The sequence below is a fragment of the Lissotriton helveticus genome, chromosome 1_1, assembly GCF_964261635.1.
Source record: "Lissotriton helveticus chromosome 1_1, aLisHel1.1, whole genome shotgun sequence".
NCBI lineage: Eukaryota > Metazoa > Chordata > Amphibia > Caudata > Salamandridae > Lissotriton > Lissotriton helveticus.
The window spans coordinates 1,953,684,433-1,954,261,148 of NC_136057.1; the positions used below are offsets into that span (position 1 = coordinate 1,953,684,433).

General features: G+C 44.7%; 1 protein-coding gene across 2 annotated transcripts; it reads right to left on the minus strand.

Moving 5' to 3' along the window:
• Nucleotides 1–80,143: 80,143 nt before the first annotated feature.
• Nucleotides 80,144–444,847, minus strand: NEK7 (NIMA related kinase 7). Of its 2 annotated transcripts, XM_078643944.1 has the most exons (11): nucleotides 444,717–444,847; nucleotides 424,086–424,234; nucleotides 363,319–363,405; nucleotides 349,117–349,257; nucleotides 345,662–345,724; nucleotides 323,844–323,954; nucleotides 315,872–315,980; nucleotides 272,678–272,785; nucleotides 235,908–236,002; nucleotides 127,350–127,463; nucleotides 80,144–82,240 (listed from the first exon to the last, which is right to left on the minus strand). In XM_078643944.1, exons 3-11 carry the CDS (start codon nucleotides 363,373–363,375, stop codon nucleotides 82,130–82,132), a joined length of 909 nt encoding a protein of 302 aa, XP_078500070.1. In that variant the 5' UTR covers nucleotides 363,376–363,405; nucleotides 424,086–424,234; nucleotides 444,717–444,847; the 3' UTR covers nucleotides 80,144–82,129. The 2 variants fall into 2 exon arrangements, with proteins under 2 accessions (XP_078500070.1, XP_078500079.1); XM_078643953.1 differs by lacking the exon at nucleotides 363,319–363,405 and having other exon boundaries at nucleotides 444,717–444,843.
• Nucleotides 444,848–576,716: the final 131,869 nt, after the last annotated feature.

A 576,716-nucleotide genomic window follows, 5' to 3' on the forward strand; every position in this document is an offset into this window, starting at 1 on the left:
TCCGCGGGTCACGAATTCGCTGACTTCGCAAAGGGTTTTCTGCCATTTTGGGGGCGTTTGGTGAACAGCAGGAATATTCGCCAGTTATCGAGGATAGTTGAATCCGCCGTGATTACAACGGCCGGAGCCCTTGGCAATTTGAAGACCGAACTTCAGTCGGATCGACTTATGACCCTTCAGAACCGAGTTGCCCTAGATATCATACTCGCCGATCGTGGTGGTGTGTGTAGAGTGATCCAATACAGTTGTTGCATTTTCATCCCTGATAACGCACCGACAGTGCACCAGGCCATCTCTAAGCTACACGAGATATCTGGTTACCTTCACGTAGAAAAAGGGGACTGGTCCTTACTAGGGTGGTTCTGGGAACTGATCGCTACCTGGGGATGGAAAACACTGATCTTCATTGGGATGATCTTAGCACTTCTGTTTATGTTCTGCCTGTGTGTACAGTGCGCTCCTGCACTATGTGGCCTTTGTGCTACGTCATGTGTACGGAAGCCTGTGTCAAGGGACGAACTGAGCAACAGAATGATGCTACAGCAGCATCTCCACGAATTCCTTCATACAGATTTAGACTCGGATTAACATGAATTATTGCCTTATATGAGGGCAAAAGGAGGGTCTGTGGTTCTGAAATTCTGGAACCTACTGTTGTCCCGGTATCGAGGTCCGATACCCGTGTCCCGAAACATCAACGTACCATGACGAATTTGGTGTCGACGAACCGATAATGATTAGGACATCATTCCTATGCATTTGCGTCATGATCGAGGCATGCTAACACCCCTGAATTGTAGTTTCCGTCCCGACCCCTCAGACTCCATTTTGTAAACGGTATCCATCTTGTGTCTTGCCCTCATGATAAGTCAATTAAAGGTCGAGCTTGATCTAAAAGGACACGTCCACCTTCCCTGACTCCCCCCTGACCTGTCCCAATTGACTCCCTTGCCTCCAGCCAAACCTGTTTGGGCAGCTCCTCGCCCAGTGGCCTAAATACGATAGCATCAATGCATAACATTCCCCAAACCATTCACTACATCCAGATCATGTTTTCTACACACACGCCTGTCCGCGTTCCCTGTTTATGGCCAGTTTTATGACTAGGAGGTGCCTTCTTTTATTGGGGCTTCACCGATATCTGATGGGAGTTCCGGGCTTGGCTGGGTAATCTATCACGAATTGGACATCTAAAATACGGGCTTGCCTACATGACTTCGCTCTTTTGTATTATTGTAGAAATATGTGTATAGCCATATCATAAACTCAAGAATTCTTGCTTGCAGCTATTATTTTTGTATATAAGGAGAAGGCTGGTTCTGTAAAAACGAACAGTCTCCTGAGAACACATGACCCGTGTTTGTCGTGCTTCTAGGACACCTGTTACTTGGTAGCTGCCAATAAAACTTGATCTCTGACTCGACTAGAAGACTCAGTGTTTCTGTGGTCCGGAACAAGTGAGAACTCAGAGGTCTTCGGGTGTTATCCCCTGGCACCAAACGGGTTCCTAAAAACCCGTTACCTCAACACTTACTAAATATAATAATGAGGACATCTGCTGCTTCTGCTGCTAGAGTGAATGTTACTTTGCATCCAGAACATGTTACCCCCCACTTAAAACTCCTCCCTCTATACCATTCCTCAAAGAGGAATATAGTACATTTGTTTCTACTAAATTCTATACAATTACCATTCTCAGTTGCTCCTTTTGTATAATTATGGCCATTTCATACTTTATGTTATATTGGTCTCTCTTTCCCATGTACTTTTTATTACAATTAACCACTGGACTGCTAGAGTTTTCTCCCTCTTGTAGGAACATTTTCTGGGTTTTTAATTTTGTGCATCATTTCCAATAAATAATATGCATTTTTACACATGAATGTACATATATGGAATACATTAATTGAATGGATAGAAACGCATTTGAAACAAACTTACTGGGATGTATACAATTGTTTAAATTATTATTTTTTAGTTCAGCCACCTTACTTTGTAAACGCCATCTCTCACAAAATTGAAGTGATCACTGTCAGTTATTTGAGCTTCATACCTGCACACATTCGCCCCACAGTCTTACTAAGATGAAGTTCTATCAGTTTATTTTCACAGTTTTTAATATTTTACTCACTGTGAATCTTCTATGGTGTGGCTGTCATATTTTTACATGTAGCTATGTTTTCCTTTTCTTCACTGCACCTATTCATCCGAAGAAAGTCTTATTGTTAAATGTTTCATATTTTTATGAACATCTGGGGATGATATTATCATAGAGGGAGGTAAATAATTATAAAAGAAAATGAGCTAGTGCTTGGTTTCTAAAGTAATACATGTTTTTCCTTGTGTTGTGATTTGCTGAAGAAATTATACATGTGCTTACATCCACGATGAATGTGCAAACACTCTAATTTTGTATGCGAGAATTGTGAATAAAAAGTCCTGATTTTGGGTGTGAGCAGGAAGACTTTCCTGTTCCACTAGGTGTGCTGCCCGATTATTTACTAATTGTGCTGCCCATCGAGTTTTAGAATATTTTTTTAATGTTAACATACCCTGTGTAAACTCTTCATCTGAGAGCATTCATGGCATTTACTCTACATCGTTCATTTTGAATTCTTGTAACAAAATCGATTAACTTTTCATTGATCTAGAACTCAGTTATTGAAAGGGGTCCTTTATCTAATGAATTGTATTATTCTAGTTATTTGATGTTTGGGCAGGTATCTTAACACAGGGACACATTTCCTTACAAAATTGTGGTTTAAAACCGTCTCCAATCTAGTATACTGTGGGAGAATCAAGTGAAGAAAATTTGGAGTGCCTACGTTTTTGGGTACCATGTTTATCCCACAATCTGGTGTTAAAATCGTTTTTAGATGTTTGGGGTAGCTTGTGCTTGAACCTTTAAAACTTTTCTTCCACAAAAGGTCTCCATGACAAATGTGTATCGCTTTTTCCAGCATCTGGAAATTTTAAAGCAACGCAGGCTATATAGATTGTCCAGGAGGAATACAAAAAAATAGCTAAAATATATTTTTTTCCGGGGAGAGGAACAGGAATAAAAGGGCTCTGCAAGAAAGTTTCCTTTTTTTTCCTAAAAATATCACCTAAGAAAAGTTTGCTGTGCTAGGATCACCATCTTGCCAGCTTTAGGGAAAATCACATTTGTAGCAAAACAACTATTTCTTCCCACAGTTTTTACATGTTTCTTAGACATAGGGCCCGATTACAATGTTGGCGGGCACACCACCAGCCCACAGCAGTGGCGGTCGGAAGAAGGCCACCAAGCTGGTGCATCCTGACCGCCGAACCACGAATTAAACGCAGGGCTGCTGGTGTGCCAGCGGCAGTCTTGTGGTGGCGGAATGCTTCAGCTCAATGAGTCAGCCTAAAGGCAATACCACCGCGCTGTAGTGCCTGCATCAAGTTGGTTGCACTACTGCCATGCACCATGTTGTGCATGGCACACTGTGCCCTTACTACAGTGCAGGCACAGAGGGGCACAACATATGCCCCCATCCACTATTCCCACTGTGCTGAATCGCTCTGGGCCCCTGTTTGGGCCCTTTACCTTCCTTTCCACTGAACTTTTAATGGCGGGGTCCCCGTCATGAAAAGATCGGCAGGAAGGAAGGTCATAATCCCCATGGCCGCGTCGATCCTGGCACCGCCTCTATACACTGCCGCTTTCCCCACTGCCGCCTCCACGGGTTCAGAGATTCTGGTGGTCTTGTGCGATCTGACAGCAGTCTCACCGCCCACTTTCTAATTTGACAGTCGGACCGCTAATTATGCAGGCGGTCAGACTGCCAGTTTGCGATGGCAGTCGCAGGACTGCCAAAGTCGTAATCGGAACTATGGTCCATTTTTCCTAATTTTTGTGGTTCAAACTTCCTATCAGCTTGTGGTACAGATGTGGAACCCATGGGTGGTCCCAGAAAACTATACATTTCTAAACAAAGTCGACACAATTCTGAATTCAGCAAGAGATTATCTGTTTAGATCCCTCAAGGTTTTCCCAATAAACTAATTGCTCAAATAACATTATAATGAAAGTGAGTAGGAATAGTTAACCATTGGTAACATGTTCACCTGTATTATTTTTTCAATGTGGCCAATTTACAAATACAATATACTGTTACGTTCATCAGAACCTTCTGTTTACAAGGATATATTGGGTTTGGAGGTTTTCCAAAAACATGCGAAACCTTGAACCAACAACTGAGATGCAGCATATAAAGGTTTTCATTGTGTACCAACACATGCAGCAATTGCAAAAGGTAAACTCTATTAATAAAACATGGATATGAAGGGAACCTAAGTATTTCTGAAATGTCCACAGAATGCTGACTTTAGGAACATGGAGACCCAAATAACACCATTCCAGGGGCGGAGACTTTCTGCAGGATCTGATATCCAATTAAGAGACACGCTCGAAAATAGTGTATTGTTTTTTATCTCAACAAACTATTTCACAGAGTTCTAGAGGCCTCCATTATCCCTAATAGTGGCTTGAACCATGACATGGTCGACTTAAACAATGATGCAAATATACTCACCCCCATCTGGTTCCTGGAGAATAAACACCCTTTGATACAAAATGCCATAGGCAAAACATGTTTACTTTCCTTCCTGGCTACATATCTGAGTGAAAACAGAGGTCCAGTGTCTCAATAAGGATGCTATGGGAGGCAGTAAAATCTAATTTAAAGAAATAAAAGATAATGGAGGCATCAGTGGCAAAAATGGCAGCGGCCAATTTGAAAAGGCTGGAAAAAGAGGCTCTGAGAATCTCAAACCATATAATCCTCCCACCAATAGTCCATACTAGAACAGCTAGTGAAAGCAACATATAATCTTAATGCCTTATACTTTGCAAGCAGAAACCGCTTTAATGAAGATTAAATAGAAACAGTAGAAGCAAGGGGAAAGGGCAGCTAGGCTAATAGCACTATAGCTGTGAGAAGTGGAATTCAAATATGTGACACTAGCAATCACTGGTGACCAAGGCCAGATGTTAATAAACTCAGAGGCAAGTACATCTACTTTTCCCTCCTTCTACAGTAATCTGTATCATTCTAACTAACCCAACTTCCCCAAGGACCAAGAGACATTCCTACCTGCACTCCAGATCCAAAAGCTCTCAATGGAACCAACAGTTGTTAGACGTGATATCAGAGAAGACGAAATAACAAGGCCATTGATGTCAATGAGACAGAGAAAGCTCCTGGGGATGATGGATTTCCTAGTGAATTTTATAAATGGAGCAAAACACAAATTGTCCCATTCATATGCAGGGTATTCGAAGAGGCAGAAAAGTGAAAGGGCCCCCCTCAGAATCGAATCGAGCTAACATTTCATTTACTGGTACAGACCTCATGTGAAGTGCCATCTACAAGCCAATATCTCTATTAAATGTAGCTATGTAAATCTTGGAAATAAAATATTACCAAACTTACTGAATATAATTATACATTATCTGATCCACCCCTTTACAAGTGGGGTTTGTCTTGAACCAGTCCTTCACCACACACCTGAGGATAGTGTGCCATGTCCTAAAGCAAGTCAAAGAAGATGAAAAGCTGGCCATATCTGTTGATGCGGAGAAGGCATTTAACATGGTAGAAAGTGCTATCTATTTTATGTCGTGGAGAGGATAGAACAAGTAAGTGATGTTATCCAAACAACGAAATGGCTTTAGAGAGATCCTACCGCGGTGGTTAACTGTGGAGAATTATTGTGTTCTCCTTTCAAGATATTTCGAGGCACAACAGAGGGCTGGTCTCTTTCCTCTGAGCTATTTCTCCTAGTACAAGAGCCATTGGCCTTCCCGCTAACGACACATAAATCATAATCACACCAGCAGGGGAGCAGAAGTTTCTTAAATATGCTGACGATATAGAAGTAATAGAGTAATAACCACAAATGTCCCACCTGCAACCATATCACAAATCTCGGAATTCTTCAGAATCTTTGCTACAAAATAAATTTGGAGATTTGGAAGGCCCTGACACTAACAAAAAGCAGCACAGTAACATCACTTGGCCTTTCCGGTGGAAGGTATCATGTATGTCATTTAGGCATAATTCTCAATAGAGGCCTCTATAAAAGGATGGGACACAATGTATTCCACTTGGTGGAGAAACATTAGATTTCGAAGTCTGGTCTAAATTACAATTTTCCATGTGTGGGAGGTTCCAAATGTTCCACATGAATGTAACCCCCAGATGGAGCTATAGCTTTGAAATTATACATTTGGAAGATGCATTTGGCTATGCCAACTGATATAATATGCTACTTGGAGAGGAAAATAAGAAATTTACTTGGGGCACGTCCAAGTTTAGACAAAAATTGGTGAAACTCCATGCATCAACTGAATCAGGTGTTCTACAACTGCCACATATGGAATCTTAATGGGCATTCCACCAACTAGACCAGGTGAAATACGTGCTCCCGCTGGGCCTAAGTCACTGCATGGGTTCCCATAGAAAATAGAATACTGGAAACAGACGATGAACTAGCAGTGCTATATGAAGGAGGACATAACTAAGTGCAAGGAAAAACCACACCCTTCACCAACACACGCGTTGTTGAGGGTCGATAAGAAATTACGACTATATAGGAAAAACCTTGTAAGCGCACCAATCTTGGACAATGACACGATCATCATGGTGGTTCTATGACATCTCAGGTAAACTGAACTATAAAAGCATTCGGGAGGTTAGTGACTTAATATCAGAAGTTTCCTATAAATCTTTTGCAGAATTACAGGCTGAATATTGTCGCTCTAGTTCGCAATTTTCTAAATACTGCCTTTGGATGGGGTTAGGCCCCATTGAGCGCTCACCATACTCCAATACATACCTAAGTAGGAACTTTCAAGGAATTTGTATCGGGCCTTTAAAAACATCTCACTGATTAATGCTTCTCCCAACCCTAAGCCTTGACACTGAGGATCTGGCGGGAACGCAGACTTCAAAAACAATATTCAGATGAGGATTGGTAAGAAATGCGTCTAAATCACGATAAATGGCTAAGGGAGACCAGATTGAGGTTGGGTTACATAAAGATACTATATAGATGGCACTGGTCCCTCGCATGCCTGCAGTCAGCAGGATTGAACCAACCCTCGTTGTCTTGGTGGGGTGAGATAATATGCGTATTGTATGGGGAATGCAAGAAGCTGGAATGAAGTTTGATGGAAATATGGGACAGAATATAGTCTGAATCAGGTCCAGTGGGAGAACTAAACCCACAAACAGCACTGCTTTATGATACATTTATTTCCTGGCGATCACATGTGAGCTCTTGAGATGGTTTTCAACATCATTGATGGCAGCTAAAAAAAAGGGATCTTGAGACATTGGAAGACCCAGAAACCCCCCACGTATGAATAGTGGTTGCAGGACATGCTTCAAATGGCGACTTATGAAAACAACATACAAATTGTGTAATCAAGGGGACCAATTTGAAAGTATTAGGGGAGTCTTTCTTCAGATTCGTAAAGTGCAGGACATAGGTTTGGAGTTAATATGACCCCTAAAACGCAGGGCAGACAATAGAGGGGCACACAGAGGACGTTAAGGGGCCAGGGGAATGAGCTAATACTGCATGAGCTGATACTTCTCTGAAATGTTTTCAGTTTACAGCTACATCTTTGTTCATGTGGATGTTTATGCTATTTCCTTTATTTCGAATATGTTCGAAATTAAAATGATTTATGAATAATGTCGGGTCTATGTGGCCACCTCAAACTGAAATAAAGAATTGATATACAGAAATATGGAGGCAGATACCGGAGGGTTCAAGGACTCAAAATCTTGATTATCTTGGATGCCAGACAGAGCAGTACTTAGCCACCACCCCTTCAGAAATCTCCCCAAATATTAACGCCTAAGAAAAGCTTACATTGTTTTTTTGTGTCATGAGGAGCAGCTGTAAAGTAATACCGACTAGAACTGTCTAAATTCACAGTTAGTTAGGTTCTTCAATCCTTTTTTGCTTTGCTGCACTAGAGACTTTCTCCTCCTCTCTTCGCTCTATTGTAGCTGTAAGGCTCTGGGACCAGCGCTTTACAAAACACCTCAATAAATAAATACTAAAATTCTTGCAGCATTTTGAGCCTTAACATATGGTCCCCTCTACCTGCAATAATCTGTAGCTTGTCATATTCTCCAATCTGTATGCCGCGATCAGTACAGTGCCATATTCAGGATTCCATAAGTAGTGTTCCATGCCCTGAAGTCAGCTCCATACTAGGTAGTAGAGCCAAAAACTTGTACACATATAATGATGACCCATCTTCACATCGGGGTCGTATAAGGCAGTGATAGAAGGTGTACAGTGGGCTCCTCACGCCACTGGATCCCATTGCAGATTACTTACTTACTTATGCCTACTACCCCTCCTGGGGTGTATCAACCAAACTCTCCAGCCATCTCTGTTCAAGGCTATTCTTTAAATCTGACTCCAGGTGTAACCCATCTCCTTGCAGTCAGCCTCGAGGCCAGGTGTTTCTTGGCCTTCCTCTTTTCCTTTTCCCTTGGGTGATCCAGGTGAGGATTTGCCTGGTGGTGTCTGATGTGGGTTTGTGGTGGGTGTGACCTATCCAGCCCCAGCGTCTTTTCAGGATTTCTTAATGAGCAGGGAGTTGGAAAGTCTGCTGCGTTGTTGTTGCCATTGGTGTCTGGTTCCCCTCCAAAGCGCTGTGCAGAATACGCAGTAATCTTTAATAAAAAATTTACCTTGTTCGTTGCGGTCCAAAAGAATCGGCTGCTCCAAGACGCAGGACCAGGAAATACCTGCAGTGACCTTTTTCTGCTCTTTTGCAGTGCCTGAAGGGGTGAGATGTGTTGCTAGGGGAATGACAATGTGAAGATCTGCTGGGCGTGGAATGGAGAGGGGTGTTGCCGAGGGGATGGAAGATGCCTTCTGCAGAACCTGGAAAGTTGCCGAAAGACGCAATGCAGGACCGGAGAACAAGTGAGCAGCGGAAGACAGTCAATGTATTGTGCTTGTCGGTGCAGTTTAAATAGCTGCTTTCCCCTAGAAGCATGTGGAGGGCGTGGCAAGGCCTACTGCAGGTTCACTCATGTTGCTGTATGTGCTGTACGTTATATCAGAGTTTGGTTGCTCCATGTGCAGCTGTCTTTTGACATATGCGGTCCAAGGGGCAGATTCATAAGAAGGTGCCTCAGCATGGCACCGCAAGCCCTTTGGCAGCGCCACTCTGCGGCACTTTCATAGTACAGTAATGAGACATATTTACAATGATATGCCGCATTACTGTGCTTTCCCCTGTGCTGGCGCACAAGCAGCTGCAATGTGCCGGCGCAGTCAGCCTTACACCATGGTGCAACAATGCCTGGGTAATGGTGAGATTGTTTTTGTGCAGGAAAGGGCACAAAAACAATCACTACAGGCATTTTCCTCTTTCAATGCTTAAAAGAGGAAAAAACGAGAAGAAAAGGAGACATTTCTGCTAGTTGCACCTAGCTATGCCACCCCTAGGGTGGCGTAGCCTACTAACTCATTTCCAGGTTTACGAATCCTCGTAAATCTGGACATTCTTCTGGTTCCATGGGTGTTGCGTGGGAATACCCACAGCAACACCCATGGAATGTCCCTTTCACACAGAGTGCTGCATGTAAAGAGGCCGTATTTACAAGGACAGGAAAAGCCACGCAGGGTGACTTTTCCTGTCCTTGTAAATATGGGTCATAGGAATGCACTGCCAGTGCGTCACAAAAAGTGACGTACTGGGAGCGCAAGGGACTTCTAAATCTGCCCCAAGTGTTTATCAATGGTTGAACTGTTTGCTAAAGTTCTTGTCAGTTCCTACCACTGCCATAAGGGGAAGGCAATGTCAGATGTGTTTAGACAGAAACGGCTCCTACCACTACCACCAGGGAAATATACCTATTGTGCTTGTTGTATGACAGAAGTGAAAAGCATACAAGTACATAAACACACATGTGTGGAAGTAGTGCATATTATCATCATCGAGGAAGGGGCCGCCATCTTGAATTCTTGAACATAAGCGTGCTGTTGCACGTGGGAGCAGGGCTATGATAGACTAGTTGACTGGACAAAAATAAACAAATCCACGGAACAGAAAGCAAGAAAATCAGAGGGACAAATCAAAAAGCCAAAGGAAAGCAATGGGCAGAGTTGTTTTCCAGGTCAGCTATCAATATGATCCCAATAAGTCTTTTGCAACGGGACAACTATGGTGTTTATCAGGATTCGATCTCAACATGTTGCACCTGTTTTTTATGACGTTAGAGCCTAAATATTTGTATCCCACAGGAAGCTACTTAGGCCCTGATTATGAGTCAGGCACAGCAGAAATACTGTAATTACAGACTGGCCCGGTGTTCCTACGCCTGGCTTACCAGGTGCAGGAACACTGAATAGGATTCTACTGGCCGGTAAATTTGCAAGATACTTGGTTTGCAACGCTAGCCAAGTATAGTTCCCCAGTCTTTGACAAACCTTTGCTTTGGCAAGCGGCAACATGAAAGGCTCTTCTCTGCCAAAATTATTCTTCCTTTTTCCTCCCCAACCCCTCTTCCCCCACCCCAACACGCAGGAAACCCTTGGCTCCCATTTACCACCTACTCAGAGCCTGGCAACGGACCATATGGGAATCAATATAAGTCGTAATCAGGGTCTTAAACCACATTATTTCAGCCTAAAGGCATCCAGTAAGATAAATTGGTTCACCATCATTGTAGGCATCTTTCTGCTGGAAGAAATAGTATTTTTTTTATACCAACTAAATGACAGACTGCTAGTATTTGCCAAGTTTCCAAATATAATGAAAGAAATAGCATACATTTTTGCTGGTGCTTACATTCCATGCCACATGGAACACTATGTAATTGGAACAAAAACACTGTTTCCTGATCCGCAACTTTATATTTCAATTGCACCATTGTTAGTCACTTTCTGTCCAAACTGCAATGCAACGTTTACTTAGTTAAGTACAGATACAACACCATGCCTTCTTTTTCTTTGCTTTGGGAAATATACTCAATTTTTAAACAGTATTTGTTTATATTTGCATTGTTTTGCATATTCTCTTGTTTTAAAATCCAAATAGTTAAAATAATGTATAATGTAAAGTGTTATAAAAATAAATGTGAAATGTATTTTGCAGTGTTTCCCAATTATTGCTTGGCCAGCCCTAGAGTTTACTTCCCTTACAAACATTTCGGAGCCTAAGGACAAATCGACAGCAAAAACTGTAAGAAACTATTGAGAACTAAAAATCTCCGGATACCAAGCTATTGGATATATAACTTTGGACTGAGAAGATCCTATTGCTGTCTACAGTGATTACAAAAGTATATATAACCAGGTATAACACTGGTGGTGCCCGGTGCAACAATAATTTTTGGTGTCCCCATGCCCCATGACCGCCTCCTCAGATTCTCTCCCTACCACCGGGCTAATGTGCCCCTTATCTCTCAAATCATAAGCTATTGCTAAACACAGTGAACCCCCTTGAGGCCAGCACCCCCTCCACAGGTCAACGCCCAGTGGAGCCACACCAGCTGCACTGCCCTAAAGCCAGCCCTGTATACAACAAATTCTGGTGAAGCCAATCGGCCTCACTTTGCCAAAGCTTATTAGCTGCCGATATTGGCTTTGTCAGTGCTGGTAGAATTAAGGGCAAAGCCAAAAGCAATGGGAGCAATCTGGGATTGTTATTTTTTATGCTTACTAGATGCCCGCCACACTGCAAGTAGATGCAAAGAGATGCCATCTTGGAATGGTATACAAAAGAATATTGCTGTAACATTCCAAGTTTGTAGCCAGTCTCCATCTAGATGCAACATGATGACCTTCTTACAAGTATACAAAATAACATTTCAAGATGTACGCCTATCATGTACAGCTTTGTTAATTCTTGTAGAATTGTGCCACAAGCACTGGCGAAGTCAGTAGCTATGGGCACCCATCTTGGAATATTATTTTGTATAGTTTCAAAATGGCTGTCACATTGCACCTAGACAGAATATGGCAAAAATCTTGGCAGCATACAACATAACTTTTGTTTTGCCAATGCTTGCAACGCAATTTTACAGGAATTGGCAACAGATCCGGACTGGCAATCCCCTGGTGCGCCGCACGGGTGGGGGGACGGTTTGGGGCCTTTGGGGGCTGTTTTTGTTACAGGGCCGTTTTTGCAGCATAGCTGCAAAATCGGCCCTGTAACAAAATCGGCCGAAAATCGGCCCTGGCAATGAGCTCGGCAGGCCCCCACATTCCCCCGGGGGGAAGGGGGCCGAGCACTTTGCCAGGGCCGGTTTTCGGATGATTTTGTTACAGGGATACATATGTGTATATCTCTCACAAACCTTACAGCCGCTCCTGCAGTGCTCATTAAAACAGTGGTAGCGAATAACGAGCAGGCCTCCCTCATACGTTTACTTTTCCTGTAACAACCCTTCCATCCACATTACCCCGGCTAATTCAGGCCTCTGTAAAGTCATTTCCTTCGTTAATTAGAAGAAATAAAGTGGTTGAAAAACAAAGGGTTGACTTCAAGTAGAATTTATTCTTCATAAGTTGGCGGCATAAATACTGGAGCACGTCTGTTACATCCGATGTCCAACTGCTGAATCCGTTATTCAGCAGTTGGAGCACACAGAGAAACATTAACCACGAGCGATGCACCTTTGAAGGTAAACACTCTTCAAAGGTGTGCGCTGTGGAACACAGATGATGCTTCAACAATGAACATAGAAGAATTACATGTGAATAAGCATAACATGCACATTACATCATCTCCCTTTTTATACAAACAAATGAAATGAAAACAAAACAAAAGAAATACAGAAAATAAGTTACGATAAATAGTAATCATTAAATCGTGAAGGAAAATAACAATTTCTGTGTACTCTGGTCGAAGTAGTAGGAGGGGAAGTAGATGGGCTGGAAACAACATGGGAATCAACATCATGGTCAAAACAAAGAGAAGGTGTGTCATTTGAAGTGTGCATGGCCTGTGAAACAGGTTGAGAAATATCATCAGAAGAGGATCCCAAGGGAAAATAAGAATAAGAAGAACTGTCATCAAAATGTTTAGTTTTAAACTCCTTGTTGGCCTGTTCAGGAGCAGGTTTGACAATTACACGCTTAATCCACCACCCCTTTTTATCAAGAAAGAGTGAACCCTTGGAAACTTTGAGAATTTGAGTAGGAAGGGAAAATTTAGACATGCCCTTTTTGACCCGGTCATGAGTTTTAAGCATGACCCAATCACCAACCCTAAAGGTTTTTAAAGAAGGGATGACTTTTGAATCATAGTTTCTCTTTTGAACCTTTTGTTGATTTGACACATTTTTCTTAATGATATCTTTATCATGACAAGCTAAGCATGGCTTATTGTTTGCACTTAAACCCTTGATCACATCATTTATCTGGACAGGAGAATCCGAACCTGGAACTAATTTGAGTCCCATCTTCGCAAGATCCTGCCATCCAACTATACTTTTCCCATCAATGGCTACATAAACTTTTCTGTTTATGCATCTAACCAAGCATGACATTTTTGTTAAAAAATAACCTAACATGTCTATGTTCTTACCACCATATGCTTTCGGTATGATGTCTAAGGGTAGTAGATGTACATTTGACGACCAGTGAGTATTGAACAAAACATCAGATATAATAGTTACAGGTGCCCCAGAATTCGCCATCTTGTCTAAGATACAATGATCAACTAAAACTTCACAAGTTGGATCTTTTACACGACTAATATTAGGCGATGTTTTGACTAAGTCAATAGAAAGTATCTCTTTCTTTTGTAAAACATTTGAATGTGCATCAAAAGTATTAATTTCAACAGTGTTAATATTAATATTTTCCTATGAGGATTCAAGAGAAGAAACATCAACATCAACATTCTCCAAAGAGGATATAGTGCTAACTTGAACTGCTCTTTTGTTTCTACAAACAGTGCGGAAGTGTCCAATTTTATTGCAAAATGTGCCCCTTTTGCCAAGTGCAAGACAAACTGGGCTCTTACCAAGATGCGTCTTTGACCCACATCTGTAGCAGAATGAAATAGTCTTTTTTTAAAAGGTTTTATGACTTTGCTCTGGGAATAAATAGCGTGGACGTGTATATCATTTTGTATAGATGGAACGTTTCCTCGATGAGATAATAGACCTTTCTACACTTTTTGCCATGTCTATGACTTCTGACAGGGACGGGTAACTGCAACTTAAGATTCTCTCTTGAATTTTCTAATGATAGCATTTATAGACAATCTGACCTCTGATGACAGTATCTAAATATAATCTAAAGTTGCAGTCTGCAGCTAGATTTCTGAGTGCAGATATACATTTCTCCACAGATTCATGTTGTTCTTGTTTTCTTTTCATAAAATTGAAACGTTCTAACATGACCCTGGGCTACTCTAGGAACTTTCTATTAAGTCTCAAAACCGCATCAGTAAATTCATTCCATCCATCCCAATTTCCAGGAGGGGGTAAAGAAGGCGGAAGATTATCAAAAATTTGTCGTCCTGCACTCCCCAAGTGAGTATACAAGATAGCTAATTTCCTTTTAGCTGAGTATTCATCTGCACCTATTGCAATTAAGTAACTTTCAAAACTTTTAAACCACAATTTCCATGTTTCTTTAGGTTTACCAGGTGTGGGAAGAAAGTGATTTAAATTGACTATTTGCTGATTTGTTGCCATATTATCCAAATTAATTTTGTAAAATGTAAGTCTGTGACTTTTAAGAAATATAAATATAAATAATAAATGTACCTCAGGTCTTTGTTTCTTCTCGTGAATGTTTCCTTCTATGTTTCTTCTTTTGTGTGGCTCTAATTATTGATTTAAAGCACTAAGTAATTCACATGTTTTCTTAAAATAAATAATTTGCTTGAAGTTTATGTTTAATTATATAAATTTAAGCTTAGCTAAGCTTAGCGCTCCGTTAATTTAAAAATAATTACACCCGGGCGTGTGTATCGTCGAAGAACACAGCTGTTTTCTGTGGTGATCCCGATCGTAGAGCTGTTGTTATGGAAACAGCTTGTTTAAGGAAATTAAAATGGCCGCCAGGACGTGATCATGCTACGATGCATGATGACGCGGCACTTCCGCTTTTCCTTCTTGCGAGCGAGCTTATCACTGTGACGTTGCTCTGCAATTCATGAGTGACAGTGACTGAAGCCAATATTTGCGCCCGAACGCTTGAAAACGCATTAAATTCACCTCTGACTTGTCCAGCAGTTCATTTCTCTCGGAATTTCGTGAATAATACCACAAAGGGATCTTCTGAAAGGTGAGATTCCTTTTTCTTAAGACTCAGATCAAGCAAAAATTGATAAAAAGCTGCTTTTCCCCTCGTCGCCAAAATGTAAAGTAATTTCCTTCGTTAATGAGAAGAAATAAAGTGGTTGAAAATCGAAGGGTTGACTTCAAGTAGAATTTATTCTTCATAAGTTGGCAGCATAAATACTGGAGCATGTCTGTTACATCCGATGTCCAACTGCTGAATCCGTTATTCAGCAGTTGGAGCACACAGAGAAACATTAACCACGAGCGATGCACCTTTGAAGGTAAACACTCTTCAAAGGTGCGCGCTGTGGAACACAGATGATGCTTAAACAATGAACATTGAAGAATTACATGTGTATAAGCATAACATGCACATTACATCATCTCCCTTTTATACAAACAATTGAAATGAAAACAAAACAAAAGAAATACAGAAAATAAGTTACGATAAATAGTAATCCTTAAATCGTGAAGGAAAATAAAAATTTCTGTGTACTCTGGTTGAAGTAGTAGGAGAGGAAGTAGATGGGCTGGAAACAACATGGGAATCAACATCATGGTCAAAACAAAGAGAAGGTTTGTCATTGGAAGTGTGCATGGCCTGTGAAACAGGTTGAGAAATATCATCAGAAGAGGATCCCAAGGGAAAATAAGAACAAGAAGAACTGTCATCAAAATGTTTAGTTTTAAACACCTTGTTGGCCGGCTCAGGAGTAAGTTTGACAATTACACGCTTGTTCCACCACCCCTTTTTATAAGGAAAAAGTGAACCCTTGGAAACTTTGAGAACTTGAGTAGGAAGGGAAAATTTAGACATGCCCTTTTTGACCCTGTCATGAGTTTTAAGCATGACCCAATCACCAACCCTAAAGGTTTGTAAAGAAGGGATGACTTTTGAATCATAGTTTCTCTTTTGAGCGTTTTGTTGATTTGACACATTTTTCTTAATGATATCTTTATCATGACAAGCTAAGCATGGCTTATTGTTTGCACTTAAACCCTTGATCACATAATTTATCTCGACAGGAGAATCCGAACCTGGAACTAATTTGAGTCCCATCTTCGCAAGATCCTGCCATCCAACTATACTTTTCCCATCAATGGCTACATAAACTTTTGTGTTTATGCATCTACCCAAGCATGACATTTTTGTTAAAAAATAACCTAACATGTCTATGTTCTTACCACCATATGCTTTCGGTATGATGTCTAAGGGTAGTAGATGTACATTTGAGGACCAGTGAGTATTGAACAAAACATCAGATATAACAGTTACAGGTGCCCCAGAATCTGCCATCATGACTAAGATACAATGATCAACTAAAACTTCACAAGTTGGATCTTTTACACGACTAATATTAGGCGATGTTTCGACTAAGTTAATAGAAAGTATCTCTTTCTTTTGTAAAACATTTGAATGTGCATCAAAAGTATTATTTTCAACTGTGTTAATATTAATATTTTCCAATGAGGATTCAAGAGAAGAAACATCAACATCAACATTCTCCAAAGAGGATATAGCGCTAACTTGAACTGCTCTTTTGTTTCTACAAACAGTGCAGAAGTGTCTAATTTTATTGCAAAATGTGCCCCTTTTGCCCAGTGCAAGACAAACTGGGCTGTTACCAAGATGCGTCTTTGACCCACAACTGTAGCAGAATGAAATAGTCTTTTTTTAAAAGGTTTTAAGACTTTGCTCTTGGAATGAATAGCGTTGACATGTATATCATTTTGTATAGATGGAACGTTTCCTTCAGAAATGCATCTCGATGAGATAATAGACCTTTCTACATTTTTTGCCATGTCTATGACTTCTGACAGGGACGGGTCACTGCAACTTAAGATTCGCTCTTGAATTTTCTTATGATAGCATTTATAGACAAACTGATCTCTGATGACAGTATCTAAATATAATCCAAAGTTGCAGTCTGCAGCTAGATTTCTGAGTGCAGATATGAATTTCTCCACAGATTCATGTTGTTCTTGTTTTCTTTTCATAACATTTAAACGTTCTAACATGACACTGGGCTACTCCAGGAACTTTCTATTAAGTCTCAAAACCGCATCTGTAAATTCATTCCATCCATCCCAATTTCCAGGAGGGGCTAAAGAAGGGGGAAGATTATCAAATATTTGTTGTCCTGCACTCCCCAAGTGACTATACAAGATAGCTAATTTCCTTTTAGCTGAGTATTCATCTGCACCTATTGCAATTAAGTAACTTTCAAAACTTTTAAACCACAATTTCCATGTTTCTTTAGGTTTACCAGGTGTGGGAAGAAAGTGATTTAAATTGACTATTTGCTGATTTGTTGCCATATTATACAAATTAATTTTGTAAAATGTAAGTCTGTGGCTTTTAAGAAATATAAATATAAATAATAAATGTACCTCAGGTCTTTGTTTCTTCTTGTGGATTTTTCCTTCTTTGTTTCTTCTTATATGTGGCTCTAATTATTGATTTAAAGCACTAAGTAATTCACAAGTTTTCTTAAAAGAAATAATTTGCTTGAATTTTATGTTTAATTATATAAATATAAGCTTAGCTAAGCTTAGCGCTCCGTTAATTTAAAAATAATTACACACGGGCGTGTGTATTGTCGAAGAACACAGCTGTTTTCTGTGGTGATCCCGATCGTAGAGCTGTTGTTATGGAAACAGCTTGTTTAAGGAAATTAAAATGGCCGCCGGGACGTGATCATGTTACGATGCGTGATGACGCGGCACTTCCGCTTTTCCTTCTTGCGAGCGAGCTTATCACTGTGACGTTGCTCTGCACGTCATGAGTGACAGTGACTGAAGCCAATATTTTCGCCCGAACACTTGAAAACGCATTAAATTCACCTCTGACTTGTCCAGCAGTTCATTTCTCTCGGAATTTCGTGAATAATACCACGAAGGGATCTTCTGAAAGGTGAAATTCCTTTTTCTTAAGACTCAGACCGAGCAAAAATTGGTAAAAAGCTGCTTTTCCCCTCGTCGCCAAAATGTCAAGTAATTTCCTTCGTTAATTAGAAGAAATAAAGTGGTTGAAAAACGAAGGGTTGACTTCAAGTAGAATTTATTATTCATAAGTTGGCAGCATAAATACTGGAGCATGTCTGTTACATCCGATGTCCAACTGCTGAATCCGTTATTCAGCAGTTGGAGCACACAGAGAAACATTAACCACGAGCGATGCACCTTTAAAGGTAAACACTCTTCAAAGGTGCGCGCTTTGGAACACAGATGATGCTTCAACAATGAACATAGAAGAGTTACATGTGAATAAGCATAACATGCACATTACAGCCTCCTAGCATGAGCTGGGGTATCGGTGGAAGGGCCTCGGGCGGGGCGCGGGCACAGAGCGCCCTTGTGTGCGTATAACCAGAGCACGAGTAAATGTGCTGGCTTTAGCCTCCTCCGTGACTATGACCTCGGCGGGACAAAGGTGCGGAATGTTGGCACCGGTGCCCGGCCACGGGCAGAGCCGGTGCTCCAAGGCCTCGAGGGCGCACTGCGCGTGCGTGGGAAGCTCTGCACTGGAGCCGGGGTCGGGCGGCGGGCAGACAGTGGGCTGACGTTTTGAGTGGGGGCGGGGTTCATCGTTTTAGGATGAAAAAATGTCGACTCCCCCTTGTCCTGCAAGAGATTTTTTTTAACAAAAACGATTGAATCCATACTTCAAAACGAACAGGGGGCTCTTCAGCTGCATGTCTGCTCTTACGGCAGTTTCGTGTTACATTTTCCTTTACTTAAAACAAAAATATACACCTTTCCTTCAAGGGCAATGTCTTTTAGGCTACATTTACCATACATGGAAGTACAATAGTGAAAGAATAAAACTCTCAAGGGTCCCCAGTGCATGCATTAGTAGCTCACCCAGTCCAGGTTTTTACTTTCCATTCTGTGTAAATAATTTTATCGCGTTATAAAAAAATGCAGCGAGAAGCATTTGATCCGAAACCCGGACTGAGACGAGGAGAAACTCTTCAGGAAATGTTAAACAAGCTGGCTCCGTGGAGCCGACTGGGTGGGGGAAACTGGAAGCGTGCGATGCGCGCGCTGCCAGCCTCCGGGGACAGGAGATGTGTACGCGTACAGAGTGCACATCTCCTGTCCGCGCGTGCCACCTCCTGTCTCCCTTCGGGGCAGAAATCGGCAGCAATAGGCTCGCTAGCGAAGCAGCGCATGCGCTGCGTTCGCTACGAGACCTAACCAACATGTGATTCTGTGTCGTGTCATCAATAAATTTTTTTTTTAGAAAAAAAGTATTTTATGTTATTTGTTTAATTAGCATAGTATCAAAGAGATCAACCAATACACTCTATCCATATTAAATTAAATATTAATAAAAGTGTTTCTTAGGTCTTTCTTCTGTTAACCTGAAGTATCTGGGTGCTGAGGTCATGTAAATGTGGCATGTGGTACCTATTACTAATCTATTTCTCTCGCACGCCTGCACCTAACTGAGAGATGCAAGCGGAATGGCTGTTTATTTTATTGAATTTTCAGAATAAATGACATAAACAGAGAATGCAAAAAAAGTTATACATCAACAAAAATACCTAATCAAAATATGAAGAAATATATAAACAGTAGAATGTAATAGGTATCTAAATATCAATACTCAATAAAAGGGAAAGCAGAATAATAAAAAGGAAAAATGGGGAAGGGGAATTTGAGTGCATACTATTTCATCTTTTATAAAGTAGAGTTACTATTAACAGATAAATAATGTAATATAATGATTTTAGACAATATAACAGGTGCAAAAATACATTTATGATGACAAATATGTATCTGTAGGTAACCAAAAGGATTCATAAAAATGAGAATTATGATTAATCCCAGTCAGAGATAATTGCACTCCTCTTCTTGTAAAAATGACCCATGACCACCAAGCATGAACAGATAGATCTGAAATATTTTTCCAACAAAAAGTAATGGATTTTAAAGCAGCTGACATTAAGAAATTACAGTTTTTCTTCTAAATTAGTTAGATTATGCACAAAACCAACCGATTTACAAATTAACAATTTATAAGAAAGAACATCTTAAATCGGTAACATCTTTAGTATAATATCCCAAACATCAGACCAAAATGTAGAAATTAAAGGGCAATCAAATAGCATATGTTGTAAGGATCCTGGGTGCATTTTACAATGCCAACATGTTTCAGATTGTAGCAGTTTAGCATGGAATAAGTGTATTGGGGTCCATAAACAATTGAATAAGATATAAGTGTTGGTCTGGTAAAGCGACACAGGTAGCCATCCCGAAATACTATTAAGCCAAATAATGTTCCAAATGTCATTAGATAAAGAAAGGGAAAGTTCTTTATTCCAAAATAACGAAATCATATTTAAATTATTACCTTTCGAGGTAGCTAATTTTTTATACAAAATAGAAACTGTATGAGAAGACGTAGAGGCAGCTTGGATATAAATGACTAAATCTGTTGTAACATTAGATGGGATACCATGAGGGAAGGAATCTAAAATTGAATTACATAGAAACTCAAATTTAAGAAAATCAGATTTAGGTAACTTAAACTTCAATTGTACAGTTTCAAAAGGGAATGAAGGCATTATTACAATATATATCTTTAAGATAGAAGATACCAGCCTTAGTCCAAGAATTCCAGAAATTCACATTTCTATTCAATTTAATAACATTACTATGCCATAATGATAAATGTGCAGTATGACCTATCGGAGATAAAAAAATTAATCTAAGTCATTAAAAATTAGTTTCGAGGATTTGATAATAACTGAATGGTGTAGGACTGTAGACTAGTTAGACATTGTTAGCAAGGTGGGTAATGGAAAAGGGTTAACAAGAGACTTCTCTATATTTAGCCAAATAGAAGGGTTTTTTACAGAGGACGAAATAAGCCATATAGAACTTTGTTTCAATATAAATGCTTTATGATATAGAAAAAAGTTAGGTAAGCCAAAACCAGCACTACATTTAGGCATTTTTAGTTTTTTATAACCAATTTGAGGAGATGTATTATTCCAGAGAAATTTGGTTAATATTTTATCAACATCTTTATAAAGTTTTAACGGAAACTGAGTAGGAATCATAGCAAGGGTATAGAAGATGTTTGGAGCAATATTCATTTTAATGGATTCTATTCTACCCCACCAAGAGAGATGAAGTGAGGACCATTTAGAAGTTTTATCTTTAATATAATTTAGGATAAAGTTACTATTCAATGTTAATGTTGCTTTGATGGAGGACGGAAACAAAATACCAAGATCGTTTAATTTATTTTTTTTCCAAATAATGTCAGTCATAGGTAACATATCAGTAGTGCAGAAAACGTTTAAGGGGAAAAATTCTGTTGTAATAATATTAAGTTTGTAACCAGAAACCATGCAATATTTTGTAATAATTTCTAATAAGGAAGGGACTGAGGAGATAGGATCAGTAATAAATAATAACACATCATCAGCATAAGCTAAGGTAATGCCTTTAATATTATCACATTTTCTTATATGATTAAGGAAAGGTTCATTTCCAATTATAAATAAAAGTGGAGAAAGGGGACAGCCTTGTCTTGTGCCTCTAAAAAGGGAACATTGACTAGATATTTGGCCATTGATAAATAACCGAGCAGTGGGAGCAAAATACAAGGCAGAAATCATAAGAATAAATAAGGGACCAAAATGAAATGATAGTAAGATCCGAAATAAAAATGGCCAATGGATTTTATCAAAGGCTTTTTCTGCATCTAAAGCCATAATTCCTGAAGGTACAATTAAAGTAGAACTCTGTTCAATTACATGCAATAAGGTTCTTATATTGTTCGAAGAATATCTATTCTTCATAAAGCCTGATTGATCTGGGTGAATAATAGAGTCAAGTATAGGGGCTAATCTAGAGGCAAGAATTTTAGCATATAATTTACAGTCTTGATTAATTAAATATATACGACGATAATTTGAAACAAGGGTAGGGTCTTTGTCAGGTTTGGGAAGTACAATAATTAAAGCATCAGTAAAATAACCTAAGATAGTTCCAGAAGAACAAAAAAAGTAAAAAGTTGAAATAGATAAGGTAAAAGTTGGGATTCGAATTCTTTATAAAATTCAGCTGTAATACCATCAGGGCTGGGGGACTTATTTTTTTAAAAAGATTTTATGGCTGATAAAATGTCATCAGTAGTAATGGGTAAATCTAGTCCAAGCCTATCTGATTGTAAAATTTTGGGCAAAACACACGTATTTAAGAAAGAGTCAATTATGAGACATCATGAAAATCTGGCATATTATATAGAGTAGAGTAAAAATCTAAAAATTCTTTAACAATATCATTGTGGGATAGTGCAATTTTGCCATTAGGACCCTGAATTGAGGTAATCTGCGTCTTATCTTTTTTAATACGCAAATAATTCGCTAGGAGCTTCCCAGATCGATTGGCATTAAAACGAAATTTAGCATTACATTTGGAGATTTGGATGAAAGCTCTTTGACTGAGGATCGAGTTAAATTCATATTGAAGCTTTTGCAGCTTGACTCGGAATTGAGAATCATTGGACGCAATAAAAAGTCTTTCAAATTTCACTATTTGTTTTTCCAGGTGTTTGATATGAGCATTGAAAGTTTTATTCTTGTAGGCCATAATAGAAATAGTAACATCCCTAATATAGGATTTAAAGGCGTCCCATCTATTGACCATAGCAGTGAAGTCTTCAGGTTTAAGCAAAAAAGAAGATTTTTGGTTTATTATGTTCATTAAGGACAATGCTAGCATTCATATGCCATCTAGTTTGTTTTGCAAAAGTGGAAGTTAGATTTATAACAAAAGAAATCAAGGCATGATCAGATACATTGATATTCCCAATCAGAGGGTTAGTTGCAGATTGGATAAATTGTGTAGAAATTAAAAAATAATCAATCCTGGAATGTGAATTATGAGGATTGGAAAAAAATGTAAAGCATTTGTCAGTAGGGAAATGTAAATGCCAAATGTCAGCTAACTTGATGGTATGAATAAAGGATTTAAAAGCATAAAAAACCTTAGGAGGACGAAATTTAGTACTAGATAATCTATCTAATAATGGGTCAGCAATAACATTAAAATCACCTCCAACAGTCAATGGAACTTTGCCAAACTTTAAGACTTCTGTGGTAATATTAGACCAAAAAGCAGGGTCATCTGCAGTAGGACCATAAATATTAAGTAAAAATAAGACTGAATCATGAATTTTAATTTTAACAATTATGTATCTACCATCTGCATCCGAGATTTTACATAAAATTTGACAATGTAATTTTTTTGCAAAGAAGAAAGCTACACCTTTTTTCTTACCATTAGCAGGAGACTAAACAAATTGTATCTACCCATATTTTTTTCATATAATTTAATATTTATCATCAATATGAGGCTTTGAATGAAACAAATATCTGCCTTACAACTACCTAAATAATCTAAAATGTTGGTACGTTTAACTGGGTGATGGAAACCTTTAACATTAAGAGAAACGACTTTAATATTATGAACATAAGCCATAAGTAAGAGATGAACAAAGAAATAAAAGTAAGGAAGCAAGAAGAGGCGAAGAAAAAATAGAAAAGAAATAGAAGAAAACAGTAACTCTAGACTTAGTAAAAGGACAGGAAGAAAAGAAAACAGGGAAAAAGGACAAACAAAGTACAATAATATCAAGAAAGAAACACACATACGTTCTACAACTATGACCGGAAGCGTTGGAGCCCAAAGTAGACAAAAGCAATTATCTTGTCAGGACATAAGAATGTAGTTGAAATCAAGTAGTAGTCATGAGTATCCATGGAATGGTGCGAATGATGGTCCAAAAAGTGACGAAAATCATCAGGACGTTGAAAAGATTTTGAAAAATTGTCCTTTCAGATATACATAGTAGAAGGGTCAAAAAGACCATATTGGAACCCAAGACTTCGCAATTGGGAACGCAAAGCTTGCGAGTTGAAACAGTTTCTTTTGCAAAATCCTGATGAATGAAAATGTTATACCCATTGACCATCAAGGAAGGAATCTCCCACGTAGCTTTTCGAATCAAAACCAGATGGTGATGTCGAAGAACCTTGAAAATCATTTGACGAGGTTTAGTATGCCTAGGATTGCGATATGAAGGAATCCTGTGGGCCTTATCAATCTGAAATTTTTCTGGAAATTTAATTTGTAGAAGGTCTGGAATCAAATTTTGTAAATACAGTCTGTAGTTGTTACCCTCAACCTCTTCTGGCAAATTAAAAATCCGTAGGTTGTATGCCTGTTGCGATTTTCCATGTCTAAAAGTTGTGTAGACATTGGTGTTATTCTTGCAACAAGTGGGTTAAAGGAGTCAAGCTTAGTCTTATTATTCTGAATTTTAATGGCATTATCAGAGATTTTCATTGATATACTTGCCATTTTTTTCGAACATTTTTAATTTCTCAAGCAATAGAGTCTTTGTTAATGCGACGAGCTGTAATTTCCTCTAAAATTAGTGATAATGAAGGTTCTGATGATTCCACCGCCTTTGATTTAATTGGTGGAGGTGAAACTTGCTGCCTTCTTTTGGTATGAATAGAATTCTTATTTTCCATTTTATTTATGTGGCAAAAGTCAAACATTTTAGTGAGAAAATAGATAATAGGAGCAAAGTTATAAGGCAGCAAGAAGAAATCCTTGGTAAAGGTGGTGCAGCAGCTATTATGGGATATGGGAGTGGCTAGGCCCAAGCCAGACTCTTTCCTAAAGAGTTGCTCCGCCGTCCTGACTAACCTGGCTATTCCTGGGAGCAGAGCTGGAGGTAGAAGCAGAATAGAGGAAGAACGCTGCTCACCGCTACAAAAATCGTCAAAAAGCACCACACATCACAGTTACTGCCTTAAAAACATAAGCAACCACATTTTCGCCGCATTCGACAAACTTTCAGCGTTTTGATTAGGAAAAAAGGGTTCGACGCGCCGGAGCTCTCTAGGCGGCCATCTTGTATCGCACGCTCGCGCGTCTCCCGGAATGGCTGTTTGTGGTCAACATATTTTAGGAGTTTGCAATGGTGTCTTATATAGTATACAGAACAGAGAAGAGACATCCACCAGCATAAACAATTCTGATCCTACAGATAATTAAAATGCCTCAGTGTTAAGCATCTGTACACTCTGTGTCCACCCGCCATCCTAATGAACCCCTTAGAATATTGTCTATGTATAGCAATGGGAAAAAATTTATCTTTGGAAGTGTTCTATTTAGATTGTCAATAAAAACGTTACTGTTAAGTAAATAACTTCTCTCTGAGCCATATAATTTGTGTGTATAAATATATGAATGTTTGAGGTTGCTGGGATTCTTTTTACAATACAGCCAAAATAAAACCTTTTTTAGCTTTAAAAATCATTTTTCAATGTCCCTGGACACTTTTTAATGTAATCTGAAGTAAACGTCAAGTTTTCTTTTGAAGAATATTAAAAAAGGCGTTCACTGCTCCTAATATTTGGCTATCCAAATAAACAACCAGTTTAGTTCCAGTACATCGTCCCAATATTACTTTTTTCTGACAAGCAGATGTCCTATACGATTGGTCTGCAACTGTATATCGTAGAATCAGTTATTACCACGAACATTGAGATTTTGTGACTGTTTGATATTTGAGAGGAAATAGATTCAGACATTTCTACACATACACTGCAGCTAATTACTGCTACACCTTTTATTTATTTCTCCACAGCTCAGATAAATAAGGAGCCCAAACGCTTCCTGGCACCATAATTTGGCTGGCTTATGAATAAGTGAATCTTGCTCGTCATGACATGATTTCAAAAAAGCTCAACTTGCTAAGTGCGAGTAGTATTCATATTATACAGTCTAACTACATGTGATGGGGGAGGGGGTTGTAAATCAAGCCATTTCTCCAGTGTTAAATAGTAACAACCTTTTAATTGAGGAGATCATTCGCTTCCGGAAACCCCAACATGAAGCAGCAAAATTAATTGAGCTTTATTATCTTGCACTCCATTTAAAAAAAAAAGAAAAGAAAGAAACAGGCACGCTTAAATAAATTATGGCACTGTTACAAAGTCCTGGTGTGCGCAGTATAAGAGGTTATCCAATTGGAGTGCACTTCCATGCCACAGAGAAACATCTCATACCTTTTCCAGGCAGATTAGGCACAACGATCAAGAAAAACAACAAATTTCTCGGAGAGCCTTCAGTATTCCGGTGCTTGGGAAGGACCATATGTGCACAGAGAGTAAAATACCATTGACAAAAAAAGGCTTAGGTACTCTCCACCCTTGGATACAATATAGTCCGCAGTAGCGGGCTCTACCAGTCATTAAAGGCCCACTCCATCGTTAAGGGAGCGGGTCTTTAATGGACAGTAAAGCCCGCTAAGGATGGCTCTAAGGCTATGAGAACATTCCGCCCCTTGAGGGCAGAATGGTCTAATTTGCAAACGAAATGTCTCATTGAGCCCGAGGGCATTGAAATCCCCACGGGCTCCATGAGGCCTTTTGTTCACAGCAACAGCTGTGAACAAACATTGGAATGTTAGAGCTCCTTGCTTCTACCAGCCACTAGAAGCCCAGAGCACGTCCAATGTTCTAATATCCTTTAGTATCCCTATTGCCTCTCATTCATCTTTGTGTTTTCAACAGTGCATGACTACAGATATTACCCCTTCCCTCCATCCATCCATCCATCCATCCATCAAGCGCTAATTTCTTTATTCAAGGGTGGAAGAAGCCACATATAGAAAATCTTATTGCAAAGATAAAAGGTATTCATACGTGTTGTGCACATTTAGTGCTATGGAGTGAATAACAGATGTGTTCGGGACTATTTCTGGGTAGTATCAATGACATTTGTTTTCACTTTATTATTAATTTTTGCCCTTATGTTTAGAGCCTGATGCAATGGCAGGACGCTTTCTACCATATGAGAGCACAAGGCATATTACAGCTTTATCAGTTCCTATATCCTGCTAATTCAGTAGTAAATTCCTTTTGAAGTGGATTTTGTTTATCTAATTGCTGCTATTTTACAACATACAGGATCGGGTCCATTTAAAACTGTTCTTTATAAAAGTGTCCTTTTTTATATGCATACAATGAAGTACAGCTTTCTAGTTGATTTTCACCACTCTTGTTTGTTGTGCTTACATAGACATTTACCTATTAAATGTCTAATTAAAACTGTGTTCTTTCTGGTTTCCTACTCTACTAATCTATCCATCTATATGCCTGTCTCTCGCTCAGTATGTCATCTATTATTCTGCGTAGATATCTCATACAACCCGATCTATCTAGCTAAATATATCTATCAGCCAATCTATTTTCCTGTCTATCTATCTACCAGTCTGTGTGTCTGTTGGTCTATCTGCCTGGCTGTCAGTCTAGTATATGATCTACCGCTCTGTCAACCTACCTGTCTATATCTGTCAATATAACTGTTTATCTATCTTTGCAACAATATCTTTGCAATCCTATCAATATCTCTGCAACTCTATCTGTATTTATCTGTGCAACCCGATTGAGCTACCTATAGTTGCACATCTGTCTATCTGTGGTTGCAACACTGTCTATCTATAATTGCAAGTCCAGCTATCTAGGCACCCTCTCTATCAACCTATCTAGGCAACCCTATCCAGGCAATCATGTCTATCGGTTTATCTGTCTACCTACCTGTCAATCAGTCTATCAACCTACATGTCTATTTACATATCTGTTCATTTATCTACATGTCTGTCTATCTATGTGTCTGTCTATCTACCAGTCTGCCTGCCTGTCTGTCTGCCTGTGTATCTATCTACCAGTCTGTCCATCTATCCAACAATCTGTCTGCCTATCTAGCTATCTGCCTGTCTTTATGACTATCTTTGCACTCTACATTTATCATTGGAAATATACAATCTATAGTTGTAACTCTGTTTATCTATAGTTGAATATCTATTGTAGCTACTCTATATAGTAATCTAGGCAGCCCTCTCAATCTAGCTATCTAGGCAGCCCTCTCAATCTAGCTATCTAGGCAGCCCCCTCAATCAAGCTATCTGGGCAACTCTCCCTACATAGCTATCTATCTAAGAAAGCCTTTTTATCGGTCTTTTGCAAGCCTCTCTGTCTTTGCAAGCCTGTCTGTTCCCCATAAAGATTTACAAAAACGTTACTCAAAATGCATTAGTAAAGGCAGGAGGCTGGCAGCCAAAACCAGACTGATTGGCTTTTTTTGGGTCTGTTATTAGCAAAGACCTTTTGAGTATAACATTGTTAATTATAGGGGTTTTTCAGTTAAACTTCATCCATTAGTCTATGTTATTCACATTTTTCTTTCATATACTTCAGCATGCAATATAGGGCAATGAATGGGTCAAAAGTTATCAACTGTTGCAGCTGAATCTTCATGCAAGCAGGACAGGTTTGGGTGGAGGAGCCTCCCCTGCTGCTGGGACAGGAGAGCCTCCCGAAGGGGCAACCTGACCGGCGGATTGATTCTCATGTATAGAAGCTCGGAATACCAAACTCTCCCTGCCCAGTCCGTAGCCACAAGAATAACTTCTGCCCGGTTGCTCTTGATCTTCTTGAGCACTCTGGGCAGGAAGGTATGGGAGGAAAGGTGTATAGGAGGCCTGAGCTCCACTCGCAGGGAAACTCAACGCCAAGCGAGCGCCGCCTTGGAAACTCCAAAGCGCAAAACTGCTGACATTGCAGGTTCTCTTCAGAGGTGGTAAATACAACAGAAAGGGCAGAGGAGAGATACAATGGGGTGGATTCGGTCTCCCCGAGCATAATTTTGTAAACAGAAAGAATCCACACCTAGTGTGTCTAGAGTAGTCCCCACAATGGCGGAGAGCACTCAGTGTTCTTTTGATACCCCTCACACACCAAAAGGACCCTTGGTGTCATGCTTCATCATCGGGGTCTTCGCACCCCTCTCCGGGGTGCGGTGTGCTACTAACCAACGAAATACGCGGGAGCACTTAGATGATGACTTTGTGTGGTGTGCGAAGGGTTTATGTCAATCAGTGAGTGGTGGGTTTGGAGTGAAAATAGTGAGAGAAATTTAAAAGGGCCTGGCGTGTGAAGTTTCATTAATTTTAATATGCTTTCGTGCTGGCACTGTTAAAAGGTTTGTGTCGAGGTGTATGTGTGTATTAAGGTACAACACCTCATTAGTGCGTCAACACGTTTCGATGCCTAGCATCTTCTTCAGGACGGGGGTGCACAATCCCCACCTTACTCACAACTTTATGTCAAAGGACATCAGTAGCCATAAACTAAATCAGTTTAATTCAGCTTTCCGAGGCTATAATGTGCCTACTTTTTAATGTTTTCAAGATACCATCAATGTGTACCTGTTGGAAAAGAGGAACAAAAAAAGAACACAAAAAGAAAAAGACAAATGGCATTATATTAAATGGATATCCAGATGCTGTTACAGTGACCTGAAAAATAGTGAGGACATCAATAGCTAGACAAAATTGTCATACTAGTTCCGTTCCTTACAATGATAGGTAAAATGGCTGGTTTCATAAGAATCTTTCCCAATATGTACCATTACATTTACCTACAGAACGGGAATGGGTGAAACCCTTTGGTACATTAGCCCCCTTTTCTAGTGAGTCAGAAGTTATCATGAGTCTTGTGTTGGAACATTGCAGAACATTGCAGAACGTATATCAAATTGGTAAGCAACTTTACCCAAATATTAATATCATCTTAGAAAGAACGTGTTCGCTCTACCCCTTTTTAACTAGGGAGTGATGCAAAAGATAACCAGTTAATTCTGATGCCAGACTGTGATCTAAATGTACACCATACTTAACTAGCGACAGTCTAGCCAGTCTAGTCTATTTCATGGTAGACACTGTGGGGTGACATCATAGGCCCCAAATTTTTTTTCAGTAGTCGGGCGACTTCTTGTTATGCCTCCATTTATGACTGCAGTATGAGCTAGTATAGGTTCAATAGGGTTGGCGTCTAACTTTGCTCTTCAGCTATTATGTCATTGTGTCTATAGCCAATGTCTCATCATTCTGCCATGCCCCCTGTATTTCCTCTCTGATATATCATCTAAAAGGACAATGTAGAGGTACAACCGTGGAATGCAGACGCTCCACATATTGTGATAGAAAACGCCTACCATCTCGACGAATGTTCGTTATTGAGTAGCATCATACCCAAGTCGGAGATCTTGATCAGGACTGTTCATGGCACCTCCGCTTGGTAATTTGTCGCTGTGGCAGTGTCCATTTTTGACTCTTCTGGACCGTCAAGAAATTTCTTCAGCTGCATTGGATCAGAAAATATTTGTGGCACTCCCCGGATTATTACTCGAAAACGTGCAGGGCCTACAAACCCATGTTGATATTCAAGAGAACGAAGACGTGGCCGAAGAGCATGGAAGCCTTTTCTAAGGTTAACCGTCTCTTTACAGTAATCTTGGGATATAAATATTTTGTAGGTTTTCCAGAGTATATGGTTGTGTTTGAGTATGAATGCCAGGATTTGATCAACATGTTGGTACCTCAACGGTATGCAGAATATTGGTCTAGGGCCTCTTTGCTGGTGTGTTATACGACCTGGAACCCTATGTGCACGATCGAATTCCAGAGGGTTGCTGAAAGTAAGGTTCGTTGCTCGTGGGAACCAAGATTCTTGGAATGCTACACAGGAGCCATCTTTATCCTCTGCCCCTTCCGGGATCCTCAAAAATGCGGAGGTTCCCTCTTCGGTTTCTGTCTTCCAACTCCGCTAGGCGCCGTGACATAGACGATGTAGAAATGGAGAGGGCCTCAAGGGTTTTAGTCACCTTTCCATCCGAGTCTTCAAGTTGACTAATCCTGCATTCTGCTTCAGACATCCTTACATTGGTGTCTTTGATATCTTGCCTCACTACCGCAATGTCCTCACGCGTGGATTTCGTGGTCTCGTGGACTTCAGCTAATTTCAGAAGTATTGTGTCCAGCGTCGTGTTGATATCCCGTGTTCCTTTGGTTGGCGAGATTGGAGTCGGTGGTTCGGCCTTCAGTCTTTTAAGAGTCTTTGCCTCCTTCTCGCCCATGGTTTTGCTCGAGTTAATTCAAACATACGGTCGTTGTTATTCAGGAGATCTTGACGTCTAGAAATGAATGACCAGTCGCTAAAAACTCCAGCAAGTATTTTAAATCACCAATGCTGATTTGGTTAACGTGTTGATGGGTGTCTTGGCTATGTTAATCTTATTTCAGCTTTGTGCTTCATGAACCACATCCAGGGCCATTGTAGGTTGTCACAGCCTTTGCGATATGGTGGCCTTCAGACAGTAGTATCCTCATGGACAGTAGTATCCTCATGGACAGGTGGTGGGCAAGCGGGCGGCGGTCCTGGGCGCATGTATATTTCTACACTCCTCAGGCTGGTATTCCATTGAGCAGGATGTTCAATTTGTCGGCCATTATGGGTCAGGCATTATGTTGGTCACCCATTCCGCTCCAGATTCCGTTAGGCATAGCCAATTTCCCCAGCACAGCTTTGCTTAGTCAGGTGGGCACCCAGGGATACACCATGCGCTTGATCAGGGTCTCAGAGACAGCACTCAACCACTGGATTGCATCCCTGATAGGAAGCGTCACGATTGTCAGCCATTTTGAGGTCAGGCAAGTTAGTTGATCAATAGCCCGCCAACTCCGTGTACTCTGCAGTAAGCCTTAAGCAGTATTTTCTGTTTCACAGCTCTGCTGCTGATCGTGTTTGCCCAAATGCCCAAATGGAAGCAGCCCCTCTCAAACGGTGGGATCGTATTTAAAGCGTCAGAGCCCCGTCGTTATTCCATTTACTAGGAATCTCTCATCCACAGCATATACATACAAGCGCTAATTCAGGACTACAGAGCATGCCACATATCGCATAAGCGCTTGATTTCTTTTCTTGAGCTGCGCTTGGATTATCGAGTGTCAGCAGCCGTCTGTGGGGATTCACTGTGTCGGGCTGAGATAGCGTGCGGCGGCCGCCATTTTAAGTGAGAGGAGCGTGGTACCTTAAGAACATTTATCCGGTGCCAATCAGCAGTTTGCACACCGTGGTAAAGATCAGGCTCCTGGTCCGTCACAACCTTCCAAATCACGGTTGGTGTACCTCTGTATAGCTATTTTTGAGTGGGTGTAGTTTTCTTCAGCATGGACTGGACGGAGTCCCGCAATGGAGACCGGCCGGTCTCAGGAGTAGGTCAGATTTCAGCCGCTCTCTCTTTTTTCATGCGGTCTCGGGCATATCTTTTTGTTCCCTATGTATACCGACACCACATCAGCTGACTTGGTGTCGCCAAAACCTGCGGTAAGGCTGTAATAATGTTAATGATGAAATCGCCACGGAGGAGAGAAGGGTTCAAGCGGCCATCTTCCCCGGCGTCCAAGCCACGCAATATTCTGCAATGTTCCAACACAAGAGTCAATTGCTGTTGATTTAGTGGGATCTGTACATAAAACCGACAGTAAAAGTACCACTGCGTAGCCAAGCTCGAATCGCCTTAATGACCTGGGTAAGCAAGGTATTATGCAATAGCCACGGAGAGGTGGAACTGGTTTGGTTACTTCTCCTTGGTCGCCATGACCCTAAGGTACTTTGGGGGTGGGGTGGGTGGGTTTGGGTTGGAGATCGGGCGGGGAGGGATTTTCTTAGTATTGGATTGTTTGATTTTTCTTGTGTATTTTGATTTATGTTTGCTTCCAACCCCCCTTTTGTTTATGTGTCCTGGCAACAACACACATCAATGTCAAAGAGCAGATGATGCTCATGGTGTTTTAAAGGGGTATAAATGCAATCTCATGTCCACAATGTGGGATCCAGTCAGTGCCTTTGTTACGAATGTCATGAATAACTGTCTTCACCCACCTTCTATAATGAGATCTCCTTTAATAAGACCTGACACATCATCCACATACATTTAATATGGCGACATGTAAGTAAGCGATTAAGATAGTTTCACTTAACGTAAAGGGGATCAATCAGCCTATCAAGAAGAGAAAAATTCTTGATAACCTCTACAAACAGAAGGGCGACATAATATTATTACAAGAGACTAAAATTGACTCACCCCAATTTAATTCAATGAAAAATAAGTATTATAGCGAAGCGATTGGGTCGGACGCCTTGGGAAAGAAGAACGGGGTTCTTACACTTATTGCCAAGAGAGCAAACATCGATGTCCTACAGAGTAGCTCCGACCACAAAGGTAGATGGGTATCAACTAAATTAGCAAAAGATGGGAAAGAGTTCTATGTCGCTAACGTATATGCTCCCAACAGGGATGACCAGGATTTCTGGAGGGAACTCGGTAATCACATTGATAAGATACCGGATTCTGTAAAACACATACTAGGAGGAGACTTGAATCTTCCCATGGACCCTCTTCTTGACAGAGATTCACGATGTCCCTTCCGACCATCCAACTCACACAAAGCTCTTCTTAACCTATGTAAGCGTTTCAACCTGGTGGACTCATGGAGACTAATGAATCCAGCAGGCAGAGACTATACATTCTACTCCCCACCACATGGCTCATACTCACGAATAGACTACTTACTCACTTCGGCCCACTCCACTGCTGACATTGAAGTCACCTCCATTGAACCACGCGTAGTTTCCGATCGCTCATGTATAACGATGTCTCTAACCATCCATAACGGGGTGAAGAGAAGTACGCTGTGGAGATTTAACAATGCGGTACTAAAAAAGTAGGAACACAGGGAGACAATAGAAACAGCCATAAAGGACTATCTTATACATAAAATAAAGACGAGACCGCAGACCTAACGAGGTGGGAAGCCCTAAAGTCCTCTATTAGGGGGGTATTAATTAAGATACGTGCTGCCATGAAAAGAGATGCTATCTCGGCCATCTCGAAACTAGAAAGAGATATTGCTGCATTAGAACAATGGCATATACTCCTAAAAGACGCAGAGACCCTTAATGAAATGATGATTAAAAAGTACGAATACAACAAACTTATTAGCGAAAGGGCAGGAATTTGGCTCCAACACCAAAAAAACTTCAGATTATGCCATACTAACAAAGCAGGTAAAAGTCTTGCATCCTACTTGAAATTTAAACTTCAGCAAACCACCATAAAAAGTATCATTGACAAGCTAGGAGTACCGCACTCGTACCCTAGCAAAATCGCGGAGATCTTTAAATATTTCTATAGTGAATTGTACAGTAAGAACAAGGACATAGACGGGTCAAAATTAGGACAATACTTAGATAAATGTAAAGTTCCCTCCCTCCCTCCCATTGACCGTACTGAACTAAACCGACCTATATCACAAGAAGACATTATCCAAGCCATTAAGTCCCTCAAAACTGGGAAGGCGCCGGGACCAGACGGTTTTAGTGCCATGTTTTATAAAAAATTCTCAAATGTCCTAACAGAACCATTTAAGGATCTGTATGACCAATTCGCCACAAGTGGCCAAATCCACGGCACACCTGCAGAAGCAATTATTGCGGTGCTCCCTTAAGAAGGGAAGGACCCCACGTATCCAAAAAACTGTAGACCGATAAGCTTAATCAATCTTGACTGCAAGATATATGCCATGATTTTGGCAAAAAGAATACAAAAAGTGCTACCCCAACTGATACACCCTTCGCAAGTAGGGTTCCTTAAGAATAGATTATCGAGTGATAACACAAGGACTCTGACGCATATCATAGAAAAGGCTAAATTAACTAAATCTTCCACAGTAGCAGTAACCTTAGATGCTGAAAAAGCCTTCGATAAGGTTGACTGGGCTTATCTGGAAGCTACTCTGAATAAATTCGAACTGGGATCGGACTTCATACGCATGGTGATGGCCCTGTACGCTAACCCCTCAGCTAGAGTGAGGGCGGGCGGCTGCTTATCATCCTTATTTGAACTTCAACAAGCCACAAGGCAAGGATATCCACTCTCTCCCTTGTTGTTCCTCTTGGCAATTGAGCCTTTCTTATACTCCTTGAGACATAATGACCTCATCAGCGGAGTAGGATTTGGCGATGTCACAGTTAAAATTTCGGCCTACGCAGATGACGTGCTAGTAGTATCTGAAAACGCGGACGCAGCAATTCCGGCTCTAATGTCTTCAATTATGGAATTTGCTGAAGTATCCGGATATAAACTAAATAAAGACAAAACGGAGGTTAAGCTACTCAATAACATAGGTGATAAGAGTATCCTGGGTGACTCTGGACTATGCTGGCAACCAAAAAGCTTTAAATACCTTGGCATAGAATTCGAGAAAGATTTAATTAGCACTCTTAAAATTAACGAACTTGTCCTATATAAAAAGATCTCATCCTTATTGGAAGGCTGGTCCCCAAAATTCTTGTCCTGGTGGGGCAGAGTGGAAACTCTGAAGATGATGATTACGCCACTTGTCAATAATTTAATAGGCATGCTACCTATGTTATTATCCGATGACTTTCTCACCAAAATACAAAAAAAATGTAATGCCTTTCTATGGCAAAACAAGAAACCGAGAATTTCACTACGGAAACTGCAATTACCAAAAGATAAAGGTGGGGTAGGTCTACCAAACTTTAGATGTTATCAAACGGCATATCTATGCAAACAAGGAGCTAACTGGTTCCACAAATACCAAGACTATACCCCTGTATGGACCCAAGTAGAAAAATCTATCATCAACAATCTCCCACTCCCGGCCATAATGACTTTGGACACGTCCGCCTTCCCACATTCTAAATACCTATTCCTCAACACTAAAAGAGCTCTCCTAAACTTAGAAAGACACTGTAAAGTGAAAGTAAAGTTCTCCAAATCTAACTTAACTTCGCTATGGCTTAATCCATCATTAAAGGACGTAGGTCATCTCATTTTCTGGGAAGAATGGTCCAAGAGAGGATTAAACCTACTGCAGGATATGTACGAGGGATCTGCACCTTTGCCCTATGCCACCCTACAATCACGTTTTGTTCTCCAACCGCCTGACTTCTACAGATTCCTACACCTTAAAGCACTAATAACGGCTAAAGACATCACACTACAGAACCCTACTCTGTGCACTAAATTAGTCAAGCTCACGTCTCTGGGCCATGTAGTCTCAAGGGTTTACAAGATCTTAGCCCCTAGGCCTCAGAAAGCGCACAAGAAATGCGAACGGGATTGGGAAAAAGAACGTAACACCTCCAATATGACCTTTGACTGGGACAGAATCCACCTAACCCCATTCTACTCTATAATTTCACCAATACTGTCACAAACTAAATTCATGCTGATAAACAGGACTTATTGGACGCCAGAGAAACTCTTGAAATTAAAACTTACGGATAGCCCCCTCTGCTGGAATTGCAAATCAGACGTGGGTAACCTAGCACACATGCTTTTCCACTGTCCACTTTTGCAACAATATTGGGACAAGATATATAATTATATTCAACACATTTTTCACTACAGACCCCCTAAAGAGTTTAGTTATGTTCTCCTAAGAGCAATTGATTTGAACATACCTAAAGAACAAGACAGACACCTCTTAGACCTTATGATCACTCTTGCATGCAAAGTAGTACTCAGCCAATGGAAGAATGCTTCTGACGTATCTTTCAAAATCTGGCAGGAGTGGCTGGCATCACTGAGGGGTGCTGACAATGACGTCCTTTACTCATCTCCATGGCAAAAACCCCACACTAAACTATGGAGCCTGCTTGATTCCCTTGAACTTTGCTATGATCCACCTTGAACCCGATAACTCGCAGAATGTCTTTATGTCGGTGTGATATGTATTCCCCCCACGCCATGATCCTACTGCTCTACCCTATGCTAAACAATTACTGACACACAGTTGTTGCCTCTTATTCTTTATTCTTTATTACTCTTTATTTTTATCACTATTAAAATCATCAGTCACAACCCGTTATGTTTGGAAGACAGGAAGCGTGAGGAACACCATCTGTGACTCAAGGTACCATGTCATGTATATTCTGTGCGTTATGTACATTGGCAAATTAATGATTCAATTTTAGCAAGGTATGTAATTGCCCATATTATATTCATTATTCCTCATCCCTCATTTGCCGATGTATCCCGTATATTCACTTCGTACTTTATTGTGACTGTTACAGCTGGATGATTATCTTGTTTTGTCGCTATTATTCGTCTTCGTATTTTGTATTTTGGGATTTATTTTATATTATGTGTTGCATTAATTTTCAATAAAAAAGATTTGAAATCAAAAAAAGTAGTCATGAGTCATAGTAGGTGAATTGCCAAACATTCCAGGCGTTAAACATTCATTGCAAGGTGAAGTAAAAGCATTTGGGATAGTGATGAAAGCATGACACAAGACTTTGGAAAGCATGGAACGCAGTGCCACTTGTAATGCTGCTGCAAAAAGTTCTTACCAAGTTCGACAAAAATTGGAGTGATATTGTTTGTATTTGCAGTAATTCAACTATGTATATGAAAAAAAAATTGATGACCTGTCAAAATCAATACCTGAACTGAAGTGAACTGTTTCCTTGTAAGAGATCCATGCCACTTGCTAGATAGTATGCTAAAAGCATCTTTACAATCTTCAGAGTTAATGAAGAATGCTATTGACTTTGTAGTTCATTCTGGTGCACGGTTTTGTTATGCTCAGGAACTAAAACGTAAATATTTCTCATTTTGCACTTTGTGTGGTATCAAACAAAAAGTTATCCCATCTGTGTCATTTAGCCAGTAGTTCTCAGTCCTAGAGGCCTTGAATGCTAGATTTTCCATGTGGCAACCGTTTACAAACTGATGATGCCAAAGGCAAGAAATGTGAGGATCTTTGGTCAAGTATTGATAGTGATGTGAATAAAAGTATACTCTACTGCATGCTTACATTTTTACAGCAAACCATGTCTAACGTAGCAGACATAATAACAAAACTAGTCTTAAAACACCCTTGACTACCAAGTGTTCTGTATAATTGGTGTAGATGTGAAACATCTCCTTGAAAGTAGGCTGGCCACACTTTTAGTTACGTTGGCACTGCCACTTGGTAAGCAAAGAAATGTTGAGGACCAATTCAGGAAATTTTATTTTACAGTGCATGAGAAATGGCTTGCAATGATGCATAGAAATGTCCCTTCACCAACCATGGCATTCAAAATCAGTAAAGCCTCACTGAGGTACTCTGCAAAAGGTCTAGATTCTTTCCATAAAGGGGAATTTTCTCTGGACTTTGAAAAGTACTGCTTCATTTTTGACCGCTTCAATAACTGAGGGTGTATTTGCCCAGTTCAATGCATATGTTGCAGAACCTGTCCCAGAGAATCGCAATCTTCAGGTGCACCAGTATTGGCATGGAAAGCTATGTCTGATGCCAGAGTTAGCAAATTGTATGCTGGTTGTTTTTGCCATTGCCAGCCTCAAGTGCCAATATTGAGAGGGCCATTTCACAGATAAACTTTTACATGGGAAGGAAAGAGGAAGCACACATGACGAAAGACTCACTAAAGAAGTAATGTGTGGTGTACAATGAGTTTGATTTGTAAAAATGTATTTGGACCTCATATACCCTGCACACAGACTGTCTATAAACATGCACATATATCAGTGCAGAAAGCAAGCAATAATAAAAACAAAACATTCCATAAACACCGGAAAAACACTGTGTCTGTTGTTTTTAATGACCTGAAAATTTGTAACCACTGATAACCACTGTTTTTTTAAGATATTAAAAACACTGAACCCCCCCAGAATTTAGCAAAAATAGGAACTGAAAACAGGAAATTGCTTTAAGTCCCGGTTTTTCCTCCCCACAATAGAATTTCCCTCTGAATTATATGGGGAGGACTACCGCAATGCTACACCGAATATTTGCATGGCTTCTTTGTAAGCCCGTGAGCTAAACGCAGGACCACTGTCAGAATGTAATGTGCTAATTGCGCATGTCCCTATGAAGACTCGAAAATCCTTTATAACAGTTCGGGCATCAGCCAAGCGCTGAGGCCAAACCCACAGGAATCTAGAGCATGAATGCGCTGCCACTAAGATGTACTTGTAAGCCCCGTCATATTGTAAGTGGTCACAGTGGTCCAACTACAGACATGCGAGTGGCCTATTTGATATCAGTAGTGTTGTTTGAGGTGGACATGCTACGCTGGAACCTTTTCTCTGCTGACAGATGTCGCACTTGAGGACAAAACCCTTGGTATGTTTAGCAAGACCTGGCCAACGATAACGCTGCTTCAGTAGTGGAACATTTGCAGCGATACCTGCGTCTGCTGAACGCAGACCCTTGTGTGCAGCTAGAATTAATCCTAATCTGCGATCCATGTTTGGTATTACTTTATCCCCCACTCCTGGAATTTGAGTATAAGGATGTTTTGAGCATCTAACTTGTAGGAGTCCTTGAGTGGAAAACCTTTTAGAAAGGCTGAGCAGTTGAGCGTGGCATTTACATCTATCATTATTTGTCCGTCTATCCTAGAGATGGAATGAGTGATTGCAGCAACGGCAGCAGTTCGCACTGTGGTCTTGGTGGTTTCATCAGCCAATGAATACCCTTTAATGTGTAGGGCCAATGCGCTGATAACTCAATGTGTGAATTACATGAGCCCCTGGCAAGCATTCTTTCAGCTTTGCTGTCTATTCCCAAAGAAGCTTGTGCTTTATTTTGCAACCTTTGGAATTTATAAACCCATTCTGGCCTCAATAGTGAAGACATTAATTGTATGACTGGATACAATAAAACAAATCCCAGACAATGAGTGTGGGCAATTTCCAATTCGTATTTTGTAGTGCCAGTATCAGGGATTTTAATTGTGCCAGCTACATGGTGCGTGTGCCTTTTATTAGGTCGTAACTTTCCGTCATGCATGCGCCCTTTAACGATTCCGCAAGCAGCACAGTATTGCTTTTTAGTTCCTATGGTGGGCTGAGCAGATCGATCAGTATAAATTATCCATTCATACTGATCGAGAGTCAGGATTTCATTTGGGACAGAATATTCTTGTACATACTGCATAAATGCTTGTGTTTTCAGTGTGAGATCATATCTGTAATCTACACGTGTTGCCATGAGAGAATTAGCCCATTGTATCCATTGTGGAAGCCATGCTTTTGCATTTGGAACACTTGCTTTAGGGACAGCCTCTAAGGTTGGTACTGCAGTCCCAACAATTAAGCGTTTCCACTGAGCCAGTGCTCTTTCGTTCACTACAGTAGTTTGTAGTGCTGTCAGTAGCTTTTCCGCTGATGCAAAATGCATTTTAGCATTTGTTTAAAAATTTGATTTGTGTGCTTTGGGTGCAGTTTTGACTTCACTGAAGATGATGCAAGTGTACCCTGATTGACCCGCGACTACACGGATCACCAAATTAGTGGTATTTACATGTGTGTTCCTGTGTCCGGAAGATATTATGTCAGCTTGTACGGAAGAGAGAATTTCTGTGTGTTCCTGTGTCCAATCTTGGACTGAAAGATCAGGTCTGATTAGGTTGTAGAAAGTTTTAACCCTTTCAGCGTAATCCAAAATTTATGTTCTGCCAAAATTTAGGAATCCTAAAATGGATATTACATCTTTCAGAGTCTTTGGTGGTTGGAGCAGCTCACATTTTTCTAAAAAAATAGTTGCCAGGCTTTTCCCTTCACTTGATAACTCATATCCCCAAAATAGGACATTGAGGTGGGCAATTTTTTATTTTTTAAAGTTAGATTTGTATCCCAAATTAGCAAAACCCAGAATTATGTTTTTCACCCTGTTCAAGAGTTCCAATAACTCATAGTCCATCAGATAAATATTATCTACGTAGGACAATGCCTCCTTATCACAATTTTGAAGTAACTCTGTTATTCTTGCTGAGAACAACCCAGAGCTTTTCTTCTACCCTTGGGGCAGTCTACAGTTTTGGTGCCGAGTGTAGCCGTGGGCATAGTGCTCCACTTTGCCCACGGAGTGTGCGTAGTGTTGCCTATTTCGCGGTCCGCGAAGTAGGCAGGCTACGCACACGCCAAGGCGGAGCAGAGTTGCCCGCCACCCGCCTCCCTCTTTTAAATGCCCTTATAATCTTTACAAGCATTTTAAAAGTAATTAAAATGACTTACCTGAGCTGCAGCCTCCCAGGGCTCCCTCTTCCTGCTTTATCGCCTACTTCTTCCACACAAATGCGCATGAGCGGGCGCCCGCGCATGCGCATTTCTCACAAGAAATGCGCGTGTGCGGACGCCTGCACATTTGTGAGGAAGAAGTAGGCGATAAAGCCAGAAGAGGGAGACCTGGGACGCCGCAGCTCAGGTAAGTAATTTTAATTACTTTTAAAATGCGTTTAAAGATTGTAAGGGCATTTAAAAGAGGGCGGGCGGGAGGCAGGCGGTGCATAGTAGGACTATGCGGAGTGTGTGTAGATTTGCCCCCACTCCGTGATGCTCCGCGTAGCCCCACTACACCTAGGGTTAGTTGAGTGCCTAGAGCCGATAATGCTGTTAAATATCTGCTTTCAAGCGCTATATTTTGGCAGAAGAATTCCTTCAAGATATCTAGTGATGTTTTGTATTTTTTCCGGTTATTCATTAATGAGGCTCTGTGTGCATTTTGTACTGCAAATGTTCGTGTGCATGTGTTCAAATGCCTGTAGTATAAAACTAGACAGTATGAATTACCAGATTTCATTATGGGAAACAAAGGATTATTCATGGAAGAGGTGCAGTTTCAATCAACCCTGGTACTCAAGTTGATCTAAGATCTCCCTGACCTGTTTCTTTGTGTCATGTTTTATTGGGAACTGCCTCTGTCGAGTAGGAGTAGGTTTTAATGGGATTTCATGGAGAGGTGACTCAGCGCCCCACCCTTCATGACTGCAGTAAAGTGCGGAAGCTAGTGCTAATGCCCACTCTTGTGCGTAAGAACTTTTAAGCGACTCTGGAACGAGGTCAGAGAAAGCTGGCAAAATTACACCTTCCCCTTAGGGCACTCCATAAAGACCTCACGCAGCCAATCTCTTTCAACCAAAAGTATGTTGTATTCATGTGTCAGGTTCTCCCAAAAAAGATATTTCACTTTCCTGGGTATGTTCCCCTCCATTTGGAGCATAATTTTGTATAAACTATGTGGGACACTTATCTTGGTACCACTATCTGGTGTCTCCACGGTGATAGGTTCAGTCAACTCTGCTGTCACCAGAAATGCCATCAGGTTCTGACAAGCAATTGTTACTTCTGCTGCACTGTCTAGCACCATCAGAACCCATTCCCTGTTCAGGAGCAGAGTCGTCAGCCGCCTAAGCATTTCATATTTTAAGTCAGATACCTTCTTTTTAAAATGAGGTTTAGTTTTGGGTTTATCTTCTTGTTTGATAATGTTTTGATGAACTCTGAGAGGAACGTGTTTCAGTATCCTGATATCTGTCAGTTCTTTTTTTAATTTACATTATCACGGTTTATAAGATTGTATCTTTTCAGCGGGCTCCTGTTGAGGAGAACCACCCGTGATTGTGATGCATTCTGCTTAATATTTTTTGATTGTTTGTTATCCCATTTCTTTATAGAAGAATTGGGCGCTTGCTTCAAGATATCCTTTTCAGAATTACCCACCACTTCTGGATTTCCAGGTCTTGCACCCAAGTTATCTCTACTCAGTGAAGCATAGGTTTCTTTGATAATCTTTGGTAGTTCTTGCTCCTGTTGTGCAGGAGTGAATTCCCTAAGGCGCTGGCGTACAGCCATCGCTGCTGCCTCCCCTTTTTTTGTTACTTAATATAATTGCTGATACCTGGGCAAAATTTCTGTAGAATCCTCTGTGAATAAAATCCAAAATCCAGGGTAGAATATATAGAAGGAGTTTAATGAAAAGAGCACAGTACTGCTTGCCAAGTCAGAATGACCCAAAAGCAGCATTCCACCTGAAACAATCACAAACAGAGAGACAAGCTCTCATTTAAAAATATACAAGGAGAATTAAAGGGACATGAGAAATAAAAGGCATATACATATAAACAATGAGAAAATGTAACAGATCTCTCCCCTTAGAAAATTATACAAATGCATTAACACACTTAGAAACATGTTTTACATTCCATACCTTTCCATCTTGAGTAACCACACTTGTGCGAAAAACTATAACAACTTTAATAGGCTTACCAAATTTCACTTCACCTTTTAGGATAAGACCAAGTTTTCTGATCCTCACCAACTTCAAAGTGAGGAACACCTTTACTTTCATTCGCAAATCATAAAAAGGTTTACTTCTGTCTTTTTTTTGTCTCACAGTTTGAGCAACATCTTCTTGTTCAATTTCATCAGAATAATTTTCCATGATTTTCTTGAACCACCAAGGACAACATTTTGACACAGGTTCTCTACCTTTGAGTAAACGGACAGGTTAAAACTCTGTCATGGAATGGGGCGTTATACGGTATAACCATAATTTCCCTCAATTTATTTTTCCAAGATGAACCAAAATTATGTGCCCATAAAATATCTTGTTTGAGCACCATGTTGTACCTCTCTACCTGTCCATTACCCTGTGGTTCATATAATGCTGTAGTAACATGGTTAATATTGCAAAATTTAAGAAAATCTATAATTTCATGAGATTTCAATTGTATCCCAATATCAGAAATAAGCATTTCAGGTAAGCCCTCTTTGGCAAAGACTTCTTTTAAAAATGTTATTACATTTCCAATGGTGGCATGTGGAACTAACCTCACCGCAGGCAATTTAGAATGGTAATCCACCATTACAATAGCAAATCTGCAATCTGGAGGTAAAAAATTAAAGGGTCCAGCAATATAAAGACCTAGTTTTTGCCATGGAAAATCTGGCCATTTGACAGGAATAAGAGGAGCAGGATCACATCTGAGCATTTTTTTCACTATTCACACACTCCAGGCATTCCCTGACCAGTCTGTCAACAAACTTGTCAAAACCTGGCCACCAAAAATGTGATCTTATGAGTCTTCTTTTAATGGAGGACATTCCCAAATGATTCTCGTGGCTCATAGATAAAATACGATTACGAAGTGATAATGGTGGAATTCATTTTCCTTTCCTGAGTAAAAAATCTCCTTCAATAATAAGTTCATCAGCGATTTTCCAAAAAGGATAAAGTTCCTCACACATCTAATTTTTTGGAGGCCAACCAACTCTCATACAATTAACAATTTGTTCTAAAAGTACATCCTCATCCATTCCTCCAGAGAAATGGATTTAAAACTATCTGACACAACCTCAGAGATGTCAGCAACAATGTATTCCTCCTCATCACATACCGCTTCTCCACCTTCACAGGGAAGTCTGGACAAACAGTCTGCTGTGACATTGCATATTCCTGGAACATATTCAACCGTGAAAGTGTATTCTTGCAGACGAGACATCAACCTCGCAATACGGGCTGTAGCATTAGGACCACCACCACAAGATAATATTGAAACTAAAGGCTTATGATCCGTCCTCAAAACAAACCGTGCTCCCCAAATATAGTTTCTGAAATGTTGAACTGACCATACACACGCTAGTAACTCTCTCTCTATTACAGCATACCGTCTCTCGGTCAGATTCAGAGTACGAGAGGCAAATGCCACATTCCATTCGTCCTTCCCTGCACACTGAGACAACACACCCCCAAACCATAAAAACTGGCATCCACTGTGAGTACACACATTTTCCCTGTACAAAAAGGATTTAAAGTGGGAGCATCTAACATTTCAGATTTGATCTGATCAAATGCTTCTTGTTGTTTGACACCCCAGATAAATTCAACATTTTTCTCAACAATTCTCTCAACGGTTCTATCTTTGAAGCAAAATTCATAATTAATTTGCTGTAGTTCTCACAGAGACCTGAGAAAGACAACAGCAACTTATCCTTGGAATCTGGAGCTAGAGCTTTGAGAACTAGGAACTACACCTTCTTTGGTAAGAGTGTGTCCGAGATATTCGACTGAATCTTGAAAAAGATTTGTTTTTCTTAAGAGTGGGCCCATACTCATTTAGGATGGAACATACTTTCCTTAAATGACCAGCATGACTATCTCTATCAGGAGAAAAAATAAGAATATCGTCCTGAAAACATTTTACACACAACTGCAGATTCTTGAATATATGGCACATGGATCTCTGAAAAACTGAAGTTGCCGACGTCAAACCAAAAGGCATACTTTTGAATTGAAACAAACCTTGTGGTGTGATGAATGCAGTCATGTGACGTGACTTCAGCTAATTCAATTTGATGATAAGTCGACCTTAGGTCTAAGGTGGAAAAGACCGTGGCACCATTTAAAATACTAACAACTTCATTTATATTTGGCAAAGGATGACAATCAATTAATATATTAGCATTTAAAGCTCTGAGATCAATACATGACCTCAAAGACTTGTCCGGTTTACAAGCCAAAACTATTGGAGATACCCATTTAGAAGATTCAACTTCCTCAATAACATTCTCCTCCACCATTCTTTTTAAAACATCACTTAGTTCACCTCTTATATTAATTGGCACATTCCTTAGCTTCTGTCGGACAGGAACTGCACCTTGTTTAAGTTTGATGGAATGCGAATTAACAGAAAAAACTTCAGGAAACTCTTTTTGAATACTGCAATTTTTAACTTCTTCAACAACCATCACAGGTTCCTTACAACGTGGATTAAGTATGATTCCCAACCTCCACTGGTCCCTCCAACCTAATACAATAACACCCTTTTTTGCTACATACACCTTGATAAACGCAGACCTTCCTTTGAAATAAACATCTGATGCCATGTGATAGACGTGTCAGCCCTAGGGTTGTAAAAAGGTCAGGCTACCAATCAGTATAAAAGATCCTTAAGTATTGCCCGGCGGTGTCACCTCTTAAACCCACAAGATATTAAACAATGAAGAGGCAAGCGCTGGAGACTGGAAGGCAGGAAACAAGGGTTTATTCTCTCCGGAGGAGAACACATCAGTTCGGACAGCAAGTATCGTCACGAGGTGCTCTAACCGCATCTCTGAGGCCTGGCCTCTTATACACAGTTTTATGATCTTTATTGCAGGTAACACATTCTTGCAATGCTTTGAAGTATGAAAGGACATCCTCGGAATCTCCCCTTCAGGCCCGTTCCCACACACATTTACAGTTGAAGTCCCCACCCTGGTCACAATAGGTGATGATTATCGCGCAGCTGGGCATTCCGCCGATTCACGGAATGTGTGGGGTTGATCGGATATCATAGGGTGGGGGCTTTGATCAATTCGAGGGTCCTTTAATGGGGGAAGCTTCCTACTGTACGGGGGGGCAATAAACACAGTATCCGCAGAGCCAGGTGGCGGCCTGGGAACGAGGAAGACAAACGGGCACACAGGAAAAGGGGGTTTGTATCAAAGGGTCTGGGACCATGAAAGGAACGAAGGGAGGTGTCGCGCTGGGAACGGGATGGGATTCCGGGACAGAGCTGTGCTGAAGAGGGGTTTACGACTCAAGGCATGTGAGAGCGGGGGGGGGGGGGTTGTCAGCGCGCGGGGGGGATGCCTGCGAGGTTGAGGGAGAGAGAGAGAGAGACGCGCTGGCTATCAGCGAGGGGCAGGGAGGCCATGGTGCTCAAAATGGCTGCCGCTTACGTGCACGAATGGGTTCAAGGAGAGCAAGATGGCGCCGATAATGTTGACGTTTGCAGCCTAACTTTTAACAGTCCTCCCTTTTCAACATATCTAGCCAACTTGCCTACTCAATGTCAATCTTCATCAAATTCCTAACCTCGGCATCATATAATGCTCCCATGCGTTCGTTTCCAAAGTCCACAGTCTTAGGGCAAATACAATTTGCACATAATGAACACAGAGGTGGCAGACATTGAATTCCTAAGCATAGACCGCATATTACAACTACAGGAATCAGGATAATGGTGAACAGTCTCCAGCCCCAGTTCTTAACGGTGTTCCAGAACCAACCACCAAGCGACCATTCTTCCTGATCCTGGTGGACTTCTGAAGAGAGTCTGTGAAGATGTTCGATGGCTTTGTACACTGAGGGTGAGTTGTCCGGTATGTATGTACAGCAGCTGGACCCAATAATGCGGCATGCTCCACCACAGTCCGCAAGAACCACATCTAGGACAAGGCGGTTCTGGAGGGCCACCAAGCGGACCGCTTGGAGCTCGGCGGTGTTGTTAGCAAAGATACCAGCTGTGATGTTCATTGTTGTCTCAACTGCCTGAGTCAGATGTCGGATGGCACGGCTGTTTGCCATCGGGCCCCAGAGGGGAACAAGTCCCTTCATAGCATCAAGGAACTGCGCTCCTGTTGAGTCGGCTTGCTCAATGTCCTTGGCTCGTTTTTGTCTATGATGATTCGCTGGGGCCACATAAGTCGGAGGAAGGATGAAGGAGATGAAACAAGTGCCCCCCCAGCCTTTGGGGAGCCAGGTGTAGGCCTTTGTGCCGCAGACGAAATACATGTTTGGGGACGACACAAAGGAAGGTGGATCCGTGGAGTCCAAAGTTCTGGTAAAACGGCAAGCACTGCGGCCCACCAGCTGTGTCCCATGTCCTTCTATGCACATGTGGCCTGTGACGTTGATGACTGACAGGGCCACAGTCAGAGTGGCAGCCGTTCCTTTCCGCAGGTAGGAGAAGGTGGGTCTGGTTGGATTGTTGAACACCTGCATTTCAATTCGTTCTTTAGCAGGGATGTCCATGTGGATTGAGTCGTTGGAGGTCTGCGGGCAGAAGTGTGCCTTTGTTTTGTTTCGCCAGACCCCGTGGAAGAAATGCGTTACGGTTTTGCTGGAGGTGGCATTGTCCTTATAGCTTTCTTGCAGGAGGATCAGCCAAGCAAGGCAGGAGCCATGAACTGAGAAGGGTGAAGGGATGAATGGTATCGAGTGTCCAGTGGCGTGGGGTAGCAACCCACAGATCCAACAGTTGGTGGCGAGATTGTGCTGGTGAAGGAGCTGTACGAAAGAGTTATTCCAAAACTCCTTTCGTCTCTCTCTGAGTTGAGGAGAAAGCGAAATCAGATAATGTTCCTTCATGGTGGTAGGCTGAGCAGTGGTCAGGAATGTTTCGTGTGCAGGTGCATTTTCTTCCACAATCCAGAGTGTGGTCATGAGGAGAAAGCAGAAAAGGATTGTGATGAAGAGTGTAATTGTCTTTGAGCTGTGGAGTCTGTCTGTTCTTGGGTTTCTGTAGTGGGTATTTCCTGTTGCCTCCATCATCTTCTTATTTGGCGCTTCCATCATCTTCTTATCTGGCGCTTCCATCATCTTCATCTTCAAGGTGCTCGGTAGTGGGCAGAACCACAGACTTAGTTTAGCTTCTCTCCAGGTAACCCTTGGTTGCTTTGGGTCACCGTTCTGAGATTCAACTTAGTTCGTGGTCTACTTAGCCGAAGCTCCCTCCTTTCGACGCAGGAAATACCCTTCTCTGGATGGCACAGTGGGATCAGAGAATTTTGAAAGTTCAAGTGCTTCGGTATCTGGATAGCAGGTTAGCGACGGTCGGTCTTTGTTCAGGAGCTCTTCTTGGTTGTCGATGTTCTCTGTCGTGGCCAGGGTCGAGGAGACCTTCTTACAGTGGTGTGCGTGCAGCCAGTGCCGTTTCCCCTCCACACGAAGAGCCGTCCGGGTGGTGATTAACACTTGCCAGGGGCCCGTCCACCCGGGGTTCCAAACTCTTCGACCGCTGAAAGTTTCGGATCAGCACGAAATCTCCAGGTTGGATGGCGTGACCCGGACCCCTGGAAGCATCGGGGATGGCCTGCTGCACCTGCTGATGAATGACAGACAGAGTTTCAGTCAATTTATACAGATAATCAGACATTAGGACGTCCGGGACGTCATGAATGGAAGTTGGTTTCGGTGCAGACCAGACACTCATGGGTCGACCGAAAACAACTTCATAAGGTGTTAAGTGATGTCTGGTGGGGGTGGAACGCATCGATAGCAATGCCAGTGGGAGGGCGTCTGGCCATTTCAGACCCGTGGTAGCCACTATCTTGGCCAGTTTAAGCTTTAGTGTGGCATTGTGTCGCTCAACAAGTCCAGCAGACTGGGGATGGAAGACTGCGTGGAATTTCTGCTTGATGCCCAACCCCTTTAAGATGAACTGGATGACTTCGGCTATGAAGTGGGGGCCATTATCGCTCCATAAAATACGACAAAGGCCGTAACGGGGGAAAAACTCCTTTAACAGTACTTTTGCAGTGGCCATAGCAGTGTTGTCACGGGTTGGGTATGCTTCCACCCATTTGCTAAATGCGCACACCACGACAAGTACATATTTCAGGCCTTGGCACCTGTCTAGCTGGATGTAGTCCATCTGCAGGACTTCAAATGGGTGATTTGGGACCCCAAATCCTCCCCGGGGTACTACAGTTCCTTTCCCGGGGTTGTGTTGCAGGCATATCAAGCATTGTTGGACCAGGCGTTTGGCGGAGTCTGTGATTTTATCATTGTGCCAAACTCTGGAGACAAGTTCAATCATGGGGGCTGATCCTATGTGGGCAGGGGAGTGTGCCATAGCCAGTATGGGAATCAGGTACGAGTCAGGTAGCAACCATTTGTTTGTGTCTCTTGTCCGCCAGCAGCCTTCGTCATCTTTTAATCCCACCCGTGTCCATTCAGTCAGCTCGTGTTGTGTGCTAGCCGTTTGAATGTCTCTAATAGTGTCTCTAGCGTCAGTCCATTTTTCTGCTTGTGACCTGGTCACATACATACGTGTTGTCGTCCTATTTTCAGCTGTCGTTCGGGCAGTGATGTCGGCTAGCGCATTTCCCTGCCCAATGATGTCTGTCACCTTTTTGTGTACCTGGCATTTGACGACTGCAAGCTTTTTGGGGAGAAGGACAGCTTCGATCAAGGCGGAGACTAGATCCCCGTGCAAAATGGGGGTGCCGTGTGAGGTCAAGAATCCCCTTTCCCTCCAAAGGAGCCCAAAATGGTGAACCACCCCGAAGGCATACTGGCTGTCGGTGTAAATGTTCGCTGTGGTTCCTGCTGCCAGAATGCAGGCTCGTGTCAGGGCAATCAGTTCCGCTGCCTGGGCAGATCGTTGCATGATGCGGGCTGTCTCGACTACAGTTCGAGCCGTGGTGACTGCATAGGCAGCGGAAGTGGTGCCATCGGGGAGTTTGATGCAAGAACCGTCCACCCACAGCTCCCCGTCAGGGTCAGGGAAAGCCGTGTCTCTGAGGTCAACCCTACTTCTAGTCTGTTCGTCCGTAAGAGTCACGCAGTCATGTACAGGGTGCACATTGGGATCGTTCTCTGGTAAGGGTAACAGAGTTGCCGGGTTCAGTGTGGTGCATCTTTTCAGGGCGATGTGGGGTGCAAGCAAAGTCAGTTCGTATCCAGTCAGTCGTGCACTCGTCAGGTGTTGCGTCTTGGTTTGGTTCAGGAGGGTGTCAACTGCATGGGGTACCAGTACCGTGAGGGAATTCGAGAGTACGATCCCCTCACTCTGTCGGATAGAGATTGCGGCAGCAGCTACAGCTCGAAGGCAGGCAGGCAAGGCTCTGGCTACAGGGTCAAGAGTGGCAGAGAAGTAAGCGCACGGTCGTTGCTTTGGGCCAATGGCCTGGGTCAGGACAGATAAAGCGCACCCCTCCCTTTCGTGAGTGTAAAGGGAGAAGGGCTTTTTGTAATCAGGGGTATCTAGGACAGGGGCCGAACAAAGGGCATCTCGTAGTTCCGTGAAGGAGGTTTGACACTCAGGGGTCCAAGGGAGTGGGAAGGGGACGTCTTTACCTAGCAGAGAAAGCAGCGCTTTCACAATGAGGCTAAAGTTTGGTAACCACTGTCGGCAGAAGGAGGTGAGGCCTAGTAGGGAGCGAACCTGTTTCTGGGTCTTAGGGACAGGAGTTTCGAGAATGGTTTGGATCCGGTCAGGAGTGAGTTTCCTTCCTTCTTTGGACAAAAGGTGGCCTAGGTAAGTGACCGGGGGTTGGCAGAATTGCAACTTCTTCTTGGAGACCTTGTGGCCATTTTCCGCAAGGAAGTGCAGGAGTTGAATGGTGGCTGTAACTGCTAATGGAGTGGTGTCGGCTGCCAAAAGGATGTCATCGACATATTGCACTAACACCACTCCATCGGGTAACTGGACTTGATCCAGTTGTCTCTTGAGGGCCTGGCTGTAGATGCTAGGGCTTTCTGTGTAGCCCTGGGGTGCTCGGCAGAACCTATATGAGCGGGCTTTTAGGGTGAAGCCGAAGAGATATCGGCTGTCTGGGTGGATGGGGATGGAAAAGAATGCGTTTTTGAGGTCAATGACAGTGAAGGTGGTGGCAGTAGAAGGAATCAAAGTCAGGATGGTGGTGATGTCTGAGACCACAGGGTACTGGGGTACCACCACTTTGTTGATCTCTCGAAGGTCAATGATAAAACGGTATGCTTTCTCATCTCCCTCTCCCTGTTGATGGGCAAGATAGGGCTGTTGCAAACGTTGCTAACCACTTCCTCTACCACTCCTGCGTCTATCAGTGACTGAATAATCTTTACCAATGCCTTCTCGCCCTCGGGCGATATCCGATATTGTGGAAGTTTTGGGAGTGTTGCGTCTGGTCGGACAGTAATGTGCACTGGGTCAATCAACATGCGCCCTACGTCCGAATCCGCCTTGGCCCACAGATACGGAGGCAGAGTGTCAAGCAGGGATGTGTCAGAGTCGGTGATGGAAAACATGCGTCGGGGAGGGCAATGTCTAAGCAGAACGGGGTTGTCGTAAAGGAAAACTCGAACTCCGTCTTGAGAACATCTGATCGTCGCTCGGAAGTGTTTCAATAAGTCAAGTCCCATAATGGCGTCAGGGCTATTGGAGGAAAGCAAAAACGTGGTGTCAGTGGTGTTGTTTTCTACGTCAAAGAGGATCGGGCGGACAAGGGGTTAGTGGAGGGCGTTCCATCGAAACCTGTCGATGTTATAAGTGAGCCAGACAAGGGTGCCCTTGGAATCAGTCGTTTAGATAACGCACTACGTGTTGCGCCAGTGTCCACCAGAAATGGAGACTTGGTACCCAGGACCTTAGCAGTGACGTAAGGGCCTTGCTGGTCAACATAGAGCTCGACTGGATCCCTCCCTTGCCCTTGGCAGTCCTATGCAAAGTTGTGGGCGTCATCGTAGTCAGATAGCTGGTATTGGTTCTGTCTGGGTCGATCAAATGTATTTGGTCTGCCCGATCTGTCGTTAGTCGTGTCATTTGGGGGCCCTCGCTGTTGTCCCTTATTTCTCGGTCCACTTGCTATGTCCTTGGGGTCTTTGTTTCTGATTATTTCCAGAAGAACTGGGCACTGGGATTTCCAATGGCCAGTTCCTTTGCAGAAAGCACACTGGTCCTCTCTAAGGTCTGTACGTCCACTGTGGGGAGTCAAAGTGCGGTCCTGGGGAAATGCAGCCTTAGGGACGTTCGTCTGATAGTTTCCCCGGTATTGGTCTCGTCCTATAGTCACCCCTTGCAGTTGGGCAATCATCACCCTCTCTTTCAAGTCCTTCTTCTTTTTCTCTGTTGCCCTATCGTTTTCATTTTTCTGATGTTCATAATATTGGGCCATCTGGAGGATAGCCGTAGGTTTGGAGGCTGCCCAACTACTCTCGCTAGCCTGCAGTTTCTGGGAGACCTCCGATGACAGACCCTTAACATAATTCTGGACAAACAGATGGTGTCCGGTTGCAGTGGTCATGTCCTGGCCGCTGTAATCGGAGAACACCGTTTCAAACCGGGAGAAGTATTCCGATACATCCTCCTGGGGTTTCTGGCGACAGGCCGTTACTATCGACCAGTCCACTTTCTTTTCTGGAATCAGGGTTTTTAATTTCTGTACGATTTTATCTGGAAGGTCTAGAATGGATTTCAAAGGCTTTTGTCCAGGTCCTCGTTGTTTATCAATGTTATCGAGTTGTGACCAGGTATGTCCAAACAGCTCAAGGTGGTCGACTTTCCGGATTTGCTTCCACACATCAGCTGGTAGACATAACCCGAAAAACAAGTCGATGTCAGCCAGGGTCATAATCGTTGAACCTAGGGCTGTACCCAATTCAGTATAGAAGGCAGTGGGGTTTTTACGTAGGTCAGGCAGAGATTTCCGGAATGTCAGAATCTCTTGCCGGTCCCATGGCTGGTAGACCCAGTTGTACACTACCCTTCCTTTTGCATCTTGGTGGTTTGCATCATCGTTAGTCCCTGCACCTCGTGGAGGAACCCAGTAAGGGGCAGCCTCTCGTATCGGCATCATGGTGTTAGATTGCTCAGTTTGTGGTTCGGTCGCTACGGATGTCGTGGGTTTAGTTCCCGATTCTCGTTCAGTGAGGTGGCGGAAAACCTCAAGCGTACGCGTAAGGAGGTCCGTCACATCACACTCGCCCTCATCCCCGATATCGACCTTCCGGTACAGAGTCGTTAGGCTCTCGGGACCTTTGTCTCGATATCGGTCCTCGTATGCGTTCAAGACATGGTAACACAGTCGTACGGTAAAATGTCGTCTGTGACTCCCTGTATACGAGTTAAACATATCCGTGATGTACTCTTCATCTTCCTTCCTTTCTACCAGTGTCCTTGCTATCTTGTCGATCCCTGTTCGCTCATCTTTGCTTAGTCTGTTTGTTCTTGCAGAACCAGCCCTTCGGGTCTCAGGGTCGCCTAACGTTGTCGTTTGCGTAGTATTTAATACAAGGGGTTCGGCCGGCACAGAGGCCATGGGGGCCGAAGCTGTGGCGCTACCTTCGTTTGTACCTGGGGGTGGTGAGTGCTGTGCTAAGGGTTGGGAAGGGGCATATGGAGGGGGCATGTAGATGGTCGGAGGACCTAACAGCAGATCATCGTTGGCTCGTTGTTTCGAGGGTAAATCAGGGTAGAGCATGGAGGACGTTCTAACCGGACACTGGCTTGATGTTTCCATTTCTAGTTTCTGTTTGGCTTTCTCTCTTTCCTTTATCTCTCCTTCTAGTTTCTGAGCAGCTAGGTGGGCTGCTTTTCGCAGCTCTTTTCCCAACCTACTCTCAGTTTTCTTTTTACGTTGTTCAGTTTCTTTGCGCCACATGCCGAAACTATCAAGCATAGTGGGCGTTGTCTTGTTTTTACCGAGGGCTGCTTCTAGCGCGTTTATTTTGTCATCATCAAAGGATCCTATCAGTGGCCACTGACTTTCTCGATCCTTTTTCGTATATTTATGCCACAGCTTGTTATAGGCTATAGCGATCAATCCATGCTTCATGAACATGTCCTTATTAGGGGTGCCCTCCAGTGGAGCCGGATGGTTCATCTCTAATAAGCGGTCCGGGCTAAACAGGCTACCAATCAGTGGGGAGAAGACAGACATGACGGATCACAACGGGGACAAAAGTCAGCACTGCCTATCTTATCACTGCGTGCAAAGACTAGACAGAATATTCCTATTCTACGTTGTTTGCAGGCAGTGAATACCTCATGAACCAATATCAAATAGTCAACGTTCGGTCAATCAAAACAATTCAGTGGGGAGAATAAGTAGGCCCGCAAAGGTCTGCGTTACCTACCCTTTCACTATCTGTAAAAAAGGGGGGGGTGCCTTCCAGTTTGCAGACAGAGAATCTCCAGAAAACAGTCTGGGAACAATAGTTCAGGTTCAAATAATTAATCAGTGGGGGAGAAAGATGGGCACGACGGCTGCGTTACCTATCCTTCACTGCTTGCAAAGAGAGAGCCTGTTGTTTCTCCGTTTGCAGACAGCGAATCTCCAAATAAATCAACAAAGAGTAATACTAGTATTTTCTAAACAATTGAACAATCATTTCGCAATTCGTCGTGTTTACACGACCTTACCCGGACCACATGGACAGTTTCTTGTCTTCCGAATCCAGCGCCCGATCGTCCTCTTTTCTTCGTAATCCTCGCGGCACTCCTGATGGTTCCCAGTCAGGACCGTAGATCACTCGAGAGAGGTCTGTTCGGAACCAGTGAAGTTCGGATGATCGGCTGTCAGACGAGGGTCTATCGGACAGGTGCACTCCCGATCGTTGCAGTCATTCACTCTGTCGTCAGGACCTCTCCCACTGGATCCACGTGTCGCTGATGGGCCCCACGCTTGGGACGCCAATTGTAAAAAGGTCAGGCTACCAATCAGTATAAAAGATCCTTAAGTATTGCCCGGCGGTGTCGCCTCTTAAACCCACAAGATATTAACCAATGAAGAGGCAGGCGCTGGAGACTGGAAGGCAGGAAACAAGGGTTTATTCTCTCCGGAGGAGAACACATCAGTTCGGACAGCAAGTATCGTCACGAGGTGCTCTAACCGCATCTCTGAGGCCTGGCCTCTTATACACAGTTTTATGATCTTTATTGCAGGTAACACATTCTTGCAATGCTTTGAAGTATGAAAGGACATCCTCGGAATCTCCCCTTCAGGCCCGTTCCCACACACATTTACGGTTGAAGTCCCCACCCTGGTCACAATAGGTGATGATTATCGCGCAGCTGGGCATTCCGCCGATTCACGGAATGTGTGGGGTTGATCGGATATCATAGGGTGGGGGCTTTGATCAATTCGAGGGTCCTTTAATGGGGGAAGCTTCCTACTGTACGGGGGGGCAATAAACAGTATCCGCAGAGCCAGGTGGCGGCCTGGGAACGAGGAAGACAAACGGGCACACAGGAAAAGGGGGTTTGTATCAAAGGGTCTGGGACCATGAAAGGAACGAAGGGAGGTGTCGCGCTGGGAACGGGATGGGATTCCGGGACAGAGCTGTGCTGAAGAGGGGTTTACGACTCAAGGCATGTGAGAGCGGGGGGGGGGGGTTGTCAGCGCGCGGTGGGGATGCCTGCGAGGTTGAGGGAGAGAGAGAGAGAGACGCGCTGGCTATCAGCGAGGGGCAGGGAGGCCATGGTGCTCAAAATGGCTGCCGCTTACGTGCACGAATGGGTTCAAGGAGAGCAAGATGGCGCCGATAATGTTGACGTTTGCAGCCTAACTTTTAACAGGGTGGTCTTACCCCGTTTGTTTTGGCCTTTTCACCTTATTTTTGCCCCCATCTTTTGTTGGACCTAGGTCTCTGGGCGCCTTACCACTGACAAACAGTGGTGAGGTGCAGGTGCTCTCTCCCAACAGCATGGCTGCCACAGGCCCCTGCTACTGTGGAGTGGCCATTGAAGACACGCACTAGTAGTTAGGAGCAGGCTGGGACATCCTGATATAGTATCTCTGCCATCCCGCCTTTGTGTTCCATAGCCCAACATGTGGAAGCTCCTGGAACCTTCCAGCCCTATGAGGGGTTATGCTTAGCCACCTTTACAGGAGGGTCACCTGACCTAGGGGTATAAGAGGAAAGGAGGGAAACCTGACTGTCAGTTGAGGCACCACTGGACCTGGGGAAACTTCTACCGGAGTATAGGCGGTTGAGTCTTAGGGAGGAACCTACACTACTGGGACTGACTGAGCTTAGGCCCTGCTGTACCCAAGTTAGATGAGGGAATCTGCCAGCCTGCTGATCTTGCCCAGTGAGAAGGAACCCAGGGAACCATCTCCAGTGTGCAGCAGGGAACCATCCTGCCAACTCCACCCCCCTTCTTCCCCCAAGAACCTGCACTGAGGCCTGCCATCCATCCCCCCCAAGAAAGGCGCTGTGCCCATCAAGCGCTGTAAGGAAGAGGTCGACTGCCAGCTGTGAGCACTGCTGGGGGATCAACCAGGTAAACAGCGCTGTGCCAACTAAGCGCTTTACTGAGAGAACTGTGCCCGCTGTGCTCCTAAAGTGTTGAGCCCCTGAAGCGCTATAACATCCTAAAGCGCTTTTTTGTCCAGAACTGTGAAGAACTGTTGCTGCCAGAACTGTGCCCCCCCTGCGCTGTGCTCCGGAAGCGCTGTGTTATTCAAGCGCTATATCACCTAGTCACCGCTGCAGCCCGGGGCTTGGTTGCACTGCTGCTGGGCCCTGCCTGCTGGGTCTCGCTAAGCGCTGAGGTAGCGCCTGTTACTAGCGCTGGTATTTGCCATATAGCCCTGTGCCAGGAAACACGCTATCTGCCCCCAATCACAGCCGCAGACCAGTACCTGCCATCTAGCGCCATGCTTTGACGAGTGCTATCTGTGGACATCACCACCACGACCCCGGGAGCGCTGTGGGCCAGGAGCGCTGTATGTGTCCCAGGAGCGTGAGAGGAGAGGCGCCGCTCGAGATCCCCGCTCCGGCCCCCGAAGACTGGGAGGGCCGCCGCAATAGCGGGGAAGGCCGCGCTGGGCCTGAAAAGTTGATGCAGCCACCGTCACGTGACGGGGGTCCCTGAACACAGGTAAGGGGGCTCCCAGGGGAGTGAGAGCCCCCCGACCTGCCCCAGACCAAGACCAAGCAGCGAGGGCCTCAAGGAGGCCCACAATGAAGGTAACACCCCCACCTCCCGGGGAGGGCGAGAGTCTGCGGGGGATAGCGGGGCTGCAGAGGAACCTCGGGACATCAGAGAGGCAGCCCCGTGTCCGCCCTTTGCCACAGGAGACTGCAGCTTGGCCCTGTAGGCCCTAGTTAACCCTGTGGGCCCTGGAGGCCTAAAGTAAGAGGGAGATGGTGTAGAGAGCCTTCTGAACTAGGCACAAGAACTGCTCTGATCATTGCTGTACTGTGCTCGAATTAACCCCTTGCCAGGGCACTGTTCCTTTCAGCGTGCCCCTGTTCAGGAAACACTGTAGATGTTTCTGCTGTGCCATTTATGCATATGTTGAGTTATTCCAATGATCCCCACGCACAATAGATGTTTTGATGTTCAAACTCAATGATCCTGCTTATGAGAAATGTGGATTGCGTAGAAGGAGTATTTGAAAGATGTTGACCCCTTTTGCCTGATAAGAAGAGTTACTTACCTGTACTAATAAGTCCTGATATAGAGTCCTGAATTGAACAGGAACCTGGTGTGGTGTCATTTTATTGCGTGTGCCTTCCTGTCTCAGTGCGAGTGTGTGCTACCTACTGCTTTACACATTGCCTTCGGGTGCCTTTCTGGCTCGTGCCAAGCTTCCGTGGTGGAATTGGTGACCCCAGTTCTAACACCATCTAACCCAACATGTCAATGGCGGTACCATCAAAACTTTGAGCTCTAATCTTAGGAGCAATTAAATCATCCACAGACACAGACTTGGAAAACTTCCCCAAAAAATAATCTTCTGTTATTATAGACCAAGGAGAACCAGAATCAGCCATCAGCTCCAAATCCACTTTAAGAAAATTAACAACACATCTAGGTGACCTTAAAGTTTCTTCTAGAGATCAAACAACAATAACTGATACAACAATACCTCTTTCATTTGTAGAAACATTCTCTATTGACTGAATATCCTTAATAGAAGACACACCACTGGTACTACTAGGATTTCTTTCTTTACTAATAGTCCTTTTCCGATCATCCTTGCACGCCCTGGCAAAATGTCCTACTCTACCACATTTTATACATTCCTTACCTATGGCAGGACAAAACTTAAACGAAGCCACATGGTTAGAGCTACCACACCTAAAACATATAATAGACTTGAAATTTTTGGTACCCTGATCAGTATTTCTAGGAATATTCTTCACAGCATTCATCCGCATCCTTGTTGCTTCTATTCCCTTTCGTATTAACTTCCTCAATAGCTTTCATCCATTTGTCAGATTGCTCAAATGCTCTTGCAGTGGCTATAGTATCATTTAAGTTTGGATTCCCTAGAATCCAACACTGTTCTTTTTTTTTTTTTACTCTGAATATTGACAATAATTTGATCTCTTATAATTTCGTCACTCATGACACCAAAATTGCAAGAAACTACAAGAGTTCTTACCGTTAAAGAGTCATCAGACAATTCTGAATCACGTTGAGCTCTAGTATAAAACTTGTATCTATTTAATGCTATGCTTGTGGTGGGTTTGAAACGTGTCTCCATACGTAACAAGGTTTCGTCAAAACTACTAATTTCTCCTGGTACACTAGGTAAAGTCCTGAAAACCGCTTGCCCCTCAGACCCTAACCAATGAAGTAGAATATTCTTCTTCCATTCTATCCCCTTCAATAGCCTTCATATAAGTTAAGAATTCCTCCTTCCATCTTGACCATGGAATAGGAGGATCTCCCTTGGTTTGTAAAAATTTAGTCGGAGGTTCAAATTGCATGGTGAAGTAATGAGAATGTAATGGCAAGAAAAAAAATAGAATAAAAATGATCAATTATGTTTTAAGGAAATTAAAGTAACAATTGTTTAAAAAAAATAATGTAACAATAATTGTTCACAATAAACATAAGGCAGCTGTGCACATCAGCGTGAAGTCTAATATGAAAGCAGCTGTGCACATTAGCATATTATGGGTGAAAATAGCTGTGCACATCAGTGTGAAATTTATGATGATAATAGCTGTGCTGTGCACATCAGCGTGAAATTTATGATAATAGCTGTGCACATCAGCGTCCAATCTATGAAAGATTTATGCTCTACACTGAGAAAGCTGTGCACATCAGCGTGATGTGCAACAATAACATACAATGATAAACAGAATACCTTATGTATGACAGCAAACGTTTTCAGTACATAAAGTTCCGTTGTGTGTATCTGCTACAGTAAAAACAGAAATAAAATGCCAAAAGAAAACAAATTAAGAAGTCTAATCACAATGGCTCAAAATGGCCGATGATGTGGTGACGAAAGCACGTGAAGTGATGTAGGGCGTCCAGGAACGTATACATGGAGCCAAAGGTGAAGAAACTCCACACGTAGTCAGTTCCAGGAAATAAGTCATTAGCCCTTTGTTTGGTGAAGGCGTATCCAGGACAACGTTCCACAGCAATGGTAGTCTGTCAGAGACTCAGCTTCTTCTACGTTGACGCTGTATACAGGACAACATGAAGAATGCTGCAAGTCCGAATTCGCACAGATGCACGCACCGATATTCCTTGTGGTTGGAGTATGACGGTGAGAATCAAAAGATGCAGATACCCAAAATGTCTAAATTAGTTGACATTTTTTTTTCCGATGACCGCTAGAGGTATAAAAATGGTGAAAAATTGAAGCTGAATATAAAATAATACTCTCCACGAGAAACACAGCAAGAGATCCTTGTAGATGATGGAAAGTTTGTTGAAATCGTTTGTAGAAATGGTATAAAGTCCCAAATTAATTGAACTGTTCCTGTGCTCATAAGTAGCAAGTACGGGTCCCTCGTCGCCAAAATGTAGAATCCTCTGTGAATAAAATCCAAAATCCAGGGTAGGATATATAGAAGGAGTTTAATGAAAAGAGCACAGTACTGCTTGCCAAGAATTCAAATCAGAATGACCCAAAAGCAGCATTCCAACTGAAACAATCACTAACAGAGAGACAAGCTCTCATTTAAAAATATACAAGGAGAATTAAAGGAACATGAGAAATAAAAAGCATATACATATAAACAATGAGAAAATGTAACAATTACCCATCAGTTTCATCCCCAAGTCCAGAGCAGGTACTGCAACATACTCATTCTGTATTTGTTTTAATACATCTGGTAAAACTGTTATTGAGGGGGTACCATGAGTTCTAGTATAAACAGCAGTGAACTGTACCCCAAGTGGGAAAATTCTGTATCGGGGGAGGCAGCCCCAATGGCAAGCAAATTGCTAGTATTCTGTATTTTTTCTGCAGCCTGTATAGGGAAATAATGCTTCAAGATGTGCTATTTTCTGTACTATCCAAAACGGAATTTGCTCCTGCTTGGTGGGCATTCATCACATAACTGCGTTCAGCGTTTGTGGGCTGATAGTTGGTGTAGTAAATGGAGGTTAACCAGCTTGAGCAATCTACGCAGTTTGAATTGTAACTGTTTGCATTATGAACTGTGTAAGGTTTCTGTATAGTTTTACTATGTCTCTGTAAAGTGTACGTAAATTTGCTGCTGACAATGTATCAATGTCTGGATGCAATGTGTAAGGAGCTAGGACCGGCCAGGTCGCTCCTTCTCTGCTGAACGAAGTCTCATATTTGTTGTGGTGTGGGGGAGGGCACCTTTTAACTGGTTAAATGTGAGTAGGGGCTCTCTGAGAAAGCACGACTGAACTACTCAGATTTGAATGTTACAAAAGAAACAAACCAACGTTGGCAGTGCCATGTCATAGTTTCTAAAAATACATAGATCCGCACATATGTTGGACAACATAAACTGAGAGATTCTAGAGACCATCACAGGACATGTCAGCCAGTGGACCAGCTAGCTCACAGAGCCACTATAAGCCCCCGAACCCTACCAGGAGTAAATCATTTTTGGAAAACCATTGAACATGACAACCATGGATCCTTTAGGGATCGTGGAAACAGTACAGTACTTTTAGCTAAGTCAACTGTGCTTACTTAGACTCAATTAATTAATCAGGGGTTTGTAAAGAGCACTACTCACCCGTTAGGGTCTCAAGGTGCTATGGGGGTGAATGTGCAGCTCTGTTGGGATCATCTGAAGAGCCACGTTTTGAGGTCTTTCCTGAACTGGAACAGTGTGGGGCTTTTCCGGAGGTGGATGGGGAGATTGTTCCAAGTCTTTGCTGTGAGGTAGGAGAAGGACTTTCCACCCACTCTGTTCCTGTAGATGTGAGGGATGGTGGCAAGGGAGAGGTCGGCTGAATGGAGGTTTCTCTTGGGGTGCGTGGAAGGAGACAGTTGTTGAGGTAATGTGGTCCGATGTGGAGGGCCTTGTATGCTTGCGTGAGCAGTTTGAAAGTAATTCTTCGATAGGTCCAGAAGGATGAGGACTACTGTTTGGCCCTGGTTGAGGAAGGCGCGGATGTCATCAGTGGCAGCGAGGAGGGTGGTCTCGGTGCTGGAGTTGCTGCAGAATCCGGATTGGGAGATGTCTAGGACATTGCAGAGGTCTTGGTCAACGAAGTTGTCTTAAAGCGTCTTCATCTTGAGGTGAAAGAAGCTGAGTCTGTTGCAGAGGTCTTAGGAGGGTGGGATGTCTGTCCTTTTGATGTCACGTTTGGCAAATTCCTATAAGATGGAGAAGAGTCCTTTGCAGTTGTGGGCGTTGGGGAGGATTCCGTCTTGGAAGAAGTTCTTTTTTGTGAATTTGATGAGTTGGTGGTGTGGTGTGGTGGCTGTTTTGTAGGTGGTGTGTGCTTCAGGGGAATTGCTGTTTCTTCATGTCTTTTCAAGTCATCAGCAGGAGCTCTTGGGTTCTTGGAGTGCCGTGGTGAACCAACTTGATTTCTTGTTGTGTCGTCCTGTAGCCTTCTGGAGGGGTTAGAGTTTGTCGGCATTGTTGGTGATCCATCAGTGGAGGTTGCTTGCCACTGTGTTGGTGTCTGGCGTAGTTGGGGGTAGAGTGCTGGTGAGAGCGGAGGTGAGGTGTTCTTAGGTGACTTTGTTCCAGTTTTAACATGGGAGTTGGTGCGTGTGCTTGTGTGCAGTGGGTTTTCTAAAGTAGAAATGAATGCAGCAGTGGTCCGTCCAGACCAGTTCCATGTTGTAGCTGAATAAAACATTGTTTCCTCCTGAGAAGACGGGGTCGAGCATGTGTCCTGCTGTATGAGTGGGGACAGAGGCAATTTGTTTCAGTCCTACGTTGGTGAGGTTCTCTAGGAGGGCGGTGGTGTTGGGTCATTGCGGTTGTCCAGGTGGAAGTTTAGGTCTCCGAGTAGTATGTTGTCTGTGGAGGCGAGGGCGTGCGGTGCGTGAGGTCGGAGATGATGTTGGTGAAAGGGAAACAGGCAGGCGGTCTGTAGATGAGGGTTCCGCAGAGTGTTGTTTTGGGGTTGGCCTGGATCTGGAAGTGAAGATGTTCAATGGGGGGGCGAGGCATCGTCCGGGTCAGTGGCTGTCAGGCGGAGGGAGCTTTTGTGGATGATGGCAATGTCTCCTCCGCGGCAAGTGGAGTGGTCTTTTCTCAGGATCTTGCACCCATCTGGGATGACGGTTGCCACTTAGGGTGTCGAGTTGGCGTTGGTCTAGGTCTCTGTGAGGAAGGTGACATCAGGCATATGATTGTTGAGGAGGTTCTAAATTTCTATGGAGTATCTGTGCAGCGAGAGCACATTGAGGAGGATGCAGTTCAGTGGCTTGTGTGCGCTGGGGTCTGGTGGGCTGGGGGCTGCTGCTGGAATCCGGAGGTGGGTGAAGGTGCGGCAGCTGTGTCGGCTGGAGATCAGCCGATGGGTGTCGCTTGGCATCATGAGCTGGCAGCTGTTGCTGTGTCCGGGGCTGAGAGCATGGAGGCTGCTGGAGTCCCAAAGGCAGGGGTCAGGGTTTCTGGCGCTGGTCGTGGTCGGGTCACGGAAGGGCGTAGACAGGCTTGCACCAATGGCATGTCCACCATGCAGCAGCTGTTATTAAGTAGGGGTCGGGGGAGTGCAGTCAGCTGGGAGGCGAGAGCGACATACTAGGGGGGAGGCGGCCATGGGGGCAGCAGAGACAGGGAGCGTGGGAAGAAGGATCAGAAGAGAGGGGGCAAAAGAGAAAACAGGAGAGCAGAAAGGGAAAAAGCAAAGACAGAAACAGCAAAACAGACAGAGCAAAAAACTGAAAGAGCAAAAAACAGAAGATGCAAAAAACAGAAAGAACACAATAGAAAGAGCAAAAAGAAAAAAAACGCGCACAGGGGACACAGAACAGAGCAGACCAGCAGAAGAGCAGAGAGCTCTTCCACTAGACTACCAGGGATGAGGTGCAAGCAGGAGCCTGCAGGTGGAGGATGGCCTTGTCACAAAGCATGGACTCAGCATAGTATCCTACGTTGACGACACACAACTCACCCTCTCCCTCAATAAGGAACCCGACACTACAAGACACGGCTTCCAGGAAGGAATGAAAGACGTTGCTTCCTGGATGAGCAGCAGCTGCCTGAAACTCAACTCGGAGAAAATAGTCCTCATCCTAGAATCCACCCCCTCCGCATGGGACAACACTGTGTGTCCCACGGAATACGCCCGCAGCCTCGGCATCATACTTGACTCCTCCCTCACCATGACCCGACAGAACACCCTAAGCAAGACCTTGAAATGGTTCCCCCCTGAATCCAGAAAGACCATCAGACGCACACTCATAACTAGCAGACACCGTACTGGGCTGCACATTGTCCCTGATGCCTTGGGCGTGTTCTTTGTGAGCCGTGACTGTGGCCACGAAAAGGCAGGAATGCCTAATGAGTTGGTTAAGGGGTCTGTCGTTGGTGAAATTGGAAACTCCTGTCATAGCCTTGGAGGGGTGAAATTGCTGGAGGAACTGTCTGATGAAAACCCATCCACAAATGTGCTGCAATCCTTCTGCTCTCTTTAAGCTCGTCTAGGGGTTAATTAGCTTTGATGTCTAAAAAAGGAGAACCTTCAAATTACAAGTCCATTAGTGATGCTTGGACATCCCTGGAGAAGCCCGTAGACCTCAGTCAGGTGCGGCATCGACAGTCGGTCATGTCCAAGCCAGAAGTATATAATCTACTGGCATCCTGTAAATTTATGTACCAAATTGCCTTTATCTTAAGGGGGCTTTTGGGGAGGCCAAACTCTTTCCCATATGCTCCTTTGTTTTCTCCATTAGGCTTGCTTTGTTCGGATGTCTGAGCCAAAACATTGGTCTACTGCCTGTGTGCAACTCCACACAGAAGGATTGTGTCTCAAGCTGAGGGATTCAGTATTGGCAGAGCCACATCGGGATTCAGTATCAGCAGCACCACAACGCAGTTCAGTATTGGCAGCGCCACACCGGGAGCTGTGCGAGGCATCAGTCGAGATGACTTTTGCTTGGTGTTGTAGACTACAATGGATTGCAGCTCCACTTTTGGAGCCGGCAGTACTGGTGTCTGAAGGACCAGTGCAGAATTTGGCAATAAACCCCAAATCAACACTGATGCCAGTGTGGAACCTGAAGTGGGCTCAAGCCGCACAAATAGAACAGAGGACTGACTAGTTGGTAGTAACCAGACTGGAGGTCACTGTGGACCCTTGGGGCCTGACAGCACACCAGATAAAAGCCAGAAATTAGCTTGCAGGCACACTAGAGAGAGCTGGAAGCATGTCAAAGATTTGCAGCATGGCCTCCCAAAGGCTTCGACCTGTTGCAATTTTACTGATGGACCCGGGAAGTTGGGATACATTAAGACCTAAGACTGGACCAAGCATCCCTCACCTTTAGATGCAGAGCATCGGTAACTGACTGAGAACCTTAACAGTTTGCATAATCCAACTTGGGACATTATTAACGCCTAGGAGGTGACTTCACAGACTGGGTGGACTGTGAGGAATCAGTGGCCAAAAGGAGTATCCACCAAAAAGACTTTTTTTGATGTATATATGTAACTGTAGATTACTTACCATAACTTATAAATACCAAAGCAGTGCTTCCCAAATAGTGGAGGGTCTGTGGAGTGGTCATTTCAATAGAAGGTCTTGCATGATCAAGAGAGAAAATGGCCTTCACTGCAGACCTGACAATCAAGGCATTAATAACTCAAAGTGTGGATTGACAGTCATAATGTTGCCTGGCTGATGCCCAGCACGGAACGTTCCTGCCCAAGGCCTTAGTGGCAGCCTTAGCTTTGGCAGAATGCACCAGAGGCACCTTATTGGCCAAGGCATAACAGCATTTTATACAAAGAAGGATCCATACACTCTTAGCACCACAGAAACCAAGTAAAAGTTGGTAGTCCAATTGATCCTTGATTGATATAATAAACATTTTTAAAAGGGGTTTGGTTGGGGTCCAACCAGTGTAGCCTTTCCTCTTTCTTTAATGGTGCCCAAGTCAAGACCATGCTGTGACAAAGACAGGATAAACAGAGGAACATCAGAAACTTTAGCTTGTGCTAAACAAGCAGACGGTGTTGACCCCAATCCACATACTTAGCCCATAGTCCAGGATAGATCAGCTTTGTGTACGGAAGGCACGCAGTCAAGATGATATGCACTACTTCACTGGGCAGACCGAATCTGCTCAGTTTGTTCGCCTTGCATGAACGTGTAGGTTTTGGAGGTTCAAGTACAAAACCATAACCTGTTCAGGTTTTTTATTGAATTGGAGGATAACAATCTCTCTCTTTATTTCTCTATAACAATATATGATTAAAACACTCAGGGGTATGGTTCCTTTCGTATATTGCCTTTTCATATATCAAAGTTACATGAAACAAATACAAAAGGGCTGCTTCAAAAGGTGACGCAAGTGAAGCGCTCGTACAGTGCAATCAAGTGACAAAGAATAAACACGTTTGTTCAAAGATAGTTATGAACAAAAATCAACTACAGCAGTGCTTAATTTGTGCTGGTAGTTTCCGGTGCACCACCCCGCCAGTTAATTGGTTTATGGTGCTCTGAACTTAATTGTCAACACTGCACTTATCACAGTCTGCCACATGGTGGCGCTGCTCATCTAATTTACAGATGAGCATAACAAAGGGTGTTTAGGAGTACAATAAACATTCAAAATGACTAATACCTGCCTCCCTAGCCATTCCTTTAACTTTGGAGACCTGGAATAATCTGAACAACTAACCATTCTTGCATTTGTAGGCAAGAATGGTTAGTTGTTTTGGCAGTGATGACAGGGGCAATGGGTGGTGCAAGCTGCAGCGGCCACCTGATCAGATCCCTCGCACTTATTTTATAATAATAATAATTCCTATTTTGTAAAGCACAAACATATCACCCCTCTTAATGGTTTGAAGGCACTTTGGGCCATTGGGAAGATTAAGTGAGCTATTGCCCAGTCACATGGTATAGTGCTGAGCTGCCCCCGGGGATCGGACCGTTAACCCGCACTCTGGAGTCAGCTGCTCCAGCCGCTTCGGTACACCTCTCCCTACACATTACGCACTGCAGTACAGTACCAATTTCTGGCTATTTAAGCTTGTGTTTAATGCTTTTCACCGGCCTCAGATCTAGTACAGGGCACGACAAATAGATCATCGGCGCTTCGACCCTTGTTAGGTGTGTTTCCTAAAGGCATCTGTATGGGTCTTCATTCGGACTAAAAATGTGCAGCCTGGAGTCAAAAAATGTATTGAATAGGTTCTGGTAATATCCTAGAACTGGATGCACAGTAAAGGTGCGGAAGTTCTTTAAAATGGGTGGCTCCTCCCGGCCAGGATGGGGTCGCACGATGGTGGTGAAATGTGTGGGCCCATTAGGTCCCCACGTGGACAGTAAAGAAAATTAAGAGAAATTTGATAGAAAAAATGATCATAGCATTTTTCCCAACAGAACTCATTGTTCATTTATACTGTTGCATATCCAGGTTCTGAAGGACACATGTTCACCCCACTGTTATTAAGGGTCATAACCTTTTCATGAAAGAGCAGTTCCTTAAGAAGAGGTAGACAAAGGGGGAAGGGGGAAGGGGGCGGCAGATGCTCAGATTCAGCAGACAGGAGTAAAAGCCCTTCCGGGCCCAGTTAGAGCTATTAGCCTGGTCCCTCCTGATTTTCACGGCACAGGAACACAGTCACCACAGTGCCATAGCAGGTGAAAAGTGTATCTAAGGGAACCCCGGGGTGGAAACTTTGGAATGCAAAAGGTTTAATAATGAGCCCTCTTGGAGGCTGTATGAAGATATACCTACGGCAAGTACACTTTTAAACACCGCTGGATGCAAATTTCAATGTGGTCAGCAAGATGGCGCCTGCTGATCTCATCAGCACTGGTGTTTCAGGGGAACCAACCAGAAGGCTGACCGTCTCAGCATGCTTGGCACAGCACATGACCCCTGCCCCCTGCCAACATGGCAGTCGTATTGTCATTAAGGACGTGCCCAACACTGACCTTTAAGAAAGGAAGACCTTGAGAGCCTACAAGATGGCACACATCTCCAGAACATTGAAGTTGTCCCTCTGCTCCAGCAGAGAGCAGAGGCTTCATGTCATCCAGGGCCTCCTCTCCCACCCAGTTTAGAGTCAACCTATCTGTCACCACTGTGAGCTCTGAATGGGGTAAAAGAATGGTGTTCCACAAGTCAAATTGTAATACTTCATCCACCACTAGACATCCCAAATCACCTAGAAGAAATGGTTCTACTGCATCGCCTCGAAGCAGAGGTTCTACTGTATTTGCCAAAGGCAATGAGGCAGAATACATGAGGCCAGAAGGCTAAGAAGCCTCAGAACAGTCCGGGCTAGAACACAGGACCCAGCCCACCATATCAGGATGAAGTCCGTAATGTCCTAGACTCTGTATATGGGGCGCAAAGGCTTTGGAAGCTGCTGGGTCTGTATCAGCCTCTTTAAGAAATTTCTCTACAGAGTTGAAGGTGGCATTTCAGCTTGCTGATGGAGAACCCTGGGGGAAGACGCTAGAGAGATGGTCATCTGCCAGAGGCTTGTTACTTGACAGCTGTAAGCTTGCCTTCAACAACCAGTCATAAAGGTAAGGGAGTACATGCACTCCTGACCTACAAAGATGGGACAATATGAAAGCAACTATGCAGAGATGCACTCAGGAGTATTTAATTCACACACAGACAATGACAAGCCCATGAAAACCAACTTAAGGATAAACTGGCTAATTTAGGGCAGAATCATGTACAACTTGCTACAAACATAGAAAATCAACAATCAGCAGTATGGCAAGAGATACTGCAAGCACAATCAGTCATTAAAAGTTTAATTAATCAAATCCATATCAGCAAACTAAGAAATCAACCGGACTCCAAACGGAACATCGAGATAAGTTGGGCTGCTCTAGTACAGACTACAGCTCAGAGAATCATAACATTTGAAATTGCCCAAGACGATGTGATTACAAACCTTGTTGGTATAATTGAAGAATTGCAGTGATTTTAAGAACACATCTGAGCATCTCAGCATATTAGTTCCATGATTCAACAGACTAGCATCAAGATGTTCTAAAAGTCGAAGTCTTTCAATTCAATTCTTTCAATTCCAATTCAATTCAAGTCTTTATTACATTGCAAGAGCTAGCTGCAGCCATTAAGACAGCACCATTAGGCAAAGCAATACCATCTGAAATATACCAGATATTCACCCCGATTGCGCCATTATTTCTACCATAAATGGATTATTAGTAGGGGCAAATGTAAATCTGCCACTGGCAATAAAGCCACTAACAGAGTATAGGGTTCAGACTAGGTCTTAAAAAATGATTCCTATGCTCAACCCTTGGTAGCTTGACTGCGAGCAGGCAGGCTTAACTTCAAAGACAGGTATGTGAATCACCACTTCACCAATTCAGTAAATAATTAGGACACAATGCATAATAAAAATCCAACACTTCTTTATAAAAATAGGAAATATTTGTATCTTTAAAATGACAAAAATCTATTGTAGGGAACCGGAGATATGAATTTTCAAAGATTTCGCAATTTCTAGCATATAGAAACCTATAGCTCCTTATCAGGATATCTGGTCGCGATAGACGGGGTCAAAGTCAAAGTTTCAGGCCAACAGCGATGGAGCCCTGCTCTGCTACCAGTCGCGGTAGGTCTCGGTCACAGTTTTTACCTTCAGACTTTTTTTTTTTAAACAAACTTTATTAAGCACTGCATATCGATTGCGAGTTGTCATATCTAGTACATAGTGGCAGTTTTCTATTTTCTTATCGTTCACAAATGTTATCAATATGCATTCAGAGATCCGCTTACATAAGCATGAGAAAAAATTAAAGCATTTTGTGTATCAATGATAACATAATTACATACAATGTGATAAAATAATGATTAGCATAATATGGGATATATTACCAAACAACCCCATTAACAAACAGTACATCCTTAAATAGGACCTGTGTAGTACCTTGCATTGTATGAATTTAAATTTGGCGTTGCAGGATACTCGCTTGGGGTGCTCTAGGATACTTGCCCATGCTTTATCAGTTAACCCAGCATAAGACCACTTAGTACTGAGATCAGTGAGAGGGATGGCGGCCTGTGCCGAATAGCCACATAGAGCCATTTAATTAAATGGCTGCCTTCACCCATATAGTATAAGGATCAGACCAATTAGTGTTGTGGAGGCTCATGTCGCTGAGGTGCCCATGTCTGCCGAACATAATGAGATACTCCTGCATGAATTAGGTAAAGTCGATCCGGCACGCCAGTAGTCTGTACAAAGGTATCATGATCGAGAAGGGCTCCATCGCCAATCAATGACCTGACCTCGTCCACACCAGCTTTTGACCAAGCATGTAGCCGAGCTTTTGTGAGTCTGCCACTAGTAGTCGGCAGTCCCAAAAGTGGGATATAACTAGCATACAGGATCGTACCCGCGGTGTAAAGCAGAGCCTTCTTCTAGTGAAATGCTGTCTTCAGGAGCGGTGTGGAGCAATTAAGGGGATTTTTACTTTTGGCAACAGTAGAGTGTGTAGAGATCCTCGCTCTAGGTCTTGGGTCGTGTAACCTATTTCCTGCAAGGTCACACCTGCCATCCAATAAGACAACCATTGAAGCTGGCATGCATAGTAGTAAGCTCTGAAGTTGGGTACCCCTAGTCCACCCTTGTGAGATTCCAGCTGAAGTTTCTTGAGGCTCACCCTGCGGCGACCAAATCGCTAAATACGCTCTAGTAGTAGTGTATCAAGTGTGTGAAAGGTGGACAGAGGAATGACTAAAGGTAAGTTTGCAAAAAAATATAGGAGACGGGGAGTACCACCATTTTAGAGATGGCAACCCGCCCCATCAGTGACAATGGCAGGGAAGTCCAAAAGGATACACTCGAGCGTATTGCATGTATTGCTCTTGACAGATTGCCATTGCGTTGATCTGCTTGCGCTCTATATATTTGGATTCCTAGATACTTAAACGTATGGTGAGCTACTGGTAGGTTATATTTACCAAATTTGAGTACGTTTGGATGGGGTCCGTCATGGAGATAGAAGGCGTTCAATTTCCCTTCAATAATAGTGAGGCCAGAGATGCATTCAAATTGAGAAAAGATGGTCAGAAGGGACTCCGATCGGGCAGAGAGGTCTCGCAGGTAAATGATTATGTCAGTTGTGTATACGGATATTAGGTGTATAGTACCTCCTATAGGTATCCCCAAGTGATCGGCAGCCTGCCTCAATGCTATTGCTAGTGGCTCTATGGCAAGAACAAATAAATAGGGGAAAGGGGACATCTCTGTCGTGTTCCTCTGTGTACAGTATATTCCAGTGAAATAGGACTGCCCATGCGGGCTCTAGCAGTGGAGCCAGTATAAAATAAATGCACCCAGTTAAGATATTCAGGAGGAAGACCTAAACGGCGTTACACAGCCGGCGTTGACATAAACCTCTGGGGTAGCCAGCATAATGTGGTATAGGCGTCTGATATTTAGGGACGTGCTGTGAAGAACCCACATTGGTCTTTATGTATTAGGGTATTTAAGTGTGGCAAGAGTTGGTTAGCTAGGATCTTGCTTAGTATCTTGTATTGTTGCCTGTAGAGATAAGGGTTGGTAACTAGATCAATCATTGCCGTCTCGTCCCGGTTTGGGGAGTGAAATTACTAGCGCCTGCATGGTGGAATGTGGTAGATGGCCCGAGTCTAAGGCGGTCTTGTATAAGTCCTCTAATTTAGGAATGAGGGCATCTGAGTAAGAATCAAAGAATTCTACTGGCAGGCCATCAAGGACCGGAGCCGTATTACGCAACAGACATTTAATGGCAGCCCGTATTTCGTGTCTAGTGATGAGGTCTGAAAGCGCCTCCTGATCATCTGCCTTGAGATGGGAGTATGTTAAGCAGTCGAGAAAATTATCCATTACCTTTGGACTTAGAAACTTTTCTAGAGCTTTTTCTCGCGGGGTCCCTCGATGCTCTTCACCAGGTCGGATTCGGTGAAGGTTCGCCAGCCTCGGATTTCGCCTACTCCGGTCAAACTCTGGAGGTAGGCCCTATGGAGCTTTTCAGCGGGACGAACCTGGACGGTAGGCTGGCTCGCAGTTCAAGGCAGGCGGCTTGGCTGGCCAGGTTGAGTAGGTCACCTTATGGAGCGTTTTTCCAAAGTTGCTCCAATGTTCTCCAAACTCCTGGAACTTCTTCCTGAAGTTCCCCAAAGGGTCCCAAAGTGTCTCAAAGTGTCTCACACTCATTCCAAGGGTCTGGAATCTCCAAGATGGTCAGTGAAAGTTGAGGACTTAAGATCCCACAATCCACTTGGACAAAACCCTTACAAATCCACTGGTAGTTCTCCAGGTTGAGAATCCTTGGTGGTGATGTTCCAGGTGAGCTCTGTTAACCTGTAGCTTGCAGGGAGTCCACTCTGAAACTTTTTCAGCAAGGTAATCCACAGGCTGCAGTTTCAGATGGTGCAGAAGGTGCAATCTTCAGGGTGCAAATGCACATCAAACTTCTTAGCATGGCCGGTCTTGCTTTCTTAGGTTTCAAGCAGCATGTCTGAGGGGCTCTACCGTTCTCAGATCCTTATTACGTCTCTGGGTCAAGCAGGAGGTCACTGCTGTCCAATGGCTGGCAGGGTACCACCCAAAGGTCTGACCACTTCCTGCAGAGTGTGTGCACCAATTCTTCCAAATTCGCAATGGCTGATTTTCCAGTATCGAGAGAAGTGCTGGCTAAACACAACCCTAGGATGGCTAATCTCCATAGTCTCTCCCCCTTGCACCTGCTCATTCCTTCCTAAATACTAGCATCTGGCTGAGTTTCAAAAGAGTAGAGTTGTAAATGACACGGAGGTCTTCCCCTTCCTTTGAAGTCCACTGTCTATGACTCCTCCCTCTGCTTTGGCATTCCTGTGTAACAGAACACTGCCCTCCCAGCAGAGCTGGTCAACCCCGGGGGCTCTTTATCACCTCTTCAAAGAAGCCTGGCTAATCCACTTAACCCTGACCAATCAGGACAGACCACTGGAAGGCTGAATCTAGACTTACAAACAAGAAAGTCTTATAACTTCTTGTATGTACATTTTAAGAGAAATTGAACAATATCATATTGTTAAGTTTATTAATACCATTCTGGGAAGTCTTTGAATGGTACTTTTAGCCTTTTCCTATAAAGAGTTATTAGTTAATAACTTCTTGCCATGTTAACTTATGTCGAGAAAGCAAAAGACACAATTGATGGACAGAATGCAGAACAAATCAAAACATTCACCCCCAGTCAAGAGATCTGGGTTAAATCCATCATTCTTTTGCTCACCATGCCAACCCAGTTTAGACCTGGCCATATGCAAATCACTCTAGACCCTGTGCCTCATGGGAACAGTCCAGCCCAAACTGCCAAGCCAGGTCCACCCTGGACCGGAAACAAGCATCCTAGGACTGGTTTTAGGGTTTCACTCCTCTTCAGCCAGGATAGCTTGATTCCAGTAGCACAGTGAGCCCAGGAATTACAAACAACTAAAGGGACAGCGAGGGCTTTGTAAACGGGGTTCAGTGTACGTGCCTTGGTAACAGAGTGTCAAGAAGAAAAAGCACACAGTTCCCCTAGACAAAAAACAAATTAGACAGTTGAAAAAGGAAGTGAATGAAGGCACACAGGAGGGGAATCCTCCTTTTAGGAACTAGAGTCCTCACACACCCAGCGAGCTAGGTGTCATGCTTCATCATATGGGCTAGCCCCTTGTCGGGTCGGCGGTGCAATATCCGACTGGCACCCATAAAGGGGCTCTTTGGCGTGGATCTTTTGTTCCTGCCGTATGGTGTGTGGGTGTGAGGGCCCTAGGGGAAAGTAGTTTGGGGTGTAGATGATTTTAAAAGAAGTTGGGTAGGCCACAACGCAATTTTAATAAAGTGGTAACCCACCTCACTAAAAACAAGCAGATGGGTTGCTTTTCAGGCTTAAAGGTCCGTGAAAGCAAAAACCTACTCTAAAAAGTGGTTGCCCAGGAACCACGTCTGTGAATACCTGGCGCACTTAGGGCAAGAAAGCAAAAGACACACAATTGATGGACGAAATGCAGAACAAATCATAACATTCAGCCCCAGTCTAGAGTTCTGGGTTAAATCCATCATTCTTCTACTCACCATGCCATCCTTGTTTAGACCTGGCCATATGAAAATCAGTCTTGAACCTGAGCCTTATGGAACAGTCCAGCCCGAACTGCCAAGCCAGGTCCTCCCTGGATGGGAAACAGGCATCCTAGAACCGGTTTTGGGGTTGTCACCCGAGCGGGATGGGCATGCCCAGACATGGGTCCCGTGCTCTCCATGCCACTGGAGTCGAGCTATCCTGACTGATGAGGGCTGAAAGCCCGAAGCCGGTCCTAGGATGCTTGTTTCCAGTCCAGGGAGGACCTGGCCTGGCAGTTCGGGATGGACTGTTTCCATTGGGCGCAGGGTCAAGACTGATTTGCATATGGCTGGGTCCAAACAGGAATGGCATGGCGAGCAAAAAAACAATGGATTTAGGCCCAGATCTATGTACCGGGGTGAATGTATGACATTGTTCTGCATTCTGTCCATCAATTGTTCTTTTTGCAATTGTTACCAAGTGGGACGGGTATGCCTAGACGTGGGTCTGTGCTCTCCATCCCACTGGACTCAAGCTATCATGGCTGATGAGGGTTGAAAGCCCGAAACTGGTCGTAGGATGCTTGTTTACAGTCCAGGGAGGACCTGGGCTGGCAGTTGGGGCTGGACTGTTCCCACTAGGCGCAGGGTCAAGACTGATTTGCATATGGCTGGGTCCAAACTGGAATGGCATGACGTGAAAAAAAAACTATGGATTTAGGCCCAGATCTATGTACTGGGGAGAATGTATGACATTGTTCTGCATTCTGTCCATGAATTGTCTTTTTTGCATGTTAACCTATGCGGCAGGGGATTTGCAACGGGTAAAATGACTTGGGCAATTTTTCCACCACCAGGGATTATAAAAATATATTTTATAAGTACTCTGCCTATATCTACAGGACCCCAACCCCTGGTAGACCTAGAGGAGACTTTAGGGGATCTGAATATGCAGAAGTATTGCAGAGCCTCACTCCACATAGCTCCTAGCACCAAAGTCGAGTCTATGCAGCACTTTATCACAATGTGAGGAGTGAAATGTGCAATTTCACTTATCCAAGTGCAAATAAAACTCATTTTATAAGGGTCCACCTCATAGATACCTGACCCCCACCCCTGGGACACCTAGGGGAGACCCTGGGGGTACCTAATATGCCCAAACATTGTAGATTATCCAAGTGCCCCAAATACCAAAGTCGAGTTTGGGCACAATTTACTTTGTGAAATCAGTTCTGCAACACAGAGCTACTTTTAAACTGACCTCAGGTTCAGCAGTGCACACATGCAAGTGCAGAAAAGGGCTGCTGGCCTCTAAACTACCATGCCCTATTGGATTCCAGGGACTGAGAGGCAGTTTCCATTCCCCTGCACTATTATGTACTCGGGCCTTATAGGGTAGGTCATGCCAATCACAGGGGTACCCCAACCCAAAGTGTACCCTAGTGTATGTAGGTGTTTTCATTGTATTCTAAGTGTCTTTCAGTATAGCACTGGCCCTGGGCCTGGTTAGGAAGAGCCCAGGGTCAGTCAGAGTCAGTTACTACCAGTACCAGTCAACAAAAAGTTGGAGGGTGTTCAGGTCACAGGATGACTTTGCAACAATTGGTTAAAGGAAATCTGGAATGGCTGACCTCTACACCCTCATGGAAGTATACCACACCTGTATTGTGGGATTCATAAAAAAGATGAGCATTCTGAGTAGACTGAATCAAATCACTGCGGTGTGCAGATGAACAAGTTACTTCTATAAATGTCTTTCTGGTGGATACTCTAACAGCAGATTCCTCATGTTGGGACTATGAAGATGCCTTGATGATTCAGCCACTTCTAAAGGTACAAAGCCACCAGACACAATCTCACAACTCTATTCTGCCCTGTTTGTTACACCACCACATGGCAGTAAGTAGGGTTGTCTGTGATTACCTGGATCTTTTCTTCCGTGATGGATGGGAGGAACACTTTCATTGCTAAGTGAGTTGCCTGCAGCACCAACAAATTGATATACAGAAAAGCTTCTGCTGGAGACTAGAGTCCTCTCCTCTGATCTCCACATGTCCCAAATATGCTCCCTAACTCAGCAATGACATATATCTCACAACCACTAGCTCCAAGTGGGATAACGAGCAAAGTCTGTCACCCAACTGTGGTCTAGCACCTACCACTGCAGAGCTTTTGTAGTGTCTTTTGACACCTTGATGTAATGTGACATTTTTTTTTGGTGCGGAGCCAACAGAGACTACAGATCCCACTGCAGGCCCTGTATGCGCCACCTGGCATGGTCTACAAGAAAGATGCAGGTGGACAACAAGCCTCAAAGCTTCTCTCACTGAGACCCAGGTCAAAGGCTGAAGCATCGGGATCACAGCCTAAATATCCTGGACTTGCTAAGGCAGAGGGGATGCTCGGAAAAGCACCATGTCCAGGATGGCTCCAATGAAGGGGAGTCTACATGAAGGAGTCAGGTGTGACCTTGGTGTATTGATTGAAAATCACAGAGATGTCAACGGGGGGGGGGGCATAGTCAAGAGGTGATTTACCACTGCTGGCGGCCCAGCAACGAGTCATCGAGGTAAGGAAAGACTGGTATTCTCAACCTCCGAAGATGTGCAGCACCCACCATCATTGTCATGAAGACCCGAGGGGCACTGGTAAGGCTAAAGGGGAGCATTGCCACCTGAAAGAACGTGTGGCCCGTGCAGATAATGTCAGTGGGATTGTAGCATGGGGATGTGGAAATAAAAATCCTTGAGGTCCAACACTTCTATCCAGTCTCCTGGGTAAAGGGCAGACAGTACTTGGGAGAGGGTGAACATTTTGAACTTGTCCTTCCTGAGGAAGAAGTTCAAGGGGCGAAGGTTAAAAAAGGGCGGAGGTGTCTGCCCCTCTTTGGCACCAAGAAGTAAGAGGAATAACAATCAGTCCCAAATTCTGGTACTGGCACCCTCTCTATGGTTCCCTTGTCCAAGAAAGCCTGTACTTCTCCCTCGCACAACAGATAAGTAGGCCTCCTGGAGGCATTGTAGTGTTGGAGGGGTGGAAAGGAAAGGGAAGGCATATCGGTTCTGTATAATATGTAGCACCCACTGGTCCGACGTGATGCTTCACCACGCTTGTAGGAAAAAGGTGATATGGCTCTGACTGGGTGTTTGTGTGCCACTGAGAATAAATTAAAGTGGTTTTGTGGCAGCTACAGGGTGGGGTACGGGTTTGAATAGATTGCTAACCCTGGGCTCCTGGATGCTGGCGGCCGTTAACCTTCCTCTGACCCTGAAAGGGTTCAGAGGCTTGTTGCTGCTAAGGCAAGCTCTGACTATTTCTTTGCTGAAAAACCTTTTTGCAAGGGGCTACATTGTTGGGAAACTCCGCAATCGCTGTGCTTGCTCAAGGGAGCACACTGTTGCCTTGCTGTACTTGAAATGCTCGAAGGCAGAGTCGACAGAGACGGGTGCCATCAAAAGGTATATCCATTGGCTACTGTTGGACGTCGCTCGAGAACCCCGTTGAATGAATGGCAGCATGGCGCAGAGAACCACAATGTTTCCGTCTATCCAACCCAAGCAGCCGAGAGTGTCCAAGCCCATGTGAATGACGTACTTCACAATGTCCTGTGTCACACACTGTCCTGAATGACCTGCTCAACTGCCCCCATCGAATCTTCAGGTGGATAAAGCGCTCCAAGTGCATTATTGGAACCCCAAGACAAATTAGGACTAAAAAAGCCCTGCACAGCATGCCAGCATCTGCACAGAAGGCAACTGAGTTCACCGAGCGTTGGGTAAGAGTAGTGGAGGAGGCATTGCATTTGGCAAAAGGTTTCATATGTTTTGACTCTATTTGGAGGGGGCAGGGGTTTCAGAAGTGCACTATGGTTTAACTTGCTTGCTAATGCCTGAACTACCAGGCTTTCTGGCATAGGATGTTGGAGGAGAAAGGCAGAGTTTCCTTGAGCCAGTCTGTGTCTTCTTGCTATTTGTCAGTTTGCTGGTTGGAACGATCCTAGTTTTGTCAAGTTGCCTAGTAGTGTGTCAGTAAAAGCCTCTCAACCGGTCTCTACGCATTACAAATGCAGCCATTCATTAAAGTGCTGAAGGAAACCCCAGTACAGAACCAATAAGACTCCTTTAATTAGAAATTTAAAAAAATCTGCATATGAAGATGATGTTCTGCTGCTTACCCCAAACCCTAAACAATATTTATTGGTGGGCCAAGAAAGATCAGCTCACTTTGGTACATCAGCAGGATACAAGCTCACCGGGGTAAAACAGAGCGCATGTGTATAGGAACCACTGACTAGAACGAAACCTACACAGTGGCCCATCTGTGAAATCTTGGAGTTAAACTCCCCATCTCATATGATGAACTCTGAGAAGTGAACTATAAACAAATCCTCTGATAGATTCGTCAAATGATTAACAAGTAATAAGGATTTCCTATCTCTGTGCTGGGGATAATTAACATTATTAAAATTATAATTTCTAAGATATTATACCCATTGTAAGTCCTTCAAATACATCTCCCACTTCATTTTGCAAACAACTGGAAACACTAATAACTGCTATTGTAAGGGGACATCAAAAACCTTGAAGGAGAAGGAGGTTTCTAAAACTGCCAGGGGACAGAGGTGAGTGGCCTATATCAAATAAAAAAAATTACTAGGGGGCTGCACTGTGCAGGAGACTCACTGAACAAGAACAAGGCACAAAACCTAACTCAATCTTCATAAAGGCAATATTAGAAGTTATCACCAAATCTACATTTGTTTCAGTTCTTTGAACCCAAACATCACTCCAGAAAAATGTTTGGCAGGTCATATTCAAACACTTTTGAGTAGCAAAACATCATGGTTACACAACCCTCAGGGGAGTTTAGAGAGACCAAATTGAAGTGCCTAGAAATGTTTACGCTATTTACAGATCAGAGCACTAATAAACAATAAAAAAAGGATATTTCACATGGGTAATTAGCCACGACCTGCACAGCCCTGCAAATTATGACATATAAATGATGGCAGAGTATTAGACTGATTTAGTGGAACAAGGATGGGATCAATTAAATCTCTGGGCACTAAAAACGTCTCAATGGCAACAAAGGTCTCTAGAAACAATCATAGAATCTACTAGCATGAGGGCATCTAAAATAGCTAAATATTGCTTTCAGCACCATAAGAAAATGTTTGATTTTTATATTGCACCCGCTACGTTGAGCAAGTGACATATTCCCAAAGATAAGTACTGACATAGATGTAACTCACAACAAAAGATAGGGTACTTAGGTTTGCAACACGTTCGGTACTTACACCATACTGGGAAAAATTACTAGCTAAAAATGTGGTTGCCAAAGGAGCTAAAATAAACTACAAACCAGAATTAGTTTTGATGGAATATAATAGGGATGTGCATAACTTATTTGTTAATGTAGTCATGTTGATTGCAAGACAACATATTGAATGTACCTAGAAGAGCAGTGTTTAGTCAGACCTCTCCCTATGGTCTCATGAGTCTCTCGACATTTTTAATTTTGAAAAACAGTTAAATGCAAGTAAACTTCATAACAGATTTAATTATGTGTGCTGTCATCTTAATGAAATGTAATGCGCATCTTGATCTTAACGATATATGCTATGTATATGATCCTCCATTATTGAAAAAAAGGAAGCGGTGGTCACAAAACACCAGTGTTGAATGCATAATTTGTCTGATATTGCTATCTTCAACGTGAATGAAAGAGCTAGATGGCTTATGAGACTGAAGAGTGCTAAACCTGTCCATCCCAGAAGTCCCTTGCATCACATCCAACAAAGCCCTTGGTAAAGATAAACAGGCGAAGGTGGGCACATCTGTGTTGAATTATATTGTCAAAAAGAAAAATAATCATTATCTCTGCACTGTTTTCGCAAAAACATTGTAATAAAGAAAAATAGGACAACTACTGTATCAAATGTATCACTATTTCTAGCAACAGAGCTTATGTACCTCACTGCACAGTACAAATGAAATTATACAAAATTACAATTGTCCAAGCGTATTTTAAAATAAACTGCGCCATGCACCAAACTCATACATAAAAATATATGAGCCTTAACATCAGTCCCAACCAGAAGGTATATTGTTTCTCGCCAATGAGGCCTATTAAAAAATATAATTCATAATTTGGTTAAAACAAACATACTTTTATTGAATACATAGTTATATTTCTTTTTAAAAAATGCTTTAAATTAATAGTGAGCTAGGCACACATGATTTACCTCAATAAAAATATAATCCTTTAAGCTACAGAATCTTTATTGCATTGTGCCAATACTTTCCGATTAAGATGTCCTGACTTTTTATGCAAATACAGCCTAGTGCAGAATGGGAAATTTGACTCGGCTTACATACACATGTTCATCCATGAAAAAAAGCATACACGAGAAAGGTTAATTAAACCAATAGGGATATTTTAAATTTCTGGTTTCATCAGTTTTTATGACTCTTTTCTACTTTAGTTTTTTCATCGCCTTCCTGAAAAAAAATGTGTCAGGAAAAGGGAAAAATGTCACTCGCATATCACATTGAACAAATTTCAGAAGATATTGTTGCGTAGAATTACTATGCAAATTCCTTTACATGTGAATATGTAATTAGTTGATGCAATTATTTTCTTTTGGGGACTTACTGGCAAACTACATGGAAGACAGTTCATCAAGACTGTCTTCAGTCACTTCAGTTAGTATGTGCAAACATATTAAGAACTCCGAAAGCACCAGTTTTGGATTTCCAGATTGTCCTCGGAAGTACATTACAACTTTCTGATTAATAATATTGTCACATCAAGTAGCCACAAAGCACTTAGAAACATTTCACTTTATGGTTATCAAAACTTCCTTTGTAAAGCAAGGAAGAAAAGCTGGGAAGGGATGTCCATGACGATTCAATTTCATTGAAATCATTATATTTGTGTTAGAGACTAAATAAACTATGACAATTAAAGCTATTCTGGTTAAATTTTTTTGCAATAACATTAAAAGTGTGTTTTCCCCATCCATCATCGTCCACCTCCCGGTTGGAGGGACCCTACAACGGATATTTAAATCTGCATTGAAATTGTGGTTACAGAACAAAGATTATGCACAAATACTGGAGTCAAACTGGCAGAACATTTTATATTTATATATATATTTATACACAACTCTGGAGAAAATATGTTACAGGGTGCATATCATAAGGCACTAAAAAGAAAGTGCCCAAGTTTTTTGGTTAAAGGAGCAAAACATCTTCCAATCTAGATAAGAAAATAAAAATAGACTAAAAGGTTTTGCTAAAACCTTCAAAAATATTGAGTGCAATCAAACATATCCACACACACAGCATTCTGAACAGGACAAATTAAACATTCATTTTACAAAAGGCACTTAAAATGATTTCTTACAGTATACTAAAGCAATCACAATATAGACAAAAATACACATCTGAATACAGGCCAAAAGGAGAAATATGAGATCCTTTGCATAGGTGAAATATGTATTTTGAATTAAAAGACAATTTGATAAGAAATACAATACATACTTAAGTTTTAACATGACAACCTATTTTTATGTTAATTTATTCCCATCTTAACCTAAATGTAGTCTGAATGAATCTAAGGTGTAAAAACAAAACAAATTGTAAGTTTGAGAATAGCGCCATTTTAAGAATGAACCAATTTAATAAATTCTATTTTTTTCTTAGAAGGAAAAATGGTAAAAACTATCAATAAAGTAAATATATTGGAGTAAAACAAAAACGTATATACGTGTGCCAATCTCGATCGTCCATAAATAACTGAGACATATGTTCAAACATCTAGTTCATAAGGAGACTATCATTCAAGACAGTATAATGTGCAAAACTGCAGCAAGCTACAATATAGCGAGGTCTCAGTACTGGAAAGAAAGTATTAAGTCAAATTTCAGAACAATAAGGAAACATTACTTTCAACTTCTGTATGAACCACACTTTTACTTTCCAATCAGGATGACTGCTGTACCATTTTGACTGTAGACAAGGAAGTGTGTATGAAGACAGGCTAAAGATTAAGCACACTTCGGTATATCTCTGATCAAGTAATGTTTTTGAAAATATATATATTTGGATAGTTGTTTCTCTTCATTATCTGTTTAGTTGCTTGCCGTCACCACATGCATACGTTTTGCTATTTCATATACATAGGTTATATCTGGCCGCTTTTCCGGGTCTGGATTGATGCAAGTATTAACTAACATCCGTAGCTAGAAGAGAGAACACAAAAGATTCATTAAAAAAGTGTCAACAAGAAAGGCATAACTGAAATAAAAATAACAATTGTTCACACACATTTCTAAAGTTTAAAGAAAGTACAGAGACTGGATGTAGAGGTTGGATGTGCCTACTGTACTATATTATAGCACATTAAATGTGTTAATTAATTCCAAAAGCTTTTCTCACTTAACATCTTAATAATCATAATAGCTGCTAATGTAGAAATAGCAATATTGAGGAAAGCAAACGAAGCATTCCTTTAGCTAAAAAAATGATCAACAAATCTGGTGAAATGCTACATATCTATTGTGCACCAATGTTAATTTGCGTAGTGTGTTTTGATAGTTTTAGATATGTGTGCTATTTGCGCAAGTCAATGTCCATTCTGTTAATTTGTTGTGGGGGAAAGGTCAGGTCAAAGTGGAGCTTTTCTGCAGTTACGCCATCATGTAGTAAGTTGCAATTTTTCATAATAAGAACACTTAACAGTAGCATTACAAAACAGGCTTATCACTGCCTTTTTTAACATAGCAACAGTCTCAGGCAAGCTATGGCATCTGTAGCTTACAGAGCATATAGATATTTCACAAAGCTCAAAATGAACAGTCTTCGCAATTGTGAGAACGTGCAAGTGCAAATTCATATTTCTCTTTTATTTCTTCATACTGAAAAAAAATGTTCATGGTAAATCTCTTCTTGCACAGCCCCACAAGTAGTGGGTGTCAAATACATTTTTCACCTTAAATAATTATATGTGCCTTTGTGAGATGTAAGTCTACGTGCACAGTCAGGTTGTGATATGCACTATGAGTTTTAGTGAATACCTGTGTAATACCAATTTCTAGTGTTCACAAGATTTGCAATAAGCACCTGTCCAACACGCCCCTGTAAATACCATAATCTCATGACTGACAGACAGACAGACCCACATACACACACACACACACACACACACACACCGCCCCCTCTACCGGAAATTAACTTGGAGAAATGTTCTTCCTTCATTCCAGTGGCACCTGCAATAATTTGCAGATCTGGATTGAAATCTGCAGTGCAAATGAAACCTTTTGCACATTAATACACTTAAAGACTAAGAATAAGCTCTTTAGGGACCTAGATTTATAAAACCTTCTAGAATGTATATTTAAAGATTCCCGAACTGGGCAATTAAAAAGAAATAAGTCCCAAAGTCACTGACTAATTACCACTTCACCATGGTGTTCACCACTTTATAAATAGAAAACAATTTCATACACGAGTATGATATATTTACAGGGAGGGTGAAGCCGTTTTTCAAATGGATTTGAACAAATGTTAAGTATCATGCGGTAAACTGAAATGTGGGAAATGGTCTGCAGCACCCCAAAGAGGTAAATATTCAAAGTACTGATATAAAATATGAGATCAACAGTTCAAGTCTAAGATTTCTTTAGAAGCAGTAAATACAGCATAAAATTGTTTTGTTTCAGATTTTTTCAAGGCTGTAAAATATGTGCACGTCGAGCAATAAACACAGTTTTGTGGATGAATGCGGAGGAAGGGGGAGGGCGTGATGTATTATTTCTAGAGTGCATGTGTTGTAAGGTAATGAAAACAAAAAACAAACCGAACAAGTGTTGAATGGAAGAGATTAGTTTGAAAGGGGGAAACAGCTACCAAAGTGAGTTTACAAATCGTTTGAGGGGAAAAATCACACAGATCAGAGATGTCTCAATACTCAACACCTTGAGTGACGGTGTTAGAGGGGTAACCACATACAGTACACGCTGTGTTTGGAAAGTGTCTAGGCAGTGTTTTTGTGTTCCAACAGCATTGAATATGCGTGCTATTCTATGATCTATTTATTACTTGTAAAGCAATTGATCTTCCCCGACAGAACCACTGTAGCTTCTCATGTAGGTACCCAGGTTCTGAGGGACACAGGGTTACCCCACTGTGGTTATACTTTGCAACAAACTCAGCACCTTCTTCCACCACAAGATCAGGCAAATCTACGACCGCTTCGACACCCAAGACCCTGCCACAGAGCCCGTCACCACTGCACGCAACCTCGCTGCAGCCCAAAAGACACTGCTCACCTAGACTCCACTTACTGCAGACGAAACACTCAAGACCACGAAGAGCATCCACTCCGGAGCCCCATCGGAACCATGTCCATTTCACATAATTCAAAGAGCAGCCACCTCCATCGCTCCAGGGCTTCGCCGCACCATGAACAGCTCCATCGAAACCGCCACCTTCCCCAACGACTGGAAACACACTGAGACCAAACCACTGCTGAAGAAGCCATCCGCTGGCCCAAACGACCTCAAGAACTTCAAACCCATCTCCCTCCTCCCCTTCCCAGCATAGGTCTTCGAGGAAGCCATCAACGCCAACTCTCAGAGTTCATCGAAAAGAACCACATTGTAGTGTAGCTCCTATTTTCCCAATAGGCTCTGCGCATTGGAATAGTACCTACAGCAGTAAAGGCCTAGATCAGACGTTAACTAGGTCTACTACTGTCGATACTAGACTTAATTTTTGGGTTTGCCAGCTAAGCTCAGAGTTCGCTAGAAACTTTCTCGAATGTTCAAGGAAGGATTAACTCCCCTGATTAGACAAGAAGGGATTTAGTTTCTGACAACCATAGAACATGACAACTTTGCTCTCCCCTAATCAAGAGTCAATCTCAAGAGTCGTGTGAGCACAAGGCAATTATTTTACTCAGTCAGTACGTGCATTCTTAGTCTCATCAGAATGTAGAGAAAAGGAAGAGACGGGCGTGTTCAATAAAAGATGTTATTTATTGATCAGTCTCTTTTCTCGTACAAGAGAAATGGATCGATATTATTGCAATACTTATAGTTAAGTAAAGTGCATACATTAAAAGCAATAGTATAAAATAATACTGTAAAAACATTGATATGGTTTCTGAGCCATATGATGTTTAAAATGATTAAAATATATTTACATACACATATACATTTGACTAAACGTGCTCAACTGGTGTTTCTAAATACGCCTACCCCGTGTACCTGACCTAAGTCTAATGCGTGGGCGGGAATAGAAAGTTACAGTTTAAGTTAAGTTTGTTTTTGCCAAGTGAATAACTAAAGAATTCTCTGTGAGGGGTTATTCAGTTCTGTACCTGGAATTTAGGATGGATGAGGAATGGTATCTCTTTCTCTGCTCTCGATATTCCAGGCTGCCTGCGAGGGCTACCCGGAAGCGCCGGTGCTGGGTCTCTCGGCTTGAGATAGCAGCGCGTCTCTCAGCGCGTCAGGAAGGCGGGGCTGCTGCCAGCGGGTCTGCTTCTGCTCTCGGCTTCGGCAAGTATGGCTGCTCCGTCTTGTCACCACGCGTGTGTTTGCATAGGGCAAGGTCGGCAATATTTATACCTTAAAGGTGCCGAGATTGACGTAAGGATGGACATAGGTACGTCAATAAAGATGTCATACGACTTGCTCGTTAGCACATTCTTTACTAAAGTTCTCTGTGAAATCAAAACAATGGCCGCACGGGTTATCCAGGTTGTCATAGGTTTGATTTGTTATGAGAACGTCGTATGCCTTATCAGGGGCTGGAGGAATGTCGCTTGTCTAATTAGATCTCAAGCGTTATGACCTAATCAGATAACACGTTCCTGTGCCGTAGTGTGACTGCGTCAGATAACGGTATCTGCATCATGGGGGATTTCTTGCCTCATGGGCTGATTGTTAGTTAACTAGATAGTTAGTTTAACCAGAATAGGGTCAGGAATAGGGGGATCGATTCAGAACCTATAGAAATACACGACAACATACTGGACATCTCCTAATCCAATTTCCAAAGGAACCACAGTACTGAGACCGCACTCCTCGATGCCACAGACATCCACTCTCTCCTCAACCAGGGCGAAACCGCAGCCCTCATCCAACTGGACCTCTCAGCCACCTTCAATAGTTTCCCACCTCACCCTAATCACAAGACTCCACAACGCCGGCATCCGCGACAAGGCTCTGGACTGGATTCACTTCTTCCTTACTGGTCGCACACAGCGAGTCAGACTACTTCCGTTCCTCTCAGAACCTGCAGAGATTAGCTGCAGACTGTCCCAGGGCTCCTCCCTGAGCCTCACGCTCTTTAACGTCTACATAGCTCACCTTGCGGCCTTCGTCAGGAACCACAGACTCAACATCATATCCTACGCCGATGACACCCAGCTGATCCTCTCTCTCACCAACGAACCCACAGCCACCAGAATCAACTTTCACAGTGGGATGAAGGCTGTTGCCACCTAGATCAAAGATAGCTGCCTCAAGCTCAACTAGGACAAGACCTGAATAAATCATCCTGGGACCGGCCCCCTCAGCCTGGGACGATTCCTTGTGGCCCGCCGCACTGAGAACCACACCCAAACCCCCATGGACCAAGCATGCAAACCTGGCCTCATACTAGACTCCTTGATCACAATGAACTGCCAGATCAACGCCGTATACTCATCCTGCTTCCACACGTTCTGCCTGCTTCGAAAGACATTCAGTTGGATCCCCATAGAATCCAAAAAGACAGACATTCACTCACTACTCACCAGCAGACTTGACTACTGCAACGCACTCTATGCCGGCGTCAACCAGAAACAGCTCACGAAACTACAGAACATTCAAAACATAGCAGCCAGACTGGTCCTCGACATCCCCGTGCAGCCACATAACTTAACGTGTTGGCTCTCAGTCAACAAGAGACTCACCTTCAGGGTCCTCACCCATTCCTACAAAGCTCTCTATGACGCAGAATCAGCATACCTGAACCACCGCCTCTCATTCCACATACCTGCCAGAAAATGATGCTTCTCCCATGGATTCACAAGACCAAACTGGAGGAAGATCCTTCTCCTACCTTGCTGTCAAGACCTGAAACACCCTGCCTCTCCACCTCAGGCAATCACCGTTGCTGACCCAATCCAGGAAGGCTCTTCCACTGAACCTCTACGTCCAGACAAATCAGCTTTCCCCCTCCCCCTCTCCAAGCGCCTTGAGACCCTCAGTGGTGAGGCGTTGTGCTTTATAAACTCCTAATTGATTGATTATGCATGAGCCCATATTTACTTACAGCTTTGTACACGTGGGGCTACATCCATCCTAGCCACCATTACCTGTATTTAATAAGTTCATGCAGTCATATGGTGAGGGAGTCACCTTGCTCCACATGCCCAGCAATACGACTTTGGAAAGCATTTAAAAGAACCTTCTCACACCGTTGCTACATACTGTGCTACACCCTTCCAGTACATCTCTAATTGGATGTACTACCAGTTGATACAGGCGCCTATTAGCCTGCATTCTTACCCCTTTTCTACAGGAGCATTCTCTCAGGCACTGCACCATGTGCCCATCAACATTTCTGCAATTGTGTCCTCATATAGTACACTAATTGCAGGATTTTAACTGCTACACAACAAGGCTTGCGGACGACGTAGGGTATAGTAGGGTGCACTGTTAGGGATGGTTCTCTAATAGTAGTATTAATTTACACTCCACCAGCTACTGGGGCATCGTCCCAACCCCAAATTTTAACTGCACCAGTCTAACTCCAGAAGAGATAATATTTAGTCTGAGGTAGGTACGTGTTTCTTCCCAGTCAATCCCAGTTACCATGCCCGTGTTGTAGCTTATCTAGCGTGATGGGTGTGGTTTATATGTGACAGAACCTTCTTGTGTAGCTGGGTTGTTAATAGCCTATATTCTAGTGGTAAACTGTCCTGTATATCCTTTAGCTGCTTGAGGTCCTCAAAAGCTTTAGGTGTTATTTGCAGATCATATAGAAAGAAAGAAAGATGGCCGCCTGGTAGGAGCTCTAGCCCAGAGCTCCTAGTGCTGGGGATCCCTGTCACGGATCTATCCCTGATAGCACCCATCGACGCCGAGGAAAACAAGTAACTGGATTATCTACAAGTAACGGGTTGCAACACAAGTAACTGGATTTCAAAACAGTATTGCATTTACTGAATGTTACCTGCAGCTCTAGCGGCTGGACCCCTGCAGATCTCGTTGGAGCATCGTCGGAGCACTGGAGCATCGAGGGAGCACTGGAGCAACGACGGAGCCCTGGGCGGCGACTGGACCCCTGCGGATCCCACTGGAGCACCATCGGAGCCCTGTGCGGCGGCTGGACCCCTGCGGATCTCGCTGGATCATCGAAGGAGCCCTGGGCGGCGGCTGAGCCCCTGCTGCCCGCATTGGAGCAGCGTCTGTGCCCTGGTCGGTGGAGGCAAGCCTATTATGGTGGCGGGCGAGGCTGCCCTCCGTGCGACCTGCGGGGCTTTCTGAGAGCGCCGGTAGTCTGCCCATCAGGGCTGCAGTCTCTGCCGTGCAGCCCGGGATCTGCCCCTTGACCGGCAGGAGGGCACAACGCGGAGGCTTGACGCCCGTAGCCCTCTGTGGGACACTAGCGCCTGTGTTGGTTGCCGCGACCGGGGCGGCGGCGGTGTACCGAGGGTGTCTGGTCTGCCTGGGACCGCCGCCGCGGGCGCCGACATCCTGCATGTGGTCTGAGTGGGGTGACTCGGATCAAAAGACTGGTGCCCGTTGCAGGTGTGCCTGCATTCGCCCACTGCCTCGGTCTCCCTCATCATGCTGGCGGACCCCGTTCTAGGCACGGCGGGGGTCTGCGGAGGCATCCTTATCCTTGCACGCATCGCCTGTGCGCCCTCGCCCAGCCTGCAGACTCGGACTGGGTGCAGCGCTCGGGACCTGGCACGAGAGGGTCATAGGGGAACACTGGCGTCCTAACGAGGTGACTCGGTGTCCTTCCCCACCGCCCCCCACCACCCCCTCGATAACCGCATTGGAGAGACGGGGCAGGAGCTGAGCCGAACGAAGGACAGGAGAAATGCCACGAGAAATATTATAAGTGCGCAGCCCCTGACAATTCACTCGGAGCTGCCGCCTGCTGCTGAGAGAAGAAAAGCCTCCGACCCCGACGGCGCGATACTGCGGACCCCCTGCTGCCACTAATACCCAGGGAGCAGTTGTGCAAAGGTGGATGCTTCACTGGCAAGAAATGAATAGAAATCGCACTGGATCACTCCGGCTAGACTTCTAGAAGCCTGCAAAACGCTACTGCTAACATCAGCACAACTTATGAGCAGAAATGACATACAGGCAAAAGACTCTACATCAGTTCTTAAACGTGGCCATGCACGCACATCAAAGGTCCAGCAGTCTTTAAACACTGCAGCTGTACCCTTTTGGCATGATATATTCATCACTTTGCTGACAACATCAACGTGTTTGCTCAACAGAATCTACAAAAAGGTATTTATCTACCCCAATTGACTATTCACATTTTCTAGAAAAAGCCTCCTTTGTACAAAATGGCGGGGGCCATAAAACTGTAGCAATAAATTCCCCCAACCTGTACCGCCTGTACCACCGCTACTCACGAGGCCTCTCAGTTTAACTCCCCCACACAAGACCACCAAAACAGAGATAAGACTCCCTCCCAGCAAGCCAGAGCTGGGCTTGCTCAAATAGAAACTGAAATAGCCCTTCCTGGTCTTAAGCAACAACAACTGACAGAGGACTATCGGCTATATCTCCCCTATTTGGCGGTCATTTTAGACTGATACTTCTCTTTCTTCGGCGGCCATCCTGGACTAGTCACTCTCACTTCTTGCCCAGACCCTAAGAACTGACGTTTCTTTTTATCAACTACCGCACACCTACATAGCTCTGTATCTAAACACTATAATTAAGTATCTGCCTTTTATTGCAGTACTGTATTTTTATTTTTCTATTTTTGTATTTCTACTTTATTATACACATTTGTTGTACTTCTATTTGTATTCTGTGCACTGCTGTACCCTGTACCCACGTCACTTTATCTTCACTTGTAATTCACCGATTACTACCTCATATATGTGTGATTAAGTATCTGCCTCTTATTGCAGTACTGTACTCCTACCTGTACTTTGTAGAATTTTTGTACCCTGTACCCATGTCACTTTATCTTCCGACTATTACCTCATACATGTGTGATTAAGTATCTGCCTCTTATCGCAGTATTATACTCCTACCTGTACTTTGTAGAATTTTTGTACCCTGCACCTATGTCACTTTCTCCTCACAGGTAATGCACCGATCGCTACCTCATATTTCTTTTGGATGCTCGCTAGTGTCATTTATGACTCAAGCAGCCTCTGTCTGCACCCATACTCTGTTAGTATTATACTAGTATTTGTATTTGTAGTGTATATGTATCTTCGTGCGATTAAGTGACTGCTCTATATTGCAGTTTTATACCTCTACTAGTACTCTATACACTCTGCGTAAACTGCACCCATTTCACTTTTCCCTCACCGGTTCGGCACCAAACGCTACCTCATGCTGCACCTGCACCTATCTCACCTTTATCCCTATCATTCACTGTTCGCTACCTCATTTATTTGGTTCTTACACTTACACTCCTAGCTTTATTTTGAACATTTGTAATGCACTGAATGAGAATACTTTTTTTCTGCATTTGACTGTTGTTTGTAATTGTTTTTTGTTACTGGCACATGTACCTCACATATTTTTGACTACACACTACTGTCACTTTCGATTCAGGTATTTTACTGCCTGCATAGGTATTCTATTTTATTCCAGTATATTATTTATATTATAGGCTATCACTAGTGACACTCACTAGTGTCTTCCCTGGCCCTGTAACTAGCGGCTGACAGTTTGTACTATCGGCCTATTTCCTACCCCTAACACCACAGCCTCTATAAAATGGAGCTCAACGGCAAGAACACTTTTAGAATTAACTACCCCTCCACTCCTCTCTCCAAAAATGCCACTAAACGTTTTAAACACAACTTCTTGAGGTCACACCCTGAAACACCCTTTGCTGACACTTACTTCTCACTGGGCAATGGAGCCCTGAATACTGATATCATCTTCCACACCTCACGCAGAGCCCAATGGAGGAAAACTTTCCTATCCCTACTCACAGTCTCCACCACCAGGAAAACAACTCATGGCCTAAGTCTCACCATCACACCTTCCCACCTCTTCCCTGGCAGGTCTACCATTACCATCTACAATAACGGGATTGTCCTAATCCAATCCACGGACAAGTACCTGGAATTACTAGACAACCTGTTCCCCAAGTTCAAAGAGCACCTCTCCAAGCTGCGGACCCCCACCCAGAACTCCGCCAGCACTATCACCCCTGACGTCGCAGCCACCACCTACTACACCTCTACCCCTAGCACCCCAGTAAATGGCCCACCTGCTGTTAACGCCCCCCACTCCCCAAGAACAGTCACAAATAACTCCACCGCACATACTTGCAGCCCCTCTAACATGACCCTTCTTATCCCCACCCATATCCCCTCCATCCCTCCCCCCCCGGACAGAACATCCCCCACCCACAACACACCACCATCTGAACAAGCCACCGCCCAAAGTTTATCCACCCCCCCTCCCATCCCCCCCACGACAGACACCTCTCCCTCCCCATCTCCCTTCCCACTCCCACCCACGAGTCTCTCACACCTGACACAACAACTCCCACCCACAACACGCCTACATCTGCACACACCATCACTCGGAGTTTATCCACCCATCCCCCCCATCCCCCCCACGGCAGACACCTCTCCCTTCCCTGCTCCCTCCCCACTCCCACTCACAACTCTATCTCCCTCCCAACAAAAGATACAGAACATACCTCCTCCCTTACCTTAGCATCCCCCTCTCTCCCACCTCCTATTCTCAGCCCTCACTACCCTCCTGTCTCCCCCACTGTCCTCAGCCTTCACTCACTATTCTACTCACCGGCACCGTCTCCCACTGAAGTCACTACCTATGCTTCCCACCCACCGCCTGTCTCACCTACATCACCCACACCCCTCGCCCACAAACACGTCCACTCCTTGAATACCATCCCACTCATTAGCTCCGCGGAACCCCTCAACAACACTAGTATACCCCCCCCGATACCCTGCCTGCTCACCAGCTCACTACTCAACCACTCACCAACGGCTCTCTCCACCAACACCTTCCCCAATGACCCTCCTGACCGGACTTTATCCACCCTCCAACAAGTCAAAGAGGAAATCTTACAAATCAAAAAAGACATCCACGCAATCAAAGACCTTCTCTCCTCACAGCCCAGTCTACCTCCCACCATCCCACTACCCTACAAACGACGCACACTCCCTGCATACCCTCGCCCCCGACGACACCAGCAATGGCCTACTATCCCCGTGCGCAATAATTCCCACCGCCCCCGTCGTGTTCTCAACTCCTTGTCGGACCGCGACCTTTGCTCTCTCCTACGCTCTTATGGCCCAGGTCCGGTAAAAGACTTTTCCAACTCACACATCCCCATACCCACAATTCTTACAAACCCTCTAAGGCCCCCAACACTCAACAACAGAGGCTCCGTCCCTAACAACCTCAGAAAAGTTCCCCTCACACTAGAAAGCTCGACCACCCTTCTCTCTCCCAAACTCAAATGCATCCTACTAAACTGCAGATCGGCCCAGAGACATTCCTCCGACATCGCGGATCTCGTCTCAGATAGGGATCTGGACCTAGCCATTCTAACGGAAACGTGGCTCACTGAAGCCTCTACCCCGATTATGGACATACTAGTCCCCCCCAATTATCACATCATTAGGCTGGACAGGTCTCCTGGCAAGACGGGCGGGGGAATTGCATGCATTTTTAGGAGCAACCTCTCCGTTACTCAAGTCACCTCCCCCTCCCTTTCCTCCTGTGAACTCCTCTGCCTCGACATCACCAGTGAGGGCAAACAAGTCTGTGCTTTACATCTCATCTATCACCCGCCTGGTGACAATCTCATATTCACCCAACAAGTCATGGACCTGATCACTTCCAATGCCGGTCGGCAGACCACTCAAGTCTACCTGGGTGACTTCAATCTCCATTGGAACGATCAGAAAGACACCGTGGTGAATAGTCTCAAAACTTTCCTCAATGCGCTTGACCTCACCCAATTATGCGATAAACCAACACACGACAAAGGCGCGATACTCGATCTCATCATTGCCAAGGAGAACGCTATTCAACTGGAGGCGATTCTACCCTGCGATTGGTCAGATCACCACATTATCACCTTCTTTATCAACGAAAAAGTTAAACCTAACCCTACTCAACCAATCAAAACCAAAGCATGGAAAAGGGATTTGAAGAATCTCAACCCCTCTACCCTACCTCCCCACATCGGCAACCTCCTCCTTCCCCCTTCAGGGGCCTCAGATGTTCAATCACTGACTGACCACTACCTTGACTCTATGAATACAATAGTCAATGAAGTCGCCCCTCTGCAACTGAAGAGAGTCTCCACCAAAATCTCTAACCCCTGGTATGATGACAGACTCAATGACGAAAGGCGTAATATGCGAATGGCAGAGCGCACCTGGAGATCGGACCCTTCAGCACTGCATCTCAAAAAGCTTAAGAACAAGAGAAATGCCTACTTTAGGAAAATAAAGCGCACAAAGTCGGACTTCTTCAGCCGCCAGTTGGACCAAGCGAAGAACAGGCCAAGAAAGCTGTTCGAGCTAATCAAGACCCAAACAAAGGCACAACCCACACAATCAAACAGCACAACAAACGACACCCCACACTGTGAAGCCTTCTCTGCTTTCTTTAAACTAAAGACTGACAACATAAGAAATGACCTCATCATGGATGTAAGCCGATACCCCAACCACACCAGAATGGCAGACACTCAACCTAAAAACAAGGCATCCTGGCAGTACTTCGATACCTATTCAGAAGAAGCAATATACAAACTGCTCTGCACCCTGAAGCCCTCTAATCACCTCACAGACCCTCTACCTGCTAATGCTGTAAAAGACTTTATCCCCTTGCTCCTCCCTCTCTGGACCAAGATCATCAACAGCTCTTTGCAACAAGGCCACATTCCAGACTCCCTTAAGGTGGGGCAAGTCACGCCTATACTCAAGAAACCTACAGCTGATCCGTCTGACCTAAACAACTATCGGCCCATCACCAATATCCCCACCCTGGCCAAACTGCTGGAGAAATGTGTCCAACTCCAACTAACAAAACACATTGATCAATTTGACCTCCTCAACCCTCATCAATCAGGCTTCAGAGCGAAACATAGCACGGAAACAGCTATGACACACATAATTGATGACGCCCTCCAAATTCTGGATCGCAATGAGTCCTGCCTCCTCATCCTTCTTGACCTCTCGTCAGCATTTGACACGGTCAAACATGAGAACTTACTGGAGCTGCTAAGCACTAGAATGGGGCTATCGGGAACTGTTCTCAAGTGGTTTTCGTCTTTCCTTCACAATCGGTCTCAGAGGTTCAAGATCGACAATGTGCTATCTACACCTGTGCCTGCAGATCTAGGTGTCCCACAAGGATCCACCCTCTCCCCTACACTGTTCAACCTCGTTATGGAACCGCTCGCCACCTTGCTTCAAGCATCCAATGTTCAATTCCATATGTACGCCGATGACACACAACTCTATCTAAAGTTACAATCCCCGGAAGATATCAAACATCTGAATTCCACGCTTATTAACACCCAATCTTGGCTGGCCGATAATCACCTCAAACTAAATGCTCTGAAAACTGAGTTCCTACTCATCACACCCCCGGCGAAAATCTCCACCACCCAAACCTGGCTCAACAACCTAACAGCACTCAATGTCCAACCTACCATCGTGGACTCGGCGAAATCCCTAGGCATCACACTCGACGCCAAGCTCAACATGCAGCAGCACGTCAGCAAAGCCACAAAAGCAGCTAATTTTCAAATTAACACGCTGAGGAAAATTAAACCCTTCCTCCCGGCCAAAGACTTCCAAACTGCTGTACAAGCTTTAGTCATCCCTCGAATAGACTACGGAATTGCGGCCCTCAGCGGTCTCCCACTATCCACAACAGCACCCTTAAGAGCCTCCCTGAACGCTGCCGCGAGACTCATTACTGGCTCTAGAAAGCATTCGCACATATCCCCAGACTTAAAGACTCTAAAATGGCTGCCTTTTGAAGCCAGAATACATCTAAAAATTGCAGTTATGACACACGCGGCCGTGCACCACAAGGCACCCAACTACCTCGCTCAAAAGCTGTCTATATCAGGAGGCTCGAGATCCAATAGGAGTACAAAAAATCTACTCCTGAAACCTCGTAGATTCCGGAAAGTGAAAACCTACAAGCGCTCCTTCTCAGGAATGGCACCCAGGATCTGGAATGCGCTCCCTCCTGAAATCAGGCTGATCTCCTCCACTGCACTCTTCAAGAAAGAGGTGAAAACAATCCTTCTGGCCAAGATCTCCTGATCGTTCTAGATGTTGGTTCAGAGACTCTGCATTGTTTTATATCACTGCTCACCCTATCCCTTGGCACTATACTCTACTTGTCGGGGGCACTACTACGCCACTCTCTTACTACCGACCAAGATGTGATACACGTTGGTTTACTGATCCACCTGAACACCTCTGTAGTGGGATCAATGACTTGTGCTGTCCTATATTACTTCCTTACCTGATTGTATATGGATTGGTTTTATGTATGTTTTTAGTAACCATGTTATTACCATGTTATTGACTATTATACTGTTCCCATTATCTCTGTTGACTCCTACTGCCCCTACCCTGTCTTTGTGAAGCGCTCTGATATCTGTAAGGATCCTGTTCGCGCTATATAAAACTTTGAATAAATAAATAAATAAATATAGTGCAGTCACATCACCTCTGGTAGGGAGATCATCTTCAATATAGCGGCTCTGCATATCAAGGACAATGGAACCTTTCTCCAAAGCAGGGGTCTCCAAACCGGTCCTGGAGGGCCGGATCCATGCCAGATTTTGTGCATATCCCCATTTAGATACATGTAGTTATTTTAAAAATCTGGCATGGATCCGGTCCTCCAGGACCGGTTTGGAGACCCCTGCTCCAAAGGATAGTGTCTTGTTTAAAACTCAGCAACTCATTTCTTTTATCAGGGGTACCATGTATAGTCAATTATTTTAAATCTCGGCTGGATATCTGTAATGGGCGGTGTAGCATGCCAATGGCCATAGATAATATTGTAGATTTACCCAAACTTATTTTGAACCCAGAATGTGGACCAAACATATTGAGGATACTCCCACCTCTAGGTTTTGGCCTGCCAGCCTTAGAATGGTGTTCCCTTAAACCTTTTGCCTTCCTCCTCCAAATTTTGTTAATCTCGTTTATCTTGGTCTTAGGACTCTGTGCACTTTACTACTGCTAACCAGTGCAAGAGAACAAGTTACTTACCTTCGGTAACGATACATCTGTAAGAGACATAGATTAGTTATAGATTCCTTACCTTAGAATTACCCCCAAGCGTCAGACTGGATCCGGAAAGTTTTTTGTAAGCAGTACCCCTGCGGATCAAAAGGTGGCGTCGGTCGGCTCCGTGGTCGCCGGTGGTGTCGTGGTTGCCAGGATGACGTCGCGGTAGCTACTTAGAGGCCGCCCAGCGTGCTGACTGACGTCAGTTCTGTTCACGACTTTCCACGACAGAAGCGCAGAGCCATGCAAGACACTGACCACTGATGCACAAAACTAGGGCCCTGAAAGGAAGTCCTTAACCCTAGAAATCAGTTCGCAAAATGGGGAGGATGGGTGGGGTGGTAAAGAATCTATAACTAATATATGTCTCTTACAGATATATTGTTACCGAAGGTAAGTAACTTGTTCATTTGAAAGAGACAATTAGTTATAGATTCCTTACCTTAGAATAGATATCCCAGTAATACCAACCCTGGAGGTGGGTCTGCGAACCAAGTTCACACCAGAAAGTCCTGGAGAACATAATGGCCAAAGAAGCCGGCTCTCCGGACTTGCCTGTTCAGGCAGTAGTGTTTTGTGAATGTGTGCAGCGATGCCCACGTAGCGTCCTGACAGATGTCAATAAAGGGGACTCTACATCCCAAATCAGTGGTAGCTGCGTCGCTCTGGTGGAATGGGCGCGTAACCCCACAGGAGGCTCCTTCTTTGCCAAGGAATAGCAAGCTTTGATGCACAAAACGGCCCATCTAGAAATGGTCCTTTTGTGCACTGCCCAACCTTTTTTGGCGCCCACATAGCCAACAAAGAGCTGGTCATCCACCCAGAATTGCTCTGTGCAATCCAAATAAAATGAAAGCGCACGTTTTGGATCCAGACAGTAGAGCCTCTCTTCTTATTTTATTTACAAAGTTTTACATAGCGCAAACATGACCACCGAGGGTATCAGACGCTTTACAGATTATGAAGCACGGAGGGTACAATGAAACAGAACACAATCAATGAAGCGAAAAGTTCACAATCTTATAGTTTCTGGCAGTCTCGTGCGCCAGGAAGCTGGGCCCCAGATCACCATCTATAGTCCCAGAATCAGATGGAGAGTCCCAATTTCTTCATCAGGAACCCTCTGACTTCTTTCTTTCGAAGGATAGGGAGAGGGAAAGAAGTTGGGCAAAGTGATGGTCTGTCCAATGTGGAAAGAAGTAACCACTTTGGGAAGGAAGGAAGGACGAGTCCAAAAGTCAACCTTGTACGGATGAACAGCCAGAAAAGGAGGTTTAGAAGAAAGAGCTTGGAGCTCACTTACCCTGCGCACAGAGATGATGACCACCAGAAAGGCAGTTTTTAAAGTCATAAGCCTGAAAGGACAGTTATGTAGCAGCTCAAAGGGAGCGCACATAAGATACGATAAGTAAGAACTAAGTTCAAGTCACACTGGGGTATTAGGAAGGGAAAAGGAGGATAAAGAGGAGTAATACCCTTAAGAAAGCGATTTACAACAGAGGACTTGAAAAGAGAAGGCTGATCAGGAAGCCTAAGAAAGGCTAAAATGGCCGAGAGGTAGCCCTTTAAAGTGCCTAGAGCAGAGCCCTGCTGGTCCCGCGAAAGGAGGAACAAGAGATCCTCAGAAAGAGGGGCGGAAAGGGGATCCACAGCCTTTGCTGTGCTCCATGCCACAATTTGTTCCATCTGCAGGCGTATACAGTCTTAGTGGCGGGACGCCTGGCTGCCAAGGTACATCACAGACTTCGCGCGGATGGTCGAAAGCTGTTAAATGTCGCGGCTCAATCTCCACGCAAGGAGGTGGAGGCTGGACAGGTTCAGTGGAAGTCCGTCCCCTGCTGCTAAGATCCTCCTGAAGAGGCAGTCGGATCGGAGGATCGTTGGCCATGTAATAGCTCGGGATACCAGACTCTCCGTGCCTAACCCCGGGCCACAAGAATGACTTGGGCCTGGTCGTGCCTGATCTTCTTAAGCACTCTAGGCAGAAGTGGTATAGGCGTATAGAAGACTGCAACTCCACTCGCGACAAAAGGCATTGCCGAGTGAGTGCCACCTTGGAAATTCCAATGTGCAGAATTGCTGACATCGCGCGTTTTCTTCGATGGCAAATAGATCTAACCAAGGCTCTCCCCACTGTTGAAAGAGACCTTGCACCACCTCCGAGTGAAGACGCCATTCATGATCCATCATGCACCTGCGGCTGAGTTTGTGCGTCCTGGCGTTCAGTGAACCTGCCAGGTGTTGAACCACAGGGATATGCCCTGATGTTTCAGCCAGGTCCAGAGGTGGAGGGCCACCTGACATAGGGTCCACGACCCCACCCCGCCTTGTTTGTTGCAGTACCACATGGTGGTGGTGTTGTCCGTGAACACCTGCACTACTCTTCCCCGGACAGAGGGAAGGAATGCTTTGAGTGCAAGATGAATCGCCCGAATTCCAGATGGTTGATGTGGAGCCCAGACTCTGCCGGCGACCAGACGCCTCTGATCTCTGCCTTCCCCATGTGGCCACCCCTCCCCAGAAGTGATGCATTGGTCACCACTGTGAACTCTGGTTGGGGAAGGGAGAGGGATCTGCTGTTGACCCAATCCTGGTACGTTAGCCACCACTGTAATTGGTGTGCAGTGCCCTCTGAGATCTGGACGCAATCGGATATGTTCCCCTGATGTTGTGCCCACTGGAACTTCAGGTCCCACTGCAGAGCCCGCATATGCCATCTGGCATGATCCACCTGCAAGATGCAGGAGGCCAGCAGGCCCAGTAGCCGGAGGGTCATCCTGACCGAAACCCGGGATAGAGGCTGAAAGATCAGAATCATATCCCGAATATACCAGACTTGCTGTTTGGGAGGATACACCCGAAACTGCGGGGTATCCAGAACCGCTCCGATGAAGAGGAGCTTCTGAGAGGGAGTCAGGTGCGACTTTGGAACGTTGATGGAGAACCCCAGTGAATGCAGGAGGTTGGCCGTAGTCTGGAGTTGGGAGACAACAGCCTGGGGCAAGCCCACCTTCAACAGCCAGTCGTCGAGATAGGGAAAGACTGGAACCCCTGGTCTACGCAGATGAGCTGCGACCATCAGCATCAACCTCGTGAACACCCGAGGGGTGCTGGTAAGGCCAAAGCGGAGCACGGTAAACTGAAAATGCTCGTGGCCTACCGTGAACTGCAAGTAGCGCCGGTGGGCCGGCAGGACGGGGATGTGAAAATACGCGTTCTGCAAGTCCAACACTTTCATCCCGTCTCCTGAGCTAACGTCAACATTTTGAACTTCTCCTTCCGGAGGAAGCGGTTGACGTTCCTGAGATCCAAGATAGGACGCAGGCCTTTGTCCTTCTTGGGCACCAGAAAATAGTGGGAGTAGCAAGTGGGAGTAGCAAGTTCCTTCCGGGGCAGGAACTTGCTTGATGGCTCCCTTGGCCAAGAGAGCCATAACTTCCTGTTGGAGAAGGGCCAGGTGATTCTACGACATGCAATGGTAATGTGGTGGCATGGCTGGGAAGTCTCGAAGGGGAGGGCGTAGCCCCTTCGGACTAGCTGCAAAATCCGCCTGTCAGACGTGATGGTGCACCAGTGGGAGAAGTAATGGCGAGTCCTGATGCCTACGGGCGATTGGTGGCCCGGCAGTTCAGACTAGGAGGGTTTGGAGGCTGCTGCAGAGAGGGGGGCGGTGGACTGGCCCGCTCGCTGGCCCCCAGACCCATGACGGTGGGTCCCACTTCCCCAGCCACGCAGGGGCTGAACAATTTGCCCCGGCCTGTGGCCCTAGGTGGATCGTGGTGGGGCACCACTTCCGCAGCCAAGAAAGGTGCGAAAAGCAGACTGCGCAGGGTGAGTGGTGGAGAGGCCCAAGAACTTGGCAGGAGCCAGTGAGTCCTTGAAGCGCTCTAGTGCGTGGTTTGCCTTGTCGTAGAACAGGCAATGGCCATCAAAGAGCATGTCCATAAGGGTAGCGTGGACATCCCCAAGCCAGTCGATCTCAGCCAGGCGTAGCGTTGAAGGGCTACCGATGTGGAAATCGTCCTACCTAGCGAGTCGGCAGTGTCCAGTCCACAGCGTATGGTAAACTTTGCTGCGTCTCCCCCTCGGCAACTGCACGGGAGAGCATGGCACACGCCTCCCCAGGGCACTGGGGCAGCACCAGTGCCACCATTTCCCACACAGAGTGGTTAAACGGCCCAACAGACTGACCGTGTTTACCAACCTCGGTCCCAAGCTGGAGGAAGAAAACATCTTCCCAAGATGGTCCAGCATTTTAGATTCCCCATCAGGTGGTGCGTTAGGGAATGTGCCTTTGGATGTGGGGGCTTGGACCACCAAGTTCTCAGGGGTGGGGTGTTGGGAGAGGAAAGTGGGGTCGCCCGGGCCGGGCAATCATCCTATCCACAGGAGGCCCTGTGTTGGGCCTGGACCAGGTGCCAAAAAGGATGTTAGTTAAGGCTTCATTAAACGGCAGCAGGGGCTCCGAAGCCCTCGCTGCCGGCTGAAGCACCTCTGTCAGGAGGTTAGTCCTGACTGCCACCGTAGGTAGCTCAAGGTTGAGAGCCTCGGCCGCACTACAAAACACCACGGCGTAAGACTCTTCCTCCTTCGTAGCCACGGTCGGAGGAGACAACATGTCAAGATCTGGGGAGGTATCCAGACCACTGGCTTCCACCAGCTCCTCTCTCCAGTCCAGATCATATTCCAACTGGTATGTCAAAGGGTCACCAGACCCCTCCCAGTCCTCCTCACCCTCTTCTGGTTGCCAATCTGGCCAAAAAGAACCAGGGTAGAACAGGGGCCGGGATCGACGCCGGCTGGGGGACACAATCTTAGTTGGTGGCGGACATGGTGCCAGTAGAACTGGCGCCGGTAGAGGTGTTACGAGGTCGACCGGCGCCGATCTGGACCCAGGCCTTCATCCAAGGGGAACCTGCGGCGCCGGGGCCGAAGATGCCGGCACCTAAGGCCCAGGGCCCCCAGCAGAGTCCACGGGGCCCAAAGGCACCCCGGCAGAGCCGGGCTGCCCAAATATGGCATGCATCGTTTCGTAGAAACTCCGAAGCTGGGCAGGAGTCACTCCGGGTCCCGGGAAGTGAGGGAAACATGGAGGCAACCCTTCATGCTCCTCACACAGAGCCGCGGGAGGGGCAACACCTGCATCCCTTGTCGCGTCAGCTGACCAAAAGGGAGAAGTCCAAGAGCGACGATGCTTGTTCGACTTACCTGAGGAGTGTGAAGACTTTGAAAAGGACTGGTGGTGGTGGCTCCGAGACCGGTCCCTTGACCTCCCACACGACTGGGACCTCGAACGGCACGGAGCGAGATGCCGGGCCCCGAGAAGCTTTCGGGACCGCTCCCGCAAAGACTCCGGATTCATGATTGCAGCAGTCAGAGCACGACTTGGGATCATGGTCGCGCTCCAGGCAAAACAGGCACACGCGGTGCGGATCCATCACCGACAACAGCCGGCTGCATGAGGCGCAAGCCTTAAAACCGGGCATCCCTGACATGCTCCAGGAGTAGAAGGATCGAGGACGAACAGGGAGGAACATCTGTATGACAACTTGACACGAGAAGAGCGAGTGGGGTTAAGGGATCTGAGATCTGATGATGGCATAGTGATTTGAGAAGCCGACAAAGGCGGTAATATTGTTATTATGAACAGATCGGATTACTGTAGGGAAATTTCTAGACAGTTAGATGATACTACATGCTATGTGAAGGTTCAAGGGAATCCCATAAGAGAGGTGTTGAGACGGATAACCTGAGAGATTATTCACATGGAAAGAGGAAGGCTTACTTGATGAAGCAGAATATAAGTACTTAAGTGTGGCTAATCCCACAAATCCTTTTATTTACATCTTGCTCAAAGTGCACAAATCTAGAATGAACCCTCCAGGGAGACCAATAATTTCCGATATGGGCAGTGTAATGGAAAATTTGTCAGAATTTGTAGATTCTTTCTTAAAACATTTAGTAGTGAACTTACCATCCTATATAAGGGATACTATAGATGTCTTAAATAAATTGCAAATGTTAAGGGCTGATTCTAGTTACACTGGATGTAGTAGGATTGTATACATGCATAGATATTGCAAAAGGAATACAGGTTTTGAATTATTTTTTGGGAAGCCGTAGTGCGAGTGTTAAGGACCATTCAAAAATGTTAGTACAAATGAGTATGTTGATTTTAAATAATAACTTCTTTCTTTACGAAGATAAATGGTTCCATCAGATCAGGGGAACTGCAATGGGTTCCAGGTTTGCTCCCTCTTACGCCAACCTATTCATGGTTTGGTTTGAGAGGCAGCATGCCTGGAGCCAAGGAGCATCTAAATGGACAGATCATATCTTATTTTGGGTTCGTTTAATTGACAACATTTTAATGATATGGAAGGGCATTCAAATTGAATTGATGGAATCTTTTGATTACTTGAACATTAATGATTTTAATGTCACTTTCCCTATGAATTGAAATTTTAAAAGAATTGATGTTCTGGACGTAGAACTATCTGTGGATGGGGACACCATTAAGAGTAGATTATATAGAAAAAGCACTGCTACTAATTCCATATTAAGAGCAGATAGTGCCCATCTGGTGTCAGTAATTAGAGGAGTCCCCTTTGGGGAGATGATCAGAATCTGCAGGAACTGCAGTAAAGATGATAATTTCAGAACTGAATTGGACAAATTACAATTGAGACTAAAACAGAGGGGCTATAGGAATAAAGATCCATCAAAGGCCAGAGGGAGAGTAATGAATGTCAAGAGAGAATCAACCGTGGAGCAAAAAGTAAGGACCATTCCAAAGAACGACTGGCATTTGTTACTACATATTGTACGCAGAAGGATAACATTTTTAAAGCTTTGGCAAGAATTGGAAATTATTCAGGGGTGTACCAGGTTTGACGAATTTGATAAGTGATAAACCAGGGGAGATTTTTAAAAGAAGTCCAACAATTAAAGAAATGGTCACCAGGAACTATATAGAGCCCATAAAAACAGCTGACTCTAGTTGGCTACCTAAGCCTCCAAATGGATTTTATGTTTGTGGAGCTTGTAGTGTTTGTGGATTAGGAATTAACAGAATAAAGTATTTTTCATATAATATCAATCGAAGAAACACGTTACTTACCTGTAACAGCAGTTATCCAGTATTGGTGTCTTTCATAGATTCACATGCCTGAATCATTCCCCGTCGTCGAGACGGGAGCCTCCGGTATATAGAAAAGTAATGTCCTATAGACATACATAAAGAAGAATAGGCCTAAGGGCCTAACCTTAGTAGCCTATCCTTGTCCTTATGCAAAAAGGACCAAACTCTTAGAGCCAGCCAATCAGCTATCACCTCCCTCTAGAACCTTCCTGGCAGGAGCCTCAGTCTCTCAGATTTTCGTACGCACCAAGCTAGGTAGGCGTAATATAGTTAGAGAGAACGTGAGTCCTTCCCGGGGAGGCGGGAGGGTTGCATGTGAATCTATGAAAGACACCAATACTGGATAACTGCTGTTACAGGTAAGTAACGCGTTTCTTATCCAGTATTAGGGGTGTCTTTCATAGATTCACATGCCTGAATCAGAGTAGTCAGCAATATATTATGCACATTTCTGATGTAATCATGCTATATAATCAGTTAGATAATACACCCATTATCATGCGACTGTGAACATTAGCATACATCAACATAACATAATAGTAAGAGATGTGCATACCAGGATGGCGGGATGTTGGAAGGCTCACCTCACTGGAATAGATGTCGAAGCACCGCCTGGCCCACTGCAGCATCCTGCATAAGCTCAGCATCCAGGCAGTAGTGTCTGGAGAATGTGTGCGGTGACTTCCATGTCGCTGCTCTGCATATGTCCAGAATCGGCACTCCAGCGAACAGCGCTGCTGATGTGGACATTGCTCTGGTGGAATGCGCTTGAACAGTAGCATTCAACGGCCGTCCGGCCTTCTCATGGCAGAATGCTATCGCTGAAGAGATCCACCTGGAGACGCTCTGTTTCGTTAGAGGCAGACCCATCCTTGGTCTACTGTAGGCCACAAATAGCTGTGACGACTTCCTGAAGCACTTTGTCTTATCTAGGTAAAACTTTATACACCTTTTGAGGTCCAAGGAGTGTAGCGTTCTTTCTGCTGCAGTGGTAGGGTTTGCAAAGAAGGAACGTAGAACCACCGGTTCATTAAGGTGAAAGTCTGAAGGCACTTTCGGTATGAACTTGGGATTTGTCCTCAGCACCACTCTGTCTTGTTTAAACTGCATGAATGGTTCCTGAATGGATAGAGCCTGTAACTCGCTGACTCTCCTGGCAGATGTTAGAGCGAGCAGCAGAGTTACCTTCCATGAGATGTACTTGATGGGTGCTCGATGAATGGGCTCAAAAGGGTGCTTCATGAGTTGGGTGAGGACCAAATTGAGTTGCCATGAAGGTGGGACCCTTCTAGGCCTTGGGAAGGATCTATATAGTCCTTTTAGGAACTGCTTGACAAGTCTACTGGACCAAAGCGACGGAGCCTTGTAAGACCTGGTGAATCGTGAAATTGATGCCAAATGCACCTTTATAGATGCATGCGCCAATCCGGACTGTGCCAAGTGCAGAAGATATGGCAATATCTGTTCAGGTGTAACATGGAGAGGAGACAGTCCGTCCTCTACACACCATATGCAGAATCGTTTCCACTTTAGAGAGTACGTTCTGTTGGTACTGTCCACTCTTGCTTTTGCCAGTACTGCCCTACATTCCTGCGGGATGTCTAGATGACAGAATTCTCTGTGCTCAGGAGCCAGGCTGATAATCTGAGCGATTGTAGGTTCGGGTGTTGGACCTGTCCGTTGGACATCGTCAGCAGGTTCGGGTGCTGCTTCAGACGAATTGGTGTCCTGATGGAGAGGCGATGAAGATCCGAGAACCAGTGCTGCCTCGGCCAGAACGGGGCAATTAGGATCAGGGAACAAGGCTCTGCCTTCATCTTCCTGAGGACCCTGGTAATCATCGGGAATGGTGGAAAAGCGTACGCAAATACGCTGAACCAACCGATGGAAAGAGCATTTCCGAGTGACCTTGGTTGGGGACGCCAACTTGCATAGCTTGGGCATTTGGCGTTCTCCCTGGTGGCAAACAGGTCGATTCTTGGGACTCCCCATTCTGAGAATACTTGATCCAACGTACTCTGGTCGAGTTCCCATTCGTGAGAGAGGGACATCTGTCTGCTGAGGGCGTCCGCGATGGTATTGTCCTTGCCCGGGACATAGTTCGCTGTGAGCGTGATCCCCTGGAGTACAAAATGATTCAGAAAAGGGGGTGGTGATGAACAGAGTGCCTGAATTAAGCAGACCACTCTTACCCAGTCCAAAGATCAGGGCTTGATCCATCACCGTTTTTTAGCTCACTGCACCATCCCAGCTCAGAACTTGGCTATATGCAAATTAGTCTGTTCCTGTCCCAGTGCATGATGGGAACAGGGCAAACCAAACTACCAAGCCAATTCTTGTACTGGGAAGGAAACAAGCTTCCGGGGACCGGTTTCTGCCATTTCAGGCGTCGTCGGCCCGGCTTGCTTGAATCCTGATGGTGCAATGAGCAAGGGACTCACATCTGAGTATACCCTTCCACGCTTATGGTGGACAAAATGATTCAGAAAAGGGGGTGGTGATGAACAGAGTGCCTGAATTAAGCAGACCACTCTTACCCAGTCCAAAGATCAGGGCTTGATCCATCACCGTTTTTTAGCTCACTGCACCAACCCAGCTCAGAACTTGGCTATATGCAAATTAGTCTGTTCCTGTCCCAGTGCATGATGGGAACAGGGCAAACCAAACTACCAAGCCAATTCTTGTACTGGGAAGGTAACAAGCTTCCGGGGACCGGTTTCTGCCATTTCAGGTGTCGTCGGCCCGGCTTGCTTGAATCCTGACGGTGCAATGAGCAAGGGACTCACATCTGAGTATACCCTTCCACGCTTATGGTGGACAAAATGATTCAGAAAAGGGGGTGGTGATGAACAGAGTGCCTGAATTAAGCAGACCACTCTTACCCAGTCCAAAGATCAGGGCTTGATCCATCACCGTTGTTTAGCTCACTGCACCATCCCAGCTCAGAACGTGGCTATATGCAAATTAGTCTGTTCCTGTCCCAGTGCATGATGGGAACAGGGCAAACCAAACTACCAAGCCAATTCTTGTACTGGGAAGGAAACAAGCTTCCGGGGACCGGTTTCTGCCATTTCAGGCGTCGTCGGCCCGGCTTGCTTGAATCCTGATGGTGCAATGAGCAAGGGACTCACATCTGAGTATACCCTTACACGCTTATGGTGGACAAAATGATTCAGAAAAGGGGGTGGTGATGAACAGAGTGCCTGAATTAAGCAGACCACTCTTACCCAGTCCAAAGATCAGGGCTTGATCCATCACCGTTTTTTTAGCTCACTGCACCATCCCAGCTCAGAACTTGGCTATATGCAAATTAGTCTGTTCCTGTCCCAGTGCATGATGGGAACAGGGCAAACCAAACTACCAAGCCAATTCTTGTACTGGGAAGGAAACAAGCTTCCGGGGACCGGTTTCTGCCATTTCAGGCGTCGTCGGCCCGGCTTGCTTGAATCCTGATGGTTCAACGAGCAAGGGACTCACATCTGAGTATACCCTTCCACGCTTATGGTGGACAAAATGATTCAGAAAAGGGGGTGGTGATGAACAGAGTGCCCGAATTAAGAAGACCACTCTTACCCAGTCCAAAGATCAGGGCTTGATCCATCACCGTTTTTTAGCTCACTGCACCATCCCAGCTCAGAACTTGGCTATATGCAAATTAGTCTGTTCCTGTCCCAGTGCATGATGGGAACAGGGCAAACCAAACTACCAAGCCAATTCTTGTACTGGGAAGGAAACAAGCTTCCGGGGACCGGTTTCTGCCATTTCAGGCGTCGTCGGCCCGGCTTGCTTGAATCCTGATGGTGCAATGAGCAAGGGACTCACATCCGAGTATACCCTTCCACGCTTATGGTGGACAAAATGATTCAGAAAAGGGGGTGGTGATGAACAGAGTGCCTGAATTAAGCAGACCACTCTTACCCAGTCCAAAGATCAGGGCTTGATCCATCACCGTTTTTTAGCTCACTGCACCATCCCAGCTCAGAACTTGGCTATATGCAAATTAGTCTGTTCCTGTCCCAGTGCATGCTGGGAACAGGGCAAACCAAACTACCAAGCCAATTCTTGTACTGGGAAGGAAACAAGCTTCCGGGGACCGGTTTCTGCCATTTCAGGCGTCGTCGGCCCGGCTTGCTTGAATCCTGATGGTGCAATGAGCAAGGGACTCACATCTGAGTATACCCTTCCGGTATACGGTGATGGATCAAGCCCTGATCTGTTGACTGGGTAGGAGTGTTCTGATTAACTCAGATACTCTGTCCATCACCACCCCCATTTTGTAATTATTTTGGCCACCATGAGTGTGGAAGGGTATGCTCAGACATGAGTCCCTTGCTCATTGCACCATCAGGATTCAAGCAAGCCGGGCCGAAGACGGCTGTAATGCCAGAAACCGGTACCCGGAAGCTTGTTTCCTTTCCAGTGAAGAATTGGCTTGGTAGTTTGGTCTGCCCTGTTCCCATGATGCACTGGGCCAGGGACAGACTAATTTGCATATAGCCAGGTTCTGAACTGGGATGGTGCAGTGAGCTAAAAAACGGTGATGGATCAAGCCCTGATCTGTTGACTGGGTAGGAGTGTTCTGATTAACTCAGATACTCTGTCCATCACCACCCCCATTTTGTAATTATTCCCCTGGAGTACAAGCCAGTTCCAGATCTTCTGCGATTTGCGTGATAGAGTGAGCGAACGCGTTCCTCCCTGTTTGTTCAGATAGTGCATCGTTGTGGTGTTGTCCGTTCTGACGAGCACCTGGGAGTTCTGGATACGTGGTAAAAAGGCCTTCAGTGCCAGATACACAGCTCGCAGTTCCAGAAGATTTATATGGAATTGCTTCTCCTGATCTGTCCATTTGCTGCTTATTTGGAGGTCCTGTAGGACAGCTCCCCAGCCTTCCCGGGATGCATCCGTGGTGATCACCAAAGGCGCTGCCGGAAGTAGGAATGGCAGTCCAGTAGAAAGATTCCTGTGGTTCCTCCACCATTGCAGGTTCTTGGACATTTGTGGTGTTATCCTCACTATGTCTTCGAAAGAACCTGTACTCTGAGTCCATTGGCATGTGAGGGCTTCTTGCAATGGGCGCATCCTGAGTCTGCAGTGCGGGATGAGGAGTATACAAGAGGACATCATGCCTAGGAGTGATTTGTAAGTTCGAACTCTTATGGACTTTTTTGATGCCACCGCCGTGGCCATAGATATGATCTTGTGTTTCCGTTCCTTTGAGGGAAATGCTTTTGCGCATTCTGTGTTCAAGGTCGCCCCAAGGAAGGAGATGCTTCTGGTTGGGGTCATGCAGGATTTCTCGAGATTGAGGCTTAATCCTAGTTGCAGAAAGAGATTGGTGCAGGCGTTGGAGGATTCGGTCGCGCCTGCCGCTGAGGGTGCTTTTACCAGCCAGTCGTCGAGGTAGGGGAAGACCTGGTGACCCATTTGACGTAGAAAGGCTGCCACAGGGAAAAGGCACTTCGTGAAAATCTGCGGTGCGGATTTGAGGCCAAACGGTAGGACTCTGAACTGGTAGTGGTGTCCCGCCACCTCGAACCGTAGGAATTTTCTGTACCCCTTGAGTATCGGGATGTGGTAGTAGGCATCCTGGAGATCTAAGGATGTCATGAAATCTCCTTTTTCTAGTACGCCCAATATTTCTTGAATTGTCACCATCCTGAACGACTGACTCTTTAGGAAAGAGTTGAGGGCTCTGAGGTCTAATATGGGCCTCCACTTTTTCTCCTTCTTGCGTATAAGAAAGAAGCGGGAATATAATCCCCTCCCTCTTTGAGACGATGGAACTGTCTCGATCGCTCCTTTCTTCAACATCGCAGATATTTCTTGGAGCAGTAGTCGTAGATGTTTGTGCGGAAGTTTGCGGGGAGGTGTTGCAGGTGGGATGGTGGTGAATTCCAGGGAATGGCCGAATCTTATTAACTGGAGTACCCATCGATCTGTGGAGATGAGATGCCAATTGTTTAGGAAATGGGTCAATTTTCCTCCAATCTTTAATGAGGGATATTGTTGCTGGACTGGCTGGAGTAATTGGTCACTGGCGTCCGCCAGTGCCCCTCCTCTGGTTCTTTCCTCTGAAGTTTGATCTTCCGTACGAAGTTTGACGACCTTGCTGCTGCTTCTGTTGGTATTGTGATTTATTCTGATAGGAATATGAGGATCTATTTTGAAAGGACCCCCTGTAGGAGGACTGGCCCCTGGATCTGTTACCCCGAAAGGACTGGTTTCTTGCTTGCAGAGTACCAAGTGCTCTAGCCGAATCAGTGTCTTTTTTGATTGTCTGGAGCGCTTCATCAATTTTGGCTCCGAAGAGATGTTGCCCGTCGAAGGGCATGTCCAGCACCTTCGTCTGTACTTCTTGTCTGAATGATGTTGCCTTAAGCCAGCCCTGACGGCGCAGGACTGCTGCCCCAGCTAATTGACGAAAGCCCGTCATAGCTCCATCTATGGCACAATCGATGATCTCAGCTGCCGAGGTTTGACCCTCCGAGAGCAGTGCCTTGACTTCCTCCTGAACTGTATCTGGCAGTTCTGCTATATAAGGGACTATATCTTCCCAAAGCTGGCGATTATAACGCCCTAACAGGGCTATGGAGTTGGCCACCTTGATTGTCATGGCTGACGTCGTTGTAAACCTTTTCCCGATGGTGTCCAACTTCCTTCCTTCCTTGTCCGGTGGGGCTGACAAGGGGGAGGAAGGGTTGCGAGAATTCTTTTGGGCTGCCTGGGTTACAACCGAATCTGGTTTCGGGTGTCCATTAAAGCAAGCTGCCGCCTTGGTGGGAGTTTTGTATTTTTTATCCAGGCGTGGAACCACCGCAGGTATAGAGGCCGGCGTCATCATCAGTTTCTTTCCCTGGTCCCAGAGAAAGTCTATAATTGGGATCGATTTCGTGATCTTCTTTGTTTGCTCCTTAAAGTCATATAAGAAGCACTCGGTTTCAGCCGATTCCAGCTCCATATGAAAGCGCTTAGCTGCCCGTTCCATTATTTTATGGAAACCGCCAATGTCCACTGGCGGTGAGTCTGACTGTCGCGGTTGGGGTGAAGCTGGGGAAGGTGCCACATACTCCCCGTCTTCTTCCTGATCCATCCGATCCTCTTGGACTTCACCCTCTTCCATTTCCTCAGCCTCCTCATCTGATGAATCTACCACCTGAGGTGGAACTTTCTCATGGTAGGTCTGAGAAGTTGGCCGCGTCTGTCTTGGGGCTGCCGCTGGTGTATCTGTAGCAGGCGTCGGGCCCCCGTCTCAGTTGACGGTGCTTCCGGGAAACGCTGCTTGTAGTCCCGGATAAGGTGTTTAAGGTCATCCACAATGGAAGCAGGAAGACACACCATCGGGGTAACCTATGTACGAACATGAGCTTGGAAAGAGTGTTCCTGGTAGCTCATTTCCTCCTGTTCTTCGTCAGTGCTTTGGCATTTCACATGAAGGTCTGAAATTGAAGTAGCCTGATTTGTAAGTTCCTCTTCAGATTCTTCACTCTGGAGAATCTCTGTGGGTAAATGGCTTTGCACCTTGCTTGGTGATGTCATTTCAGGCATTATCTGCATTTTAGCCACTTTGCCAGACACAGGACCTTTAGCAGGAGCCCCTGCTGTCATCCCTGGTGTGGTCGACGGTGGTAGGGTCCAAGACGACGTTTCTATCAGTTTGGACTTTTTCCACGGTTCAATAATGTCTAATTCCGTCGACGACCCTCCCGTCGACGGTACCGTCGTCGACGGCATAATCTTCGTCGTCGGTGTTTCCGTAGACGAGACTTTCTTCGTCGACGATGTGCTCGTCGACGACGCGCTCGTCGACGATTCATTCCTCGTCGACGTCCTCGACGTCGATTCTCCCGTCGACGGCGGACTTCTCGTCGACGCTGTCGTCGTCGACGGGCCTACCTTCATCGTCGATGGGTTCTTCGTCGACGGTGTCGTCGTCAACGGGCCCAACTTCGCCGTCGACGAGGTCTTCGTCGACGACGGCTTCGGCAGTATTATAGATGGAATAGGTTTACCCGCTGACGACGATGATGGAGTGGTCGTCGTCGAGGCGAAAACAGACGACGCTGTCGTCGTCGACACAGTCGTCGTCGTTGTGGAGACGGCAAGTGGTGTCATAACTCTTTTCTGCGTTGAAGATGTCGCAGGCTTACTGGATGAGTGCGTAGGCTTCTTAAAGGCATGAGAGCCTTTGTCAGACACTGAAGATGTTGTCGATCTTGCCTCTGAAGATTTCTTTTGTACCTTCATAGGAGGAGTGTCTGAGGGGCCAGGGGACTCCACCCTTGGCCTCTTGTGGGAGACTTCAGAGGTCATGGAAAAGCTCCCCTCTGAGGACTCCACATTATCCCTTTGTTTAAGCCTGTCCAACCAAATTAGCAGTCGACCTTCTCTATCCCTCAAGGTCTTGTTAGGGAAAGACCGACATATCTTACAGTCTTTAGGGATGTGGTCAGGATAAAGGCAATATAAGCACAGGTCATGCTTGTCCTCCACATGTAGCCTTTTCTTCCCACATGAAGAGCAGGCCCTGAAAAGGGCTTTCTTCTGGGATTCAGACATTCCTTTAGAATTTTGAAGAAAGAAATCACTTACTGCAAGGAGAAGAGTCTGAAGTATCCTGTTCGAGATTTTGAGACCAGTGAATAAGTAGGATTTGAAGAGACCCTGAGGAGAACTCAGGTTGGAGACTCCCTAGCACAACGTGCAGTAGAAAATCTGAGAGACTGAGGCTCCTGCCAGGAAGGTTCTAGAGGGAGGTGATAGCTGATTGGCTGGCTCTAAGAGTTTGGTCCTTTTTGCATAAGGACAAGGATAGGCTACTAAGGTTAGGCCCTTAGGCCTATTCTTCTTTATGTATGTCTATAGGACATTACTTTTCTATATACCGGAGGCTCCCGTCTCGACGACAGGGAATGATTCAGGCATCTGAATCTATGAAAGACACCCCTAATACTGGATAAGTTATGTTGTTAAGGAGTTCATTAATTGTAACAGTATTGGGGTAATTTATGCTATTGTATGTGAATGCCAAAAAGTGTACATTGGTAGCACTAAATGAATGCTCAAATTAAGAATACAAGAACACAAACGTGCTATCACTAATCAAGATGGAAGATTGCCGTTATACCAGCATAATAAAGAAAAGCATAGTATGCAGGATAACATCAAGTTCCATGGCATCCAAAGGATCATTCCTAGAAAAAGAGGGGGAGATTGGTAACTGAGTATTAGGCAGCAGGAAGCCAGATGGATAAGTAGGTGTAGAACTGTGACTAGAGGCCTGAACAGTGACACAGAACTTCATTACTTTCTGCAGTAAGATTACATGGTAAATATATTAACAGATATATGGCAGTGATGTTTTATGAATGGGATTGGCCTCCAAATAATGATGATTTATTGAGTATTTTGGGGTATTTTCCGTTGAATATATTATACTAGTAAAGTAATTGGATAATTATATAAATATGGGGACTGTAGTTGATGTTGGGATTTTCAGCAGCATTTATCTGATATTTTAATTACAGGAGAACACATTATGGCTTGTGCACTTTGATTAATAATTTGGGAATAAATGATAAGCTTCAATCACAAATGAGCGATTTTAGGCAGCACGCAGCATCGGAATTGTTAGAAAGTGATATCGTCTATAATTAGCATTACCAGAAATTGGTTGTACTGAGATTTTACCTTTACACGTATATAATACAAATTAAACAGGTTGTGCTTGGTGGGGCTAGAAACCTTTGAGAGTTGGAACGCAGATAAAGGATACTGTTCTACCATAATGGAGGTAGGTTAGTCATATATTCGGGTTGAAGATAGTTCATAGATTGTATTGATGAAAATAATGTGTATACGTTCTGCTTAACTGGGCCATTTGAATACTACGTCTGAACACTGTGGGGGCTTAAAGTTAACATACAATATACAATACTTGGTACTTAACGAGTCGCGATAAGTGGAAGCGATCGATTTGAAAGATCATTGAGTAATGGTTTATTAGGAGCTTAATATAGAAAAAGGCTCCTGAATCATAACATAAAGTTCAGGTCCGTATATTTATTCGTAGCGGGATGGTATTCAAATGTGGATCAGCGATAAACGGATTGCTAGGGGATGGCTCTCATGGGATGTCCGGTTTCACCCGAATAGTAAATAAAGTGGTTGGAAAACAAAGTGTTTCTGGTAATAAGAAACGGGGAAGAGTGGAAATAAGGTAGCGGACCAGAATAAGAACGAGGTGTTTACTAAACGGAGTTCATGACTGGTTAACTCTGGCATGTGACAGTTCAGGGCTTGAATAATTCTGATTGGACGCTGTAATAGCGGACCACATTGGAACAAGGGATAGAGATAATAAGGAATGGAAATGCGCCAACGGGATTGGTGGTTGGGGTGTTTAAAAAGACGGAATGGCACGTGTTAGAATTCGCATCAGATTTATCAGGACCTGTTGTCGGCGACGTTACAACTTGAGCAGTGGAAATTTTGGATATTAAGGTGAGAATTAGATAAAGGTATTTGAGTATATTACATAGATGAACACTGCAAATATCTTAGAAAGAGTAATCTGATGCGAGTGCTCTGTTTTTCTTACTTTGCTACATCTTGGCAGATTTACGTTGGTTTATATGCGCTAAGGACTTTAAATCACGGAGCCAGGAATATGAACAATTGCGATTGAAATGGTGAGAGTCATAATTGTTAGTGTCTTACTGATTGAATTGAGGACTTGGGTTGTTCTTGAATTAAAGTGTGGAATCTGAACGATTTAGATAGGGAATATTGATTAAGGGATGAATTTTAGCTTATAAATGTAGGATAGTTATGGGGTTAGTTGAACCCCAGCATTGATATTACTCATAACGATTATTTTAGTTGGAATTGGATTAGTTGAACTTGACTATAAATCCACAATATGAAATCATAGTTTATTTTCATATACAGGCTCCGTTTTGAATAATACTGGGGTGAAGAATGAGTTATTGCACAAAGAGAAGTAGGTTGCAGTACCAGCATCTATAAGCTGTAAAAATGTGTTGAGGTATGTTTATTTCGTATTGAAGAGCGTGATGTTTGAATATTATGTGATTTGGTGAATCATGGGGAATATGTTATCAAGGTGGGTGGATGGTGTGCATTTTAGAATGTTATATAGGCCGGTTGAGTATGGGTATCGAAAAAATGGATCAAAATAATTTGTATGTTTACTGTCCTACAATGAAAAATGTATATTTCTTTTGTTTTCAACATATCAAGAATTGGATTGTGATTTTTTGTCCTTTACTTTACAGCCCTGATGATGTCCCAAGGGGAACTAAACGCGCAGGCTGTTCTTGAACTAAGGATGTTCTGTTTGTGTTAAACTAATGATCTGGATGAAATAATCTTTGCATTGGATTTATGGATTGATGAACATTTTTGTTGGAATTTGGGCTTAAATGTTCTTGCTTCGAATTGTGGAGAAATAATTCTGGCGAATAAAGAAATTGAAAAGAAAGAAACGGATACGGACTTCAATATTTGATTGGTGATTTTTTGTGAACCAGATGCTCCGTCCATTTCTATTTTTATTTTTGGTACGTTATTGGTCTTAACGGTGGGCCATTGGAAGTAGAGCGCCCAAACTAATAAGGACTTGATTGGACTGATAAATAAATATCTAACCAGTGCATACTAAGTGCTACCCTCATCGTTGTTGAGTTATTGACTCAAAAACGGTGTCGACAATAGTAGCCAAAACGTCAGTCAAAAAGTGACTGGAGGTACCGCTCTCTCCGGATCTGCACTGGCTGGCGCGGAAAAAGAAAGAACTGACTTCAGCCCGCGAGGGCCGCGTGTAAGTAGCTACCGCGACGTCATCCCGGCGACCACGATGCCAACGACAAACGTGGAGCCGACCGACATCACCTTTCGACGTGCAGGGGTACTGCTGACGAAAAACTTTCCGGATCCAGTCTGACGCCTGGGGTAATTCTAAGGTAAGGAATCTACAACTAATTACCTCATTCAGATGTACATGTGCAATCTCATCAAAACATGGTAACTCTGGCTTATCCCCAATTGGCATATTTAATTTACTTGTAAGTCCCTGGTATAGTTGTGCTACAGATACCCAGTGACTGTAAATTAAATGCCACTAGTGGGCCGGCAGCATGTAGTAGTAGCCATTTAAAAATGTCTCAGGCCTGCCATCGAGCCCTGTGTAGGCAGATTTAAACTGTTGTTTCAACCTGACAAAATAAAACTGTTGCCAGGCACAAGCCTTCCTTTTTAATACATATAAGACACCCCTAAATTAGGCGCTGGACAGGCCAGAGAGAATGATGTAGTATTTTTCAAACGTAGAGCATGTAATTATAAGTTTAACATGTCCTGGTAGTAAAAAGACTCTTGATTTAGTTTTTACTACTGCAAGGCCTACCTCTTCCACAGCTGTGATTTCCAAATGGGAACAGGTACCCAGTTCATGCTCGGTGTCTTTGAAATTGTAATGAAAAATACTCTTGCATGGTGACGTTGGATTTTAAATTACAATTTTAAAAATGCCACTTTTAGAAAGATCGGATTCACAGATTCATGTGTGTCATACAACTAAGAATAAGAGTGAATCCACTTTATAGGACCCCTGCATATAATGATCTTAGACAATGAAATTAAGAACGAATGAGGAGCTTTTCTACTCAGAATGCACAGACAGACAGGAGGAAATGGAACATTTGACGTTGTTTTTTGTTAATTTTTTCCCCCGGTTTTAGAGCCGTGCTTCCTCTCCCTGAGCCGCAGCCAGGTGAGGCGAGGCGTTTTCCTCCTGCAAAATAGGTAAGCAGGGGTTGAATTACATCAATGTGATAGGAGAATACATGATGTAATGAATATTAATGTCAGCGCAATGCAACTGAGATTAACTTGTTTGTAATATAAGGATGTCGACATAACAAGACACCTTATAATTTTCTTACACTTTTGCTTAAGATGCGTACTACAATATAGTAATACGTGTTTTTCTTTCTCAGTGACAAATCAGTCCATATGCAGAAAGGAATCAGTAGACACCTAGGATCCCAGGTGATAACGTTCTTTTTCATTATTTGTTAACACAATTTTTGTTCATGTTGCAGTAGCAATCATTATCAAAGGTCCTGAGGAAGGCAAGGACAATAGGGTCCATTTACATTGCTGAAACATGTCGACCTATACTCTTTCTGGGCAGATATTGGTTTAAAACTGCTCTTTTTTTGCTCTGTTTTTAATCTTGGGGAACGGAGTATAAACAATAAAATGTACTGTTGCTCATTCACCCAATCTTAATTCACTCTTTCACACTAACATGCACTGCAATTTTGCTGTACCCATCACACTAGATCACTAGTCAACATCAGAAGGACAGTACGGTGAGTCATAATTTGATGTAGGACATTCCATCTAGTCCTAATTCATCATTTATGTCTTACAATGGGGAAGGTCCAAAAGGTGTCCCAGATGATGACCAGGGCGGTACCGTGTGGTGACTGATGGGTATCCTTATTTCTTAGGAGAATTCCAGGATTAGTTACACATTTTTTACCTTATGTTGCTTTTCACATCGCATTTTTATCAAGGTAATAGGTTTGTTGTATTTAGACCCATGGACATTCTTTATGTAATATAGTACCTGGTGGGCTGTCATTGGCAAGATGGCAGGGCAGAGCTGAGCACAGCCTTACTTACACTTACACAGGCTGTGCCCTGCCTCCACACAAACAGCTGCATAACTGTTGTAGTTAGTCCGGAGCCAAGACAGGGAAGGCAGGATGCCTTGGGACTTCACAGGCAAACCTCTAGAAGCTTCTTCCACATTACAGAGGAAGGGCACCAGGTATAAATATTGGACCTCAGACACAACTCTTCAGTACACTTCTAAACCCGTGGATACTCTGCTGTGTTGCTGAAAGGACTGCCATCCTGCTGGACTCCTGCTATGAAGGAACTGTTGCGCTACTGTGATGACCTGCTACCCTCTTACCCGAGTGAGAAGGACTGAACCTGCAACTGTTGAACCTCAGACTCCAAAAAGACTCTAAAGGCTAGTTGGCTGGCCTCCTGACTACAACCTCAGGGATAGAAGGCTCCAACAACGTTAAACCCAGCACTAGATTCTGCCATCTAAGAGTCTAACTACAAGTGGCATCACCTCAGTCCTGGACTCTTGGAAGTGGGCCTAAAGGTGCTCTGGCACCCCATCTGTGGACCCAGCTGAACCAACGCATCTATTCTGCTGTGCAAACCTGAACAGAACCGACGCATCGCCTCTGCTGCAAGGGTTCTCCCAACACAAAGGAATACACATTACCCCGCACCCACATCATAACTGCTGCCTGTGCAAAACTTTCCCGACGCATGCCCTCGCATCTCTCAATGACGTAGGTTCTTGCATCGCTGACTCACAGCTCCTCGGAACCAACACATCACCTTGACTGTGCAACACATCCTAGACGATGACGCAGGACCTCGCATCGCCGCTCCACAGCACTTCGGAACAAATGCGTCGCATCAGCTGTGGGATGCACCTTCGACACAGAACCATGCAACGTTCCGCAACCAGGACCCAAGGTACTTTGTTCTGCGGGCCTAATGGTGTCTGTGTAGCCGGTCCATGCTCCATAGTGGTAGCCTAAATCTAGGACTTTGTTCTGGTCTAGCACGACCAGATATCCACAGTTGGCGATTTATGCTATTTGGCCCGATTTTCACTGAAATCTTAAAGCTTGCACATCTCTGGTTCTACTGAATTTTTACGTTTTGGTCTTGTTTTAAATATTGAAAATGACTCGACTCTTTTAAACTGGTGTGGCATCCTTTTGCGGTGTGTTTTCACGGTGTTACGGTTTGAAGTGTTGCAAAAACACTTTACACATTGCCCCGAGTTAAGCTGACTGCTTTGGACTAAGTTACCCAAGAGTGAGCACAGGTCAATTTAGGGTTGCTTGTGACCTCACGCTGACAAGGATTGTGGCTGTTGTTGGAGCAAGGTTTCACCCCCATCAGCTAGAAACCCAGTTCCATACACTGGTATTCAGCGGTGAGCACTGGACTTGTGTTTGTGCAGTGCCTTCCAGTAATTTTGTGTTACAGCACCACCCATCATCAATAATTTAAGGCCAATTTGAGTTTCTTTTTTTAAATCCCCCCTGACTGGCTTATTTTTTGCTTTTCCGAATCAACCCTCATTTTTTCACTGGACTGTGAAATCATACCTGCAGTAATGGAGTTTGAGTTGGCCAACTTGGAACGTTACACTGTGGCCCAACTTAAACAGTCCTGCAAGGAAAGGGGCTACATATGAATAAGGGCACAAAAACACTGGAGCTCCAGAAAGTACTGAGGGCCTGGACTGAGGTTCATAAATTGATGACAGTCACAGAAGAGTAGGATAGTGAGGATGGTAGGGCTGGATCAGGATCTGGTCATCAACCCTGAAATGCATCCTTCAGGGGAAAGGTGGGGGGCCATGCAGTTGGATCTCCCTGCCAGAGTAGGAAGCAGTGTCTCCTTGCGTGGCCTGTATCCAGAGGAGCTGGTGGACAGTAAGACAGAGATGGAGTTCAGGCTACAGATGGCCAAACTTAAAATGGAGGAGAAGCAGCCTTGGAGGATAAAAGATTGGCTTATAAAGGCGCCTTAGAGAGCCAGACCTTAAAGCTAGACAAACAGAGTCCAGGAGCATTGGTTGCAGCATACACTCAGTGTAGAAAGGACACAAGATGGTCTTATATACCAAAGACCTGGTATGGAGTTATGTTGTGGGAGGTGACATTGTTAAATGTTTTTCAGCTTATGAGGTGACCGTGAGAGTGCTCAACATCCGAGAAGAGCACTGAGGGGGGGGGAGGGGTCTGTGGAAATATAAGCTCCATTGGAGAGGGACACTCTTCTGACCCTAGAAGTAGAGGACCAAACCAGATAACCCCCATGAAAGTCATTCTTCCAGCTAAATTTGGGCTGACCCCTGAAAAGTATCGCCAAAGGTTCAGGGACAGCCACAAACTCCCCAATTGTTCTTGGGTGATTTCCCGGACTATAAAAAGGCAATGAACAGCTGGGTATAGGACAGCAAAGTTAATGATTACAATGGGCTTCACAAGTTGATTCTCAGTGAGTGCATGCTCCATATGTGTTTTACAGAGCTGCACCAGCACCTAGTGGACAGCAAGCTGGTTGACCTCAGGAAGCTTGCTGAGGAGGCAGACCTCTGGGTCAACACTAGAGTATCCAAACATACATCTAGGGAACTCTCAAACGGTGGTCAGGGGTCCCACAAGAAGAAAAAGGGGGTTGGGGTGGGAGAGAGAAACTTAAAAATAAGGAGTTCTCAAAAATCCCCCTCAAAATAATTCCCAGGAAAACAGTGGCGACCAGCCCCAATCTGAACCAAAGAAGGGATTCTTTGAAAAAAACGACAGGGAGGCTTGTCATCCAATGCACTAAATGTAAGAAATATTGGCAGCCCAAGGGAGACAATAAATGTTGCAAGAGGGCACAGCCCCCTTCTGATGGGCAGACTCGAGGGGGGAGCAGACAGAAGTGACCCTAGTGTCCCTGGGGGATATGAAGATGGTGTCAAAAGCCCATATGCTTGCAAACACTTCCAAGTATAAGCAGTGGGTCATGATCAATGGGTACTGGGTGGAGGCTTCTAGACACAGGAGCCAGCATGACTCCTGTAAGATATCAACTGGCGTCCCATCCTCATAGCAGGTCCTCCCTAACACATTCTACCAAGTCATAGTCACAGACAAACCAAGAGTAATTTACCAGTTGCTCTGGTTCTCTTTTGAGTCCTGGCGGGTGGGGTGGGGGGAGGGTTGCGAGGGAGGAGGGGGGAGAGATGTGGGGGAGGGCAGGAGGAGAGTTGAGTTTTCTAAAAGTACCTGTGAACCCTGTCATGTCTGTGGAATGTCTTTTAGGCTACAACCTGGAGCACATGATCTGGACAGAGGTGGAGCTCAGGCCACATGACTGGGTGTAGCTGACAGTTGGACTTTGTGCATTCATCCTAGACAGAAACTATGAAAAGAGCCTTAAAAATAACCATCAACTCCAACTCTTGAACCGGGATGGTATAAAGGAGCATCACACAGTCATAGGAACTTGGGTCAGAGCTCATCTTCTACGGCACCTCAAAAAAGAAGGCCAACACTAATGAATCAAATGCCTTTTCAGCATCTCATGAAAACACTAGGTTGAGTTACCCCTTGGGCCAGCTCCATACAGCGGTAAAGGCTTCTAAGGGTCTGCCTCCTCCATTTGGCCATCCAAAAGCAGACTGGACAGTGTACATCAAAGACCCTACCACCTGTAGCGTATTTACCAGAATTTTAGCTAGCACCCCAATCACAACATTTAGCAACAAAGCAGGTCTATATGCGGAGCTTTCCTGGCTTCCACCTGAAGATTTGGGGACAAAGACAGTTCTCCCTTTCTTATATGTGTGAAGCATTGGTCCAGTTAGATTACTCCATAATCTCTTTAAAAAATCCACCGTCTGGAGTCACTCCGATTTGCATGACTTTTATTGGTTAGCTGAAGAAGGTTTTCTTCCTCTTTTTGTGCTCGTTCCTTTGCTGGTGTATGGACATATTACTTGTGTGTACAGTTTTCCTGTTTTCAAGCACTGTAGCAGTGTTGGTCTTTTTCAGCCATCTCCCTTGTGTACTTTTCCCCCCTCCATGGTCCTCCAGCCCAACAGCACCCCACTGACTATTGTGTTTCCCTCCCAACGGCTACCCCTCGGTTATCCACGTTGCCCGCCATCCTTTTGTTGTCTGGTTTGCCTGCCAACCAGCCTTACTTTCATTATCAGTGTTGTTCCACACCCACCCTTTGTTGTCCGAGTTTCCCCAGCCACCCGTCCTCCCTCAGTTGTCTGTGTTGTGCCCAGCACCTGCCCTCCATTGTTCGCTTTGCCCCTCGCAATTGCTTTGCACCACCCAGTCTCCCTCCTCTATTGTCCGTGTTGCCCCTGCCACCCCTCCATCCGTTATCTATGTTGCCCCTGACATCCCTTCTTGGTCAGTGTTGCCCCTTCCATGAGCCATAACAAAAGCTCTGAGCTGGGTAAAAACATTTCAGGTTAACATTTGCTAACCTGTTTATTTCGGTTGGTGTATGTATTTTAAAAGGAAGAATCCAAAAATAATCTTTATCTTTTCCATCGAATCTTACTTTAGGAGGCAAGAGAGATTTTTGAGAGAGGAAGCCTATTGCAAAACATATGCTGGTGGGAGTAGCTATGGAAAAAATGAAAGCAATGAAAGGAGCACGTCAAACAGTAACATGCAACAAACACTAATTTAATCAATGTTTAAACACATACTTAAGCAGGAAAGGATGGTGCCAGTTAACAGAGAAAATCCTCAGAAACCCATACAGGTTAGTGACTACATGACGCTCACTGCTTGGGTGTGCTCACAGTTTTCTCTGAAAGAAGCCATGGATGAATGTAGAGTTCATAAGGAGATTAGCATCATTAGATGGGTTCACTTCATGAGGGAAGAGGTCCCCCTCTAAAACACGTTCCGGGCATGGTTTACCATCCAGCATTGGGAAGCAGCTGCAAATCACAACTCTGAAGATGCTTCATGTGACACTGGCGATTCTATCAGTCAGATGTAACATGACGAAGTTTTAGATCTAGAAGCTTTGCTAGGGTGGAGAAGGAGAAAACAACACCTCCCTCAGGCCAATGATGCCACCCTAGTTCCATCTTTCACAATTTGGAAGCCAGATCGCATTGAGAAGAAGTTGTTTTGGTTGCCACCACAGGTGGTAGCTGAGGCCTGTCATCAGTGGTCAGTGTGTCACGGTGATACTTCTGAAGATGTAGAGAAAATAAATTACATATGCTCTGAGTTGTTCAATGAAGGTAATATCCAAAATATTTTGGAAGAGCAGGAGAACATGAAAAAGGTGATATGAATGCATTTTACGGTTACACGGGCATCCTCAATACTTACAATATATAAGAGCAAACAAATTGCTAATTATTCTTATTACTAAATTTCGAAAGTACTATTCCTAGAGTCTATTCAAATGTGTGAAACTACAACAAAGCGGAGGTGCAGCAGCAGCGGTGTCCAAGGTGGAAGAGCACATTCATTACCTCGAATGCGACGGGAAGCTAGGCAGTCATCATTAGGTTGCCTTTGTTTGGGAAAAAATCGGAAAATGCCTTTTCTCGCTCAACTTTAATACCTTCCATCTTGGCCAGACTTTGATATTTGCCCCTTGGCTGAGGAGCTGCATTCCCAGCTTCACACTTAACTGCATTGAAGTCGCCCTGCAGGCAGGCCTACTTCAACGAACCACTGGTGGTAGCATCATTAAAACCGCGCCGAAGGTCACCATGGCAACCGCCTACTGAGGTTTGACTGCCGCACTTGGCATCTCCTAATCAGCTACCATGTGAAATGCAAATTCAGACAGTCTGAAAATTAGTCAAGAAGAATAGTGGATGAGGATGCAGATATGTGAAATATTCATGCGCTTCATGGAAAAAAATAAGACAGCGTGAATGACACAACAAAGAACGGCCCCTGACACTCCTGCTATCATTTTGCATTATTGTTCACACTTAACTCTATTTTTCTACCTTTACATTTCAGAAGCAGCTCACACGAAAATTGTGTATTTCTAGTGAACGAAAGTACTAATAATAATTAAAATTGAAAAATGAGCGTCGTGTTGCTTCCCTCAAATTGGTAAATAAAACACCTCAAAGTTACTAATTACATACAGTGAGCTCTTTACTACATCTGCTACAATGTACACTAAATGAATTAGAATAGAAGGTGGAAGCTGTGTGGGAAGGATTTATTCTGAATATTAATAAAATAAACAGAATCTCTTTTAAAAAGTACTTCATTTCAAAACCATCAATCAGCAACTTACATCACACACTATACATTCTAATAACGTTTCACATGTATTCAATGTGTATAGAACATTTAAGCATATTTCGTAACAGCACTTGAGTATTAATTTCCTTGCTAATAGGTGTTCTGAAAACTATTGTCATGTTGGCCTTTCAAAAACTTACGAGTGTTGGGACTCCTTTTCTGCTTCACATTCCCTAGTACTGAGAGAAAGAGCTGCTTCAATAGCATTTAAATTATATTTATTCATGAAAAAAATCTAAATATAGTGAAGGATAAACGGCTTATGAAAAATAGTTCCTATTTTGCCCCTGCAGAAAAAAACTCATCAGCCCAAATCCAGTCAGGCGCTCCATTTCTCTCTGGACACTAAACCCATCGCATTCAATAATTGTCATTTGACTTAATGCCGATGTGTGCAAACCATGCCATTACCACGGCCTGCATCACACCCTCCACAGGTTTTAGCCGTCGATGAACATTCTAGAATGCCTCATTAGGAATTTGTTTTACGAAAGTCTCTATAATGGTCCAAATATGCTAAACTTATTTAAAGATTATACTTCTTTGTCCACGTTTCCAGTACTCTTAAGCAATGTTCAGAAGCTCCGCTTGCCTTTAAAATGAAAAAGACACATAATTGATGGACGGAATGCAGAACAAATCACTCTGGACCAGAAACAATCTTCCGAGGACCGGTTTCGGGGTTTCACCCCAAATCATCCGGGATAGCTTGAATCCAGTGGCAAAGTGAGCCCAGGACCCACGTCTGGGCATACTTGGCGCACTTTGGGCGCGATAGCAAAAGACACACAATTGATGGACGGAATGCTGAACAAATCAAAACATTCACCCCCAGTCAGGGAATCTGGGTTAAATCAATCATTCTTTTGCTCACCATGCCACCCCAGTTTAGCCCTGGCAATATGCAAATCAGTCTTGTCCATGTGCCTCATGGGAACAGTCCAGCCATAACTGACAAGCCAGGTCCTCCCTGGACCGGAAACAAGCATCCTAGGACCGGGTTCGGAGTTTCACCCCTCATCAGCCAGGATGCCTTAGCACCTATTAAATCCGGCTAGCAAAAGCAACAACTCATTTACTTTCATTCCTTCTTTGCATAAAAAACTGCCCCCTATCGCGTGCAGGCCTGCATCAGTGACCACGAAACTCGGATCCTTGGTATCAAATGGTTTAAGCGAGATAGCTTTAGCCACCACTGTTTTGATGTCCTCAAAATCACAATTAAAAGCCTCATTCCATACGTATTTCTCTGCCTTCTTGAGAAGAGAAAGCAGAGCATGTGTTCTCTCAGGACACTGTAGAATGAAATGTGCTTAGAATTCAATCAGACCCATGTAAGAAAGCAACCGGTCCTTACCATCCAGAAGAGGAGCCTCAACTTTGGCCATTACCAAATTCTCTTTGAGCTGTACTCCTTGCACGGATAATTTGTGTCCCAAATACTCTAAACTCTCCATGCCAAACTTGCATTTCTCTGGCTTTAGAGTGGCACCCTTCTCTTTCAAGATGTTTGAAACTTGACGCAGTTTCTTTTCATGCTCCTTTTCGTTCTCTGCATATACCAACAGATTGTTTTGGTAGAAGAGAACTCCCCCCCACTTTTCTAAACAAGCTATTCCTTAATCTCTGAAACACATCAGAAACTGAGGCCAACCCAAAGGGCATCCTCTTGAATTGGAAAGCCCCTTCAGGCATGATAAAGGAGGCTAAATGGCGTGAATCTCGATCCAAGATGACCTGATGATCAACAGAATCCATGTCTAAAGTTGAAATAACCTTGGCTCCTTTTACCAGGGAAAGCATTTGTGTGATGTTGGGTGGAGGATGACAGTCACCCCAAATTGTGGAATTCAAATCACTCAGATCCACACACACGTCTAAACTCCTGTTAGGTTTGCGAGCCAAAACGACCGGCCATAACCTCTCTGAATCTTTAATGGGCTCAAATATATCCTGAGCACACCATTTGTTTAACTCTTCCTTTAATGCTGGTCTAACCACCATTGGGACTCCCCTGGCCTTGTGCAGGACAGGTTCAGCCTGTTCCTTGAGCTGTATTTTTATGTCTGGACCCCTTGAATTTCCCCAATTGGTCCGAGGACACTTTACTGAATCTTGTTTTCCACTGATTTGCTCTTAAAGCCAACACAGCCATACACTTCTTCTACAGGACTACTTGTTTGGATACAAAATTATTCCCAAATTGCGCTGCTCTAATCAAGCCAACAAGGATGAACCATACTTGGCAATGTATACAATGGTGCTAGACGTGTTCCCATTGAAATATACAAGGGTGTCAAACTCTCCCATAAACACTAAGGATTTTCCACCATACGCCACTGGTCCGATAGTGGAATTCTTAACCGCAATATTCTTGCTTTGGAAGTTTTCTCTGTCCTCTTCCCCAATAAGCGTAAAAGGTGACCCCAAGTGAGCCATCAGGTATGTGTGTACACACACACGCAATATCCTTTCTATTTATAAATGGCACGCACCAAGCCAATTGCAGGACAAACACTCACATTTCAAAAATGATAGGCACTCCCACAACTGTAACATCTCAAATTGTTAGATGGGACCTTGCTCTTCTTGGGTACTTTAGTTCTCAACTCAGTCACCACCTCTTCAGGAGAAGATTAGGACAAAGATATTAGCGCCATGTAGGGCGGCGTATTTTCAATTGCTCCTATCAATTTCACTTTAGATATTTTTTATAAGAAGAGACTTTTGGGAGATTGTCTCTTGTCAGGAGATTTAGTTGAGGGGGAATGCTTCAGCATGCCCCTGTAGGCTTTGGCTAAAAATAGGTTGGTCTCTGCCTTTCCGATGGTCTTTGAGTGAATCAGTTCATAGGAGACGTAGACTGCTGAGTTGTAGTCACTGTTAAAAAACAGAGGGATTTCACTGGTAAAGCACCCAAACCAACAACAATATGGTGAGGAATAATAGGAACTTGTTGCCTTTTATTTCCTAAGGACATCACATCCTTGGTGGGCAAATTCCTGGTCAAGATTGCATCGCATCACCTGGTATAGCTGAGGAGCCAGTACTGTGGAAAATGGTTCCAGGGGTGGTGCCTTCATTCATGAGGTGATTAATCATAAGCCAAGGACTTTGCAGGAACATTTATAATTATAAACCGGTTTCAGTCATTGATAGTGGGGGAAGGGCAGCCTCAAGCATAGCAGCCAATTTAGCAGTCCTTTTGAAGATCTAGTGTCTGTTCTCTCTACAAAGACAGTGCTCAACCCTTAGTTTCAAGGAGAAAACAAAAAATTATGGAATTGCACAGATTTAAAAAAACAGAAGATAATACAAGAAATAGCAACTGATTAAAAGGGACATTCTGAATAGGACAAAATGGTGAGTAAACATTTTATCTACAGGGCCGCTCAACAGAAACAGATGGAACATCAAAACAGTTACAACTGAGAGGATAATAGAAAACACAGTACATAGTTGTAAATTGTAATATAGCAACCCAGTGCTGCATTCCAAAAGAGAGGGATATTAAATAATTATTCAATTGCCATTTTTAATGGGGAGTCCCAATGTACAAGTGTGGAAAATTGTCTCTTGGAAAGTACCACTGTGGTAGGCTCTATACAGCAAATTAAGACGGCTACTGATATTATTAGTTTGGTCTCTATTTCAGGACTAATAGTTAACTGAAGAAACAGGATGAGATACACGCAAGACAGAAAAACGTAGAAAAATAGCCATAAAAAAACACTTACCTCCTCTGAATAATGATCAGAAGGTAAAGGAGGATAATCACACTGTTCTATCTTCTTACACAGAGAGTACAGGTTCATTTTGTCCCCATAGAAAGGGCTTTGTAGTGCAGCCATCTAAAGAAAAAATTGAACAAATTAGGTAGCAGTATGGATGTGGCCTCAAACAGCTTCTGAATGCTATGTTCCCCACTTACTTACCACACAAACCCATGAAGCCTAAATCAACAACCCCTTCCATTACAAGCAGTGCTCCCAGCTAAGTCGCCTTATTAAATATTCATCTGGCTGGACAGATCTGGCACTGTGAGGTGTAATATGAGGAATACTGCAAATAAGGGGATGCAAGAAATTGTTACCATAAGGCTGTATGAGTACTTGTTATTCAAATATCTACTGCTTTAATCTCTTTAATTTGTGCATGATCACTTCCAGCAATCTTATCTGAGCTCCTTTTGCTTGTGTTTTATATCTTCACTATATCAAAGTAATCATTTATACCTAGGCTTTCCTGTTTTCAGTTTCTATTTTTGGTAAATTCTGGTGGTTTTTTTCCCAGTGATTTCAATACCTTTAAGAAACTGTGGTAATCAGTGGTTACACATTTTCGCGCCTTTAAAAACAACAGAAACAGTTTTTTTCGGTGTTCATGTAATGTTTTTCTTTTATCATTGCTTGCTTTCTGCACTGATAGTGTGTGGTATATACAGTGTACATACAGTGTATATGAGGTCCAAATACATTTTTACAAATCAAACTTATTGTAGTACACCATACAATACTTTTTCAGTGAGTCCTTGGTCATGCGGCTCTCTTTCCTTCCCCTGTAAGCTTTTATCTGTGAAAAGGCCCTTTCAACATTGGCATTTGAGACGGGCAACGCCAATACAGCCAGTACACAATTTTCTAACTCTGGCCACTGACATTTTGCTTATCAAGTGGCAAGCATTCTACCATGGAACATGTTGAAGTGCCAAAGTCACTAAAAGTGTTGCCCAGCCAACTCTCAAGGAGTTGTTACACAGCTACACCAATTATGCTGAACACCTGGTAGACAAGGGCTTTTTCAGACTTTAGTTTTTTTATTATGTCCACTACAGCAGTCATGTTGTCCTCTAAAAACCAAAGAATGCAGTAGTGTACTTTTTCACATTACTATCAATTTACGACCAAAGATCCTCACATTTCTTCCCTCTGGCCTCATCACTAAGCAAAGATTCTGTAAACGGTCATCACACAAATAATATAGCATTCACAGCCTCAAGGACTGAGAACCATTGGCTTAATGACACAGTTGGGATGACCAGAATGGACTACAAAGTCAATAGCATTCTTCATTAACTCTAAAGATTATAAAAATGCCTTCAACATACCATCTAGCAGGTGGCAAGGATCTCTTACAGGGAAGCACTTCAGCTTGGGTATCGATTTTAACATGTCAACACACTTAATAATATACGTAGCTGAATCACTACACATACAAACAACATCACTCCAAACTTTGTTGAACTTGGTATGAACTTTTTCCAGCAGCTTTCCATGTTTTCCATTAGTCTAGTGTCATGTTTGCACCACTATCCCAGATGCTTGGTGACAGCACTGATTTCATATATACATGTTACTACACCTTGCATTGAATTTTTAAAGCCTGAGATGTTTGGCAATTCCTCTTCTATCAATACTGACTTGCTGGAAAAGAAGGCTGGTGTATCAAAAGGTTTCACCCATTCTCTGTCTGTGGGTAAATGTGATGTTACATATTGGGAAAGATTATTATGAAACCAGCCATTTTACCCATCAGTGAAAGGATAAAACATAGCCAAAATATCAAATATGATTTGGATATTTCCTCATTCTCCACAGTTTATAAAATAATTATATAAGACCTAAAACATGCTTCTAAACCCTGCATCTTTAAACCAAAGACCACAAAACTGAAAAAAGCAAAAGAAAAATATATTTTTTATGGACAGCCCTAAAAATCAAAAATGAAGCAGAATAATTTTGGCCCAGTCTTTCTTGCTGCAACTTGTATAACAAAGTTACATTGTATTGGCCCTTTCGGGAAGAAATAAAAATGACTCTTTCACTCTCCTTTTCCCTTCTTTGAATGGCATTTAGTTTGTGGTTGTGCGGGCGTTTTTTCAGTGTTTATATGTTTACACTGGTTAGGGCTATTTCCCTTTCGGTGTGGTTTTATCAGTTATTATAGGATTAAACCTAAAACAACATAGCCTAATTATACACTGGGCTGAAGATTCACCCAAAAAAACATATTTGGAAAGATTTGAGAAGAGGAAAATGTGTCAGACTGGACGGAGGGGTATCTGATAAAGATCCCCAAGAAAGGTGACCCGAGTAACTGTGGAAACGACAGAGGGATAATTGTTCTATCGACCTCAGGTAAAGTGCTCACAGAGTCATCCTGAACAGAATGAAGGTGCAAGTTGACACTCAGTTGCAAGACCAGCAAACTGGATTCTGCAAATATAGATGCTGCACACACCAGATTGCAACACTGTGCATCATCATTGAGCAGTCAATGGAATGGAACTCCCCCCTCTATGTCCACTTCATTCACTATGAGAAGGCCTTCAACAGTGTGGACAGAGCAACCTTTTGGAAACTCATTCGCAACTACAGTGTGCCAGATAAACTCGTAAGAATTATCAGGAACTCTTACGAGGGAATGACGTGCAAGATAGTCGACAGAGGACAATTCACAAAAGCCTCAGAAGTGAGGACTGGATTGTTTGCTCTCGCTTTTTCTCCTCCTGCTGGCCATAGACTGGATCATAAAAACATCCACAGCAAGAAGAAATGGGATCAGTTGACACCTTGGCGGCGGGCCACCAGAGTTGTCCCATGGTGGGGAAGGGGAAGGGGAGTTTGGGTGTTTCTGCCGAAGAGGAGACGTGTTGGTCATGGTGTTCTGGAAGTTCTGGTGGTGTCTGTGTCTTTGAAGAAGGAGAGTATGAGCTGGGTGTCATCTGCATATGAGATGATGTTGAGATTGTGGCTGCAAACGATGGGCGCTAGTCGGGTCATGTAGATGATGAACAGTGTGGGGCTCATTGAGGAGCTATGGAGTAAGCTACATATGATGCTCTTGGGGAAGGAGGGATAGTAGTTTGAGTGCATTGCCGCAGATGCTGATGTGGTGAAGTCTTTGGATGAGAATGATGGTGAAAGACTGTGTCAAAGGCTGTTGACAAGTCCAGGAGGATCAGGGCTGCTGATTCGCCGCAGTCCATGATGGCTCTTACGTCGTCTGTGATGGTTATGAGGGCGGTTTCTGTGCTGTGGTTTAAGCAGAACTCGAATTGGGGGGGATCAAGCAGGTGGTTGGATTCCAGGTAGTCTGTGAGTTGGCAGTTGAGGGCTTGCTTCAGCACCTTGGTCGGGAAGGGGAGAAGCGAGATGTGCCGGTAGTTCTTGAGGCTGGATGGGTCCACTGTGTTTTTTTTTCAGAAGTGGTATAACTTTGGATTGTTTCCATCTTTCTGAGAAGGTGGTGGGTCTTAGCGCTGAGTTGATGATGCTGGTGAGCAGGGGTCCGATTTCTTTGTGTCGAAGGTTGAAGGCATGGTGAGGGCAGGGGTTCGTCAGGCTGCGGAATGGATGGAGGACATGAGGGACGCTGTGGTTTCAGTGTCGAGGGGGGACCATTTGGTCAGGCCGTGGGGTGGGAGGAGCTGGGTGGACCGGTTGCAGTGGTTGGGGCTTGACGTTTTTGTACTACTCTCCCGTACCCATTTGCAGACGCAAGAGAAGACTGACAAAGTGGCAGCCGCATCAGCACAACTTAGCCTCAACAACCACAGGGGGAAAACCCAAGATCCTGAAGTCTAACACTGCCAGCATAACTGCCGTCACTCTTGCACGCGATGCACTGGAAGAGGTTTAGGCCATCACAGAAAAGCACAACGGCACAGACGCCAAGGCAAGAATCGACAAAGCAAGGGCTGCCTCCATTCAGCTAAAGAAGTCTGGAGCTCCAAGGACCCAACGTTGCAAACCAAGATCAGGCTTTTTAACACCAACGTAAAATCAGTCCTTTTGTATGGCGCAGAAAGTTTGAGGACAACAGTGACCACCACCAACAAAGTCCAGATCTTTATCAACACCTCCAAATCCATTGGCTAAAGACCTTAAGCAACAACGACCTATGGCAGCAGACTTTCCGACTCCCTGCTCATGAAACAAATTATAAAAAGAAGCTAGAGTTGGATAGGTCACACCTTCCGCAAGCTAGCATGAAACACCACCAGGCAAGCTCTTACCTGGAACTCTCAAGGGAAAAGGAAAAGAGGAAGGCCAAGAAACACCGGGCCTGACTGCAAGGACATGAGTTACACCTGGAGTCAGATTGAAAGAAAAGCCCAAGTCAGAGATGGCTGGATAATCCTGGTTGATGGCCTATATGGTTAGTAGGCATAAGTAAGTAATGGCCGTCTCTGACATCGCTGCAGATGTCCCTCCTGGATAAAGGATCGCTCGCCAGGACAATCTACACAAGCCCAGAGGAGGCATCACAATACTCCACAAGGAGACCATCACTTGCCCCAACCACCTCCACATACGCAGAAACTACCTTCATGGAACACTTCCACTTCTGCCTACAAGTCAGTCACACAGAAATCATCACAAATACCCTCGCCTACTGACCACCTGGACTGCGCGCCACCTTAGGCAACCTCATCACTGGTGTTACAGCCCATATCGCCGTCAATTCCTTCTACTCAGTGACCTCATATTTCATCTTGATGACTCAACTGACCCCAACTCCAGCGTCCTCCTCAAGAGCCTCGCCAACATCAGACTCAACCAAATCGTCTAAGGCCCTACACACAACGGACATACCCTCGACTCCATATTCCCTGCCAGTGACAAGGTCACTTTCAGCCACCTCACCCGCTTACCAGGACTGACCACTCAATCGTACACTTCCACATCAACGCATGCCACTCTAGAACACCCAAATACACCAACAATCTCAGACGCAGGTGGAGCAAGATAGCAGAAGACTGGACCCTCACCCTCAGATCCAATGAGCCAGAACTCACCGGCAACCTACAGACCGACGTAAGAGCCTTTAACAACTGGATCTCCGAATGGGCTGACACACTAGCAGCCCCCCAGGGTAGTCAAACACGCTCAAGCTCACTCGTACATGGAGAACCTGACGAACTTCAAACGTCACTGCAAACAACTGGAGAGAAGATGGAGAACCAGCCATGACCGCAGCACCTGGGACCCCTACAAAGCAGCTCTTAGAAAATACCTTGACCAGATCAAAGAAGCCATGAAAGCCGGATCAAACACTGCCAGAGAACTCTTCAGCATCATCCGAGAATTTTCTAACCCCGCCACTGCCATCAACACAATCACAGAACCTCTGCAACCTCTGTGATTTCTTCACACAAAAAACTTAAAGATCTACAGTAACTTCAAACATCAAACCTCCACTGAAGACCACATTAAACAGCTACCACCACCCACCACCACAAACCAACTCAGGGAATGGAACCCCCCCTCAAGAAAGAAGACAGACAAAATCATGAAAATCATCTAGCAATCCTTGCTCACACCACATCCAAACTTGGGAAGAACCACATCAGCAACTTCCTCACCTCCATCATAAACACATCTATCCACAGTGGCACCTTTCACGACAACTGTAAAGATGCAGCAGTCAAAGCCCTCCTGAAGAAGCCATCAGCTAACCCAGAAGAGGTCAGCAACTAAAGACCCATCTCTCTTCTGCCTTTGCTGCCCAAGGTCATGGAGAAAGCAATCAACATGCAATTCCGCATTCATCTTGACCAGAACCACCTCCTAGATAGCATTCATTTGGAATTCCACAGCAAGGAAACTGCCCTCAAACCAGTTACTGGCAACATCAGGACCATCACGGATACAGGGGAAACTGCAGCCCTAAACCTCCTTGACCTCTCAGCAGCATTGAACGCCGTATCTCACGCCACCCTTATCTTAAGACTCCGGGACGTCAGATTCCAATGCCCTGCCCTCAGACTGATAGTCTCCTCTCTTTTCAACAGAACCTAATGGGTCAGACTCCTCCAATACAGATCAGTACCCATGCAGCTTATCTTCGTAGTCATCCAAAGATCTTCTCTCAGCCCGACCATCTTTAACATCTAAATGATGCATCTCCCATGCATCATCAGAGTCCACAAGATCAACATGGTCTCCTACGCTACTGACACCCAGCTTATCCTCTCCATCACTGACAATAATACCACCAGGACGAATTTCACAATCTGTATGATCGACGTGACCAACTGGATGAAGGACAACAGCCTGAAACTCAACACAGACAAAACCGGTTCCCAGAGAGTGCCTGCAGTCCCCTGACACTCGTGGCCGATGTTATAGTCACTAGAAAAGCAGTCTTGATGATAAGAAGGAAGAGTGGCCACGTGTACAGTGGCTCGAAAGGCAAGTACATACGAAACATCACAACCAGATTGAGATTCCATTGGGGCATGATGAATGTTCTGTGTAGGAACCTGTGTTGGAAACCTTTTAGGAATCTAGTCACAACAGGTGACTTACATAAAGAAGGGTGGTCCAGCAACTGCAAGATCGCCGAAATGGCGGACCAGTAACCTTTAAAAGTGCCCAGAGCAGAGCCCTGACTGGCCAGTGAACTAACAAACAGAACCTGGGATACAGGTGCAGAAAGAGGATCAATGTCTTTAGATGCACACTCTGCCACAAACTCCACTGACTTCGGAAGGAAGGTTGAAAGCTGTCAACTGTTACCGCTCAATCTCCAAGCATGAAGGCAGAGTGTGTACAGATTTGGATGCAGACCCCTTCCCTGCTGCTGTGACAGAAGATATTCCTGAAGAGGCAGCTTGAATGGAGGATCGATGGTCATATTCAGGAGCTTGGAATACCAGACTCTCCTTGCCCAATCTGGAGCAACAAGAAAGACTTGTGCCCGGGTGTCCTGGTCTCCTTGAGCATTCTGGGCAGGAGTTGTATTGGCGGGAAAGCGTACAGAAGTCCAGCAATCCACTTAAGATGAAAAGTTTCTCCGTGCGATACAGAGCCGTCTTGGAAACTCCAATGCGCAAAACAGCTGATATTGCACGTTCTCGGCGGTGGTGAACAGATCTAACCACTCTTAAAAGAGACCTTGCACCACGTCTGGATGGAGACACCATTTGTGATAAGCTCAGCATTAACAGCTGAGTTCGTCAGCCCTGGCGTTCAGAGAGCCTGCCAGGTGTAGAACCACCATGGAAATTCTTTGACGTTCAGCCTTGTTCACAGGTGCAGATCCTCTTGATAAAGGGTCAATAACCCCACCCCGCCCTGTTTGTTTCAGTACCACATAGCAGTGGTGTTGTACATAAACCCCAGTACCAGACATCCCTTGATCAAAAGAAAAAAGGCTTTCAATGCTAACCGGATCACCCAGAGCTCAAACAGGTTGATATGAAGCCTGGATTCTGCGGGAGACCAGAGTCCTCTGATCTCCACCTCTTCCAGACTGATGAATCTGCCACTACAGTCAGCTCTAGTTGGGGAAGGGAGAGGGGTATGTCGCGCACCCAAGCGCGGTTCTTTAGCCACCACTGCAAATGTTTTGTAGTTACCTCCAAGATTTGGACCAGGACTGAGAGATTCCCCTGATGTTTTGCTCTATGGAACTTTAGGTTCCACTGCACAGCCCTCATATGCAAAGGGCATGTGTCACTAGAAGGATGCCATAAGGCCCTTCAGCCTCAGAGTCAGACTCACCAAAAGCCAGGATAGAGAGGGAAACATCGCTTTCATAGCCTGAATACCCTGGACCCGTCATACAGGAGGATAGGCATTACACTGCACCGTGCCCAGAATGGCCACTGATGAAAGGGAGCGCTTGAGAGGGAGCCGGGTGTGACTTCGGCAGGTTGATAGTGAACCTAAGCGAATGCAGAAAGTTTGCCATAGCCTGGAGAAAGAAGACGACTGCCTGAGGTGAGCCTGCCTTTAACAGGTAATAGTGGAGGTAGGTAACAACTGAAACCCCGGACCTCTGCAGATGTGCTGCAACCACCGCTATCCCCTTGGTGAACACACAAGGGGCGCTGGTGAGGCCAAGGGCGAGCATGGTAAGCTGAAAGTGCTCTTGGACCACTGTGAAACGCATGTAGCGCCTGAGGGCAGGCAGGACTGAGATTTGAAAGTATGTGTCACTCAAGTCCAACGCTACCATCTAGTCTCCAGGGTCTGGGGCAGACAGGATCTGAGCTAAGGTGAGAATCTTGAATTTCAGGAAGAAGTTGAGGAGGCACAGGTCTAGGATAGGACAAGGGCTTCCGTACTATTTGGACACTAAACAGTACCTGGAATAGCAGCCATGACCTGCTTCTAAAGCTAGCTCCATGGCCCCTTTGGCCAAAAGGGCCGACACTTACTGGTGGAACATGGATAGATGATTCTCTATCAGTCAGGCGTAAGTGGGTGGTATGGGTGGGAGGGTCTCCAGAAAGGGGAGGAGTAGCCACTCTGGACTATTTGTAAAACCCACTTGCCTGATGATATGGACTCCTAGTGGGACAGGTGATGGCGGAATTTGCCTCCTACTAGGTGCTCGTGCTGATATAAGGGCAAACTAACAGGATTGGAGGCTCTGGCTGCCAGGTGGGTGGTAGCCCGACCCAACGTCTGGCTGGTGGTCCTACTAATCTGTGGGAACCGTGTCCATGCCACAAAATTGGCTGGGCGAAAGGGACCCAGTTGGTAGCCCCTACCACATGCGGTGTTCCTCCACCACCGTGCTAGACTGTTGGAATGGAAAATCCTCTTAAGTATCCAGCCTTTTGGATTCCCTATCTGGTGGAGTGGTAGGGAACGCACCAGGATTGATCACGGAAGTGGAGGCTTGGACCACCAAGCGCTCCTGGGGTCCCCAGAAGCGGGGCAATAGCGGTGAACAGTTGTTATGTGCACTGGAGCCCCTGTGCAGGGCTGAGACCAGGCCCCAATGTATCTGCAAGAGGTTCAGTGAATAGAAGTAAAGGTTAAGAAAGCGTGACTCCTGACTGAAGCACCTCTGTCAAGAGGTTCGTTGTGACTGCCCCTGTGGGCAACTGAAGGTCAAAGACCTTAGCTGCCCTCTGCACCACCATTGCAAATGAGCCACGGAAGGGGGAGAGACCAGGCCAGTGTCAGGTAAGGTGTCAATACCACTGACATCCGGCAGTTCCTCGTACAAGTTGTCCTCTGGTTCATCAAGGGGATGGTGGTAACCATAGGAGTCCTCTGAGCCCCAATCAATCGTCACCCTCACCAGGCCTGTCAAAGGAAAAAGGCACTGGCTCAAGCACAGAAGACTTGGTACCGTTTAGCACTGGGGTTGGCATCACACGATGTTCATACGGCTCTGTGTCAGAGTGAGGCAAGATGATGAGGGGACGTCAAAGCACTGAGAGCGACAGCATTGAAGCGGGTGCTAACAAAGGTCGCAGTCACGGCCACTCCCGATCCTGTACTGGATCCAAGGGGCCCGACTGCCTTCAGGGTAAACCTGCCAGTGTGGAACTAGTAGGGACTCCTCCCGCACCCATGGTGCCCGAAGGTGTTCCAGAGGGTCGGGCCGCCCAAACACGAAGTGCATAGCCTCATAAAACTAATTACGTTGGGCAGTGGTTGTTCTGGCTCCGGGAGGCTCTGGAAGGTATGGAGCAGACCCTGGCACAGGATCCACTGTGGAACGAGGCCTAGAGTGCCGACGCTCCCAAGTCCGATGACTTGGACCGGCGCTGGGAAGGTGAAGACCTCCTAGACTTCTTCGGCTTGTGGGACTTACCGACGACTTGGATTATTATAATAATTGGGAGTAGATCTGCAAGTATTCCTGGAACCTTTGGCGCGACCGGGATAGACAGCGGTGTGGGGTTGTCCGGTGTCAGGCAGCGAGGAGCTTCAAGGACTGTTCCCTCAGTGTTTTCAGATTCATGGCATGGCTGTCCTCGCAGATCTTTGAGTCATGGTCTCGCTCAAAGCACCGTAGGCAAACCAATTGACAGGCACCACACAGTTTAAAACCTATTAGCTTTTTAGGGGACATCCCTGGCACAACAGAAGATGAATTTCTCAAAACAGCTTCGACAAAAGTGAAGGAAAAATTCAGTCAAAAAATGAATGGGGGTAGCTCTCTCTGGATCTGCGTTGACTGGCAGGGAAAGGAACTGATGTCAGCGCTCTGGGGTGGCGCCTATATGGGCACTGTGCATGTCACTTTCTGTGAGGACAACGTTGATGGGGAGCCAAATACCACCTACCTGCACACAGGGGTGCCGCTCAAGATTTTCCAGGTCTAGTCTGATGCCTAGTGATTATTCTAAGGTAAAGAATCTGTGGCTAAAAGTCTCTATCAGATATCAGTTTTTACTAATAAAGAGGATTTTAAACTACAATTCAATAATTCATTTCATTGTAAACAGTACATCTCTATCTGCTCCGATCTAAATTTACCATTTATTAACAATAATAAGGTACCCCAATGTTAATCTCTGAGACTGGCCTTAACATAGTGAAAAACAACTTTAGGATTTTTTACTGTCAGGGCATGTAAATCTTTAACCCACATGTCCTTATTTTAAAATAACCTGCATCATGCCCTAAGAGTGGTTAGGGCCTACATTAGGGGTGACTTCTAAGTTCCAACAAGCATTGGAAACGCAATAGGTCTCGCATTTGTTGGAGCTGGAGCTATTGGCATTGTAAATGACAATGTTTTGTACTTTGCAATAGGTCTTGTATTTGTTGGAGCTATTCGCATTGTAAATGGCAATGTTTTTTTATTTATCCTTGGGGTTTTATATAGCGCAAACTTAACAGCCTCAGTTGTGAATTTCTATTCATCAGAGTTTTGCAAACCCTGAAATTTGCCCAGGTAAAGTGCTAACAGTATACATATGGGCACTGTTTAATAAACGAAGCCACTTCAATACAAGAGCAAAGGTGACTGAGTGACTGCTTCTGGGTTGACTGTATTACTTACAGTCACTGCCCTTTAAAGCTAGCTAGCCCGCTACTATGAGTTTATCAAACAATGCTATTTTGCTTATGTTATGTTATGCTATTCTATGTTATGCTATGTTTTGTTGTGTTTTGTTATTTTATGCTATGTTTTGTTTTCTTATGCTATGCTTTGTTTTGTTATGCTAGGTTTTGTCATGCTATGTTATAATGTTATGTTATAAATGGATTTGTATCGCGCACTGTTACTCAAGAGTGTCCTGGCGCGTGGAGAGAACAATGACAGATTAAGCAGGGGGTCTAGACCACTTGTTGAAACAGATGTGTTTTCAGGAGTTTTTTAAAAGTGTTTTGTTGTGTTTTGTTATGCTATGCTATGTTTTGTTATGCTATTTTGTTTTGCTATGCTATGTTACATTTTGTTATGCTATGTTTTGTTTTGTTATGCTACGCTATGTTTTGTTATGCTACGCTATGTTTTGTTATGCTATGCTTTGTTTTGTTATGCTATGTTTTGTTATGCTATGCTATGTTTTGTTATGCTATGCTATGCTTTGTTTTGCTATGCTATGTTCCGTTATGCTATGTTCTGTTATCCTATGCTTAGTTATACTATGCAATGGTTTGTTATGCTATGCAATGTTTTGTTGTGTTATGTTATGCTATGTTTTGTTATGCAATGCTATGTTTTGTTTTGCTATGCTATGCTTTGTTATGCTATGCTTTGTTTTGTTATGCTATGCTTTATTGTGTTTTGTTATGCTATGTTTTGTTATGCTATGGTATGTTTTGTTGTGTTTTGCTATGCTATGTTTTGCTATGTTTTGTTTTGTTATGCTATGTTGTGTGTTTTGTTATGCTTTCTTATGCTATGTTTTGTTTTGCTATGTTTTGTTATGCGATGCTATGTTTTGCTGTGTTTTGTTATGCTATGCTGTTTTGTTATGCTATGTGGTTATGTTTTGTTATGCTATGCTTTGTTTTGTTATATGTTTTGTTGTGTTTTGTTATGCTATGCTTTCTTATGGTGTGCTATGTTTTGTTGTGTTTTGTTATTGCTATGCTTTGTTTTGTTATCCTATGTTTTAGTATGCTATGCTTTGTTGTGTTTTGTTATGAAATGCTGTGTTTTGCGTTTTGCTATGCTGTTTTGTTATGCTATGCTATGTTTTGTTGTTTTGTTATGCTATGCTTTGTTATGCTGTTTTGTTGTGTTTTGTTATGCTATGCTTTATTATGCTATGTTTTGCTTTGCTATGCTTTGTTATGCTATGCTATGTTTTGTTTTGTTATGCTATGCTATGTTTTGTTTTGTTATGCTATGCTATGTTATGAAATGCTGTTTTGTTTTGTTATGCTATGTTTTGTTGTGTTTTGCTATGCTATGATTTTGTGCTATGCTATGTTTTGTAATGCTATGTTTTGTTATGCTATGCTATGTGTTGTTGCTATGCTGTTTTGTTATGTTAAGCTATGTTTTGTTTTGCTATGCTATGTTTTGTTGTGTTTTTATGCTATATTTTGTTGTGTTTTTATGCTATGTTTTGTTATGCTATGTTTTGTTGTGTTTTTTATGCTATACTATGTTAGGCAATACTATTTTTTGTTATGCTATATTTTGCTATGCTATGGTATGCTTTATTATGATGTTTTGTTTTATTATGCTATGCTATGTTTTGTTATGCTTGGTTTTGTTATGCTATGCTATGATTTGTTATGATATGCTATGTTTTGTTGTGTTAGGCTAGGCTATGTTATGTTGTGTTAGGCTAGGCTGTGTTGTGTTAGGCTAGGTTGTGGTGTGTTGTTTTATGTTTTTGTTTTGTTATGTTATACTATGTTTTGTTATGTTATACTATGTTTTGTTATGCTATACTATGTTATGCTGTACTATGTTATGTTATGCTATACTATGTTATGCTATACTATGATATGTTTTGTTATGCTATGGTATGATTTGTTATGTTAGGCTATGTTTTTTATGTTAAGTTTTGTTAAGTTATGTTATGCTACGCAATGGTATACAACGCTCGGCTATGTTTTAATACAATCACAAACCCATGATGTGGCACCTATAATACCAGCACCACCCAGTGCTGTTGCACAGACAATATCTGTACGCCCCCTGCTGTGGCAGAGACAATACCAGCACCACTCCATGCTGTGGAGCACAAATACCTGCATGCCCCCATGCTGTGGCACAGACAATCTAGGCACAGTCCCTGCCCCAGCACAAGCCCTTCGCCTGAACACACTGGAACAGCCCGGGCCGTGTGCAAAGACCTCCCATGCACAATCCCCCATTGGACACGTCCCCTCTTCCTGGCATGTAGCACACCTGGACAGCATCTGTTTCTGTGGGTTCGCCTGTACAGACCATAGGCATTTCTACAGATGCCACATGCCGCTGCACAGACCTCGAGAGCCGTGTCTTGGGAAAGGGTGTCCAGCACCTGTGCAAATCACACCGACCCTGTGAGACACACTGAGGTTCCCGAGCATTGTAAAGCTCGCCTCTGTTCCAGTACAGATCACACCGGCCCCTGTAAAGACAACACTCCCTCGCCTATGGAAGGGGGTGAGATCGCGCCATGATCCAGGAGAGGCCCTCTTCCACCCCCCCCCCCCCCCCCCACACACACACACACCCGCCTCCCTCCTGATTTTATGAAAGCTGCACCGTAAAACGGACATGTTCTGTGTAAAGGTGTCACCCTGGACCCACAATGGAGCCTGCTGCCCTTAAGTGGAACTCTGCACCTATACAGGGGCACGACCCCGTACAAAGTGAGCCATCGGCTGAATGCGCGCACCCTGTATACGGTACTGTGGGCACCCTATAAGATGAGGACACTAGTATGGTTGGGATATTGGGTGTGATATCCGCACCCTGTATCGCACAGACTCCCAGCGCGATGCGAACATTCTGTGTAAAGAAAATTGCCCGTTATCACGAGGACGCCCTGTTTCATAACTACAGGCTGAATGACTAGAACAACCTGTATATTGTTAACACACTGTGTTACATTGATTCCCTGTATATACTGTCTGATGAAATTTTGTTTGATTCCCTGTATATACTGTCTGATGAAATGTTGTTTAAGGCGGACTCCCTGTGTGATGTGGGCACCCTTTATAATTTGGGCACCCTGTGTGACGCGCGCGCCCTCTGTGGGTGGGAGTGTAGGGGCTCTCCTCTTCCATGAGCTCGCGGGGACAGTCTACTCTCAAACATGCCGATTCACTCTATGGGACAGCCTGTGTCCTGTCTCAGACTGACACCCCCTCGCCCGCCGCCCCCTCCTCACCAGCCTGGCATGCTGAAACCTCCCCACTTCCCCTCCAGCCGCAGCATTCCACAGTCCCAGTTCTACATCTCTGCAAAGTATACTACGTTTAGGGGTGGGCACCGCCCCAAAAAGTCAGGCAAATGAAGGGGTCGTAGAACATACTCAATGGCAAAAAAAACAGAGCACCCCAAAACACCAGAGTGAAGGCAGGGAAGTGTAAATTACACTCATCGAGTGTTTAAAGGGTGGCGGGAGTGCACTCCTGTCTGAGGCATCCCTTTCCCTAAAGAACCATCCTCACTGCTGCTTAAGCCCCTCTTTAGTTATCCTCTTGTTCTATATAGCGCTCACTAGACACACGGCGTCGCAGCGCTATACCACATTGCACTTGAAAATCTAACAGACAGTTTATTGGGAGACATTGATGATGAGAAAACACAGGCGTTCACTTCACCAAGCTGACATGTATCGAGTAAGCATCCTTACCCCCCCACCTCCCAGGAGTGCACAGAGGAGGCGATTCAGACAGAAAGCACACTGAGGCTGTCTAGGCAGGTTGGCTAAAAAGGCTGATTAGCCTTTATATGATGTTGCCGATTGGCCAAGACAAAGGACTGATGTCGGGAGCGCCCGCCAGAACAGCTTTACACCAGTTCAAATCATTGCTGAAGTGCTGGAAGCAGCGCGTGCATACTTACAGAAACCTGTCTTTTAACTTCAAAGTTACAAACAAACAAGTCACCATTAGCTGCACTTCAACACCTCGTTCATCCCTTGCAGAGACAGCGAGACCAAGTCAGTGCTACATAAAAATGTACTTTTCCCAAACAAGGGAAAATATCATGGCAGGAGATCCAAGCGCGGTTTAGGGCAGCTTCGTGAACCCTGTCCATTAAGACAAAATGAAGACATTGCTGCCATCTGGGTGAGAGACACACGTAGGTGGTGCAGGCCCGGTTCTAGCGGGTGGGCCAGGCCCACCCAAACATGAGCCTGGCCCACCCAAACAGGATCCTTGGCCCTCGCAGCGAGGGCTTGAAGGCAGGCTGCGCGCAACGCCTTTGGGATCAAAGTGCTTCCCGGGCCGAGACAGCTTCCGGGAAGCACACACAGAGACAGTTTTAGAAATTATCGCAGCCGCACCCGAGTCCTTCACAGGTCTTTAAAGGACCATTTACATGTTAATGTGGCTTCGTTTTCAATTTAGAGGTGGAACAAAGGTAAGCCAGGAGTCTCCAGTGTAGAAGGACACTCCCCGTTTTCACCACCGTTTTTCACCATTTTGTCTCAGTAAATTTCAGTAAATGCATCACGTCATCTTTTTTTTGGGAGAAGGTCGACGCAATAGCGAGGGCGGCAAGTTTTCATAAGTTCCTGGGGAGGCTTAGGTGGCAGCCCTGATCGGAAAGCAGTTCAGTTAAGAGATGCGGCTGTGTGAAAGTTAAATGTCATTACGCCGTGCTTTGTTGTGTGTGCTTTCCGTGGTTATGGGGGCTGCCAGCTGTACTCCGTGCCCCTCGAACGAAGCACAGGTGTACTCTTGCTTTGTTGGGGAACGTCCCTGATTTTGATGCTAAAAATCTGGTTACTCCTAGATGAGCTGGGAACCAAAGGGCCTATTACAGCACCTTATGCGTGCGCTGTGCCTGCACTGAAGCACTTTCAGAATGCACTGTACGTTACAGTAAAGTGCATCAAACCCAAGTTGTCTGTTCAATGCTAGGATCCCACTCCTCACGTGGTCGCATGTGGTCACTGAATGCACAGCTTTTTATTTAGAGTATATCAGGGTGGTGATATGTGTGCTGGAGCAGTGATTGTTGTAAACTGACGTAGGTGTCTGTTCATTAGTGAACAAAACAAGTCAAAGTGAATTTTGGTTATCAGGCGCCCATCGCGCCAGTATTTTCATACTGGTGGACGACCCCTTAAACCTCGAGATTGGTTCGAGACTGATGCCTGGCTCTGACTCGGGGTCCTCATAGACCCTTGAGCCTAACACGATCCGAGCCCAGACCATTCTTGAGGCAAGAAACACCAACACTGACACATTGCCTAGTGCCATCTTTTACCGATAGACTATGCGCCTGTGTTGGTGTATTTTTAAAGTTGAGCCAGCTTGCTGGTCTTCACAAGCAATGAAAAGTAGCATTGTGTTGCAACCCTAAAAACACCAACAGGAACACACTGCCTTTAGCAGCTCTGTCTAAAAGACCCATCTTGGCGTTTTAAAAAAAAAAGTTTTAACAGAATATGGTGGGAGGATGAGGCGTTATGACTTGAAGTGCTGACTTTGGACCTTGGTAACCTGGTTCAAGTCTCGGTGTCGCTTAACGTCCTGTGATTTTGGCCAAATCACCTATTCGCTCTGTGCTTAAAAATGAATGGGGCCTTGTGTTAATGTTACGAGTGCTCATGAAAAGAGCTCCAATATCTTCAGGCCCAGTTTTTGCAATATAAAACTGCACAAAAGAAATAGAAGAAAAATTAAATGCTGGTTTTCAGAGGCGACGAAAGCAGATTGGCCTAAAACACTTTCACAGGTTCTAATGAGCAGAATTGTGCTAAAACGGTAAAAGCACCCAAGAAGGAAGGCACTACCTTTTAGCTCATCATAACACCCCCCCCCATGCCCACCGCTCAGGTCTGGCTCGACTTGTCCCATGAGTACTCGGGCTCACCCATCTGTATTTTTTATAGCATACGCGTGAATAAGTCGGCGCAGTATGAGATACATTTCTCATCACAAATGGACGTTACCGTTTTATAAGCCTATGTTTGGTTTAAATAGCGAAATTGCCTCCGAATCGTTTTGTCCTAGTCGCACTATTAACTTTTTTTCCAGAATAATTTTAATCTCAACTGTCATTTTCAAGGGATCTGTTAAAACTTGTGCGAAATCTAGTGTTGGGGAAGTTGACAGGCCCTCATGAGTCTAAAATAATAATATTGGCTGAAAGCAAAACAAATTGGTCTGAGAAAGCACACATTAGTTGCGCAGCAGTTGCTGACACTTAACGGAACTACTTTGGGTGAGTTTAGGCTCCGTGTCAAATGAACCAATGGCATTGTTCACAGTGAAGCTATCCTGTGGCTGAATTGGGCTGACAGCTGTAGTGGGCGCAGTCAAAATCTGAATAACACAATAGCAGACTGATGAATGAAAAAAGCTGGCTGAAAAAACCTACACGTAGGTATATTACATATGGCTTAAATAACCCTACTGTACATAGTAAGGATTTAGCAAGTTACAGACAAGTTCCATGACTATATAGAAGAATGAGGCTGAAGGCAAAGTTCCTTTATCAGGTTGTGGCGGTAACTTGCAATATCGCATTAATGTATGCCAGGGTGTACTTTATACCTTATAATACATGGTCACACGCTTGCCTTCCCACATTACTCAAATAGCCTTGGTATTTTGCTTTTTCATATGAAATAGACAGGATAGGTGCAGGTGTGGAGAATAAAAGTAGAATCTGTCTTGTAAAATTAAACACACTAAAAAGCAGTTAGATATGTGTTGCAAAATATATTTATATCAGTTTAACATAAGTAATTTTTAAAATAACGCTCTTTAATTACATGAAGTGCACAAAAAATAAACATGTTGCCATAATATCATCCTTCTGCATATCACTGTTCATCTAGAAACACAAAGCAGAAGAAACAAGCATTGGCATAGCCAATAGGTCTTGCCTTTGGGGCCTTATAAGTGTTTGGCCATGCAACAGTTGATGTTGTTGCACCAAGGATATTGTGTTGGATAACTAAGCACTTATAGGGTCGCAAAGGCGAGACCTAATGGCTAGGCCAATGCTTGTTATCATTATCAATGGCCGATGCAGGACAACAATACGACAATACAAAATGCCCAAATACGCTGGTGATTAATGATCCTGCTGGAGAGCAATCATTTGTCTGTTAGTAGTTTTTAAATGCAGATGAACTGTGTTTTATGTGGATAGCTCAGTGGGTTACTGCGTTTGTCACAGAGATCCTTGTGTTACTTGCAGTTCAGAAGTTACAATCCTAACATAGGACAGTGACCAATGAACTGTCATCAAAGAGCTGCATACAAACATGAATGGTATAGTTAGAACTTCGCTTTTTTTTGTTTTGTGATATAGTTAAAACTACCCCAGTCTTTCATTATTCTAATGTTCCTAAAATGAGTATGTTTGGGCAGATATACATTTTTAGCAGTAAAGCTGACACCCATGGAATACTCTTTAAATCCTAAGGTTGTGTTTCCCCAGACCAGACCCTCTTAAAACATACTACCCACCAGTATGGATAGCATGTGAATCCTACACCTTGTAATCCTCATTGACTTATGTGACATTCCCTGTAGACTGATTTACATACTTGTATGATTCATTGTCTCTTTATAATGCGTGCGTGGTGTAAAGTACTGACACACACTACACTGATATGAGTAGCGCTATACAACAAATGAAATGCATATGAGAGAGGGGCTACTTAAAGATGAGGGGCACTGTTGGAGGGAGGAAGTCAGGGAATCCGAGGAAGAGGTCATGGGTGGAGGGGGGAGCTAGGGAGAGATGAGGAGCACTGGTGGAGGTTGGCAGTGAGGGAGTCTGAGGAGGAGGTCATGAGGGGAGGGGCTAGAGAGAGATGAAGGGCACTGGTGGAGGGTGGCAGTGAGGGAATTCGAGGAGGAAGTCATAAGGGGAGGGTCTATGGGGAGATGAGGGGTACTTGTGGCGTGTGGCAGTGAGGGAATCTGAGGAGGAGGTCAATAGGGGGGGCCATGGAGGGATGAGGGGCACTGTTGGAAGGTGGTAGTAAAGGTATTTACGGAGAAAGAGGTTATTGGTGCGGCACCAAAAAAAGACTTTTGCATCTGCGCTAAAGCCGGCCCTGTCATGGCCTTTCTGGTTTTGTTTATTTAATTAACAGTCGGGTCATAAGGGCTACTGTGGAACATACTTTACAGTGTGTGCTAATTATATTTACTGCTATATTCAATGTTTTAAGTTTGAAGGTGATTTTACTAATGTTTTTACCAGGAAAAATGAAAGTGGAGCCCGATGGTGCCTGATATGGCTCTGGGGCCCAAGTTCAGCTGTGAGATAAGGTGCACTGGAGAGGAGTAGTGGATAATAAAGCCTGTAAGGGAGTGAGTGTGTTGCAGAGTCTGGGGTCAGGTGGATGTAGTAATGAAGAGGGATTCTCCCTGAAGACTCGCATAGAGGGAGCCCGAGAAGGGTCACTTGCCCGATGCTCCCACCTCAGAAACCTCCTCTTCCCATCAAAGGAACATTACATGGAAAAATCACTTTTTGAGAGTGATAATATTTAGAAAGAGATTTGGAAAAGAGTGCGTTTTACTGGGCCTTGTAAGACTAAGAAGAGATAAAGGAGGGCTCTGAAGCAGGCCTGCCCAGACATATATGCCACAAATCGAGCCCGCAGAGGCCCACCCAAATGCACCCTTGGCCCACCCAAGTAAAAATTCCTGGAGCCGGGCCTGAGGTGGTGTGAGGTCTGTATGGGCTGAAGGGTGTGATGTGCCGGGCCGGTCTCAGGGTCGGACCGTCTCTTCGGCGGTGGGTGAGAGGCGCAAATGGGTGCTGTCAGAATTAAAGTCTCTTCGCGGGAGGGGAGGGGGTGTTGGGCTGAAGGGCGTAAGGTGCACAGGGCCAGTTTCAGTGTCAGGCTGTTTCTTAGACTGAGGGTTTGGGGAATGTGAAATACATGTCCGGGGAGGTGGGGGGGGGGGGGGCTGTCTTCTCGTTCGGCAGGTGTGAGGCACCCGTGGCAGGTCTCAGGGATGGACTGTCTCATTAGAGGTGAGCGTGAGAAGCAAATGGCCTGTCTCTTTTGGCGTGAGGCGCCCATGGACGGCCTCAGGGCAGGATGCTGGGTTCAGGGAATGCTGGTCTCTACGGATGCGAGTGTGAGGCGCAGCACATGGCTAGTCTCTGTTGCGGGCATCTCTTTAGGAGGCCGTGACGCACAGGAGCCCAGCTCTGTGCAGCCGCAGAGACCCCTTGTCTTGGGCCCCCACGGCCATATTCCTCAGCTGCACGTCAGGCGCTCTGCCAGCCGTAATGTCAGTCCGGGGCTGGAATGCGCGGGCGTGACAGAGAGCCCTTGTGAAGACTTTTCTTATCTGCTTGTTAAAATAAACAAGCAGATAAGAAAAGTCTTCACAACAGCCTGCCGTAAACCAGGACACGGTGTCCGCAAGGGCTGTCCGAAAAACGGACAGGGTGGCACCCAAAAACACTCCTTTCCATTTGGAAGCCAGGGTTTATCATAAACGCTGACGCTACCCAATGAAAAGGAGGGGCGGGGCTTAGAGTCCCTTTTAGAAATCTTGTATTTACAAGATCGCGCAGAGGCGGGGCAGCTTCGCTGCTACGCCCACGCGAGACCTAAAATTGGAAGGCTTAGACCTGGTGTACAGAAATGCCTCCTTTTGTATGGTAACCTGGCATCCATTGGCTACCAACTGTATCATACCTTAAGGGCATTTTCTGGACATAAATTTGGCACCCGCATCTTGACGACTGGAAGAAAAACTAAAGAAGGGCTGCCCTGGTGCACTGTGGAACCGGCAAAGAGCGGCTGCACGGGCATGGACTGCACCTGAACTTGGTGGCTTGCAAAGAAGACGGACTGTGCCTTTTGTGTCCAGCTGTAGAAGTCGTCTCCAGAGCCCAGTCAAACGACTTCAAGGGTCAGTTGGCTGACCATCTTTTCACAGCACAGAACCGTAATTGCTGAGAAGCCTGCTGAGGGCAAGCTGGTAGCCCAAAATCTTCAACCAGCCGTCGTGCAGCATCAAAGACCAGGACCCGATGCACAAAGTTGCATCCAAGTTCGTGGTCGTCAGAATGCAGCTGGGTTGTCCAAGAGACAAGTTACTGATCAAGGAAGGATTGGCCCCAGATCGTTATTCTGTCCGACTGGTAGCCCAGTGGGGACTGGACTTCTACCAGCCCCAAGAGGCAGGGATCTGTAAGTCCTATAGCCTGTGCAGAGGACATATTGTTTGGGGTCAAGGGCAACACGTTTTCATGTGTATTTTGTCCTTGGGAAAAGTAGGCCCAACCCCCTGCAGCACAAACCCTTTGGCTGCCAGTTTGCAGTACAATATTATGGATCAAGGAAGGGCACTGTTTGCAGTTAAAGTAATATTTTTGTCCATATGTTAATGCTGTTCAAACTTGTATTTATGGTTCATTAATTGAAAGCCTTTATTATTAAGATGAGCGCTCTACGTAAACGGTGTAAGCTCTGACTGCACTTCTGACATTAGTTCCAGTATAAAAATGTGTACACACGTCTTAAAAGTTTAGCAATATGAGGCTTTATATAATGCTCCCCGAAAGCGGTATGATTTGATGCAAACATTTGCAGAAGCTTGAAAACAAGATTGATGATTCTTTGCTTTCAAAATAAAATGTTGATAAAATGATAGCTAGAAAAAAAACATTTAGCTAAACTACTGTAAAATTTCAGGTACCATTTCTTTGCAGCATCATTTAGAAACATGTGTTGATGCATGCTAGTATTTCCCAAAAATATTCATAATAGAAAATCAGTGTAACCAGTTTCAATAAGATTATGGGAAACAAAAATAAACAAGCATTGGCAAAGCCAGTAGGTCTGAAATTGGTGGGTCAGCTTTTTAGTTTTCTCAATGTGTGACTTGTTTTGGCATGGTTTTTGGTGTGGGAGCTGCTGGGCCCTCACCATTATAACAAAAATTGCATTGGCAAAAGCAAAAAGTTTTTGGTCTCAAAAAGCACACACTGCCAGGGTAGTTACTGGCACTGAATAAAACTAATTGTGTGCTGATATGCTCCTTGTGAAAGAGCAGTATGCTGTCACTCCCAGTGAAGCCAGCTGATACAGAGAGAGACAGAATTATAATAAACGCCAAAGGTCATGGTCAACGCCATACCAAATTAGGGGTCCAATTATTAAAGAAAGTCTCTAAATTGCACTTATGGTATATGTCCTTGCCTTAAGCGTAGCTATACGACTTTCGTGAATTCCCAAGAATTTACAGAAGTATGACAAGAAATAGTACTCCTAGAAAATATTTGTGAACTGCATTTTAGCATGAACAAATATGCATGCATAGATTTGCTCATGCAAAAATCTGAGTGTTTGCAAGTTTACTTTCCCTCCAACCACTTTTTTTCCAAACTCTGGAAAAAGGTGTACGTCTGCCATTGCCAGGAGTAAATTTCCAAAATTCCTCAGTATGGGAAAAGATCAGAGAAGAGTTGTTGAGAACCCTTCAAACTTGCAAGTTAGTAGGTTTGCACAGACTCGAATGGGCATTCTAACCCTGGAACTATTGCTCAACGATACCTTCAGCCCCAGTATGTAGATCTGCGAAAACATGGCAACATAAGGGGATAGCAAGTATTCAAACACTACTATGGCATGAGCCCTAGCATAATCAGAGACTGTATCAGAGCTCTTATATAATGATATTCCTGCCATAATTTACCACCACACTACATGGCACCAAAGGGATAAGTGGATTTAGTTACAGGACAAGCAGATTTATGAAGTAACCTGCCCCATAGGCAAGTAGGTATTTTATTAAATTCCACACCCCTGAAGAGGGCTTCAAGGGATGTCCACCCTGTGGCCAGGACCTCCTCAAACTCTTTGTGGACCAATGACTAGTTGCAGCAAGACCCCCATCAACTACATCACATCCACAGCATCTTCAGTATCCTTCCATCAGGACCACTTCCACAGGAAACCTCTGCAAAGGATAACAGTGCCAGGAACTGACTGAAGAGTACTCCACCTGTTGAAGTAACTGTTTCTAAGGACCTATCCGGTCCCCCTAACTTGCTCCTTTCTGAAGTTGGTCAAATGAAGTGACTGTATGTGACCGCATTACGACTAGCCAAAACGTTTTAGTGAAAAAGTTTTTAGGTGTCAGGTTTGTTGAATTTGCCAATGCTTGCTCGCGGTACAGTGAGATGCTTTATTTACTATACATTGTAAATTCTATATCACCAGAACCATAGGGTGGATCTCTTTCATTGTTGTGTCTAAAAATACATCAAAATAGTCTATTCGTACAAATTAGTGTTGGGTTTCTTGGCTGTCTCGGTTATTTCTTCTTCAATTGTTCTGGTGCTGTTTAAATGCCTTACACTTATTGGGTTACCCTTGCTTCTCAGAGCCACATCTACACAGGGGTAAACTGAAGGTTTGACAAATGAAATCTAAGGGTCCTAAAGGGGTTACTAAGTGTATTACACAGTGATGTTGCACAACAATACCATATAATACACCCTATTTCCTTACACCTGGCAAAAGATTTTCTTTGCCAATTGGAAATGGCATTTTAAAACTGTATCACAGATTGCGGTGCACAATAAGTGCTGCAGCCCGTGTAGCATTCAAATTATAGACCTTAGGTACAAGTAGTATCATATTCCAGGTTAGGGATATACAATGTACTAATCAGGTGCAGGACAATTTTACTATGCTTTCAAGGGACAGCATAAGCACTATACCACAAGTTAGCGGGGAAAAGTGCACATAGTCCTAAAAGCCAACAAAACGAAATAGGTTCAGCAAAGGAAGGCAGAGGAAAGCAAACATCTGGGGTGAACATGCATAAATGGTCAAGTTCTACTACTCTGGCTTACCTATTACATAGATGTCTTGCAATTAATAGTGGACTATTGTACAAAAGGTGGTTTAAAGCAGTACACATGTTTTTTTAACTAGAAATGTTCAGAGTTACCAGCCATCCAGGTTCCAATGATTTCTACTAAACTTCTAGCTAACTCCAGTCAGCTAAACCTAATGGACTGGGAGGTACGTTCTACATATACAGGGTTCCTTTCTCTGGAACTCTGCTTCTTAACCACTGAGAATTGAAAAATCATACCTGCAGTTCAAATAAGGATTAAAGATACCCGTCTTCCAATACTAATATGATGATGATGAATGATGATGAAATGAGATTTGTAAAGCACACAGATACTTCACAGAGTGTTCCGGCGCTGGTTTCAAGGCTACCTGAAGCAGACTGTAGTGGTACTCTTGTTGAAACCGGCAGATAAAAAAAATAATCTTAAAAACCAGTTCTTGTACGTAACTCCAAAGGAAGTATATTCCAGGCTACCAGCCGGAGACAGGAGAAAGACCTGCCTCGAATTCTAGCACAACATATCTTGGGGATTCTGGCCAGCCAACCGGTGGTAGATTGGAGATTTCTCGAGGGGGCATATTCTTCAATCCTTTACCAGTGATAACCTGCCCCACTGAAATCCAGTCCTTTATGGACAAGGACTAGTGTTTCAAAAAGATTTCTTTTTAGGTCCAGCCTGGGCAGCGCATGCGTGCTCTGTGAGGCATGCTGTATCAGGTAGGGACTTGAAGCTCCGCCAACTCTCCGCCCGTATTTTCCATTGGCTTGTGTCACTGTACACTGTGGCTGTTCATTGGTCAATAGGCTTAGTAGTCCCTCCTTAGTACCGCATTGTCTCATTTTATAACCTCCCACGGCAACAACCCCAGTTACATATATTGTTACTCTGTAGGCTTTAATTACAGCCTCCAAGCACTGTTTTCTCAAATAGCTTAGTGCTCTCTCCTAAAGCTAGCACGGGCACCGAATGCATTAGCAATAGGTCTTGCATTTGCAAGAGTTTAAGCTATTGGCATTGTAAATGGCAAAACCCTTTATTTATCAGTTTTAACAACAACACATATATAAAAGGCATTGTCATTTACAATGCCAATAGCTCAAATTCTCGTAAATGTGAGACCTATTGCATTGCAAATGCTTGTTTTTATTGGAAGCCATAGGACAGCCTTCAAGTGTGGGGAAGTATGAGATCTTGAAGAGAGGTCAAGGAGAGAGACTTATGAGGAACCAAGAAATCACTTTTTTGAACTAGTTTGAAATAGGCCTTTATAATCTTGAAGAGAACACAACTTAGCTCCCAAGCTGTCACTGCAGCATCTTTAAGTCACGGATCACTAAGATTCTAGAGAAACCATTTGGGAAAGGGACGTCCAGTACCAAGGGATAGCAAATAGTGGTAGACGGATGATAAATACAAAAGAACTGCCTTTACCAGAGGAGTCTCATCAGGTACCAATGTTGCTTATCAGCATGACACTTGGCCAAGTCAGCCATAACTCTTTATTTCTTTTAAAAACAAAACCCAGAAAAGAACAATGAAATATATATACATATCACAATAAAAAAAGAAATTCACATATACATACAAGGAAATGAAAAACACAAACTGCTACGGCTCATAAAAACAATAAAAGATCTCAAATCCAAGAACAAAAACCTCAACGGGTCTGCTGTGCTTCCAGGCCAGAGATAGAGGGTTTACTTCGTCTTGCTTTGATGTGTATAATAGATAAATAACCCCATGTGTGAATAGTGCAGACCAGGATAACATGCTAAGTGCTACCTCTATAAGGCTGGCCATTTAAAGTTTTCAACTAGCTAGCCCTTGAGTTGCAAGGAATATGAGCACTATTCACAGAAGCTAACAAAAAAAAACCACACAATTGAAAATTTCATGTCACTGTGCAAAATGTTCAAATATTTTATTGCTGGTCAAACCTGATTAAAAACCAGATCTTTACAAAGGGGAAGAATGAGAGCCTTTCGTGGTTGTTCATAAAACGTACAGGACATTAAAAAAATGTCAGTCTTCCTGCGGAGTTAAGTTACCGCAACCGCAGGGAACCCCATTACAGAACTCCTTTCTGCGGCCTAAGAGGTTAGTTATCAAATCCAAATGAAACCGTGTTAACGGCCAAAGGTGATAATCGCTCATGACTGATAACAAATATGGTTCACAATGGGAGAGAATTTGAATGAGAGATAACTTCTAACATTTGAATGAATTAATTTCGGCTCCTCCCGAGTAAATACTTCCATAATTTAAAATTATTTTTAGTCCAAATTAGGCCTTTTTTAACAATCAATTTAGGGTTGTCGAAAGGCTCCCCCTCCCCAACAATCTAAACACTCATTGAATATGTTAGCCATCAAATAGCTGCACAGTTATCCATTTTCAGACAGGTTTGACGAATTACCTTGTTTAGATTACATTCTGGGCATGTCAGCAAAGGTTGGATGGCGATGACATCATATAAGTACGTTAGCCATAATTCTTGGTGCGGCATGTAAGCGGGTGCGCTCTGCAGTACACCCAGAAGCCTCCAACAGAAATATTTTTTGACCACTTGTAGACTAATGTCATTATAACACCATATGTTGCTACCATATACTCGAGCAGAAACACACTTGGCTTTGAGCAGCTTAATGATTGTACCAACCAGCGACTTCCCCAAACACTTCATAAAGCTAAAAATAGCTGTGGGTGTTTGACTGAAAATGTTCCCCTTACACTCAATCGGTGGGTTCCAGGAGCAGCAATTATCAAATACCACACCTAAATAGGAAAAAGACCTAAACTTCATATCACTGTGCAAGGCCCTCGAATAGAAAAGTATTTCTGTGTTGATACCCATCTGGGTTAAAATAGACCAAAGCTTGGCCTTAGACTGAGTAAACAGGTTTGAGGTGAGATCCATGAAAGCCAAATGGGCAGATGCTGTCCCTGCCACAGTGCACTTACTGACAAAAGAGGGAGATTTATGTCTTGATCAACTGTGCCAAGACCAGGCCTGAATTCATACTGTATATCGGAGATCCCACCCCAGACCGCCAACCAACCAGTAAGTCTGTTTACAAGGGTTCTACCTATGACCATTACCACCGAGTCTATTAAAGAGATGGGTCACAGCAGTGAGGAGTGGCCTTATCACCTTTTATAACAAGCATTGGAAATGCAATAGGTCTCGCATTAGAAAAGTTGGAGCTATTGGTCTTGTAAATGACAAATATTTTATTTATTTGTTGTTTTTTAAAATAGCTAAATTGATAGCTTTGTCATTTACAATGCCATTAGTTATAACGTTCGCGAATGTGACACCTATAGCATTTGGAATGCAACATGTTTTGTATTTACGTGACTTAGATGGCAGCTCTGGTCGTTAGGCCACATCTATATAGAGAGCAGGAGAGTGCAGCAGGGGAGAGAAGCACAGCAATGCAATAGGTCTCGCATTAGGAAAGTTTGAGCTATTGGTATTGTAAAGGACACATTTTTTTTATTTATGTGCTTGTTTTGAAAATAGCGAAAATAATAGCTTTGTTATTTACAATGCCAATAGTTTTATCTTTTGCAAATTTGACACCTATTGTAACACAATATGTGTTGTAGCACTGAGGGGTGTGAGGGTTAGGGGGTGTGAGGGTTAGGGGGTGTGAGGGTGAGTGAGGGGGTGTGAGGGTGAGTGTGTGTGAGGGTGAGTGAGGGTGAGGGTATGAGGGTGAGGGTGAGGGTGAGGGTGTGTGAGGGTGAGAGGGTTGTGAGGGGGGTGAGGGTGAGTGTGGGTGTGTGAGGATGAGGGGGTGAGGGTGTGTGAGGGTGTGAGGCTGAGAGGGTGAGAGGGTTGTGAGGGGGGTGAGGGTGAGGGTGTGTGAGGGTGAGGGGGGTGATGGTGAGAGGGTGAGAGGGTGCGGGGGTGTGAGGGTGAGGGTGAGTGGGTGTGTGAGGGTGTGTGAGGGTGAGGGTGTGTGAGGGTGAGGGTGGGTGAGGGTGAGGGTGAGTGGGTGTGTGAGGGTGAGTGAGGGTGTGTGAGGGTGGGTGTGAGGGTGGGTGTGTCTGCTCACAAAACCAGAGCTTTCAACACAACTATCTTTTGTGTGCAAGAGGGACACATCTTGCAAGGCAGGCACAGAGAATTTCGGAACTGGCTGCATATTTGAAATGCATCAGTTCAGTGTGCAGCTACTAGAACTCACCAATGAGATTGTGCTTTAATCTTGCTTGTCATAGCCACCGGCTTTCTGCTGCAAATTTAAATGAAAAAAATTGCACCGAAGAGCGTCACATATAAAAGTGGACTACACAAAGTTTTTAGTATGGTCTCCAGCTTTACCCCCATATTCTCCGCAGTGAAGAGGTTTAGAATTCCACTGTAACTACGATATTTGGCCGCATTTATTCAAAAACTGTTTGTGCAGACAAGGAATGCTTTCCACTTTTACCTCTGTGTAGTCTCTTTCAAGTGAAGGGAGTATTATCTAACCTAGGTGTGGCTCAGGGGATTCCAGTGCAGAAGGCAGATCGAGGACAAGCCAAGCGTCTGCAATGAATGAAGGCTCTCTCAGGAGCCAACACACGGTCATTGCTTTTGTGACCCCCATCTCTCCTTCAGCAAGATCACTAGCCCGTACAGAGAGTGACAGTGCAGACTGGCACTCTGTGAAACTCTCCCTGCTCTTTGGTGCATGAGACCTGGGCAAAAGTTGACCGAGCGCAAACTTCACAGCAATGTAAAGAATTCTCGGTGAGGGAAGAGGGTGTGAGGGAGAGAATAAAAGAGAAGACATTGCCTTAGCTGGTAAGGGAAGGTGTCGGGAAGCAGAAAGCAGTGAAAGTTCGCTAAATCTGAAGGAAAGAAAAGCGTGCAGAACAGAAGGGCTGCGGAGGAGGGGTGGCAGCTGCTCCTGCACTGCACACTTGAGGAGGAGTATTCACCAACGCACTCAAAGCACAAGACGAGAGGGAGTCTGTATGTGTGTGTTAGATATTTACCCTGAACACAGCGCGCATAAAAAACGGTGACCTACCTGTAGAGGCACAAGATTTCCATATACAAAACAAGCATTGGCGCCGCGCGGCTTTAAAAGTGACGCCGTGCTGAAATAAAACAAGAAAGGAAACAAGACGGAGGGCATTGCTGTGGGGAGGGGGGGAGGAGAAATGCACACGGCGGGCAGGGGAGGGGGCGGAGCGGGGAGAGCGGCATGAGGGTGTGAAGCAGCCGGGGCCTTTGAAGTGAAGCTAAGCTTCACTTCAAAGGTGTGGGAGGAGTGCGGCTGAGGGAACAGACGGCGATTTGGTGATGTGCACGCGCATTTTAGGTCAATGCGCTTGCGCATTGACCTAAAAGCCACGGGCACAGCACCAAATCGCCACAGTTAGGTAAACTTTGTTTAAAGCCCTATAGTCTCGCTTCTCTCAATGCGCATGCGCATTGATAGGTCACGAGACCTAAAAATAGGTAAGATGATCGATGTCGACCAAGTTGAGGGTATACTCCCAGCTACTGCTTCATTCATTACCTGTGCGAGTAAGGGCGCCCATATTTAAGAGAGCGCTATATACAGAGCGGCAGGTAAGCAGTCAGGCCAGGGTGCCTTGTTTTTTGATAACTGGGTAATTGACAAATTCCCTCTTGAAGATTGAAAAAGTTTACGATGGGCAGGGGCCTCCACATTGGGGAGGAGTGGCATCAACTAGGAGATCACTACTATACATTTTCTTAAAGTGGGAGACCCACACCTCCGGTGAATATGAGAATCTAGAACTTCACTATGTGAGTTTTTAAAAAAATTTACTGTTAATAACTTTCCATAAGTCAGAACTATTTCTAAAGGAGCATGCCAGTATAAGTTTCTTCCAAGCTGCAGTTTTTATTAATTCAGATTGTCTCTGCTTTAAAGCGTTCTGATATGCTCTCCTGCTAGTGGTTACTATATCTCTGTCACTTGGTTGACTATTCAGCGCCGAATGTATTTTTCTAGTAGTTTTAGAACAGGCCCTGCCAAATCATTTTGGGGAGTTGGATATGGGCCCTGTCGGAAACCTAGTCAAAAGAAGTTTAGTTGTTTTAGTTATGTTCCCAAAAGAATCCCCAATAGGGACACAATACGTAGATTCACTAAGTAAGATGTTAAAGTCAGAATGACAATTGAGAAATAAGGACTGCAAAATATTTTCAGGGACCACACCTGTCCATTTTATTCTTCTTCCCCTGTCGGTTGCAATGATTGCCTTCAGTCCCTTAACAAGAGAGTCCCTATAATCCGCAGCTGATGGTAAAGGCAGAATGAAAATAGGATAATGATCACTATTAGGCATTGGTAACATTTTGATACTTTCAAATAAATAAAACTGAGCCCCGACACAACAATGTAGCAAATAGTGGTGGCGCAATTTCTCCCCAGAAACGTTGCGGTGGAATAGCAAATTCATTGGTGGTGCTAAAGAAGCTGTAAGAGCTAACTAGATTTAACCAGCAAAACAGGTAATGGAAGCAGTCACCAGCTTATGTATGCTGAAAGTGACACAAAGGTAGAAGTTCCTCCGTAGTACAAGCTTGACAAACACCACTACAGGGATATAAATTAAAGTCCCCCATTATAAAAATACTTCCGGGGTGCTTGCATAATGCTCCGTTAATAAGTTCTCTACTAGCTGGGAAAAGGATTAAAACAAATCTGAAGAGAGGGATTGTATATTTTCACTACAAAAGAAACTAGGGTTGTTGCCAAACTGAAGCAAAATGGCTTGAAGGTTCGGGAAACCAGATGGAATTGCTTCAGTTTTACATCTAAGGACCAATGCTACCAAAGTAGTAAAACCCTCCATGCTCTTCTATGATGCGAATTAGTCGCCAGGACCCAACTCAAATATCGAAGTAAAAGGTACAAGATGTGTCCTATATTTTTTACAATGCGATTATGTCATAATTACACAACAAAATCCCTAAAAGACTGATCACCAGGTTTTTCTTAGGCGAGAGATGTTCCTACTAACGAGATTGAAAGTGGGCCTACAGGCGTTCTGTGTTCTTGAGATGAGCCTCTTGCCAACAGTAGATGATAGAGTAATGTTAAAGTTTAGAGTTAGTCAGTTCACTTTGAACATGTTAGTGAGTGGGGTAAAACAATTGGAAACAGGGATCCTCCAAAATCCTGTCAACTTGAGTTGATGTGAATTTGCGAGGTATGAGGAGGGACATGGCTACTAACGGAAGGCCAAAAGGGTATAAACCAATCTTTGTGTTCGACAGGGGGCGAAGTGCTGAAGCTGATAATATGCCGCTGACAACCCCCTCTGCCCCCTCCCTAAAGTTTATAACAACACAATCTCCTTCATAGGTCTTCAGTTCTGAACCCACCCAACTAACTCTTCTGACCATAATTATCCCACGAAAAACTGATTCTGGAGCCCCTAAATAGGCGTTGAGCCGGTGGAATACCTTGTTTTTGTGCTGGGAATAATTTTTTTCTGTGTCAGGGCAGAGTACAGGGACATTGGTCAAAACCAATAGAAAAGGTGTTGCCTCAAGCAGTTAATTCAAAGCGTCCCTGTCATGTGTGCATCTCTTGAACCCAGAGTTACTAGTGTTTTTTCCCGAATTACTCTGAAAAGGGCAAGTGGTGGATTTATTGCCCTGGAGCCCACTAAGTATGTAATGAGAGCAATGTTCCCTACGGCCAAACCCTTCTCTTGCTGCTCCCCAGATGATGATCTTGTGACGTGTGGGAAAGTAGGATCTGCTTCTATGGTTACCCCCACTTTTTGCTTGACGTAATGCTGTTTTCAGACTATTCTGTCTGGGATCTGCTAATCAGCACCCCAGTCTCTTTGCTTTCGCCCCTAAATGGTTATGGTAAGCACTTAGGTACATCCCAGATTGGATACTGGGGTACCCTGATCAGTCCCTAGTATATAGTACTAAGGTACCCAGGGCATAGGTACCTCAGAGGTCCCCCCTAGGCTGAAGCATGTATTATGCCACCTATGGGAGACCATTCAAACTATCTCTACAGACCAGCCATTGCAGCCTGTGTAAGCTGGGGCTAGCACCACTTCCGAAAGATATAGGTTTCCCTATATCTAAGTTCACTGCACTTAAAATCTATAAGTCACCCCTACAGCAGGCCTTTCCAATCCTGAAGGCAGGGTGCTTGGTTCTAAGTTTGAAGGTGCCCCTGCATGAGCAGGACACCCCTACAGCTTTTCGGAGTCCATTCTCCCGGGTTTTAAGTGAGGCAGCCATATAACATATAGAGGGGCACCGCGTCATTACATGGTGAACATCTTGACACTGGCTGTAATGAACCCTGTCGTGCTTGGTATCAAACATGGTGGAATCATACCTCCCACACCGTAAACGGTGTGGGAGGTATGATTCCAACTACTGTAAAGCCCCTTAGTTAGGTCCTCAGGGCTCCCGGTACCAGTCTTCTAGACCCAGACAGCACAATATGGCTGCTGCCGACCAGAGACACGATTCTGCCCTCCTGCTGCTGAGCCAAGCTCGAGCAGAGGAAGGCAGAACAATAGGCATCGTGTCACAGGGAGGTGTGACCACCTCCCAGACAGAATTTAGTGTATTGGGGCAGGGTGGGAGCGTTTGCCAGCGCCACATAGTCGCATGCAGGGCAGATTTGGTGCCCGCCATGCACAGTCCAGCTCAAACCAGTTCAGAGAGCCGTTGGCTCCCGCTATGGCCCAAAACTGGACTAAGGAGAGGGGAGTATCCTCCCCCTTGTCCAGCCCCTCCTTAGGGATGGACCCCTGTATCGTCCCAACCCTTTCCTTAGGGTATTTAAGGGCTTACCTGTGGGTGGGTCCCTAGATTTGTTGTGGGACACAATACAATTCAGACACTACTTCAACTTCGACCGTCTGGGCACTCTGGACTTCGCTCTGGGCATCAAGGCTGCAACCGGGAAAACTCCTGCTGCTCCTGATCTTTTCGCCCTGCTTATCTGCTGCAACATCCATGCCTGTGCTCCATACAGGAACACGTCCAGGGCCTCTGGACATCCAAGACACCTAAAGTAATCTCTCTTGAAGTGAAGGAGTCACTTCCCTGCATCTGCAGGCCCCGCAACTAAGCAGACCGATCTGCTGATGCGGGGCTCCTACGGACTCCGAAGGGCTCAGCAACACAGGTGGTGGTTCTTAACATCTCTCGAGGCCTGCCCTGTCCTCTCACCAAGTTTGAGGACAGTATCCCTCGTCGGAGCCGCAAAAGCTGAACCCCTGTGCACAGCGTTGACTTGCAGTTGTAAAGGCTTGTTGGCTTCCACCAAGATCTTCGGGTTCCCAACCTCAAGCATCACCAGTGACCAAGATCTTCCTCCTCACCGTATCACGTGCACAGTGGGCCTGCATCTTTGGTGAGCTGCTTGAGGTCCTCTGCGACTCCAGTGCCTCTGGCCTGTGGGTCGTCTTCAGGGGCATCGTTGAATACTTTTGGGCTTCCCTGATTGCTCCGGCCTGCCCCGACTACCCTGCTTGTGGTGAGTCTCCTGGACCTTGCTGGTCCAGGCACTGAACCTTCTTCTACTTCCGTGTTGTTTGCAGTTGCCAAGGCTTGTCGGTGCTCCCGCTGGACACTGACCCCTCATCTCTCGACATCCAACGTGGGACAGCTCATGTACGGCTTCCACAGCGTAGCCTGGTCAACCCAGCTGCAGTTTCAAGGTCACCGTCAACTCTCTTACAACATCCGACATCGGTGTGCATTCTTCTTCCGTGCCTACTGGTCACTTCAAAGTGACATACACTCTGTCCCCTCTTCTTTCAGGTACTTCTCAACTTGAATCCACCTTTGGGTTCCACCGGACACTTTCACCTTCTCCAGCAGCGGCGTCTTCCTGAAGCCCTCCATTTGATTCGACGGCGGTTTCCGACACCACTTCACACCTATGCACCCGGCTCCCCTAGGGCAGGTATCCTGGTTCCTAAGGTATCCACGGGTGGGGTGGCTCCCCAACCTTCTGTCTTCGACAGGATTTCTTCAGGGTCCACTGGGAAGGGTCCTTCTTTAAAATTGCAACCGCGACTTACACGTTGATTTGTATGAAGAACACAGTCGTGTTCCTACACTGCACACGATCTCCGTCATAACGACACATACGCCATGTGGCAAGCTAAGCAAGGGGAAATTATTTTGAGTCCAATTAATATTAGTAAATGATCCTGGAGTTAACACCACCCACCAGCTGAGGTGAAATACTTGTATCTAAATAACAAGAGTCCTCCCCATCAGCAAGTTAGAATCCACTGAGCCAATAATAGCCTGAGAAGAGGAATTGTTACAAGCTGGTTTTTGACAGAATTGAGTGAGATTAAGCAAAAAATTAGGAAAACGGAATTAGAAATTGATAGGGTCCCACATTTCTATGAGTTTATTGAGGTTTCCAAGGAATTGATGAAAACCTATAAAAAGGTTACATGGGAAGGAATGTGTTAACCTAAGAGATGGATGGCCAAAACAAGATGCGTGCGAAAACATGACTAAGACATTTTGGAACTTAATTACAAATATAGATCGTATACTTGACTTATTAAGTGGGTTGTTCCTGATTCTACCAGAGGGATTCTAGATTTACCAGTCTATGATGTCGACCTAGTCTGCTAAAATAGAATCAGCACTTCATTTGATTCGTTTTCGTGCTCAACTATTATATTAAAGTTGTCATGATTCTTTTGGGTAAAGGTTGTTACTATAAATTGAAGTCAATGTGTAGCAGAGAAGAACAAGCCGCTCACAGACAGTTTAACAACATATATAGACATGCTACCTAAACTTGATAATGCTTTACTAGTACCCCATAAAATATAAAGAAGCAATTTTCCGTGCAGTGTCCTCTGCAAGCTCTTTATATTTGCTTAATCCTTTATAGCGACCAGCTAGTGATTGATTATAGCAATATAGTGTGCAGTGATATCTCTAGTTCTAAACAAAGAGGTAGCAAAAGCCTGTGAATAAGATTTTTCCACAGATTCTAAAAAACAAATTACACACGCTAATCCTGGGGTTACAGTTTAAAAACTATCTTATTGTGATAGTAGGTGCAATTGGGTTCTGATCAGGTCCAATGACTATCCTATAACTCAATGTGAGGACTGTCTTTTTTTTTTAAATGTGGTGATTTGAATCACAAGTATAAACCTAACTTGCCCCTATTTAGGCCTTTGTCAGAAAATGCAGGACATGGGGACTGTGCCCTTAAGAGTCCTATAATAGCAGCTGCAGGGGAAATGTTTCACCCGAGGCAGCCAACTATAGCTCTCGGATCTGTGATATGATACCAACTCTGGAGAGTGGTTAAGTGTCCCCTTTTTAGAAGCGACCACCTGTCTAATCAGGCATGGACTATAACACCTCAAACTTGGGTTGATCACTTTAAGGCCATCTATTGTCCGGAGGAAGATAATAGTGAATTAAAGGATATGAGGAATGATCATTTAATCGTTTTACAGTTGTCTGAGGTCATTGCAGCTATCTCTTGACTCCCACCAAATAAAACACCCGGGCTGATGGGGAACCAAGGGACTTTTTTAAAGCCAATATAGACCGGTGGCCCCCCTTATTAATGTCGCATTTAAACTCAGCAACCAATGACCCCTTCCCATTAACCTGGTCGAAATCAATAATAGTTCCTATTTTAAAAAAGGGCAACAGGTCAGACCATGTCTGTTTCAGGCCCACATCTCTGGTTGATTCAGAGGTGAAAATTATTAGTCATCCTGGGCCGAGGAGCAAGGCATTTTATCTGATCTTCAGTATGGGTTCAGGCAAGGTCGGGTCACCATTGAGCAAAATCTGAGCCTCTACCTACTGATTTGCAAGTATACTAAGGTCAAGAAGGGGGCAATTCATTTGACCTTCATGGACTTTAGCACTGCCTTCAACAGAGTTAACCTTTTTAAACTGTGGTCCATGATGGCTCAGATGGGAGTATAATCTGCATTAATGAATTTTCTGTACGATCTACACAAAGACCTCTCAACTAGTATAAGATATGGGCCAAATGGGAAATGCAGACAGCACTTGAAACTGTGGCGTGGGGTTCGTCAGGGATGTATTTTAGCAATTTTGTATTTATCTTTTATATTATTCAATTAGAAAAAGCTCTGACTGACCCATGTGTGGATGTTTCCAAAGCTGGAGGCCATTCAATAACGGCCCTGCTCTATGCAGATGACACAGTTTTAATTGCCCGATGGCCAAGAGTTTACAAAGACTTCTTATCCTTTTTTATTGAATTTATGAACAGCCTTGACCTCTCTACCAACTTTTCGAAATCACATGTAATGAAGTTTGGCCTGCCTAAAACAAAAGCTATGAAATTCATAGTAGACGGACACCACATCAGCCAGGTAGATGAGTTTAGATATTTAGGGGACCAGCTGGATTCTGACCTTAACTGGCATCCACTTATAACTCAGAATGTGATGTCTTTTAATAGAGCTATGTTCAGCATAGGTGACTTCTCACGCCGGCTTGGGCGCACCCACATAAAATCTGTCCTCGAAATGTTCAAGGCTAAGTGTGTCCCAATAGCCAGTTATGGCAGTGGAATATGGGGCTATAGCCCGGTCGCCCCAATTCAAATAGCGGAAAATACATTTCTAAGGGGCCTTCTGGGAGTCCCACAAAGTGTATCCTATGAAATTGCTCACAAAGAATTAGGATTCGGCTATATCACTGTCCAGCTTTGACTCTGTCTTTTAAAACTCTGGCTTTCCGTCTGGACCAAGGAGGAACTTGGTCTCAACAGATTAATCTTACAAGACTGTCTGAACATAGATAAGCCTTCTCTGATTCTATGGATAGCTTATATATTTAGGACGCCCGACTTATATGCCAATCCAGGCAGCATAGTTAGATCTGATCACAGATGGGTTGTAGAAGCGTTCAGGGACAAGATGGTAGCGGATCGCGAAGAAACTGCATTATAGAAACTCTCGGTGAGTCATGCAATATTAGTAAAAACAGTAGCGATCTGGAGCCCTACCCGACTTGGAACCTGTCCCGTCACCAGCGAGGCTTATCGATATATTTTAGGTTAAACTTATTCCCGCGATTCGTTTCTTTTAATCATGGTTGCTTTAATGACTCAAAGTTGCCCCAATGTGATTGTGAAAATGTCTCGGTTAATGATACATTACATATTGTCATGGCCTGTGCGAAACATAATAATTTACGCCAAGTTTTTGCTGCCACTTTTAAAGCATTGAATTGTAATTAGTTAGTCCTGCATTATTGTACCTACACTTTTTAAACACACCTACAGTATGTTGGTTTCTATTACATTATCTTACCAGGGTTTTAAAGGAAGTGTAAATTTTGCTGATGCTAATTCTAGTGCTATGTTTTAAATTGACTTGTCTTTTATGATTTTATTTCTAAAATCGAATAAAGAAATGAATTGATTGATTGATACAAACTCTTTTACTGCAGATCTGAACGGTACTCCATTACAACAGGTTTCCTGGTCCAATCACATTGTGTTTTTAATGTCAGACTTGAGAAATATTTGTCCAAATGGCAGATATACAAACCTGTTTCAAACCTGGTCTCAGAAACTACTGAATGCTACACCAACCCAACAAAACCAAGCTTTCCAAGTAAAATTCCACTTTCTTACAAAGTTTGGTGTAATCCAATCAGTGGTTTGGGTTGTAGTAGTGAGCAAAATTTCCTATGGAAGTTAAAATAGGTAAAACCTTGGAAAATTGCGTAAAATCATTCCACAGGCCAAAAGCAATAGGCAAATCAAGTAATGCTTTTTCCGGTAGAAAAGTGCATCTGCAAAATAACTACACATGGCTAACTTTAACTTAACTTCGTTTTTTGATCATATAACATATTCAAGAGCTCTCTTCACCCTAAGTCTGCAGGTGGGAGCAAGGTAGTTGTTGCCAAAAAGTGTTGATGGCACGCATCTAATGTTTTAATACATTTTGTTTACATTGTTCGGAGTGCCTACCTAAGCTTTGGCTTCTTACTCGAAATAAATATATATTACATTGGCAATGCCAGTGTTATGTATAGTCATAGTTTTCATAGCAAGCCATTTTTTTTGCTTTCCTAATAAAGTTGTTTCTGTATCTGACAAATATGCACAAAACCTTCATCAAAACAAGCATTTGCAATGCAATAGGTCTCGCATTTGTGAGCTAGTTATTGGTGTAAATTATAAATGTTTTTACTCATGTTTTGTAGTGTAGTGGACACATGTGGTGTGTAGTGGATTTGTGTGTGTTGTATTGGAATTGTTCGCTTTTTTGTGTGGTGTGGAACTGTGTGTTTGTGTATTGTGTAGTAGAATTATGTGCCATGGTGGATAGATCAGTGCTACTGTGCAAAGGCATTAAGCTGCAAAAATAAGAGTTGATAAAAAAGGTTAAAAATCTGGAGTGACGAAGGAGAAAAGGCAGCTTTCCTAAACTTACATATGAAACATTGCACTAAATAACAACTTGCCTATGTGTACAGTGAGAAATGTGGTATTTAAATTTCTTCTTAAAACCAAAACATATTAAGAAAGGTATTCTTATAAGTTTTTAATTAAACAGTAGTACCTTTATGCCTCCAAAAGCAGTTTCAGTGTGTGCAAGACCACTAAAACCAACCACTGTAGTGGTCAACTCAGAAAGATTTGTCCTTATTAGAAATCTGTCCAAGATTTATTTTATTTATCTTCAAGACTGCTTTAGCAAACTAAGGAGTCCGCTATCTGTGAGAGGAAGATATTGGGAATGGCACTGATAGGTGACCCACACTTATGACTTGAGCAGTTTCTTCAAGAAAGAGCTCATTGGTTTTGGGCTAAGTAGGAGTCACCACAAGGCTCTGAAATGCCCTGTGTACAGCATGAAATCCTGCGTTTATTTAATGTGTGCACTGATGCATGTCATGTTGTCATTACGCACTGCCGTGTATGAAATTTCACAGACTTGCGTGGGCATTTTCGAATCTAAAAAGAGAAGTTGCAATTGTATTCAATAAACTAAACGAGGAACTGCAAAAAGAAAGGGTAACATTTATAATCAATCACTCTGCACATTCAAACAAAGTGCACCTATTCACTTGCAATAATGTATTACCGCGTGCCAGTGACTTCACAATGCTCCAGTTCTGGGCGATAGAATCTAATAACAAATTTGATGTGAAAATAAAGAAACCAATACAATGAACTCCATGGTACGTTGTTCATACGTCTATTGCCATTATTTGGGGTTTTTTGGTTGGATCCCTCCCCCGCAAACTCCAAAGCATTTTTTGTACAAATGTTTTTCTTGGTTATGGATTGGAAATTTTCATTAAATGCCCTCACAGTAGCCACCAGAGGCACAACTAGAGCCAAATTTCAGGGGGGTGGGGGCTGATAAAAATTTCGGGGGGTGGGGAGGAGGGGAGGGAAGCAGGGGAATTTTTTCAGCCATAGGCAGAGTGGAGATGCAGGGGCTCTAAGAAGGGGTGAAAAAACAACAAAGCCTTGTTAACAAGTGAATGGTCTTTTAAAGACCTGTGAAGTACTCGGGTGCGGCTGGCAGCTCAAAAACGGTCTGTGTGTGTGCCTGGGAATCTGTCTCAGCCCGGGCTGACACACACGACGGTGGAGCTCGTTGAGCCCAAATGCCGTTGCGCGCCTGGTAGCCACTACCCTGAGGTCTTGAGGATAGGCGCTACTTGTCGTCTCAAATACTACAACTGTGTGTCAGCAACCTGGTACTGCTTCTAGGCCCCCAAAGAGAGGGCCTGGAAACCGAAATGAATGTGTGTCTGTAATGCAACGGGTGCTCATGTAAAGCGCTCTCGTACCTGTGGGTTGAACTTGCTCTATATAAAACTGCAAGAAAAAGGCGCATTGTACTACTTGAGGCATAACACACCCCTCCATACCAGACACTGTTGTATGACACTGCACTGCAATTAGCAAATGCACCTATGTAGCGCTGCATCCTAAAGGTGTCAAGATTAGGCACCATGCACCAATCGTACCCATTTAACCTGCCGGTTGGAGATTTTCATAAAATGCCCTGAAAGTAGCCACTACGCTGAGGTTTTGGGGATAGTAGCTACATGGCGTCTGAAATACTAAAGTTGTGTATCAGGAACCAGTTACTGCATCTGGGCGGAGTGCCTGGGAACTGAAAAGAGTGTGTCTGTAATGCAACGGGTGCTCATGTGCCTAAAAAAATAAATAAATAATGAATGTGTCCTCCTGTAACGCAACTGGTGCTCGTGTAAAGCGCTCTGACACTCGATGTCTCGGGTCTAGTTTGCGCAATTTAAAACTTCCTGCCGGTTGAGTTTGCGCTACATAAAAAAAAACAGGAGCAGGAAAGGGAGGACGGGGATTCAAGCATGACTCTCTGAGGGAAAGGGTCAAAGTTCACCTACAGTGCTGGGGCTGGAGGAGAGAAGGAGAAACCAGAGAGGAGGTCGGGACCTGGGAGGGGAGAAATACTGAGCGAGGCAAGCCTAGGAGTGTAGGAGGAAAGAGGGAGCAATAGGAATGGAGAGACCAGCGTTTGTATGTTAGCAAACTGCCACATATGCAACTACAACTCACCCGTTACCCAATAACCAATGTCAATTTGCATCTCTTGCCATAAACACACTTATTGCACTGATAACACTTTCATTCTGGGCAAATTTAACATTTCTGTCCTCGGATTTCCGTCGCTGCCAAACTACAAGGTACTACCAAACAGGCAAAAGGGTAAGCTCCAGTACTAACTACTAATATTAAAAAGAGGCCACCTTTGGTCATGCGCAGAGTCCTACGAGTGGTGTGTGCGGCCACCACTGCAGCATGGGATGCTGGGCTACTTGGAAAATAATTCCACTGAGGTAGAGGGCAGCGCTGCGACGATAAAGAAACTATTAAAAAACAAAAAACTCCTTAAGTGCGGAGGGGTGGAGATGCTGGGCACATGCTGGGCTGCAAAAAAACAACAAAGACACATAAAAAACAAAAGCGGATGAAAACAGTAGTTGGGCGCTGCTGGTTCCGGACTAAACTGAAGTGAGTATCGGATACACAGCCAGTAAAAAGCCAGCTAACAAGTCCAATGCCAAGGTTAAACAAATGACAAGCGTCAGGAGAAATAACCCGGAGTTTCACCCAACATACAGATTACTTGATGTCTCGGAGAGACAGCGCATGCACGCTGCCTAGACGAGACCTAAAAGGTACTTCCCCTTTAGGTTGTTCATGGACAGTTTTTTGAAGATCGGTCAAGTGTGGGCCAAGAAAAAGGGATGGTCCCATAAGTGCCATTCCTCATTTTAATTCACGTATAAGTTTTTGATTGTCAATACAGAAAAAAACACTACTCTGAACTGTACTCAAGAAAGAAAGTATCTTTGATTAATTTGATGTAAAATGCTAGTCTAAGAAATTAGCATTTGAAAAGGCACCCGGGCTTGAAGGGTTTACATTTTCGAAATATCAGGCCTGTTAATTAACAGATTTTCACAAAGTTGGAACAACAGACCTATAAATAAAAAAAAAACAGCCAATTCTTACTGGCTGAAGAGGCTTTTTGTCCCATTGGCTATTTAGGGACAGCAGAACCAGAGTGTTCTTTTTGACCGACCACAGCATCGGGGAAAAATATAAAAGTAAATGTGATGCCACTGTTACAGTACATGTGGAACTAGGTCCCCAAGTCCAGAATGTAAATCTGAAAGATCACATATGTGAGTAGAGTGAGCAGGCACTGACTCCCCCAGGCCCATGCAAGGGTTCCCAAAGGAACATCTCCTCGTTGTTCCCAGCATGCCCCCACCACTCCCCTGTGGCATGGATCCCAACAGGGACTGCGGTCCTGGCGTAAGCTTTACGCGCATGGGACGTTGCCCTAAGGCAAGCATTATGGGCCTATTTTGGCCCTCTGCTCTGGTACAGGTCTTTGAACCTGTCTAGAAACCGGTCCTGCAGCCCATCACCACTGTGCATGGCCGATTACAGGACCATGTCAGACCCTGTGACCCAGCCCTACTGTACACAGAAGGGTTGGCATCCCACCCATGATACACATGCCAAAGTGCGCACTTAGTGGCAGAAGGCCACTGCAAACAGATGAAGTGCAGGGCACGATCTGCCCAGCCCCGCTGCGTGCAGCAACATGCAATGATCTGTGCATGAGTGAAGAAGTACTTGGTTATGAATACATGGTCAAAGGGCAATCAGACCTCTTCATGGTCAATGAGAATTAGAGGATCCTCTGCAATCCATTAAGAGAGGAACGGGAAAACCATGTGGCAAAATAGGGTTTTGCCTTGGATTCCAAAATCCAAACTTTTTAAAGAAGGTTATAGTAAAACAATGCATTTGTAAAGTAAAAGTGGCTCTGAGAAGAACCTTTGTATTCATGATGCATTTTGTGAAGACCTAGGGATAAAGCTTGAGACATTTATTCAGACTACTTAGGAAGATCCTAATGCCTTCTGCTGCCAAATACACTTCATGCCATGGTCCTCGATGTATGCAGAAATCACTTTGTTGACATGTTTACAGGATTTGTCTACTTGTGGACAAAACTAATTAGACCATCTCCTCAATTGTCTTTCACAAACATTTGAACATACAATAGTTGCGCAGGGATAAATCAACTTTGCAAAGGTTTATTGCATTTTGAAAGTAATTGCACGCAAGTCATTCCCTCCAAAATTCACAATCATTATATGCAGTTGCTCACATGTCAACATTTTCCCCACCATAGCATAGATGAAGCCATTTAATTCCACCGATCCCAATCAAAGTAAAGTCCACATCAGGCAATCGTATGTAAATATAAAAATAAATCATACATAAATATAAAAGAACAACCTGCTTTGCATTACTCTGCAGGTGGAAGCAAATCTTTAACTCTGAGCACATCCCAGTATTCCAAAACTTAATTGAAGAAAGAGCACCAACTGAGTATGTATCCAGGATGTAATTTGTCACTATTCAAATACATAGGGAGAAAAAGAGGGTGGAGAAATATTAAGCACATACAGCACTCAATATACGTAACTCTCTACTGTCTCAAGCCTAGAGTAATTGGTACCTTCTAACCATCCCTCAATTGACTAGCCTCTTGATTCTTCTGTTTCTTCAGCATGTTTTCTCACCCGCGTACACTCTAAGTTTCTCCCTGCCCAGGGAATAGTAAAGAAAAACCAAAGGTGGTGATGGACGGAGCGTTGACAATACAAACACTCACCCCCAGTCAACTGATCTGGGTTTAATCCATCACCGTTCTTTAGCTCACTCCGCCACCCTAGTTCAGACATGGCCATATGCAAATCAGTCTGACCCTGTGCCTCATGGGAACAGTCCGGCCCGAACTGCCAAGCCAGGTCTTCCCTGGACCGGAATCAAGCTTCCCAGGACCGGTTTCTGGCATTACAGCCGTCTTCAGCCGGGCTTGCTTGACTCCAGTGGCAAAGTGAGCAAGGGACTCACGTCTGAGCATACTCTGCCAACTTAGGGCGAACAAAGAAAAACCAAAGGTGGTGATGGACGGAGCGTTGACAATACAAACATTCACCCCAGTCAACTGATCTGGGTTTAATCCATCCCCGTTCTTTAGCTCACTCCGCCACCCCAGTTCAGACATGGCCATATGCAAATCAGTCTGACCCTGTGCCTCATGGGAACAGTCCAGCCCGTACTGCCAAGCCATGTCTTCCCGGGACCGGAATCAAGCTTCCCAGGACCGGTTTCTGGAATTACAGCCGTCTTCAGCCGGGCTTGCTTGACTCCAGTGGCAAAGTGAGCAAGGGACTCACGTCTGAGCATACCCTGCCAACTTAGGGCGAACAAAGAAAAACCAAAGGTGGTGATGGACGGAGCGTTGACAATACAAACACTCACCCCCAGTCTACTGATCTGGGTTTAATCCATCACCGTTCTTTAGCTCACTCCGCCACCCCAGTTCAGACATGGCCATATGCAAATCAATCTGACCCTGTGCCTCATGGGAACAGTCCAGCCCGAACTGCCAAGCCATGTCTTCCCTGGACCGGAATCAAGCTTCCAAGGACCGGTTTCTGGCATTACAGCCGTCTTCAGCCGGGCTTGCTTGACTCCAGTGGCAAAGTGAGCAAGGGACTCACGTCTGAGCATACCCTGCCAACTTAGGGCGAACAAAGAAAAACCATAGGTGGTGATGGACGGAGCGTTGGCAATACAAACACTCACCCCCAGTCAACTGATCTGGGTTTAATCCATCACCGTTCTTTAGCTCACTCCGCCACCCCAGTTCAGACATGGCCATATGCAAATCAGTCTGACCCTGTGCCTCATGGGAACAGTCCAGCCCGAACTGCCAAGCCATGTCTTCCCTGGACCGGAATCAAGCTTCCCAGGACCGGTTTCTGGCATTACAGCTGTCTTCAGCCGGGCTTGCTTGACTCCAGTGGCAAAGTGAGCAAGGGACTCAAGTCTGAGCATACCCTGCCAACTTAGGGCGAACAAAGAAAAACCAAAGGTGGTGATGGACGGAGCGTTTACAATACAAACACTCACCTCCAGTCAACTGATCTGGGTTTAATGCATCACCGTTCTTTAGCTCACTCCGCCACCCCAGTTCAGACATGGCCATATGCAAATCAGTCTGACCCTGTGCCTCATGGGAACAGTCCAGCCCGAACTGCCAAGCCATGTCTTCCCTGGACCGGAATCAAGCTTCCCAGGACCGGTTTCTGGCATTACAGCCGTCTTCAGCCAGGCTTGCTTGACTCCAGTGGCAAAGTGAGCAAGGGACTCGCGTCTGAGCATACCCTGCCAATTTAGGGCAAACAAAGAAAAACCAAAGGTGGTGATGGACGGAGCGTTGACAATACAAACACTCACCCCCAGTCAACTGATCTGGGTTTAATCCATCACCGTTCTTTAGGTCACTCCCCCACCCCAGTTCAGACATGGCCATATGCAAATCAGTCTGACCCTGTGCCTCATGGGAACAGTCCAGCCCGAACTGCCAAGCCATGTCTTCCCTGGAACGGTATCAAGCTTCCCAGGAACGGTTTCTGGCATTACAGCCGTCTTCAGCCGGGCTTGCTTGACTCCAGTGGCAAAGTGAGCAAGGGACTCACGTCTGAGCATACCCTGCCAATTTAGGGCGAACAAAGAAAAACCAAAGGTGGTGATGGACAGAGCGTTGACAATACAAACACTTACCCCCAGTCAACTGATCTGGGTTTAATCCATCACCGTTCTTTAGCTCACTCCGCCACCCCAGTTCAGACATGGCCATATGCAAATCAGTCTGACCCTGTGCCTCATGGGAACAGTCCAGCCCGAACTGCCAAGCCATGTCTTCCCGGGACCGGAATCAAGCTTCCCAGGACCGGTTTCTGGCATTACAGCTGTCTTCAGCCGGGCTTGCTTGACTCCAATACAAAACACCAAAGCAGGGGTATCAGGCCAAACGATCTGCACATTTATCCTATATAGTGTGGTTCAGTGGATTTGTTGTGGGTGCTATTAACCTGAAGTCATATACCCCTAGACTCCCAATAATTCAAAGCAACACAATGGTACAGCACCCCACACAATATATCTTTTACAATAACATTGAATACATTCTTCGAAGAAACATTTCAGTAGGACTGGAGGTTCTTTTTTTCTTTGCTTTTATTAACAATTTTCCAATTTAAAAAGAAGAAACGTAGCCAACGCGTTTCGTCCGTAGGACTTCTTCAGGGCTACAATAAACAAACATACAAATACATATATTATACAAAAAGCTATTCACACTTTAAAACATAGATTCATGATACATTTTCTGGTTGTGAGAAACAATTAAATCACATCATATATTGTTTCATAAATGTCCTACTGAGCTGAATAATTTAGTGACATTTTAGGCTTTTTTGAAGAGTGGAGGACAACAGATTTTAAATCAACTCGTTCACTATTTTGTTTAGCTATCTTTTTTGTGACATATATTTTTCTATATCAGAAAAGTCATTGAAATTACATAAGCACCATTTCCCACATTTTGATGATGAAGCTGGTCGTGCTCTGCATTAGACTAAAGACAGAGAGGAACTGATTTGCATGGGGACCCTATACTATGATTTTCAGAAAAACAAGAGAAAAAATGGAGATAATATCAGCATGGGATAGCTTCTTACCGGAAAGTTTTTCTACGGATTTTAAAGTAGTCGCACAAATCTTTTTATGAAGCAATTGCCATCATGGTTTTAAGTTTGACAATAATGATCTATTAACAAAGGAAATACAGAGATTTGTAATGATATACATATAATCATGTCCTAGTTGATTAAACGCCAATAGTATCAATAACACAAACCTTTTAATATATGGCTGTTTTGAAAAGGAATATTTATCTTTTCTTATTGTTTTCTAGTTTGTTGAGCATCAAGGGTATACAAGGCATAAGTCGCCTGATGGAAAAAGGAAACAAAGAAAAGGATGCGATCATGTATTATTACAGATCACGCAGTGGGCGAAAATTGATTTTGATTGCAGGTTTATTTAGTTGTAACACATACCTCGCAAAGAAGGATGACAGTCAAATCCTTCCGTGTATACTGAGCTCTGGCCATGTGGAACGTATCTATTCACTGTCCACACCCCATCATATCTGAAGTGAAAATATTATAGCATAAGAATTTATATCTTGTCTATATTATCATGTATTTTAGAAAAGACATCTTGCCTTTATTCTAAAGCATTTGGATAATGTGATGGAACAGGCCTCAATAATTGTTTTCAAGAGTGCTTTCTAAAAAATGCAAAGTTGCCAAGGTTCCAATTGCTACATAACCTTAGAGCCCACGGAGATTTTCACCATGATCCCTCATGTAATTTACCACAATGAAAATACTGGCACCAACTGGTATCCTACAAGAGTGCAATTCGTATATGCATTTTCCATTTCAATTATAATTGGCACTTGAAACAAGTACATTTGATTTTAATTTTAAATTCGTACGATGTCAAAAGAGATATGTATGTCGGCATATGTACATGCCGTTACGGTCAGGGGCAAAGACCGAAGCCTCCAAGCTATGTAGCCAAATAACGATCAAATTCGTTGGGAGAGGCATGGCCACGAAACGGCATGTCTGAGCTAAGCAGAACCTCTCTAACGGGAAGCGTCTCGTCAATATTACGAGCAAAACCTTCCCCAAATAAAAAAAAGGTATCTAAGAGCCCCTTGTGCTACTTACTTCTGTTATGCGCTGTGTCCGCCGTCTCACTCGATACCAGGGTTCAGAGAAGTGAGCAAAAACTCACGAGTTTAAATAGCCCGCAAACTGCATCAGCTGTGTCCAATACGCATGAGTCTGTGCTCTGACCAGCCGCGACTGTGGCCGCCATCTTGTAGTGGGCAAACCAACGTGAACAATTGATGTTGCACATAGTCTTGTGAGAATGAAAATGTTTTTTCGACGACTGGCGGACGAATTGCATACAGTATGTATGCACGGCAGGTAAAGACTATGAATGTCGTGCATTCGTATGTTTTAATTTGGAAAATATATATATATTTTTATTTTTTTTTCGATAATTACGACTACCGTCTTAGTTCATGCACCACATTTATCAAAGCTTGCCAACATATGTCAACTGATATGGGCGAATTTCTATTTCCCAGCAAAACTTACGTATTAATCCCTAGATCACGTTATGTACAGGTGGCTGAGACGAGTACGAAGCAAATGGTCAAAAAGGCTGGCATTCAACATTTTATTGCTGAGGAATATCTGATTGACCCCAAAGCTGTAAACTAAACTTTGGTAACAAGCGTGATTTTTTCGGTGATGAAAACAACTTAAAAAGAATTAACACTGTCAAGGATGACACATGCCGCTTTTTTAAAGAAAAACGAACAGTTTGTGCTTTATAAATATTTTTGTTGGCATCGTCCCCCTTGTGGTGCAATATCATAACACCACCATACAGGTGAATTCATTCGATTGTCCCATGGATTTTAGTAATAATCATAGGGCTATATCATTGCTTAAGAAGGTTGCATGTATTCTATAGGGTAGTCGGCTTTGGTTTAAAGGACTTTTTATCATTAATAAGGATGAGACTTATTTGCCTCGTCTAATACTGCCGAGTTACATAAGAGCATAATGATATCTTTTTAATGGTATGGTCATAGAGCACCCCATGGGGAATGATCTAGTGCACAATTTAGCTAATGTAAATGGATGTAGCGTTTTCCACCGCATTTTTAAACGATGGAGTGGTGTGAACAACCATAACACACCAAATTTTGACAACAACAACAATAAATGAGAAGTAGAAGGAAAAAAGAAAAGAAAGCACAACAACACAGGGGGGAAAAAGAAGCAAATTCCCTTTTGCCAGCATATTCACATCTTTGCCTATCATATTTCATATATGAAATCAGTCATGTAAACTTAGATTGATATTGCCTATACTAACACGCTTAGATATATTCACGCCCACCATTCTAGTAGAGGGAGAGAATTCCATGTTTATTTCAGTTTGATCTATTGCGAGTTAATACGGCCTGTATCAGGCTATACATTTGTTTAGGGGTCAATGACATCTAAAGGTAATGGTACATTTCATTATTAACATTGAGCCCCTTGGAGGTGCTGCGAAGGCGACATATCCATGCAGCCTCTCTTTTTCTGAGTTCTTTTATTCTATCACCACCTCTTTTCAATGTTTGTACATGATCTATGCCATAGAATGTTATTTTTGTCTCATCTGGGTGATTTTCATAAATGTGCATAGAGACAGGGTACCTTGCGTCCTTGTTATTTATGGCCCTTACGTGTTCCTGAATGCGAATTTTTAGGCATCTAATGGTGCTGCCTACATAAATTTTATTGCAGGCACAAATGATTATATACACTGAGAAAGGAGTATTACAGTTTATAAACGAGTTTATGGAAAACTCCTTCTCAGTGTTATGTCTGAATTTGGATTTTCTATGTAACCCAAATTGGCACATGTTGCAGCCTCCACATGTGAAAAAAACGTTGGGTTTTTCGGGGAACCACGCTGTTGAACTTTTCCTGTTCTTAGGGTCTTGAATATAACTGGGGCAAAGCATGTTTTTGATTGTTTTGCCTTTGCGGTATATTACCTTAGGTTTTGTGCTGATAGTACCAGTCGGTAAATTGGCTGTTTGCAAAAGATGCCAATTACGTCTAAGGACATTATATATGTGATTGCTCTGTACGTTGTATTGTGTTATAAATGACACATTTTCCGAGATTTTCAGGTCCTTGGACTTAGGAATTAAAGTGCTTTGTCTGTCAACCTTTTCTATTTTCTGTTCAGCTCTTTTAATGTTGGCCATGGAATATCCTCGTTTCCTGAAATTGTTTTTAATCTGGCCAATATTTTCTTTGAACGAAACGTCAAGACTGCAATTGCGCCTTGCACGGATCATTTCCCCAAAAGGGATGGCATTGATGGTGCTAGCTGGATGCGCACTTTCCGCATGTAATATACTATTACATGAGGTGGGCTTCTTAAACATAGTACTATGTATTCTGTTGTCTTTATGGTATAGTTTTAAGTCCAAAAACTCAATACTCTCTCTCTTGAATGTGTCATTGTAAGCTTTACATTGAATCGATTATTATTCAAATGGCATTGGAAGGCAATGAGTTCTTCCACGCCTCCATTCTATATAATCAAAACATCATCTATGTATCTTGCATAGAAAATTATGTTGTCCATCCACTGTCTGGTCCCAGGTCCCCAGGCATGCTCCGTCTCATACAGTCCCATAAAAAGGTTCGCATAGGAAGGAGCAAATCTGGATCCCATGGCCGTACCCCGCTTTTGCAAATACCAAGAACCATTGTGTAAGAAAACATTCATGGTTAGTACTATGTGGGCCATATCAAGCAACATGATCGAATGATCCAAATGGGATGCACTTCGTTTGTACAGGAAATGTTTTAAGGCCCCCAGACCGCATTCTGTATGAATGCAGGTGTACAAACTTTCCACGTCCATTGTGACAAACATTAGGTCATCACTGGCCCATTCAAAATCCTCAAGTTTGTTAAGAAAGTCTCTGCTGTCTTTTAAGTACGATGGTAAGTTTTTTACAATGGGTTGAAGGAAATTATCTATGTACTCGGATAGATGCTCAGTGGGGCAGCCATTCCCTGAAATTATAGGTCTGCCCGGTGGAAATACACCACCCTTATGTAGCTTGGGAAGTATGTAAATACAGGGATGTCTGCTATCTTTGGCCTGTAGATATTTGTACTCTTTATCAGATATTAATCCTATTTCATGCCATTCTCTTAGTTTGATGTTTATAGTTTTCTCAATGTTGGGGATTGGACATAAAAAAAAAAAAATAAAAAATAAAAAAAATAAAAATAAAATATTTTCCAAATTAAAACATACGAATGCACGACATTCATAGTCTTTACCTGCCGTGCATACATACTGTATGCAATTCGTCCGCCAGTCGTCGAAAAAACATTTTCATTCTCACAAGACTATGTGCAACATCAATTGTTCATGTTGGTTTGCCCACTACAAGATGGCGGCCACAGTCGCGGCTGGTCAGAGCACAGACTCATGCGTATTGGACACAGCTGATGCAGTTTGCGGGCTATTTAAACTCGTGAGTTTTTGCTCACTTCTCTGAACCCTGGTATCGAGTGAGACGGCGGACACAGCGCATAACAGAAGTAAGTAGCACAAGGGGCTCTTAGATACCTTTTTTTTATTTGGGGAAGGTTTTGCTCGTAATATTGACGAGACGCTTCCCGTTAGAGAGGTTCTGCTTAGCTCAGACATGCCGTTTCGTGGCCATGCCTCTCCCAACGAATTTGATCGTTATTTGGCTACATAGCTTGGAGGCTTCGGTCTTTGCCCCTGACCATAACGGCATGTACATATGCCGACATACATATCTCTTTTGACATCGTACGAATTTAAAATTAAAATCAAATGTACTTGTTTCAAGTGCCAATTATAATTGAAATGGAAAATGCATATACGAATTGCACTCTTGTAGGATACCAGTTGGTGCCAGTATTTTCATTGTGGTAAATTACATGAGGGAGCATGGTGAAAATCTCCGTGGGATCTAAGGTTATGTAGCAATTGGAACCTTGGCAACTTTGCATTTTTTAGAAAGCACTCTTGAAAACAATTATTGAGGCCTGTTCCATCACATTATCCAAATGCTTTAGAATAAAGGCAAGATGTCTTTTCTAAAATACATGATAATATAGACAAGATATAAATTCTTATGCTATAATATTTTCACTTCAGATATGATGGGGTGTGGACAGTGAATAGATACGTTCCACATGGCCAGAGCTCAGTATACACGGAAGGATTTGACTGTCATCCTTCTTTGCGAGGTATGTGTTACAACTAAATAAACCTGCAATCAAAATCAATTTTCGCCCACTGCGTGATCTGTAATAATACATGATCGCATCCTTTTCTTTGTTTCCTTTTTCCATCAGGCGACTTATGCCTTGTATACCCTTGATGCTCAACAAACTAGAAAACAATAAGAAAGGATAAATATTCCTTTTCAAAACAGCCATATATTAAAAGGTTTGTGTTATTGATACTATTGGCGTTTAATCAACTAGGACATGATTATATGTATATCATTACAAATCTCTGTATTTCCTTTGTTAATAGATCATTATTGTCAAACTTAAAACCATGATGGCAATTGCTTCATAAAAAGATTTGTGCGACTACTTTAAAATCCGTAGAAAAACTTTCCGGTAAGAATCTATCCCATGCTGATATTATCTCCATTTTTTCTCTAGTTTTTCTGAAAATCATAGTATAGGGTCCCCATGCAAATCAGTTCCTCTCTGTCTTTAGTCTAATGCAGAGCACGACCAGCTTCATCATCAAAATGTGGGAAATTGTGCTTATGTAATTTCAATGACTTTTCTGATATAGAAAAATATATGTCACAAAAAAGATAGCTAAACAAAATAGTGAACGAGTTGATTTAAAATCTGTTGTCCTCCACTCTTCAAAAAAGCCTAAAATGTCACTAAATTATTCAGCTCAGTAGGACATTTATGAAACAATATATGATGTGATTTAATTGTTTCTCACAACCAGAAAATGTATCATGAATCTATGTTTTAAAGTGTGAATAGCTTTTTGTATAATATATGTATTTGTATGTTTGTTTATTGTAGCCCTGAAGAAGTCCTACGGACGAAACGCGTTGGCTACGTTTCTTCTTTTTAAATTGGAAAATTGTTAATAAAAGCAAAGAAAAAAAGAACCTCCAGTCCTACTGAAATGTTTCTTCGAAGAATGTATTCAATGTTATTGTAAAAGATATATTGTGTGGGGTGCTGTACCATTGTGTTGCTTTGAATTATTGGGAGTCTAGGGGTATATGACTTCAGGTTAATAGCACCCACAACAAATCCACTGAACCACACTATATAGGATAAATGTGCAGATCGTTTGGCCTGATACCCCTGCTTTGGTGTTTTGTATTGTTGAGTTGGGCAGACTTGCACTATCCTGGTAAAAAATCTCTAATACAATGAACTTTGAAGATAACCGTGAGGAAATGTTGGGTGAGCTATTTAAAAAGAATAAGAGCTCTCCAACAAAAGAAATGCAAAACAAATCCCAAAAGAGTGAGGGCTTGAAAGAAAAATTTATTCGCCATGAGAGGCTAAAAAAACAAGAATTGGGAAAATGGTGGGACGGGGCCACTTTAAAGAAATATGTGGAGAACAAAAAAATACCCCGCGGCCTAAGAATTTGAATCTTTCCAAACTATGAGGACTTGGATAGTGATCTATTAGAAGATTGGGAGGAAGGACTGTATGAAACCTCATTTCGCATGATGCGTATTCTAATAACAAATGCTGAAAGAAAGGGACTGAAAATCCGAGAGGAAATAGCAAAATTGGAAAAGGAAATTCTAGAAATGAATTTACCAGAAAATACTCAAAAAAATTATGAAATCCTGAAAAAGGAATTAATGAACTATCAGATTTACTTGAAAGGGAAAAAACAGAAAAAAATCTTGAGAGATGAGCAAGATTATGAAAGGGGTAGAGTTTTTACTTTTGCTCGAAAATATGATGATGTGGTTCCAAAACTGACACCTTTGGATAAAACTATACCAACTCCGATAAACATCTCGACTAGCAATAGTTCCCTCTCCTCTATAGACAGTGATCCGGGAGAAGGCACGAGTAACCCTAATGCCACTCCTCAAACATCTCATTTTTTAAGAGAGGTACAACGTTACAGGCTAGGGAACCAACGGAAAAACCAAAGCGCAGAACCCGACTGGGTGGGCAAAAAAGGAAATGTAGGAGTTCAAACTCGACTTCAAAGCAAGCAAAATCTAACAAAGAAATTAATATTGTTGATGAAAATGCTAGCTTAATTGAAAATGACATTTGTATTGCTAATGATTTGAATATTGTAAATTTATCCTCAGTATTGTTGACTGAAAAAGAAACATCTGTTTTGCAGAAAGGCCTAAGTTTTTGTATGAGTAAAAACTGTAATTTTGTTGAGTTACATGCTGATTTATACAAGTTCATGAGAAAACTAAAATTAAAAAAATATTTTGCAGAACATCAGTCTTCCACAATCAATTTGTCTAGTAATGTGAATGATGCTCATGGCTTAACGATTAATGATCTAGATGGCATACATCTGTTGGCCACCTTAGATGAAGATGATCTGGACATAGATATCAGAGAAATGGCTGAATTGTTAGATATTCATGAGGATACCACACTAGATAGCGGTCTAAAACTTAGATCCACGTTCATCCCATCGGGTGTACAAGATAGATATCTAGATGAATTTTTTGAAAAGGTGACAGCACAACTACACCAATTGGAGGACACTCATGGTGCTCAGTCTTACTGTAAACACCACTACAATTTATCTAAACAGGATATGACCATTTTAAGAGACTTACAGGGGAATGTTGATCTAGTCGTGCGGGAAGCCGACAAGGGAGGAAACATTGTCCTTATGGACCGCAAGGACTACCTAAATGAAATTGATAGACAACTTAGCGACTCTACCTGCTATGAACTACTAAAAGAATGTCCAATCCCCAACATTGAGAAAACTATAAACATCAAACTAAGAGAATGGCATGAAATAGGATTAATATCTGATAAAGAGTACAAATATCTACAGGCCAAAGATAGCAGACATCCCTGTATTTACATACTTCCCAAGCTACATAAGGGTGGTGTATTTCCACCGGGCAGACCTATAATTTCAGGGAATGGCTGCCCCACTGAGCATCTATCCGAGTACATAGATAATTTCCTTCAACCCATTGTAAAAAACTTACCATCGTACTTAAAAGACAGCAGAGACGTTCTTAACAAACTTGAGGATTTTGAATGGGCCAGTGATGACCTAATGTTTGTCACAATGGACGTGGAAAGTTTGTACACCTGCATTCATACAGAATGCGGTCTGGGGGCCTTAAAACATTTCCTGTACAAACGAAGTGCATCCCATTTGGATCATTCGATCATGTTGCTTGATATGGCCCACATAGTACTAACCATGAATGTTTTCTTACACAATGGTTCTTGGTATTTGCAAAAGCGGGGTACGGCCATGGGATCCAGATTTGCTCCGTCCTATGCGAACCTTTTTATGGGACTGTATGAGACGGAGCATGCCTGGGGACCTGGGACCAGACAGTGGATGGACAACATCATTTTCTATGCAAGATACATAGATGATGTTTTGATTATATGGAATGGAGGCGTGGAAGAACTCATTGCCTTCCAATGCCATTTGAATAATAATCGATTCAATGTAAAGCTTACAATGACACATTCAAGAGAGAGTATTGAGTTTTTGGACTTAAAACTATACCATAAAGACAACAGAATACATAGTACTATGTTTAAGAAGCCCACCTCATGTAATAGTATATTACATGCGGAAAGTGCGCATCCAGCTAGCACCATCAATGCCATCCCTTTTGGGGAAATGATCCGTGCAAGGCGCAATTGCAGTCTTGACGTTTCGTTCAAAGAAAATATTGGCCAGATTAAAAACAATTTCAGGAAACGAGGATATTCCATGGCCAACATTAAAAGAGCTGAACAGAAAATAGAAAAGGTTGACAGACAAAGCACTTTAATTCCTAAGTCCAAGGACCTGAAAATCTCGGAAAATGTGTCATTTATAACACAATACAACGTACAGAGCAATCACATATATAATGTCCTTAGACGTAAATGGCATCTTTTGCAAACAGCCAATTTACCGACTGGTACTATCAGCACAAAACCTAAGGTTATATACCGCAAAGGCAAAACAATCAAAAACATGCTTTGCCCCAGTTATATTCAAGACCCTAAGAACAGGAAAAGTTCAACAGCGTGGTTCCCCGAAAAACCCAACGGTTTTTTCACATGTGGAGGCTGCAACATGTGCCAATTTGGGTTACATAGAAAATCCAAATTCAGACATAACACTGAGAAGGAGTTTTCCATAAACTCGTTTATAAACTGTAATACTCCTTTCTCAGTGTATATAATCATTTGTGCCTGCAATAAAATTTATGTAGGCAGCACCATTAGATGCCTAAAAATTCGCATTCAGGAACACGTAAGGGCCATAAATAACAAGGACGCAAGGTACCCTGTCTCTATGCACATTTATGAAAATCACCCAGATGAGACAAAAATAACATTCTATGGCATAGATCATGTACAAACATTGAAAAGAGGTGGTGATAGAATAAAAGAACTCAGAAAAAGAGAGGCTGCATGGATATGTCGCCTTCGCAGCACCTCCAAGGGGCTCAATGTTAATAATGAAATGTACCATTACCTTTAGATGTCATTGACCCCTAAACAAATGTATAGCCTGATACACGCCGTATTAACTCGCAATAGATCAAACTGAAATAAACATGGAATTCTCTCCCTCTACTAGAATGGTGGGCGTGAATATATCTAAGCGTGTTAGTATAGGCAATATCAATCTAAGTTTACATGACTGATTTCATATATGAAATATGATAGGCAAAGATGTGAATATGCTGGCAAAAGGGAATTTGCTTCTTTTTTCCCCCTGTGTTGTTGTGCTTTCTTTTCTTTTTTCCTTCTACTTCTCATTTATTGTTGTTGTTGTCAAAATTTGGTGTGTTATGGTTGTTCACACCACTCCATCGTTTAAAAATGCGGTGGAAAACGCTACATCCATTTACATTAGCTAAATTGTGCACTAGATCATTCCCCATGGGGTGCTCTATGACCATACCATTAAAAAGATATCATTATGCTCTTATGTAACTCGGCAGTATTAGACGAGGCAAATAAGTCTCATCCTTATTAATGATAAAAAGTCCTTTAAACCAAAGCCGACTACCCTATAGAATACATGCAACCTTCTTAAGCAATGATATAGCCCTATGATTATTACTAAAATCCATGGGACAATCGAATGAATTCACCTGTATGGTGGTGTTATGATATTGCACCACAAGGGGGACGATGCCAACAAAAATATTTATAAAGCACAAACTGTTCGTTTTTCTTTAAAAAAGCGGCATGTGTCATCCTTGACAGTGTTAATTCTTTTTAAGTTGTTTTCATCACCGAAAAAATCACGCTTGTTACCAAAGTTTAGTTTACAGCTTTGGGGTCAATCAGATATTCCTCGGCAATAAAATGTTGAATGCCAGCCTTTTTGACCATTTGCTTCGTACTCGTCTCAGCCACCTGTACATAACGTGATTTAGGGATTAATACGTAAGTTTTGCTGGGAAATAGAAATTCGCCCATATCAGTTGACATATGTTGGCAAGCTTTGATAAATGTGGTGCATGAACTAAGACGGTAGTCGTAATTATAAAAAAATAAAATAAAAAAAAAATATTCCAAATTAAAACATACGAATGCACGACATTCATAGTCTTTACCTGCCGTGCATACATACTGTATGCAATTCGTCCGCCAGTCGTCGAAAAAACATTTTCATTCTCACAAGACTGTGCAACATCAATTGTTCACGTTGGTTTGCCCACTACAAGATGGCGGCCACAGTCGCGGCTGGTCAGAGCACAGACTCATGCGTATTGGACACAGCTGATGCAGTTTGCGGGCTATTTAAACTCGTGAGTTTTTGCTCACTTCTCTGAACCCTGGTATCGAGTGAGACGGCGGACACAGCGCATAACAGAAGTAAGTAGCACAAGGGGCTCTTAGATACCTTTTTTTTATTTGGGGAAGGTTTTGCTCGTAATATTGACGAGACGCTTCCCGTTAGAGAGGTTCTGCTTAGCTCAGACATGCCGTTTCGTGGCCATGCCTCTCCCAACGAATTTGATCGTTATTTGGCTACATAGCTTGGAGGCTTCGGTCTTTGCCCCTGACCGTAACGGCATGTACATATGCCGACATACATATCTCTTTTGACATCGTACGAATTTAAAATTAAAATCAAATGTACTTGTTTCAAGTGCCAATTATAATTGAAATGGAAAATGCATATACGAATTGCACTCTTGTAGGATACCAGTTGGTGCCAGTATTTTCATTGTGGTAAATTACATGAGGGAGCATGGTGAAAATCTCCGTGGGCTCTAAGGTTATGTAGCAATTGGAACCTTGGCAACTTTGCATTTTTTAGAAAGCACTCTTGAAAACAATTATTGAGGCCTGTTCCATCACATTATCCAAATGCTTTAGAATAAAGGCAAGATGTCTTTTCTAAAATACATGATAATATAGACAAGATATAAATTCTTATGCTATAATATTTTCACTTCAGATATGATGGGGTGTGGACAGTGAATAGATACGTTCCACATGGCCAGAGCTCAGTATACACGGAAGGATTTGACTGTCATCCTTCTTTGCGAGGTATGTGTTACAACTAAATAAACCTGCAATCAAAATCAATTTTCGCCCACTGCGTGATCTGTAATAATACATGATCGCATCCTTTTCTTTGTTTCCTTTTTCCATCAGGCGACTTATGCCTTGTATACCCTTGATGCTCAACAAACTAGAAAACAATAAGAAAAGATAAATATTCCTTTTCAAAACAGCCATATATTAAAAGGTTTGTGTTATTGATACTATTGGCGTTTAATCAACTAGGACATGATTATATGTATATCATTACAAATCTCTGTATTTCCTTTGTTAATAGATCATTATTGTCAAACTTAAAACCATGATGGCAATTGCTTCATAAAAAGATTTGTGCGACTACTTTAAAATCCGTAGAAAAACTTTCCGGTAAGAATCTATCCCATGCTGATATTATCTCCATTTTTTTTCTCTCGTTTTTCTGAAAATCATAGTATAGGGTCCCCATGCAAATCAGTTCCTCTCTGTCTTTAGTCTAATGCAGAGCACGACCAGCTTCATCATCAAAATGTGGGAAATTGTGCTTATGTAATTTCAATGACTTTTCTGATATAGAAAAATATATGTCACAAAAAAGATAGCTAAACAAAATAGTGAACGAGTTGATTTAAAATCTGTTGTCCTCCACTCTTCAAAAAAGCCTAAAATGTCACTAAATTATTCAGCTCAGTAGGACATTTATGAAACAATATATGATGTGATTTAATTGTTTCTCACAACCAGAAAATGTATCATGAATCTATGTTTTAAAGTGTGAATAGCTTTTTGTATAATATATGTATTTGTATGTTTGTTTATTGTAGCCCTGAAGAAGTCCTACGGACGAAACGCGTTGGCTACGTTTCTTCTTTTTAAATTGGAAAATTGTTAATAAAAGCAAAGAAAAAAAGAACCTCCAGTCCTACTGAAATGTTTCTTCGAAGAATGTATTCATTGCTTGACTCCAATGGCAAAGTGAGCAAGGGACTCACGTCTGAGCATACCCTGCCAACTTAGGGCGAACAAAGAAAAACCAAAGGTGCTGATGGACGGAGCATTGACAATACAAACATTCACCCCCAGTCAACTGATCTGGATTTAATCCATCACCGTTCTTTAGCTCACTCCCCCACCCCAGTTCAGACATGGACATATGCAAGTTAGTCTGACCCTGTGCCTCATGGGAACAGTCCAGCCCGAACTGCCAAGCCATGTCTTCCCTGGACCGGAATCAAGCTTCCCAGGACCGGTTTCTTGCATTACAGCCGTCTTCAGCCGGGCTTGCCTGACTCCAGTGGCAAAGTGAGCAAGGGACTCACGTCTGAGCATACCCTGCCAACTTAGGGCGAACAAAGAAAAACCAAAGGTGCTGATGGACGGAGCATTGACAATACAAACATTCACCCCCAGTCAACTGATCTGGATTTAATCCATCACCGTTCTTTAGCTCATTCCGCCACCCCAGTTCAGACATGGCCATATGCAAATCAGTCTGACCCTGTGCCTCATGGGAACAGTCCAGCCCGAACTGCCAAGCCATGTCTTCCCTGGACCGGAATCAAGCTTCCCAGAACCGGTTTCTGGCATTACAGCCGTCTTCAGCCGGGCTTGCTTGACTCCAGTGGCAAAGTGAGCAAGGGACTCACGTCTGAGCATACCCTGCCAACTTAGGGCGAACAAAGAAAAACCAAAGGTGGTGATGGACAGAGCGTTGAGAATACAAACACTTACCCCCAGTCAACTGATCTGGGTTTAATCCATCACCGTTCTTTAGCTCACTCCGCCACCCCAGTTCAGACATGGCCATATGCAAATCAGTCTGACCCTGTGCCTCATGGGAACAGTCCAGCCCGAACTGCCAAGCCATGTCTTCCCTGGACCGGAATCAAGCTTCCCAGGACCGGTTTCTGGCATTACAGCCGTCTTCAGCCGGGCTTGCTTGACTCCAGTGGCAAAGTGAGCAAGGGACTCACGTCTGAGCATACCCTGCCAACTTAGGGCGAACAAAGAAAAACCAAAGGTGGTGATGGACGGAGCATTGACAATACAAACACTCACCCCCAGTCAACTGATCTGGGTTTAATCCATCACCATTCTTTAGCTCACTCCGCCACCCCAGTTCAGACATGGCCATATGCAAATCAGTCTGACCCTGTGCCTCATGGGAACAGTCCGGCCCGAACTGCCAAGCCATGTCTTCCCTGGACCGGAATCAAGCTTTCCCGGACAGGTTTCTGGCATTACAGCCGTCTTCAGCCGGGCTTGCTTGACTCCAGTGGCAAAGTGAGCAAGGGACTCACGTCTGAGCATACCCTGCCAACTTAGGGCGAACAAAGAAAAACCAAAGGTGGTGATGGACGGAGCGTTGACAATACAAACACTCAACCCCAGTCAACTGATCTGGGTTTAATCCATCACCGTTCTTTAGCTCACTCCGCCACCCCAGTTCAGACATGGCCATATGCAAATCAGTCTGACCCTGTGCCTCATGGGAACAGTCCAGCCTTAACTGCCAAGCCACGACTTTCCTGGACCGGAATCAAGCTTCCCAGGACCGGTTTCAGGCATTACAGACGTCTTCAGCCGGGCTTACTTGACTCCAGTGGCAAAGTGAGCAAGGGACTCACGTCTGAGCATACCCTGCCAACTTAGGACGAACAAAGAAAAACCAAAGGTTGTGATGGACGGAGCGTTGACAATACAAACACTCACCCCCAGTCAACTGATCTGGGTTTAATCCATCACCGTTCTTTAGCTCACTCCCCCACCCCAGTTCAGACATGGACATATGCAAGTTAGTCTGACCCTGTGCCTCATGGGAACAGTCCAGCCCGAACTGCCAAGCTATGTCTTCCCTGGACCAGAATCAAGCTTCCCAGGACCGGTTTCTGGCATTACAGCCGTCTTCAGCCGGGCTTGCCTGACTCCAGTGGCAAAGTGAGCAAGGGACTCACGTCTGAGCATACCCTGCCAACTTAGGGCGAACAAAGAAAAACCAAAGGTGCTGATGGACGGAGCATTGACAATACAAACACTCACCCCCAGTCAACTGATCTGAGTTTAGTCCATCACCGTTCTTTAGCTCACTCCGCCACCCCAGTTCAGACATGGCCATATGCAAATCCGTCTGACCCTGTGCCTCATGGGAACAATCCAGCCCGAACTGCCAAGCCATGTCTTCCCTGGACCGGAATCAAGCCTCCCAGGACCGGTATCTGGCATTACATCCATCTTCAGCCGGGCTTGCTTGACTCCAGTGGCAAAGTGAGCAAGGGACTCACGTCTGAGCATACCCTGCCAACTTAGGGCGAACAAAGAAAAACCAAAGGTGGTGATGGACGGAGCGTTGACAATACAAACACTCACCCCCAGTCAACTGATCTGGGTTTAATCCATCACCGTTCTTTAGCTCACTCCGCCACCCCAGTTCAGACATGGCCATATGCAAATCAGTCGGACCCTGTGCCTCATAGGAACAGTCCAGCCCAAACTGTCAAGCCATGTCTTCCTTGGACCGGAATCAAGCTTCCCAGGACCGGTTTCTGGCATTACAGCCGTCTTCAGCCGGGCTTGCTTGACTCCAGTGGCAAAGTGAGCAAGGGACTCACGTCTGAGCATACCCTGCCAACTTAGGGCGAACAAAGAAAAACCAAAGGTGGTGATGGATGAAGCGTTGACAATACAAACACTCAACCCCAGTCAACTGATCTGGGTTTAATCCATCACCGTTCTTTAGCTCACTCCGCCACCCCAGTTCAGACATGGCCATATGCAAGTCAGTCTGACCCTGTGCCTCATGGGAACAGTCCAGCCTTAACTGCCAAGCCATGTCTTCCCTGGACCGGAATCAAGCTTCCCAGGACCGGTTTCTGGCATTACAGCCGTCTTCAGCCGGGCTTGCTTGACTCCACCCCCTTTTGTACCAGGGAATAGTAAAGGCATAGGTCTTCTATCCATACTCAAAGGCACAGTTTTTTTCATTTTGAGGCATGCCAGTACTTTATACTTGTTTTGGTTGGCTTCACAAGTGAAAGGCTTTCGCTGTTGCAGTCTCCCCCAACTAGGCCATGACAGTTCAGTCTTTGCTTTCTTTCATCTAAGGACCCCTGCTGATGGGTAGAATACCCTTTGGACTGCCACCTTTCTTGGTTGCCTTAGGAACCAGAACCTTTGCTTGGACAAACTGCTGCACAATCCTATACCTCCACCTTCATGGTAGCCTCAGGATCCAGAACCTTTGCTTGGACAAACTGATGCACAGTCTTTCCCAAGTCCTCGTTCCGCCTGAGAAGGATCCAGAAGTCTTCAACGTGCTACTCTTATTGTATTATCTCTCACCTTTAATTTATGTTCCAGTTGGGCCATAGCAGAGACAGCAGAACTTCTACCATTCTCATGTCTTTCTTGTTCTTCTGACTGCTATCACTATTGCCCTTCTACTTTAGAGACCAGCTGCTCCAGGCTTCCAATCTGAGCCAGCTGTTGAACAACTGCCATCTTAACTGCCACTCTGCTTCCCTCAGTTGTGGAAAATTATTATCTATATTCCTTAGCCTCCCTTATGTTTTAGGTAGGGCCTAGACAATGCCTCCCCTTAGTTTAGATTGGTCTCATGGTTCACTCGCCCCTGATATTGTCACTGCCTTATAGAAGTTAAAGAAGTCTTTTGCTACTCTGGCATTTTTTCCTTCTACCCCTTGGGTCATATATTGTGTAGTAGACTAGACTCTCAAATAGTCCCTAACCTCATCCACTGCCTCACTTTCCAAGCCACATAGTAGAACTCCAGCCCGTGGCACTATGCGGATGGTCTTCATGTAAGTGGAGTCTATCCCATGGGCCACTCGGCCAAAGCCTGCCCTCTCTCCAACACAAATCTACAGACTTGCGAGCTCAAACTAAATATTCACTGTGTGAGGAGGGGTGGGGCCTTAGCGGGGGTGTGGCCTCATGCTGCGCAGTGCATACACTGCACTTTTTCCCCAGCCTGCCCCAAACCCCCAAGCCCCTCCTCCAAAGAAAAAGAAAAAACCTTACTGAGGCTGGTGCTGATATCCTGGGGTGTTTTCAAACCCCTTAATGGATGCCAGGAGTGCAAAGCCTATAAAAACAAGCTGAAAATCCACTGTTTTCAGCTCAACAGATGACCGTGTGAAGGGAGAATATATTGTGTGTCACAGTGTGCGAGTAGGCAGGTCTGTCATCTATTCTCCATAGACTCACAGGATTGTCACACCAGAGTTGTGGAGGTCTACATGTTACTGTGTCATTCACCTTTGGCCTCTTCCAGAAGGTATGGTGGTTCGGTCCACTGCTCTCTAGATGCAGGCCCTTCAGCAATGATTTCATTTCTCCTTTCCTGCATTCAGGAATCTCTTCAAGCTCTGCAGTCGCTGACTAGAAGCACCATCATATTTCTGCCTGCGACAGATTGGGAGGCAGCCTCGCCACATTGCTCGAGCCTCTTTCTACTTTTCAAGCACCACATAGGAGCCGACTAAACCCACAGGGCGCCATCTGCAGCCCAGAGCCCGAATCTCCGGCTCAAAAATGGGAGCTGTGATGGAGCCCTCAAGAAAGACATCTGTCTTGAAACTATTTATTCAGTTTAGCTAACAAAAATCAGACAAGCAGACATGATCTTACAAAAGCTACATTGATTGGAAGAACAATAAAAAATACGAGAATTAGAGAATGTTTCCACAGTTTTATTTTATTCTCATTAAAAAAAGTTTGAAAAGGTATGCTATCCTCCACAGACCGGTTATGCCAAAGAGCCACCTATTTAAATTTCTTATTTAAAATGTCTGCGGCAGGATTCTGTTAACATTTGGTGTCGTGTCCCTAGCTGTTGATCTCAAGCTTTCATTATTTACAATTGATTTGTCTTTAATTGTGTTGATCTAAACTTGACTTGTGAAGGAAATGTTGAAAGATCTCCAAATAGAACATACTTAATGCGCATATTGTCAAGCTTCCAGAAAAGCATTTTAGAGGCAAAGAGTTTAATATAGTTTTGGGTCCTCCAACCCGATAGCTGAAATCCAAAAATTATATTCAGGTCTTTAAATTTACCACTGTACTGATTTATATTCTAAAAAGCTGCAAACATCTTGTCTCAGTCTATAAAGTGAACATTGGAAAAATTACTATTTCTGAACTTGCACACATGGCACCTGACCATAGACTTACCCCCATAGGGGTTGTAGATTTGTAGACATTTCTAGCCCCATTAAAGACAAGGCAGAGGTTACACAAATGAATGATGTAATTTCTGAACACTTTATTTAAAAAACATAAAACAGATGGCTTCAGCAGTAAATATTTGCAAGTCCTTCAAGGCTGTAATTAGAGGCCAACTCCTTCTGACAGGAGCTGATCTACACAGAATGAGAGACAGATTTAATTTGACCAATATAATAGAGTATTGGAATAGCACTAGAGAAAATAAATATCAGTATGAGATTGAGTGCCTTTAGATAATTGTCTTGTATCAATTTATCACCACTTTGGTTACGTTAAAGTACTTCCTCGTGATTCCCTTTTCAAAGAAGGAAGCAATTTGATACATCTCTATTCAAAAAACCAATAAAGCACCATGCTTGGGTAACTTTACAGTTTTATTATTAAAGGAATTCACAACTGTGAACCAATCTACCCGTTTGTGACTAACTCTAGAGAGGGAGAAATGAGAATGCGGAACATTTTCCAAAACTTCGAGGCACCACAATGCAATTAAAATGTGTGAATAAACCAGAGATTCCTCAAAACATTGGTTTCACTTAAAGCTAGGAGGTATTGTCAGGTAAAATTGGAGATCTTTTGATTTAAAATCCATAGTACCACCATGCTGATCCGTGGGCACATTAACTAGGTAGATTACTGATATATTAGATACAATACCATTGAATCATGAATGTACTCTCTCGGTCTTACATTTCAAGACCAGTGGGAAGGAATGGCTTTTCATGCTATGGACCCAACTGCCTCACGCCCATACCATACTTCATAAATATATCTGTAACTGAAGAGTTAAGTACCCCAGGATGGACAGTAAATTTTTCTGGGCTGGCTGTCGTAAGATGTCAAGAATTACCCCATAGTTTGAAATCTATTGAATGTCTGGGTGCTTAGAAAGGCATTGTTCCTCAATCTTGACCTTCCTAATGTGTACGTATCTGCAAAAAATGAATTCTTCCATCACAGAACATAATCAAGCTTTCCCAGTTTCAGAACAGTGCTCCTTTGATACTAGACCTCATGGAATCTATTAAAATTGAAATCATCAGAGAACATTACTTCATTAGTCTTCTTTCACATGTGTGCAATTTTCTCACACTGAGAGAGACCCAAGGACTCATTCTCTCTTGGAATTCCAGCTGTCTTGGTACTTTTACGCCAGTGTCTTTCTTTGGCCAAATTCCCGCTCCACTAATTTTCTAGCACAACACGCAAATTAACAGAACTTTGAACATAAACAAGTCACTTACTTGGGAATTAGCAAATTTACTTAGTACTATTCAGCACATCATTCAAACCTTTTTAATGCATTATGATTTAATTACCAGAGTGATCATTTTTTCGACCACATTATGAACAGTAGAAAAAGGGCCCAGGCAAAGGACACTATTGGAGATCCCAGTCTCTGTCAAGAGCTTAAGGTATATATTTTGAATCCCATCCTTGCTGATTACTTCTTTGAAAAAGAGGGTAATCCACAGGGGTTCCCTAAAAAAAGTATTTATGCAAATCCCAAGGGGTTACCTCTTCCGTACTCCTCATCCTCAGTCGGCAGTGTCTCTCACTTAAACTAGCACCAATGGTACTCCTTCCTTCTCCAGAAGCTATTGCTTCCAAGAGACCTGGAAATCTGGCAAAAGAGTCATTTTCTGAATCGGATGAGGAGCATGCCCATTCCACAAAGCTATAATAAACAATATAAGAATATAAAGAACTTAAACCTGCATTTAATTGATGGGCCTGTGACTGTAGACAATTTATTAAGTTAACACCTTCTATATCATGAAATTATATGTTAGGATTCGAGCAGATATGAGCAGCCTTGAAAAATCCTTATGCAAAAATGTAATGCCTGGAAGTTTGCCAACAGGATTACTTGTGTTTTTAAAAGTTACACAAAAAGGTTTTCTAAAGATATTCTAAATAGTAATTTTCTGTCAGTTGGTGCTGAGCATTTGTTCATTATACTGACCATTAACTTTTTGTTTACTCCATTCCTGGAATATATTGGCCTGGAAATTCTTCTACAGATATTTCAAGCAGCTGGTTAGTTTGTAAGAGCTATAAATATTAAATTCTATGAGAAATTTAGCTCTGAAAATAGGTAATCATTGTGGGTTTTGCAGATAACCTTACAAAGGTGTATTTTTAAACAACCAGTGCCCAAACAAAAAACTAAAAACAAAGGAAACCATGAATAAGATCCCCAATGATAAAATGTGGTGTATTTTCCTTTTTAGAAGTCAGGTTATCTTTAGTCATACTGCATGTTCTGATTAAACACTGTGCCAGTTCTATTTATCTGACAGAGAGTAGACCCCCCACCCCAGAATCCTTGTTTCTGAGTCATCTGCATGTTGAAGTGTGTGCTTTCTTAGCAGGTTGTGAGGGTTGTAGCATTTTGGTGATGTGCTGTTTGATCCATATATTGCCCAGCATCACAGCTGGTTTTAATGTGACTTTGGTCTAATTACATTTTGTGATTTAATTGGAAGCCACTGATAATTATTGAACACTGTATACCTAAAAGCACGTTGTATTGAGGGTCCCTGCTCTATAATATTTTACTTCACACAAGTGGGTTGGTTCATTATATTTTGCTTAGGTGCCTCGTAAAATAATTCAAATAGGGCACCGTCCAAAAACCCTACCAGAACAATTTCAATTAAAATGCAACAAAATTGCCTTTGCTAATTAATATCAAGATGCTATGCATCTGCAACATGGCCCTTTACAAGGAAAAGCCGGTTTTACACATTGCCTTCATTGTTCAGCACTGCAAATTGCATCCTTACAGGGTTGTAGGTTGGTGGCTTACAGTTTCCGGGAAAAAAAACAAAAAACGAAAAAGCTGCCACCAGCCCCGAAGACAGACAGTGGGCTTTCGTCCCTCAGACACCCCCAGAATACTAATCATGGTAGTCGGACCCTGGAGGTCAGGGAGCAAGTCAATCATTCTAGTGATCCTCTCCGTGTGGAGGATCAAATTAGCCTGAAAAATTCAGCTGCTGGGAGGAGAGGGCGAGCAGCTGTCAGGGGCAGCAGCGAGATGCACTAATGAACCAGATGAATAGTGCAAAAGCTTGAAAATAAAAACAGGACAGTTGACATTTTTCATCTGTCAAAGCAGGAGATGTATGAAAATATACTAGCCCTGTTTTAACTCCTTAGGGGACATTCAGATTTTTTTCAACACTGCAGTTTTCAAACCAAAATACTTTTTAATGAACGCTTCATGTAGGAAAATGATCTCCCCCACTTTTTGTTTCACTAAATTTTCCCTAGTTGCTTCCTCAACGGATATTTATTTTTCAGATTTTTATTGTTTTTTTTGTGGCTCATGCTGTATCCTGAAAATCCAACTTTACAAAAGGGAAGAAGAACTGTCAAAGCTAACCGCGCTTTTAAGGTACAAATGTGTGATTTGGTACAGCCGTACACCTTAACACGCGTTGTTATTGCGGAGTTGCACTGTATTGAAATTGAAATTCAGACAAGGTCTCAGCTTTACTTTTTTGTATGCCATACACGTACCGTAAAGCACTGAAAGAGTTAAAACCATGAGACAGGTGAGAGCCATTTCCAGCAAGCCCTGTCCCTGCTGAATCTCGCTGAGTAGCACAGCATGGACCGACGTGTTTCACATTCTCAGTGCCTGTCTGGGGACTGTAGACATTGTCCTTCTAAAATCAAACTTATTAGCACATGTGGAGAAGGTTGACCGACTTGGGGGCAGCACTGTAGTCGGCCCAGGAATAACGGAGTCAGGAATCAAACAATCCCAGGCTTTATTTATTTTTTTAACACGTGCAGATTTGTAGTATATTTTTTGCATTTCCTAAGTCAGTTAGTACCTAGCTGTTTGCATTTAAAATAATAAAAAAAACTCAGTCTTTTTAATTTTGTTCATTAACTTTGGGAATTTGTAAGACACAAACCTCTCAAAAGCCAATACCTTTATTGACTTTTACCTTAAGTACTAACCTAAAGGCATCACAAAAATCTAGAGTTCTTGTTAGAATTAGACAAAACCGACCTGCATTAATTATAGGAGGAAGCTCTTTGTACAGCATCAAAGTATTTCACGAACAATGCAGAATTCGTTTCAATCATGACAATAACATTCTGCACCCAAAGCCAGTTACGGTTTATGGCGCAGTTGGTCTGTTAAGTAGGAATATATTTCAGTTCCTTCCTTAACCATGTAAATCTATTGTAAATTGTGTTTTTTTCATTCTTGATCCTAATGATTTTTTGCACTCATGATTTCTCTTCGAATTCAAAGTGCAAGGATGTATTTGTAGGTAGTTGAAATACATTTTAACATGTAATCACAACACAGGATTTATTAGTAGGTAGTTGAAATACATTTTACAATTGAATCGAAACATTTTACTCAACTGCATGGTTTAATCTGCAGGGAAAATGTGTTCTGCAGGAGACGTTTGTTTGACTCACATGTCACGCTACAATCTCTGTCTATATTTGTCTGCACATCCTGCGTTTTTTGCAGAGTCTACCACATTTTGTCTGACTGACCCTCAACTAATCACATGCCCCGGTTGTATTTTCATAAGGCATTTTACATAATATTTCTGCCAGGTGTAATTGGTAAGGGTATCACGTGCGAGACTCTTCTCATTTGTAGATGTACAGCATCCTTCAAGTACAGACACTTAGACAAATGAAAGGCCCACCAGTGAAAATCAAATCTGTACACCTGAGGTGAAGGAAAGAACTCAACTGATGATTATGGGTCAATCCACAATCTTTGAGGTAGACCATGAGGCGAGCATTTTTCCGTAAATATGACTGAGCTAAAAACAAGCTCATGAGCTCAGGCGGCAGCTAACGATACGGGAGCGTACGCTTGAGAAAGAGGTGTTTGAGCTGCATTTTGAATTTTGGGAAGGATGGGGTAGTTCTGTTGTGGACTAGAATGGAATTCCAGATTTTGGGCGCACTTCCGGAAAAGGAGCCGGCTGCGTTTTTTATGTTGACGGGTTTTCGGCCGGATGAGGAGAAGCGTATTGGAGCTCCTGAGGGACCTTGTCTGACCGGCCTTCTTAAGTTTGGAGGACAGGTAGGCGGGTTTCCCTGTGTGCAGGGCTTTGTGCGTGAGGCTAGCAGTTCCAAAGTTGGCACACATTTTGGCTGGGAGACATTTTAGCTCTTTGAGTGCGGGTGATATGAGATTGTATTTCTTTGCTCCTGTGATCATTCTGGCTGCTGCGTTGAGCCTTGTTCTGAAGGGAGCAAAGTGGCATCTAGCTGTGCCTGTGAGGACTGCTTTCCAGTAATCTAGTCTGGACAGCACCAGTGATTGAGTGGCCTGTTTGAGGTCCTTGGGTGGGATGAAGGGTTTTATTTTGTTGAGTAGTTTCAGGTTGAGGAAGGCGCTCTTTGCGGAGTTCTTGATTTGCTTGACCAGGTCTAGTTTTGGTTCGAGAGCGACTCCCAGCGATTTTACAGAGTCAGCCAGGGTGATGTTGCCGTTGAGGGCGTCAATAGGTTCAAGCCATTCTATGATTTGGGGGTTCTCTTTTTTGTTAGAGATGAGGAGGAATTCTGTTTTGTCTTGGTTGAGTTTCAGGTGGTCAAGAGTTAGCCAGTGTTGGACTTCACTAAGTGTGTTGTGGAGTCTTTGAATGTCATCAATGGACGAGGTTTCGAGATCGATCTGGGTGTCGTCTGCATATAGCTGGAAGGGGATGTTGGATGTTTTGAGTATGGTGGTGAGGGGTTCCATGTAGATTGAACAGTTGAGGGGAAAGAACTGACCTGTGGGAGATACCACTGCTGACGGGGTGTAGGTCTACGAGAAGTTTTTGATTTTTATTCTTTGTGTGCTGTTCTGGAGGACCACCTCTTCCGCACCTAGCCTTTTTAAAGTACTTTGATGAGTAGCTTGTCGTCAACCGTGTTGAAGGCTGCCGATAGGTCTAGAAGTATGAGTAGGCAGCATTGGTCCTTGTCTAGTGACTTGTGGATGTCTTCTATGATGTTAATGATTGCTGTCTCTGTACTGCAGCCTTTTCGGAAGCCCGATTGGTGGGGGTACAGGAGGTTGATGTTGTCCATGCGTTGAGTCAGTTGTAGGAGAACACATCTTACCAGGATTTTGGATAGGAGAGGAAGATTGGAAACTGGTCTGAAGTTATTCCAAACGTTGGTGTCCAAGACTGTTTTTTTTTTTTTTAGAAGTGGAGTGACTTGGCCGACTTTGAGGCAGTCTGGAATGGTTCCGGTTCACAGGGAGCTGTTTATGATTTTGCTCAAGAGCAGGGCTAGGGAGAGTTTAAGTTTTTTAGCTAGTTGGGTGGGTATAGGCTCGAGGACGTGTGAAGAGGGTTTGGAGGTGAAGATTAGTTTAATTATCACAGATTTGGATATGGGGTTGAAGGAATTCCAAAGTTTTGATGGGTGATTGGGTACAATATCATCTGTCCTTAGGGTAGGCTCCTGTGAGGGGGAACTGCAGTTGAGATCCAAGGAGAGTTCAATCTTGGTGACTTTGTTGTTGGAGAATTTATCGCACAGGTCTTTGGAGGCCACAATCGAGATGGGGGGGGGGGGCTTGGAAGTCTGTTGCTTGATGCGGTTGAAGAGTTCCTTGGGCCTGTTTTTTTGCGTTGTTGTGAGCAGTGCAGAAGAAGGACATTTTTTTGTTAATTATGTGTTTTTTGTACTTCCTGCGAATTGATCTGAGTTGCTCGCGAAGGATTGAGTTTGGTTTGTTCCACCAGAGTCTTTCTGTGGCCCTGAGGTGACTCCTTTCGGAGTTTATGTCCGTATTGAACCAGGATCTGGATGGCATGTTTCTGGCTTTTTTTAGTTTCAGGGGGGCTAGTTGCAATATAGTGAGAGGTGAGTTCTGTTGTGGAGAGGTCCTCCATGGAGATGGGAAGGAGATACATATAGATGGTATCGAATAGTTTTCTTACCTGTCGGTGTAGTTTTGCAGCTTGAAGATCTTTCTGGATTCACTATGCTGTGCATTATTCCGCGGTCTTGTGGTTGGGTCCGGATTCGTAGTCTTTTCTTTGTTTTTTTTTTTTTTTTTTTCTCTTTGCCCAGGTGGGCGTCGGCGTCACACCCCCTTTGGGTGTATTTCCGGTGACGTCGGCATGCTTCCTGCGGAAGCTCCCACTCTTGGGCGCCATCTTCGGGTTCTTTTTTTCCGTGTTTCTTTCGTTTCCGAAGTAATGGCAATGTTCATCTTAGTTTGTATTTACCGCTTTGTACTTTCAAAGTCTATTCTTTAGTTAACCACCTCTTCTCTCTCCAGCCTCATCTTTCTGGCGGAGGTGGGTGGGTTCGCTAGTGAATCCAGAAAGATCTTCAAGCTGCAAAACTACACCGACAGGTAAGAAAACTATTCGTTTTGCAGCGTGAATCTTTCTGGATTCACTATGCTGTGCATAGATTTTGTAGCGGTTTCTCATCTCTGTGGCGGCTGGGTGGAAGATGAGCGTTGGGTGTTGAATATGTGCCGTAGCACCTTCTGTCCCACTTGAGCTTCCTTGTTCATTTGTATGTCCACACAGTAGTGCTTCGTGAACGTGTGCACCGAAGCCCATGTTGCCGCCAGGCATATGTCCTCTATGGGTGTGTTAGCCAGGAAGGCTATTGTAGCGCCCTTCTTCCTGGTGGAGTGGGCACGCGTCCCCTCAGCCAGTTCCTGTCCTGCCCGTTTGTGGCAGAGTTGGATTGTTTGTGCGATCCATCGTGCAATGGTCCTTTTGGTCACTGCTTTGCCCATGAAGCTGTTTGCGAAGGACACAAAAAACTGTTTCGTTTTCCTGTGCCCCTTTGTCCTTTCAATGTAGTGCATGACTGCCCTTCTGGCGTCCAGGGTGTGCAGAGCTCTCTCTGCGCTGGTTGTGGGTTTTTGGAAAAAACTCGGTATCTGTATCGACTGGTTCATGTGAAAATTGGATACCACCTTCGGCATGAAGTGTGGGTCAGTCCTCATCACAACTCTATCGTTGTGTATTTGTATGTATGGTTCTTGTAGCGTCAGCGCTTGAAGCTCGCTTACTCTGCGTAAGGACGTTATCGCAACCAGGAAGGCTGTTTTCATAGTTAGCATCTTTAGGGAGGCCTTGTGAAGTGGTTCAAAGGGCTCTTTCATGAGTTCCGTTAGGACTGTGTTCAAGTTCCATGCAGGTGGCGGCACCCGCTTGGGTGGTGCGATCCTTTTCGCTCCTTCTAGGAATCTCTTCACCACCTGTGATGTGAAGAAGCTCCTGCACGTTTCTCCCCTTGTGTAGGCTACTATCGCTGCCAAGTGAACTCTTAACGAGGATGAGCTAAGGTTCTTCTCCAGTAAGTGCGTCAGGTACCTTAGCACTGTGGAGTCCCTCTTCATCTTATTGTGGAGTCTTTCCTGTCTGCACCATATTGTGAATCTTTTCCATTTCGCAACGTAGCACTTTCGAGTGCTGGGCCTTCGTGCCTCCCGAAGTACCCTCAGGGTGCTTTCTGGTAGTCTCAAATGTGCGAACTCTATGTCCTCAGGAGCCACGCTACTAGGCTCATGCTCTCTGGCTCTGGATGCAGTACCTCTCCGTTCTGCATGGACAGTAGATCTTTCCTCCTGCTGAATCTGTGGGGTGCACACTGTGTCATCTCCATGATCTGCGAGTACCAGGTCTGCCTCGCCCACTGCGGTGCGACCAGTATCAGTGTCATGTTGCTCGCTCTGCATTTGCTCAGTACTCTGTGCATCAGTGGTATCGGGGGAAAGGCGTAGGCAAATGTCCTTGACCAATCTATCCATAGGGCATTCCCCAGTGTCCCCTCCTCGGGCTGCCTGGATGCGAAGTTTTGGCATTTTGCATTCTGGCGTGTGGCAAACAGGTCCACCGATGGTGTCCCCCACCTGTCGAACAGGTATCTTGTCTCCTGAGCATTGAGCTCCCACTCGTGGGATGCCGATGTCTGCCTGCTGAGCCAATCGGCTTGTATGTTGTCCTTCCCTGGTAGGTGTATGGCTAGCAGGTCTATCTTGAGAGGGATGGCCCATCTCTATATCTCCTGCGCCAGCGTTGAAAGCGGTGCGGACTGTGTGCCCCCCTGCTTGTTGATGTAGAACATCGCAGTGGTGTTGTCTGTTTGTATCAATACCTTGTGCTTGTACAGTCTTGTTTGAAAGGCCTTCAGTGCAAGGAAGATTGTCTTCAATTCTAAGTAATTGATGTGCTTTGTGGCATCCGTCGGTGTCCACAGTCCCCTCACCTTGAGCTCCTCCATGTGAGCGCCCCATCCCTTCAGGGATGCGTCTGTGGTGATGGTCACTGTTGGCGTTGGGGGCGTTAGAGGCTTTCCCCTTGCTATGTTCTCCATGGTCCACCATGTCATCTCCTTCTGCACTGCGTGCGTTACAACCACTAGATCCTCCCAACTGCCTGTAGCTTGTGACCATTGCTCCTGTAGCCATTCTTGAATGGGTCTCATGTGGAGTCGTACATTCGGTACCAGGTGGATGCATGATGCCATCATCCCCATGATCTTGCTCGCCGTCCTCACTGTCCGAGCTTGTCCCTTCCGGTAGAGGCGAGTTTCCTTCACCAGCGCCCTCGCCCTCTTCTCGCTGGGGAACACCTTGCCCTGTAAGGTGTTGATCTGTGCTCCCAGGAAGATCTTCACTTGTTCCGGCTCCATTGATGATTTCTTCCAATGGATGGAGAACCCCAGGTTTATGAGCGTGCTGGTCACTGTATGTGCGTGCAGCTTGCATTTCTGGTATGAGTTTGCTTTCACCAGCCAGTCGTCCAGGTAAGGGTATACATGTATCCCCTGCCTTCTTAGGTGCGCCGCGACTGCTGCGAGGCACTTTGTGAAAACTCTTGGTGCCGATTTTAGACCGAAGGCCAGTGTCGTGAACTGGTAGTGGCTTTCTCCGACGGTGAACCTGAGCATGTGCTTGTGCTTCCTGTTCATTGGGATGTGCAGGTATGCGTCTTTGAGGTCTATAGTGACCATGAAGTCCCCGGTCTGCAACTGTGGGAGCACCTCTTGCAGGGAGGTCATTTTGAATTTTTGCGTTCTTATGAATCGGTTCACGAACCGTAAATCGAGAATGGGCCTCATTGTCTCGTCTACTTTTGGTACCAGGAAGTACGTTGAGTATACTCCTGTGTTTCTTTCTTTGAAGGGTACCCTTTCTATGGCCTGCTTCCGCAGGAGTTCTTTTGCTTCTTCCTGAAGGCACTGCAGCTGCTTGCTTGCTAGCGGCTTTCTTCTTGGTTTTCTGCTTGTTGGCCTCGCCTCCAACTCTATGCAGTATCCGAATTGGATAATGTTGAGGATCCATTTGTCTGATGTGATTCCTCTCCACTCCTGGAGGTGGAATCTTAATCTCCCTCCCACTGGTGTCCTGTGGTCGTGGGTGTCTAGTTTGTCTTGACCCATCTGTACGTGCTGCCCCCTGGGATCTTTTTTGTGGGTGGGCACACGGGTTTTTTCGAAGTCACTTGGAGGTGGGCTGCTGGCCCCCTCTTCTATTTTGTCCTCGTCCATTTCTCCCTCGAAAGGACTGGCCTCTTTGTTGGTACTGCCAGGGCTGTTTCTGATGGCCCTGCTGACCCTGCGAGTCTGCCTGGTGCGTTTGCTGGAAAGCCTGGTGTGAAGTACCTGGCTGGTTTCCACCTCTCCCGCCAGGCCTCCGTGACGGGGTGCCCCTCTTGTTCCCTCTGAACTGCAATGCTCCCATGGATCTTGCTGTTTCGTTATCCTTCTTAAGTTGGCTGAGTTGCTCATCAACTGTTTGTCCGAAAAGCGTACTGCCGTTGAACGGGGTGTTCAGGATGCTGTGTTGCACCTCCGGTTTGAAACCGGATATCCTGAGCCAGGCGTGTCTCCTTTCCGTGACGCCCATCATCATGAGCCTGCTGGCCGTGTCTGCCCCATCCAGAGCCGTCTTAAGGCAAGAATTTGCAGCATTCTTCCCCTCTTCAATTAGCTTTTCGGCTTTCTGCTTGGCATCCTGGGGCAAGTCCTTCACCAACTGTCCCAGTCCCTCCATGATTTGGTACATGTGTCTGTTCACCAGGGCGTTGGAATTAGCCATGCGCCAGTGGGTCGCGGCATTCCGTTCGATCCTTCTGCCCACCAGATCCATCCTTTTGCTCTCTTTATCCGGTGGCGGGCCCGAGGTAGTGGGTACGTTAGCCCTCCTCCTTGCTGTGGCCGTGATAATGGAGTCTGCGGAGACCGTGCCCTGAATGTAGGCCGGGTCCTTTGCGGCATGCTTGTACTTCTTCTCAGTTCTGGGAGTCACTGCCTTGCATGTTGCGGGCTCCCTGAAAGCTTCCTTCCCCTGAGCCAAGACGCTCTCGAGCATCGGGAGGAACTGGCTCCTCGTTTGTGTTGGGAGCAATGTTTCCAGAAGAAAGTCTGCTTTCTGCTTCTCTTCGTCGAGCTTGAGCTTGAAAGCTGCTGCGGCAGATTGTATCACCGCGTTGTAGGCCCCGATGTCGTCCGGCGGCGAGGGCCTCGAGGGGTAGGTGTCGACCACCTCCTCCGGGCTGTCGGTCTCGACATCGATGTAATCCACATCCTGAAGGTCATAGGGCGCCGACTCTGTGTCTGTCCTGCCCTCATCTTCCTCCCCATAGCTGTAGCTCTCGTGGGGATTCTCGTACTCCTCCTGGTCGTCGAACACCTCGACGTCCCGGTCTTGCTCGGTGACTTCGGCGACCTCCTCTTCTTCCTCCTCGACCGCCTCCAGCACTGGTGGCTTGGTCTTCTGAGGGATCGTGAAGGCCTTCATCCTTGCGTCGAAATCTTTTTTCCGCTGCATGAAGTTCTCCATTTCTGCCTCGAGGCGCCTTCTTTTCTTTTCCATCTCGGCCGCGTGTTCCGCGTCGGATGGTTCCGCCGGTCTCTTCGACGGATGGCTCGTCGCCGTGCCTCTCGGAGTCGAAGTTTTCGACGTCGAACCGGATATCGGGTCTCTGGTCGTCGTCGACAGTTTCGGGTCTTTCTCCCTCGTCGATCGATCCTTTTCGGGGACGATTTTCGACGTCTTCTGCTGATCAGCAGCTCTCGGCGCCGGGGACTCCTTCTCTGAGGATCCGCTGGGCCTGGGAGTAGTCGCGGACGCCGCCTTTTTTGGCGTCGGCGCTTTCGGGGTCTTGCCCTCGATTTTTCGAGACTCAGAGTCTCTCGGGTTCTTGGGGGCCGAAGAGTCTCCTACCTTGTCAGAAGTCTTCGTGTAATCGGTCTCTACGACCGTGTAGCAGTCGTCTTCGGCGGCAGCGTTGTCTTCTTCCTCGGAGGACATCCCCAGCTCGTAGAGCGACGGGGTCGGGGCCTTCCCCTGCAGGGTGGCGTGTGCTACCCTCTGCCTCTCTCTCACACGAAGGGTCTTCGGGGTGAAGGCGGAACAGGCGTTGCAGTCTCCGCTTTCGTGGTCCACCGGTAGGCAAAGGTTGCATACCGGGTGCTGGTCTTTCTGCGCGTACTTGTGGTGGCAGTTCCGGCAGAACTTGAACGGCGTGTTGTCCATCCTAGAGCGTCCAGGGCCTCTCTGGTCGCGTGTTCGTCGACGTTCGTCGAAGATCTGGATGGAAAACGCCTTATCTTTGCTTGTCTTTCGTCGGTGAAGTCCCCTGGAGTCTTCAGATGACTTCTCCTCGTCTTTTCTGTATTTTCTTTCTTCTTTCTCCAAAAATGTCTGGAGCCCAAACGGGAACGATCCAGACCCGACCGCGGAAAAAAAGAATCTGAAGATGGCGCCCAAGAGTGGGAGCTTCCGCAGGAAGCATGCCGACGTCACCGGAAATACACCCAAAGGGGGTGTGACGCCGACGCCCACCTGGGCAAAGAGAAAAAAAAAAAAAAAAAAACAAAGAAAAGACTACGAATCCGGACCCAACCACAAGACCGCGGAATAATGCACAGCATAGTGAATCCAGAAAGATTCACGCTGCAAAACCATGCATGCACGCTGGGTTCAGCTCATTGCTTTCCATGTGAATCCGAAGCCTTGCTCCCTAATTTTCAATATTCCACCAGTTTACAAATCATTAATGACAGTGTGCCAGGGAAGAGAAAATGTCTATCGACAACACAACAGGTTTTAAGACTTCTACAACTGAAGGGAGCATTAGTTGAGCATGGTTCCACACAACGTGTGCCTTTGGTGTTTCAGTTCTGGTCATGACTCAGTTGTGCACTCAAAGGCTATCAGAGTGGGAAGTAAAGCTATATTTTGTGAAAGAGAAGGGGTTGCGTTTGAAGCAGTAGTCCTGCTCCCACTCGCTGGGCCATTCCTGCTGCAGATTGTGGGGCCGCTCATGTACCAAATTATGTTATGTTATGAAATATTTGTAGCGCGCACTAATACTCTAGAGTGTCCTGGCGCGTAGGCAGACTGTGGCTTTGGGAAATAAAGATTAATTAGGAGGGCTAGTTGAAAAGATGCGTTTTAAGCAATTTCTTAAAGATGCGGAAGTCCAGTGTATGCCGCAGTCTGTCAGGAAGGTTGTTCCATAGAGTAGGTACTTTAACCGAAAGAGACAGGCCCCCCCATCCTGGTGTGACAAAAGCGGGGAGTGGACATCCAGCGATGAGAAGCCGAGCGCAGGGAGCGACTGGGGTTGTAGAAAGCGAAGCGCTTCTTAATATAAGAAGGCCCCTGGTCAAGCAGGGCTCTATGAGCTAGGGTGAGGGACTTAAACTGAGCCCTCTGGGCCACGGGAAGCCAGTGCAGGTCTTGCAGGTGTAACCTGACACTCTATCTCTTAGAGATATTAAATAAGAGTCTGGCCACCGCATTCTGAATCAGTTCAAGTTTGTTCATCAGATATCCAGTGATACCGATGAATAAAGCGTTGGTGAAGTCGAGCCGAGAGAGAATGAGGGCCTGAGCGACCACTTCCTTGGCCGGCCTTGGAAGCATAAGGAAGAACTTTCTCAGAGTCTTAAGGGTGCCAAAACAGACCCCAGTAAGTTTTTTGATGTGCTCTGAAAATCGGAGGTCATCTCCGAACCATACCCCAAGGTTCTTCGCTGGGCCACCCACAGAATAAGGGCATGGGAAATCCGGGGGCAATAAGGCTTCTCTAAAGAGCGGAGGAAACGGGTCATACAGCAGTACCTCGGATTTCTCCTCATTACACTTGAGTTGGGCCCTTGCCAGCCAGGTAAATACAGCTGAGAGGCACCTTTGAGCAATACCTGTATCTAAATCAGGGCCTTTTGAGGTGAATAATAGTTGGGTGCCATCGGCGTATGCCATGATTTTCGCACCCAACTCCTCTGCCAGGAAGATCAGGGGGGTCAGATAGACATTAAAAAGCAGAGGACTCAAGGTCGAGCCTTGCGGAACTCCGGTCGATAGCTTCCTATCGGAGGATGAAAAGAGGGACATCCAGACCTGCTGTGTGCGCTCGTTCAAAAAGGATTTTAGCCAAGCCCACACAGAACCGGCAATGCCAATGGAAGAGAGCCGGGCAAGAAGGAGCTGATGAGGCACCATGTCGAAAGCGGCAGAGTGGTCCAACAAAATCCAGGCTGCTCTGCCGCCCCCGTGCAGGTACTCTCTGATGGACTCAGCCATTTCGACCAGCGCGGTTTCAGTGCTGGAGGCTGATCTAAACCCCGATTGGGCAGGGTGAAGGGCCCCCGAGGTTTCAACAAAAGTCTCAAGCTGTTAGAAGACCACCTTTTCACACACTTTGGCCAAGGCTGGCAGCAGAGAGATCGGGCGGTAGTTAGAGGGTACGGAGGGATCAGCAGTAGATTTTTTAAGAAGAGGAAGAAGTTTGGCCTGTTTCCATTGCACCGGAACCGTGGCCGACTGAAGGGAAAGATTGATAATGGTAGCAGCTTCCGAATACACATTCTCTGCCACCTCAGCTAAGATTCTGGCTGGGCATGGATCTGATGGGGAGCCTTATTTTAGAGATTTCAAAATGGCTAGAATGTCTGAGCCCTCCGCAGGCGAAAACTGAGTAAGTACGGAACTAGGGAGCTTACATGGCAGGGGGGTAGTAGATAAAGATAACCTCTGGTCATCCGAAGGAGGTCCCAGACTGTCCTGAATGGACGGTATTTTATTGATAAAAAAGGAAGATAACTCTTCACACCATTGGGTGGAAACTGGGAGAATCTTTTTTTCCGCGCAGGGAGACATAAAACTTCTGACAATAGAGAAAATCTCCTTACCTTTGTTGTTGGCTTTTGCAATTCGATCAGCATAAAAGTCGCCTTTAGCTCTCCTAACCGCTGCGTAGTAATCTTTGAGCTGAGCGAAGTGCAGATTTAGCAATGGGACAATACTCTGCCCGCCAATGGCGTTCCAATTTTTTGCAGCCCAGTTTCAGCTCTTTTTAAAAACGTCGAAAACCAAGGGCTGGAGGGGGAGGACCGGAGAGTCCAGAAGGCAGGTGGTCGAGAAGAAGAATCGACCCCCTGGCTAACCCAGGCAATAAAACTATCCACCGCCCCTCCAAGATCATAAGCGGGCACCGGATGAGTGTGTAATAGGGCGGGAATAATGATCTTCCCGGAAGGGGGGCCCCGGGTAATGACCAAAGGGGAAGATGGTTTTCCCGAGTCCCACAAAAACCTTATCAGAAAATGATCAGTACATGCAACTGGAAGTGGGTCCATAAGAGATATGTCGAAGTTAGAGCACACCAGATCGACCAGGTGCACCCCCGTGTGAGACGGCAGCGTGATCCACTGAGTCAACTGAGTCAGGTCAAGTAAATCCAGCAGAGCAACGGAATCCGGGGCTGCTGGTGAGTCTAGATGGATATTAAAGTCACCCAGAAAAAAGAAACTTGGGAAAGCAAAGAGCACGAGGGGCGATAGCCTCATCTAGTGACCTCAGGAAAGCTCCAGGACGGCGATACACCAGCGTACCACCCAACGTAAAATGGGGTGAGAGGACAAAGGTGAAATCCAAGGCCTCCCCCTCCACCAGCATCTTTGCAGTTTCACACGTGGAAGCCCAAGCCTCCCTAAATACCACCACAGTGCCACCCCCTCTCCTGGAAGTGCGATCGGCCCGGGCGATACGATAACCCCGAGGATTACGGCCCCACTCTAAGTCTAAGGCATGCCACAAGTGTAAGAAGGCCAAACAGGAGTCATCCATCTCTCGCCACCCAAAATCAGGCAAATAGCTGAGCAGTCGGCACTCCAATGGCCCTGCTCCTCTGCTGTTTTTTTACTACAAACCTATCCTGAAGCCGTCTCTGCCGTCGTTGACTCTGCAGCAGATTGGGGCCGTTTAAAAGAGCATGAAGGAAATCTTTGAGGTGACTCTCCCTGGAGCACCTTTGGGCCCAATGGAGTTGCAGCGGCACTAGATGCATATTTGCCTGCAAGTTCTTCTCCAGCACGGATGGACCCTGCTGGGCCTTCTTCTAGCTCCTTGACAGCACCAGTCCTTAGCACCACCACAGTTCTTCAAGTTCTGACTGTGCCAACTGCGATACCTACCCTAGCTGTGCCCATGCCAAATCTGGTCCTGACCTTGGTCTTTTATGTGGAGCAGACATCAGCAGGCACCAGACATATGCCATGCTATGAAATCACCAAGTTGTAGCAAACACTTATACAGTGTGATCCATAGGAACTCCCACACTACATCTCCAGCACTAAAGGAGGTTGGAGTCCCTGATCCGTTCTGATTCATATGCAGTCCAAGGGCTTCAGATGATTCCTCATGACGACGATGAGGAGGCGGTAAACTTACTCTCTACTCACTACGCTGGTAACGTTCTATACCTATAAAATGCAATTGGGTTGGATAACTCTCCAAAAACTGAGTAAGAGTTCCCCACCAGGTTCACCCACTGAACAGAAGAGACAAAAGAGACTAAATCAAACTGCTTACTGAGATCCTACAACCAGGACCAGAATCGTCCTAAACCGTATTGCTCTTCCATGAGGCATAAACCTATCACAGCCATGGTAGACAGATGCTGTTATCTGAACCCACTGGCATCTCTGAGACTGTCAGCAAAGAAGACAAGGGAAAAACAATTATTAACATAGCTTATTTAATAATCAGGATGGTCAGACAATGAAAATAATAGCTATTCTATATAGGTATGAAAAGGGAGCAATGAAATAAGCTCAGCATTTTGTTTAGTTTGTGCCTCAGAATAAAGAACTTTAGGTTACACAATATACCAAATGGAAAACTAAGGTGAATCACTTCTTTAAGTCAGTTCCGATTGTAGTAGAAACATCTGGTCATAAAATAATGTACTCTTGCTTTGCAGTTTGGTCTCCAGGACATATAAGATAATAAATCTGCTGTTTGACAGTATTGACAGATTTGGTTATAAAGAACAAAAGGAACCTGCAACTGGTGAATCAGGATATAGATGCAGCTGAAGCCATGGGTTAATTTATGCCAAACTGATTTCAAGAAAACAGTCCTCTTCGTTTAGGGTTATGAGTATGCTCTGGACTTATGCCTCACCAGTTACACTATACAAGCCAATAGAGCACGGCCCATCCATTCAGCAGAAGTCTCATAGGGGTGAAGCATTCTTTTGGTACTCACAGAGGCTGAGAAGGAACTGCCCCTAAACTAGCAAGAACGGCTTCAAAAGCAGACCTGAACCTTCAGGTTTTGAATGGAGCGGAATAGAAGTCCATCTTCCATCTTGAGTAAAATTAACACAAGACCAAGGTGCTGCTGCGAATTTCGAAATATTGTAGTACTTAATTTTGCCAAGAAACCTCCACACAAACCAAATATTCACAAGCCAACATATTTTCAACTCTTAATTCAGGAGATTTAACTTTTACTCAACGACAGTGCCATCTACATTTGCTGCCATTGGGAGAAGGGAAAAAACTGGTGATTGTTCATTTTCTGTTGTTGTAAAGACTGAGAAGACTGGGAATAAGCCCACTAAGGGCTTTGGGCAGCGCAACAGATTATTATAAGAGCTTCTAAGATGACCACTCATCAATTCATTGTGCTCCTTATACAGAAACCACATTTCTACTGTTAATCCACCACTGGTATGGACATATTCACACATCAATGGTTCACATGAGCCGCTGATTGCGGAATTTGGAAAGCTACAACCTATTACAATAGATTTTTAAAGACTGGGGTATGCTGTCTGCTTGTGCACAAATCTAACAGTCTGGTGTAGTCAAGCAAGTAAAGCAGTTTCTCATCCTGGTGTGTCATACTGCTGCTGTTCTGGAAACTCTTAATGTGGCACCGTCCTGGGCTAGATGGCAGATGACTGTTGGGATTGTTTTGACGAGGATGCATGGAACAAAAGTCTTTGTTTTCTAAACCTACTCTATCTCAGTTTATCAATATTTGGATGAATGTGTTCCCAACCACACCAATGGTTATTCCTCACTGGGACTTACATTTTATTATGAAATTCGTAAAAGAGATTGCCTTTTGGGCCTGGAAGTTTTTATTACTAAAAACCATTTTGTTAGAAATATTCACTTCTGGTCAAGTGAGTGAGTTCCAGGTGTATGGGTACTCTCCTATTTTAGTGTTTTCGGAGGAAACGTACATCTGAAAGGTTTCACTACACTCTCACACAGTCACTTTTCACAAACAGGACATCAATTGAGGCAGATGGTCAGTGAAATAACTTAGTTGGCAGTCCACAAATAGAAAAATTCCATAAACATTTCAACAAAGGGATTTCTCCATAAATCTGGGACCATGGCATGACGTCCCTGGTCAGTACAAGGTAATAGGACATTCCTAATCAAAATGAATGTCTCCAATTCCCCCTCCCTTCCCCCTAAGTCTTCAAAAAACACAATCATGAACTCAAAGGCTATATTGTAGAGGCACCTATAGTTTACAAATGCATTCAAAATAAAGTAAAACCCTTTTTTGAGAAACATTTTGTAGAATTCAAGACAAAATCCCATTTTGCAACATGAGTTTCCTGTGGCTCCCTTAATTGATTTGCAAAGGATCCTCTAATCTTCAAAGACCACTGAAGAGGACCGATTGCCCTTTGACCAAGTATTGATTGCCATTCAAGTAGTTCTTCACTTTCAAGTGCTGATCACAGCCATGAACATCGGGATTGTTAACAGGTCAGACTGTGCACCTCACCCACTGCAGGTGCCTACTACCACTACCTGGCTTGGACTTGCCTGCGGGGACCGACCTGGTCTTTGGCAGTAGGGATCATCCGCAACGGCTACCTCGGGCCAGTTTCAAAGGTTCTACAGTTCCTCAACTAGAACCACAAATCCAAAAGCAAGCTTATGCAGGTACAGGATGCCTGCCTCGGAATCATGGTCCCATTCCTGTGAAGCTTGTGCCAGGATCGCGGTCCTCAGTTTTGAACAGTGGAACCGGGAAGGGAAAGGGTCATACTGGGGGCACTGAAGATTCTGTAATTACCGCAGTAAAACTGGCCTTTCTGGTTTGAAATTCAATTATTAGCGCCCCCACTCCACAAATGGGCTGATATTAGCCAGTGTTCACCCTTCCTCCTTATATGCCCTATCAGATTTACTTTCAGGATGAGGCGGCCTAGTTTTCATGTATTGTTAATGCCAGTGTTACATTTCTAACAACTACTTCAATGTAGCAGCTGTCCAGTAAGATCCTTCTGATTCTGCAGTCCTTAAATGGCGTATGGGACAACAAGCTCCTTCAACCAATCAGATTTGGGAGCCCGGACTGCTTTTAAAAAGTAAATTGTGCCAAAACTTGTCTTTGGGGTTTGGGGCCCTTAAAATGGATAACCTACAATGTTTTGACATATTAGGGTCTACCCTAGGTGTCCCAGGGGTGGGGGGTCATATATGTATAAGGTACACCCTTATAAAATGAGTTTTATATGCCATGGGTTAAGTGAAATTTCACATTTTACTCCCCACATTGTGGTAAAGTGCTGCTCAAATTCGACTTTGATGCTAGGAGCACTGTGGTGGAAGAATATGCAATATTTCTAAATATTCAGAACCTCTAAAGTCTCCCCTAGTTGCACATGGGGTGGGGTTCCTATAGATATAAGACTAGTACTTATAAAATATGTTTTTGTAAGTCCTGGTGCTGGAAAAATGGCCCAATTCGATTTTCCCCATTGCAAATCCCCTGTTACACAGGTTAACATGGTAGGAAGTTATTGATTAATAATTCTTGATAGGAGCGGGCTAGACATGCCTTTCAAAGACTTCCCAGAATGGTATTAATAAATCCAACAATATTGTTGTAATACTATCTAGGACCCTAATTCGATATTCCTGATTTATGCCCTTATGTGGTTATAATTAATAATATCCTTATAAAGGCATAAGAATCATATCCATATTTAGTCGTAGACCATGCGGTCCACATTAAGCAAAGGCTACTTCTCCAGGCTCCTAGAAAGTACAACGAGTTCTGTAAACAAACCAAACCTCCAGCAACCTGGGAATTTCCCATGGCTTTTGTTTTGATTTGTCCTAGAACTCCTGTGAGCACTGTAAGAACGGCCAGTTCTTAGTGACATCTTTATTGACGTCTTATGTCCAACCTTACGTCAAACCCGGCACCTTTCAGGTATAAATATACCAACGTTGCCTTAAGCAAACACACGGTGGTTTGGAGCAGAGCGGCTATCTACTTGCCCGAGAGCCCAGCTGATGAGAGAGCCCACGGACGCCGCCCCTCCCTTTTGACGCACTGAGAGAGACGCTGTCTTTTCTCCTAACGAGAAATCCAGCTCCGGTGTTCTCAGCCGCCCTTGCGGGTTGTTGGGAGAGAGATACCAGACCTCCTGCTTTCTATTACCCAGGTACGGAGCGGACTAAACCCTTAAGAGAATTCTTGACTCAGATTCTTGGCAAAACCAACTTAACTTAAACTGCTACTTACTTACTCCTTCCCACGTATTAGGCTTAGGTCAGGTACACCGGGGTAGGCGTATTTAGAAGCACCAGTTGAGTACGTTAGTCAATGTATATATGTATGTATATATTTTATCTATTTTAAAGTACCATATGGCTAAGAAACCATATCAATGCTTTTACAGTATTATTTTATGATACTCCTTTTACTGTACGGACTTTATTTTATGCTAATGAAATAGAAGGGGGTTTTCCCAAGCGGGCTTTAGGATACTGGCAGGAAAAAGGGGAAAATAACAGCTGAATAGAACAACAAGAAACCCTGCCAGGGTCAATTTAAAGGTCCCACTGGGGGATCCTTACACTTAAACAAAGGTGACAAGATGTTACATATCAGAGCAGACACAGATGGACATACACCTTTTAAGGAAAAATATATATTTTATTTATCATTGATTAAGCTGGATATGGTGTAGGGAATTCAACATAGGAACTAGGAAAAACATATAAAATGCCAGTTTATTTGAAATCTGATATATTGCGTGCTATACAGTATTTACAATGACATACATTTATTCAAGTCCCACACATTCCCACAGTCATCCACTGCAAATACTCTCACTCACAACCTCAATCAATACACTATTTTACACATTCACGCACAAACAATTATAATGATGCATGGCAGCCTGCAGAGCAGATTTTACATTTTATTTTATGCTAATTATTGCAATTCATTTCTCTTGCATGAGAAAGAAGACTGCTCAATAAATAACACCTTTTATTGAAAACGCCCGTCTCTCTTTTCTCTGCACTCTGGTGAAACTAAGTATGCACGATTGACTGAGTAAAATAGCTGTTTATTGTTTTCACACGACTCTATAGATACACTCTTATTCTGAGGGAGCAAAGTTGTCATGTTTTATGGTTGTCAGAAGCTAATCCCTTCTTGTCTACCCAGGCAAGTTAAACTCCTTGTTTACTCGAGAAAGTTTCTAGTGACCTCTGAGCTAGCTGGCAAAACGAATTAAGTCTAATATAGTCAGTAGAGACCTAGTCGACCTCAGTCCTACGTCTACACTGCTGTTTATATTATTCCAATGAGCAGAGCATATTGGGAATATAGGAACTACACTACATGGCGCCCAACGTTTGGTAAGGCGATAATCTAACGCAAGACACTAGAGTAACTCAGTCGTGTTTTTTCACACAGAACCCTTTTTCCCGTAAATACTCCAAAAGACGTCTGGAGTGGGTAAAAGGTTAAAATCCGCCGGAACTTAGTAGGATGAGAATCCTATGTATGGTTTTTTGATTTAGTCAACGTTGAAGGATACAGTGTTCCAAAATATTGTGCACCTAATCTTTGTTTCCCTTGAAACATGATCTGCAAGAAAAAAAGTTTTCTGTCACTAAAATGCCTGACGGAGATGAAGAAAGAGATGCTACAGCATCTCAACAGTTGTTGGATGACACGAATATCCAACAGAATGACCCGGATGCTATTTACATTCCGGCAAACATAAGAAGAACTATAACTATTAAACTTATAGAAAATGGACTGACATCACGAGGTGGTACAGTCATATTTGTGGTAGAGGCCCATGAATATCGGCAGACAGAGGTGTTCTATTCATGGATACACTTTCCAGCAGCAAATGCTGTGACACACGACTTCCACTATTACAAAATAGAGGAACCTCCGGATGAGGTTCAAGTGGAAACTGCAGACACCAGAGTTAGCAAACCTCATAAAATATACGAGATAACATTGCGTATAGAGGGGGACAAGACTAGGAAAGTAAGGGGTCTCTTTTGGGTTAACCTTTCGAAAGGCTATGACATCCTTTTAGCTGAAAAAGACTGGCCACCAGAGTTTGTGAGGGAGTGCCCTCATGGCGAAGAAATGATTATGCCTGCCTTCGCAAATTATATTCCAATTCATAGAAAATATACATATGCAAGAAAATGGGCAGTAGCTCAAGCTCCTGCATTATATAAAAATCATGTAGGATGGGATGAGGACTCTCCTCCTCACAAAATCCAGTTAAAATGTCAACCCACTGCACAAAGGCAGTACCCAATTAAACAAGAAGCTAAAAAGCAAGTCAGGGAGATCTTAGATCAACTTGAATACCAGGGGGTGATTGAAACATGCACCTCACAAATGAACAATCCTTTGTTTCCTGTCTCCAAGCCAGACGATTCATATCGTCTAGTTTTGGACTACAGACACCTTAACTCATGTTGCAAAACATTTGCAGTGCAAAACTCACACAGTGCAGCACTAACGAATAACATCGTGCGCAAATAATACAAAACGACATTAGACATCTCTAATGGATTCTTTTGTCAAAACATTGCACCTGAGAGCAGGTATTTGACCGCGTTCTCAATAATGGGGTCACAAAAACACTTCTGTCGACTCCCACAGGGATTCAAGAATAGCCCAGGATTATTCTCAGCAGGGGTAACAGAGTTACTACAAATATATGATGATGAAGCATTATCTTATGTCGATGACATCTATCTAACAGATGATGACCTGGATACTCACTTGAAAAGAGTGAACACCATAATACTTGGTTTCGCAGCAGAGGGTTACAAATTCAACTTTAAAAAGTCAAGAATTGCCCATCTAACTGTCCTATTTTTAGGATATGAATTATCAAGTGAAGGCAAAAGCCTAGCTGACAACTTCTTAGAGAAGAGCGCTGTACTCCAAGCACCTAAAACGCTGAAGAACTTACAATCAATACTAGGTTTCCTGAATTTCGGAAGAACATACATTTTAAATTATGCGGAGAGGGTTAAACCTCTCTATGAATTAATAAAACCTGATTTCAAACCAATCAATTGGACTCAGAAACACACAGAAATTTTAAGATAATTGCTAACAGACATGTTAGCTAAAATTAAATTGCAAACTCGCGAAAACATGCACAACCTTGTAATCCGAGTCATCCCAGGAAGATGCGGATACACGTACCTGACCTCTAATGAGGGAGAAACGGTACCAATAGCATACAAATCACACTTGTACACACAAGCTGAAATGAAATTCAGTTCTACTGAAAAAATTCTAACCGCGGTTCAGACTGCTGTAGCAAAAGAAAGAGCCCTAGCACAAGGTAAACAAATAATAATCGTTACCCCAGTACCTGCTCTAGAGGCAGTAACAAAAGCAAGCATTCCAAATGCCAAAGCACTACATCCAAGATGGATACAATGGGTTAATTCTCTTGCTGCAACAGACGTAGTATACGAGTTTGATCCTAATTTAAAAACACAAGAATTTCTACAATATGAATATGAATGTCCTCTTCCAACCGAAATCCTGCCTCTGGAACATTACGGCTGTATAATATATACAGACGGATCAGCACAACCCGCAGTTGGGCGTAAACAAGCTTATAGTGCTGCGTGGGCGATTGTTAAAGGTCGTTGGCACGAAGGAAAATTTAGACCATTGGTCACTAAAACGCAATCTCTAGGAGATTGTACAGCTCAGCGAGCTGAACTACTAGCATTTAAGATGGCGCTTGAAAATGCCGATCGCGAATTCCCCACACTAATAGTGTGCGATTCATATTACTGCATTCACAATGCTGTCTTACAATGAATACTTGCAGAACTGGGTTCAAAACGGTTTCAAAGATGCAAAAGATGGCACAATCAAGCATAAAATGCTTTGGGAACAAGTAGTTCTTTTACAGAAAGAACTACAAAAGACTCACGTGATCCATACACTGAGTCATCAACGTGATGGCGTTCACGTTGCGGGGAATTCATTGGCTGATGAGGCCGCGAAGGCAGCTGTGCAACGGCTTCCGTAGCTGCTATCACCCAGTCAAAAACAAAAATAGACAGCGATATAATGCAAGCTGTCAGTGCTACAGTAAAAGATGATATAAAATCACTCCCGAAAGGCTTTCCAGTAAAGTACTCATACATAACTGATGCGAATAATGTTCCTTTTACTCGAATCCCTGGAGTGGGGGATAGTGCAATTCCAAAACATGGAACACAGGATAGGACTAATTACAGCGGCACACGAAGGGCTGGCTTCTGCACATGCTGGTGTTTCCGCCACAAAATCGTTATTAAAACAGAGATATTGGTGGCCGCGCATGAGAAAACAAACTAGGAACTATGTTCTAGAATGTGAAATATGCCAAAGAATGAAAGTATCAACAGTGAAACGACCAGCACAGACGCCACTTCTAATCTCAGATAAACCATTAGCATGTGTTTACCTAGACCACTTGGTCCCTTACAAAGGGATGGCAACTATAAATATATCATGGTCGCAGTGGATTCCTGCACGAGATTCATTTGGATGTGGCCCCAGCGCTCGGCTGACGCCAGAACTGTTATAAAAGATTTGCGAGTCTTTATCGGCACATACGCAATTTGCATGCTACATTCTGACCAGGGTCCTGCTTTTAGCTCTATAAGGAGGCCATAACCAGCATGGGCATTGCATTGCGGTACTCTTGTCCATTCCATCCTGAGGGAAATGCGGTAGTGGAAAGAAAAAACCGGGACATAAAGCAATCTATAACGGCGAGGGTATTAGGTTCGGGTGATGGGTGGGTCCAACATTTAACAAGTGTCCAACGTAGTCTTAATAATCTGCCAAGAAATTCTCTAAAAGGTCTCAGTCCGTACGAACTATTGTTCGGTACTAGAATGCATATTCAGGACCTTGATAGTCAGACTTCAGTGGTAGAAGAAAAATGCTTTGATATCAAAGACCGTTTGGCTGTTTTACAGGACTTAAATGAAACAAGACGAAACCTGAGCAACGTAAAGTTAAAGCAACAGCCAACAGCCAATGAAGAAAAACCACCTGTCCCAGCAAGACCTGTCTGGATTCCAAAGATTGGGGATCTGGTCAGAGAGAAGATCGCGGTGAAGAAGGAATTTGGGCCTTCTTACAGAAGAGCAGTACCTGTCTTAGCTGTCAGCGGAAGAAGATCAGTTGTACTACCGCCCCTTGCTGGTAAAAAGGAGAACCGAGTTGTATCCATCAACCTGGTAAAACCACAATCATGTGGCCAGTAATAAGTAGTAGGCCCCTTGGACTCCCAAGAAATAGCAGAGTACCAAAATGTGCTACAATTCAAGAGGTTCAAACTGAAAGACTAATCACATTCGATAAACCTGCAGTGAATAAAAAAGGACTATGCAACAATGCCATGGAACTTGTGCCTCTTGAAACCCAAATTGCAACAGTTCGTCAAGAAACACCAGTCTACAACGATGTAGCCTCAGACTATGCTAGTGAAACAAAGAAAAATCCCAAAACAAATGAAAATTCGGAAGCAATTCCAACAATTGACAGAACTGCATCTGGCTACTTCATCAATTTCAATGACTTTTCTGAAGATCCAAGCGAACCTGAAGAAACGCCAGCAACAAAAACTTTCAAAGATAAAGTAACAGAACTTTTTCATCAACTCAAAGAAACCTATCTGATTTCTCCATGGATTGAATTTTGGATTGTGTTAGGTGTACTTTTTCTCCTGCTTTGGCTCATCATGGTTCTTTGTTTGGGAAAATTAATTAAAGGAAAATACAGTACAATGGACACAGCAAGTCAGAACATCAACTTGGTCCTAAACCCTCACAAGTCATCTCACATCGAGAAAAGAGAACTATCATCAGCCAATCCAATACCCGGTGGGGTAGCATGGGACAGAACTGACTTTGACATTTTTGCCCGATTGAGCTCTTAAATATCCACATCAGTTTAAGGTTTCATTAAGTGACTTTGTAAAACCAAGTACTTTTTCTGATGATTGGGACTTTGAAAATATAAATAACATGATGTCAGATTTAGTAATGTCAGCAAAATTTACAGAACATGATTACTTACAGGGTTCATCAAATTATGAAGAAATGTACTGTTATAATCACTTTGGCCATCACTATTTGCATAAATCTGCACAGCCTAGAAATGTTTTTAATTATAACCAATGGGAACATTGTGCAACACCGCCTAAAAGCAGTTCAAAAACATTCTATGAGAAATTCCCATACTTCTCAGGGTTTAACACAAGTGATGCAGAAACGTTTTATTTTAAAATGTTAAATAAGACAGGAATGAAAACAATGTTGACAAATACTAAATTGATTTATTCTGAAACATTTTATGAAAAAATGATTACATTTGGTTTTGAATTCTGGAAAAACAACATTGAAACAAAAACCATCTGGGGTACAAAAGAATGGCAGGTCCAAGGTTTAGAAGCATTGTTTAGAGCCTGCATGATCCCAGAACAAATAATATTCTTGAATGACACCATTCAACAGACTACCTGTCTTGGCCTAGCCAAAATTAAAGACTTAAACAAACCGTCTATTCCAAAGCCCATACCGGATAGTAATAGCACTACTGATATGGAGATAGACGTATCCCATATTTTAAACCAAAACAGAACACATCCAGATTGGAAAAAATGGTTGATCTGGCTCACAGACACAAATAACTGTCAAGATAGATTCCTGAACAAAATACAGGGGTTCAAAATGACCAGGCCAGACCCAAGATAATCCCAGAGACAACATCCAGGGATAGTTACAACATACAGTGTAGGGAAACTCTGCCTCGAATGGCTACAGAAACCCACACTGGCTGAAATTAAGCAACACTTGACTATACTTAAAGACAGTGCTGACTTGCGTGATTTCTTATTGGGACCACGCAAACAGCGTCAAAAACGTTTCATAGCGGCCGGTATATACGCTGCGTACAACGAAGCTTGGAAAGTAATGCAAATTGAAACAGCAGAAAAAATACGAGAAATTGATCGTATTAATTTGGAAAAATCACTTTCTGTTGTGGACAATGGGTTAACGACTCTGTCTTCCAGAATATATTCACTGGACAGTATTGTATCTTCTGCTATTGATATAATAGAGCAGGACTTACTAATGTTACAACATGGTCAGTCCCAATTACGTTCTATTGTACAGCTTGGCTGGAAGTTGCAAAATCTGCGTTCAGGCTACGTTCCATGGTTTTTAATCAACACAACGTCATTATTCTCTATCTTTAACCTTACTGATAAACAAATCAGTTTGGCACAAAAAGGAGCAGACTATACGATTCTGAGCATTGAAAAACTTGAGAGATTACCATTGACAATGTCAGAAAGACCTCTCATTGAATGGATAATACACGGAATAATAACAATTCCGATAACAACTTTCCAATTTAAATACTGCCAAGAGTATATACCAGCGGGCAAGTATGAAAGGTTGGGTAAAGGATACATCAAGTCAACATGGAAATTACCTTTTACACACACATGTTACAGTGAAAAGAAAAAGAATGTATTTCTTAGTGGTAAAAATTGTAAAAGATCACTAAGCGGTACACTCCTTTGTCAAGGCATTAACCTGCATTGAGCCTGCGAAGGGTCTTCAAATAACCTTTCATGTCCCCAGCACGGCACACCTGCAACACAGATAGAGCCATTCTTTAGACGGCTTTCTAACGGGAGCTATATTCTAATAGTGGACCACAGCTGTTGTGGCATGGTGCCAGGGAATGCCTATCTCGTAAGCGTTAGTTCCATGGTCACTTGCTGTATGCAAATATTGTATCCAAACAGCAATCCAGATATGGAGGCGGCAATATGGCCTCGTTTGAATATCTCTTCTATTCGAATTGATACTTTAAGCAGAATGAAGTCTATTCTTTTACAGACGACTGTGCCTTTGACCTCGTCCAGAGAAACGTATGATCTGCAAGTTGCAAGGACAACGGCAGAGATACATACCCTTTTATCAACAAATTGCCCAGTACATTTCGTAGAAATACTGAGCCAAATCCTAAATATGTCAGATACCAGTGGCATCGCACATGTATTTAAGACAATTTTTTCGGGACTGTTAACACCCTTTGAAACAGTTCTGGACATTTTCCCCAATTTTGTCCATTCTGTCTTTGGTGGCCTACCTCTACTTTTGGGACTCGTAGCAGGAATTTTATTTTTGATTCTTCTGCTACGATATGGCAAGCCAAGCCGCAGACAAGACTCCAGCAACGATGGAAGAAACGATCCTAGCAGTACGCTACCGAGACTGCATAACTAAAGTCCTCGGATTAGCCCGGCTAAGAGATCTGAATATGACCTGGTTTCTTCCATTCAGACCAATTTGGCAAAATTGCATCTTACCTGTGCTTCGATGTATGCTATGCGGAGAAGAATGCGTGTTGGACATCTGTCTTGCACTACCATCAGCAGTACCAATGGATACAGATACCTTGCTAGGTCAGGTAACGACTCATGCATCGTGTTGTCCCCAGCGGCTACCTATTCTGATGACGGCATTCGTTGAGACTTCACCACTACGAATATGTGGCAGTGGAGTACGAGATGAGAGCAGCATCACCCAGGTACAACCTTCAGTGAGCATTGCTGATCCTGACATCGATGATAGCAATCATTCTCACGACTGCACTGTTGCAGCATTTTCAAACTTGGTCGAACTTTCACCTGATGCGGTAGACCAATTTTTTACGCGTCTGTCTGAAATGATGTTCTCCCCTGAACAGAAAGAATAACTTTTTAAACAAACGAGCACACAGCGTTCCCTGAACTCTGAATTCGGCCTTCAGCTTTGATAAACAAAAGCTACTGAAAATATTTGGAACTATTTTTTCCCCTGAAGCGAAATTCTTTTTTTCCCCTTCCAAAATATTTACCTTTTTTCTGGCACATGTTTCTCTGCTTAAAGTAGAACTATTCTTAGAGAACAGAGCTTCTATTTTAGGAACTCCACAGACAATATTTTACCTCAGCCTCTAGCACATGTACAGAATTTGTATTATTATGTGATGGAATGGTCTCGACCTTCTTTTCTGTATTAAGAGCCATTTCATGTGTAATTTTCGCAATTCATTCAGCTGATATATATATGCAATTTCTAACTGAATGATACCACTGCTTGAAAAGCGTACAGTAGCAATACTCATTTACGTGTATTTGCCATACACCATTTCAAATGCGAATTATGTATTTTGGGGTGGGTTGGAAAACACATGCACCATTATATGTTTACTATTGCTTAGTTTTAAGTAATGAGGGACATTAGATTGTGGAGTGGGTGTTGTAATTCCTGGATCTCGTAGCGCTATGCTCGCACTGCCCCTAAGACTTGATGCCTGGGTATCGTAGCGCTTTGTTGCATTAATTGTAAATAATTGCTGCCTGCTAGTGCTCACTGCTGCCTACAAGAATTATTGTGCCCTCTGCTGGTGCAAGTTAGTCCAAGTCAATCTGTGCTAGTTTATTATCGCATTGCGTAATTTAAAATTTACAATTGTTGCCTGATTGTGCCGGTGCCTTTGTGCCCCAATCTCGTCCTGGTTTCGGTTTTGCTTTCGCTGCCATTTTGATTGCTGTGCCTCGTAGCCAGCCTCTCCACCCCGCTCCCGCCTCCCAGCTGCTCCCCCCTCGCCCCACCCCCCTCCGCTATCCACTTATGACAGATGCCAATGCGCGCAGCGGACGCGCCCCATGCGTGCCGAAGGCGCGCCAAAGGTAAGCCCGTCTACGCCCGTCCGCGCCTGGACCGCGCCCAGTGCCAGACCCCCTGGACCCCGCAAAATCCACTCCGCCCGCATAACGTACGACGCCGCAACCCTTTCATCACTCAACCCCGGCCGACTTCCAGACTGCTTCCAAGCTGCCCCAGGACACACCCATGGACCCTTCACCTGCCACTCCTGCAAGTTCGATTGCATCAGGACCCATACCAAATCCACAAACCCCAAACAGAACTCCGACACTAACTAAAATGCATCCTGCTCAACACCCGCTCGGTCCATAGACACGCCATTGACCTTTGGAACCTACTCGTCACCACATCGCCGGACGTCGCCTTCCTTACAGAAACCTGGATGAACGCCTCATCAGCTCCCGACATCGCCATAGCCATCCCGGACGGGTACAAAATCATCCGAAAGGACCGCACCAAACAAACAGGAGGAGGCATCGCCATCGTCCATAAGAACACCATCCGCATCACGACCAGTTCCGACAATAACCTCGCTACCGCCGAACACCTTCACTTCCAGATCCACACCGACCCCAAGACCACACTCAGAGGCCCCCTCATCTACAGGCCACCAGGACCCCGCACACAATTCAGCGAAGACATCACTGACTTCATCAGCCCACACGCCATCCCCTCCGAGGACTACATTCTACTGGGAGACCTCAATTTCCACCTGGAAAAGAACAACGACAGCAACACCACCACCCTTATGGACAACCTCGCAAATCTCGGACTCAAACAACTTGTGGACACCCCCACCCACTATGCCGGGCACACGCTCGACCCAATCTTCACCTCCAGCAAGCACATCTCCTTCATTCACACCACATCTCTCCATTGGACGGACCACAGCTGCGTTCACTTCAACTACAAAAAGACCACGACCCACAACAAACCACAACCAATTCCCCGAAGAAACTGGAACAAAATTACCACCGACCAGCTCTTCACATCGCTTCACCAAAACCCTCCCGCCAAATCATCGGACCCAAACCTAGCAGCCACCAACCTCACACAATGGATCACCCACAGCGCCGACGAAATAGCACCCTTGAAAAACCATCAAATCAAGCAAGGCAGCAAAAAAGCCCCCTGGTTCAACGATGACCTTAAGAAATCCAAGAAGTTCTGTCGAACCCTCGAGAAAGCCTGGAAAAAAAAACCAACCACTGACAACCTGACCACCTTCAAGAACGCCACCCGCAAACACCACCAACTGATCCGATCCACCAAGAAATCAGCATTCAAGGATCGACTTGACAACAACGCTCACAACAGCAAGGAACTATTCAACATCGTCAAAGAATTTACCAACCCCACCGCCGGCACCAACGACATCACTCCCTCCCAAGACCTCTGCGACTCCCTAGCCTCATTCTTCCACAACAAAATCGCCGACATACATAACAGCTTTGAAAACCAGTCCGGAGACCAGTCCACTCCACCCACCTCAGAACCAAAACCCCCCTCTAACAACCTTTGCGCCTGGAACTCAATCACCACTGAAGACACCATCCGCCTGATGAACTCCATCCACTCAGGATCGCCAACCGACCTATGTCCCCACCACATTTTCAACAAAGCAGACTCCATTATCGCACCTCATCTCCGAGACGTCATCAACTGCTCCCTCAACTCCGCTACCTTCCCGGAAAGCTGGAAACATGCCGAACTCAGTGCCCTCCTGAAGAAACCTACAGCAGACCCCACTGAACTCAAGAACTACCGCCCCATCTCGCTCCTCCCATTCCCTGCCAAAGTTATTGAGAAAGCCGTCAACAGTCAGCTCGCCGCCTTCCTCGAATCCAACTAATCCCTCGACCCTTCACAGTCCGGCTTCCGAGCCAAACACAGCACCGAGACCGCCCTCATCGCAGCAACAGACGACATTCGAACTCTACTGGACAACGGAGAAACAGCTGCCCTCATCCTACTTGACCTCTCCGCAGCCTTCGACACAGTCTGTCATAGCACCCTTATACAAAGCCTCAGCAACGTCGGAATACAAGGAAAAGCATTGGACTGGATCATCTCGTTCCTCGCCGGAAGAACCCAGAGAGTCCGCCTTCCCCCTTTTAGATCAGAGGCCACCAAAGTCATTTGCGGCGTACCTCAAGGATCATCACTCAGTCCCACCCTCTTCAACATATACATGAGTCCCCTCGCATCCATCGCACGCCAACACAACCTCAACATCATCTCCTACGCAGACGACACCCAACTGATCCTCTCCCTCACCAAAGACCCAAACACCGCCAAAACCAACCTACATGAAGGGATGAAAGAAGTAGCCGAGTGGATGAAGAACAGCCGTTTAAAACTGAACTCGGACAAAACGGAAGTCCTCATCTTAGGTTCATCCCCCTCCGCCTGGGACGACTCATGGTGGCCACCGGCCCTGGGAAACGCACCCACACCTACGGACCACGCACGTAACCTGGGCTTCATCCTGGACTCCTCCCTCTCGATGACCAGACAAGTCAACGCCATCTCATCATCATGCTTCAACATCTTACGCATGCTCAAAAAAATCTTCCGTTGGATCCCCACCGAAACAAGAAAGACTGTCACCCACGCACTGGTCACAAGCCGACTGGACTACGGAAACACCCTATACGCCGGAACCACAGCCAAACTACAGAAAAAACTCCAACGCATCCAAAACACCTCAGCCAGACTCATACTAGACATCCCCCGCCAAGCTCACATCTCCAGTCACCTGAAAGACCTCCACTGGCTCCCCGTCAACAAGAGAATAACGTTCCGTCTCCTCACCAACGCACACAAAGCCCTCTACGACCTAGGACCCGAATGCCTCAACACGCGCCTGTCCTTTTACACCCCCACCCGTCAACTAGGATCATCCAATCAAGCCCTCGCCGCAATCCCACGCATCCATAGATCCACCATGGGGGGAAGATCCTTCTCCTACCTAGCGGCCAAAACCTGGAATTCTCTCCCTACCCACCTTCGCCTTTAGAAAACAACTAAAAACTTGGATATTCGATAAGTAAAGTACCCCCCCTCCCTCAAGCGCCTTGAGACCCTCTGGGTGAGTAGTGCGCTATACAAATGTTAAACTTGAACTTGAACTTGAACTTAATTCTATCTAGGACCCTAATTCGATATTCCTGATTTATGCCCTTATGTGGTTATAATAAATAATATCCTTATAAAGGCATAAGAATCATATCCATATTTAGTCGTAGCCCATTCGGTCCACATTAACCTCCAGCAACCTGGGAATTCCCCATGGCTTTTGTTTTGATTTGTCCTAGAACTCCTGTGAGCACTGTAAGAACGGCCAGTTCTTAGTGACATCTTTATTGACGTCTTATGTCCAACCTTACGTCAAACCCGGCACCTTTCAGGTATAAATATATCAACGTTGCCTTAAGCAAACACACGGTGGTTTGGAGCAGAGCGGCTATCTACTTGCCCGAGAGCCCAGCTGATGCGAGAGCCCACGGACGCCGCCCCTCCCTTTTGACGCACTGAGAGAGACGCTGTCTTTTCTCCTGCCGAGAAATCCAGCTCCGGTGTTCTCAGCCGCCCTTACGGGTTGCTGGTATATCGAGTCCTGAGAGAGAGATACCAGACCTCCTGCTTTCTATTACCCAGGTACGGAGCTGACTAAACCCTTAAGAGAATTCTTGACTCAGATTCTTGGCAAAACCAACTTAACTTAAACTGCTACTTAATTACTCCTTCCCACGTATTAGGCTTAGGTCAGGTACACCGGGGTAGGCGTATTTAGAAGCACCAGTTGAGTACGTTAGTCAATGTATATATGTATGTATATATTTTATCTATTTTAAAGTATCTTATGGCTAAGAAACCATATCAATGCTTTTACAGTATTATTTTATGATACTCCTTTTACTGTACGCACTTTATTTTATGCTAAGTATTGCAATTGTGGCAATTCATTTCTCTTGCATGAGAAAGAAGACTGCTCAATAAATAACACCTTTTATTGAAAACGCCCGTCTCTCTTTTCTCTGCACTCTGGTGAAACTAATTATGCACAATTGACTGAGTAAAATAGCTGTCTATTGTTTTCACACGACTCTAGAGATACACTCTTATTCTGAGGGAGCAAAGTTGTCATGTTTTATGGTTGTCAGAAGCTAATCCCTTCTTGTCTATCCAGGGAAGTTAAACTCCTCCTTGTTTACTCGAGAAAGTTTCTAGTGACCTCTGGGCTAGCTGGCAAAACTAATTAAGTCTAATATAGTCAGTAGAGACCTAGTCGACCTCAGTCCTACGTCTGCACTGCTGTTTATATTATTCCAATGCGCAGAGCCTATTGGGAATATAGGAACTACACTACAGTATCATATTGTTGTATTTCTCCTAAAGAGTGCATATAAGAAGTTATAAGACATTCTTGTTTGTAAGTCCAAATTCAGCCTTCCAGTGGTCTGCCCTGATTGGTCAGAGTTAAGTGGATTAGCCAGGCTGCCTTGAAGAGGTGATAAAGAGCCCCTGGGGTTAATCAGCTTTGCTGGCAGGGCAGTGTGCTGTTCCATAGGAATCCCACGCTAGTGGGGAGGAGTCGTAAACTATGTTCTTCAAGAGTAGAGCAGAGAACAGTGTAATTTACAACTCTGAACTTCGCACCTTAGGCAGATGGTAGGATTAGGGAAGGTATGAGTGGATGCAGGGGGTGAGTCTAAGTAAATAAGCCATCCTAAGGGTGTGTTTAGCCAGCTCTTACCTCCTTGCTGGAAAATCAGCCATTATGGATTTGGAAGATTTAATGCAATCTGGCACAAAATACTGCCACACTCTACAGGACGTGGTCATATATTGGAGGAGCTACCCTGCTCTTATTGGTCAGAAGTTACCTCCTTCTTGACCCAAAGAACTTGGAATAAGTACCTGAGAGGGGCAGAGTCCTGCAGATCTGCTGCTAGAAACTTACTGAAGCAAGAAGTGCCCTGTTGAAAAGTTTTGCTGTGCAAAGATTTCCAAGGCCTGACCTCTGAAGACTGCACCATCAGAAACTACAGCCTTGTGGTTTATCTTGCTGAAAAAGAACTAAAGAGTGGACTCACTGAAAGCCACAGGTTAAAAGAGCTCATCTGGAACATCACCAACTAAATCCGCACCTTGGAGAACCACCAGTGGATTTGTAGGGGTTTTGCGCCAGTGGATTGTGGGAACTGAAGTCCTCAACTTTCAAGGACTGTCTTGGAGCTTCCAGACCCTTGGAGTGAGTTTGAGACACTTCGGAACCACTTGAGGAATTTCAGGAAGTAGTTCATTAAGTTTGGAGAACTTTGGAGCAACTTTGAAATAAAGCTCCATAGATGGACCGACTCAACCTGGTCAGCCAGACCATACAAAAAAGAAGCCCTCATCAATTTGAACTCATTGTGTAAAAATTATTTAACAACACCTGTGTATAGTAAAATAGGGCGCAAAAGTATATGCCCGAAAGGTGTTGACAGGAGGGTTATCTTTAACGGGAACTGCAAACTGTATATGGTTTTGTTTTTTTATTTATCTTCGCAGCACCATTAGTATCCAGGCCCCAAGGATTCTGAGTTGTTTTTGATATATGATTGTCGATTTATGTGTATATATATATTTGTATATGTCATTGTAAATATATATGTATTGTTTATATGTTGAAAAAAACAAAAAGAAATATAAAAATGGATATATAATGATTTACATCAAATCTACAACCTGGCGTGAGTGTGGTCCTTAAGTTAATTAGTTGGTTGCCTTGAGAAGGATTTCTCTTCAGTGGACAAATTCAAGTTTCCATTGAGTATATAGTGAAAGATCGTTGTATCTATTACACTGCATTATCTTTTCTTTTGCCGGTCTTCTTTGCCCAGATGCAATTGGAGTATTAGGGCAGCCCCCTTGTCTTTATAAAAGCCTTCAAACGTGAGCCGGCCAAGCCAACCAGGTTCGTCCCACTAAAAGCACCATCGCTGCAACTTCCAGAGATTGACCAGGAATAGAAGAAAACTGAAGCCGGTGAACCCTCAGGTGGAGGCTATCACAGACACTGGGGCTAGTGTAACTATGGTCCTGGATGAACTGGTGCCACCAGAGAGGTTGTTACCTCGTGAGTTTCACCAGGTGACTTATGCAGACAGCACTACCAAACTCCATCCTATGGCTGTGGTGGATTTGGAATAGGGAGGTGTGACGGCCCTATGAGGGTAGCTGTGTCAAAGGTGCTCCCAGTCCAGTGTTTACTGGGCAATGATCTTGAAGCCTCTGTGTGGTCAGAGGTGGAGAGAGGACTCCATATGAAAATCTTGGAGCTCCCTGAGTGGGTATGTGCTGTGACTAGGTCACAGACTAGCCAGAAGGGAGGCGCTGGACACCTGGACCCGGGAACAAAGGGCCAAGCATCCAGAGTTGCAGGAAGAATCTAACCCTGATGGGGAGGATCTGGCCTCTGAGGGAGGGACTCCATTCCTGCCAGAGCTGTCAGATTTGGCAGAACTGACAGGAGCAGGTGGACCCTCCAGAGAGAAGTTAGTAAGGGACAGCATGACTGTCCCACCCTTGAGGGCTAAGGCAGATTACTTCTAAGCAAGAGGAGGGGGATGACAGTGGGTTGCACAAACTCTATTGGGAAGATGGACTGCTTTATACTGAGGCCAGAAACCTCAAGGAAAGGGCCACCAGGAGGTTGGTGGGGCCATAGAAGTACAGAGAGTTCATCCTGACTTTGGGTCATGATATCCCATTGGCAGGTCATTTGGGACAGACAAAGACATGGAACCAATTGGTCAACCATTTCTACTGGCCCCATGTGTCTGAAAAGTAAAAGGTGTTTTGCAGCTGCTGTGCCACCTGTCAGGCCAGTGGCAAGGCAGGGGTCAAGACAAAGTCTCCCCTAATACCACTGCCAGTGGTTGAGGTTCCTTTTGAAAGGGTGGGGATGGACATTGTTGGCTTTATTCCAAACTCTCCAGGCGGTAATCACACTCTTAACCCACACTTTTAGTGGAGGTGTCGCTGGAGAATCGTAGCAAGATGGCGGCCACTTGATGTGGTCATAATGCAGCTCTCTGACCAGCCGCCAGACAAAATGTAGTATTGGAGAAGAAAGAAAGAAAGAAAGAAAAGAAAACCTTTTGGAGTATGCGCACAGTGGCTGTAACTGAGTTCTGGCAGGCTACTACTTTGTTGGCAAAACTATCTGGGAGGGGGATACATTGTTGCAAAGGAAGTTTCTCCTAGCCTCTCGACACTTATGGCAATGGTTAGCCGTGACGGCTGCAGCTCTTGTGGCGGATGTGACCCAGGGGTTAGAATGGGCCCCAAGGCAGCTGGAGTAGGAGAGGGCAGCCAGGAGGGAAAAGGTGATACTCTGACAGAAGCGGATCCACCGGCCCCGGTCAGTCTTGGTGGCGTCTTTTAGCCACGATGAGAGTGGACTCAACAGACGAGAAGAAGGGGAAAGGCGGGTCGCAGTCATCTCAGTGCCTGGTTGGCTCTACAGTCTTGGAGCTTCTTCGTGGATCTATGAGCAAGCCGGAAGGGCCAAAGCAGTCGTCCGGGTCTAAGGGAAATCCAGAAAACAACGAGACTTCCCAGGCTACAATGGAAACCTAGTCTAAGGAATTTACAGAGGTGGAGCATCAGGAAAATGCTGTGGCTGTGAGGCCGTTTGAAGAGGCTCAGGCTGTCGTAGACAAGGTAAATGAAGGTACCACCCCATAACCACTTGAGGCAAATATGGGAGGACACATACGAGAACTTGCGGGCTTTGCACTGAATACAGGTATGAGTGGGAGGGATGATGGCAATGGCAGCCTTCTGCTTAAGGCTGCAGACGTGAAGAGTACAGATTTGAGTAATGCGGCTCCTCAAAAAGTGCATCTTTCAGGCAGATCCCACAAGTCCCAGAAAAAACTTGTAGAATCAAGCAGGCGCAGCCAGTTCGGGCCCTGACATGAATTAATGCTTCTTTTCATTATCAAGATGGGACAGAACAGTCAGCACGTGGCGCTGAATTTTTTGCTGAGTCCAGTGACTGTGCCCGAGGATCCAATCAGTGGCGCTTCTCTTTCGACAGCATGGAAAGTGGATACAAATTCTGGACCGCAAGAGACAGGTGGAAAGGGACTTAAGTGGGACTATTCGCCAACTGAGCAATTGGTGGGGGAAGGCTATCAAGAAGCTCTTAGCTCAAACCCCCGTTCGACTCACTTTATCAAGTCTCACAGAGAGGAAAATCATCCGGACGGCTGTAGATTTCAGGCAGAAATACCCAAGGGGTGGTTCGAAAGGTGGCCTAATCATGTAATGCCATAGTGAGGCGCTTGATGGATCTTAAAACAAGAGCTACCATTCTTGAACCTGATGTGGCTGGAGCATGCAGTAAGGTGAAAGTCTATAAATCTCAACTAACTGACATGCAGGGGAAGCTGAGGATCAAAAGAATCGATAATCGCAATAATCTGCGGTTGCTTGGCGTTCCAGAAGCAAAAGAGGGATTGAATATTTGGACATTTATGGTGGACATGTTTCGCTAGGAATGGAACTGGGCCCAAGAGGTTTAAGGAGCCCATCAGATTCCCTTTGTACAGAAACAGCCCATTAGAGAAGATGGGAAGCCACAGGCCATTCTTGTCTACATAGGGAATTTCCTACTGAGACGTCAATATTAGAAAAAGCCATCCCATTTGGACTTGGTTCTTCTTGTCCGAAATTAAAGCAAAAGAATATCTGCAGGAAATGAGTAAATGAACATTGGCAGACTGGAGGGGGCTCTTTCCTGTGTACTAAGCGGGTTACACTAAGGCTAAAATGTGCAGGAGGGGGATTCATCAGTATGGGATTTGATTCTTATGTCTTCCCTTTTTGTTTCCTGTCTCCCCTTCCTTTTCACATTCTCAATTCGAAAGTACGGTTCAACTGCAATATTGTATTTTGTGATGAGTTTATGGATGATGTGGGTGGCTGGCTAGAGCGTATGCTCTCATCTTCACAGACCCATGTGTGGTCTGTGTTCTCGGTGTGGATGAGTCTAGGGGGTGTGAAGGTGGATGGATGTTTGGAGTGGTGGGCTGAGGGTGGGTGGATGGATGGATGGATGGATTGGGGGTGGGCTGAGGGTAGGAGGGTAATTAAAAATAAAACCCAAAAAGTGAGCAAGAAAGGAAAGAAGGCAAGCTTGGAGCATAATGGATTATAAATTATCAAAGATGTATGAAATGGGCATTGGGACAAGGCCTTGGATACCAAATGGGTAAACTATCAATATGTTCAGTTAATGTGGGGGCCCTAAATGATAAGGTTAAACGGCAGAGAGTGGCAGTGATTTTAAGGTCTCTGGGATCAGAGGTCATACATCAACAGGAAATGCATATTCCTTGGGGTCAAAGGAAATTGTTGACGGTTAGGGGGTCTAACCTAGTAGCATATGCAACACAGAGATAAATGATTAGGGGCATGGCTATCTTTGCCAAAGACCCATGAGGACCATAAAGAGGAAAATGGTGGATAAGTTGGGTAGGTGGGCAATAGTGGAGTTGCCAGATGGGGTAATTATTAGCTATTTACAGTTCTAACCAGGATGACTCTACAATATTTGAAGATCTAGAGGTTGAGTTAGCATCCTAGCTAGCCGCACTGATAATATGTAGAGACCTAAATATACATCATGAGGAGAGAAGTAATGGTTGAGTGATGCCCCCGGAGAGAGGATGGAATAGGTTAGACAGTTGGTACCACCGAGACTATCGTCACCCCCACGGCGGATATTTCCTCTCCCCGCCCCCCGGGTTACACGCGACCCGCCCCCCAGACAAATGGCCAGCTCACATGCCACCCACCGCAGCCACTAGTCCTCGCCCGCCCCTCGTACTCCCCCTCCCCTCCCTTTCTGGGAGACGTTTCTTCCCACGGTTTCCAGTTAAGTTCCTATAGGCGGTTCGGAAGCAGACTTATTCATAGAGTACCAATGATTGGACACATAGCAAGGGGTAGCATAAACAGACAGAGGGGAGGAAGTTACGCCAGTCCTCACCACCACATAACCCAAGGGACCAGACACAACAGGACACATCATCATGTAGCGAGACGACCCAGTAACAGATCTATGAGGGATGATGTGTAACCATATTGGGAGGAATAGAACCTAAATTAAAATGATGTACTATAATTATCGCTGATGTATAACAATTGCATATGTGATGTTTGAACTGTGATCAATCCATCGTCCCACATGGGAATCTGAAAAGTAAACCCCTAATAAAAAGATTTAAACAAAAAAAATGAGGAGAGAAGTAATTGAATGATTTAATATTATGGGAGAAAACTTCGAGTTCACGGAGCTTTAGTATTACTTAGATAGTCATGGGCTAGTGGATACTTGGGAAGCTAGAAAGCCCCTGATCCGGGATTTACATATTTTTCTGCTTCACATAGAAAATATGCCTGATTAGATTATTTTTTGGCTTCATCCAGATTAGTGGGCAAGGTTGAAATTAAGAAACTATCAAGGCTTTTTTTTAGATCATAGTCCTTTAACACGGGAAATTTCAGAGCAGGGTAGATTTAATCTCCAGTCAAAATGGACCGCTGATGGAAATTGCTCTTAAACAACCTATTCATCGAGCATATCAGTAAATGGGTAGTTGAGTTTTTGGATCGGACTAGATAAAGTGCTTCGAGGAGGGTGGTTTTGGATTCTTTAAAAAGGATTAAGAGGGGTGGTTATTGGTTTTGTTGTTTTTAGTAGGAAGCAAGAAGACCGCAAGATAGAAGGGTTTTGCAAGAAGCTAGCTGAGTTGGAAAAAAGCCACATGGAGTGGGTCCTGTGGGGGAAAGAGGAAGGGTACTTATAACTTAAAATTATGGCAATAAAAAGCCAAGATTAACAGTTACTATATTAAGAGGGTGGCAGAAGTATTCCAGGTACACAGGAATTTGAGTTATGAATATGGCAAGCCGGTAGGCAAAATCATAGCGCTATGCACTAGACAAAGGTTAGCCAGGAAAAACATTGACAAAATCAAAAGGAATTACAGGTCAAATGCCATTGAACCCAGTGATATCAACATTTTCGAGGATGTTTATAGAAGGTTATCTCATGCAGATGTCCCTCACACTATCCTTGGGGGAGAAGAAGAAGGGTCAGAGGAGGACTGGGGCTTTATAGAGCCAGAGTTAAGAAGGGAGTTCGAGGAAGATATCACCTTGGAGGAAGTCATGTACACATTGCATTCACTGGCTGCAGGGGAGGCGGCCGGCCCGATAGAATCTCCCTCAAATTCAATAAGGCTTTGCAGGTAGAGTTTGCTCAGTTTTTGCTAGATCTGTTTTCTGGAGTACCGCAGTATGGGGTATCCCCTCAATCTTGGCAGGGTACGGATATGGTTATTTTACCAAAAAAGGACAATACCCTGGATAATCAAGCCTCGTATCAGCCTATCTCATCAATAAGTTCTGACGCCAAGCTGTAGTCCAAGATTCTGGTGGTTCGCTTGGGGAGAATCATAGCTAGGTGGGTCACACCATGGCAACATGGATTTATATTTGGGAGAGGAACAACAGACCAGGTCAGACGGGCTATCAATTTGATATTACAGAAACAACAGGTGACCAGATTGATATGAACCTCCTTGACGTGGAGAAAGCATTCAATAGAGTGTTGTGGGTCTATTTATGGCACATTATTGAACGTAAGGCTTTTGGCAATTAGGGCAATTTATACTACACCCTACGCCAGACTTCAAATTATGGTTCAAGAGTCAGGGAGGATTGATATAATTAGAGAGACAAGACAGGGGTGTACGTGCTCTCCAATTTTATTTGCCCTTTATATAGATCTTTTTATATAGTTCTAATTACCCAAATTCTGGGTAGAAAGCTTGTTTGAAAGAATGGATACAACATCAAGGTGCTTTTGTAATCAGATGACATCGCCGTGATAACTTTGGAACCCGAGAACGCAATAGTGGAGAACGAGCAATTAGCTGGGGAATCAGGTTATTTACTGACTAGGGAAAAACCCAGATTATCTGTACCGACAAAACTGTATTCAAAGATGCTCGCTGGACGGATATGGCAACATATCTTGGGATTAAGATCAAACCCACAGTATTCACAATTTACTGAACTAATCTCAATCCACTGATTAGTAAGATTAGTACAGATTCAAGGCGTATTAATGGGTTACACCTATCAATTATAGGTAGATGCAATGTTCTGAAAATGCTAGTTTTATCTAAAGTGCTTTACTTGTTTTGCTCCATCCCCCTTGAGGTCTACAGGTCCTACATACGAAGTTGTATGCCATTTGCACAAACTTAATATGGAAATAAAAGAGGAATAGGCGATCCCTCAAATGTTTAATCCTCCCACGAGCCAGCTTTTTGTTTTATTATTGGGCAGCCCTCCTACGACATAGTGGTATTGTTCTCTGCAGGTAGTGAAAATGGGGGGGGACCAAGGACATCGAGCCATCCTTCCTACCATACATGAGCTTGGTAAAGCAGCTTTGGGTTGTCTTCTCTAAAAAGTAGAGCCAAGCTTCTTTAAAAAAGTGCAATTTAAGAGTGTGCAGAATCAAATTTTCAATGTTTTAATCATTTACCACACAGTTTAGTACATTGGTAAAACTGACCTTTTCTTAGAACTTCTGATTGCTGCTTCTTCTTTTCTCTCTCAAATGGTCCTTCCTTTCCATTCTCTCCATGCCTCTTCTTTCTGACCACAACCTTCTCTAAGTTACATGCATATCTAATGTAATCTCTATTTATATATTTCTGAAAACTGCCTACAACTTTTTTCAAACTTCACAATCTCTCATTCTTTGAAAGTCATACCCCCTGCAACCTAACAATACCTAATCTACTCTCACCGAGCTATTACGCTCACCAACCACCTGCATGAACGCAAATGCTCCATGAGCTAATGATCATAACGAACTCCTAATAATTTAATATACCACAAAGAAACTGGAGTGAATACACAGAACGGTTTTACCTTGAGCACAAAAGCCTAACCTCAATAACAAACAAAACCCACAGCACAGGACTAACCATGAGTTCCAAGCAGAGTGCTGCCCGGCATAAAGTGACTCAAGATCTTGTGAGGGTAGTTATCCCTATATACATGCAATCCCAATTACAAAAGTGTGATTTTCCACTTAAATTCCTGCAGGAACGTTTGCTCTCCGATGCAGAAAAGAAAAAGGATGAGTGAAAGTATTCAAGCACTTGCAGCAAAGATAGGTGGATACCTTGAGGGCGTGAAAGCACACAAAAGTAATGTGACGGTAGAACTCCAGGATCAATCAAGAATCAGCTAACAGTGTATGTAGCTGCTGAATACTAATAATTTTAGGGATTGAAAATTAACTTTGTGTAGCAAGTGGGGATTAGGCTTCAGAGGTACTTTCTCTTACTCGCTCTGTTGCCTTTGTGCTTTTCTGGTGCATAAAAGGAATAACATCTAAAGATGGGTCTGGCATAGCAGCATCATAGATACCTTCATGGTGATATTTGTGGGTGCCAGAAAGCTTAGATTTTTAGCCTAGCAGACACAGCCACAACATGTCCAAGTAATATTGATATAAAATGTACAGGAACTCTGGATATGGTGAATCTTAATTTCTAATGGATGGAATTTGGTCTGTGTCTATCAACCTTAGTAAGTTGATTTGGCATGGGGAGCAAGAGGAACTACAGAGTGTATTGATCCTACTCAGTAGTGTGCCAAAGGCAGGAGTGCTTCCCTGTAGTTTGACAATTATCTTTGCAGGTGTAACTAGGCGGTCTATTATCCCACCTTTTGCAACTGGGTACTTTCCCATAAACAGTATTTATGAAGGTCTGCTGCTACCTCCTACCTCCTAAACTGAGGGTTGGAGAGCCTGAATTAGGGTGGCAAAGCTTACAGTGGGACCGAGAGGCAATGCCTGATTCAAGGGCGGTTCTTGCCATTAAGTAGTTTGTTTGCTATCATACCGATTGTACCTGCAACAGAAGCCCTATCCGCACCATCGTTAGCCAAATGTAAGTATACAAAACACTAAAACTTACTGGATAACAAAATTTTCAAAACATGTCTAGTAGTAACTTACATCAATACATAGTGAACTTAACGTCTCTTAATTTGTTAGAATTACCTCATACAGAAGGCATCCAAGAGACCAAATGTCAGATTTAAAGTTGTATCCGTTTTCATGTATCCTTTCTGGTGACATGTAATAAGGAGTGCCCACTATAAAGAAATAAAGGTTTTATTGTACATTTACTGAGGAAAAAAATAGAGGTTTACTAATAAATTCTGCACAGATGATTATGAAGTTAAACTAAATTAAATAACTGGTTGTACATAGAAAATAAATCAACTAAATAAAGGAAAAGGAAAATGCTACTTACCAGTGTGCATCTGTTCTTGGCATGTAGAGCTGCAGAATTGCACACTATGCATAGATGGCCACCTAGTGTTGGGCCCGGATGTTTGCAGTTTGTTTTTGTTGTAGAAATTCTTTGGAATTCACGTGATAGGTGACTCCTCCTTTGGGTGATACTGCGCATGGGCATCGGCTCCATCCCCAGATTGTTTTTCGCCATTAGGGTAGTGATGGAGCTAAGAGATAGTGATGACCATGTGTGTTTGTATCTAATGACAAGAATACTGGAACAGATAAAGGTAGCCAGGGAGGCGGGTGGGCGTGTGCAATTTTGCCGCTCTACATGCCAAGAACAGATGCATACTGGTAAGTAGCATTTTCCGTTTGAGGCATATGAGCCTCACATTGCACACTATGCATAGATTGTATAGTAGTATCCACACTAGCGGCGTATCTGTTGCAGTTGCTTGAAATATTGTTTTAAGTACAGCCTGGCCTACAGTGGCTTGCTGCTTTGTTTGCACATCTACACAATAGTGTTTTGTGAATGTGTGCGGTATAGACCATGTAGGTGCTTTGCAGATGTCTTCTAAGGGAATGTTCCTTAAGAATGCCATGGAAGCCCCTATTTTCCTTGTAGAATGGGCTTTTGGAGGAATTGTTAGTGTACGCTTAGCTTTATCGTAACATATTTGATACACTCAACGATACACCTGGCAATACCAGATTTTGATATTGGGTTGCCCTTATACGGTGGTGAAAAGGATACAAAAAGCTGTTTTGTTTTCCTAAAGCTTTGCGTTCTCTCTATGTAATATAGTAATACTCTTCTGACATCTGAGGTGTGCAGAGCTCTTTCTGCTACTGTTTGTGGCTGCGAGAAGAAAACTGGCAGTTCCACAGATTGATTTAGATGGAAAGGTGAAATTACCTTTGGCAGGAATTTAGGGTTTGTACGAAGAACAACCTTTATTGTGGTGCATTTGCAGAAAAGGTTCTTGAATGGTAAATGCTTGCATTTCACTAACTCTTCTTAAAGAAGTAATGGCTACTAGGAAAGCCTCTTTCCATGTGAGAAATTGCAATTCGATTTATGTAAAGTTTCAAATGGAGGTCCCATGAGACGTGCGAGCACTATGTTTAAGTTCCACACAGGTGAAGGTGGTAGCCTTGGAGGTATTATTCTTTTGAGAGCCTCCATAAAAGCTTTAACCCCTTCGACGCTCATGACGAGCTGGGCTCGTCATGGCGTAGCCTCCTCGCACGCTCATGACGAGCCCAGCTCGTCACGTAAAGTGCGGTTTCGCAAAACCCAGCGTACGGGCGGAATTCCGCCCGCACGCATGCGGTTAATGGCTGGCACTCTAAAAAGAGACAGATGCTGTCTATTTTGTAAGTAAGCTGCAATGGCAGCTAGGTATAACCTGATAGATGTGTAGGCTAGATTACACTTTTGAAGGTGCAGTAAATAGCCTATAATGTGTTGGATGGATACATCTAGAGGAGTTATGTTGTTGTTTTGACAGTATATTACAAAACTTTTCCACTTAGCAGCGTAGCATGCTCTAGTGGTGGGATGCCTTGCTTCCTTGATAACATTCATGCATTCTTGAGCGAGTTTAAGATAACCAAACTATATGACTTCAGGAGCCAGATCGCAAGGTTGAGCTGAGCTGGGTCCGGGTGACTGATCTCTCCATGGTTCTTGAAAAGATGTGGAGATAGGTTTAGTTTTTGATGTGGTACCACAGATAGCTGTAGCAGTGTGGTGTACCACAGTTGTCTGGCCCACGTTGGAGCTACTAGTATAAGCGTTAGCGAGTGTTGTTGCATCTTGCATACTAGTAAAGGAATCATTGGTAGAGGAGGAAAAGCGTACGCAAATAGACCTGACCAGTTCATCCATATTACATTGCCTTTGGCCAATGGGTGTGGGTACCTGGCGGCGAAGTGTGGGCATTTTGCGTTGTCGTGGGTGGCGAAGAGGTTTATCTGAGGTTGTCCCCACATTTGAAAGAACGGATGAAGAACTTGTGGATGAAGTTCCCACTCGTGCATCTGCTGAGTCTGCCGACTTAGCAGATCTGCCATGGTGTTTTGAACCCCTGGGATGTGTTGGGCTATTAAGAAGATGTTCTGAGGTATAGCCGACCTCCATATCTGCTGAGCTAGTTGAGAGAGCTGCAGAGAGTGTGTCCCTCCTGTTTGTTTACGTAATACATGGCTGTCATATTGTCTGTGCGGACTAAGACAGTCTTGTTTGCAACTTGTGTTTGGAATGCTTTCAGAGCTAGAAACACAGCTAATAACTCCAGATGATTGATGTGGAGTAGTTTTTGCATTGGTGTCCACCTTCCCTGCGTGGTGTAATGCAGTAGGTGGGCTCCCCAGCCGGAAAGCGATGAGTCTGCTGTTAGTGTGATTTGTGGAACTGACTCTAGGAATAGTCGGCCTTTTGACATGTTTTTTGTGTTCCACCATTGCAGAGAGCGATGAGTCCGACTGTCTACCAACACTAGGTCAGTTAACTGACCCTGAGCCTGGTTCAATTGGCGTGCTAGACATTCTTGAAGTGGACGCATTTGCAGTCTTGCGTGAGGTACTATGAATATGCAAGATGCCATCATCCCTATGAGTTGCATAAACACTCGAGCTGGAAGCGAGGGTTGTGATTTGAATTTTGTTAGGAGCGTTTGCACACTTGTTATCCTTGCTGGAGAGGGATACGCTCGTGCTAGTTGAGTATTGATTGTAGCTCCTAGGTACTGTTGTGTGTGCGATGGTAGCAGATGTGACTTGGTGTAATTTACTGTGAAGCCTAAGTTGTGGAGTAACATCATTGTATTGAGAGTCTGTTGTACACACTGGTTGTACGATTGTGCTTTTATGAGCCAGTCGTCTAGATATGAGAAGACGTGGATGTGCTGTCTTCTTAAGTGTGCTGCTACCACAGCTAGACATTTGGTGAACACTCTTGGCGCTGTTGTTACTCCGAATGGGAGTACCTTGAATTAGTAGTGCTGTCCTTCTAGCACAAACCTTAGATACTTTCTGTGCGCCTGGTGAATTGGAATGTGGAAGTAGGCGTCTTTGAGATCTAGTGTGACAAGAAAGTCGTTTTGCAACAGGAGTGGAAGGACTTGCTGAAGTGTGACCTTATGGAAATTATCTGATTGTATGTAAGCGTTTAGAGGTCTGAGGTCTAGAATAGGTCTCAGAGATCCATTCTTCTTTGGAATTAAGAAGCACAGGGAATATACTCCTTTGATGTTTTGGAACTTCCTCTATGGCATTTTTCTGCAGGAGAGTAAGTACTTCTTGTTTGAGCAGCGTTAAATGATCTTGTGACATTGGGCGCTGTTTGGGTGGTATGTTTGGGGGGGGTAGATGTTCGTTCTAGACAGTAACCTGACTAAATTATTTGAAGCACCCACCTGTCTGATGTGATGTCTTTCCAGGCTGACAGGTATTGCTGTATCCTTCCCCCGACAGGAGTGGAATGGGGCGGGGGAAGGGGAGGGGAGTCATTGGGTAGGGGTGGAGGCAGAACGGGTGTTGTTATTTTTGCCTCTGCCTTTGTTATTGTTACCACGGTAACCTCCCCTTTGGTAACCCTTACTGTAGGTAGATTGAGTGGGGCTTTTGTATGCTGTGGAAGGTGTACCGGATGAGTATCCTCTGTTTGCACCTCTATATGTGGAGCGACGAAATGAACGTCTGGGAGCCTCGACTGCAAGGCTCCCATAGATTTTGCTGTGTCGGTGTCTTTTTTCATTTTTTCGAGGGAGACATCAACCTCGGGTCCAAATAAGTGTTGCTCATAGAATGGTTGAGTGAGTATAGCACTTTGGACCTCTGGCTTGAATCCAGATATACGTAGCCAAGCATGCCTACGTAGCAGGACGTTAGTATTGACGGCTCTGGAGGCTGTGTCTGCTGCGTCTAGCGCGCAGCGGATAGATGTGTTAGTGATAATTTTTCCCTCTTGAATTAGCTCACTAGCTCTATCTTTAAACTTATCAGGGAGATGTTGCATTATTTCCTCGAGCTCATCATAATGTGCCCTATCATAGCGTGCTAGTAAGGCTTGCGTGTTAGCAATGCGCCACATTTGCTGCTTGTAAGGCCGTTCTTTTCCCCGACGCATCAAGGAGTTTAGATTCCTTGTCTGGTGGGGGAGCTTCTCCTGATGTTTGAGAGTTAGCTCTCTTACGTGCGTTAGATACGACTAGAGAGTCTAGGGGAACTGGTCCCTTTATACATGCTGGGTCAGATGGCGCAGCATTATACTTTTTCTCCACCCTTGGGTTTATAACCCGTGTCCTGACTGGGTCTTTAAAGACCTTATTGACTTCTTGGCTGAGCCCGAAGGTGGGGCCGTCAAAGTAGTGTCTCGGTGTGCACCCGAGCCCGAGGGCAAGGGTGTGACCGTAGCCTTTTTTGTGTGTGTCGAAGGAGGGCTGGGTTCGACGGTCTTACTTACGACCTGCTGCGCTGGAGTCACGTCTTCGACATCAGAATCTTCTGCCTCCGAGTTGCTGTCAACATCGTGTTCTTCTGGGACGTCGACGCCTTCCTGGAAAATGTCGTCCGGAATCGAAGCTGAAAATCTTTGAGCCATTGTTCGTCTGGCTCTCCGGTCGTGGATAGTCTTTTTGTAGCGGAAGGAGGCACAGGCTGAACAGTCCTTGGCCTCGTGCTCCGGAGAGAGGCAGAGGTTACAGACCTCGTGGAGGTCGGTGAGGGGAAACTTCGACCCACATTGAGGACACCTTTTAAATGGCGTCCTTTCCATTAGCTGGAGTTGAGGCCTAGTTGGGTCCGAATGCCGTAGTCGACGACCGGAATTGACGTTCTTGGTCTCGAAGAGTAGTGTCGACAGGAAAACGCTTTCTAGAGTAGTTTCTTGAAGCCGATGAGGATTGCGCGTCGACGGTATTCGGTTCCAACACGGAGCGCTGGAACCACATCCGAGCCCAGTGGCGGAAAAAAACAATCTGGGGATGGACCCGATGCCCATGCGCAGTATCACCCAATGGAGGAGTCACCTATCCCGTGACTTCCAAAGACTTTCTACAACAAAAACAAACTGCAAACATCCGGGCCCAACACTAGTTGGCCATCTATGCATAGTGTGCAATCTGCAGCTCATATGCCTCGAACATGAAATTATAAAGTTAACTGGTCCTACTAAGCGTGGAATATAACGGTTGAAATAAAAAGCAATACAGAACTTCTGAACAGTTTGCATTTCTTTAGAGGAAAACAAAATTTCAAGGGCCTGCGGAGCAACAGTGAAGTAACAAAAGAAGGTTGTGTCTAGCAAGATATTTGATTAATAATAACAACTTTATTCATGCAGATCCCGGGCACTTGGCACACACGTTGTATAGCCTAAATAACTTATTTCCCATTGTGTGTTTCAATATTTGTAAATAAGGCAAAATGAGGTTGCATTGTAATATGAAAACATATTTAATGAGAACATATCAGTGCATGATTTATCATAAGTAAATAAGTACAGTGCACGTCAGTCATCAGATTTTTTCTTTGGAAACTTGCAGCCTATTAGGCTTGCTACTTCTCACACAGTTTGACACCCATGCAGGGTTTAAAGCTCCAGTAAGAGCAGCCAGTTACTCAGCGAGAAGCGTGTGTATGCAGAAACAGGCATGTCTTTCCTGACTTCCAGGTCAGGTGCCGACAGCAGCTACAGGACTCTGGCAGGTGTCTGCCCTTCGGATTGACTCATCCTGGTGGGAGAGCAGCAGTCCTTTCCATTATGACGTATGAAAAAATAAGAAGGGTTGCCAATACACTGAATGGTGTGGCTTTTATTCTATTTATATGTACCTGTATTTGAAAAAAAAAACCAGCTCTGCTGTCGACCGCTGTTTGTTAAATCAAGGCAGCTGCAGACCTGGACCGGGTAGCAGAGTGTCCTGGTCCCCAAAAATAGGTTGTATAGGTGCCCACTAGCACAAATTAATTACAGGGGCACACAATATAACATGTTGTTCCTCATTACTATTCTAGTTTCATCTGGTTTCACTGATAAAAGCGCTTTGCATTAGTTTGATTTTAAAGTTTTAAATATTTTTCTTCCGTAGACTGCCTTCAATTCCACAAACAGGAAGCGACATCAGATGAGCATCCTAAATGCAGTTTACAACTCTGTAACTGTAGCAAATGCTTGATTACTCATTTTGTATAACGCCATTACCTTGACCTATTGGTGCTTTCAATTATCGAGCCAGGTTGAGATCTATGACGCATATGTTTTCTCACTGGAGATACATGTACGTTTGGGAGTGAATGCTATTGTTTCTCTTGTAGGCCACTGTAGGAGCAACAGTTCTTTAATCATGTCTATGTGGGTGTGTCACAGTTTCTATAGAATGTGATTATGACTTGTCTGTTACCTCCTGAAATAGATGAATACGTTATGTAATGTTCTTTCCGATGGTAACTCCATCTAACCGCAGATTCTTCCCTTTGTGAAACCCTCATGGAACCTGACTGAATCTGGAAATTTTTGCAACAGCGCCTGAACACAGACTGGCGGCATCATGGACCACAGTTGTAACTCCATCCTGCATCTGGACAGGATGACACAGCCCAGAAAGGCACCGCCCTAACGTGCTGAGTAACAGCTTAATCATTAGGCATTCTGCACCCAAAATGCTGGAGCACAGCACACAGAATTGCATCTGACTGGAAGTATGCAACAATTAAATTGGGTCATTATTAATACAAGAAAGTCTACTCCACAGAACACTATAGGACACAAACAGATGCTTACAGGGTAAGTAACATAATCCGTTTGATGGCATGTGTGGCTGAAGATTCCTGTGCTCTGCACAGACTGTAACACAGTCCCTTCTGAGAAGCGGTGGCTAGCCCATGGGAGTTGCAGTAGTTTGAAAAAGGGTACGTAGCGCTATCTGACCTACACTGGCTTGTTGGCACGCTAAAACATCCACACAGTAGAGCTTGGAGAATGTATGTGGTGTAGACCATGTAGCTGCCTTACAAATCTTTAGTTCTATCTATGTAGAACATGTGTTCTTCTATCGTCTAGGGTATGAAGAGCCCTTTCTGCAACAAAACCTGGGTGTGGGGAAAAAACTGAACTCAAATGGACTGATTGATGCGAAACTGTGAGATTACCTTACATAGGAATATAGGATTAGTACAAATAACCAGTTTGTCTCTTTGTATTTAGAAAAATGGTTCTTCTAAGGTGAAAGTCTGGAGCTCACTAACATGCCTAAGTGAGGTAATGGCAACTAAGAATGCCACTTTCCACAAAATAAATTGAAGGGTGCATGATTGAGGAAGCTCTAATGGGGGACCAATGAGTCTTGTAAGAGCAATGTTAAGGTTCTAAGAGGGTACTGGAGGAACCTGAGGTAGAATGACCTTCCATGAATGCCTTAATGGCTGGGTGATTGAATAGTGAGAGATGCTGTCTATTTTGGTGATAGGCAGCCTTTGCAGCGAGGTGAAAACTAATAGAAGTGTAGGCTAAATTGACCGTTTGCAAATGAAGAAGGCAGCAGATAATGTATTATTCAGTGGCTTTCATAGTATCAATTTGTTTGGGTTGGCAGTAGCAAACAAAATGTTTCAATTTTGCAACATAGCAGACACTAGTTGTGGGTCTGCGTGCTTGCTTGAGAATGTTCATACATTCTTGTGGTAAGCTAAGATGGCCAAACTCTATGAAATCAGGAGCTCGACTGCTAGGTTGAGTTTTGGGGTCTGGGTGTCTGATTTGTCCTTGAATCTGAGCAAGAAGGTCCGGCCTGTTGAGGAGCTTCTTGTGTGGAACTACTGACAGATCTAGCAGTGTTGTGAACCAGGGCTGATACATCCAAGTGGGAGCTACACGGATCTTGGTGAGAGGCGTTGGTCTGAGTTTCCGAACCAGAAAAAGGAATGAGAGGGAGCGGTGGAAAAAGCGTAGCCAAATATCTCGACTAACTCATCGCTGCCCATGGATAGTGGGTGTAGGTACCTGGAGGCGAAGTTTGGGTATTTTGCGTTTTCAGCTGGCAAAAACAGCGATTTGAGGAACCACCCACTTTTGAAAGTAGGGAAGGAGGACTTGTGGGTTAAATTCAAGGATCATGGTGAGAGAAGTTTGTCTGAGTTTCCGAACCAGAAAAGGAATGAGAGGGAGCGGTGGAAAGGGGTAGCCAAATATCCCCTACTAACTCATCATTGCCCAAGGATATTGGGTGTGGGTACCTGGAGGCGAAGTTTGGCCATTTTGCGTTTTAAGCTGTGGCAAAAACAGCGATTTGAGGAACCTCCCACTTTTAAAAATAGGGAAGGAGGTTAAATTCCCACTCATGGGTCTGTTGCAGCATCCTGCTGAGCAAGTCTGAAAAATCATTGACCGTCCCCAACAGATTTTGTGCCAAAAGATGAATGTGGTGGTGAAGAACCCAGTGTCATATGATCATAGACCGGTGTGTTAGTTGAGAAGACCGTCTCCACACCCCCCACCCCGGTTTTCTGTAGACATTACATGGCTGTCATATTGTCCATCCAGACTAGGACAACCTTTTACGATAGGCGAGGAAGGAACGCTTTTAATGCTAGGAAGATTACCTGTAGCGCCAAGTAGTTGATGTTTAGGGTTGGAGGTGTGACAGCCCTTGTACTGTGAAGTGTTGACATTGGGCACCCCAATCAGTCTCTGATGTGTCTGGGATGAGAGTGAGGGGAGGATCAGCGTGCAGAAAATGTCACCCCTTCAATAGGTTGTTGGTGTTCCACAATTGCAGAGAACGGTGAGAGTGGCGGTCTATCAACACCATACCTTCGAGGTGACCCTGTGATTGAGACCACTGACGAGCTAGACATTGCTGTAGTGGGCGCATGTGTAAGCTTGCTTGGGGAAGTATGGCGATGCAAGAGTCCATCATTCCTAGCAGACGCATCACAGTGAATACTGTGAGTGCTTTGTTTGGTTGAAACTTTGGTAGAGTTCCCTGAAAGTTTTGAACTCGAGCAGGATTTGCATAAGCTAATCCTAACTGTATGTTGAGGATTGCTCTAAGAAAGGTTGAAGTTGGAGAAGTTGAATGTGAGACTTGGGGACATTTATAGTAAACCCTATTCTGAGAAGTAGACCGTCAATTGAGTGTACTGTTGGCACTGTAGACAAATAGTGGCTTTGATGAGTCAATCGCCCAAGTATGGGAATACATGAACATTTTGTCTTAGCAGATGTACTGTGACCACTGCCAAACATTTTGGGAAAACCGGACGTGCCGTAGTCGCTCAGAAAGGAATAACTTTGAATTGGTAAGGTTTGCCTGCTATGGCAAATCTGAGGTATTTGCAGTGGACAGGGTGTATTGTTATTGAAAACAGGCTTCCTTTAGGTCCAGTTTTCCCATAAAGTTGCCCTGTTGTAGAAGTGGAATAAATTCCTGTAGAGTTACCATATGGAAATGTTCTGATAAGAATGTAGTGGTTGAGAGGTCTGATATCGAAGATTGATCTCAATGACCAGTCTTTTTTGGGTATGAGAGGTATAGAGAATATAGCCCTGGGCCTTGATGTTGAAGAGGGATGGGTTCTATGGCCCCTTTGAGAAGAAGGGGTTTGACCTCTTGTTTGAAAAGTGTTAGATGGTCCTGTGATAAATTGCAGGAGCAAGGTGGGATGTTGTTTGGCGTGGTAATGAACTCCAGACAATAGCCATGTTGGATAATGGCTAATACCCATTGGTCTCTGGTGATGAACTCCCAGACTGGGTGGAAAATTGTAGTTTGCCCCCTACAGGTGTTCTTTGGGTGGGGGGTGAGAGATTTGTTAATCACTGATTTGCAGTGGGTGTTGTCCTCGTGAAGAGGCAGCCCTGCCCCTCTTCCCTTGTTGTTTTCGCCTCTGAAGGAATCTTGAAATAGCCCTTATTCTAGATGGATTGGGCTTGTTTCTGTTGGGCATTGGAGGCGTCTGTGGTGGTGGATTTATATGCACCCTGTAGCCGAGCAACTAAAGGGACCCCTAGGAGTTGTTGTCTGTAAGGCTCCCATGGCCTTAGCTGTGTCAGTATCTTTCTTCATCTTGTTAAGGGTAGTGTCTACCTGTGAGCCAAAAAGTGCTGCCTGCTGGACCTCTTGTTTGAACCTAGAGCACCTAAGCCATGCATGTCGTCAAAGACGCACGCAGGTATTACCATCTCTAGCAGCTGTATCTGCTGCATCTAGTGCGCATCTGATGGAATAATTGGTAATGGTTTGACCCTCTGACAATTTGTTGTCCCCTTTTGCGGTGTTCGTGCGGGAGGTACTGTAAGGGTTCATCCATCACATCTCAAGGGGCTCTATCGTAGCAGGCCATAAGGGCTTATGAATTGATAACACAACAATATTTAGCTGCCTGTGCTGCAACCCTTTTCCCAGCTGCATCTATGCTCTTACTTTCCTTCTCAGGAGGTGGAGTTTCCCCAGTAGCCTGGCATTTAGCCCTCTTACGCGCAGTAGTTGTAATTATGGAATCCGGTGGAACTTGGCTCCTGAGAAATACTGGGTCTGAAGGAGCCACCTTATATTTTTTGTCCATGGACTGGCTCTTTAAAAGTTTCCTCAGCATGTCTCATCATGCAAAGAAGTATGGGCAAATACTGGGTGTCCCTGTGTGTGGAATAGAGAGTGTCAAACAAAAAAGTCCTGTTCAAAGGAATCTTTGTGCAGCTCAACGCTATGGAAAGCGGCTGCCCTCGAAATAACTTGCTGAAAAGAATTTGCATCTTCTGGAGGGGAGGGACGAGAGGGATATCAATCCGGATTGGTGGGGCAATCAGATCAGTGTTGTGTGCACCCCATGGGTCAGGATCCCCAAATGGCCCTTGTAACCCCCCTTTCACTGTACCTGGCGACCCTGCAGGTGAAGCATCAAATGGGTCAGGTGGTGGAGAAGGTGGTGGTGGTGGTGGTGGTGGAGGAAGAGGAGAAGGAAGAGGAGGAGGAGGAACCTGGTGTGAAGTAATGGTGGTTTTATCTTTACTCCTTTTTTGAGTGTCTATTTTTTTTTGTTTAAATTTGTTTATTATTGCTTTAAAAATAAAAAAAATTGTAACATTATATACTAGCCAGTATGCATACCATACATTTCCATTCGTAGAATATAATTTTACATGGCAATGCAATCACTATAGTACAACGGCAGCATGAGGTAAAGCGACCTTCTGTCTGAATAATAAAACAAACGGAATAAGAAAAAAGAAGGAGAAAGAGAAAAAAAGACGAAAAGAAGGGGGAGGGTTGGAACAGAAAGACAATCGTAACTTGAACGGACATGTACAATCCTGTTGAATAACAGGCGCTTCATCCGTTATCGTCATACATTATTTGAATACGCATCTCCTTCGCCAAATATATTTTTAACTTGATGACATGCGGACGAGTTGTTGCATTAACTCATGCATGCAAAACTGATGTGTAATGATGAGTATCAGGGTGTACCAGTAGCCAGCCGCGCTGTGTCTGCACTCTAGTGGTCTTAAATGGACGCCAGTCGCGGCGGCGTGTGTTCTCAGTCACTCACAGTCATGTCTGTCACCTGGCCCGAATCTCGCTCTGTTGAGCGAAAATCTGTCAGGATTATGTCCCATGCTAGTGCTAGTGGTTGCTTGTGCAGCCCCATCGCGTCTTCGCGGTCAAGTGTTACTCTCTCCGCCTGCGCCCAGCACAGGAGGGAGTGATACCAGGCCATTGCTGCTGGGGGATCGGGGGATCTCCAGTGACGCGGGAGTAATCTCTTAGCTACTATGAGGCAGAGGTCCATATATCTAGACGTCTATTTATGTTTCTTAGACCTGTCGTAGAGACCCAAGATGCACACCTCCCATGTCCAGGTCAACGTTCGCTCTGTACATTGAGCCGGTCTCCTAGTGCCCTAGTCCCAATATATTTGGATGGCTGTGCATGACCACAGTACATGCAGGAGGCCCGCCCCCGGTTGGTTGCATCTGGCACATTCCGAATCCGTGTGAGTAAAATATTTATTTTTGCGGGTGTGAGGTAGGCCCTGTGTAGGATATAATATTGAATGAGCTGGAACTTTATGTTGCGGGGGATCCGTGTGTGGCCTTCAAGTATGTGGCCCCATTCACGGTCTGTGGCGGATCTCTTGAGATCCGCGTCCCAGTGGGCTCGCAGGGAGGGTTGTATGATATTACAACGCATTCCGTGGCTACGCATGCCTTTACCACGCATGCGTTACAATGCGAATGCCTTTCCCAAGCATAACCTTTAGCACGAATTTTCGTTTACCACACATATTTTTACGTTTTTCGTTGTAAGTGTATGCATGGTAAGGGCATACTCTTGTTAAAGGTTATTGTCCTACCCCTAAACCCTTCTTTGAAATACCTCTCCCCTGCCCTTTATCATAAATTCGGACACCTTCTTTTTTTTTAATTCTAAAATTCCGCTTACCTCTCCACTTTGTCTCGTCTGTTCTTCATGTTCTTTTTTTTCACATTGCACGTCGTTATGAGGAAACGCAAGTGAAACCTCTGTTTCCTCTAACGACGTTGATTGCCTTTATCGGGTGCGTTTCTTTGGAGGAGAGGGACCCGCTTTTTTTTTTCAGGGGGTGGTGGGGGGAGAGACCCCCGTGCCCCCTTTTTCACGAATAGCCTTTACCACACATGCCTTTACTATGTATCTCGTAGTAAAGGTATGCGTGGTAAAGGAGATTCGGTTTAACCACGCATGCGTTGTAATGCATGCGTGGTTAATGTTATGCGTGGAAACGGACGCGTTGTGGTGGCCGTTTCCCCGCAAGGAGAGCAATGTTGGCACCATATGAACTCTGAGCGACTCTGCAAACCATTTGGTGAGATGTCGACCAGTGCCTAGCTCATGTAGGTATTGTATGGTTAGATGCGAGGAACCGGAGTGTCTAATGTCACTTGGAAAGTTAGCTTCCTCTTTGGTGGCGGAGTAGCAAGTATCCGCCTAGTACCTTCTTAAATTTGAATTTTCCTTTGCCGAATGTCAATTTTTTCAAGAATGGGCTCGACTGGAGACATAGAAGCCAATGAAGGTTTAGAGGCTTTTAGCTTCATAATTTTCGGTACCAAGGATTTTGGTGTGAAAATAAGTTTTTTGCTCAGCACAGAGGTAGATGTGGTTGGTTGCCTGCTCAATCCTGAAGGTCGCTCTCGATCCGAAGAGGTCGATGCCGAAGGCTTGGCATTGGGATACATTTTTGGTGCAGGGCCCGAGGGTAGGGCATCCGAAATGGGTTTTCAGATCCAACCATCGCCAGAAGGCAGCGGGTTGTCTGGCGAACTCTATGTGCAAATGTTTTGAGGTTTGCTTGGGTATTGGAACAGGGTCTGGGACCACAGTACTCATGTGCTGGCCTTATGGAAGGCTACGCATCTCCATATTCACCTCCACGCCGGAGCTTTCAACAAAGAAAGCCCCCTCCTAGTCTTCTGTGGCTGGCTCCTCCTGGACGTGCTCCTCACCTAAAATGTCAGGAGTGTCATCTCTGCTTCTGCAAGAAATTTCCAACCGACAAGCCCGTCGATCCCGTAGGGTTATCTTGGATCGAAAGGACTTGCACGCATCACATTCAGTCGAAAGGCACAATTTGCACACAAGATGTTGATCGGTGTGTAGGTATTTCTTGTAGAAATACAGGCAAAATCTGAAGGGTGCTCGTAGCATTTGAAAGGCATCTTCGAGGCAAGTGGTTGAACGTGGGAGAGTAGGCCCTGAAGGGCAATCGGTTGTAGGTCCAAAATTTGTTGAGCAGCTTAGAAATGCGATCGAAAACAATACAGTCGAAGACAGTAAAGAACCGAAGAATTGTACAGAAAGGAGTAGAGGCACACACGTCCGAACAAGACGCAGACAGAGAAGAATCTAACAAAGGAGTTGATGCCCATGAGCAATGTCACCAAGAGAAGGAGAAACTCTACCTATGACTCAACAGATTTCTTCAAAGAAAAACAACTTGCATAGCTCTGACCCCAACACTAGATGCCGGGAGTATGTAGAGTATGTGTATCTACAGCCACACATGCCATCCAACACACATGTACAATGCTAAATAGTAGTACACAGTTTTGTTGAAGACCAGGTGTGGCATGTACACCACTTCAACTGATTTTAACTATCCCTGCTATAAGTTCATGCAAGATTCTATGAGAGTGAATGAAACACAGGTCAAGCCCAAGACATAGAAAATGACTTTATATAGATAAGATAGTTAAATATTGATTTCATTTAAGAGGTTTCTAAACCAGAAGATGAGCATTTTGAAGTAGCTTGTTAGGATAGTAGCTAACAAAGTAAGCAACTCGTTTGTTTTCCTTATTTTGTAAAGAATGTCTTTCTAGAATTGTTGAACAAGTTACTTACCTTCAGTAACGCCTTATCTGGTAGTGACTACCTAGCTGCAGATTTCTTACCTTAAAATTATCCCCAGGTGACAGACCACTGCGTGACGGTAGGTGGCGCAGTTCGGATCCATCTGATGTAGGCGTTGTTCGCGCCAGAAATTATGTGCACGGTGCCTATAAAGGCACCACCACTGCGCACTGACATCAGTTTCTTTTTGCAACTTTGAATGCCAGAAGCACGGAGCCACGGAGAACACAGACTACTGGTGTGTGAAAACTAGGACCCTGAAAGGGTAAACAGGCCTAAGTGTATAATCAGTTCATAGACGGGAGGATGGGTTGGTCAGGAAGGGATCTGCAGCTAGATAGAGTCTCTACCAGATAAGGCGTTACCAAAGGTAAGTAACTTGTTTATCTGATAGAGACTTCTAGCCACAGATTCCTTAGAATAAATACCCAAGCTACACCTCCCAAGAAGTGGGTCGGCGGAATGTATTCACACTAGAAAGTCCTGCAGAACCAAATTGCCAAGGTGCCCATCCCTACAGACCCGATTGTCCAGGCAGTAGTGCTTGGTAAACATGTGCAGAGACACCCACGGTGCTGCCTGGCAGATGTCCAGGACCGGGAATCCACGTGCTAACGCAGTGGTCGCAGCATTGGCTCTGGTGGAATGTTCACCCAAGTCGTCAGGCGGCTGCATCTTGGCCAATGCATAGGTTTTGATACAGAACACGATCAATCGGGAGATGGTCCATTTCTGTACTGCTTTCCCTTTCTTGGCTCCAACAAACCCCACAAAGGGTTGGTTGTCCACCCGGAGCTTTTTTTTGCGGTCGAGGTAGAATGACAATACTCTTTTTGTGAAGCTGGTGGAATTGCTCTTTTTCCTTAGAGGGATGAGGTGAAGCCTGAAAAAGTAGGCAGCAGTGATGAACTGGCCAACATGAAGGAGAGTGACCACCTTCAGTAGAAAGAGAGCTCTAGTGAGAAGGGCCAGCTTTCTCTGGGAAGATGCTGAGGTACAGAGGCTTAGATGACAAGGCCTCAAGATCAGAGACCTTCCAGGTAGATGTTATTGCCACTACAAAGGCCATCTTGATAGTAAGGAGTCTGACTCTGGCAGTTATGGAGCGGCTCGAAGGGAGTGCATATTAGTAAAGTCAATACTAAATTAAGGCCCCACTGAGACATGATGAAGGAACACGGTGGGAACAAGTGTTGAAGACCTTTCATAAACCTATGTACAATAGGGGACGAGAAGAGTGATGGCTGATTTAGCAACCACAGAAATGCTGAAATGGCAGAAAGATAACCTTCATGGTGCCCAAAAGCAGAGCCATGCTGACAAGAATAAGAAAAACAGAAGGAACTGAGACAAGGGGATCAACCAGCTTTTCGGCACACCATGCCACAAACTTACCCCAACGGCAGGCGTATACTATCTTGGTAGAGGGACGCCTGGCTGCCAAGATGACAGACTTCGGGCGGAAACTCGATAGCTGTCAACTGTTACTGCTTAATCTCCATGCATGAAGGCAGAGAGTTGACAGGCTCGGTTAGAGAACCCTAATGCGTTGCTGCAACAGAAGAGCCTCATGGAGGGGAGGCCTCATTGGATTACAGATAGCAATGCTCAAAAGCTCGAGATACCAGACTCTCCAAACCCAGTCTGGAGCCACAAGAAATGACTTGGACGCAGTCATTCCTGATGTTCTTGAGAACACTGGGCAGGAGTAGTATGGGCCGAAAGGTGTACGGGAGGTGTGAGCTCCACTCGAGATAAAGAGTCTCAGAGCGAGAGCTTCCTTCAAAAATTCCACTGCTGACATTACATGTACTTGGCAGTGACGAACAGATCTAACCAGGGATCTTACTACTAGGGAGGAGTCTCTCCCTAAGAAAGTTTGGAGAAAATTTAAAAAATGGTGCATTATAAAACACATTTTGTATTATATATTCAATTGCATTAGCTGTTAAAATATAGTAAATGATGACCTTACAGTGGCTGCATGACTCAAGCAGGAGAACAAGCCCATTGGCTTCAAACAGGAAGCCCATCAGAACAAAGGGCTAGGCAAAGCCTTGAGGATGGTGCAACAACTAGCCAGCACACAGACTCAGCACACAGACTGATATCAGAGCCAATGCCTAGAAAGAAAACAAGTTACTTACCTGTAACTTTGGTTCCCCAGTATTGGCACTTTCATATTTTCCCATGCTTTGTATCATTCCCCCGTTGTCGGAATGGGAGCCTCGGTAATAGAAAAATACCATAGCAGTAGGTACAAAAGTGAAAGACAGGCCTAATCTCATTTTGTAGCCTATCTGACTCTTTTTGTAAAAGAGACCAAAAAATTGCAGCAACCAATCAGAGTAGCCTCACCCCATAGAATCCTCCTGAGAGAGCATCAGAGCCTCAGATTTTCATAGCCGTTGTGTAACAGTACCCACATTTGCTGAAGGCTGAGCTTTCCCAGGGGAGGCGGGTGGGCGCATGGGAATCTATGAAAGTAACAATACTGGGGAACCAAAGTTACAGGTAAGTAACTTGTTTTCTTGCCCCAGTATTGGACTTTCATAGATTCCCATGCTTTGTATCAGAGTAGCTAGCAGTAGGCAACAAATGCACATTTTGTTACATGCATATCAACATAACACATTATAAGTATTATCATAATTAGTCAAAATACTTCGTAACAATAGATAGGCAATATTATCAAATACAAAATGTGCAATAAAGAAAGGAGGGATAGAAGGGAAAGCTTACTGCTCACTGGAATAAATTCCTCAGGCCTGCTTGTCCGACTGCTGTATCACTCCTTGTGGAAGAATCCAAACAGTAGTGTTTCGTGAATGAATGGGCACTACTCCATGCAGCCGCCCTACAAATGTCCTTGATAGGGACACCAGAGATCAGAGCCGTAGATGATGACACTGATCTCGTAGAATGAGCTTTGATCCGTCCCTTCAGCGGCTTCCCTGCTGCTTGATGACAAACATGAATTGTGCTGGCAATCCAACGTGATATCCCCTGCTTTGACAGGGGTAAACTTTTCCTTGGAGCGCTAAAAGCGAAAAAAAGTTGCGAAGTCTTCCTGAATTCTTTTGTACGTAGAAGATAGAACTTCAGACATCTTTGGACATCCATCGTGTGGAGAGATCTCTCCGCCAGTGATGAAGGTCAAGGAAAGAAAGTCTATAGTACTATAGGCTCATTTAGGTGAAAATCCGAAGGGACTTTTGGGATAAATTTCGGAACTGTCCGTAAGATCAAAGATTCCTTTTTGAACTGTAAGAAAGGCCCAACAATTGTGAGAGCTTGAAGCTCTCAACCCTCCTGGCTGACGTTATCGCCAGAAGAAAAGCAATTTTCCAGGACACAAATTTCATGTCAGCTTTATGTATCGGTTCAAAAGGAGCCCTCATTAGATGGGCAAGGACCAGGTTGAGTTGCCAAATTGGAGGACGAGGTCTCACCAGAGGGAAAGCCCTGAATAGACCCTTCAGGAATTGCTTAATCACCCTCGCGGCCCAAAGAGAAGGGCCAGAGGTTGTTCGTCTGAACCTAGATATCGCTGCCAGATACACCTTAATAGAAGAGTGTTGAAGACCTGATTTGGCCAAAGACAATATGTACGGTAAGATCTTATGAGTAGCCTAAGTAAAAGGATGAAGATTTTCCTTTTGGCACCATGCACAAAAACGCTTCCATTTTGCACGATAGGTCCCGTTTGTACTAGGAGCCCGAGCTTGAGCTAAAGTGTCCTTGCAACCTTGAGGGATATCTAAAGCACTGAACTCCCGGTGCTCAGGAGCCAAGCTGTCAATTGCAGAGAGCTCAGGTCCGGATGCATTACTTGGCCCTGGGACATCGTCAGCAGGGTAGGAATGGGACGTAGGAGAATTTGTTGATCCTGAGATAGAAGGATGAGCTCTGTGAACCAAAATTGGCGAGGCCAAGCTGGGGCTATGAAAATCATGGTGCAGGGTTCCGTCTTGAGTTTCCTCAGTATCCTTGGTATCAAAGGAATCGGTGGAAAGGCGTAAAGAAATGCGCCTGACCAGGTTATCGAAAGGGCATTCCCCAACGACCCTCGATGGCGATACCTGCTTGCGTAGAATTGGCATTTCCTGTTCTGTGGAGTCGCGAACAGGGCTATAAGAGGAGTGCCCCAACGAGAGAATATTCTTTCGAGAGTTCTCTGATCCAATTCCCATTCGTGGGAGACTGACCTTAGGTGGTTCAATGAATCCGCCTCCACATTGAGGGAACCTGGTAAATGTTCTGCTGAGAGAGATATCTGTTGTCGAATAACCCATTTCCATATCTCCAGTGCTTCCTTTGAAAGAAGTTTGGAATTTGTTCCGCCCTGCTTGTTCACATAATGCATGGCCGTTGTGTTGTCTGTGCGCACCAGGACTGTAGAATTTCGAATTTTTGGAAGGAAAGCTTGTGGAACTAAACTAATTGCTCGCAGTCCCAGTAGGTTGATGTGAGAGGTGCGAAGCTCTGGAGACCTGTGATCGCTCCCCAGACTTCTAGAGAAGCGTCTGTGGTCAGGACTAACGGAGAGGGAGAAACCGTGAAGGAGAAACCTTCCTCGATATTGCTTGTTATAGTCCACCACCTGATTGCCTTCTTCATGACAGGAGTAATCTTTATCCTGTCCTCGAAAGACCCCTCTGCTTGACGCCACTGCAAGTCTAGTTGTTCCTGCAGAGGACGCATGTGAAGCCTGCAGTGCGGAACAATGCAATGCAAGATGACATCGACCCTAGAAGGGATTTGTACTGACGGACTGAAAGAGTTTGTTTCCTTTGAAATCGGTTGGCAGAAAGAATCAGTCTGTTCTGTCTCTCCTCTGACGGGAAAGCTTTGCAAAGAGTTGTATCCAGAATGGCACCCAGAAATCTTGCCGACCTGGACGGAAGAAGGACAGACTTGCTTCTGTTTAGACCTAGACCCAGATGACTGAAAAGTTGAATACAATCCTCGACTGCTTTTGAGGCTGCTCGAGAGGATGGAGCTTTTATCAGCCAGTCGTCCAAGTAGGGAAACACCTGCAGAGACTGTCTTCTGAAGAAAGCTGCCACTGGTGCCAATACCTTTGTAAATATCTGCGGTGCAGATCTTAGTCCGAAAGGGAGGACTTTGAACTGAAAATGGCTCTTGGCTACTGTGAAGTGAAGATACCTCCTGTGGGCCGGATTAATGGGCACATGAAAATATGCATCCTCTAGATCCAGAGTTGCCATATAATCGCCAGGATTTAGAAGACGCAATATATCCTGGAGAGAAACCATCTGAAAAGAGTTTTATGAGATGGGTGTTGAGCTCCCTCAGGTCTAGAATTGGGCGCCACTGGAACCTGGAATAGAATCCTTTCCCTCGTTGGGTCTGAGGAACCGATTCTATCGCTCCTTTGATGAGCAGTTGTTGAACTTTGAGACGCAGAAGATTTAGATGTTTTGATTCCATGGCGTGAGGAGCTCTGGATGGTGGAAATTCTTGAAACTCCAGAGTGTGGCCGAATTGAATGATGTTGTGGACCCACCGATCCGATGTAATAATTCTCCAGTTGTGGGGGTATTCTGATATCCTGCCCCCCACTGATGTTACTAGTGGGGGAGGAACAGTAGACAGAGCCATGAAGTCGCTATTGTCGCTTAGAAGTATCTCTCCCCTGACTTCCCGGTCGTCCTCTTGATGGTTGGCGAGAAAAAGATGCCGATTGACCTTGGCGCTGTGAGTATTGGGGCTTGTATGACTGAGAGGACTGAGTAAGACGAGTAGCGTAGTTGGTTGCCACCTCTGTACGATGAAAAACCTCTCCCTTTCGCACCCCTGAAAGGAACCTTGCGGTAATGCAATGTCCCCAAGTACCTTGCCGTGTCTGTGTCCTTTTTGATGTCTTGAAGGGCATCATCTATATGCTTTCCAAAAAGCATTTCTCCGTCGTAAGGTAAGTCCAAGATCTTATTTTGAACTTCCTGGCGAAACCAGGTTGCCTGAAGCCAGCCCTGACGCCTTAAAACTGCTAATCCCGCTAGAGCTCGAAAAGCGGTGGTTGCTATGTCCATAGCACAATCTATCACTTCCGAAGAGGATCGTTCTCCTTCCTCCAGTGTCTTCCTGGCCTCTTCCTTTGCACCATCCGGAAGTTGGTCAACAAACGGGGATAAATCGCACCACATCTGGCGATCATATCTACCCAGGATTGCAAGAGTATTAGCAGCTCGAACTAATAAGCTAGACTTTGAGGAGAACCTCTTTCCCACATTGTCCAGGCGTCAACCTTCTTTGTCTGGTGGTGTCGTAAGGGGCGCTGATGGATTTTTGGATTTTCTTTGCGCTGCCTGGGAAATAACAGAGTCCGGCTTCAGTTGACCAGTCAGGCAAGCAGGCCTGTTTTCTGGAGCTTTATATTTTTTCTCCAGCCGGGGAAGAACAGGAATGACTGTAGCTGGATTCTGCATCACCTTAGTACCTACCAACCACACATGTTCGGCTATCGGTATTGAAGAGATGGATTTTCTGTAAGGCTCCTTGAAATCGTAAAGGAAACAATCTGACTGTACTGTTGTAATAGGAAGACCAAACCTCTTGGACGCCCTCTCCATAAGGTTATGAAAACCTCCAATGTCTGCTGGAGGAGAGGTAGCAGGATCCGGCAATGGTGAGGCTGGATCTTGAATAACATACTCGTCCCAATCTCTATCTTGGTCTGAAGGTTGATCAACCTGATGATCTTTATCAGATGAGTCATCATCATCCTGAACAGCAATAACTTCCCGATAGCTTTGTCTTGGTTCTGGCTCCGAAGCTCGAGAAACATGAGGTGTCAATGTAATTGGAGTAGCAGGAATGGATGGAGGAGGAGGCTGAGCTTGCTGGTCTGAAGCTTGAGACGGGACCCTTCTCTTGTAGTCCTGTAGCATCATCTGCAAGTCAGTTATGAGAGAGGACGGCATTGCAACCATGTCTTGACGAGATTGTTGTTGAGGTCTCTTGCTGAACAAAATGACCCTTCTCCGTATAGTCAGAGTCTGAAGCTTGTTATTTCACTTGAAGTTGGGATGGGCTATAAGCATCCCCATAAGGGCCATCCTCATCATCTGATTCCTCCTCCAAAAGCAAAGTTGGAGGCAAGGGTGTTACTCTGCGAGGAGATGTCATCTCTGGAGTGATCTGATGTCTCTTTATAGAAATGTGGACCCTTTGAATCGTCAACGAGCACGTCATCGACGGGAACGTCGACGGGACAGTCGACGGAGAGATGGACCTCGTCGAAGAGCTCTTCGTCAGAATCATCACAGCTGTCGTCGATGTCGTCGTTCTTGTCGACGTCGTTCTCGTGGACGCTGCAGCCGTCGACATTATCTTCGATGTCATCATCGTCGACGTCGAAGATGTAAGCACCATCGTCGACGAGGAGGGAACAGGTATTTTAAACGTCGACGAAGATATCACTGCAGCCGCCGTCGACAAAGCTGCCGTCAACAGTCCTGTCGACGGAGCTGTAACTGAACCCAAGTGTATTTTGGATGTTGTCGTCGACGTTCCAGATGTTTTCGTCGTCGACGGACGAGATTTTTTGTCCAATTTTCCTTCCTGAGGGACAGTAGAAGGTTTCTCGAATACCTTCTCCTTTTCAGATGGTGGAGAAGCAATAGAAAGGATTTTCTGTACCTTCTTTGATGACTGTGTCTCCTCAGTCCGTCCCAGCCTCTCCTTTACACCCCGGTGAGGAGATTGTTTGGGACTGGGCCTCTCAGACCTATCAGAGGTCATTTGCAAGGCCTTAACATGGGGCTCAGATGATGTTGAAGGGGAGGACCTACCCCTTTTCCTGGATCTTCTGGAGGACGCAGCTGAGGAAGAATCCTCACTCCTCAAGGTCTTCGTAGAGAAAGTTCTGCGGATCTTACAATGTGTGGCCTTGTGATCTGGGTACAAGCAGTATATGCAGTCTTTACGCTTGTCCTCAATGTAAAGCCTCTTCTTTGAACAGGTAGCACAAGCTCTGAATAATGCCTTCTTCTCCTTATCAGACATATTAGAGTAGAAAAAGAAGAAAATTCCAAAAACTGAAGAGAAATGTGAGCAGAGCTCAGTGGAGACTCCCTTAGCACAACATGCGGCAGAAAATCTGAGGCTCTCTCAGGAGGATTCTATGGGGTGAGGCTACTCTGATTGGTTGCTGCAATTTTTTGGTCTCTTTTACAAAAAGAGGCGGATAGGCTACAAAATGAGATGAGGCCTAGGACTGCCTTTCACTTTCGTACCTACTGCTTTGGTATTTTTCCATTACCGAGGCTCCCATTGAGACGACGGGGGAATGATACAAAGCATGGGAATCTATGAAAGTCCAATACTGGGGCAAATGCAAGCATCACCACAAAGAATCATCCACAGGGAGACCCAATCACACCCTGAGACCAGACAAAAGGCCCCAGGAGAGGACCCTTACAAGACAGAAGGTCACCTCAGAGAAAACCACCAAGTGGCAGCTGAGCAGGAGACACCACACTCAAGGATATATTCTTATTCCTGAGGAAAGGACTGAGAAGGTAATGGAGTATCATGGTATGGTCAAGTGTCTTATTCTAAAACATGTTTCATTACCCCAGAAAGATGACCAACGAGTTGAACAATCCGCTGCGAAATAGGTGTTCTTTCCTCTGCATCTTCCCAGCGTTCCCTCACTGCGTGGAAAAGAAGCAAAATAAAAAAAGTAAAACCTCTCTCTAATTTTAGCAGCCAAGGAAGCCTTTCCCTCCTTCCTTCCTGCACTGCAAGCCCTCATCACTGCGAGGAGATTGAATATGCTACTTACCAGTATTCATCTGTTCTTGGCATGTAGGGCTGCTAACATTCATATCTTAGCATTAGATCGCCGCCTAGTGTTGGGTCCGGATGATCGCACATTGTTGTCCTGGAAGAGTCTTCGAAGTATCCTGAGATAGGTGGCTCCTCCCCTGGACTACAGTGCGCATGGGCATCGGCTCCATCCCCAGATTGTTTTTCGCCATTGTGGCAGAAGATGGAGTGAAAAGTGTAAAGGATGTCCATGCTAATGATTGAATACAATAGTATATCTGCAGCTGCGACAGGCACCGGGGAGGAGGGTGGGCGATATGAATGTTAGCAGCCCTACATGCCAAGAACAGATGCTTACTGGTAAGTAGCATATTCAGTTCGAGGCATGTGGGCTGCTAAATTCATATCTTAGCATAGAATACATAGCAGTCCCTCCATCAGCGGCGGTTGCCCGTGCCAGCTGCAGAAACCTGAAAAAGTGTCTTGAGAACAGCCTGTCCTACAGCAGCTTGCTGCTTGGAATGCACATCAACACAGTAGTGTTTTGTAAAGGTATGTGGGGTAACCCACGTGGCTGCTCTGCAAATGTCTTCTAAAGGAATGTTCCCCAGGAAAGCCATGGATGCCCCCAATTTGCGTGTGGAGTGCGCCCTTGGGGGTATCGTTAAAGTGCGCTTGGCCTTTTGATAACAGATTTGGATGCACTTAACAATCCACCTGGCTATTCCTGCTTTGGAAATAGGGTTGCCTTTGTGCGGTGGTGAGAAGGCAACAAAAAGTTGTTTTGTTTTCCTAAAGTGTTGTGTTCTGTCTATGTAGTACATCAACGCCCTCCGTACGTCTAACGTATGGAGCATTCTTTCCGCTACCGTTTGTGGGTTTTGGAAGAATGCCGGCAAGTCAATAGTTTGGTTGAGATGAAACTGTGACACCACCTTCGGAAGGAATTTGGGGTTAGTACGTAGCACTACCCTATTTGGATGAATCTGAATGAATGGCTCTTGGATTGTGAGCGCTTGTAGCTCACTAACACGCCTCAGTGACGTAATAGCAATGAGGAAAGCTACTTTCCACGTTAGGAACTGGAGTTCACATGAGTGCAGTGGCTCAAAGGGTGGTCCCATCAGTCTGGTGAGGACCACATTGAGGTTCCACACCGGAGCTGGCGGTGTTCTTGGGGGAATGACTCGTTTCAGACCTTCAAGGAAAGCTTTAATGGCAGGCACCCTGAAGACAGAGAGATGCTGCCTATTCTGAAGATAAGCTGCGATGGCGGATAGATGTATCCGAATAGAAGTGAACGCTAGATTGCACTTGTAAAGATGTAGCAGATAGCAAATGATGTTAGGGATAGATGCATCTAGCGGGTTGATGTCATTGGCTGTACAGTAAATGACAAAACGCTTCCATTTTGCAGCATAGCATGCTCTGGTAGTAGGCTTCCTTGCCTCCTTGATGATGTCCATGCATTCTGGAGGTAGGTGGAGGTATCCAAACTCTAGGACTTCAGGAGCCAGATCGCCAGGTTGAGCTGTTGCGGATCTGGATGCTGAATGTCTCCATGGTTCTGCGTCAAAAGTCTGGGCGTGAGGCACAGTCTTTGATGCGGCACCACTGAGAGTTCGAGGAACGTGGTGTACCATGCTTGGCGCGCCCACGTTGGAGCAACCAGGATGAGAGTCATCGAGTGCTGCCTTAGCTTTCTTGCCACCAGCGGTATCAGAGGGGCTGGCGGAAAAGCGTACGCAAATTTGCCTGACCAGTTCATCCATATCGCATTCCCCTGCGACTGTGGGTGAGGGAACCTGGCGGCAAAGTGTTGGCATTTTGCGTTTTCTTTTGTTGCAAACAGGTCTATCTCCGGATGACCCCACTGCTGGAAGTACGCGTGGAGTACAGATGGGTGTAACTCCCACTCGTGCATTTGATGGCTGTATCTGCTGAGCAGATCCGCCATCTGATTGTCCTTGCCCGGGAGGTGTTCTGCCATGAGGAAGATGTTCCTCTGAATGGCCCACCGCCACATGCCCTGAGCCAGAAGAGACAGCTGTGGCGAGTGGGTGCCCCCCTGCTTTTGAATGTAGTACATCGCGGTCATGTTGTCCGTCCGGACTAACACTACCTTGTTGCACAGATGTACAATGAAGGACTTGAGCGCCATGAAGATCGCCATCAGTTCCAGATAGTTGATGTGCATCTTCTGTTGCTGCGTCGTCCATAGTCCCTGCACTGTTTAAGTGAGCAGATGAGCTCCCCATCCCTGGAGAGATGCGTCCGTTGTCAGGGGTAATCTGTGGCACTGGCTCCCGGAACAGTCGGCCCTTGCAAAGGTTGTGTGGAGTCCACCAATGCAGAGAGTCGTATGCCCGACTGGTAACCAACACTAGGTCTGTTAATTGGCCTTGAGCCTGTGTCCACTGATTTGCTAAGCACTCCTGGAGCGGGCGCATATGCAACCGTGCGTGAGGGACTATGAAGATGCAGGAGGCCATCATGCCTATCAACTGCATGAACACTCTCGCTGGAAGTGAGTGTTGTGGTCTGAACTTCAGGATCAGAGACTGCATGCTGTCTATCCTGACTTGGTTTGGTTGAGCCATGGCCGTCAGGGTATTGATCGTCGCACCTAGAAACTGCCGGACATGTGCCGGCTGAAGATGCGACTTTGGGTAGTTCAACGAGAAACCTAGATCGTGAAGGAGGTGAATGGTAGTCGACATGTCCGCGGCGCACTGTTGTTCCGACTTGGCTTGAACGAGCCAGTCGTCCAGGTAGGGGTAGACATGGATGTTCTGCCTCCTGAGGTGCGCTGCTACTGTCGCCAGACACTTGGTAAACACTCTTGGGGCTGTGGTCACTCCGAAGGGTAGGACCTTGAACTGATAATGCCTGCCTTGGATAGTGAACCTGAGGTATTTTCTGTGGGACGGGTGTAGTGGTATGTGGAAATAAGCATCCTTGAGGTCTAAGGTTGCTAAGAAGTCCCCTTGGTTTAACAAGGGAAGAATCTGTTGCAGTGTGAGCATATGGAAATGTTCTGACAGTATATACAGGTTGAGGGGACGTAGATCTAGAATGGGTCTGAGAGATCCGTCCTTCTTCGGAATAAGGAAGTACAGGGAATATACCCCTGTGCCTTCCTCCTCTACTGGCACGAGCTCGATTGCGCCTTTTTGCAGCATCACCACTACTTCCTGCTGCAATAAGTGCAAGTGCTCTGCGGACATAGGCCGTTGCCTTGGTGGGATGTTGGGTGGAGTGGATTTTAACTCTAGACAATAACCGTACTGGACAAGTTGTCGCACCCACCTGTCTGTGGTGATGTTTCTCCAGACAGGCAGGAACTGCTGTAGTCTCCCCCCGACAGGTGTTAAGTGGTCGGGGGGCAGTGACAGAGAGTCACTGTTTGCTTGGGGCAGAGGAGCGGGAGTTGTTGTTCCCTCTGCCACGTCCTCTGGTGCTGTTTCCTCGGTAACCCCCCTTGTTCTGTTTGGGGTACGAGGATTGTGCTCCACCTCTAGAGAATTGTGATTGTTGACCCATCTGTCCTCTGGTGACTCCACGTGCACCTGAGCGACGAAAATTGTTGCCACGAAACTGTTGTGATTGTAGGGCCCCCATAGACTTAGCAGTTTCGGTGTCTTTCTTAATTTTTTCTAGGGTGGTGTCCACATCTGGACCAAACAGTCTATCAGGATTGACTGGCTGATTAAGTATGGTTGTCTGAATGTCAGGTTTAAACCCCGATATGCGGAGCCACGCCTGTCGTCTCAGCATGACGCTAGTGTTAATGGCCCTAGCTGCTGTGTCTGCGGCATCAAGTGCACACTTTATGGCTGCGTTGGAGATCAGTTTTCCCTCCTCTATAAGCAGTTTGGTGCCCTCTTGAAACTGCGAAGGCAGGTGTTCTAAAACCCGCTCTAGGGTGTCGTAATGCGCCCTATCATAACGTGCCAAGAGTGCCTGTGTATTTGCAAAAGGCAAAAAATTGGCAGCCTGTGCAGCTACCCTTTTGCCTCCTGCCTCTAGCACCTTGGACTCCTTATCCGGGGGAGGAGCTTCACCCGTTGTTTGGGAGTTGGCCCTTTTGCGGGCATTTGCGACCACCAGGGAGTTAAGCGGCAACTGTCCCCGAATGTATGCAGGGTCTGCAGGTGCTGGTCTGTACTTCTTTTCGATACGTGGATTGACCACTCTCGCCCTGGTAGGTTCCTTAAAGATGTCCGCAGCATGTTTGAGGACCCCTTTGAGCATAGGCAGTGTCTTTACTGTCCTTTCAGAGACTGAAAAAGTGTCAAATAGAAAGTCTTCTTCTACTGGGTCAGCATGCATGTCCACATCATGATTAGCAGCTGCCCTTTCAATGAATGCATGAAAACCTGCAGAATCTTCTGTTGGGGATGCACGTGCAGTGAAAGGCTGTGGGTCTTGCCCCACATCTTGGGTGCCTTGGTCACCAATGTCATCATATGAATCCGGCTGTGCATCTGGTTCATTGATGGGGAAAGTGTATTGGTCATCTTCAACATATCCCTCACCCTCAGAGTGTTCTGGGGAAGGAGTTGGGCTCCTTCTTGGAGGAGGCTGGATAGGTTCCATGAGGCCTGAAGCGTCTTGAGGAAGCCTTTTTTTCTTCAGGGGGATGACATAGGAGTCCACTGGCTGTGAAGTAATCCTCCTCTTGTAAAGGGTCAATTTGCCCGTGTCTGCGTCGATAAAACGCTCAGAATCCTCTTCAGAGTCGAGTACCCGACTTGAAAGTGCCCCTGCCGTTGAAGAATCCGACTTCTTTGGCGTCGATTTTGTTGAAAAGGCCTTCGGCGTCTCTTTTGGCGGCAGAAGGAAGAGAAGTTTACCCGCAGGCTTCACCGGAATGTCCATCGGCTTCTGTGGCGATGGCATCGGAGCCGGCGTAGCAGAGGCCTTCTCCCTGATTCTCTGTAGTGAAGAGGCGATGGGGGACGCGTCACTTACAGTGGCCTTTGGCGCCGACGAGGAGGTCTTGACCTTGCCCTCGGATCCGACGTCCTGTTGGCCCTTCTGAGTTTTGGACGATGATGCCGCAGCCGCCGACCCAGAGTCCTTGGACCGATGCGCAGATGTGCCAGCCTTCGATCCGTGTGATTTTGTCGGCTCCGTCACCACCACGCGTCCGACTAACGGAGTCCCAGTCGGAACCGGAGCCGTGTCACTGGCTTTGGCGGGCTTTGACGGCGTCGCAGCGGTTGACCCGTGCCGACCACCCTTCTTAGAGGATCCCTCCTCTGGCGCCGATTTCGACACTGTGGAATCGACAGATTTCTTCGACTTTTGTGGACCGGAGGCCGACGGAGTCGATGAAGCAGCGGGTGTAGTCGTTTTTGGTGGTACGGCCGCCATCTTAGGGTCGCTCGAATCGATAAGTTTCGGTTTCGTTTTCGGGTCGGCCATTTTAGGTGTAGTCGATACCGTAGGTTTCAGTTTCGGTTTCGATACGGGCTGCGCAGCAAGTATGTCCGTGGCCGGGCCTGAAGGCGGGGCAGTGGCTTGCGGTACGGGGTCTTGGGTAAGGCAGACAGGCGATCCCGTGACCCGATCTTGATTTTCGTAACCTTCGGGGCATAGCTCGTCCCCTGAGCTATCTTCAGCGGCCCCATAAATCTCTTTGACGTCCCCTACCTCGTCGACGTATTCAAGGCCTTGATCCACGACTCCGTCGTCGTCTTCCGGATCTGCCTCGACCTCCGTCTCGGGCGGGGAGATTTGAAGATGATGGCTCTGGTCCTCCTCTTCTTGGTCGCCGAAGATGTTTTCTGGATCCGGGGCCGCTTGTCTGGCCTCAAGGCGCACCGCGCGCCGAAGCTTGAGTGTCTTCTTTGACCTGAATTTTGCGCAGGCCCTGCAGTTGTCTTCGTTATGGTCTGGTGAAAGGCATTTGTTACAGACCGGGTGCACGTCGATATGTGGGTATTTGGACCCACAGAGCGGACAGTACTTAAACGGACTCCGCTCCATGCTGGAAAGTTGCGTCGTGTCGCGATGAGAAGGCCTCGATGTCCGAAGAGTGCAAGCACTCCGTTGATTCCGACTCCAAGAGACGGAAGAACTCAAGACCGTGCGCAAACAATACCGACGCAAAGAATACAAGGCCTTTTGGCCGTAAAAAGTTAGTTTTTCTCGGTTCCGACAGAGAGACGTCGAGACCGCATCCGAACCCAATGCCGGAAAAAAACAATCTGGGGATGGAGCCGATGCCCATGCGCACTGTAGTCCAGGGGAGGAGCCACCTATCTCAGGATACTTCGAAGACTCTTCCAGGACAACAATGTGCGATCATCCGGACCCAACACTAGGCGGCGATCTAATGCTAAGATATGAATTTAGCAGCCCACATGCCTCGAACAAACTGTCCCTCGAGTCTAGAGATGAATGTAAAGCCTTTCAGGCTTGTAGGTAAGTGCAACAAAGGCAGGGAAGAGCATCATGGCTAGAGGTGGATGAGCCATCAAATTAACAGGGAGAGTCAAGCCAAAGACAAGCAAGGGTCTGGTTTGGCTCTTAGAGTCCATGCACGAGCCAACCCTGAAAATGTTTGCTATGTAAATCTCACAACAATCATCACATACACTTTGAAGTCTCTTCAAAATTCAGAAAACTACAAAATTAAAAAAGTACATTTATTTAACATGTGGAAGCTCTGATGTTAATGTCATACTATAGCACTGCACTGAGGGGAAACATCCTTTAGTGCGAAGCCAGAATCATGCTGTGCCTTTACCGCGCCGTCATTAGAACGAACGCGTCGTTGCCACGCACATCATTACAATGACTTGCTTTAGGGGAAGCTTTGGTAGACTGGTGTTGTATTTAAAGTCCAACACCTTCCATACTGTTGCGCAGACAGGAGTTGGATTAGTAAGTGTTACGAATCCTTCCAGAGCCCACCTAAGGCAAGTTGTTGTGAAGACTTGCATGTAAAATGAACGCGACGTAACCACACAACGCGCTCGTTCTAATGCCGACGTTGAAAAGACATGCATGCAAAATGCATGTGGGTTTCCATCGTACAATCCTGAGAAGTACTTTTCAAAAGTGATAGTTTTTATACATGAGCCGTTAGGGCACAAACAAGGGAAGACTGTTGTCATGTAAACTCTGCATGTGGCCCAGATTATTAAAGAGTCATATAATTGGGTATTATGTCAAATTCACATATTTAAAAGTGCTTTCATATATGATAATGAAGAAAAAGGAGTTTGGGTGAAATAAACTATTTGTCTAAGATCACACAGTTTAAGTGGGGAAGCCACAATTTATCTGGGTTTTCTGGTTAGACTTTGTACAAATAAGCCACTAAATGGTTATCTATTTTTCTTTTTCTTTTTATGCTAATGCTTTGTATGGACCACTTTGTGCATTTTTCTACAGTTTTTCTACAGCATGAACTCAACCCAAAAGTACTGGAGCACTTTCCATGAGCACCGGTTACATTATACAAAGTCATTTTTATTTTTTTGAGGCTCAGGTATGTTAAGGGGGATATTTATGAAGGTTTTGCTCCCCTTTGCACCATGCAAGTGGGAGCAAGGGCCACGCAAAACCTCATTCTGATTTCTCAAGGCCACCTCTCGTGGTCCTGCATGGCTTGATAAATCAAGAGTAATGCAAATCGCTGAGCTACTCTGCTACAGGGAGACGTTCCGTGGGTGGAGTCCGGGTGTTCCCACACATCTACTCATGGATAGATTTACGAACAATGGTAAACCTGGGAATGTGTCACAATGCTACACCTCCCCTGCGGAGGTGTAAAAGGAGAAATATGTTTATTTCTCCTCATTTTCCCCTCTTTCTGTTTGTGCTGCATTCTGCAGGACTCATAGAAAGAGTAAAATGCCTCAGCGGATTGTTTTTGTGCAGGTAGGTCTCCCTTCCTGCACAAAAATAATCCTGTTTATAACGCAGGCACTCTCGCACCATGGTGCAAGGATTCCTGTGTTGGCGCTAGTCAGTACATATTGCACCAGTGTTAGGAAATGACAGAAATGTGATATATTATGCAAAGTATGGCACATTCCTTCCCTTTCCCTATCACCCAGCACAGCAAGGTGGCTTGCAGCGCTGCGTGCTTTCTAAATAAATATGCCACTACGTGATTTGACTGGTCTGCTCTGCTAACCAAGGGTCCAATATGCAGTTTTATTCGGTCAGCAGTCAGTGGTGATTGCTACGCAGAGTCTTCATGCACAGTGTGTAGTAAGCCTTATTAAAACTTTCCTCCCCTCAACCTTGCGTCCTTAACACAGCGCATAGACCTACCTCAGACTGCCTGGAACATTAAACATGACTTCAGAAGCACAGTGGGAAGAAAACTCACAGATCAGTCAAAAATCCCCAGAAGAGTAAGTATGTAAGACTGCTAGATCATTTCCACATCTGGCCAAGCATAAATCCCAGCATTCCATGATTTTCATAGACTTGCTGGCCAATGACACCCATAACCCTTTGCCAGCCAGACTGTTCGTGGTTTAACAAGCTGCAGGATCAAGTTTAAGGGTGGGTACGTTTTGTACTTTTAAAACTTGCTTTTTCTCGCAAGGATGTGGTGCCTTTTTACACTTTTGAAATAAAACACCCAGGGGGATCATGTTTCTTATTACATAATCTGTTTTTGCCAGGGGTGGGCAGTTTTAGAGTGGACTGGCCTGACCTCTTGCTAAGTGACCCACAAGGTCTGTGGGTACCGTGTCCTCTGGCTGAATGCCTGCGTGCCGTGGTGGCTGAAGGCGTAGAGACCCGGCAGGAAGCCCCTTCCGTGGCCACGAAAGGAGAAAAACGTAGACTGGGGTTGGCAAGGTGACATGGAAAGGCCCACGGACCTGGTCATAACTTTGCTGTTCGTAACACGCTCCAACGCTGAATCAACCTCATCTCCGAAAAGATGGGAACCATCAAAGGGCATGTCCTTGAGCAAAGGCTGAACATCTCCCGAAAAGCCAGTGGTTCTCAACCAGGTGTGGTGCCTAAAGACAACTGTCTATAAAACCGCTCTGCCGAATGGTGAAATTAGCTGCATCTTTCCCGTCAGCAATAGCTTGGGATAGTGTGGCTCGGGCCTCCTCTAAGACCATAGGCAGCACCTGCACAACAAAGCCACATGGAGTTCCCAGACTGCAGTGCCAGGCTGATGGAAGAAATCATCTTCTTGCCCAAGATACCAGTCTTTGGATTCCTGTCGGTGGGGTGGTAGGGAATGCAATAGGATTTACTCTGGAAGTGGAGGCTTGGACCACCAAGCTCTACGGGGTGGGGTGGTGGGTAAGGAAGTGGGGGTTCCCAGGGACAGGGCAATGGTGGCTGCCAATTGTACTGTTCACAGGAGCCCCTGTGAAAGGCTTTGACCAGGTTTGGAGTACGATATTCATAAGGACTTTATTGAATGTGAAAAGCAGTGAGGAAGGGGTGACTCCCGACTGCAGCACCTCCACCAAGACGTCAGTCTTGACAGCCATGGAGGCCAGCTGAAAGTCCAGGACATCGGCCGCACTCCTCACCACCAAATCAAAATAGACTCTCTTATCTGTAGCCAGAGTAGAAGGAGAAACCAAGCCAGTATCTGGGGATAAGTCCAGTCCACTGGCATCCACGAAATCCTCACACCATGTGTCCTCAGTAGGGGCTGGTATTTTTAACAGCCCAGTGGCTCCTCCCAAACTTCCTCAAGTCCTAGCACATAGGAATACGGCTCAGGATTTCTGAGGGAATGGCTCAGGTCGGTGCTGGAGTCTGATGACGTTTATTCGGCTCTGTGTCTGAGTTGGCATAAGAATGGAGGCAGTGCTGTCAGTAGACACCTGCGTCTCCTGGGACGGCTGCCGTGGAGCCAGTGCTGGGGAAGGTAAAAGTGGCTCAACCTGCATCGGTTAGGGCCTGTCCATTGGACTGGAGTCGGGGGCGAATCCGTTGGCAGAAAACCAATAAGGTCCCGTCTCGAACCAGTGGGGAACGATGCAGTGCCAGCAGGGTCTGGCCAATCAAATATGAGGTACATGGCCTCATAAAACTACCGGAGCTGGGAAAAGGTCGCTCTTGGTCCAGGGAACCCAGGGAGGCGTGGAGACGGCCCAGGCTCAACCACTGAGTCAGGCCTCGAATGCCGATGATTTCTCGTCCCGTCGGATGACTTTGAAGGATGGGGCAAAGTTGAAGACCTCTTTGATTTCTTGCTTTTCTTTTTCTTGTGGGAGTTACCCAAATGGGAAGACTTAGACTGTGATGAAGATCAATGGCTCTAGGACCGATTCTGGGACCTTCCACTCGACTGGGATTGAGAGCGTTGCAGCTTCGCACATCAGCGGCAAGGAGCTTGAGAGGTCGCTCCCTCAAGGCTTTGGACGCAGGTCTTGAAGTAGCAGTTGTGCTTGAGACACCAGAGGCAGACGAGGTATAGGCCCGTCACCAACATTTGCCCGTGACAGGAGTCACTGGGCTAAAAACCTCTCTTCCTAGTAGACATCCTTGCCAGATCAGAAGACAACGCCGCAAAAAAAATCTTCGACAGGAGATAGAAAAAGGTCCGTCAAAAAGTGACTGGGGGTAGCTCTTCTCCAGATTTGTGCCAACTGGCAAGGAAAGAAATAACTGACAACAGGGCACTGGAGGTGCCGTCTATATAGGTATCGCACACCTCCCTTCTGGTTTCGGATTACATCACACAGAGCAAAATTACCCCACCTACCAGCGTGCAGGGGTACTGCTCGCAAAAATTCTTCTGAACCAGTCTGACGCCTGGGGATAATTCTAATCTAAGGACTCTGCGGGGAGACATCGCTATAAGAAACATTATATTAGATATGTTATTCTGATGACTGGGTATCTACAATTTATTAAGAAATGTGGATTTCAAAACTGGGTATACTTTTATAGAAATTCTTATCTATCAACCCACCATTCTAAGGAAATGGTGAATGAACATTGATAGTAACAAAATGTATAGAACCATATTGCCACTGAATTATTTTAAACATACAATGTACTTAAGACATGCCTGCACATGAAAAATACAATGCGCTTAAGACATGCCTGCTTTCTTCATTGTCACAAGATGAGCTGGTTAATTTAGTTTAAAAATGCAAGATCATTTTAGCCACCTATGTTTCTAGATTTTTTAACAAGATAGGTGGGTTCAGTTTGGTGAATAGTTAGTTTGCAAGTAAGTGAATACTTTGATAAAGTAGCATTCAATGTTTTCCTTTAGTGAGAATTGTAAAGAAAACTGTCACTGTTGCAAATTTATAAAAACCAGTTAAATAGTTTATTTGTGAATTTTCTAATTCAAATAAGTTATGTAATTGGATACAGTGTGGGGTGCTTATATCTTGCTCTGTTCGTTTGTTAACGTTCAAAAATATGGATTTTGAAAGATTTGGGGACTATAGTCCAATAGAATAGCAGTGTGCCTGATAAAGCAATCCGGATAAAAGTGCATTGATCCGTGCTTCATATTTTAGGACTCAGAACCCAGTAATATCAGAAAGATTAATACCACATTATTTTATTTTAATTTACAGTATTCAAAAATTTTGAAAATCCATTTTGATACTATATCTAGCCAAACCACTGCTTCAATTATAACCTCCCTTATCATATGGATGTGATTATAAAATGAAACCTAATTATTCATCAATATAGCAGTGTACACAATACAGGACAACACAAGTTATGTTATGTTATAGCACATTTATAACGCGCATTGATACTCTCAAGTGTCCTGGTGCGGAAAGTAACAGAGAAAGGCAGATCAGGAGAGGAGTTGATAAAGGGGCGTGATTGCATGGGGTGAGGAGGGTGAGAATACTGCTGGAGGATGAGAGGATGCTAAAATTGATTTAGGTACAACCTTCATTACAATAAAATGTCCTCATTTGGTCACCTCGGGGATCAATACGTACTCTTGATTTGAATTTACTTGGCCTTTCAACTCTCTCGGGGCTTACAACTATTGGTAATACGGATATGCCTGTATATGTTGCATCCAAAAGTGTGAAAACATGACCACAATAGATACGACAACAACATACCTAACGAGGTTTCTAAATTATTATAGTCAGAATTGCTGACATCCAGAACTGAACTATAATTCTGCTTAGCATTACTGTTGTAATTAACGGAAAGTCAATTATATTTAGTGAACCTGGAATCATTTCCTAAGAAAATGGAACAATTAAGAAGACTGAATTGGTTACATCATGCATAAGTATCAAACTTTGCTCTCTAGTGGGACGCCACAGTTGTCATTGTAGATGTATTAGTAAACATCTTGTTATATTTTAATACCTTCTCTTCTGAGAAGGGAATTAACTACTTGGCAAGTTAGTAAAAACTGGTGCTTACTAAAAACTGAATTGTATCAAGCTGGGCGCATGACATATCACAAAGAGAAAGTCCTTAGTGAAGGGTTAAGAAACATGAGGAACTGCATCGTTCAGATCTACTGATACTGAGAAACTGCTGTCTTGAAAGCTGTGAAATGATACTTGAGAAGTCGACAGGCTGAAATTCACAATATCTCTACTTGAAAGACTGCCCAAATAGTGGTTGAAATAAATATCTAAATGTGGCTTAACACAATGGCGCAATACGCACCATCACGCTAAGCAAATGGTAGGAAAATGTAATTTAAGGGGCAGGAGACCATAGTCTTAAAGCTGGAACCTGAGCACTAGCACGTTCGAGAAATGTTTTAACAAGAACGTTCATTTTAGCTTAGTGACACATCTGGCGGACATGCAATTGCATAGTCACTTTTGTAGAAACCCCGGTAGATCGACGACAAAATAAATGCAAGAATTGCATAGAATTTAGGCTCAACCACTGAGAATGTCAAAGCCAGATTGGTACCGAGGACCTATGATGAGATTTAGCCATGACCTCACAAGTCTTCACAATGAATTAAATAACAATTTGATCAAAGCCAGAGCACTTTCATAGTAATCAAGTTCAGGAGCAAAGAGGCACATTTCTGAGACCAACTGGATTTGGAGTAAGCAATACATCTAGAGTGAAGTAATTTCAACTAAGTCTGAAACTATATGCAACAGTCCAAGAAAGCTTTGCACTTTGTGGTGTAACACTAAAATCAACACAATAGCCTTTTGTGACGATGGTTATGCACCGAGAACTGAGAGGGATTCCTATTAACTATGTATTCTCTTTGGATTCATTTTACATTGACTAATCACCTTCTAGTTCTAATTTTAACAATAGTGTATATTATACATATGTATATATCCAATATGTTTATATCAAAGTATTACTAGAAATCCTTTCATTTGAAACAAAGTAAAAATGTTGTACCTAAAGAATGTGCAGCTGTGGTTTTGGAGCTGAAGAATCTGCCAAGGCCAAGGTCTCCAAGCTTAACCACACCTGTTGCTGTGATGAACACATTTGCTGGTTTGATATCTGCAAAATAATTGTTAAATATATAATACATTTCCAAAAGTATTCACTCGTCACATTTAACACAGGAAGTGTACTTTACTAGCATGGGCATTACGTTGGATGTCCCATTAAAATACAGCACAGAATTTTCTCTCTCACACAAGACTCAGATCCTTGCTTTATGTGCCTTGTATCTGTTCCAGGCAAGGTTATTCTACTGAAAGTGTAACTGCTTAAACCATTCCCAGTACCTGCCTATATTGATTCTCCTGCCATGTTTAACAATTTCTCAAATATGTAAAACATATGTGACCAGAAAAATTAAGTGCCAACACTCAACTCGATATTTACACAACCAAGGACACTGGCAGCCAGTCCATGTTTGTGATTTATACTGCTTCTTCCAGGATCTACATAAGAACTATCTATCTAACCATCATATTCGCTATCTACCATACACAATGGGAAACTTCAAAATATTCAACTAGGCTGACTCCACAAACACCATTCTTTTTGGTTTGAAAAATGTGCCAATTCAGCTTCTCGACACTGCCCAAAAAGGACTGATCTGGCATTTAGAGATGCCACCGCGTCCCAGGTCGATGAGCTATCCAACCTGTCCAGTAACACAGATAGCTTGATGCCACTAATATCAATCCGTTTTGCCTGTCAGAATGGTCCATGGAAAGGCAGTATAATATATCCTGCAAAGGTGAAAGTCCTGCATGGTACACAGAAATTCCACTTGAAAAGCCAAAACGGCTTCAACTTAGAAGCATCCATTGTAGATACTGCACAACATCATTGTATGCCCTGCTGATGTTGCATACTGTTTTGTTACTTCACCTATAGTTGTTTGGGGCCAGAGGTCCAAGTGGGTATGATCTGAGAGGCATGACATGCCCATACTTTATTTCAAGAAAAACAGCTCCCCACTTTTTTTGAGGAAAAATAACCGTCCCGGGACGGTTAGTTCCAACAGTTGAATTGCTTCAGCTGAAGTGTAAGGCAAGGAGTCTCCTGTGCTGTGAAACCAAAGGGGGGGGGCAGACAGCTAAACAAGGAACATCCGTTCTTGCCAAGGTACCTGCTTGAGTGAAAGAAATGTAAATGTGCACAACTGGTGACCCTGCAGATGCAAAGGGTGCTTGGAAGCTGGTATAGGCTTTGATTGATGGAATCAGTTGAAGCTTCCTGATGAGGCAGATTTATTCTTTTTAGTGGTATTGCAAGAGAGTTACTAGATGAGCTGTGAAATGACTGATTTTAATGGAGAAATACAAAAAGATCTACACTACGTACATGCTGGGTATTACTCAGTACATATTTAGGAATCACTTTTTCATCTTGAACCTTTTTGCGCATTTTGTAGCAGCCATCTTATACAGTACGTAATGCAAGTTTAAAAAACAGGCTTACATATTCACAGTGCTTTCTGTCACAGCTGGGACCCCATTGCACTAACAATACACAAGTCATTAGTCTCCGTTGAACCAACCAGTGTCCAATTCTGTGGCTCTCTGTTACACACAATGATCTCTGCAGTGCATTACCTAACAGAGGTTTCTTAATTTACGACAGTGCATTTCCCACTTACCTTCCGTAATGCCTGATTTAATGGAGACTATCTAGCCATAGATTCTTCACTTTAGAATTATCCCCAGGTGTCATACTGGATCTGGAACTTTTTCGTGAGCAGTGCCCCTACTCACCGATAGGTGGCAACATTTAGGTCTGCGTGATGTCAGTGTCATCCATGCCAGACGTGATGTCTGCAGGCCCTCTATAGAAGCCAAGTCAGCCCAGCGCCCTGAAGCACCATTTACTTACCTTCGGTAACGATATATCTGCAAGAAACAGTAGTGAGTTATAGATTGCTTACCTTAGATTTACCCCCAGGTGTCAGACTGGATCCTGAAAGTTTGTTCGTCAGTGGTACATCTGCGCCTCGGAAGGTGGCGTTGGTCGGCTCCGCATCGTCGTTATGGTCGCCGGGATGACGTTGCGGCAGCTACTTAGATGCCGCCCTTGCGTGCCGACGTCAGTTCTGTACACGACTTTCCGCGCCAGAAACGCAGACCCATGCAAGACACTGACCATTGGTGCACAAAACTAGGGCCCTGAAAGGATATCCTTAACCCTAGAAATCAGTTTGCAGAACAGGGAGGATAGGTGGGGCGGTAAGGAATCTATAACTAACTAATGTTTCTTACAGATATATTGTTACCAAAGGTAAGTAAGGATTAGTTACTTACCTGTAATCCTAGTTCTCATCCAGGGGTATACTCATCAAAGTCTGGCTCTCATAGACCCTTCAAAAGGATGTTATATATCGACCCCCGGGTTCCAAAAGTAACTTTCTGGTCTCCCTGGGTACCTTGTTGGAAGAAGGACTGTGTTTAGAGTCCTTCTCAGTGCTGGGGGATTTCAATTTTTATCTTTAAAATACCAATGACGCTGACACATCCAGGCTGAGACAAATAATGGGCGCATGAGACCTCGAACAACTGTTGAGGCTTCCGGCACATGAAAAGGGTCATACCCTAGATGGTATATATTCCAACAACAAAGACCTAGATGAGATCTCGGTTCTCCCGATCTCGTGGTCAGATCACTGTGCGATCAAGTTTGAACTTAAGTGTTCTCTGGCTCATTCCTCAAGTCAGAAACAGATTCAAGAGATCGCAACTAGATCTTGGGGCAATCTGGATGTGGAGAGGCTGGGAAATGTTCTGGAAAACTCAATGTACCAGTGATGGAGCAAGGATTCGCACATTACGCGACTTGCTTGGATTCATGAACCTCGAAATGACATGTAATAACATAATTCAACCTGTTTGTCTTACTAATTTCCTTTTATTCTAAATTGGGAATGCCCTAGTGAAGCTTGCATATGTGTTTACTAATTCAATAACTCTTGTTCCTAAAAATGGCCGCTGCTTGGCGGGTTTTCTTTCTGCGCATGCGTTAGTCACACTCACGTGACGTGACGTACTTGCAGTTCTGGTGGGAACCTTTGCGCTTGCGCACTGGCTTTTAAGATGGCTGCCTGTGTCCTCACATGGTGAAGCTTGCACTGATGCTTGCATGTCATTGTCTGTTGCACTAAACTTTAACGCCATAGTATAATATTAAGTAAAGGGGTATAGAGTAGCTATTCATGGTATACAGTGTATTCATTTATTTTCTGTGTTTTAATTTGTTTTCGCTTACTTTTCATGTACCGGGTTTCTGAGGGTCTGCGAGACACGCAGGAATCCATTTTGAAGTACACCACTGCGCATGTCTGTCTTCTGCCGGTGGCATTGAATTCATGCCAACCTGAGGTCTCAGCCAAAACGTGCCTGGGAAGATGCACCTTCACCCAGCCGAAGAAGCTGAGATGTTCTACAATTGAAACAAATGTATTTCTTTCCATTGTATTCTGTAGAATAGGTCATGGGAACCCCAAAATCAATAGGCGGTCCCAGAATATGCAAATATAGGCTTGTAAAAATTAAATGTGATTGGTGTGTTGACCTATCCTACTTGGGGACCAATCGAAATTGGGGATTCTGACACTTGCAACATTTGGGGGGTGGTACACTGACCCGAAAACAGTATAACTAGCCTAGGTTTAGCTAGAGAAATTGTCCGACTTGTCCGAATAGCTGACCTGTCACTGACCCAACGCACTCAATAGGTGACTTGATACAGAGGGCTGCGGAGCACTCTGTCCGAAATTTCCATAGACTCACTGGGTTTTGCTAAAGAAACCCTAAGTGCTGGCGGAGCACTTTACTGGGGAGTTCGATAACCCAATCGGGGTTCTGGCCGATAGCTGCAGAGAGGGTGTAGCGCAGGCGTTGCTTCCAAACTGCGGGTGCTGGTCGTGCCTTGGTGGTCCTGTCCTGATCCTAATCTGGGTTTCCTGTCCTGTCCTGGGGTGTCCATTATGCACCTGCTGTCCCATTGATGACTGTCCTTCCTTGGGGTTTTTCCTGTCCTTGACTGATCCGTGGCCAGGGTTGGTCTTCACACCATTCTAGGTAAATATATAGTGCTGAAACTCTATACTGCACCTTCTATTTTTCTGTCTTTTGCTTTAATAAAGACATACCTTTGCGCCTAGTTGATTTTCCATGCTTTCGCAAAAACTACTAAATGAAAAGCTCATACGTTATCACTGTTTTTCTAGCATGTTCCTATGTTACCCTCCCTTTAAATACCTTTCTACAAACCTTTTATGAAATATAGATGTGGTTTATAATTTCTCCCTTTTTGCCAACTGAATTGATGCTCTTAGAATTATAGCGTGTTCCATATTTACCTTCCCTATAGGTGTATAGTATTCTAGAATCACGTCATTTAAATCTAAACTCTGAACTTCCTGACTAGCATGTTCCTGGTTCTTACTTTCCCATAAACCCACAAATGAGCAACTTAATTTACTTCTTGTATGGTTATGTGCTCTTCATTATTTTAGTTATTGATTGCCTATTGGTTGTAAACTTGATGCTTTCCGAATCTGAAATTTAGATAAAAAAAACTTTAAAACTTCCCAGTAGTCTGTGGTCATTTAATGCAGAAGAATATAAAGTTGGTATTGTGTTGTCTGCCTTTCTTTTACAGCTAGCTCCCTGATCCATTGTGGTCATTAGGTACCCGTAACGGTGGAATGGTAAGTCGGGTACAGTAGGAATAACTCGGAAAGGAACTAGGGTTACTGGTAGCAGAGTGCAAGGTCACCTGATTAATGTATAAGAGAAATTGAAGTTTATGGGCCCGATACGTATATGGTGAAATTGTTGGTTGGGTGACCTGCGCGCTCTATCAGTAATTTTCTGGTAGCAGAGGAAATGGTTAGGGACTAGTTAAAGTTAGGTAGGACTAGTTAAGATAAGTAGGTAGGACGGATGCTGCTATAAAGATTTTGCTGCTAAATTGTGAATATTTTTACTTCTGAAATTGATCGATCACGTGAAATGTTTTTGCTTTGAAAATTATGAAATGTTTTAAATTGTTTTTCTTATTGTTATATTGATTTATGTATTAACCCACTCGTTAGTAATTGTTTAGTGTTTGTCTGGAATCCCCGGGGAATTGAATAGCGGGTGGTAAGAAGAATCCACGCCGTAGTGAGGTCACTTACTAGAGGAAAATTAGTGCAGGTTAGGCAGAACTGGAAGCACTAATTAGGGTTTTTTCTGAATGTATGTTTGAATAAATGATAGCAACGAGTTCACTAATGAAACTTCAGTTGTGATATAACCTAGTAAGGGTCACACGAGAAAGGAGTAGTCGGTTCGTCGGAGCTTAGGTGATAGCAAAAGGGTTAGCTGGTGAAACTTTAGACTCAGTGTATATCCCGAAAAGAAGTGGATGCTTGAGTGAAGGGTAGGCAGAAGGGTTCTACTCGTAGTAATTGAAAAGTAAATGGAAGTAGTTTACTTGCAGTGAAAGTATCTTTTCTTTCTAGACACTCGAGTACAGTGGCGAATGTGTTCACGTTGTTAAATAACTAAAGCACTTGCACTTTAAAGAGAGAAATCAAGTTTCCGTTACCTTGTGAGGGAGGGAGTCAGTTGCGGAGCTGCTCTGACGTCACTCTGTGCCGCGCTGGTATTGGTCGAAACAGCGGGTGTGTAGCGGAGCTGGAATTGTAAAGAAGGGGTGGGTGCCGAAGCGTGAGAACCTGTCTCGCGAAAAGGCCGCGCACCCATTGGTCGACATTTTTGAACTCGTGCATTCTATTGGTTGCACGAAAATAAAGGACGCATTTGGAAACAAAGTCGCTCGCAGAAGTCGTATGTGGCATACGTATAGGCCGAATACTAGACCTGATCCACGACATTTAGGGTTTGAAAACGATCAGTGGAAAGGGCATAACACTAGCATTATGTACGGAAATAAGAGAAAATTGTCCCTTGTAAATAAAGTGAAGAATTATTTCAAACAGGACAAACCTATCAAAACCAGAGAAGGTGTTGTCATACCGCCACCTAATACGCCCGCATCTTTTATGATGTTTGATAAAGGGTACCACTCATGTGTATGGTTGGAAAATTGGGCAGAATACACAAAAGATGACGGGATTTTGGCTTTCCCGTTAGAAGGAACATTTAATGGCAGGATTTTATTTAATTTGAGAACCCGAATGAATGATTTACATCCCAGACCTAGATTAACGCAGTACGAAGCATTAGAGGAATGGGAGATCGAGGCTTTTGAGAGAGACAAGCCCCGATTGGACAAAGGGTTAACAAAATGTTATCCAAAATTAAAGCAAGAAACCCGAGATAAAAAAATGAAACAGTGGAGACAGAATATGATTGTAGAAGGACTGTTTCCCATGATGGCAATGGGTGGTCCTGCGGGAGAGAAAAAGACAGAAAAGTGCAAGCATTGGGTGTCCAATGGGGATTCGGATAATGATTTATTAGATGACATGTTTATGAAAAGTCCGCCTCCTTATAATGAAGGTCCCAGATCGTCTAGTGTGGAGGATACTACCCAACAACCCCCGTGTCAGGAAGGAAATAGATCTGTAAACACCAGAGATAGCTGTCATATACCTTCTTATAGCGAGGACCAAGGACTCATAGGTGCCGGAGACACCTGTCTAAGACCACCATTTAGTGGAGAATCAAGATATTCAGGTAAAAGAGACTTTGGTCCAAGACCTCCTTATGAGGAAGGACCGAGATCCGTAAACACAGGAAGCTTGTTTCCAAAACCTAATTATGGTGAAGGACCAAGTATGACGCATCCAACTGCCCCAACATTAAGTCCGCAAATAGTACCTGAAATAAGCCTGGAAAGGATGCTGCAGGAAAAAGAGCGAGAGGCTCTAGCCAAACAAAGAACCGAAATAATTCAGAAACTCTCCCAGTTAAATACAAGCCCCGAAGCCTTGACTATCCCAGTAACTATTGGACCAGTTGTTCCTTAGTATGGGGATAGACACGGGAGTCCAAGAGCCCCAATCATTACCCCAACTGTAGTGCAGCCAAGAAAAGAGCCTTTAATTGTAGATGATCAAACGAGTGAGTGTGAATCTGAAGCTTCTTTAATGGATTTGCCGATTAGGAACTCAGGAAGGAGTTTGCAGAAGAGGCATAATCCTTTCAATACGAGAGAGATTCAAATGGAATCGACTTGAGGTACCAAGAGTGTCACATTGGTAACTCCTGAAGAAATTGAAAGATGGAGTCGAGAATTAGAGAGACAAACTCCTCAGACAAAACCACTAGATATTTACAAATTGAGAATTGAAATCGAAGAACTGACGGCCGGAAATGTGGGGTTAGATAGATTAAATACCTATTCCGAGGAAGAGCTGCTGTTTATCTGCAAGAGTCTTACCCATAATACCAAAGTGCTCCATGAGAAACTAACAGACACTGCAGCCAGTATAGGGATAGATATTTCAAAATCAAAGCCATTACAAAAACCCTACAGAGCAGATTTCTCAGACAAATATCTAGAGAATATGAATGTTATGTTATGTTATGTTATGTTACTTTAATTCTTTTATAGCGTACGGCAACTCCAGAGGAGCATCCCGGCGCTTTAGCAAAGAAAGGAACAGCAAAAAGCAACCACACAACAAAAGGAAAAGAGAGAGGAACTGTTACCTAAAAAGCCATGTCTTCAGGTCCTTTCTGAAAGCAAGGAGACAAGGGGCCGATCTCAAGGACAATGGTAATTCGTTCCATGCCTTGGATGTCAGATAGCGGAAGGATCGACCTCCCAGACGAGCACGGCGAATTACAGGGACAGTCAACAAGGACAGACCCGATGACTTGAGAGTCCTGCTTGGCACATACCTGGAAAAACGTTTCCCAAGATATTTGGGGCCAATACCATGAAGGGCCTTAAAGGCCACCGTCAGGCATTTAAAAAGGACTCTCTTGGAGATAGGTAGCCAATGAAGGGTGTTCAGTAAGGCAGTGGCACCAGCTCTCCTCGGGAGTCCAAAGATGGCACGGGCTGCCGAATTTTGGACCACTTGCAAACGGGTCATAAGATATTTCGGTAGACCCACAAAGAGAGCGTTTGCGTAGTCCAATCGCGACCCGATTAGTGCCTGAACGACTGTCTTCCTGTGGTTGAGTGATAGTAGAGGAAGAAATTTCCTCAGCATCCGTAAGATGCCGAAGCATTTCCCAACAGTGGACAAGATGTGAGGTCCAAAGGATAAGTCACAATCTACTATCACCCCCAGATTTTTGGCCTTAACAGCGACTTTGTCAGGAGGAGACATATCCAGTGGCCACCAGGATTTCCAGTCAAGTTCCGGTGCGCAACCGAAAAAAAGCAACTCTGACTTGTCAGAGTTGAATTTTAAGCCATGACCTCTGAACCACTCAAACACCGCACCAAGGCAATCCCTGATCTTTGTGCCGTCGAATGACCCAGCCCTGTCACAAGTGAACAGGAGTTGGGTGTCATCGGCATAAGACACGATCTGGGCGCCAAAGGATTCCGCGACTTCCGCCAGAGGGGCCATAAAGATGTTAAACAGCATAGGGCTGAGAATGGAGCCCTGCGGAACTCCCACCTCTAGCGGAGCCATATCAGCGGAAAAAGGAGGCGCCCAGACCGTTTGTCGGCGGTCGGCCAGAAATGATTTTAGCCAGTGCCACACCGTTCCACGAAGGCCACACTCCCAGAGTCTTACTAGGAGGGCATCATGGGGAACGGTGTCGAAAGCCGCCGACAAGTCAAGCATGACTAACACGGCCTTTCCCCCCAGATCGAGTACTTCCCTGATGGCGTCCGTGACCTCCAGCAGAGCCGACTCCGTACTAAAATTAGTACGGAAGCCGGACTGCGAGGTGTGCAACAGGTCGTTTCCTTCGATGAAGCTGGAAATTATCCTGTGCACATAACGCTCGGCCACTTTTGCCATCGCAGGGAGCAGGGAGATTGGCCGATAATTAGCATGTATCAGGGGGTCCAAGGTGGGTTTTTTGAGCAGCGGTAGAATCATGGCTCGCTTCCAGGCCTGAGGCACCTTCCCTGTCGACAAAGATGTATTCAGCAGGGGGTTCACCAAGATGTTAATGGCGGAAGCCACTTTCCCTAAGCATTTAGCCGGACATGGATCTAATGGAGAGCCGGATTTCAGGCTAGACAAAAGCTCCAAAGATGTACTAAGATCCATAGAGGGGAATACAGAGAGGAAAGGGCCATGGTCTTCCACAGGACATGGTAGCGTTAGGTGGCATGGATCAGATTGCACACTGGAGAGAGAGGCCTGGATAGCTGTGATCTTATTGACAAAGAAGGTGGCAAGTTGTTGTATCCACACATCAGTATGAGTGTGGTTAGGGGTACAAACCACAGGAGAAATAAAATCCTGGACCACTTTAAAAATTTCTTTGCAGACATTATCAGCCTCATCAATACGGTGTTCAAAATAGGCCTTCTTTTCGTCCCAGATAGAATGATGATAGGCTTTAATGGCTGCCCGAAATTTCAATTTCTCTATTGAATCGTAAGCCCGCCTCCAGGCCCTCTCAGCCCTTTTACACTCCTGACGTTGTAACCTCAGCCGAGGGGAGAACCAAGGGGCTGACTCCCTACGCCCTCCGGGTTTGGAGCTTTTCTTGGGGATTAAGGACTCAAATCTTGCTAAAAGCCAATTGTGTAGGTGGACAAGATTCTCCTCCAAACTTCCCAAGAGAGGGCAAGGAAAGGAGATGAGAGCCTCGGATAGCATGTCCGCAGAAAGTAAATGAAACGGACGTGAAGTTCGCGTAGCTGCATTTTTTCTCATCCGAGATAGAGCAGTGAAAGGGAGAGAAAAAGAAATTAGAAAATGGTCCGACCAAAGAACAGGCTGGATGGAGCCGACCGAAATGGGTTTCGTTGAAAATACCTGATCTAAGGTATGTCCTTTATTATGTGTAGGGCCTATCAAAAAGGGGGATAACCCTAACGAAGTCATGGTATCAATAAATTTTATAGTGTCTGGGTCACAGCTATTGTCCATATGGACATTAAAGTCTCCAAGAAGAATACAGTGATCCGATCTGATACATGGGTCAGGAAAGAAGGTTCAGATCAAACAATTGTTGACCGTGTTGCAAAAATGGGGAGATGTAGACAAGTGGAAAGCCAGGTGGGCAAAGAAAAAGGAAGAGGCTAGGTCCAGACAGACGACTTCTGAGTTTGCTTTAAGGGAAGCAGACAAGCCCGAACAGTTATACCCCATGCGAGAGGTGCCAGGTGGGAAGTATGGCACGTTCCATGGTCCAGACAGGATATTGTGTCTTTTACTAATGACTTTCCAAAACTGCGAGAGAAACCAGTGGAATGGTACAGGCAGGTGGAAAGGTTCGTGAAAGTACAAAAGTGCCTGTGGAACCTATTCCGAGGAAGAGCTGCTGTTTATCTGCAAGAGTCTTACCCATAATACCAAAGTGCTCCATGAGAAACTAACAGACACTGCAGCCAGTATAGGGATAGATATTTCAAAATCAAAGCCATTACAAAAACCCTACAGAGCAGATTTCTCAGACAAATATCTAGAGAATATGAATGTGTCAGGAAAGAAGGTTCAGATCAAACAATTGTTGACCGTGTTGCAAAAATGGGGAGATGTAGACAAGTGGAAAGCCAGGTGGGCAAAGAAAAAGGAAGAGGCTAGGTCCAGACAGACGACTTCTGAGTTTGCTTTAAGGGAAGCAGACAAGCCCGAACAGTTATACCCCATGCGCGAGGTGCCAGGTGGGAAGTATGGCACGTTCCATGGTCCAGACAGGATATTGTGTCTTTTACTAATGACTTTCCAAAACTGCGAGAGAAACCAGTGGAATGGTACAGGCAGGTGGAAAGGTTCGTGAAAGTACAAAAGTGCCTGTGGAAAGACCTGGATGGGTTTTTCGACATAGTCGTTCCCGTAGATTTATGGACAGATTGTAAAATTGCCATTGGTTGGCCTAGTGAAGAATACCCGAGGGATGCTAATACGGGAGCACCTTCTGATGAGGTAATGAAAAAATACCAACAAGTGATGTTACACTTGAAGGGAAAGGTGCCTGCAAAGGAAACTGATTGGACCAGAATAGATAGAACTACACAGGAAAGAGATGAGACTGTGCATTCCTTTTATGAAAGACTGTTACAGGTGTTTAAAACGTACAGCGGTATAGATAACATCGAGATGAAGGATATGACCCACTTCATTTACAGGTTTGTAAACGGTTTGAGACCTGAAATTTGTCAGTGGATCAAAGACAATAAAATCTGTTGGCAGTCAAAGAAGATTGATGAGGTCTTACGGTATGCAAAGTACTGTGAAGACGAGATGGCTGATAAGCGAAAGGCTCTGAAAGAAAAGGTCATGTGGGTACAAGTAAAACTAGCGGAACAGCAGGAAAAGCAATTGGGTAAATTGAATAAGAATTCCCAAAATCAAGGTTCTGGGGGAGGAGGGAAGCCCAAGATGAAAATGAGTCGGGAGGAAGCCAAAAAGAAGTTCCCCTGTCACCAGTGCAGAGAAATAGGGCACTGGAGAGACGAGTGTCCATACGCACAGCATAATAACCCTCAAACCCCTGATTTAAATCCACAGACGCAGAATGAAAGACCAAGAAAGACTCAGCAACAGGTAAAGGCGAGTCAGTTGCCTCGTGCACCTAAACCAAATTATAAGGGAAAGACACCGCAGGGTGAAGACATAGAAATCTGGGGAGGACAGGAGGATAGAAATGCAGCAACTTCACAATTTCTGTTGAATGACACTTTTTTCTGTGATGAACCTTACTGACGGGGCCTGAGGGGGGAGGATGAGGAGTGCGTGCTTGGCGCCTCCTTTCCGGTAGACCAGTCAGGGCCATACATCGAAGGAAAGGTTGAAGGCAATGATGTCACCTTTCTGTTGGGTACTGGTGCTACCCGTTCTACTGTGAGAACAGCAGACGTTCCAAGCCTACCCCTCTCAGGAGAAGCAATCCAAGTAGTGGGTGTATCTAATCAATTGATTAGCACCCCCGTTACTGAGCCCATGGAGATTACAATAGGGAACTTCAAAGAAATGCATAGATTTGTAGTTTGTGACACCAGTCCTGTAAACTTATTAGGACGTGATTTGTTGTGTAAAATGAACTGTACCATCTTTTGCACACCAAAGGGAGTCGAAATTCAAACCCCAGACGAAGATGGAATATACAAGTTAATGTTAATAAGACCTGACTCAGAAATTAAACAACTGACTATACAAGACTTACCTGAAGAACTCCAACAGACAGTGAAACCAGAAGTATGGGACTTTACTGGAAAGGATGTAGGCTTGATGGCAAACGTTGACCCAATCAAAATAGCCATGAAAGAAAATGCAGTTTACCCCAATACTAAGCCTTACAAAATGAGTGCAGAAGTAAGAGCAGGAGTTGCCATTGAAATAAAAAGATTATTAGAAGCAAACATCATACAAGAAGTGATGAGTAGCCCGTGTAACTCACCCATAATTGGAATTAAGAAACCTAGTGGCAAGTATAGGGTAGTACAGGACCTGAGAAAGGTAAACAAAATTGTTGTTCCCTGCTGCCCTATTGTTCCGAACCCAACAGTGATTCTGTATCAGATCCCCTGGGATGCTGAATGGTTCACCGTGATTGACCTATGTCATGCATTCTTTTCGATCCCTTGCATCCAGACAGCAAATTTCTTTTCTCATTTGCCTTCGACAGTCACGTGTTCGTTTGGAATCGCGTCCCTCAGGGGTACACAGAGAGCCCCTCAATATTTAATCAGATTCTGAAAAAATGCCTTCAATCTTTAACCTTACCTGGAAACTCAGTTTTGGTGCAATATATAGACGACCTCTTGGTGGCATCTAAGAGTCAGAAAGACTGTGTTGTTGACACCATTGCCCTACTGAACCATCTAGGTGAAGGAGGACATAAAGTGTCACCTGATAAACTACAGTTCTGTACCAAATCAGTAAAGGGCATCAGAAAAGTTACTTCAGAAAGAATCAGGATAATTCGAAACATGCAGTTACCCAATACTCAGAAAGAAGTCAGAATGTTCCTTGGAGTTGTAGGTTACTGCAGGCAGTGGATTGTGGGATTTGCAGTCCTAGCCAAACCTTTGATCAAAATGACAAAGAAAGGAGCAAAAGACCCAGTGGAGTGGGATGAGGAGAGCCTGACAGCCTTTACTAAATTACGAGAATGTCTGTGTACAGCTCCTGCTTTAGGCATGCCTGATTAGTCTAAAGAATTTTCACTGTTTTGTGATACACGAGACAATTGCGCACTGTCAGTCCTAACCCAAGCCCATGGTTTGACTAGACGTCCAGTGGCATATTTTTCTGCTACTTTAGATCCAGTGGCTGCTGGATTACCCGGATGTCTGAAAGCTGTAGCTGCAACTTGCACGAGTCTTGAGCAAAGTGAATCCATTATTATGGGACATCCTGTAACTGTGTATGTTCCACATGCAGTTGTAATCTTACTGACAAGAACTAAAACTCAGTACCTCACCCCTAGTCGGCTGACTAAGTACGAAAGGATCCTAGTAGGCGCTGCAAATGTAGTCATTACTCGGTGTAACATATTGAACCCAGCAACCTTGTTGCCTGAGTCACTGATTGCAGAAGCAAAGGGAGAGGTCGAGCACGACTGCATTGACCTAACTGAGTTCTGTACTAAACCACGCCCAGATATCAAAGAAATGCCCCTGCCTGTAGAAGATTGCGAGCTGTTTGTAGATGGCTCATGTATGAGACACGAACTTGTAGGCCTAAGTGCTGCTTATGCTGTAGTCACGGTATCACGCACTATAGAAGCATCCTGTCTATTTGGAGTAAAGTCTGCACAAGTAGCCGAATTGGTTGCATTGACAAGAGCCTGTAAAATTGGGAAAAACAAAAGAATAACCGTATATACTGACAGTCAGTACGGTTATGGGGTTGTGCATGACTTCGGCCAAATGTGGCTGCAAAGGGAGTTTCTGACTTCTTCAGGTACTCCTATCAGAAATGGGAAAGTTGTACAAGAATTACTGGATGCAATCCAATTACCAAAAGAATTGGCAGTGGTCAAATGTGCTGCTCACAAATCTGGCACTGATCATGTGACAGTAGGAAACCGATATGCTGACGAAGTGGCCCAACATTGTGCCAGACATCGAATGTCGGTAAATATCAAATGGGGGGGATATTGAAACCGCTGCCAACTTATGGTGTTTGAGGATGTGCCTACATGGGAGGAATTTGAGAGATAGGCAGTATGCTGCACCACCAAAGGAAAAGGAAAAATGGAGAAAGCTTGGTTGTCGACAGGGAAGCGAGGATGGTATCATTGTGGGCCCTGACAGTATGCCTGTGTTGCCTAGACTCTTGCTTGCTTCTATGGCCAGACTGATACATGGAGATACACACATTGGTAGGGATGCCATGATTCGTGTTTTCCAACAGACATGGTACAACCCGAAATTCAGGAAGGTAGCAGAGTCACTCTGCCAGAGGTGTTTGACATGTCAGCAGTTCAACGCTGGGAAGAGAACAGTAGTTGAAATGGGAAAAATTGGGAAGTCAGGAGGTCCCTTTGTAAGATTGCAGATTGACTTCATTCAGTTGCCCCTCTGTAAAGGAATGAGATATGTCCTCGTCATTGTCTGCCTGTTTTCAAAATGGGTGGAAGCTTACCCAGCCAAAAAGAATGACGCCATCACTGTAGCCAAGTTGTTACTGCGAGAACTAATACCTAGGTACGGGGTTCCAGTCACAATTGAATCAGATAGAGGTGGGCATTTCCAGAATGAAGTAATTGATCAGCTCTGTAAAGCATTCAAGATTACCCAAAAGCTGCACTGTGCATATCGTCCGGAGGCTTCTGGAGTGGTGGAACAAGTAAATGGCACTATCAAGTCAAGATTAGGGAAGATGTGTGAATCTACTGGCATGAACTGGATAGAGGCTTTACCACTTGTTCTGATGGGAATCCGAAGTATTCCAGACCGAAATACAGGCCTGAGTCCCCATGAGATCCTAATGGGAAGAGTGATGAAACAAGCATGGGTACCAGGATATAAACTGATTAGCATTTCTGATGATTTGGTACTTGAGTACTGCAAGCAACTGGGTGACCAAGTGCGTTCTATCTCTCGCCAGATTGGGGAAGACGCCGTCGCCAGTCCAACAACTCCAGTCCATAAATTGGTTCCAGGCGACTGGGTTGTACTCAAGAAACATACTCGGTCAAATTGCCTTGCACCGAAGTGGGGAAAACAACGCCAAGTGATACTGGTGACCACGACAGCGGTGAAGTGTGCCGGCGTTCCAAAGTGGATCCATGCCAGCCACACCAAGAAGGTAATAAGAGACGAAAAGAAGACTGACGCTGAAGGTTGCCCAGCTGAGGAGTCCCCAGACGTAGGTTCCGAAGTAGCTGATAAAGAACAACCGAGCACCAGTCGAGATGAGTGGATACCCATAATTGACCTGACGGATGATCCAATCAGAACAAGAAGTCAGACCTACGCAGACAGAGAGTGGAATAGTGAGGATGAGACAGGAATAGAAGAAGACAATCAGATTATCGAAATCCATGTAAAATCTGAAGAAGAAGAAGATCAGATAGGGACAGAACAGGTGATTGACACACCTCCAAGAACACCTGAAATTGAAAAGGGACAGACAGAAATTAGGGCGAAAGTTCAAGCGGAAGAAAATCAAAGGCTCGAAGTGCTTGAACAGGATCAGATAGAAATAGACGAACGTGTTCAGGACACAGAAATTGAAACGCCCAACAGTCAAATTCAGCTTACACCTGAACAAGGCCAGCTTAGTAACCAGGCAGAAGAAACAGATACAAGACCTGGGACTAGTCAGACAGGAAGGGAAAGAGAAGAAATAGAAGTGCCACAACAAAATGAAAATAAAAGAGCCTTAGAAGAAAGCCAAACGACAGTGCCAGTTAAAAGACTCAAGAAAAAGAAAAATACAGAACCACGGTTCATTAAAAGACTGAGACTAAAAACAGTAGAAGAAAAACTTGAGCAAAGAAGACAAAGTTCCCGTATAGCAAAGCAAACTGGAGAGAGCTCCAAAAGAAGGAGTGATCGAATAAAAAGACTGAATGAAAAATATCAAGATCCTGAATGGACTTATTTGGTGTTGGAGGAATTTGAAGATCTTGATATAACTGACGAAAGTGACGAAGAACAGACAGCTGATCAGTCTGCCGAAGAAGAAGAACCAACCTGAAGTTGCTCAGTGTAAGCTACCTGTGCAAAGTTACAAAGAGGGGTTAAGAACTTCTTCTAAGCAAAAATGTCCGATTCAAATGTGAATGGAAGGCCTAGACGTAATTGTTGTAAAACATGCTGCAAAGTATGTATGTGTAGTGTAGCCTTAGTGTTAATATTATGGATAGGACTAACCATTACTATTCCTTATATGATGAGTAAAAGTACTATTACTGACACCACAGAGACTGTGAAGAAAAATGCAAGAGAAACGACATCACAAAACGTAGAAGGACACGAGAAAGCACTTAGCATTAGACAAACTAAACAGGACTTAGAAGCCCCAGATGAGGAAGGACTGCATTATCACGGAATCAAGAACCAGACTCCTTTAAATGTATTCGCTAATCTTTTAGTGCGTTACGTAGAAACTATGGAGATAGAGGATTGTTATGTTTGCATGAAGCTACCTACTTCTGTAGCTGAGGGAGTGACATACCATCACTTGCCACTAACATATGGAATCTCTTGTAGTATTTTAGCTAGCTTATTTTATGAAAGAGGACCGTTACAATACTACTATTCTAACTCAGACGTGATATTTTCTGAACTTCCTATACGAGGAAATCTGAACCCTGTACATACAAAAAGTGACGTGACACGTTATATGGGAGAATACTTCCTGACTATAGGTACTATAGATTTAGGTGAAGCACACAGAGATAACTGACCTGTTCATTGCATGAACAAGAAAAAATGTTTCTAAACATGGTAGAGAAAAGAAGGGAAAGTTTCCAAAGAAAGGCAAATGATAAAAGACAGAAAACACCTAAGTGGGCTGAAAACATGGAAAGCACCTCAAATGGTGGAGCTGGTCCTGCTTTGTTGCTGGATTTCGAAAGAAAAGGGAAGCTCTGTCTTCACCGTGAAAAGACTAGTTATTATAATAACATTTTCATTGGTTCCAGTCAATGTGAACACAATTACAAGGTAATTGGAGGTTGGGGTTTCAAAAATGGGTCAGAACCTGTGTTTCCAGGAATTTATTATATATGTGGAAACAAGGCTTATTTCAAGTTGCCGGATCACTGGTATGGAAGCTGTTATTTTGGAATTGTCTTCCCGAAAATATACCATGTGAATGAAATTGTTGGAAGCAATGAAAACACTAACAGTTTAGTGCGTAATAAAAGAGAAAGTGTAGGTGAAATAATGGGTAGTATTTTTAGTGCATTGATACCTGCAGTGGGAGTGGTTCTGAATACACACAGAATTTGCAAATTGTCAACTATAGTGGATCGGTTGTCTACTGACACTGCGAGTGGATTTCTGTTGGTCAATACCGAAATGGTTGCGATCAGATCTCTGGTTTTGCAGAACAGACTTGCTCTTGATACCTTATTAGCGAAAGAGGGCGGAGTCTGCCGGATGTTGAAAGCGCAACATTGTTGCACTTACATACCGGATAAAAGTGTGCAAATTAAAAGGTATGTGAGGAACATTACAAATTTGGAAAAAGAACTCAAACCACTGGAAGGTGATAGTGCCTGGAAGAGACTCACTGATGGTCTCTCCGCTGTAGGTCATTGGTTTTCTAATTTAGGTAGAGGTTTGTTGTTTAAGGTACTGATGCCAATTGCCATAATAGGGTTTATTATATTCCTCATATTTGTCTGTTGCAAATGTCGCAAACACCAAAAGAAATACACTGTGAATAAGAGAGGTGTGAAACGGAACGTGGATGAGCTTGAATTAGAAGAGATGAATAATCGGATTTATAAAAGGGTGAAAAATTCTCACCCTGATAAAGAGATGAAAGAAAAGCTGAATAGAGTGTTGGAAGAAATTGAAATGAACAAAGTGTGAAAAAGTTGGCATCTGATTCCATTGGTTTTGTGATGATAGTAAATATCATCAAAGAGGGGATTAATGGAGCAAGGATTCGCACATTACGCGACTTGCTTGGATTCATGAACCTCGAAATGACATGTAATAACGTAATTCAACCTGTTTGTCTTACTAATTTCCCTTTATTCTAAATTGGGATTGCCCTAGTGAAGCTTGCATATGTGTTTACTAATTCAATAACTCTTGTTCCTAAAAATGGCCGCTGCTTGGCGGGTTTTCTTTCTGCGCATGCGTTAGTCACACTCACGTGACGTGACGTACTTGCAGTTCTGGTGGGAACCTTTGCGCTTGCGCACTGGCTTTTAAGATGGCTGCCTGTGTCCTCACATGGTGAAGCTTGCACTGATGCTTGCATGTCATTGTCTGTTGCACTAAACTTTAACGCCATAGTATAATATTAAGTAAAGGGGTATAGAGTAGCTATTCATGGTATACAGTGTATTCATTTATTTTCTGTGTTTTAATTTGTTTTCGCTTACTTTTCATGTACCGGGTTTCTGAGGGTCTGCGAGACACGCAGGAATCCATATTGAAGTACACCACTGCGCATGTCTGTCTTCTGCCGGTGGCATTGAATTCATGCCAACCTGAGGTCTCAGCCAAAACGTGCCTGGGAAGATGCACCTTCACCCAGCCGAAGAAGCTGAGATGTTCTACAATTGAAACAAATGTATTTCTTTCCATTGTATTCTGTAGAATAGGTCATGGGAACCCCAAAATCAATAGGCGGTCCCAGAATATGCAAATATAGGCTTGTAAAAATTAAATGTGATTGGTGTGTTGACCTATCCTACTTGGGGACCAATCGAAATTGGGGATTCTGACACTTGCAACATTTGGGGGTGGTACACTGACCCGAAAACAGTATAACTAGCCTAGGTTTAGCTAGAGAAATTGTTCGACTTGTCCGAATAGCTGACCTGTCACTGACCCAACGCACTCAATAGGTGACTTGATACAGAGGGCTGCGGAGCACTCTGTCCGAAATTTCCATAGACTCACGGGGTTTTGCTAAAGAAACCCTAAGTGCTGGCGGAGCACTTTGCTGGGGAGTTCGATAACCCAATCGGGGTTCTGGCCGATAGCTGCAGAGAGGGTGGAGCGCAGGCGTTGCTTCCAAACTGCGGGTGCTGGTCGTGCCTTGGTGGTCCTGTCCTGATCCTAATCTGGGTTTCCTGTCCTGTCCTGGGGTGTCCATTCTGCACCTGCTGTCCCATTGATGACTGTCCTTCCTTGGGGTTTTCCTGTCCTTGACTGATCCGTGGCCAGGGTTGGTCTTCACACCATTCTAGGTAAATATATAGTGCTGAAACTCTATACTGCACCTTCTATTTTTCTGTCTTTTGCTTTAATAAAGACATACCTTTGCGCCTAGTTGATTTTCCATGCTTTCGCAAAACTACTAAATGAAAAGCTCATACGTTATCACTGTTTTTCTAGCATGTTCCTATGTTACCCTCCCTTTAAATACCTTTCTACAGACCTTTTATGAAATATAGATGTGGTTTATAATTTCTCCCTTTTTGCCAACTGAATTGATGCTCTTAGAATTATAGCGTGCTCCATATTTACCTTCCCTATAGGTGTATAGTATTCTAGAATCACGTCATTTAAATCTAAACTCTGAACTTCCTGACTAGCATGTTCCTGGTTCTTACTTTCCCATAAACCCACAAATGATCAACTTAATTTACTTCTTGTATGGTTATGTGCTCTTCATTATTTTAGTTATTGACTGCCTATTGGTTGTAAACTTGATGCTTTCCGAATCTGAAATTTAGATAAAAAAACTTTAAAACTTCCCAGTAGTCTGTGGTCATTTAATGCAGAAGAATATAAAGTTGGTATTGTGTTGTCTGCCTTTCTTTTACAGCTAGCTCCCTGATCCATTGTGGTCATTAGGTACCCGTAACGGTGGAATGGTAAGTCGGGTACAGTAGGAATAACTCGGAAAGGAACTAGGGTTACTGGTAGCAGAGTGCAAGGTCACCTGATTAATGTATAAGAGAAATTGAAGTTTATGGGCCCGATACGTATATGGAGAAATTGTTGGTTGGGTGACCTGCGCGCTCTACCACCAGCTTCCGTTGGATGAGGAGGAGGCTACGACCATTTATAATAAGTGGCTTTCGGATGCCTGTGATCAGCTTGTTCCCTACAAAAAATGGATTCCTAAACGGGCCTCTCCAACTGCTCCCTGGTATTCGGAGGAGATCAGGGCCAAGAAATTGGTCTGTAAACATGCTGAGAGGAATTGGTGAAAATACTATGCCGAATCAGATAAGGATAACTATAAAACTTGTATTTCCACTTACAAACAAGCACTCTTGGAAGCTAAAAAAGAGTATTTCTCGCTACAAATAACCATGGCCGAATCCAACTCTAAAGAACTGTTCAAAACGATGTCTAAATTATCGAATCCTATTACTCCCAAGAAACAGGGTGATGCGGAATTCTGTAATAAAACAGCGGGCTTTTTTAAAACTAAAATAGAAACGATTTTTTCCTCACTCATTGGGTGGATCAATGGAAATCAGACCGATTTCAATCTAATGGAATCAGGAAATTCGGGTGACCCGGCAGAATTATTGGACAATTTAACTCCAATCAAGAATTTTGATTTGGTCAAATTGCTGTATACAATAAAATCTGGTGCCCCTAGTGATCCCTGTCCCGCTGGAATTATTAAGCAAATTCCGGATATTATCGGAACAGCACTGACCCCCCTGCTTAACGCAGTTTTACTATCCGGAAATTTTCCAATAAGTTGGAAAAAAGCCTCCGTGCTTCCTCTACTGAAGAAGTAATCTTTGGACCATAAGGACCCGAATAATTATAGTCCAATTTCCAGGATCCCGTTACTGGAAAAAGAAAAGAACAGTCAACTCAGCAACTTCATCTCTGCTAACAACTCTTTGGACCCATCGCAATATGGGTTCAGAGCTTTTCACAATACGGAGCTGGCTTTAATAAAATCAACCGAGGAAATCAGACAGGCAGTGGATAGGGGAGGAAATGCTATATTAATCCTCCTGGACCTATCTGCGGCCTTTGATATGGTTCACCATAAGGTCCTGTTGAACCGGCTCTCTGATATTGGTGTGAAGGGCTCAGCATGGAAACTGCTACATTCGTTTCTGTCGGACAGGTCTCAGACGGTAGACCTAGACGGTAACACCTCTGAAACCTTATCGCTTCCCTGTGGGGTGGCACAGGGCTTGGCTCTGAGCCCTACCCTCTTTAATATCTATGTGGCACCCTTGGCCAGCATCATCCGGTCGTTTGGTATCCAGCTCACCTCTTACAATAACGACACACAAATTGTGTTGTCGCTGACGGAGGAGCGGAAAGGGAAGCGGGGATTGGTTCCATAATTGTAGGAGCTCTATTTCCACCTGGATGTCGTCCAATTGTGTAAAACTGAACTCAGCAAAAACTGAGGTGCTAAAGTTTGGCAACAATCCTCGGGTCTGGACACCGGACTGGTGGCCGGAGGATCTGGGATCCTGCCCAATACCTTCCAGGAAAGCCAGGAATTTGGGAGTCATGGTGGATAACAAACTCACCATGGGAGACCAAGTGAATCAGGTGACCTCAGCATGTTTCATGGTCCTCAGAATAATCAAAAAAATTAAGTTCTTCCTGTCGGCAAGCAACTTAAGGACGGTTGTCACTGCACTCATTATGTCCCGTCAGTCTCTATCTTAATGTTCAAAAACAACATATGAACAGGTTGCAATTGGTCCAGAACGCGGCAGCGAGAATGCTGAAGGGAACACCCAGGTTTGCCTCAGTCAAAGGGGAACTTAAGAAACTGCACTGGCTCCCAGTTCCACTAAGATCGCGCTTTAAGGCACTTTGTGTCGTCTTCAAGGCGGTTAATGGGACTGGCCCGGAGTTTCTTAAAGCTAAACTTGTGTGGTACGTCCCAAGCAGAACCCTGCGTTCCTCTGGCTCCAAATTAGTCCAAACCCCCACCTTTAAGAAAACTAATTGGGGAGGCAGAAGCTTTTTCCACTGTGCCTCTAAAGCATAGAATGAACTCCCGTTCCATCTCAGAAATGCCTCAGACCACATTTCTTTCCGCAAGGATTTAAAAACATGGTTCTTTTCTCACTAAACAGCTCGATGCTCCCTAGGTCACCAGTACTTAGCGCCAGGACACCCCAGGGTAGCAGTGCGCTCTAGAAGTATAAATAACATAACATAATCTATGAATCATCCCCGGCCTTGTGCGGGATCCCAGAGCATATAGAAAAAAAAAAAATATATATATATATATACACACACACACACACACACACACATATGTGAAGACATATACATGCAGCCTAGAATGTTTCCAACATGGCAAAAATGCTGAAATTACATAGATTTGCATTGTAATAACAATACCCTCCTAACCCATAAGGAAAAGAGGAAGCACTGAGAAATTGTCATACAACAATGCTTTATTGCCTTAAGGAAAGCTTGTAATTGCAGGCAGTTGCCTGTAGGCTGCATAGCAGAGCAATGAAACAACGAAAAAACTGACACCTTGCCTCAAGGCTTTCAAGGGCTAGGGTACCGTGCCTGTAAGATCTGCCGAAGACCCTCTGCTCCCATGATGCACCACAGGTGACAGTTAGGTCAGTTCTTTTTGACGGTGTATTATGTACAGACACTTGAGTAGACATGGAATTAATATAAAAACAACTTCCATAACGCTCGTTCGGGGAGCAGGGAGGGTCGCTTATGACTTTGATGAGTATACCCCTGGATGAGAACTAGGATTACAGGTTAGTAACTAATCCTTCTCTTCCAGGGGATTCTCATCAATAGTCATAATCTATGAATAGAGTATCAAGCCCAATCAATCAATCAATCAATCAATCAAAGCATTTATATAGCGCACTACTCACCCAGAGGGTCTCAAGGCGCTGGGGGAGGGGGGACCGCTACTGCTCGAATAGCCAGGTCTTGAGTTGCTTCCTGAAGGCGAGGTGGTCCTGGGTCAGGCGGAGGTGGGTCGGGAGGGAGTTCCATGTCTTGGCGGCGAAGTAGGAGAAGGACCGTCCCCCTGTGGTGGCTCTTCGGATGCGGGGGACGGCGGCGAGGGCGTGGCCGGTCGATCGAAGCTGGCGTTTGGGAGCGTAGAAGTTGAGGCGGCTGTTGAGGTATCCTGGGCCTTGGTTGTGTAGGGCTTTGTGTGCGTGGGTGAGGAGTCGGAAGGTGATTCTCTTGTTGACCGGGAGCCAGGGCAGGTCTCTCAGGTGTCCGGAGATGTGGCTGCGACGGGGGATGTCCAGGATGAAACGTGCTGAGGCGTTCTGGATCCGCTGGAGTTTCTTCTGGAGCTCGCAGACGAGCAATAGAGTATACAGAACATGAAAACACATCATATTCACATATTCAAATTGCAAACATGCAAACAAATTCCTTAAAGAAGCCTGCCCAACCTGGGCATCGGCTTGAGCATCTGAATCTAGACAGTAATGGCGTGCACTGATCGCCATGGGGCTGCCTTGCAGATTTTAGACATAGGAACATTGCGAAGGAGAGCTGTGGTAGAAGATTTCCTTTTGGTTGAGTGTGCTTTAGGTCTGCCCTGTAAGGTCTTGTTAGCTAACTGGTAGGATAAAGCTATACATGATAAAGCTATACAAGAGACGATCCATCGAGAAATAGATCTTTTAGATTAAGCCAGATCGGTGTTCGTGGAACCGTAGTTGATAAAGAGTCGGTCAGATTTCCCAAGTGTGTGAGTTTTGGCCAGGTAAAACTTCAATACTCTCCGGAGTTATAAAGAGTGTAATGATCTCTCAGGGGGAGTTGATGGTTTAGGAAAGAAGGTGGGCAGAGTAATAACTTGATTGATGTGAAAATCCGAGACCACCTTAGGAAGGAAGCTCAGATGTGTACGTAGCACCACCCTATTGGCATGAAACTGCAAAGACGCCTTATGAATAGGCTCGAAAGGAGTACCCATCAGTTTAGTAAGAACAATATTAAGTTCCAAAGGTGTAGAAGGTGCTCTCACTGGTGCATAAACCTTCCTGAGTTCCTCTAGAAAGTCCTTGACCACTGGCATTTGAAAGGATGAAGTCTGGGTAGGAGACTTTCTGTAAGCTGTAATAGCAGCCAGGTGGACCCTGATGGAGGGGTATTGCAGGCCTGATTTCACCAAGTAGAACAGGTAGGGAAGGATCACTTGCTCCTGACCCTTGGTCAGATCAAAAGTGTTGTCCTTACACCACAGGAAAAATCTCTTCCACTTGAAAGCATAAGACTTTCTGGTGAAGGGTCTCTTTGCTTCCTTGAGAATGTTCATACAGTCGGCAGAAATATCTAGGTGTCTGTACTGGATGACTTCAGGAGCAATGCAGTCAATCGCAATAACGAGAGTTTGGGATGAAATACTCTCCCCTCGTTCTTGGTCAGCAAGTCCAGGCGGCAGGGCAGCCTCCGGTGTGGAGCTTCGGACAGTTGCAGGAGGTCTGGATACCACCCCTGGCACGGCCACTCTGGTGCTATCAGGATCATTCTGGTGTTGGTCCTGTAAAACTTCTGTATAACCATCTGGATCAGAGGGAATGGCGAAAAAGCGTACAGCAATGTCTGCGACCAGCTGATCAAAAGTGCATTCCCCTGCGATCCTTGCTGAGGGAATCTGGATGCGAAGACGGGGCATTTTGTATTTGCTGCGTCTGCGAACAGGTCGATGTCCGGCACTCCCCATTGTCGAAAGACGTCCTGAGCGACTTCGTCGTTTAGCACCTAGTCGTGCGCTTCTACTAAGTCTCTGCTGAGAACATCTGCCTGCACGTTCAAGGTTCCTGGAAGGTGAACGGCTACGATCGTGAGACTCCTCGCCAGAAGCCATTTCCATATGGTCTGGGCCTTCAGAGACAGGACCCGTGACCTGGTGCTTCCCTGTTTGTTCAGATAGTACATTGTTGTTGTGTTGTCTGTCTGAATCCGAATGGAGCTGGACTGTAGGGACGGATACAGAGACTTGGGAGCCAGATGGACTGTCCTTAGCTCCAAGAAGTTGATGTGATAGCTTCTCTCTGTCTCGGACCAGAGACCTTGTACCTGAAGCTGGTCCATGTGAGCTCTCCAACCTTGCAGTGAGTCATCTGTAACCATTGTCTGGGTAGGAGGGACCTGATGAAAAGGGACTCCTTCCAGAAGGTGTGAACGTTTCATCCACCATTTGATGGAGTCCCTGGCAGCCCGAGGAAGAGAGACACCATCTTCCCAACGGCCTGACCTCTGTGTCCATTGATCTTCAAGGGACTGTTGTAGAGGCCGCATGTGAAGTCTGGCATTGGGAACAATGAATATGCATGAGACCATCTATCCCAGCAGTGATGACACCTGCCTTGCTGTGGGATGCTTAGAGCTGAGAAGAGCGCGCACTTGATCAGTATTAATGACAACCTCTCTTCCGAAGGACACACGCTTGCACTTGCGGAGTCCAGGGATGCGCCCAGATAATGTATCTGCTGAGTGGGGTTGAGGACTGACTAATTGTAGTTGACTTACCTGGTTGGCTACTAGACCACCTTCCTTCAGGATCTCATGGAAGACCTGCCAATCTTCTTTGGGGAGCTTGTCGGTAAACCTAGCCAGGGAGCCCTAAAGAGATCGGTCATATCGCCCGAGAAGGGCTGAGGCAGTTGCAATCTTCATAGATGAAGCAGAAGTATTGAACATCTTCCTGCCATAAGAGTCCATTTACTTACTGTCCTTTTCTGGAGGAACACAAGCTGACGAGGATGCGGAGTGTGTTTTCATGGCGGCTGCCACAATGACTGAGTCCGCTGGGGGATCAGACTTAAGAAACAAGGGATCTTCAGCTGGAGCCTTGTACTTCTTTGCGATCCTCGACGGAACTGACCCCACTGTGGCAGGGGTGAGGAACGTGGCCATAGTTGGTTCTAAAAAACCTGGCACCAGAGGCAGCAGCGGTCTGGGAGCTGTAGGATGGTCTAATGTCTCAAAAATAATTGACGTAGGGATCACAGGAGTGTGCAAACTGATATTCAGCTTCTTTGCTCCTCTATCTAGTACGTAGGGGGAAAGTTCCGATGTCATTGATGGGAGACACCCTTGGGGGTGGGGTCGATGAAAAGGTGGGCGAATAGTCCCGAACAGTAGACCTAGTGGAAGAGGACCAGGTGGCTGATCTTCTGAGCCTCCTCTTGTGTGGAGGTTTGTGGTGTGAGCTGTGATGACTCCTTGACCGTGATCAGCGTGTTGAAGGCGACCTTGGTCTTCAGGGAGGAGACGTGGAAGGCCTTGCAGGAGCACCTCAATCAGGGTCTCTCGACGTTCTGGATGGTGAATATGTCCCAGAGTAGTCCTGCGGTCACCTGTTCCAACGTTTTGCAGCCATCGAGGCGACAGACAGTAGGCACTCTTTTCGCCAGCCCTAGGAGATCTCTCTGGAGAAATCTGCACAATAATCAGCCCTGGTGATGCTGACTGGGCTCTTGACGTTGATCGGGATCTCAATGTTGATTTGCGCCGGGCCTCCTCAGTGGCCTCTACAATTTTGTCCCTCAACGTTGAACGCCTGACGTCGATGAGGTCTGCGTCACCTTCACCGTTGATCTGCGTGGCGATTTGCTGTGGGAACGCCGTCCTGTCCTCGACGTTGGTCTTGACGTCGATTGCCTACGGCGATGTGGGGACCTTGACGTCGACCCCCCCAGGACGGCGTGCTGACGTCTATCTCCTCGACGTCGAATGCTGTGACCTCGACGACGCTCTCGACATAGTCATTTCCACTCGCGGTATGGTCTTCGCCGGTGAGTCGCTTGACACCGACCCCATCGCGGGTGGTGGAGAATGCCTCGACGTCGACAGCAGCCTCAATGTCGACGGAGCTTTATCAGGTCTTTCTGGACCCACAGCCTTCGAGGCATGCAGCGGAGAGTCTCGACGTTGAGACTATGCTCTGTCACGCAGAGTCCTTTCGGAAAACGTCTGTCAATGGTAACACTGGTCAGGATTGTGTGAAGTTGGAAGGCACACAATACACACAGAGTGTGGGTCTGACAGTGCCATTTTCTTGCCACAGGAAGGACATTTCCGAAATAAAGCAGGCATTCTGACTGGAAAACATTTGAAAAAAAAACAAAACAGTAAAGTATGCCTCTAGGTATCAGAAACTGTCAATTTCCTGAGAAATTATCAAATATATCACTTTAAATAAAAAAAAACTGAAGAGCTCAAACTCAAGGATCCTCACAGAAGGAGCCGGAAAAAAGAACTGGCCTAACTGTCACCTGTGGTGTATCATGGGAGCAGTGGGTCTCCTGCATGTCTTAAAGGCATGGTACCCTAACCCTTGAAAGCAAGGTGTCAGTTTTCTCTTTGTTTTATTGCTCTGCTAAGCAGCCTACAGGCAACTGCCTGCAATTACAAGCTTTTCTTAAGGCAATAAAGCATTGTTGTATGACAACTTCTCAGTGCTTCCTCTTTTCCTTATGGGTTAGGAGGGTATTGTTCTTGCAATGCAAATCTATGTAATTTCGGCACTTTTGCCATGTTGGAAACATTCTAGGCTGCATGTATATGTTTTCATATATATATGTATATATATATACACATTCCAATTCCTTCCAGTCATGCACTCTCGGAGTCTTTAGGTATGTAAAGTCGCTGTATTTAATAAATGCTCGTTACGCGTTTCATCAATAAGACTTGCACCAACTGACTACAGGCTCAGTTTCCAAACAACCGAGGAAAGCAACCAAATATATATAAGTGTTAAATTTTATTTTTTATAATAAATACACCCTCGAAAATATGTAGCAACCTATGTAGCAGATTAAATGCAACAACTAGTAGGCATTGCAATAAAACTATATATGCTCCAAGATGGCGCCTATGTTGGCTGTGAGGGTTGAGTCCTTTGTTTATGTCCGTGAATGTTAAGAAACTTTATTAACATGTCATTGGGGGAGTGTCAATGACACTGACGAAGGCAGCACGCCAAAACGCGTTTGTGTGGTCCCCAAGATAATAAAACTGTGGATCTGAGTTACCCCTCTTGAGTGCTGTTATTTTGCTGAGAAGAAGCGGAATAGATGAGCAGTATGTTTCGCAGCGTTTTCGCGAGCCGCTGACAGCACCCGCCCGGAAGTGAGCGAAAGAACGTGGAAAACGAGCGGTTTTGATTAAAAAAGCTTCGCACACCGCTACGGCTGTTGTGGGCAGGGATTGAGCACGAAGCCCGAAGACCAAGACCGAAGCGGAGCGGTGTGCCTGGGCATTCCGGGAAGCCGACCGACCGACGAGGACGTCCTCTGGTGAGCCTACTAAGTGTATATACACGAGTGTGACAGCGGTATTGTGGCAGGGCCTCTCAGAGGGGTCCCAGTATTCACAGAACGGGGGCTACAGTAGACCGCAGCCTGACTAGTGCTGGTCGGACTCTCTTGATATGTTTTCAGATATAGAGCGCCACACAGTGGCAAAGGATATGTCTAAACGACGAGAGAAGACATCGGAGGTTTTATCACAAACAAAACCAGCAGAACCTCTAAACAGCAAATTAAATGATGAAATGTCTAAATTGGAAAGACTTCATGAACGCGAAGTCCGGAAGTGGTGGGAGGCGACAAGCCTAATAAACTACATTGAAGAGCATTGGGTACCAAGAGGCTTAAGAGTCCACACTGTGCCGTCATATGAGCACCCTGACCCACAACTACTCACGTGAAGTATGCCTGGAGCGACCGGGAGAAGGCACTAGCGGAAATTAAATTGGTCGAGGAAGAGCTTGACAAGGAACAAGACTTGGATAAAGTATCACAGCTGAAGGAGCTTATGAAAGCACGCCTTATCAAATATGAGCAAAAGATAAGCTTTAGGAAGCAAGAAAAGTATGAACGTGACGAGAAGGACTATTTACAGGGTCGCGTACTAACATATGCAAAGGAGTTTTCATGCTCCAAGAAAAGCACTCCGCGAAGGTACACAGGCCGCCACGGGTCCAGATGCAGTAACCTCAGAATCTGACGTCACGGGAAATGAGTACAGTAATGACCAACAAGACTCCAGGAGCACCCAAAGGGGCAAAGCTGGGGCTACCCCTTTTCAGGAGGAGTTCAGGGTAATCAGGAAAGCATGGCTGCGTGGGGGAAAGAACAAATCACCAGAAGTAGCAGTAGAAGGACCAGGAGGACCAGGAGGCGGCAAGAGGAGGCAGAGGAAGAACAAGAACCGCGAACTGGGCCAGCCGCAACAAGAAAAAGTAAATGAGGCGGAAGAAGTGGGGGTGACCAATCTAACTGTGGTCAATCTCACGGAAAGGACTCTGACGGACACAGAAATTTAAGTTTTGAGCTTGGGATTAACATTCTGTCCCAATAGCAATTTAGAGTATACCCAGACCCGCATCGACCTCTTTCGATTTACAAGAAAATTGAAACTTCACAAATATTTCAAGCTACGCCCACAAATGAAAGATCAAATGAAGAAAGGAGTGAGAGCAACAGCTATGGATTTGCTGAGCAGTAGAGATATACCGGCTGTAGAAGTCCTAGAGGATTTGAGAACAGAACAGGAATCTAACCTGGGTGCTCTAGGCATGGCTCAACGGGCAGAATTGCTAGGAGTTGAACAGGAAAGGGAGGAAAGCAATTTCAAACCCCTTTCTGTTTTCGTCCCACAGACACCGTGGGATGCTGTGGATGTTTTCACGGAGGCGATGAACAACGATTTGATGAGGTACAGAAAGATCTCACATCTGAGTAGTAGCAATATTACAGATCCTCAGACGACTGCACTACAAAATCTGATGAGTGATAACACCATTGTATTGAAACCCTCGGACAAAGGAGGGAATGTAGTCCTCCTCAGTAGGGATTATTATAAGAGCGAAGCAATAAGATAACTTTCAGATGAGAAATACTATCACAAGTGTAACAACGAAGTATACCAACAAAGCATCAAGGAGTATGATGTCCTTATCCATAAATGGTACGACGAATCGATGCTGGGCAGAGATGAATATCTTTTTCTGCGAAGCAATCATCCAATGACTCCAACTTTTTACCACCTTCCAAAACTCCATAAAAACAGTACACGTCCTCAGGGACGCCCTATCGTCTCCTCAATAAATAGTCTCACTGAAAATATGTCCAGATTTGTGGACAATTTTTTATTTCCCTTTGTGGTTTCTTTACAGTCTTATGTACAATATACTAAGGACTTTCTGAATAAGTTCAAGGACTTAATATGGGATTCTGACTACTTGTTGATGGTGCTGGACATCACCAGCTTATATACATGTATTGAACATGGACACGGCTTGGAGGCGGGCCGGAACTTTTTGGACCAAAGACAAATGCGCTTTTCTAAACATAATGTAATGATTCTGGAGTTCATAGAATTCTGCCTCAAGAATAATATCTTTCTGTTTGAAGAGCAACTATACAGACAGAAGTCTGTGACGGCGATGGGCACCTGCTTTGCCCCCAGCTACGCGAACTTGTTCGTTGGCTGGTGAGAGGAGCGGGTGCCCAGGAGCTGCACAGTGGGGCAGGATAGGGGTGAAGTTGTGTGCTGGTACAGGTACATAGACAACCTATTCATTGTGTGGCATGGGGCAATGAATACGGCCGAGAAATATATAGAGGTACTAAACACCAATGAGTACAATCTACACTTCTCGGGTTCAGTTAGTCCGGTGGCAGCCGAGTACTTAGACTTGAGGGTGTTCATTGAGGAGGGCGATATACATACTGCTCTATATAGGAAAGAAACTGCTGGCAATTCAATACTCTTTGCCACCAGTAATCATCCACCCCAGCTAGTTAAGAGCATCCCCTATGGGGAACTAATGAGACTCCGGAGAAATAGCTCGAGGGACCAGGATTTCGAGGCGGCTGCCTCGGAATGTATGGCGCGTTTCACTTTGAGAGGATATGGTGAGGGGCTACTGAAAAGCGCTTTGGAAAAGGTGAGAAAAATCCAGAGAAAAGAACTACTGAGGAAAAAACCTTTGAAAGAATCCAGTGAGGGTATAGACAGTACCAAGAAAGGGAAATTTAGAATGATAACTCCATTCTCCTCAGGGGCAAATGATTTAAGAGCCATGCTGAGAAAAAACTGGCATATTCTCCACACTGATAGTGTGTTGAAGGATGACCTGCCAGCACATCCTCTTGTGACCTTTAATAGAGCTAGGTTGCTAAGAGATATGCTTGTCACCAGTCATCTGGAGAAACCAATCCCGAAAACTAATACTCTTCGGGAAATGAAGGGCTTTTACCCCTGTGGCCGCTGCAACGCCTGTGCTGGTAGCAAGAAAGTCCTCACGTACGTGATACCTGACACAGGAAGAACAATGCAAATAAAGAAATTTATCACCTGCAGTACTCCATATGCAGTCTATTGTTTGATCTGTCCGTGTGGCTCATGCTACATTGGTAGCACGATCAATTAATTGAAAATGAGAATATTGGAACACAAAAGAGCGATCGAAAAGGCAGATCCGGCCTATCCCGTGGCTCACCATTTCGCAGAACTGCATGATAGGGACAGAAGCAAGCTGCAGTATTTTGGGTTGGATTCTGTTCCATTGAATGTCAGAGGTGGGGATCGATAGAGACGACTCCGTAGACTAGAGTCTAGGTATATAATAGACCTGTCCACGAAATATCCCAGGTGCCTAAACAGCGGGGAGGAGATGGCAGTTCATTTGGGGAAATGATAAAGTAGGAGAACGATTTAACATGCTGATTCATTTGCTGTGATTATGTTGCGATTTAGATGCAACAGATGTTGAAAGTTTGATTTGAGAATACCATAGGATCCAGATATGACGAAGGTATAGATCAAGATGTGGATCTTCAGAAAAATCACCGTAAATTGTCATTTGATGAAATGCATAAACAGAAATGTACATATAATAACGGCAACAACATTGATCATATCAATGTTTATTAATTATGTGGGATTTTAACTTGATTTTTCCGTTATGTCTTATGATTCTTGAGTTCTCTATGTGGTTTGATTTATTTGAACTTGATTGATTGATCTTTCGAACTTTTTGAATCCTTTTGGAGACCGTATTGCTCTATTCCGATTAGAAAGGTTATTAACGAAATGTGCACAATAACGAAGGACACTAGCAGATCCACGGCTGTATAAGTGTTAAATTTTATTTACATAATAAATACACCCTCGAAAATATATAGCAACCTATGTAGCAGGTTAAATGCAACAACTAGTAGGCATTGCAATGAAACTATAGATGTTCCAAGATGGCGCCTATGTTGGATGTGAGGGTTGAGTCCTTTGTTTATGTCCGTGAATGTTAAGAAACTTTATTAACATGTCATTGGGGGAGTGTCAATGACACTGACGAAGGCAGCACGCCGAAACGCGTTTGTGTGGTCCCCAAGATAATAAAACTGTGGATCTGAGTTACCCCTCTGGAGTGCTGTTATTCTGCTGAGAAGAAGCGGTCCATTAAACAGTCAATTCACTGAAATATATTCACTGAAAAAACCATAGGTTTCAGGCCTTATATAGTTAGGAATTAGCATTTAAAAAACCTTGCAAATTCACTGAAAAAACCATAGGTTTCAGGCCTTATATAGTTAGGAATTAGCATTTAAAAAACCTTTGTGACATCATCAGCAGTGGATTGCGGGTGCGCGAAATATAGTTAGTACAACTAACTATATAGGAGCAATTTCAATGGTTTTGTATGAGTGAAATGTCCAGCTAACTATAACACCCCTAAAACTTATAGTTTTTTGAGAGAATTTCAAAGGTTTTTTAAAAGCTAATTCCTAACTATATAACGCCTGAAACCTATGGTTTTTTCAGTGAATTTCAAAGGTTTTTTAAATGCTAATTCCTAACTATATAAGGCCTGAAACCTATGGTTTTTTCAGTGAATTTGCAAGGTTTTTTAAATGCTAATTCCTAACTATATAAGGCCTGAAACCTATGGTTTTTTCATTGAATTTCGAAGGTTTTGTAAATAACAATTTTTAAATCTATTAATTGTTATTTTTTTATACTGATTTACTACATTTTTGCAGGCAGGTGTTCAGAGGGCACGCCCCCTTTTTACAACGTTCTGCAGCGCAACCCCTGGCACGTTTGCAGAGGAGGAACTAATGCCCCTTGCATACTGGGGGTCCCTGGGGGGCAACTAGCCCACCAGGAGCCTCCAGTATAAGCCAGGGAGCTGCATTACAGAGAGGTGTAATGAGGCCACACCCTTTTTTTACACCTCTCTGCAACGCAGCCCCCGGGCGTGTTTGCAGAGGGGGAACTAATTCCCCTTGCATACTGCGGGTCCCTGGGGGCAAACTAGCCCACCTGGAACCTGCAGTATGCGCCAGGGGGCTGCATTGCAGAGAGGTGTAATGAGGCCACACCCTTTTTTACACCTCTCTGCAGCGCAACCCCTGGCGTGTTTGCAGAATAGAAACTATTTCCCCTTGCATACTGGGGGTCCCTGGGGGCCAAGTAGCCCACCAGGAGCCTCCAGTATGCGCCAAGGGGCTGTGTTGCTTTGCCCAGGGGGTGGCGGTCCCCGGGGCAGTGTTGGGGGGATTGTGGACCCCCCACACTTCTTTATCACTATGCTGCCGCGATTTGGTCCCCCCGGGGGGTAATTTTTTAAAAAAAAGACCAGGTTTTAAAAAAAAGAAATGTGGGCCTTTTTGGTCCTTGTGGGACCACCTGGGCAGGCCTAGGGGGTCAGGGTGTATCTACCCTGCCCCCTTTTTGTGTTCTTCACGTTTGTTTTTCTGCTTTCTTGTGCCTCGGTCTATCTACACGCACACATATACACATATATATATATGCATATATATGCATTTATATATATGTATGTGGCTCTTCATCTGGATGAAGTATCACACAACCTACCTGCGCCAGCGCGGACCTACCGTTTACCTCACTCCTCCATACCACCTACTCAGTCTGGACGTTACAGTGCCTTCTGGGAACTGCAGTTTATCCATGGACACTAAACTGCGACTGGTGTGACGATTTCATTAGGGGGAGGAGCAGCGAGTGCTGGGAAGTATTTTACTCAGGTGGAAGCTAATGGGTGTGTTCAGTGTTGGGCGCTGAAGAAGGCTGACTATGCCGAAATGCATTCGCCGCCACTGCCAAAAGATGAATTAAAACGAGCTGGCTTTTCAGAAAACCCCTTTGGCCTCTGAGTCCTTCTTGCCGAGAGAGACTGTTTCCACGATATATATATATATATATACATACATATATAAACATATATAATCTGCATATCTATATAAATACAAATATAAATGCATGCATACATATGCATATATGCATACATATGCATGTTATTTACATGAAAGTTTGAAAAACACTATTAAAAGCAAAGCTAAAATGCCACCTCATTACAAACAGAATGGCTTTAACTTAAACGAGGGTGAGATCTATTGCATTTTCAATGCTTGTTTACTTTGGTTCCATCAAGAAGGCATTCAGATGTGTCACACATTTGCCATAAATTCTGAATGTTAGCACTCTAGTTGCTCATTATATCACTGTAGTAAAGCTACTGCTCACCAGGGAAGTCTGATGCTGGTATTCAAAGTGCATGTTTCAGTCTGCATGTCAGAATTCTTTTAATGAAATAGAAGAGGATTTGAGAAGTCACTAAAAATGTGCCTTCTTTCTGAAGCAATAATCATACTTTCTATGGCAAAATGAACCCCCTCCTTTTGTTCCTTTTTAAATTAAATGTTTTAAGAGTTACCACTTCATTCCAATCAAGATGGCTTCTGTTGTGCCATACTTTTGTCATAAGTAAGACTGTTAGCGCTCTAGTTGTTCTTTAGAACACTCTGGGACATTCTGTCATTGGGCTATACTTGGGCTACATCTGGGTGATATTTGGGCTACATTTGGGCTCTTTTGTCTCTGGTGGCCATCTTGGGAGACTGCATGTCAGAATGTTTTAATGAAATAGAATAGGATTTGAGAAGTCACTCAAAATGTGCCCTAATTTTTCTTTCTGCAGCACTAATCATACTTTCTATGACAAAATATATCCTCATATTGTTCCTTTTTAAATTAAATGTTTTAAGAGTTACCACTTCATTCCAATCAAGATGGCTTCTGTTGTGCCATACTTTTGTCATAAGTAAGACTGTTAGCAGTCTAGTTGTTCTTTAGAACACTCTGGGACGTTCTGTCATTGGGCTATACTTGGGCTACATCTGGGTGCTATTTGGGCTCTTTTGTCTCTGGTGGCCGTCTTGGGAGACTGCATGTCAGAATTTTTTAATGAAATAGAATAGGATTTGAGAAGTCACTCAAAATGTGCCCTAATTTTTCTTTCTGCAGCACTAATCATACTTTCTATGGCAAAATGAACCCCCTCATTTGGTTCCTTTCTAAATTTAATGTTTTCAGACTTACCACTTCATTCCAATCAAGATGGCTTCTGTTGTGCCATACTTTTGTCATAAGTAAGACTGTTAGCGCTCTAGTTGTTCTTTAGAACACTCTGGGACATTCTGTCATTGGGCTATACTTGGGCTACATCTGGATGATATTTGGGCTACATTTGGGCTCGTTTGTCTCTGGTGGCCATCTTGGGAGTCTGCATGTCAGAATTTTTTAATGAAATAGAATAGGATTTGAGAAGTCACTCAAAATGTGCCCTAATTTTTCTTTCTGCAGCACTACTCATACTTTCTATGGCAAACTATATCCTCATATTGTTCCTTTTTAAATTAAATGTTTTAAGAGTTACCACTTCATTCCAATCAAGATGGCTTCTGGTGTGCCATACTTTTGTCATAAGTAAGACTGTTAGCACTCTAGTTGTTCTTTAGAACACTCTGGGACATTCTGTCATTTGGCTATACTTGGGCTACATCTGGGTGCTATTTGGGCTACATTTGGGCTCTTTTGTCTCTGGTGGCTATCTTGGGAGACTGCATGTCAGAATTGTTTAATGAAATAGAAGAGTATTTGAGAAGTCACTCAAAATGTGCCTTAATTTTTCTTTCTGAAGCACTAATCATACTTTCTATGGCAAAATGAACCCCCTCATTTTGTTCCTTTTTAAATTAAATATTTTCAGACTTACCACTTCATTCCAATCAAGATGGCTTCTGGTGTGCCATACTTTTGTCATAAGTAAGACTGTTAGCGCTCGAGTTGTTCTTTAGAACACTCTGGGAAGCTGCAGTAGAACGCAAAGGAATCAACTGACAGTCTCTGTCCTTGTTGGATGTACATGTTTTACTGAGAATGTCAGACTTCATTCTCACATGACTGAGAAAGATAATGTGAATTTACAGAAAATATGCTTTCAGTTTAGCTTTTAGATCTACTTCCAAACCACTGTGGGAAAAGCATGAGATAATAGTTTTCTTTCAAACATGATTCATGATATCCCAGCAGAAGGCTTTTTCACATGGTAAAATCACCTTAGAACACACCACAATTCCTAAAATGAGTATGGTACCATCAACAAATGATTTATAATTTAACTAAAGTCCTAAAACCCTCTATTAACTACAATGCTTTTTAATGAGGTGCTATCATGTATATTGGTCCCAAGATGGCTGCCAACACTTCTTGGATGAAGAATTTGAATTTTGAAAAAAAAAATGTTTTGCCTTGGGGGTCATTGTGGGACCCCCTGAGCAGGTCTAGGGGGTGAGGTTGCTTCCACCCTGCCCCCTTTTTGAGTTCTACACATTTGTTTTTCTGCTTTCCTGTGCCTCAGTAGACTGAGGCACAGGAAAGCAGAAAAGATGGCTGCCAACACTTTCTGGTTTGGAGTGTTGACAGACATTGTCAGCCAATCAGAATGCAGCTCATGCTCGGAAAGGTAAGCTTACAGTAAGCTTACACGTAAGCTGCTATAGATATATATATTTTTTCTCTTTTGATTTTCTCAGGAACTACTGGAGGGATTTTCACCAAATATAGCAAAGGCACATCTGCGTACCAGTCCCTACAATTTTGCAAAGTTTGGCGTAATTCCGTTCAGCGGTTCGGGCTGTAGACTGGTCAGACCGTCCTATGGAAATTAACATGGGGAAAACACGTTTTGGGACCCCCCTTTTTTCTCAGCCCCCACTTCACGAATCCCCCCGAAACTTTCAGTGAAGGAGCGCAGCAGAGCTGGCCAAAATTTTGGAAAATTACACACAAACTCCTCAACTGGCGCCAGAGTTATTACCAATAGAATGTTGCGGATTTCCTATGGTAGCCAATCCTAACTATATATATATCCTACTGGCGACCGCCAGTAGGATGGATATATATATATATATATATATATATATATATATATCCTCACGAAACATTGGGAGACGGCAAATTCAGGACAGCAAGGCAAGATGCATTTCGGCGTCGTACCCTTCCTCAGTTGCCGCTGCTACCACGCTTTGACTCCACCCACGTCTTTTATGTGTCCTGCATAACCCTCATTGGAAGGTAAGTGAGTTCCACCCAAAAGTCACATGGTCATTCTTCCATAGTGGCTCAGATAAAACTTCAACTCCCAGAAGCCACTGCTCCTGGTGAGTATTGCTTGGCGATGGAACACAATATTCAGGGTAAAGGCGCGGTGATGAAATGGAGTTTTCACGGTGTCAAATGAAGTCCAACAAGCACCCTCTGGTCCCCTTTACGTTCCAGCCCCAATTGTATAGAATAGCTGGGTCTTGAGGCGATAATGCAGTGATTTCGGCTCCTCGTGCAGTCACGAGCTGCACCTGGCAGTAGTCCCTGGCTGACCTTGCACTTGAGGCGGGCAGAAGTTGTTCCGATACCTCGGAGAAAAGGAAAACAAGCTTCGACAGCTAGTGCCAGCATCTCTCCTGCCGCTTTGTGGAACGGGGCCTCCTGCACACTCCTGGCTAGTGCGCAAATTGTATCCACACTAAATACCCCTCCAGCAGGAAAGGAGAAGAGGCCACTCAGGGGAACTTTTGGAGCCGTTTATTCAGGACATCAAGGCAAGATGCATTTCGGCGTCGTAGCCTTCCTCAGTTGCCGCTGCTACCGCGCTTTGACTCCACCCACGTCTTTTATGTGTCCTGCATAACAAGGAGGTGGAGACTGAACAGGTTCAGGTGGAGGACCGTTCCCTGCTGATGATACTGAAGATGCTCCCAAAGAGTCAGTCTGACCGGAGGATCGATGGCCATGTTGAGCAGCTCGGGATATCAGACTCTTCATGCCCAGTCCGGAGCCACAAGAATGACTTGGTCCCCGTCGTGCCTAACCTTCTTCAGCACTCTGGGCAGAAGTGGTATAGGCAGAAAGACGTACAACAGAACCGCAACTCCACTCGCGGCGAAAAGCGTCACCGAGCGAGTACCGCCTTGGAAATTCCAATGCGCAGACTTGCCAACATTGCGCGTTCTCGTCTGTGGCGAATAGATCTAACCAAGTCTCTCCCCACTGCTGAAAGAGACTTTCCACCACCTCAGAGTGAAGACGCCATTCGTGATCCATCATGCACCTGCGGATGAGTTTGTCAGCCCTGGCGTTCAGAGAACCTGCCATGTGTTGAACCACCAAGGAAATGCCTTGATGTTCCAGCCATGTCCAGAGGCGAAGGGCCTCCTGACATAGGGTCCAGGACCCCACCCCGCTCTATTTGTTGCAATACCACATAGCTGTGGTGTTGTCTGTGCACACCTGCACTACTCTTCCCCGGACAGAGAGATGGAATGCCTTCAGTGCAAGACGAATCGCCTCGAGCTCCAGAAGGTTAATGTGGAGCCCAGATTCCGCTGGAGTCCAGTGGCCTCTGATCTCCGCCCCTCCCATGTGGCCGCCCCATCCCAGAAGGGAGGCATCCATCACCACCGTGAATTCAGGTTGGGGAAGGGAGAGGCATCTGCCACTGACCGAAGCCTGGTTCATGAGCCACCACTGCAGTTGTTGAGCAAGACCCTCCGAGAACTGGACGTAATCGGACAGATTCCCCTGATGCTGCGCCCACTGGAACTTCAGGTCCCACTGCAGAGCCCGCATATGCAACCTGGCATGATTGATCAGCAGGATGCAGGAGGCCATGAGGCCCAGGAGCCTTAGGGTCATTCTGACCGAAACTCGGGACAGGGGCTGAAAGACCGGACTCGCAGTTCAGGAGGATAGACCGGAAACTGCGCTGTGTCCAGAACCGCTCCGATGAAGAGGAGCTATGAGAGGGAATCAGGTGAGACTTCGGCACATTGATGGAGAACCCCAGCAAATGCAGGAGGTCGGCCGAAGTCTGGAGGAGGGAAACGACTTCCTGGAGTGATCCCGCCTTCAACAACCAGTCGTCGAGATAGGGGAAGACACGAGACCCCTGAACTGTGCAGGTGAGCTAGGACCACAGCCATCACCTTCTTCAACACCTGAGGGGCGCTGGTAAGGCCAAAAGGGAGCACGGTAAACTGGAAATGCTCGTGGCCTACCGAGAACCGCATGTAACGCCGGAGGATGTGAAAATAAGCGTCCTGCAAGTCCAACGCCACCATCTAGTCTTGCGGGTCGAGGGCAGACAAGACCTGAGCAAGCATCAACATTTTGAACTTCTCCTTCCGGAAAAAGTGATTGATGGCCCTGAGGTCCAAGATAGGACGAATGGCCCTTGTTCTTCTTGGGAAGGAACCAGAAAGTAGTGGGAGTAGCAACCACAACCTACTTATGGGACAGGAACGCGCCCAATAGCTCCCTTGGCCAAGAGAGCTGTAACTTCCTGCTGGAGAAGTGCCACATGATCCTCCGACATGCGGTGGTAACGAGATGGCATGGCTGGAGGAGAAGTGTCGAGGGGGAGGAAGTAGCCCCTTCGGACTATCTGCAAAACCCACCTGTCCGAAGTGATGGTGCACCGGTGGGGGAGGTGATGGTGAATCCTGCCGCCCACTGGCGGTGATGGGCATGAAAGGACGGACTAGGAGGGTTTGGAGGCTGCTGCAGACCGGGTATTGGTGGACTGGCCCGCCCGCTGGCCCCCGGAATCTCGTTGGTTGTTTCCACATCTCCGGCCGCGCGAAGGCTGGGTAACTTGCTGCGGCCTGTGGCCATGGGTGGGACGAGGCGGGCACCCCTTCCGTAGCCACAAAAGGGCCGAAAAGCAGACTGCGCAGGACGGGAGGAGAGGCCCAAGGACTTGGCCCTAGACCATTGGAGTCCTTGAAGCGCTCTACGGCATTGTCTGCTTTGTCGCCAAAAAGGCGACGGCCATCAAAAGGCATGTCCATTTGAGTGTTCTGGACGTCCCCTGAAAAGCCAGTGGACCTCATCCAGGCGTAGCAGCGAAGCGCTGCAGACGTTGAAATGGTCCTGCCCAAAGTCGGCGGTGTCCAGCCCACAACGGATCGTAAACTCTTGCTGCATCTCTCCAGGCGGCAACAGCCTGGGAGAACACTGCCTGGACCTCCCCCGGACACCGAGGCAGCACTTGCGCCACCGTGTCCCACACAGAGTGTGAATAACGGCCCAAGAGACATGCAGGGTTTACGGACTGGAGTCCTAAGCTGGCGGAAGAGAAAATGTTCTTGCCAAGGTGGTCCAGCTTCTTGAATTCCCTTTCCGGTGAGCGGTAAGGAAGGCGCTTTTGGAGATGGAGGCTTGGACCACCAAGCTCTCCAGGGTGGCGTGTTGGGAGAGGAAAGTGGGGTCCTCTCTCCAGTCCTGCTCAGTCTCTAGCTGGTCAGTTAAAGGTTCACCTGACCCCTCCCAGTCTTCCTCACCCTCCTCTAGCTGCCAAACAGGCTGAAATTAGCCAGGGTGGAACACAGGGACAAAAGTACCCATTGGTGTCGGATTCGGCGTCGACCGATGCCGGTCCGGCTCCGTGTCCACGTCGGCCGTGGAGCCGACCGGCGCCGGGCACGGTGGTGGTGCCGAAGGCAGCGGCGCCGGTGGAGATGTAATGAGGTCAAGCGGCGCCAATCCGGATCCAGGCCTGGATCCAAGGGGGGCCTGGGGCGTCGGGGCCGAGGCCGCCGTCGGCAAAGACCTAGGCCCCCAACCGAGCCCTCGGGGCCCGAAGGCGTGCCAACAGGGTCTGCCGTAGTCTGGAGGTGGGAGGCGACTGTCTGGGACGAGCCCGCCTTTAACAGCCAGCCGTCAAGGTGGGGAAAGACTGGCACTCTTGTATTCCGCAGATAAACAAGCCTTCCTTGCAGACATTCCTCACACCAGGAGATATTGTCTCAAAAACTTCTTCGACAAAAGGTCGCAAAAGGGTCAGTTTAAAAATTTATGGGAGTAGCTCCTCTCTGGATCTGCACTGAATGGCATGGAAAGAAAAGAACTGACAGCACGCTTGGTTGGCACCTATAAAGGCACAGATGCCATTTACCGGCGTGCAGTTGTACTGCTCACAAAAAAGTTGTGGACCGAGTCTGACGCCTGGGAACACTTTAAAGGTAAGGAATCTGTGACTAGACATCTCTATCAGATTAACTTGTATTTATTTTTCATTTAAAATGTGTGCTATTTTAAACTATCTGAAGGTGGAAGATCAAAAAATGTTACAGAATATTTTGTTTGTTAGCAACGCCTTAAACCAGTCTTCCAAGCTCAATGACCTTGCCCCCATTGCACGCAGCATCACAGTTCCCATACTTTTATTAATGCACATGGACCGCTGTTTAGGGCTAATTGTAATCCTGATCAGCTGAATTGGCAACTGCTTCCTGTAGTATATACTTCCTCTCCCGTTTAAAAATACCATCACCTAAAAAGCTTGTAAGAACATTACAGGTATTGATTGCAAAACTTAAGCATGTTTTCCACAAAAAGCACCTCCCTAACAACGTTTCTACATGTGTGAACTTGAAAACTGAATGGGTCACGCTTTACTACATAGGAAGCTAATAAGTAACGTAAATACATGCAGCTGGTGCTGATTTACTTACCTATAAGCATTGGGGGTTTCGTAATACTTTTTAAGATGCATGTAAATGAGATTTCTTCTGTACTGCAGATTGCACTGTACAATTTGCAGAGTGTAAAAACTGAGGCAAAGGAAAACAAAATTGAACTGCTCCATTTGGTTAAGTGGAGAAACTGGTATTACAACTCATTTCCACTGTCTTCAAAGTCTGTAGCTTAGCCTCTAAACCACACACCCTCTCTAATTTACCAAGGTAGGGTGCAAGATGACATAATATTAGGTCAATAAAAAAAAATCAATTTATCAACTTATTCACTCAGGTACCCATCCACTTATGCATTCATTTGTTAATCCATGCATTCATGTATCTATTCATGCACCAGTTGGCTCAGTCACACATTCACTTAATCACCAATACACACACTATTATTTTTTTTTATGCATGTTCACTTACACCTCAAAATTATTAGTCAGTGATTTACTAACACTTCATTACAGAGAGCAATAGTTTTTACCTTGTATTTCCTAGCCTTCGAAATAAATTTAAGCTGGAGAACACTGCGAATTTTGTTTTTCATACTTGGTATGATAAGTTTCAAACAAACTATAAACTACGCCAGGCAGTAACGAGTATTATCATTAAATATGCTTTGGCTTACCTGCTACTGGTTACTTGAACCTACCGAAGGCAGCAGAGCGCTTAAGTCGCAAAGCCTAGATTGGGGTCTGGGTGCAATACAAGCTGGTCACTGTCTCGGAAAATATGTAATGTTGTCTAGTGTCTCAAGCACTTCTCTGGTTTATGTATTTTTAGTACCATTAGATATATTTTTTAGATCCTGGTGTTCCTCGTGCAAGGTGTCTTGTATTGACAGAGAGACAGACAGGCAGACAGACAGACAGACACACTTTCTGAACCCTCCCAGCACATCCTGGACAGTAACCATGATTGCCATGAAAGTCGTAAAGTTTTTTTTCCCTCTTTTTCTTCTTTATTGACAATCATCAAGTCACTAGAGTAAAAAATAAACATCAAGAGATCATCGACTTTATAATGAGTGCTATACATTTTTACACACGCTATGAACCATTTGTATTCAGCAGGCTAGATCGTTATGAACAACTCCTTAACTGTGGGTCTTTATTACCTCTGTGCATGACGCGCCTAGAATGCATATGTTCCAGGGCACTGCAGAGCTGAACAAAGTACTTCCAAACCGTCCTTTCAGGAATTAGTCTTTTCTGTTTCTTGAAATGCTTCAAAAGAAGAAAACAGGAATATTTTCAATATTAATTCAGAATTATTTATTGTACTATACACTACATTATGCTACAAATTAATATCTAAGGGCCGGAACCACATGTCATTAAAGTTGAAAAACATTCAATAATTTGCACAAACAGACTAGCTGGAAACATATTTAACAGGCTTTAAAAGTTGAGGTTTAGATACAAATTCAACTACTGATCAAAGCTTAGTAAGGCACCTACAACAAACAAATCAATGTCAGACATAATCTTTAGCAATTTAGATGTGGAATCATAATGTTCTCCATGAACAACACGTTACTCGTCACTTGGCTTGTTACAAGTTGGATTAGAAAAAAGTAAATTTAAACTTCTTTCATTGCTGCATACAGAATTTCAAATGCAATCAATATTAGTAAGCTATGGTGTTCACTACGTTTCAGTAAGTTTGAAAATGTTAAAACTAATAGATTCTGAAATTGAAGTAATCAACGGAATGCACAAGCTTTTGAGCAAATCAAAAGTAAATTTGAGGAAGTTGATCAAAGAAATATTAAAATAGCTCCTGAGCACACTGCAGCAATGGTCTCAGTGGAGAGGTTCCAATCATCAACTTTTTGGGAAATTAATGGTGCATAATAAAAAAAATCCCAGAATTACAGTCTTTTGCTTTTGTTTTCTGTAACATTTTTTTCCAACTCCAAGACCTAAATGCTAACACTTGACAACCACCATCTTTCTTCCTCTTCGCAATTCTCTGACACACTTCAAGTGGAAAAGAGGCACTGAATTTCATTATTTTATTTACGGCCATCTACTGTGTGCCAATCATAGCCCTAAACAAGGTGTTGGGAGGACCATCCATTAAACCATGTTAAAGTAAAGTATTTCAGTCTAAGTAAGAATAGCAAGAAAATAAATAAAAAGTGCCATCTTCAGATTCCTGAAGCAGATGCATCAGTCCAATGAGCCACCAGATCCAGCTTAAAATGAGCAAATAAGATACTGCATCAGAAGGAATCCAAGAAATGACTACATCATTCAGGACGTCAAGAGGGACAAGAAGGTAGAGGCTGCCCTGGATGGGAAGTAGGTACGTTATCAGCACTTTTCAGCAATCCTTACCGACACACAGAACATACAGAATATCACAAAGCGAGAATTACGGTGTTCTTCATTAACCAGGCCACTAGGGACTCAGAATTCAAGGAAGGTGCACTCCAAAGCTTACTTGACTCTTCAGCTGGCCTAGCTAAGCAGTCAACTTCTAGCTCAAAAGAGGTGGTTTGATATGGGGCGTGGCTTAGCAGGCCGACATGGCGGACGTGTGCTAGCCAGCTCCGTCCAGCCCAATGTTGATCCTTACCTTATCCTGGCTCCCTTTGACTGTGCTTAGTCCTGGAGGAAGCATCCTGGTGCCGAGGACTGGTGTGCGTGGTCCGGCGAACGGCTGCAGCATCGTGTGTGGCAGTGGGCCGGTGCCTCCGAATCCACGAGGCGCGGCCTACATTTTGCGGCGGAGCAGGGGTGTGGAGTTTGGAATGCCCCGAAGGTGGTGCCTGTCGTGCGGCCGCCCTTGGGTGCCTGCGGCGGTGGCTGGCTGCCTGGTGACCGCGAGGCGGATTGGCCTCGGAGTCTGGCAGGAGAGTGCCCCGGCCTGAGGAGGAGTTTGAGGCCCCCCCCTGGGTGCTGCGTCCAGAAGGTGAGGCCTGGTTCTGGGGCCCTGGGCGCGTTTCTGCGCCCCCGCTCCGGTCGGCTATCAGGCGGCTGTGCCGGTCGGGGCACCGTGTGAGCTCTGCTACCCCTCCCCGGGCTGCTCTCTGCGCCAGGGGTTCGGCAGCTGTATCGGGCCGCGTGGGGGGGGGGGGGGCTGCAGGAATCCTGTGGGTGCGGCTGGGCCCACTCCGGGGGGCCCTGTGCTGATTGTGGTGACCGGCCCCGGGGCTCGGCTGGGGTCTACTGTGATCAGGCATGGACTGAGGGGAGACGCGCGTGCGGGCCGTTGTCCCCACCCCCCTCCTCTGGACTGCTGGTAGTGCCCCGGGGATCAGCGGCTATTCCGGGCCGCATGGGGGGAGCAGGAGGTACCCGGTGAGTGCGGGCTGGTCTCCCAGCATTCTGGGGCCCTGGACTGGCAGCAGAAGGCGGGCACAGTGGGGGCCCTGGACCATTGGAGCCCCTGGGCTGGAGCGGCGGTGGGCCTGGCCAGTTGCATGGCCACTGGTGGCCACTTGTGGTGGTCCAGTGACTGCTGAGGAGCCAGGAGGGGTGGCACAGCCCCTGGGTCGAGATGCTGGACGGCTGCTGGCCTTCGCTGTTGTGGGGCCCCGGACGTGCCTGTAGGTTGGTGGACTTAACTTGGCAGGGTCTCCCCGCTCAGCCGGTGGTGGTGGGGCTGAAGATTGGCAGCCTTTTTGGGTCGTGACCCCCCCCCCCCGGGAGGCGTGCGCGGAGTCTGGTCGGTGCCGCGTTGTCGGTCCTGGGTGTGGGAGCTCCGGTGGGACCTTGCCGCCTCTGTGTGCTGTGGTGTCTGCGGAGAAGTCAGCGGGGAATCCGAGGATTGGCCGGGGGTACCTCCGGTGGTGGACTGCGGGCTGTGGCTCGGGGGTGCATTCACTGCTTCTTTTCTGCCTCCGCTCCTCTTTCTGGGACTGGGCTGTGAGACGGAGTGGCCTGTGGCGGGTCGGAGCTGGGGTGGTCCCGGTGTGTGAGCCTAGCCTAGCCATACTTGGGCTTGCATGGGGGCCGGGACAGGCCAACATGACGAGAGACGAGGGGGGCAGCGGTTCCGCGAAACAGGGCCACATCGATAAATTCACTGGCCCGGGAGCGACGGGCGGTGCAGCCGGAGGTTCCCAGGGGGCTGTGCCGACAACGCGGCCCTGATGGCGGCTATCACCCAGTCCCGGGACATGCTGGACGCAAAAATTGGTGCGGTGGGAGCGGACGTTACGCTATTGCGTCAGGATCTACGGAATGCAGTGTCCCGCATTACGGAGGCCGAGGTCCGCATCTCATGAGTGGAGGATGATGTCTCGGTCCTCAAGCAGAAGGTGGCTAGCATGGAGGGCATCCAGCAGGGGCTGGCGCTCCGGGTCGAGGATGCTGAGGGACGGGCACGGCGGAACAACCTGCGCTTTGTTGGAATTCCGGAGGGGTGCGAGAATGGTAATATGGAGCGCTTCCTCACACAGTGGCTGGAAAGCTGGCTTCCACCCGATGCGCTGTCCCGGTGCTTTGTCGTGGAGCAGGCCCACAGGGCGCTCACTCAGATACCGCCGGTGGGGGCTCGCCCGTGACCAGTGATTGCGAGGTTGATGAATTATCTGGACCGTGACACTGTGCTGAAGCAGGCCCGCCTCAAAGAACCCTTGCTCTATGACTGCCCATCGCATCCTAGTGTTCCCAGACTACACCAGGCTTGTGCAGCAGCAACACCAATCTTTCATGGCGGCGAAGTTCAAACTGAGGGAACTTAAGCACTCATATGCCCTGCTGTTCCCGGCCTGCCTGCGCGCCGTCTTTCAATCCCGCACCCTTTGACTCCCGGGAGGAGGTCTTCAAGTGGACTGAGGAGACTGTGCGGTTGCGGGCACATATGCCGCCTGGACTGCATTCCGACTAATCCTTGAGTGAGGGGCCGTTGAAGAATCCCCGTGGACAGCGCCGGAGGGGGCACAGGCCCGGGGAGATCCGGCTTCCCAACGCCAAACCGTGGATCCTTAATGCTTGTTTATTGTACGGTGCCGAGATGCTTCTCCAATTGGACTGTGTAATTGATTTAGCTGTTTTATGTTTTGGGGGCTCTTAGAGGGGCTGAATCCCCACCTGCCTAGTGTGTGTGGGGTGTGAGCCTGGGGGTTATGGGCTGTGAGATGGGGATCCATTGGTGGGTGCGACCTGTGCACCCCCGTTGGGGGTATGGGGTAGGCCTCACCGCAACAGTTACTTCAGTGTTTTTGAGGTATGGGGTGCGGGTCTGTTTGGGGGTTTGGGTTGCGCTTTCTCACTGAGCACATCAATATGTATGCACGCACTGCTGGGTCCTCCGGTCCATGATACACCATGTATGATGCCTGATGGCTAGTTCGGCTGTAGATAGGGGGGTGCCCGGGGGGCACTCTTCGTGTGGGGAGCTGGAATGTGCGTGGGATGTTAGATAAAATCAAGCACGGGCTGTTCTGCGTCAGGCCAAGAGAGCCGGAGCTGATGTTCTCCTCTTACAAGAGACCCATTTGTTGGGTACCAAGGTCCTCTGCTTGCAGCGTTATGGCTTCCAACACGTCTTTCATGCAGGGTTTGTGCAAGTCTCTAGGGAGTGGCGGTCCTCATCCACCGCAGGGTCCCGTATGTGCATGCGCAGCAGTGGCTGGATCCGCAGGGGCGTTATGTATTTCTTCAGGGCACGATTGGGGAAGACCCCATCATGCTGGGATGTGTGTATGCCCACCCCCCATTGCAGTGGTCCTTCGTTGAACGGCTGCTCACTCTGTAGGCTGATATGCCAGACATGGCATCAGTAGTGTGTGGCGATTGGAACGATGTTCTTGATGTGGGTCGAGAGAGAAGTAGGGCGGGTGTGGGCCCGGGTGGCGCACAGCGCACGAAGCTATCCTCCCTGGTTAGTGGCCTGGATTGAGTGGACACCTGGCGGCTCGTTCATGGCAACAAGAGGGAATTCACTTACCTCTCGGCGGTACAAAAGTCGTTCTCCAGATTAGACTATGTCTTTGTCCCACGGGCAGCGGCGACAAATGTGGTGACAGCTGGGATCCTCCCCCAGGGGCTATTGGACCATTCTCTGGTGTTTGTGGGGTTGCAGCTGGGCAGGGGGCGGCAGCCTTTTCGCTGGCGCCTAGCGGTATGGGATTTGCAGAATGCGGACTATGAGAAGCCCATGCGGGGCGCGATCGCGGATCAATTGGTAAGGGAGGCTCAGCTGATACGCTCCAATTTGCGAAAGAATGAGAACTATCCAGTTTTAAGGCTGTTTCTGTAGAAACAGTTGTTCAGATCAGTTTGGATGTTTGTGTTGAGAGCATTCTAGGCTCCCAGCATTATTTATTTATAAAGTTTTATATAGAGCGAACAAGATCTTGAAGGATATCAGAGCGCTTTACATTAATCAACAAGGTTTCATCTCTGAATGATTGTTGGGTGGTGCAGTTGACTGTGCCAGAGATGTTGCAGCTATTGAAGCCAGTTGCCCTAGTATGAAGAGTGCAGAGGTCTTAACTTGATTTTGGCATCCAACAGGGGATAACCTAGCTCTTTCAGAGCTGATTCTGTATGGTAGCATCTCATCAGTATTAGGCACATTCTAACTGCTGTTTTTTCGAGCCTCTGTTGCATATCGGCAAGTTTCTTGGAAAGTCTGTGATTACTAAGTTTTGCTTACTCTAACCCCCCATGGGTATTTAAAATTAGGTGAGATGTGGTGAGATAAACAGAAAAGGAATTGCAGTGCGTATGTGTGCTCAGTGTTTAGTTTTCCAAGAGTATCTTTGTGTACATTTCCAACAGGACTTTTGTCATGAACATTTTTAAATACATAATTATTGCAACTAAGTTGCCAAACACTTGTACTGGTATTAACCTGGCTGAGGGCCCGACGTTGTAAAATTCTTTTAAGTGTTTTACTAAGACAATTGTGATTTACTATGGGGAATATGTAAATAACCCACTTTCACAATATGCTTGCAGTCATCAAGGATGCGGATAACTATTTTTTTTATTTAATTCATGTTTATAGATTTTAAAGTAACAGTCACTTAATGCTTATCAAGAGAGCAGGACTTGAAAGATAAGTGTATAATTCATAGAGGTGAGAAATGAGTCTACATATGCAGCGCCCTGCCTGAGATGTGTTTTAAGTACTATTCAGTAGCTGATGGAGAAAAGAGTGAAGACCAGGGGGTTTGACGTGAAAGGGCCCCTCATGGGGTTTAAGGTGGAGTTTTGACAGGATCTCTTCTATATCATAAAGACTTTTGATAAACTTTTTAGATACAGCGATTTAGTTCTTCATTCACAGTCAATGTGGTTGCCTTGTTCATAAAAGTGAATAATGGTGTTCATAAGGCATTCATCTGTGCATACATCATGCTGCCTGCAGTTTGCCTACAATTCTGTAGATACGACATGCTTAGATCCACCATGAAGTCAGATGTGGGCTCGGTGGTCTTTCGGTTAGCAATAATGTTCTGCAGGCTCATGATCAGGAGGTAAATAGAATTTAAAATGGGACAATTTCCGGTATACATAAATCATTAAGGTTCTGGACAATGTTTTCTATCTCCCGGTTTTGGTACGGTTGTGTTGGTAAAAATAGTGGTACTCCTGCAATGCATTTGCATCATCCAAGGAATTACTAAGACTTAATGGCAGATGAATGCTCCAAAATGATACTTACCTCCTGAAAATTATATGAGAGGATCGATCTGGATGTACCAGATACAGAATACTAATACATGGCATCACAGATTCATTAGCATACGCAGTGGCTGACAAACTCTGGCAAGGGTGGAAAGGTTGGTGTTGGACAGTCATGGAACTTGGATGCCAGTTTATTGCTCCAATAAACACAAGCTCAGGAATTACCCACTTGGACTCCCTCATACCTCACATCTGGAAATACGCATCCAGAAGGGTAGTGAGGAAGGATAAGTCACTTACCTGTAATCCTAGTTCTCTTCCAGGGATATACTCGTCAAAGTCATACGCAGTGAATTATACCCGCCCACTTGCGGGATCCCGGAGCATATAGCAATACATATATATATATATATATTCACTGAAAAAAGCATAGGTTTCAGCCGTTATATAGTTAGGAATTAGCTTTTAAAAAACCTTTGAAATTCACTCAAAAAACCATACGTTTTAGGAGTGTTATAGTTAGCTGGACATTTCACTAATACAAAACCATTGAAATTGCTCCTATATAGTTAGTTGTACTAACTATATTTCGCGCACCCGCAATCCACTGCTGATGATGTCACATATTAGATCATTCATGACATGGTCAGTGACATCACTGATGACATCTCAAATGACATCACTGATGACATCATCCAGTGAATGTGGTTTGCATCGTTATTTAAATATGCATTATATATACAGCAGTTTGCATTGAAGAATGAGTGGATATATATAAATAAATATTTGGATGGAGGATTTAGTAGCAGTGTAATTGACTGTTTACTTGACCAATTTATAATGTTTCACTAAATATAGTGGATAGTGACTAAACTGTGTGAATATCTGTATCACTTTGTCAGTTGTTGTGTAAACTGATTCTACAGTTGGTTACTAGCTATGTGAAAGTCTATATTAGTTATTGATTAGTTAACTGAGTATTGTATGGGAGTGTGAAAGTGTGTGTGGTTCGGTGGGGTGTGTGTGACTGTCCAAAGATGTGTGAATAGTTGATTCAGTAGATATATGAAGTTAAAACTACATGTTCTAACAGTTTGGGTGAGTGAATATCTTTATGGGTGTGGTGATGAGCAAATATATTTCTCAAAGGTACACTTCCAACAAACTAGAAAAATAAAAGGCAGTGTATGTGCAGTTGTTATATATAAATAAGTATACATAAGACGCAGCCCCGGAACAGATAATTTCTGCTGAAGGTAAACAACTGTGGTGCACTTTATAATCAATCTGATCAATATGGTACATCGTGGTCACAGTGGTGGCTTAGGATAAGGCCAGTGGTCAGAGGGGGAAAGAAAAGCAGCTGTTATTGCATTGCATCCTCCCCAGTCTCCGGGGCTGGCATGGCAGACAGCAGCTAGTGGTTAATATTTATAAAATTTGAAACATTTCAGAGTACTTACATAAGATGAACAAAGTTAATCTACTGTATCTCACCTTTATCATTCTTGAGAGATCACCAGCATCTGCAAGCTCCAAGACTATGTTAAGTTCATTGTCTTCAATGAAGGAAGCATAATATTTAATTACGTTTGGATGGTTCAGTTGCTAGAAGAAAATATAATACACCAGTTTCATCTAAATGCCTTGAAGCACAGAAGATTAGAATACATTACATGAAATTGCTTAGTTCCCTTGCACAAAAAAAATCTAGAATTAAAAGGCAACTAATGCTAAAGAAAACTAGCATTGAAAATGCAATAGGTCTCGCCTTTTATTCAGTTAAAGCCATTTGCGTTGCTGTACAATACCATTAGCAAAGCAAATGGCTTTAACGTAATCAAAGGCGAGACCTATTGCATTATCAATGCTTTTTTTTGTACTGTTATAGCCTTTTTTTGTTGTGGGGCGTGGACATAAACAACGGAAGTGTGTAGGTTGGGAAATAGTATCTGAATTACAACAGGAGTAGTGGACGGACACTAGTGAAGAATCCACATACGCCAGATTCAGATGTCAGACTGCACTTATGGCAATGGACCTCATTAGAAACTGTGTAGACATTGTCAGAAATCAGTATAGTATATATAGAAGCATTGAAGTTAGAGAAAGAGAATGAAAGATGGAGTTAAGAGGGTGTGTGTAGGGAGTAGAAATAAACATGTGAGAAAGACGGTTAGAATGAGAGGACAGCAATAGAATAGAAAGAATGATACCCAGAGGAAGGACAAAGGGTGATAGAGAAAGAGAAGAGAGAGAGAGAGAGAGCAAGAAATTGGAAGGGGGATGGGAGCACACTGCTTCACCTCCCAGCACAATTCGCCCCTTTGCATCCTGGTAAATGCAGTTCAATTGAAATGCTTACTTGAAAGTTTGCAGAGTGTTTCACCAAAGTTGGTGCAGGTTAGTGCTGCTAATCTTTAGACACATGCGTTTCTGGATTTTATCCTTCATCAGTAGAGATAAAACGAAATTCATCTGGGGTTTGCTGAGAAAGCTGCCACAATCCTCTCAGGTCTCTGTACCTCTCCCTGGCGGACAGGTGCATCTCCAAGAGCTCGTCAGCTCAGTGGCTCAAGGGAGCCTTTTTAAACAGAAGGGGGATGGGAGCACACTGCTTCACCTCCCAGCACAGTTCGCCCCTTTGCATCCTGGTAAATGCAGTTCAATTAAATGCTTAATTGAAAGTTTGCAGAGTGTTTCACCAAAGTTGGTGCAGGTTAGTGCTGCTAATCTCTAGACACATGCGTTTCTGGATTTTATCCTTCATCAGTAGAGATAAAACGAAATTCATCTGGGGTTTGCTGAGAAAGCTGCCACAGAGCAAGAAATTGGGTATGTGCTTGAGAGATAGAGGAAGCGAGAGAGAGAATGAGTGAAACAGAGAGGGGGAATAGATAGTGCATGTCAGAATGAGACTGACTACAGGAGAGGTTTAAAAAAACAGAGGATGAGTGCCTGGGTGATGGTCAGACAGAGAAGGAGCTTTAGCAATTATGAACATAATGCTTGTGATGCAAAGTGTTCAAGGGCCTGTGTTTTTACTCTTAATGCAAACCTCCAATGAAACAAATAGAAACAGTGCTGTTATACATTTTGAAAACTTTTACATTGCGACAGACCCTCTAATCTCTGAAATGTTACACTGTGAAATTCTGCCTCAATCACCTGCCCCCTTCAATTCCCCAATGCAGACACAGATTACAGTTCCTTACTGGCCACAGGTGCAGGCTAGCGCTCTAACGGCACAGGCACCATTACTGCGTTTTACCTCGCCACTCGTTCTGCCAGCTGTGAAACACTCACACTCACACTCCCCCTTGAAAAGAAGTCCAAAACAAGCGCAAACCCTACTAAAAGAAATACAAAACAAACCATTCCCCAAAAATCACAAAAAGGCTTAGATGAGGATAGAGAACGTTAAAGTCTGATAAAACAAAAAACAATGTCTTGCTATTTTTATCACAAAGACTCTTGAAACTATAATTAGAAAGCATTAAAAGCTCAAATATTCTCCATTCTTTGCTAAATGTGATGAAATTGGCAGCAGCAAAGGAAAAAGCATATGCGTACACATTGATATTCTAAGCAAGTGTGGCAGGAGATGAGGGAGGAACAGGTACCTGAGTAGGAGGGGCGTACTAAAGGGTAGAGCAAGACTTGGGTAGAAGGAGGAGCGTCATGTGCCTGAGGAGTATGTGGTAGGTACAAACAGTATGGCGAAAGAGGAGCAGTCTGCAGTGACTTAACTGCGGTCTGGCTAAACAAGGTATATGAGTGGAGAGGCAGCGTGTTAGTTGGCAAGAAGGCCCGAATATGTGGGAAAGCCAGACAGATGGTAATGCAAAGTAAAATACGTTTGGCAGGGGGCAGGAATGGACAGGGATGCTGGGCAGGGGAGCATAGTTTCGTTGGGTGCAGACTCTTTGCTGGGTAGTGGAGTGAACTATCTAAGGGATGAGAGGAGAGATTTTAAGTGGAGGACGGTGTGTAAGAGACACAGTGATTGGGTTGCTAGCAGTGTCTGGAGGAGGAACAGTAAAGGTTGGAGAGGCAAAGAAGAAAGGGGTTTGGTGTAGGTTGGTGTGCCACAGTGTGTGGCAGGGGGCAGGAATAGATAGGGATGCTGGGCAGGGGAGCATAGTTTCTTTGGGTGCAGACTCTTTGATGGGTAGTGGAGTGAACTATCTATGGGATGGGAGGAGAGATTTTAAGTGGAGGGCGGTGTGTAAGAGACACATTGATTGGGTTGCTAGCAGTGTCTGGAGGAGGAACAGTAAAGGTCAGAGAGGCAAAGGAGACAAGTGGTTTGGTGTAGGTTGGTGTGCCACAGTGTGTGGCTGAGGGAAAATCAGATTTCACTGGTTGGGAGCACATAATAAGGTGGAAGATGGACCTCCCCATTTACAGGGGCCTAGAGTGGGAGCAGTGAGTGAGGATGAGGTGGAATTCATTTCAGTATCTGGTGGATGGGCATCAGTGACCTGAAGGCTTGCAGAATAGTGGGCAGTGTCTACAGTGTCTACAGTGTAGGGGGCAGTGTCTAGAGTGCAGGGCACACTGCTTTGGGAGAGAGAAGCCCGGGTAAGGTAGGTCAAGGATAGTAGAAGCCAGGGTGTAGGGACTTAGCAGCTGAGTGAAGGACAGTTTGCAGCCGGTGTGAGGAGGGTGGGCATAGATGAGCTGTGCATGCCAGACGTAGTGCGCCCACCTGGATTAACAATGGTGATTGCAGACTTGCCAACGTTGCCACCTCTTATCACCACTAGCCAGTACTTCTCCACTAAACCATCCTTCCAGTTTGCCATGTAGTAGGGAAGCCAACCTGGCGCTGCCACAGGGACTACAGTGCAGAGGGACCGAGGGACAATTCTCGAAGCCAAAGCGGGCTTATTTCTGGGCTGGCTCCCCCTGTGTATTGGCAGACTAGGGCTTGGTGTCTGGACCCACACACTCAGCCCCCTCCGCACACCTTCAATCGCGGCGCTGCTCTCGTCACTGCAGAGATAGCAGTGCAGTGAAGAGAGAGTGGCTCCATCTTAGCGGAAACCGAAAGTAGTGAATCACACAGTAGAAAATGCAGTCCGTGGGGGGGGGGGGGTAGAAACCCTGCAATTTGCTAGTACACCTAGACATCGAGGACTACATATAAAACAGCCATAGACGAAGTCACTGTTGAAATGTTTACCTTAAACAAGCACTGTTACTTCGGGTTTGTGCAGCAACTCATTCCGGTATTAGAACAAGAGAGGGCAACACCAATTATTTTGACAGACTAGTTAGTATAAAATCGACTTATTTAAGAAACAAAAGAGGCAGCGTGTGGGTGGTAGAGAAGGACATGCATTTCCCAACACAGTTTTGCACTGCTGCTGTCCGTGCTGCTTCAGTTGTGTAAGGGCGGTCAGCTCCGTAAGCATACTTTACTCCCACCTAGAGTTAGGAAGGTTTACTCTTCCGCCAACAAGGCTGCATTGACTGATGCACGTCATAACAACTTTGCACTACAATTTCAAAGTGCAGTGTGATTTCAAAAGAGATGGAAGGCGGGTTGGGGTGAACGTGGATTCATAGTTTAAAGCAGGTGACGCATGCAGGGTACAAGTTGCCAAAATGCCTGCCGGTCCGGAAGACAAAAAGAAACACTTCACTTACTCTGTCATGTCAGCGCCAACCCCATTCATGGTACAGGTGTGACGATTGCCCTGGCACCAGAGACAGTCCCCAGCAGTGCCGCGGCCACAGTTTGGATCAGACACTGACTCCTGAGACTCTGACCGACTGGACTTCAGGCTGCAGCTGAGGCAATAGTCATCATGCAACATGCTCATGCAACGTTGGTTGTGTTGGATTCTTCCACTGTTGATGCTTGGGAACTTTTTTTTCATTTGCATGTTTCCATAGCACTTGACTTTTAGCACTCAGTAAGAGTACATGTGTCTTTCTCTTTCCTTTTGTGTGTCTGCATCGAGTTGCTCCCTTCCACCACCAATGTGCCCACATTTTTCCTGAGCACAGACTTCCAGAAAGAGGATTCATTTTATACAATAAGATACAAGAAAGCGATTAAGTGTCAAAGCGGTTTTAGCATCAGAAAATAGCTGCTTTTCTTATTTCTGGTTATTTTTTTTATGCGCTGATCCCTACAGGATATTAATTGACATTTCAAGGGCGTGAAACGCATGGTCATGGTCCGGAATCTCTGCAGCGTGATGCATTATAGTCCATTAGTTGGCGCAGTTGTGGTTTGTCTTACACTATTACACATCAATGACTGAATTGTGTGAAAAAAGAGACTTAACAAGCTATCCAAAACCTCATCTCAATACGGTAAGCCGAGAATACCTGCTGAGCCATGAAAATTATAGTGCGGCTGTTTTCATATGTGTGCGACTCTTGCAAAGCATAATATTTACACCTGGACCCGAACCACTGCACGTTGCACGAAAAAATCCTAAAAATATCAATTTCAGGAACATCAGGTGCAGGATTGTTGTTAACTTTGCCTGGAGAGACGGTGACTGGATGTTGGCTCTTCGCATCTGACATGTTATAGTATATGACTAAACACGCTGTCCCACAGCGATTAGAGTACATTATTTGCATTTAACATAACGCTGCCAGCAGAATGGTTTTGCATGCTTGGGGAATGTGAGATATTTTATCAAACTACTAGTGCTGTTTTGTGTCAGTTTCAGAAATGACAGCCGGGACTGCAGCTTTTCAGACGCGAAATAGGCCTCGAATGATGCCTTCTGTTCTAAGCATATTATTAACAAGCGCGGCCAGTCATGGACGGACAGATGATGTGCCTGCGGGGACTGCCTTTACTGGCGGCGCAAAAAAAGTCTCCAGTGTATCACGTTCCAGGATCCAATCCATGCGTGCACATCTTCTGTCTCCTTTGTTTTCCCGCGTGCACTGTTGTATAGCGTTTTAGGACCCTAGTGTAATTTTCTCGATTCATGCCCTTATATAGGTATAATTCACATTACCCTTATATAGGCATAGAAATCATACCCATATTTAGACATAACCCATTCAGTCCAAATACGGCATGGCTACTTCCACTAGTTCCAAAAAGCCACAACGATTTCATGGAAAACTCAGCTTCAGCAGTCAGTTACATCCCCTCTCTTGAATATTGATTTGTCCTAGAAATCATGGCGTTTTCAAAGAACTACCATTCCCTTGGGGTTCTTTGGTGACGTTATTATGTCCGACTTCACGTCAAACCAGGCACCTTCAAGGTATAAATATGCCCACACTTGCCCTAGCAAGGACAATGTGGTTTGGAGCAGTTCGACTATCTACTTGCCCGACGCAGCTCGCTACAGCAAGTGCCAAAGGAAGTCGACCCTCCAGCTGACGCCTTTCTCTCGCTGAGAATCCAGCTCCAGTGTTTCCAAGCTCCCCTTGCGGGGTGTTGGGAGATCGAGCCCCGAGAATGAGATACCAGACCTCCTTCATTCTAAACCAAGGTACGGAGCTGATTAGACTCTAAGAGAAATCTTGGCTAGATTCTTGGCAAAGAAACTAAACCTATGCTACACCACACTTACTTCTTCCCTCATACTAGACTTAAGTTAGGTACATCGGGGTAGGCGTATTTTAGAAGCACCAGTTGAGAACTTTTAGTCTTTATTTATTTATGTATGTATTTTATGGCTTAGAAACCATACCATGCTTTTACAGTATTATTTTATAATACTCTTCTTGCTGTACGCATTATACTTTACAGCCAGTATTACGATTGTAGCAGTTCATTTCTTCTGCATGAGAAAGAAGACTGTTCAATAAATACTTTTATTGAAAACGCCCGTCTCTCTATTTCTCTGCACCTCTGATGAAACGAAGCATGCACGAATGACTGAGTGAAATATCAATCTATTGTTTCCACGACTCTGAAGATACGTTTTATCTTGGGGAAACAAAGTTGTCATGTTTATGCGGCTGTCAGAAACTAATCCCTTCTTGTGTATTCGAGAAAGGTTCTAGTGACCTCGGAGCTAGCTGGCACTCACAATTAAGTCTAATATATTCGATAGAGACCTAGTCGACTTAAGTCCTACGTCACATCTATAGGATATATTATTCCAATGTGCAGAGCCTATTGGGAATATATGAACTACACTACAGCACGCTTGAATAGTATCGATTCCAAACATTCTCTGCATGGCAGAGCAGCGCATGCGCTGGTTTAGCCAGGCCGAGACCTAAAAACTTAGAAAGTATGCCAGTATTTCTGGTACATCTGTTCATTCAACTCAGCTTCTTTCACATTCATTTCTCATGTTATTCTCTTCATCAGTGCTGAAATATGTGGCACAAACCTTAATAACTGGCCACCAAATGCTACACAGACTGTAGCTCTCAAAGGAAGACCATGCAAGTGTTTCCAGTTTTTTCTGGCTACATCAAGATGATACATACGAAAAACAAACGAATGAACGGATTTGGGAAAAGTTGTATAAAGGGGTGGTTGGTGGGAGAGCTCCTTAGCAGAACAAGCATTGGCAAAGCAAAAGATCTCGCCTCAGCAGGATCTATTGGCTTTTTCAAAGTTTTGTTTAGCCATGTTGTACAACAGCACAACTGATGTGCACTGTACATTATGGTATCATTGGTATTTGTATAGTATGGCATGGTCTGTAATTGTATAGCATGGTATTGTAAGGTATTGCATGGCCTTACATTGCATGGTTTGGTGTAATCTGTCATTGTATTGTATGGTATGGTATGGCTTGTCATTGTATACTATGGTATGATCTGGTATGGTATGTTATGGCCTGCCATTGTATAGTATAGTATGGCCTGTCACTACATAGCATAGTATGGTATGGTATAGTATGGTATGGTATGGTCTTTCATTGATTGGTATGGCCTGTCATATTATGGTATGGTAACGAAGAAAGGGGTCACAAGCCACAGGGGTGAAAGGTGGGAAGGAGAGGGCAAAAACACACTGACACAGGGTGTGAGGGAGGGTTGCGGGTAAAGGCAATACGGTCGGACAATGGAGTTAGGGAAACGTGAAGGAGTATCATGTAAGCTATACCACTAAAACAATAAAAGTCAGAAAAATGTACGTGACACCCACACACATCAAAAATAAATGTTCTCGACTATTCTGTAGTGTGTTTGAAGCAGTAACAAAGGTGGAGATATAAAGTTGGGGGTCAAAAGCCGCAGGTACGGAAGGTGGAATTGAGGCGGGTAAAAGCAGCACGGATAGAGGTTAAGAGGGAGGGTGCATAGGCCCACGCTCAGCAAGTGGGAAGGAGTTTGAGGGTAAAACGCAACAAGGACAGACGGAGAGGGTAACATGAAGAAATTTCATGTCTGCAATACTATTAAAACAATAAATGTCAGAAAAATACAATGAACACACGTGGTCTGAAAATAAGGTTTCTCTGCTACTGTGAAATGTGTTTGAAGCAGAAGAGGGAGCGGGACGGACATAGATGGCTTGCACACAGATGCAGTATTATGGAGTGCATCCTCAAAAAGAAAAGCAGACAAAGCGAGAGCGACGGATGAACATTCAGAGGGAAAAAATGCAATACATTAGGCTTGCACCACTGAAAGGGCAAAAACACAAAGGGGAAATAAAATCAGGACTGGCTAAACAAACAAAAGCATGGAAATACGAGTGACGACAAAGCCAACCAATCGTAAGCAGTTGGTGGGATCCTAGTCCCTTTTAAGCTAACAAAATGTCTCGCAAGCGACAGCGCATGCGCTGCCTCAGGCAAAAATGAATAACAGATCTACTATGGTTAGTACCTGTTCTAAAATCTCAGACTCCGCCACAGATGGGAAGATTCAGCAGTTTCAACATATAGCTGCAAAAGGGCCCTTTTGCAGCTATATGTTGAAACTGCTTCTTTGCACTGTTCTTGTTTTTCTAGGGAGAGGTCAATATTCATTAAAATTCTTTTTTGACTCTTTACCCTATTTGAATACACCACTTTTTCTTTTGATATTGCACTGCACATGGTCCCATCAACACTATATTCTCATGGTTAGGAAGTGATTGTGGGCGTGACCAAACTTTGCGTGGGGAATGGAAAAAGTCTCAATGATCAAGAGACATACCATCCCACCTTGGATGACCAAGTGAGAAAATTGATCATGACAAGACTTTGATGGGAATCCAATGTTTGTCTACGAGTCTCACCAACAATCACTTGAGGTTCTGTTCTTTTGGTTTACTGTTGCTCCCTTGTTTATATAGACTAAACAGTATTTCATGTCCTGACTCACTTTGTAAGAAGTTTTGGTCTTTTTTGAGTTCCTTTGAGCTCCTTTTCAGACCCCCAGGTTTTCTTGTTATAAATATAAGTTTGTTAGGGGATAGTATCCTGGGCAGGTCTCTAAATATCCCTTAGACCCTTTTTTCTCTCTGTGTTTTTGATTAACTTCAGAAAGGAAGAAAGACGACCAGAGCAAGAGAAACAAGGCAACTATGATAGAACATGAATTGCAGGCTATGCAGGAGATTATAATAGGTTTGTTATATGAGGACTAACTAAAGCATTACCACGGCAATAGACAAAGTAAGGAAACAACTGTGTTCTTATAATGTACACTCACACTATTATCAATGCAGGTACTAGGGAGAGAGAAGGGGGGCATCCAATTAATATGCTTTGGGGGATGAACGGTACCTTGCCAAAGAAGTGCAGCAAGCAAGGTGTTGTGGGCAAACTAGAGCAAGGCGCCGACAAGAGGTAATGCTAAAATTCAAATCAACTGCCAAATCTATGGGGTAAAGTCCTGCTCAAGGCTGGAGAGAAGTCACCACATAAAAATCACTTGAAAAGATGATGTAAACAATGTTATTGCAGGCAAAGTGGTAAGCCCTCCATCGTATCTACAGAGAGTCCTCTAAAGTTCAAAAGAGACCAAAAAGTAAAGCTGGAAACAGTTCTACTTGCTAATTGGATGTTCTAACCACTGGCAAAATGTAAGGACTCACAGAACCTTGAAGAAAACTATACAATTCTTTACCTGGGAAAGACATGTATTGGCTACTCCTGCATGTGGACATAACTGACAACAAGAATGCAACAGTTCAAAATGAAAACTTGAGCCTTTTCCTCATATTCGGCTTATTACCAGAATTCACACTGCTTTGGTCAATACATTTTGAATGGGAAGGACAGGTCCTGCGAAGGTCCCGCTCCTTATGTCAGAAAATGAAAAGCGTTCTGTAAAACTCCGTCAAAAGCAATCTGGTTAACGACACATTACAGATGCAATAAACCTTCAGTATTAAAACTCACTTACACCACACTGCATATGACAATGATAAAAAAAACTATTATAGACTCCAGAATCAACCCTTCTATGCAGTCTGATAAAAGCTCCAATGGCATATGGCAGTTCCAATGGAATGAAATCCCAATTTGCAAGGCAGCTCAAGACATCAGTTCGTGAGTGACGATTAAAGAAAGCATACCTTGGGTATCTGCAAATTCCCCAACCATTTACCTGGGCAATGACCACTGTTAAGACTTTGGTACATTTTTAGGAGGCTGAGTTTAAGGTGACACATTGAAGTTAAATTTCAGTCGTCAATACCATAACACTAGGTTTTGCAAACAATAGTACTTTCCAACTGTGCAGCTCTACTGCAAGTACTAGAGCACTGACACACAGATGCAGTTCACAAAATAATCAATGAGTTACAGACTTCTCAAGCAATTTAGACCTCCATCGATCGCTACATCAAGCAAACTCAGCATTGACTTGTGAATCGTCTTTAAAAGCCAAGTCCTCAAAATAGAAAGTGACACTGAAATTGAGTCCACACCTAAAAAAACTCTTTCTGCTAAATTGACAACAACCTTGAACCCAAACAGCCTTATTTGATCCCTTTAGGCCTATTTTGGTAGAGAGCCTTCTTGAAACCATCCACATAAGTTGCCCTATTGGGTCACACACCCACCGAGTGGGAGGAAGGAAAGGTCGATGAGGAATCTGGTTAGTCTCTACCAGAAAAGGCATTACCGAAGAGGAGTAGTTTGTTCTTCTAGTAGAGACTTCTGACAGCAGATTCCTCACCTTAGAATACATACCGAAGCAATATCTCCCAGAAGGAGGGCATGAAAACTGTCTCAAACCAGAAAATCATGGAGGCCCAAACGGGCAAAATGCCTGTCTCTACTGACTTAACTGTCTTTATGAACGTGGGGAGTGATGCCCACATAACGGCTTAAGCACAGGGGGGTTTTACCCAACTAAAGTCTCTGGGACCTGGGTTCAATGAGTAATAGAAGGAGGGGGTCCCAGTGGAAACAACAAACAATAAAGCAATAATTCTGATTTAAAGAAATAATCAAGAACCAGCATTCAAATCCTCAAAGTTTATAATCACTGAGGGATCACGTATAGTAAATAAATCCGCAGGAAATGGTCTGTATTGATGAATCTTCGGTTAGAGTCTCCTGCACGTAGTATCCCGATTCATTCGGCAATAACCCGAGCGACGGATCAATTCCTTCTCTCTTTTGATACTAATAGAGTCCGGCACGGGATCAGCTCATCCTGATTCACCGATACGACCTTGCCCCCAAGACGTTACTCTATGAGCTAACCGAAGATTCATCAATACAGACCATTTCCTGCGGATTACCTACCCTGACAGAACTCCTTCATGTCCATCATTAATCTATCCCAGGTGCCTGCCCCCCATCCCTTGGTCCTGATGAAGACCCCGCAGCAAGGACATTACTATTCCCTGCATCATTAAGAGGGTCGAAACGTCGACTATTACTTCCTTTGTGTCAGCTTCACGCCAAGATTATTTTGATTTATTGCATTTTGTGAAGCATTTCTTTTCTAAATGATGTGTGCCATTAATTTACTGGCTGATTTGGCTCTATAATTAATTGCCAATCGTGTTTTGAAAGTTTGATTTTACTATCACACACTCCTACCACTTCCTCATCCTCACTATGATCACATCCTCCCTCCCTCTCTCCCCCCCTGGGGCACAATACAACCTTGAATAAATTGCCTATGTATTATGTATTTACTATACGTGATCCCTCAGTGATTATAAACTTTGAGGATTTGAATGCTGGTTCTTGATTATTTCTTTAAATCAGAATTATTGCTTTATTGTTTGTTGTTTCCACTGGGACCCCCTCCTTCTATTACACATAACGACTTGGCAGATGTCCAGGGCAGGAAACCCATGTGCCAGCACATTAGTAGCAGCCTTGGCCCTGATGGAATAAGTTTGCAAACCTTCAGGAGGTTGCTTCTTAGCTAAAGCATAGTAAATTGTAACGCAGGGTACAGTCCATCAAGAGATGGTCCGCTTATGCACAGCCTTTCCCTTTTTCCCCTCCAGTGAACCTGATAGAGAGGTTATCGTCCACCAGATGGTCTTTGGTGCGATCACTGTAGAACGAGAGAGAGCTCTCTTCAGCTCAAGGCGAAGTCTCTCTTTCTCCTTGGAAGGAGGAGGTGGAGCGAAAAATGCAGGCAGAGTGACATCAAATCTAGAGACAACCTTCAGCAGAAAAGAGGGACGTGTCCAAAGGACTAGTTAGCCAGAGAAAAAGCTGATGTGCGGAGGGTGATCCAACAGAGATTGAAGCTTGCTGAGCCTCTTGGCCAAAGTAATGGTCACTAGAAAGACCCTTTTGATAGTCAAGACCACCAGGAGAACACATGAGAAGCGTGAGGAACAGGTTGCGATCCCATTGGGGCATCACAAAAGGGGTAGGAGGGAACAAGTGTTGCAAACCCTCCATAAAACGAGTCGCGACTGGTAACTTGATCAGGAAGGGTTGCTCAGGCAACCGCAGGAAAGCCAAAATGGCTGTTAGGTGACCTTTAACAGTGGCCAGTGCATTGCCTAGCTGGGCTAAAGATGGAACAAGCAGCAACATCATCGACAGTGGTGCAAAAAGGGTGTGTGTAGGAAAGTGGGTTTCTGTTGCAGTACCCGCCCTCCATTTTTTGCCAGATTTCTGATGCACTTTGACTGAATGTGCACTGGGTTCCTGCTAATCAGGTTACCAGTGCCTGTGTTCTTTCCCAAAACTGTACCTTTGTTTTCACAATTGGCACACCTGTGGCCCACATGCAAGTCCCTTTTAAAAGGTACCATTGGTACCAAAGACCTTGTGACCGGAGAGGATCTCTAAGGGCTGCAGCATGTATTGTGCCACCCTCAAAGACCCCTCACCAAACACATAGCTACTGCCATTGCAGACTGTGTGTTCTGATGTCGACAAACCTTAGAGTCGACATGGCACACTTCCCAGAGTGCCATGCCCACAACCACTGCCTGTGGCATAGTAAGTCACCCCTGTAGCAGGCTTCACAGCCCTAAGGCAGGGTGCACTATGCCACCGGTAAGGGCATAGCAGCATGTGCAATATTCCCCTACAGTGTCTAACGGCCAGATTCATCAAGGTAAGGAATTGCGAGTCCTTAATAGCGAATTTTAAGGATTCGCTATTAAGGACTCGCAAAACGGGATTCATGTAGGAATCGCAACTGAATTTGCGATTCACACTGATTCCTTATTTGCGATTAGCTAATTGCTAATCGCAAATAAGGAATAACTCCCCATTCATTCCTATGGGCATAAAGGCCCATAGGAATGAATGGGGAGTCATTCCTTATTTGCGATTAGCAATTAGCTAATCGCAAATAAGATTGCGATTTCAAGGGTGCCAGGGTGTCCAAAGGACACCCTGTAGCACCCCTGAAATGTAATCTACATTGGTGTTGCGCACACACATGTCCAAAGGACATGTGTGTGTGTAACATGCAACTTAGAAAAATGCATTTAAATGCATTTTTCTAAGTTTTCGCAATTTACCACGAGGTTTGACCTCGCGGTAAATAGCGGCCCAAAATTGCGATTTCGCTATTTTAAAAAGGTTCATGAATTGCATTTAAGGAATCTAAAATAGAGATTCCTTAAATGCCAGTCAAATACTTTATTGCGATAACTTAATATCATACAAAGACAATGGCAAATATATGAAACAAAAATACAAACAACACATACATTAAAAACAGTTAAAAACAATTTAAAATAACAGGTTAAAAAAGGCCAACATACACAATGTTACATTTTAACATCAGCATAACTGGTACAAAGTGCAAAGTGCTAAAGTGCAAAAGTGCTAAAGTGCAATGAAGACTTAAATGAAAATGTAAAAATGCTAAGGGGGTCCCCAGCAAAATGATTAGAACTGGCAACTACTAGCCCTGTTACAGTGCTTTCTAAGAATGCTGACCCAAGAGGACACCAGCAAACGTACTAACTAGAGTGTTGATCTATACTACAAAGGGAGGTAGACACATTTTTAAGTCTGATGTTCCTGCTTCTAATTGCTCTCACCAGGAAACTAGCCACGTAAAACATAATCCTGGGAGTTTGTAGCATTTGTAGATAAATAAGAGCAGGTCTAACTAAAATAAATCCTGCTTCCTTGAGTATAGGTACAAGAAACAATTTCCGAGCTTCATTATAGTGGCTGCAAAACATTATAAAGTGCATAGTACTTTGCTCAGAAAAATGGTCGCAAGAACAGGGTGGTGCCTTTTCTGGGGTACTCCAGACAGGATAAAAGCCCAAGCTAAAATGTATCAAATTAAATCGAAAACGAGTTAAAATAAACCTGTGGTAGGGATGGATCACCATGTTAAGGTAACTGTCAGGACCGTTGGGTATAGCCAGCAATACACTGGCCCTGACACAGGGTTTCTTCAGCTCAATTTCTTCCCTCTCCAGGGTTAGGAGCTCCTTCATTCCAACTTTAGTATAAACAATATCTTTAGATGTTACAGAATCAATAGCAGTGTAAAGTTCAGGCCTCCCCAACTTCAAAAAACTTTCCTTAATGTACATCAACCACCTAATCCTGTGTACATTATCTAGGTTCAAACAGTCCCTCATTATGGTATGATTAAGAGGAATATCTGTGTTCAGCCACATCCTCAGCCAAGCAACTAAAGGTGCTATTCTAATCAGGTCTGAGATGTAGCCTTCCCCCAGTTCCATGTGGACTGTATAGGACGGGGTTGACTGGGGGACGCCCAAGACAGATCTAAAAAATTTGTTTTCCATTGTCTGTATGGGTTCCACTCCCCTATATCCCCACAATGAGCCACCATATGATGCAACTGAAATGCATTTAGCCTTGTATATTTTACTGATAGCTGCAAATGGCCTACCCCCCAGTTTTTTAGAAAACCCATGGAGGGCGGCAGATGTCCTGGCCAGCATAAATGCTCTGCTTTTAACATGAGGACCCCAGCTACCTTTGTCGTCAAAGGTGAGCCCCAGGTAGGGAAAGGAGGAGACGCGTGCGAGCTTTTCCTGCCCACAAAGAAAGGTCTTATGAAAAGGTCTCCTAGAGGCCCTGCCCATGAGCATAACCTGCGATTTTTTTACATTTATTTTCAGGTCAAGTGAGCCCATAAAGGATTCAAAGGCATCCAGGAGTCGTTGAAGCCCCACCCCAGTACGCGCAAGAAGAACCGCGTCATCCGCGTAAAGGAGAACTGGTATCCCCTGCTCTCCTGCACGTGGAATGTCGCTTGTAACGCCCCTGAGGGCTGGCTCCAGCGCGTTCACATAAAGCGTAAACAACAGTGGTGCCATAATACAACCCTGTCTTACTCCCTTTTCAGACGCAAAAACATCTGTACACCTTCCATTCGAGGATACTCTAATTTTAGCAGTAAGGCCAGAGTGTAAGTCAGCTAATAAATTAACTATGGATCTATCCAGACCCATGTCGAGTAATTTTAACCAGAGCTTGGATCTATTGACCATATCAAACGCAGAGGAGAGGTCCATGAACCCAAGGTACATGGACCCATCCTTGGCCCTGGTATATTTCTCGATCAGGAGGTGGAGATTAAGGCACTGATCCAGGGTACTTCTTTTAGGTCTGAACCCATATTGCACATTACTCAAGATATTATTCTCGGTGGCCCATTCGTTCAATTTAACTAATATGACTCTCCCTAGAATCTTAACTGAGGAATCAATCAGTGAAATTGGTCTATAACATGCAGGATCCTGCCTATTTCCTTTTTTAAAAACAGGAATAATTATTGATGTTTTCCATGACTTGGGAATATTATCACGGTTTAAGGCATTAAAGACCCTGCAGAGCAATCTTGACCAGAAGTTAGGGAAGCATTTAAAGGCATCAGCGGGGACACCATCTGGTCCTGGTGCCTTTTTTTTTAAAGTACAATCTATTGCAGATAATACTTCACTGACTTCAAAGTGCAAATGGTTCCCTAATGGAATAATATTAACTTCCTGTTCCCTGGTTTCAGCGTTATTATGAACTGAATAGATGTCTCTGAAGTGTTTAATCCAACCCTCATCAGGGATATTAGTTTCTAGAGGGGAGTTATCCTCCCCTGTGAGTAAGGGTTGGTTGACAATCCTCCAGAATTCTCCACTATTTTTTAGTATGGCTGGATCAGTAAGTTGTGTCCAGGCTTCATCTTTAAGCTGTTTTTTCCTTACTACAATGGCCTTTTTGTATAGTACTCTACTATTACTGATGAGGTCACGATCTTTCGGAACAGTTTTCAAAGCATTGAGCAATGCAGAGTGTGCTTTTGAGCAACTGTGATCAAACCATCTTTTAAGAGGTTTCGGCTTGGGATTACTAGTCACAGAAAGCCTGCCGTTTATCTTGTTACATATGCTGCTAAATGCAAGGATCACTTCCCCCATCATTAGAGTCACTGGATAAACACACTCCAACCTCCACCTCAGCCTCTGAAAGAACTTCTTGAACAAAGGGTTCTGGGATTATACTATCCCATTTCAATCTCCTTCTCTGATCCTTAACTTTAAGCTTTCTTTCTTCATAACAAGGACCATGGTTTCGCCCTAAAAATTCAGACACTACTAGGTCCATGGAAACTGGGTTATGATCACTAAAAGCGGAAACCACAGTTCTATACATTAAAACCTTGGATCAAAAACATGCAGAAATAAAGATATAATCAATAATAGAGTCATTGTCTGAGCCCTTGAAAGTAGGGGCCCTAATCCCCCCCTCCCCACAACTGGATTCATATAAGTTCCATCTTGCGAGGAAGTTCTCTAAACAACCCCCCTGTCTGTTATGTTCAAGATGGACCAGTGCACAATTTGGAGGGGATTCTGAGTCATCGCAAACACACATAAGTGAACAAGGGTGTATATTAAAATCCCCCAAAAAGATGATTTCAAATGCATTAACATCTTCACTATAGACTGACAGAAAGTAATCCAATCTACCTAGACTATATGATGTACAGTCAGCAGCGTTGGAATTATGAAAATTAATAAACAGAATATTAGGAGATTCCACACGAGACAATTCAACAAAAAGGCATTGCTCAGATCCTGAGTCACATTTCTTAAGGCTACCTTTGATGTCTAGTTTGAAGAGGCTTAACAGTCCTCCCCTCGCTCTTCCTGCTGTGCTAGCCACAGCAGGAATACAAAAATAACTGTAGCCATCAAGAGAAAAACTAGAATTTGTTTCCCAAGTTTCCTGCAGAGCAATGATATCATACCTAATTATAAAAGCCAACCAAGTTGCATTACCTACTTTGGTCTTTATACCAGCTATATTCCAAGTAAGCATACTGAATACTGGCACACTATTCTCTGTCTGGCTAGAATGTTCTGACAAGAGTCAGTCATTATGATCCAAAAAGGATAAGGGTGCAAATCGATTAGACAATAAGAGGGGTTGAGCAAAAGGATTCTGATGTACTAGGGGAGCGGATTGATTTACAGTATTCCGATGTTGTTCCCGGCCCCATCTATAGTTTAAATCAGAATTAGTATCCCATCCAAAGGCTGGTGTTTTAGGGTAGGTGACGTTCTGCTGCTCACCATAAAAGAACTTCAAAGTTAATGGTACAACAGAGCCCTGCCTGCGTTTGGGTGGGAGTAGATTGATACGGATGTTAGGCAACACGCCTGAATGTAAGAAGCTTACTGCCACGCAATCCCCCTTAAATTTTTTGGGGCGATTACCTAGCCATGGGACCCTTTTAGCAGTTTTAATCTCTTGAGCCAGCAGTTGACCCCCCCCTGGAGCTAACCTCATATTAGTAGTAAGCCACTGCAAGGCTTTGTTAGACAAAGAGGAAGGGGATTCTTCAACACCGGGTTCTAAGGGTGGTACATTTGCCAGTACTAAAACGACAGGGGAAGCTTCAACTATAAATTGAAGAGGGTCAGTTAACTGAGCATGTGCAGGGGGTATCTCAACCGTTAACAGACCATCCCCTCTATTAGTATTGGGACCAATAGTTTTTGGATCAGGAGGCTGAGGTGGTGGATTATTTAATACGTCCTCTGTATTCTCCCCCTCCTGATCATCAACTTCTCTACTATTATTGTCCAGGTTTGATACCAACATCGTAACATTATCAACACCCTCTGTTAGTTTATTCAACTGCCCTCCCAGCTTTTTAACTTCAGATTGTAATTTATCAATTTTAGAGAGTAATGGTTTAACAATGGATTTGATTTTACTATCTATTAAGTCAGCGATTCTATCAAACAAGTCCTCATCATGGCTGACATTAGTCTTAACACTTCCCCCTTCAACTTCCTTTGGGTTTGCTTTTGGGATGTTTACCCTCTTCCTCCTGGCCCCAGATCTTAGTCCCCCCCGTCTCGGCGGGTTTTTATTTTTCACAGAGTCTAATCGAGAAGTTTGTTCAGTGATAGAAATATCTTCATCTGTAGGGTCAGCACGAATTTCCTGATCCACATCACTGTCAGATTTATTTCCAAGCTCCACGATAAGGACCTCGGGACCAGACAACATATTATCAATTAGGGAGCCGGATTCCTGTATGATAGGACAATTGGAAGAGGCATCAGAGAAAGTCTGCAGGGACACTACGTCCTCAGGTCAGGGGGATGAAGATAGGGACAAACAGTGTAAGTCAGGTGATTGACTCAATCCCAGCGATTCTCTCCTCTGTAGATTGATTTTTTTCACTGTTTGCACCAAGTAGTTTTCCATTGTGTTGGCTAGTGGTGCAGATCCCTTTTTAGGCATACTGATGATTATAACTAGGCGCTAAAAACTCCTCAAACCACAGGAAAGTATGTATCACAAACAATACAGTCTTACTTGGACGGTAGGATGCCTCACGAACCTTGCGCAGGGTTTCTGGCCCTGCCCTGCCTCCTCGTGCCGATGAGGGCCGTAGAGGGCCCGCCCTTTGCCCGGGCTTCGCCCCGGGCGTCCCGCTCGCGTCCCGCGAAGCGGGTTCCTGGCCGCTTATGACCGCCTCCCTGGCGCCCTCGCGGTGTCAGGATGCGCGCCGCCGCGTAGGCTGCCGGGATTTGTGGTCCCGGAGCGGCGACGCGTGTAGTCTGGTGGGAAATGACTCTTGGCGGTGGCGGCGAGCTTCAAGGTACCTGGCAGCGGTAATGGCGGCGTCTCAAAGGTAAGTGCAGTGTTTCCCCCTGCTTCGCCGGTTCCTGGCCGCTTATGACCACCTCCCTGGCGCCCTCGCGGTGTCAGGATGCGCGCCGCCGCGTAGGCTGCCGGGATTTGTGGTCCCGGAGCGGCGACGCGTGTAGTCTGGTGGGAAATGACTCTTGGCGGTGGCGGCGAGCTTCAAGGTACCTGGCAGTGGTAATGGCGGCGTCTCAAAGGTAAGTGCAGTGTTTCCCCCTGCTTTGCCGGTTCCTGGCCGCTTATGACCGCCTCCCTGGCGCCCCCGCGGTGTCAGGATGCGCGCCGCCGCGTAGGCTGCCGGGATTTGTGGTCCCGGAGCGGCGACGAGTGTAGTCTGGTGGGAAATGACTCTTGGCGGTGGCGGCGAGCTTCAAGGTACCTGGCAGCGGTAATGGCGGCGTCTCAAAGGTAAGTGCAGTGTTTCCCCCTGCTTCGCCGGTTCCTGGCCGCTTATGACCGCCTCCCTGGCGCCCTCGCGGTGTCAGGATGCGCGCCGCCGCGTAGGCTGCCGGGATTTGTGGTCCCGGAGCGGCGACGCGTGTAGTCTGGTGGGAAATGACTCTTGGCGGTGGCGGCGAGCTTCAAGGTACCTGGCAGCGGTAATGGCGGCGTCTCAAAGGTAAGTGCAGTGTTTCCCCCTGCTTCGCCGGTTCCTGGCCGCTTATGACCGCCTCCCTGGCGCCCTCGCGGTGTCAGGATGCGCGCCGCCGCGTAGGCTGCCGGGATTTGTGGTCCCGGAGCGGCGACGCGTGTAGTCTGGTGGGAAATGACTCTTGGCGGTGGCGGCGAGCTTCAAGGTACCTGGCAGCGGTAATGGCGGCGTCTCAAAGGTAAGTGCAGTGTTTCCCCCTTAAATGCAATTCCTCGCAAATGTGCGAATTCTTTATTAGCGAATTTTGCGTTTGGGATGATGAATCCCAAATGCAAAAATTGCACTCGCAAAGGGCCAGATTCTCAGAATCTGGCTCTTTGCGAGCGCAATTTAGCTTGATGAATCTGTATATAAGTCCCTTCTTAGACATTGTAAGTGCAGTGAAGCCATATTGAGTACATGGGCTGGGAAGTTGTCATTACGAACTCCACAGCTCCATCACAGCTTTACTGAATACTGAGAAGTTTGGTATCAAACTTCTCAGCACAATAAACCCACACTGACGCCAGTGTTCGATGTATTGTAGAATGCACTCAGAGGACATCTTAGAGCTGCCCCCTGAAAAATGACAACTCCCTCGTGTCCAGCAGACTGGTCTGCACCAGCGTGTCACACACTAACATGTTTCTGGCCCCCTGAGGTGGCAGCCCTTGTGCTCTTGTGGGTCAAGGAAAAAGGCTGCTTGGGGTGGAGATGCTTCACACCTACCCTCAAGCAGGAACCGCATTCAGGGCAGTGAGCCTCAAAGGCATCCTGCCCTTTGATATGCTAGCCAGGGCCTCTCTAGCTAGTGGAGATGCCCATCCCCTGACAAAGCACCACTTTTACTGCAAGGGTGGCTGGAAAACTAGTAGTCAGAAGAGGTGTGTCCCCTCTCTGCCATGACCACACCTAAGGTACCCTGGACTGAGACGACCCCCCCTCCTTAGGAAATCATCCATCTGGAATGGAAAGGTTCTACCCAATCAGGTTAGGGGATGCCCCCTCCCCAAATGGCGGAGACATACAACGGGTGTAGTCACCCTAAAGACAAAGCAGCACATTGGCTACCACCTGCCAGCACCTGTAATGCCCCAAAATTCAGTATTTAAGGGAACCCCTGAAACTTGATTTTCAGATTCCTGCAACATACGAAGAAAAAAGACAAAGAAATTATCAGTTGCAAAGATAGACAGTGCCTTTGACTTCTCAAGTTGCTAAGGAGGCTAGCTCAAGCTTCTTTCACTTAAAAACCATATTGTACATTTTCTGAACAGTAATACCATGTTCTCATGTTCAGTGCACAGTACTCTGCTGTGGTGAGTCTGAAACTGAAACCCAGGTAGAAATTTGACACGGACATCAGTTTCACAAATGGATATTAATTGAAAAGGTGTATGTGTTTTTTGCAGATCGGTGTGCATGAACCTTACGTTAATATGAATTTTAACAAAATTAATGCAGAGGGTTTAAGTCAACATTTTAGGTGAATAATAAACCAAACCATGCAGAATGCATGAACTAGATAGCAATGGGGCAATATTTGCCCTAAGAGAGAGCACTCAGGCACTTTAAGAACCTTGTCTGAACGATGCTTATTAGTGAAATATTTTGAAGCAAAGTTGCCTAAACAAGAAGGAAAGGCTATAGGATTGACTAGTTGTGGACAACCAAGATATAAATTCTTTAGATAACACTTTGAGGAGCTTCATCTGGCCTGTGATGGTCTTGACTACAAGTAGGGCAGCAATAGGAAGTTAAGAATTGAGAGGCAAAAGAAAGATAAAGAATGACTGAGCACAGCCGGTAGGAGGAGTTCTTGAGGGGACACAGAAATAAAGGTCAGTGTCACAAAAGTGTTGACTGAAACAGGCAGACTAAAAAGTGTTGCTCATGCCTCCTATGAAGGAAAGGTAGGGCAGTGATTGTCGGGAGGTCATAATGCGGATCAAGTGCAGATAAACATGCCAACAGAACAAGCTAAATGTACATTGTGAATAATGATCAAATGTGGTGTTGTGAAGAAATTAACCAGGCACAAAGTAATTATATATAACCTGCTAACTTGAACATACATGCCAAAAACTGCAATTTTTTCAAAATATAAATTGAGACATTCGAAGATTAAACACGCCATTCCAGTCAAAATATGAACCAATAAATGTTACACTTAATCATGTCAAACATTAGCTCACCTTTAAAAGATCAATTTCTTTGATGCAATCTGCCCGAGCTTTAGCATCCATTAAATCAAATATCTGTGAATGAAACAGAATAAATTCACACTACAAGTAAAACAGCAAAGAAAGTAAACAACCTTCACTTTAATAACTAGATATTATTGCTCTCCAGACTCAGTAATTCTGTAATCTTAATCATCACTAAAAACAGAACACTCAGCTGCAGCACAAAGCATAAAAAGCTCATGAAAGTGAACCTAAGATGAGCACTGAGTGGACTCAATGGACACTTTCTCATTCAATTATTGTGTTCTACTCTGTCAAATTCCTGAAAAACGGCAAACCATTGGGATAGCAATTCAAATCAGCTGGAGTAGAATATTGAAGGTATGGGTTGCTGCAAATTGAAAGATTTTACTTACAAATTAATTATGTACATGCTTGTACTTCTACCTCTTCCACTACCAAAATAAGGACATATATAAAATGAGAAGAAAACAAATGGATGGCAGTTGCTATAAAACTTTGGTGGATAAGTTATAAAATCTGCACAGCTACAGACATAGGCTGGGACCATGTGCTCAGGATGTAGTGCTTGCCTAAAGTAGGAGGGAGCAGCTGAGTCTCGAGTAACAGACATCCATTTCTAATTACGCACCTCTAAGAGAGGACAGCCCCTGCTTTCCATAATCAATCAGTAAATTTGTAGAGCACGTATTGTCACCCAAGAGGGTATCCAGGCGCTGAGGGGTAGAGTTGATTAGCCGAATAGCCAGGTCTTCAAGGACTTTTGGAACTCAGGAAGAGATGGGGAGGTCCGTAGATGAACCGGTAGCACGTTTAATGTCTTCGTTGGTAGGTAGGTAGAAGGAGCGACCTCTGCATCTGCTACGTCGGATGTGGGGAGTGAGAGTTAGAGAAAGGGACATGGAGCGGAGGTGCCCCAGTGGGCTGATGGAAGTTCAGGCGGTGGATTAAGTAGGCGGGCCTTGTATGCAAGGGTCAGCAGCTTGAACTGGCATCTTTTCTGTACAGGGAAGCAGTGGAGTTCCCCAAGGTAGGGGGTCATATGGGTTCGCTTAGAGAGATCCAGGATGAGTCTGTCTTTGGTGTTCTGTATGGTGTGTAGTCGTCAGAAGAGGTAAGCTGCAATCTCTATCTAGAGAGCATTGCCATAGTCCAGTCGGCAGGAGATGAGGGCCTGGGTGAGGGTGGGTTTTGAGCTTTGGGGTAGCCATTTGAATATCTTACAAAGGATGTGGAGAATGAAGAAGCAAGAGGCGGAGATTGAGTTCATCTGAGTCTTCATGATTAGCTTGTTGTCCAAAATGATGCCTAGGTTCCTAGCATGGTCAGTGGGGGTAGGAGTAGGTCCGAGTTCTGAGGGAACACAGGTTGCGCCCCATGGGGAGCTTTTGTTTCCGAAAATCAGTACCTCTGTTTTGTCCCTGATGAACTTCAGGCAGTTGTCCTTCATCCAGTTGTCAACATCTTGTCATGCAAATGTGGAAGTTGGTCTTTGTGTTGATGGTGACTTCAAAGAGGGAGGATGCAGTATGTGTTGTTGGTGTAGGATAGGATCAGGGCCACTGGAATTGTGCGATTCCACAGTTGCAGCTTTTTTCACCTAATTGTGGATTTGTCGCTTTTGCCACATAATCCATTATCTGCTGCATAATCTGCAGATTTTAACAAAAAAATAATGTTGTTTCTAGCTCAAACGGATATAAAGTTACTAAAAATGTAGAGATGTGGGTGGGTTAATTATTATGTTTTTATTAATTGGTATTGCTAATTAATTAATTGTTAATTATTAATTGGTAATTACATTTGATTAGTTAATTATATTACTTAGAATTATTTTATGAATAATTAGTATTTATAGTTATTGCTAATTAATTTATTGGTAATTAATTAATTGGTGACTATTTTAATTAAGTGCTTAATTGATTAATTAATTTTGTGATTTTTTTATGTATAGTGGGTTGTGGGTTTATAGGGGAATAGGGTGGGAAGTAATTAAATTAAATGAATCGATGAGATTGTTTTTATTTATTTGTATTTATTATTAATTGTTAATTATTAATTGGAAAATATTTTTATTAATTAGTTAATTATAGTAATTAGAATTAATGTATTAATAATTATTAGTTATTGTTATTGCCAATACCTTTTTAGATGATTAATTATTGTGTGATTAATTATTAATTGGGAGTTCATATTTATTATTTAGTTAATTTATAATTATATTAATTTATTATTAATTGTTATTAATTGATTAATTGATAGTTAAATTAATTGTGTTTTTATGTATGTGTAGTGTGTTGTGTGTTAAAGGGGGAATAGTGTGGGATGTAATTTAATGTTATTTAAGTAAATATTAATTCTAATTTATTGGTATTTAAGATATTAATATGTTACTTTTTTTATTAAAAAAAATATGTAATTGATAAGTATGTTAATTTAACCCTTACGCTATCCAGCGCTTTCCCTACTGTTGCATTCTCTGGAGTGGGAATAGTAATTTTTAGCCCTATACTATCCAGCGCTTTCCCTACTGTTGCACTCACTGGAGTGGGAATAGTAATATTTACACCTACATTAACCAGCGCTTTCCCTTCTGTTGCACTCGCTGGAGTGGGAATAGGGATTTTTACCCCTACGCTATCCATCGCTTTCTCTACTGTTGCACTCACTGGAGTGGGAATAGTAATTTTTACCCCTACGCTATCCAGCGCTTTCCCTACTGTTGCACTCACTGGAGTGGGAATAGTAATTTTTACCCCTACGATATCCAACGCTTTTCTTACTGTTGTAATATGTGGAGTAAGTATATATATTAATTTATATGTAGATGTTTAATTAATTTTAAAATTATATGTATTAGTTATTTTTTTAATGTTTTATGTTTATATCTATAATTTTGTAAATTATATTAATTTTTTACTTATTTTTACATTATTATTAAAACATTTTAAAAAACGATATTTTGTTTTCGATATTTTTATACTTACCTTTATGTAGTTAGGACTTCGATATTTTTGATGTCAATATTTCTGTCGATATTTTTGTAGGTCGATTTTCTGTGTTTCGATATTTTGTCATACAATCGATACAGTGAAGCACCTGTATCATACAGATACTAGTATGCATGTAATGGTAGACCACTTCCTGCTAACTTCTTAAATTAGCCACTAGCTTCAACAGGTTGCTCCAATTTTTATTAAGCATTCAGCTTTGTGGAGAATTATCAGAACTAAATGCACTTACCAATAAAACGCAATAAATAAATACATAAATGAATTACATTTTCAAACCAGTATAATGTCATGGATTAAACAAAGGATCATGAAACCTGTTAACTGTTCCCTTCATAATGGCCTCTTCTTGCAGTTGGTACAGGAATTGTGTGGACTAAGCACTGCAAGAATTGTCAACAACAACTTTCACAATCACCTAAGTGTTCTTACCTGCACTTTTTTTAAAGCCACTGGTACACGATCCAACAAACACGTTGCTCTGTAAACTTCACTAAATTGGCCACGACCAATCTTCTTTTCGATTTGAAAGTTGCCTAGCGTATTGTAGCCCATGTCGGGCCTCAAAGCTTTCTGAAAGCAAAAAACAACAGTTTGTTTCCACTACACACAAGGTACTACAGAAAATGGTAATATTCCCAAAAACGTTATGCAGCAAGGAAAAAAAATCATAATCTACTAAAACCAATCATGCTGATACGAATAAATACAGGCATTGTATAGGTGTGCTCTACAATCACAAAAAGAAATGTCATGCACTGCTAACGTAGGAGGTGAGCGGACCCATATTCAGCCAGTTAGCTTTATGTGAGAATTAACAGTAAAATGAAGGGTAGCAAACATTTAACGCAGACAACAGAGGCATGTAATAAAGGGCGCGGGGACATAGTTGAAAACGAAACATTAAAAAACTGAGCATAATTAGGACAAGTAAAAAATAAAATAATATAAATTAAAACGTAGAATATGTTCATATTGTTCTTTTCCATGGGCATGCGTTAAAGAAGAACCCAAAAAAGTGCTATCTTTCTATTTTGCAAAAAACATTTGTGGAATATTATGAGGCAGTCATGAGGGCTGGAATCTTGCGCACGTTTAATGTAACGTCACCGAGTAGCCAGCACTAGTTCAGTTCAAAGCCACACGTCCAATCGATGTAAGGTCTAAACGCACACATTTCCCGACACAGGCCGGTCTTTCATTTCACACAGCTTCATTAAATGGGATTTATTTAGAAGCACCATTTCCAAGCTGGAATGGGAATTGCACTTTCATCTGCACAGCAACTTGACAAATATTAGCGTGAACTACTAAACCAGTGTGACAACCGCATGCTGAGAGCAAAGTCTCGCTAATTTGTTTTGGCATGCAGGCTCGTAATCACACATTTACATATGCAATGACCTACATTTGCATGTCAGCTCACACACGGTCTGGCTTTATTGAGACTGGGCACTTCCCTCTGTTTAGCGGCCAGAGTGGCGGGAGAAGGCCAGAGGGTGGACTTTTTTGGCAGTTGAGCGATGAACTGCCACCAAGGATTAGGATGATATGGCCTGAGCACGAGACACTTCATTAGAGGAAATCTGTTTAACAGTGGGCAGTGTATGTAAACTTCACAGCCCGTTTGCGGCACCTTTTTCTCCCCATGCCCTTTCCTCAAAGGGCAGCAGGGCTGACTGACAGCTTGTCTCATCTGCTCCCTTGTCCTGTCAGACAATTTAAAGGTGGAGAGATGACATGAGAAGCAGCATAGCTGCACATCTCCCACTACTACTGGGTCTCTCTTAGCCACAAAATAATGTGTGCACCATTGAGATCACGTAGGACAAGGGCATCCTTGGGCCTGAAAACACAGGACAAACACTTCGATATTAATAATTACATTAATACGTCTGAATACGTCATACTGCGCTCCTGATGTATGTGCATATATGTATACACACATATATATACATACACATACATACACACATATATATACACATATATACATACACACACATATATATACATACACACACATACATACATATACACATATATACATACTATATATACATACTATATATATACACATATATGCATTATATATATATATATATATATATACACACATATATACATACTACATCTATACATACATATACATACTATATTTATACATACATATATATACACGTACATATATACATACATACACACACACATATATATACATACACACACATATATACATATACACACATATATACATATACACACATATATACATATACACACATATATTTGCAAACCGAGGCAGAACACAACCGTACATGGAACAAGCGGATTCCAATTGCCAAACCTTTTGCCCTCGGTTGACAAATGTGTACCAACCTTTATCGAATGCTCAAAGAGAATAATTTGAAAGGAAATGCCCAAAAGCACTGTTTCGGATGAGACATTTTTCTGTGGAAAAATATTGAACAAAGCTAAACGAAAACACAGAAACGCGCAAATAATACAGAGCTTGGTTTATATAGTGCCTTTTTCAGGTTTCGTGAATATTGGTCCACTCACTACTGGAAAACAAAACTTGAAGCTTTAGTTGACAAAGCAGGTGTGTGAGATTACCATTTATACATTATTCTGCTTTTAAATATTGGGAACCTTTTTTTTTACTTTTTAAAAAAGGCAAAGCTAGCTCACTGAGGAGCTGAATTTTACCCGACAGTAGTTAACAAATATATAAATATTATGCAAAAATGCCTGTAGGTTGGCAACAATATTTTCTGAGGGCTACCATCTACTTTCTCTCACTTGTGACCACAGACATTAGGATGCTCACCATAAAGCCAGGGAAATACAGGAAAGGTGATGCACTTCCAGGCAAAAACCGCCACGCCCTGTACAAAGGTGAACATAGTGATGCCTGCATTTAGTTGAACGGAAAATGCCATCTACGTAGCAAAAGAACTTTCAGTTTGATGGCAAATATTGGGAAAGTGGAGAGACAAATGAAGGAAAACCCATTAAGAAAAATTTGGACCGGCCAAAGCTCCACCACTATCACACCATTACCCTGTCTGTGGGGATGTTTTGAGATTAACCAAATCCCCAGGCTTGGCTAGGACCCGAGGGGAATGGGAAGGGCGTGAACGGCAGCCTGAACTTGCACAGTGGTTAGGAAAGCATTGCTTGGTTAACAACCTCGGTATTCCCAAACAGCTTGGGAGGAATGTGTTTCACTACCCCAGTTTTGCTGAAGAGTGTAGGAGAGAAATGTTTTAAATCTATTTGGCTTTACCCATGGCAATTGAGAGAGACATGTTTTTTCGACACTTTGCAAAGGGCCCGGGGCAATGTGTCTGGAACCCTCTATAGCCTTGCTCAGTTGCAATCAATCAATCAATCAATCACAGACATTTATATAGCGCACTACTCACCCGGAGGGTCTCAAGGCGCTAGGGGGGGGGGAGAGCTGCTACTGCTCGAACAGCCAGGTCTTGAGCTTCTTTCTGAAGGAGAGGTGGTCTTGGGTCAGGCGCAGGTCGGTCGGAAGGGAGTTCCAGGTCTTGGCGGCCAGGTGGGAGAAGGACCTTCCTCCCGCTGTCGTTCTCCGGATGCGGGGGACGGCGGCGAGGGCGTGGCTGGCTGATCGGAGATGTCGTTTGGGAACGTGGAAGTTGATGCGGTTGTTGAGGTAGCTGGGGCCTTGATCGTGTAGGGCTTTGTGTGCGTGGGTGAGGAGGCGGAAAGTGATTCTTTAATTGACGGGGAGCCAGTGCAGGTCTCTCAGATGTCCGGAGATGTGGCTGTGTCGTGGGATGTCGAGGATGAGTCTGGCTGAGGCGTTCTGGATCCGCTGGAGTCTCTTCTGGAGCTTGGCGGTGGTTCCGGCGTAGAGGGCGTTGCCGTAGTCCAGTCGGCTGGTGACGAGTGCCTGGGTGACCGTCTTCCTTGTCTCGGTGGGGATCCACCGGAAGATCTTCCGTAGCATGCGCAGGATGTTGAAGCATGACGAGGAGACGGCGTTGACTTGTCTGGTCATGGTGAGGGAGGAGTCCAGGATGAATCCCAGGTTGCGTGCGTGGTCTGTCGGTTTGGGTGCGCTGCCCAGGGCGGGGGGCCACCAGGAGTCGTCCCAGGCGGAGGGCGAGGAGCCCAGGATGAGGACTTCCGTCTTGTCTGAGTTCAGTTTCAGGCGGCTGGTCGACATCCACTCGGCTACGTCTTTCATCCCTTCGTGAAGGTTGGCTCTGGCGGCGGCGGGGTCGTTGGTCAGGGAGAGGATCAGCTGGGTGTCGTCGGCGTAGGAGATGATGTTGAGGTTGCGTTGGCGTGCGATGGCTGCGAGGGGGCTCATGTAGACGTTGAAGAGGGTGGGGCTCAGCGATGATCCTTGAGGGACGCCGCAGATGACTTCGGTGGCCTCTGACTTGTACGGTGGTAGGCGGACTCTCTGTGTTCTTCCGTCGAGGAAGGAGATGATCCATTCCAGTGCTCTCTCCTGGATTCCGACGTTGCTGAGGCGCTGCACTAGGGTGCGGTGGCAGACAGTGTCGAAAGCCGCGGAGAGGTCTAGGAGGATGAGGGCCGCTGTTTCTCCGTTGTCCATCAGGGTTCGGATGTCATCGGTGGCAGCGATGAGGGCGGTCTCGGTGCTGTGGTTGGCTCGGAAGCCCGACTGTGAAGGGTACAGGGATCCATTCGTCTCGAGGAAGGTGGCCAGCTGCTTGTTGACGGTCTTCTCGATGACTTTGGCTGGGAACGGGAGGAGCGAGATGGGGCGGTAATTCTTGAGTTCGGTGGGGTCCGCCGTAGGTTTCTTTAGTAGAGCGCTGAGTTCGGCGTGCTTCCAGCTCTCCGGGAAGGTGGCGGTGTCGAAGGAGGTGTTGATGATGTCCCGCAGGTGGGGTGCGATGACTGCGTCGGCCTTGTTGAAGATGTGGTGAGGGCAGGGGTCGGTCGGAGATCCGGAGTGGATGGAGTTCATCATTTGGATGGTGTCTTCGGTGCTGATCGGAGTCCAGGTGCGGAGGGTGGTGGTGGGGGGCGGTGGTTCGGTTGTGGCGTGCGTCGGTTGAGTGCTGAAGCTGTTGTGTATGTCCGCGATCTTGTTGTGGAAGTAGGAGGCGAGGGAGTTGCAGAGATCTTGCGATGGGGTGATGTCGTTGTTTCCGGCGTTGGGGTTGGAGAGCTCTTTCACGATGTTGAAGAGTTCCTTGCTGTTGTGTGCGTTGTTGTCCAGTCGATCCTTGAATGCAGTTTTCTTAGTGGCGCGGATGAGTTGGTGGTGCATTCGGGTGGCAAGCTTGAGGGCGGTCATGTTGTCCGGTGTTGGTTCCCTTCTCCAGGCTTTCTCGAGGGCTCAGCAGTTCTTCTTGGAGCTCTTGAGTTCGTCGGTGAACCAAGGGGCCTTCTTGCTGCCGGGTCTGCTAGGCGGGGTCCTCAGTGGGGCGAGTTCGTCCGCGCAGTTGATGATCCACTTCGTGAGGTTGTCGGCGGCCTGGCTGGGGTTCGCTGAGCTGGCGGGGGGGTGCTGGCTCAGGGAAGCGGCGAGCTGGTCGGCTGTGATCTTGTTCCAGCTTCTTCGAGCAACCGGTTGCTGGTGGTGGTGGATCGTCGTTCTTCTGAAGGTGAAGTGGACGCAGCTGTGGTCTGTCCAGTGGAGTCCAGTGGCGTGGCTGAAGGCGATGTCTTCGCTGGATGAGAAGATGGCGTCGAGCGTGTGTCCGGCGAGGTGGGTGGGGGTGGACACCAGCTGCTTGAGTCCGAGGTTGGCGAGGTTGTCGAGCAGGGTGCAGGTGTTGCGGTCGTTGTTGTTCTCCAGGTGGAAGTTGATATCCCCCAGGAGGATGTAGTCGGCGGAGGGGAGGGCATGCGGGCTGATGAAGTCGGCGATGTCCTCGCTGAATTGTGTGCGTGGTCCCGGGGGTCGGTAGATCAGGGTGCCTCTGAGGGTGGTCCTCGGGTCGGTGTGGATTTGGAAGTGTAGGTGTTCGGCGGTTTTCAGGGTGTCGTCGGTGTTGGTCGTGATGTGGATGGTGTCCCTGTGGATGATGGCGATGCCTCCTCCAGTCTGGTTGACGCGGTCTCTCCGGGTGATCTTGTAGCCCTCTGGGATTGCGATGGCGATGTCGGGCGCTGAGGAGTCGTTCATCCAGGTTTCCGTGAGGAAGGCAACGTCAGGAGCACAGACTTTTGCCCCTGGGAGACAGCTCTTTTACCATTTCCCTCCAGAGCTTGCCCAACAGTTGCCTGTGCCAGCCTACCAACATTTGCTCCTAAGGGCTAGAGCAGGCCATCGCCTCCTCTTCTCCCTGGCACATGTCACCTCTTGTCTCAGGACACAATCAACTGTCAATTTCCTCAGCCAAAAGGGCCGGGAGGTATAGTCTGTTGCAGAGCTCTCTTCCTCCATCAAATGGTGGAATAAGGAGGAATGGGGCAGAGGGGAGCAGCCTGTGCCAGTTAATTCTATGTATATAAAGACCAGTGTACCTGATGAGCGGCTTCAGCTTCTTTTTGTTGTGCAGGACACTGAGCCCATGACTTCTTTTTTTAAAAAGTTTTTTTAGTTGGGTGTGCCCGGTCCCACGAAGGACATTCGGACATGTATTTTTATGGGGGCAATGTGGGGAGGCCATCCCCAGCCGGCTACCAGACCAGCTGCCTCTGTGTGGGCGTAGGAGCAAACACTTGAATTCTCCCTTCCCACTCCAAGCAGGCAGGGTGTTGACTTCACAGTGGCTACCTCGCTCCCCCTACACATAGGCATGGGCAGCAGGGGTGAGTCCACCACCATTGTGGGGTGCACAGTGACGCTCCCTGTTCAGCTTTCTCATCCAGGGTTTGGGATGGAGTGCCAGGCACCTTCCCTGCATTGTGGGCCCTGGGATGAGTTTCGGGGGCCACCTCTTTGCATATGCTGGCCCAGGGGATGGGGTCTCCGAGCCTTGCCGATCACTGGGGAGGGGGCCACACACACGCTTCCTTCCTGGATTATAAATTATTAATAACGTTTGTGCCAACCCTTAGGCACTGGCCAACCTTGAGGGTATTTTGGAGACCTGCAGCAGAGCCCAAGACACTGTGTCGTTGAAGTGGGGATCGAAGGTCAAATCCTTCCTCCAAGATACCGTGTGCTCTACTTGGCAGATTTGCCTGATCATGGGCTTATTTTGCTCCGGGTGGCGCGCTCTAGCATCCTGGCCTCCAAAGTGGCACACTAGGGCACTGGAACCACTGGATCCCTGCAACAGCTTTTCTCTTCGGCTTTGTCCCTGATACTCCTCTCCTCCAGCTGAGGCTCAGAAGTCCAGATATTCCCCCAACTGGTTCTTAGGGGTGTAAAGGTGCCAGCCTGGGGAGATTCACTGGGGTAAGCTGGAGGCAAAGCCCTTGGTCTATTACAGTATCAGGGGGCTTGTCTTTCTAGCTGTCCACAGTGTTGCTGCGATCCAATTCTTCTGTCCAACTCTGTTTTTTTGTGCAAATGTGTTTAAGTGGGGATGGAAAGTTTTAGATGCTAGGCACCTCTGGCCAATCCTAGCGTGCCACATTACCACCCATATCTGTTCCAACCATCCTGCATAAAATGCTTAGACACTCCAAGATGGCACTATCAAGTGGTATCAGTACACATCTCCTCTATTGTGTCTCGGTTCTACCCCTAGCCGACACTGCTGTCACAGACCTTCCCACCAAAACTTAAAAGGGGAGCCCCTCCAGTGTTTGGCTCCAAATGTCTGAGCTCCCTCCTTTGCTCAGCGATCCTGGGTTGTCTCATACTTAGCACAGTTTGACAGCTAATTTCCTGATTCATATTTTCTTCCCCACCCCTTCCGTTTCAGTAGAGCTGAGTGAAGCACTATCAATTGCTCCTTTTTTTGTGGTGAAGCATTTGTTCCCTCTGCTGAGGAGCAGAGTATTTAACTTGGCCCAGCTGGGTGACAAAAGGCCTGGAATCTGATCCCGAGATGGATCAAAAAAAATATGACGATTCTGGATTTCCCATAAGGTGTATATGTAGGTTCTTGGGACTTGCATATTCAAACTTGGCGTACACGTTTTACCCCAGTTTGATACCTCATTATACTCTGTTGTAGACCTAATGTGAACAAAACTGCACTATAAGGCAGAGTTCTCCCTATATATAACACTGACACTGCAAATAATCTATTAAGGCCCACTCACCTTACCAATGAGTGCCCACTAATATTATATGGTCTACCCCTTGGTCAACATCTACCTTTGCAGAGTTCCCTCTTATGCCATGCTAAATGTGTGCAATTACTGGGTTGTGCACGAAGGTGGTCTGACAAGTACAGCCCACATACGTGTGCACATGTAACCGACCAAGTACCCTTTACCATAGCTGCATCACAGAGACTTTATCTTAAAAGGCGGACACTGGCAGTAAACACTTACAGTCCAATTGCCATGTGATTATTGAGACTGGAGTATTGAGACTCACCCATAGTAAAGGTTAAAAACCGGGAAATAAAAAAAGCTAAGAACAATCATGCAGACTAAATGGGTAAAACCCATTTCACTACAAGCCCAATTATACAACATATAGCTGAGAGTCAGAGAGAGATACCAGAAAACATTCACGCCTCAAAGCAGCCCCCCTCTACCCGGATACATTGTAGTCCTGGGAGGCTGCTTTGAGACCAAGTTACAGCATACACCATGGGCAGTGCTGATATTCCAGTGTGAATTGGAAAAACATTTTGTGTTACTGCAGAATGGACAAAGTTACAGTAAAAGACTTGGATGTCTGCTAAACATAGCTAATCATGACAGAACTGTGCCGAAGATGACAATATGAACTTCTTTAGACGAGTGAAATTATTCATATCCTAAAGTTCATGAACAGACAGAGTACCCCTCTATTTTCTTTAAAGGGAATTAATGAAAGTAATACCTCTAGACTCTTTCAGTGGACAATAATGGCTACATAACTCACAAAGGAGAAGTCCCTTGACCTCCTTCACAAGTTTTGTGGTATTCCTTATGCATAGGTGCCCTAGAGGTAGGTTAAAAAAGAAGCTGTACAGTATAGTGGTTCCGAACTCCTAAGAGAAGTTATTCATCAGTGGTAATCAGAATTCACTGGTGGAAAATGGTGAACTTCTTCTCAATGAGGAGGAGCAGGCCTACTGAAACTGTCTGGATAGCATTGTGAAATGGGACTCTTCATCTTATAATATTCGACCACTTTACCAATAAATGAACCAAACCGGTCCAGCTGATCAAATAATAGAGCGGTTTGGTTTCTCTTGAGCCTCTACCAAAAGGTCTAAAAACGTCAGCTATTATTGTAGAAGCATACATTGGTGAAAGAAAGTGGCTCTGTATATACTGCACCATAGTAAGGTACACAGTCCAGCAGTCCTCAGAGGTTTGGCAGAGGTTAAAGTTAGACAGAACCTTACTTTCTAAAGTGGTAGCTTGGTCGAGCAGTAAGGCAGAATCAGAGGACAGTGTACAGCATTTGATGTACACACTCAGTCAGCAAATAGTCTCACACACTCAAGAACTGAACTCTAGGCCAACTGTTTTGTATATAAAAATATATTGTTGTTTTATTTTAGAACCACAGGTTGGTATAAAATACTTTCTCAGAATGAAATGCCACCGTTGAATACTTTCAATGAGAAATAGACTTTGAATGCAATATGATACAGGGGTTGCAATAGGCAACACAAATTTAACACAATTATAATATTGAGCTCAATGGGATTTTTAAATAAACTGCAATATAATTTACTTTACGAAGATTTTTCTTACTCGGGACTGGATCCTGGATTCAGCCCTGGTGCATCTCCTGAAAACAGTTGAAGGAAATCGTTTTTGTTAAACAGGCGATTTTTAAGGAATATTTGTATTTTGAAAAAAATTGACACAGAAGAATTTCTGGTAAAAACCAGGTAGTGTTATCCTATGAAGGAAAATCAGGTAATCGGAAAATCACAGTTATAATCACTTTTCCTGGTCAGTGCTGGGTACCTAAATCCAGCACTGGGATCTCTGCTGATATCAGGTGAGTAATTTCGTTTTCGTTGATCGGACGATTTTAAGTGAATATTTTAAAGTTTCAAAACTCGACACAGAAGAATTTCCAAGTGAAAAACAGTAGATTATCGGCTTTCAGGTAAGTACTCAACTGGCAGAGTTACGGTTCTGGGGTAAGACTCAGGGGTCTCCCAGGTTCGGGTTCGTACTGTAGTTCCACCCTCCCCGGCACAGGGGCAGCCGGGTGCAGAGACAGAAGGCCCAATGTTAGCCTATAGCAGGTAGGGGGCCTTTGGTTGGTGGCTGCTAGCAAGCAAGCCACACGGCGGTGGGAGCGAAGCTCCTGGTCGCTTACTCAGGGCAAGTGGGAAAGTCGAACAGAACAGTTGGTGCACTCCCGATGGCACTGAGGCGGCTGGGTGCAGGGTGCTTTTGGGCCGTCGGGCACCTAATGGATTTCAATGGGAAAGCTGAGAGACGAACAAAGGCTGCAGGCTCGGAGACGGAGATTCTTCAGGTGCGACCACCACTTCGAGGTGTAAGGTGGGAAGATATAGGTTGGGTGGACACCAAGGAGTTGGGCACAGGGGGCCTTGGGGCACCGGGGTGCATTTAGGCGTCGGGCAATCTTACTCTCTGCTGGTCGCGGTTGGGGTTCCTGGTGTTGAGGCTGCAGGCGTCCTCAGGAGCATCGAGGGTGGTCCTTGGGCGCTGCGTTATTGGTCACAGTCGCCGGGTGGGACGTCCTCGTGGTCTTTGCTCACTCGGGCACTGGCCGGGCTCGGCAGGTGCAGAGTGTGCTGGATTTGCGGTTCCTGGTTGCACCAGAAGCTGCAGATGTTTGAGCAGAGCCCCTGCTCGTGGGAGTCCCAGTCTTTAGTTTAGCAAGGCAGTCAGGTCCTCCGGGATTTTCGAGGTTGCTGACCACTGGAGACGCTGGGGTTTAGCAGGTACAAAAGGGGGTGGTTATGGTCCATCACCACCCCCTTTTGTACCGCTTTGTTCGCCATAAGTTGGCAGGGTATGCTCAGACGGGAGTACCTTGCTCACTTTGCCACTGGGTTCAAGCAAGCCAGGCTGAAGACGGCTGAAATGCCAGAAACCGGTCCTAGGAAGCTTGTTTCCGGTCCAGGGAAGGCATGGCTTGGCAGTTCAGGCTGGACTGTTCCCATGAGGTACAGGGTCAGACTGATTTGCATATGGCAATGGCTGAAATGGGGTGGCAGAGTGGGCTAAAGAACGGTGATGGATTGAACCCAGATCTGTTGACTAGGTGTGAGTGTTTGATTGGTTCAGATGCTCCGTCCATCACCACCCCCTTTTGTACCAGGGTTTAGCAGGAGCAGGTGCGAGGGTCGACAGGCCGGTAGGGCTGGGGCCACGTCAATTGGTGTCGTCCTCTTGTTAGCAACTGCACAGCAGGTATTCTTTCTTCTTGTTCTTCTTGTAGTTTAGGAATTGGGATCTGAGGATGGAAGGTTCACGGTGCCCCTAAATACAAGATTTAGGGGCGTTACAGGTAGGTGAAGGTCAAGGACCAATGGGTCCCTTCCCTGGGGTGGGTACACCCCCTATTCTGCAACTCTCCAGTGGGAGAGGGGCAGGAGCCTGTCCCTGGTAGGCTGGGTCCCCCTATCCTCAAGATGGCGGGGACTCGAGGTTGTGCTTCACCTCGCCTCCCCCACCCTAGGGGTGGAGTTGGCAAAGGTGGGCACACTTCTCTTCCTCACCTGATTTTTACCGCCGGGCCTCCCCTCCAAAGTGGAGGGTGGAACCAGTGGGTACCAGTTGCTGAGTACAGCAAGTGGTCTGGAGATGCTCACAAAGGTGGTATGCCTTTGAACCTTCTCCTTCGTGAACCCTGCCCCTCCTGGGGGAGGAGGCTTGGCACCTCGTACCAGGATGTGCATTGTTTCAGGCCCCAGAGAGGAGAGCGGCAAGCTCTCGACCCAGGGGTCTAGAAACATGTCTGGGAGTGGCAGCCTCGGCAGCCACTCAGTCAGGTCACTGGGAGTCGGTTGAGTTTCAGGGGGCATCTCTAAGATGCCCTCTGTCGTGCATTTTACATTAAATCCCACACCGTCATCAGTGTGGGTTTAATGTGCTGAGAAGTTTGATACCAAACTTCTCCGTCTTCAGTGTAGCCATTATGGTGCTGTGGAGTTCGTAAAGACAACCTCCCAGCACCATATACTCTTAATGGCAGCACTGCACTTTACAGTGCCCAGGAATGGACCAAGGTACTGTAGGGGTACAGGGCTCATGCACCTGCACCCTCACCAAAGGCATAGGGCACCCAGCTAGAGGGGTGACTGATGTATGCCAGGGCAGTGTTTTGTGGGCATAGCACAGAGGGATGTGTGCCATGTCGACTCTTTGTTTTGTTCTGCACCAAGAAATGCAGCCTGCCAAGGCAGTGTGTGAGTGTCAGGGCACAGGGCCCCTAAAGGTGGCACTATACGTGCTGCAGCCCTTAGGGGCCTTCTCTGGTCACAGTGCCCTGGGTACCTAGGGTACCATTTACCAGGGGCTGACATGTGGCCAGAGATGCCAATTGGGTTTAGGCTTCAATGCAGTTTTAAGGATGAAAAACAGGCCCTGGGTACCTGATTGGCAGGAGCCCAGGGCACACTCAGTCAAAGCAGATCAGCAATTCAGCAAAAAGTGGGGGCATACCATGCAAGAAAGAGGGCACATTCTCACAATTGGTTCATGCATGGAAGCATCCTGGGTCCAATCTACTGGGGTCTTGCCAATCTTAGGTTAACCACTAGAGCAGCAATAAGATGATTTCGGAGAGCAGATCGGGTATAGCCAGTAGCTGTTGAAGAGATGGGGAAGGAATGAAGCAGCAGTGTTCTTGGGCCTTCAGCTTTGAACACAGTATTCAAACAGCATTCAAGCTAATAATGGGGGCAACATGGAGGCAAAACCTAGTCTTTGGATTCAAAGGGAGCTGCACTGGCCTAAGCAACTCCATCTGGAGTGGCTCCGGATCTTAAAGATGGCATAAGGCTGAATGGTCTATCATTGATTCCACATTAGCTGATAGGAGACAGCCAAAGAAGTACACATACGTGATTGAGCCATGTAGAGATGAACCCCATTTCAGGTCCCAAGACCTTAAGCACAGAGTTTGATTTGTGATCCTGCTTTTATACGATCTAGAGTGGTAAGGTGGTACACTTCTAGCGTCAGAGCAACATTCCAACAAGACAGCAGCTATTGCCTGACCTGAGGGGCAAACTAAGTAGGAACTGGACTCTACTGATGCCTCTTCTACTTTTTCTACCTCATGCTTCAGAGAATACTGGGATCAAACATTGGGTTAAACTCATGACTCAGCAGACTTCTTCATGTCAGTTACCCTGTGCACCAAACAGGGGCAGACGAGGAGTCAGGCGAGTCAGGCCTCATTAAAAGTCCTATGAGTAATAAGTGCAACTTTAGTCTGCATGCAAGACAGTAACAGAGGAATTCTAGTTTACATAGTAGCGAAGGGAGAGTAAACGTGAACATTTTGACTATCACTGAAATAGAGAAGCTATGCTGGTCTACTGCTGCAAATAGCCAGTCATGATGCAAAAGTATTACAGCTGCAGCTATGCAGATTGAATGACTGAAACTGAAGAATGAAGAAGAAATAGCTAAAAATCTGAGGGAAAACTGTAAACAGTGTTTCTTTCTACACACTTCTTCCGCAAAGGGAAGTCGATGAAAGTCAAAGAAGAAGGATCCCTCCCTTACCCTATGCTGGGGGAACTGTGAACCGGCAGACGTCTTAATAAACGAAGGGACAGGGAGCGTGCTCATTTAGGATACGTGTGCATGCAAGGTTCGGAGCATCCAAAACTCAATTTTAGAGCTCCGGAAGCAGGTCATGGTTCAGAAACTCGGTAGCAGAGTCCCCACATGTTGAGAATGGTAATATGCTAGTACATAGCTGGAATTTCCTTATATATGTTGACCTCACGTCCTCTGGAGCAGCATAATGTATTTTTCATTCAGAAAGCACTGTTTTCTCAATGCAGATGAACCTGTGAAATTAAGCGCCAAACTGCAAATTATTCATCACCGTCTTAGCAAGGATTGCTAAACGCACAGTCAGTTTCCTTCATTGAACAGCACTGTATTAATAATAATATGATATATATATTTTATTTTTAAGCCCCGCCCCCCCCAAAAAAACCAATTTTGTTCTAAGCAAATGCAATTGGACTTCGGAAGACAGATTTTCCACCAACCTTGCCCCTGCTGCTTTATAGGGATGTGGTGCCTGGTATGAGGAAATGGGTCCATAAGGGGTTTTATTCACTCAATATAATATCTCTTCAGATCTAGGGAAACCTTCCAAGTTTTAAACTGACCCCTAAGTTATCTGGACCTGTAAGTGAAACCAAGTGAAATCAAAAGTACAAAGGCATACCCTAATTCCAAGGGTTGGTTTGTTGTTATTTGAATTCTGGTACACCTTATCTTATATGTCATCTTGTTCAGTACTATAGTAGAAGAATGCAAAATACAAAACACGACTTCATGAGCTATGCTCGCAAGGAAACTAGAAACGTTAGCGCTCTGCATGCGAGAACCGTGTCCAGTCAATCATAAAACCACATATAATATTAGTACCTGTGGTTGAAAATTCTGAACAGGAGGATTCTGAATGCCTTGCGACTGTTCATCCATTGTACCGGATAAAACAGGAACCTTTTAGCTCTGCCAACAGAAACGTTATATTTAGCTCTAAGGTGGGAAACGTTTTCCAAATCTGTATAACACTGTTAAAATTATCCAAGTCAGAAATGATAAAACAGTTTACAATTTGACTTTTTCAAAGTGCTACAGGTAAAGAATACTAATGTGTTCAAAAGTGTAAGAACTTTCAAGAGTTTTCCTAAAACACATTTTTGCAGACCCTCTCGCAAATGCACGAAAACACCTTTGTTTTAATAAAAAATGTATAAGTTACAATAATCGGATCATCAACATAATTCAGGTATAAAATAGTATATTAGGGAATATCGGTTAGTAAAAAATGTAATAAGAGTATATAAGCACTTAAATAAGATAGAGGGGACTGTGTAAAGCAAGTGATGGAAAAAAGGTTTAAGAGCTTGTGAACTTGACTGCAGATGGAATCCAAAGTAAAGAGGGAGAAAGAAGCATTGGAGACCTCACACCAAAGTCAACAGGCACAGTAAAGCATGCTGAAAAACCGTGACTCCCTTTGCGATCACACTTCCTAATTCTCATAGAATACATGTGGGACAGTGAGCATAACTATCTGATATCTTTGGCAGGGGCAAGTCTAAAGAATGTCACAGCGCCCACCTAAACTCTAGTGGAGTATGCTGGAGGGTCTGTCCCATGCGTAACAGGAGATAAGTAATTTATCTAGCAGTGGTGGCTTTAGCAGCAACAATTTTCAATTCTAAAATATTTTTTTTCCGCAATGTAAACATTTTATATTTTAAAATGTCACTATCTACACGTTTAAATTCCCATTCTAGCCTGACACACAAGTAATTCCTGAAACCTGTTAATTCCCTCCAACCGCTTTATACAACCCATCCAGAGCCCTATAAACTCCTTACTGCCCTAATACACAATTCTCTAAGGCCTAAAACAATTGACTACCACAATACACTACCCACTCCTTATCCCTAAAACACTTACTACGTCAATATACTCCCCATACAAAAAACGTATTTATTAATTTAGTTGATTAAATAACTTACAATTAAAATAAAAATACCCAATTCCTTAAACAGAATAGAAATTTGTCTAACTTAGTTATTGTTAAACCTGTTAACTCCCTCCAACCGCTTTATACAACCCATCCAGAGCCCTTTAAACTCCTTACTGCCCGTATACACAATTCTCTAAGGCCTAAAACACTTGACTACCCCAATACACTACCTACAGCTTATCCCTAAAACACTTACTACGTCAATAAGCTCCCCATATAAAAAGTATTAATTTTGTTGATTAAATAACTTACAATTAAAATAAAAAATACCCAATTCTTTAATCCGAATAAAAATCTGTCTACCTTATTTATTGTTGGGAATAAATAATGTAATATTAAATTAATTTTTACACATCAATTTATAGCAATTAACTTGCACCTCTAAATTTGACCTATATCCATCTATCTATACATACACATATATAAAAATGACATTGATCGATCTATATATTATTTTTATAATATATATATATATATACACACATACACACACACACACATATATAATGCACTTACCTGTGAAGTAAAGGGCTGAGAAGTAAAAACCTAAACATAGATGCAAGTTAAATACTTATCCGCAATGTAACAATCCTCCTGATGTACTGCAATGTAATGGCCTTTGAAACAACGCCTCAGATGTAACAGTAACATAGCACACAAAGTTCACAACTGGTGAACAGAGGGTTCTGGTTATAGCCAGATAAACAATTAAAGGTATGTAGGAAAAAAAATATTGCTTTTCAGGTGAAAAGCGATGAATAGTTTGGGGGCAAAAGTGAGAGGAGTCCTCTGAATCACTGCATCCTAGTTAACCTATTGGATGGTTCAGCAGCGGTTAGGGCCTGAAGCTCATGTAGCCAAGGTTACGGCAACTAAAAATGAATTCAAGCAAAATATAAACCTTGAGTTGAAAGGAGTTCATGGCCTTGAAGAGTTGGTGCACCATTACGAACAGAGGCAAACAGCAGATTGAATAAACCAAGGCTATGGGTTAAACAAGCCCATCAGGTGTCTTCCAAGAACCTTATTGGCAGTGGAGAACTCCTCCGGACTGTCTCCTGAGGACCCAATGGCTGTCAGGAAGGCCTTGTAGATGTCCACCAAGACATCAGATTCAACTTGCAGGGAGTCCGGTGCTAGGCTATCGGCAAATGAAATACATACTAGAAAAGGGTGGGGCCATCGGCTATACCATTGAATAGGAATCCGTACTGGAAAATGGAGTGCTTGGGGCCCCTTTGACAGACCACGCAGTGTCCCGCATTTATTCTATCCTATTGATTAATACCCTCCCGCTGCTGGACTCCCAGAGGGAGAAATTGTGAGAGAGACTTGGGCAGCCTTGAGGACGATGATTGGAGATAGACTTGCAGATACCCTAGTGAAGTGGCTATTAGGGCAGGATTCCAGCTGATTCAGCTGAAAATACTGCATAGGGCATACTTCATGAGGACACAATTGTTTAGAATGGGCAGGGCAACGGACGATGTTTGCCTGCGCATGAGGAACATCCTGCTTCACACCTTGTGGGAATGTCGGAAGATCAGAGCATTCTGGGATAGAATTGGTGAACAATTGTCAGAGATACTGGGACTTGAGATACGACTTATGCCCCAGCTGGTTTTGCCCTAGGCATTTGTGGCGGGGGGAGAACAGTCTCTGGATAGGTATGCCCAGCTCTTTGGTAACTTGGCGCTGATAGTGGCCCAAAGAGACCTCCTCCAACACTGGGGTGCCAAGATGTTGCAGACAAGGCAGGAATGGGAGGAAGGAATGGATTGGTGCATGGTGGCTGAGAGACAGACATATTACGCTGGAGGATATCCCCAGAAGTTCAACAAGGTCTGGGGCCCTGTCTGGAATCGAGGGAAGGAATTGGGTAAAATGCCTGGGGCTGGTCGCGCTACGCATGGAGGGAAGCCTACATGGAACCTGGCTCAGAAGACCACGAGGGTGGAGACCATCGGAGAGACTCTGGAACTCTGGCTGTGAACAGGAATCCAATGTGGTAATTTCAGGCTGTAACTGAACATTGTTGCGCGAAATCCTGTCCACATGCCTTCGGTGTTGGGGGGATGTGTAACTGTTGTTTGTTTGGTCAAAATACAATAAACAGATTCGTTAAAAAAAGCACCAAATTTAACTGGCTATTTTGTAAAGTAAATGGCATGGTTTACCAAGCAGTAAGTGAGTTCACATCTGTTGGCAAGGGAAAATAACTGAACCGTAGCCACTTGTTACGTGCGCCTGAGGAAAACCTGGCATCACCAGAACCTGGTAATTTTCTGTTCTGAGAAAACATTTGACCAGCCAAGGTTTGCTCCTCGGGAAGGGGGAGCACAAGCTGAATTTTACTAAATTGGGTTTAAGGCTAAAACCACCATTGGTTGTAGGTACCATCTCTGGGTGAGCTTGTTGAGAGCCCTCTGAAGACAGGCTCTCAACCATGGCAACTACTATTATTGGTAAGACCAGGCAGGGTCTACCAAAATGACAATGCTTTTGGGATGTTCCTTGTTTTCTGGACAACTATTGGAAACCCATAGGGTTGGAGCAAAAGACAAACCACAACTTTCACTATCCCTATCGAACCTGACCCACTGCCCACCAAAGAGGTGAAAATGCATACCTGGAGTATTGGTGAATAGAAAACATTTAGATGGGTTGAAGTTTCCAGCTACTTCAAATAGGTATTGAGGACACCTCACTCTATGGAAAATAAATACAACTGCTCACTTTGTCCAGATTCTGGTTGTCAAGTCCCACAATGTAGATGACTTCCAGAAATACTCAAATTGGAGCTAGCCAACTCCCACATTACCACAGCCAGCAGGGAAATCGAAGGGGGAGTGAGTATACTCTTGCTTTTGAACACAGAATAAAGTGATGATAATCCACAGGGACAAGATCAACCTATGAACTTGACCACTGGGAGGAAAGTTTCAGGACCAGAAAAACAACCTTCAAGCCCGATCTATTCCACAAAGCACTGCTGGACAGATCGCTGCAGTCAGTTCCCCTCAAAGACCCTGAAATGTGAGGAGTCTGTGGTAAACACTTATGCAGCTGCTGAAAGAGACACCCCCGCTAGAAGGCTGTAAGCAAGGGTTGGCAATGCAGGTTGACACTAGAGCTAGGTGGATGTAGTGAAACAGCCACTCTTGTGGTTGGGCACCCAATGATGACCTTTGACGACCACCATTTTAACTGACTTTAATGTTTTATTTTACCCTAGCCTTAATGTAGGACGGTCCTACACATGTCCTGCTTCTCTTCTGTCTTGTAATCTTGCTGTCTTTTAGAGGGAGCTATCTTGGAGTAGAACTGTACATTTAAATTATAAGTGCTTACTATTAGCTTTGACATGGCCACATGTCATCTTGTTTTCTGACTTTGCCTTGCCTCTGCGTGCACCGCAGTGCTTGAATTATAAGTGCTTACTATGGTCTTTGACATGACCTCATGTCTGACTTCGCCTTGCTCCTGCATGCACAGCAGTGCTTGCGATTCATATTCAAGGTCTTTCTGCTCCTTACTTGTTTTTCGCACCTCACCGACCAGGGTGAACTGAAATATGTTGTGGTAAGTGTCTGTGAAATGTGCAACTCTGCCTCTAAGTCAAAATACGGGAGCTTGGCCAGCCTCCGTCTTGGCCTTGACTCAGACTAGTACAGCCAGCTTGGTTCTTTCTTATGAGACGGGGGCAAGGTTTTCTAGAAGCTTCGCCTCATGTTGAGTAATGGTACTAAAGCTGTGAGCCTTCAGTGGAAGCTCACCACAGAATAGGCGTATTGCTGTGGAGGTGACGGAACTTTGAGTCCTGATTGAACTCCTTCCTGGGCTGTTGACGGGCTTCCCCCAGCTTGAGTTGACAAGGATGATGCAAATGTAATCGGTGAGGTGTTCCTAACCATGCTCTCTTGTATATATTTTCTACTCTTTGCTACTTGCATATACTGCATTCTATTTCAGTTGTTCGTTTAATTGTTCAACTTGACATTTTGGAATCTTCATTTACTGATATATTTGACCTACCATTCAAAACATTGCATTAATAAACTTGTGTGTTTTATCTTAAATGCACCAGAATTTGTTTTCTTGCCTTGCCTAAAGGGAGTGCTGTGTCCTTTCCTCGTCTTTAGGAAGTGCTGTTCAAAGTGTATTTTCTAAAGGTGCAGTGGTATATTTGCCTCCAAAGTGAGAGTGCAGGGTTTTGGTGTGTCCTTTTAGTGAAACGCACATTTGTTACAGTGGACCAAGATAGATTCTGACCGACTGTCGAGCAACTCATCCTAGTGCAGGAAGCATATGAAAGCTTGGAAACGTAAAGCGCCCCAATTCAAGGCCCCTTTGGAACAAATAAACTAGTAGTCCTTGTTTTAGAGCGATGGGTTATCCTGTTTGGGAGGGAAGGCCTTTGTAGGTTCAGAGCCCAAAAAGGCCCCAATGAAATGGATCCTGGGAGTGCAGAGAGGATTTTCGGTACTCACTAAAAACAAGGACTCAAATTCCTCAGGGTCAGTTTTGGCCTGACTCATACTATGAGCTACTAGAGGGAGAACAAAGGCTTATTTAGTTCATTCAAGTAGAGGCACAGTGAGAAAAACAATGGACTGGAATGGGCTTCAAATTAGTTAACAGGGGTGGATACTCATTCCAACATTCCATGAATGAATGAATGAATGAATGAATGAATGAATAAATGCAGGTAACTTGTTAGGCGGAACACATTTGTGGCGGTGTCTTGGAGCTGTAAGTGATAAGATCAGAAGCTCCTACCACTTCTATTATCTGAATAGTCAAGTTTTTAAGGAATTCCTAAATGCTAGTAGGGAAGTAGCAGATTTGAGATCCACGGGAAGTCGATTTCAGTACAAGGCTGTACAAGTAATGTAGCTCCTACCTCCTCATGAGGAGCGTTTAAAGGGAAGAACAACCGATTACTGGCAGAGCTGGAACGGAGAGTACTCCCAGGCAAATACTATCTAAAACTCTCCTGCAGATAAGTGGGACCTTGTCTGTGAAGCGCCTTAAAGTCAGTGGAGAAGCGTGGCTCAGTGGTTAGAGGCGGCAGACCCGGAAGCTGAGATCAGCCGTGGACCAGGGTTCGATTCCCCGCCTCGGCGGGTCTCGGGCTCAAAAATTCCACGGACTCGACAATTCTCGCTCCGGTGCCTACTCGACTCATGGGGTCACACTCTGCGACTCTGGGCAATAGCTTGCTTAATCTCCACTACAGCCCCTCGCGGCGGGATGCCTGGCTTTCACCTTGTGAATACCCTGCCGGGGTATCTCACAGGGGAATACCAGGACGGGTTCCCTAAGCAAGCGCCTTGAGACCCCTGGGTGATTCGTGCGCTATATAAATCGAAATACATTTACAATACATTTACATTTTTAAAACTATACGCTGCTTCACAGGCAGCCAATGTAACCTGCTAATGGCTAATAATGCAGAGTGGAATCTAGGGACAGTCAAGAGCATGCAAGCTGCAGAATTTGTAGAATTTGAAGTCTATTCAAGGAACCTTTCTGTAAATTTTGAGAGAGGCCGTTGAAGTAGTCTAATCTAGATAGGACTAATGCCATGATAACTGTCTTTATAGCATCAAATGGAACACACTTGCCTATTTTCTTGATGATTTGAAGGGCATAGGAGGAAGAAATTACCTTGTTATCTTGCTCTTTGAATTAAGTTTTATCATCCAGCATGACGTCAAGGTTTCTAGCCTTCTTCACGGATGTAAGATTTGATTTGATTTGATTATTCAATTTATAGAGCGCAACGAATGCCCGGAGGCGTCTTGGCGCTAGAGGACTCAGGGAGTGTGAAGCTAGTCTGAAGATGGAAGCTAGATATCGGTTTGGAAAAGCCAGGTTTTTACTTTTTTCCTAAATGCTAAAAGATCTGATCTAGTTTTGATTGTTAGCGGGAGGAGGTTCCATAGCCTGGCAGCTCCCACCAGAAAGCTCCTTCTTCCCCAGCGGCTCTGTCTGAACCGGGGCACTTGCAACATTCTGCGTTGTGCGGATCTGAGATTCCTAGATGGTGTGTAGTATACTATACGTGAGGTTAGGTAAGCAGAACCGTTTCCATGCAGTGCCTTAAATGTAATGCAAAGAGTCTTAAAAATAATCCTCTTCTTAACCAGGAGCCAATGCAGAGCTCCCAACTGTTGAGAAACTGACTCATGCTTAGGGATGTTCAGTATCAGTCTGGCAGCTGCATTCTGCAGGCGTTGCATCTTTTTCAGCAATTGAGTTTTGATCCCTACAAATAACGCATTGCTGTAATCCAGTCTCGAAAATGCCAGCGTAGTCACCAGCGTTTTTACTGCATCCGGTGGCACAAAAGGTCGAACCTTCCGAATCAGTTTCACGATTGACCAGAAACTGGAGGGAAGGTAATTGGTTTGGCTGTCAAAGGTAAGGAGAATGTCCAGATCATCAGGCCACCATAAAGGGGACCAGTAAGAGGTATTGTTCCCAAAAAAGATGGCCTCTGTCTTGCTGAATTTAATTTGCGACAATTAATGTCCATCCATTTGCTAACTGCGCTCATGCAGTTCCGAAATGAATCGCCCATACTAGAACAGTTCTTAGAGAGCAGAACCATGAACTTTGTATAGTCGGCATATAACACTTATGATAACCCAAACAACTTGATCAGGATGACCAGAAGTGTAAAAAAAGATTGAACAGATTAAACGTAAAGATTGAACACGTCCAGGCTCAACTAAGTCTCGGAGGAACCTCTCACTTTATCTCATGTTCATAATTACAACTGTAGTCGCTCCTGTTATCTCTCCATTGCTGGCAGCGGATGTTCTTTTTGTCATGGTAGTAGCTGTGATAAATGCAGGGTCCCAGGTGTTATTGTTAGTTGTGTAAGTGCTGTAGTTATTGCTAATGTGACATTTGTTTTTGCGGTGGTCTCTACTGTGGCAGCAAATCTGATTGCTGCGGTTTTTCAAGTTGTGTTTACAGCTATGGTTCAAACTTTGATGTCAGCTATTTTGGCTGGTGTGGTCTCTGTTCTAGAGAACACTGTTGCTACTGCTATTCCGTGCCGTGGCAGTAGCATTTGACTTTGCTGTGTTTACAGATGTGTCACTGCTTTTGTCTCAGTTTTGGTGTTCAGAATGACGATTAACTGTATTTACTGCTGTAATCCCTAATGTGCTTGAAACTATTGTTGCTTCAGTGGGGTGGCTGTGATACCAGTAGTCACTGGTGTGGCAAGAAATATAGTGGCTGCTGTAGTGTTAGCTCTGGTTAATACAGTGTTTCAGGTGTTTTCACTGCAATAGCCCCAGCTATGGCGCCAGGCATTTTCCCTGCTGTCATTATAGCACAATTTTGCCTCTGGCCTCTGCTGTGTGCTAGCGGTTGTTTTGGTCTAAGTTATGGTATGAGTCATGGTCACTTCCGCCAGCCATGACTGCTGTTGTTGCTGAGGCCCCAACTGTGGTGGTAGATATGGTGCTGCTCTAGATCCTGTAGTGGTTGATGCTGTGGTCTCTTCTATTGAGTCTGCCCTTTTCCATATCTTGGTGACGTTTGTGGTCCTTGACATGGTTATAGCTGACACTGTGCTGTTTATACTGCTGTGGTACCAGCTGTGGTTACAAGTGCGGAAGAAGATGTGATTATTGCTAATATCCGAGCTTTGCTCGCAATTTGTTGAAGGAGATGTTGCTACGGTGGCAGTGGTAGCAACTGTTGTAGCTAGAGTTCTGGCTCCACTTTTTTGCTGCTGTGGTTGAGGCGATTGTGGCCCTTTTCCATATCTTGGTGGCGTTTGTGGTCCTTGCCATGGTTATAGCTGACACTGTGCTGTTTATACTGCTGTGGTACCAGGTGTGGTTACAAGTGCGGAAGGAGACGTGATTATTGCTAATGTCCGTGCTTTGCTTGTAATTTGTTGAAGGAGATGTTGCTACGGTGGCAGTGGTAGCAACTGTTGTAGCTAGAGTTCTGGCTCCACTTTTTTGCTGCTGTGGTTGAGGCGATTGTGGCCCTTTTCCATATCTTGGTGGCGTTTGTGGTCCTTGCCATGGTTATAGCTGACACTGTGCTGTTTATACTGCTGTGGTACCAGCTGTGGTTACAAGTGTGGAAGGAGATGTGATTATTGCTAATGTCCGTGCTTTGCTCGCAATTTGTTGAAGGAGATGTTGCTACGGTGGCAGTGGTAGCAACTGTTGTAGCTAGAGTTCTGGCTCCACTTTTTTGCTGCTGTGGTTGAGGAGATTGTGGCTGCTTCTAGCACTACCGTGATATTATCTGATTGATGATATGGTCTTAGCTGTGGTTAGAGCTTGCGGCTACTATTGAGGTTCATCAAATGGCGGCAGCTTTGGTTACTTAGGTGATACCGGTCTTCATTACCGTTATGGTCCCTACTGTCCTTGCAACTGTTATTGCTGCATTGGCAGATTGTGTTGCTGCTGTGAAGGTGACTTGTGGCAACAGTTGCAACTGCTGTGGTGGCAGCTGGTGATGTGGGTGCAGTCCTTACTTTGGTAGCATCCGTTACCAGTGCAGTTGTGTCAGTTGATGTTGCTGTTGCTCCTACTGTGGTTACAAATGTGGTGGCTGCTGTTGTCCTTGCGTTGCTGACAACGGTTGTTCTTGCAATGGTGGCAGCTGTAGTAAACCGCAATGGTTACAGTAGTGGTTGTTGCTGCCGACCCTGCAGCCATTGTTCACTTACGGTTCTTGTCCCTGCTGTTGTCACAGTAGTGGTTGCTTCTGTAGGGACAGCTGTGCTGGTAAATGTAGTTGCTGCTGCAGTCCCCTGTGGATGTGCAGCGAGTCACAAGGAGTACGGGGCAGAATTTGTGGAAGAGAAGCTCCATTTTGCAATTTTAGAGGTGCCATTTGGTTAGGCACCCCAAAAATGCAACAAAAACAAAAAAAAGAAAAATCATTGGCAAGCCAACAGACTTTGCCTTTCAAGGGCATTGTCCGACCTTTTAGTTTTGCAATGCTTTCTCTAATGCTGTTCCGCATCAAAAAGATTAAAACAAATTAAAAATGGGAAAGAATATATTGTGTTCTAATGCAGCACATCATAGGCAAAAAAAGCCACGGCAGAGTGATAAAGTATACACATCAGTGCATGTGTACGTATACATAATGATGCAATAGCAATTTTTTCTTTAACTCCCAATTAACGTTCCAAGATGGCAGGAGCAACAGAGGGGGTTGGAGGAGGGAGCAAAGGAGCAACTGATGAGAAATGGGCAAGGAGGGTGGAAAAATAAATTTAAAAACAGGCAGAAAAAAGCATAATTGGGAGGGTGACAAAAGCATTGAACAAGGCCCTGGAGTACTGACAGAAAAAGAAAAAAGTAGTTTCAGGAAAATGAGCAGCGTTAGGATATTAGTCATTCATCCAAAAGGGAGCTAATTAAGCTATATTCCAGGGAAGGGACATACAAGAAGACAAAACAAGCTTCTGAATAAGAAGCAAGGAAATGGATATTAACAAGAACGGCAGAAAATAAGCAATGGGCTGACAAAAAGTCCACTGTAACTAGTGCTACTGTCCACAACAGGTCTTCTACAAAAGACAACTGAAAGCTGTCTGTAACTGAAACCTATAATTGTATAATTCAAGGGATTGAGGTTTATAGTATGTTAAGGGATACTACTAATGGGGCAGAGTTATTAGGTGCGTCAATTTGTGGGGATATGGATTAAAGGAATGGGATGGTTGAAACAAGTGATGCACCAAACAAGACTATATTAAATATCTTTTATCATTGTGCAATACACTGCTGTTCAACATACTAAAATTGTCATTCTAAAGTTCAATACCTTATCATTTAAAACCCAATAATTTCTTCTAGTAAATCCAACCTAAAAAACAGCAAGTCACTGAAGAATCCTCTCGGAATGCAGTCTGCTACTGATGTATTTAATATCCATGCAAGCTCCCCAAAAATTATTACAGTATGTTCCATAAATGTAGAACTTGAAAAAGTACCACAACAAAATAAAAATAACAAGCATTTACAATGCAATGGTTTTGCCTTTGTTAAAGTTAGAGCTATTGGCATTGCTCTTGACATTATTTTTATTTATGTTTTTTTTAACATAAATAAATGGCATTGTCATTTACAATCCCACTATCTTTATCTCTCGCAAATGACACACACAAACACACACAGAGCCCCCCACACACACAGCCACACAGAGCCCCCCACACACACAGCCACACAGAGCCCCCCACACACACAGCCACACAGAGCCCCCCACACACCCACACAGAGGATTCCACACACACCCGCACAGCACAAGCAGGCAACAGGGGCACACGGAGGCACAAGCAGGCAACAGGGGCACACGGAGGCACAAGCAGGCAACAGGGGCACACTGAGGCACAAGCAGGCAACAGGGGCACAAGCAGGCAACAGGGGCACACGGAGGCACAAGCAGGCGACAGGGGCACACGGAGGCACAAGCAGGCGACAGGGGCACACGGAGGCACAAGCAGGCGACAGTGGCACACGGAGGCACAAGCAGGCGACAGTGGCACACGGAGGCACAAGCAGGCGACAGGGGCACGAAAACTGAGGCACAAGCAGGCGACAGGGGCACGAAAAAGGAGGCGCAAGCAGGCAACAGGGGCACACGGAGGCACAAGCAGGCAACAGGGGCACACGGAGGCACAAGCAGGCAACAGGGGCACACGGAGGCACAAGCAGGCAACAGGGTCACGAAAACAAGCACAAGCAGGCAAAAAGGTCACAAGCAGGAATTGTGATTTAGACGGGGCTGAAGTGGAGAACGGTCAGTAGGGAAGTAGTGCGGCTGGTGCAGTGGTACCAGGCCGAAAGGTGAGAGGGGCTGTCTGCACCCCAGTTTGGACAGTTTCCACTACCTAACAGGGATTGGTGGGAGGGGTGCGTACTTCTTGCTTGCTTTAGGGCTGTTACTTCGGGGACGCAGTGCACGCTCTTGCCTGCTGCCTGCTGCCGCCGGGACACGACAACAGGCAGGGAGAGGACAGGCTGGGAGAGGGCAGGGAGGGGACAGGCTGGGAGAGGGCAGGCAGGGGACAGGCTGGGAGAGGGCAGGTTGGGAGAGGGCAGGCTGGAAGTGGACAAGCTGGGAGAGGACAGGCTGGGAAAGGTCATGGAGGGGACAGGCTGGGAGAGGGCAGGCTGGAAGTGGACAGGCTGGAAGAGGACAGGCTGGGAAAGGGCAGGGAGGGGACAGGCTGGGAGAGGGCAGGCTGGGAGTGGACAGGCTGCGAGAGGGCAGGCTGCGAGAGGGCAGGCTGCGAGAGGGCAGGCTGCGAGAGGGCAGGGCAGTAAGGGGGAAGGGCAGGGCAGTAAGGGGGAAGGACTGGGGGTGGGCAGTAAGATAAGATTGGGACAGGGGAAACAAGGTAGTGGGGGTGGGGCAGTAGGACTGGGAGTTGCGGCAGCCGGGACGGAATGGGGGTGGCTTGGTGCTGCATAGGTAGGGACCTGTGGCAGTCGGTATTAGCGTCCACCCCACCCCTCCCCCCAGAATAGGCCTTGGGTGTGAGACAGGCTCCCAGCCTGCCCGCGGGAGATGAGTCACTGCGGCTGTAATGTGAGCCACACACCTGGCAGGCAAACAAACACCAGGCCAGACCTGCAGAGCTATCAGAGGGCGGGGAGGGGTCACTACATCAACCCCCTCCCCACCCAACCCCGGTTTGAAAAAAAAAAACATGCCAGGCCGCCTGGGTTATCAGAGGGTGCGGGAGGTACCTCTACCTCTACATCTCCCCCCACCTCCCCCGCCAAGTTTACACCACGCATGCCCGGGATGTCTGGGTGATCACATGGCTTGACTACAAAGCACAATAACCCGTTCTAATCTAGTTTTATTTTGCCCGCCATCACAGAAACTGCAGGTTTCCAATGCCACTGCCAAAGGTACTGTAATGAAGGCCATAGTATGCATCAAAGATAATGTCACATGGGAATACCAAGCCCACTATAAAACTTACAATACCAAGAAAGTAAACACTGAACCAATGGGAAAAACACGAGCTACAATTCATGGAACATGCAAGACACCATACAGTGCAAACTTCTCAGCAGTCAGTGAAGCATCTCTTTTAACAAGTCAATCTGGGAACCAAAAGAGTATCTTAGCCCAAAGAGATCAGAGGGACAAGACAAACGCCTTTCCACGCAAGGGGCTAAGCTAGGCACTTCCACTATAAAACGAAGCACAGGCAAATTAAACTATGAACAGCAAGTTATCTTGCACCACATTAGCAGACTATGATGTTAGCCATTATACACTGAGAGTCTTTGAAATTTTTTAACTAAAGGACAACCACCATTTCTTCTCAGACGTACCGGGCAATTGTGAACAGTTTCAAAGGGTTTTCACCCTCATTCATCTAATCTGCAAGGGCATCGCCAGCAACTTATACACACACACAGAATGTGTCCTGGGATAGTGCACTCCTCTCGGGGCACGACGGCGTCACGACAGCCCTTGTGCAATGTGTGCCCGCCCCACTGCACGCACATTTTTTCACACTCAGGCGGACACACACACACACACACTACACACTCTCACACTGATACTCAACACGTAGACACATATGCAGAGACTGAGAGACATGCAGACGGACGAGCTGACACGCACAGGCACACTCACTCAGCCACACAATGCGCAGACAGACGTACACACATGAAGAAACCCGCACAGACACGCGCACAAACACACAGGCGCATACACATAGTACATACACACATAAGTATGTACACACAGAAGTATAGTAGTCCTTTGCGCAACTAATACGTGGGACCAGATGGGTCAGGCCGTCACATACGCACATTGGATTTCTTGCCAGCAAGCTTACCTGGTCACATGGAAGGGCGTGTGACCCAGAGCCCCGTGGGAGGCAACACCACAACAGCAGGGATGGGTGGTATGTACCCTTCACCGCTAGCAGTGAGGCCGAAAAAATCCCTAAGAGGTGCTGTAGAATAACTTCAGTAACACTTGACTCCACCTCGGAACAAGTTGGAACACTTACCACGGGAAGCTGCAGCTCTTCCTCACCCGGTCCCGCTTCTTGGGGCCGGGTGCTCTCACGGGCGGCGGCGGGGCTCCTCTTCGACCATGGAGCCCTGCCGGTGGGTGCATCTGCTTCTCCTTGTCCGCGCTGGGGGGGGTGGGACTTCGCTGCAGCTCTTCCTCACCCGGTCCCGCTTCTTGGGGCCGGGTGCTCTCACGGGCGGCGGCGGGGCTCCTCTTCGACCATGGAGTCCTGCCGGTGGGCGCAGCTGCTTCTCCTTGTCCGCGCTGGGGGGGCGGGACCTACGCAACACAGGGCGGCCAGGGGCTGGAGGACTCCCGCTCCTCCCTCGAGACTGGCCAGAACTCTGGGGCTCCCCCTTCACTTGGGAGCCCAGGGAAGGACACGGCAGGCGGCTTCTTCTCCTTGCGCTGGAGCTCTTCTTCTCCGGCACTTCCGCTTGTCCCGCCCCCGGCCTACCTGACTTCCGGGTCGCGGCCAATCGCAGCGCGGCCCTGGGGTCGGGAGGCCGGACAGCGGCGGTGTAAACACGGGGCAATGCCGGGTGGGCACCGGCTTCAATTAAAATATAAAGCGAGGTGGCACTTGCTCAGAGGCGGCAATGTCCCTGGCAGGGTGGGCACCTGCCAGGGGGCTCCAAAAAATCGGCAAGGGACGGTATTGAGGGCGGGTGCCGTCAATGCCGGAACAGATTCGGGGGCGTTCCCGGCTTTTGGCTGACGTCGCGTGACGTAGCCAAAAGGGAAAAATTCTCGGGAACGCCCCCGAATCTGGTCTGGGATTGACAGACAGAGCCCTCTACCAATGGCTAGCCTCCATTTATGGAGCTAGCCAATGGGAGGAGGGGGCGGATACCCGACCCCACATAGAGATATCATTAGATTTTGCTAGCGCATGCGTACTTCGTACGCATTGCGTAGGCAAAACCTAAAAATGGTATTGAACAACTCAATTTCACAGTTTCTAAATGGGAGAGGTGGCAGCTAACAAAAACTTCAAAGCTAAATCAAGCAAAGAATTATTCCTTATTTTAGAATTTAGGCTATTTTGCACAAATGTCACAAAACACAACACAGCAGAATCCTTACAGAGCTTTAAAATAATATATTTTTCTCCATTTGTAAAACATGATTGTCACTTACATATAAAGAAAATGTGTAGCAAGAAGCCTTGGGAGAAAACAATGATCTAAATAAGTGGCCTCTTTTACGGGTTACGTTAATACCTTAAACTCAACTGGTTTTCAGGGTTACAGGATAATAATAGCTTTGACATCTGATGAATAGATAGCCTACATCAAAGACTTAGAAAGGTGCTCAAACCAACCCTTGTACAAGTTTGAATGTTTGAGGATTTCCAATACAGCAACAACTTCCTTTGCCAAAACTAAGCTGACCTACAAGGCAAACCCTTAAAGTAAATGAGACAGAAATTTAACAAAAGAAAAACGCTTAAATATACACTGGTGCTTTTCAGTTTTTAAAGAGCAACTGACAAAATGAATCGTTTTAACACACTATATGATATTTGACGCCATCCTCTTTGAAAACAAACACACTGAGACTCAAACAGATTTTAAAATAAAAATAAAAGTAGACACTGTAGTAACTAGCGAGTGTAAATATTTAACATTTTTATCTTCGTAGAATTACATGCCTGGGTTACCAATTCCCAAGTGTAGAGACTGGTATGAAACCTGCAACCCAGTACTATCCTTATGGGGCTAGATTTCAGACTAGCCTTAAAGTACACTCCTCGAAATAAGACAACGCCAAAATCAATTAAAAAAACATAAAAAAATTAAATGAACCAACTTTAAACCTCGGCATCATGCTCACCCAATATCCAAGTCCAATCTTAAAACCAAGCCAAAACATAAACCTGATGAAGCCCAAAGTAAACCCCATATTATTAGACCCAATCCTTGACATTATAGCTAATGCTAAAAATGAAAACAACCCTAATACCACGTCCTGATTTTAAGAATAATGCTAATCCAAAACCCACTCAAGATTAAGTTTTAAATTACTTCAATTTTGTCTAAAAAAGTCTCAAAAATCACGCACAATGTTTAAAAAGGAAAATGCTACTTACCAGTATGCATCTGTACTTGGCATGTAGAGCTGCAGAGTCTCACACTTAGCATTAGATCACCACCTGGTGTTGAGCTCGGATGATTGCATGTTGTTGTCGTCTTGGAAGAAGTATTTGTAGTCACGAGATAGGTGACTTCTCCCTTGGACGATAGTGTGCATGGGCATCGACTCCATCTTTAGATTGTTTTTCGCCATGATGAAAACGATGGAGTTAGTAGAAAGAAAAAGAGATGTCCATGTGTGTATATCTAAGTAAGATAAAACTGGAACAGATACAGGTCCCAGGGAGGTGGGTGGGCGAGTGAGACTCTGCAGCTCTACATGCCAAGAACAGATGCATACTGGTAAGTAGCATTTTCCGTTCGAGGCACATGAGCTGCAGATCTCACACTTAGCATAGAATATAGAGCAGTATCTCCCCTAGCTGTGGTCACCTGTATCTGTTGCAGTAGTTTTGAAAAGAGTTTTGAGGACAGCTTGGCCTACAGCAGCTTGCTGCTTGGCTTGCACATCAACACAATGGTGTTTAGTGAAGGTGTGTGTTGTAGACCATGTTGATGCCTTACATATGGCTTCTAGGGGAATGTTCCCTAAGAAAGCCATAGAGACTCCTAGTTTGCGTGTGGAGTGCGCTCTAGGAGGAATTGTTAATGTGCGTTTTGCTTATTGATAGCATATTTGTATACATTTTAGAATCCACCTTGCAATCCCAGCTTTAGAGATGGGATTGCCTTTATGTGGTGGAGAGAAAGCTACAAACAATTGTTTTGTTTTGCGAAAGGATTTCGTTCTGTCAATGTAATAAAAAACCGCTCTTTTCACGTCTAGGGTGTGTAGAGCTCTTTCTGCTACAGAGTCTGGGTTTTGAAAAAACACTGGCAACTCCACTGATTGATTATGATGAAATGGAGTGATGACTTTAGGAAGGAATTTTGGATTTGTTCTTAGGACCACTGTGTTACGATGTAATTGCAAAAATGGTTCCTGTATAGTGAAAGCTTGAATCTCACTTACTCTTCTAAGAGAGGTAATGGCCACTTGGGAAGCGGTTTTCCATGTGAGGAATTGTAGTTCACATTTGTGTAAAGGTGCAAATGGGGGTCCCATGAGCCTGGTAAGAATAATATTTATAAATGCTGCCTGGTAAGAATAATATTTATAAATGTTTTAATTGCAGGCACTCTAAATAGTGACAAATGTTGTCTATTTTGTAAGTATGCAGCAAGTGCTGCAAGATGTAGACGTATAGGTGAGTATGCTAGATTACATCTTTGTAAGTGTAGAAGATAGCAAATGATATTCTGGATGGTAGCATTCAGTGGATTAATATGATTACTGGTGCAGTAAATGACAATCCTTTTCCATTTCGCAGCAAAGCAAGCTCGATTAGTAGGTCGTCTGGCTTCTTTAATGATGTTCATACAGGCTGGTCGCAGGCTAAGGTAACCAAACTCTAAGACTTCAGGAGCCAGATCGCCAAATTCAGTTGACTTGGATCTGAATGTCTGATCTCTCCATGGTTCTGTGTTAACATGGATGGGGACAGCCACAGCCACAGTCTTTGGTGTGGAACTAGAGAGAGTTCTAGCAACGTTGTGAACCACGGTTGGCGTGCCCATGTGGGAGCTACTAAGATTAGTTTGAGAGACTGTTATCGGAGCTTGCGTACTACTAGTGGGATTAGTGGGAGTGGTGGAAAAGCGTATGCAAATCTGCCTGACCAGTTCATCCATATCGCATTGCCCTTGGACAACGGGTGTGGAAACCTGGCGGCGAAGGTTAGGAATTTTGCGTTGTCGTGTGTGGCGAACAGATCAATGTCTGGTTGGCCCCACCTGTCAAAAAATGGTAGAAGAACTTGTGGATGTAGCTCCTATTCGTGCATCTGTTGTGTCTGTCAACTTAACAGATCTGCAATCTGATTGTGAACTCATGGAAGGTGTTCGGTTAGTAGATATATTTTTTGTGGAATGGCCCATCTCCAAATATTCTGTGCAAGCTAGGACAGTTGCAGAGAATGTGTGCCTCCTTATTTTTGTATGTAGTACATGGCTGTCATATTGTATATCCGGATCAAGACAGCTGTGTTTTGTACATGTACTTATAAGGATTTTAGTGCTAGGAATATCGCTAGCAGCTCCAGGTCATTGATGTGGAGCACTTTTTGTTGAGTGGTCCATCTTCCCCGAGTTGTATGGTCTAGGAGATGGGCTCCCCATCCTGTCAGAGCTGCGCCTGTTGTAAGTACTATCTGTGTAACAGGTTTGAGGAACGGCTGCCCGTTGGACACGTTTTTCGTGTTCCACCACTGCAGAGAGCAATTTGTGCGGCTGTCCACCAACACCGTGATCTGTAAGCTGTCCTAGAGCCCGATTCCACTGATGTGCTAGACATTCCTGTAATGGACGCATTTGAAGTCTTGCATATGGTACAATAAAAATGCATGATGCCATCATGCCTATGAGTTGCATGATCACTCTGGCTGGGAGCGAGTGTTGGTCTTGAAATTTTGGGACTAAGGCTTGAATGCTCTGTATTCTGGCTGGACTGGGATAAGCTAGAGCTGCAGAGGTGTTAATTGTAGCCCGCAGATATTGGGGTATATGGGAGGGCTGGAGATGTGACTTGGTGTAGTAGATCGTAAACCCCAAGTTGTGCAATGTTTGAATTGTCTGATGAGTGTGTTGGACACACTGACTGAATGACCTGACTTTAATCATGGGAAGACATGGATGTGTTGTCTTCTGAGATGTGCTGCTACTACTGCAAGGCACTTTGTAAACACTCTTGGTGCAGTAGTGACCCCGAATGGAAGGACTTTGAACTGATAGTGTTGTCCGTATAGTACAAACCTTACATACTTCCTGTGAGAAGGATGTATGGGAATGTGGAAGTAGGCATCCTTGAGATCTAATGTGGCAAGGAAATCGCCTTGTTGTAACAGTGGGATCACTTGTTGTAAAGTGATCAGGTGAAAATGATCTGAGCGAATATATAGGTTGAGGGGCCTGAGATCGAGAATTGGTCTTAGTGTCCCATCCTTCCTGGGTATTAGGAAGTGCAGAGAATAAACCACTGTTCCTTGATGCTGTAAGGGAATTATCTCTATTGCGTCTTTTTGAAACATTGAGAGAACCTCTTGTTTTAGATGTTCTTTGAACATTGGACGCTGTCTGGGTGGCATATGTGGAGGGGTAGCTAAAAGTTCTAGGCAGTAACCATACTGGATACTTTGTCTCACCCACCTGTCTGTTGTGATGGAATTCCAGACAGGTAGGAACTGTGCTAATCTCCCCCCTGACAGGAGTGGAATGCTGTTGGGGGAGCAGAAGGAAGTCATTGTATTGTGGTGGGAGAGGTTCGATTGTTGTTATTACCTCGACCTCTTCCCTTTTTGCTGTTTCCTCAGTAGCCACCTCTAAAATATCCTCTATTGAGGGATGTTTGTGTAGTGGCTTTAAAGGAAGCTGAATTGTCTGCTCCAATGTGTTTGGAGGCTCCTCTGTAGAAGGAGTGACGAAGGTAGCCTCGTGTTTGTGGGGACTGTACAGCTCCCATAGATTTGGCAGTGTCCGTGTCCTTTTTTATCTTTTCCAGTGCTGTGTCTACAGCGGGCCCAAAAAGCTGCTGTTGGTTAAATGGCTGGTTTAAGATAGTACTATATATTTCCCTCACAGACCGTTATACCTTCTCATTGAACATTGTTCATATACATTGGTGAAAACACAACAGTGACAACTATAACCATCTCATTATTATTTTATCAAAACATTTTTCTTTTTTTCATCTCATTATTTTAATTCATCAAAAACTTTTCTTTTTTTGGATTAATATTTTCCTTATGTTTCTCTATAAAAGCACATTTATACATTGTTCATCTTGGTTTGTAAAATCACAAATACATTTCTTTTAGTCAGCGATTCTTTAAATCCCAAAAATGGTTTAAGATAGTAGTCTGGACCTCTTGTTTAAAACTGGAGATGCGTAGCCATGTGTGGCGTCTAAGAAGGGCACTAGTATTTATTGCTCGAGAGGCAGTGTCTGCTTCATCAAGTGCACATTTGATTGATGGATTTGAGATTAGCTTACCCTCTTGGATAAGATCATTTGCTTGTGCTTTATATTGGTCAGGTAGATGCTGTAGAAGTGTTTCTAACTGATCGTAATGGGCCCTGCCATATCTTGCGAGCAGTGCTTGTGTGTTAGCTATGCGCCAGGTATTGCTTGCTTGGGCAGCTATTCTTTTACCTGAAGCGTCTATCAATTTAGATTCTTCATCAGGAGGTGGCTCTTCACCCGTGGTTTGGGAGTTAGCGCGCTGTCTACCGTTGGAAACGACTAGAGACTCTAAGGGTAGCTGTCCCTTAATATAGGCAGGATCTCAAGGGGCAGGCCTATATTTCTTTCTTATTCTGGGGTTTAGGATCCTAGCACGTACAGGATCTTTAAACACTTTGGAGGATGCTTAATGACTCCTTTAATCATGGGTAATATTTGATTTGACTTTTGGGATTGTTCAAAAGTATCTAATAAAAAGTCCTCCTTTGCCTCATCTGAGTGCATTGTGACACCATTATGGCAGCTCTATTAATTAAATGTCCAAACCCAATATTATCTTCCTGGGGAGATGGTTTTGAGGGATATGGATGTGGATCTGGGATGTCCGGTACATCTTGTGGGACCGTCTTGTGGGACCGGGTACTCCCAATCAGGTGGATCATTTGGGTCATTTGGGTAGGCAAAAGGGTCATTTGGGTCACCCCCTGACCCCATGTCATCATCATCACCATTATGAGGAGGTGTATGAGGTGGAGAATAATGAGGAGGAGAATTTTGAGGTGGAATAGGTTTAGGAAGAGGAGGTGGGTTAGTAGGATGTATAAGAGAAGAAGGGTGCTTATGCGATGTGGCAGAGTCCTTCTTCTTCACAGGCACTGGAGGAGCAGGTGCTGTGTCTAACTTCCTCTTTCTATATGGTGCAGTGGTAACATGTCCTGTCTCTGGATCAATATAGATCTTCTTTTGCTTAGGATCAGCATGAAAAAGCTCCTCTTCTGGAGGAACCGCTTTGGCCGCCAATTTTTTCGGTTCAGAGCGTGGTTGTTGTTTGTCTTTAGCCTTAGTAAACGTGATAGAGTCCTTTGGCGTAGGTTCTTGCTCCGAGGATGTTGGTTTTGGAGCCGAAGCTGGTTTCGTCGGTATGGACGCGTTTGAAGCCGGCTTGTGTACGGGCTCGAGTGTTTTCGGACCCGGTTTATCTTTCGAAGTCGACAGTTTCGGAACGGGTTTCGGAGCCGGGACTTCTTTCAGTTCCGAAGGTGCTGGTGGGATCGGCACGCGCAGTTTGCTCGGTCCCGAGCTACCGGAAGGCTTTTCGATTTTCTTTTGAGCCGGGCTCGAAGGCGGGGCTCCTGAAGTAAGTTTTTGTCGCAACTGGGCCCAGGAGGCAGAGTGTTGACCATTGCCTTCGATTTCGGTGGGGGGTTGGGGTAGGGGCAGTAATACTCACTCGTTGACCCAGAGTGATGGAGTCATCGGAGTCATCTGCCTCTGACACGATGTCGAGATCTTCAGAATCTTCTTCTGGGACATCTGGGCCCTCGTCGAAGATGTCCACCGGTTTTGGAGCTGATCTCTGCATGATGTGTCTAAGGGCCCTTCGATCTCGAATGGTCTTCTTCGATCGAAAGGATGCACAGGCTTGACAGCTGGGCTCATCGTGTTCAGGTGATAAGCACAGGTTACAGACCTCGTGATGGTCGCTGTGCGGGAATTTTGCTCCATACTGGGGGCATTTCTTGAATGGCTTTCTTTCCATGAGCTGTAGGCCTCACGGCGTGGATAGGCCAAACGGCCCGCGTCGACGACCGGAATCAAGCTGATTAAGTCGAGTCGACGGTTGAGATGTTGAAAAGTTATTTGGAAGAAATTAAGTACGTTTTTTCGCCTCAAATTACTTAGAAAGTAGATTTTGAACCGGAGGGGAATAGTTACATCCGAACCCAGTGGTGGAAAAAACCAATCTAAGGATGGAGTCGATGCCCATGCGCACTATCGTCCAAGGGAGGAGTCACCTATCTCGTGACTACAAAGACTTCTTCCAAGACGACAGCAACATGCAATCATCCGAGCCCAACACCAGGTGGCGATCTAATGCTAAGTGTGAGATCTGCAGCTCATATGCCTCGAACTTAAAGTATTTCAACTTTGCATTTGCAGTAGTTGCATTTAGGAACATCATGGGGGAAGGAAGATTTCCATATAAATCTGTGGGCACACAAGAGCATTGGGGAGTGAGTGTTCCAGCATTTTGCTGGGTAGGAACTTTCTTTACACCAATAATCGAAATTGCTCATAATCATATTAAAATCGAGAATTAAGGACTGGGATAGCGTCTGGCGCCCAAGGAAGATGGTGGATTCCTGCTGAGCTGGGCATTGGCACAGCATACGCATTACCTAATCTTTATACTTTGGAGGCAACTCAATGGCCAAAAAAAGCAGCAACGTGACTTGGAAGTTGGAGCAGATGCAGCAATTCCAATCCAGCTGCTAAAAATGGTCTTGATCAAAGCAACACCTCAGACAGTACTTGTCCAATGGGTTAATCCTTTCGCTGCTTAGCCTTTTTCTCCCCAGTGCAAAGCCCTTTTTTGGCAATTTGGGGTACTTTGCACTTAGGACTACAAAACTTTCTTCCACATAAGGTACCACACCAAATGTGTGCCCTTCTTTTGCCAACATCCTGATGATTCCAAAAGTATCAAGGGTTGGGAATTCTCCTGGAGGAGATTATGAAAACAGTAAAAAATATAGCAAAATTTGGGGGGTTTCAGGAAAAGTAGGAAAAATGTGCCTCTGTTTTTTCTCCTAAAAATGGCATAAACAAAAGGTTTACACCCATCAGAAACATGCACAGCTGAATAAAAAAAACGATTTTTTACCCCAGTTATGTCATATTTTCCAAATGTATTTGCCTTCCCCCTCATTCCAGTTTGTGGTGGAAACTACTGTGAAACCCATGGGTGATCCCAGAACGCTATAGGTTTCTGAAAAGTAGGCACAATTCTGAATTCAGAAAAGGGTATTTGTGTAGATCCCTCAAGGTTTTCCCAAATAAACTAATTGCTGAAATAAAAAAAAATTTGAAAAGGGGAAGGAAAATGTCCATTTATGACAACGTTTTCAATTGTAACTTCTTGTCACAAGGACAGATTTGTAAAATAAATATATCATTACATCTGCTAAATCCTTCTGGTTGTGGGGATATATAGGTTTTACCCAAGGTATCCAGAGCCAATAACTGAGCCACACCTTACAATGATTTTTAATTGCGCAAAGGGTATAGAGCAATTCAGATGGTAAAACATAACCACTGTAAAAAGGGTATCAAACAAACCCATGTATTGTTGAAATAGAAACCACATACAGAGTTTATGAGTTCATGGTTATTTGTACATTTCTGAATTTGAACAGTAAGGCAACTAGACACCAGGGGAAAAATATTCTCATAAATGAAAAGGGGGTAGGGGTGTGGAATTCCTACCGCCTGACACCCAGGACATATTGTTTGGGGTCAAGGACAACAAGTGTTCATGTTTATTTTGTCCTTGGGAGAATTAGGCCCAATGCCTTTGGATGTCAGTTTACAGTAGCACATTATGCATCAGGGAAGGGCATTGTATGTTGTTAAGGTAATATTTGAATCCATACGCCTTTATTATTAGGGTGAGACCTCTAAGGAAATGTAAGTTCCGACCGCACTACTTACAGTTGTTCCAGTATAAAAATGTGTATTCACGTTTGCAAAGTTTAACACTATGAGACTACGTATAATGGTTTCAGGATACTGCCTGATTTGATGCAAATATATGCAAGAGCTTGAAAGCGAGATTGATGATTCTTTGCCTTCAAAATAAAATATTTAAAACAAACTAGAAACAAAACATTTTGCTAAACTACTGAGAAATTTTAGGTAACATTTTTGAAGTATCATTTAGTAAAATGTGTTGATGCATGCTAGTATTTCCATAAAAATATAATGTAAAATCAGTGTAACCAGTGTCAACAAAATTATAGGAAACACGACAACAAACAAGCTTTCACAAAGCCAATAGGTAAAACATTGATTGTCAGCTTTTTGCTTTTGTCAATGAGCAGCTTTTTTTACATGGTTTTTGTACAACTGTATTGTTGTGGGAGCTGCTGGGACCTTCTCATTATAAGCAGTATTGGCAAACGCAAACATTTTTGTTCTCAAAAACCATACATTGCAACATTAGTTCCCGGCACTGCTTCTTGTGAAAGAGTCATTTCCAGTGAAGGCGCGGGGGTTGAGACAGAGAATTGTAATAAAAACAAAATGGTCTTGGTTAACACCAGAGCTAAATAGGGGCCCAATTCTTAAAGAAAGTCACAAAAGTGCAGCCATGGTATATGTCCTTGCATTAGTGCAAATTGATGGCTTTCATGAATTCACAAGAATTTAGAAGAGTAGGTCAGGACATCTTACTCTTAGAAAATATTTGTGAATTGCATTTTAGCATGAGCAAATGTGCATTTGTAGAGTTGCTCATGCGAAAATCTGTTGAGCAATAACAAGTTCACTTTCCCACAAACTACTTTTTTACCCAACCCTGATAGAAGTTTTACTTCTGACTTTGTCAGGAGTACATTTCCAGCCTTCTTCTGTATGGTAAATTACTAGAGACAAACTGATGAAACCCCATAAAACATGCTAGAAGGTTTGCACAGACTCAAAAGGGCATTCAAACCATGAGGAACTACTGGGTACCGCTACCTCCAGCTCTAGTATGTAGCTCTGAGGAAAGGTGGCTAGTGAGCTTTCTGCTCCCCCAGAAAGGCAGATTGGACTTAAAGACCTCGTATCTGTCCCCACGGGGGGGGGTGAGACTGTGGGGATCACATTGGAGGAGGTGTAGGTGAGGTCCGATGTGTTGTCGGGCCACCCCACACCTTGTATAAATAAAATTCTCCCTGGCATCTACAGGGCATTCTGCCCCCTCCCGGTGGGCAGATTGTGATTAAAGATCTCTTATCTGCCCATCCCAGGGGAGGCAGGGAGACTACTGTGGTCATTTGAGGGGTGGGGGTTAAACTCGATATCTGGGCACCTCCGCCAATCTATTTTTCAATTAAAAAAAATAAAGAGCAGGGGGCTTTATGTCCCCCCCCACTCCATCATCCTGAGGGAAGATTGAAAACAATTACCTCTAATCTCTCTTGGGGGCAGAAAGAATTTAGGTGATGGGGCAGGGGGGCATTAGCCCACTGCCAGTGGAGCCGCCCCACACCCTTCAAAATCCACTCCCTGGTGGTCTAGTGGACTTTCTGCTACTGCTGATAGGGGGCAGAAAGACTGCTAGGGATTATATGGCAGGGAGGGTGCTAGGCCTAATGCCTGAGAGGTTCACCCCCACCCATTGAGCAAAAGCAAGAAAACAAACCGTGGTCAGGTTGGATTTCTGTCCCCTTCTCAACCCTCTCCCTCCCCCCCCCCGCCCTGAGAGGCAACAAAACTTTTTGGGCCTGGGGGAGCACTAATCCATTGGAGGGGGAGCACTAATCCATTGGAAGGGGAGCACTGCAGCCTCCTTAGAATGTTGACGGACGTTGCCCTGATTAAGGGGTTGGTTGAGAAGGGAGGTGGCCATCCATCTCAGGATAGTGGGAGAAAACTATTTTAAGGACATGTGGAGGACAGATATCATTTGGAGAACCTGGTTTAGCTATGTCTATCAGCTCAGTAAAGCACTCTTTGCTAATAGCCGTAAAAGCAGGGAGTGTGAAGGGTTTCTATCTTCTGGGGAAGCAACAAGCATATGTGTGCTGGGTGGAATACTGTCTTTTATTTAATATTGACTTGAGAACCCCACACCTTTATAAATAAAGACACAATCTTGCCAGACAATTCTCTAATAGAAAAGTATAATCCGAGTTTGAGAACACAGTCTATGCTTATCATGAACAAAATAAGCGGGCAGTCTCCTCCCTGTCCCAGCAATGTTGCACCTCATTTAAGTCTTTAATACTCTTATGTACTGACTGCCTCTACTCCCGAAAAATCTATTGCATACTCACTACTCATAACCCCTGCAGAACTTTAACTCCTTCGGCGCTATTGACGGAACCGTTCCGTCACGCCCCTCGGGTGGGCTGTGCTCATGACGGAACGGTTCCGTCACGGCCCGGCCGCCGCGCCTGCGCGGCGCTGATTTCGCGCCTGCGCGGCGCGTTTCATTAAGCGGGCGGGGCCGTGACGGAACCGTTCCGTCACAAGCACAGCTCACCCGCGAGCTGTGACGGAACGGTTCTGTCACCAGCGCAGGTGAGCCGCGCGCCCCCCCGTGACCGTTAGCGCTACGGCGGAATAACCGCCGCAGCGAAGGTGCTAATAATAGAGACATATGTCCCCCTGTAAAGTACTACTGATTGTCGCACTGAACATTAAATACAATGGAAAAAGACGATCTCCTATCTGAGGTCACTCTCTCTAGACATAACCATTCTACAGGAGATGTACCTCACTCTTCCAGAAACTGAAAACCTAAGAGGGAATGGATGGGTAGGGTATACTACTCCTGTAAGTTTACGTCATCCACTACATCTAGAAGGCACAGGAGGAGTAGCATGCCTGATACAAAAAGGACTTTCAATCCGCATCACACATTTATGAACAGACCCTGATGGTCATTATATCTTCATCAAACTCTACATAAACCAGTAAACACTGTTAGCCGGATCGGGTAATGCCATAGTGAGAGACAAAAGAGCCCTTTTCAAAGAGATCACCAGTTTACTATGAACAATGCCACAAAGCAAAACACCAATAGGATGCAACTAGAATCTAGTACAGGGTCCCTACTTGGACAAGTTACACCACCACACACTTTCCAGTCCTAGAGAATGCAAGATTTTTCACTTACTGACCCCTGTCGCCCAAAGCACTCAGCAGCCAAGCACTACACGTTTACGTCACGTGTACATAGATAGCACTCATACCATATTGATCTTCACTTGACAACATACACCTTATTACCAAGGGTCATGAATTCAGACATTGCGCTTTGTTGCATTTCAGACCATGATGTGGTAACAATCTACGTGCATCTTGAGCTGCAAAAGCCACCACAGAGTCTAAACATGCCCTAGTATACACTGCAGGAAGACAAGAAACCTCATCAATATTACCGGACTTCCTACGTGACAGAGAACAAAGGCCCGGTCACTTTCTCACAGGAATTATGGGTAGTGGGGAAAGCCAGCATCAGATTAAACTTAATGAGGCACACAGCATTATGTAATAAAAATATAGCCCTAGAACAAACACTGTCAGAGAAGAAAGTCAAGAACCTCACAGACACTTAAAAGAATAGCCCCATTAATGAGGCACTACAGTCTCTTCTCAAAGCAAAACGCAACCTTACATCGCATGCGAAAAGGCCCTGGTCCACCTGTGCCAATGCAACTATGAAAGAGAGGGAAAAGCAGGATGGCTTTTAGCCCTCCAACTAAAAAAGATGCGCCAACAGGCCATCCCAGCAATCCTCGATGGACAGGGCAAGTAACTGACGCTTAGCATTGACATTTTAGCAGGCTTTCGGGGCTTCTTGATTATTATACACATCTGACTGTGATGACTCCCGACAACAAGACTACCAGTTTTTCTAAAAGCCCTAACTTAAATGCACTGCCCGAGAATGTTCCTTATCACTTGAAATGGATATATCTGCCAAAGAAATAAAACAAATGATGACAGACACAAAGCTCAAGAGCAAAAGCCCCCGGGTCAGATGGACACCCTGTTGAATACAATAAATTGAACAAAGAGAAAGTAGTACCTCTATTGTAACAACGTTTAGCATAAATTGTTCCTGGAACACAACCCCTTCGAGGGTTAAACAAAGCACACATTTGTCTTATACTAAAGCCAGATAAATATCTGTTATAGTGAGGGAGTTCATTAATGAAGGAAGAGGTTGACATATTTGCAAAAGTGTTGGATACCGGTCTATTAAGACGTTTGCCAGCGTTAATACATACCACCCAAGTAGGCTTTGTTCCCATCTCTCTTGGGCATCCCATATACGGCCAGTTTCATATTTACTATGGGCAGTGCAGCAGGATCAAGATGAAACAGTGGTTGTATGTCTGGATGTGGAGAAAGCACTCAAGAGTCAAACGGGCCTCTCTGTTCAGTGTTAGGAAGAATAGGTATGGGGAAGGTTAAGATCAAATGGGAAACTGCCTTTACAAAGTGGGCAGAGCTGCACGTGCCATTTCCACGCAAGCAGAAAAACGCTTGGCTAAACCACGCTCCTGCCATAACCATGCATATGCATATGGGGGGGGGGGGGGGTCATATAGTCGTTTTAAGGGCTGTTGCAGGGTTTTAGGGCTGAGGATGGGGAGTGGGGAAAGATCAGTTTTCAGGGGCCGGGGTCAGTAGTTTTTAGGCTCAGGGTGGGGTGGCTGGGTTCGGGCTAGTTTTTTGGCAGTGTTTTAGGCATCAGGGCATGGTGGCTGGGGTCGGGTTGTTTTTGGCCATGGTTGTAGGCCTTAGGGCAGGGAGAGGGGAAGGGCCAGTTTCCAGGACTGGGGTCAGTTTTAGGGCTAGGGTCGGGGTTGGTTTTTTCGGCAATAGTATTAGAGCTCAGGGTGAGGAATCGGGGTAGTTATAAGGGCTGGGGTGAGATGGACTTCAGGGCTGTGGTATCGGGAGGTAGGGCACAGGGCGGGAGTTGGGGTGTGCAAATTCATTTAGCAATCATGCCTTTACAACAACATTTGTTATAAAGGCATGCGTGGTAAAGGCATGATGGTTGTATCATACAACCAGATAAAATGTCTGCATTCCAAACACACAGCTACAGTGGCATGCAACTGCGTCATTGCAGGCAATCATCCTCCAAAATAGAACTAGACAGGTTTGCCCCACGTTTCCTCTACTTTTCATAATAGCATTAAAACATTAATGACAGCAATAAAGAGAGACCCACTGATTAAAGTCACAGAGAGCCAACACAAAGCCCTCTTTTACACCAATATTTCAGTGACACTCCCAAACAAGCAATAGTCAATATCTACGTTAATTCCCCTGATATCAAACTTTTCAACCTTCTCTGCATATAGCATTAGTTGGGACACATTCAAAGCCCTCCCTCTAACCCCAGCATTAACTAACATCACTTGGGAACTCCCCATTTTGTTTGAATACTCAAAATCTCAAATAACTGAGAACCTGTGTACAGCACTTCAGTATATGATGAAAGACAGCCTGGGCCCACTTATTGAGAGAATACAAAGGGATACTGCCAGCTGGTCCCATTAGAATTTCTCACTCTGGGGGAAATAAATAAATGATCAAAATTAACATTATGACCCTTTTAAATTATATATTTGCCACTCTCTCACTCTGAATCCCACCCAACCTACAGCAAAACCTATCCCAAGTATAGAAATTCTTCATGTGGCATGGAAGAAAACCTAGACTTGATCGGTAAAGCTACATGACACCACAGTGTGCGGTTGTCTCAGATTATTCCATATGGAATCATACTGGTTAGCGTTCCAACTTGCAAAACATAGATATCAGATACGCACAACACTGGAAACCCCACCATTCTTTGCAATAGAAAATGAAATGGGATCCTGGGGAACTGTAGTGGAAGGGGACTGGTAGACCTAAGACAGACAGAAAAAGATTAACTCTACCTTACACTCAGCAGCCTATGTGTGATGTAGAGTCCATGGGATGTTTTGCATGGAAAGCAGCATACACAAAAAGCTGAAGCTGTGTGGTGAGATATTCTGCATGGGAGATGAAGAACAACTCTGGCCCAATTTTGAAACACCGGGAATAGCCACCCTATTTCTACTTATCCTGTGTGATAGACTCAGGATGTTTGGAGAGGCACAAACCAAATTTGGCCTCCCCTTAAACATTTCTTGAACTAAGATTGAGGCACTGGGGAGGAGCCAAGCTCGCGAGCGTAATGGTCGCCTTTTAGCTCGGCTCCCGCAGCCCTCCGGCCTGATTGCCTATCCTGTCTTCTATCCTGTCCGGAGACGACACATTATCGGGGAATTGGAAACAGAACACCTTGTTGTACTTACCATTTGGCCAGGAGATCTCAATGTGCAGCGGCTCCGAAGTTGTGCCCTCCGCAAGATCGGGGCCTCCGTGGAATCTAGACCGGGACCTAGCCGGTGGGATCCGACGGCTCTCGGCCCCGGCCGAGAGCGTGAACCACTGATGAGAGCCGTTGTGCGAAAATCCCGGCGATCCTGATCCGGGCCTGCCCTGGTGACCGCGCGGCTGATGTGGGTGAGATACACCAGGGACTGACTCTGTGAAGGGGTCCTCCCCCCGCCGCTTCTTTGTCCGGCGGCCCTGGTCCTCTGCGCCCGGACTCTGCTTGTTGGGGGCGCCGGTGCTGGTGTAGGCGGGGACCCGTATTGGGCGGACATCCTTTCGGCACCAAGGCTGCCATTGCTGGGACCCCCGGAGCTCTGTAAAGTCCTACATTTTTTAACTGTTTTTCCGGGGGTCGTGGAGGGCGGCGACTGGACTGACTTCACGAAATGGCGGCCGACCCTCTGGAACAAGAATCACCCTGTGGCGGCGGGCTTGGGTTGCCTAATTGCGCGGGGATCTGGTCTGGTGAGCGTGAGCTTACGGTCAGAGATATCCTGGAAGCTCTGAGATCCCTGCGCGCATCCCTGGACCCCGAGGTCCCTGTGGGTCCGCCACGATCTGCCGCCATTTTGGGCAGCCGTTTCTTCTTGCCGCCCTCTTGTTTCAGTGACTCCATCGCCTCTCCCCCCTCGATTGCTGCAAGTGTTGCTGCCGCTGATCGAAGATCGTTTTGTGTGCCGGTGACTTTGGAGCTCCCTGTTTTTCGAGGTTCTGACCCCGGGGACTTGAACATTGTGCCGCGGCCCTGTCCGTCAGGGATGCCTGGAACTATTGGTGGACTGCCGCCTGCACCTGCTCCGATGGCTTTGCCTTTGTCTATCATAGAGACCCCCTCGCCCTCTCCAGCGGCGAAACTGAACTCCTGTTTTTCATCATCCGTGCTGCGATTGCCAATACATTTAAACTCTCTGTTTGGACTTCTGCTCCCCTGCGGACCGATTTACCCCCCATGTTGTTATGGTAGTCGCCATTTTTCTCGATTGTATGCTGGTCTTGTATTTAGCATTTCATTTTACACTGTCATGTGGTGGGTGGGATTGGTGGTTCGGAAGGGATGGGGGTGATATGCACGACTCTTGGTTGATTCTTGGTATACGACTTGGTGGCGCGGTTGTTTCTGCCCGTGGAGAGGTGGGAGGTCCCCTTCTCTGTACGTTTTATGGCGCTTGATGGGGTGTCGTCCTGGTCTGTTTTTGCTGTGATTGTTTGGTTGGGCGGGGGGCGGCGGCCGGCCATATTGATTGCTGTTCTTATGCTCCTCCCTCCTGTTTTCTTCTTTCCGTTTCTGTTTCCTTTTTGTCTCGTTCTTCTCTCTTTCCTTCTCGCTATATTTCGGGTTCTGGTTTAGGGCGACAGGCACGCTGTTTGAAGGGTAGGCCATAGCCTTCTACAGGGGTGCAGGGTGGGATGGGTGGGTCGGGTTCTATTTGTTGTTTGTTTTCTGGTTCTATGGCCCTTTTGTATCTCTTTTTCGTAAAGCCGCGTCTGTCCCGGCCTCCCGTGGTGTGTTCGGGGTGGGGTGTGTGGCGTCGTTAACCCTCCTTTTATGATTCGGTTGCTTTTCTTCTCGATCGCTGTACCCTCACTGGTGCTGAAACTCCTGTTGTCTCCTGTATTCCCGCCACGGGACGCCTGTGTTGACGTGTCTTCTTTCTTTCGTTTTTGTATTTCATTTCTTTTTTCCCTTTTTCATTGTTATCCTTGTCCTTCTCCCCTCCCCCTCCTTCCCCCCTCTTCCCCCTCCTTTCCTCGTCTTCGCCCCCCTCCCTCCCTTTTTCCTAGAGGTCACTATGGCGGGCTGGTTTTAAGGTGCTGTTTCTCTGATCCCTCTGTCCTGGCTTAGCTGTGGTTTGGGTGGTGGGCATGTGACGATGATAATGCTCAGGTGTCGATTATGTCTCAATTATCCTGATCTTCTTGTGTGCATTGTGTTATCTCTCCTGTACTGCGGCCCCTTGCCCCCTTATTGACGCTGAGGCTGGTTCTGGGACATCGGACGTCTCTATATTGAAAGTGAGCCTGTCATACGCCTTATCCCCATATTATAAAATTAACCTTTTTTTGCTCCTGTGTTTTGGCCCTCTGGTTCCTAAGTCTCTTCTCCCCTTTTAACGATTGTACTGCCTCTGCTTCGTGCTGATTGATTCTGTAATGTTTGCCTTGGAACCTCTGATTGCTTTACACATTGCGGCCAGCCGGTTTGGTTGTAGGCCTAGACTTGTATATCCTTTTGATGCCAATAAAGGTTTAAAAAAAAAAAAAAAAAAAAAAAAGATTGAGGCACTCAGTCCATTGACTACTGGGCCCGGATCAAATAGACCTTCCAGACTCATCAATTTTGAAATATCTAGTCATTTAGAGGACATATGAAAAGGTAGTTTCTGGACTAAACAAAATGATCACTGACTATATGTTCTCGCGCCTCACTGCAATAGACTTTAAGAATTTGTGAATGGAGACTTGAATATGACTTCTCAGAAGAAGAGAGACTAGAAGTTCAACTTAAGTTCAGTTACTACAAGATAAGACTACACACACGACATTGGTCTCCTTAAAGGATGAACAAGGCAGGTCTGACTAGAGACCTGAAGTGCTGGAGATGCCAAACCCTATACAGCGACATTGTCAACATACTATGGGAATGTCCTGCCCTTGTTTACTGAGGCGGTGTCCAGTCCAGAATAATCCATACTGTAAAGATGGCGACCCTGATCAATAAGAGAGCTACACTTTCACACAACACATCAGATTACCCAGAGATTACGGAGTGTAGAGGCAGAGAGTTATAACAGCTATGCTGACAGCAAAAGTCTGCATACTAAGTGTCTGGAAATCAGATCAATTCTCAACGGTTGCGAGAGATGTGTCATTTTGCAGCATTTGAACAGGTTAAAAAAACAACAAGAAAAATTGAAAACAGATAAAGAAGTGGGTCCTTTTCAGATAAGTTTTCTATACTTTTTTTGTATCATGTAAACGTCATAGTGCACACTTAATTCAGTTTGGCAACAACTAAACAGAGGAAGTATAAATGTGACAGGACACTACAGTTGGTAAGGGAACGGAGAGTGTAAAAAACAAGAGTAAAGGGTGGAAAAAAGAAGGAGAAGATGATGCAGAAGAATGCTGCTCAGAGTCTAACAATGAGATCTTGTTGAATTAATAAACTTTGTCCTTGTTTGTGTGACTTTGGGTTCCAAGATTCAACTGGCTGCACAAGTTTGAGAAGGGGGAGGAGATCCCAGAACCATGCCAACAATGCTGCTTAACTCTTGCATTGCGGGACCCCACACTGGCGAAGCCCAGGCCAAGGGCAGGACAGTCTTTGCCCACCAACGACTGGCAGAGGCTGAGCTGGGCCACCCCAGCCTTAGTTTTTGAAGCAACGCTGCTCCACAAGGTGAGCAAATATACTGTCAGACTGTCTAATTGAAATTGTGCTCAGAACAGATATTGTCCATTAGACTTTTGCCAAATAGATGTGTTATTAACAAATTGGTATAACATTGTTCATCAGGGCTGTAGTATTTACTGTTTTAATTGTGATACATTTTTGGTTAATTCATGTTATCTATTGAGTGCTAAAAGAAATACTCAAATGGGGAAAAGGAAAGCAGCTGAAACTCTCCACCAGGGGGCTACAAAGTCAAAAAATTCCACTAAAAAGAACGTTAATAACTATATCTTGGACGATATGGAGGTCTTTTTTTTCTAAAACAACACTCTTTATTTAGGGAAACAGGAATGATACATGGTATAAGCACAGATTACCTCTGTGCCAGTAAACAAGATCTACCCAAAAGAAAGTGCGCTTCCTCACAGCGAGGGAAGGAACAAAGCTGAAAAAAAAGTTCGTGAGGATTCGCCAGACCCAAGAAATACCAGGAGAGAGGAGTGGTCTGTTGTGGAAGGGTGGGAGATGGGGAGAGGGGGGGGGGGGCGGTCTAAGGGACTGGGCGAGGGATGGGGAAGAAGTATATCAGTCGTCCCCAGGAGTGACCACTAAGAGGGAGATTGGGGGTAGGGGCGGGGGGGGGGGAAAAGGGGACATGGTTGGCAAGGAGTTTCAGTCCCCTGCTCCGCAGTGCAGTCTACAGGGGTCCAGAGAAGGTAAATGGTGACACAAGCAATGACACCAGTGGTAAGCTTAATGACACGTGCAGGGATGGGGAGGGGCGGAGGGCCAGCCAGAGTGTAGGGGATAGTCCAGGTCAATGCACCTTGCGCCCAGTGGAAGGATATAGGGAAAACAAGGGTAGGGTGAGACGAAAAGGAAAAAGTGGCGCATGTAAGGGGGGGAGGGGAGAGCGGGCCTAGACAGTAACATGGGAAAAGAATATGGCAGATTTATGTAGCAGAGTCCAACAGTAAACAAAAGCACGGCAAACCTAAAAGGGGGGGGGGGGGGGAGTGTAAGAACATGGTGGGGAAGGGTGGTCAGACATCTTGAATAAAGAGCAACAAATGTCCAGGAAAAAAAACATAATGGTATGAAAGTCTGGCAAAAATCAGCTTTTAATAAGCCACCTGGAACAAGCCAGTCCTCCATGGCAGGTGGGCATCTTCAAAAGCTGCAGGATACAGAACTTTAGGGTGTCCAGGGCAACAGCCAGCCACCTAGATTGCTGGTTGGTTATGGCAGGGCATTAGGCAAAGTCATGGAGCAGTACAGTCTGAGCCTTCAGTGTCCCAACGAGCAGCATCATCTGCCTTATGGTGTTGGCGATGAAGGACCAATAGGCCACCAGAGCAGGGCAGTCCCAACGGAGGTGAATGATGTCCCCTGCCACAGAGTCACACCTCCAGCACGTGATTGACAGAAGAAGAGAAGAACTTCGGAACTGGTGCGACAACCAATGCCAATGGTGCGGAACCTTGAAGTAGCTGAAATTAAGGTGGGCTTCCCTTGGGTATCAACCATGGTCTTCAAGTAGGTCAACCTAATCAGTGTCAGAGTACTGAAGTTGCAGTCTTGCCAGCCATTACTCCGAAAGGAAGCTGGACAGCGGAGTGGAGTAAAGGCAGTCCACCAGAATTCGATATAGCCCTGATAAAGTCCCTTGTAGGTGCCTTATTTCTGTAAGTAATCCATCAAGGGCGATGAGGACAGATCCAAATTATGGGAGCCCGGGACCTGGCAAAGCAGTGCTACAGGCATTGATAATGCCAGAAATGCCCCTCTAGGAGTTTATATTGATTTAAGGCTTCAGCAAATGACTCATAGTCTCCATTCACAACCAGATCAGAGAGTTGATGCGGCCCCTTGGATACAAACTATACCCAGTGGGTTTCAGATCCCCCAATCCGAAGTGAGGCACCGCACCACAGGGGGGCCAGAGCATAGACTGTAAGGTGAGTGACCATGAACAGGATGTCATCAGCGTACAAGGTTAATTTGGGTTCCTCGTTAGGGAGGTGGATTTTGTGAATGTCGGAGAAGGCACTAATAGCTATATACACAACAAACAATTGGAGGAGGGTCTAAGGGCGGGTTTATCGACCAACCAGGTACATGCCCAAAACACAATACTATAACGACATCCTTGTATCGTTCGACGTAGAGTCTTTGTATACGTCAATCCCGCAAACCGAAACCTTGGAGGTAGTAGGTGCTTTGCTGGAGCAGAGTAACCATCAGTCTATCACTCCAATACGTTTCATTATGCATTTAGCAGAAATTGCGATGAAAGAGAATTACTTTCGCTTCGAGGACACCACTTACCTGCAAACATCCGGGACCAGCATGGGCAGTGTTTTTGCGCCGAGTCTGGCGAATCTTTACGTCCATAACTTTGAACAGCAAGAAGTCCTAACGCCTGCCAACCCCTACTTACCATCACTATATGTATGGAAACGTTATATTGACGACATCCTGGTGGTGTGGCGGGGCACGGAGGAAGATCTCGTGTCATTTCATGGATGGTTGAATAGTAAGAATGCTTACCTCAAATTCACCATTGAATATAGCCGGACATCTTTGGCCTTCCTCGATCTGAGGTTACATGCAACTCCAACTGGCATCGAATCAGAGCTCTATCGCAAGCCGATGGCTAGAAACGCACTATTGCGATACGATAGTTGTCATCCACGGGCCCTGAGGGACAACTTGCCCTTCGGCCAGTTTCTCAGGGTTCAAAGAAACTGCTCTACTAAAGAGGCCTTCAAGATCCACTCGAAAAATCTGGAAGCTCAACTGAGTGAAAAAAACTATCCAAAGAAGATTATTCGTCAGTCTAAGAAGAGGGCGTCTAACAATAACAGGGAGTCCCTTTTGGAGATACACCCTCCCAAAGAAAAGACCAACCGCATTGCCTTTGTCAATACATTCAATAGTCGATCAAACCAAGTACAAAGGATCATAAAGAAACACTGGTCGATCTTGAAAACCGGAGGTGATGACATAGCTTTACCAATCTTTGCCTTTAAAAGAGGACAAAATCTAAAGGACCAGCTAGTCCACACACGCCCACGGAACAAGGAATCAAGACAAGTGGGCACCCTGTGGGACCTACCTCCTGTTGTCGGACACCACCCATGTGGGGCGTGTACGGTCTGTCCCCAAACCTGTAAATCCACCGTGGTTGACATAGGGACCAACCGCCCATGGACACAAAATAGATTTACAAACTGCAACAGCAGTAACCTAATCTACCTGATAACATGCCCGTGCCCACTACGATACGTTGGCATGACGACCAGGAAGATAAGGACACGGATACAAGAGCATAAAAGTACAGTGCGTTGCCGAAAACAGGCCACTCGCCTTACTGCACACTTTTTGGAGAAAGGGCATGGCCCTGATGACTTCTGTTGGACAGTCCTGGAACAACCACAGATTCCTGATTTTTGCACTGACATCAGTCGCTTCTTGTTCAAAATTGAACAAAAATGGGTCTACCGACTGAACAGTGATAAGGAGGGTCTTAATGAGCCAATACCCTGGATGTCCCTCTAATTATCCATATCATACATTCGTACTCTCAACCCCCTTTAAAATGACAAACACTATGAATCCTTGGATCCCTGTTTAGGGACTTAGTAGCATCATACAGGCTCGGGTTTTCTCCAGATATTTCAAACACCCACTCTCAATTTTTGCCACTGATACAACAATGGCTTCTTTCCAAAGATCGATCTTGAATTATATGTCCTAGCATTATATTGCATTGACACATAATAATATACCTTCTTTCCTTGCGTAACCACTGTCTAAAGATTAAAATACCTTATCGACAGAAAGTAACTCCGAAAGATCGTTTGGAACTACATGTCCCAGTATGCTTTGCATCACGTGACCGCCCCGGATCACGTGACGCTGTTTAGCAAAATACGAGCATACAAACATCTCTCCTTCACGATCGCCGGTGCCCCCCCAGACAGTACGGATGACTGCCCGGAGACACCGACGGACAGGTAAGCGGGCTGCATAGCGCTCGCTCGCTAGCGCGCACACAGCTAGCCTGACAATAAAACGCGTAAGGGAAGCAGCGCAAGCTTTTAATAGCAGCCTCGTTCTCCGTGTTGCCGCCAAACTTGAACTCTTTCTATCTAAGCTTGGCTACATGCATATATTTGTGAACACAATCAGCGGAATAGTATCTGTGTCACAATTCTACTTTAGCCATTAGTCTGACCGCCGGGGTATAGTACAGGCGGGGTATCTACATTAAACCAACGTAATTTTTGATGGAGTAACTAAGCCATCTTTTACCTCCGTGTAAACTTCTCTTTTTAACTCTCTGTTGAATTAACTCCAAAAGTAACTCATAAATTGTTTTTAGAGCGGTGCTCCTCAAACCTGAGCTGCAGCCAGGTGGGGTGAAGCCTCTCAACCATCATTTATGGGTGAGTGCATATTGGAACTTTTGTCCTAGTATGTGTGAATGTAACTCCATCACACTGTGGGTTTTATTGTAAAAAACTACGGGAATATGATTCATTCATGTTCTTTTGTTTCTTGTTTGTTTGTTTGTCTTTCTGTCTGGATCCAATACCGTGCGATACAATGCGATAACAGTATACGGTTGAGTACACACCTGGGATTTTCAGGTGATATTTTTTCATTATTATTTATTCTAAGCAGTAGTGATGTTTATCAAGGTCCTGAAGAATGCATTAGAAACTTTGTTCTATTTAATGCAGAAACATGTTGACCATCATCAAGTACGGTTATTATTTCAAACCCGCACTTGCACTTGCTTTTTAACCTTAGGGATTGGGAGATACTAATAAATTTTGTTTTTCTACCCGATTCACCTAATTTTATGATAACTTTTCACTTTTCACTCCTACCACCTAACACTGCTTTTTTTCAGGAGCCACTTTAATTCTTGTACAAAACATACTACCCACTTGTCACTTTTATCGGTCACGGTAACATCAGACCGGCCGTTTTTGTCTCCTGGGTAAGGAGAACCCAAATGATGAGAAAGAGGGCGGTACAGTGTGGCTTCTGATGGGAACTATCTTCTCCATATGCTCTTGAGCCTTGACTTGGCCTGCATTTACTAGCATGCATGATGTTCTCACGGGTGTTATTTGCGTAGTATTGGTGTTGTGATCCATTCTGTCTGACTTACTTTATTTTGACCCCCAGGTACCTTTTGTCGTTATACTAATAGCTATAGCCAGTGGTTCTAAGGTCAGGATGAAAAGGAGGGAGGGGGTCAACTATGTCTAGTAACCTGACGGATCTCAAAGGGGGCAGAGCTGTGACCAATGCAGGTGACAAGGACTGGGTGCAGTCATCCAGTCTCTAGAGTCGAGATAGAAACCCCGGGCCTAATCCAGTGCTGCAGTAACCGTAAAAGGTAGTCCCATTCAACCCATCAAGTGACACAGACAGTTTCTTGTTCTCATCTGACCGAACAGACCAGAGAATGTGGGAAAGGAGCCAAAGGTGGGACAACAAGTTGCCGTGGGGGCAACCCCGACCCTGTCCCTGTGGACCAGAGAAGGGATCACCCTTTTGTGTCTACTGGCGAATAACTTGGCAAACACCTTCATGTCCACATTCAACAGAAAGATCGAGCCATAGCTGGAGTAAGCCAGCGGGTCCTTGCTTGGTTTGAGGATGAGGGATAACTGCTCTATTAACCTCCAAAATAAGTAGTTGAGGTAAGACCTTCTCCGAGTACACCTTGCAAAGAAGGGGAGTCAGCAGTTTTTTTAATTGATTTTATAGTATTCCGATGAGTAACCATTGAGTCTCGGTACCTTGCCATAGGACAGGTCATCAATTGCCTCCAAGATTTCTTCGGTGGTGATGTCTGCTTTTAAGGCCTGGCTCTGGTGGGTCGTAAGGCGGGGCGGCACTACAGGACAGGAAGCCTCAATCTCAGCAGGAGTACTAAGCAAGTCAGAGGTATACAGGCTCTCATACTGGGACGGAAAAGACTCCAAGATATCGAGAAGGTGGGTAAGGAGGTGTCCATCTTCCCAACAAATGGCCATAATGGAGCGAGCGGCGTCCTTCTGGCGTAATTGCGAAGCCAAGATACGGCCAGCATTATATTGGCACGGTTTAAAGCAAAACAGTGCTGTTTCGGCTTGGGAGGTGTTATGTTATTTTAATTTGATATCGCATACAAATAACCCCAACAGGTTATCTCGGTGCTGCGGTAAGACACAACAGCAGGACCAAACGTCAGAATAAAAATAAGAACTTTTCAATTATTTCTTAAATTTGGTGTAATCAAAGCATATACGGATATAAAAAGGTAGATGATTCCAGTACATAGTGGCCAAGTAAGAGAAAGATCTGCCATCAAACCTTGAACATTGAATGCGGAGAACAGTAAGTAGCTCTTTATCCTTTAATCGCAGATTCCTAACAGGGAGATAGTGTTTACGCTTCTGGTGTAGGTATCCTGGTCCTTTCCCAACTAAAGCTCTGTGGGTAAGGCAGCAGATTTTAAATATAATTCTCTTTCTGACTGGTAGCAAGTGCAGTGTTCTCCGAATTGGATTTGATACAGCTCTAGTAGGAAGATTACAAACAAGCCTTGCAGCGGTGTTCTGCACTACCTGTAGCTTAGAGATTAATGTCTTATTGGTAGAAGCCAAAGAGCAATACCATAATCGAGCCTGCTGACAAGATCTGTACCAAGGTTTTCCTAGCTGCAAGCGGAAAAAAAGGCAGTGCTTTCCTCAAAAGCAGCAACAAGTGAAAACAGGTGCCCGTTGTTGTTAGACCCTTTATTTCATGGTTAGAGTTTGATACAATTTGGCACCAAGGTTCTTTACAACCTGACTGGGGATAGGAGCACTTCCTAATTCCAGTGGCCACTAGTCAGGAGACCATATTTGTGGGGCTTTCCCAAAGAGCACAATCACAGTCTTTTCAGCATTAGGATGATGGAAGGTCTCGGACAGCCACTCTGCCACTGCTTTCATCCCATTGGAGAAGCGATTCTTCACTTTGTCCATATTGTTATCAAAGGAGATAACCAGTGTCATCAGTATAAGACATGTTTTCATAGCCAAAACATTTTGTGAATTGGCTAGCAGAGCCACGTATATATTGAACAAGGTGGGGCTCAAGCAAGATCCCTGGGGTACACCTTTATCACTCATCATGATGCACGACTTAAAAGTTACCCAATGAGATGGCTTGAGATGTATTCACCAAGAAGTCCTGGAACAATTCCAGAGCAGTCCCATAGGTCCCTATCTCATTTAGCCTAAGCAACAGCGTATCATGCAACACAGTGCGGAAGGCTGCAGACAGGTCTAAGAGCACAAGCATAGAGGGAATTTTAGCATCCAGAGAACATTTTATGTAATCTGTAACAGGAACCGAGGCAATCTTGTGCTATGCTCAGACCTGAACCCAGATCGAGAAGGGTCCAAAAGTATATTTTCATCCAAGTAGCCTGTCAGATGTTTGTTGATGAGACCTTCCAAATTCTTTCCAAGAAATGGAAGTAAGGAAGTTGGCCAATATTAGAGAGAGGATTGAGGGATCTAAGTTGGCCTTTTCTTGAATAGGCACAATCTGTGCAAATTCCCAGGCCATATTGATGCATAATAGCTGGTGTAATCTGCATAGCAAGACGCATTGAGATCCTAGCCAGACACGGATCAGAAGGAGAACCAGATATGGACTTGTTTATGGCACGCTGTATTTGTTCGAGAGAGAGAATATTAAACTTTCCAAAACTGAGTCCATCTTTCCCAAGAAGAGTATTAAAATTTAGCTTAGTTTTAGGCTGATTAGAAGGCGAGGCAAACGTTTGATAAATTGTCGTGATTTTTGCCTCGAAGAAATCAGCAAGATAATTACATAATTGCTGAGAAGGTTGAATCTACTAAGAAAATGCCTGGGAACTAATAAAATCAGTTTCCAGTGTGGCTAATTTGATTAGTGATATAGATTTTCCAAGCAATTTTTATGTTCCAACGGCACTTAGTGAGTCCTTTTTTATACGCCTATTTAATGCAGGGATTGTTAGTCAGACGCCAATGTTACTTCTGTTTTTTACATGACTATTCCTGTCTCAACTCTGGAGTCTACCAAAGTGCATCCTATGTTTATTATTAGAATGTATTTTAAAAGAAGCAATCTTATCAAAAGCAGAGTTAAAGCCTTATGATAGTCAGTCAAGGTGCAATTTACATTTTGACCCATTGTGGTTGCCAAAAATATCTAATTTAATGTGCTGCCATTGTCTTGAGACTCTTCTGTCCAGTCCTTGGGTTTTCAGACCTCTCTGCTTTAGATATCCGAAAGCAGATTAATGAAAGATCAGTCCAGGTCAAAAGGCAAGGTAGGCCCACAGGTTAATGCATTAGATGTGGTAAAGATTGGTTCCAGAGTGTGACCCAACAACTGAGTCAGGTCTTCAATCTTTTGATGCAGTCCTCATGGCTTTAGATCGGATTAAAGATGTGCTACTTCAATATCTAAAAGATATTAACCATGATAATTAAAGTGCCCAAGCAGGAGTCGCTAAGTATTCAGTCAGGCAATGATTAAAATCTTTTTTTGAGCCAGGAGGCCGATAGAGTAGAGCACCTTTCCAACAGTCTTTAGAATTGAAATCCAATGTAAAAATACAAAGTTCTATCCAATTCACACTCCAGGTGATAATAATAGAGACTTTGATTGTGTCTTGAAAGACAATAGCAATGACTCCACCGACTTATCCTATTCTGTCGACCTCCAACAGTCAATAGTTGTCAGGGAGAGCCAACGTTAAGGCAGAGAGGGAGGGCTTAACCAGGTTTCTGCTAAAAACGCCTATTTATGGTAGAAAAGAAGCAAAAAGATCCCAGCATTCATTTGGATGTTTAGGTAGGGACCTAACATTACATCAAAACTATTAAACAAGTGTGTGTTCTGAATGGGCAAATCAGAAGCATCCACACTAGGATTGCTTGAGACCGAAATTATTGTGGAGCAACACGCCTTGTCTATTAACTCCTTATTCACCTTAGTACCTTTACAAATATCAACAATACTGTTGAATTTGCAATTTAGACAGCTTACAGGTCTCATTAAATCGTGGGGAATACTACCCAAACAACACAGCTCCAGAAATATTCCATAATGACACTGCTCAAGAATTTTATAAAGAGCTGCAGGAGAATATGAAAGTCTAGAATGGCTAAAGTCTGATGAAGTCTGAGCAGAGGTCCTGGTCCTGGTGCCTGGTGACGGTCGAGCGCAGACTGGCTTGCCTATGGCGTGCCCGCTGCGTGTCCGTGCCAGCATCTGTTTTTGTTCTCAAGCTCCCCATACGACTAGCCTGCTAAGTGATGTTTATGGCAGCAGACCGAAAGTATGAATAAGTTGACTTCCTCTGCTTAATCTGGATAATCCTGCAGCAGACCACGAAGTCAAGGAAATGCGACGCAAGTAAAACACTCTAGGAGGGGGGGCGTGGCTTGCAGCCGAGCATGGCGGCAGCTTAGAGGGAGAGCTCCGTGAGTAGGGCGGCCTTCTCCGAAAATCCGAACACATATCCGTCACCAGCACACCTCTGAAGGAAGGTCCCGAGGCCCAGGACCGAGCGGCACAGACGGCGGGAGATCCGGAACGAGACCGGGACCGGGTGACGTCCGCGTCAGACCTCATCCGGCTGTGGCCCAAGTGACGCCCCGGACTGTGGTGCTCCAGGAGGCCGGGCGGAAGTGATTGCAGCCAGGGAGGAATCCGCCGGAAGTTCGCCCGACCGCAACGATCAGGTTCGTGGTGGAAGTGCGGGGCGGCGGACCGCGGCCTTGCAGTGGCGAGGCTGAGGAGGGACCATGTGCGGTGCCGGCTACATCAGAGGAGCGGAGGAGACGTGGGCTCCGTGTGGAGCGGCAGGACTGCGGGCGCCGCGATCACGGGTAACGGCGCGTCTGTTACCAGCGCCGCCAGCACCAGAGCCATAGAGTCAGCCCCGGGGGGGACAAAACAAACACGAACACCACCCATTAGTCCCCAGATGAGACTGTGCAGACGGTGGACAAACGGGCGATAGTGGCGGCGGAACAATCTCATACCGGCAGAGGCGGAGCACTGAAGCCAGGGCACCAGAGGGTGAAGGGTCTCGGCTGGACATCTACTTGGGGAGACTCGACAGTGTGCAAGCGGCTGGGAACCGCCCGAAGGAACACAACCTGGAAAGTGATACCGGCACACAGGGGGCGGCGGCCGGTGAGCTCCCTCATAAGCTCCTGCTCACACAAACTACAGCCGGTGCCCATTGAGTAATAGGGGCAGGCTGACAGAGAACTATAGTGAGCATAGGGTGGCGGACATTGACTGGCGGCAATAAGGAGGTGTGGACCGGCGCAGCGCAGACCGGCCTGAAGGGCACGGTGGTTCTAGAAGGAACAGTCATCCTCATCCGTGCTCCTCACCATTGGAAGCCAGCGAGACATTCCGGTGGCAGCGGGGCACTGAAGGTAGTAGCATGGCAGGCAAGGGCACAAGGGGCAACTCGACTCAGGCCCGCCTAGATAAATTCGCTTACGATAAGAACAATCCTCATCACGCAGAACCAAGGACATCCATGAGGAAGCCAGCAGATGGAGACGGAGCTAAAAAAGTGACGCTGGAAGATGTCATGAACGCACTGACGCAAGTACAGGCCACAGTGGGGTCGATCTCCACAGAGGTCACCCTAATACGCGCAGACTTCCACAAAATGTCCGAACGTGTGAAAGAAATGGAAGTGGTCACGAAATCCTTACTGGGAGATGTGTCGGAGCTGCAAACAGCAATGGAGCGGATGGTGGCGGAGAATAAATCATTGAGGGAGAAACTCGACGACCAAGAGGGAAGCTCGAGGAGGAATGACGTCCGAATTCTTGGGGTCCCCGAGTCTGAAGGCACCAGAGCGACAGACCTGTATGTGGAAGAGTTGATTAAAACAAGGCTCCAACCCAAAGGCCTTTCTCATTTCTTCTCAGTCGAAAGGGCGCACAGAGTCCCAGGAGGCAAGCCAAAACCGGGTGCACACCGAGGCCGATACTGGCGCGGCTCTTCAACTTCCGCGATCGGGACGTAATCCTTCAGGCAGCGAGAGTGTCGCCGCCCATCCAGATTTAGAACTCATCGGTCACCTTCTTTCCGGACTACACAGCTGAAGTAGCCTGTCGCAGGAGAACTTTCCTAGACGTGAAGAAGGAACTGAGGGCTAGGGAGATACCATATTCAATGCTGTTCCCCGCCAGATTGCGGGTGGTGGCGGACAACAAAACCTGGTTCTTTGACACACTGGACTTGGCCCACGAATGATTGGAGGGTTGGAGACATATCGGACAGCCTCGCCGCTCGGATAGAACCCACCGAGGCAAACGAACTGGAGATCACACGGGATCACAAACGTCAGGGCCGGATGCAGCGGAATGGTCGCCGGCGCGGGACGATGTAGGCGATGACACTGGAGCGGAACACTGATCACCCGTTGCCCACCTGAGTCTTCATTAACGTGGTACTGGAGAAGCGGTTGCTGCTGGACACTGGTCTAAGGGACTCCGAAGAGGGTATGAGGGGCCGCCGGCTCTGGGGGGTCTTTCACCCCAGCAAGCAAGTATTCAATTTGAGGGAAGGGCTAAGTTGGGGGGGCGAGCGGTTCAATATCTGTTTAGCAGGGAGGCAGGGAGGGGGGGCGCAGGAGGGGATGGTTCTTGTTTTTCAAGTTCAACGAATAAGGGAACAGTTTGTAGTATTGTTGACTCAATGTTTTAAGGCAGACCACGACGACATAGACGCACTGGTTACGTCATTGAAGGGTAGGGCGTGTATACCACTACTCAGGATACATTCCGATACGCACAATCGACTTCTGAATGGCTCACGACGCAAGAGGTGACACTCGTGTAGGGGGAGCTCAAGAGACGCAAGTAGCATCACTACAGTTAATGACGTGGAATGTGAGGGGCTAGGGCGACAAAATCAAAAGGGGACTGGTTATGCAGAGTATAAAGCGAATAGGCCCAGCACTGGTCCTCCTGCAAGAGACGCATCTCACGGGCAAAGCATGTCAGGCATTGGACAGAAGGGGCTACCACATGGCAGTACGCACGGACTTCACATCTGGCTCACGAGGGACAGGCATTCTGTTACGGAAGTCATCTTCCTTCATACTTCAACACACCAAAACTGACAACCAGGGCCGCTTCGCGGCCATACAGGGTCAGTGGGAGGGCAGACCACTAACCATAGTATCAGTTTCCATCCCTCCAGCACTCCATTAAATCGCTCTTCCAGCACTAGGGAAATTCCTCCAAGAGTTGCCGGCGGGAGACCTTATCCTTGGTGGGGATTTTAACGCTGTAGCACACGATACGCTGGACAGATTCCCTGTCCGGTCACGGACGGCTGGGCCCTCTCGGTTCAGCGGCTTTCTAGAGGCACAGGGGCTGACTGACGTGTGGAGACACATGCACCCAAACACACATCAATACACCTACTATTCTGCAACGCACAGTAGTTTGTCACGCATGGACTACTTCCTGACATTGGGTGACGGTCTCCTAACAATTGATGATGTTAGCATCCGACCCAGGGGCATATCTGACCATTCCCCAATGACATTGACTTTGTCCTGCCAAGAGAAGACCCGCAAGAGGTTGTACCCGATTCACCCGGGGTACCTCAAGATCGCGACAATAAGAAAAGACCTACAGAAAGCGACCCACTATTACTTTACAGAGAACACGGCATCAGTAGCGTCACCCTCGGTCCTGTGGGAAGCTTACAAGACAGTCCTGAGAGGGCAGGCAATATCATCCATATCGGGGCACAAGCGATCACAAAGAAGAGAAATGACTGAGCTAGAATTAGCTCTTCACAAGGCGAACACAGCGCACATGGCAGACCCTACTCCGGAAACGCTCCATACACTGCAGTTATGTCAACGGCAACACGACGACCACATGCAGCGACTAACCTTAGCAAACATAGCGGCAACCACACATAGAATTTACGACGTAGGGGACAAGGCGGCGAAAATGCTGGCCTGGTTAGACAAGAAGAGGGGTGGCAGTAAGAGTATGCTACAGCTAGGCGCGGCCGATGGGACACTCCTTACGCGCCCGGCAGATATAGTCGACAAACTGGCCGACTACTTTCAAAAGGTGTACACCCCGAATGAGACTGTCACGAGGGAAGCAGCACTGACTTCCCTCCGTGCCATACCGACGTCAACACTCACTCCGGATGGAGTGAAGGAGCAAGAAGCTGAACTCACGACTGAGGAAATACAATTGGCCATTAATGCCGTACAATCCGGCAAAGCGTTGGGCCCCAACGGGATCCCAATTGAATGGTACAAGACAATGTCAGAGACATTGAGTGCACTGCTTTTGGCAATGTACGTAGAAAGTCTAGAGCTTACTGAACTCCCTCTAGACCAGCGCACAGCAACAATCTTGGCAATCCCAAAGCCAGGGAAACTAGAGACGGAGTGCACGTCCTACCGCCCAATATCGCTCCTCAATGCCGAAGCTAAGATTTTGGTGAAACTTCTGGCTACTAGATTACTGCCTCACCTTTCACACTTAATCCACCCGGATCAATCAGGCTTTATGCCACATAGAAGTACCGCTTTAAACCTTCGTCGGGTCCATGGGGCGCTGGCGGGAGCACCGCAACTGCAGGTGTCGGCGGCAATACTGTCCTTGGATGCTAGAATGTCGTTCACCATGGTCGAATGGCAATACTTGTTTGCAGTTCTTACCCACATGGGGTTCGGTCCCAAATTTATATCGTGGATACAACTCTTATATTCTAGCCCGCTGGCACATGTCACGGCGAACGGTCATATATCACGCACGATACCACTGGCTAGGGGGACGCGCCAGGGCTGTCCACTGTCACCTCTACTGTTTGCCCTGGTGCTAGAGCCGCTAGCCACTTTAATTAGGACAACTCCGCTCTTGAGGGGGATTAGCTGGGGGGGAGAGTTGGGAAGACAGAGTCTCACTTTACGCAGACGATATGCTGGTCTGTTTGGAAGAACCAGACCGTGGAGTACCGGAACTCCTTGAGATGTGTGATACCCACGGGAAGGTGTCCGGATACACGATAAACTGGACGAAATCAGTGATTTTTGTCCTGCACGGCCCAACGCCGATCCTCCCCCTGACTGTCCGCTAGAGATAGCGGAGACCTCCTTCAAATATCTCGGGATTCATGTCACCCGGGACGCGTCCCACTTCTATGACAGAAATTTGAGGCCGCCTTTAGAACGCCTGCGCCGCGATGTGCAACATTGGAAAGCCCTACCCTTGACGCTGCTGGGAAGGGCAGCATTATTTAAAATGATGGCGTTGCCACGTTTCCTTGATGCGCTTGAAAATACCCCCTACTTGGTGCCACCGCGCTATTTCCAGCAGGTGACGGCCATGGTGTCTGGACTGATGTGGGGAGACCGCCCAGCACGAATTGCCCACGTGAAGATAATCAGGAGCTGGTACGAGGGAGGGATAGCGTTGCCTAACTTACAATTGTATTATTGGGCAACGCAACTTAAAGTCATTAACAACTGGCTGCATGCCCCCAAGGACGATCCCGCATACCGGGAGTGCAATTAGGCACACATAGCTTATTGACGGCGCTTTATCACAAAGGAATGGTGGCGAAGCTTATGGGACCCACACAACACACAGTAGCGCTATGGTATAAAGCGCAGACAAAACTTAAATGGGGAGGAGTAATCACGAAACTCACCCCATTATGGAACGCCAAGGCACTGGGTCATCTACGGCGGAGCAAGGGATTCACACAGTGGGACAATATTGGTATTTCGACGGTGGGAGACCTGTGGACAGACGGGACGGTGGTCCCTTTCTCCCAGCTGCAGCAACAATACAACCTAGGCCCAAATGAAAGATATAGATATGTACAAATTAGGCACGCACTATTGATGCCACTGCCGGAAGGCTCGGAGGTCCCCGAGGCCTCTCCTATGGAAGACCGATTACTTACTGACTTTATGCAGCACAGCGCCACCTCACTCACATACCGCAAGCTAATAAACAACCTACCAGACCCAATGACCAAACTACGAGAGAGGTGGGTGGGCGAACTGGGGGATATGGATGAAACAGACTGGAATGCGGCACTAGCATCCCAAAGGAAGCGGGCATTTCAGCTAGGTTCAGACTGGTGCAGCTTAAGATACTGCACTGGATATATTACACAAGGACCGCCCTCCACAAGCTCCATAGGGCGCAACACCCTTACTGTCTCCGGGGATGTGGGGAGGAAGGAACTTTTATCCATACTATCTGGGAATGTCCGATAATAATTGATTACTGGAGGCAGGTAATGCGCACCATTTCCCAAACTCTTGAGGTCTCCCTTCCACCGGACCCCCACAAGTGCCTGCTGAATGTGTGGGACCCAAATGATCTCACGCGCCAGGGACAACTTTGGGCCACTGTGGGCATTATGGTTGCCAAGAGAGATATAGCGCAGAAATGGGGGGCGACAGATTCACCTACATTGACGCAATGGTGTAACAACATGGACGTGCTAATGCTGACAGAAAGAGCGGTATATACGATGAGGGCAAACCCTCGTAAGTGGAATAAAATATGGCTGCCATGGAACAGGAATCGGGGGGATTTATGTGATCCACTGAGGGAAGATGAAGTTGACAGCTCGGACGAGGAGGGGGAGGAAGACTGAGACTGCCCCACAGATAGTCATGGGTGGTGGTGGCAACGATTGCCCCAAGATGAGAATGCGACCGGGTAGGATGCCCGACTGTAGCCAGTACACATGAGACTCGAAATGATTCTATAATCACGTCGTCATTATAACTGTATAGAACATTGCCAATACTGCCGAAGTTACTGCCTGATTTGCTAATATAATATTGAGATTAAATGTTTGGTTATGATTTGTTATAAAACTAAAAGTAAGACGCCAATATACTCTGAGTAAGCGATGGTTATATAATTGCTGCATATCTCCAATTTGACGCCGCCGGACTTGGCGTTGTCGGCTGAAGGGCTGTGTTAATTATCTGTGTGGAGCTCACCTACATGAAGCAGCCGGCCCCAGGGTTGTAGGCTCACCGCTGTGTAATGATAACAAAAGTATAATAAAGGTCTTACAAAAAAAAACACTCTAGGAGAGGGAGTGGTCTGGCCACATATGATGATGGCTGTTTGAATTCGCGCACCGCGTAAAGGGGGTCCTAGATGGCGACATGGGTCTTGTAAGAACCACGTAAGAACAGTACATAAGTGACCGGGGACATAGGACAAGGCGAAGCAGACACCCTCACACCAGAGAACGACACTGCTGCAGCCTTGAACGCCAAATCAAGGCCTGGGCCTGTACTGTATTGGGAGCCGCAGATTAAAGTGAGAGGCATCACCCGAACTTGAGACGGCCTGGCACGGCCCTTAGCGACAAACTGCTCCTGCCTGCGTATCTTGAGGAGTGTCTGAGGTATCCTGGAGGGGTTCGGGATAAGCTGACCCCTCCCCCTTTCCCGCTTGACTAGGGCAACGCAACAGAGGACCCAATAGTGCTGGCGAAGCCCAACACCTGCGGGCCTTTGCGGAAGACAACGCCCATCCAAGCGACGACCTGGCACGACAACCCATGCTGGACTCCCCTTGCCTGTGGAGCAATCGGTGAATATAAGGAGTACTCAGGTACTCCTTGAGTGATTCGGAACAAGAGGACCCCACCTCCCTCTCGCTCGCTTGAGACGATGAGATGGAGGGCTGATGGCGTAGCGAAGACCCAGTGAGCGTTGCCCTGACCATTGGCTTGCGGAATGGGTCCTGGAGGACCAAGACCCTCATAATACAGAATATTGGCTACACACACCTTAAGAGGGGGAGCCCTCCCTGCTTGAACTGGATTTCTCCTTGTCCCTGACCTGTATGGCTTCATGAACTCTTCCTCCTACTGCCTGCCCAACACCAGATACACCAACGGGGGATGACCTCAGGAGGGACATTGGATCCCCGATGCAGTAGTGTACCCAGAGGCGGTACTCTCTCCGGGGCGAATAATTCTGGTTGTCTCGGCAGCGCCACTGCAGGGGAAACACCCCCCTCAGTTCTCAATACACAGTGAACGACACCCATAGCGAGAGGCCTCATTCCTACAGGAGGACTGAGGATGGCGAGTTGAGGAGCCTCTGCCGGATTGCCCAATACCACAGGATCGCCTACGTTACCCACCAGGTGAACTGTTCGCTTACGGGACCTCTACTTCTACCCTCTCCACTGCCTTCTGGATAGAGCGCCAACTTACTGCCTTCACCTCCATGACTCAGCTACCCATAGAACGCCCCCCCATAGAGCGCACCCCCGGCGAGGACACCGCCTATGTATTCAAAGTCGTTTTGCACCTGGCCTGCTGAGCACATGGACCCACGATTAAAGAATTCCAGCTACTCCATTGAGGATGCCGGAGCCCCCCACGCCACTGTACGGCAGGGCCCTTCTCCTAACCGGAATCCCCAAGGTCGTGCTTGCACACGTGACCTGGATGGTGAATGTACCCGCTCCACCCAAAGGTGAACCACACACAACTACATACTCTACACACTAGCTCAGGATTGCCAGCAGAGACACTAGCCCACACACACTGAGGCCCTGACAGGTGACACAGGGATGACCCCTGGCAAGACCAAAAGGAAGCCTGGGAGACAGCTCCTCTTCACTGAAGAGTTGGAACAGGGTCGCCCCACCTCTGGCACCCAGAATACAACCCCTATGGTATAGAGTTCACCCCACCCCACCCCACTATGGCTGCCTCCCCAAATGCCACTATGGAGAGTATACTCCACGAAATTTCAAACGTGGACCAGTGACTAAAGGGCACGGAGACGTCAATTTCCACCTTTACTGCAGAGACAAAGTTCATACGCACAGACAACGCAGGCTTCCAGAACCGTATGGACGGCCTGGCTCAACATGTCTCTACGATGGAGGCCCATCTTAATACTATAATGTACCGAGACCAGGAACTCCTCTACCTACGCAGTAAGGTCACGGACCTAGAATATAGAAGCAGTCGAGATAATGTCTGCTTCTTTGGATATCCGGAGGGAGTGGAGGGCTCTGATTTCAGGGCTGTCCTTGGAGCCACCCTCCCGAAACTCAGAGGCCTAACCTTTGATCCACCACTGGAGATACAACGGGCCCATCGTATTGGCCCGCCTAGCCTAGGAACCCCTCTATGCCCATGACCGCTCATTGATTGATTCCTGCGCAATAATCAGGCCTGTCAGCTGATCATGGTGGCCTGCACTCACGGACACTATACGGTTGACGGTCCCGAGATCCAGATAGCAGTGGTCTTTTCAAAGGAGACCAATGGGCGCCGCAAACCTTTCCTTTCCCTCAGACCTCTCCGAAGGCAAATGGACGTTAAATATGGAGTTTTTGAACCCAGACGCTTCCGGATCACCAGAGACGGAGTTTCCAAAGAGTTCTATGATCCGAAGGACCGCCGCCTCTTCCTGGAAAGCCTCACACCTCAGGACATGGACCAAGCTGCATCTTACCCGGGAGACAATCCGACCTACCGACCGGCGGACCCCTCACCGGGCACTGGTGGAGCTCTGAGGCCCCGATCCAGGAGTAGAGATCTGGACAGGGGTGCTCGCTTCTTGGGAGACAAGACACAGGCTCTCCAAGAGGTGGCCGCACTCACGCAAGAACACAATAGGGACAATACACGCTCCACCCTGAAACCAGCCCCTGCGGAGGTGAGCTCGTCCTGAACTGTACCCACCCCCCTGACAGGCTGGGGAGAAGAGGCTTGCCGCTGGGCTACCCAAGGAACACAACCGACGGACGGCTGAGTACTAGATCCTATATTATGTTTTAAAAAGTTCTCCTCTCTCGCTCCCTCCCTTCTCCATTTGAAATGTTCATGGTATTGTTCAATGGCTATTGGCAAATTGTATGCTCTCTCTGCATTGTGTCACCTGTCTCTTATGGGTTGTCTCCTCAAGTACATAGCCCTCCAACATCACCAACACTACCTCCTTGAACCGGACACACACACACCTAATCTCAGAGAGGACAACACTAGGGAGCCAATGCCTATCCAGCTTCGAACGGTGTACATGTCTAAATGTCTGCCAAGACTTACCCCACCACTCTCCCCCACACCTGGATTAGGACAGAGACTATGGCTCTATATGCCCCTGACCCCGACGGCCCCAGCTGTTCCATACCCCTCTCATACATAGCCTACCCTTGTACCTACTAACTTCTAACGAGACTGTACTGCCAGCCCTACGAACCATACTTACCCAGGTTTGACACGCATGACTGTACCTGCACCCGCTATTGTCCTCTACATCTCCCTGCGGCGACACCGTGGACTCTGTGCCCCCAACCTCAGGTGCAATTTCGGCTCTACATCCCACAATACATCCACAGGCCCCCACTGAACGCACTTGTCATATCAGAATCATACGCGACCACATAAACCAGGGAACGTGGTAATATCGGCCCCTCAAATGCCATTGGGAACACAGATTGCCTACGCGGTAGCTACTACTCCTCCCCGTATCAGCGGTGCTCCTTCTTCGTGAGACACTGAACATTTCTTTCTTCCCCTTTCCCCTCCCCTGTTGTTTAAACAGCAGCCGAATGAAAACGGTACACTGAAGTACTCCCTGGAGGGCCCCGCTTCCCAACACACATGAGCTCGCAAACTTAGGCCTGCAGCAAACGGTTCCTCACTCCCAGAGACGCACTCATTGCATGCGATTACCCCATATCCCCTACAACCCATTCTCCTGCTCCAGCTCAAACCTACGGCGTCACAACCACTTAAATGGCACCCAAACAACTGCCACCGTGTACCATCAGAGGACCCAGATAGCACCCTGCCCTGCGTGCCATTTCTCTTACTTGGCCTTTCGCCAACCCCCCATCCTCCTCCCCTCCCCTAGCCTTGCCTATCCCCCACCCTTATCCCACTTTGTCCTTTACCACCCACCACAGCCTGTGCTGACCCCACTCTCACTCCCCCCTCATATCTGTTGATGCTACCCTCCCACCCACGCAACACCAAGCACACAGGATAAATCCCCAACCAGGCCCCCCCCCCCCCATATTGTGTTCTCCACTAACAACTAGACATCCGCATCCACTACTTAGAACGCAGATGGCAGTGACTAGACTCTGCCCTTCCAGCCCAATTGGGCATCCTCTTGAGAATGTCAACGGCCTCACCCATTATATCAAGAGCAAGAAAGTTCTCACGTACCTTCAGATAAAAAAAACTAATATCGCTCTCCTACAGGAGACACACCTGGACGCCATAGAGTGCGACAAACTGCGCCGGGACTGGGTGGGGAGGGTATACTATAGCAACATGTCAACGCAAACGCCCACCGAGGGGAGGACCTCTGTGGAAATGCGGAGTCGCTGTTCTTATTTGCAAATCCATACCGGTCACCCTTGCTAAATCTTGGTCTGACCCCGATGGCAGATACATATTTGTCAAGCTGAATATGGGGGATAAATCCCTGTGTTTAGGGTTTGTATATGCCCCAACAGGTTATAAACGCTCCTTTTTCCTCTGACTGAACCGAATTCTCATGGAGATAGGGGTGTCATTGGTGGGGACTGGAACCTTGCCCGCCACGCGGTGTTAGACAGGACAAGACCCCTGGACAAGGGGAACGACAGGGACAGAGCTATACTGGGCGACATAGCCTCGGACCACGGCCATGTCACCATGTGTCTCTGTCACCCAGTGGACAAGTACACATTCCTATCATCGGCCCACGGAATCCAGTGACGCCTGGACTACTTTCTCATATCCCACTCTGTGGTTGCGCTCGTTGATGAGTCACGCACACTAGAGGCCGCTCTTTCCAACCACTCACGGATACCTATAGCAATAGATTTAGGACTTACTTCCCCAGGCCCCAAACCCTGGAGCCACAAAATTAAGAGGTACCGCTTACCCAAAGGTAAGGCCCAATTGAAGGCACATATGTCCACTTAATTGACGGATAATAAGTCTTCAGTGTCTCCTGTAGAATGCTATGGGCAGCCGCAAAAGAAACTATCAGAGGACGGCTGATGCAAGATGCAGCGGCGTCTAACAAAAAGGCGGCACTCCGTCATATTGAAGACCAGATTATCTCCCTCACCCGCCTCTACTCCTTCCACCCCTGCGTACCGACTCGCCACCGCCTAGAAGTAGCCCATATGACCCTCAACGGCCTACACACCTCCAAAGAGGAATATGCCATCCAACGCCTCAAAGGAAGACACTATGATCAAGGTGATAAAGCTGTCCGTTTACTGGCGGCACAGCTGAGGCAACGAGAGGCTGCGATGGTTATCCCTGCGATCCGAAGTACAGCCGGTGTAATCCTCACTCGACCACAAGACATAGCCAACGAATTTGCCTCATTTTATGAGAAACTGTACACCCTGGGGTGTACAGCCAATGAGGAGCAGTTGACTGCAAACCTCGAGAGTATCGACCTACCACGCCTCTCAGACAAAGTCAGAGAACACAGCCATTGCCAAATTACACTACCATAAATCTCAAGGAGAAGATGGGTTCCCAGCAGAATACTATAGGTGGTCAGGAGAGGAGGCTATTGACACTACATGCTGCTCTGCAAGAGGCCAACAGAACTGCATCCCTAGGCCATATCTCCACCAGAGCGGTGATTGCGGTTATACCCAATTCAGGGAGAGGCGCACTCTCCTGCGGCAGCTACTGCCCCATCTCCCTTATAAACGGGTACATTAAAATCCTGGCCAGTAAACTAGCAGCCCGGCTGAGCAAGGTCATCCCATCCCTCATTCATAACACACAGGTCAGTTTTGTCCTAGACTGCTCTTCCAGAAATCACCTCTGCATGCTGGCGCACACACACTATGGGCTGCTAAAGGCCTACCAGATGATTTAGTGGCCCTCTCCTTGGACGCGGAAAAGGTTTTTGACCGCATTGACTGGGGTAACCTCTTCGCTGTCATGAGGCTCTATGGATTAGGTGACCAATTTATTTCTAAAGTCTGTCTGCTTTATAAGTATCCCATGGCCCAGGCCAATTGTGGTGGATTCCTATCAGACAACTTTCAGAGCCATAGAGGTACCAGTTAGGGAAGCCCACTTTTCCCCCTGCTGTTCCTGAGAATCCTTAGCTGCTCTCATCCGTCACTCATCACATATGTATTTATAACGTGTGTCCCCGTTGAGGGTGGCCTATCTAAAATATACCTCTAAGCTGACAATGTCCTCCTCACCTTTAGAGACCTCTGACATTCATTTCCCAGAACTCCTAAGGGTCATCGACGGCTTTGCTGCCCTATATGGCTATAAAGTGAACTGTGACAAAAGCGAGGCACCCCCACTTTCCTCCGGCACTACGAAAGCTTCGATCCATGGCTATCCATTCTGCTGGAAGCCATGCTATCTTAAATACCTTAGTGTACTAGTAAACAGAGGCCTGGAGAACATGGTCACAGACAACCTGACACCCCTAATTACGCAAATGATAACAGATTTCGACAAATGGTACCTTTTGGACTTCTCCCTGTGGGGAAGACTTCAAGCAGTGCAAAAGGTGACCTTACTGCGCTTTACATACATCCTGGGAATGCTCCCCATCGTAGTGCCCCTAGCCACACTACGACAAATAGACACTTGAATATGGGCCTTCGTCTAGGGCTCTACCCGCCCTCGTCCATCCACATCCAAGCTTATGGCTCACCGATCTTCCGGCAGATTAGGGCTACCGTCCCTAAAGCACTACTCTTTGGCCCTCCACCTCTCACAGCTCGATTATCTGCTGCCCGATACACCTGATCCACCGCAATGGGCCGCATTAGAATGATCACTCCTCAGTGTGGGGATGGTCTTAGCCCCCTTTAAAGTACTCACAGACCCCCTTTGCCCCTCCTACAGCCAGTGATACAGGCCACGAACAAGGTATGGCAGTGGGCACATGGCCTTTTAGGCATTAACCACCGCCTACACGCAAAAGCTCCGCTATGGGGCAACAACAGCATCCGTATAAATATCCAAACACTTCAGTGGCCCAAATGGAAAGCAGCAGGAGTATGAACACTAGATCAAGTCCTGCAACATGGCAACCTAAAACCCTTCATCCAGCTCAGAGAAGAATTTAGTCCATCTCCACAACTGCCCAATATCGTCCTCAACCAGGGACTCCTCATCTCATACACAGAAGAAACCCAACTCATCCTCTCTCTCACCGAAGACACCACCACCACCGAAGACACCACCACCACCACCACCACCACCGAAGACACCTCCACCACCAGATAAAACTTCCAGGACGCTATGACCAACGTGACGGACTGGATGAAGTCCAAAGGCCTAAAATTGAACACAGACAAGAAGGAAATGCTCATCTTCAGCTGAACGCCATACCCAGGAAACAGCTCCTGGTGGCCCTCCACCCTCGGACCCGCATCAACCCCCAATACCCACTGCAGGAAGGTAGGCATCATACTGGACAGGGAGTTCTCCATGAGGCGCCAGGTGAACACAGTCACCTCCTCCGGTTTCCATATCCTCTGAATGCTCCGTAAGATCTACAGGTGGATCCCATCCAGCACCAGGAAAACAGTAAAGCAGGCCCTCATCACCAGCCGGCTGGACAATGGCAACGCACTCTATGAAGGAATAACACACCAACTACTGACACGACTCCAGATCATCCAAAACACAGCAGCAAGGCGCATACTGGATCTCCCAAAACGGTCTAGCAAAACCCACCCCCCCCACCTCAGAGACCTCCACTGGATGCCAATCAATAAGAGATGCCACTTCAAACTTCTCACCCACACGTTCAAGGCCCTCCACAACATAGAACCAGCCTACATCAACCACTGAATGACCTTTCACAAGCCCACCAGAATACTCTGCTCAGCCCATCTAGCCCTCGCACACATCCGTTGAGCCAGAGGAGGAGGTGGGGAGGTGATGATCCTTCTTCTATCTCACTGCAAAGTCCTGGAACGACCTGCCCCTCCACCTCTAGACCTCCACCCCCCTTGCAGACTTGAGAAGAGCACTGAAAACCTTGCTGTTCGACCAACCGGCCCAGCCCCAGGGCCTGGATACCCACCAGGCTGATAAGCTGCGCTATACAAATCCAAATTGATTGATTGATTGACCCTCTGGCAGCTTGGCACAGAGCAGGCAGGTTTAACTTGAGGCAATGTGTAAAGTATTAATACAACACTTCAAACAGTAACACAGAGAAAACACCACAAAAGAACTCCACACCAGAATGCCAAAAAGCCAATAAGCAGAAGTCAAGATATGAATTTTTAAAGAAGGAGCGAGGGAAGGGGAAAGGAGCCATGCACGGCCCCCTCAACAAAAGTACCTTGAACCTGGTCGCAACAGCGAGATGCGGGGTACAGCCCAGTGTTGTGACTGTGTAAATCAAGCAGTTGAGGGTATGCGTTGATTTTCTCCATGCAACAATGGCCTTGCGCTGGTTCTGAAGATGAAGCGCGGTTTCCAAGATGCGTTGGTTCCTAAGCCGAGGGAATGCGTCGATCGTCTCTCACTGCAGTGACAGCGATGCAGTGGTTCTGATGTGTTGGTTCCGATGGCGCTGCACTCGTCCCAAGTGTGATGTGTCGGCGAAGCGTCGATTCTGCTTTACGCAGCAGAGAATACGTCGGCTCCACTGGAGCAAGCACCTGGATCCACTTCCAATGGATCAGGCACAGGAACATGGGGTAAGACTTTGATATTCCCTGAGTCTTAAAACAAGAGGCAAGCCAGCATGCTCTTGGAGATGACTCTCGGTTCAAGTAAGTTAGTCCACTTCTTCATCAGTAGGGCAGAGAGTAGCAGGCAGCAGGGCAGCACAGCAGAAGAAGAGCAGTTCTTCCAGAGCAGCAGTCAAGCAGAGTGGCAGTCTTTTTAGCAGCCCAACAGTCTTTCCTCCTGGCAGAGATCTGCACCAGTCTAGTAGTGTCTAATTTGGTGGGTTCAGAGACTCAGTACTTCTACCCAGTTGTGCATTTGAAGTGGAGGTGACTTCAAAGAGGAACTTTAAAGTGCACAGAGGTCCTTCCTCCCAGCTCTGGCACCAGACTCACTACATGGGGTATGCAACCCTTTGTGTGGGGACAGCACACTATCTATTCAGGTGCAAGTGTCAGCCCGTCCCTCCCATCCTGCCCAGGATGACCAGTCAGGATGTGGGTGGTTAGTCACACCTAACCTTCCGTAGTGTGTAGCAGTCTAGAGGAAATACACTCAGCCCACACACTTTTAGCACACCATAAAAAGCTTCCCCAGCAGCGCCTTGATGGCATTGGTGTGCATGAGGCCACTTGCTCAAATGACTTGGAGGTGTGCCTTGTACCCAAGCACCACAAACAGACCTGGTGAGGGTCTGAAATGGAAATCTGGCCATGGCAGACCAGCAGGTCTTCAAGCCTGACTTTTCTGGGAGGAGACATTTCTTAAAGCACCGCAAAAGAGAACTTCTGTGAAAAAATATAATCATGAAGAGCATGCCCAGATCCACAATGGGTTCCTGAGCAGAAAAAGGTACTTATGGATGGGTGCCATGGCAGTGCTACAGAGACGTTACAACTACAGTCCAACCGAGAGACCTACTATAAAATTTCCAGATCCAGTCTGGCACCTAGGGATATTCAAGAAATTAGGAATCTGCAAAAAGAAGAAGCCATCAGAATTGCTGTATGTAACAAGAGCTTAACAGCAACCTTGTTGTATTATTCTTGTTCTTATTGGTGTGCAGAAGAATGATGATGAATTTAATCCAGATCTAATAGTGACTGGGGGTGAATGTCTGAAATGTTTCAGCGCTCCGTCCATCATCTCCTTGTGTTTGCCTTAAGTTGGCAGGGTATGCCCAGATGTGGGTCCCTTGCTCACTTTGCCACTAGATTCAAGCTAGCCAGGCTGATGAGGGGTGTTACCACAAAACCGGTCCCAGGATGCTTGTTTCCGGCCCAGGGAAGACCTGGCTTGGCAGTGCGGGCTGGACTGTTTCCATGAGGAACAGGGTCAAGACTGATTTGCATATGGCTGGCTCTGAACTGGGGTGGCGAAGTAAGCTAAAGAACGATGATGAGTTCAACCCAGATCTGTGACTGGGGTGAGTGAAATGTTTCAGGGCTCCGTCCATCATCTCCTTGTGTTTGTCTTATTCTTAAGATCCAGACAATATGCACACTGTAGAGCAGCTAAATGTATTCTGCTCATCCTTGTTTGAGTACAATGTCTCAGTTTTATTGTATGTCAAAATCAAAACTATCTTGCTATGCATCGGAGTTTGGAAAGTGTTTCAGCAGTTCCAGTACAACATGCATTGTTTTTTCTTTCTACTACTCATACACCCTCTTCTGTCAAAGCCCTCTAAATCCTGTGGGAAGCAACCGTGATCATGTATACCCTACCAGAGTATGGTGTATCTACTTGCCCACCAGAGTATGGTGTATCTACTTGCCCACAACTGTAGACAGCTCTGTGCTCTTTGTTACCACCAAAGCCCAGTTACAGAACTGTGTGACCACTCGCTGTTGAGGCTTTATTTCCAAGGATAGAAGTGTGTGTTCTTGGAGATGCTGTTAATTTTAGACTCATTAAAGCATGTACTTATTACAGGCCAAGACACCTCTAAAATGTTCACGTTTTGAATCATTGTGCAATAAGACAAATCGCAATGAAAACAGACAATTGAAGGCAGTTACTCTCATTAACGAATTAAACTGAAACCTTTAAGCATCGTCCTCAGTGCATGCATCTAATCAAATAAAGGCTGGTCAAGGGCAGTCTCAATGCTGAAGAAAGTACGAGGAAAATTACCTTTGATTGTTGAGTTTTCAAAGTGAAATCCAGCGAAGGTGAGAAATATATGTTCTAGATCAGAAAAGCTTTCTTTCTTCTAAATGACACGTGAACCCCTTGGAGCCATCCAGGTCAGGCAATGTTTCTTCAGATGAAGTAGCATGAGGCTAAAAAAAAAAAAATGCAGATTTATTTAGATAATAATAAATAACCCAGGATTTGAAAAGAGCGGCAAATCGCCCATGAGGGTCTCAAGGATCTAAATGATAGGCACGAGGGAGTAAGTGATTTGCTCAGAATCACAGGATGTTGATGCTGACGGCGATGCTTGAACCCTATTACCACCGTCTCCGAAGTGAGCAACCCATGCCGTTATGCCACATTTGAAACCCACAGGTCTGTTTACACCTAAACAAAGAGAGCAGTTCTCCTTTACACCGCTTTATTTCCTATGAACTGCATGCACCACAATCAACTGAAAGCAAGATCATCATCCTACTCATGGGTCTTGAGTGGCACAAGTCAGAAACAGTTTTGCACTATCTACATTCATGTTCCCAGATCTGAACGCTACCCAGCTCGGAACAACAACATAATGGGGTGAAAGTAGTCCTCTTAATATGAATATATATATATATATATATATATATATATATATATATATATATATATATATATATATATATATATATATATATATATATATACAAACCAATTTCTTAATTAACAATCATACTTTTACTAATTGACTCTTTCTGCAAGATTTAACCATTTCCTATTTAGCTATATTTTACTTATCAATTAAAGAGTTTTAGAAGGAAAGAGTGCCCTATATCTACAACTTTACAGCCCTATTATAGAAAAAGGTTATGACATTTTGTAATCACATTTGTTGACTTTAATCTTATGAATCTTGTACTTTTACAGATCTCTCATGTTAAGGACAAAATAAGGACTGAATTAATGTAAATCTTTTAGGATACATGATACAACTCATGAAGCAACACTGTATCACTATGCACAGCAAAACCCGTGAACTCATTTTGCAAGGCAAATTACCTACTAAAAAAAGAACATTTCTCATTAGTAATTCCCAAAACACATGGATAGGTGCACATCAATGAATCCAAAATAAGGTATAAATGCCTGTTAGAATGGGAATTTCACCTGCATTGTTATGGGCATGTTCCCTCTTCTAGAGTGCCTGAATGCAACTAAAACTGCTATCCTGTTCCTGGCTTGATATTGGCCATGGCACCACTCTAATCTAGCAGGTATGCAGAGGCCTAGGACTGGCTTTGACAATGTGAGGTTCAGGAACTGGAGAGGTGCACCAAGAGTAACGTCATAGTGAACAGTTGACTGTGTTAGATAATGGCATGTTACCAGACATGTTGTGGCTTACTGACCCGCTCTTCTAAAAGTTCTACTGTTATGTGTGATCCCCAACCCTAACACTGACATCGCATGTGTATTCAGAGGGCCTGGGAGTGCACTGTGATTCATATAAGGGAGGGGGAGGGGTGGATGAGAAGAGAGAGACCGACACTTTGCGTCCCCCTCGCACTGTCCATCTACCGCTCTCCATCCGTCCAAACCACCCACCTCTCTGCGACTCTCACTCTCTCCGTTTGTGCTTAGACACTGAAGCCAGTAGGATTCATTTTGGATGCCTCTGGCTTGGCACAAGAAGAAGGATAAGTAAAACTTCTGCAAACAGTGGAAGTGCATTGTCCGCATTCCTGTCTCTGGAAGGTGATGACCCAGACACTGAGCGGAGAAGGGAGAACATCTTAAGCACTTTACAAATGTAGCATGTTACTGTCAGAAATGACACGAGCACCTACATTCTGTCTTTTTTTTTGTCTCACTCATTACAACAGTTCTTACAGTGCAGCAAAAAGTATCATGCCATGCTCAAAAATCATTCTCATCACCAGGCCCAAAAAAATACACATACGGTTTAAAAAGTTTCAAAATAAAAATGCCATCATAGGATCTGGCCACACCCAAGTCAGCTATCGCAGTCAAAGGCGAAATGTAACACTAAAAATATCGCTGAATTGTCACAGTATTCATTTCAGAGCAGTGCCATGGTATATGCATGTGGACAAGAAGAACACACAAGCTAACACCCCCTACCCCACCACTCACTCTCACTAAGTTGCTTTTTTCCTTCTACAGCCACGCTGAAGTTTGCCTGTGCAGTTTGCCGCAGTCACATGTGCACCTCAATTATAAACAAGCATTTGCAATGCAATAGGTCTTGCATTAGGAAAGATTGAGCTAATGGTATTGTCAATGACAAATTGTGTATTTATGTGTTGGTTTTGAAAATAGCAAAATTAATAGCTTTGTCATTTACAATGCCAATACTTTTAACTTTCGCAAATGTGACACCTATAGAATTTGTAATGTAATATGTGTTGTATTTACGTGACTTAGATGTATTGATATCACAAATAACAATGCCTTCTTTTCATTTTTAAAAATAATTAATACTTAAATTAAAGTTATTGTAAATTATAATGGCAATAGCTTAAACTTTTGTAAATAACTTTTGTGAAGATTATGTTCAGTGTATTTTATTGTGACGAAAATCCAACAACAGAAGTGAAATATTAACATCTTTTTGTGACATTTGTAATAAAGTTCGAAACATTGAGAGAACATATTTGAACCAGTTGTTGTTGAATGGTTGCACAGACTGGTGCTGTGGTGGCGCGGAGTAATGTTGTGGTGGCGGCGAGTGATGCTGTAGTGTTCAGTGATGCTGTGGTAGCACATAGTGATGTTGTGGTGCCCCTGAGTGATGCTGTGGTGGTGCTGAGTGATACTGTAGTGATGCGATAGATAAAGTGAGTGCGATAGATAGAGGGAGGGCGATAGATAGATAGAGTGATGGCGATAGATAGATACATAGCTAGATAGAGTGAGGGCAATTGATAGACAGATAGATAGAGTGAGGGCAATAGATGTTAGGGATCCATAAGTAATATGCAATAACACAGCACGGCACAAAGTTATGTTTTCTCTTTCTCTCTCCCGCTTACCTTTCCGGTTCCATCCTTCCACCTTTTGACTTTTTATTCCATCACAGCTGCCAACAATATCCATGAAGTAGCTTTTTGTGCTCTTTAAGGAACTAGCACCAGTTGGATGAGAAGCAGCACAAAGGCAATATTATACCCATACATTATTTGCATTGCGACTGCCAAAATTAGAACAGTACTGAAAAATAGTCCCATAACCTCTCTGGCACGCACCAAAAACCTTAAGTGGTAGGGACAATATGTTACCCTACTAGTCACTAAGCTGGCAGACAGTTCTTTAGATAGCACAGCAGAACTCTTACATGTCCAATGACCATGTGTGGGTAGCTCATCCAAGCTTGCTTTTTCCTTTGTATACTGACAATAATATTTCTATCTGTATAATGTGATAAAACAGGACTTGTCCCATAAAGCATAGCAAAAAAAAACGTGAAGTGAATGACCAACTAATGCATGAACCTGGAAAACGTGAGAGCTCTGTGGCAGGTGGAGGTGGGGTGGGAGAGGGTGCTGCTTTAAGAAAGTGGCTTCACTTGTGTACTCGCTGGTAAGTGATGAACTGCACTTTGAAATGGTTTTACAGCAGTATACGCACACTGACAAAAACTGTGCTCAAACAAACCCACTGTGAAACCACACACTCAGACATATATATTTTAGAACCTGGTTACATCAAACGGAGTGTGTAGAATGCCCCCAACGTAAATCAGTGCCATTTAAAGCGGTTTCTCGCAGCGATGGCGATTTCCAGGTGTGAACGAGACTCCTGTCAAGGAGCTCAAAAGAAAATGGTTCAAGTTGCGGGCCTTGCAGATAAAATGTGAGACTTGTAGGTGTGATGAACTATACAAAAAAGTAGCACACACAAATATACAGTTCACGTTTCACTTTGTAAAGATCGTTTTTAAAGTCCTGAAAGATTGGGGGGAGGTAAGGGAGATTATGGCTCGGAGTCCACAGATGGCGAACCTGCCTCGTTTTCAGTGCCCTGAATTAATTAATATAAATGACCCGACCCCTTTGTGCAGGGGGTAACCTAAGCGTGTGTCGGAAACAATGGGGCCATTAAAGCCCCCTTTCTTCCCTGTACGGCTGAAAGGGTAGACACGAGCGACTTGTGACAGGCCCCACAATTGGACACACGGGCCGGACCACCTGTGGGCTCCCTGCCACCCCCACCAGCTGGAAGCGGGACGATACGGTGGTGCTGGTACAGGGATGTAAGATAGAGGAGGAATCTGTGTGCAAACTGTTCAGCTCCAGAGGCTTGTAAGAGGGGGCATGCTCTGCACCACAAATTTACATGTTTCTATAAAGCAGGACATATCTCGGAGTAAGTCAACAATCACAGCCGGGGAGTGACGGCAAGAAAAGGAGTGGAAAAAAGAGTAGGCTAATGCAAACAAGAGAAGTAAAGCTGAAGACCACGCAAGTTCTGCGTGCCAAGGAATGCATTTGACCCTCTTGCAGAATGGTGTGCAACAAAACGCGTGGCCGCTGCGGAGATGTGGTTTGTGGTACAGGTCTGCGGGTGGGCGCTTGACGCAGGTTTGACGCCGCCGGGTTACGGGCTTTGATTAACCTGAACTTGAACTTCCTCGGGCTGACACCTGGTGGCGGCCGAAAACAACCGAGTCCCTTTTACTGCTGCAAGGAATAAACTTTACCTTTGACCAGAGGCGTCTGCGCTCGGGACCTCGCACAATCCGCGCTTTGTCTTCTGTGTGAGTGTCACATGGACGAGACAATCAACTGGATCCACTGCAGTCATAAAACCGAGCCCCGTCCAAGCTACCTGACACCATAAACACACACGTTACATCATGGCGCGTGCACTTTATGTATCACACCAACTTGTCTGAAGAAGTTTACCCTTCTGATCACTGAAGAATCTTGTTCCTCGCAAATAAAACAAAAAGTGGATTTAAGCAACTTTATAAACCTTGTGGTTAACAGGTTTATCGCGTCGTCTTTACGGACTGTGTGCTTGCTCTTTAAATATCTAAATCAATCGGTGTGTGTTGGCGCTTGTGTGCACGGTCACTCTGAATTTCTCACCTGGTTATCACGGTTGGTTATCAACCTAGTTTATTGTGTTGGAGGTATTGAGACGGAGGAAGAAAGAGGCACGAGCCCACGGAAACTTAAAATGTTGAAATTAGAGTTTAGTAATAAAATAGCAAAATCTTGGAAATGCTGACTGATCAGAAGCAAAGCGTAGCAATACGCGTTGTAAAGTAAACATAACATACATCTGGGCGTAGCGACGTTTAAATGCAAAAGGACTTGCTCACGTGGATACACATCATGAGCCCAAAGAGTGTTTATTTTTTTTGCTGAGGAAAATATCACAAGTCACATCAATGCTACTCGTTAGACAGAGTACTCGTTAGACTTTCATGTGAGGTCTTTCCTATATCCTCGTCCCAGTAAACCAATAATGTCAAGTGTCTTCTCTTGATCACCCAGACACATGTAATAGTGCCGTAGGAGCGTGTCATCGATGCACAGACGCGTCAAGGACTCCTGGAACCCTGAGCATTGCTTTATTTTACTACGCATACATCAGGCAGAGCCCCCAGTTGTCCTGACTGCACAAGGGTACAAAGAATGCAGTGTTGCAATGCAAATGATAGTGAGCAGGGGGTGGGGATGTCTCTTTCATAATGCTCACGGGACGTAATAAGAGTAACCTTCGCTGTCTCCTCGTGAAATCGAGCAGGCATGTTATTCTCTAATAGTGTCCCTGAGATGCGAGAAGGATGTCTCTGACTGGTGTTCATGGGCTATGAGCAGGGTATCTTCTGAACTGTAAAGAAAGCACTGGTGGCCTCCGGCATGAGAGCAGCAGGGTGTCTCTCACTGAGCTGTATGATGTCTCCTCTGGGATGTGATGTGGGTATCATGCCCCCACGGTCGTCTCCCTGGCAGTGCAGGCACGCGGGATGTCAGTCAGCGGTACCTGAGCACGCACCGCCTGGTTGATAGCATTGTTGATTGGTGCCGTGGGAGTTTACTCGGCAAACAAGGCGGTGCTTAGTGCGGCCGCGCCAATCCGCTGCAGGCGGGGCAGGAAGCGCGGCGAGGCACCGCCCACCGGCGGTAGAAGTCTAGCCGGGCAGAGGTGGCCGGATAGTGACGGATGCCGCGCGCGGACACCAGGGCTGGCGCGAGTGGGACTCCAGGACACCCCGCACAACTGACTGACACCGGGACTCTGAGGGGCTCATTACAATGCGTCCCCGTCTTCGAACAGGCCAGGTGATGCGGCCGAGATACCAGGGGAGTCGCGACGAAAGAGCCAGGTGAGTGGGGGGGGGGGGGCTGTGTGCGTGCGTGTGTGTGTGTGTGTGCGTGCGTGTGCATGCGTGAGTGTGGCTGTGTGTGTGTGTTTGCGCACTTCAGGGAATCTGAGGCAGGAGATGGGCACGGCGCCGGCCTGGACGTGCGCGTCCACAGATCCCAATCGCTGCGCGTGCCCGACCCCTGTCTCAGATTCCCAGGAGACGGGCAACATTAGTTGTCGAGCTGGACGCAATGCTTCGCATTGCTTTCTCCAGCTCGACCTAAAAAAAATGAAGACAAGTACTTGCCGTTTTCCTCTCAGTACAGACATAAGTTTAGGAATTAATAAAATCGAACTAAACACCATAGCTAAGAAGCCCTGATGCGCAAAAATGCAGGTTTGTATTCAAGCGTTTAAAGCAAGTTGACTTGTCTGCACCAGGAACGTTTCAATTCAAAATGCTTTTCCTAACTTTCATAGAGCTGCCACTATCAACCGTCTGACTTTGTGAAAATGTACTGTTCAAACTAAACACGGGCATCTGTCGATAATCAAAACAGTCCACGACAAGGAGCACATGCTAACAGGGATGGTTTGAATGCCAAATTGTGTCAATCTAAAAATACTACTATAGTGTTCTTAGTGTTGTTTTCTATATAGGGCACACAATGAACAACATATTTAAGACATATATTTGACAAGTGAGAGATGAATGGAGGTAATGGGATTTACTCTTCTGGAAAAAAGGCTTTAATTCTCACAGTATCAAGCACAGGAGAGGAGAAAAATTATGAACTGCCCAAGCTCTCTGTTTTCCCAGCAAATTGTGCCCATGGGAGGCTTGCTGACTGCACTTTTACTGGACGCAGTCCCATCCAAACACTGGTCTACTATGGGAAGATCTTAACATTACTACTGCAACTTTGCAATTGTCAAGATCAGAATAGGTCATCCTGCCATCAGAGGGCACGGGCATTGACCGATGACGTTGTGTGACCCTCTCTGAAACATAAACAGTAGTATGGAACCTTGAGTGCAACAAAAAGTAAATAAAGTATTGGCAATGCCAATAGGACTGGCTTTAAAGGAATATTGTATAATAATGTAAAGCATTACAAGTAAAAAGCATCAGAATATATGTATTTGTGTGGAAGCAAAGAACTGTAGAATATTGGTGTAGATTAAAAGGTCAGGTGACAGTTGCATTGTCAAGCCAGACCTAAAAATCCACGTCAGCTAATGACTGCACTCCTAACATCTGTGCTGCTGTCAAAGAAAAACAACATAGATTATCTAGTTATCTAAGACACTTTTTAAGGCATTACAATGTCATGTATGTGACCCTGAAAGTTCAAGCTCAGCCAGCTATATAAATAACCAAAATGATCACAGTTGGGGAGGGCAAGCACTAGTTTGTGGAAGCACACAACTTCTGTCCAATCAAAACAAGTACTATTGGCTCTCATCATGTAGGCATAGCCAAAGCCCCTACCCATTGGTACTCACAATTGACTGACAACAGCTGCGCTGTCAAGTCAGACCATAAAAACAGTCCTCTGCACATAAATTAGATAATTTGATACTAGTTATTAATACAATTAGTACTTTTTCTCACTTAGTCTTTTTTCCTTTTCGTCTGATGGAACAATGAGCCTCCCCACATTACTCAAAGCAGCTAAATGTAATTGAGGTGTATGTCAAAAGTGAAGGTTTTTTTGTGCAGATTCCAGGTTGTTACCTTTAGATCTTGGGTACTCATAGTACGGCCCGCGGGCCTCCAGCGGCCCGGCAAGCCTTCCGTGGCGGCCCGCGGACCCCCGAGACATCGTACCCGTGTTTTACATTTTTTTTAAGAGTGTCTGCAGCAGCGCAAGAGACTCTGCTGCTCTGTGGGGGCCGGACGATCCTAGTGATGGCCAGACTAAAGCTGCAGGGCCTAAGAAGAGGTGAAATATAACACCGCCTCATTAAAATGCAAATGGTCTTTTAAAGACCTGTGAAGTGCTCGGGTGCGGCTGTGAGCGTGTGTGTGCCCAGGCTGGCACACAGGCAGGGTGAGATGACAGAGGGAGTGCAAGGGAAAAGGAGGGGTATGGAGAGGGAGTAAGAGGGAGGGAGAGTAAGAGGGAGTGAGAGGGAGGGAAAGGGAGGAAGACGGAGAGTGAGTGAGAGGGAGGGAAAGGGAGGGAGATGGAGAGGGTGTGAGAGGGAGGGAAAGGGAGGGAGATGGAGAGGGTGTGAGAGGGAGGGAAAGGGAGGGAGACGGAGAGGGTGTGAGAGGGAGGGAAAGGGAGGGAGACGGAGAGGGAGTGAGAGGGAGGAAAATGGAGTGAGAGGGAGGAAAATGGAGTGCGAGTGAGAGGGAGGGAAATGGACTGAGAGTGAGTGAGAGGGAGGGAAAGGGAGTGAGAGGGAGGGAAAGGGAGTGAGAGGGAGGGAGAGGGAGGGAGACGGAGAGGGAGTGAAAGTTAGGGCGTGAGAGAGAGGGAAAGGGAGGGAGGGAGTGAGAGGGAGGGAAAGGGAGGGAAATGGAGGGAGAGGGAGGGAAATGGAGGGAGAGGGAGGGAGAGGGAGGGAAATGGAGGGAGAGGGAGGGAGAGGGCGGGAAAGGGAGGGAGAGGGCGGGAAAGGGAGTGAGAGGGGGGAAAGGGAGGGAGAGGGAGTGAGAGGGAGTGAGAGGGAGGGAGAGGGAGTGAGAGGGAGGGAGAGGGAGGGAGAGGGAGGGGGAGGGAGGGAGAGGGAGTCAGAGGGAGTGAGAGAAGGAGTGAGAGTGAGAGTGAGAGGGAGAGAAAGGGAGGGAGACGGAGTGAGAGGGAGAAAGGGAGGGAAAGGGAGTGAGAGGGAGGGAAAGGGAGGGAGAGGGAGAGGGAGTGAGAGGGCGGGAAAGGGAGGGAGACGGAGAGGGAGTGAGAGGGAGGGAAAGGGAGAGAGAGGGAGGGAGAGAGAGAGGGAGGGAAAGAGAGAGAGATGACAGAGGGAGTGGAAGGGAAAAGGAGGGGTATGGAGAGGGAGTAAGAGGGAGGGAGAGTAAGAGGGAGGGAGAGGGAGGGAAAGGGAGGAAGACGGAGAGTGAGTGAGAGGGAGGGAAAGGGAGGGAGATGGAGAGGGTGTGAGAGGGAGGGAAAGGGAGGGAGACGGAGAGGGAGGAAAATGGAGTGAGAGCGAGTGAGAAGGAGGAAAATGGAGTTAGAGCGAGTGAGAGGGAGGGAAATGGAGTGAGAGCGAGTGAGAGGGAGGGAGGGAATTGGACTGAGAGTGAGTGAGAGGGAGGGAAAGGGAGTGAGAGGGAGGGAAAGGGAGTGAGAGGGAGGGAAAGGGAGTGAGGGAGTGAGAGGGAGGGAGAAGGAGGAAGAGGGAGGAAGAGGGAGTGAGAGGGAGGGAGAGGGAGACAGAGGGAGACAGAGGGAGACAGAGGGAGTGAGAGTGAGAGGGAGAGAAAGGGAGGGAGACGGAGTGAGGTAGAAAGGGAGGGAAAGGGAGTAAGAGGAAGGGAAAGGGAGTGAGAGGGAGTGAGAGGGCGGGAAAGGGAGGGAGACGGAGAGGGAGTGAGAGGGAGGGAAAGGGAGAGAGAGGGAGGGAGAGAGAGAGAGAGGGAGTGAGACAGTCAGAGTGAGTGAGACAGAGGGAGAGCAGGAGAGAGAGGGAGTGATAGGGAGTGAGAGAGAGTGAGAGTGAGACGGTCAGAGTGAGTGAGACCGAGGAAGACAGGAGAGAGGGAGGGAGAGAGGGAGAGAGAGCTAGAGAGAGGGAGGGAGACCGAGAGAGAAAGAGAGATGTGTGTATGCCGGGTCTGATGGCTCAGTGGACGAAGGCGTCCGCTGCAGGGCCCTGTGATCAACCTCATGGTCAGTTTTTTTGTTGCTCTAGCCTCGCCCCCTCCCCCACTGACCCCACCCCCACCGAGGCGGCCCTCGGACACAAACCAAACTGTAAATTTGGCCCCCGAGAGAAAGTTTGTGATTACCCATGCTCTAGATGATGGCCCTTTTGTGGGACCACAATACCTCCACAGTCTCGATAACGAAATGCTAGAAATCTTCATCAAAGAGAGGTCTGGGAATGGCAGATATAGTAAAGCACTACCAGATTTCACAGCTTGTGGAGGTAAATGCACAGCGGCACTGTCCAAAAACATATACAGCACTTACATCAGAGTTTTGATGCCTTGACAATTCACATCCTCTACACTTCCTGTGTGGAGCTAAGCCCCCTGTAGTGCTTTCTTCAGCTAATTTCACAATTTTGACAGCCTGGCATGTAACACTAAAAGGCATCTCGAGGCAAGGCAAGCTTACAAAAGTGGCACAACTGTGGTTGGGAACTAGGCTTGGTCAAGTGTTAATGCTTAAAGGGTTTAAGGTCAACATCAGAATCTTTAGAATAAGAAACGTATCCCACAACTTGGCCAGTTACATCTTAGGCCTCTAATCAGGAAATGGTCTCCACAGAAGACACTTCCATTACCTTCAGCTCTATTATGATCCTGTACAGATGCGATCTTGAAACTCCTTCCACTTCTAAACCTTTTGAGACCAAACTTACTGATACATGATATGGGAGGCACAGGATTTCTCAACTATATTGCTTCCTCTCGGATTAATACACTTGACTTATTTCCCTTTCCACAAAGTTTCTGGAAGACTGATTTGGCGACATTATCGGACCAAGATTATGATAGTGTGCTGATGGCATTCTGGAAAGCAGTTCCATACTCCTACAGTCAGATTCAAATATCTACTTCACAACTACTTAACGCACAAGAGCCTGAGGAATATACAGCACGACTGCATCTCTCTATCTCAGGTTTGGAGCTCAAGAGAGACTTTTGGTCGCCAAGTTAAGCCACAGTTCTGCTCTAGGATCACTTTACAGTCCTCATTAAGGTCAAGCACTGGCTAAGTAGCTGCTAGCAGGCTAATGCTCAAGGTAGGTAAAAGGTAACTTTCTAAAAGTTACTTTTCCTAAATGTATATTACACTTCTAACTTCACCAACTGGTTGGTTTACTAATAAACATGAAAAATAGACTCTGAATTACTATTCTAGCCATTACATGTCAAAAGTTAAGGATTGAACTTCATAATCTGTACTTTTACGATTTCTAGGTTCCAGCCACAGCCTGCCAGTGAAAATAGCTTTTGGAGACTAGTTACCAGAGAAACTAGTCAACTTTAATTCCATTCCTGTCTCACGTTTAAATATCAGACGACGTACCTTGAGGGCAACAAGGTTTACTTAGGAGTGACTTAATATTTAAAAGTAGTTTCCCGCCTGTCAAAAAGGGTTAGTGTGACAGGAGGTTTTGAGGCAGCTGCAGTCAGGATCCACATTGTATGCTTAAAGCCATGTTTTACTCTTTGGATGATACAATAGGGGCTGCAGTCCGTTTCTGAATATGTACGCCTATTATTACTGTCTTGATAAAAATCAGCAAGACCAATCCCTCAGTTATCAGGCGAGTCCACTGCTTAAGCTTCCAACAACTTCAGTGTCAGGTCTACAAGAAAATGTCTAGCTTAAACTTTATCTCCACAGCAGCATTCTCTGTTCTTGATAATTTCTATATTCCCAGCCACAGAAAGAAAGCTCCACAGTGGCAGCAGGGTGTGGCATTCTTATCACCACCAACCCAAAACATGTTTGGGGACAAGACCAAGAAGACTGCTGGTTTAGTTTGCCACAGCACAAGAAAATCTTACTTCGATCAGGCGGATTATGAAGCTATGCGCATAAGATGCTCAAAATGGAATGTAGGGTTCATTAACACAAATTCTTTTTCATGGGTGAGAGCGCTACATTGCATTGAGTTGGTCAGGCGGCTTAGTGGACCCACTGCAGGAATTTTGGTTTGATCTAAAGGTGACAGGCTCAATTCTCAACAGTCTACTCAGCCTTTCATCTTTCCCAAGGTCAGATAACTAAAACCTGTTATTTCAGTGCCAAGATGCACTTTCATGGTAAATCATTACATATATTATTTTATAACTTCTTGATCAAACGCACATACACTTCTGGCTTCTTAGCACTAAAGCCTCTTTAAGAGTCAAAAGAGGAGTAAAGTAGGCATGAAAAGAGTTGTTTAAAGAAGTCTTTAATGCACTCCCAAAAGGCATGATTTCAGATTCTGTTCTCAAGTGGAATAGGAGTCAGTTCCTTGGGGTGGGTGCACAAAAGGTTAACTTCACCCTCCCATAGTCGTTTTAGCACATCTGAATATTTCCAAAGTATGTGCGGAGGCCGAGCACATACAGAGATGGAATTTATCCCTTTATTCTTCTTGAGATAAAATTGAGTACCTGGTTGTGAATGTTTTTAAACACTATGCATAGGATCTTGAAATCAATCCTTTATTTTATGGAGAGACAATTAAGTTCTTTCAACAATGGAGAAACATACTTCTTTTCTGGGTGCACTAAACATTAGTAAGGCTACACTGTTTAGTACAATCTGAAGCAGTTTTAGTTCTTTGGCTGGAAGTCCAGATATACAAGTTAGTGTATAAGGACAACTATTGCTGATGGTTGAGCATAAGTAGAGAGATATGGTATAACTTTCTTAATCTGCATAAGCATGAAAGACATTTAGAGACTACTGTGGGTAAATTGAGAGTTTCCCATCAAAAGGCACTCCCTGTCTGTTCTTAACAGAAGGTTTTGGAACAGGCAAAGTTCCTAGTTCGGAGGCCCAGTATATGTTACCCACTTTATTGTTCAGGACCATCACCTCTGTTGTATCTGCATTAGGTTTAAAGGAGTTTGTGCTCATCCAAGACCAAATATGCTTCATATTCTGTAAAGGTATTTGTGAAGGCAGTTGGCTCTCAGGCCGGATCAGCATCGTGAGTAATCTGCATACATCTATAGCTTGCAGCCCATAAATGAAAGATCCTTTTCCTAGGGTTTAGACATACATGTTAAAAAGGTTAGAAGACAGAGGACTCATGTCCAAATCTTCAAGTTACTTGCTGCCATACTCCCATAAGAGAATGTTGCACCACCTGGAAGCAGTCTGTCAAAAAAGACCACACTATCAATATTAAAGTCTCTGATTCCTGCCACCTTGACACTGTTTAGCAAGACCGTGTAATCTACTGTGCCAAAAATGGCAGACAGATCACATAAGACCTGTTCAGTGGTATGTCCGAGAACACTGTCTTGAGTGAGATTGTCTAGTATGGACAGTATCACTGACTTAATATTGCACCTCAGACAAAAACGTGCATTGAAAGGTATCAAGAAAGTTGGGTCTTGAGGAAAATTGCTCTAGGATTTGGACACACAGGAATTCAATATTTCGACAGTGTGGGAGTAGGGAAATTGGTCTGTAGTTATTCAAGATGGCAGGATCATCATTAGGTTTCTTCAATTAAAGTAGGATCACTGCCCTTGTGAGAGTTAGTGGTACTAAACCCTGAGTAAAAAAGGCACTAGCCAGTACTTCTAGGGGTTTACCCAAGCACAGATATAATAGGAACAAAGTAGAAGTTCAGCAAGATTCCAGAAGCGATCCAGATGTTTTTATGTGAAGTTTTACCTACAGATATAGAGTCTAGTTAAGGAAAAAAGCCTAAGTATCTCTTGCGCCTCCTTTCTTACATGTGGAAAGGTGGTGAAATCCCTTGTGAAATGCATTATTTGATTGTGCCAACTTTATTCTGTAAAAAGTAATTGCGCAAATCACAGTACGATTGATTAGGAGCTTGCTTAGGAACTATTCTTTCTGTAGAGGTGAACTCAAATGTGTTCTGTTTATGAAAAAAGGTCATCTTAGGATAACAGTGGTTCCAATATAAAATGGCGTTGACATTTGCAAAATGTAACTATTTGAAGCTCTGTCTTCAGCATTTTAAATTAGATTTCAATAATGCTCCAAGAATGCACCCTTATTATATGCAAATACACAAGAACTGAGCCAAGACCGGTGTTTTTATTCCCTAAGCAAACAATGAAGCCAGAAAATATTTGGTACTTGGAAAATACTGATTATGGTTGTAGACTATGTCTCAAAACTGTTTTGCAAGTTGCCTGGTTTCAAAATAAAATGTACCTACAAATATTTACGACTTAAAAAATAAAAGGTTTAGATACAGATTTAGTTAAGTGTACTGTAGTTAAAGGACAGCTCTAAACACCTTTTTTAAGCATCATTTAATTTTGTTGATACATGCCAATATTTAAAACAAAAAAATGGAGAATCAGCGTAAAATCAACGTGGTCCCCATTCTTAAAGAGAATCGTACAAGCTCTGTCACCTTGCACTAGTACAGATTTAAGACCTTCAGGAATTTTAAGAGTTTATGGAAGCAGGCAAAGACATTTGCAACAGTTGCTGGTTTTCATGCGTACTCCTAGCCAACTTTAAGCAATTCCATTTTCCACAATAGAAACTTTTACTCCTGTGTTAGTCAGAAGACAATGTTCAACCTTTTCCAGGATGTGAAGGGTTCCAACACAAATGTGTGAATAACTTTAAATATGTACCTTTGTATGTATGCACAAACACAGTGGGCATTTCAGTTCTGGAAAGACCACCTTCTGCCTACCATCAATCCCCTGAGTAGATCTGCTAATACATAAAGAGTGTAGCCAACAATTATGGCTAGAAGGGAGGTGTGGAACACGGAGATAAAATGATCCGTCAAAAAAATGTACAATGTGGTCAAGCAGAGAATGGCACGCTGGGAGATGAGTTCCTTCATCCCCAATTTGTTAGCGAAGCACTGGGCTGCAATTAGAATTTGAGTTTATTTACATGAACTGTGTGCTTTCGAGTGAATGCTGAAAAATGTATTTTGCCAGGACAATTCAAAAAGAACTTCATTAGAAGCTGAAGTAAGAAAGAGAAAAAGACACGCAATTGATGTACGGAATCCAGAACAAATCAAAACATTCCCCCCCCCCAGTCAAGAGATCTGGGTTAAATCCATCATTCTTTTGCTCACCATTCCACCCCAGTTTAGACCTGGCCATATGCAAATCAGTCTTGACCCTGTGCCTCATGGGAATAGTCCAGCCTGAACTGCCAAGTATCCTAGGACTGGTTTTGGGGTTTCACCCCTTTTCACCCAGGATAGCTTGATTCCAGTGGCACAGTGAGCCCAGGACCCACGTCTCGGCATACCTGCCGCACTTAGAGCGAGAAAGCAAAAGACACACAAATGATGGACGGAATGCAGAACAAACCAAAACACTCACCCCGTCAAGAGATCTGGGTTAGATCCACCATTATTTTGCTCACCATGCCACCCCAGTTTAGACCTGGCCATATGCAAATCAGCCTTGACCCTGTGCCTCATTGGAACAGTCCAGTCCGAACTGCCAAGCCAGGGCCCATGCTCTCCATGCCACTGGAGTCAAGCTATCCTGGCTGAAGAGGGATGAAACCCCGAAACCGGTCCTAGGATGCTTGTTTCCAGTCCAGGGGGGACCTGGCCTGCCAGTTCGGGTGGGACTGTTCCCATTGGGCGCAGGGTCAAGACTGATTTGCATGGTGAGCAAAAAAACAATGGATTTACCCCCAGATGCATCAAGAACCCATTTTGCTATTCCTTAATAGCAAAAAATAACGATTCTCTATTAAGGAATAGCAAAATGCAATGCATGAAGAAATCACAAAAAAAAATAGCGATTTCTTAAAATTCCTTAATTGCGGCTCGCAAATTGCGAGTTGCAATTAAGGAATACCTCCCCATTCATTCCTATGGGCCTATAGGCCCATAGGAATGATTGGGAAGACATTCTCAATTTCGAATCGCAAATTGAGAATGCGATTTCAAGGGTGCAGGGGTGTCCTTTGGATGTCCAAAGGACACCCTGTTGCACCCCTGAAATTGATCTGTGCACATATGTTGCGCACACACATGCCCTAAGGGCATGTGTGTGCGCAACATGAAACTTTGAAAAATTCACTTTAGTGCATTTTTCAAAGTTTTTGCAAATTACCATGAAGTTCAACTTCATGGTAATTTGCGAGCCCTATTAGCGAAATCGCTATTTTTTCATCTTTAATGCATTGCATTTAAGGAATCTCAATTTGAGATTCCTTAAATGCAAGTAATCGCAATTTTGCGATTTCTTAATTTGCGATTTTTGCATTTGGGATGATGCATCCCAAATGCAAAAATACCGGTTCCAAAGGGGCGATTCTGAGATTCTGCCCATTTGCGAGCGGATTTTACCTTGATGAATCTATGCCAAAGGCCCAGAGCTCTGTACTGGGGTGAATGTATGACATTGTTCTGCATTCTGTCCATCAAATGTTCTTTTTGCAGAAGTAAGAAAGAGGGCACTGATATTTCCTTAATTCCCCTACTACGGGCATAATGGAAGTTATGTTATGTTATTTTATTTTATAGCTCGCACAGCTACTCCGCAGAGTGTCCAGGTGCAACCCAAGGGGGGCAGAGCAGGTTGTACTAAACAAAGAGAAAAGTTTTTAAAGGTTTTTCTTGAAAGCCATGGGGTCTTGGGTGTTGTGTAACGCAAACGGCAGTGCATTCCAGGCCAAGGCAGCTTTGAGGACAAGAGAGCTGCCACCCAACCTTTGTCGTTTGAAGCGGGGAACCTGGGCTAGAAGTTGAGATGGAGAGGAACCTGGGCTAGAAGTTGAGATGGAGAGGGCAGATGTCTTGTAGGGGCATAGAAGGAGAACCGCTTCTGAAGGTACGCCTAGGACATGGAGGGTGCGATGAGCAAGGACTAGGGATTTAAATTTGACCTGTTCAGCGACGGGGAGCCAGTGCAGTTAGCGAAGGTATTGTTTCACGCTGCTCTATTAGGGATGTCAAGAAGAAGCCTGGCTGCCGCATTTTGGACCACCTGTAACTTATTCAGCAGGTAGTCAGGGAAACCAACATAAAGTCATAGACTAGTCGGGATAAGATAAGAGCACGGATAACCGTTTCTTTCGCAGCCCTAGTTAGGAGATGGAGAAAGTTCCCGAGGGATTTCTGTTGCCCAAAGCAGTTACCGGCAAGCTTCTTGACCCGAGTGGAAAATGATAGGTTCTCCTCAAACCAAACCCCCAGGTTCTTAGCGGTTTCCCAGTCTTTGAAAGCATGGAGAACTTGGGTGGGCAGATCGTTTCTCTAAAGTTAGGGGGGAATTTTTCATAGAGGAGTATCTCAGACTTCTCGTTGCACTTAAGTTGAGCAGCGGCTAGCCACTTAAATACAGAAGTCAAAAAATGTTTGTGGAGGTGACGGAGTCCATGTTTTTACCCCAGGTAAATAGGAGCTCTGTGTCATCAGAGTAGGCAATGATTTTAGCCGTAAAGTCCTCGGGTAGTTGGAGCAGTGGGGTAGCGTAGATGTTAAAAAGAAGGGGGCTAAGGGAAGACTCCTGGGGGACACATGTGGCCACTGTCAGACGGGATGAAGAGCATGGCTGAAGCCAGACCTGTTGCATCCACCTCTCCAGAAAGGACTTATGCCAGCCCCAAGCAGTGCCAGAAACACAAATCTCTGCAAGTCGAGAGAGCAGCAGTGAGAGTGAGGAGGTCCACTGGTTTGTCCGCAAGAGGGTCAAAAACATCAAGATGGTGTTTCTTGAGTGATCACGCATTAATCATAGCAGCGAGAATTGGAGGTACCCGAGTGGGCCTACTGGATGAGACATTTGGGCTGAGTGTGCCAGGCCAGAACCCAACCTGAAATCACACATTGGGCAGATGGTATCTTGACAGTTGAGCACATCCCAGTAACTATGACGGGAGCATAGTTGGGGGCGGAGTGTCCACAGATATTCGCTGGTTTAGCTCAACCTACCCTCTGGAAGGGGTGCCTGACATGCAGCGTGGCTGGCGCTGGCCGCTTCTGGGACGCTGACGGGCGCAGATGGGCTTGCCTTAGGCGCACATTCGTTGCGCCAGTGGCACGCCCACCCAGCACGCATTCTTATAGGAAAAAGAACTCTGACAACTAGAGCGCGCACTGAACAAAGATGGCGTCTCTAGTTGTTAATGAGAGGAATCAGTAAGTAACTGCCGACAAGGTTATCCGGTCACGGTCAGTTACGCAGCAAAAAGCCCAAAGCCCCTAACCCTCAAAAAAAATTCATACAGTGCAAGTTCCTCCTTTCAAATTCGAATTCATTCCCCTTTCAAATTAATTTTAAGAACAGTAAGCAATAAACAGTTTTAAGAGCAGTAAAAACAGTTTTAAAACGATAGTTGAAAAACAATAGCAGCGAGAGTACAATTGGGCAGCAGCGATCACAGCGAGAGTGCAAATAGGCAGCGTGTCAGAGTAACACCACAGTAAACCCCTCAAGGCCTGGCATATTCAGAGACCTAATGTGACCAGGAAGCTAGCCTAAACAGCTTCCCTGGACTGGAAACAAACATTCTGAGACCGGTTTTGGGGTACAGTGGCACAGCGAGCAAGGGACCCACATCTGGGCATACCCATCCCACTTACAGCAAAAAGTGCTGCTGCAACAAATGATGGGCGGAATGCTGAATCAATCAAACATTCACACCCCAATCAGGAGATTGGGGTTAATTCCATTGTTCTTTTCCTCACTACACCACCCCAGTTTAGGCCCAGCCATAAGCAAATCAGTCTCAACCCTGCTCCTCATGGTAACAGTCCAGCCCTAACTGCCAAGCTGGGTCTTCCCTAGACCTGACAAAGGCTTGGAAATACCACATCCAATATAACATTTTTGTATTTGTATATTTTCGATTAGTGGCTTGATTTGCAGCTACTGGCTTTATGAATGTTTATGTATGTTGCATCTATTTGGAACAGTGTTTAGAGCTCAAGGAATTATGCATTCCGCTCACCCATGAACAAAGGAACAATGTTTATAGCTAATGGATCTATGCATCCTGCTCACCCGCGAACAATCAGCATTTGGGGCAGTGAGGTTGACTTAATGTTTTATTAACGCCAAGGCCTTTGTAAGAATGCCACCTTTTAAACATGCACAACCTAGTTTCACAAACAGATGCACATTCTTGGTAATCTAGATCTGCACTACAGAACATTTTTGACTCAATTCCATATTAAAATATTTTTTGTTGAAAGGAATTCAGTAGTGTGATATGTATTTCAAATTCAAAGTCAAGGACATGGGTGTATTTCCAATTCAAAGTCAAGGACATGGGAGGCAAACAACTGGCGAGCATGGCATGAACAAAGTGTACTAGCAACAATATTTGTAGTGAGAGAACTGCCTCACCTAGCCTGGAGTTGGCTAACACCAAAGCGTCATAAAACCTCTAAAAGTGCTAAAGAGACTTGTGCCCTAGAGGGAATGTGACAGCTACAGATATAGCATCATCATCTTAGACAACTAACATTTTAAGCAAATGCAAAGTAATTTAAAGCGTACTAGACAATGCCACAGATACAGTTAAAGATGGGAGTAAACGATTAAAAAAATGTAGCTGTGCAGACTATTCTGTTTCACCTTTAGGCATAGTTTCTCATTATCGTACCGACGCTAATGACGAGGCATGTCTACTGCAGCAGTACTGCACAATGCCTGCAGTAGCCTTTTCTTTTGTAATATTTGGTGATCCCTTTGGGTTTGAATTTAATCGATAAAATGTGAGCTCAATATGAAACGGCGTTACATTAAGTATGTGGATATCGCCTGTAGTGTTAAAATGAAAATTGTTTAATACAAATATTTTAAAACAAAAATGTTGTCGTAATTCATGATGGGAGTGCGGTCTGATTTACTGCCAGTTGGGCCTTTATTTGCAACTGAAATCGCAAATTGTATCTTTTTCTATAAAACGCTCTCCAGATTAGGCAACAAAAGTAGTGGACAACTTTTTACTGCAAATCGCAAATCTGGTTACATGAGTAATCAAAGGCGAAAGCTTGGACACAGTGCTAAGTATCAAGTAACATTGGGTTCTTCTGTTGTGGCTGTGCCTATTAAGCAGAGTTTAACAATTCAGAACGTGCAGCAAGTTGTGTTGCCACCAGGCAAACTCCCAAGTTAAACAGTAACGAGAAGGATTCCAAGCTAGAAAGAGATTGGGGATAGGGGACTTTTAACACAATTAATGAAAAATAAATAACCAATGATTACAGTGGGCTTTGGACTATTGATTATTATTGCTTGTTTTTTCTGCCAGTCTCGTTTGGCTTGCTTTTAATGCTAAGGCTTTCCCTGCTGTTCTTGTGTTTGTCCTTCCCTGGACGTTTATTGGCGGGGCTTGCCAGCATTCACATACTTTCTCATTCTCTCTCTCTCTGATAATAAATCTTGCAACTACAGACGCCATCCTATCCCCCTACTGTCCAATTTGTAATTCACGAGCCGCTGCACAACTACAATGAAAGGAAAAAACTTACCTTACAGCTAGGAAACCGTCAATAATCCTTTGATCTATTCACGGACTGGCAGCCCTCTTTCAGACCAAGGAACAGAAGTACGTCTGTTTGCGCCCCATTCTTGCTTGTGCGCATGCGTGCGATTGCGTGCCATCGCACGCATGCGCACTATGCAATTTGTCATAGAACAGGTATTTCTAAGCGTCCCGGTGTTCCGCTGTTTTAGTGCGCATGCGTGTCATTGTACGCATGCGCTTCACGCAGTAGAATCTCGCCTGTGCATGCGTGTCATTGTACGCATGCGTATGGTGCAATTTGTTATCGCAGATGTATTTTAAAGGTCCCCGCGCAGCAGAGCCAGTCCGTGAACTCTTATCTGGATTGGTAGGAAAGTATGTTAGTCTGGCGACGGACGGATGTAGTACTAGCACGTGAGAAGTGTACCATTGGAGCTATCAGAAAGGCGAGACCTAGCATGGGTCAAGTTAATGCGGTACGCAGGCTGCATGGACCAGAACCCCCTAGAAGCTCAGCCAGACGACTGGAGAGGCCGGGGTCTGCCTGCGATGCGTGCATGAGATTGTGAGATACCATGTATTTGCGTCCGTCTAAACTAGCGGTCGTAAACACCTGTTTCTTCTAGAGATGGGCGAACCAGTCATTAAGGAGCCAAGCCGAGGGTCTGACTGAGCTCAAAGTCCGTGCAGGGGCTGAGCACTGGAAATATGTGGCATGTCAAAGGAACATTGCACAACAAGCATTGACATACCCAATAGGTGTCGCTTTTGGGACCTTATAAGTATTTAGTTACGCAGCACAATATCCTTAGTGCAACAACATCAACTGTTGCATGGCTAAACACATAAGGTCCCAAAGGTGAGACCTATTGGCTATGCCAAAGCTTTTTTGGGGTGTCCTCGAGTCCTGTGGTTGGGGGGGGGGGGCAGACGTGCGCACGCCCCCTCTTCTATCTACGTCTCTTGTCAAAGCAGCATCGCCGCTGGTTCCCAAACTACCATTAAGACTTCAGAGTCTCTCCAGGCACCAATGGCTGCGCACACCCTGCTCCTTGCAGCGCCGCTGCCACTTCAGGGCGCCATTCGGACTCTGGAGATGCTGAAGCCAGAAACCTAGATTTCCCGGCGGACATTCGGGGACCTGCAAACCCCGATCCTGCCTGCATTGAGGGGTGTGCGGCTGTGACGAGCTGTGTGCGCGCACGGAGAAAATGACTATTTTTATTACATATTTTATTCTTTGTGCATTACGCACACGCAAACACATACACATATTCTGAATACCAGCCGACTTAAAAACAATATAATAATGACAGCTGTGTCGTAAAATTAGGTACCGGCTTTTAACGATTAAAAAAAAAGTGAACAAATGTGCAATGCTCTCGGAGGGTCCGCGAAGCCTACACGCACCCTGCCGTGCACGAGCTGTATTTGAATTGGCTGTCAACACTCCAAACCAGGAAGTGTTGGTAGCCATCTTGTGTCTCGGTAGAACCGTGGCATGAGAAACCAAACAAAAAATTTCGCAAAACGCGAAAAGGGTGCAGGGTAGAAACACCTTGACCCCCCTAGCGCTGCTCAGGGCCCAATTTTTTTAAAAAAAATCGTGGGATGCGCGTAGGATCCGCGCATCCTAGCGATTAAAAAACAAAAAAAGAAACGCGGTCTCCAGAGCAAAATGTTTTAATTTGCCCCCGGGTTGCCAAATCCCAGGGGCATCATTAAAAGAAAAAGTGTTGGGGGGGTCCCAATCCCCCCACACTACCCCGGGGACCACCACCCCCGGGGTTCTAAGTTAATATATGCTGGGGGGCTCACGGGGCCCCCCCGCAGCCCCGGGGACAGCCACCCCCCGGGGCTTCTTCAAAATGGGTTGGGGGGCTCTCAGGCCCCATCCCAGCCCCGGGGAACGCCACCCCCTGGCGATTTAAAATGTGAGCTGTGGGGCTCTGAGGCCCCCCCAGCCCCGTGGACCGCCCCCTCCCCCCGGGGACACGGGGGGTGGCGGACTACGTGCACGCTATCCAAATTACTTACATGTATATACTTTAGTTTGCAAATAGTAAAAAAAACTCACGTATTCACATGCGTGTGCTTGTGTGTGTGAATATGTGATTAGATATGTACCTGAATATATGAGATATATATTATGCATATTGTACATAAATACATTATAATCACACACATATATATTCATATAGTCACATATATATCTATGCTTAATACAGAAATATATATATATATATATATATATATATTACCTACTGGCGGTCCCCGGTAGGTAGTCATAGTTAGGACCTATTATCCACAGGAAATCCGCAACATTCAATTTGGAATAACTATGACGCCGGTTGACAAATCTGCGTGAAATTTTCCAAACTTCTGGCCAGCTACGGACCGCTCCTATCCTGAAAGTTTCACGATGATTCATCAAGCGGGGGCCGAGAAAAAAGGGGGTCCCAAAACGCGTTTTCCCCATGCAATTTCCCGTAGGACTTTAGCGTGTGTAAGAATAGGGGTACCCCTGAAACAGGTTCCTAAATCAGGGAAAATATCTAAATTGTGAATATCATCATTTAGGAACGAAATGTACAAGTGGACCTAGGTATAGATACTACATGTTGGATACATGTCATCAACTGCGTCTGTGTCAACCAATGATGTTTTGATATCTTTTTATTTGAATTTTTATAAATATATAGAGTGCAATAAATACAGAATAATCAAAAAATAATTAACAGTTTGTTTTCAATAAAATTCATCCATCAGGAGGACTTTAGCAACAGCTACAGCCCGAACTGCTGAACGGAATTTCACCAAATTTGGCAAAGAGGTAGTCCTTGGCTCAGACTCGTGCCTTTTGCTTATTTGGTGTAAATCCGTTCAGTAGTTCCTGAGAAAATGACAGTTAAAAGTATATTTATATCTATGGGCTCGGAGGGTCCGCGAAGCGTACGCGCACCCTGCCGTGCACAAGGTGTATTTTAATTGGCTGTCAACACTCCAAACCAGGAAATGTTGGTAGCCATCTTGTGTCTCGGTAGAACCGAGGCATGAGAAACCAAACAAAAAATGTCTCAAAACGCGAAAAGGGGACAGGGTAGAAACACCGTGACCCCCTAGGCCTGCTCCGGGCCAAATAATTTTTTTTTTTTTTTTAAAAAGTCGCAGGATGCGCGTAGGATCCCCGCATCCTAGCGATAAAAAAAAAGGAAACGCGGTCTCCCGCGCAAAATGTTTTAATTTGCCCCCGGGGGCCAAATCCCGGGGGCATTATTAAAAGAAAAAGTGTGGGAGGTCCCAATCCCCCCACACTACCCCGGGACTGCCACCCCCCCAGGGTTCTAAGTTAATATATGCTGTAGGGCTCACTGTGGCCCCGCCGCAGCTCCACCGCCACCCACGGGGCTTCTTTAAAATGGCCCCCAGCCCCGTGGAACGCCACCCCCCGGGGCTCGATTTTAATGTATGCTGCGGTGCTCACGGGTCTCCCGCAGCCCCGGAGACCGCCACCCCCGGGGCTATTTTGAAATGGGTGGGGGGGCTCTTAGGCCCCCCAGCCCCAGGGACCGCCACCCCCCAGGGAAAGAATTTACTTCATGCGGGGGGCTCACGGGCCCCCCTGCGGCCCCGGGGACCGCCACCCCCCGGGGCTTCAAACAAATGGGTGGGGGTGGCTCTCAGGCCCACCCAGCCCCGGGGACCGACACCGCCAGGGCTTCTCAAAAATGTGGGAGGGGGCCGCACGGCCCCCTTCCTGGAGCCCTTGATGGCCCTGGGGACCGCCACCCCCAGGGCTGGCTCCTGCAGTGTCCTGGGGTGCCCACCCCCGGGACACTGTAGTTTTCAATGGCAGGGCGGGAGCCTCGTGGCTCCCACCCTGCCATTGCAAACTGCTTTCCTATTTGGAAGAGAGAGCAGGGAGCCTGCTCTCTTCCAAATAGGAAAGCAGATTGCTTTTCCATTCCTGAGGTCCCCTGGGGGCCAACTAGCCCACCAGGTACCTCTAGTAAGTGCCACGGAGCTGCGTTGCAGAGTGTTGTAAAAAGGGGCGTGGCCTCTGAACACCTCTCTGCAACGCAGCCCCCTTGCGCATACTAGAGGTACCTGGTGGGCTAGTTGGCCCCAGGCTACCTCAGGATTCAAGGGCACTTAATCCTGCAACTTAAAATGCGCCACAGGGCGTGTTTGCACACATGCCACCTCAGGCCCCGCCCCCTTCCTTCACCATTGTACAAATATTCCTCTAAAATCAGCGGAACTACGAATTCTGATTTACTCACCTGTTATCAGGAGAGAACCCAGTGCGGCATCTTTTAGCCCAGCACTGACCCTGAAAAGTAATTCTAAGCGTACTGACCAGTAACTTGTATTTCCTTCAATAGAAATCCATTGTGTGTTTTTCAGCAGAAAAGTTTCTAAGTGTTGGTTTTTGAAACGTACAAATATTTCTCTAAAATCAGCGGAACTACGAATTCCGATTTACTCACCTGTTATCAGGAGAGAACCCAGTGCTGCATCTTTGAGCCCAGTACTGATCATGAAAAGTAATTCTACCCTTACTTACCAGTTACTTGAATTTCCTTCCATAGGAGAACATTGACTGGTTTCACTTGGAAATTCTTCTAAGTGTGGAGTTTTTGAACTTTAAAACATTCCTATAATATCAGCAGAACTACGAATTCCGAGTTACTCACCTGTTATCAGGAGTGATGTCAGTGCTGCTTTTTTGAGCCCAGTACTGATCCTGAAAAGTAATTCTAACCGTACTTACCAGTAACTTGTATTTCCTCCGTAGGAATCCATTGTGTGGTTTTCACCAGAAAAGTTTCTAAGTGTCTATTTTCACAAACTAAAAATATTCCTTACAAATTGCCTGTATGACTTAAACATATTGTTTCAACTGTTTACAGGAGATGCACTCGTGCTGGAACCAGGAGGTTAAGACTACTTACCTGGTAAGTGACGTTCTTCCCATAGGATAACATTGGTGATTCTGTGTGATATAGTTTCTAAGTGTCATCTTTTAAAATACAATAACATTTGTTAAAAATCATGTAACCAAAACGCTTTTACTCAACTGTTTACAGGTGATGTCTCAGGACTGAATTTAGGATCCAGTCCTGTGGTTAGAAAAGTAATCCAAAAGTAATTAATTACATTTAACTAGAAATTCACATTGACCTCAATGTTGCATTGTGTTTGAAATTGAGTTGCCCATTGCAACAACTGTAACTACTGTACTTAAAAGCCTATTGCCTAGTTGCAAAGTATTTAAACTAAAGTAATTCATTCTGAGAAGGTATATTTTGTAATGTAATGTATAATGTAATTATAATGTAATTTAAAAAATAAAATATCTAAAAATAAACTGTTTAAAAAAATGTAGAAAATCAGTTAAAAAAATAACAATAAATACATAAAAAATTGTCATTTACAAAACCTTTGAAATTCACTGAAAAAACCATAGGTTTCAGACATGTTATAGTTAGGAATTAGCATTTAAAAAGCTTTTGAAATTCACTGAAAAAAACATAAGTTTGAGGCCTGTTATAGTTAGGAATTAGCATTTAAAAAACCTTAGAAGATCACTGAAAAAACCATAGGTTTCAGACATGGTATAGTTAAGAATTAGCATTTAAAAAACCTTAGAAAGTCACTGAAAAAACCATAGGTTTTAGGGGTGTTAAAGTTAGTTGGACATTTCACTCGTACAAAACCATTGAAATTCCCACGTTATAGTTAGTTGTACTATAACTCGCACGCCCGCAATCCACTGCTGATGATGTCACATATTGCATCATTCATGACATGGTCAGTGACATCACTGATGACATCTCAAATGACATCACTGATGACATCATCCACGTGACAATCTGATACATCTTATCATACACTAGTATAACCTTTCAACACTCATTATAAAATATGGAGTACCAAATTTGAAACCATTGACACACCAATACAAGTTTCTAAAAAAAAACACTCAGTGATTCCTACATCTACACACACATCTAAACACTTACCTATAGGTGCACTCATACATGCTAACAAAGATCAATAGAACACTATTAAATATACATATACACCTACATCAACATTACACACCAGCACACATCCTCTTCACTTATGCAGTCATCCTACTGACTTATGCAAACAATTAATCATACTTACATTTACTAAGCTACACACACAGACACCACGTTATTTATACATATAGATAGTAACTCATACTTAGTGTGTTATAAAATCACTATTACAAGTATACAGTTATCCACAATTCCCTTACACAATCACTGAGTCTTATGTATACTTATTTATATACAACAACTGTCACATACACTGCCTTTTATATTTCTAGTTTGTTGGACATGTATCATTAAGAAATATATTTACTCATCACAACACCCATAAAGAGATTCACTCACCTAAACAACTGTTTCCACATACAGTCTTAACCTCATATACCTACGAAATCAATTATTTGCAGAAATTTGGACAGTCACACACCTCCCACCCAACCACACACACATTCATTCACTATCCCATACAAATACTCACTTAACTAATTAATAACTAATATAGACTTTCACATAACTAGTGTTAGAACTGGGGGTCTCTAGTTGGCAGAGGTAGGTACCACTGTCCAAATATTGACCCTTGCTTCTAGTCAGGGTAAGAAGCGTTTTTGATCCTGCTTGATATGTCTGCCGCCTTTGATACGGTGAATCATAAGATTCTGCTTAGGCGGCTGTCTGAAGCAGGAGTGAGAGGAACAGCGCTGCAATGGTTTCACTCATTCCTGCAGGATAGGCAGCAGGCAGTATCCATGCCACCTTTTCAGTCAGCCTTTTCATTAATATCACACGGGGTACCCCAGGGCTCGGCAATTAGCCCGATTCTTTTTAATCTGTATCTCAGACCGTTGATCTCTCTTATTAAAAGCTTTAATATCAGGATTGTCAACTATGCTGACGACACGCAGTTGATCCTCTCCTTAGAAGGGGAGGAATCTACATCTGTGGAGGTGTTCCACAACTGCCTGCGTGCCACGTCTCGGTGGCTAAAGGACAACTCCCTCCAATTTAATGCAGGGAAGACGGAGGTACTCTTTAGCGCCGGAACTAAGATCTCCCGGCCATTTCCAGACAACTTTTGGCCCCCGGAAAGCGGGTCCATAGTACGGCCGGTGAAATCAGTCCGGAATCTTGGGGTCATGATGGATCAAAGGCTCAGTATGGAGACGCACATGCAAAAGACGTCTGCCTACTGTTTTGCCATTCTTCGATCCTTCAGGAAAGTCCTGCCTCTCCTACCTATCCATGCCCGTGCCCAAGTGGTAAGGTGTACCATCCTCAGCAGATTGGACTATTGCAATGCCCTTCTGCTTGGCTCTCCTGGGTTCTTGTTGGACAGGCTCCAGAGGGTCCAATCTGCGGCGGCCAAGTTGGCCTTAGGGCTTCCGAGAAGATCTCAAGGACCGTCCGTCCTGGGCAAACTTCACTGGCTGCCGGTCAGACAGAGGATACAATTCAAGGCCCTCTGCATAGTCTTCAGGGCTCTCCATGGATCTGGCCCAGCCCCTTTGCAATCAAAGTTTGCCTGGTATTCTCCAACCAGACGACTTCGATCCTCAGATGCTAAGCTGGTAGTGGTCCCCAGATTCAGGAAGGTCCGAGCTGGAGGTAGATCCTTTGAAGTGGCAGCTGCCATACTTTGGAATACTCTCCCGGTTGAGATCCGACACATCACTGAACTCCTTCCTTTTAGAAAAATGATTAAAACCTGGCTATTTCCCAAGGTAACTGCCTAAGCTCGCACTCCCGTTGTTCCTTTCTTTTCCGCCTCATCAGACCTCATCAGCGCCAGGATGCCTGCAATGTGGACAGCCGCGCTTTATAAGTTTGTTAACCGCATGCGTGCGGGCGGAATTCCGCCCGTACGCTGAGATTTCCGAAAGCGCACTTTACGTGACGAGCTGGGCTCGTCATGAGCGTGCGAGGAGGCTACCTCATGACGAGCCCAGCTCGTCATCAGCGTCGAAGGGGTTAAATAAATAAATAAATAAATAAATAAGGATACACTCTTTAGATAACCCCTGCTCACCCCCTTGGTAGCTTGGCACGAGCAGACAGGCTTATGAAAGGCAATGTGTAAAGTATTTGTACCAACACTCACAGTTTAGAAAAATAGAAGTATTTAATCTAAACTAGACAAAACCAAAACGACAAAAATCCAACATACACAGTTCAAGATATGGTTTTTAAAGAGTTCTTAGTGGTTGCTTCAAAATAATCCACAGTTGCGTTAGAATAGTTCACAGTTGCGTCACGTTTAGCCAACAGTACCTTTAGATGAGACAAAGTTCCAAAACAGAGGCTGGTGCGGTTGAAAACAAGCAATGCGTCACTCCTGAGACCCTGGGGAGGCGATGCGACAGCCCCCCAGGACTCAGTGGGCATGTTGCGACGAATCCAGTCTATATAGGGAGGGAGGCGATACCTTGTATGAATTCCGGTGCGTAGGTTCCGTAGGGAGCGTCGCGCAAAGGCACGATGCGACGATCTTTGGGACGGCGACGATCTCAGGTGCGGCGGCGATGCGCGGCGCATCGTCGATCTTCTCCTCTCCCAGCCCCTCGATGCGATGGCTCTGAGACGATGTTCACAGCAACGTGATGCGGTCCGCAAGCAAGCGGTGCAGCGATCTAACCCAGTGACGACAGGCTCTGCGACGATGCTCGCAGCAATGGTACTTTTCCCGCACCGGAGCGATGCCTTCCGCAAGCGAAGGATGCGTCGGTTCTTGCAGCGGCAACAGGCGCTGCGGCGATCTCGATCTTCGCGGCGGCGGGAATTTCCTCGCACTGACGGAGATGCGCTCCGCAAACGAGCGATGCGTGAACATTTGAAGATAGTCTTAGTTTCTTGCTCTCAAGCTTTCCAAACAGCAGGCCACAACTTCCAGATGCCACTCAGTCGGATTCAGCACTCAGGAAGGGCAGAACTCTCTCAGCAGAGTTCAGGGAAAGCTGGGGGGGGAGTCCTTTTGTTCCTGGGACAACTTAACAGGAGGCCAGCTCACAACAGGCCCTTGGAGATTTCTTCAGGCAAGGGGACAACGCAACAACAAAGTCCTTCCCCTCTCCTTGGCAGCAAAGCAACTGCAGGTCAGTCCAGCAAAGCAACAGCAGGACAGTCTTCCTTCTCCAGTCTTCCAGCTTTCTCCTTGGCAGAGGTTCCTTCTTAATTCCAGGATGATCTCATTTTCTGTAGTCTGGGGTCCTGTACTTATAACCATAAAAGTCTTTGTTCCCTTTGTGCAGGAGGGCTCTGAGCCTGGTCTGAACCAGTTCTGGGTGTTCCTTGAGCATTTTGTTTTCCTGGTCACTCCTTTCCATCCAGAAAGAGGGGCAGGGTCGTCAACCGCCCAGCAGGAGGTGGAGCCAGCATTGTGGAAGGCAGGCACAGCCCTATTCAGGCCCAGGTGCTATCCCCTCCCACAACTCTAGATGCAGATGGAGCTATTCAGCCTGGGGATGGCCCACTCAGCCTCTGGGAGCCACCCAGCGCCTGTCACTCACAAACCAGACAATCAATTCACAAACAGGCCAAGGCACACAGAAAGGTAAGACAAGAAAGCAGCCACTTTCTAAAAGTGCCGCTTTCAAACACAGTATTTAAAAACCACCTTTCCTAAAAGATGTGTTATTAAGTTCTGAGTTCAGGGATACCAGACTTTTATGTCCTATCTTGCTCCTATGGGAAGATATGCAGGTAACCACTGTACACAGCATTCCCTATGATAGCCTATGGGCAAGATAGTCATACAATAGTGAAAAACGAAAATGGCTGTAATTCACTACCAGAGCATGTCACCTGCACTAGTAATGCTCTACCTTTCACATACACTGCACCCTGCCCAGGGGGTACCTTGGGCCTTCCATTGGGGTGTCCAATGTGTACAGAAAGGGAAGGGTTAGGCCTGGTCAGTGGAGACACTGGCAAGGTTGACATGGCAGTTCACAGACTGCACACAAGCACTGCGGTGGCAGGCCTGAGACACCATTTTAGTGCTACTCATCTGGGTGGCACAATCAGTGCTGCAGGCCCACTAGTAGCATTTGTATCACCAGCCCTGGCACACTCAGTGCACTTTACTAGGCACTTCTTGGTGATACAATTATGCCAATCATGGATAACCAATCACAATAACAATTTATACAGAGAGCATACGCACTTTAGCACTGATCAGCAGTGGTAAAGTTCCCAGAGTCCTATTGCCAACAACTACGGGACAGGACAAATAAAGGAGGAAGAAGCAAAAAGTTTGGGGATAACCCTGCAAAAAGGGCCATTTCTAACGGCTAGTAACCAACTAATGTAATAGTTTACACAACAAGAGATAGAGTGATACAGGTATTCACACAGTTTAATCATTATCCCATATATTTAGTGAGACACTTTAAATTCGTCACTTAGACAGTCAATCACATTGCTACTAAATCCTCTATACACCCACTCAGTCTTCAAGGCAGATTGCTATATATATATATATATATATATATATATATATATATATATAATACTTATTTAAATATCGAAGCAAACCACATTCACTGGATGATGTCATCAGTGATGTCACTGACCATGTCATGAATGATGGAATATGTGACATCATCAGCAGTGGATTGCGGGCGCACGAGTTATAGTTAGTACAACTAACTATAACATGGGAATTTCAATGGTTTTGTACGAGTGAAATGTCCAACTAACTATAACACCCCTAAAACCTATGGTTTTTTAAGTAAATATATATATATGTATATACACATCTACCCAAATGTATTTACAATTAATATATACATATAGTATATTCACGAACACACATTCACACATACATCTTTATTTATTTATTTATTACGGACAGTAGGTATAGCACAACTCACCCCTGGCTCTGCTTCTGAGAAGAATAGACATTCTAACACAACCAAAGCTTGAACCTGTTCTTGAGGGCAGTGAGAACTGGGCAGGAACGGCAATGAAGAGGGCGTTTATTTCCGTGATATGGGACTGCATAATCTATGCTTATTTAGATATGTATATATTAACGTTTGTATGTGGTTGTGTAGAGGCAGTTTAATATAGTTATGCATTGGATATTCTGTACACACACACGTATGTTCAATATGTAATCATAAGCGTGAAGACACGTCTGTGCACATTTTTGCACGTGCCTGCAGTATGCACCCCCTCCTCTCACCTTTCCTTGAATGTGTGAATAACCCTGAATTAAACCCACTCTGATGACGCGCCGCTGGTGCCGACAGCGCCACTTCACCCGTGACTGCTCGTCTTAATAACAGCTGAGAGAGTGTGTGATGTCTTATCCTGGTTGTGTCTTCACGGGCGACCCCCCGACGCCTGTCTTCCACAGGCAGGCTTCTCAGAGATGAATCTGATTATCACCTCTGTACTGTGCATGTGTGTGTGTGCGTGTGTGTGTGTGTGTGTGTATGAGAGAGGGGGCAGATTGTGAGAGGGGTTGTGTGTGTAAAAGATAGAACAGACAGATATGTGTGCGTGTGAGAGATTGTGTACGTGTGTGTGTGCAAGAGAGAGACTTTGTGTGTGTGCCTTTATGTGTGATGGTATGTGTGTGCAAAATATAGAGACAGGTTGTATGTGTATGTGCGAGAAAGACTGTCGCAAAGATTGCAAGTGTTTGCATCGGAAATATTGTGTGTGGGAGAGTGTGTTTGTGAGAGAGACTTTGTGTGTGCAAGTGAGAAATATTGTGTTTGTGGTAGTGAGATTATATGTGTGTGTTTGTGTGAGATTGTATGTGTGTGTGCACGATAGAGAGACAGGTTGTATGTGTGTGTGTGAGAGAGACTGTGGAAAAGTTTGTAAGTGTTTGCGTCGGAAAGATTATGTGAGAGAGTGTGTGTGTGAGAGAGACTTTGTGTGTGTGTGGTAGAGATATTATATGTGTGCCTTTGTGTGAGATTGTATGTGTGTGTGCCAGAGAGAGAGAGAGAGAGACCGTGTGTGTGTGTGAATGAGAAATTGTGTGTGAGAGTGAAATTGTATGTCTGCTTGTGACCCTGTGTGTGTGTATTATAATTACAAGTTATATGGACGGCGTTGGATTTTGCATCACAGGGCACCCCGGCACCCAGCCACCTCCACCTGGCAGTCTCTGTGCACCCAGGAGCACACATCACGCTGTGCAGTCATGTTGTATGTGGACAGAGAGGCTTTTAGAAGCGTGACTGTAGCATGCAGCGCTGGATGCTTGGTCCTTTTCGGGATCTCCGTGGAGTCCGACACTCGCTGCCCCGGACCTGTGCGTCCTTCAGCCTCAGAGGGACCCGGGGGCGGCTGCGCTGCCGGATTTGAGGAGGGGGTGAGCCGGGAGTATTAACAGAGTCAGGTCATTAGATGTCCCACCGCATGTGTGCGTCTGTATTTACATGTACCTGTGTTACACATGTATGCTGAATGTGTGCGTGTGGTTGTAACGGTCTCTGCATGCTTGCCAGTGTCTGTGCCAAGACGTGCGTGTAACTGCATCTGCGTGTGCACGTGTGTGTGTATGTGTGTGTGCAGCTGCACCAGTCTATCCACACATGTGCACATGCGTGCGTGCCTACAGCGTGGCACGCCAGTATCTGTGTCCATGCTTCTGTGCTTGTCTGTTTTGCGAACACTCCTGTAGCTGTGCATCTGGGTGTGCACCTGTGTGTGTGTGCAGCTGCACTAGTCCTTCAACACGTGTGACTGTGCGTGCGTACGTGTCTGCAGCGTGGTGTGCCAGTATCTGTGTCCATGCGGCGCTGTAAAGAGCTCTAAAGCCCTGGTGGTTTGGCTCAACTCGGGGTCGGTGACGCGGTGTGCAAAGCTCTGAAGGTTAAGCCCTTCTCAAGGACGGCGGGAAGAGCTTTGAATCCCGGGAGGGCAGGCCCAGCTCGGTAAAATGTGAAGAGATTTGAAGCTTGGGTGGCTTTAGGCCTGGTTCGGAGTGGGTGTGCAGAGCTCTGACAACCTGCTGGTTTGACCCGACATGGAAAGCTGTTAAGAGCTCCTTGGCGAACAGAGCATGCATGTCAACATTCCGAAACAGGAACGAAAGGGATAATATAAGCAAGTATTGGCCGCGCAGCCCTAAAAATGAAAAGGGGGTAGGGAAGGCGATTCACTCGCGCGCCGTAAGGCCTAATGAGCCATTACAGCAAGTTAGATGGCAGCTGTGCACGTCGCGCGCGCTTGTGCCCGTAATAGCAAGCTGGTGGCCGGCAAATGCCTGTGGGTAGCACTTTTAAAACCAGCTACTAAATTTCTCACTAGAGCAGCGCATGTGCTGGCTCTAGCGAGCCCTAAAAATGGGGCATTGGGAAGGTGCCTAGTGTCAGAGATTCTGATTGGGCAGTTGACATGGACATGGACAGAGCCATGAAAGCTGAAAAAGACGTCTTCAAACACAGGGGATGGCCCCAAAAAATGGGATCGCAAGTGGGCAGCGTGGAACAAATATAGGGGGGATATATGTCTGTCTCAAACAGTGGAGCTGCAACGTTTTGAAGCGAGACTATGGCAAAACTGCTATGGGGGCATAACCGGACTAGAGGTCAAGATGTTATTAATGTACTGTAAACCAACTTACACTGATCGTATACCTAATGTATGCTGTGGCTGAAATCCATTGCTGTGATGTTTGTTATATTTACCAATAAAACAGTTTATATAAAAAATAATGCAAGAAATCCAATTTAAAAATGTGGTAGACTGTTAAAAATTCCAAAGAGTGTACTTCTTTAACATGAAGAAGTGTTTCAGCTAATCTTATTATATCACTGCACTCGGAGGCATTTATTAAAAGTGACATTTGTAAACATGGAAACCTCCACCATGAGAATAATGCCACTAGTGAATTAAGAAGCGAATCAGTTGTTACGTGCACCCTATATGTGGCATAGATTCTTACAAGGAGCAACGTCATAGTTGTTTAAATCAGGCACAGGAGAGATTGAATATCGCACTCCCTGGACTTGCATATTTCAGAGTGCTTAAGTGTAGTAATGAAAAAGGAAGCATAGTGAACTAAAATATTTTCTTAGCATCACTCTAATTGGGCAAGTGGGTAAGCTAGGAAAAAATCCTAGGTTTTATGATTTGACATTGTGACATTCAGCCACTGTATGAGTGTCTTGTGCCCTCTCATGGGTTATATCAAAGGTTAATGTTAATAATGTGTTTTTGTTATCTGTGGCACTTTTGTTTACAGCATGGGTGACAGCCAGAAGCCACATGGAAGCGTGGTTTATTTGGGCTTGAGGGCCCAAAATGACCACGAGCTGCACCAGAGTCAGGCATCTGGCTTGAGCTTTCAGTGTCTCACCCACCTTTAGATTCATCTTACACCACCCGCACTCAGTGGGAAAGTGGATACTGCAAAAGAGGTAGTTGACTTTGCTGCTTGTGACAAAATGGAGAAAACTAGGTCAGGGATCCCGATTTTATATGGAAAACTCACCTAGAGCAGTCTGGTGTGTACTGGCTGCAGTAAAACTGCAGATATTGGTCCTGCCACTGTGGAACAGATCACTTAGATCTCCTGCAGCTCTGTGTTGTGCTGAACTGATTCATTGCTTCACTAAATTCATGGTCCTTGCAATGTTGATAGGTTGTCCCGTATTTTAAGCCATCATTGTCATTGTTTTAATCTCTCCCCTTTTCCTTTTGGTTGTTTAGGGCTCCCAGCCATCACCACCCTTGTTTATTCATTATTTCCCCTCTACTTGACAAATGGGAGCATTTTGTTGTTGTTGCCATGTCCATTTCTCCTATGCCCAGGTAAATGGGACACAGGACGGGGCCAGGAGTTTGCTGATAAATGGAAGGTGCAAGCATTGTTTTAAATGGAAAACTGTGGAGAAGGATGCCCGGTGTATAGAGGACTGAGGTGCAGGAATGTGATGTCTCTATCATTGGAAAGTTCTTAACTACTTTTTTTCATAGCTTGTTCATATTCTAGTGATGCAGTTGCAAACAGAATGTTATAGTGCTGTTGACTTGCATTAACACACTTGTCTTTCTGTCTGTGCATTACAAAGTCTTGGAATGTGTCCCTAAATGTTTCCTGAGGCAAACATGTATTCCTGAATCAGTCTGCATGACCCAGTGTGTAGTAAATGTATATCTCTCCAATCCCTGGCAACACAGCACCCACGGTAAAGTGCAGCTTTGCTAAAAACCTATGTGGTCCCAAAAGTGAGACCTATTGGCTATGCCAATGCTTGCTCACTCCAATGATCTCCACAACGAGCTGATCACCCACCCAGTGGTCTTTGGTATGATCTATGTAGAAGGTCATCATTTTCTGTGGGTCCAAATACCACACCAAGTGACAAATGTGTCCCAATAGCAGGCATATACAGTTTCAGTCACGGGATATGTGGCTGCCAAGATAATATCAACCACTTGTGGAGTATGATCAAAAGTGTTCTGCTGTCACCTCTCAATCTCCATGCATGAACATGTTTATTGTGAATGCCCAGGTGGAGATCCCAGCCCTGGTACTGCAATAGCAGGTCCTCCCGAGAGGGCAGCCTCAGAGGACATGCCCAAGCCCAGGATGTCTGGATACCATTCTTTCCGTGCCCAATCCAGGTCCTCTTGGATACTTTTGACCCAGTCGGTCCTGATATTCTTGAGAACTTTAGGCAGGAGTGTTATTGACAGGAAGGCATACATGAGTCCCCTGTTCCACTTTAGGTGGATTGTGTGTCTGAGTGAGAGATGCCTTGGAAACACCAGTCTGCAGAAGTTCTGACATTGCTTGTTCTTGGCGGTGTCAAACAGATCAAGCCAAGGTTCTCCCCATTCACAGTAGAGACCCTGCCCCGCATCCAGGTCTAATTGCCATTCGTGATCGCCTAGGCGCTTACTGCTGAGTTCATCCGCCAAGCGAATGGCTCTCATCTCCAGAAGATTGATGTGGAGTTGGGACTCCACTAGAGGCCACTGATCTCCACCTCTCACAGATGGTCACGCCCAAACCAGAAGCAACGTTGGGAAGGGAAGAAGGCTCTGCCGCAGACCCAATCGCAGTTCAATAAGAACCACTGTAGATATTTTGCAGTCCCCTCCAAAATCTGAATGTAGTTGGAGAGGTCGCCTTGGTGTTGGTCCCACTGATACTTCCCACTCTAGACCAACATGTGCCACTTGGCTTGCTGGGCCAGAAGGAATGCCGAAGGCCATCAGTTCCAACAATCTTAGAGTCATCCTCATTCCAGGACCAATGTTTTACATTGAAGAATGCTGCTGTGAGGTTTAAATCTGTATTTAATTAAACATGTATGTAAATATGCGTGTTTAAACATGTGCGACTTAAATTTTTATTTTCTACTTTGGACTGCTTCTTATTGTTACCCCCACTTATTTCTGATGTTTCACTGTTTTCGACTTTGACTGACTGGGATACTGCTATGCAGGACCCCAGCCTAGAAGCTTTCTCCTCTAAATTGATTGCATGTACTTTAGGTACACTCCAGATTGGATTGTAGGGTACCCTTGTAAGTCGCTAGTATATGGTATACTATGTACCTAGGGCATAGGTACCCCAGAGGCCTCCCAGGGGCTGCAGCATGTATTGCGCCACCCCTGAGAGATCACTCAAACTGACACCACAGGTCTGCTACTGCATCCTTTGTTAAGTGGTGCATGCACCCCTTACTTAGATAGATATTTACTATATCTACCTTATATCACTGCACATATAAATCTATCAGTCACCCCTTCGGCATGCCTTATCAATCCTGAAGGCAGGGTAATGGGTTTTATGTGAGAGGGTGCCCATGCATGAGTAGAGCCCCTCTACAGCCTTCAGAACATATTCTCCGGGGTTGTTCTGTGATGCAGCCAACCATATACTCTTAAGTGCATTATTACCTCGCGGTAAATGCTAACTTTAAAACGGCTGCTTAGAAACCTGTCGTGTTTGGTATCAAACACCTTGGAATCATACCTCCCCACAAGTAACTGGTGGGGGAGGTATGATCCCACCTTCCTAAAGGGACATATGCGACAAACTGAAACATCCGGTACCAGCTTTCTCGACCTGGGCATCACAAAATGGATGCTGCCAGCCACAGACACTAGTCTGCCCTCTTGTTGCGGAGCCAAGCTCGAGCAGGGGAAGGCTTGACAATAGACTTCCTGTCACCACCTCCCAGACAGGTTTTAGTGTATTGGAGCTGGGCGGGTACTTTGATGTCTGCACTGGGGGCACATTTGGTGTCCCTGTGCATAGTCCAGCTCTAGCCAGTTGCAGGAGCTATTTGCTCCAGCTCTGCTGCGAAACTGGACAAAGGACATGGGTGTAGCTACCCCTCTGTCCTGACCCTCCCATAGGGGGTCCCCAGAGTTTGTCCCACTCCTTCCCTGGTTATAAAGTAGGAACCCCTGACTAGAGGACTTTAGATTTTACCTGGTCTAAACTCTGCTACAGAAACCAAATACTTCGACGATCTGCACAACGCTGGACGACTGAAGAATTTCCATTGGTGTAAAGGAGTTACTCCCTTGCTAAACAGGCACCTAAACGCATCTGACCGGTTTGCATCGGCGCTGAAGCTCCTGAGGACTCAGAAGATTTCTGCAACACAGGATGTGGGTTCCCGTGGTCTCTGAGGTTGATCTGCGCTCTCAGCAATTCTGAGGCCTGTATCCCCCGTGTCGACCGTGCAACTCGAACCCCTGTGTACTGTGTACTTTTGCAGCAGCATATGCTTTTCGGCGACCCCTGAGGCTGTGTTTTGGGCTACTTGTAGTCCTGACCCGAGCAGTGTTTCGACCAAAGATTTCTGGCCTACACTCCACAAGTGTTCCATGGACTGGTATTTCGTGATTCATCTAGAGGTCCCTTCGTCATCCCTGGTCCGTTGGCCAGTGGGACCCTGTGAAGGTAACTTTAATTTTCCGCGGGCTTCCCTGGTTGCTCCAGACGTGCCCTGACTCTCCATTGCTTGGAGTGCCCCAGGACCTTGCTGGTCCTCACCGAAGCTGATTTCCTCTGACCGCGTGGGTTGCAGTTGCCAAGGCTTGTTGGTGTATCATCCAAATACTGACCCCCCCAGCACTAGACATCCTTCATGGGTCAGCTCACCTCCGGACTTTGGTCGTTGTCGACATCTCCTGGTCCCCGTGGCTGCAGAGTCAAGCATCGCTTCAACTCACCTGAAACACCCAACATCGGTGGGCATTCGTCTACTGAGCCCCTGGGCACCCTGAAGTGACCCAGGCTCTGTCCCCTCTGCTTTCAGGTTCTTCTCACCTCGAATCCAGGCTTGGATTTCACCGGACACTTTTCCTCTTCACGGCAGCAGTACTTTTCAGCATTACGCCATTGAAAACAACAAAGATTCCCGGCATCACTTGACACTTATGCACCCGGCTTTCCTCGGTTGGTTAACACGGGTACTCCGGTACTCACAAGGGTGCTGGACTTAGAACTTTCTATGTTTGAAAGGGTTTGCTCAAAGTCCTTTCCGAAGTGTCCTTATTCAACCGCGACTTTCCCATAGAGTTGTACGGAGCTATCGTCTGTGTTCTCACACTGCACCTGTCCTCCATGGGTCTCCTGTGTCACTACTTTAGGTGGTTCCTTGGGGTCCCAGCGATTCTACGTGCTCTAGGCACTGTGTCTAGTCAAGTCGTGGTTGTTATACCACTTTACTTAGTATATGGTTTGGTCTCCCCTGGAGCCCACTGTGTATTGTGCTATTTACTGTTGTTCCAGTGATTTAATATTATGTGCTTTGTTCTCTATTCTCATAAAGAGGTTAGTAGACAGTGTTTAGTAATAAATACATATATTTTATGTATTCCTTGTGTGGTTCTCCTTTCATTTGGTCATTCAGGAGGTTCTGATCTGGTAAAATAAGCTGCTTTACATTCCTTCGAGACTTAGCCTGAAGGTTGCCCTCCATAGCTACCACTAGGATAGCTTTCAATAAAGTTTGTCTTTAACCTAATCATCAATAAGGGTTGTTTGGACTGGTACAAGGTGCCCACTATATTTAGTGGTCAGCATATACCAGGCCAACTTCTCACATGGGCATCAAATTTTCCCTCCTATTAAACATTGAGGGCTTCTGCTTTGTGAGGTTTGAGTGTGGCTGGCAGAAGCCTCGTGAAGCAGATTGAAGTGTTTTCAAAATTCACACAGTCACATTTCTTAAACAAGCGTATTATTTTCTATTTTGTTTATCAGATTTTCCCTCGCCTGTTTTATATTAAGGGTTGCTGCTTTGTGTCTACAGTGAGTTCGGCAAACAACTTAATGTTTTTGATATTTCTCTCTGCATTTCTTTAACATGTGGCAGATTTTCACTGTGTTACTAATGATTTTTCCCTACCTGTTATACCTTAAGGTTTGCTCCTTTTTTAGGGTTGAGCTTGCGAGGCAGAATCCACTTGAAGCAGGTGAATTATCTTCAAAATTCACATAGCTTCCGTTTTTTGAACATGCATATTATTTTCAGCTTTGTACATCAGATTTTCTCCTGATCATTATACATCACTTTGCCACTGGATTCAAGCTAGCCTGGCTGATGAGGGTTATGAACCCAAAACCGGTCCCAGGATGCTTGTTTCGGGTCCAGGGAAGACATGGCTTGGCAGTTCGGGCTGGACTGTTTACATGAGGCACAGGGTCAGACTGATTTGCATATGCCATGTCTGAACTGAGATGGTGGAGGGAGCTAAAGAATGATGATGGATTAAACCCTGTTCAGTTGACTGGGGGGTGAGTGTTTGATTTGCCAAGCAAAGCTCCGTCCATCATCCCCTTTGGTATCGCATTATACATTAAGGGTTGATGAGTTGTCTCTTGCCTATTTAACATTGTGTTGCTGCTTTGTGTTTATTAGTGTGTGAGTTCAGAGTGTGGCAGGTAGAAGCAGCTGGTGAAGTGGCACCGTGGACCATGAGTAATATGTCTATCGCCCACTGTACCGAATACTGTCTTTTGCTATTTATATTGCTTGCCTCAAGGCCCATGTGACTGCTTTACCCAGGAATTCCCCACTGCCCCAATTTCTCTCCCTCTGGTCGATGACTCCGAATTCCAGGTATACCAAATAATGTCCACTCTTAAATCATTATCCCAGACATTGTCGGCCTTCTCACCAGTATTTTATTTTTCTTTCTTGTGTGTCAAATCTGCCTAACTTTGGTTATCACTGTTGCGTTCCAAGGACGGTTGGTAGAGACACAGGTGATGTTTTATGTGTGTAGAAGCAAATACAGAATTATAGATGGAGTAGGTTTAAAATGCTAGGTAGCACGTAGTGAAATGGGTTACCTAGAAGTGTCGGGTGATCTTATCTGTTCCATAATTGTATAACTGACTCTTCAACAGACTTGGGTCCTGTCAGGAGAATGTATGATTTCTCTATAGAAAAGGGCAGCTGTAGAAAAACATTTATTGTTCTTCTAAGCAGCATAAATATTGCAGACACAGCAATATAATTTCCCTGTAATGCCTGGTTCAGGCCCTGATGCCTTGTTTGTCTGGCATGGCGTTTTGCTATAGCAGTTCCACGTCAACATATATGTATTTGTGTATGTATGTCTGTTTGCCATCTTACCTGTTTGCCTACAAGCAAGCTTCACTGGTACTACCAGTCCAGCAACTGCTTTGTTCATCGAACTCACTGTTACTCAAAGTACAGCCCGGGTGCCGCATGCGGCCCTCCTGACCTTTACATGTGGCCTCCTGATCAATAGCAGCTCTGGGCTGCTGTTTAAACGTCTCAGGACTAACAAGAAAATACGCTACATAAACAGGCAAGCATTTATTCAAATGTTAATTTGTGGTAAAAAAGGAAGTACTAGGGAGTCCTGCACTGCTCATCTTTAGAAACATTTGTATATTTAAAGACATCTTGCAGCCACCTTGTAAAAATATGATAATTTCTCTTCAGAATTCAAATAGTGTATTTAATTAAGGTGCAGAACCTTTTCACCTTAGTACATCAGATTATATCAGTGCCTTGAGAAGTATTATTTTAAAAGTGATAGTTCTAAAGAGTGAACATAGAAACACTAATTGATCCCTCCAACCTAACAATAATGTCAATGGTGAACTAATGAGTTAAGTCAGTTATTTGCACTCTTTGGTGACTTGCTTTCCAATTATAAATGAACATCATTATAGTCAAACACAGGGGAAGGTTTGGTACAGTACACATCCTTAAGTCAGTTATTTCTATGTCTTCTTATTTGTGATAATGAAGAAAAGGTAGGGAAAGTAAAGTAAACCAATTGCCTGGGATCACACAATTTGATAGAGTGGGGAAGCTGGGATTAGTCCCCATGTTTTATGGTTTCACGTTGTGTAGTTCATCTACTAGAAGTATATGTTTCACTTCCCCAACAGCCTCCTTATAGCCAACTCCCCCTGCCTGCCTGCCACTCCATGGCATCAATGCGGTCCTCGTTCACATCGCAGACCAAACTTATTGGCCCGTGGGAAAATGTATGTGAGTATCCATGATCTAACTCCTTCCTTAACCATTGTATTCATCAGTTGACAGGCTTCTTCAGAGCGTCTTATCGGTCTCAGTCCTTTTTTAATCTGTTGTTTGTCTGAGCTATAATAGCCTTTGCACGGGTTGTGTCCTTAACATTTATTGAATCTAAATCATGTAGCAAACACCATTTAGTAATAATAATAATAATGTTTGTTTTTTATTTATTTTTTGTTTTAAAAACAGGTATATCATTTATAAGCAGAAGAATTTTGCTATTACGTGATATTATTTTTGTACAGTGTACACCCTGAACTCGCGTATTAAAAGGTGCCATCAAATTTGATAATTAAGATAAAACAGGCTTTGTGAAATAAAAGAACAGCCCATGTTCGCACCATGTGTTCAAGTGGGGTAGCCAGGATTGGTACCTGGTTTTCTGCTTTCCCATTATGCAACCCCTCAACTCAATTATATGACCCAGAGGCACAGGTGTCCACCAGCTACCATGTGAAAACACCTGCACAGTACCCACCTAACAACATTGGTGGTTTGCAGCGTGTGATGCCGTGCTGCACCAACAAAAAGAGCGACGTCCATTCAAATAGACATTTGAATTAAAATTTGTATTTGGCATCATACACAAGGTAGACTATTGTACGCACAAAATAAGTCTTTTTCTGGATTGCAGTCTACTTGTGTTTGTGTGGGCCCACTTGTCTCTCTCCCTCTGTTATACACAGGGTTATTCCTCATTCTAGTGAAGTAACGTCTAGCCTAGCAGGGGTGTGAAATTCCTACAGCCCGACGCACAGGGCATATTGATTGGGGTCACGGACAACAAGTTTTCATGTTTATTTTGTCCTTTGGACAAGTAGGCCCAACCCCTGCAGCTCGACCCCTTCGTCTGCCAGTTTACAGTACCTGATTATGGAACAGGGAAGGGCATTGTATGCAGTCAAAGAAATGTTTGTGTTTATTTGTCAATGCTGTTTGAACTTGTATTCATGGTTCATTAATAGAAAGCCTTTATTATTAGGGTGAGCGCTCTAAAGAAATGTAAGTGCCGACTGCACTACTGTTAGTGGTTCCAGTATAAAAATGTGTATGCACGTTTGCAAAGTTTATCAATATCAGGCTACGTATAATGGTTACAGGATACAGTCTGATTAGATGCAAATATATGCAAGAGCTTGAGCGCGAGATTGTTGATTTTTTGCCTTCAAAATAAAATGTTTTTTTTTAAAATGCAACTAGAAACAGAACATTTTGCTAAACTACTGAGAAATTTTAGGTACAATTTTTTGACGTATCATTTAGTAAAATGTGTTGATGCCTGCTATTATTGCTATAAAAATATTCATAATGGAAAATCAGTGTAACCAGTTTCAACAAACTTATAGGAAACATGACAATAAACAAGCTTTCGCAAAGCCAGTAGGTAAAACATTGATTATCAGGCTTTTTGTTTTGTCAATGGGCATTTTGTTTTGACATGGTGTTTGTACAACTTTATTGTTGTGGGAGCTGCTGGGCCCTCATTATTATAAGAAACATTGGCAAAAGCTAAAATATTTTTGGTCTCAAAAACCACACATTGCCACAGTAGTTCCAGGCACTGCTTCTTGTGAAAGAGTTATTCAAAGTGAAGGGGCGGGGGGAGACAGAGACAGAGAGAGAATTTTAATATTCAAAATCAAATTCAAATACTTTATTCGGTTTTTGAAAAATAAAAAAAAATAAAAGTTCACAGTAAATACAATTTACAATCCAAATATTATAATACATTATGAGAGACCAAAGTACAATAAAATAGGGTCCCTGACATAAAAGTTCTTTTCCAGTCCCGGGTTAAAGCAGTATCAGAAGAGTTCATAATTAATCGTTTAAAGTCATAGTTGATCATCGTTACATGTCCAGATATTCAAGGAGGGAAACACGGGTTTATGGGGTAGAAATCATGTAGATCCCATAATGATATTGGGCCATCTCTTACTTGAGGCGGCCAAGTTTTCAAGTAAGGGACAATATTTCGATCTCTAAATCGCACAAGTACCAGGTCCCCAGCAACATCTTTGGGAAGAGAGCCCAACCAACCCACCCTTCTAACGCTCCTTATTGCTCTGTATAAATTACGGGGCAGTGGCCTATTTTTTGACAGCCAGAATTTGGTTTTATTAAGTAGGTCATATTGTCTCTCAATTTTGCCAGATGGAAGGGCAGGTACACCCGCAAGGATGCACACGTATGGGGCCACTTCCGGGGGTAAATGAATAGAGTTAACTTTATTTAGGCCTACTATAGGTGCGGTCGGATGGGAAAGAGAAACTTTTGCGGGGTATTTAACTCTTTTTTGCCCTGCAGTGCTAGGGCCAGCAAGTTGTATTTGACGGATTTTTTCCTGCACAGGTGATTTTAAACCTAAGTGAGTAGGATGTGTCTTAGGGCAATTAGATGCGTCACTGCATTTATCAACCAGCGAGTTTGACTTAATGGCTTTCTCTATCCCAGAAAGCCTATCCCCTAACATGGTAATTTTTTCTAACAGTGGGGCTATCATAACGCTAACCATTTGTTCGATGATGGGTAATATGTGCAAAAGGGGAGGGGGTGTTATAGCTTCAGGAACCTCAACAATCGCTGGAACGTTGGGGAATTAGCGGAGGATGGAGTACAGCACCGTTTTTGGGTTATGGGGTAATTTCCACCTTGGTTAACATCGTTATGTTTCCTTTTCGCAGATTGGACCTGAGAGAGTTCAATACTTTGCATATTCGTGCTGCGGGATTTGTTTGATAATATGAGGGGATCCAAGAGAGTAGCCATATCTGAAGGTGTACTAGCGCTTTTGGTCATAGGTGGAGTTTCCAGTGTGGCATATTTGGTTTTGCATAGAAGGTTTAACTCATCTAGCAAAGTATACGTTTGCCCAGTGCCAGCTTCATCGGTTGTATGGTCCCCCTTGGAAGTCATGATGGGAATGGGCTATGGGGCCGTACAGTATGCAGGAATCCACGAATGTGGAAACGGAACAAAATAGAGGGGGTCTTTACCTTGTGGCTAGTATACCTTATTATGTCAGCCAAAAGGGGGGTGGCCCGTCCCGTCCTTATCCGGCCTTAGAGGGCCGTAGAGGGCCCGCCCTTTGCCCGGGCTTCGCCCCGGGCTAAGTCCCGCGCGCGTCCCGCGTCGCGGGATTTTGAGCGAGATTTATACACTACGGGCGGGAGGGGCGGGAACGCCGAGGGAAGAGGCAGCAGCTGTGGAGCAGGGAGACTGCTGGTCCTCGCAGTCCCTCGGCGTGTGGTGCAGACTCAGTCCTTTCCCCTCACGAAGCCCCACACAAGTTCAGAAGCGCTAGCAAAGCGCACGATTCCCACCTCGTCCTCCCGGTCAGCAACACGCTGTGAGCGGCACCCGCGGAGCGGGGGCCGCGAAAGGTAGATGTAATGTCCAGGCGGGGGGGCGGGAACGCCGAGGGAAGAGGCAGCAGCTGTGGAGCAGGGAGACTGCTGGTCCTCGCAGTCCCTCGGCGTGTGGTGCAGACTCAGTCCTTTCCCCTCACGAAGCCCCACACAAGTTCAGAAGCGCTAGCAAAGCGCACGATTCCCACGTCGTCCTCCCGGTCAGCAACACGCTGTGAGCGGCACCCGCGGAGCGGGGGCCGCGAAAGGTAGATGTAATGTCCAGGCGGGGGGGCGGGAACGCCGAGGGAAGAGGCAGCAGCTGTGGAGCAGGGAGACTGCTGGTCCTCGCAGTCCCTCAGCGTGTGGTGCAGACTCAGTCCTTTCCCCTCACGAAGCCCCTCACAAGTTCAGAAGCGCTAGCAAAGCGCACGATTCCCACGTCGTCCTCCCGGTCAGCAACACGCTTTTTTAATAAAAACAAAAAGGTCTTGGCTTCTACCAGAGCTAAATAGGGGCCAATTCTTAAAGAAAGTCACAAAAGTGCTGCAATGGTGTATGTCCTTGCATTTGGGCAAATTTACGGCTTTCATGAATTCACAAGAATTTATAGGAGTAGGTTAGCACACTCCTAGAAAATATTTGTGAATTGCATTTTAGCATGAGCAAATATGCATGTGTAGATTTGCTCATGTGAAAATCTGTTGAGCAGTAACAAGTTCACTTTCCCACTAACTACTTTTTTACCCAACCCTGGTAGAAGTTTTACTTCTGGCCTTGTCAGGAGTACATTTCCAGCCTTTCTCTGTATGGTAAACTATTAGAGATGAACTGGTGGAAACCCATAAAACATGTTAGTAGGTTTACACAGACTCAAAAGGGCATTCCACCATGAGAAACTATTGGGTACCGCTACCTCTAGCCCCAGTATGTAGATCTGAGGAAAGGTGGCAAATTAAGTGAATTGCTAGTATTCAAACCCTACTACGGTATGAGCTCTGTCATAATCAGGGAGGCTATTATCAGAGCTCTTATATAATGAGATTGCTGCCAAAATTTGACTTGGCACTACATGGCACCAAAGTGGATTTTGTTACAGGACATGTATATTTATGAAGCAACCTATCCCACAGACAAGTAGATATTTTATTAAATTTCACACCCCTGAGACTAGGCCCTATTAGTGAATATCAGTCTTTAAAGGGGGGGTTGCCTGGGCAGCCAAGATGGCTGTTGAGGTTTAGACCAGATCCTTGCCAGGAGAGACCGAGATTAATTGAGGTGAGACACTGATTGGGGCACCTGGTTAAGCCTCTGTTGGCTGGCCTCTCCGGCACTGAGACCAGCTATGCTGGACCGCCGGCTGACATGACCCAGGGAGGCCAGGTGCCACACATTTTTTACACTCTGAGTGATATGCCTGTATGGTCGGCCTCCCCACAGGTATCCAGTGAGGTGCGGGTACCCGCACCGGCGTCTTGGTGTGATTAGCCCCCCGTCATGCCCCTAGTTCTCAACTTTGGGGACAGTGTTGGTGTGTCTGATTGTTAGATCTCCTAGTGTGTCATGTTCTCCCTACTGCCCTGACGATAATACTGTGTCGACCCCTTCATTGTTCTGTGGTTCCTCCGCTGCTTATCATTGGACTGTGATTGTTAAAATGTTGATATATTGTGTACCCTCTTTGCCCGTTCTCTCTGTTTTCTCAGTTTTGTCTGCTCATTTTTTTCAGCCAATGCTGCCCGCCGTTTGTTTCCCACTTCTTACCAAGCTCCCCTCCTAGGATCTGCTTAAAGGAGGCCATTGTGCCACCAGAGAACCGAAGGCAAGCCAGAACATCGGCCTCAAGCAACATTTCACCGATCCTACCCACATCACATGACACACGCTCAACCACATTTTCACGTTCAGAGACAGATTCAAGTACAGCCATGTCTCACAGCTCACTTGGACCGACCACTACAGCATCCACTTCACCATCTAAGTTCTTTCCAACACTAGCACCATGCCCAACTTCATATGCAGAAACTGGAAAAAGATATCAGTAGAACAGTGGAACAACACTCTCAACTCCCACCTCTCAGATACAACATCCAACCCAGAACAGGTTGCGAAGAACTCCTCCCAGTGGATCACAGAATGTGTCGACATAATTGCCCCCAAGTAAGTAGAATCCAAATGACCTGCTAGAAGAGCCAGCCGGTTCACAGCAGAACTAAACTCTACCAAATGTAACTGCCAGCAAGTAGAAAGGAAGTGGTGCACAAGCAAAGAGACAGGCAACAATACCACCTTCAATACAGCACTAAACCAGCACCACCCCCTCCTGAAAGAAACAGAGAACACTCTAGCAGACTGCATAGAAGCCAGCACAACCCGCAGCATGGAGCTCTTCGCCATCGTGATGGAATTATCCAACCACGCAACCACCAAGAACGACCACCTTTTTCCAAGAATTGCGTGACACCCTGGGTGACTTCCACAACAAGATCTGTCAACTACGAAAAATTCAAAATCCCAACTCCCCGCCACCTATAGCATCAGCCTGCTCGCACCCATGAACGTAAACCCCTAACACCTGCTCACCCATTGGGACCCTCTCACACTCAACCACAATCTCTAGTATGAACTCTGTGCACTTGGGAGCACCTACGGACCACTGTTCCCACCACACCTTAAACCTCAGTAGCAAGAAGATTGGCGACTAGCTCAGGAAAGTCCTTACCTCCATCACCTCAGCATCCTACCCTAAAGAATGGAAATAGGCTGAAGTGAGGCACCGCCTGAAGAAGTCATCTGCTGACCCAGCAGAACAGAAGGACTATCAGCCATATCCCTGCTCCCCTTTCCAGCATCAGCCGCCTTCGACACCATCTCCTATCACATCTTGATCAACAGATTCTGCCACATCGCAATCCAGAGAGACTCCTTTAAATGGACCACCTCACTAAAAGAACCCAGAGAATCAATCTCCCCTGTTCTCCTCGGCACCAGAAAAGATAACAGGCCTCGAAATATCCTAAAAATGTTACTAGACCTGCAGGTCTAGTGACTTAAAAAATCTATTCGACCTAATTATAATGCTCCCGACCCATAAACTGGTTTCAAGTTATGTGATCCTGGGTAAGTATTTTCATTTACTGAGACGCCATTTTCTTCTTTATCACATAAGAGAGCACCTTCAACTACACCAGTTCAGCATGTCTGCTGCACAGAAAACTCTTGTTTGATTTAATAGACTAAACTTTTGTTTCATTTCTTGCCACATATAGGGATACACACGACAGCTGACTTGCCTCAGTTCATTAACCACATTGTCATCAGTGCAGGGGTAGGAATGTTTCAGAAATCATGCTGACATTTTATAGCCTTATCTTACACAATTATTCTCAGATAACTCACTTGAAAAAAGCACTAACTATAGTAAGAGAAAGGAAAATTAAACACAATTTTCCAGGAACTGATAAGCAACAGTTAGTAAAAAGACACACTGACATTTGACCTCTGTCCTTGAACAGACAGCAAATGTGTCAAGAAGACAAAAACAAGATTTAAAGACGTCTTTATTGCTCATCCAATTTCTCAATGAACAGAACACCTGTTCTTTTCAGCTTAGATTAGCTTGTCAGCACGAACGAGTAAATGCTAAAAATAGCTCGACCTTATAAAATCCCACTCGCTATTGTGAGTGGAATCTTCGAGTCCTGGATAATCTGCGGTGTCTCTCAAGCGTCATCCCGCAGCCTCATCCTCTTCAACATGTATATGATCATCCCTTGCCAACACGGGCAGATCGCACGGACTCAACCTATTCTCCTGTGCCAATGATTCCCAGCTCATCTTCTTGCTGTCAGAAGACCCCTCCGACACCACAGCCAACTTCCACAGATGTATTATGAACGTCGCCATCTGGATGAAGGACTACTATCACAAGCTCAACACAGACAAGACAAAAGTCCTCATCTTTGGGAACAACACCTCACATGGAACTATGTATTTTGGCCTGCTGAATTTGGCCCTTCCCCCGAACGATAGACCACGCCCACAACCTCAGCATCATCTTGGACAGCAAGCTTTCTATGAAGAAACAGGTAAATCCAGTCTGACCTGCCTGCTTCCACACCCTACGCATGCCCCACAAGATCTTCAGTTGACTCCGAGTCAGCACCAGAAGGACCGTCATGCAGGCCCTTGTCATCATCAAGCTGGACTAAGGGAACACACTCTACGTAGGAGTCACTGCACACCTCCTGAAGACACTGCAAACAATACAAAACTCAACGGCATGACTCCTCCTCATACTCGCCAGGCCAACCCACATCACACCCGCCTCAAGAAGCTACACTGGCTCCCGATCCAGAAGAGATTCCAGTTCAAGATGCTGACTTCCGCATACAAATCCCTGCACGATCAAGGACCAGCATACATCAACAAACTAACGACCTTCCACCAACCGACCAGACACCGGTGATTCATCTACCTCATCCTCGCAGACAACCCCCGGGTCTGCTGAGTTAACAGCGAGGATGTAATTTCTCACATCTGGTGACCAAAGCATGGAACAACCTTCCCCTGCACCTCAGGATCGCTCTTGCAATTCAGAAAAGGTCTCAAGACCTGGCTGTTTGAATGAACGGATCACCACAAAGCAGTTCGGCAACTCCAGCGACTTGAGTCCCCCACGGGTGATGTGACTTGCTTCATAAATCCTTGATTGATTAATAGGTTGTAGACTGCCCCCTCAATTGTTCTATGGTGTCTGGATGAGAGTGGGGAACTGCAGAAGCCTGAATCCTGCACTGTACCTACTTGGGCCTTGCACCGCTGCAACGATTCTCCATGATCCATCTCGTGTAGGTTTTTTATGGCTGCTCAGGCAGCCGTGGAGCAAGTGGGCCAGTTAGGGTGTGCCTATACCCTCCCAAGGCGAACATGGCGCCGCAATTGGAGATGTGGGAGTGACAAGCCCACGCATCTGAAGCTGACCTAAACCAAAATGGGCCAGTACACCAAACCTACTATAGATACCCGGTGGAACGCAGAGGCACCTCACCCCCTTCAACCCCCCCATCGATAACATGCAACAATAGACAGACCTGCCAGTTGTCCTTAAAGCAATTCAAGTCCAAAAAACGATAGCTGACTTTGAAATACCACAAATGTGAAAATTTCCAAAGTCGTGCGAGACATAAAACACTTTAAACAGGAAGAAATATACCCATACCTCAAAGACGACTTTTATGTTAATAACAATCCAAGCTCTCTAAATCTGCAATACAGAGGTAGATCTAGGAATAAGTTCATAACGTTCTCGGACACATCCTCAGACTCAGACGGATCTAGTGGTGGCTACCATCCATATCCCCAAAACCTAAGAGTACAACAACCCTTTTGGACAAACATGGAGAGGATACAATCCACTACACGGGGGACACTTCCCACAACCAGGACAGTACCCAACACCACCAGGGCAGTACCCACCACAAGGACAGTTCCCACCTCCAATAATTTACCAGAATCAAGAACAAGAACCCTTCCGGACACGGAAGAAGACCTACAGTACATATGAAAAGGCTAAAATAGAGACAGTTCCCATCTATAATCTATCTGGTTATATACCAACAGAAACTGAATTAGTAGTTTTGTCAAAAGGATTCTCATTTGTACCGACTAACTACAAAATGCGGTAGACACCGAGACTGAGGTTTTACAATTCTTGAGGAAGGTGCGCTTAAAGGCATTTTTCCAAAATAAAATAATACCTGAACAAATGAACACCAGTGGTTTGAGTAATAAATCGACCTTCATCCCAGAAAGTATGGCTTTACCTACTCAAATTCTGGTTTTCGAAGAACAAATCTTGAGGGAATTAGACATTCTCCAGAAACGGAAAATTTACTACAATAACAACTGTAGTAAAGAAGAAAAATTGGCACTTAAAAGTCTATTTGAAACTTCCGCAATAATAATAAAACCAGCGGACAAGGGGGGAGGAATTGTACTTTGGGATAGGACCGATTATGAGGAAGAGGTATCTCGCCAATTGTCCAACCCTATTCATTATCGGGTCCTGGAACATAACCCTACACAAGAATTACAATCAGAAATTCAGGAAATAACAAGGGACGGACTCGAAGGAGGTTGGATATGCCAAAACGAGTATGATTACTTGAATAGTATTTACAATAAAATACCGAACATCTATGTCCTCCCCAAAGTACACACGTCCACTACTAAACCACCAGGGAGACCAATTGTGTCAGCTTGTGGTACACTTATGGAGCCATTAGCTAAATATATAGACACGTTCTTGTTACCACTAGTTAAGGAAACTAGATCCTATGTGCGAGATACGATGGACTTTTATAGCACAAATAGAAGGTTTGCCTTTTGATCAGAGTAAACAATGGTTAGTGTCTTATGATATTGAATCATTATACACGAACATTCCTCAAGATGAGGCTTTGGCTGTGATGAAACAAGCTTTGGAAAATAGAGAACGTCCCCACCAAGTACCGACTGATTTCATCGTGTCTTTAGCATATTTGTGCCTTAAAAACAATTTCTTTAACTTTAAAAATACCCTGTACCTCCAAGTTTCCGGGGTGGCAATGGGGTGTAGCTTCTCCCCAGAAATTGCTAATTTGGTTATGTCTGAATTTGAAACCAAATGGATCTATGGCGACACCAATCCTTTTAAATCACATGTGGTTTATTGGTGTCGGTACATAGATGATATATTCTGTATCTGGGATGGAGATGAAATACAACTTAATGACTTCCATATGTGGCTTAATCAGAGAACTATGGAGTTTAATTTCACAATTTCAAAAAAACAGAAGAAACTTAACTTTCTAGATGTCTATGTGCAGCATGACAATGGGGAACTGTCAATTGGCTTATATACTAAGCCGACTGATCATAATACTCTATTACATTTTCCAAGCAGTCACCCAAGAACTTTAAAAGAAAATATGCCCTGCGTTCAGGTCCTCCGAATCAGGAGGAACTGTACCCATAAAGAAGACTACTTTCACAATGCCAGTATCCTCAATGACAAACTAGTGGCACGAGGGTACCCCAAAAAATTAGTTAATTCCGCACTAAAGAGAGCGTGGTACACCCCAAGGGAAACACTTCTGACTCCAAGAGAACACGATAAAGAAACACCTCTAACATGTGTTCTTACGTTCGATCCAAAGGCGAACAAAGTAAAAAAAATAATCCAAAAAAACTGGATATTGATACAATCATTGGGTTTAGAAAAGCCATTTTTTGCATTCAAAAAAGGAAAGAACATTAGACAACAACTAGTCAGAGCTGACACTCACAAAGAATTGCCCACTAAGGATTTGCGAAACTTATTGTCCTTGCCCCCAGTTGTTGGACATTATCGTTGCCAGTCATGTACAGCATGCAATTACACTGCTGACACCAAACAAATTGATGTAAATGGACAAATCCATTTTCAAAAAGTCTTTTCTAATTGTAATACAAAAAACATTGTGTACTGTATAAAATGCCCATGCGACAAGTTTTATATAGGGCCAACGACACAAACCATAAAAAAACGAGTACTACAACATAGTTCCAGAATTAAGTGTAAGGTACATGGGGCTCCATTGGTACAACACTATGTAGATGTGGGTCACTCGGAGGAGGAGATCCACTGGTCAGTCCTGAGCGTAATATCAAATGCTATGGGAGAAGACCTACAGAGAAAATTAAACAAACTGGAGGCCAGATTTATCGAAAAGTATCATACTGCTAGAGATGGTCTCAATGACAAAGATGAGATGTGGGCTCTATTACAACTATAGAGTAGATGATGGAAATACATGACAGTGTAATCTATGAGAAATATAGCAAACTTTTTTAATTATTTTAAATGTTGTATATATATGTATGTGTAGTTTTTTGTATAATGTTGATTATGTATGATTACTGATATATATATATTAGAGATATCAGAATGTGAGGAGTGACGGCTCCTTTGACTCCAGTTGTCCGTAATTCACTTTATTTATTTATTTATTATTTATTTATTTATATTGAAGCTTATAAAGCGCACGGCTACCCCCGACGGGGGTGTCCCGGCGCTGCAGACAGCCGATAACCAGAGAGATTCAGTGGGATCTAGTATTTGGAAAAGAGCCAGGTCTTGAGTTTCCTCCGAAACAAAGATTCGGTATGGAGCGATCTGAGCTCCAGCGGAAGGCCATTCCACAATTTGGACGTGGCCACCGCAAAGGCCCGGCCCCCCGTTCGTGCAAGGCGGAAGCGAGGAGTGTACATCAAGCAGAGATGGTTCGATCTCAGGTCGAGTACAGATTGCGGATTGGGGATTAAGGTTTCCTTTCGCATATGTACTTATATAGGGGCAAAATTAGGTTTTTTTCTCTCTACATTCTATATTCTTTATACATTCTAAAATCAACCTAAGGTTTGGCCCGTTGGTCCATATAGAAGGACCCTGTGTTCCGTATTGTTGGAGAATTAGTTCTTGTTGCACCAGCCCGACATTGACGGTGCGCGTAGGTGAAGTCTGTCTTCGCGCTTCATTGCTCGGAATACAACAAGATGACAGTGTCCCACGTGAGCGGCAATTATGCGGAAGTGTAGATTGGCGTTTTGGCAGTAGCCTGGAAGCTGAGTTTAGAAGCGTTAAGGTAAGCGTGAGTAACGAAGCAGCAGAGACAGCATTTACAATTTTTAAGGGACCGTAGAAAGCCTTTTTACTTATGCTCGCTTTCCTTGTGTTTGTCTGTAGATTCCGACAGCTCACGTTTGTGATATGCAAAAGGACTAACCATTGGAGCATTGTACGGTGTTTTAGACAATAGGGATAATATCATTTGAAGTCTACCTAAGTAAGTTTATTTCTGTAATATTTTGTATCCCTGGTTGACTTTGGCAAGTGCGTGTAATTAGATCTTGTATAGCACTCGGTTTACATTGACAATAGCGTTTCGTTTCGTTCTATCCCGTTTTTAAGGTAGTATATACGAGAGAAGGAAGTGCAGTTGAAGGGCTACGCTCCCATTCATGTGTTTGGCCCCTCTACACCAGACAATCACTTGTAAATTACATACAAAGAAATAGGTATGTGATGATTTCGTATACTAGGTTGATACAATTTCAGTTTATTTGGGCTGCTTCACCTTTATTTTGTTTTAGTTGTTAAGGAGGTGTGCTGGGAGCACTATACAGATATATATATTTTTTCACATCACAGTGATTTATATGATAAATTGCACTTTGGGACACGTAGTTCGAGTCTTGTTTGCCGTCACTTCAGGAAAGGAGATTGAATGTTAGTTTTGAATAAATATGGATATGCATCCGGTAAATATAGGTCCAGCATGAATAATATGCATTATGAGAATGACCCATGGATATGTAGATATTAAAAAGCATTTCTTTGATGTTGTAGGTACAGCATACTTGTTATGCAAATATAAAAGCCCTAGTCCTGATGAGGCCTGCAAGTTAATGGGCTGAAACGCGTCGACATTCTTGGATACTGGACACCTTATGAATTTATATTCTTTTTCAATTAAATTTCCAGCGGTGATTAAATGATTAGGATCAAATAAGGATCTCTTAAATACTGCGTCGTGTAGGTGTACCTGTGCAATTAGGAATGCTCTTGAGATAGCAATAGATAGAGCATCGATGCAAACAATAAGGGCTATGAGAAATAATGAGTGAATGTTTAACCTATTATTTCCAATGCTTTGTAGATATTGATGTTTGTTGATTGTATTCACTTGTAAATAGTGTAATATATGTGTTTATATTATATAAAATAACGTGAAGCAAAAAAATGAATATATAACAATATTTGAAAATAAAACAAATTTTCTTAAAAGAAAGACATGTCCGGTGGATGTAATCGATTTATTGAAGGACTAGCGGGTAACTGACATATTAAAACTGTATAGATTTATTCCACAATAAGCAATAGAATTAGACAGGTAAATTATATAATTGTCTTAGTATTCAGTTGATTTAATTGGTCCCTTAGCATCAGATTTTGTGTTTATGCTTAAAGCAATTCAAGGCTCCCGGAAAGCAGTAGAAACAAAAGTGTATGAGGTCAGGGTAGATGTCTCCTTCCTGTGCCAAGATATTCACAAACTATCAGACATGGTGACTAAGTTGGGTGGGATGGGTTATAGTTTTTCTGTTTTGCTTTATTGTTCTGACTTTCTTTTTGCAGTCACCTACAACAAACTTCTTCCACTGTGTGTACTCGCACACAATATGTTCTACTACTCCACTGAGTTTATTCCCCTGGGTACCGGGGGGCTTCTCATCGTGATAGGGGCCAGACAACCACATTCCAGTCCCGTCCCAAATGGTTAGAGTCCAAACACTGCAACTTCATTCTACGTCCCCCGACAGCTATTGCACTCTCCACTGCAGGCACTACACAACCTTGTGGTGGCCCTTCCCCCAAGGACTACCCTGGTGGGGGGATTTTAATGCTGTCCCAGACTTGATATTTCCTAGCACCCTTGGCCAGGCCGAAGTGCACGCTCCTCCACACCTGCATCATGGGCTGTTTCAATGAGCCTATGCGATGCTTGGAGATCATGAAACCTCTCACAACGGCGGTACTTTCACGTGTCGGCAGCGCGTAAAACGGGGTCCAGAATCTATCATATTTGGCTCCCAACCAGTGACCTCAAAGTATTACAATAAGTACTGATCCTGCGCCCGACGTTGCTCATGTCTTCTCATCTTATTATCAAGAATTATTTATGACGACCCCTGTGCCCCTGCATGAGCATGCATCCCCACTGCTAGAGGAGATTCCCCTGAACTTGCTTCCCCCTTTCTCTGGCCCTAGAACATGACCAACTGATCATGAATGAGGAGATAAATATGGCCATTTCAGATCTCAATTCAGGCAAGACCCCTGGCACACATGAATTCCCCATCAAATTCTTTAAAAGCTACCGGACCCATTTGCTTCGTCACCTACTGGCCCTCTACACTGAGGGGAGGAAGCGTGGATCATTCCCCCTCCAGACCTGGACACTGCCGCTATTGTGGTGATTTCCAAGTCCCAAAAAATCATTATTGGGAATGTTAGTTCATACCAGACCACAACAAAAACATAAAGCAGACAAGCTCTACATGATATCTGGACACTACTACGTATCCAGTGGTTACCTCTGGCTAGAGGTAAGTATACCACAAAAAAAGACCCAATGATAATGCACCAACACATTGTAATCAGCGGAGAATCAAGATATACCGCCTCCGAACTACATGCGTGTATGAGGGTTTTTTAATTAAGAAAGATAAAACCCCTGGAACCGTAGTTACAAGTGGTCCAGTCCCAATAATGATTTTTTTTATACTGAATAAGGAAGCTGAATGGACCCTATCTTCCTTCTCCCTCCCAATTGATTTTGATTTCCAAGTCCCACCAGCATTCAGAACATTGCTCCTCCTGTATGCCTATCTCTCATAAACGCTGACATCAAAGTGTTTAAGAAGCTCACAGTGACTAGAGTAAGTCCGATACTGAGTTATCTAATCCACCGGACCAATGTGGGTTCATGCCTGGCCTAACACCCATAGTTGCATACAAAGGGTACAACTTGCCCTGTCCCTGCCGCGCTGGTTGAGCAGCTCCCTGGTCTTACTGTTGTGTGTACCTTCTTGGTAGCCGTGCTGAGGCGTGTGGGTTTTGGGCTTTACTTCCGCAGACTGATCGGCCTGCTATACAATGCCACTACAGCACATGTGCGGGTAAATTGAGTTCTATCCCAATTCGCAGAGGCACCCACCAGGGTTATCTCCTGTCTCTGTCATTATTTACCCTAGTAATCGAAACCTGGGCACTCCATTTTAGATGCGAAGCCCAAATTCAGGGATGGCTTTGAGTGGTCGGGTCCTGAAAAGTGCATAGCTCTCTATGCGGATGCCATACTATTATTTCTGTAGGATCTGCAGTTTTCTGGACCCAAAGGCCTTGAACCTTTTTTGTCTGTATGGTGAAGCCTCTGCTCTGAGGATAAACATGTTGCTGTTAGTACCGGTTGAGGGAGACACAGGAGGACATTCTTAGTGCCCTGCGATCCCTATACTCTGTCTCTCCTTCAAATATTTATATGGCTATACCTCCTAGACCTGGCCTGGCCTCCTAATTTTCAGCCCCTTATGAACACCTTGACTAAGGATGTGCGGAATTGGTGCCTCTTGCCTCTAGGTGCTATGAGGCTGGTAGCCTTATTTAAGATTAGGTGCCTCCTGTGCTTTTTGTATGTCATTGTGACCTTCCATCACCCAATCCCCCGATGTCTGCCCTGTTGTACCTCTTGGAGGAGGTTGGGGGTCTGAGACTGGAGAAAGCCTTTATCGGCGTAGCCACATTGTTGGCCAAACAAGATATCACCCGTAACTTAAAGTCGCCAGAATCCCCCCTCATTGGAGAGTTGGAGGAGGGGAGTGGTTTGGTGTGCCCGCCATCCGATGCGGATCTGCAAGGCACGGTTATGCCACTGAAAGCATGGTAAGATGTGGAGCGGGTGGGAAACATCCTTTACAACACAGTCATTACATCGCACTACATTTACAACGCAGTCATTACATCTCAACATCCTTTACAACGCATGTCACTACAACGCAGCCATTACATTGCATGTCACTACAATGCATGACACTACAACGCATGTCACAACAACGCAGGCATTACATCGCATGTCATTACAACGCATACCATTACAACGCATAGTACCCCTACACTATCCAATACTTACCCTACTGTTGCACCCCCTGGAGTTAGAATAGTAATTTTTACCCCTACACTATCCAACACTTACCCTACTGTTGCACCCCCTGGAGTTAGAATAGTAATATGTACCCCTACACTATCCAACACTTACCTTAAATCCAATGTAATGGTATGCGTTGTAAAGGTATAATGCGATGTAATATAATGCTTTGTAAATGTAGTTTTAAAAGATTCTTTGCAATGGCATGCAATGTAATTGTATGTGTTGTAAAGGATGTTGCGATGTAAAAACTGCATTGTGAAGGCATGCGTTGTAAATGTATGTGATGTAAAGTCATACATTTGGAGCGGGTTGGTGGACGCATCATGGAATGAATGTGTAACAATATTGATAATGTATTTGCTCTGGCTATATCTCTAACGCATATTGATGTAATCCCATATAGTTGTTTGTAGAAAATGCCGAAATCTGAGAAAACCTGGGTATCAAAAAAAGAATATGATGCTTTTAAAGACCCACATTTATCTGGCTAAAGATAATGTGCCGGCAGTGCTAAAGTTAGAGCAGCTGCCAACCACAGGCTGCACCACAAAGTTTGATCTCACCCACACCATGGGAGACCTAGTGGCAGCCCCAGAAACATTCTGTAGTTTGACTTCAAAACCTGCAGCATCTGGTGCTGGCAAGGAATAGCAGCCTATTTGCAATCATCACAGGTCTTAGATCTTCACGCTGCACCTCAGAGTTGACGGTAAGTTCCTTCAGGTTCTGATGAAGATTTTGGGTGCACCAGTCTTTATAAAGTTGATGTAACAGTTGCACTTACTGTGTGGGTCTCCAGCAGCACTGTACCAAGGCAATGGTCCTTGAATCCCCGCGGGCCTTTCCTGGCATTTAGGGGTTGTACGCTGTACTTTGCAGCACTCTCACACTGCACCGTTCATGGTAGTCTGGAACAGTAGTGAGCACAGTGCAAAGCAATCCCTATTCCTCCCCTGGCATGGACTAATATTCATGATGATGTTGAATGCCAGCATGTGCAATCCTACTGTGCCAGACCAGCAAAGCCACAGGACCTTCCTTCTGTGACTCTGGGACTCCACTGAGAGAAATTCATAGCCCAATATCCCCCCCTATTGGGCTACGCTTTGAATGAGGAAGCAGATCTGGGCCATGAACAATCCATTATGGAGTTTGCCCTGCTGAGGACTTGGACTGCCGAGGTTCGGAAGGCGGTATGCAGCCGTATCAAGACTCGCCGAACTGGAACCAAATAGGTAACCTGGCACCACCCCTCCCTGCCAAGATCTCTAAAGCCATACTGCTCAGCCTTGCCTCAATGCATTATGCTCTTCCCAGAGGGCCGATAGTGAGCTCAGTGCTCACCGGCCTTTACCAGGATCTAGCCTCGCATTGATGCACTTTATGGAGTGCTGATCATGAGCATGGTGCGTACCGGCCTCTCACACCCGATTGAGCCATTCCTTTCCCACAAATGCTGTTGATTTTCTTCAATTTGCATCTAATACACTGAGTTGGGGCAGTCTTGCCTGTTCTTTTGCTTGGGGTTCAGGGATGACCACCTTGTAGCAGACATTTTGGGACTCCCAGGCTATGTTCTTTTTACATGAAGGAGCCATAGAAATCAAGAGAACTTCTTCTATAGGTAAGACCTTTCTTTTTGAGACAGACATTCACAGAAAGAGGACTAAACTCCTTACTCATCCGAGGGGGGAGATATTGGAACAAGTCTTCCTTCATTAGGGTCCTACACCTACTCCCTTCCTCATCTCCCTAGCTCCTCCTTGCCCAGTGGCCTCACCATGGAATCATCCCCCATAATTACTTTGAACCCCTCCTACTTTCTCCTGTCGGGCACAGCTCCTTCAAAATCCTTTTTCCACCTAACTTAACCAGAAACGCAGCAATAAAACCACAAACAAAAAGTACTCAAATTAAATGTAGAAACTATCTTCCTAGATCCCTAATTCTGCCGCAATAAGGGATTGATAATCAACAATCTAATACTTTCTTTTTGTTTGCCCAATGGAGGAAAGCATTATCATCCTTACTCAAGGTTTCCTCTACCAAGAATATTCTGCACAGCCTCAAACTTGCTATCACATCCTCTTCTGTGTACAATGCTGAAACCACCATTACCATTTACAATAACAGCACCGTACTCATCTAATCATTTAATCGATATTCTAACAAAATAGTGAATCCAAAATATCGAGCTACAAAAATATTGAGTTTTTAATGCTGTGATACATAAATATCATGCTGCAGAAATATTGTTTACAAAAATAATAGATTTTTTTAAGGAAAATAATAGTTTCAGAAATATGAATTAATATCGTTGGCAAAAATATCTGTGTTGTAAATATTGCCTTTTGGCCCATAGGAATCAATGGGAATTGCGAAAATTAACTTAAGAATTCGGTATTTATTTGGGATTCGGTAAAAATTGCGATTTTTACCGAATCACAAATGAATACCGAAAATAATGATGCATACCATTTTGCACTTCTTAATTTGCGATTCCTTATTTTTCGCAAATTAAGAAGTGCAAAATGTCTCAATGATGCATGTGGGGGCAAGCTTTCCTATAGTTACATGTTACCTTCAAGTCTTCTATAGATTTATTAAAGTTCTTCACTTTTGAAGGGTATACAAACTGTGACATTCTAGCATGTTCCTTATTTTTCCCCGTCCTTTAATTACTCTACGTCAAGTATAAATTCCTGAAAATTCATACTAGCATGTTCCCTGTTCTTACCTTCCTTTAGAGTCCTAAATGGTTGGTCTTATTTACTTCCTATATGGATATGTGCTCTTTATAATCTTAGTTATTGACAGTTTACTTGCTGTGAACCTTATGCTTTCTGAACTTGAAGATTTCTAGATAAAGGTATTCAAACTTCCTGAGTCTGTGGTTATTACCAAGAGTGCAAATAATTATAAATGTTAGAGTATTTTGTGGCTGCCTTTCTTTTACCGCTAGCTCCCTGATCCATTGTGATCATAGGTACCCATAATGTGGATTGGTAAGTTGGGTACATTGGTAACAAATAGGAAGGAACTGGATTACTGGTAGTAGAGAGTAAGGTTACCCGATTAATTAAATATGGTGAATTGAATTTATGGGCCCAAATGTGCATATGGTAAAATTTATAGTCGGGTGACCTGCGCGCTCTATCAGAAATTTTTCTGGTAGCAGAGCTATGGTTAGGGACTAGTTAAAGTTAGGTGGGACTAGTTAAGATAGGTAGATAGGTTATTTGCTGCTAAGTGTGAAAATGTTACTGCTAAATCGATCGATCAAATGTACCATTGATGTTTTATTGTTTTGATAATTATGAAATGTTTTAAATTGTTTTTCTTGCTGCTATATTGATATATGTTCTAACAAACCTCGTTAGTGATTGTTATATGTTTGTTTGGAATCCCTGGGATGGTGAGGAGAATCCATCGCGCAGTGAGGTCAGTGGCTTGAGGAAAATTGGTGCAGGTTAGGCAGAGCTGGAAGCACTAATTATGGTTTTCTGTATAAGTGTATGAATAAATGGTAGCAAAGAGTTCGCTGGCAAAACTTCTATTGTGATATAACCTAGTAAGGGTCACACGGAATGAGTAGCGGGTTCGTCTGAGCTTGATTGATAGCAAAGGGGTTCACTGGTGAAACGTTTGGATTAGTATATATCCCAAAGTGGATGAGTCGAAGGAGTAGCAGGTTCACTAATGCTTGTGTGAAGAGTAGGCAGATGGGTTCTACTCGTAGTATTTGAAAAGTAAATAGAAGAGGTTTACTTGCAGTGAAACAAATCTTTTCTTTCTAGACACTCGAGTACAGTGGCGAATGAGTTTTCGTTGTAAATTAAATAGAGCACTTGCACTTTAAAGGGTAGAAATCGAAGTGTTTTGAGTCAGTTGCGGAGCTGCGCTGACGTCACTCAGTGCCGCGCTGGTATTGGTTGAGACAGCGGGCGTGTAGCGGAGACAGAATTGTAAAGGAGGGGTGAGCACAGGAGCATGAGAACTCGTTTACGAGAAACGCCGCGCACCCATTGGTTGAATTATTTTGAAATCGCGCATTTGAATGGGTGCAGGAAAATAAAATACACTTTTAGATTGGAAGTGATTTTATAAACAAAGTCGCTTGTGGAAAAGTATATGTGGCATCCGTCTAATCCAGAGACTAGACCTGATCCAAAATATATAGGTTTCGGAAAAGATAAGTGGAATGGTCGTAAAAGCGTTATGTATGTTATGTTATGTTATTAAAAATTTATAAAGCGCGCGTACGCCCAGGGGCTTCTTGGCGCTGGTAAGATAAAAAACATAACAAGAGGTGAGTCTGCCGGAAGAGTTATTTCGGGTAAGCTTTTATGAAGAGGTGAGTTTTAAAAGCCTTTCTAAAGGCAAGGAGGTCTTTACTCTGTCTGAGGGCTAGTGGTAATGAGTTCCATAGGGTGGCTGCCAAGAAGTGGAAGCTGCTGCCGCCTTGTCGTTTTTTCTTAAAACGAGGAACTTCTAAAAGGTCTTTGTGGGCAGATCTTAGATTCCGTGAAGGGACATATCTACCGATCAGCTGTCTGATAAATAGGGGTCCCTTACCTTGCAGAGCCTTAAAGATAATGCACCCGGCTTTGAATTCGGCTCTTTGAGCCACGGGTAGCCAGTGCAAACTCTCCAGGCCTGGTTTGATAGATTCCCATTTGGGTACTTTGCAGATCAGCCTAGCGGCCTGATTCTGCAGGTACTGTAGTCTTTTGAGTTGTCCTGCGGGTAGGCCTAGGTATAGGCTATTAGAAAAGTCAATGTGGGAGAGGACTAGGGCCATGACTACCTGGATTAAGGCGGAGGGAGTGAGGAAATGGGCGATTTTCCTGATTTTTCTAAGTTGGAAAAATCCAGAGGAGACCACGGTACCAATTTGGGATTTTAGCGAGAGGTCCCCGTTGATGGTTATCCCCAGACTTTTTACAGTGGAAGATTTCTTAGGGGGAAGACCCATGTCCGACGGCCAGAAGTTAGGGCTCCAACTGATTTCGCTCTTGCCGGGCAGAATCAACTCAGTTTTCCCCGGGTTTAACTTGAGGTGATTTGAGGACATCCAGCTCTGGATTAGGGTCATGGTGGCTTGGAAGTCCTCCACCGCGTTAGGGGAATTGAGAACAAAGATAAGCTGTAAGTCATCTGCATAGTTATATGCAGTGACTTTGTGCTTACTCAGGGCAAAGAGGAGGGGCCGCATGTACAGATTAAATAGCAGGGGGGATAGTGAGGAGCCCTGGGGCACCCCACAAAAAGACTTGACCTTGGCGGCAGAAAAAGAGCCTAAGTGAACCGATTGGGTGCGTTCGGTGATGAACGATTTTAACCAGGCTAGGGCAGAGTCTCTAAGACCCGCCTGTTCGACACGGTTGACCAGAATGGAATAGTCAACCGTGTCGAATGCCGCGGACAAGTCGAGAAGTACTAAGGCTTGATGAAGGTTGTTATCAGCGTTGGACCTCAAGGTGTTCTGGACTGCCAATATTACTGCCTCAGTGGAGTGGCCAGGTCGAAAGCCTGCTTGGTTGGGTTGGAGATATTCTGTTTCCTCCACGAAGTTAGAGAGGCAGTTGGTGACGTGCGCCTCCAGCATTTTCGATAGAAAAGGTAGCAAAGATATGGGCCGATAGTTCGTAAGGTCGAGCGGGTCGATGCCAGGCTTCTTGGTGAGGGGAATCAGTAGGGCCTGTTTGAAGCTACTAGGTACTGTCCCTGACGTAAGAGAGTCGTTGAGTAGGGATATCATGCTGTTGGGCATAGCTCGACCAATTTCTTTCATGATATGGGGGGGGCAGACATCCATAGGGGATCCTGATTTGACTCTAGACAATAATGTCAAGAAAGTTTTCAAATCAATAAGGGGATAGGAATGTAAAGTTGAGGGATTGAAATAGATGTCATCCACCGGGGCGGATGATGGGAGTGTGGAGATGTTCTGCTTAATCGTTAAGATCTTATCACGGAAAAAGTCATTCAGGGAGTTGCATAACGCTTGTGAGGGAACTACCGGGGGGGAAGTTCTATCGTCATTGCAAAGGTCGTTCACAATCCTGAAAATTTCTTTTGACTTATTGGTGGAGTTGAGGACTTTAGATGAATAGTAGGTTGTTTTATGGTTCTGTAGAGTTTTTTGGTATGTTTTCCTGGCTGAGCAGTATGCGGCCTTAGCCAGTGGACAATACTGGGAGCGCCAGGTTCTTTCCTTTTGCCTCACCTCTAATTTCAGTGTTTTTAGTTCGAGTGTAAACCATTTATGTGCATCCGGGCTCCTTGAGCAGCTGAGATGCGTGAGGGGAGCATAGATGTTAATCGCTTCAGTGAGCAATTCATTGAGCCGGCTATCGGCCTCATCCACATTGTTGCTGTCGAGGGGGGGGGAGTTACCCAAGAAGTTTAGAAAGGCTGGCATATCCATGGAGGACCATTTCCTGATGGTTTTGCTAGATTGTAGTTTAAAGTGGGTTGTCTTATCTAGCTGGAAAGAGAAACTGATGCTGTGGTGATCGGACCAGCAACAGGGTTTTATGTCTAATACAGATAGGGGCAGGTTCAGAGACCAGATTTGGTCGAGGCTGTGGCCCTTCTGGTGGGTCTCGGTGTGGATGTGTTGTGTCAGGTTAAGATCACAGAAGAGTTCGCTCATCTCTGCAGCTTGGGGGTCCAACGATAGGTTGTCGAACCAGAAATTTAGATCTCCAACCAGGAGTAGTTTAGAATGGTTAGTGACCAATGGTGCCAGTAACTGAGCTAGAATGGAAGGGAACGTAGCCATGGTTTGGGGAGGGCGATATAATAGGACCAATATAAGTGAGCCATTGGGGGTGTCTATTTTGGCGACAATATTTTCAGTATTAGGTAAAGGCAGAGAGGGGAGCTGTCTGAGTTGGAACTTTTTATTGACGATTATTGCTGCTCCTCCCCCAGTTTTTCCGCCAGGGCGGAGTGCTGATAGAATATAATAGTCTGCAGGTAGGGCAGCTAAGATATCCGGTAGTGAATCCGGAGTGAGCCAGGTCTCCGTCAGTAGCAGCATGTCAGGCTGTTTGTCCATGAGTAGTAGAAATATATCAGATTGGTGCTTAATCATGGAGCGGGTGTTAAGATAGATACACCTGAACGTGTAGGTGGAGCAGGGTGTGGTCGTGCGCATAGAGTACTCAGGAGCAAGGGCGTTCGTGAGGGAGGCAGAGTTGCCTATACCTAAGTGAGAAATGCGTTTAGCTGCGTGATAGGGGACAGGTGGACACGTCGTGACGGTTGGGCGCAATACCTGTAGTTCAGCAGAAGTATAAGTGTAGTGGCTCGCAGGGTCCTTGGCCCCTGGTCCCGGACGCTCGCGGACGAGCGCAGACGAGCTTGCCTTATGCGCGCCTTCGGCGCGCATTCGTCGCGCCCGCTGCGCTCGTCCGCTGCGCTGTACGGAACTAAGAGAAAAATGACCTTAGTAAGCAAGGTGAAAAATTATTTCAAGAAAGACAAGCCTATCAAAACCAGAGAAGGAGTTGTCATTCCACCACCTAATACTCCCGCATCTTTTATGATGTTTGACAGCGGCTACCATACTTGGGTATGGTTGGAAAATTGAGTGGAATATACGAAAGATGACGGGATTTTGGCATTTCCGTTAGATGGTACCTTTAATAGTAGGATTCTGTTCAACTTGAGAACCCAAATGAATGATTTACATCCCATACCCAGACTAACGCAATATGAAGCCTTAGAAGAATGGGAGATAGAGGCTTTTGAGCGACCCAGAATGGACAAGGGGTTGACTAAATGGTATCCAAAAGTAAATAAAGAGACCCGAGAAAAAAGACTGAAAGAGTGTAGACAGAACATGATAGTAGAAGGACTGTACCCCGTAATAGCACTAGAAGCGCCAATGGAAGAGAAAAGGACAGAGAAAACAAAACATTTGATGACCAGTGGGGATTCAGATGATGATTATTTGGAGGAATTGTTAATGAAGAATCCACCTCCTTATAATGAAGGATCAAGACCCACAAGTGCTAGAGACACCGGTCTAAGACCTCCTTATCTGGAGGAGCCAAGGCCTTTGAGTACAGGGAATCCCTTCTTGAAACCTAACTATGGTGAGGGACCAAGTATGACACATCCAACTGCCCCGAATTATACTCCTACCCTAACTCAGCAAATAATGCACGAAACAACCATGGAAAGGGTATCGCAGGAGAGGGAACGAGAGGCTCTAGCTAAACAAAGAATAGAATTAATTCAGAAAATCTCCCAATTGAATACAAGTCCTGACGCTTTGACAATCCCAGTGACAATTGGACCAGTTGTTCCTTTGTACGGGGATAAGCAGAATAGCCCGAAGACTCCTATGATTACCCCATCTGTAGTACAGCCGAGAAAAGAGCCCTTAATTGTAGATGATCAGGCAAGTGAATGTGAATCTGTGATTTCCTTGATGGATTTACCGATAAGGGAACCAGAAGGGGGTTCACGGAGGAAGAACACTCCTTTCAATTCAGGAGAGGTGCAGATTGAGTCAGCTTCTGGTACTAGAAGTGCCACAGTAGTGACTCCTGAAGAAATTGAAAGATGGAGTCGAGAATTAGAGAAAAAAAATCCTCAGCCGAAACCATTAGATATTTACAAACTAAGAATAGAATTAGAAGAACTATCAGCTGGGAATGTGGGGTTGGACAGACTGAACACCCTAACGGAGGAAGAGTTGTTGTTCATTTGTAAAAGTCTAACCCGAAATACCAGAATATATCATGAGAAATTAATGGACACCGCGGCTAGCATGGGAATAGATATTAGTAAATCTAAAGTATTGCAAAAACCCTACAGCGCAGAGTTCTCAGACAAAGATTTGGAAAACATGAACGTGTCAGGGAAAAAGGTACAGATCAGAGAATTGCTAAGCCTGTTGCAAAAATGGGGAGACTTAGACAAATGGAAAACCAGGTGGGCCAAGAAAAAAGAGGATAGTAGATCAAAACAAATGGCTTCAGAGTATGTCTTAAAAGAAGCTGAAAAGGCAGAGAAATGATGTCCTATGCGAGTAGTGCCATGGGGAAAATATGTGCATGTTCCATGGTCCCGACAGGATATTGTGTCCTTTACCAATGACTTCCCAAAATTACGAGAAAAACCTGTAGATTGGTACAGACAGGTAGAAAGATTTGTGAAGGTTCAGAAGTGCCTCTGGAAAGATTTGGATGGTTTCTTTGACATTGTAGTTCCCGTAGATTTGTGGACAGAATGTAAAATTGCTATTGATTGGCCTACTGAGGATAACCCATGGCATACTATCTCACGGCCTGAGCATGGCTCACAACAGCAGTCCCAAAAGGCTGGGCAGATTACCGCCCCCCTCCCCAGCACACCTGTATATGCAGGGAGAGTCTAACCCCCTGCAAGGAGTCTGGGGAAAAAGAAGGAAATGGCGGGTGCAGCCCGTGGGCAACCCAACCCAATGTAGCTTAATGGTCAAGCCATGTGTCAAACCCCTCATCAAATATTAGAAACGGGGCAAGACGCCACAATCACCAAGACCCACAAAACAGTTTTGTCCAAAGATGTTTCAACTGCAGTGACGAAAACACAAATGCATCATTTTAAAACCCACGGTTCAGACACAATAAGAGCACGGAGATCGAAGTAAAACCCAAAAGCCTGTGGTCCCACTCAGCTTCCGAGGGACTAGAATCTCCTGTGAGAGGGAGAGAGAGCTTTATTCCTCCATAATCATGGCCAGAAGATCGAAAGAACTTTAGAATTAACCCCAAATCTGCTGCTGCCATCAACACTCTCATGGGGCACCAATTTAAAAGTAGACCACAAACTCTGCATTGTCAGTACAGATTCAGATTTGGAGAAACTCCCCCTACTGAGACAAACTGCACCACCAATAAAGCTCTTTTGTGGCAATCATCTAAGATGGAAGTTCAAATAGACCTCCTACAAGTCATTGCAGCCTGCCCAGTCAACATAAGGTCCAGGGTGGAGGAATTAGACAACAGGTTCTCCCAGTAAGTGACCTCCAACCTAGGCGACTGCTCTTGTTACTGTTCAATCCTCATGGAGAAATGGGCCTCTCTCCCGAGGTCCTAACAGACATAGTAGAGATAGCCAAAGGACGCAGGGAGGCATTAGCACAAACAACACAGATGACAGGGCGTTGTTTAACCGCAATCACCAGGAGGCTAGACAGCCAGTAGGAACTCGACCGGGACTGGAACCGAAGACTCCAGTCAAACAGGGCAGCTTTAAAACAGAGCAAGGCACATTTAGCATAAATCATGGGTGCAGCGGGGGGATCGATGCCCCAGCACCAGACTTGCAGGAACATACCCTCAGTACAACGGCCGCACAAGACCCTATTCTCTCAAGGCGAGCAAAAAAGTAGTTGAAGAAACCACTAAAAAACAAGGACAAGAGTGAGACAACTACTGCTGATGAAGAGCAACCATCCAACCCTGCAAGGGGTCACCAACCCTTCTCAGCCCTACCCAATCTTTATTGCTAAAAACGGGCAAAAAGGTCTCCCCGGCTGCTCAGCCTCTGGCTGAAGAGCAAATACAAACAATTTCACTAAGCACCCTAGATGCGAAGGACCAAAAAATTTCAACAGCTGGAATAAGCTTGGCATCTTGTGAAGCAAGCCCCAATCAGCGATGGCCACAATAGCGCTGCAACCGATGGATCTAGTTCCACTTCAACTGGAACCTGGATGACAGCCTGGTACTGGGGGCACCCTAGGCCACAATAAGCGGCTCCAAGCAGGACACTCTACGACAAAACAAGGAAGCCAAAGCTCAGGATCAATCTTGCAGTGCCCGCCCCACAAAGGGGCAAAACGGCCCTAACTCCGGACTCACTAATAGTGGTCCAAGAGGTAATCCTCACCCCAAGGTATCCCAGTACGGGACAGCACAACAACGGGACAGCACAACATCTTGAAAAGGAGCAGCATACTCCGCCTTTTCAAACATCTGGCCACCCTAGTACAGATACAAACGGGTGACATAGAACGGGTGAAATTCCTGAGCATGAAGGGGGACACACACGGCGACTCAACAGTGGTGGACCTGAATCACATAAAACACAACAAGCCATTGTGAACAACTCTACTCAACTTGCTGAGTGTGGCATTGATGTCCAGATGCTGCTGCATCCAAAATACCCACATGTTTTGACACCGGATAACAGGGGAAAGGACCTTTAGTCGATCCTGCATGAGACAAACAGTTCGGGCTCCCCGGGCAAAACTTGGATAGGTCCCAACGGGCATCAGGATCTCTTGCCAAAATAACCATCAGGACATTTGTGCAGGCCCCTTTTCTTTGAACTCACCCAGAATCCCAAGTGGGGGGGGGCACCAGTATTCCTAACTGCATTGAAACCCATTCTGCCAGGGGAGCGGCCAGGCGAAGAGCATTCCACAAAGAACAATCAACTATAATCTCCTTGAATATAGCAGGGATTAGTAAAATCAGTGGAAATGAAAACTTGAAGCATTTTCTGGAAACTGGCAACATACTTTGTCTCCAAGAGACCTGGGTCTACCAGTCTTTATAAAGCACGAAAGTGCCCTCGAAGCTACAGATATTAATTTAAGCTCACCCGGATTGCAAGCTCTGCACATCAGAGGCATGAAACTTAACTCACATCCAATGCTCCTTCTAATAATTAACTGTTACATCAATCCGGTGCAGTTCACCATGAAAGAGAAGTTGGAGGGATTGTTAGGGAAACTAGAAGACCTCTTATGCAAATACAAATCTCACCAGGTTATCCTAGCTGGGGATTTTAACCTGAAGGACCTTGATACAACAAAACCCCCTCCCCTGGGACCAGGCAGGGTAGCACCCTTTTCCAGCTTCCTTAACAACCATAAACTGGTCTCAACTCACACACTGAAAAAAGCCCACTCGCACTCGTGGTACCCTCTCCCTACCTCAGGGACATCTCAAGAATTGATTACATTTTGGCCAGTGAGGTGATGGCGGCTAGATTGGATGACTTTGAAGTTGAAGATAGGACAGAAAGCGATCACAGGCCGTTGAGAGCAATCTTTCAGTTGATAGTTCTGTCAACCATCTGCCACCAAACCATTTTTGTGTCAAGAGGGGATGAAAAACATAGTGTTTTAAGGAGGATCAAATGGTTGGACAAGATAGGCAATACGCTCCAAACGTGGCTGGATGAGAAACAGGAAGGCAGTCTGTCTTCGGCGCTCTCACCCATAAAGGACTGGGAAGATAGCATAGAGGACCTACAAGCATAGCTCGGGAATTCCTAGCCACAACCACCTAGATCCAAAGGGCAACCAAGATGTGGCAGTACAGGGCCAAACACAGACATATAAGATTGCAAACTGCTCCTGCGTAAGGCCCTCGCAAAAAAGAAAAGAGGGGGCGGATCATCGGAGGGACAGTCAGTTGCTTCATTGAGGGCAGCCCTAAGGGAGAACATATGGGAAGATAAAAATGCCACCATGGAAAGGGAATGGCTCAAAGTCTTCTCCCTGATTAAGCAGAAGCGCAACTGTGGAGACATATAAACTGAGCAGCAGAGAACTCTCAAGAGAAAATGGAATAGCAGAAAAAGACTGGCTGATCCATATCAAGCAGCTCTACGTAATTACCCCCCATACAAAGATAGCACAGAAGGAGCCAGTGGTGAGGTGGGCCGAGAGTGGCAATCAAACACAAAGCCAGGAGATACGATTGCTAGCCAAGGCAATCTGCCTGTGGGTAACAGAACTACGGCGGAAACATGCTGTACACCACCAGCCCAGATAAACCCCCAAATGGTCATCAAGAACATGAAGAATGATGGGGCTTCTGGGTCCAATGGGATTCCAGCACCAGTCTTCAAAAAGGCCCCCGACTTCTGGGCAGCAATGCTAACTCCATCATACAACTACACTTTCCTGACAGCCATAACCTCCGATTCTTGGATGGGCTCCATCTTGGTTCCGATTTTCAAAAAAGGAGACCGTTCAAAGCCATCAAATTACAGGCTCATCTTCCTACTTGACCTCAAAGCCGAGGCCTATGCCCGCCTACTACTAATGGACTTTGACATGTGGGTGGAAGAGAACAGCATCATACCTTTTTACCAGACTGGCTTCAGGTCACAGGCAACAACCATGGACAATGTACTGGAGCTAGCGTACTTATCAGCCCAGTCAACCCTGAAGAAACACCCTCCCCTTTTTCTGCTGCTTCATGGATTATAGCACAGCCTTCGATAAAGTTGTTCGTAGAAGACTATGGTGGAAGTTAGAAAACTGGGGCATTCCACCAAACCTACTGAAGGCAATCAGATCGTTATATGAAGACACCTGGGTACGGGTTAAAACCAGCGCCAGCACAGTGTCCCCTAAAATAACCACGAGAACGGGCTGAAGCAAGGCTGTGTACTGGCACCCATCCTTATTAACCTATACATGGCGGATTTGGGGGATGCCCTAAAAGGAGCCTGCCTAGTAGCACCAAGACTAGGAAACATGAGGCTGCCGGTGCTACAATACGCCGACGATACAGCCATAATGGACCATACGAAGGTGGCCTACAAAGGGCCTTAAATGCACTAAATCGCTTCAATAACAACAACAACTTGACAGTAAATTAAGATGGTGGCATCATGCAATTATCTAGGGGCTTGGCTGACGAATGGGCTAAGGCGAACGCCCACTTGAAACATCAGCGCACCAAAGCTATTAAGGTCACACACCTACTAAAGCAATTAAGCCACCACCTGATCAGTCCGACTGCCCGTCCAATACTGAAAGTTTTGAAAGTGAAACTTCTACCAGCAATAAGCTATGACCACCTGGCCTACCCCAGGTCACAACACGCCTTCCTCAATTCTGCCCAAGTTAAGCATACAAAACAGTGCTTCATATTCCGAGGGCAGCAAGGAAAGCAAGGCTAAGGCTGTAACTAAGCGTGGCAAGGCCGGACTTGACGTGCCAGGGGGAGATCATGAAGCTCTATTTTAGGATATGACGGGCCCCAGCTAACACACCAACTGAGATCCATTTTTGAAGAGCCATGTACGACCTGGCCCACCAGCCTAGAAAAAGCGATCGAAACACTGAAGATTGTGGAAGAGAGCATACCGCGGCCGGAAATTCCCCTGAATGCCTGGAAAAGAGCCATAAACAAACAATTGCGTGAAACCTCACTTGATCTCGACTACTAGATCCGCTGAACAGCTCTTATACGGCAGGTAAAGCTCAGCCTTCCCTAAGCAAGGCTCTCACTCCATTGGCCCGAAGTAAAATTCTGTCTATGAAATTATTCACTCTAGGAATTGCAGACTGTGCCCCTACAAGAGGGAATCGCGTCTGCATCTCCTATGCTGTTGCCCAAATCTCATTGATTGGGGCAACACCAACGGAATAAAATCTTGCAGTGAAGCTTCAACCATGTGCTTTTCTACTTCTAGCACGACGACCCTAGCAAGACTCAGGAAATGTATCCATTACTTCAGGACTGCCTTAAAAGCTGCTAACGAAAGCAATAAAACTCCCAAGAAGAGCACTGTAAATCCAGCGGAAGATAGCTGAGGGGGTCTTTATTGAGCACTGATGCCTTTTCGCATTTCCAGTACCCCCTCTAGGATAGCACCCTAAAGGATGACTAACTAGAGGTTAAGGGGAACGAGTCATAGACTTGTAAGGCAACCCATTTTCATGGAACAATGTGGGATTCTGGATTGATTAAGGCTTCCTGTCCAAGAGCACAAACCCTGGGGAAGGTTGATCGTGTTGGAACTGGGAGGGGCGGCAAATCCCATTTATCAAAAACGTTACCACAAATTGAAGTTTTATCATTGTTTTAGCTTTTAAAAAGGCATTTGTTTTTACTGTAATGATTTTAATTAATTGTACAGTTAATAAAGAAGTAAAGAAGCTCTATTCACTTTGAAACATAATACTTTTCATAAAGCCTGAATGAAAAGTCAGAAATTTGAAATCTATAAAACATGCCTATCGATGTATAGACTGTCTCTATGATAGAGAACTTTTTTACAACACACATTTTGGTTGTCTATCACCTTAGAGTCTAGCTTTTTGTTTTTGTTGGAAATTTTATATGATTTATATTTCGGGGACTACATTTCCCATAAGTATCAATTTTGCAGTACATAAAGTATGTACCATCCTCTTTATTTACGACATAGGGGTCATGTTTAAAAAGGTGTTTTTAGATTTCACACAAACCTGCTTTAGTTCCTTTAGCTAATTGTATTTAGACCTCATTCTGTTAAAAATGTTTTCTACCCTACAGAGAAATGGATATCACAATATAAAACTATATTTCCTATGAGTACTGACCATACTCATTGGTTATAAGGAGGTACATGATATAAAACTACAACATTCATGAGCCCACACCATAATGATTGGTAAACAATTGCATAAGACCCAGCCCTGCCATCATCTGGAAACCTGTGGCCAATCCAGCTTTGCCCTCTGCACTCCTCTTGTTTGTCAGGGGTTCTGACTGGGAATCAGACAGTCAAGACCCGAGCACAGCTCTGACCAACATGCACTGTGTCGGCTCACGGTTTTACCCCCTTCCTGGGAGATTAGTGGAATACAAAATCAGTTGTATGTGAGCTGGACCACATCACGTATTTTTGGTATGTTGTACCCTGTTTCACTGGCCTTATCATTAATAGAAAATTTTGGGAGCGTGGCTGAGCCGCTCACAAGATGGCTGAAGGCTCTTGAGTCTCCGCATCACCAGGAGCCGTCTCTCTTCTTTTTCAGTGGCGGCTGGCTGTTGACAGGAGCACACATGTGTGGCATTGAGAGGCAAATGCGGGGGGCTCCGCTATTTGCGGCTCCACACCCTTTCTGAGTGTTTTTTCTTGTATTTTGCCCCCCATTTAGTTTCCTCTCATGTTGGTGTTATGGCCGCCATTTTGAATTTCTCAGAGCGGTTGTGCAGTGTTGTGACCCGCATACTCGCTACTCCCTGGGTGTTCTTTTATATGACTGGCACTTTTGCTTTCCTCTTCTGTGGTGAAGTTTCCCATGTGTTGGAAAGCATTGCTCCTTAAAAATACCTGATATAGGGAGTCTGTTGGTGCCGGCTGCGCTGTATCTTCAATACCTGACCTCTTGCTGTTCATTCAGGCTTGCTCTGGTCACCTTTTTCCTGATCTACTGGGGCTGTTCTGAAACGTGTTCCTTGCTGATTCATAAGTGCTTGCTGTTTACCTACTCTTTGACTGGTCTTCTATGGAGCATACTACCCGGCTTCCCAGAAGGTCTCTGTGTCCCCTGAGGCGATGTATTCTTCTCGCAAGGAATCTGGAGCATTAACTAAACGGCAGAAGAAAGACCCTGCCTCTCCCTCAAAATCTCCTTTACTTCTTACCCTCGAAGACCTCAGGGGGGAAATAAAATTCATGAAACCCTTTCTTATGGAAACCAATGCTACACTCCAACGGATAGAAGAAAAGTGGTTTAAGACTGGACTCTAGGGTGACTAAGGCAGAGCAAAGACTAAGTGATTTGTACAAAGAGGCAACGGCGGACTCCAAGTACCCCACTTCCTCTGTGTGTTCCCCCAGCTGGTGTTTCAAATATTAGATGGTAGTTGGAGTGCACAATCTGCACCTGCACCCACCGTTGTGGGATGCCACCTGCCAAGCAGGAAATTGGAACTGTGAGGAAATTGGAGCGGTGTACTCCCAGGAAGGTGTTTGGTCCATAAAGAAGCTCGATCAGTGTCTTCGTTGTATCAATCTTTATTTGTGACAATCTATGTGGTTATTATAATACATCAGCCAATGCATTTCGTTCAAGGATTGAACATCGTCAGGGCAATTCAGATGCAAGAAGGATGGTGAGTTGAGGCTGTGAGGGCTGTGGGCCCGGCCTGGGCCGCTACTGGTTAATAGAGTAGAAATCAGCGCTACTCAGAGTGAGTGCTGGCGCGAGTGAAACGGCCGCCTTGATCAGTGCCGGTGAAGAGAGACCTAGAGTCCTCATCTCGGTGTGTCAGCTGTCCGTGCAGGATGCTGCCAGTAAGATAGAGTCTATGTCTAAAGAAATCTCTCCTTTGAAACAACAAACTGAGAATTTGGAAAATAGGAATAAACATAATAATCTTAGAATCTATGGCATTCCTGACAAGGCGGAAGTGTTAGGCATGATTTCATTTCTTAAACTACATATTCCAAAAATAGTTGGACTTAAGGAGGATGCTAGCCTTAATCTGCAAAGGGCCCATCGCATTGGACCTCAGTCATCTGGGTCTTCATTATTGGGTCACCCCAGAGGAATAATTGTTCTTTTTCTGGAATATTCTGAGTTGCTAATGGTTTTGTCTGCAGCTAAACAAAGGAAACACATGTTATGGAATGGTCAGAAAGTCTTTTTCTCTCAAGATGTGTCTTGTGCTACTGCAGCTCGTCGCAAGGAATTTCTGTCTTTCCGTCCTGCTCTGCGGTCCGTGAATGCTCGATATGGCCTTGTGCAACCTTGTTTCTTTAAATTGACCTACAAGGAGAGAACTTTTTCGTTTGACTCCCTAGAAGATCTACGAAAATGTATTGTTTAGCGTCAAAGAGAAGGTATGGAGCTGGGAAAATCCTGAACTTTTTTCCTGCCTGCAATCAAGTTTTCTTAGTCCTTATTATATTTAACGTTATTGTCTGCATTTACTTGAGTTACGATTTAGCTGCACGATTATATTATTACTAACAGGATTTTTCTCTATTCAGGTGTCACTTCTTTCCCTGTATCCCTCTCCCAGGTGTGTTGCTCCTGTGTGTTCCCCAACCCTGACCTTTTGCATATAGTCTGTCGTCATTTGTTGGTTAGAGTCTTCTTGATGTTTTTATTTTTTTATTTTTCCAACATTGTTTATTTTTTATTTTTTGCTCTTCTACGATTTTCATTGTTACACTTGCTAGTACCTCTCCAGCCGCTCTCTTTCCTTAAGTGTATCCTTTGACGGTTTCTCTTTTGGGTGTTTTTCCTCTCCACTCTTTTATTGCTGAACCCCTTGGGGTCTCTAAGTACAATTCATGGCTGTTATCCTCTCCTTGTCTATTCATTACTCTTTGTATCTTCTCTTCCCTATGTTTCTCCCTTTTTCTACTCATCTTTTCTTTTTCCTTTTTGATGATTTTTGCTTCCTAATTTCCTTTCTCTTTCTTTTTCCCTTACCTCTGCTGTTCATTTTTCTTGCTTTGTATCAATTATTTGTGCAGTGTACTTTTTTTTACTGCAGATCTATCGTTATGGTGGTGTTTTATTTTCCACTTAATGTATTCACACTGTTATCAATTTGAGAATGCCTATAGTTATTTCTAATGCTTTTTCCTTTTTTCAATGACTGATAATGTTCGTATTGTGTCCTCAAATGTGAGGGGTATATGTAACCCTTTGCAAAAAGAAAGAGTTCTTACGCATTTATCTAGACTACAATGTAAGATTGCAATGCTATAAGAGACACATCTTACTGAAAGTGACTTAGACTCTCTCAAGAAGCAGTGGGTAGGTCATGTTTATTGTTCCCCAGCTAAAGAAAAAAAGAATGGTGTAGTGACTCTATTTCATAAGTGGCTTTCTCTAACTATTGAATGGGAGGAGAAGGATGCTGATAGTAGATGGCTTCTCCTTCACTGTTATTAATGGCATTCCATTTTCCCTTCTCAATATGTATGGCCCCACCGGTTTAGATGCATGGTTTTGGAAACACGTCACATGTCCTGCACTCCTGTTCGAACCCTAACTTTCTCGTTGGCGGAGACTCTAAGCAAATTATGGATCCTTCTATTGATATGAAATCTGCTTCCAACTATGTCCATAACAAAATGCAAAAATTATGTGCAAACTCTGTCCAATTGAGAGGTTTGGTTGATGCTTGGAAGATGTACAACTCGGACAATTTGGAATTCACCTTTTTTCTCCCACACTTAATTCAAAATCTAGAATTGACTAAACTTTTGTGACCCCTCAACTTCTTACTAACTTAATTCATGCGGAAGTTGGATCCATACTTATAGCAGACCACGCACCGGTTTCTATTGATACAGATCTTCCATCTGAACCCTCTAAACCTTGTAGGTGGCATTTTAATAACTACCTACTCAAAGATCCTACTTTTGTGAAACATTTTAAAAGTTTTCTAGTGGACTTTGTTCATACTAACACTACCCCGACATATCATTTCATACTGTTTGGGATGCTTTCAAGGCAACAGCCGGAGGTTTTATCATTGTTTATGTTGCTGTTAAGAGGAAGAAACTTCTCAAGGAATCTTCTTCCTTATTATTGTCTATTAAGCTACTCGAACATGCCTATTACACTTCTAACAGTGAAGATACTCTTAAACAACTTATTCAGGCTAAATTAAATTTCAACAGAAAGTGTACTGAAGAGGCACCCGGTGTATTATAAAGAGCAACTCTAAATTCCATGGTGGGCGCAACAGAGCAGGTAAATTGCTAGTGAATTATTTGAAGGTTAAATCCCAAAAATCCAAAATAGTCAATATCATTGATGATAAAGTTATTAATCATCTTAAAGATGAATAAATGTTGCTTTGTTTTACAGAGTTTAATAAAAATGTATATACCCCGGAGTCATCCCCTTCAGACACTGCCTTCGATTCATTTTTCAATTCTCTCTCTCCCCATTCTTCCCCCTCTCTGGACTGCTCATTTCTTGATCAAGACTTATCTTTATCTGAGATTAAGGCTGCTCTGGCTCAACCACCTAAGGATAAAACTCCCGGTGCGGATACATTTTATTCTTGTTTTCGCAGACTCTTCTCCCACATCTCCCTATATCAATATTTCATTTCCCAGAATGAGGCTTGCAGCACTTTTTTTGAAGCAATGAGCTATTTGATTCCAAAGAAGGACAACCCCCCCATCTTGTGCAAATTATCGCCCTATTTCTCTTATTAATTTAGACTGAAATATTTTTGCTAATGTGTTAGCTCGCCACCTTAATCAGGTGATTCCCGACCTGATTGGTATTGAACAAATGGGGTTTGTTAAGGGTAGAATATTGGCTGACAATTTTAGAGCTTTTTTTAATATTATGCATCTTGCATCCACAAGTTCCTTCCCTTTAGCTGCTATTACCCTAGATGCCGAAAAAGCCTTTGATTGCCAAGGTCTTTTTATGATGTGAGCCTTTAAATGACATGGTTTTGGCCCTGTTATTCTGTCTCTTATTAGCTTGCTTTTTTCTTCCCCAACTACTTCGGTTTTTGTTAACGGATGGCAATTTCCTTATTTTACCCTTCAGAGGGGTACACATCAAGGCTGTCCTCTCTCCTTTACTCTTTATACTATCTATTGAACATTTTCTTCATTCTTTACGACACTCTCCGGACAATATTCCGGGGTTTTCGGTACAAAAACACTGAAATCAAATTCACAGCTTAATCTGATATTTTGTTATATGTTTCGTATCCTCCTAGTCTCCATACCTGCTTTTCACTGATCTTTTATCCTCGTATGCTTCCTTATCGGGCTATGAGTTAAATTTCACAAAATCTGAGGTACTTTCAGTAAATACTGCTTAAAACTCCTCCTCAATTGCAAAAACGATGCAACTCAATTTGGAGGATGTCCTACAAACAGTGTTTCATATGTCAGCAAAATGGTCTCCCTTATACTTATCTTGGTGGGGTAGGTTGGATACAATCACGATGATGATGCTCCTTGTTATTAACTTTTATCTGTCTATGCTACCAGTTAGGATTCCATTAAAAAAAAATTAAATCCCTTAACAGTGCTCTAGATAAGTTTTAATGGAATAAACAAAAAGCACGTATCTCTTTGTCTTCTTTATCTGCACTTAAGGATAGGGGTGGAGTAAATTTTCCGAACTTCAGACAGTACCATTCTTCTTTTTTAATGCGACAAATTTTACCACATCTCTCATTTTCTGCCGAAACTCATTTAATGGTCTGGCGTAGATTGGAGGATTCCTTGATCTGGCCTTTTTCTTTTTCATCATTGGCTAAGTATCTCACCCTCCACGTTCCTTTAAATCACCCAACAATCTACATTCTATATCGATTTTCAACCCGGTCTTTACCAAATATTTCTCACCACTGCAGGCGTCCCTTGATTCTTCTACATGGCATAATAAATCTATAAAACTTTCAAATCGTACCATTTTTTGAAAGGATTGGATACCAAGGGAATAGTTCAAGTTAAACATTTGTTTCGAGGAATGCATCCTCTGTGCTCTTGTAAAGTTCAGTCTAAATTTGACCTACCAGCTGCCTCGCTTTTTAAATATGATTCCTTAAAAATTATCCTTACTTGATCAGCGCCAAGACGCCCACGGGTATACGTTGCGCTTAATAAATTGCAAAAAATAAATAAATAAATAAATAAATACTCAACATCTTTCTCTTCTTTCCCGATCTTACTCTCCTCCACTGAATTCCCCTTCTCTGTCCACCTCCTCCTCCCTTCGGGCCTCCCATATCTATAAATACTTTCATGACTCTCTTCCTAATTGCCCTGGGAGCAAGGTTGAACTTTTATGGGAATTGAATTTCCAACATACTTGTTTGGTACACACTTGGAACTCCATCTGGTCTCGAATATATCATATGTCCTGCAATGCTAGCACCACTCAGACTCTATATTACTTTTATCATACACTGTTTTTAACCCCAGTGTCTATTTCTAAATACAATCCCGTATTTTCACACGCCTGTTGGACCTGCTCAATCACTCCTGGCACTGATCTACATTCTTGTTTTTATGTCCATGCATTACCTCTTATTGGATACGGGTTTGTAAAACAATTTCCTCTACATGTTCTATCAATTTCCCGTTCAAGATCAAATCCATATTTTTGGGAAGCTCTTGCCCAATTTGTTCTGGTGCTCGTACTTTGGGGTTGTTTGTTGATTTAATACTTGCTTTTGGCTTTCAAATTATTACTTCCAACTGGAAGGACGCCACTAAAGTCACTTTTACAGGCTGGTGGAATCTTCTGTCATCATCATAGGTTGAATAGAGCTTCTGTCACTTCCATTCACCAACTCCTTCCGAAAGAAACCTATTGGTCTCCACGTACTAATCACTAATCCTCTCATTCAATACCGATCCAGGACAGTACTTCTGTTTTTCAACCGCCATGAGTTTTTCTGTTTATTTTTCCAATATTATTTGTATTAAGGTTTTTTTATTGAGTTATTGGATTTCAATATTGATTGTCTCTGGTATAGTTGTTCATTTTTCTTTCCCTTCTTGCTTTTCTCCTTTTTCTTTTTTCCTCTCCCCTACTTAAGTTATAAAACATAAAATGCTGTTTCATTAAGGTACCTTTTCTCTTATGGTTTTTCTCACTTCTTTGACCAGTAATGCTATTATATTATGTGCTATTCTTATTTTGGATATATATTTTGTACTATTTTATATTGTTTTCTTAAAATTGCTCCTCAAAAACATGTACCTATGTTTCTTATATATTTCAAGAAAGCTTTCTTAAACTCAAAATAAATTAATAGAAGATTTTACTATCCTTTTTCGGTTAAAGGTCTCATCTGCCGACAGGATTTTGGAAAGTTGAGCAAAGCTTTTGGATCCACCAGAACACACTTGCATGATCTGGCACTCATGTGGAGACAGCACAAACACAAGGAGATGATGGAGGGAGTGCTGAAACTTTTCAGACACTCACCCCCAGTCACAGATCTGGGTTTAATCCATCATAGTTCTTTAGCTCACTTCGCCACCCCAGTTCAGACAAAGCTATATGCAAATTAGTCTTGACCCTGTGCTTCATGGGAACAGTCTAGCCCGAACTGCCAAGCCATGTCTTCTCTGGACCGGTAACAAGCATCCTGGGACCGGTTTCAGGTTAACATCCCTCATCAGTCAGGCTAGCTTGAATCCAGTAGCAAAGTGAGCAAGGGACCCACGTCTGGGCATACCCTGCCAAATGTTTTACTATACTTTTCCGGTTAAAGGTCTCATCTGCCGACCGGATTGTGGAAAGGTGAGCAAAGCTTTGGGATCCACCTGAACACACTTGCAGGATCTGGCACTCATGCGGAGACCTCATTTATAACAAAGATTTTGTCCACGTAGGTATGTTTTTTGCAGATACACAACTGGCTAAGACGAAGGTAGGGCAACTCCAAAAGTATGTGATTTGTTAAACAGTCCTTGATTCTTTACAGATAATAGCGGGATCCTCCCTATTTAGTGTGTTGTTTATACCTAGTTAATCCAGAATGGACTCATGTTTATTGAGCAAGTGAGGAGGTTTCACCAGCCCAAGTGCTGAGGAGAACTCATAGGCTCAGCGATAGAAACGTTGATGAGAAGGGAGCCAAGAATGATAGACGTTTGAATATATTTGAAAAAGAATTTGGGAAGGGCAATAATGATGAACTAATAGGACCCTTCGTCATTCTTCATTGCTCCATGCCTATTCATAGTGAAAGATGTAATTGAGGAATATTTTAAACAGGCCTATATAAAATAATATGGACTGAAGTTCCAAGGAGATTATTTATGAATTATTGTTTTATTGTTATATTAATTGCTGTATTTCCTTGATCACTTTCAAATGATTGGTGTGGACTGGGGATCACTTTTTGTTACCCACTTGAGGTACAATCCATTTTTAGAATAATTGTAATTATCTGTAAGTGCTGTATGAATATTGGTACCCAGTGCTATGTGCTATGGTTTTTAAATATAAAAAATGATGTAACTGCTTCAGTCAATGTTGTGAGGTAATTGATTTACACAGTATGAAATCAACAATTAATTCATACTTATTTACAGTGCTTTGAAAATAGAGGGACAGACCCTCTTGCTTGCTGTGTACAAAATTGGCATATTCAGCATGGTGTTTGCTTCATCTGCTATGAGAAAGTTCAAAGCGGAGGCCTTTATGCACTTTGGGAGTATACAACTTTGATTGAGAGTATTATTAAGAATGATGACAGAAGCAATGCTATGCTATCTGTCATTTTATTCCTGTTTGATGTTTTATGCAGGAAACTTAATTACTAAAGTCATTGAAAATCAAATCATTAATATGTTATCCCCGAGAAGATTTAGTGGAGCTTTATCGCAGCTGTGCACATAGTTTTTATTCTGAGAAAGAGAATGGTAGGTAGAGAACTGATCTCTCCAATGTTATGAGTTTTGAAATTTACTGCTACTGCGCCTCCTGTTTTGCCTTACTTAGCTTGGTGGATATCAGAATATTTTAGTGGGAGAATTAAGACAAGCACTGGATGGGAAGATCCACGCAATCTGCTTTCGGTCAGGAAGCTAAGATACAGGTTAACAGAGGTGATTAAGTCACACATTTCTAAGCTGTGTTTTGCAGCCAATCATCAGTTGTGCATTAGAAATTTGAAAGCAGAGTGTGTGGTGCTCTGGCATCAGTCAAACGTGATTTCACTTGTGACAGGTTTTTAAAGTGCTTGCCTTTTTACATTATATGATGTACTTTGCTTCCTTATGCCAACACGATTAGATATCAGGGGACCCCAAACTGTTCCATTCGTCATTACACTACAGTTACATTATTTACTTAAAGCGTTTATGACCTTTAATGCCAAAGGTGTTATGGTTCTCCTGGTTCACAGCACGTTGTAACATTGTGGTCTCTGTTCCATTATAAGCTTGTTGAAAGAGGCTTTGTGCTGAAAAGTGAGGAGATTCTAAGTGAGCTTGCTTGGGGCCACACTGGTCTTTGTGAACCCAATGTCAGCAGATATAGATTATCCTAAAAGAACCATATTAGCTATCTTAGATGAAATGGAGTTGGAGGTAAATGTTTTATAATCCTGATACTGTGAATAACTTTTCCTATCTAGGTGTAGTCAATATGGACTACACCATGGCATTGATGACTTCAATGGAAGTCTCCAATTTAAAGAAAAGTAGGACTGCTCTTTACTCTGAAAGATGTTTCCTTTGGTTATGTGAAGGATCCTAAATGTTCAAATAGTAGCAGTGAAGGGATCCCAGGAGCGACATATTTCCATGTGCTGCTTTTGGTGGAGCTACTGAGGATTGGTAGTGTAGGGTCACCAATAAAAAGCAAGTTGAAAATGTGTAAGGTTGCGAGAGGTAGGGTATTTGGTGTCAGACAATCGGGTAAAAAAAGACAAAGGTTACAATTGCAGAGTCATAAGACTTCCAAGTTTAGAAAGTCTACATTGGTAGCCAAAGAGCTAAAGAAGGAGGTGGCTGGAGCTGCAGAGCAGTCAAATAGCCGGGGTGTAAGTTGAAAGGGTGGTATTATGGCAAGGGGAGATGGGCCCAGATGCATCAAGGTAAAATCCGCTCACAAAGGGGCAGATTCTCACAATCTGCCCTTTTGCGATCGGTATTTTTGCATTTGGGATGCATCATCCCAAATGCAAAAATCGCAAATTAAGAATTTGCTAAATTGCGATTACTTGCATTTAAGGAATCTCAAATTGAGATTCCTTAAATGCAATGCATCAAAGTAAAAAAATTAGCGATTTCGCTAATAGGTGTAGCAAATTACCATGAAGTTGAACTTCATGGTAATTTGCAAAAACTTTGAAAAATGCACTTTTGTGCATTTTTCAAAGTTTCATGTTGCGCACACATGCCCTAAGGGCATGTGTGTGCGCAATATATGTGCACAGATCAATTTCAGGGGTGCAACAGGGTGTCCTTTGGACACACCTGAACTCTTGAAAATGCATTCTCAATTTGCGATTCGCTAATTGCGATTCGCAAATTGAGAATGTCTTCCCATTCATTCCTATGGGCCTAGAGGCCCATAGGAATGAATGGGGAGGTATTCCTTAATTGCGACTCGCAATTTGCGACTCGCAATTAAGGAATTTTAAGAAATCGTTATTTTTTGAGTGAGTTCTTCTTGCATAGCATTTTGCTATTCCTTATTAGCGATTCCTTATTTTTCACTAATAAGGAATCGCAAAATGGATGCTTGATGCATCTGGGGGAATGTGAATAAGGGAGTACATTTGGGTATAAGCTGGGCGCTACAATCTGTACGCTCATGTGCAACAGAAACGTGTGAGAAAAGAGAGTGGATGAAGGGGCCTTGAGTTAGGATGAGTGTGCTATTCAACCTGAAGCAACAACAAGGTGATGCATGGAATGCTTGAATCAATCTTAGCCACAAGCAATCTCTCGGGGAGGCATTCCAGTCCATTGTTTTTCACCAACCTTGTCACTCTAGACAGATCAGTAATTGAATTTGCTCCTCATGGGAACAGTCTGTCCTGTCTGCCAGGCAAAGTCCCCTGCAGAAGGGACCACAAGTAACCCCAGACAAGTTTTGACTCACTTAGGTCTCATCAGTGAGGTATAGCTCGAGTCCAATGGCACAGTGAGCATGAGAATCACGTCCGGGCATACGAATTGCAGCTTGGGTGTAAACTACAACAAAAACAAGGTGATGGATGGAATGCTTGAAACCACTGTAAATTGCTCAGGCTGCATTCCAGTCCATTGTTTTTCATCCACCTTAGTTGGTATATTAAAATGTGTAGTTTCGATATAGACATGGGAGGAAGAGGTGGATTGATTCAGATAATGTCATGGAATGTTAATGGGTTGCGTACTAGAAGCAGGAGGGATAGGATTTTACAATATTTAAGAGATTCACCAGCACACATATTAATCCTGCATGAAACGCTCTTGACCGAGGCTGAATGGGTGGATTTTTTAAGTCCCAAAAGTGGGTCACATTTTTTGTCTGTACGAATCAGAATTTTAACACAAAGGGGATGGCCATATTGCCGAAGCAGCAGCTCAAAGCAGCTACATTGAGAGTCATGACAGAAAAATTTGGGAGGTGGATTATGACAAAATTTCAACTTTAATATAGGATCTTTGAATTAGTTGGGGTTTATGGCCTGAACTGTGACGATATCTAACTGCATAAGGCTCTTTTTTTCTAGTCTCCTTGAGTTCTCACGCCCAGTTAAAATGGCTGGAGGTTTTAATGTGATCCTAGACAATAAATTGGATTGGTCAACTAGAAGCAGATCAATTGGTGCTCCTAAATCACAGGTGTAGCTTAAGAGTAAGATGAAGCAGTTGGGATTGTGTGATTTATGGAGGAAGAGGGTAGGGGTACAACAGGGTGTTTCCTTCTACAATAAAAAGTAGGGTCATGCTTCAAGGATAGATTAATTCCTTGTTGATCAGTTGGTAAAGAAGCAGCCCATGATATTACCTATCTAGCTGCCCATTTATCTGACCACTCTGCTGTAGTGTTAACAATTAAACCCATTTTGAAAGAAGAGGCAAGGAGATGGACTCTTGATCGTACATTACTGTTGAAGAGTGATGTAGTATCCTACCTGTCTGCAGAGACAGAATTTTATTTAAGTGGCAAATATGGTATCAGCTCCCCAGAATGTGGTTTGAGACACCTTTAAGCCTGTCATAAGAGGGAAAATCACGACCCTCACAACTTTTAGAAATAAGAAGTATAAAAATTAAGTGAGTCACTTAGAGATAGAGATGGCTAAGCTAGAGAAACAACTGGTGGCAAGTCTAGGTACTGAAGCAAGACTCCGATTAGAAAAAAGGTTGAGAGAGTTGGGGGACCAGTTAGAGGAACTATTGCAGGCTATGATCAAGAAGAAATGGGAAGCCAGCAAGCTTGCTCCTTTCGAGTATGGAGAGTGTGCAGGGAAGCTGTTAGCTTTGAAGACCAAGGCAGATCAAGTCATGAATTTTATTAAGGAGATTGACTGTGGCAGACCGGGGAGAAGTGGACGAGTAGCTCAGATATAGAGACAGCGTTTCAAAGATTCTTTGAAGTGCTTTACTCTGAAGAGCCTGCGGTTACCGAGGAGGGTGTGAAAAATTGGCTTGGGGCGAATGATTTGCCTAGTCTTGCACCCAATGAACAGGCCCACCTGAATCAACAGATTAGTCAGGACGAGCTGCAACAAGATCCAGCAAAGGAGGTAAAGCGGAAGGTCCGGATGGTATACCAATGGAGCTGTATAAGGTTTGGGGGGATTCCATTCTACCTGTTATTACAGCTTTGTTTAGGAAGATTATGGAGGACGGTGTTTTGCTCCCAAAGTCCAGGAACAAAGCAACCATTACTCAAATTCTAAAACTGGGGGGAAATCCTGCACTCTTTGAGTCTTATAGACCAATTTTGCCTCTGAATAGCGGTTATAAAATATTCATGAAAGTGGTGGCAGAAATGCCAAGTGGGTTAGTGTGGGGTTATTACATTGTGATCAGAAGGGTTACATGAGAGGAACATTCCTGTACAAATTGACTTCATCCGATTTATTAACAGCTTGTCCTGCTGTACTGAAGATTACAATACATGTGTGCAAGGTTTTGGGCTATTCTGTTAATACAGGGAAAGCCGAAATCATGGTTTGGACCCAGAAGAGGGATAACCCTTTAATTAAAAATTAGATTCGATACGTGGGACTAAAGATCATGCAGCATATCAACCTAATCCTGGATGTAAATCTTGAGAAAGCTCTGGTGGAAACAAGTTGATTCAGGGGAGGGCTCATCTGCTTCTGACAATATTTGGCAGAATTAGTCTAGTGAAGATGGTATTCTTGCCTTAATTTAGTTTTTTCTTTAACACTATTCCATTAGATCTGAATAAGATTTGGTTAGAGAAACTACAGCAGGCAATAAACTCCTTTGTATTGGCATATAAGGGGCCAAGGATTGTAAACACTTACTGAAAGTAAATGCTCCGAGGTAGTAGGGAAACAGCAGGGCATCCTCATGCATTTGCCTGCTTTGGAAACATGTAATACGCGGAGGTCTTACTCCAGATAACTAACACGGCGCTGGTGTGTAATCACAGGCCCCGCCCGCCCCAATACAAGCTCGTCGCACACCCTAAACACCTCGGCCCAAGCACAGGTGTGTAACATCAGCTTTGTCTAAGTACAAGGGTCTCAGCGCAAAGCGGCGCGCAGACAGAACTTTCTCGATAAACAGAGGGTGAACGGGCCAATATGCAAGAGCTCAAACAAGGCGGCCTTGGAAACGAACATATTGATTGTTAAAGGGCAAAATGTTGGCCTTGTGGTCATAACCACATTTGGGAGTGGATTTTTAGAGTTTCTGGTTCGGTTGCCTCTTTCGTCTCAATGCATAACTCTCATCTGTCCCCATCATGTCACACGGGTAACCGTAGGCAAATCCTGGTTCTTTCAGCTAGCAGCAGCGAGGTTGCTCTGACATGACATTTATTGCTCTTTGCTGCCCAATCGAACTTTGACTTAGCACTACGATGTCGTCCTCATATTGTAAAAATGGTATAGGCTCTTTGGCCAACATTGGCGGATGGCTCTTTGCTGATTGCATATGCTTGGTTATGTCTGCTAAGAACAAATTGAACAAACTCGGCTCCAGGACGCAGCCTTGTTTTAAGCCATGCTGAGTGTTTATTCTTGCAGATACTCTAGTTCCATCGCCTAGTTTCACTCTGGCCCATGTTTCCGTTTAGAGGGCAATCATTACGTCCAATAGATTAATCGGTAGCCCCCAGGTTTTTAATTTATTCCAAAGTCGAGTTCTAGTTACTCTATCGAACGCGGCTTTCAGGTCGATGAAGCATGCAAATAATTTTGTCTTCCTTTTTAGTTCTTTTTCGCTCAAGAGAACCAAAGTTATACAATTTGTGGTTGTTCCCATTCCTGACCTAAAACCTGTTTGAAACTTTGGGATTATATTCTTCTTGTTCATCCATTCTTGAAGGTGAATAAGTAGACATGGTGCGTATAATTTGGCTTCTACATCGATCAAATATATTAATCTGTAATTTTCCGTCTTGTTATAAATGCCATTTTTAAAGATTGGGTGAATTATGTTCCCTCTCCAGGAATTTGGTATGATCTTTTGATTATAAATGTAGTTAAAAAAGGGTGTGAAATAATTTGCCCAAAACTCAGGTGCATTCTTAAAAAGAGCGTTTGGAACCCCATTTAGTCCTGCTGCCCCCTCCGTCCTTAATTTTGTTATTATTCCTTACAATTGTTTGGTATTCACAAGATTTTCTAGCTCTATACTGCTGATCTCTAGAATTTGTTGAGAATGGCCTTCATAAGGTTGGAGACTAAAATGTTCTCCTCCAGGTTCTTTCAAGACCGTGACTGCAATAACATGCTTATAGCCCAATTTATTGTACATATTTTGAATATATTTGATCCACATGTCTTCTCCTATTCCATTGTCTTGTTGGAGCCTTGAACTCTTAGGTTATTGATTATTCCCCAGACTTCCCTGCTTGTTGTAAGTTTGCTTGCCCATAGTAGTTTATTCCAGATGGATTCTTGTACTCTCTTTCTGCCACCCTTAAATTTTTCTTATATTTTTTCTGCATTTTCTTGAGGTTGCCATTGTCAGATTTATTTCCAGTTATTGCTGCCGTTGCTCGGAGGCACACTTCTCTGGCAATGCTCCTTTTAAGTTCTCGCAATTGGGTATTAAACCATGGCTCCTTCCTGGTTTCTTTCTTCTTTTGTCGTCCTGGAATCGCTGGGAATTTTTGAATGAGAAACTCCCCTAAAAGTTCCCAATTTTTTTGCGCTATTTCTTTATGTGTCCCTTGTGTCTTCACATAGTTCTGGTGTGTGTCCATTATTATATTTGTATCTTGTCCTCACCACTTCAATTTCCTCAGATTATATTTTTCTGGATATTGTGCCAGAGACTTTAATACTTGTGTTTGGGTTAGAGTAATGTTAATTTTTGTAATCTGTGGAAAATGATCGCTTTCTGGACGTGGGCAAATTTGGAAGCAATTTATCATAGGAAAGAGATTGTTACTGACGATGGTAAAGTCTATAATTGATTGACTCTTTCCACACAGAAACGTGGTGGCCGCTGGTCTGTCTCCAGTTACATTACCGTTCAAGGTGATTAAACCTAGAGCTTCCAGCTCTTGGATAGTTGATTTGATTCCCGGAGTATCCCTCCTCTTACTTCTGGACTGTTTGCAGTTTATGAAATTACTATTAAAGTCTCCTGAAATGATCGATTTACTGTGCTTGTGGGTCTTTTGTAGCACCCTGATTAGGTTTACCAATGTTAGAAATTTCACCTTCTGTTGCTTTCTCTCTGGGTGAATGTATATACGTTGACTATTATTAGTTGCCAATTTAACTTATTGGTATGATGTTTGCCAGTCAATTTTAACACTTGCAGCCAGTTTTCTCCCGCGTCTAGCTCTTCTATTGACCAGTCATATTTTCCTATTGTGAAAAATGATAAACCTCCCCTTGGATGCCCAAACTTCGAGAATTTTTAAGCCAGGATGTAATACCCTGTGTATCCCAGAATTGGAACTAGTTTCATGTTCCATGTCTATATTAGATCTTGATTTTGTATAAACGACAGGGTTTCATGATCTTGACCCATTACTCCAAATCCATGGACGTTCCAAGAGAAAATCTTTATTAATTCCGGATGTTTTCTACTTCACCTTGGTTGGTCCTTGTTATATTCTTTACTGCATTCCCTTCGTTCCTGTCTTGGTTTTCCATCATTATATTATCAGAGTCGATCCTTGGGTTTTCGTTAGGTACGATTTTTGCTCAGAGCCATTAGACCCCAGGACCATATCCATATATATCAAGGATGGATATAGCAGGGGAAAAAGTTCTGGCAGCCACTGATGAGGTGGATCGGAGGGCAGGAGGCTTAATAAGGGAGTAACATAAGGAGCATATGCCATGTCCGTTGATTATGCCTTTTCAGCTCTCTGCACTGCGTATACAACATGGCTATGAAGTCAAGAAGGGTGAGAGAGACGCAGCCTCCTTGGCCAAAGGTCTTCCTCTACGAAAGCTAAGGTCGTGAATCAAAATGGTTAAGAGAAGATCTGGAGTCTGAGGTGAATGAGTAAAAAGAAACAAAAAAGGGCTGTGCATGCTGCCAGTGGAGCCAAGCTGTACTCAAATGATGAGCCCTAATAAGGGAAATACTGGTCTGGAGTTGCTTGTTTTAGGGTTCCGGCTGGACTGTTCCCATTGGAGCAGGTTCAAGACTGACTTGCATATGGCTGGATCCAAAAAGAGGTGGCATGGTGTGCACAATAACGAAGGACAGGGATGTGGCCCCAAGTAACTACCAGTGGCTGTGACTAATTCAAACATTCAATCCATCACTTTTTTATATGCTCAGATTCAATCTCAGGCGGCATAGGGACTTCACTGACGCATATGTGAGAGAAGGCATTCAGAGCAGGGAATAGGGAAAGTTAAGAAGAGAAAGAACTGGGAGCGGGCCATTGTGAAGGGGGAGTGATTGAGGATTTGGTGGAGAAGCTAACTTAGGGAATCCTCGAGGTTTGTGGAAGTGTGGGTTAAAGTGTTACAGGCGGATGGATCAGGACCGTGAGAGATCGGCTTTAAGGAGTGATGATGGTGTAATGAATGTGCTAACACTAAAAGCACACACCCAAACCCTGCACTCCCACCCTGGAGACACATATACCACTGCACCTTTAAATAATACACTTTGAGCAGCACTTCCTAAAGACGAGGAAAGGACACAGCACTCCCTTTAGGCAAGGCAAGAAAACAAATTCTGGTGCATTTAAAATAACACACACAAGTTTATTAACACAATGTTTAGAACGGTAGGCCAAATATATCAGTAGATGCAGATCTCCAGGTATCAATTAACTACAATGAACAATTAGAATAAAATGCAGTATATACAAGTAGAAAAGAGTAGAAAATATATACAAAATGGTTAGGAACACCTCACCTATTGAATTTGCTTCATCCTTGCCAGCTCAAGCTGGGGAAGCCCTTCAACAGCCCAGGAAGGAGTTCAATCAGGACTCATGTTCCGTCACCTCCACAGCAATACGTCTATTCTGTGGTGAACTTCCATCTGGCCCCCGAAGATTCCCAACTTAAATATCATTAAGCAACGTGAGGCGAAGCTTCCAGAAAACCTCGACCCCTTCTCATTGGGAAAAAACCGAGCTGGCTGTATCAGTCTGTGTCAAGGCCAAGACGGAGGCTGGCCAAGCTCCCGTATTTTGACTTTGAGGCAGAGTTGCACATTCTACAGATAATATCCAGTTCATTTTGGTCAGTGAAAAGCGAAAAACAAGTGAGGAACAGAAACATGCCCTCCCCACTTTGCAGCTACGTGCGAGCAGCAAGGCAAAGCCAGAAAACAAGATGACATGAGGCCATGTCAAAGGCTATAGTAAGAACTAATACGTCTCATAACACAAACAAGTTGCAAGCACTGCTGTGCACACATAAAAGCTGCAGCAAGGAAAAGTCAGAAAACAAGATGACACGAGGCCATGTCAAAGCCAATAGTAAGAACTCATCAATGTACAACACAATACACATTTCTGCGCAACTGCCTATAGCATCACATGCTTTATCTCTCAATGTCCTATAGCATCACATTCTTTATTTCTCAATGTACCACACCGAGCACATGTGTGCACCACCGCTCACAACACTGTATTTCGACATTCCACACCTCTCTCTCCCTCTCACGCCATCAAATGCACATCACAGACCTTCTGTACTTGGCAAGACTGTTCTACTCCATGACTGCTCTCACTGAAAGACAGCAAGAGTCCAAGAAAGAAGACAAGCAGGCATATGCAGGACCATCTCATATATCCAGGCTAGAACAAAATAACACACTTAAGTCAGTTAAAATGATGGTAGTTGAAGGTTATCATATGGTGCCAAACCACAAGAGTGCATCTTTGACTACAGATGGCAAGACAGAGTTTGTGACAGTGGGAATTCTAGAGTTACAATGACATTAAATTCTTCAACAAAAGGTATTGATCAATATTGGATATGTGGAAAAAGAAATGATCATTGTTAATATTGCCGTTGGTGCAGTGGTACTGGTAATCTGTAAGCATTTTGTACAGCAGCATCTGTTTACTTACTGCATTCTTGTTTCTAGAGTTGGAGGACAGGAGGGGCAGTAGTGCCCGACATGGTTCACAGAGGTTGGTCCTCCTTCTTCAAATGAGCTTGAGGGAGAGCAAGAGGACAATGAAAATCACAAACACAGACCACAATAATAGAATACGGTGGCAGACTCTTTATCTGGAATAACTCCACAGTGCGACAAATCCTTTCCCACTAAACAGACGCTTTTTGTTTTGTCAAAGAGCCCATCCCTAGGGTTCACTTTAATGTCAGGCACGCCCCTTTCACTTGTCTAAAAAATGGGGCTCGGCCTTCATGAATGTGAAAGCACTGCATGGGCGCTAGTAAAAAAACAAATATTTGCAATGCAATAAGTTTCACATTTGTGAGAGTTTAAGCTATTGCATTGCCAATGGCTTAAACTCTAGTTAATGCAAGACCTATTGCACTGCAAATGCTTGTTTTGCTTGTTGTGAGGCGAAAGGCAACACAGAGAAGAGCGAGTCAGAAGGCAGCATAAACAAGAGGGATGAGGGAGCAAGCACATGGACAACGAAGGGTGGAGTGGAAAGCTGATAAAGGGTGGGAGGGACAAGGGAAAAATTACTTGGACAACAAAGGAAGAATTGTAAGCAACACAGATGATGCATGCAAGCAACATGGACAAGGGAGGGAAGGAAGAAGGAACAAAGAGGGGCAAGAAGTACACAAGGAAGCCAGCTGAAATAGACACACTCTGGTAGAATGCTTACACACAAAGAAAACATTTGTGCCCAAAAAAGTGAGCAGTGGAAAGACACAAGTGAGTCCATGTTCCAGCGGAGGGATAAGCACACAAAGAGGAAAGATGTCTATAACAGCTGGCCAATAAGAAGGAAGCAAATTAGAGTTACAATGAAGTCAAACAATGGTAAGCAAAGGGCGCCATGTAAGCTCACTGTTGAAAACAAAAGGTCTCGGAGGCACAGAGCATGTACTGTCTAAGCAACACATAAAAATAAATTTTTAGCACCTGAGATTTGGATGTCACAGAACATTGGACTCAAATGCAACTCAATGCCTTTTTGGAAGATCACATTTGTAACATACATCAGCAAATATTCATTAATTATATACATATAATCCAAAGTCTGCTTATGGAAGAGCTTGTACCTTAATACAAAGCCCGGTCTCTTGTTCACACAGAAACATCTAGCTACAGTAGAATACAGAAACCAAACTGCGAGGGATGATTAAGATTACTGCAGTTTTTTATTAAGAATGTAGAAGAACAAAAACAAACAGGATGGTATTGCAAAAAGGTTCAATTAGTACCTCAACAGTTTCACATAACGTATTAGCCCCCACATGAATCTAGAAGGCGAAAATAATATCCAATTTTAAAAGAAAGAAAAAAATCCCATTCTACCATGGAGGACTAACATCAGGCAGAGTCTGACAAAGAGAAGGAAGCAGTCGCACATTATTGAAAATCATCCTGATATCCTGCATCTGTCTCCAACTTAAAAACTTGCTTGTCCAAATGGCTCACATGTTCTTCACCACACAACGCTTAAACCTCATCACCTCTCCCACAGATCTCATTTCACCTCCACCTATTGGGAGAATGGCTAAAGGTCCATCAGTTCTGTCATCCTCACCATTTTCCTCTAGGGCAGTATCTCATTAGCAGGGTCAAGAACGCTCATGAACCTGTCCATGTGCCCCCCCCTTTAACCTAGACTTGTTTCGGAGTAAAGACCACCTGTTTTTCTTTCATTCCCTTGTCTATTTGCCTTCAGCAGGTTATCAGCAGCTAGGGGTATTTATCATTAGCAGGAAAAAGAGAAAGGTCATTATGAGCCCAAAGTTCATCTCGTTGCCTCCTCTGTATCAACACATGTTCTCAGTGGCTATGGTCCCTGCCACTACACTATAGCATTGCCTGTTCACTTCTCTGCAGCTTCCCCTTCTCTGTAGCTTCCCCATCTCACCTCCCTTAGCTGCCATGATGTTTGGTGCTGGGGTCAGTGTGCTGGAGGGCACTGCAGCAGCCCCTGTAACTAAATAAATGCCTCTGTTTGGCACACATGAGCTCACAGTCATAGCACTGCTAAGCTGACATTCTCTGTGCAAACTGGGAGTGGAGTTCTCCAATTATTCAGGCCCAATACAGAAATCAGTGCACGAAGTAGAGATCACTGGTTTCAAAGCCACAAAGAAATGTGGTAATCTCACTGGCCACCTGCGTACACTCGCGCCGACTCGTGTATTTGAGGACATTCGCTAATAATTCTACGCAGGGAAGTCTCATGTGAATTATGTCATGCAATTAGTAGCCCCATGTTACCTGACGCCCTTGGCCAATGATGAATTTTTAATCAATAACGCAGAGCATTCTACGATTTATACTTTCACTATTACAACTGAAAATAAAGGTTCAAAATCCCAGTATGTGGATAAACAGTCATTGCTGTCTGAAGGTGTCTACAGATACGTTGATTAGTGACTACTTATAAATAAGCTATCAAACTGCTTTCAACTGAAATCACGGGCAAAAAAATATGCTTAACTATTACAGATGAACACAATAAAGTGCAGCAAAAACATAATATGCAGCAAAAAATGACCTTATTTTAGCCGCAATAACCCTGAGAGGTCTGATAAAGGTTTGCATACCAATGTTTTTAAGCATAACTGTTCCATCACAGGAGAGAAAACACAGGAAAAACCAGTCTTGGTCTAAACAGTCCAACTTTGACTTACTGGCATTATATACCACTGCTCAGAATCAGGTGGCACTTATACTGATTTGCTGATGGTTTACTGATTGGCAGTGTTATTCCGAATGTATGTGATCTAGAATTAGTTTTTAGTGATCAGCTCAGTTGTTAAGAGTTTTCGTTTGAAAATAACTTTTTTATATTGATTTATATTTGTATGCATTTTTATATAGTGCAAACTTTTCCCAAAGTTGTCAGAGCGCTTTACAATAGAACCAGTTACATGACATAAGGACTTCAGAGTACATGAATTACATAAAATATACAAACAGATACGCTATAGAGGCACATAAGAATGGTAGTAAGTACATTATATATATATATATATATATATATATATATATATATATATATATATATATTTATAAATATTTACACACACATATCATAGTACGCACCTCATTATTTCTGTTTCTGAACGTTTAAATACCTGAGGTCACATTACCACAATTTAAAAGATGAGTTTACTTTGCCTTGTTTCAAAGTCGTGGTGTGCTAGTCACCACTGTTTCACTCACAAGTGTTCAAATTAATAGTTTTTTAAAAATTATTTTAGTGCATTTCATTGTATCTTTGGCCACTAGCGTTGCCGACACTCAATGTCAGTGACCTGTATTGCAGGGGTTATTTCTGCGATGGTTTTCTGACATTAGACTACAGCCAGACTGTACAGTGTGAGTGTGGATGAAGCTTGTGTCACTACTTTTCATCAGTGAGCTGCAGCTTGAGTCCTACTGATGTGTGGGATTGCCCCAGTATTGGCCCTTTGCTTTCTGCGCCTTAAGGAATAAAGGTATACTTTCTGATACATCCTACTATGAAATTTCATTGGTGAGTTTGAAACATAGTTTTGAAGACTGAGGTGATTCTACAGAAGGACCATAATGACATTCCGGTTGTCATGGTGCACCTACTCATGTCCACCAAGTGAAGAACCTGCAGTTACCTGCAGCATTTGTCACTAGGGAGTAAGCATTTATGTGCAGTTTGTTCTGGTCGCTGGCTGTCGGAAATATAGAAAGAATAAGTATAGTGCCAAATAATTCATGATCAGCGACCAAATTCTTTGTGTGGTGTCTTCAAATTTGACAGATGATCTTGCACATGCTGTCTTCCAATTATGGAAGTGGCATTTAACTCTACTCCTAAGGATGCTAATGCTGTTAGTTATTTGTAGAGGGCATTACCACCAAAGGCTCTTCTTGGCTATAAAGAAACTGTCACAACAACTTCACCACACGGATGCAATGTGGTGTGAAGAGATAGATTTTCAGCTGTTTCCTAAACTTTAACAGCAAAGGCTGGAAGAATAGATGTAATGGAACTGAATTACAAAGTCGAGGTGCTGCTACAGAAAAAGGCTGTCTTCGACCTTACTTTACGCATTTGAGGATTACATATAAAAAATAGATTAGATGATCGCATGTTTCATACATGTGAACACCTTTCAATTTTGCAGCTTGAGAAGGAGAATACATTTGTTAGAGAGATAAACCTAATTGTTTTGAGTACATGTAACCAGCAAAGTTGATCGACCGTCGAGGAAATATAGTGACGCTTTTTCTGTCCATTAATTTGTCTATCTACCACATTTCGAATGAGTTGAAGACGAGTTAGTTCTCTTTCTGTTGCACATAGATAGACATTGAAATAATTGGCAGGAGTTATTTGATATGCATTCATTGTTCCCATGCGCTGCATGGAGGTACCACATACTTTGGATTTTTAAAGTTTTTCTTTTGTTCTGTTACCTCAGTGATTTGTGAGACGCATTGAGTCTAAACAAATGTAGGAGCTTTGTATGACTCACATCTCATTGTTCCCTGTTTAAGCTATCTAGGTCCAGCAATTATTCTTTCTGTTGCTGCATTTCATTTGACCTTCTGTCGGAGGAGCCGCTGGCCACATTCCTTTAAACCTAAATATGTTGACAGCTATTTCTATAATTCTGTGTCTTCTTTGTGCAATCATTTAAACTGTAGCCTTCATGCCATTTTTATTTGTGCGTACTCTGCTACTTTTGTTATCTTCTAGTCGGAGCACCAGATTGATTTAGGCAGGCGTTTTAATGCTATTACATCTTACTTTGCATGTTGAGTCATGTCCTATCTTCCACAGTCAGGGCCTCAGTTACAATATTTTTACACAGGGCAGCACAGCAACCCTTTCTGCTGTGTTGCCGTGCATCAAAATAAAAGGGCAGGAATGTGCTGTATCTACAAGATATTCCTGTCCATCTCCCTGCACCGTCACATGAATAGCAGCCGTGCACCAGTGCAGACACCCTGCGTCATTTTGCAAGGGTTCCTATGCTGAGGGGTTGATTTTTTTGTGCATGATGGGACACTTCCAGCACAAAAACAATAATTTAAAGCATTTTCTTCTTTCTATGCAAGCGGCGCATAGAAAGAGGAAGAAAAAATTCAAAATAAAAGTATTTCTCGGGAGGTATAGGATTCTTTGTTTTTTTTTTTTCGTCCTCATATTTGCCACCAGATGGAATGACTCTAGATGGAAACTCTCAATTCTGCCAACATAATGCCTAACTGTGCGCCCTGGAATACTTTATTTTATGTTTAGCTTTCGAGAAGTCTCCCAGAGGTAGGTTCTCTACCAGTCCAACTCCCCTGATCGATGTCTCTGTACCTTGTCTTGGGGAGGACCAGACTGCAAACCCCTGGCATAATCATTGGACGTTTGTTGTCTAACTGTCCGACCATCTTATCAACGGAGCCCAAATCTTTGCCGCCTCCTCTCCTCCACACAAGAGATCTAATTTACTAATAGCCATAATGTTTTTTAGGCAGTCTGCAAACCTAGGGGGGGGTTGAAGATTTCCATTCTCTGCAGATCTCCCTCCTGGCAATAACAATCACATAGAATATAAACTGGGTGATGCTGTCTCTAGTATCGTATTCCTCTAGCAAACCCATAAAGATCAGTCTGGGGCTACACGTGACTGATCTAGACAATACCTCCTCTAAAAAGATGCAGACCGATGACCAATAGTTATTAATCTTTATGCAGTCTGCAAAAATATGTAAATCGTCTGCCTCTGTATTTTTGCATCTGGGGCATAAGTGTGGTATTCCCGATATTTTTGAGAGCTTGGAGGGAGTCCAATAGGCCCTGTGTGCCGTGTAGAGATGATTTCTTCTGAGGTTGGCAGGTTTTACTGTTTTTTGAGATATTACAAATGAGTCTAACCAAACCTCCGATTGTTTCTCCAGGTCATCTCCTATTATATCCCCCCCAGAGTTTCGAGATCTCTTCCTCCTGCCTGTCCTTTGCCCCAATTAGTATGTTATACCATGCTGAGACCTCACCCTTCCACCCTTCTTTTCTGTTGACTAGATCTAAGAATTCTGACACCCAATTTTGACTTCCCCACCATGATGATAGTTGATAGTATTTAAACCTCGCTAGGGACCCTCCTGTCAGATTAGATATAGATGTCCAATCTAATAATTCTTGATTTACCTGGACATCTCCCCATCGTTTTAAACCAGCCTCTCTCAAGGGAAGGGAGAGTCGATCTAGTAGACATTCAGGTGTTCCGGGGGAGTCCCAAATTGGTGCCAAAAAGTTATAGTAGGGGATTTTCCAAATTTTGCAGGCTGTTTGCCATAGTTTTAAGGCTGTTAGTAGAATTTTAAGGCAGACTTTTTTGTAAAATTTTTGGGCGCCAAATTTAAACAAAAAAAGACCCTTAGGAAGGTCGGATAACAAAGCTTGAAACAAACGACCATGTGACGATGAGTCTAACTTATTGGCCAGGAGTCTAAAATTTTTCAACTGAAATGCGTAACAGTAGAATAGCAAATCTGGGAGAGCTAATCCTCCTATTTTTAGCCCCCTCCTCAGCTTCTTCCAAGCATTTCTTGGTGACTTAGATGCCCAGATAAATGAGCTAATTTTTCCCTGAAGGTTTGAAATGTCTTTATTAGAAAATGTTAGCGGAATGCTATTGAATAGGAAAGTCACTTTGGGTAGTACTACCATTTTAATTAAATTAACTCTTCCGTAGATACTGAGAGGAAGATTGGACCATCTTTGAAGAAGTTTAGTTATCTCTTTTACCACGATCTGCCAGGATACTTTGGGTGTATCTTGTAGTTTTTGAGTGATGAATATGCCTAGGTATCTGATCTTTGGTTTTGTATCTGGTATGGGAACAGGACTATTCCAACTCATTATATCTGTTTTGTTTTTGTTAATACCATAGCCTGAGACTGCTCCAAATTCCTCTGCTAGATTAAATAGCTTCGAGATAGCATCTAAAGGGTTAATAGTATATAGCAACAGATCGTCAGCATACAATGCTGTCTTTAACTCCAGCCCACCCATATTAAAAGGAGAAATTGTTGGGTCAGATCGTATCACTGTCACAAAAGGCTCAATATATAAGTCAAAAAGGAGAGGAGACAGGGGGCAACCCTGCCTCGTCCCTCTTGATATCTCAAACCAATCTGACAGGGCCCCGTTAATTAAAACCTTAGCTCGTGGACGCCCGTATACATTTTTGACAGCCTGAATAAAGAGTGGTGGAAAGCCAAACCTTGTTAGGGTGTCCCACAGAAACACCCAGTTAACTTGATCAAAAGCCTTCACGGTATCTATTGCCACGATGGTAAGTGGCAATCCCTTTACTTCGGCATAATCGATTGCACCGATGACCTGAAAGGTCAACTCGTTCAGTTGTCGTCCTGGAATAAAACCCCTTTGATCAGGGTGGATGACAGTTTTAATAACTTTGGATAGTCTCTCAGCCAAAATCCCCAAAAATATTTTAAGGTCCGAATTTAAGAGAGATATAGGTCTGTATGACTCTATATTCTTTGGGTCCTTGTTTGGTTTTGCTATTAAAGTGATGGTGGCCTCGAACCAGGAGGATGGAATATCTCCTCTTTGATGATAAATATTGTTGAAAAGGGACAGTAGGTGTGGAATAATCACATCTTCATTATCTTTGTAGATCTCCGTTGACAGGCCATCTGGGTCTGGGGCTATATTCCTACTCATCTTTTTTAACTGAGCTCTAATTTCCCCCTCAGTAATGTCTCTCGACAAGGTATTTTTATCTTCTTCGTACAATTGGGGTAGAGCCCTTTGGTACCACCACTTCTCCAAGTCTTCTATTCCAACCTTGATATTTTCCCGATATAATTCTTGCATGAATCCTCTGGCTTCATCCCTGATCTCTTCTTCCTTAGTTAGATGATCTCCAGAAGTCCTTTGATTCAAAGTGTCGATGTTGTTTCTGGTCCTGTCTGCTCTGGCCTTCCATGCCAAAAGTGCCCGCACCTCTCTCCATATTCAACATTTTTTAATTTACTAATTTCCCATCTGTCATGAATCTGTTTGTCAGCTCTAGCTTTAAGGCTCAACTGTAACCTTTGAAGCTCCTTTTCTAATTCTGGAATCTTCTCCCTTTCCTCCGAGGCCGCATGCTGAAGCTCCTGCTCTTTCTTTTTAATAGAATCCAGTTCTTTAGTTTCTATATCTTTTATCTCTTTTCTTTTTAGTCTCATGTGATATCCCAGTAGACCTCTAAGGAAGGCCTTAAATGATTCCCAAACGATCTGCTCTAGTGCTGAGCCCACATTAAATGAAAAAATTCCCTTATACTATTTCTAATTTTGACTCCAATATTGTCATCTAAGAGAATAGTTCTATCTAAGGTCCATCTTCGTTCGGTAGCAATATTTGCAAAATTAATGTTAAGTTGTACTACTGAGTGATCAGAAAGGCCCACTGGAATATGAGTGACAGATGCCAGGACTGATTCCAAAGAATGATCTACCAAAAATAAGTCAATTCTCGAAAATTGTTTATATATCTTTTACTATAAAAGGAATATTCTCTAAGGTTGCCGTTCTTAGTTCTCCAAGCATCCAAAAAGTTATGTTCTTTCATTATATTTTTAAGAACAGAGAGGGATTTTTTAGGCAGAATGTATTTTGCTCTAGAGGTGCGATCCAGTTGAATATCTAAAATAAGATTTAAGTCCCCCCAAGAATCAGAGGTGCCCTACTAGGGATTAAGACCCTCTCAAGTTTGCCCAAGAAAGTTTCATTGTCCTCATTCGGGCCATAAAACACTGCAAGAGTATATGGTGAGTCAGCAATTAAGAGCTCAGCTACCAACCACCTCCCGGTCTGAGCTGTATCCCATCTCTGATACCCTTATTTGCTCTAATAATTATTGCAACTCCTCTGGATATTCCCTTTTGCCTTGAGCATAAAATGTCCTGTACCCAATGCCTTTTCTCAAAAACCTTCTTGCACTCTTTTTCTTCAAGATGGGTCTCCTGAAGTAAATATATACTAGCTTCGAGATTCTTTAGAAAATCACATATTCTCTGTTGTTTCTTGAAGCTTCCTATTCCGTTAAGATTCCAGGAGATAATCTTACTACTTGTATGGGGATTTACTGCCATGGCCAAATTTTACTCTCCCAGTTAATCTCTATGGTATTGTCTAGATGTCTATATAAATGTTTATATGTCTGTATTTGGCTATGTATATAGATGTTAGTTTTAGAGTTTCTGTACATAAATGAGGACTTTTTTCTTCCCCCCCCCTCTCCCCCCCACTCCCTCCCCTAAGGAACCCTACCTTCATCTTGGGCGTTTGTCCTGCCCCTGTGGAGCTCTCCACCTTACCGCGCCCTATCTATCTATCTATCTTATCCCTTGCCCCGTTAGCTACATCTGCTATTGTCAAGGTGGATTAGTGTAAATTGGTGTAGTTTTAATACTTCCCTTTTTCCCTTCTCCCTACCTACTTTCTCCCCTTATTTATTTATTTTTTCCCCCTTTTTTTTCCCATCAATGTGATGTGCGAACCCCGTTATTGTGTATGTGATTTTTAAAAAAATTTTTTCTCTATATACATCGTACAGTTTAATGTATCGTTTTTGTATGTATCCTAAATCTCTAAATCACTAAATTATATCTTGCCTAACCTACTCCCTCATTTTCTGTAACAATTTGTCTACCTCCTCCGGTTGATTACAGGTGTAAGTTTTATTATTCCACATAACCTTAAGCAGGGCTGGAAACTTCATCTGCACTTTTGCTCCCAGTGATCTCAGCTCCGGCATTCTTGATCCCAGTTCCCATTGTCTCTGAGCCGTTCTGCCTCCTATATCAGACCTGATCTGATATGGGTTGGCCCGATAATGGAGAGAGACACTTGCTAGAGCTCTACTCAATATCAGCTCTTTAACAGTGTAGGTCTGGAAATAGACCAATATTTTCCTGAGCCCTTTACGATCTTGGTGTATTCTAAAAGGGTCTCTGTGAACTCTCTGAATCTCCGCTTCAAGGTCTATATCCGGACGATCTTTCAATACCCCCTCCCTTAGGAGCGTGCAGACAAAAGCTTTTATGTCCCCTACTTCCTCTCCTTCAGGAATCTTTAAAATGCGGAGGTTGTTCCGTCTCGAGTGAGTCTCCAGTCTTTCCATATCCATCATTAAAGCCTTATTCTGTTTCTTTAAGGCATTTAGTTCCTCACTGTTTTCTGTTGTGGAAACTGAAAGGGTAGAGACCTTTTTCTCCAAGGTAACTGTTTGTGCTTCTACTCCTTCTAATCTGGTTTCTAATAAATCAAACCTGTTGTGTAGTCTTTTCTGATTTGTCTCAGAAATTTTGAACTTCTCCAACAGGTCGCTTCTTAAAGAATGAAGCAGAAGCCAATCTTGTCAAACTCCTGGGGGGGAGTAGAGATCAAACCAGTGTCTTTTTCTGTGGCTTTTTCTGGCGCAACATGAATTTTAGGAGCTACAGTGGATGCACTTTTGAGGTTTTCCTAAGACTCAATATAACTACTTCCCGCTGTCTCTGATGTCTGTAGATTCAAGGAGTCTTGATGAGAAGGAGGATTCTCGGAGGGACTATTGATTTTGTTACAACTTATTAGAATGTAATTATCTGTATTGACTGGACTCTCCGAGTCTTCTAAAATTTCCTCAGTTTGAATTTCTGCTAATGGGGAATACCTATTAGCCAAGACTGGACCAGGTAAGGAGGGGGGCGCCGTGTTCTGGATTGACCACTGGGCCTCTTCCATATTAGCTCCTTCTTCTAAAGAATTCATTTTCTCTAACACCTTGAAGTAGCTTTTAAGAGAGGGAGTGCTTTTTTGCGTTGAAATCTGCTGGGGAGGTTTACTACTAATAGTTTTCTTAGAACTCGTTTTCCTCTTACTTTTATGTGGAATTAGAGGTGAGGGTCTCACCTTCTCACCGAGTTCAGCTGAATCTAGAACCCCCTGCTGCTTTAGTTCTTGTTTTGACCTCAACTGATATCTATTCTTAACTACCTCTCCTCGACTTTTAGCCTGCTTACTGTTTGCCCGGTCTTTCCCCTTATGCTCTGAGACTCTAGTAGCTTTGGCTGAATATAAATCTACTGGCGTGAGAGTATTGGTATCAGACACAGTATCTGGGCTTCCTTCCCTCCGATTCAACAGAACTGGCACTAATACTTCTGCTGCTGCAGGTGAAGCTGCCTCCATACGAACACTACCTTTAGCAGGAATAACTGGAGTAACTGGAGAGAGGTACCTGTTAATTGAAAAATGCCCCCAGCAAACAGGTCCTCTGTAATGTTGCAGCGGAAAAACACTTCTCATGTGCTGCCAGATATCCCACTTCCAAGTAACCCCCTCCCGAATTTCACCACAGCGTCTCAAATTAGCACTTATCTTTGGTATGTGGGGCTGCCTTGGAGAAACTCCCGCGTTCGTAGCAGATTCCTCCACCGCATTTCCCGGGTCTGCTTTCGCCGTTCTCACTGCCTCGCCTCTCACGTCCTGCGTCCGCCCTTCCTCCGCGTCCTCCCGACTCACGTCCGCTGCAACCATCCCCTAGGTCCAAGGTCGTAGCGCCGGCCGCCGACCGCTGCTCCCTGTTGTTTTCCGCTGCCTCGATTCTCCTCGTTAGTTACATACAAGTAAGAAACAAAACCTCATTTTTCTGCCAGAAAATAGATCGCAATCTTCGCGCTACCAATTCTCACCAAAAGGGTTCTTTCGGGACATCACATCCATCAGTCCAATGCGCTCAGGTGAAGAGCTCCGCGACAGCCGCTAGCCTGCCGCCGCCATGTTCCTCGACACTCGGGAGGTATAGGATTCTTACGCATTCCCAGGTTTGCAAAATGTTGTAAATCTGGGAATGCGTCAATTTCCATGGATGTTGCGGGGGAACACCCACAGCAACAACCATGGAGCACCCCTTTCACGCAGAACTATGCGCGAAAGGGTGACATACTTACAAGGTCATGATAAGTCATGCAGGGTGACTTTACATGGCCTTGTAAATATGGGGAAGCCCCTTGTGCTGCCATGTGCTTCAATAAAAGTGAATTGTAAGCCCCTCAGTTTTTTCCTATCAGTTTCATGTCAGGGCACACAATTGCTTGACCATCCTTATAATTGTAGTGCTCAGATAGCTGTGTCTTTTAAATTGTCAACTTGTTCCAGACCAACTTTGGATCTGCGATTTAGCTTCCTTCTTCCAGAGAACACCCAAATAATTGCTCTTTAGCTGCTATAAGATAGTCTTTGCCTCATTAACATTATTCTTATTTTTCCAATATCTTTCATGTAGCCCTATGATGTAGCATTCTGATTAATAGCATCATAATGTGTTGGTAGTTTTCCTGACCACCCAATTGGGGTTTGTGTATTGATATACCCATTCTTGGCCTGTTCTACTTTATCTGAGTAGTTTCTGAGACTCCTGAGTTGTAATTCAAAAACAATATTAGTGAGCACTACCTCTTGATATTTTCCAATTATGTTAAAGGTCCTTCAATCAAGAATTTCGATACAAATTACCTGAATTTCATTACTTTTTAGATTGATTTATTATTAGAACCAACTCAGGGGACCAGCAGGGACCTCTGAGCCTCAGCCTTGGGGGCTGAACTCACTTGCAACTGATGTCCTGAAGGTTGTCCTACTGTGGGTCTACAAACTGAGCCAAGTGTAACTCCTTAAGCGCTCGACTCTCAGTGGTAGTTAGCAACCATAGACTTCTCAGGGGCGTTACTGTGTAGATACAACAAGTTTAGCACTCAACAGACCCTCACCAGTGTACAGTGTAATAACCTTTTGTTTACATTTAAAAGGGTACAGGTCTTTAGTTATAAGCAAGTCAAGTAGGTCTGTTAAATTTAGGAACCCTAATGAAAATCAGAAAGTTCTAATACTTAAAGACTGTTTATCCACATAGTGCAATATACAAGGGTTTTTGTTTACTTAAAAACGTATTGACTTAACAGTACTTTATTGCTTAGAAGTTCTAATACCATGTGCAAGAAATAAAGCTAAAAGCGAGTTTATATGCATCCCTGATGACAGAGTGAGAACCTCTCGAAGTTCCGTATTTTATCCTCTGGTTACCCAGGGGGCTGTGCAAGACATGTCAATATCGCTGTAGTCAGTATGGTACTAGTATACACATGGAGCTGTTCGCAGTTACCCCTTCAGCTCTGAATTTGAGCAGTCAGGCTCAGCTAGCCCCAGCCAGTACTGCAGCAAATGTATACAAACTGCAATAAATATCTCGTTACCCAAAAGTTACATTTATTCCAACCGCACACGTTAGGGGTATAGTTAAACTTAATAGGGCAATAAAGATGCACAGATCAGTGAAGGTGGACTAACGATATTTCAAGAAGGGACACATCTATAACCAAAATTGGTCCAACATTAATAGAAGTGGGGATAGTATAACGATTTAGATGCACTAACAATGCATAGCCAACAGTAGTGGCCTATAATTTGTTAATAGTTGGTCACTTTCGAAATTTCAAAATGTAAAGAACTAATGTGAACTGGGACCCACATAGTTTAAGGTTAGGGTCGATAAGAACAGTAGATCTCAAAGTCCCTAAAACATTTGTAATGTGATGATGGTCCAAATAAATCTGGAATCAAGGCAGCTCATGGCAGACATCAGAATAACATTCCAGGATTTTGGATGTAAGAGAGAAACTGTCATGTTCTTCTTGGACAGGTCAGTGGCTGACTCAGGCTTCCATGAAGTTGGGCATTCCCAGGGAGGGAGCAGGCTCACCAGCAGGTGCAGTTCGCCAATGATCCCAGCATGTCCTCAAGCCTCAGGTGATGTAGTTACTATTCACTTCAGACATGGTTATCTGGCCTGCAGGTCCTCATAAGTCATGAGCAAGCTCACTTTCTCAAGCTGTCTTCCAGTTCTCGGTCAGTTTGGCCTTATATTTCCCCTCCGACAAAGGGCAACTTAATTCCTCCTTTTGGGGTATCTTAAAGCTTTTCTAGGGGCAAAGCACAGTATCAGAGCCTTCTCAGTGTCGTATGCCTATGCCTGGTCCTAGCCTGGGTGGACCAGCGACATTAGGTCTTTATCATGGCTATACATCTCTCTCAGGTGAGTCACAGCTTCATCAGATGTTAGGAAAATTACACAGTCCTGGTCTCAGAATGTCAGTCTTTATCTATAACTGGGGCACTGGTGGGATGGATTAATTCTTTATGAGCTAGTCAGTAGAAGTACGAAGGAGTCCAACAACCACCAGTCACACAATAGAGTAGTGCCGTGGTAGTCTCCACCCTACCATGAGTTGTGTCACTTTCGGGTGAGCAAAAACAGAGGGACTGACCACCCTCTGTGGACTCTGAGGTGAAATGTTCATTAAATGAAAAAGTACAGAGCAGGACAGCAAAGCAAAAAGGCAGAACGTATTAACTTTCCGAGTATACTGAGTCTAATAAGCAGTTGATATCCGGTACCCTGTTTTTCCACTGTTAAATATGTTAGTTGCATGCACATACATCAGTATAGAACCTCAGTGTCCCACGCTAGTCATTCATTTTAGACATTTCCCAGTATTCAGGATACAATCTGCCAGTCACTTTTCAACTGAGTTTCTAATTAATTCTTCAGAAGTTCAGAAACAAATGACACTTGGTCTGTGACCGAAGCGTTTTTTTGGTACGTATACTCAACTAAATTGTACCTTCATTAAAAAAAAATTCCCTAATCTATATGAAATATAACATTTGTGTACTCATGTGTATTATTTTGCTTTCCCCTTTCTTCGTAAATTCAAGGGTTATTTGAAAATTGTCAATCATTAAAAGACGGCAACAAGAAAAAGCTTTTGTCTCTCTATTAAGGCAGTAAACCCTAAAGGGACAATTTTGTATTGAAAAATCATGAGTCTGTTTGAGCTACCTGTAGTGTTAGGCCAAACACTTCCAACTAGTCTCTGTCTTTCATTAAGTAATCTCTCCAGTAACCCTAGCCTCAACATTGTTGTGGTCTATGCATTTCAAACAAACTTGCAACCATGTTTTGCATTTCTTAGGGTGAGCATTGTGGAATAGAAATGTCCATCACAGGGCTCAAAAGTTTGAAAATCGGTTGAGACGCTTCAGTCGGGATCTCTTTTGCTTTATTCAAACCCAAACATACTGTTTCTCGACTGGTGTTGGAGTGTTTCCTTAAACGTCACTTTTTTCTAAATATGGTTTACAGCGGGCCTCCAGACGATCTGGTGTCTGATTATGTGTTGTGTCTTCATATTGACAAACGTGGCCCCAGTTGCCTTTTCAGCCAAAACAGATGCGGAGTGGGGTGCATTATGTGCTCACCCAGAGTTCCCAAAGAGCACATGATGCCAAATACCAGTTGTGCCCAAGGCTTAGAGAGTCGTGTGACGATGAAAATAGTGGTTGCTCCTCCAGAATCATTGCTTTCGTGTTTTTAAAATGTTTTGTTGGATTCTCCGATCAATAGTGAAAAAACATTTTGCTCTGGTTGGAATTCTCAGGTTAACAGCGACATTTCACACATTATACAGCATACAGCTTGTAGTAGTCGTTGTAGCGGGGTATATTGGGTAATCGCCTATAGTATATTATATAAATATTTAAAGATTACCAGTATGCCCTCATACATGTGGCGCCAGACAGATATATCAGCGTCCCCATGCAGTTATGTTATTTCCTCTGATGCAGGAGGCCCCAGATGTGAGCAAATTTCAAGGGGTGACTGCTTGCTTTATTTATTGATACCAGTCCATATTCCGGGTCCATTCCGTTATGGGACCCAGCATTTTGCATTCCCAAAGTTTAACAATATCTCTTATAGCCACCCTTATTGCAACATTACAAAACAACAATGTCTGATCGCCCCAGACACGCAGGTCCACCATTGGGGGATTAAGATCTACTTTTATCCCTTTTATCATCTTGCACATATCGATGTATCTGTGCCCAGAATCGTTTAAATCGCGGCCAGGCCCATAGTGTGGAAGTACTGGGCTTGCTTGATTACATTCTCGCAGACAACTATAATTTCCAACCCTACCCATCTTGAACAGCCTTATTCAGCTAAAGTAACCATCTTGAGTTGTAGCAATCGGAAACAAGCTCTAAAACCCACCCCACATCCCAATCACAAGCTCCTAGGTAATGTTCCCATCTATACTTATGTTTGGGTAGGGACTGTCTGCAATTGTTTAAAACTGTTTTGTACTCTTGGGACATTACACATCTGTGTAGAGGTGCTGTCAGTATTTTATACTGTAGTGGAGATTCATCCACTGCATCCTGTAGCTACCGATTGGCTAAATACAATGTGTGTTTAATCTGCATATAACTGAATTGTTGGATGCTTTAGAGCACAGGTTGGTGTTGGTTAAACGATATCAGCCCTCCAAGGCCCCACATATCATCTAATTTGGAGATACACAGGAGATCTCACTGTGGGAACTCACCTACTTTACCTACTTTGACTGCAGTGGAGTCTCTAAGGGACATTTCTATCAAATGTTTGTCTTTGTGGGTTGTGGTGTTCTCTATAGCCCCACCAAGGAAACGCTCGCCAGCCAGGTACACTGTTGAGATCTCTTTATTATTTCTTCTTTACAGCACATCATCGGCACATCCGTGCCCGTTCCCCGCTCCTTGCTTTTCTGCCCTCCACCCCCCTGACCGGATGTGGTGTCCGGTATCCAGTTCCTCCTATCACTTGACCCGTGGGTCCTAGTGTCCCACTTGTCGGGTCACGACATCTCCCCCTTTGTTACAAGCAAATGTTTCCACGATACGTGTGGTGACCGCCACTGGTGCGTGCTGACCGCCCTCATTGGAGATAGTTAGTTAGAAATATATAGGGAGAGAGAGAGAGAGAGAGAGAGAGAGAGAGAGAGAGAGAGAGAGAGAGAGAGAGAGATCTTGTCACTTTACATCTCTTCAATTAGTCTCTGTGGTTTCTTGCATGTTCTCCTTGGTCTTGGTTCATTTCCGTCTCGGCGTTCATCAATTTCCTCCTTCTCTGCTGTTGTAACCGCTGTCGGCACTTCATCCCTTTCTGTCTTCAGTTCCTTGAAATGTGAGCTGCTTCTTGTTATCCTGTATCGACCTGCCACCGCTGTTATCATTGGTCCTTTTACTTCGGTCACAGTCAGTGGCTCCTTGTAGAATGTGCTGTCAGACTTTCTTTGCTGCCTTTGTCGCACCACTAAAGTGTCTCCTTCTTTTATTTTTGGATCAGAGGCATATGCTTTCATCCTTTCCTTCGCCTCTCCATCTTTGACAGCTATGTCTCTTCGGTCTGCACTAATTTTTGTTTCTACTTGTGGCAGCCTGGTCTTGCTCGAGCGTCCTAGAACTAGTTCAGCCGGGCATCGGCCCGTGGAGCTGTGAGGGGTATTCCTGAAGTCTCACAGTACTTGACATAGTGCCTGCCCTGTTGATATTTGTGTCAGTTTAGCTCTTTGAACCACTTTCTTTATGGTCCCCATGAACCGCTCCGCCATCCCATTCGCTTGAGGCCACAGTGGTGTTATTTTCCGGTGCCTGATCCCGAGGTACTCCATGAACCGTCGGAATTCTTCTCCCGAGAATAGCGGGCCATTGTCAGTTTTTAGTGTTTCAGACGAGCCCCATGCCGCAAATATCTCATCCATTATCGGTAAAGTGGTGTTTGCAGACGTGGATGCCACTTGCCTCACTATTGGGAATCGTGAAAACTCGTCTATGATGACAAGTAGGTAGCTTCCTGTCTCTAGTGGTCCATAGAAGTTGGCCGCCAATTCTGTCTACACTGCCTTTGGTAGTTCAGACATGTGCAACGGCTCTGGCTTTGATGGGGGTCCTGTCACCTGGCAGACGTGGCACCGCATGACAATCTCTTCGACCATGCTGTCCAGTCCCGGGAACCACACTTTTTCTCTCTGCATCTTCTTGGTTGCCACTATTCCTCGGTGTGACTCATGTGCCAGCTGTATTGTTCGTTTCCTCAGTGTTCACTATCCTTGTTCCTCTCATCAGGATGCCATTTTCAGTCTCAGATAGTTCTTCGCTAATTTTTTTGAATGCTAGCAGTTCCTCCTTATCTACTCCGTGATCCAGAGTGCTGTTGTTGTTTATGTGTCTCCACCTTTGTTGTCTCGTCACTTTCTGAATTGCTTGTATGGTGGGGTCTCGTTTCGTTTCTTGTTCCAGCTCTAACTTTGTTATGGACGTGGGCGTGTTGTGTCTCAGGATGAAGTTCAGATATTCCTCCACCATTGTCGTGGTCTCATCCTTGTGTGGCAGAGGGTATCGGGACATATAGTCAGATGGGTTGTGTTCTTTTCCAGGCTTATGTATTATTTTGAAATTGTAGTCCATTAGCCTTATTCCCCACCTTTCTATTCTTGGTGGTATCTTGGCGTTTGGATTCCCAATGATTGTTATTAGTGCTTGGTGATCCGTTATTATCGTGAACGGCTTCCCGTATATGAACATATGATAATGTTCGCATGCCCACACAACTGCCAAACTTTCTTTTTCTGGTTGAGAGTATGCTCTCTCAATGTCTGATAAGATTTTGCTCCCATAAGCCACTATACATCGTGGCGAGTCCTTTCCTGGTCTGTGCTGGGCTAGTATTGCGCCCAATCCTACTGGACTTGCGTCTACTGTTAGTTCAGTGCACAATAGTGGGTCAAAATATGCCAGATGATCGACCGCCGTCACAGACTCCCTTATTTCTTCAAAGGCTTTGCTGCATTCTTCTGTCGATGCAAAAGTTTGTCCTTGCTTTGTCAGCTCCCTCAGCAGTGCACTCACTGTTGCGAAGTCCTTGATGTACCTTGCGCAGTAACTGGCGAGGCCAAGGAATGACCTGACTTCTGCCACATCACTTGGTTGTTTTGTTTTTTCCAGGGTTTCTACCTTGCTGCGATCTGGTCGCATTCCCTTTTTTGAGAAGATGTGCCCAAAGAACACTAGTTCGTCTCGTCCCAATTCACACTTCTATTCATTTAGTGTGAGTCCAGCCTCCTCTAGTTGGGAACATATTCCTCTTAGCGCTTTGTCGTGCTCCTCGTCTGACTTGCCAAAAACCAGGATGTCGTCGCTATAGTTCAGACTGTTTTTCTCTGGTCTTATCACTTGCCTGATGGTCTCTTGGAATATCTCTGCTGCTGACGATATCCCAAAGCTCAAACGCTTGTATCGGAATAGTCCTAGGTGTGTGGAGAATGTCGTTATATATCTTGACTGCGGATCGAGCTCTAGCTGGTGATACCCTTTGCACAGATATAGCTTGGAGAATCGTCTTGTTCCTGTGAGGCAGCTGATCATGTCGTCAAGGTGAGGTCCAGGGTGTCATTCTCTTTCAATGGCCGTGTTTGGTACCCTCATGTCTACACAGATCCTAATATTTGACATGTTCTTTTTTGGCACAGCCACTATCGGCGACACCCAGGGTGTCGGTCCTTCAGCTGGCTCTATGATGTCTTGGTTCAGTAAGGATTCTATCTCTTCCTCAACTTGTGGTTGCAGGTGTATCGGCACTCGCCGGTGGTGTTGAGCTACAGGTTTTATAGTTTCGTCGATGTGGAGCGTAATTTGTCGCTCTTTTAGTTTCCCCAGTCCTCTTAGTAGTCGTGGGTATTCTCTTAAGATGCTTCCTTTTTCTGACATGTTACATGTCATCGTTAATAGGCCCATCACTTGTGCTGTGAGGTTGCTTAGTAGGCACGGCGCTGGAATGTCCCCTCTCAGCACATGAATTTCTTCTGTGATCGTCTGATTCTTGTATGTGAGGTTGTCTGTGAATTTTCCTAAGTTCGTCACAGGCCTTCTTGCGCCCCATGTGAACACTTCTACTCTTGATGGTTGCAGAACTGGTTTTATTTCCATCTTTTCGTATTCTGACGCACACATTATGTCGCACGTAACACTACTGTCGAGCACGAACCTGGCTCTGTGTGGCCCTATGTCTAGCGTCACAGATTCTGTCTACTTGATTGTTTTCTTGTCTACTAGAAGAATCCTTTCTTCGGTTTTATCTTCGTTTGTGGACATGAGGTAGAGTCGCTCCACCTTTTCTTCTTCTTCTCCTTCACCCTTCGGACTCCAGCGATGAACTTCTGGTGGTTGTTTCAATGTGCCTTACATGTCTGCTCGTCGTCATTTGTGGTCTTGCTGGCCGCCCTCTTTCGTTTCTGAACTGTACCCCTTGGCACATACTGGCAAAATGATTGCTTCGGTTGCATTTTCTGCACGTCTGACCTAGTGCTGGACATGCACCTCGGTGTGGAAATTCCAATCCACATTTATAACATTGTGACCCTTGTTGTTTCTTTGTTGTTTGGTCGTTCTGTCCCTTCTTCCAGTTGCCAGCGCGGCTGTTATCTGTTATGCGGTGTGCCTGCTCGACCCGCCTCTCCATTTGTTTCGCGTGCATCTTTGCTCTTGCTTCTGCTCTCGCCAGTGTTAGAATGTTCTCTAAGGATGTCGGTTCCTTTAGTATCCTCGTGTGGAATTCTGTGTCGCAACATCCTACAATGATCCTTAGACGGATTGCTTGTTTGTTGTCATATTTGTCGAACTCGCAGTGTGTTACTAGCTTCCTTAGTCGCGTTGCAAAGTCATCCACTGACTCGTCAGGCTGTTGGAAGGCTATGGTGAAGGTGTATCTTTCTAAATCGACATTCCGTTGAGGATCAAACTTGTTCGTCAAGCACTTGATGAGTTTTTTGTATGTTGATGTCTCGCTTACTGGCAAGGTCACTAATAACTCGTCTACTTCTTCTCCCACCAGGTTTAGGAATAGGCCTAGCTTCTTTTCTTCTACTACGTCGGTTGCTTCCATGTATCTCTCAAATCTTATGATCCACCGCTCCCATCTTATTCCCACTTGCGGTTCCGATACATTGAATGGGAGCGGTCTGCGGTACTGTGCGCTTTGTCTTGGTTCTGCCATCTCTCTTTTCACTATCTTTGACCTTATGTCTTATGTGTCTCTTTGTTTCTTACTTTGAGCTCTTTCTGGCTCTTTGTTATTCTTTCCTTTTTAATTATCTCTTTATTTCTTTCTTTTGGTCTCTTTATCTCTTCCTTTGAGCTCTTTCTGGCTCTTTATTATTGTTTCCTTTTTAATTAGACTCTTACTGCAGCTCTCTGTGTGCTTCCAGGCCTTCAATTTACTCTCTTTTTCGTTTTTTTTGCCTGACCTCAAAATGGCCGCCGGATTTTCTCACCCTCCTATTGGCTTGTTCGCCTGACCTCAAAATGGCCGCCGAGGTTCTTGCGAGATTTCTAGACCAATCGGCTTTTTGCCTTACCTCAAAATGGCCGCTCCTCCTTCTCGCGTGCTGATTGGTCTAATGCGCCTGACTTAAAGATGGCCGCCGAGACTCTCGCGAGAGCTCGCGCCAATTTCAGTGTCTCTCGCTGTGTGCGCTCGTATACAGCGCTTACCAGAATCTGACGATTTTCCTTCGCAGCAGTAAGGGTGGGCTCCCGCGTCGCTGCTCTTTATTCACGGGGCAATGTTCTTTCTTTTCTTCGTCGCGGTGCGATCCAGGGTGGGCTCCTGTTTTTTTTTTTTTGATGCAGCTCGATGTGGACCACACGTAGACTCGTCAGGACCTTCGTCGCCAGTTGTGGTGTTCTCTATAGCCCCACCAAGGAAACGCTCGCCAGCCAGGTGCACTGTTGTGCTCTCTTTATTGATTCTTCTTTACAGCACATCATCGGCACGTCCGTGCCCATTCCCCGCTCCTTGCTTTTCTGCCCTCCGCCCCCCTGAGCGGATGTGGTGTCCGGTGTCCAGTTCCTCCTATCACTTGACCCTGCGGGTCCTAGTGTCCCACTTGTCGGGTCACGACATGGGTGTCTTCCAAACAGGCCCGGACTGGCCGTTGTGTGCACCGGGCAATCCCCCGGTCGGCCGCAAGGGTGGGGGCCGGTTTTGGGCCCTGGGGGCCGTTTTTGTTACAGAGCCGTTTTTGCAGCATAGCTGCAAAATCGGCCCTGTAACAAAATCGGCCGAAAAGCGGCCCTGGCAAAGCGCTCGGCCCCCCAAGGGGGGGCCGGCCGAGCACTTTGCCAGGGCCGGTTTTGGTTCCCAGTCCGGCCCTGCTTCCAAATTGTAATCACTGTGGTGGTTGGGTTAGGTGTCCTGGTGGCAATGCTTCTTCCATACAGTTCCCTCACATAGCCCCTAGGTGGCATTGCCCTTCTATCTGCCAGCAGTTAAAGAGCCTGTTGGTGGCGAAGGCCTGTCCACACATTCACTACCACCAGCTGGGCTACCCAGTAAAAGAGCTTCAAATTGGGAAGGGCTATTTCCCCTTCATATGGGTTCCTCGTTAAAGTGTTTAATGCCAACTCTGGGAAGTCCTCTATCCATATGAGAGCCATAGTCACACCCTCAGGCTTTATAAAAACAAAAAGCTATTGGGGACCTCATATGGATTATTTTGCAGCATATATAAAAATGCAGGTAGGGAAATCGTTTTATATAATGTGGCCCTGCCATAGTAGAGATTAGAACTTTTCTCTGTTGTTAGACATCCATTCTGTATTCATCTAGAATTCTTCCTCGTTGTTTTGCATACACTCGTTGGCATCATTAATGACATAGATGCTCAAATATTTGAACCCTTCCCATGTCCACTGTAGTGTGTACTTCCAACCTGTATATGCCTCCGAGTCAGAAAGGGGAATACTATTGATTTCCTACAATTAATTCATATACCTTTATGATCCCTGAATGAAGTCAACATATCTGGTGCTCTAGGTATGGAGTGCCCTGGGTCAGCCAAGTAAAGGAGGATAATATCAGCATAGAGGGATATGATGTACTCCCCGTCTGGGTCCCACCTGAGTCCCCTCACAAGCTCATCACACGTCATCCACCTGGCAGGGGTTCAACCGCGAGAACAAATAAGAGTGGGGAAATTGGCCCCCCTGTTTTGTCCCTCTGCCCAAGTTGAAGTTTCTTGACAGAGCCCCTCTGACACATACTTTGGCCACAGGATCAGTGTATAGCAGTTGGATCAATAACTATGATTTGTGGCAGAAGCTCATTTACTGTAGAGTTGCTATCAGATAGGTCCACTCAATGAAATGAAATGCTTTTTCAGCATCAAGGAAGAGCAAAGCAGCATGCTCATTCAATGTGCCCAGTCTGACCAGGGCACCAAATAGGCACCCCAGATTGTCACCTTTATCTATGTGGCATGAAGACTGATTGATCTGAGGCAATTAACTGATCTAAGACCTGGTATAGGCAATTGGCCAGTACCGTCACAAGTATTTTGGCCTCTACATTGATCAAACTAATAGGTCTGTAAGGGGCTCAGTTCTCTATTGGTTTGCCCTTCTTATATATTAGGAGTATATTTGCTGTTCTATTGTCTCTTGGTTGACCTCCCTCTTTTCGGGTGCATAAAATATCTGTTTGAAGGGGGTACCCATTTGCCCACTTAAACATTTGAAGAATTCAGGTGGCAAGCTATTGGGGCCAGAGGTTCTTCCACTTTTAATTTGTGTGATGGTCTCTGCCACTCCTGCATCACCAGTCTTTTCACCTAAAACTGCTCTGATATACCAACCCTGAGGGTTGGTATATCATTTACAAACTGTTCTGTTTCCCCAGTCGAGGATCCACACCTTGGATGCTATAATTGTTCTCAGTAACATGCAAAGACTTCTGCAATCTCGTTCTCATAGTGAGCTTTTTAATTTCTAGTCCTATGAATTCTATCCACTCATCTTTGGCCCTCCTCACGTTAAGCTACACATACCAGTAATTTTTGGGCTCTGTTCACAGTATTGTAAAGCTTATGTTGCTGCTCTCGGTGTAGTGCTTTCACATTGTCCTCCACCCTTTGCCTGTATTCTTCCCTAGCAAGAGCAACTTTATGAGAGAGCTCATCTTGGGGTCCTGCAAAAGCTTGGATTCACACTGACATAATCTATGCTCTAGTTTTAGCACTGCCCTAGCTGCTTCACCATGATTTCCAAGCATGGTGGCAGTAAGATGTCCCCATATGACTGCGTTGTGTGCTTCCCACATGGTTACCTCTGACATTACCAACCCTGCGTTTTTAGTTAAATACAGTTCTGTATTATGTGTCAAGTCTTTCTTTGCCTCCTATTCTCTCAGTGCTCATAGTTCAATCCTCCATTCTAACACTCTCAGTACAACCTTTGTAACAGATGATGTGTATAGTGAAACATGGTCAGATATAACTCTTGAAAGAAAGTGTGTGTTTCTATACCTGTATTAGACAACTCATCCTGAGGGTGATCTTCCCCCAACGTTTTGCATGCTTACCTTCACTTTTTTTGCTCTATCTTTTTGTTGGTTTTAGGACTCAGAGCACTTTACTACTGCTAACCAGTGCTAAAGTGCATGTGCTTCTCCCCTGAACATGGTGACATTGGTGCATACCTGATTGGCATATTTAGTTTACCTGTACGTCCCTTGTATACCATATAGCCATTGCCTGCAATATAAATGCTTCCAGTGGACCTGCAGCACTGATTGTGCCACCCACACAAGTAGCTTTTCAAACCTGTCTCAGGCCTGCCATTGCACGGTGTCTGTGTTGGCAGTTTACTGCCACTTCGACTTTGCATTTAAAATGCCTTGCCAAGCCTTAAACTCCCCTTTTGTTACACATAGGTCACCCCTAAGGTAGGCACAGGTAGCCATAAGGCCAGGTTGCTGTGTAAAAGGTAGGACATGTACTTTTAAATATTGCATGTCCTAGCAATGGCAAACAGCTAAATTCATTTTTTACTACTGGGAAGCCTACTCCCCTCATAGACTAGCATTTGGACTTCATTAAAACACTTCTAAGCTGTAATTCCTAATTAGAAATTAGTAGCTAAATCTGTCAAAAGCCACTCACCTGAATCTCAGGTGATTCCGATAGGGTGACACTAGATCCCTGACTTCCTCCTGAGATCTATCATCGGTGACAGTAGGATACACTGCATCAATGACAGTCCCCTGGGGAAAGGGGTTAGGGATTGAGAAAGTGAAAACAAGAGGCTGTGGTACACCACTGGATCAGCTACTGTGGGGATTCAAAGGCCTGTCACCACACTCGTATCAGCACCTTTCTTGTGTGAATGCCCGGTCAGAGCGATATCTGTGAATCATAGGACAGTTACTTCTAACACAATGTATCATATAAAGACATTTCCATTACATATTCTTATATAATTGCTCATACCCACACAGACATCTGTATACGACTCTGTCTTTCTTCTAGAATTTGAAGACTTTTGTCATCTTGAACAGGTGTTCAGCTGTTTATGGATTGCTCAGTGGCTGTCACCTTTATCAATCACGCAACATCAAAAGTTCAGCAACAAGAGTCCTGGGCACCCTTTATTCAACCCACCTTGCAAAAAGGTGTCCAAATTGTGGTCTTGCTATAAGGCAGATCCCTGCCAAACGTGCACTCTTGAAGCGCACTGGAGATTAAGCCAATTTAGGTTCCTTCCTGGTAGTATCCTGCCAATGCGTGAATCTATTGTGCACTTTCAAATAAGAAAAAACTTGTTTTTTCAATTTTGACTGCTGCTGAGCTCAGAGCGATTGAAATAAGCTGTAGCAAAATCAGAATACCTGCTGCCAACTTAAATGTTCTTTCTTGTTGTTTTTTCTTCTAGGGATTCTGATCCTGAAACTGTAGTCAGCTCTGGTCTAGGCCGGGGGACTGCTGCAAGTCGAAGCGGAGGTCAGGGTAAGACTGGAGTTCTTGGCAAAGGTAATCAGGTAAGTGTTGATCGAAGAGGCCAAGCGGGAAGCCGGGCAGGAGCGGCCTTTAAATAAGAGTGGTCCTTGTGCTTCTGTACATGTGGGGTGGGGCCGGAGTGGTTGGAGTGGCTGGACCCAGGACATGATGGCACAGGAGGAAGTGATGCCTGACATATGCTGATTTCTGGCAGTTATTCCAAGTGAGTTCAATTAAAAAGTGCACTTGCAACCAGAGTTCTGGAACATATATAACGGCTGAAACGCCGACGTGCAGAGCAATTAGTAAAAGGTTTACTCAACAGTTTGAAAAGGCCAAAAGTACCCATGACTACCACCAGGGAAAGCACTCAGAGTAACCATAACCATGAAGGGGGGAAAGGGGCCACTACATGAATCATGAGCGTGTAGAGGAGCGGGCCACTGCAGGGATCGAGACAAAATCATATTTCATATCTTTTGAATAGTCAGGATAAATCCTCTTTTATGGTAAAGTTGGATTTGACAGTACCATTTTAGAAAGTGAAAATTTCTCTACTCATAAATAAAATATGGAATCAGCACCCATCAAGTAAATATCATGATCAGTCTTTTTCGTCTCGAGTAAATCAGAGGAAAGGATTTCGTAATGAACAGGTCCGGACTTCAGTGATGATCGTATTCAATTCTTTATTAGTCGATCCAAAACAGATAAAATCCAAATATACACAAGTACTTTTTCTTTTAGCCAGCGCGTTTCGTCTCAAAAGCGAGACTTCTTCAGGGCTCGATAAGGTGTCTGTACTAGTTCGAGAATAAGATGATTGCTCTGGTGTCAGTAACATAGAATTTACAATCCTGTCTTGTTCTCGCTGTGTCTCATGTGTGCGGGAAAAGGCGTGGTGGCCAGAAACGAGAAACAGCGTCCGCGGTACAGACACCTTATCGAGCCCTGAAGAAGTCTCGCTTTTGCGACGAAACGCGTTGGCTAAAAGAAAAAGTAATTGTATATTTGGATTTTATCTGTTTTGGATCGAGTAATAAAGAATTGAATACGATCATCACTGAAGTCCGGACCTGTTCATTACGAAATCCTTTCCTCTGATTTATTCAAGACGAAAAAGACTGATCATGATATTTACTTGATGGGTGCTGATTCCATATTTTATTTGTGTTGCAGTTTGAGCTTTGCTCAAGATGGAACAGATAGAGTTGCGTTCCCTGGTTTTACAAGCACCATCATGAGACTAATTAGCCACATATGTTAACAGGTGCAGACCTTCTCTGCCTCGACCCTGCTGTATGATATTTCTCTACTCATAACTATGCTCTGTGTGCTTGCAGCCTGTCTCCAATACATGTCTCAACTGGGTGATACCTACACTTTGTGCATTCCCTATAGGTAGCCACAATCCCAGGAAGGGTGGATGTAACAGAAGACTCATCTGCATTCATCTGCATTCTGATAGCCTTTTTGGGCAGGAAAGGGAAGGTGGAACTCACACTTACTTCTGAATAGGCTGTGTCCTGTCCCCACACAAAGGACTGATTGCCCCCCACAGAAAGCCTGGCAGTCAGGACTGGGATGAAAGGGGACCTATGTACTTCAAGGAGCTGCTTTGAAGTCACCCCCCACTTCAAAGGCGCATTTGGGTATATATACTGGAGCTCTAACCCTACCAAATCAGTACACAACTAGACCAGGGAAGAACTCTGCTAGAGTAAAAACTTCTGTGCTGTAAGGATTGCCACTTTGCCTGGAATTACTGTACCGAGGAACTGGTTATCTGCCTTGCTGAGCTGCCCTGCTGATCTCTGTCCTGCTGAGGACAAGGACTGGACTCATCTCGCTTGAACCCAAAGTGACTACATGGGATTCCTGGCTTTCCTCCTATTTTCTGAAGTCTCAGGGACACAAAAGACTTCCTGCAATTCTGCTGCTGCTTCTGGACTTCCATCTGTGAGATCTACCCTTGCCTAAGGTGCCCCTCCAGTCCTGGACCTCAGAAGTGGGTTCTGCAGCTGTTTTGCTACAAAACCAACAGATCATCACTAGTGCACCGGTGGAACTTGCGCATAGCCCTTCCACGCAGAGGCTATTCGACAACAGTTCTACAGCCTATGCAGCTCAACGATGATGCATTGTCTGAATCTCAATGTAGCTTGATGATGATACAGTGACCCAACAGCATGGAAAAATCGATGCATCATCCCCTCAGTGTCAACGCTTTCCTCCATTCAAGATACTTTTTCAGCAGGACCTGTATGAGTCTCACAGCCGGCCTGCCCTCCATTGTTGTTGGCCTGAACTTTGAATTTACCCCGGTCCCTCGCAACCTCAAGTACATTTTTAGGCCTAATGACTTCTAAGCACTGTTTTTCCATTTATTCCTTAAAAATTCATATCTCGACTTCCACTGATTGCATTTTTGTCATTTTGATCTTGTCTTACTCAGATAAAAAAAAAATGTTTTGAGTTTTATATAGCGCGAACTAGACCCGAAGATATCGGGTATCAGAGCGCTTTACATAGCACCAGTTTCATTACATGAGGAAACATCCATTTTTTTGTTGGGCACTGGGACATTAAGTGATTTGCCCAGAATCACAGGATGTTGAGCGTTGTTGCCGAGACTTGAACCCGGTTCCCCAGCTTCGACGTTGACCGCTCTAGCCGTAAGGCTACATCGTCTCTAAATAATTTCAATTTTTCTAAACCTATGTTTTGTGGTGTTTTTATTGTGTTACTATGTGTGTGTGTGTTTTGCACAAATACTTTACACATTGCCTCTTAAATTAAGCCTGCCTGCTCTGTGCCAAGCTACCAGAGGTTGAACACAGGTTAATTTAAAGTCTGGATCAAGCTTACCTTGACAAGAATTATGGTCCCTACTTGGACATGGTTCAAACCTCAGCCAACTAGAGACCCAGTTTCTAACAACCTGGCTTTCTGGGTGACTGGTGTCAGGAAGTAATCTAATCTGACCTCTGTCACCTAGGAGTATTGTTGATCACCAGGGTGTGATGTCCTCAATAGGTCTATCAGACCAAGTACGCTCTTGAAATGAATAGCCTCATATCCGTTCTCCTTGGGTGATTAGCCACTGTAACCCTGTGCACATCGGTTGCATTGAAAGATTTAAATACTCTCCCAGGATCAACATTGTATCTCCATTTCTTCTATCATCATCGTTTGCAGCCCCAAATGAAACTATAAGGAAACTGTCTTATTTGTTCCCCATTCTATTTCTCCCCCTATTGAAAGATTACAGCCCACGGTCTGTCAATGTCTCTGTGAACTATCGGGGTAGTGATCTGAGAGCTAGGATTCCCACTCCTTGGGAGCTGGACATGAATCCAGTGTAAGCCAGAACTCTGTAACGCCCCTTGTTCAGTAACCTCCAGTTGTTGCCGAGCAGGTGCGTTTGCTGGAGAAGTTATGATCAGGGTATTGTCTAGCTAGTACTTTTAACACTATCCCATGTTTTACTATATGTCCTATCCCATTAGCTTTCCATGTTAATAATCTACGTCATATTTTAACTGCTTTTCTCGTTGACACCATCCTACTTCCTTTCTTCCTGCATTTAGAGGCAAACCATCTGTATTCAGCTCTATGTCCTGAATTACCAACCACCCTCTGAAAATACCTCCATACAGCCTCATGCTGCAGGTTTAAAACTACCTGCTTCCCCAATGCTTGCGACAACTGTTGCCCAAACAAGATAAATGTCAACCCTTAATTTAAGCCGAAAGTGACCCTGTTAATAGCTTCTTGCTTCTGCTTGTGTGGGAGCAGGAGGTCACCTAACCCAAATGTGTGGCCCGTACTCCCATTCTCCCGCCTCTGGCATTGTCCAACAATCAGTCTTTGTGGTCTCCAAAGTTAGCTGTAGTTAAAGATTTGATAATTCAGTTCAGCATCTGCAGGCTCTTCCGTACACACATGGTCCTTTGTCTCTGTCATTGTTGTATATGGTGAAACTGCCATTCGGTTGGCATCTCGGGTCAGCGTTTGTGTGCCCCTTTGCCTCTTGTATTCAACTGGTTGCCACTACTTTAGCCAGTCATGAAAAACCAGAAAGTCCCCTTAGAGAGTATCTTTAATTTTTCTGGAAAAGCATCATATACTTTTATATAGCTATAGTTTAGACTTGTCAAATTTTCCTTCCTGCTTGTAGTCTGGAAAGACCTTGATGTTGTGGTTTTCAAATTGTAGTGGGGCTTGTAGGTGAGCCACCCGCAGGCTGCATTTTGGTCTTAGAAGATAAGGACTCTGGCAATCAGGGATCTTTAGGGTGCTACTGGCTATGGCTGTATTCCTGGGACATGGTGTGCCCTTTTAACCGTGAAGTGACTAGATAAGTCCTTGGGTTGTATTGTCTTTCTAACGCAATTTTCAACAAAAAGCTCTGCTGCTCTATTCTCCACCTTTCTGGAAGACAAACGAGCCGGATATTCTTTCTTCTGGACCTTCCTTCGAAATATTGTGCTCTCTCTCATATAGTCATTGAGTTGTTCTTTAAAGTGGTGGACTTCTGATTTGAGTATTTTGATGGGTTCTGTTATGTTCATTCAAGGTATGCCAGCCTTCTCAACCTTGGCCGACATATTGTTGAATGCTGTCCGCAGGAGATTTATAAATAGGGCATCCACATCAATTTTGTTTTCCAGGACTGGCGTGGTCTCCCTGACTGCCAGTAGTAATTCTCTAAGTGTAGATCTTCGTTATCGTGGCTTGTATGTGTGGCGTCTGTATCCTGTTTACGGTCCTCTCTTGTTAGGCCACTCCTGAACGAATATCTTTGTTGGCACATGTGTTGGTTTACACTTTACCTCTTCCAGTGGCATTGTTTAAGTTGTCTAGCAACTGTTTCTCGGAGAATGGTGTCCATTTATACTGAGGCACTACCTTCCCTGAAAGGTTGGTGATTGATAAGGTGATCTTCGCACTGTGTTCTACTGTGAATGATTCCAAACTGCAGATCACAGTAAATCGTGGCTAATTGGGTAGTTACACAGGATGTCACTGGCTGTGAACTGCACAGTATGGGTCCAGGATTCTATTGATGGACCGTCTTATCATTTATCACCCTCTGCCTCGTAAGCCTCCTATTTGCAATGTTACTGTTCTCGGTGCATTGTGGCTCCCTCCAGTGCCTGTCTCTGTGAAGTGTAGCACCGTTTTCATTGAATATACTAGCATACGCACCTCACACCCTTTTGCAGACTAGAGGGGGAGGACCAGCCTCACTCACTGTCTCCTCAGCCCCAAATGGGCCACACTTTCCCTCATCTAGAATGAGGGGGGTGGCCCCAAATGCTGCCCCTTGGTCCCAGTGGTATTGTGCATAGCCCCGTTGTGGTTCTGTGTGTACTCTACCAAGAGGGCTCTGCGGGCTGAAGGGTGTACTAGGCCCTGCCTGTGTTGCCCCAGAAGGAGGACAGGGAAATAGCTTTTACTTAAGATCAGACTCCAGATGATGCCTTCTCACCTCTGGGAGGCTGGCTGTCAGCCAGACACCAGCTATTAGTCAGGTTGAACTTGGATCATAAGTAGGTCACACTTCTATACAGGTACAGCAAGAAGAAGATGTGCATCACAGGAACAGCTTGCCTTTTTATAGAAAAAATAAACAGCGAAGTTCAAAGTCTGGGGTCCATTTATCATGGGTGGCGTGTTTCCTCTCCAGTTATCTCAGATTGATAATTAGCATACACTGAAATCCCGCAGACCTCCCTTAATTACAAGCCACCAGAGCTACCCCCAGTGTACGGATGGGTGGGGATAGCGCCGTGCTTTGTTTTTCAGGCTCCACATTTCCTTGCTTTGAGAGAGAACATGTCTTGTTTGCTTAAGACATGAGGTATTTCTGCTAGTGGCAATTCCTCGTCACCCATCAGCCATCACAGGAGACAAGACCCAGCCGCTTAGCACCCAGTAAAGTCTATCCCTCGAGTTTAGCATTAGCATTGGTGCTTTGCAAGATGCTTCTCCGTAGTCGTAATAACTATTAATGCAGGATTAAAGACCCAACCATGAACGCCAAAAGGCTGAGGAACTAGGTAAAAAGTTACCTAGAACAGTTGGTGTATGCTTTTTGTTCAACCTCTTGGTAAAGTGTTCTGGAGACTCAAGCAGCAGGAGTCGATTCTGCCTCACAGAATGCAGAGTTACATTCACAGTGATGCATCTGTGAGGAAGATCAGAATGTCATAAACCATGAATTTGTCATCCTTACAAAGATAATTGAAAATAACTTCCTTGTGTGAATACTAGAAACATTTGATGTGGATGGCATGATGCGGAGGATTGCAAACAACGAATTACACTCATTAGCTTCTTAGATTAGCCATGTTGAGCTGGAAAAGACTGTGGCATTCACACAGGCTTCACAACTTTCTCATTGGCCGCAATAATAAAGTTTTAGCCATGCTTTGTTTCTCCAGCATTTTTTAATATCCTATAGCAGTTTAACAGCAAACTGTTATGTGTATGGATTTTGGTGTCAAGCTAAAAGTAGGTGGCATTTTGTTTAGAGACTAATAAAAATATAGAAAATGTTCCTGGAAGGATAAAGAAGCCGGACTTTAAAATCCACCTCCAGGATACGCCTTTTTCTGTCAACACATCATGGTGTAATGTTCTTTCACAAGGAGACCCTTTCCAGGATATACTACTGCAATGTTGTCTAGTGCCCCCTTCGTAGCTCGCTATATACCTGATTTTTGTATTATTCTCCTTTGTGTCATCTGTATGTGAATCATGTGATTATTCATGTTTTGTATTATTACTTGATGTTCATATTGGGATTTGACCTTCCACCCTTTTGTAAAGCGCTCTGATATCCTTCGGGATCTGGTTTGCGCTATATAAGTGGAATTTTTCATTTCATTTCATTTCATTTCATATAAAACTTTATAAATAAATAAAATAAATTCTCTATCTGCACTCTCAAAATCTGTGAGGAGTGATGCTCTTCACCAAAGGGTCGTCTTCAGGTCGGAGTACCCTGAACAGATGCACATAGAGGTGTGAACATTTTGCACCTGGCTTTCAATGCCGGAAAGTGATCAGGGAGAGAGGAAAAAGGCTGGCCTCCTCTAAAGGACCTTTCACACTGAACAACAGAGACTGTAGTCCCACCCTTCAAACCCGCCATCTGCCAAAGGGTAATGTTTAATGTTCTAGCAAGAAAACGTTAGTGTGAGGATCTCAGAGGTATGCAACTGATTGTTATTTATTTTAAATTGTTATATCCCTTAGAATGGCTTGATTAGCATCTGTAATAGTACTGTTTAAAAAGCCCTGAAAAAGATGCACAGTTCTTGCCATGTTCTCCCTAGTTTTGCCATGGTCTCCAATTAAGAGCAACATTCTATACCCCAAAACATTTCATTTTTTCACCTGAGACTTGTCTTCAAAAGGGTTAACTCTTTCCTGACTTTGTCAATAGAAAACCAAAATGCTGAAGCATGCTATTCCATTAAAACTACACATTACCCTCCCCAGCCTAATAGTCATTACCTACCTCCCCGCCCATTATGGTCATGTTTTGCATCACATTTTCCTTAAAGTATTTGCATACATGGGATTTCCATCCACACCTGTACGGATGATTGATATGTAATGGTAAATTAAAGTATAAATCAAATGTGTTTTAAATCCTAGAAAAATATTTATATGACTTCCTCGATTGATTGAGCCAAAGGGCCTGATTTATATTTCCGCAGACAGGATTGTCCATAACAAATGCAACGGATATCCCATCCGCCGTATTACAAGTGCATTATATCCTATGGCACTTGTCATATGATGGACAAAATATCTGTCACGTTTGTGATGAAGTATTCTCTCCACTGAAATGTAAATCCGGCACAGTGTCTAAAATTAGAGTGTCATAAGCCTGAACCCCTGATCTCCAGTTGAAACTAACCTCTTGAATTATCTGCTGCCATCTCATCTCAAGATGCCTTTGCAGATTGTCATAGGGCAAACACGGATCATGTGTGTGTGCAATGACATAGGCCTGTCTCATGGACTGTGGTCTTGTTGGAACTGGAGGGGTGCCCAAAGCACAACCCTCAAAGTGGTGGGATGCTACTGCCTTCACCAAGATTATACAGCACAAACGCTGTGGCCGGCCAGGAGACATACGTGTGAACGCATGCAGCCCAATTTTGCCGATTGGGCCGAGACCGCACTGTACAGCTGCCAGGTTTCGATCCACTAAAGCGAGTAAGCTGAGAACTTGGCCGACATGGCCCAGGGGATATACCACCTTTGTTTTTTGCGACCCTACTTGACTCTAAGTGACTGCACCTTTTAGACTGAGTCCAGGAGGGGGAAACTCCGTGAACAGGGCCTAGTAGTTTACATTCCCTGGATGTTGCAACATGTGAGTGGGACGCAACCGCACATCAGTTATATGGGAACTTAATAGCCCGGGGGTGGCCTGACCACTATTAGGGACTATGTTATTGCATATTGTTTGTCTTTCACCTTTGCATGTGTTGAACTAGAATTAAAATACTTATTTTATGACAGAATAAGTATTTGACTGGACATTGATTGATTGTTGGTGCTGCATGCACGATAAATTATGAGTGGTGTTCACCGATCTGTATCTGCACTTCCCTCCGAGGGAGCTAGGGAGCCTTGACTGCTCATGCCACATTACCAGTTGAGAGACAGGTGCGAAAGGAGACCTTTGACCCAAATGAGTAGGATCCATAGGACAATAGGCCCCGGGACATCAGGAGTAAACCGCCTCAACCACTTGGTTTGGGCCCAGTAACCTCTGCGTGCCCCGTGGCCCTCTAAATGGGTTCTGACAATATTAAAAAGAATTGTTAATTTCACAAAGTTCAGAAGGTATTTATCATACAGTTTTTACTTTAGACTTGAGGCTCAGTTTTACTATTGTGTCGGCTTTTTGTATGACTTTAGCCTAATTTTACTAGCTCTTGCCTCTTTATTTAGTGGCCCTTATGCCAAGATTCCTTTGGAGTTTGCTGTTGTAGAGTTATTGGCCGAAAATGGTTTGGATTTGCAGTAGTGGATTAGGATCAAATACATAGAAAAGTGCAGTTTTTTTGCGCTCTGGGTGCTTTTCAGTACTATAGAATATGCTTTAGGTGCATTCCCTCTTTATCATGGTCATATTCTCTAGGAAAATTGGAGATTACAATTTGCAAACACCCCCCTGATCACCTATGGGGACATGTATAATTGTGCTACCTCCATGGATGGGCTTCGTCAGGGGAACCAGAGTGTCCCATAGATGAGCTGTCGTCTCCTCTTTTGTGTTTCATCGCACCTGCTCTGGAAGAGTCTCTTACCATTCTAAGTAGACTGCGGCCTTCATGTTCTCCAAAGTCGGTCCAGGAGGGCCCGGTCCTAGCCAGATTTTTAGCATATCCCCATTTACATAAGCACTTTGGAGACTCCCAAACTTTCTGAAAGCTTTGTGAGTTAGGCCACAGCCTTCTCACTTTGCACTATGTTCTATGGGACACAGTCAGCAACATTATACTTTGCACGCGCCCCACACTGGGATGGGTATTTTGTAATGTGTTACTTATCTAAGTCTGACCAGCAATAGCTCTTTTGAGCACATGAGCATATATGCCCTGCTGATTTTCGTATTGCCTTTAAATGGAAGTTCTGAGAAAGTTAAAAGTGTTTTTCGCTTTTGAATTCCAACCCGATATGAGTTCATGTCCAAACTAAAATAGTCAGGGGATAGAGCATAATATTCTGGATATGCGTCAGTTTTATTCAGAAGTGCTTATTAATTATCTAGGTTTTAAGCATAATAAAGGCATATTATTTCATAGTGCTAACAGTTCAGCTTGTGCCGTACATTATTACACACCATGGCTCTGTAGATAATATGTAGTCTTTCCACCTTGCCACTGCCAGGCAGTCCTCTCCTGTCAGTAAAATAAAGCAGCGGATGCCTGTTGGAGATAGAGTGCCAGATGCACAGACACCCCTGTTTGCCTGTAACTCTGTACCATTGAATTGGGCTACAATAAACATCTGCAGGGCGTTAAGTGGGCCGGGTCTCACTTACAGCCCTGGCTATGCCTCATTCCGACTCTAACCTATGAACTCACTCCTTAGACACTTCTGGCCGGCGGATACTTTCTTGTGAGTAGGTATCAGTTTTGTGAGAAGAGCTTGCAGTCATTCTGTGTCCGACATCTCTCTCTCAAGTCCTGGTTCCAAATATCCCGTATGCTAGTCAGTGGAGCATTTTTCAAATTACCATTTTTTTTTAATTCTAGAGCAGTTTATAGTTTTGCATCCTTTCAAGCTTATAATAAACTCTAGAGCTAATGTCATAATGGAGCAGACCACATGAGAAGATCTTCTCATATCACTCACCTGGGGGTTTCTTCAGCAGGAGTGGCGTAACGCAGTACCCTGCCACCCCTGTGGCGTGGGATCTCCCAACGCTTCTGGAGGCCCGCATTCAACCCAAGGCCAATGAAGATCCCTGCCACCTGGGAGACTCTGGAACCCCTCTTTGCATTCAGCAGGGGAGCCCTAATATTTTGCGTTACACCACTGATCAGTAGTGATTTCATAAGCAGGTGTTCAACAAAATGGAGCCTCAGCCTTGTCACGTGAAGTGAATCTGTCCTCTCGGGGAAGAGTTTATGGAAACAGTGATCCCCTCTCACTCCCAGCTGATGTAGATCACTTTCATCTTGTTCAAACCTAGTGAGCCTTGGGACCAGATCCTGATATCCGTGGCAAAGGGTTTGCAGTGTTCTGTGTCTGGAAGGGTTGTTTTCACTAAGTGAGGTCAACTCCTGCTAAACTCCTTCAAATAGAAAATCTGACCATATACGCGTTTGTGATACTTTGCTTCAGTCCCAAATATATACATATGTTTGACCTGTCCATTATATGTTGTTGCAGTAGCATGAAGTGGGTTTCGGGGTCCAGCACTATGAGGCCTCCATGTGACCGTACGAAAATAAATTCGAAAGACTGATCTATAGACTCAATAATCAGGGAAGGACATATGGGGCTCATTTCCTACTTCTTATCCTGTCCATTAATACAACCTGGACAAGGTACAGATACCTATTCATTTTCCTTCATTTCGCATCATTTTGCGTCATTGAGATAGCTGGATTCGGTTGTGTATGGTCCTTTATCTTTCTATATCATACTGTCTTATTTTCTCTTGATTCCTTTCCTGTTTGTGCCTGTCTCTATTGATCAGGATGACTAGGCCTTGAGTGTAAAAATCTTTTCGCACTTTCTGTATCTGATTTCATCCCTATTGTCCAAAATTTTAGCAGCCTCCAAATGTTCTTCTCTTTGATTAAATTCAATAAAAATATTTTTTTAAACAGCGATCCTACTGCAAATATGTCATTATCCTGTGTAGAAATTGGCTCCTCAAATAACAGTAGAAAAATAATGTCCAGAGCGTAGCCTCCTTTCCTCTTCTGGTAGTCCAGGGATCTGCACAGGACAAGGCACCAAAGGGAGGCACAAGGGATGAGTCTCTGGTAATGGAAAGCCTGCAGTGCAAGGCCTTAGTTGCCACTAAGCTGGCATGAAAGGCACGCGAGAATCAAAAATTAGCTAGCATTCGCGCCAAGAATTTTCAATTCTATTAAGGACACGGAGGCGAGGATTATGCTTCTCTTTCTTTACTGTTGAAAATCACAGCAACCAATAAACACACAGTTTCATATAAAAAAACTACAAAGACCATGATGCTCGGCCAAGCCACGCCTTCTTAGCCCTCATAAGAGCCCTGGTAACAGTCCCAGCTTCCTCTTTCTTTGCTCGAATTTGCAGAAAAAAGTCCAGTAACCCAAAAGTTCTATAACATTCTCCAACATGGAAATAACCGGAACTTCAGTTCCAACTTCAATCTTCAACGGAAGAATCTTCATTCATTTTTCTTGTCATTACCTGGAAAACAAATATAAACAACCCGTATTTCCTGAATAATACAGCGTAAGTCATATAACAACGGGTGGGTAAGCATGATCAACATTGAACATAGCCAGGTGGTATAATCCTCGCCTCCGTGTCCTTAATAGCATTGAAAATTCTTGGCGGGAATGCTAGCTAATTTTTGATTCTATTACAGGACCGGAGGCTTCGGATTATGCTAGTTTAACGCTTTATCAAAAACAACAGATGTAATATCTCCCACCGGCTTATAATAGAACTGCTTGAATGTCGACTCAGACGACCAGTCATCACAGTGCATAATATCCTGAACATTAGCTCCTAACAAGTATGACTTTGATGCCATGGCACCCCGCACAGAGTGCGCTCCAAACAGTTGAACATCAACACCAGCCTCCTTCATGATAAACTTAAGCCATCTTGCAATAGTGGCCGAAGACACAAGTTTAAATGGTTTTTGCACAGCAATCAAAAGTTGTGTGACACCAGTTGGTCTCAGACCACAAGCACATTCCTCATAAGCTTTCAAGCATTGAACAACACATATAGGAAAAGCATTATATTCAATCTGCCTAGAAAGAGTTTTTGTACGACCAGTAATAGTAAAAGAAACTCCTTCCGGAGTAAATACTCTACCTGCAACGTCCAATGCACGTACATCCGAAGACCTTCTGCACGCAGACAAACATAAAAGCATAGCTAACTTGGCCGACGTCATTAGAAGGCCAGGTATCCAGAAGTTTGATTACTAAAGAAACATCCCAAAGCCCAGAATACTTGGGCTTGGGAGGATTGGCAACTCGTATGCCTTTCAGAAGCTTGTATACCAAAGGGTGCATACCCACTGGTTTCCCGTCAATGTGGGTGTGCCCCGCAGAAATGGCCGATCGGAAATTATTCACTGATCTATAGGCCAGACCACCAGCCGCCTTTTCCGACAAAAAATTCACGACTTGGGAAAGTCCTGCCCCCACGGGATCCAAATCCCGTTCCACGCACCAACCCACCCAGCCCTTCCAGGCTGAGGAGTATCGTTTCCTCGTGGACGGGGCCCAAGCCTGTTTGATAAATTCATTAGCCATTCTCGAAACTCCAGGCAAAGCCCATTGTTGCCTGAAAGCTTCCATGCCATCAGCGAGAGGCGTTGAGACGTGATCAGGGGATGTTGTTCCCCTAGAGGTCCCAGGAGAAGAGACTCCGACCATGGAAGCATCCTGGGAAGGTCGCAGCACATCCCCAACAGAACTGGGAACCAAGGCTGCGACCTCCACAGAGGCGTCACCAGGACCACCTCCGCTTTCTGTTTGAGAATGTGAGAGGCCACCCGTGGAATGAGAAGGAAGGGTGGGAATGCATAATTCACCGCCCCGACCAGTCCTGCAGAAAAGCATCCGTCGCTGCAGCCGCTGGATCCAGTCTCCAGCTGAAAAATCTGGGAAGTTGATGATTCAGCCTGAATGCGAACAAATCGATCTGACATGGACCCCACAGGTCCTGTAACCATTGAAACATTCTGGGAAGAAGCTGCCAATCGCTGTAGTCCCTGAGATGTCTCGAGTTCCAGTCCGCTATCACGTTGGACTGTCCCGGGATGTACTCTGCTATAACAGTGATCTGACGGTTGAGACAATAGTGCCAAAAATCCTTGGCCATCTCCACCAGCATGGACGATATCGTCCCCCTAGTTTGTTTATGTACCTCACCGCAGACACGTTGTCCATTCGAAGGAGAATGCTACATGAGGTCTGCTGAGGGGAAAGGGTCTTGATCGCGAACGACCCTGCGAGGAGTTCGAGACAATTTATGTGCAACTCCAGCTCTTGAGATGACCGCCTTCCTCCTGTGGAAATATCTCCACAGCGCGCTCCCCAGCCCTAACGGCTGGCATCGGAATCTATGACCACTTCGGGCTGCAAGCCGAAAATGGCTCTTCCGTTCCACTCCTCCATGTGGCCCAACCACCAACGCATCTCGTCTCTCACTTCCTGCGACAGAGAAACCAGGTCCGTATAGGCCAGACCTCTCTGAAGGTGTTGGATCTTGAGTCGCTGTAGCGCCCTGAGGGGTCCAGGAAATATCGCTTGAATGGACGATGCCAGCAAACCCACTACTCTGGCGATCGTCCTGAGCGCGACCACTTGCTTGCTGAGAAGTGAAACAATCTCCTTCTTCAGATCTTTCAACTTGGACTTCGGGAGGCTCAACTGCGCCGTCTGTAAATCGATCACAAATCCCAGAAAGTCCGCAGACTGGGATGGAATCATAGCCGACTTGGCTTGATTAATCACAAAACCCAGATTCTGAAGCAATGATATAGTCATTTGTAGATGTTGCGACACTAGCTCTGAACTGTAAGCCATGATCAGGATGTCGTCTAGATAAATTATCAAGCGCACTCCCTGCTCCCGGAGATGCGCAACCACCGGCTTCATCACCTTGGTGAAGCACCAAGGAGCCGAGGAAAGCCCGAAAGGAAGGGCCAAATACTCGAACCATCGTCCATTCCACTGAAACTGGAGGAATCGGCGATGAGGAGGATAAATGGGGATGGACAGATAAGCGTCTTTGAGATCCAATCGGACCATCCAATCGCCCTGCTGCAAAAGATCCGCCAAAAGATGGATTCCCTCCATCTTGAAATGGTTGTAACCCAGGAAGTAATTGAACTCCCTCAAGTTCAAAACTAGTCTGTGACCTCCCCCTTTTTTCTGAACTAGAAAAATATTGCTGCAAAACCCGTGAGGGCAGTAACTGCACACTGCTATGGCGTGTTTGTGAAGCAATTCCTCTATCTCGTTGTCTATAAAAACTCTCTCTTGTTGGGAAAAATGGAGAGTCCGTGGTGTAACATCCTGCCTGGGCGTTTCGTAAAACTCTAGGTGAAACCCCTGAACTGTTTGTAAGACCCATGCGTCCTGAGTCAGGAGACGCCAATTGTGAAAGAAGTGTCGTGTTCGACCCCCCAATGGAAGAAGAAAGCAATCTATTGCGCTCACCTGTTGATTTCTGGGCGTGGAAACCGGCCCTGTTGCCGCCTCCTTGGAACCTGCCTTTGGAGAACCCGCGTCGTGTGGAATAAAAGGTACCACCTCTTGTTGAGTCCCAGTCTCCTCGGCCGCGGCCGAAATCACCTCGGGGGGGACCTTGTTCGGCGAAGTGGCCTGACGAGCGTCCCCTACCTCGTCCGGCCCTGTTAAAAAGGTTTTGCTGAAACACACATTTTATCCCGGATTGCGCCTTATCCAGCGAAGTGAAGGTGCCGACATACTTAGATACATCCTTCACGAAGCGCTCACCGAAAAGGTTGCCCTCTGCCAGGGGACCAGGCTCCGCCGTCGCTAACTCTGTCAAATTAGTGTCCATTCTCATGATTAGAGATTTGCGCCGCTCTGAGGATATTGCGCAATTAGCATTGCCGAGCAAGCAAATAGCTCGCTGGGTCCAACCCGCAAGTATATCGGGGTCTACCGGCACGTTGGTTTCCTTGGCCTCCAAGGCCATCTCTAAGATCTTAGCCAACGGGCCGACAACATCAAGCATTTTATCCTAACAGCCGCGCCAGGCGCGGTCGATCCCTTTCTTAGGATCCTTTGCGAATTTTTTCAAGAAGGTGAGTAGGCTAACGTCAATCTCCGGAGTCTCAGCGACTTTATGGGCAAGGTCGGGGCGAGGGCATTCAGATCTAAGGCGATTGCGAACTTCCTTATCAAAACCCTTCCTAATGTTTTCCTGAAGGTACTCGGCAACAGCAGGGGCCGGGATCCAATCGGAAGATCTAGGATGTACAATTTCATTGGGATTGAAGGTAAAGGGAGTATTAGGAGGGGGAGCTGAACCAGAAGAGGCAGTTTTCTTTGCCCTCTTTTTGGGAGGGACCTCCTCATCCGTATCGGTCGTGTCAGTGCCCGTTGTAGTAGTAGTGTCCGGGTCCACATAGACCTTTTGCTTGTTCTTAGCCTTGCCACTGGAAGCATATGCATGATCTTGACCAGATGCAGGAGGAAGAGAACTTAACGCACTATTGTGCGGCCATTGACCAAGTTTGCCTGACTCCGTAGCTGGTGCAGTACCCTTAGCAGTCTTGTCTTTTGTAAACCCATGGCGCTTTGCAAAATTTTCCAGCTGCTTTGTAATTGGTTTGAGAGCAGCTGCCAATGCTTGTTGCACAGTCGCCGGCACTGCGCTTTCAATCGCCCTGTTTACTGAGGACTGGACCGAAGCATCCAGGGCCTCTACAATCTTGTCTTCAACAGCAGCTGAAGGCTGTTCTTCGTAAGGTCCTTCCTCTGCCTCCTCATCATAATACACCCAATCCCCATAGTCAACACAACAGTAGGCAAATACCAATATAAAATATAAATGTTCACAGGAGGTAGGCCCAAGAGGAGTAATGGGGGGGGGGGGTCAGCCCAAGTGCACACAGTCAATACTTATAATTATGCAGTACCAGACCCCCTCAGCAGTGCTGTAGTTAAATTATTGCAGCCCAAGGGGCGTAGGAGCCAAGTAGTAGGTCTAAGGAGCGTGTGCTCACTCCAAAAAAGGGCAAAACTGTTATTACAACCAGTCAGGTGTCCAAATGCACCAGCTTGTGCACAACGCGTGAAAAACCAAATAGTTGCGGCTAAAACGGACAAAACCAGCGTGTGCAGCCCAACGCGCGCCCAAATACCCAATGGGCACGCGTCACGCTACACGCGCTGGCCGGGTGGTTCGCGGCTCCAGCAGCGCTACGGGCGATTAGGGAGAGCCCACGCGCCTTTGCTGATCGGTGGATCCGCCGTCAGCACACAACAGAAGCCGCCTCGCGGCCCGGTACTGCTTGCGCCGCAGCACGCCTGGAAATTACTAGCACACGGAGCGGAGCTCCTACAGAATAGCGTAGAAGCGCTCGTCAGTGAAAACGCGGTCATCGGCTATCACAGAGCCCAAACACAACGCGGGAGACCCCCGCTATACACAGTGAGTTTACAATAATTCACAGTCAAATAGAAAACATACAAAGTAGCTTATATCTAAAGCGCAATCGCTAAGCTCTTGTAGCAATAAAACACTATACTCAATGAATGTCAATAAAGACAATAATGGGAGGCACTTATCTCTTACTGTGAGCAGCAAAGAAAGAGGAAGCTGGGACTGTTACCAGGACTCTTGTGAGGGCTAAGAAGGCGTGGCTTGGGCCGAGCATCATGGTCTTTGTAGTTTTTTTATATGAAACTGTGTGTTTATTGGCTGCTGTGATTTTCAACAGTAAAGAAAGAGAAGCATAATCCGAAGCCTACGGTCCTGTAATAGAATTCGTGGGAAGGTGTGCAAAATCCACCGTCTCCAAATCATAAATGAGCAGTGAGCTGTTATCGGCTCATTAGCAGATTGCTATCTCAGCTGAACTGCAGCAATACTCAGCTTAACTGACTGAGAGCCAGAAGGAAGCTTCAGTCAGTGTGTACCAATAGACTTTTCAAATGTTCAGGACCACAACCAAAAGTACAAACTTCGGTGGTTCGAGCTGCGTGGAAACTGGAAAGACAGATTGCTTCGCTCCTTTCCTGTGCTGGAAGACTGGACGAGGAAGAATGTTCTCTTGTGGACCTGGCTTAGAATGCGGCTGTACTCTTCTACTTTCAGGACACAAATCACACAGCTACTTGTGCTCATGAATCAGGCTTGAGCCACCTACCAGCCTTAAATCCATTCACTACTGTGGAATTCTCTGCCATGATTGTGTAGAATTATGCAGTAGTAATTGCCAAGCAAGGTGTGGGTACTATAGGTTGTGATTTGTCTTGTAAGTTTGTGGATACCCGGAAAACTCTAACTTGTCAGTATTCACATAATGGTCTCCAACTCTCTGCACCCTGGAAAAGTTAGGTGTTCTACTCCCGTGAAGGAAAGCATTTCTCCCATGGAGAAATCCACTGTGAAGTGCTGGAGTAACTCCCCATCCCAGTTGGTAAAGTAAACTAAGAAAATTCCACATAGTCAAATAGCAGCCTTAAAAAAAATCACATAATTGACATAGTAGAACGCCTAGAAAGCTGGCACTGGCGCACCTTTCATGATGGGCCAGTGCTGAGTTTTGTGAATATGGGAATATCGTATATCTAGAGATGTGAGGAATAGATTTCTATAGGTGCTGCTATATGATTCCGTTGGTGAATCGGGCTCGATGTGTGTGCAGTGTGCAGTTTGTGGTAGACTCAAAGCCTAATCTCCCCACGGCTGGTTTTACAACATTATCCGAGAGAACCGAGAGGGAGAGAGAACTCCATGCAAACAAATATCAAAGAAAAGGTTTAATGGCAATAAATGACCACGTGGCCAGCCCTGTAATTCGCACATTTTAGTATTTCGGGTAGAATAGTATCAGGTATCCTTGCATAGTATTGATTTAAACAAATAATACATTATGGCTAAGCGATGGTGCTGGGCATTGACTGTGCGATTTATCGAGGGACAATGGAGTGCGATCTCAGATATTTGAATAATGCAGGGTTCTCCACAGTCAGTCCTGGAGGGCCCGTTCCATGCCAGTCAGATTGTTCGCATATCGCCATTTAGATAAACATAGTTATCTTACAAGTCTGGCATGGATCTGGCTCTCCAGGACCGACATTGGAGAACCCTGGAATAATGTACTCCCAAAGCTGTCAGACCTCTAGAGCATTATGGTGATACCTGACTCTCGCCCCTCTCCAACTCACTCTGATTACCCCCACTCAGCCTCACTGTAATAACCATGAACACCCACTCACAGTGCTGCTGGAGGTAGCATAGTGAGACCATGCACCCATTGGCCTGAGATGAGGTCAGAGGATTGCACGTTGTCCCAGTCTTAGACTCCTATTTGATGGTGATTGGGATTGGAAGGGCAAGGAGTGAAAACTACAGTTTACTTCCGGTCCTGCTGCTGCATACATGACATCTGAGACCAGTAGGGTAACCAACTGGCAAGGATGCAAATTCAGGGCAGTGAGTGTAAAAATTCACAACAAAGGGTCCAAATTCAGGAAAAAAATCAGGACAGGAGGTCAACATTCAGGACAAAAGGTAAGTTTTACAGACGCATCAGAGGAGGCTGCACAGTACTATATAAGTAAGTAAATAGACAACCACTTAAGTACAAGTGAAAATAAGATTATATTAGGTTGAGACAATTGTGCACTTCATGGTGTTTCAGTATGCGCGCCACTTTAAGCAAATATGAAGGTTTTTTGTGGTAACAAAGCCGCCCCCACCTCACCTTTCCAGCTCTCAGGGAAACGCCCGATGCCCGGTCCAGCCAGTCTGGCCTTGCTACCATCCTCCAATGGTGCCTCGCATCTTCACATACACCCTCTCACATGTGTATTTAATTTCTTTTATAGTGCTACTCATCCCAAATAAGTAGGACAGGGTGTCATAGTGCATTCCATCACACACATATTATATAGAGACAATAAGTTATATAAATGTGAAAGTCAATGTATAGGAAATGTTACTTAAGATAATGGGGTTTATAAGGTGTAATTATACTTTCATCCATCATTCAGTCTTTCACCATTCATTCTGTCCTTCCATCTGTGTGCCTATCCATGTCCATATTCAATCATTTACAAACCTAGCCATCATGTATCCTTCTATCCATCATTTCACTCATCCATCCCTCTCCATCCACCATTTTACTCATCCATCCACCCTTTCACCCTATCCATCCATGCACTCATCCATCCAGCCATTTACCCATCCAGCCATCCTTTCACTTACTCATTCATCCACTCAGTAACTCATACTTCCACCCATTCACCCGTTCAGTCATCCATCCACCCATCCTCCCTTTCTCTCTCCTTCCTCCTTTCACTTAGCCATCCATCCTTCCATCCACCCACCCATCCATCTACTTATCCACTCATGAATCCATCCATTGACCCTAGCACTAATCCATCCTTTCACTCATCCACCCATCCTTTCTCTCATCCATCTACCCTTTCACTCCTTCATGCATCTATCCATCCTTTTGTCTATCTACCCGCCCTTTCACTCACTCAACCAGCCTTACATCCACCCTTTCACTCATCTGTCCAACCATTCACCCTTTTACTTTTCAATCATCAATCCATCCATAATTTCACTCATTCTTTCACCCATTCACTCGCCCATCATCCACCCTTTCACTCATCAATCCATCATTTCACTCATCCATCCAGCCATCCACCCATCCCTTCACTTACTCACTCACCTTTTCACATTAATTATGAGCTAAGTATTTGTCAACTGAGTTGCAGACAGAAGAGGCCCATCAAGAACTTCATACTGCTGTAGTTCCTAATGCATAGGGTGGGGTGCGGGAGGGTTCACTAGGCCCCTGCACATAGACAGTCTAAAAAAGTAGAAGGCATGAGACATGCATGATGCACAGTGGCAGGGCGTGAGGCAACTGTGACATGGTGTTGTTTCCAGAGCTTTAAGTGGGATGAAAAAACTAGGGGGGTATCTCCAAAGGGGGTGTTCGATGTAATTAAGGGCATGGCTTAAAACACCTAACATAAAAATCTCTGCTTAGTATAATGTGCCACCCGACTGGTATTTTTGTTGCTTTTGTTATTGCATCCAGATATATAATACAGCAAGTAACGTTACACCTACAACGAGCCAGAACTACTGGCTTTGTCAATGGTTGTTAGTTGCATAAAATAAAAAAGCAGTAACCGTGGCTTCCTTGAATATTATATTGAAAATGCGTCAGTTCTAAAATGATGAGACTCTGAAAGACTATAATCCTTTCCTTTGAACTTCTTTCACAGCCTTCCTTTGATTAACTGGATTCTCACATAGCAGCAGCATGGGCGTTTTTGCACTTCCATGTGACAGAATGCCCTACCCTAGACTGAGGCTGGAGGAGGCCTCCACATGTTGTACCAGCCCAGACTGACCCATTGTCATTCTGTATGTGGCAATCCGCCTGCATACAGAATGACATGCAGGCTGATTGCCACGTACAGGTCTTGTGCTCCGAGGACGAGTGTGAGGTGGCCCCATCAGGATGCTGAGGCCTCTTGCAGGGGAACAGCTGTGCTCCCTGGAAGGCCCAAAACTACGGACAAAAGGCGTCCTGTGAGGTCCAAATTAGGGACTGTCATTGAAATCTCCAGATGGAGGGTCACCCTAGAGACCAGCAGTAGTTATGGTAGTGCCAAGGGCATTGAAGGGCACACAAGGGAGCTACTACCCATCGCTGCTCCTAATTGATATTCGGATCCCTGACTTGAAATGCTATGAAGTAGCCGAAAAATGGCATTGAGTGCTTTACAAGATAAATAGAGGGATGGATGGATGAATAGGTGGATGGATAGATAGATAGATAGATAGATAGATAGATAGATAGATAGAGATATAGATAGATAGATAGATAGATAGATAGATAGATAGATAGATAGATAGATAGATAGATAGATAGATAGATAGATAGATAGATAGATAGATAGATAGATAGATAGATAGATAGTGAAGCGAAAGAAGAAATAGTACATCTTTTGTGTATTTGATATAATTGAACTCAACCTTGCCCTAGATTTACCGGATATCAAAAGACCGTATTCGGCGGTATCTTTGGTAAAACATCTTTGGCACTAGTAGGTCGTTTCTGTCCTTGAGTGAATACTGGCAGTCTAAGACTTTGGAGGAGGAAGACAGGATACAGAACAGCATGCAGCCCCATTGAAGGATCTTGAGTAGTATTGTTTTACAGTTTCAGCATACACTAGAACTGTAAACTGATCTTTAACACTATAGGTTTAATGACGCATCTTCTTGGCATTTATTTTGAGTAATTATCTATACTGTGTAATATAAGCTAGGGGAAGCGGTTAAGATCCGCTGGTAGAAGGATCCATTTCAAATCCTGTTCTTCGAAAACGAAATACAAGCCAGCGTGAGAATAAACAGGAATTCACAAACCCTTACAACTGAAGCATTAGTAAAATATTGAAAAGGCTTTGCAGGGTGAATTACCTTACATCAGACGTTCCTTGACAACCTACTTATAATCCCAGCTTCTGCCTACGCTTAAGTAGTAGCATAGTTCATTACCTATTAATAGAAGCACCCCTGCTGTATTCATATAGCTATTGTGAATCCCCCAGGAGTTCAGTAATTTGGAAGGGATTCTTGAGCACTTGACCGTGAGCCAGTTTTCCTTTAGCAGTCGAGGTCTGACACTGTCATACTTCTGCTACTTCACTTCCAGTGTGAAGCTTGGCTCATCTGGACACTTCAGGTAACCCGATCACAGGTTTTCTGTTGCCCACTCTGGGGTTCCAGTCCTTGACTTTGTGACAAAGGTGATCAAGACTGTCTCGCCCTATAAGCAGGGGCGTAACACAGGCTCCTGCAGCCCCTGTGATGCAGGACCGCCCACAACCCTTCAAGGGGCCTCTGTTCACCTCTTGGCCAATTAATGTCTGTGAGAAACAGAGGACTCAGGGGCTCCTTATGTTCTGCATGGGGGCATCATTTCGCATTACACCTGTCTGGAAGGATCACAGATTTGCTACACTAATTAGTATTTCTTTCTATACTCCGTCAATATTTATGGCCCCATCATGATGGGGCCATTCTGTGTGGGTGCAAATTGCTGACCCATTGATGTGGAGTAGCACATGGTGCATTGGGTATACCATTTGGACCTAATTATAATTTGCACATCCAAGAATGGGGACTCGCGTGCAATTAGCCCATGATTCCATATAGCCTTTCAAAATACTTTATTTGGTCATTACGTCCACAAAAGTGAAAGTGCAAAACAATACAAACCGGTTCATTTGTTACCAGTGTAGCAGCATTACAGTTTTGAACAAGATTTGGGTATCATGTTAGAAACAACATCTTGGTGTAGGTGTTTAAACCAGCAGTTTAGGCAAAAAAGAAAAATCAAAATAGTAAACATACTAGGTAATATTAGGTTAAAACCCCACACAGGATTACAAAGAAAGTGCAAATGCTAAATAGTGTTGTATAGCTCCTATATATCCTTATATCGTGTTAAGTTAGCATAGGTACATTTGAGATTTAAACGCCATTTTTCCTTTCTTGCAACTTCTGCACACGACCCTTAATTGTTGACTTAGCTTTCAACCTAGTGGTTTGCCGTGGTGTATGTGAGAATAATATGTTATTGCTCTGATATCAGTTTTGTTTAATAAACCATGTCTGCACGGAGAGTGCTGAAGTTTCAGGAGCAACACGATATGGAATTGTTATGAGGTCTGATCTCCACGCCTTCATAGTCATAACACAAGTGCAGCCTTTGCCAACTTGGGCTTGAGGCGGGATTGATATTGCTTTGCACGAGAATTGTTAACACACTTGATGCGGTGCACATGCAGAGAGAGCTGGTGTATGCTGATGTGATTCCTTCATGCTAGGACACTAAGGTATGGGCCCGCCCTAAAACAACCCAAAGAGACCTTCTTAGCTAATAATATAATATATGTGTTAGGGAGGGTGAGATATAAGTGTTGTTAACTCTTATTCATTACAGCATGTTAACATGCTGTCACCATTCGCTTTTTATGTCTTAGTAACTATGCTGATAATTTTGCTACTGATAATAAGTATACTTGTATTATCTAAGATACTGCGCCTGAGAAGACGGCATTAGTAAATAAACATTTCAAATGCACATGTGTCTTCTTTACTCCATGTTCTGGTTTGTAATGATAATATAACGAAAGAGTGTTCATGAGTCCCACGTACCCTGAGGTACTGTAAGTTCATGTTCTGGTTTGTCTAAACATTGGGAGTTTGATATGTCCAATGAGACACTGTAGCTAGCTCGGTAAGGGGTGAGTTGGTTGCTAAGGTAAGTTTTGGGACATCCTAATTTGCCGAGGTTCCACTCCTCTGTGCACAGTTCTGTGTGAGTACAGAAACCCTGCAACATGGCGCCCAACGTGGGGGTGGTCTTATATCATGACACTCGAGTAGTTTATCGTTCATGCCTTAACCCCTTCACGTCCGTTTCCGGAAAACGGGGTGTTGGTGAAACCTACCTATTTTTTAAAATAGGTCTTTATTCAAGCTTGATTCTCACTTAAACGGTTTCTTTGAATTACTACCCAGTTGTGCTACAAAGTATTCTTTGTGTTTTCTTGTTTCCAATTCTGTGATGGCGGCAGCGGTGGCTATTGCACAGCATAGTCGCGTAGCGGTACGCAACCATCTTCAGGCGTACCAGGTCCCAGTAGATGGGATGGCTGTGATTTTCGTGGTAAGTGCAGATCCGGCGTTTCCTTACGAGTTGTTTTACTCTTGGGTTACGTTTCCGGCTGTGGACGCTAATTCTGGTTTGTTCCACTCCTACACCGCCTCGGATGTCCCGGCTGAATATACGCCATACAGGGCATTGGAAATACCTATTGATCATTGGCAGCATCGAGTTTGGTTTGATGGCGCCCTCCCCCACTCTTTGTCCCGTGCGAGGTTAGGTCCACTCTCAATTCCAGGTACTAATTGGCCTGCGTTGGGTGGCTTTACCCCGCACCCGAATCACGGGGCTTGTACCCTGGCAGAAATTCGTAGGCTACATGTAGTCTCCATTTCCGTGATTCGTGCTTTAGTGCAATACATCGGTCGACATCTTCCTGGTGGTCCCCAGGGGGGTGCAGCCGCTCCCATGGAACGAGGCGGAATGCGTCTCAATCCGGTGATGGTGAATTCGGTTTTTGGTGCGCGTCCGGTTGACAACGATGACTTCCCCTTCTGGCTAGCAGAGAAGTTTGATCAACTGGAGGCGGTTTTTCCGAATTCTACTCCTGCTGATAAACATAGAATGTTGACGATTACTCTACCGAAGGATATTACTCCTGAACTTGCTGACTGTGACAGCTGGGGAAAAACATTTGCGGCAGTTTATACAAGGTGCTTCGGCACCCCGTCTATGACTGCCCTGCCTGAAATCGTTAGACGTGTTCAGAATGATCACGGTCCAGAGGCAGCGGTTGAATTGGGTATGCGCCTGTGTGGTTCTTTTGAGATTGTAAGTGATCTCATTCTCTCCAATGTTAAAGGAGATGCAGTTAACTTTCAGGTGTCGAATGCTTTGGCTGCTCTGCCCGATGCCGACAAACCCCGCCAGTTAGCAAAGATTGTGGTGGCCGCTTATAAAACGATTGGCCGCACAAGTAGAGGTCTGAAATATTTTCCAGTGAAGGAGAAAAAACAACCACAGGGACAATCTGCAGTGACAGATGCCCAGCCCAAGTCCAAGAAACAAAATTGGCCTAAAAAACAGACACAGGGGAAGCAGACAACGCAGACTCAGGGGACTTTTCCTGCAATACAAGCTCCTGCGCCACCCGAAAAAGTTTATGATTTGCGCGACCGCGCGATGATTAAATCACCTGATCGTTTTCAGGGTTCTGATCAACGCTCTCCTCGTTCCTTTCAGGACACATCGGCCCAGAAGACCGGTGGAGGAGGAGGGGGTGGACGTGGACGTGGTGGCCAACAAGGACGTGGCCAGTCCCGCCAGACGGACGGCGCAGTGAAGCAGGAGGATTCTACGCCTAGGCGTCCGCAGTTTGCGAAAAAGAAAGTCGCAGCCTTAACAGCGCATCGATATGCCACAGATAGTGAGAACGCGGCTTCGGAATCTGACGTGGGCTCTGACCTTGCTGGACAGCGCGGCGGAGATAACCATAGTCAGAGAGGCGCTGCGTCCACTACTGAGGGTGACAGCGACTGATGTCTACGTTGTGATAGAAACAGCGGATACGAGACTTGCTCCCCCTGAGAGACTATATGAAATTGTCCTGTTAATTGAAGGTGACATACAGCGTACCGTTAAAGGTGTATTTTGGGAGAATCTGTCTTCTACATATGATATTTTACTTTCGGAGGCTGACTGGCCCCCACCTTTTGTGCTCGCGGCGCCGCGAGGGGAGGAGGTGATCCTGCCCAGTTTCGCGAACACTGTCTCGAAAGAGCATGCGCAGCATTTTGCAGAAGAGTGGGCTCGGGCTCTCGCGCCGGCTCTGTACCGTAACCAATGTGGTTGGGATAGATTGTCGCCTTGCCACGAAATTCCGTTGCGGTCTCAGCCGCAGCCTCAACCGCAATATCCCATTCGGCGTGAAGCAAAATCTTCCGTCGCGGAAATCCTTGAACAATTGGAATATCAGGGAGTTATTGAAACGTGTGTGTCACCGATGAATAATCCCCTTTTTACTGTGAACAAACCTGACGGATCATATCGTTTGGTTTTGGATTACCGGCATTTAAACTCGCATTGCCGTAACTGTGCTGTACAGAATACCCACGGCTCTGCCCTAGTGGATAGTCTCGTGCGTAAGCGTTTCAAGACAACGCTTGACATATCCAATGGTTTTTATGCCCACAGATTGGACAGCTTTAGCTCCCAATGGACCAGTTTTACGAGCGCTGGAGTCCAAAAGCAATTCCGGCGTCTTCCAATGGGCTACAAGAATAGTCCTGGTATATTTACCGCTCGCATTGTCTCTATTCTGGAGGCACTCGACCCTGATGCTTTTTCGTATGTGGATGACATATATCTCACAGACGATGATATTTGGGAGCATCTGTGTCGTGTAAATTCTGTTGTTTGCAACTTCGCAGACATGGGTTACAAATTTAACTTTGCAAAATCGCACATTGCTGAACACACAGTGTTGTTTTTGGGCTATGAGCTCAACAATGAAGGTAGAGGTTTGGCTCCTCACTTCTTAGAGAAGTGCGCACAATTGCGCGCACCAACGACACTGAAAAAATTACAGTCTTTACTGGGCTTTTTGAATTTCGGCAGAACTTACATTCCGGAATATGCCCAGCGTATCAAGCCTTTGTATGCTTTGATACAACCAACTTTCTCAAAATCATGCTGGCTGCCTGAGCATTCAGCCATTTTGCAATCCTTGCAGGCTGATCTGCTCGCTTCTAAATATTTACTGACTCGTGATAACCACACCAACCTGGTAATAAGAATAATTCCTGGGACGGTGGGTTTCACATACCTCACTTTTAATGAAGGTGACACAGTACCTATTGCTTACAAGTCACACTTGTACACCTCGGCTGAGATGCGGTTTCCCACCGTAGAAAAGGTTTTAACTGCTGTACAGATGGCTATTCTAAAGGAACGAGCCCTGTCACAGGGGAAACGCATGCTAGTGGTAACACCCTGTCCTCATTTGGAGGCAGTCACGAAAGCCAGTGTACCAAATTCAAAGGCTTTGCACCCTCGGTGGATTCAGTGGGCTGCGTCATTGTCATCCACGGATGTCATGTTTATTTTTGACGCTTCCTTACGGTCGCAGGAGTACTTGCAGTATGAATTCGTTCATCCTGCTCCTCTGACGATGCGACCTTTGGAGGACTTCCATTGCATCATTTACACTGATGGGTCGGCGCAGGTTGCGCATGGCTCTAAACATGCCTACGTTTCCGCTTGCGCCATTGTGGTCGGTGCTATGTTGAATGATGAGTTCGTTTCCAGGGAGGTACACACGTTGCCCCTGGGCGATTGCACCGCACAATTGGCAGAGCTTCGTGCTCTCTTACTAGCTTTGGAGTACGCAGATCCAAGTGTTACTACTCTAATTGTAAGTGATTCTTACTACTGTGTCCAGTCTTACAATGAAAACTTGTTCTTTTGGATTCAAAATGATTTTCATGATTCCAAGGGTAGCACAATAAAACATAAAATGAGCTGGGTTCGAGTGGCAGAGCTTAAGGCTATGTTGCCACTCGTTTATGTGATTCATACTCTCGGTCATCAGCGCGTGGGAGTACACGCTGTTGGCAACTCGCTTGCTGATGAAGCGGCGAAATCAGCAGTATCTACATACTTAGTTGCAGCAGTTACTAGGTCTAAAACCAAGATTGATAGCGACATCTTGGCAGCGATTGCTGCCTCTGAGAAGGGAAGTAAACATCCTGCTGGATTCCCTTCGAAGTATAAATACCACTTAAGTCCCGAAAAGGTTCCTTTTGTGACAATTCCTGATGTTGGGGAACGGCTGATTCCCAACTCGGATCGCAGAACAGACTTGATTACAGCGGCTCATGAAGGTGTGGCGTCTGCGCATGCGGGCGTCTCAGCCACTGTAACGCAACTACAACAACGTTTCTGGTGGCGGGGACTTTACAAACAGACGCGTGATTATGTCCTTCTTTGTGACATATGCCAGCAGATTAAACCTTCAACTGCTACGCGTCCGCCACAGACTCAGTTGTACATTTCTAATAAACCGCTAGGCTGTGTTTATTTAGATCACTGCGGTCCTTTTTCATCTGATACTGCGTATAAGTACATCTTAGTAGCAGTTGACTCATGCACACGCTTTGTGTGGGTATGGCCACATCGCAGCGCTGATTCACGGACTGTCATTAGAGATTTGCGTATCTTTATAGGGATTTTTGCCTGTGGTACCTTCCATTCGGATCAGGGTCCGGCTTTCGCCTCTAAGGCGTATAAGGATGCCATGACTTCGATGGGGGTCCAAGTCAAGTTTTCGTCACCCTACAGACCTGAGGGTAATAGTGTAGTTGAACGAATGAACCGTGATTTAAAGCAATCTTTGACAGCCCGAGTTATAGGCACTGGCAGAAACTGGCTGGCTCACCTCTATGGCGTGCAGCGTGCTCTTAATAATCTCCCTAGAAGGTCTCTGGGTGGGCGGACCCCATACGAAATGCTCTTTGGCATCAAGATGTACGTCCCTGACCTTGACGGTCTAGACTCAGTGGTTCGCGCCACTTCCTTTGACGCAGATGAACATTGCAATGTTTTACAGAATCTACAAAAGACCAGAGACACTCTTGCAAAGGAACATTTGCCCTCCACATCGGATGATGCGTTGCAGATCCCGGTAGTTGGCTGGCTACCCCAAGTTGGAGAGCTGGTTCGGGAGAAGATCGACAACAAGAAAGAGTTTGGTCCCTCCTATCGAGCTCCAGTCCCAGTGCTTGGAGTGAAGGGCACAAGAACAGTCATTTTACCACCACTTCCAGGTCGTAAGGAAAACAGGTTTATTTCTATTGACAATGTCAAGATACACAGAGTGGCCGATTCTTCTTAGCATGACACCAGCTGTTTCCTGTCCTTCCATTGTGAGAAATTCAATTATGCCCACTGCTTCTAATAATGAACCTGAGGTGGCCATCGAATTACCTGCTGTTTCCAGTCCATTATTGAATAATTTACCAGGAACTAACCTTGATGAGACAGACTATACATACCCCACTGATTTGTCCATGCCTGACCTGCAAGCTCGTTTAGCCACGGAATCCAGATTTTCATTTGACTCTGCTTCCCTTGCCTCGAAAAAACCCTCTAAAATTGCAGTATATGCTAGCCTGTTTAAAAAACATTTTTTGATACCTCCTTGGATATACATTTGGCTGGTCCTTTTTTCGGTTTACCTTTTTATGTCAATTGGTTTTGTGTTTTATTTTTTTCGGATTATGAATGGACATTATGTCGAGGAGAGAACTTGCATTACTCATTTAAACGGAACATTGGCCCCACTTTCCTCTTCACATTCTACACACAGATTAAAAAGAGACTTGACTTTGGTTAACATCACAGCATGGCCTGTTCTGGATGGAATCGCGTGGGATGCAGTTCGGTTTCAAATTCATGGCCCAACGGAAGTCGTTAATGTTCCTAATGTACTTAGAGTGAATATGGGGGATGTGGTGAAACAAAACATTCGTTCTGATGATTGGGATGTTAATGCTGTGGAAAGTTTATTTTCTGATTTGAAATACTATGCTGCTTTTGATGCTGAGGATTTATATTTGGAATCTGCTAATTATGGTGAATTGTTCTGTTACCAACATTATGGCAATCACTTCTTACACAAAACATCTTCCCGAAGGGATGCTGTTAATTTTACTCAGTGGGAACATTGCCCGGCACCTACACAAGGGAGTTCAGAAACATTTCTTAAAAAGTATACTTATTTCACTGACTTTAATCAGTCCAATCCCGAGTCCTTTTATTTTAAATTTCAAAAACAGCCACTGTCCAAGGTTAGACTTACCGATACCAAATTGTTGTATTCGAAGGCCTTCCTGGATCAATTAGTTACTGGGGGCTATGAGTTATGGAAGGAAACAATAGACCTTAAATCGGTTTGGGGTTCAAGGGCCTGGCAGGTACGAGGCACTGAGGCTTTGCACCGTGCATGTCTCATCCCAAATCATATGTTGTTTTTAAATGAAACCATTTCCCAGACCACATGCTTTGGATTGGCTACATCTAAAAGGTTAAACACCCCGTCTTTCCCAGAGTTGGAGGAATATGAGAATTGGAGTAATTTTACTCAATTGTCCATTAAAGATATACAGGCTCTGCTTCTTAATTCCTCCTTTAACATTTCCAGTATGAATCCCAGAGGTTGGCTGCTTTGGCACCGTAGTGCTGATTCTTGCCAAAAAAGGTTTTTGAATATATCTGACGGATTTATGACTGTTAGATCTGATCCCCGGTTTGATTTGAGTCATACTGTCACCTCTTACTCTGTGGGCAAGCTGTGTCAAGCTTGGCTGAAACATTCAACTTTACCTGCGGTTAAGTATCACCTTTCCAAACTGAATGCAGACGTGGATTTGAATGATTTCATTAAAGGCCCAGCTAGTGGCAGGTCGAAAAGGTGGTTATATGGGGTTTACAATGAAATTTGGAAACTCTCACAGATTGAGGCCGCTTCACGCCTTAGGGCTATTGATCAGGCGAATCTTGAGAAAGTGCTTGCAGTTGTTGACAATAGCATTAACGTGCTTTCCTCTAGAATTTACACATTAGATAATATTGTGTCGTCTGTTGTTGATATTGTGCATGATGAAGTATCTGTATTATACCATGGTCAAAATCAATTACGTTCGATCATGCAGTTTGCATGGACACTTCAGACTCTGAAAATGGGTAAAGTTCCCTGGGGATACATGAACGTTTCTTCTTTATTTGCACCGTTTAATTTGACAGACAAACAACGCTTGCTTTCAATGCGTGATGCTTCCTTTTCTATGCTTCATATTGAAAGGTTGGAATCTTTACCTTTTTCTGTGGCAGAAGCCACTGCTGCTACGTGGCTTATCCACGGTTTAATAACGCTGCCTTTTGCTTTATATAAGTTTTCAAATTGTATGAAATATGTCCCAATAGGTCGTTTTGAACCCTTAGGTAGCGGTTTTCTTCATGAGGTCTGGTCACTCCCATACACATACAGGTGTTTCAAGGATGAACAAGAAGTTTATCTAACAGGGGATGAGTGTACTGAGACGCCAGATCATTCTTTAATGTGTAGACACATCCAGTTACACGGTTCATGTAACAAGGACAGACCGAATATGGCTTGCGTTTTACAGGGCACGCCAGTTCCTGCTATCATCCCCACGTTTAAATTGTTAGAGAATGGTAGTTATTTAATGCTCAATAATGAAAACTGCTGTGGTTTAATTAAAGGTATAGCTTTCATAGTAACGGTTAGTGAGCGAGTTATTTGCTGCAGAAATGTTCTTTATCCTCCCACACGTGAACATAGGGAGTCTTCCATTTGGCCACAGATACCGACCTTGGGAGCAGAATTCAGCGGCATGGCTAGAATAAGAGCTCTATTGTCCCAGAAAGAGGTGGCCTTGAGCTCGGCCCGTGAAACTTTCGTGCTTCACATTGCTAACACCCGTACGGAGGTCCAGGCTCTTTTAAATACTGATTTGCCTTTGCATTTCGGAGCCATGGTCCGTTCTATCTTTAACGCATCCTCCACAACGGGCCTAGCACATTTTTTTAAAGTTGTTAGCGGTGGTCTCGTGACTTCCTTTGAGAAGATTTTTGGAGTCATCCCTGCCTTCTTCCATTCTATTTTTTCATCCTTATTTGGAGGGTTCCCGTTTTTACTTGCTTTAGCGGCTGGCGCGTTGGTGGTTTTCTGCCTTTTTAAATATGGATGCCCTTCCTGTGCAAGACCACGCTCGGCTGCTACTGACGCGGTTTCGCAACCGCATGCTTGATTATTATGGCACACTGCCGTTGGCGACTCTAAGCACGGCGTTTGGATTATCTTTTCGGTTCTCCTATTTCACCTGTGTCCAGCCTGTATTTCGCTGCCTGACCTGTGATTTCCTTTGGGCCATTGATTTGTGTCTCTGCGGACCAATATCTTCTGACGTCGATTTTGATCAACTGATGAGTCCTATCATTGCTCACGAGTTGGTTTGTTCTGACGAAAGGATTATGGCCTTGGCGGTGGCACATGGACTAATGGGTCCCTGGGATGTGTTGTCGGCAGCGCAAAATTTCTTGGAACAAAGTTTTCTTGAAAACCCACCGAGCTGTCCTCTGATGGTTATAGAGGATCCGGTGCTGGAAGATCACGTATGTTCCTTTCATCTTTTAAATTGGATGGCTGAACTGTTTTCGGATGAGGACAGTGACTTCCTCCTGGAGGCTGTTGCAGCTTACTTTTCATATACAGTCTTATCATAGACACTGCCTCAAATTGACATGCTGATTGATAGCATTTCCTTGATTTTATTGACTTTTGGTCAAGACATTTTATTTTTGCTTGCCTATTGGCTTGAGCCACATTATACTTGTGGGCTATTTTTTAGCATTAGTTTTTATAATTGAATTTTTATTCATGCTCGTTTATAATTGGATTCTGCTCTCATGTGATGGCACTTCTGTTATCTTATTTAGTCCGTTCTCGGATCATGGGGGGGTGTTGTATATGTCCTATATATCCTTATATCGTGTTAAGTTAGCATAGGTACATTTGAGATTTAAACGCCATTTTTCCTTTCTTGCAACTTCTGCACACGACCCTTAATTGTTGACTTAGCTTTCAACCTAGTGGTTTGCCGTGGTGTATGTGAGAATAATATGTTATTGCTCTGATATCAGTTTTGTTTAATAAACCATGTCTGCACGGAGAGTGCTGAAGTTTCAGGAGCAACACGATATGGAATTGTTATGAGGTCTGATCTCCACGCCTTCATAGTCATAACACAAGTGCAGCCTTTGCCAACTTGGGCTTGAGGCGGGATTGATATTGCTTTGCACGAGAATTGTTAACACACTTGATGCGGTGCACATGCAGAGAGAGCTGGTGTATGCTGATGTGATTCCTTCATGCTAGGACACTAAGGTATGGGCCCGCCCTAAAACAACCCAAAGAGACCTTCTTAGCTAATAATATAATATATGTGTTAGGGAGGGTGAGATATAAGTGTTGTTAACTCTTATTCATTACAGCATGTTAACATGCTGTCACCATTCGCTTTTTATGTCTTAGTAACTATGCTGATAATTTTGCTACTGATAATAAGTATACTTGTATTATCTAAGATACTGCGCCTGAGAAGACGGCATTAGTAAATAAACATTTCAAATGCACATGTGTCTTCTTTACTCCATGTTCTGGTTTGTAATGATAATATAACGAAAGAGTGTTCATGAGTCCCACGTACCCTGAGGTACTGTAAGTTCATGTTCTGGTTTGTCTAAACATTGGGAGTTTGATATGTCCAATGAGACACTGTAGCTAGCTCGGTAAGGGGTGAGTTGGTTGCTAAGGTAAGTTTTGGGACATCCTAATTTGCCGAGGTTCCACTCCTCTGTGCACAGTTCTGTGTGAGTACAGAAACCCTGCAACAATAGTGCAAGAGTACAATATAGCAAATATAGCAAGAATTCATTCATATCTTGGCTGCAAATGGACCAACAAATTGCTCCGACTAACTAAACGACTAAAACAATTACAACGAGGGATATATGTCCATATAGTACAGTATGCACAAAACAATATTTTTGCAATTTTCACCAGCGATCTGCATCAGATATTTGTGCCTAAAATTATAGGGTCAATCATCCACAGTTTGCACCTACACTGTAATCCCATTTTGGGCGCAAAATGAAGTACGCCCACAAAACCGGATTATTGGGGGATTTGTGATTTACGGCCTTTAATACAGGAGATATGCTTAATAAAATAAAAAATATAATTATTAAAAATTAAACGAACACATTTGCAATCCATTATTTGTGAGAAATATAAAAAGTTTAGTGACATCTTTAACAAAGATTGTAGGCTGCCTTTTTCAGAATCCCTGCTCTCCCTCTGAAAAGTAGCAGTGTTTGTTATAAAAAGGATCCCATAAACTCAAAATGACTGAACTGGAGGAGAAACTATTTTTACATGAAAAAATTAGGTTTAAGTGATGCTTAAGTGGCATATACCACTGTGCCCAGAGAGCTGCATTTCAGACCCTCAGATTGCTCTGACAGCAAGCATTCTGAATCAGAACACAAGTTGGTAAGTTATTACAGTAGAGGAGAGAGGTGTTTTTCTCAAGCCAGGTGAGTGTTAATGTCACAGGTAAACTGCAATAAGGGAAATATATGCAGGATGTGTAAGCTTCACTTGTATTACACAAGGCTCAACGAGTGCTGTCCTCATAACACCAATGAAACTTTGCATCTGTCTCATTCTTCCAGGCACCTCACTTAAGAGTGTGATCTAGATATTCAGACTGTCAAATGTCTCTTAAGGGAAGGACACTAGAGGTACACATGTATCACGTGAGAGCTTCCGAAGATCGCACCTGAGG

Bases quoted from the DNA above. Each gene is read 5' to 3' on its own strand.
- NEK7 (XM_078643944.1), bottom strand. From the start codon at position 363,375: ATGGATGAACAGTCGCAAGGCATTCAGAATCCTCCTGTTCAGAATTTT. The intron at 315,981-323,843 runs GTGAGATACAGT...CTTCTTTTGAAG, and splicing joins ATCTCTCAAGAATGATAAAG to CATTTCAAGAAACAGAAAAG. The intron at 127,464-235,907 runs GTAATTCTAACA...TTTTTTCTTTAG, and splicing joins TTGGATGCCTTCTGTATGAG to ATGGCTGCACTACAAAGCCC.